This window comes from Lates calcarifer, linkage group LG6, assembly GCF_001640805.2.
Source record: "Lates calcarifer isolate ASB-BC8 linkage group LG6, TLL_Latcal_v3, whole genome shotgun sequence".
In the NCBI taxonomy this organism is placed as follows: Eukaryota; Metazoa; Chordata; class Actinopteri; family Centropomidae; genus Lates; species Lates calcarifer.
The window spans coordinates 17,987,431-18,490,340 of record NC_066838.1 but is presented as its reverse complement, the minus strand read 5'-3'; the positions used below and the strand labels follow the sequence as shown (position 1 = coordinate 18,490,340).

Sequence of the window (502,910 nt, the reverse complement as noted above, 5' to 3'; positions counted from 1 at the left end):
ATCTGCCCTGCCCTGAGGCTTTGAAGTGTTTTACAACTGATAATGAGGTAATTGTTATACAGGCTCGATGTGATTGTTTTTTTTTTTTTTTTTTTACAGTGGGGCTAAAAACAAATGGGAAGTTAAAGCTACAGCCAGTGTAGGAGAATCCACCATTTAACCCCCCCATATATTGCTATATGCTTTACTCCCTGTATCTTGTGATTGCCCCAAAGCTACATACACAGTCAAACTTTACAGTAGTTGTAAACTTGCAACAGCTCAATTATTTTCATAACAACTTCTCTCATAAGACCAGTTTTCCAAAGCTCAGTTGAGATTCTGTATTCTTGGACGCAGTTGGAGTGCAAAACGGAGAGGATGGATGTTTCGTCTGTGAAATCGAGGCCTTCACCTTCATGGTATACCACCTGAAGGCTGAGCTCGGATGATCTGAGAAAAGGTGTTTTAATGTGGAGGCAGAGCCAGAGCAAAACTACGCAGCAACAGTGAGAAGCAGTTTGAGGACACAGAGTACAGATGGAGTACATTAGTTTTTTTTTCTCTCTCTCTCTCTCTCTCTCTCTCTCTCTGTGGCTCCTTAATCCACATGGCAGTAGGCCAAGGAGGGCTGCAAGAGGCTCGACATGCCACCCAGAAGGATATACAGCATGCAGCCGTTAACAGCCAATACTCACAGGGTGGCGTTGTATGTCAACACTGCCAAGTGCCATATCTCATTCACCTCAGCTCTGATGCGTGTCTTTCCCTGTGGTGTATGCTCCCCAGAAACGGCACACACCATCATCATCTCCACTGTGGGTTCACACTACAAAACTGCCACGTTCTACAGGCGGCGTTATGAGGAAAAAGTAGACCATCCTTCAGCTGGAAGGGCCCACTTTCAAATCCACGTGTCACAGCACATATTAGAGCTGGTTGTAGTGTCCTTCAGTGAGCTATTGCATCCCTTCCAGCTCTGGTGCACTTGAAAGACAAGAAAAACAGGAAATGGGGGCTAAGAGAGAATACAGAAAAAAAAAAAAAAAAATCACATCATATTCCTCAAAACCTAAATCTGATATTTTCATATTTTCTAGTCCACAATTACGCCAGGAAACCATGCAGTTCCATCAGTCATACATACCGTCAAACTCATAGTAACCCTTGGGAGTTTCTGGAAGCCCTGGAATGAGTTGTGGATTAGGAATGCCAGCAACTGCAGGACATTAACCACTTAAAACATACGACTTGTCGTTATTACGCTCTCAGGCTCTCTCTCTCTCCCTTGGCTGACCAGTCGTACGCTGGTGCCAGCGTGGGTGCCAGCCAGAGAGATTTATTTTTTTGTGTGAAATCACTCATATATTTGCACTGAGGCAAAACCACTCGGAAGTGCCCTACAAAACATTTGCCAGCTGTGATGGAAGAAAGGCCCCAATCATTTAACCAGCAGAGTGGAAAACTTTTTTTCCCCCCTCCTTTCCCTGAGAATGCCAAATAGTCTTTGCTGATCCCAACAACCTCCTCATATAGACTTGCATTTGTGTGATTGATCTGAACCGACACACAATAGGGAACACTGCGGGCAATAAAGTAATTTTCTATATTTTCTGATATTCATAAAATACATAATTAAAGACATAAATACCACAACCAGATAGAGAGTTTGATCACTTGTGCTCCTGCAGGCAATTCAAAACAGCAAGAATATAGAGGGAGCTTGATTAGGTTTGTGTTGACTTGTCTTCATTGTTTTTTTGTATATGAATACTCTAACATTAGACTGAAGCACATTTTTCATTTTCTGAGGAAACACTTAACCTTACATAACCAAGGAAAACCCTTCTGAATATCTACTGTGTTTGAATGTGTGCTATAAACAAACAAAACTTTCATCAGGGGTCAAAACAGCAAACCACTGACTTCCCTGCTTTCCAGGCAGACCCCCTCGCCCCCACACCATTCCTGAAGATCCTGCAGGAGCTGCCTTTACTATTCTTGTCAGGGTCTCATTCAGTGCCCACCTCATTGATCCTCTCCACTGACAGCACAGTAAGCCATCTGGAACAGTGGCAGTTTCCCTTCAACCAGGGGACCCCGGGACGCAAGCGAGACGGACTCGACAGGCTGACAGGTGGGGTTTGTGCAACCCGTGTGCCTTAATGGAGAGAATAAATTGAGTGTCATTTTAGCTTAACACGGATGACCGCCTTAATGAGCTATAGATATAGTGTACAGTCACGTCTTAAACCCACATGCCGCCATCAGCTTGATGGGAGTAATTTGAAAACAGTCATCTCCACTTTTGAATTTCATCACATTTTAACTGAAGCAGACAGTAAATCAAAACTAGTGTCCTGCTGCTGCTACTGAAGTAGATAGTCAATCAGCTGGTGTGTTTCCTTACACAACACAACAATTAACATGTTTTCTCTTCACTGGCCAGTCAACACCTTAAGAACACCCATGAGCCCCTGTTGCGGCAATAGCCTGAGCCACACAGCTGGTCTTCCCGCGCTTCTCCATAAACACCTTTCAGGCATGAGCTGAGGCTCTTTCTGCCTAACACCCCCTCTGAGAAATAAAGAGCATGTGTGGAAATAATGCACAGATTATATCTGTTGTTGTATATGTCCCACTAAGGACTGTGTTTTCATATGCAGCATTGTGGGTTTTATGTGTCTGAAAACATATTTTTTATAACACTAGAGCTGGAATGATTAGTCAATTAATCAAGTAGTCGATCAACAGGAATGATCTGCAGCTATTGAGTGATAATCAAGTCATCATTTGTCAATTTTTTTCAAACAAAAATGGAAAATTCTCTCGTTTCTGCTTCTTAAATGTAAGAATTTCCTGGAATACAAGATTTTAACATGTAAACATGGGAGACTGTGGTTTTCACTATTTTTTGACATTTCATCGACTCAGCATTTAAGTGATTGAGAAATGAAATCATCTGCAGGTTAATTGATGATGAGGATAATCATTAGTTGCAGCAGAAAACAAGACAAACCTTAGAGTTAAGAAAAAGTGAAAATGTTTTCACATGAAAACATCAAATGCAAATGTTCACAAAATCCATACTGCAGCAGTCAAGTGTGCCACAACTGACATTTTGCAGATCATTCTGTGGCACACCGTTGTAGTCTGCCCACCTACTCTAGGCTGTGTAACAGTTGCTGACATGCGGGCAGCTGCCGAGGGCATACAAATGAGCCGGGTGACTGGGACCCACCGCTGTCAGAACAGCAGCAGTGTCACAGACAGATGGGAGGTATCTGATCAGTGGTCGCAGACCTTTACACATCCTCGGGGAGCTCGAGAGAACGACACCCTCCCTAATCCCCCTCTGTTTGTGTGGCGGGTGTGCTGACTTTTGGATATGTGGGAGTTCAGCCAGTACCAATGCACAGAATCACTCATTTCTATAAGACAGGAGCTTTGCATTTACACACAGTACTTCCCTTGCTTTACTAGTTTTATTTCTTTTGTTGTCCGTCAATGTGTTTGCTAAAATAATCATGTTAAGGTGTTATCCCCTTTACTGAGCAGTTAGTTTTTCCACATGTACATATGAAATGAAGTGAAGAGAGTATGCAGAGACAGTGCAGATAAGACAACGAAACAATTAAACTGTGACCCAAAAATGCAGGCTAACGTGAACAACATTAAACTGGATAAGACTGATTACTTGTCAACAAAATGTAAGAAGGAGAAAAACAAATTGTGTATAAAAGATCAGATAAATGAAACAGCACTGATGCATAAAATGAATTCATAGGGATGTTAGTGTAGAAAATTGCAGGTTGAGTGGGTGTGAGTGGCAGGATCAGTATTGCCAGTGGAGGAAAACCTTCAGTTTTCAGTTCAGTCTGAATCATGTGCATATCAAATAATTCAGAGAAGAAAAGACGCTTTCTGCACGACTGTTCATCTGTCAAAATTCTCTTAAACGGACAGCGTGTTGGGAAGTAGCTTGTCATTTGTCTGCCGTGAATTTATTTAAATACAAACTTTTCAGTCAAAGAAGAATGGACGTAAAAGGTAAAAACTTTAATTAGCAAAGGCAAGAGCATATTCATACAAGCAAATTCGCATCCGTATTATATGATTGTAAGGCATGACTATGAACTTAAACATGAAAAAAACAACGCTGAACCCATTTATCGTCACACACACTCCTCCCTCAGTAAAACTGAATTTCAATTTTCAACATAAATACCATTCCTTATCAACACTTTTCTTGAAATACAAAAATATGTCATTTAAAACTAAGTCACACTTGTATTTCCACAGCAATTTGACAGTGCTACAGTAATCTTTTTCTCGAAAGATGAGAATAAACAGACAGAGAGTTGTTACATTTTCAGAAATGAGGCCAGGTCACATTTGATTGCTTTTGCAATGAAGCAACACCGGGATAAAAACTGAATGATGATTCACATTCCTTAACTGTTTCACATTAATGAATTAGACAGGAGCTGCATGTAATGTGGCTCAAAAACTCAGCAACGTTAAATAACTGGGAAGATAAATTCCTTTCAAAGAAATGCCCAAAACAGAAATAAACCAACCTTTTCCTGGTTAGAATTATGCACATTTTGAAGGGTTCATTGTGTAAGAGGAGGACGGTTACAGTGGACTATTTTCACAAAACGTATAAGCTGCAACATAATGAAGGACGGTTTCTCCTCAAATAAAATAAAAAATAAACACTTTCAAGTTGGTTGTTTGTTTACTGTCATACAAGACTGTGGTTCATCCTGAGTTATTCACATCAAATATGATAAGTAGCACACAAGCAAATGTCAAGCAAACACAAAAAGCAAGTTTTTAGGCGCAAACTAGTGATTTGGTTTTTAAGCACTCTTCAAAACTCTTGAGTGGTTTTGTATTTAAAAAAAAATCCAAGACAAACCACAAAAGACACATATACTGTATATATATATATATATATAAATCAGTTTTCACACAAAAAAACGTACACACCAGGAAAATAGCCCTGTTATTATTTTGCAGCTCTTAACTGACCTGCTATTCACTGAAAATTAAGTATTTTTTAAGCATCTGTGCCAACATCAGATTTTGCAGTCACATCCCACAGCATTCATCCGGAGGGACAGAGGCACATTCAGAACGCTTTAACGGCCTGTGGTGTTCTACTTTTGAAGAATAGAGACCAAGACAAAGGGCTTCATCAGGATTTGTAGTCGGGAGAATAGAGGTGCGACCTCGGGCTGCTGTTTGGGTTGAACCTGGGCATCGTGCGGCTGAAGGAATTCCCTGCTGGAGAGTCTAAACCTTTAAGAGAGCAAAAGATGGAAATATGGGATTATAAAGCATCTACAGCAGAATGAAGCTCACTTTATGGAGAGAAAATATTATGCACCAAAGTGGAGCAAATAAGCTGTGGACAAATAAAAGAGTAAAAGTGAATACCACTTGGTTTAAAAGTCCCCATCGACACTGCGGCAGCTTTATTTGCGATAAATTGGAGACTTGAGGACTGATACAGCAGCTTTTGGTTTGGTTTTACACCCAAATGACCTTTAATTTATGATGGGTGAGGTAGCATTTCTGCAAAAAAATCTATTTTGACTGCCATAAAATTGTCCTGGATGCTATCACACACCTCCTCTGCTGCTGCTGTTTGCTCTTTTGTAATTAACTCTCAGTGGAGCTTTACAGCCTAGTGGCATCAAAGAGTTAGGGGTTATACAAACTTCAATTAACTCATTAAAGATCAAGTGAACTATTGAGCTCAAGTGTAAAAAAATGATTAACATTTAGTGATTTATCTTTGTAAATGTATGCTTTAGACTTTGTTTACTTAATAGCAGTGGTGCGAATGTGTCACAGTGACAGTGTCCTACCTGTAATGGGTGGTGGTGTCCTCTGGATGAAAGCAGGGTGATAAGTTTGTTCCCTTGGAGTGAGCACTGTGTGGAGGACTGCAGGGAATGAAAAAAAAAAAAAAAAATCAATTTAAAACACATCATCACACTGGAAAGCTCAGTATCAAAAAGCCTCTTGCAAGTCACCAAATACCCTCACAACTATAATTGCTTCAAGCTGTGACTGTGCCGACTGTCGGACACAAACAGATCTTGTCGAGTTATGACAGTGCTTAATTTTTGAATGAACTGGCCCAGCACTGCCTTGCAATGTTGGAGGTACGCATTTTCAAATAAACAGAAAAGAAATTACAACATTTGTTTCAGCATCCCTAATTACCCTAACAGTAAAAACCATTAGAAAATACAAATTATAATAGATGAAAGTAAAACCCTGAAAGCCATGTGCACTCCAGTTGCACAAAAGCTAAGTCCAAGTCCATTACACAAAGACTTACGAGCTGAAACTGAAAACAATTACTGTGAAGCCAAATATTCACTGGTACATAAATGTTACTCATTATCATACAAAAATAATGCAGGTTTTCAAACCCTTTCCTAGTATTGCCATTTCTGACAGAAATGAGGTGACCCACCGATGATGACGATAGCTGTACCAGCCAGCAGTGCGAACAGAGTGAAGAACATCATCTGGTAGCTGTTTATGAAGCTGTGCAGGGAGTGGTCCCCGTCCACGCTGACAACTGGAGGAGCAGCTGCTGAGACAGAGCGATGGATGAGAGAACAGACTTGTCAAAATTTCTATGAAGTGCTGAGAACGATGATGCTTGTTACAGTGGAGCTGAAATCTGACTGGAACGATGGTTATTGAAAATCTGCCTCGTCTGTGTGCTTATTTCCCAACAATGACAGAAATACAGATTAATGAACAAACCTACAAGTTTTGCTTGTTAGGTTGTAAACCTAAGCTAAACCCAGAAAAATACTGTCATTCTGAAGCTGTGACAAAACCAAAGTTCTCTTTTTTTTAATACTTTATGACTGCCTTTAGGCATGTCACTTGTTTTGACATTCAAGCTACTATTCAGTCGTGGGCAACATTTAAATATTTGATCTGTAATCATCTGTTCAAACATAAAAATCTCAGTGTAAGCTCAACAGGCTGTGACTTGTACTTCAGCAAGGCCCCGGTAACAATCATAATCATTATAACAAACCATCTAAGAAGTAATGTGGAAAAATTGTGGGTAACAAATTGTGTTTTGCTGACACTGTACAATGCAACTGCCTTATAGTAATGTTAGCTTGTCATGCAGTAAGGCAGTAGAGGCACAGCAAATTAACAGAACAATGTTAAACCTACAACATATTGTAGGATTAGGCTATGTGGGTTGCAAATTAATTACAACAAATTACACATTGTTTTGAAAAGGTGACAGCTCTACTAACTTTGCTGTGGCCTTACACATAAAATCCACTTAAAGAAAAATGATTGTGCAGCTTGAGGTATAGTGACTTGTCATTTGCAGTGGGAGGATTTCTGACCGTGCATTGCAGCATTAGGATCAGCCACGTGAATCAAAGTGACTGGGATGAGGAGACTCTGGCCGGAGGAAGTGCTGCTTATGGAAATAGAAGCAGAGACTGCTGCCTGAGGGTCCACAGCACTGATAGTGTACTTTGAAAAACTTGGAAAGCCATGATGTACTTCCTTCTCTTGGACAGCAATGTTGGGAGAAGTAGATACCACCTAAAGACACAGTAAAGTGAATGCTAATGTTTTTCTTAAAAGGAGGTTTACTTAAACAAGGTTTATACAAACTGTTAGAAATGTAACAATTACACATTTTATTAAAGCTTCTACTAGTGGTTTCACTGACCTCCATGTTGGACAGGGCAGCAGTGGGGCCATAGACTGTGAGCTCAACTGATGGATGCAGGTTAGAGAGCAGCAGCTCAGTCTGGTCAGAATAGAGGCCTGGCTCTATTGGGAGTCTGGCACTGACTTGTTCCCCAGAGAAAGCGCTGCCCTCCAGGCCTGCTTTCACCAGCAGGTTGGTCATGGACATGCTGAGCACACGGGTCCGCTGGTCAGACATTGGCTGCAAGGTCATGGAGCATGTGTAGAGGCCTGGGGCAAGAATTGAAAGAGGCAAAAAGCAATGGTTCAACATAAATAATTGATGTACACATTTGGGCCTAGAGATGACTATGGATGTCACGGTGTGTGTCATTGTAGTGTCAATGCGGTCTCAGGAAGGCACAAGATACAATATATATTCCCACTCAGCTCTAATCTCTGAATTTGTCAGGGAGGGTCATTTCACAATCACATGCTCCCATTAGGACCTCACTGTGATTCAGCTGAGTGGTTATAGCCTTGTACACACACAGTGGATGCCCTCAGAGATAAGCCAACAAACTGGGGTGCAGTCCCAAACCCCAAACACAATTAGACCAGTGCTTTCAAGCAATAGGGAGTCTCCTCAGTTCAATACATCACCCGGACACCTTTTATAGTCACTGCTAAATTCATTCCATGGGCAATGCAGGTATTGATTATGCCCTGGTAAACCGTATTTTCCTGCCCCTCGTGCAGAGTATACAGATAAACACTGTGCCTCAGTTAGGGTTTAAAAGTTACTTTATTTGGAAAACAGGATGCTTCAAGGCAGAAAATGAAAGTATGAAAAGTTAAGAGGAAAATGAGCACTCTGCACGCTGATATCTTCAACTACTAGGTTGAAGGTACAATCTGCCATCACCATGAACATGATCTCTGGTCTGAATTCAAATCAGACTTACCAATACTGGGGTCAAAGCTGATGTGTGTTTTGAAGACATCATTAGCAGGGAAGTCAACAACATCACTGGTGAAGCTGAGATGGCAGCTGACTGAGGTTTCTGGTTGCAGCTGAGGAATAGCTTCAGTCTGGGCAGAGGAACAGGTTCCTACACAGTAGAGCACACTGGCGTAAGACATACAAAACCTTTGTGCTCCATTACACACATTCAGTCATCTACAACCAAGTCTAGTTGCCTTTCAACCCTTCTTGGATGACCATCACCTGGATGACTGAGAATCTCCACAGACATTAGCCATTGAATTAAAAGTTGTATAAACAGTAATGACTGAGTTTTGAAGGCAAACGTTTGACATTTTTGGAAATATGCTTGTTTAGATAGCTGAGAAGATCACTCTTAAATATACAGCTAGAGCTAGTTGATGGGTAGCTTATCTTAGCACAAAGACTGGAAAGAGGGAACAGCTAGCCTGGCTTTGTCCTTATTTAACAAAGTCCTCTGACAACACTTCCCTCAAAAGCTCATTAATTCATACTTCACATTTCATTTGTTTGTACAAAAATCGGAGTGTAAAAAGGACAATTTGCCAGATTATGTGCCAGACTGTTTCTTGGCTCTGTGCAGGTGCCAAGAAGCCAACGGACACTCCAGGAAGTTAGAGGTCACGGCCAAGAAACAATCCTGCACATATTAACCATCCTTAAGACAGCAAAATATTGATTTTACACTTTGGTTTAGATATAATGGGTTTATTAGTGAGCTTTAGAGATGTGTTAGACTAAGCTAAGCTAACAGGCTGCTGGCTCCAGCTATATTTACCATAAAGACATGAGAAATATTAATCTTCTCATCTAAGAAAAGTGAATAAGAAAATTTCCTAAAAACCATTCCTTTAATAAATTCTTCACTGTAACAGTTCAGTACAGTACCAATGAGGTTGGTTCCTCTTTCTCTGGTAGTGAGTAGGACTATAGTCTCCTTGCCGTTCCTGACAGGAGCAGTTTGTGCCATAGCTGCCGTTCTTGTAGCTGCTTCCACTATGACCTACAGAGACATACGGAGACAGGAAACAGCCCATAAATCCCAAGAGGATTCAGGTATGTGCTTGGAATAATCACATTATAATTTACATCCACAACTAATGCTTGACATCAATCATGTCAGACTGTCAGTGAAACAAAGTAATACAACATTAATGCTACCTCTATCAATGTCTCATTTTGTTATAATGCTTGTGAGCACCCTTCTGTTTAAGATAAAGCACCCTGCACCAAATCTCATCAATTCTCACTTTGCTAATAGGAAACATTCGTAGAAAATTGCAGATTATATTCAGCTCATGAGTATGACTACAGTGACACTCCACTCCACTCCACGCACCATCATGTATGAGACGTGGTAATGTCATACACACATGCATACACATTAGGCGGAGCCAATGTTAGTGAAAGATGATGATGGATATAATATACACCTGTTGTGCTTTTCCTTGTTATGATATATTGCTGAGGGTTTGGTACAGTGTGATGCACTGGCAGAGAAGATTAAAATCCCTGGAGAATAGAGATGTCGAGTGTATAAATAAAGAAAGCAGAGAGGTGCTGCTTGCATAATTACAACACTCAGAATTTGCTTCTTGTAGCCTATTTATCACAGTCATGGCTATATATATATATATATATATATATATATATATATATATATATATATATATATATATATATATGTATATATATATATATATATATATATATATATATATATATATACACATATATATACACACACACACACACAAGTTGTCTGGGTACAACTTATGCTTTATCACAGTCTGTCAGATAGTTAGTTGACATACCTCTCTATAGGTTTTCAAAACACCAGGTATTTCATAGTACACAGTAACTGTCCCAGAGTCTCTGGCCACAGCTACACCAGTTTTAGGATCCACCTGAAGAACACCATTTGCTGAGGAGCTCCAAGTACCATGAGTACCTGTAGAGGAGGCAAGATAGCATCCAACTTTTACAAAAAGTACACTTTGCCAAACTAGAAGTGCTTGCAAAATGAAAATGAGGTACAAATATGGGCTGCTCCTCAGCCAACAGAGACACTAGAATTCAAATGGACTTGAGATAAAAAGGTATTTTATCCTTAAAGGAAATTCAATAAAAAGCAGAGCAAGAGAAGATGCTGATGTGGAAGACCACAAAAGTAGATAATATATAACTGGACTGTCATCATTAGCCTGCCAAATAGAAAGCCAGCATCATACTGAATTGTGTTTTCTCTCTCTTTCTCGCTCTCTCTGTTCAAAACAGTTACTTTGTGATTACTTGACAGATATATACAATACAGTAGATCTGCTGCTTAAATAACATGACGACCTCTTACCGTCTGGGCTGTTAAAAGGAGTAGTGAAGCAAACTACATCTCCCACCACCAGTCTCTGGGCCTCGTGTGGGTAAATAGCATGTTCAACGGGTATAGGAATGTAGTCAGCAACACCCATGTTTTCATTGTCCAACACTGCAAGAAGGGTGAGACCTACATTGACCGTCCGCACTGTCAAAGTGTGGTTACTAGGCCCAGACCCCACCTGGACCAGGTCATCTCTGCAGGACAGAACAGAGATGCAGGTTTTATGTTATTATCTTTAACTAACATAAATAACAGTAACTGATTTGTAAGTGCTACTATCAAATAGAAATTGGAATTTAAATCTGTGATAACTAATATATTCACCAATGTACGAGTTTGTTATTTTACTAATTTCTTTTAGTATTTCCCTTCCTTCTGTAAATAGAAAAGAGAGAGTAAGGAATAAATAAAATGGAACACTAAAAAAAATTAGTGTTCCAAGAAAATACATTATCTACAGTACCTTATATTTTCATACCCCTCTCCCTCCATGTTTTCTATCTCAACACTGTCAAAGGCAAAAATGCCAAAAGAAGAAAACAATACTTCACATGCTTTAGTGTTTTATTTCCTGCTGCAATAGTTCTACATCCAATTTTATTCATCTTTTGTCCCCTGAAAAAAATGTCTTGCTTTTCACCCCCATCTCCAAAGCATCCGCTCTGAACAAATGGGACCAAAGTGCTCCCACCACAGATCCAATTAAATCCCACTGGCTCCTTGGAGACTCTATAGGATCTAATCACAGGCCAGCCCTTTTAGTCCCAAGACTATCGGCCTTTTACTTCTCTGATTTTGATACTTTTCCCCTAAAATTGTCTGTCAGCACCTCGCACCTCGAGAACAAGGTAATAGAATCAATTTATTGTGCAGACAGATGAGGGAGTCCCACATCAGGAGTGCAGCAATGCTCCTCCCTGCCCAACACTCCCATTAATTTAGCTCACTCACTCAGGTGGAAATGACTCCATCTAAAATGAGAAACAGCCCAGTAAATTAATGTTGTGAACTCCACATAGAGCCTGCCACTAAACCCTGCCATGACCTCCATGAACTATTCTGGCTGTACTGTACAGATATTAATGTGCACAATCCGAACAAAGAGGAGCTGTATCATGTATCACGGCCTTGGCTGTAGAGATGCAGAGAAAATAATCTTGTTTTTCAGTGTTATAGATATATCTTGTGTGGATCAATATCATAAAAAATATACAATGTGAAAAACATGTAAATTCAAAAAATCTATATTGTGTCAAGACTCCATGTTTGCCATTTGTGTACACAGAGAAAAATGTTGGATTCCATCTGAAATTCATTTTCTGTTCAGCTGGGAGAGGGTGAGTAGTTTGTGGGTTGACATGACTTGTCTGGCAGAATGACAGTGGAAGACATTAGGTCACGCAAGGCTGAGTGAGGTTGCACGAATGGACCACTGAAAAGAGAGGCCTCGCTACTCTATATATAGCCTAGAACAGTAGCATAATAGCTTCTCAACCTTGGGGTCCTACGCAAACTGCAAAACATATCCTCCTCCTTCCTTTGCCGGTCTAGAAGTCAATATTCACACACAGAATACATGAATAAATGCATGACTTATATCAATAATAGTGACAGAAACTTGTGAAATGAGAAGTGTATTAAAAAAAAACCTATGGCTTGTGTAACTGACCTGTTTGTGGAAAATGTAAGGTGAGAGTTAGAGCTCTGTAGGGCCTCTCCAGTGCTGGCATGGAAGTGGACAGAGAAGGTGAGTACTATGCCCAGGGGGAAGGCTTTCAGGCTCTCTCTGGTTTGTGTGTAAAGCACTGGACTGGTACTGAAGCGCACGTAGGACACAGGTACCACCTGAGAAATGAAAGGAGGGACCAGTGTCGCACTCATTAACTGCAGGAACAAGGTCAGCTGCCATTTCAAAAGTCAATACTACATGTATAAAGAGTGGCCATACAACACAGTCCACTAAGAATTGGTCTATAGCAGATGTAACAACACAAAAAGCTCAAGGTTCAGTATGACAGATGAAAAATTGTTACTAGCTGTTATGCTGACAATACGTTCACAGAGCTGCTACATAAAAATCTGTGAGGACAGAATACTCTTGCTTGGGTCTAACAGATGGAAAAAAGTATTTATTTAACACCTTTTTTCCCTTTTTTTTTTTTTATAAAAGCCATGCCTGTTCTATTAAAAAATAAAAAATGCCCTAGACGTACAGTAGATGAGAATGTTCTCTATATTAAGACAAGTTGTTTGAACTAACATTCTCAGAACATCTGCCCTTTGGGAAGCAACTTCTTTTTAGCTTTGCAGTACATATTGTCATATTTTCTAATGACAAACTGCTGCATCATAATTTAGAGTCAAACCCAATGACCGGACTAAGATGGATTTCACTGTCCATCTTACAGGATACTGCTTTTAAAACAAAAAATCTCAAATGTGTTACATGCAGTGGCTCTTCAACTAACCTTCACAGCAAGGATAAGCGTTTGATTGACACCAAAGGTCTCTTGCGAGGTGATCAGCAGAGAGGAGATGCCGGTGAGAGAGCCAGAGAAGAGAAAGCCCTTATCATCCACTTGAGCGATAACAACCTGGTCGGGGCAATCCAGCATCCGATAAGAGAGTGCACCCACACCATCCCTATTAGACAAAGAACAACACAATCACATCAGGTTTCTGTAATTGATTACATGTTTCTGGCATTTTGCATTGTGCAATTAAAGTGGTTGAGGAAATCCACATATTTATCTGTGCACATGTTGTTAAGAGGCTTAAATGACTGTGCAGACACTCACCTGTTAGTTTGGAGTTTGAGGGCTGAGTTCGGAGCCATCAGTAACTCCCCAGCCTCCACTTCAGGGTTAAGCATATGCAGCTTGTCATAGACCTTGATCAAAGCGAAATGTTGAAACTCCAATTATTAGAGGGCTTTAATCACTCTTTGATGTTTCGGCACTGGTGACATGTCATAGTTTAATGCAGTTTGAAGCTAGATGCATTCAGCTCCAACTAATCTGCAGTCTTAGCACTTCACAAAGTTAACAACTGGAGATATTCCAAAGCTCAGCAACTTTAGCGCTCTGCTGCTTTAAATGCCAGCTTTCTCCATTATGAAGAAACAGCAAGGGGACATGGTCATGATAAGCAAAATAGTCCATAAAAGGGGTCTTTATAAAACATCTGCATATACAGGATTTAAAATACTGGTGCTCAGGACACACAGATGCAATGTTTACTGCAGTGCTTTTTTTCCAGGTACATCCCTGGAGAGTTGTAGCTACAGTACTGTACCTGGATCTGGATCTCATCTCTCAGCTCCTGCAGGTTCCCCACCAGCTGCCCAGCCTCAGGGCTAGTGGTTCTGAGCACCACCTTCAGCCCTGTCCGCCCTCTAGTTTTTCCAGTCACCCTCATGCCAAAGTTGTGCTCTGACTGGAGCTCCATATTAGCCTGAAGGAGACAGGCACCATTATGAGAATGGCAAAAAATAGCAGCAGCAAATCAAATAAGAAGGCAAGAGTGATGAGGAAGCAGGGACAAGGCAGAGGCTGACAGGAAAGCAGAGACAAGGCAGATGCTGGTTTTTAATCATACTGTAATCCAGGGACAGCATATCTTAAGTCAATCTGATAAAAGGATTGGAGGGACAACAGGAGCCAAAAATAGGAATGATTCAGCAGCAGAAACTGCATGTGGTATCAAATACAAAAAGCAACACCAGTGAGTGCAGGATACCTCAATGTGTCTTGACTGGACATCCAGGATGTCTCTCTTGGTGGTGGACCAGTGGAAGGTTAGCCCAGGAATAGCATTCCCAAAGGAGAAGGGTGTTTGACTATTGGTCAGACCCATCACATATACAGGCATCTAGAGAAAGAAGCGTGGTTAATCAAGGCAATCAGTATAATATCACCCACAGAGAGTAGTGCATACATTTTTTCCAGTACCACAGTGCTATTATAAATATGACCCAGTAAACTGTGGGTCATTTTTCTTCATATCATACCTGTGCTCCTGTTTTCATTCTGGTAATAGGTGCTCTGATTCGAATGGCTGTCAAAAGCACAACCTCAACTTCTACCTGATCCTAAGAAGATGAGAAAGAACGAGAGAGAATAAGCTTCCATCTGGAAAATTTAAAATGTGCCATACACTCATCCACATCACCTATATACAGTATATTTACCTGAGACACAACAACTAGCTTTCCAGTTTCGGCATCGACAGCTTGGACCAGTCCAGTCACAGTGACATTACCAATGGCAATACCCCTGACATGGCCCATGCCATTAACAGAAGCTATCACCTCATCAGAAATAGAGAAAAGGATATTGGACTGAGGCTGAGGGCCACCCTCAGATGTGATCTGTAAATGACAGAAGGAATGAAAAGGGGGAGAGAGAGAAACAGGAAAAGATTTTTAAAAAAAGAGAACCACTCTCAAATGAGAGTTTAGTCAATGCAGGGCTCGATAGTAATTTGCTGAAAGCTTTTGCTATATGCTTTGCGTATTTAACAACTCAAGATAAGGTAAATGGATACACACAAATAATGTGTAGTGCATGTGTATTGCTGGGTTTAATGTTCAGTAATTAGGATGCTTCTTGGATAGATGGCAAATGCTTTCTAATTAGAGCATGAGTTGAAGCAAATGAAAGGCAAGCTGGATGTTTAAACCCGGAGCAATTAGGCTAACGTCATCTTCCAGAAAAGTCCTGGCAGAGAGCTCTTTTGGAAGATAAACTGAGGAGCAGATGAACTCTTCTGGTAAGATGAACTGAGACCAGCTGTTTCCAGACAGAGCCCAAGCATCAATATTACACATACCTGCATCATCGCTCCAATTAAAAGGGTCATTTTCCTCGGGATGAGTTTGAATGGTGGAAATACCTAGAATTTAATTTTAAAAAGTTACAATATGTGCTACATATGCAAGAGTCAATTTGAACTTATATTATAGGAATTCACACAAAATTATACCTCAATTTGCTGAGGTGGGGATGCAATTTTTCTCCCATCTTTATCCACAACAACAGCTGACAGAGTGGTCTGACCAATTGAAACACCTTTCACCAGGAAAACAGCTGTATCATTTTCTGTGGACTCTGCTAATGGTCTGCAAAAGAGATATTCAGACACTTGAGTCTTTGCAAGTTCTAAAACCTTTAGCAATTTTATTTCTCCTTACTTACTTTAGAGAGACTATTGCAGAAGCTGCCTTGAGTTTAAGATTCATGAAATGGAAATAGCTGGCTGGGAAGGGCTTCTTGTTGTCATCCAAGACTCTGACATAAGCTCTCACAGATTTGCCAATCTCCACCTGTAATCGAGATGAATGACATCCATCATTATGGAAATAATCATTTTGGTTCACAGGCAGGGCAAACCTAATGATGCTAATTCAAGACAGGCTAGCTTTCATGAAAATTGAGAAGGAAAGTGCGAAGAGGACAACCATATTTAGTGTTTAGACGTCATTGAGGTATTTTAGGAATGTGTGGTACTGATAAAAGGGATCACTCAGTCAAGCAGTGCCTAGATCCTCCAAGATGAGGGATTATGGGGATGAAAACTGACCTTGTCAACCACTCTCACATAAACCTCCAGGATGTCAGAAACGTGTACTGTGGCTTTGGCAGGTGCTGGAAATGCCAGACAAAGATCATGAACCATCACTTTCACCACACCTGGGTGGACAGGAGAGACCTGGGCACACACAGCAAATCAAAATAATATTTTTATTAGAAAACTCTGTTCTTTGCATTAAATGAGAATGAAAAGTTTGAGCACTAGTGTAATCCATTATCCAGACAAGGAACACAATTAGAAGAGAATGTTGTTCAGTATCAGAATGGTGTATTCCCTCACAAATCACAGCCCAGATGTTCCTTCTTACCTGAGCTGTTCCTTGGGCCTCCTGGAATACCACGTCTGCTATCCCTCTAACACTGGTATTGACAAAGAAGTGTCCTGAACCCTCTCGCAGAGCCAGGTTCGCCTACAAGACAAAATACATGAATGCCTTGTTAAAGTGCTGAAAGTTATTATAAGACTAAAATAATTCCAAAATGCCAGGCCATTCAGAAAAGCTGTCCCACTTCATGGTCATGTTTTTGTGACAGCCAGCTGGCCTTGCATGTGACATCAAAGGGGACCTATGCCCATGCTCATTCTTTAAAATCCTCTTATACAGGTCACTAGCTGTTATTTAACCCCTACACCTGCTAAACACTGCCTCTATACCACAGAGCTAATCCTCTGTGGTATAGAGGCAGTGGGAGGGAGGCCCCCCTGAGCAAAGTTTCCACTTTGTCTAGTGCAATGATTATTAACATCTGAATCCATTCAGTTGTTACCAGTGTGATGAAATTAATCTCCATTGTTTGCTCTGCAGAAGGGAAAAGACTGAATAATATCATTTATGATTAAATATAATATGGAAATTATATTTTTTAGTAAAACAAGCCACAAAAAGCCAGTATGTCTGCCAGTGCTCAAAGAGATAACCCTATGTTATGCATGTGAAAGCACAACTGGTTTAATTGCTTTAATTGGTTAAATTGGTCCCTTACCCGCACATCTGGGTGGTTGTATATGGTCACTGTGTCAGGAGAAACTTTAACATCTTCAACCAACAGGAGCTCCAGAGTGGCAGAAACAGGGGTCAAGGGGTCATACTGTCCAGATGAGGAAGAGGAGTTGAAACAGGATCAGTGCCATGGTTACATATGTAAACATTATACTAACAGAAAAAAATGTATGAAGGTAATGCTCATTATAAAGGAAAAATTCTGTGTAAATGTATAGGAGAGAATGGAAAATAAGATGAAGCTGGGACAGATCAAAAGAACAGCAGAAGAAACTTAAGTATATGCACATCACATATAGTTAAGTCTAGTGGAAAGTTGAAGTTGGATTTTCATCTTGTCAAAAAAACCTGACTCAACAAAGACTTCACTGGGAGTGAAACATTCGTAGATCAAAAGATGTATGTATGTATGTCTTTTATCTTATCAAGTAATCTCATGGAGTCCAAGTTCTCTCTTGCAAGGGAGCCCTTATTGCAAAAACAACATTCATATTTTGAATAATGTTTCATTCAGCTGCTTCTGCTTTTTAAGTGGAAGTGAAAAACCTTTCAACATCCCTAAGTGGGCTGAGCATTGTCTTCACTTACTGGACTGGGAACGTTTGCTGCTGATAGATGTGAAACCTGGTAACCCAGAGCTGTCACTGTAATGGCAGCAGTGCCTGTCTGATGATGGACAAGAACTGTCTGACGTCCTGCCAAAGATGGCAAAAAAAGAAACAGAGTAATCAATAATTACACAAATACACAATATAGAAACAAACAAGCAAAAACAATAAAAATGTATTCCAGTGATAGGTGAATGGATAATTCCCCATCTGCCACTGCTGTCTGAGAATTAAAGCCTGCCAGAGCCTCTTTCTCCTGATTTTCCTCATTACTTTCCAAATGTCTAAACAAAAGAGTCAAGTTAAGCCGACAGCCCACTCTCTTAAAAACAAAACAAAATGCAGACCAAGCTAAGTGACAATGTTTTACCGTGAAGTTTCATCTGTTTGTTGCTATCCTCGAACTGCTGAAGCTCCATGGGCATAGTGGGTTCAATACTGGCCAGTGACACCTTAGTCGATTCCCACAACATGCTCAGAGAGCTGAAGTTGTCAAATTTCCTTCCTTGTTGATCAAAGGCCGCCAAGTCCAAAATGGGGTTACGATAATTTGAAACAGGTACCTAGAAAAACATATTGTTTATGTCATTAATTCATTTTGCCAACATTTTACTTCTATTGTGGAAAAACATTAATCAGTATTGTTTTAAAAAGCTACTCTTTAAAAGATATAATTTGTTAATATCTTCACTCTTGTAGAGTAGCTGTTGCTTTCTTTAAATGGCTGGTGTATCTACATCAAAAGCATTTTACAAACAAAAAAAAATTGATTTTCTTCAGGGATCTCCAGTGTTAACAGCAATGGATAAAGTCAAGTAATCAATGTCCAGCAAATACCACTATAAAAAAAAACTTAGATACACAGCTAAACACAGCCTGTTGACCCTTGTTACATCACATCACATACATACCACTTGTTTGTTCTGCTGCAACAGTGGGCAGGTCAGGTCCAGCTGTGGGCTGGTATACACTGGGAGCAAGGTGAGGCGAGACGGAGGAGCACATACAAACTTGACCACTGCTGGTTCCACAGCAGGATAAGGATTGGTCACACTGGCTTTGTTCCCCACCATCACCTCCAGCACCTGAAGAATAACATATTGACAACTCAGTGGAAACTTAAATAGCTATAGGTAGATAGTAAAGCTAGGACTTCAAGCTTGTATTTATTCTCAAGGTACATGAAAAAATTGTGAAATGTAACCATAAAATTCTTTATTTGGTGGCATGAACAGTAAATACAAACGATATGATCTAAGTAGATCCCACCTGTTCTCCCAGGGCCCTGCAGGTTGCTCTGACCCAGTGCTGGTTATAGTTGTGAGACGAGGGACTCATCAGAGTAAGGCTCACACTGGCCTCATCCTCACTGGTCAAGTTGCAGAAGAACTTTGAGGGCTCTAAAACCCAAGGCCTTGGCCCGCCCTCAAACAACATGTCTTTAGATGATCCCAGAGTCACCACGGCCACAGATACAGGGTCAATAGCCTGCCAAATAAGATTATTTTTTAGAAAATATACAAGTTCATACAGTTAAAAACAGGACATGTCAGGAATGCTTTTACAATTATCAACAGATTTGGGAGACCAAAATGTAATAACACAGAAAGTAAGTCTGCAAAATGTCATGGAGAGACATCTTGAAGGCAAAAGAGAAAGCTATTTCAATTAAAAAAATGACAGCACATATTAATTTTTATAAGTTTGGTTATTCTAGTGTTAAGATGAACTTAGCTGTGGAAATGTTAAGCTGAAACACACTGTATTACACAGCAAAGAAACAAAACTGGGTCAACTTTTAGCTGCCAGGGCACAACAAGTGAAGAACCATCACAGAAATGTCTGCAATATTTTGAAGAATATGTCTCAATCCCATGATAAAAAACACAAAGGCTAAAAAGTGGCATCAAAAAGCATGTTACTGTACTGATAACCTGAATGTAATATGCATGAGGAATGTAATATGCACAGAAAACAGCTACTGTTATCTGTGGTTCAGGAGAGACAAAATGTTTCATGATAGGACTCATCGTAATACATGTCAGTAAAAATTCAGTATTCTACCACAACAGTTGAAGTCAGTTCCAATCCTGTGCAGTACTATTGCCCAAGCATAGAAAACAAATCAGTGTAGTGAGTGTATAATGCATAATTAAAATGCACAGAGCTCAGAGGAAACCCAAGAGGAGAAAATTTTAACACTCGCTGATCATCACATTTCTGCCTTGACTGTAAGGAGAGACTGTGTGTAGAATTATGAGACTGCATGCACGGGTGAGTTTGTTTCCTTAGAAGACAAAAGATAATTGGTGCTTTGAGATGAGTTGAAAGCACAAAAGCAAATCACAACAAAGACTTCAGGTGAAGTTCTAGATTATTACACCTTGCAGCTGCCCCACAGCATTAAAATATGTATATATATATATATATATATATATATATATAATTACCCAAAGGGGAATTAGCAGTTATACATGTATTGTGGAGGCCTTAAGAAATATTTTCTTTGTACAAAAGGGGGCCAAAATGATATGCCTCAAAGTTCATTGTGAGCAAGATCCTGGAAGGACAAGACCTCATGTGCTCCTTCTACCATGTCATCACTGGCTGTATCACTGTGTGGTATGGAGGCTGCACGGCCTCCTGCCGAAAGACTCTGCAACGCATTGTGAACACAACCAGCAAAATCATTGGTGCCCCTCTGCCCTCCCTCACCGACATTCTCCACACCCGCCTCACCCGTAGAGCCATCAGCATTGCTGGTGAAACGTCCCACCCCTCACACTCTCTCTTCAGTCTCCTGCCCTCAGGGAAAGGTACCGGAGCCTCCGGGCCCGCTCCACCAGACTGCTTAACAGCTTCTTCCACCAGGCTGTCAGGTTACTGAACTCTGCCCACTACACTCCCCCTCTGCCCCCGGACTATAACACACCCATTCCACAAGGACTCTACCTCAGCTGTTTTAGACTTATTACAATCGACAATCTGTTTGCACCTTACTGCACCATTTGCACAACTGTCCGCTGATACTATAATTGCACTACTGCCTCTGCTGTATATAGGCTTGTGTGACATATTTTGTATATTCTATTATATTTTGTATATTTTATATTTTAGTTTTATACATTTTTTTTATTTTTACTTTTTATTTATTTCATTCTATTCTATATATGGTTATATACATATTTCTTATTCTATTCTTCTTTTTACCAAGAGAGAGAGAAACATCTTCTTGAATTTTTCTGTAGGTCCTGCACATAAAGAAAATTTGACAATAAAAATTCTTGAAATCGTAAAATCTTGAAACTCACTCTGAGAGGAAGATAGGCGGCAATGGTGATCTTGGCACTGAGGTGAACGTTGCCATGGGTGTAGCTGACAGTGAGCAAGGTATACCCAGGGGCCAGAGCCTTGGCTCTCACCCCACTGCAGTGGTCATGGCCTGGAGCCAGCCTCCCTGGACCAGGAGAAAGAGGGTTAGAGGAAGCCAAAGAGTAAATGCAAGAGAGAATGCATTATGACAATGTACAAATAACAGCAGAGATTTCTCTTCCCATCTTAAACCACACTGGAGAACAGAGAGGTGTTATTATTTGTCCCAGCCCACTCCTCTGATTAATAATACAAGATTTCAAAATGAAAAACTGTAAATCTTGCTAACAGAGGAACTTTCAAAGAGATAAACTTTGGTGAAGACAATCTGAAAGCTATAAATAATTAAAATGCTTTAGTGTTAGAGAGGATTGTGCCCATACTGTTTGTCAGGCACAGTCAACATGATGTTTCCCATTAAATGTATGTGGGTTGCCAACTAATACAGATAACAGTATTTATTATTTCTTTAATTCTTCCCTCTATAATGGAAAATGCAACAGAAAGTGTACAGCTTAGAAAAATGACTACTAATTTAAGTTTTTATTAGTTACCAATGCAACAACCTACAGTGAACACAAGGGGTGTCCCTACAACAAGACACACTGAACTCAACACAGCCGTACACCAGTGAGTAAACTAAACATATTCATGAAAGAAAGTGGGCTTCATAACTGACCTCCTCACATAAACCAGCATCACTCCAACATTGCAGAATAAACCACAAAATATTTTCTAAGTGACACTAAACAAAGTGATAAATGAATGAATCCTCTGAGTGAGCACCCTTTGGCTAATGCCCATCACTGAACACTATTCCACCTGGAGTCCACGACTGAAACTACCCACAATATGTGATGATAGCTGACCAGCTTCTACATACATGAAAATCGCCTTGAGAGCTTGTTGCATTACAGCCTGACCCACTCAGATCACCCGAACTCACCGTCTAACATTTGGAAGATACTGTGGGTCTCCTCCTCAACCTGCAGGTCAAAGTGGGAGCAGTCGCTCAACATAACCCGCTCTTTCTCCACCTCCTCCAGCAGGCCGAAAATCCGGAGAGGCAGATCCAGAACCAGACCCACCCTAGCCTCTACTGGGCAAGGAGCAAAGTCCATGGCCACGGGTTCGACGACATACACCTGAGGCAAAAGAAGATCAAAAGGGCATTAAAGAGTGTTTGATTGAGGGCTGGGAATGACAGTGAAATGGGGAGATTTGAGCTGTAAGACTGGAATATAGCTTTGATGTATACTTACTTTTATAGCTGCAGATTAACGTTAGATAATAAGATAATTATACATCACAATTTTATGTTTTCATGATTGATAATAATGCACTTCAGAAATAATTCATCTGTTATGTTTTCAGTTCTCTTAAATGTCATCTTTAAGTATATAAAAGGCTTACATTACATATGACAGATCACAACATTAACAAAAATTAAAGATGGAAGAAGCAGGATGAAAATTCACTTAGCTCTATCTTTGAAAAAAAAAAAAAGAAGAAAAATAATAGTTTTGGTTTCTAAGTGGATGAACATCTATTACTCTGAAATACTTTTGTATAAAACCCCATTATGCCAGACAAGTATATTTTGCGTAAAATCTAGGGGTGAATGAAGACTCACTCTGACATAATTAAGCAGTGGCTACTTTGAGAACAAAACTGATGAGGAGCACCTCTCGAGTGTCCATAGTAATCTTCCCCACCCGTGTTCTTTGGTGACAGGCACACCAGAATTTTAATGAAAATGCATGAAGTCTTAGTTTCAAATCTTAAGTACTTCTCTATACCACTAAGTACTCAGCTAAAACTCAGCTGTTCTGCTTCTTCAGAACTGTGTGGGTGTAGTTTTGATCAGATTTGATTGATAGTAGCCTGGCAACTCCACAACTGTTATTACAACCATTCAGAAATATCTCATGCCAAATGAGCAAATCTGTTTTAAGTTCAGCAGACTTGTGTATTCATGTGGGACCCTCATCACTTGTAGTGAGAAGCCAATCAGGAATATAGCTTTTCTGGGCTCTCAAAATAAACATGACAGCAGATGAATGCCTAAGCTGTAACAATATGCCTGTCACGCATATATTTGTGGCATCTTATGTTTCAGTCTAAACAACAAACTATAGTCTTTAAAGTCATGATTTTACAACTGATAAAACCAATGACAGTAAAGGATAATAACGTAACTTCCTACTAATAATATTTAACAGATGTGTTGTTTCACAATGTGACACGCTGTCTTCCATGTCAACTTACTTTCATTTGGCCGAAGTGTAGTGGGTTGCGTAGATCATGAGCATAAACTACGCTGACGCCAATGTCACTGACTGTCGTCATCACTCCTTTCACGGTCACCGTGGCGACAGCTGTATTGGAGGAAGACCAGCTAAAATTTCCGCTCCCTCCCGTCGCCTGTCACAAGCACCAGAGAACAGGCATCACCATGTGCACCAGAATCACACCTTTATTTTTTATATTACATTCATACTCAGTGGTCAAATGACAAAAACCTTAATTTAGACTTTTATGGAAAAGTATGAGTAAGAGTATTTGCTAAAACCCATATGTTTGACACTACTGCCCTATGACAGATTAAAAGCCATTCAATCATCTCATACATTCTAAAAGGAATAATTACCTTTATTGTGTACTGATAGGCTCCAACCTTGGGCTGCCATGGAAATGTGAGAATACTGGGGCTAAGAATTATAGGGTTATAGATTTCCACATCCTGTTCATTGTGGACTGGGTTGGCGAGTCCATGGACCCTTCTACTCTGAAACAGAACAGAGGCCACAGGAAATGATCAAGCTCTCGCTCTCTCTCTACTGAAGTGGAAGAAATGGGCAGAAGGTTAATGCAATAACGATGCTCCAAATGAAATACAGACTGATGGGTTAAAGTTGCAATTAAACTCACTTCATCCACAACTGCTCTCAGGGTAGCATCAATGAGCGTTAGGCCCTCTTTCAGCGCTTTGACACGATGATATGATCCATTCACAGAAGACTCCAGGAGTTCAAAGTACTCCGCAGGAAAACCAGTGTCAATGCGGATATTCTGGAGAACAAGAATAAACCATACACAGATTTTCAAACTAATCCCTTTGTATCACTATAGTTAGAAGCCTGTTTTTAAACTTTTACAGAGTATAAGATCATTTTTTTATTTGTGTCATAATTATGATTTCATACTGAAACTGGTGACAAATCATTTGTTTGAAATATTGGCAAATAAAACTCTTAGGGCAGCACAGGAAGGCTCAACGTGCACTAAATCTCTAAAGCTCTAATGACTTCCATATGCGTTTCTGGCTGTAATTTATCAAAGATGACCAGAATCTTTTTTTTTTTTTTTAAAAAAAAAGGAAAATCCTGTTCAAATTATTGGAATACAGGCCCATTGTCCAGGCAATGCCAAACACAGAGCAAATAAACTGAGCAAATGAAAAAAATATTTGTGAAAAAACTAAGCAAGAAAAACAAATTAGACAACTTATATAACTACAGCACAGCCTGTTTTCTGTTAGCCGCATTTCACTACCTACACTATGTGAAATGCTTGATTTTATCAACAGCTAGCACAACACAATGCAGGTCAAAAGGTGTGTCTAGTCACACCCTCTAGTGACAGACTGCTTTCACACAGACACACAATTAACTTTTAAAAAATGTGACTTCACTAAAGTGTACTCACGTCAGAGAGGTAAATTTTGTTGCCAGATTTATCAAATACTTCAATGAAGATATCATATTCTCTGCCTGTTTCGAGAACCCAGCTGTCTCCTGGATGAATTTTAAAACCTAAACAAATTAAAGAGAAAGGAAGTTAGCTAACTCTTGAAATACTCTAACATTATGAAATAGTCATCATGTTTTATTAAGAGCAAAGAAACAGACCTAGGTAGGCTGGTTCAACCACATACAGGGTGCTGTTGGGTAGGCGAGACACTCCTTGCATTCGAAGGCCTAAATAGATGCTACTAAGGAAAATTACATCAGGCACATTCAACAGCTCTGAACTTATTTGCTTAATAACAAATTAAAACAATTAACAAATTGACAATACTTCTCCCAGTATTTTAATCAGATTCTCTGCTCAAAAACAAAAAACAAGAGTTAGCGTAAACACCTTTGTCACTGCAGTCAATAAACACAAATTACCAGATATATATTATCAGCTGAAGATGTCATGTTTGGTCAGAAGGATACTCTTATGATCCAGCACCACGTTGATATGTCCCAGCTGAACTGCTGTAACTGTGGAGATGCTTTGATCCAGCCTGGCCACAGCAACGTCTGGCTTTCCATTAGGGCCAACCACGCTGTTCTGAAGGTGCAGCTCATACTGATCACAAGGCATAGAGAGCTCTGGACAAAGACAACACAAGCACAAATTAACTTAAGAGGTGGCATTTCTGACTATACCACACAGAGCTTTGAAACTGAAAAGGAAATGGCACAGCTGCTCTGCTCAGCTGGTCACAGCAAGTGACGTCAATGACTCAATCAACATTTCTACTTCATATTTAAGGTAGATAACTGATGCTTGCGCTGGGAGTCAGACCTGTGATCGAGCCCTGTCTTATCTTCAGGACTTTGTATCGGATGGAAGTTCCCGCCAACAAGTAGACATCATGTGCAGGGCTCAGCAGGATGTTCTCTAAAATCAGCAGCCTCACCTCCGCGGCACCCACATCCTGTGGCACAGATACCATAGTTACAAATCAACACAGTTTCAGTCTCCCGCCTTAACAAACCGCAATATACTGATTAGAGTGTTGAAAAATGAGCACAAATCAACCAACAAATTTAAACTGCATCTAGCTGTTGGTTATTTTTTGATTATTTTATATATTAATACTTAAAATAACTTTTCTTTCTTCTTATTTGACACTAGCTTGTTTGGATGAAGAATGTTTGGACCGAGATAAAAGATGCGCCTGATTAAAAGAAATGTGAGCTACCAACAAAGACAGAACAAAGACAGACAACAAAGACAGAAAGACAGAAATACAACTTAACTGTCACTACTGCTGTGTCATCACACATGAGGCAGGAAGGAGCCATTACTATTATGCAGTCTTTTGCTATTTTTAGTCAGCATCTCAGGAGATGAGCTATCACAAAAAGGGCACAACTTAACCAGAACTTATTCTGATCTTCTCCTTTTCAGAAATAGACCAGAAAGATCTTGCAATATTTAAATCTTGTGATGGTGTCAGCAGCCAAGAAATGCATGTTTTGCACCACTTCATAGCTTACCTTATACAATGACTCTTGTATTTTGGCCTTCAACTTAGCATGTCCTGTTTTCAGTCCTGACACCAAAATAATATCGCCCTGTTTCCCAACACGCTCCATTTCAGATATGTACGCAGGTGGCTTGTATGTGGACTCAGAGAATTTAAGTACCCTTGAGGAGAGAAAAGAGACAGATTGGAAATTACATTAGAAACTCAACTCATTATGGGCCCATGCATCTGACCTCAAGCATGATTAATTTTTAGAGGAAGAGGAAGTCAAATACAATCATCACACTACTTTAGCAAAACAACAGGATTTATGGTTAGGTTAGCCATATCAGTGTCGGTTAATACATTTCTTGCCGACTTTTGGTTTGCAATCAGTGTTGGAGTGAAGTATTAACACAGGGAATCTCACCGTAATGAATTGTAAGAGTCAGAGAATCCATTCACATCTACATCTTTCACTAAGGTCCAGTCAAACACTAGACCAGCAAGGGTGCTGAAGGTGTTTCCTGTGATATGAAAAAGAGTTAGTCCTGCTATTTCCTTGAACCAGAAACCTTAAATCTAAGACTAAAAATAGGTATGTGAAACATAATGAGGAAAAGAGAATATATGCATGCTTTCAACGTGTGTTATGAGGCTGGGGTCACTACTGTATGCTTTAGTGTGTAACGTATGCTGAAAACACTTCCTGAGAGCAGTTGTATTAACTAAAACAAAACCAATAGACCTTTCATTACAGGATACCGTCCTTTTGCAAGCTACTCCATCTAAGGAATCTAAAATGCACTTCTGGACCAAAGCAAACAAAAACAAAAAGCAGGCCCTAGAGCCATCATCAGAAAGAATCAGGCTGTAGCTACAGCTCATTAAACTAAGTGAGTCTGCCCTAAATGGAACCAGTCAAACAGAACAAACACAGGCACCTCACAGCCCCCCCTTGCAGCCTGAGGGGAAAGAAAATGCTGCCTAGAGCAAGCTCAGTCATTACACTGAGAAGAGCAGCAAATAAACATTACAATGTGGACTCCTTACAGTAGGAGACTGGAGTAATATTACATGTACTGATGTAAATTATTGCGATAAGCCAGTATACAACACCTTCAGAGTCCAGTGCATGGATTTTGAGTGCCAGTGGTGAATCCTCAAGATGTAGCTCTCTGGTGGTCGACACTATCTGAATCTCACTGATGATGTCGACAATGGCGTCACAGCGCAGTACCTGTCCTGTAACTGCAAATGGAAATGGGGACAAAACAAAATGTACACAATGAATACTGTACTGCACAATACTGCAGGTTCACCAAACAAAGGAAAAGCTCATAAATAAATGGCTTATTCTAAAGGAACAGTGATTAAAAAGGCAGAACAGTAATGCTTGTTGCAGCACAAAGCATAGAATTCCACCTCCTGGCTAAAGCATTTTAGTATGAGCATATGGAAATAGCTACAGAGATATAAAGCTCTAATGCTTCCTCTGTTCCTGGCAGAGTGTGCTGTTATCAATCAAGTCAAATGTTGCGGCTTTTCTGATTTGCTAAGTGGGCTGTGGGCTGGGGTGACAGATTATATCAGATTATGTTTTGGTAAACCGAAAACAGCTGGAGCAAGTTAGGCCTCATTCCAAGTCAGTGACTGTGGTCTGAATAGATACTCTGACACTGATTTTTCTTAATGTTTGTTTGTTTCATTTGAGAGAGACGTTTGAGATGTATGTGAAGAGGCCAATGTGTCTGTTTTTCCTAATTACAACTGCCAGTCATCCGTGACAGGCCAACAGTGCTACAGGAAGATGACATAGAGCAGTCAGTCGCACAACACATTTGTGCGACTGAATGATAATTGGTATGGTTCTGTCCATTAGATTTGCTTCTCTGAAGGGAATACAGCATATCTTTACACTCTGAACATATTTCTCTGTCACCTGCATTTAGAACCAAGACCATTTGAATAGTTTACAGTGTACATTTCAGTATTTCCTTTCCTTTTCCATTTCCTTTCAAGAGATTATGTTCCAGGTGATTTTGATTACATTCAGTTGGTATGACAGATGCATACGATTGTATTCATACTTCATACCCTGCATATACCTTGTTATACATATTATATATGCTTTACCTATTTCTAGCCTTTAAAACACCATAGTCATGTTCTCTTATTCTTGAGGATAGCATCCTGCCATTAATCTTTGTAAAACCAGAAAGATGAGGAATAAATAAGAATACTTTACAGGCCAGGCCTATATGATACTGCTGAGAATAATGTTTAACTCTGTAACAGATGAATAACATGAAGAGTTTATATTGTAGTTAATATTACAAAATTTGACCTTAAAACAGTTCACTGAATCCAACACGGCATAGAGAATGAGCCCCTGGAGGTAACTGCAAGATGAACACAAATTATGTAGTGTATTTTTATTGATAATGATAAAGAGTACATGCACACAGGCTGATGTGATGACCAACTTCATATACCTATCAACAGGTGCTCAGCAGCTTGAGCAAGTTCCCTTATCTAATTATATGATGTGTGTGTGTGACCCAGGGTGCTGTAAATAATTAACAAATTCACTAACCATTTCACATCATAACCTAAATAACCCAAAACCAGAAAAAAAAACTTAATTTCCAACAATAAAACAGTTTTCGGGTCAGTTAACTATCTCTCATTTTTAATGTGTTTTTAACAGTTTAAAACACTAGTCCACAATACTTCAGGTTTCATGTGCTAATCCACACACAGAGCTCTTGAATGAACTATTTGTGATTCTTCTTGATTAACATAGTTTACTGTATTTACCAACATCTTCGGCCAGAATGATGCTGGTCAGTCTAGAGGGCTGGGTGGAGAGAGCCTGGAGAACAGCTCTCCTGGAGCAGCCTTTGCCAGTCACTTCATCCACAGCCTGGATGCTCGCTACCTCTGGTCTGGTGGAAGACCTGGAAGAATAAGACCAGGAAAAAAACAGGTCATGTACACAGTGTAAGTGGAGTTGCAATAACGTTCTCCATTTGACACCATAACAGTGTAGTTTGACCAAATGTTCATCGTAAAAAGATTTTAGGTGGAACAATATTTTCATATTTGGGGTGGAGTTGCATCTTTACTGCACACTTTGAATATAAATATCAAGACAAATATACAAAATAGAAAGCAACAAATGACAAGTAACTATAACAACTGAAAAGACAGAGGCACATACAGAAAAAATTAAATAAAGCATTATGATAAATTGGTTCTTTGTGGAAAAAAGAAGCAATCTGAGTACAGCAGCAATGAGTTATTCTTCAACAATTTAACAAAGGAACCTATTTCTACTAAGAAATAAGGAATACCTGGTACACATTGCAGTACTCTCTGCTTGTGTAGAAAGTTTTTTACCATTAAAACTTACTACAAATCTAAGTATATGATGCTGAGTGTTAAAATAACTGAAAAGGTCTCTGATCTCTGAGACTAAGATTATCCAAATCACCCTAAAATGTCAAGATTTTCTCACAGGTAAAGCACAGATGAAAGGGGCTTTCTTCAATATCTTCATTGTATGATCTTCAAAATATTTCACCCTCAGGTGTAACTTAGCGGTTTTATGGCCCCAGCACATTGCCATGAACTGACTTCAGTGTACACAGTATGGTTGGAGACATGTGGCCTGACATGCCCCATGCAATATAACACTCCTTCACAAAGCATGCATCCCCTGAAGTTTTACGAAGCAGACGTTTCCTACTCACCATCTGTAGCAGCCTTCAGTAGTTTCCAATGTGAAGTTAATTCTTGTACTTCTGGCAAGTGGTAGCAATACTTTTGGAATATTTAGTTTTGAGCTACCGTTGACTTGAGTAACTGATATTAATAATGGCAAAACTAACACTAATATTCTTAACGAAATCATTTCCGCTTCATGTGACTGCGCTGATTTATTGGCAGCGAAACTAACGGTCGAATGAATGAACGCTAAGTTACTATGCTAACTAAACTTCCTCCGTCCCATTAAGTTTGCTGGTCATGCCGTAGTTTTGAAATTGTGGCTCTGGGACAGACGTCTAGGTGAGCCAACATCGCCACTCGAGCTATTTCTTAACTCAGACACGCTGTCTTCCTGCTCAGTTTCAGATTAAGTCAGTAGTTGACGGGGAGCTTCCACATGATAACAGTTACAGTGTCCTCAGTCTGGTCCTCTTTTATTCTGGTCCTTTGCTTTGTTTGTCCTTGAAGATGCTTTGAAAGACACACAGCGATAATTAGTTTTAAATCCCTGGTTCTATATTACTGTGTACAGTTAGCCACCGATAGCTTAACATAAGCATGTTTTGTACAAATACCCGCCATTAGCAATAATTAGACTTCCAGTGTGCATGCCGGGAGTGATGAAACGTCACAGAAGAGGGTGCAACGGGGAGGATGACGCTGTTTCTTAAAGGCACAGTTTGTTTTTTTCAACTGTTAAATTAAATTCTCATTTAAATAAAATTCCCTGTGGTGTGGGAGTTAGCTCTGTCGCCTCGCAACATGGAGGTTTTGGGTCTTTCTGTATGGAGTTTGCATGTTCTCCTTCCTCCCATAGTCCAGAGGTATGCAGGTTAAGTTAACTGGCGACACCAAACTGTGAATGCACATGGTTGCATGTCTCTGTTTCACTCACTGCAAGGCCAAATGGACAAAGTGAGCAGCTGTCCCAGACTTTTAAGGAGCCTAAAAACCGCAAGGCACAGTTTATTTTGTTTGTGGCAATTCAGTTACTCACATATTAGTTTTTTGTCAGTAACATCTGGAAATAACTGGAAATAATTCGATTATTTAGAGGATATGTTCACAGCTTTTCAAGACTGTCTGAAAACAAGTCAGCCGTCCACATGTAGTCACATCAGTTTATTTGTAGAGCATGCTTAAAAACAACAAAATGAAAACAAAAAAGCAAAGTGTTTTATGGTGTCTGTGACTTATCAATGTGTCTGTCTATGCATGAGTTTTATGTGTATATTTTTGGTGCACAGGTCTCTCTTGAAAACAGAATCTTGAGACTGCCTATTTAAGTAAATGATTTAAATAAATGAATCAATTAAAATGTCTTCTTGATGACAATTAAAGAGATGAGCCTTCAGATGTGTTTTAAAGATAACTATGAAGAGAGAAGATCTGTACACTGAAACATGTTTTGGTTGTTGTATTTCTCTTGGTCTTACTGATATATTCCTAAATGAATTTGTTTACATCAACACGTCAGGGTATGTACTCAACATGATGGTGGGTTGTCAAACCCAGATATCATCAGGCTAAACATGCTGTTTTCCGTGACACCATGTCAGAGAAGCATACATTCATCTCTGGTGTACATTTTAAAGCTCTAGTAGTGGTGTTGTGTTTTATATGGAACGATCTTTCTAATATTTGTATTTCTCATGTATACAGTGGTGGACAAAACACCATTATGCAATGTAATACAACACTATCACTGAGGAGAGCCTCAAAAATCACCATGAAGTTGAACCAATACTGCTCTAGCACTGTGTCAACAAAAACAGCTTTTGTTTATTCACAAAGATATGAATCATTGTAGAGCTACCTCAGTGGATTACAACAGTTTGCACAAGTAAACTGATAACTCTGTATATTCTTGTTCTAGTGGAAACCTGTGAGTGTTTGACTAATCCTTGACACTTGTAGCCAATAGATCTACCTGTCAATGGACTCAGGCCGTGTATGATAAACAAAAGCAAATATTAGCCTGCTCTGGAACTCATGAAATTTCTACTCTGTCAGGTAAGTGACTGGCTGGCCTAAGTTACTGAAGATGAAACTACAAAATTAACCTGCCTAACCAGACAAGGGAGACCATCATACATCCATAGTTAGGCTGTCTGGGTCTTCAGAATTCAGTTGAGAACATGCAATGCACAACTTTTCACCCCTAGGTGTCACTGACAGCTACCTATATATTATCCCACCCAGGCATCGATGGCAGCAATGGGTAGGGGACATGTTTATTTTATGACTGGGCACAGAAGGGAAATGTCACCAGTGCCCTTTTAAACAATGCAGTGTTTAACAAAAGAGCAGTGGTTGAAAAGATCATGGCTGAAAATGAGCAAAATGCAAACATGTTTGAAGGTGTAATGCTGAGTTAAACCAAGAGCAAGAACTCTAAGAACATCTAAAACCTAATTTCCCCTTCGTCTGTTTGCGTGTGAGATCATTATCTGGCCTTAAAAATTGGTCCTGAGATAAAACACGAATTGTGAACAGAATGTTAATTATGCATTCTGAGTTCAATTGGCTGCATTATTTCTGATCCATCCTCTCATCTGCTTTGAAGTTATTACAGCAGTGCTCCTCCTGGATTGTGCCTCTTAGTTTTCGAGACACATAGAGATGCACAGCTTGATTAGCAGATACACTGTGGTTTGGAAGTGTTTTACATAATGCTGCTATGTGCCAAAGGTGACATATTGTTTCAGTCAGGACGCATTAGCAGTAAAAGCCCATCACTGACTGGTGCTGTGTTCCAGTAGGCTGGCCTCAATAACAACCATTGCAACAGCAGTAATGCACACATGTGATATACTGCATATTCACACTACAAAAGTCTGATATAATGCAGTTTGACTTTTTTATGCATCTTGGGTTGAAATAAATTGTCATATCTTTCTTTGGTACAGTGATGACAGTTGAGAATGAAACCTGAGAAGAGAGCACCACTTTAATTTATTTTGACAAGGCCGCTCTGTGTGGGCTTCAGTCCTACATTTATTTTCATCTTTGTACCCTGTTCACGGGCAGTGCGCGTACGATTGATGTTAGGAGTGAATGATGTAATGTCTGAGAACACGGAAACAATACCTGAATGTCACACTCTGTGTCTGTAGCACTTCATGCCGAGGCTCAAGTCTAGGCAACACAAAGTGCAGTACCAGACCGCACTCATTCAAAGGGGAAAAAAGTGCTTGTAATGTAAGGTTGTTTCTGGGCCTTGGATAGAGCTTTACGTGATTTCCTCCAATCCAAATCAGGCAGTGTTGGAGCTCAGCAACCATTAACTGAGTCCAAGGAAAAAAAGGGGGGGGACATTCTCAAATGGTTGGAAATATTTTTTCTTTAAATTGTCTGACTTTGTGCTTGTGTTTTTGAGCACTTAAATGGCCATGACCTTTAAAAGTTACTGCAGTATATTTAATCAGCAATTTTTTCTTAAAGGTCGTCCTTTAAGATTCCAGTGTTGTGTATAATGGCTACCTACTTTTATGTTATGCAGAAGTGCAGCATTATATACTTATGCTTCTATATTGTATATGCATTATATATGTATGTCTGTATATGTCTATATATATATATATATATATATATATATACACACACACACACCTGAAACCATCAGAGTTTCACCTCTGCTGCTATGCGCAACAACACCACATATATTTTTCTACTTCACAAATGGCTGTGGCTGCTTTGCAATTCCACCTAGTGTCTCCTCATCTGGCATGCATCAACAGTCACATCCTTCCTTGTGTGAAGTCAGGAACTTTTCTTGGCCACTGTGCTTGGCTTGATCCAAACAAGAGGGTGCAGAGGGCCGTAGCACTTACTTAAACGCTTAGTCAGTGGCGATGTTCTCAGACTGGTAGGTCAGCTTTCACCAGAAGTGTAATAGGCTTTGGAGGGGTCACTGCTTCAAATTGTTTGGGAAGTACACAGCTTTAAGTTCCCCTAGGTGTGAGGCACAGTAAAAACTGCTGTAGGTAGATGTAATAAAAGGTGTTACTATCCAGTGAAATCAGCCCTCGCCTCAGGGTAGCTATCTTATGTGTTCCAAGAAATGTAAAAGAGGAGCAGAAAGTGGGAATACCTCAAATGATTACCATGGTACAACTCTGTGATAAGACTGCTGATGTCCACACTCTGCGATCTGGTGAACCTTATAGTTTTTATTAATTATAGTGAAAGGAAAAATGAATCTCCTTAAATATCAACTTTTCCCTTGAGAAGCAATATACCTTTTCACCTACAGATTAACTTGGTCTGCATAAAGTAAAACAGGGAGCCGTGCTCTAAGTATTAAATCCCTTTACACAATCTACTACATGCTTTAAATTCCCCTGCCATTTCCATGGCACAGGCCTTAGGTGGAGCTGAGTGGGTTTGTATTTGCAGCTGTATGCATTCATGATCATGGACAGTGAAGGTGTAATCTTGACAAAGCACTTCAGTGTACACCACATTTAATGTATATTAACTACCCCTAATTCACAACTCAACAACATTTATTTCTCATTGAAATTTACACATACAAAATTATATTAATAGTAGCATGTCCTGTTTTATTCATATCATACCATATTGAAATGTATTGAATATTTAATGCACAAGTGAATTAGAATTAAGCATTTTGATGTTTCATAGTTAAACCTAAAGCTGCTGCTTTTAACTACAGCCATTTAACTGCAGCCTGGAAAGTCTTTACAAGGCACAGGTGGGCAGGAGTCACTTTCACCACAGTATATTTGGGTCTTAATTTCCCATGGTGTAGCCCTCCCACAGAGCCATAGTGCCTTGTCTTTACTGGTTTACTTTAAAGACTTCCTCTCTTTACCTTACAAACCTGCAGCAGTGCAGTGACAGAAAACATATTTAGTATACCAGAAAAGGTCAACAACATTTAACAGTCATTAATGGCCATATATGAGGTTTGTCCCTGCTGAACACTATGTAGTATGTAGCAGATTAAAAAGAATAATCTGGCTCTTTGTATTTGTATGTGCTTGTTGCTGGGATTCTTTGCTGATGTATTACACAATGCTGTAATGGGATGATGTGTAAGAATTGATCCACATTCAAATCACTGTGAAATTACTCACAGAGTGAACAGATAACAGACTGAGGTATATACAATTTGTCAATTTAGATCACCTCAGACACCACCTCTGTGATCTAACAAAGGTTACAACAAACACTATGAGGCTGTATCCACCTGTTTAAACAAAGACAGAAGAGCAGGACAATGTATCACACAATGGATAGATAACATTAACGCCTGCTGCATTAAGAGGCCCAAGTAGACAATGATGTCACAATCGCTGGCATCAGTCATACTGAAAGCCTCAATATACTGAAGAATATTGAGGCTACGCTATCATGAAAGAACTGAGGCAAGAATGACTTCATTCTGCTCAGAGAACAAATAATAAACACAGTGTATAAAACTTAAAGCTTTAATTCAATATTCCTAGTGAGAAATAGAGAAAGTGCCCATTAGGTAGATTATTACGAGGCAGGGTCGCAGTCAGTGGGCCCGGGCAATTAGTAGTGGCATAAGTCACCATTCAAACATGCATGAATGAGAAATTACAACAGTGCGGGGTGCAATTACCTCTCCCAAATCAGCGCGTGTCAGATGACATTATCTCGCAGGCTGAGAGCCATTACTGCACCGAGGGTTTTCAAGCCCCAGAGAAGTAAGGAGAGGTCAACTACTGTGGGGGGAGCAGGTCATTTGGTCTCTGCTTGCAACATGAGGACATCTCTCTGGAGTCAGGAGGGCCTCAAATGTTCTAAACCTATAAAGGCAAGAAACATTTAGGGATTCATTTGTGTTCAACCGCAGAGTTTTATTACAGAGAATGATTTATTTTCATGTAGAGTTTGTTGAAAGTACACAATTCACAACTGAGAGCAGCAAATATAATTGTTGAAATTACACAAAGGATAAAGTACTTCTGAAGTGGTAATTGCCAGAATAGTCCAGTGTATTGCGACAGGCTGCAGGTGGCCACGGGTAATGTGCGTTATGTAATCTTTGTCATTTTTACAACATGGCTGGTGTCAGATTTTAATTCCTTTGATGGTGATCTTACTTGCATACCACTCTGAGGGTCAGCAGCTGATGGGTGTTGCTTGGTTACGTTTTAGGCTCCATAGCACGGCAGGGCTGCACAGAAGACTGACAACAGCTTCCCTTGGGATTAGCCAGCTCCATGGTCACTTAGCTCACGTGTCCAGGTTATTAATGATCATATGAATGGGTCAAATACAAGTTGAACTTGTGTTCAGTGAACTTGCGTCATACATGTGCTTCCTGTAGGGGTATAACGTCATTGAGACAAAAGAATCAATACAGTTATCGCTATGGTATACAGTTCACATTTTAGCAGATGTACACAACACTCAGAGGATAGTTGGCCTGTTAGACAGAGATAAACATTTCATTTAATCAGGACAAGAATTTAAGAGAACCTGGGGGGTCTTCACAGCGTGTGACTTATGCAGCTGTGCCTGCATTTGCTTATAACAAGCAGAGAGAGCTAATAATGCGGCCACTGACTCATCTCTGTCATTGATTAGTCAAGGGAGACCCCTGAAACAAAGTCCCCAGTGCCCCTTGTGTCTGTCTGATCAGTCTATTCATCCGCTGAGGCAGCTTTTGTCCACATTTATTCTCGCAAGCATCTCAGTGTCGATAGATAAGAAATAGAGATTTTGAATAGATAAAATTCACCATAGTCTGTTCAGAGGAGACACTTGTGCTGTACCTGTTGTGTAGTACATCAGGATTCAGTAAGTGCAACTGTAATACAATTAAACCAAACCAAAAGTCTCTGTTAACAAAGATCACAGATATCATGTGATGCCTAATGATGCTTGTATGAGCTTGGTTTATCAGTGTGGCTTGTTGGCATCTCTGGGAGTAAACAGCAAATCAGTCAATAATTTGGCTCCTAATTGGAAGCTGTGTAGCTGTAAATATACTGAGGTTAAACAGTAATAACTGTGAACAAGCAACATGTACAAATGCAAACAACAAAAAGGGGGAAATATTGTGATTTTTATGCTTTTGTAATATTCTTAAAAGACAATATGACTAGAGGTGTTATTATTTTTATGTATTCATTTATTTTGGAATGATAATATATCTTTATACTTTTACACATACTGACAACTGTGATTTTCCACTGACGTCAGTGCAGTTTAAGTCATTTCTCGTCCTTTGGATAATTATAAAGCAGAAAAAGGAACAGAAGTTATTTCGAAAGTGTTGAAAACTAATTCTATGTAAGTTTGTCCCGCCCTCCCCCACTCAAAAAAAAAAAAAAAAAAAAAAAAAAAAAAAAAGAGCCAGGGCGCTCCCAGCCTCCCAAGTCAGAGCCAGGACATAAACTTCATGCACGAGTTTTCTTCAGGAGAACACCAGCACTGAGAGATCAGAGACGCAAGGTAGGCAACATGATTTTTTTTAATGAATAAAAACTCTCGATGCCACTGCAGAATTTAATACACTAAGAATTTTGATTTCCATTCTGCGGCTCATGGGATCATAGAGACACATATTTAGATTATTCGCTCTGTGATCTGGATTATTTTAATCCTGGACATAATTTATTTGAGAGGTACATTGGATCTGGTGTTTCTTGTCGTGTCGTGACAACCTTTGGGATGAAATGAGCGCTTGATACGTAGATATATATGTTTAATATGTGTCCATACGAAACGAAAGTTTACATGTAGAAGTCGCATCTGAAAAGTCTGAGTCTTGTTCAGCACCCTGAGAAATAATTCAGTGGTTTAATCATCACAAATGATTTAATGCTGAAGTGCTCAGTTTACATGCGTGCACTTTAGTTTCAAACAGTTTTCCATAAATAAGCGAGTCTTTCCATAATTCATTGCCTGTCAATGCAATATTTAAGGATTGACGTTTCAGCCTGTTTGCTCGCGGGCTGAGGTATTAGTAGGTTCGGGAAAACAGTGCGTGCACGTGTTTATGCGCGTGTCACAGTGCGCAAAAAAAGGATAAAGGTCTGTTTTTGTTGTTGTTGTTGTTTTCCCTTTGGTTGAACTAACTGATAGCTGAAACAAACAACCCTAACAGACAATTTTTCATTCACAGTAAACAACCCTATCGAGGTTCTAAAAGGTGCAGCCAGATGAGTTCCATGTTCATTCCATCAGATTTCCTTATCACCTAGTGCCCTTTACTTTTTCTGTGTTCAGTTTTCCCTTTCACTTGCTGTGACTGTTACAGACAAACACAGAGAGTTTGGGTTTGTGGTGCTTTGGGGCTGAGTTCAACACTGTTAAAGCACCATAGCAGAAAAAGACTGCAAGATCTGGTAAAATGATTTTGTACCCGCAGCACACAAAGACATCATTGATTCTCTAAAAGGAGCTGCGCTGCACTTTGTGCTGTTCTGTGGCTTTGCCTGACTTATGAGGGAAGACAGAGCTACAGATGTTACATTTGTTTTGATGACCACTGGACTGTTTTGGTGATGTCTTGACTTTATTTTCATTACTTTTAAATAGATGCACTCCATGTGTTGTTCAGAAAATAGGCTGGAAATCGATTTCCGAATTTAAGCGCACTGTTAGGCCTTGTAACTAGAGTTATAAGTCATACCTGTAGATACTGTATGTTGTGGCAGGATCCTCATACTTCCAAGAACTCAACTGTTTCTACTGAAGAAAAGGTTATCTGAAAACAGCTGCTCCTCTTTTGGTGGGAATCTACTCCAAGGACATGGAGTTTAGAGCATTTACTGAGAGAATGTGATAACAAAGGGGGCTGTGGAAAGAGCACCACTAAAACTGGTTAGGAACATTTTGGCAGGTTTTTTGTCATGCAGAGCAATTTTGAGTTAATCTCTAATTTTGAACCAGCCTTTTTAGCATGAAATGTCACCTAAGTCTCTCGCGATTGGCACAAATGCAAGTGGTGAGGGAAAACAGGAAAAGTAAAATAGAAAACATCTGGTTTTCAATATGCTCTCTGATTTGAAGTCACATCACTTACACACAGGATCAAGCCTGTCACATTCTTTGTGCTGCCACTCTATCTCTGTCCAGTGTGACACATAAAGAAAAGCTCCAGCAGTCTCATCAGATGCATTCATATCTGTACTTAATATTATTTTACACATTATAATATGTCAGATTTATTTATGATAGTGCTTCTGTTAGTTTATACAGCATCAGTTGTATGTTATCTCTGCACAAGCACAGTTTGCTGAAACAGTTTATGCTCCACCAGCTATTGTAGGCAGATATCAACAACAGGACTCAGATGACTGTATGGTATTTACACAACATCCCCACCATATTCCAGGGAAGCAGACAATTTTACGAGAATGCACATGCTGCAGATTGATAACCAATATTAGCAGTTCTCTGCACAACACAATCGACACACTGTTTTTGTAGACAAAGTATAACATTGTCATAGAAGGGAGGGTTTGTTATTTCATCGTTGTTTTTTTCAGCAACCGACTTTTTTTTTTTTTTTTTTTTTTGGTTGGGTTATTATTGTACATATTTCCCTCAGTCAGACTTACTTTTGGCCAAATTTCCACTCTCAATCAAATATAAATCACAGCTTTCATCCTCTGTGGTGCCAGAAGAGTAGGCATGGAAAAATGTACATTTGGCAGGTGGTCAAATTTAAGCAGACAGGTTATTAAGTTAAAGCATGTGTTTTTGATAATAATTGTGAAAACAAACCAAAAATAATAAAGACGCAGATTGTTATCAAGCTGAATGCCAGACAACTTTTCTGCTGTAAATATATCATTAACCACTGTTTACTTTCACAGGCTAAAAGATACAAAAATATTTCACATGTGGAATAAAATCTAGCCTGAAGAGAAGCTTTCTCAACAACTAATAAGGAATACTTCATTTTTTTTAACCTTTTTTATGCAAAATGAACATTCAGAAGGCAATCATGTTGTTTTTATGTTGGATGATTCTGTGCATGGACATCTGTCTAAGCCAGAAAGACTGCACAGGTGTGGACTGTCCTGTTCTGCAGGACTGTATCGACACAGTTTTAGAGAAGGGTGCCTGCTGCCCCACCTGTGTGCAGAGGGGCTGCACCTGTGAGGGTTACCAGTACTACGACTGCGTCCAAGCAGGCTTCCAGAAGGGGAAAGTCCCAGAGGGGGAATCTTACTTTGTGGATTTCGGAAGTACTGAGTGCTCCTGTCCCCAGGGAGGAGGGAAGATAAGCTGCCGTTTTATTCCATGTCCTGAAATTCCCCCCAACTGCATTGAAATTTTACAACCTGCAGATGGATGCCCGCAATGTGGGCGAATTGGCTGCACCCATGGCAGCAAGAAATACGAGGCAGGACACTCCTTTCAGATTGACCAGTGCCAGGTCTGCCACTGTCCAAATGAAGGTGGAAGGTTAATGTGTTCTCCCATCCCTGGCTGTGACCTTCGTAGTGCCAATAAGCCCACGTGGGTAACAACTATTGAAAACAACAACCCTTTGAGAGACATTAGCGGCCGTCACCACAGCCAACAAACGAGCTCTGTAGAACCATTTTCCAAACTGGCAGTGGGAAACACTCTACCACTGTATAAGCAGGACCCACCTAGTTTTGGCACAGAGGATTATGACTATACGCTGGCAGAGCCAACATCCTCCACAATCCAAGATCTGGCCCAACCGCTGGAATCTACTACATTACCACCAGCTTACCCAGAGTCAAGCTCCACTTCCTTCAGCTCCCATGATGACAGGAGACATGAGCTGAGAGAAACACAAAAAAGCCCAAAACCAGCGAGAAGCGGCAGGGATGAGGTCACACATAACATTGATCCCACCACTATGGGGGCTCAGAGTGAGACATCAACGTCGCTGACAACCACAACCACACAGAGAGTTACCACAGTGAACCACAGGCCACAACAGGAAATTGGAGAAAGGACCATTAGACATAACAGAAACAGAGTGGTACAGGGCACTTTAAAAGACACAGCGTATACTGTCCATGCCAACAAAGCAGGCAGGCACGTTGGCCTTCACAAGCACACTCAAGGCAGTCGCGTGGCGAGTAATGGAGGCCCCCTTTCTGCCGGTCATAAGGAACAAGAAAGAGTCTTGGAGGAACACAGGCAGACGTTAAGTGCCACAGTCCATCTCAGTCCCACCAACAGAGCCCCAGTCAGGATGAGGGAGGATGGTGAGGAGCCTCAGAGACAGCCCCAGACACTGCACACCTATCAATCCCAGGATGTGAAGGGAGACACAGAAGGTAAGTTTGCATATTTTTTTTTTTTAGTTTTACACAAACTTGACCTTTTATGATCAGTATCCTAACTCCTCTTGTTGAAAAAAATGACTGAAAGCAGCTGAATGTAAAATAAATCTGACATATGAAATGTTTTGAATCTTTCAGCCCATACATCAAGATATGTCACAATCTGATGATTTACAGGCCAGTAATGGCAATGTTAGGCTGTTTTTTTTTTTTTCAGAAGACATCTACATTTTCTTCTCTCACATCCTGTCTTTTGAGAAGGAATTCATAATCACTCTATTCAAGCTGGCAGTGGTCCAGGAAAAACAATTGTCTGTCTGGAAAGTCTGTTTTCCCTAGATAGCATTTATCTACCTTACTCAGAGGAGAAAAGAGCTATACTTAGCGTGTATTAATTTTCATGCATTCAAGTTGAGAGAATGCTATATCTATTTCTCTAGAGGTGTGTAAATAGCAAGTAATACCAGCCATGGTGCCATATTTACATTGTTATGCTTCTAATATATCTGATCAATCCTGAGTTCTGGAGTTGTACCTCCAGCCTAAATCCTTCATGTGATTATCAGCATGCTCTCAAACAGATCAGCCCATGTCGTGGCATATAGGCCAATCTGCTGCAGGCACTGGGATAGAGAGCAGATGATGAAGCGATTACCAGGGTGTCTAAAAGATGAGTTACACTTCACAGGAAAGTATGAGAGAATACACCATGTCTTATTCCAAAATGTGAAGTCACACTCTGTAATAAATCTAGAAAATCTTGCCCCATAATCTTAATCTCACACAGTGCCATGTAACAATCCAAATTTGTGTTGCATAAACTTGAATGAATAATGTGATTTTATGCAGTCCCATAAGTGTTAATGATTAATAAACTTCCTGCCAAGGAAAACCTGATTAGGTCATAATTTCCCAGTGCTTTATAGCCCTTTGGCACAAGGAAGTCTCACTTTATTTCCTAAGATGTAAGTGAACTAAATTATGAATGAGTGAAATGTATTAGCCTTGTCATTTCATCCTCATAACCACTTCAGTGACTGAATTACTAAAGAAAGAGGTTCAGGGTTCTGAGAGCATTTCCTCATTGATGGTGTTTTGTCCGGCAAACCACAAATCTGGGGGTGTGTAGTTAACCTACTTTACAACGCAATATGTTTTGTTGAGACGTGTCAGGACTTTTCTTTCCTTTCAGCACCTGGCCTACATAGGTATGTATAACATATGCTGAATGCATATGTGAGGTGTTTCCGTGGGAGTGAACTTCAGAGATACCTGTCAAGTTAATTTACCATCATAAAGTTGGAGACTATAGGTTACAAACTAGCTGTTTGTTGCTGTTTGCCAGGACACATTTTGTTAAGGAAGACTACAGACTATTTAGGTAAAGTCTGGGCAAAACATGGATGTCTGCAAGCTAGTATAGAAACTCTTTTATTTACTCAGAAAAAAACAGACATTTGCTTTGACAGACATCCTCAAACGTTTTCCACACTGTCCATAAATGCATTAGGATGAAGCCCAGCCTTTCAGTTTTAAATTATAACTTCATGGTAGAGAGTTTGAGAAGGATGGATTTTTTTCCAGGGATAAGAAGCTTGAACTAACTGGTTTGGCAACTCAGTCTTTAGGATGGAATGACACTGTGATGGTTCATTGGTTAGGGTCATTGGGACAAAGTGAAGATCTCCAAAGCACAGACAGGAAAACCCCAGCTGATAAGGGTCTTGACTAATGCCTGTTATCAATGCTATCAGCTGAGTATGCCAAAGTTATTTGGAGAGGAACGGAGACAGCCTGAATAACAAGCACGCAACCATTTTTCACTAAGTATAAATGGGTTGCCTTTGCTGTAGAACACAGCCCAAGATAAATGTTTTTTTCTTTCAGTCAATAACTCCCTCTCATTTGCCCTCCTCTCTTTCCAACCAGACGCAGTGTGTGCTCAGAAGGGGGATGGGATTGTTTAGGCTTTCTGATGCCGGGCTATGGACCTGGCATAGGATTTCTTGGGGGTTGTACCTGTGAGCGGCATAATACCCATGTGATGAATGAAACCACTGTTGTGGCTTGATTGCCAGACGCTACTCACTGCTCCCTCATGAGCCGGTGTGATTACCCGTCTCCCATGAGGCTGCTGGTTTCCCAATCTTCCTAGTAATCACCTCATCTGAAGCACACCTCTACACAGGCTCCTCTACACAACTTCCCTTCCTACTTTACCAAAACACCAACTGTAATGTAGGACAAAAATAGAAGAATGCACAACAGGGATAAGTTGATAGAACACATGGCTGAAGCATAATTATCATCACAAACACTTGTTTTTGTCAACAGCACTGTCACAACATGCTGCATATGGTATTGAGCTTAACAGATGTATAATTTTCCTTAGGATGAAAAGGAGGGTGAATTCCAGAGCTAGGGCCATGTGAGAGTTCACTCCTACTGCACCACTACTGCGGAGATCAGTTTGAAGAACACAGCTCACTCTAGTTAATCTCGGGTGCCTTCCAGGTCACTTCCAGGAAATTTGGCATATCTCCCATCCGCAGTGCGTCCTTACTGAAAAACCGCCTGATCCGCATGTCACCCGCACTTATAAATAAAAAAACATCTGCTCCAGATGCAGGAAACCACCCATAAAAAGACACCCACAGTTTAAGTAGAGAGGAGATTGGTGATAAATTGTAACACAATAATAGATTTGCCTCTCTCACTCATCTACATTTCTGTTATTAGCATACAGAAAAAGTGCAGCTGTGTACAGATGTTTTCAGAGTTACAGTACAAGCAGTCGTTCATGTTTTCGCCTCTAAATATGAGATACAATAAACCTTTCTTGTGAAATATTTATGCTAATGATTTCAAATGCAGAAAATAGTTACTTCTAATGGGACACATGAAACTTGAAAAACCACCAATTAGGTAATATTATTCCTCAGTGTTATTTTCAGGTCCAAAATCTGGATTTAAATGGACTTCCTCTGGCAAAGCACTGAGCAAATTTCCTGTGTTCTGGTGTATGAACAAACCTTGGAATATATAAAGAGTAATAAGGCAATGGGAAACAGGTTCAAATTACAGGACTATGGAGAATAGTTGGTCAGAGGCGTGCAGTGGAATACACTTAAACCAGTTTAATATGCAAAAACAGTCTCTGATGCAGATGTGGCACAGCAGAAACTTCAACGTGAGGGCGTGCATGTTTGGGTGTGTCAAAGACATGTGCAGCATCTTTAGGAAAGGAACTCACAATAATTCAGTGCACTAATAGTGTGTGTTTCATCCAGGTTATCTAACCACAAAGAGGTGTAATTGGACTGGAGGTTACCATCAAAGACTGAGGCAAGCCCTGGAGGTTTGCATTACTTACCATAGCCCCAGTTAAGACAACAGAAAATGTGGATCACACGAATGTTGGCTTAGAATTTCAGGGAGATTAAGACAAAAGTTGCCAATAATTGAAACCTGAATTGGCCCTTCTGGAAATGAAGTCATGGTGATAGCAGGAGAGCCCTCCCTGTTATGTCACAGCCAGCTGTTCTTGGACAGTGATTATGTGTTTCAGAAGACACGATATCTCTGCAAGTACTCATGTCGAAGGTGAGAAGAACATTGTGTCACCCCATCCCGCACAAGCAAACACACACAGGCACACACTCACACACACACACACACAAATATACACAAGTGCCCACATTCTTTAAAGCTTTCAGCATCAATCATCTAATGTGTTCAACCACATGAGTTTACATGTGGGGGACCCTTGGAGTGCGCTGTTATTCACGTTGTTGGTCCTGTTCTCTCCAGCCCACCTGTATTGTAAATCACTGCCAAATCCACAAAAGAAAAGACACATGAGCCTTGATTAGTGGCAGCACGCTGCTTCATGACACCTCCAGACATGTTGAGAGTTGCCCTTTTTGGTTGTTATTCTAGCTTCATATTTTTAGAGGGTGCGATGTCACCGGTTTTGAATTTGGACAAGAGCAAAGCATCTGGAGTTAATGTTAGTCTAATGGACACATATAATGACAAGTCTGGAACAGAGAGAGGCTCCTCAGCCACCTTTCAAGTGTGTATTTTAGATCTCCACTGTGCAAGCACAATAAATCAACTTAAGTAATTATTGCACTGCTGAATGGAACAAGTTGCTATATCGGCCTAATTAGAAGTCAGAGAGAGAGAGAGACTCTGTCAGAGAGACAGGAAGAGACCTGGTTAGACTCAGATATAACCTGGGTGAAATGGTTTATCATTGTTTTCAGTTTAAATTTGTGGAAAACATAGTCTTCCTCCGAAGGCATTTCATCCACTAAATCCTTTGTAAACACAGGTATGAACCGTATGTACTTTAACTCTGTATACATCCCACATTCTGGATGGAAACATGGAGCAAATCTGTGTAATCTACATCACAAGTGAACTGATTCCACCTGGAGAAAATGAATAGGAAGCAAAAGAGTATGAGTAATTGTGCTCTCTGTCTTTTAATATACATTCACTCAAGTTCAAAGAGACTTGTGTAACCGCATGGCTGGCACAGATACTGTAGTTATGTACCAAAGAGTCATTGTGCCTTTCAAGGTTTAGATTTTCTTATTTCCAAACCTTTAAATTATGCACACTGCAGCCATCACTTGCTCTGTTCTGAGTAATTGCATTGCTCTTGGTATGTATAGGTAAGTCAAGGAGAGGTGTCTCAACAACAATAAAATGAATGTGGAAGTTAAAGTACGAGCATGACCTTGGGTGCTCTTAGACATTCTCTAATCTGAGCTTCATCTATTTTAGAATTCCAATAAGATTTCTGCTTAGTTTTTCCTCTGAATGTGACCTCTGCCCTTATTTAAGGCATACAGTGGAACAGCCCATGCTAAGAGAGACCAATTAAAGCTTTTAGAAGGTTGTCCGTATTGTTAGCGGCGTGGCTCTAGGGATGGTTGTGTCAGTTGGTCCATTGGTTGGTTTTCAGTCACTTTAGTCCAGACTGAAATGTCTAGAAAACTATGAGAAGGATTGACTTGAAATTTAGCACAGACATTCATGGTCCCTAGAGGATGAAGTCTAATGACTTTAGTGATCTCGCACCTTTCCTTCCAGTGCTACCGTGAGGTTGTCACTTGAGGAGAATATCTCCACAGCTACTGAATGGACACATCAATTTCCCCTACAGGATGAACTCTAATAACTTCCATGGTCCCATAAACTTTTTATCTAGTGCCGTCATTGGTTTAAAAGTTTAGCATGCCAAATACTTTGGTTTATGACCAAATAACCACAAAAACTAATGACATTCCCATCCTCAGTTGTAATTTGCAACGGTTTGCAAGCTAACACACAAATTGTTGATAAACAAGGTCAACATTTCCTGCTAAACATATGATAAAATTGTTGTTGTGAGCTTGTTAGCATTCTGACATTAGCATTTAGCTCAAAGCACCGCTGCTAGCATGGCTGTAGATTCTTAGTCTTGTTATCATTTATATTCTTTTCTGTCTACTTTTCTGTTTTTTCCTTCATTTTGCATCACTGCTACAGCTGGAAACACCAAATTTAAGTATTTTAACGTAATAAGTAATCATTAATCCAGTGACTGCCAGTGTCATCACTTAAATAATACATGAACAACAATTTTAACTTAACATTGTCCAGTAAATTGAAGTGGGTTAAATCTGGTTCTGATTAGACTGGTTAAGTTACACTTAAAACAGTTAACACACAGTTAACATTTCCATTGCCAAAAACAAAATTGTGTTTTTGGATCCAGATTGAAGAATATTTTGTCCTGTGTGGTGTGACTCACTGGGAAGTCATGGATGTCATGAGTTGTGTCTTTTACAGTGGTGCAGGAGCCACAAATCAAAGCTGGAATGCACTGCCCTGTTATTGAAGGAACACATATATATTTTCCACGTAAACTGCATGATGTGTTTTTGCTCTGTCTGCTCCCTGACCCAGTTCGAAATGAAGTGCTAATGTGTTACTCTTTCACTCTGCTCCAGCTCTGATTAGCCAGGATGTAACAATAATGGACAATTTTACTCTGAAGGTAATTTTATAGAGTCTTGGGTTTCATACTTTCTCCCTGCCAGTGAAAGTGAGAGCAGAGTCAAGGAGTCTGAAAAGAAAAACACAGATCGTACTTGCTATTCTCAGCATGCAGTCACCAAAACCAGCTCTAAGTCTGTTTCTATGAGATGAGCGTTCCACGAAAGATGAGATCCAGTTGCACTTAATGTATCCTTTATAATATCCTGCAACCAGATTTTACAGCATCTCAATGATGGGACTCTGTGATGATATGCGTTCACCATCCTGTTCCAGCTGAATTCACATTGTAATGGTCATTCCATGTGACTCCTCTGAAACACCGGCTGCAGTGCTGAGTGGGATAAATCTGGATTTGAGTGTTTGTGTTTCATTACAGTGTCTGTCAAGGAGCTGGTAAAGACCTGCTGTGAGACAGGAGAGAAATGGGCTTCAGCTAATGGTCACTGTAACAACATGGAGCCACCCACGAAAGATAGGCACTCCATCTGCTGGTAAGGCCATTATTAAACGCCCATTCACATCATTGGTCGTAATTCATATAATTTAATCAAGCACACTGTAAATCATCTCAGTTAGTCTCTTCAGTAGACTTAATAATAAGGTGAATTTGAAGATGTATTAGTACAGTGATGTTATCAAAAATGTGCTAAAGACATAACGACAAAAAAAGTTCATATTTTGTTATTATGAGGTCTTTTCTTGCAAGACTAATCACATTTAAGTTAAACTTTTCTTTGTAAACGCTGAATGGTCCTCAGAGATTTGACTGGTAAATGATTAACATTTCGATTTAAATTTTTCGCTCTAATTTAATTCATAGAACCTTGAAAACACTGTTCAGTCAGCTCTGTAGCAGCACTCGTGGGAAGAATAGTCAGCCCACACGTTGCTGTAGGGCCACAGCTGCAGTCCAAATACTTCTTCACTCCTCTCTAATGTATCCTCCTCTCTGCCAGGACTGCCCAACAACAGTGCTGCCTCGGTTCCCTGAGAGAAAGACGGTGCTTGGCTGGAATTAATGCAGCCAGAGCAGGAAGTATGTGTGAAGAGGATGCCAGCGATAAATGTGGGATCGATTCCTACAAGGCAAGTATCCGTGACAAGATACCACGGCAAAAGGGCAAACACAGTTCGCTGGGTTCACAGTCAAGCTTAATGGCATTGTAAATTTCAAATTTATGCCTAATACAGCCCAAATTAGCCATTGAAAACTACATTAGTCACCATAGAATTGAAAACATGTGTAGGGGGTATTAGTCTGTAGCCAGCAAGAGTCTCTCTGTAGTGTTTTAGCAACTTTATTCTAGATATCTCCTTTGAGGGTTACTGCTGCGGTGCCAATTCCCTGTTATTTAATTACCTTATTTAATTTAGACAAAATGATTTAAGCCTAATTACAACTCAAGATTCCCACAGTCCTAAAGCTTTACTAACTTCAAAGCAGACCTCAGCCATTGGAAATGTCAGATGTCAATTGTTTGGCCTCTGTGAAATTGGTGAAACACGGACTGATAATTGATGTGGTAAAACAGTAGCAGTGGCAGACAGGAGTAATTTCACCACAGTTGGTGAGAGTCAAGTCACGGTGACTGTGTAACTCTATGGTGCTCGTCCTGACTCCAAATCCACTCATTTGCCATCTGACCTGTGTGCTGAAGGATACTCACTCACCTACTCACAGGCCCCTGAGCAGCATGGGGCCACTATCGACTTTATGCTGCGGTACAGCTGTTAAATATTGGCTTTCACCACCTTTCTGTGGGACCCCTGTAGATTTAGTAACATTATGCCATCTACAACCACGCTACATCAGAGTGGCCATTACTTCAGTTTTATGTTTCGCCATGCCCCATGCACTCTAAGTGGGGATCTTGCTGAGAGCTACGGGGAAACAGAGTGAGAGGCTGTGAGCGAGGATACAGTTGCCCTATATTAAGACTATAAACTATCAAAGCTGAATTCAAAAAGATTACAAATCTACAGCCATGTCATGGTTCTCTGAGGCTGTTTAGACACAGCGATGCTTTGAGCATTCCAGCACAGACATGCTAATATGTTCACAGTGACAATGATAATGTGGATGTGTAGCAAGTAATGTTTAGCATATTCTCCATTTCAGTGTTGTGTGTTAGCATGCTAACATTTGCTAATAAGCATTAAGTAGGTAAATGAGTCATCGGATACCTAAAGTTATTATCATTCATCCTGAGGGAAACATGAATGGAACATGAATTTCATGGCAATTCATCCAGTAGTTGCTGAGATATTTGAGTCTGGATCAAAGTGAGGGACCATTTGACAGAGCAACAAAAAAACAAGTGTGTACAGTATGGATCACTGTGTCTAGTTTTTTCAGATACAGCAGCCTCTCTATAGACGTATCATGATCCATGACTGCACATGTTAAGACTGACTGTGTGGCCTGCAGGAGTGCTGTGGCTGCTGTTCACTGGGGTTGCAGTTCCGCAATGAGGGGCATCGCTGCGAAGCCCACCAGTACCTGGGCTACCACTGCAGACACATCTTTCTAAACTGCTGCAAGGGGGAGGAGGGGATGGCTGGGAATCAAGACAGCTGGCACACTGTCAGAGAGAGGCCCGCCCTCGACTCCACTTTGCCACCAAAAAAAGGTATTGTCAACAGCCATTTGCACACACAAATATACAACCTTGAATTGCATGTCTCATGCCAAGGGAGGGGATGTTGGGTGGAGGCAGGGGAGTGTAATACACACTGGTGCACTGCCAGGGAAAAAAGTACTGATTTAAACCAAAGACAATTAATTTTTTTTATAACAGCTGTTAAAAGGAAACATTGTAGTAAGATCCCTGAAAAATAGTGCACCTCGTGGGTCTTAAGAACAAAGTCTAACAGCCCAGTTCACCCCTCTACTATAACTCTAAGAAATCTAATGCCTGCCTGCAGTTGCATTCACTTCTGTTTCAGTAAACCACCTTGTTTGTTAGAAGTGCTGGTTGCTATGAGGTGAAAAACAGGGATCATGTTAAATTCCAGTTGTAGCCGTTTTGGAAGATTGGTCAGCCATGTAGTCATGGGTGATTTAGTACTTTTATGGTTACTTAGTCAAACACTTCCCTTCCCATCCCTCCCATCCCTCATAGGATTAAACATTGCTGTATATGAAACAAAAGAAATACAGCAAGACATGTTTTAGTGAGACGAATACAACGCAAAAAAGAAAGTCACCAATCATAACACTACTTCTATTGTCACTTGTATCAAAAGATCTTGTGCATCATGGCAGGCTGCATGTGTATATTTGTAAGGGCTCATCAAGGGAAGGGCATTGCAAACTTGTTTAGGATATGAAAGATGTGGTATGTGGCAGTGGTTGATGCTTTGCACTTATCTCTGTAAAAATAAACACTGTAAGAAAAACAAACAAGAAATCCTCCTTATCATTGAAGCCTTCCCTGTAATTATTATATGTAAACAGAATTTTCCTTCATGGAAACTGATAAAACTATTTAAAGCTTTTCATGCAGTTTTATTGCCTGTGAGAACATCAAGCCATTCTCTACATGTGCTGCAGTATCTGACAGCCCGTACCCTAAAGAGGCCTTCTCCATTGGCGAAGAGAGGGATGGGGAGAACGCAGTGGAGGGTCCTGTTGAGGTGGAGGACATAGATGAGTGCCTGAAATATGAGGGCAACATCTGCCACCACATATGTGTCAACACGCCTGGCTCCTTCCGGTGCGAGTGCTTCCCCGGATACATGCTCCAAGAGGATGGCGTCACTTGTGCAAAAGGTAACGCAAAGACCACCAATCTTGTTTGTTTTTTTTATTGCGCCACGCTGGCAGATATTTCAAGAGATTCCAGCAGGAAAAGTGACTCTCTGTGCCATTTGCTCTTTGAAATGTGATTTACAGTCTGCATTCCTGTCAGGAAGACCTCATTTGTCGTAATTTGTCTTCACATTCGCAGTGTATTATTTTCCTGGTCTCTTTGAGTTCCTTCCTGTCTGCAAGGCCTGATACTGCCTAATAATAGTTATTCTAATCACATACTAACATCCCTTTCCTGGATTGACAGCAATGCCCAACTAATCACATCTCTGTCATTCTTTGCACAAACTAAAAACTGAAGGTTTGCTCAGATGTACACCTCAGGTGTGTTTTCAGGTAAAGCGGTGTGACTTTTCTACAGTGTAACAGACTTAAATCAACAGTGGCTTTCACCAACACAAGCTTGTCTGAACAGGATACTAATGTCAGAGCTTCTCAGCAAATTACAGTGATGGGATGGGGCTCACTAATAAAACCAAGTGTTTGTCTGCAGGCAATGTTTTTTCCTGTCTCACCTTCACTGCTATTACAACTTTCATCTGTAGCTATGAGCCTTATATCACTGGATGAAGACACAGGAATTTCACAACATCTAAGTCTCTAACTAAGACCGCAGTAGATGGTGAGGCGGAGTTCTGAATTACACTGTAATTCATCTGCTCATGTGATGAGATTATTTGTGTTTCTGCAGAGGCGGTGGATGAGGAGAATAGACTGAAGGAGGATGGCAGAGCAGCGGTGGAGCCCACCTTGTCCCTTCCACCTCCCTCCCAGCCCACTGTCCCAGTCCACCCCTGTGAAGGTTAGAAACAGCTGCAGGGCTGACAGCTCTCTACCAGCACTTTCATCCATCCTTTACAGCTTAATCAGACAGGAGCATGCATCTAGATGTAGCTGAATATGTTTAGAGGAGAAGCCAGCACAAGCTGCCATAGATTGACATGTTATTATTTCAAACTCACCCTCTTGATGAAATGTAATTGTGCTGCAAATGTCAAACACAAGCGGTGAGGCGGTATCAAAGGTTATTTTGTTTTCAGCATCAGCCGCTCATTCTCACGAGTTTTCCATATCGTGATCTGTTCACGGTCGCATTTTGTTTCTCTTGTTTGGTTTCCATGACACCAGGGTGGAGGGCCACCACACTGTGGGCCAAAAGTAGGAAATACAATATGACCAGGTCAGGGATCAACCTGGAAAAAGGAAATGAGCAAACGGCAATACAGTAAATAGTGTTCTGTCTCCCACGCAGAAACCACAAAGTTCTCTTCTGTTTCACCCTATGTACTGTTGCGTGGAGCTGTAGCATAGTATATTGAATTTGACCTCGCTATACTGTATTTTTCTTTCTTTATTTATTTTTTTGCAGGAAACGGCCCCTGTGAACAACAGTGCACCCCGGTGGGTGGAAGGCCACAGTGCTCCTGCTACCCAGGATTCTCCCTTAGGGCTGATGGACGCTCCTGTGAAGGTTAGGGGGTAGTTATAATGCAGAAGACAGTCCTAACATTACACAAGGGTAGCATGTGAAAGTTATGTACAATGGCATGACCTGAATAGGGGCTTGCAATTTCAGCCCTCATTTCAGTATTCTTTTACCAGTCACAGAGGTTTTGTTCCAGTTGAGGAGAGTTTCTTGGCAAGACTGTCTGCCACTGATTTGTCTCTTTCTCTCATCAGTGCCTCTAGATTTGCAGAGGAGATACAGCCCTAATCCCCTTCACTCTCAGCAACACACTGTGATGCAGACCAAAAAAAAAAAAAAAAAAACCATAAATAGGGACTTCTTTTCATCTTGCTCCTAAACTGAGTTTCTACCAGAGGGATTATCCATGCATTTTCATGATATATCTCACCAACTGCATACCATATATACTCTTTATTGTCATGCCACTCAGAATGGTGGTGGTGGGATGTATGTGTTATCATGAGGCTGATCAACTACTGCTCTATGTGTCTAAGCTGTCTCACTGGGGATATATATCTTTAAGTTAAACCATAAGCACTGGTCTGTCTCCTGCCTGACAGCAGCAAACTGTGGCAGTGACACAGAGAGCAGCTCAGCGTGGTGACAAATTTCTCATTGTGTGGCTTTACACCCAATGGCCTTGCCCCTAATCTCTCTCCCCGAAGAGAGTCTGACCTGTCTCTTCAATCTGTTATACACACACCCCGGCTCAGCTGACGGTATATTTTGTACATCTCCTCGTCTGCTTTTTCTATAACCCATTCATCCAGCATCTTTTATCTATGCACTTCTCCCTATTAATTCTCCTTCCTGTCACTGACACATTTGTCTTTTCTTGTTTCAGACATAAATGAGTGTTTGTCCATGCATGCCTGCCAGTTGAATGAGCGCTGCGTGAATACTGTGGGGAGTTATGGCTGTCAGAGACTGATCACCTGTCCCCCGGGATACCAGATCAACAACGACATTTGTGAAGGTACACCACGCCTTATCAGTGTTAAGCAGCATCAAAGTATTCACTTCCAGCCACAGTGAATATGTTGTAAATACCAGCAGGAGAGCATTTGTATTACTGCATGTTCACAATGTAAGGAAAGCTCATTGTTAAAGCAAACAATCACTTTTACTACCCTTGAGAGCAAGTATTGAAAATGAGAATTTTTTTTCCATTTTTAATTTTTCACATCCAGTGATTATATAATTTCACATGTGAGCACACAGTCAAGAGGGATTAATAAGAAATATGACTCCAGAGAGCTATTATAGGTATTTGCTTGCTCTTAACTCTCAGTGTGAAGAGCTTCCTGGCTTGGTTTTGTGGGTGTTGCCCAACTTTCAGATGCAATAGTAAACCTCCCAATTCGTCTCATTATTTCCATGCACCATAAATTGTTCCCGTGCTGAGGTCTCATTCATAAAGCAGCAGCAGCAGCAGCAGCAGCAGCGGTATTCAGGAAGAGGCACCCCCACACACACACACCCCTAAAATGAGATTGCCACTGCAGATGGGGTTCTGTTAGCTCAGCCAGGGAGACTGCTAATCTGCATCTCCTTGTGAGCTTAAAGAATGTTCAATCAGGCAAAATGAGCATTTAACAAGAAAGTATGTTTAGCCTCCAAACAGCTGCCACTTCAGGCCAGTGGCATAAGTGGTAAGAGAGAAAAAAAAAGGATCTTTATGCTGTGTTACCTATTCCCTATTCATGGCTTACTAAAAGACTGTAATGAAACTCTCCTTTTGCCTTCTCTCACAAATTAAACAAAGTCACCACATGGGGAAAAAATGAATTGTTCTCCCCTGTCTAAACACAATGACTCAGGAATTCTGTGTGCAATCTTGCATCAATACTTGCTGCTGTAGAGTATGTTAGAAAACACACTCGGACCACTTCTTTGGTCATAAGTCAGTCAAACAAGAATGCATAGAAGTCATACACATACTCCTCCAACTTGCAACCTAATTTTTCCATTAATAGAAGGTCCTTAAATAACAATCCTCCCTGTACATTCAAAGTTACAGTAAAAACAACAAACAAGAATCACTGGTAGTAAATACAGCATGCAGATTTGCCAAAATATAAATAATATTAGGTGATAAAAGGGGCTCAGTTATAGCCTACAGCAGGTACGTAACTACCATATATGCAGGTGATGCAGCTGCATTGCAGCCTGCAAAGGTCTAGGGCCGACACAATTTTAATCGGTTCAATACAGTATACATGGAGTAAATACAGTTAAATGGTGAACAGAAAGTATTTATACTCTGTGAGCTAGATCAGCTGCTACATAGTGTCCCTGATGTCATTCGTACACCTAATAACAACTGTTACAATAACATAACAGTTTCACATTATGCAGGCATATAGTATATTGACTCACAAGTTTAGATAAGAATTAATGGATGATTTTATTTTTTTCAAAAATATGCAAATGTGCCTGTGCAGAATTTTGGTTTATGATACATTGTGATGGGCGGGGTCCGTTTTAATTATCCTGCATTGGGACCTGGCACTGACTTGTTAGTATAAAGTTAGTATAACTCTAACAAAAACAAAAAAAATATTACAAATTACAAAATCAATATCAATTTGCCTTTTATGATTTACTCAATCAGCAGAATCCCTGGAACACTTACATTGTAATGTATTGATTCATATTTCATTCATATGCATTTTTTTAAAGAAAAAAACTTAGGTAAAGAGTCACTGTCATAAACCTGTGAACAACGGAATAAAATCGGGGGGAAAAAACAGCCAAGGGTCCAAGGGATTAAATTCTCACATACAGTAAGTGAACTCCTTGACCTTTCTAGGTTCCTTGAGCTCATCGCCTTCACTGGGAGGTCACTGCCAATCTCTCACACATTTATCCTGCTCCTGGCTTGTCTCTCCCTCTGTCTCCTCAGCGTCAGGCTCATTGAGCTCTTGCTGACCCCACCAGGCTTGTGTCAGGAGCAAGATGCTCAATCACTATCTGCCGTTTAGAGACCTACCCTTTATCCGCAGGGCTCCCTGCCAGAACTAGTTTAGGCCTCTGTACCACAATTACAGCGCTGAGATCCTGCAAACCTGCTTGAAAACATAAGATACTCATGCATTATGCACACACACACATATGCACCACTTGTGTTCTTTAGAGACTGTGATTTCCCTGCAGCTTTGGTTCATACTATGGCAGATGTGGAAGGCTGATTGACAGGAGGTAAATCCCTTAGCAGGCAGGTGTTAGAGGACTCTGGGGTAATATACTGGAATGTTCACCCACACACACTGCAGGAGGACCACTGCATGCGCCTTGTGCTGGTTTGACTGATTAGATGTATTGATCTAGTTGAAATAATGAACTGTCATTCAGGCCATTCAGTAGTAACTACAGTGGTTAACATAGATAATATTCATAAGTTGTAAAAACATTTTTTTTTACTCTTGATTAACCTCTAGTATCTACGATAGATGAAAAGCTGAAAAAGTGAGTAGCTGTTCAATCTGCCATTTAACCACAGTGCCATCCTGTGGTGAAATGTGGCATTACATGTATGCATCCTGCAGCATGCACAGTGTAGTAGATTATTCGAACTGAAACTAATAACGTTTGATTTGTGCTTTATTTGCAGTCAGTCACTTCTTTGGTCCTCATCAGCTCATTTATTTATCTTCTACTCGCAGATATCAATGAGTGTGTGCAGGGGAGCCATAACTGCGGGCTCGGCTTTGAGTGTGTGAATACTGAGGGCTCGTTCAGGTGCAACCCCAGACCTCGCTGTCCTGCAGGCTTTAGCCAGGATGAACAGGGCAACTGTAAGGGTAAGGAAAACCACTCACTTGCTGAGATCATTATTTAATAATTAATGTCCATTATAGGAATGTTTCCCAGTTTTGGGCAAGGCACTGAGATCCTGATGTTTCCTCACTGAAACTGTGCTGATAGAGGAAATAAACTCATTGTTTGTAATATTAAAAGAATGTCAATGAGTATGTAGTGCCATCGTTTCATGGTCTGTAATTCAATTAAATTAATTTCACAACTTACTTCATCACTGTAAGGGTAGCTGTATGCAACAACTCACAACCTAGATCAACATATACACACACAGCAGATAGGAAAGAAAGACAAACACTGGTAATCACAAAACTACAAACATTCAAGGGCTATGAACTCACAGACTCAGACACACAAGTAATGAGGCTAAACAAACTCATAAAGCACAAAACAGCTGTGTTTTGCATTACAGTCAGTATTATTTTTGTTTTTAGAGATTCCCTATCTTGTTCCCAAACACAGATGAGTGAACCAGGACAAGCACGCAAAGAATAAAATTTCCCCACAGGTGAATCATAGTCTTTGTCGACGCATTGGTCGTACGCCATGCAGGTGAATCAGCAGTGCTTCAGCGACAGAGGGGTTAAATGCCACACAGACAGGAGATCAGAGAGGTTGCTGTTAGGGGCTGCAGAGGGGTGGATAAAAGCCGATCCTCTGTCCTCCTCTAGTACAAACTGATGCTGTGGAATTAGCCCCCAGGGGCAGGAACTGGGGCATGTCTAGGCAACCAACACCACTGTAAAAGGAGTGTAAAAGAAATGCTCCGAGAAATGAGAAAATGGAGAAAATGTCAGATACACACACACACACACACACACACCACACACACACACACACACACACACAACAAAGTTGTCCACGGGAATGCGACTGTGTGATGTGTGTTTGCTTTGATATGTGTGGCAAAAGAGCTGCCCTCTGGTCTCTCGTGCCCTGCCTTTGTGCCTTTGGGTCCTTGGATCCTTTTCTATCTTTCTTCACCTTTATCTCACTACCTCTCTCTCTCTGTACCAGACATTGATGAGTGTGGTGCTTTGGCCCCGCCATGTAGCCCAGGATTTAACTGCATCAACACAGCAGGATCCTACATGTGCCAGAGGAAGATAATATGCAGCCGTGGCTATCATGCCAGTCCTGATGGCTCCCGCTGTATCGGTAAGAATTTGTTATTTACTACACATAAGGAACATGTAATCAGTTTTTACATACAGACTTAAGGACATTGTCAGAAGCAGATGTGATGAAGGCAAGAGAGGTTTGAGTTTATTTTGCTCATGCTCCTAGATAAGAATAACTAATATAATACTATGTAGGAAATCAAAAAACTGAGAACTGATATCAACATTATTACATCCATTACTGATGTTATTCAAGTCTGCCAACAGAAAAATGTTGGCAGCTGAATGTTATCATCGTCGTTTTATTGATTTCTCCTTCTGTTTACCATTCATGTGTGTCTTTCAGATGTGGACGAGTGTCAGAGTGGCCTGCATCGATGTGGAGAGGGACAGCTGTGCCACAATCTGCCTGGTTCCTATCGTTGTGAATGTCGCACAGGCTATCAGTATGACTCATTCAGGAGGATGTGTGTAGGTATGTTGGCGATCACACACATCATCATCAGAAGTAAACTTGCCAAGTTTTAGAAGAAAGAAACTGGAGATTTTTATGTACTTTCTTTATCCTGCTCTTCCTTCCTCCTCTACTCATTCTGTTCTCTCCTCCCCTTCCTTTTCGCCCCTTCATCACTTTTTCACTCTTAATGTACAGCCACCCTTCCTCTTCGTCTGCCGCTCCTATTTATTATTCTGCGGTGGGAGAGCTGCTGCTGTTTCTCAGCCCTTGCTGCTGGCTCCTGCAGGAGCCACTGGGCTACCGATCACGTCTCCTGCTGCAGAGATCTCAGTCTTGCCCCTGCTGCTGCTACTGCTGCTCCCTCTGTTTGTGATTCACTGTGTTGTGACTCTCATAATAATGGACTCTGCTCAAGTGTTTAGACTATCAGCAGGCAGCTGGTCCCCTCACATCACACTCTCGTCAACGTGCACACAAACATGCGCCGGCATGCACACGTACATGTCGTGGGCAAACCTGTGCACGCTTGGCTACACATGTGCACTTGCACACATGGATGCAAACTCACAAATGCAATACACACCAACAGAGGTATAATGACACTGCTTCTTCCTCTCAGATGTGAACGAGTGTTGGCGCTACCCGAGCCGTCTGTGTGCTCAGACCTGTGAGAACACCCCAGGCTCCTACGAATGCTCATGTACCTCTGGTTTCCGCTTATCTGGCGATGGAAAGAGCTGTGAAGGTGTGTGTGTGTGTGTGTGTTTGTGTGTTAATATCTGCCTGCATGGATGTGTGCGTGTGTGCATCCATGTGAGCATGTTGATGCATGTCGTATTTTTTTGTGAATTTGCGCATGAAAATATGCCAGTGTGTGTGTGTGTTTGTTAGTGAGCCAGGCTTGTGTGTGTGTGTGTGTGTGTGTGTGTGTGTGTGTGTGAATAGTGCAAGTTCCTAGACTGAGCTGATATTAAAGCTGGCCACTGTACAGCACAGTGCTGAAGAGTGAAGGTTGTTAGAGGTATTACTGTATTATGCTGTATATCATGCCATGCCTTCAAGCGCGAACCAGTAAAAACATAATTGGCTTAATAACAACATCTTGTTTATATGTTAGGTTAAAACCATTGAAAATCCTTTGATCAAGTGAATTGTGACAGTAATGAGCTCTAACCTCTAATCTCCAGATGTGAATGAGTGTTTGGCCAGCCCTTGCAGTCAGGAGTGTGCCAACATCTATGGTTCCTACCAGTGCTACTGCAGACAGGGCTACTACCTCAGGGAGGATGGGCACACCTGTGAAGGTGCGGTACGCTCTATTACACATCACAGGCAACCATATTTATACCACGCTTATGTTTGGACAAGTTTATGAATCAGTTTCACATGATTTACTTCCTCCCTGTTGCCCCAGACATCGATGAATGTTCCCAGAGCATCGGCCACCTCTGCACCTACAAGTGTGTGAATGTGCCTGGCAGTTACCAGTGTGCTTGTCCTGAATATGGCTACACCATGTCTCCAAACGGACGCTCTTGCAGAGGTATACTCCCCCTCCTCCCCTCCTCACTGAGTTCTGCTCTGAAATAGATTTTTAAAATGGCTCTGCACCCATTTAACTCCACACAGAGTATAGTAATGGTTATGCTCAGATAAATATAATTGGTACTTTTACAGTGGCTCAGTAATTACACAGTCTATAAAACTTTATTGGCCTAAAAAATCTTGTCTCACTAATTAGAATTTTTTACTCGAGCAGCTCTGTTCCCCACAAGGACTAGATTTTGTCCTACATGTTTCAGTGACGAGCCTTTCCCGTCAAAGTTCAATCGTCCTGTGACTAACATGCGTTTCCTCCTCTCCGGGCAGTAAACCAGGCAGTAGACTCTTGTGCATTAACTGTCTTTTAGATATCGATGAGTGTGCCACAGGGGCCCATAACTGCTCCCTAGCTGAGACCTGCTATAACATCCAAGGAGGGTACCGCTGCCTTTCCCTCAACTGTCCACCGAACTACCGCAAAGTGTCTGACACGTAAGTTAAGACATCAGTTTAAAACCCACACCAGTGTTCACTGTGTTCAGTGTCTCACTGTTTTTGGAGATATCTGAATCTTAAGTGTTTCAGTTATGAGGTAGAAGCAATGTCTTCTTATTGTGTAATATCTCTGACCTTCCCTGTGTCCCTTGCAGGCGCTGTGAGCGGATCAGCTGTCCCAACTACCTGGAGTGTCAAAACTCTCCTCTGAGAATCACCTACTACTACCTCAGCTTCCAGTCCAACATCGTCATCCCCGCTCAGATCTTCCGCATCGGACCCTCCCCCGCCTACTCCGGAGACAATGTCATCGTCACCATCACGCAGGGCAATGAGGAGAGCTACTTCAGCACCAGGAAGCTGAACGCCTACACGGGCGCCGTGTACTTACAGCGGCAGGTTGAGTTTCCAAGGGATTTCCTCATCACTGTAGAGATGAAACTTTGGAGACAGGGGACGTTTACCACTTTCCAGGCCAAGATCTATGTCTTCATCACAGCCAACTCACTCTAACAGCGCAGAGCTGGATCAATGGCCATTATGGACCTTAACACAGCTCACGAGGACTTTTCATATCACTATTTAACACTATTTTTTATGTCACAAGATATACCACTGTCTGTCACAATTGGTTTGAGTAGTTAACCTTACTTTTGTCCAGCTGAAATGAATACTAAAACTTTGCTGTAAGGGTAGTGGAATGAAACTCTCTACAATGTGTCAGTTTCTGTTTTCACTGCGATTGCATGAAAACCTTGTCATTTCTTTTTTTTTTTCTGCTCTTGAACTGCAGGTAACCATGTCATTAATTTCTCTGGATGAGAAAACCCTCTCAAAACGCATTCCTTATTCTCAAAAATCTGTTGAAATTTGAATCTAAAATAATACACATGGAGATACAAAGATATTTCTGATACTAGAAGAAAGAAATTTGTTGCCATTGCATTGATTATCTTAACCAGAAAGATAAAAACACCAAACTCTAGCTTCTGTCATCTTTTTTATATATTTATCCTAGTATTCTGCTCATACTGTATCATCCTGTTATCAGATGAAGTGTAACTTGATGACTATTGTGAAAGCAAGAGAAATTGTTTCGTAAGAGTTTCCATAACAGTGCCTAAACAATGTTGTCTTTTTTTTTCTTTTACCCTGCACTGCTGTTTTTGTTTTTGTCTCTGAAGTACTTTAAAACTAATTTAATATTACTCTATATTGTGTATTTTTATATCCCTGTAATCAGACACATTATTGATGGATGTATCATATTTTTTATGCTAGATTCATAAACTGCAAAGTATTTTAGTAAAAGATATATATATATATATATATAAATGCCTCTGTGGTTTTGTGAATATTGGCTAATTGTATTTATTAAGAGGAATATTGTTTGTTGACTTCACTTGGACAAACTTGTTACGCACCAGCTCTTATACTGAACATTATTCCTCTGTGAAGTTGTTAAAGTATATAATCCAATAATCCATTCTTGTCGGGACATGTCACATAGCAAATATCCATGCCTATTTACAGTACATACCTCTTCACACCTTGCTCATGAACTCAACCTGAGCGTCATCCATCAGCATGCACCAGTTTTGAGGCATGCACATTTTATGATGGCTAATAAAAGAAATTATCATGTACTTTTTGATCTATGAAATAAAACAATTATTATGGCCTTAAATTTATCTGTAAAGTCTTGTAGACTACAGAGTTGAACAGAAGTTTGTGAAATTAAAAGAGTTACACTTCCACCTACAGGGTGAATGCAGCCCTGCACCCTAAAATTCTGGCTCTCCTCAGCGACAACAGTAGTGTCTTGTACAAGAGAACAAGGGAAAGTGCACCAAATTCTCATCAATAGCAAGGACATTTTAGGTGATTAAAGTATAAGAACTTGATATACAAATGAGTTAAGGTGATTTTTTTTAATCAGTTCTACTTTAAGCTATAAAGTGACCTGCTGCCCCTGCTCAGAGTTCAGTGAACCTCTGGACCTGCTGTAATCATCGGAAAGGGTGTGAGTGTCTCTGTGACAGCTGTATTAATGCATGTTGCACATCCAAAACAGAGATGCTCGCCAGTTTTCTGTTCTCTTAGATGAGTTATACTGTCATGGGTCATTCCAACAAAAGAGACTGATTTCTACGATTTCTGCACTAATTTTAGTCCCTCACTCTTTGCCTGGTGAAAACGATAATAGCTGGTTAGTCCCAGTACTATCAAGGAAACAATCAATACAGTTCTTGCCTGAGACATTCCTCCTGACATAACTCATAATAATAGCTATGTGTGTATGACTGACTCAAGCTTTCAAACACACCCAGAGACTGAGATGCCACTCTTGGTATGTACAATACATAACAAGCCCCGGAGCCGTGATTGATGTCTCTTTCCCCTAATTAGCTTTATCTGCTCTTCAAGATTAGGTGGTGCTGTGTTTCAGGGACAATCAATCACGTGTCCCAGACATGGGGAAGATACACACATCTATTATGGGTTTAAGGACGCTGACAGGAAGTTTTGAAATGTCCTGGACTAAGGAAGAGGGGCTGTAAAGAGAATTACAGGACTGGACAGTTATAGAAGAGACGGATATAGTGATGCAAAGTTACTGTATTTAAGATCATTAGGTCTTTTGTGTAGCCTCAGTGTTATCCAAAGTGTATTTAGAGATTTGTTTTCAAAAACATCAGTGACATCTTTTAAATCATTTTTAAAAAGCCTTGTATTAATGTCACCTGTATGTTTTGCTTTCTAAATTCTAATATTTCTGATATGTTCAATTAATTCTCTTCTTGTATCTTATTGTAATGTTGTTTTTTAATTCAGTTTTGTACTTTAAGAGGACTGTGTTTATTTAATTATAGTGCTGGATTGGTTTATCTTAATTTTTCAACTTACATCACTTTCTAAAGAACATTCATTATTGGTATTATTGTTAATGCATTAAATTCATTTATTTTTGGCTGCAGGGGATTTGAGGGACAGTCTGGGAAAATCTAAGTTAGGAAAATGAATGGGGAATGCTCTCCCTTCAGTCAGTAGTAAATGATGACATGCCCTTGAGCAAGGCACTCAATCCACATTGCTCCAGCGATGATCCTTTGTAGCTGAAAGACTACAGACTAGACTATAGTCAAGACTACAATGTATTGCTGGATTAACTTCACCCAGTGCAAATAGAAAATAACTCATGACTGTGGGTTGTTTTGACTCAGTGTTGGTGTTATTTTTAATAATACCAAAACTTTCCAAACTGTTACAATCTATTGTAGCTCTTTTTAAACTTGCATGTCATTATTTGTTACTGATTAATGAATTTATTTAAGTTCTATGCACATTATTTTGTACATCTAACAAAATGCATTTTTGATGGTTTTATCGTAAAACTTGACTTAGTCAAAACAACCTGCTGGTACGTTTTTGAATTTTGTGTAAAATGCTAACCACCAGAACACTGACCATGACCTGCAACATCACTGGTTCAAGTCCAGCTGCTCTTTTGCCTCAAGGGGCTTTACAATCTGTAAAAAAAAAAAAAAAAAAAAAAAAAAAAAAAACATCCTTTGTGCTTTATTACTCTATCCTTAGACCCTTAATTTGGATAAGGAAAACCTCCTTTGGGGGGGAGGGGGGACTTAAAGAAGAGCAACAGGGAAGGGTTTTAATCTCACTCACTGCCGTCGTGTAGGGAGGGCGGCAGAAATCTCAGGCTTACAAAACCCTAGCCCTGAGAAAATATTTTCCTTTATGGCTTGAACGCAGTTGTTCTGGATTGTATTGAATATCATTTGTATAATGATGATGATGATGATGATGATCATCCAAAATCAAATTGCTCTTAAAATGCTGCTTTTGGAGGGAAAAAGAACAACTGCGTGTGTCTAGGTGGAGGTTGGAGCAAAGGTGGGGCTTGGATGGAGTATGATGGGGGGGGGGAGCGGTGTTACAGACACACTTGTCTTTGATAGCTCAGGTGGTCATCACCCGAGGGGGAAAAGCGTTAATGGGCATTCTCAGCAGCAGACAAGCACAGGCTAGTGCTCCCTCTTCCTTCGGCTGCCATAAACAGGGGGAAGTATGCATCAATAGATTAGGCTGAAGCTAACTACCTGCAGTCAAGCCCACCTCATACAGTAGCTAACCTCCGACCTCCCACTGTTCAGTGTGATTGGCTGGGTCAGATGCTGGGTCTTGAAGGACTGTGGTGTGATTGGTCAATATGTGGAGTGATTACCTGCATCACAGGAAGTGTTATTATCATAGATTATGCTATGTGTCAACATTTCTATTATAAGCAATTATATTAACAATAGGATATGATGACTGATTACTCACAGAACACCTTAATTACATCAGGAGACAATAGAGATGCCTATGAGAGCTCAGTCTGTGAAACACTGAAGAGCTTCAACAGAGTTTCTTGGAAGGCAAAACAACCCTGCAGCAAATATGATTTCAATGGGTAGCTCACAATTATTTGGCTAAGGGATTGAACAAGAAAAGACACATGGTGAGCACAGAGAACAGATCAGTAATGTTAAACTACAGCAGGTTAAAATAAGACTAAAAGAAACTCAGGATAGAAAAGTACAGAGCGTGATATTATGTTTATCTCGATAGTGCAGATGGAAAAGGAAAAAAAAAGTGCAAAAAAGAGAGAAGAAGAGTTGAGAAACACAGAAAGAAAGACAGAGAGGAATTCGCCTGAGAGGAGAATGAAGGAAGGTATGTAAGGTTGCCTGTCACTCTGAGGCACCTGATAGCTCAACTTGGGTGTCATCTTATCACACTTGAGCAGATATTCCCATATCCCCATATTTTACCTCTGTGAATGGGCTTGGTCAAAGTGTATGCACATAAAAATCAAACCAAACCCTTAAAAAATGACATTTTACCTCCAGACTGACCTGTGAGAGGGACAGAAGGAAGAAATCTGTGTTGGAGTATGAGAATCAGCCCTCAGGGCAGATCGACAGGAAAACAAGGCTCATCCCTGCAGGAGTGGATTGACCTGAGGGGAAACTCCTCTCCTCAGCTCCCTGGAGTGGGAAGATTTACTGGAGCCTTAATCACAGGTCGACACCTTGGCAACAGGTTCTCTGGCCAATGGGAGAGGAGCCGCAGAAGATGCGCTGCAATGTTAACTGCCATTTTGACAGAATGTAATGCTAGACATCTTTGGCATGTGTGACTTTTGACACCACAAACCATGCATTATAGTTTCTGGATGTACTGTATTGACTCACTCGTAATTAGGGTTACATTTGTAGCACTGTATAGTATGAAATATGATGTTAGAGGGTCAGTTTGTCCAGATTTTTGAGACATCATTTTCTGACACTTCTGCCTCCACACCAATGATATTGCAGTGACCAGAATTAAGTTTGTGGTGCTCACATCACTGAAAATTTACATTTAAATATACATCAGCGGCAACATCCTTGTCAACAGTTACCATTGGAACAACTTTACATCTTAGAAAACTCATGAAAACTGCTGCCAGTGTGTTCTCTTATCTTATCCAGAGAAACAGATTTTAAAGTATCATTTCTTGAATGTATCTTCTCCATACAACTGAGATATTCCCCATGAAACCTGAGTACATTGCATCCACTGAGGAAGACTGTGTGATGTGGTTGAAAGCTCAGCACAATAGCTTTAAACAGGACTGTGAGTTGAGATTGGTATTTGCAATGTCAATTAATTTTCTGGCTCAACTTAATTTTTAAATGTTTCACTGCAATATCTCAGTGGCTGGGTAAATAAAACTTCAACAGAGGTTAGTGAGAAGTGTGTTTTTTTAGCCATTACAGCTCTTGGCACAACAATGTCACGTCATTTGGTCTTTAGGTTCACCGCTTATCCATAAATACTGGATGGATATTTGGTACAAACATTCATGGCGCCAAAAGAATAAATCCTAATCATTTGACAATCCCCTAACACACCATGAGCTTGACATTTTTGGTAAACACCATAAAGTTTATGCAGTGTTTGCACTCAGTCCCAACCAATATTTACCAGATTTCACTATCAGACAACATCTACTTCTACATTATAATTAAAAACCTATTTTGCTCCTTTGATTGATGATGACACTGATAATCGGGATGATGCATCAGTAGACCACTGTATATCAGTAGATCATCTGTAATCCAAATCATTTGTGTTTATCTAACCATACCACCAGCGCCTTGACTCTTAAAAAAAAAGGGCCTCCCCAATTTAAGCAATGAAATTTCACAATATTCAGCAAATGAATTTGCAAGATGCAACAGGTACTGCACTGCTTTCATGACTGTCTGCATACCAATGTGACCGCAGTCTAACTATTACTCTCTTTATCTCTGCCCCCTCCGGCACCAGGGTAGGAAACCCTGTGTTCTCTTTCCAAAAAAACCCTTCTTTAAAACTTCTGTGGGATATGTACATTTGTTTGTGTTTACCCCTACAGCAAAGTCTTTTTATGACAGGTCTTTCATTTATAGAAAGCGACAAGAATACGAATAATTCTGACAGTTTTTGACAGATTAGATATGAAACGGTGCGCCGTATCTGCTGCTGTAGTAAAGACAACATTCTCACTCAGCTCGCCACCACCTAAGCGCTGTCTGTGTTTTGTTAGAAAGATTGATGCCTTTGTGTTTATTTGGTGTAAATCTTGTTGTATGTGGCAGTGAGCAGTTTCACTCTGACTGACAGCTGCTCAATATTCGTATTCATAAACACAAGCAGCAATCAGCATAAATCATGTCATCCACTGCACTTTATACGCTTCAAGAATTTTTTTTTTAACGACAGGTTGATTTGTTGTTATTTCTGTCTAATTGTCTAACTTGTCACTGATGCACACACTTATGACTCACAAGCAACACGCCCAGATAATGGTCTTGTTGCAGTGGGAAATTTCCCAAACTCCTCACAATATCTTGCAGGTAACAAACAACTGGAAAACAACTTCACCTGACATAAAGCCATTTTTCTGGCTGACAGAAGAAAAGGGGAAAAAAAGAAGAAACCACGAAGCACCAGTGGAAATTCTCATCATGTTGAAACAGTGTCACTGCAAAGGTATGAAAGAGAATGAGTTCTGAGTCCTGTCAGATCTGTTTTCCTCTCTGACGCAGAGTGGACAGTAACATCAAATGCTGTGTGTGTGTGTGCATGCAATGGAAAATAGGTCATGGCTAATGTTTACTAAATTTAAATCCTGGTTCACCCAACACAACATTATCCTGGCTCACTCCTATAGCAGTATCTAGAAGTGCAGATAGCTTTTGTTTTATTTGGCTGGGTTTCAGATATCTGACCATGTGCACTGATAGCTCTGTCTGTGGTCTGTGAATTGGTCTGGAGACAGATGTTACTGTCCTTTTTTTGTTTTTCTTTTAAATCTATTCTAGTGTTTAAGGCACAGCAAAAATCTCAAAAATCTCATTTACTTCCATTGTATTGCAGAGGCAGCAGAAATCTCACTGACATCTCAGAGTCATATCTGCCTAGCTAGGTACAAATTTGGATAAGTGAGAAAATACATTCTCTGGCCACTTCTGGCTACTACTACCACTGAAATGCCCCTCAGACAAAAAGGGAATGTGTCACTCCGCTGCTTATTGACCTCCACTGGCTACCCATGGCCGCCCAAATCAGATTTAGTCACTATTGCCTGTCTACAGAGCAATCTTTAGGTCTGCACACATCTACTTGAACTCATTCATACAGGCTTATACTTCTTCTCGAACACTCTCTGGGTCATTGTCTGGCATTGCCATCCCATTTGTGGTTCTCTGATGGTTGAACGAGCTACCAAATGCTATCAGAGCAGAAACATCTCTCTATTTTCAAGAATCTCTTAAAGACTCATCTCCTCTGAGACCACCTCCTCTCCTAACACCTCTAACACCCTAACAGGCCTAACTGGCACTTACTGTGCACTTTCTTTGCATGATTTTGAACAGACTTAGTACTGTAAATCACTTAAACATCTGCCAAATGAGTAGTTTTAAATGTAAATGTAACTGGAAATTAAGGAAATTTATAATGTTGAGTTTTTGTGGGTGTTAATTAATCTATAGGTCAGAGGTCGTAGTTAGTGGAAGTGCTGGATTGACAGTGTTACAGATGTAAAAAGACACAAGCTTTCTCTTTTATTCAGTATAATAAACAAAAAAAGCAGTTTTCCAAATATAAAACTTGATTTAGAGCTGGGGAAAGATGGCATGATTCCACTCACCATCTGTGTTTAAAACCAATGAGTCACCGTTACTGCTCCTTCTGTTTGCGGCCCATGCTCCTATCTCGACCCCCTGCCTCACTAATGCTGAGCTTTACTGTGGGCACAGGTGTGCATTTTCTGGTCACTTTATTTGCACATAATTTCATCTACCTCAATGGTTATCACCATTTTTCCTACATTACAACTGCACATTTTTTCGGTTTATTACAGAGACTTTTTTTTTTAATGCTGACTGCTGCACTTTAACTTTTTTTTTTTTTTTTTTTTACCCTTTTTTACCCTTCTGTGCCTTTCTTGTATTATATTTTTTTTCTTCTGTGCCTTCCTTATATTGTATTTTTTATTTTTTATTTTTCTATATTATATCATTGTTTTTCTATTTTTGTCACTCTTGTTTCTTGCTGCTGTAACATGTAAATTTCCCACAAGTGGGGGGAATAAATTATATCTTATTTTAAGTACAGGATGAAAGACTGTGCATATCTTCTTCTTCTTTTTTTAATGGCAGTTGACAAACAGTTTTTAGGTGCATTAGCGCCACCTTCTGAAAGGGAGTGTAACTGTTGATATCTGAACTGCGCGACAAACCAAATGCACCCCTCCCTTCTGTGTTCCTTCAGAAGCTCCGCCCTCTAAACTCTTACGTGCATTGCCATGGAAACCGACTTAACTTGACCGAGGTGGAAAATGGCAGAATCGAGTGAGTCTACTTTTTCATAGCTGAAGCAAAACAAACGTAATATACAACGTTATCAAAAGAAACGACATGTAGCCAAAAGCAGTGTCTGCAACATAATGAAGTTGAAAGTTAGTTTTTAGATTATTTTTAACTTCAAGGTAACTTCAATGACGGAGCACCTACGTACTTGCGTTCTTGAGGTGGTGTGTTACATGAGCTGCAGTTAAGCCAACACGGAGAGCGGGCGAGTCCGTTTCTCAGAGCTAGCACAGTAGTTATAAACAGCAATACCCACAACACTCCTTCTAATCTGACCAACATTACACCAAGGACAAACAACACAAAACAATACTGTACTGCGGGCTCTGTGGAACACAGGAAACTATGTTACTCACCTGTCAAGCAGAAACAGGGCAATCTCCGTGTCTGTTTTCAGGCCTTTCAGCTCCCGAAGGAAGCATTCAGGACTATGTAGAAACACTGGATTTGTTTTCAGCACACACACAGAATGGGCAACTTGCAGACTGAGATGAGATATTCCCTGAATTTGAATAAAGGTGCATTAGATTGTAATTGCTAACAATAACTTTAAAGACTCACTTCATAACAAAGCTTAACTCAGTTTACATGAACACTGTTGTGACAGCCATGGAGGCCAGGATGACAGCTGCTGAGAGCTTGGCAGAAGAACTGCAGATGGAGAATGACGGTAAACACCATGCCCCACTTTGACATTGTTATATTTTTGTGTTGACTCTGACTTTTAAATATAAATATATTTTATGTCACTTTAGCTCAAACTACAGAACTTGCAGTCACTCAGCAGTAGCTCAGCACTCTGCAGCAAAGGTTGATGGCCAGTGAACGCCACATGGAGGAACTGGACAAACACCTGGAAGGTAAAGATTATAGGTTTATGATTTCTGTAATGAATTGTGTGTTAAGCCACATCCACAGATCTTGAGGACAATGTATTCAATGGTGTAGTGTTACAGGGAGATGTTGTCTCAGTACAACTTGCAATGACCAGTACCACAGAACAAGCTTTAGTGGTTTTCTTCTGTTTTCTTTGTCAGATATTACAACTGGCAACACAAGAGCTACATTCAAGGCTCAGTTTATGTCAGATTCACCAATTTCTGTATCATATAGTTAAATTTATGAGAAGAAAAATAACAATATAAAAGTTTGTAATCACCCTCCCACCTACCTGATTCCTGCAATCTTTCTCCTATCTTCTACTGTATTTCTGACATTTTAATAATGTCTAGACATCCAAAATAGGCAATGACACTATAGCCAGCTTAAGCAGTACCAGCTGTTAGCCAAATAGCCAATTTACCAAGCTGTCTCCAGCAGCATGCTAACCAGCTAGCCCTGGCCCATCCCATCTTGCAATACCACTTTTTGTCCCTGTAGCGTCCAATCTGCCCCCAGTCCAACAGAGGTAGCGCTGCTCAGAGGTCATATTCTAACCTCTTGTAAATCCAACAATGGCTGAAGCTCTTGGTACGTAACAGCTATTAATGCTAATGCTGGTTATGTAGTGATAGCACAAGCTTCAATACAGAACCTTTAACCAAACAAGTACATTAACATAGGTACAGTACATGTATATGTAAGGATGGATCGCAGCGGTGACTGGCCTGCACCTTCTTATTGAGAATAAGGTCAGCTTTCAAACAAAACCTTCTAACAAAGGCCCACTTTGGGTAAGGTGGACACATTACGTTATGAAAAAGAGAGGGGAAAAAAACTTCAGAAATTCCTCAGATAAAAGTGGAAGAAAATGACATCTTATGAATGTGATCATTGTTTCCTTTCCTTTGGTGTTTCACATCATAAACCCCCCGGAATGCAGCTGCATCAGCGTTTGAGCTTTGACTAAATCCATTCAGACTCTTTGTTGTGCAGTCATTCAGATCGTACAGGAGCACACGCACATACATAGACACACACACACACACACTCACACTTATACAACGCCACACCTCAGTTATCAGTCATCTACTATGGCTCTGATAACCATGATCAACACACAACGCAGAGCCGTGCAAGCTACACCTCCTTTCACTGTCAGTGTCTGTGGTGAATTTTTTCTCCCTTTCTCTTTTGCTGCTTTCTACATACCCTGTTATTTCCCACATTGCGCAGAGAAGACTATCAGTTACAATCGATCTACAGGCTATCAGATGCCCTCACGGTAAAATTTCACACCCTCGCTGGAAGATATAGCAGTGACACTGAAAAACACTGCGGGCAACATTATTCCATATTTTTTGTCTTCTGAGAGAAAAATTGAGGCCAGTACCAAGCGAGGACGCTCAAAAGAATAATTCAGCTGTGTTTATGGAAAAAGCCTGGAGTGCATTGGAGACGCGGCGTCTCCTTTGAATCTGATGAGGTGTTTAGATCAGACCTGCAGCTATGGTACAGCTAAAGAGCGCTGTTAGCCTGATCAAACAGCTGCCAATATGAAAAGGACTGCCATATCCTCTCAGCACCCGGGGCTGTGTGAAATGAATACAGCTTCTCTGGTTTCCGTCTCACAGACACCTCTTTGGGTTGGAAACATTTTTTCATAATTGCATTTAATTCTATGTTAGGTGTCCCCACAGTGCCACTATTAAGGTTAAGGCTAAGCTGGAGAAGCTTTTCAACCTTTGTCATTGGGGCTTTTGCTCATTTAGAGGTAGTATCATTGATCTGACTCTAAGAACACAAGAAAACACGAGATATTAAGTTGTATCCCTGTTATTTTCAATATTCCAATTATTCCCATGAATACAGTGTATTTTCAATTGACTATGTGTGTGATATGTAAAATACCCCTTTGATGAGGCATAATTTAGTAGCTGATGAATCAGGTGGCTTGGGAAATGGATCTTGGTTGAGAGTCTTTAATGAGAGAGGGGATTCTCAATGTAAAAACCATAGCCTTTGTTTTTTTAAGGTAGTCTTTCATTTGATTCTTTTTTCTCTGGTAAGCTTAAGAGGTGAAGGCTCATTAAAACTGCGACAGCGCCGGTAAAGTTGCGTGCCTCCTCTAACTCACTTACAGCTTTTGCAAAAGGATCTGTTGAACTGTGAATGTTTTGGTTAGGGCTGAGTTCACCAGAGAAGGGTTAATTTGTGGGCATCTTCTTGGTAGGTCAGGATTTGACACAGGGAAAACCGCCAAAGCACAGCAGCAGCAGCAGCAGGCAGACATGTTCGAAAAGTTAGTGAAAGTGTACAGACAAAACTCATGCCTCCACTTGTACGTATGCGTTCCCACACACACACAACAAGGGAGTGACAGTGCTTCTTTTGACTTTAAAATTAAAGGACAGATTCATTATAGGATTATAAAGTGGGCTCTGGAAAAAAGAATCGGCATTTTGTGAGATTAGGATCAAATCTTCATAGAGAATAACTAATGATGGGGTAATTTATGACAATAACATTACAGCAATTGCAAAGTAAATTGAAATAAAATAGTCTAAAAGCAAATGAGAACAATCAGTGCACTTTGCTCACCCTTTTATTAGCACATTTCCAGTGTTGTTATTTGCACAGTGTTAATCATTTGTATATGATACCATAAAAATATAGATTCATTTGTATGAGAGGAGTTGGAGGTATGCCATAATGGCAGTTTATGATACAGTTGTATGCATGTGGGAGCCCCCAGTAGGTGCTATTAGTGTTCTTTTTTGCACTCCAAAAACATGCTTGGTGCAAGCCAAGGCCCCAAGGGCGAGCTGAGAGTACATGTGCATTCCTTTCTGCTTGATTTAAAAGAGAAGTCTCATCTTTTTTTATGCACTTAGTTGATCAGAGATGAGCAGGAGGCATTCCTTGATCAAAATCCTGACTATAAAAAGGTAGAAGTCACATGGCCATTCTGGAAATTTACCTTTAATGCTGATTTCATACAATCTCTGCTTCTCAGGGGAAAATGTAAAAATGTGGAGAGACACAGCTCAATGTAGGAGACTAGGACATTTCTATTAGCAGCAAATGAAGCTTTGTTTTATGTCTTATGCATAACATGTTTGCAAATAGCATAACATTGTGCAGTGACACAGAAGCTCCTAGTACCAAATATACTTGTCTACCTCTGCTGCCCTCTCAGTTTCTGTGATTGAGAGGTTTTGGTGCCAGTAAGGTGCAAGTAAAACAGTCAAAGAACCACACACACAAGCAGAAACCCATGCACAAGCACAGGTGTGCACACAGAGGGCAGCTCTGAGCCAACAATTTAGTGGAAATGAAGCCCTGCACAGAGGCCAGAGTGTACAGATGCATATCAACTCAGAACCCTGAAAACACTTGATTGTACCCACATTCAAATGCTCTACAATGTAACTGACCAGACAACAGATTACTTGCATAAGCAGAAATACACAGCAACATTACTGGTTTAAACTAAAATAAGCTGCACTATTGCATTTGATAATTCATGTACTTCATGGGTAGTTTGGTCTGCCCTCAAAGTACATTATGAACGTACAGCTACATGAGAAGTTGTAGACAAAACCCGGTATTATGATGGGTCAGGATTACAAACTCCTCAGCAATCACCATACATATTACAGTGTGTAGTGTACTGCTCTTTTGTGGCTTACAAAAGAACACACAGTCTCATTGATTCAAAACACCTGAAAAAGCCATTCTAAGCCAATATCAATCAGTTGCAGAGCTATAGTGCCAGCAGTTTCAGATCTGCAGTTCTGGACCTGCAGTTCCACTCAGACTTAGCTCACCCTCAATGAGGAAAGTTTACACCTGCAGATGCAGACGTGCCAGTGTCCAGGTAAGGAGAGTAACAGCTTCTGCAGTTCTCAGACTTGTGCCACCCACTGGCACAGTGTGTTACAGCCTCAGTTTCCTTATTAAATGTGGAATGTGTGTGTGTATGTGCTCAGCCTATTACTGGAAGGAGTTCATACTGCTCTGAGCATAATGGTGTGTCTTCCGTCCTGGTTAGAGGGTTGAGTCCAAACCAGAGCCAAAATGAAACAAAACAAAATAGAAATATAGAATAGAATAGGCTTTATTGTTATTGTACAGTAGGATACAATGAAATATATACCGACTAAACTTTATATTTGATGATGAATATAGGAACTTTAAATTTGTATATTATTAAAAATACTTTTTAAAATATTTCTGTTGTTACCTGTTGCACAGGTGACCGTTTCTACAGACCTTTAACACTTGCGGTCACTGTTCACATGCCTGAACAAATTCTGGCTAATGTGTAATCTAATTCACTCTAATATCTGCTGAAGGTTAGTTTGACACAATGTTATTCCATTTTATAACAAACAATAATTTTATTTATTTATTTTACTAACATGTAAAACAGTTGTTAAATGTAAAACAGAGCTACATGAGGAAAAAGCTGTAAAACTCATTGCCTGTAGATGGTGCTAGTGTTCAATTACAACATTAGTTAAATGAATAGTTTGATATAGGCTACCTAATGGATTATCTTCAGACTTGTTCCAACAGCAGCTGATGACTCAAAATGTTTTGAAAGATGAGAAATTGCTTATAACATAACATAACATAATTTTGTTTTCTTTGAACAAAGCCAAGCTAGCTATTTCCTACTGTTTACAGTCTTTGTGCCAACCTAAGCTAAGCTAAGCTAACCGGCTATTGGCAGTAATTCTCAGCAAGAAAGTGAACAAATTTCCCAAATTGTGGAACCATTCCTTTAATGTCTTAGCATTTTAATGGGGATTCACACATTTACATCTGCAGTTCTAAATCACTGTTGATATTCCTTTCCTTTCCTTTAGGTGGCGCAGACAGACATTTGTATGACTAATCTAATGATGACCACATAGGTCCACTCAGTAAAGAATTAGCAGCCTAATTGTTGTGAATGAATGAATGGATGATAGCTTTACTGTTATTATAACGTGATGCACTGTGTGGTGTTGATAACACTTAAGTACTGTAAAAACAAACAACAAGAGTAGTTCAAATGCAACAACAATGAGATGTTGAGAGGCTTTGTGAATTTGTGAATGAGTTACAACCCATTTCTGTGAGGTGCTGTGCATCCAAAAAGAAGCATGAAAAGGAAAAAAAAAACAAAACAAAACATGGTGATGCAGCCTTATTTATTTTGGCTTGGTGCTTATCTACCTTGATGACATTTGTTTGAAGAAACACACAATTCTGGGTGGCCCCCAAAGGTTCTTGAGAATCAAAACCAGAATATACAACTGTGACTATCTACTGTATGTCAATCTCCGTCAAGCTTTGAAGTTTCAGCTCCAGAAACATTTTGTTTATGATCTTATGTCAGTCCTCGCTTTTCAAATCAAGTGACCTTGTTGTGTGTGAGGTAATAGATCTTTCACCCTGCGACAGTTTGGTCAGATATATCACCCCTGACACAGGTAGCTCTGTTTGGTCTGAATGACGTAATATCTACATATATCTCTCATCTTAGAAAGCTCAGGCCTAACCTGATGGCTGAGTTGTGATCCAGGTGCAATGACATAAAATTACGTCTGTGCATTCTCTTCCTGTTTCGTTGAAATTTAATGGCACCGCCTTTTCCCTTTTTGCACGGCAGTCTATTCAGCCAGTTTCAAGCTTCCTCTTAACATGAGTACTTTTACCTGCAGGGCTGTGTTTTCTGTGTTTTTGTTCTACTCTGCCTCATTGACTCTAATATGGGCTTCCTGAATGGGTTATCTTCAGACTTGTTCCCACAGGAGCTGATGACTCAAAATGATTTCAAAGATGCATGATGAGAATGCAGATCTTTGTGGTCTGAAACAACTGGATTTGTTGCGATTTATCCTACAGACCCTAATCAAAACTTCAAAGACAGCTGAATGTAGCAAACACAGAACACAGAGGCCCACAGAAAATGGCAGGACAGCTGCGTTTCTCTCTTCTGTACTTTGTACAGATTAAAAGCCCTGGGGTCCTGAGGCAAGTGCACTCCCCAGTCCACACCCAGACATGTTTTCTCCCTAACAGATCGGTTATGCAAACAATGCAAGCCTCTGAAAATTGCTGCAATATTAATATGCAAATCAAAATGAGAGTGACTCCAAAAACGACTTTATCAGCAAAATATGGATTGATCACACCATGTTACAGCAGACAAGATGAGACATGAACTTAGGGCTCTAAGGTTGGCAATGCTAGTTGGTCCACCACTTGGGTCCAAATATCTCAACAAAGCTAAATTTGGTAGACATTTATGGTCCCCAGAGGATAAAGTCTGATGATTTTGGTGATACCCTGACTTTTCCTGTATCTTCACTATTAGATTAACATATTTGGTTCAGAGTGAAATTTCTCGACAACTATTTGATGGATTGCCATGAAATCCATTCATCCATCCATTAGCTGTACTGCTTATCTTTTGAGGTTCGCGAGGAGGAAGCCAATCCCAGCTGATATTGGGTGGGAGGCAGGGTACACCCTGGAACAGTAGCTAGTCTATTACAGGGCCGACATATAGAGACAACCAACCATTCACTCCTACGGGTAATTTAGAGTCACCAATTAACTTAACCCTTCATATTTTCGGACTATGGGGGCAAACCATTCTATGAAATTTGGAACAGATTCATGGTGCCCATGGGATGAACTGCAATAGCCATGGTGACTCCTTAACTTTTGCTTTTGAGCCAATCACATACATTTTTTTATTTGTCCAGTACTTCGTGACCACATACCGGCTTAAAAGCCATTCCCATGAGCCTTGGCTGAACTTTGTGTTTAGGGCTAAGCAGCAAACGTTGGCATGCTAACACGTGAACAATGTAAACATTTTACTCACTACACGTTAGTATGTTAGTGCTGTCAGTGTTGCCATGTAAACATGCTGACATTAGCATTTAACCTAGAGCACTGCTGCACCTACAAGTACTCTTTGAAAGAATTAATCCGCATCATCTATCTGTGGCCAAAAGCACTGGAGGTGTGGCTTCATACCTGACATCTCCTCAGCTGGCGCAAGGCATACCTCGCAAAACTGCTTGGTTCTCACAGCCAACCAAGTATGGAATGCATACTGTCTGCTCTAAGTGGATTTCAGTGAAGGTAATAAATTTTTCTGCGGGTGAGCAATGGGCAGAGTTGTATAATGATGAAGAGTTGAGGCTTGCCTTGGAAGAAACAGTGTCACCCAAGTAATGAGCTGGCTTCAAGTGTTTGTTATTTCAAAAGACATTTTTCCTCTTCACGGTGCAATCGTCATACAGTTGTGGACTGTGCTGTGGCATGTTGCGCTCAAAAGAAAATGTGGAGAGGGATTTGTGTTTGGTGTTCCCAAAATACTGTCAGGGAAAAAAAAAAGACTCCAAAAATAGTATGACTTAATATGAAGTTGGGAACATGGTGTAATGTGAGAGATTTCCTTCAGACTCATCTCAAATGTATTAGAAAAAGTATATTTACCAATTAGGAGAAGAGGAGAAGAAGACTTGGTTTGGCACAATGGGCTTTTAAAATACTTTTGTCTGTTTGGTCTACTTTAGACTTCATCTTACTAAAACATGCCTGGTCTGTTCCTAGGATTGAATCAGATATATTTCTTGTCTCCAATCATCAACCCTTTAAAAATTATGATTTTCCACTACACAAGAACAGACAGGAATCATCACATGGAAAAGTTTTGACATGTGCTATTTAAACGCACTTGCGATCACTGCTGTTTTCACGAGCGAGAAGGGGATAAACAATGATAAATAAATAAAAGTGTTTACTGCGTTTTAATTAGCAGGTGTGAATGTAATGAACAGCTGCCAAATCCATCCATGGTGTGCAGGGGCATTTATCCTCCCCACAAAACACAGCACAAGTCAACCTACCTAAACACCTGGGGCTATTAAAAGCACACTGCTGCATTTTGGCACGTTCCTACTATATGCCTTTTGAGTGTTGCCACTTGATTAGTTGATTATAGCATGAGACACACGTTGTGACTGTTTGTATAATCCGACAAGTGTAAAACAACATGGGTTTTTTTTACCATAAGACACTCTGTTTACCTAAGCTAGAAAGTCATCAGGCAGTGTGTTGACTGTTTCCTTTGCTTTTAGCAGCAGCATGCATGTGGAGTTTTGATTTTAAATCATTGTGTTCTGGGGTGTTAATGTGGGAGGATTAACCTGCCATCACGGCATCCCATTTATTGCCGTTCTCCTACACATGAAACGAGGCTTCCATGTGCAAATACAGTTATGCAGGTTGGCACAGAACTCTGAAGGAATGTGCTGCTCTTCTTTTTTATTGAATGCATAAATTCAGGAAGTCCAAACATTGGCCGACAGTGCTCACTACCCGGGAGAATTCTCAGAGAGCATGTTACAAAATGTAAATGTCAATCCCACTCATCCATGATGCGATGATACCTCTGTCAGTGTGGCCCTCTCAGATGGAATTACTGTCATAGTTGGCAGGATGACTCTCTTCAGGTGATAAAAGAGGTGTTGATACAGAAGCATCTGGCAGGCTTCTGAGCTCCAGACAGATTCTGCTCTCACCTACACTCAACCAAATCTATCAAACCACAGACAAACATCTGTTTGGGCCCTAGATTGGCCTAGTTAGCTGATATTGACAATTTCAATTAGCTTGTTGTTTGCAGAGAACAGAATGTTGATTTTGTTGATACAACTTAGATTAATGACAAATTTATCCAGGAGAGGAGGGTTCACACAGTCATCCTCAACATCTCCTCCACAGCTCTCAAACAAGCTGGGGTTTTCCTAAATACGCTGCCCAAGGCTTGTTTTTGAAAGGTTTTGATTGATTACCAGGACTTAGGGAGGAATCTCACACAATTTAACACAAATCACGAAAGACTTGCAGGGTAAACCACAAGGATGCTCAAAGCCAGTGGCATTTAGAGTTTTACACAGTTTGAAGCAGACTGTAACAGTACAGCTGGTCTCATTCATGTTGCTGACAGATCTGGTAATTGAGATTTGACTGATGTCGATTTATAAACTTTACTGACTGTTGTGTTCTTTGTATCAAAGAAACGCTGACAACCAATTTGATTTCCATGTCAGATTAAACTTATTACACTAAACTTACATTACAACTTTCTGGTGTTTTGTATCAGTCAGGCAAGAAAATGACCATTGACACATACATACCCTTTACTGTTTCTGCTGTATGTCAGTGTTTCACCTATTCATAGTTGCATGCAAAAGTACACACACACACACTCACCCACGTACAGACACACACATATATATATATATAAGCACGCAAAGACACTTCTTCTGTCTCTCAGATGTGGCCAAAACCCCGGAGGGACCAAAGCCATTTTTCATGTAATTACAGAAAACCTGCCTGACTGGCTTTGAGGCAGCTGAAAGGAGGGACCAAGTCTTTCTTACATTATACAGTACATCTAACCAGTTACTATTAGCAAAAGGTAATTTCGCTTGCTTCACTTTCAGTCATTGGTCCAATTTTGTCAGCACATCTGAGACTTCTTCATAGGTAAATTGACTGGTTGAACAGCACTAGTGTGATGTGTGAACTGCAGACATCCTTCACTTTCTGATACTGCCCCTTTGTATAAAGCCTAATTCATCCCCTTTTTATTTGGCGTGATGTAATTTGGCTTTAACAATCCTCCAAGTGGTTTTGTCTCTCTTTACTTCACCTTGTCTGGTCCCCATCTTAATCCTGCACATGTCTTCAGTTCAAGCTTCCAGCCTCGCTGTTCAAGCATGTGTTCACAATAGTGGAATTTTTCCATTATTGAAACACACAAATATATCATCATATGACCCAACACTGACAACTACAGTCTGCTCAGAGAGGGACAGTAGTAGAAAGGAATTTCCCCCAGGACAGACTCGATGAACTGACGCTGTCTTTGGGGTGGGGTGGGGGTGGGGGTGTACAGCAAGACTGCAGCAGCAGCAATGGAAGAGGCAGCTCTGAGGTAATGTTTGTCTCTGTCTCTCTTCAAGATAAACCTGTCATTAGACCACTGACGAACTCGTCACATTCTGACTCTGTTTTCCTTTTTTATTTCTTCTTTGAGAAATGGTGCCTAACTTTACGAGATCCAGTGTTACATTCATCAGTAGCAAGAGAAGAGACCCTCATTGATTCTGGTCCCTGACTGTAGGGGGCGACTGTTACTTTGGATTCTCTCTTAGAGAACATTTGACCATTATTCTCTTGCCTGATCATCAATAATGGTCACGGCAGTTGAAAAAGACAGAGAAAAAGGAACACAGGCAACCTCTATATCTGCTACAACTTACCCAATATCAATCAGATTTTATCATGTAGCCTGGGGCCTGGGTTTCCTGCAGTAGTAAGTCTCTCTAGCCTCTCTATCTCATGTTGATGTATAAATCCATCAAGAAACACTCTTCTCTTGCCTTTCTAAATAACTGAGTCATAGCTGTTTTAGCATGTTTGTGCCCCCAGGTTGTCCGCACATTACCTTTAAGAGCAATTTAACTCCTTAGATTTATATTTTAAACTAAGACATTATTATTCTGCTGTTCATCTGTCTGAACCTCGCTGACCTTGTGGATGCTTATGATTTTACAATATGGCAGCGTACAGCCTCCCTGTATAAGCTGCAGTACAGTTGTTTGATGTGTTACTATGTCTCTCACTGTGGCCTATGAAGGCTTGCCACCTGCAGCAAGCTTCCACCTGTTATATGCCACTGCGGTGTGGACATCTCCAGCTATCATCTGTCAAGCTTCATCGTGTTAAGAGTTGTAGCTCTCTTGCCAGTTGGTTTGACATCTGCATTTGCATCAGTAATGTTTGATTTCTGTTTAAGGCAGTTACAGTCAATATTTGAATATTAACAATGAATCACATGACTATACTTGTAAGTGAAAGGGGGTCGCACGCAGCAATGAGTTTACAGAGAATTATCACCTGACTCAACTGTTCTTCTTAGTTTATCAAAGCTTTTCATTGGCTTTTCGCTCATTATTTTGTTTTTTGGCTTCAACATTAGTTGAACATTTATGAGCTAAATAAAGATATTTTGATCCTGAGTTGGTAGAAACAAAACAAAAGAGCTAAAAGAGAGTAAATATTGGACACTGTCTCCACTGTGTCTAATCAGTTATTGCAGGTTTGAGATGATTTTATTTTGATATTTTTCCTTATTCGATAATTTATGTTCAAGACAGACTTGGAACATTAGGATGGAGAGTGACAAGTAAAATATGTAAAAGAAATAAATGGGATGAATGAGGAAATAGAGTAAAATCCAGAGATAAAACCAGTCTCTCAAACTGGATTAACATACATAAATATCATATTTGAAAAACTAATAAAAGTGGATTTGTGGGTGTATCAGTTTAGCTTCAACTGCAACAACTTGCTAATTAGTTGTATAATATATAGTATTTTAAAATTTCAAAGTACTAAGGGGAAAAAAATCACTCCTATCATTTACCTTTGTGTATATTTCTTTTTTAGTCACTGACAGATGAGGAAAACTGACACAGTTTTTCTAAGAAAGCCAGTACTGGAATGCATCGTCACTCTCTCAGTCTGTTCTGTGGTTGTCCTTTCAGCAGACACCATCGGTTCAGGTACAACGAAGAACCGCTTCCACTTTGTGTGAGTTTCTGTCACAGCAGACACTGCTTTGTTCAGCCTGCTCGTCCTATCACTAGACACCCATCCTTTTGAGGAGCAGTGATTTATGATGGAAGTGATCGCTCTGGTATCTGTGCCAGCTGACAATACTCCAACTGCTTTTGTTTGTCGCCCTTCAGGAGTCGCAGGTGACATCAGATCACAGTCCGGATCATGTTTACTCTCTTCCCCTTGCGACAATTGTAGGAGATACGCCTCTGCTTTAAAGCTAGGATCCTCATAGAGTGGGTTTTCTCTGTACGTGTTCTACTAATATTACTGTCAGTGTATAGCAGGGTCATTTATTTGGCTGCAAAGGAGCAAAAAAAATCTAAAGACTTCCTGCCAGAAACCCTTTAGGGTGTTTGTCACTGTCTGGCACAGGATCAGGAGTCACTACCCATCAGGCTTTCTTTCTGGATTTAACTAGGCCAAGAGGAGACACTCGCTAATGAATGGCCAGCCAAAGAAAATGTCATTTCTATTGCCTGTTTTCACTATAGTAAAGACAACAACAGCAATATAACATTACAATAACCATAAATCAACGTACTGTAGGTATAAAGCCTCTGTAAAATCATTAAAGGGGCGAGTGAAAGTGAGATTCTCTCCCCTTCATCACTCTCTTTATCCCGTTTCCCTTTTGTCCTATTCTTTATCTCATTACCATCACTGAAGCTGAGCATCCAGCTGTGTTCTCCTGCCCTACAGACAAACCTCTGACCCTGAGCTGAACTGCAGGATCATCTACCACTGTCACAGACTCATCTAGCACTGTCACCGAATGACCTCCATGATTCTGAGGTCATCTGGTGCACATTACCTACCCGTTTCGATTCAGTTTTTCTTCTTAAAGTGGATTAAAAACTTAATAGTGATCGTGCACATGTTGCAGGGGAAAAAAGCGACGAGTGGAAAAACTGAAATATGTTTAGAGGAATGAACAGAATGACCTGAGATACCACCTGTCAGACATCTCCACAGAGGCCTCTACCTTGTTTACAGCCAACACTGGCTATTATTTACAGGGAGCCACAGACATAAAACTTCATACAAGTGGTTATTACAGTTCATGACATCAGTGTCGTGAACTGTGTACGCAATTAACCACATTCAAAGGCCTGTTTGTGACCCGTGGACACAAAGTGTAAATTGTGCAGAACACATTTGCTGCGTGTTGTTAGAGAAAGATCTTTCCCTTTCAAAGTCCTTTCTGGAATATGCGTTTCAATCCAGCAGCAGGAAATGAAATGAAGATAACATGATTGAAAAGGTCTGTGGCACTGACTTCAAAACACTTTTGTCACCAGCATTGTGGGATACATATCAAAAGAAGTACTTTCAGGTATCTCTTTACCTCTTTGGGTTGAAGGTGAGGGTGTTTCCATATCTTGGCAAAGCATGAGTGGAGAGAGGGAGAAGATTAATGATATAATAGCTCTGACCACACGGTTTAGTTATTTAAACTGGCAGCATCAGCTCAAATTGTTTCATGGCTTTCTGCAATGATACATTTAGGAGCGTGTCTGGACAGGTTACAAGATGCTAGAGGAGAGAATTCATTGCAACTCCCTCTGAACTGTTCAGCCAAGAGACAGGAGCCTGGAAGTTATGACACCATCAGTAAAGTACACACAGAATGTTTACTTCCCAGCAGCTTGTTTGTGCACCTTTCCTGTTGACAGACTAAGAAATTAAAAATTGAGACACCTTTGGCATTGACTGATTAAACGATTGCCTAATATACAGATGGAAAAAAATCACTCTGGGCTGTGTCTCCAGTTTCATTATCCTATCTGTTCTCGTTCAAAAGTCGTGTCTGGGTGAAGTGAGCGCTTGTAAGGAAGAGGTTTCGTAATCGGGAAAGGAGTGGAATGAAAGGAGTGAAGCTTCATAAATGAGACTGTGGTTTATAATAAACCGGCTGTCTTGTCAAACCAACAAGAAACAATCAAATCAATGGGGAGAAGATGCCAGCTTCTTCTTTTGTAGAAGCAAGGAAAAGTTGACAGGTTAAGAATCTGGCTGGCTGACGGTCATGACGCTGGATGAAGATCAGTGATATTTCCTAAGCGTCTGTGAGTCTTACGGGGTTGTAGTGAGTTTGGTGTTTTTGTTCAAAACATCCCGTGTCAGGACGCCCGAGACGTCGGAGGATTACTGTAAGCTTAGCTCAGGTGACGTCTTCTGTGGAGGTGAGGCAGGGGGGTGGGGGTGGGGGGGGCATGAGGGCCCTCCATTGCCCTGTTCCAAACCACTCTAAAAACAAGAAAAAGTATCATATGGGGTGTTCAGATCATTTGAAGATATAACGCTACACACCATCAAAGCCAAGCTTTTAACGTACTCACTCAAAGTTCTTATTACCCCATTTCTCAGATGCATTACTGCTCCATGATTACATATTTCAAGAGCTTTCAAAGGCAGGTTAAGTGAGCTGGTATGTTCATTCAAATCATTGTAAATGGCTCCTTCAAAATCCCCCCTCAGAGAGCTGAGGCAGCCTGTGTTCTTACCTTAATGCCCCTGACAATACCTCCTAGCTATTTGACCACTGTGTTTACCTGTAAAATCAGATAGACCATGGGAAGTCAGATAGACCCTGTGAGGGCCAAACAGTTGTGGCTCTCTCTTGCGGGGAGTGGATATTGTCGGCTATCTCTGGCTTCCATCTCAGAGTCTCAAACAGCACGCGGTTTAAGAGAGTGCATGAATGAGCTCTGAGCCCATACAGTATCTCTGGAATCACATAAAGACAACCTTGTGCTCTGCAATTTACTGTGCAGTGCTCAGGTGCTTGTGCATGTCTCAACCAGAGGAAAAACAAAAGTATGACTGACATAATCATGTGTCATAAGATTTATGGTCAAAGAGAGCGAAGGGTAGAGAAAACCTGGAGAGCCCATTTTCTCTCTCCTCCTTCTCCTTCAAATTATTGTCTTTAGCAGTGTCCACTTGTTTGAGTGAAATGTTAGAAGCTGTCGAAACGGAATAGTTCACACACAGGGAGCCTTGTGTTAATGAAGGCCCAATTTAACAACTCTTTTACTGTGAAATTATAAGTCATTTCCTTATTCACTGGTGGCATATATTCAGTTGAGAACAATAGCACAAAGAAATTGGATCACTTTGGATGATGTGATTGGGTTTGAAAATAAATCCTAAACTCTATCACCAGTCTTAACAAACTTCTGGATCATTGGGTAAATTTTAATTTCAGATATAAATCTGGTCACTGACAAGCCAATCTAATGATAAAACAGAAAGCAGGACGGGTCTTGCTTAAATATCTTTTAAAAGACTCTTTGTTGGCTTTGATGCTAATTGCTGGCTGGGGCTCACTGCTGGGCTGCCCTGATGTAACAGGTCATGAGAGCAGATAGGGAAGCTGTGGCAGACCTCCAGCAATAACACAGGGAGCGAGCCAGACTACCAACCATAAATCTGCAGCTACCACCAATTTCCAACCACCACAGGTGATGGGTGAGTGCGTGCGTTTGTGTGTGTGTGTGTGTCTCTCTGTATGTGTGTGTCTCTATGTGTGTTTATAAACAAAACTCCAAAGGGTAACGCAACCCCACTTCAGAGCAACATGGATATTACACCCCCTGAACATCTTGGCATGGGCCTGCTCTTGTTTATGGAGAAACACAGCTAAGAGTATAATTAGCATTTCAGTGATCCTGCAGGGTGTCTGACTTAGGCTGCAATATCAAAGAAGGTGGTGTTTTGTGCTTGTGACTCAATGGAGATGAAGTGACTGTGGCCTCTGTGTGGTGGTGTTTTGCACCTGACTTTAAAACACTGCAGGTGGATTATCCTGAAAAGTAGCCAAACTACACTGTCTGATTTGTTTGTTTGTTTAAAAAAAATAAGACTTGTTAAGTCATAAATAATAACATCACTGGTTCAGTGGTGTAAATATTGGTGGATTAATCCACATTAGTGAAACCTCACTGTGTAACCTTAGAGCACCGTGTTCACAGCATCCACACAAAGCCGGGACTATACCCCTGTCATTCAACTGTTAGACTACTACAAGTGATAAATAAGTGATGCATATAGAGGACTCTGAGGTGAAGGTGTTTTGTTCATGAGATAATGTGATGTGCGTCTCGCACACAAAACCCCTAGTTTAGGTTTAACCAGAGCTTTTGGAGCAGCTGTCTTTTCTTATGCGCGAGTCTTTTGTATCAATATTATGAAAGCTGAAAGCTTTTGTCAGACAGAGACAAGCCTCTATTATTATCCCCTTCACGCCCTTTTCTTTTTATTCTGGGCAGATTATCGTTGCCAATGACACATGATACGGCTAATCTACTGTAAATTAAACCTCATTCTCACATGTTTCAGCTTCTTCAATAGGTGAGTAAAAGAAAAAGGGCTTTTACAAGGAAAATACCCACATGGAAATGTTCTAAACTACAGCACAGGTGAAAACTTTACAGGCCACATTTGTCAATCCCAGGAGATTATTGGGAGCAGGTTTTCCATCAACACCTCTGGGCCCGTCTCCTGACTGCACTTCCAGGCCGATGAGAGTGGAATCTGTAACGACTGTGGGCTTTAGCGTCGTTAACATTTCACTGACACGTTGGCCGGCCTCTCTTGGAGACTGGCCCCGCATTTTCTCCGCTGCGCTGGAGTTGTTGTAGCAACTAGTGGCCCGGGAGTGAATGAAGCAGATGTGCGAGTCATCTATCACCTGACAGCTCCCACTCCCCCGACTGAGCAAGTCATCACCGTGACAGTCTGCCCGACCAGTCTCATCAATTACACTGGTACCCTACCATTAGAGTACAAACGCTTTTCTCCTCGGACACATTCAACGGCTTCCCAGTCTGCAAGATGGGCCCTCAATTAAGCCCGAATAACTTTCCCCTCTCAAAGAACAGATCTCTTTCTGTGACCGAGCACTGCACACATTGCACTTGTAGGATAAGCCCTTTGAGAGCTGATTTATCTCCACGGTGACCATATAATATTTGAGGACATTTATCTTTATTTTATGACACTTCACAAGTGCTTGATTATGATGCAAACCACAACATAGCTACTGTTAATGAAGATTTACTTTTATGTTCATGTGAAAGTAATGACTCTATCAGTTAATTCATTCTTATTTAATGAGCAATTAAGGTAATTTATGGCATAAAAGTTCAACAGCTACACTGCAATGCTCGTTTGCGAGCAGGAAAATGGCAGCAATTTCTATTATATATAATATTCAGTCCCTGTTATACACAGTAATTTTTGACTGGCCATTTTTTTAATGATAATAATTTGTTCTTTCGTCATGATCAGAGTGATGTATGAGGAAGCAATAATGGAAATCATGATTTGCTGGTGTTATTCTGTTGCTGTATTCCATCAGTAGTAGTCATGAAATGCAGTAAACACAGACGTTTGAACACAGACACATATAAACAGTTTTCTATCACTTACAATATACAACTATGGCAGTGACAGCAGGGGCCAACTTACATTATATCAGCTTTTTTTTCCCACAAGGGTTTCAAAACAGGTGTCAGGGTCAGAACTTGACATTGAATATGCAAAAGATATAAATAAGACATTCATATAAAAATAGGCTTTTACAAAATATACTCTATCAACCAATATTTACCAAAAGTGGAGAATGTGCCCATGTTTTTGATCAGTGAATGAGTCCGGTTAAGCTAAATCAGCTTGAAGTGAGCAATGCCATTTGAAGACAGTCAGTAGAGCATATACAGCCTTCTACCTCAACAAGTGAGATTCTCTAGACTAGCAGCAAACAGAGGGAAGACAAACTCATGAGAGGGTCAGAAGGTTGGTGTGAGTAGCCTACAGCAGTTTTCATCTGGAGCAACATTATTCTACAAGACAACACGTTACTCCAGGCAGATTCAAATCCAGTGTGTTAACCAAAAAGTGGTGATTGCTTTAATAAACTAGAACCTCCCAACATTTAGTTACTTTTGATCCAAAATGGACAAAATCAGTAGTTTTATAGAATAAATTAATATTAATTATTTTCATTCTCTAAATACAGTATGTTAAATATTCCAAATGGCTGTGTCATTTCATCTGTGCACAGGGAGTGAGAACTACAGCAGTGTGTTCTGCCCAGCAATCACATCCACCATAATTCATTTGCATTAGCAAAGTCCAAAGAGTCAAAATGCCAGGACACGTCCATGTAGCTTAAAGTCTTGACATCTTGCCTCTGTGAGTCACGCCGTGGTCACCCAGTCCTCTGTGCCACGGTACAGCGTTCTGTCACACTGATTCGACCCCACATCCTCAACAAACACGACAATCCAGGAAGAGGGGTGAAGAGCTCTGTGTGCAAAAGAATCATGATGCCCCATCTTCAGCTTACTGTATACACAGTACAGTAGTTCCACATTATGAAAAGACTGCAGTAACAGCCTTCTTGTTAAGTTCAACTGTTCCAGTTTGTCCATGACAACACAAAGACACACTCCCATACATCATCACACACAAACATACACATACATACACACACACACACACACACACACACACACACACACACTATCCAATAAATATTCTCACTTGCATGTGTACACCTCTGTCCTCTCACTGCAGGTGTTGCATTTAACGTAGCAGCACCACAGGAACTTGCAGTTACACTGCCAGACGCGGGAGTACTGGTGTGTGTTGTACCCCCGGCCGCAGCACATCAGGTCGCAGCCGCTGATATGCTGCATCATAGTCTTGTTGCACACCCTGCCCTGCGTCCCCAGGCTCCCCGTCACTGGGTCCGCCTCGCAGTAGTTAGGCGACTTGTCTATGTACACCAGGTCTGTATCCATGGGCTTCCGGTAAGAGTAAGGCTTCTTGATCTTGAGGAATTTAGGGCGCTTGTTGCGGCTGGCTTTCACTGGCTCCACGTGCACTGCATGGGCATACTTCTCCTTGAGAATGTAGCCGAGCTCGCGGAACTTGGGAAGTGTAGTCCAGCAGGTTTTGGTGGTGCAGGAGCCTGAGACACCATGACACTTGCATTCCAGTCGCATGTTCTTCTCCAGGATCTAGACATACAAAAACAACTTGGTAACATAGTAACAACTGGCAACTGTAAAAACACACTACAGTGATGAAAGATACTTACGCTCTCATGAATGAGGTTAATAACAGATCATTAAAACCAATTAACTTATAGTTTACTGTAATAATGATTTCACTGCTTTGTTAGTTAAAAAATATGATTATGATCAAAGTTTTAAAGTTGTTGTGGAAGTAAAAGTCATGCAACATCTACATAACCTAAAACCTGATGTATTTCAATCCACATGCACTTCAAGGCAAATGACAAATGTGCCACTTAATAACAATGTGACTGACAAATATATTACGGTTGGGGATTAAATACAGCAGCCCCACCATATAGCAGTCTGATACCATATACACAGAAGCCAAAATAATGTATCAGATTTCAGGCTCTGTGTGTGTGGTTACCACACACAACACACAAATGTCAAGAGTGGCTGTACAAGGCGCCGAGTGACTAGGATTACTGCTAAACCCCGAGCTGATGACAATGAGAAGTGCCGTTGACTCGAACTGGAATTTTCGTTAGCAACAAGGTCAATTGCAATTTCCTTTCGCTAAAAAGCTTGGTGTTTGGTATGCGATATGGTCTCTACAGCCACTGACAAGATATTTACATCCGTGTGTTCTTGGCAAGTAAACTGTAACAATAAAACCCAAATACAGACGTGAGAACAAGGACCAAAAAACAACCTTTCCCTGAGCAAACCCACTTCATAAAACCCTTGGCTTCAACTCCCTAATCCATCAGTTGTTCTGTGACCAACACTTGTGACAGCCTTTGTCCTGACGTCTTCAACCAGGGAGCTGTGAACGGGCGCTCCTGCTCAGTGTCACTGCTTTTGATTAGCATAAATAAAGGGGGGGTGGGGGGTTAAAACTATCAAAACAGAGAGTCTATTTATTGGAAGAAAGAATGGGAAAGAAGGAAAACTGCTCAAAGTTTGAATCCACAAGTATAGTCTTTTCCCTGGGAGGCAATTTAGCTGTCCAGATAAGCCAATTTGAATTCATGGTCCCTGAAACGCACGCAGAAAATGATCTTCTCAGTACAATTGTGTGTGAGGAGGCTTTTCAGCCGCTGTGTTGGACGTGTCGGTTTTGTGAATGAGGCTATTTTGGCACAGCGAGGTAGAGGGAGAGGATATGAGTTAACTTGGGCAAAGCTCTGCTTCTTTATTCTTCGCTAACTCCAACCTCACTTTGGCTGTTTGGCACAGTATTCCACTCAACCTCTAACCTCTAGACTCGCTGGAGTCTCTTTGTCACTCTGCAGTGTTCTGCAGCCATGCATGCAGAAAAGCAATCAAATGAGCAGGTGAGCACATCATGAAAATATGTTTTCCTGCTAAATTTGTCTTCTTTGCATTTTATTGTATTATCATTTTCTCTTACCCTTTGTAACTTCTTCTTAAACTCCCAGCTTTTTCTTGTCTACTGATATAAAACTGTGCATTAGAGCTGTCATGCAGGTGGAGTGCATATAACTACACTCTTCTGTACAAAAATGCATACAACTCAATGGTGATCAAACCTAGTAAGCAAACAGCAAACACCCATGAGGTACATGTACAAGCACATTGTACCTGATGTGGGTTTATGATATTAGAGAAATTGTGGGTGGGGATTGTTACAAAGGTAACTGTATACTGTCCCAATGGTGCAAAGCATGGGGGGGTGGGCTAATGCCTTTTTGTACGGTGTCAATCTGTTTTCAGAGCAGAGATCTGGGTTGTAATCAAACCCTGCCACTTAGACAGCTCTTCCCCTAAAAGCAGCCCTTTATTCTACTGCTTGTTTCATCTTGGCCCCATTGCCCAGATCCTTGGCAAGGTTCACCCACACCACAGCATGGCAGAGACTGTTAGCAGGAACTTGGACCAAGCCTTAGACCAGTTAGCCACAGGTTCACCCTCACATTTATTCTTTCATTGTATTCTCTGTGCCTTGAAAGAATATATATATATATATACATATATATAAAAGTCAATGTGCTGAATAAAAACACATAATCCTGTCGCTGGTCACTTACCTTGCGTCCCACCTCGTTATTATGAAGGTTCATGAGTGTCCTCGCATTCTGTTTGACCTCCCGAGCATCGATAAATACTTTTGAGAAGCCCAGGCCGTAGCTGATGTCTGCTGAGCAGCCTCCCCACTTCCAGCCTTGGTCTTTACTGTAGAAACCCTGCTTCTCCTTGTCGCAGCTGCAGTCACTCAGGTTACCCTGTGTGCAGGCGGCAGTGATGGCATGGGCCACCCCTGCTGCAATGATGGCGTAGGTGAACGCAGCCTCTTTGCTACCTAGGAGGGACGGCAGAAAGAAAAAGGTGATGAATAAAATGCAGCACATTTAGATTTTGTCGAATGTCATGATGCTTCATCTCCACTTTAAGGCAAATACAATAAGTACATACAAGGATTTTTAAATAGGAAAAGGAGATTAATTATTAACAAAATGTGTGCTTACATCACAGTCTTACTGACATATCGCTCAAGGGCTGCAGTGTTTTGAAACCTGACCTGGAAACTGTCCTGCCCATGAACCAAAATGGCTGCTGGCAGTATAGTCAACAAAGCAGCATGAATAAGAGGGTTGTCGGCAAGGAGGGCCTATTGATCCGCTCAGAAACTGTCACATTCTGTGCAAACTCATAAGGGACTGACATCAGAATCTTCGTCCTGCCGTTATCTCATCCACATCCAGCTAACAAATCATTTACACACACACGGAAATATCGGCAAATAACTAAAGATTAATCTGACGGGACTTGTAGACAGATCCTGAGGCAAAGCTCTCCAAGAAAAAACACTACAAAGAGAAAGTCTGGTATATTTAACTCAAAGCTATATATAATGCAAGCAAATCAATACCTCTTCTCTCTAATGCAATGTCAAAACAGCCCATAATAATTCATAAACATGACCACCAAGTAGTAGTAGTTTTACTTTTCAAATCTGTGGTTCATTATCGTGCGAACAGGAAACTGTTTGTAACAACATCTGTCATATCAATGTGTACATAAAGTCCACTTGTCTCTGTTTGTTCAAAACAAACACCATATCTTCTCTGTGCTTCCTCCTGCCACCCGGTTCACTACATAAAGCTGCCATGTTTTTGATAAACACGTTGGATATGTACCCTTACCATTGAGAAAAAAGAAAAAAAAAACTCATATTGAGGCATCAATTATGTGGACGTTTTTATAGACTTGATGGGCTCCAAGCCAAAAAAGAAGGTGTGTCTGCCCTGACTGCACCGTTGTTAATTTTTCCCCTGCAGTTCTGAGTGCATGGGTTCACCGCAAAAGATGGTATGAATTCCTCTTTACCTTGTAATGAGAGGTGGAAGATATTAAAAAGAAAGTGGACAAAAAAAATCAAGCCTATGTGAGCTGAACTGGGAGTGCCAGTTCACTGTTCTTCTGCCACGTTTGTTTCTCTTTCATCTCCAAAGTGTCATGAACCTCTCAGTATGCTGCCTCTTTTTATGGAACTCGGCTCATAGAGTTTAGCACAACTACAAAGTTCAAGTGCAAACTTAGCGGAAGCCTAAAATACTAAACGGCTCAATGCTGATGCACCTTGCATTGCTCATAAGCATCGTGTCAGCTCACTGGTCATTCCTCCCTTCGCTCCCTTTAAGAACAATTGCAGGCTGCACAGCTCCACTCAGAATGGGCATCAACAATGGGCATTCATTTGCAACCATTCGCCTTCTACGCTAATCTGATCAGTGAAACCAATCTATTTGGTATGGTTGTCCAAGCCATAGACTTAAACTCCCCTCTTGGTAACACAGGCCAAGTCGCCTGATGGGCTAAAAATACTCATTCATAAGGGGAACAGATTGTCAAACACCACTGTTTTCATTTCAACACTATGAAGAGATAATCCTGTTCTTTCCAATAGCAGCATGCAAGATGGTCTCAAACAGCTGGTCCAAGCTACTGACCATTGTGTAAAAGGGCAGATTTCAATAGCTCTGGTTGGAGCCAGAAGTAAAATAATTTATAATTCTTGCAAGGTTTGTATCAGAATTGTTTTACAAAGCCACCTCTGTGGTTAACAAACTCCCTACAATGTGGCTATAAAGCTATCATTATACTCCATTAAACCTTGTTAGATCTTCCTGGTATTGGTACCCTCATTAGTCTTTAATCCACCTTATCTGTTCATAGTAGACAACAAATGACCCACAGGACTGCAGCCATGATTTCAGCATTACATTGTTCATCCTGCCTTGGCATGAGACGTTTGTCTCAGCGGGAGAAATCATTGATTTGGACTAATTTCTTTCTCTAATTTAGTACTTTCAAGTCCCGCTTTTCCTCTTGGCTTTTCCCCCCACTGTAACTTATACCCGTGGTAAGATCTACGTCCTTACAGTGGGAGCCACAGCACCCATCACTAGACAGGATAAAGACCAGTGAAAATGTGTCTCCAGAGGCTCTGAAAAGAAAAGCTGCCAACATTCACAAGAGCTTTGTTACAGTGCTGGCTTCAGATACCTTTTATACATGCTCAGAAAGCCCTACTCAATGAGAAGTTGGGAGCAAAACTAGGCCTGATGTAAATGACACTGGTTCCTTATGGGATGCTGCCTACACTTCAGATGTAATAAAACAAAGCAGATGATCATTTGGGTGCAGAGGAGGTTTGTCTGGTGCAGATTTTGACTGCAGATCATGTACCCCAGTTATATGATTATATTTAAAGAGACATAAAAAGAATGGATGCATGTCAAGATACTGACTTCACAGACAGATGTGTTTTTTAATATTTGTTTTTAGGTAATAAGCCTATATATATATTTAAAGCGGCAATGCAGTTTGGCACAGTACTTTTGATAAGGACTATTTTCGAGGGGAATCACAAAAGACTGTGCGCATTTTACTCGCAACGCGCAAAAAAACGCGAGTTGCAAGGTGATAGACAAAAGGTGTACAGCCTGCAGCTGCGCAAAAAATAAAAGATTTCAAACTGTAAACAAACGTTAACAGACAGCAACATACCCACTTTCAACTCTTTTCCGAAGACTGTCCTCTCTCCTAGCGCAGAGCAGTTCCAGCGCCCGTTTTTGAACTGAAACTGACACTCGTTGATGCCCATTTGGGCTCCCTCTCCGATGACGATAATGGCATCGGGGCGACTCTGGCAGATAATCCGCTGTCTGGGGGCCAAACCGGGGATCTTGTTACAGATTATGCTCGCACCTAGGGCCACCACCGACGAGAAGCCACTGTGGATGGAAGATGGATAAGACTGAGAAAAAAAGAAGACCATCGACCATTTCCCCCCCCCCTCTTCTAATGTATAAACGTATTTACACTTTTTGATTTATTAACTGTAACACACATATTCAGTATTTTCATGTGGAAAGTTATTTTTGTCAGGATTATATTTTAACTACATAATGTATCCCCACAGTTATGTTTCACTTAAGCAGATGCACCATAAGGTAAATCTTGTGAGTTATAGGTAACATTAAGGTTTCCAAATACGTTTAATTATCATTCCAGTGTGAGCTTTACCAAGCATTAAAGATATAATAAAGGAAATGTCGTCAACTGATAAGCACGCAGTTGCCACGAGTCTCACTGAGATAAGTTTACGCTCTTCACTAAACGTTTTATTTGTCATTTATAAAATCAACTACCTTCTTTGGAGCAAATGTGGCATACAATCGCCGTTTTTTATTTTGTATTTTTTGAAGGACCAACAACAGATAGAGCTCTTTTGTGTTGGAGAACGACGCACAACAAACTAATAACGAGAAGTCAAGTAAACGCAACTCACCCAATTTTCAAATAAACAATTCCTAGACAAAGTAAAACTCTTAAAATCCAGCGTCGTGTTCTCCGACTCATTGCGGCCCCGCTCTCAGTTTCATGCAACGATTTGTGGAGCTGATGAGTAACTCGGTTCGCTTATTCTCCGATCGATCACAGCCCAGGTAACTCCAACGGAACTCCAAAATGACGAAAAGCATATAAAAAAAACTAGATACACCTCGAGGAATTTTTGTTTTAAAAGCTGCCGGTTAGGGTATCATCCAAACTCCCTTTACTTGGCCCCCTTCCACTGGGCCCTCTTGTCATTGCGAGGGTGTCACAGTCACAGGTAACCCGTGGGGTGAGCAAGCTGCGATTATCTCTTTCTCACAGTTCCTCTGCAGCCCGCAGGTCTTGGCTATATATCTGGCTCATCTATCTGGGGCGTGTTCACAGGAGACATGGGGCCCTGCTGAAGAATCCCGCCAGGGCTGAATCTCAACACATACACAGACACACATACACTCACTCAGATACACACTCCTCTGCTGTAAATTCACCTTGACTGATTGGGATGGGTATTTATTTGGTTATTAAGTGGGTCAGGGCTCAGTTTAGTGTTGCCATAAGCTTATAACTTACGCAGATGTTGCTGGGTTTGCTTTACTTGGATTATCAATATTTATATATATAAATTTGCCCCATAAAAGCTGCAGAAATAATATTCAACCAAGACAAGTAAGATGTACTGATTTTTCTTTATATATATATATATATATATATATATATATATATATATATATATATATATATATATGTATTAGAATGAATTATTCCTTCAAAAGCAGACTAAATAAAACCCCCACTCTCTTAGTTAGCATATGGTTAAATCACAGCAGTCTAACTTTTTTTTCTTTTAGTTTTTCCCCTTAGTTTTTAAAAAAATATCCAAAAAAGGATTCATCCACTTCTCAGTTTTATAATGCGCCAGGTGCGCGCTACCTGTAGTGCGCCTCTATAATCACCTATCTTTTAGTATGGCGTCATCTGGTGGTGTAAATAGCGCATTACAGGCGAAGTGCCAAGCAAACCACTCCCCTTTGTCCCTGTATTCTTACCGTAGCTCGTCCAAACTTGGCACTGCCGTGGCTTTAGTGTACTGCGGAGAGATTACTATTGAGGGAGTGCGAGTTTATTATTAATGTCAGTATGGATCCCGATCATCCGCATTTGATCAGTGATTGCCTCATTCATATTTTTACATTCCTAACCGAGGAAGACTTAATCACTGCCTCTAGTGTGTGTAAGGTAAGGAGTGTCCAACTTGCGGAAGTAGCCGAGAGACAGTCTTGTTATTGATGGAATAATTTACAAAAGTGTCTGACTTGTTGTGTCTGATCGCAAATATATTTTTTCAGGATTGGTATGAAGCTGCAGACAATCCTTGGTTATGGAGGTGAGCTGTCTTTTCCCAGCGTCAGTGCATGAAGTGGGCTGGATGTTGCACTTGTGAATGATAACACTTGCTGTATAATCTGGGGATGGTTCAATTCATGTCATATGTAGACGTAAGTAACAAGTCTGTGGTCCCTTCAGGAGGCTGTGTCTGCAGCGCTGGAGTTTCTGTAACCTTGCTGTTGCTGGGGAGTGAACAAGTATATCAGTCATGGAAGACATACTTCCTGCGACGTAGCCACTTAGAGGCAAAGATGAGCAAGGGGCACTCAGGAGGTTACACCTGTAAAAGTCTGAGAGGACACACAGGTATGCTGTCTTTCTCTGGTATCCCCTTTACACGATGTCAGTATGGTTGTCATTTTATTTGTTGTATCTGACCTGTGCATTATTACCCATCAGGCAGGGTGGTAGGGTTGGTGTACCTGCAGGGGAATTCAGCCCAGCGACCTGACCTCTGGAACAGCAGCGTCACCACAGTTTGCAGTGCCTCTACTGATGGTACAGTTCGAGCATGGAACATCCAAAATGTCAGTGCAATACCTTCAGCATCATTGTGCATGCTCAGAAGTCTTCTTAAAAGTATTTGTAGCAATGCAAAATGTTTTCTTGTTTGGAGGCTCAGAGATTGGTTTTCTATTTAAAATGAATTTTGTGTTTATTAATGTGTGTAGATCAAAATTAATAACTGACTCAGAAAACATGTAAAACTGAACATCAAGTGTCACATGCTGTCAGTTTCTTAGATCTCAGATGCCACAAGTGAAAGTGTTTGAATGCAGGCACACTGAATTCACACCTTTTATGCTACAGTCATGTGCTATGACAAGCCACATGTATACAGGTTTCATTCCAACTAAACACCAGTGAAACAAACTTTCTCCACTAGTTACCCCAGCTTAGTTGAAAGTTGCAGGCCACTACAATAAATGCACTTCATCAAGTTGTTTCCCTGATGTGGCAGGTTTTTCGTTTTTTCTCTCTCAGGGTGAGCTCCTGTGGTGCAGTCCTCCGCAGAGTCCTTTGACACAGATTATAAGTGATGAACAGTGTGACGTTTTGATCACCGCAGACTCCACAGGCCTCATTAAGACCTGGAAGGGCCAGACTGGCCAAGAGGTGGCCTCATTTTCAGCTGCATCTCCACACTGTACATTACTCCACTACAGTGTTAACAATGATTGGTTTCTCACTGTAAGCAACCTCAGAATTTCCTTTTTTGTTTTAAAGTAATATATATATTTTTCTTTTTTCTAAAAAAAAAAGTAACACACGCTTCTTTCTTCCAGGTTGGAACCAGTCAGGGTTCTGTGTGTACACTAGCTGACTCAGCTTTGACTAAAAAGTCCAGCATAATGGTGTGTGACACCTTTAAAGTCAACATACTCCTGGTTTCACCCGACAAGAAATGGATCACAGCTGGAACCAAGGACAATGATGATTTAAGTCCAAAGGTATTTCTTGTTTTCTTTGACAGCCTGACTTTATATTTGTTTTTCCTGCCCTGGTCTGTTCTTGTGTGTTTTCTTTTACCACGTTACCTCTGTCCAAATGACACAGTGGGAAAACAGGTGTTCATAGGTAAGAACAATGAAACTTTTAAACAGATTTTGTAGATTTCTGCTGTTTGGTTTGTTGCCAGGTGATTTACACTGAGAGTTTGACCTCTCTGTCTGAGGACGAAGATCCTCTGTGCCAGTCTCTGCCAGTTACTGGGTGCCAGGCTGCTGTCTTCATACCCACCCAGCCTGCCAGACTGGCCATCATCCACCACAAGGAGCACTCCAACAACAAAGCCCTCACTGTCTTCGATGTCAGCATTAAAAAGACTAAGTACAAGTCAGAGATCCAAGGTGAGGACAGAAATATGTGCAGAAAGACCAGTAATATGCTTTAGATCTGACTCTGAATCTCATAATAGCCATTAGAAGAATAACATTCAGTTGGTGAATCATTCTGGAAAAATCCATGTTCAACTACAGATACTGCTGAGAACAGCTGCTGGTACAGAAACCACTGAATTTGATCCATTTGTCATTGTGTATTTGCAGATTCTGGTGGCTGACTAATATGCCACAACCTCAGGAAAATTCTTAAAATAACAGCACTTATCTACAATAGAGTTTAATAAAATGAAATGTATTTTAAATATCAGTTTTAGTGTCAGTGTCAGCTCCTTAAAATTAGAGAGGCTTGTTTCTAGACTCAATATTATACATCCAAGAAGGGCTGAATTGAGGGCAGCTGGACTTGGTTGTTGATACTTGGAGACATTTCACATCTCATCCAAGAGGCGTCTTCAGTTCTGACTGACCGGTAGGGAGATATAACTTTTGTGGGGTTGTTCTAAAGGCCATTGATGTCACATAGTGACAGCAACTCTTCTTGGGTTCAACCCTTCTTTGATAACCATAACCTGGCTGACTGAGATCTTCACAGACTGCAATAGCAAACTGATTTTTCCTTAAAATGTTGTCTTTTGCTGGTATAATTTTGACTCTCTGCTCATTTTTAGTCCAGCAGGTGGAGTCCTTCCCCTTGACACTGAACACCTGGTCCTCACCCATCCTTCTAGAGGCCAAGGATAGCAACTGCTTAGTGCTGGCAGCTAACCAGGAGCTATGGGTCTACTCTCTGAAAGGAACCCTGCTTGCTAGCTTTAAAGAGCATACCATGCCTATCTCTTCTATATGTGTGGTAGGCTGTTTTCTCATTAGGATTTCAAAGAATATCCCTTTGCCTGGTGAAACTCTTTGTTTTATACAGTACAATATAATCTCTGTGTAAAAAGAGCCATGTATAAGTGTTGGAAAAAGACCAATTTATGTTTTTTTGTGCATGTCTTCACAATTACAGGATAGCTTTCGTGTGGTGACAGCATCTCAGGACCTCTCCTTACGAGTACTGACATGGAAAAATGACAGAGACAATGGGTTGACCCTAGAAAGCAGATACCACTTACTGGGGGGCTCTCACACAATGTCCAGGTACTGTACGCTGTGACATTTTAGTATTTGCATCTCATTACCAACAGCCTGAACACAGATATTTTCTCTGAATGATTTACACCACATTTATGTTCCCTTCATTTATTGATTTTGTTACTTTATTCTATGTGTCCTGTATTCTAGAGGGTTCACTCATGTTGCCTGCGACTACACCAGCATTGTGGCCTCAGTAGAGGGGAAAGATGGGAAGGACGTCTTAAAAGCTTATTGTTTCACCTCCTGAGCATCACTGCCACACAAAAAGTGCCTGCACACAGTTCACACAACTGACTGGAAGGAGGAACATTTGCTTTTATTATGAACTGTTCGCTGTGTGCTATGTTCTTTGGTAGGTCTATGTTTACAAAAAAAGAGAATGTAACATATAATACAGATAAGAAGCACTATGTTATGGGAAAGGCATTGATGCACTGTGTGATACAACATGCTTGTTAAGAAAATATTCCATGCCTGCGCCTTTGGAGCTGAGGTATGTCAGTGTTAAATGTAACCAGACTTAAGGCATAATGTATTGCAAAAAATATTCTGGTCACCTGTTCTTTGATATGTTGCCTCCACTCACTACTGAGGTAAAATAATACTTGAGGCAAGTTTGTCATGTATCAGTGGCAGTAAACTACATACCATAAATGTTTATATTTAGCCCACTTTGACAAATTAGTTTTTCCACGTTAAATCATTTTGTCACAAGGCACAAGCTTCCTTTTCTCTTCCATGCCTCCACATGGAGGTTCACGCAGGGCACCACATATACAAGACTGGGAGTACCTATGTTAAAACAAAGGGAGACGTAGACATCTCATCTGCTTCAATTGCCTTACATCTCATGTCCTCTAGGACACACCTTAGGACTGGAGTCATGGACTCGTACACTTTGCTCCCATCCTCTGAGTCATTTCCCATCTGTTGAAAGGCAAACATTATACTTAAGTTGAAACAAAAGCAGCAACGGGGAAATTAATGTAACAGTTGAAATAAAGTGCAAATAATTAGATGTATTGTTTTCCTTACCCATGTGAAAGCCTTGATAGTACGATCCAGGAATGCATTTTCAACCTCTTCTGGTATCGTCAGCATATGAGCCATACAGTCTAGTATGCATGTTAATGTTTCTTTAGGAGCCTTGGAAGAGGTGACAAGAAGAGTAAAGGGGAAAAAAGTACAGGTTCATTGTCCTTGTAATACTGCTGTTGTTTCAAATCTCAAACAACACAGAGTAAACTCTGACCTGGTCGAGCGTGTTGAGGACAGTTTGAGCATCAGTGTTGTCGGGGTTCAGGGCTTTGGCATCCTGAGTAGAGATGACTGGCTCCTTAAGCTGCTCCAACCAAGACCACATGAGCCCAGTGAGGATGAAGGGATCCCGCTCCATACAGAGCCTCTCCCACGCACCACCTTGGTTCAGCTCTGTCTGTGCACGTTCAGGCAACTTATTCAGACACTTTGCTCTGTTATAACTGCTATGTGTTGACTTTTTATGTCATTATAGTATAGTATAGAAAGTGGTATCTTTTTTAATACTAGTAACATTGCATAACATTTAAGGCATTTCTACATACATGGTCTTCATTTCTACAAATACCACTACACCATAGGTATTGTTCAGTTACCTGCCAAGCTAAGACTCCGCTCTTGTGCTCCTCTTCCCCATCAAGAAAAAGGTCCACAGCCAGGGCCTGTGCCACTAGCAACCTCCTGGCATCCAGAGACAACTCTGACTGCAGGGTGATAAAGGGCACCTCTGACTTCTCTGATTGTTCTTCCTGTTTACCATGAGATTTCATCCCATTCATTGCTAACTCCTCCCTCTTCTCTGCCTTCCATCTGGACAACATGGTACCCTTTTTGGCAGGCTCACTGTTCCCCACAGACTCACTACGTTGGATAGTTTTCCGTTTTCCTTTCTTCAACAGAATGGATCCATCTTTTTGGTTTTCTACATTCTTGAGTTGCCACAGTGAGCCTGTTGAGCTGTATGAGATGTCAGATGTGTTGCTATTCCAACCTTGACACTGGGATGCAGGGACAGTGGCCTCAGTTGGGGAAATGGACATTTCAACATTACTCTGAGACAGGGGTCCAAGGGGTCGTGTAAGGAGATTGAGCTCTGATCCCAGTCGTCTTAAGTCGGACTCACTGTAGCTCAGACTTTTGCGGTGGTAGAAGATTGGTGGCTCGTTGAAATGTCTGGGTAATGTGGGCATACCTGGTAAGCGGGGTGACTTTTCAAATAATTCAGGGCCCATTTTCTCAATGACACTGAGGGTCATCTCTATATCTTGAATATCAGGGGCCTCCAGAATGTCCTCCTCAATCACCTGTCGATTCTCTGCGATGTCCAACAGAAGTCTAGACACTAGCTGGACAATCTTTGGTAGGTACTTCAGCTCCTTCCTCTCATAGCCATGCAGTATATGTCTCTGCCGGTTCAGGTACTGGGACAGTGTGACTGGGTTGGATCGAGGCTCGGCACAGGAAAACACGCTCCTCAAAGGGGCAAGGAACTGAACAAACTGTCTGACACAACGCAGCTGACCACGGGTCTGGATGGAACCGGGGCGTTTAGCACGTACATATAAAATAGCCTGGTTAGCAGTCATCCTGGTAGCATAGGCTAAGAAACATGCTAGCAGCACACCTGGAGGGAAGAACAAAGAGAGCCCTCATTATGCAGTATGTCAGATTGTGCAGCTGAAATATCACATTGCCCTCAACAGTAATTTCATACACCATTCCCTTATAAATCTACCTGTTCTGCCGAGACCAGCGTGACAGTGAACTGCTGTCTTTCCCTCCTGCAGCGAAAAGGCCATGACCTTCACTATGTCCAGCACTGTGGTGAGATTGGCCACTCCATAATCACTCCAGCCAAAATTGTAGAAGTAAACTGACAAAGTAAGATGTTTTCAGTTACACTGGTGCACCACTACAGATGTATGAGGGTTGACTGTACAAAGCACTTACTGTTGTTTTCCATGAAGACCTCTGGGCGGTACGAGAAGCCGCTCTCAGGCTCCAGAGAGTTTCCACAGCTGGCATGTTCACCAGGTATTTGTAGGTTGATCACTGTTTTAATACCATTCCTTGACACAAACACACACACAAAGAGAAACGTACATTTCATTATTCTTTTCTCCAAATATGGCGATATGGCGTAATTAAGATCCTGTAAATTACAGTTGTGTATACCTTCTGAATTGATCAATAATGTTATATTTTTCTATTATTTCTGTCGAGGGTCTAGACATAGCAAGTAGATGATCAGTAACCCTGAAACAACAGAAAAGAATGTTATTGGGATATAGAGTGCAACTAACCTGGCTTCAGAAAAGAACATTTGACTGAGGTAGATACTTGGTTATGTTATGTTTTATTGTCTGTTGCAACTACTTAGATAGGAGAAGCATGTGTACCAGGAGGAGTAGAGGCCTTTTATAGCCTGTTGGTCATCACTCCAATAACTCGGGTTGTCATACTTGCAGGCTTGACCTCCACAGCCGATTGAACACTGCATATGTCCAGGGATGACATAACGTATAGCCTCTCCTACTATTGTGTACTTCGCCCTGGGAGCTCTGACTGTTATTGTTATTGTAGGGAGGAAAAAGACAAAAAGAAACATCTGGTATTACACAAATAGTCATTTCTAAATTTTAAGTAATATAATTGACATGTTTATTGTATTCTATTTAAATGTAAATTGAAGCTATTACATTAGTAGAGTAAACATATCAAATATAATTCAAATCCTGTGAGAAGTGTTACTCAAGAACTGTAGTGCAGCACAAAGACTCAAGTCGTCAAATGTAGGTGTTCTGTAACACCTAAATAATTAAGATCAGTGGTGAGTGCTAACTTAGAGGTGTCTAATCCTTGTCTGGCATTGTAAGTCTGTCATCAGGGCATTACAGTAAAAATAGCTAGTCTTCTGGCATGTTTGAAATGAATTTTAACAGAACATTTTGGTGAATTAACAGCCTATAAATACATGGCTGTAGCTGACCAACTAATAGACTTCTAGTCATTAACAGATGCGTTTTTCAACCTCAACCCTTAATCTCTCTTTACTAATCTTACTTACTGTATTCCATCAGAGCTCCACCTCGTGTCTTTGCATGGAGTGCCATATGTACAGTCACTCAGACTGACATCCACAGTCATAGCAGAACCTGGACACATATACATCTGCCTTGTTACACCATATCAAATCCTTTGCCATATACTTTCTGTAAACAAGTGAACATAGTACTGTATGACCAGAGTCTGGAAAATGTCTCTCATAAATAACCAGTCCTCCGCATTAGAATTTAGTTTTTAAGTTTGAAACTGACTGACCAACATGTTTTCTACATGACAATTTAGAGAGAACCACTTAGAAATACACAGCATTATTCAAGATCAACATCATAAATCATATTCAGGCAAATGAAAGCAGACATAATCCATTTTAAAGAACTGGGTATTAGCTATTCTCAACTGACAGTTCTTAGCTCTGTGCCTCATCACAATACAAAATTTACTCTTCCAATGTGCAGAATAATAAACTCTGAATCAGTCAACAAGAACAGAAATCCAACTAACCTTATCTATCAATAAATACAACAAAATAAAATCTAATTAAAAAGAAAACAGATTTACCTGTTTTAAGTGAGACGAGATGCTTGTGACCATCCATCTCAGAACACAAATGGCTCACAGTTGCCAAAATTCCTGACATCAACCTCCACGGCTCTGACGTTGTCTTTCCCTCTCTCACTCTGTGGAAAGTCAATCCTGTGGCCTCACTTGATTTGATTCGTCTCAGATTATCTCTGTGGGGCGGGGTGGGGTGACACAAGTATCCTCAGGATCCTGTGCTCACCTTGGTGGAAAGCCATCTATCTCACCAGGGTGACAGAGTGTGTAGAGAATAAATGAACCTTATGAATGTGTTGACACAATCTTGCAGATTGTGTCCTGTGTAATTACTGCCATGCACAGGTTCCTCCTTCTGGTCTGGGGGGAGTGCAGTGCTATTCCTGACTCCTGCTGGATTAGACTACTAATCTTATTACTGCACTGGTATAAAATAGAGCACTCACTCCTCAACAGAAACTCACACTATGGCCACATCACCACTGCCTTCTGCTGGACTGTAATGAGAAACAATCATCTACAATATATTATGTTTGTTAATGCACATATTGTCATCAGTCAACATCCGGCCAACTGTACGCCTGAACAGATTGTCGACTATGTATTTGACTTATTATACACGTCTATTGTTGTGAATAAGTACAAACATTTGGGATTTTTGTGATGAGAGGGTTCAGATGACTTCTGAATTCAACACACTTAAACTCTCCTTCCTTGCTGCTACAAATAGTGGGACCTTGGTGACATAGCAAGTAGATAAAATCTGATTGGCTTAGCTTGCACTTTGCTAAAGCTGGTTAGGTTTAGGAGGGGAAGGAGAGATCAGTTTATGATGTACAGCATTTGGAGAGACTTAAAAGCCAATAATCCCAAAGCTTTTTCGAACATTAAAAACAGGTACTTAAAGAGGTGTAGATATAGATCTGTTTGCTGAAAACAGTCATCATATTCTGAACTGAGGTGTGGATAGAAATATTTGGAAAGGCTATTGTTATAATGTTATAATTGTTATAATATTGAGAGGATTTTAGATTTCTGTTTGCCCCTCTCTCTTAGTGTTTGGATATATTGATTGTTCTGTAGAAACCCAGCAAATTATTCAAACACATTACATATTGTCTATCAACTAAATCTAGCTGTAAAGAGGAAATAAACCAATTATCAACATGATAAGAGTAAGAAATGGACATGGACAAAACATTCTGTCAACACAAAACTAGTAAGCTAAATACATGGCATGTAGTATATGTAGGATGAGATAAAGTCCAGGGTGAATCACAGACATGTGATTTTAAGGCATTTCCCCATCAGTCTTGCCGTGACAAATACAGCGAAGTGCAGAGAAATGAGCCAACCATCAGATGCTGGCATATGATTCTTTGTGAGAGTAAAGGGTACAATGAGTGAAACAGAAAAAGAAATGAAGTCAGCAGAAAACACATCAACATTTCATAAAATCATACAGAAATCCAACTCTAGCTCTGATGAGGTTTTGATAATGTTAAGAATTATGAATGGGAAAGATAGTTTGTCCCTGCTTTTATCCATTTTGTGTAATGTTATTTGTTGTCTAAAATGTTGAGTTTTGCACCTCTGGGCCAAAGTTGGGGAAAGATGACCTGCTGTATGCACAAAGATGGAACAAAAAAGAACGTTTTACACCAAGATAAACCAGAAACACTTTTAATGACATTTTGCAACTACATAAATATATAGTAAGATGTGATCACAGGCAGAAAAAAACTAATGACAGTATTCAAACCAAATGTGACCGCTGTTCATAGTCACAAGGGACAAGCATCTTTGCATGAAACATGTCTTGTGATCTCTTAAAACAGGCATGTGATGCTTTAATTAATCTGTAAAATGGGTACACTCTTATCTGTAAATAATAGTCATCTTTCCACATCAAGTCCATATTGATAAGGTTCATTTACCAGAGCATGCCTCAGACAGACAGCTATGAGGAAACTATCTCTGTGTCACAGGTGCAACCAGGAAGGCATGATTCCTACATGCTTTTTCTTTTGTAAAGGCAACAATTCCAGATTGTTAAATATTCAGTTACATGTCAAAGTATTGCATTCAAAATCCTATTTGAGTAAAACTAGTGAAGTTTAATCAACAAAATGAACTTAAAGTATGAAAAGTAGGACTAAAAGTTCCTCTTGCGCAGGGAAATTGCTCCTGTGACTGTTGTATTACATTACTGGAATGTGAATACATGCATTAATGCATTAATGTGCACTTTTATGCTTTAACCGGTCAAGGTGGAGCTAATTTGATCTACTTTCTATCATGTTAAGGAGTTTAATCCATAAAGATGCATCATATTTTCCACGTGTAAACATAGAGACTTATCTATTGACTATGGAGTATATTTACTATAAAAGATTAATTATTATTTTTTTCCGACAGATGGCAGCAGATATACATTTGGCGACTATTTCAAAAGAGCCGTTAACCTGTCTGTCCGTTCTATTTCTATGACAACGAAACGGTTCGGGCAGAGATTTCCGTACTCCACATAAGCAAATGAACAAAGCCTAATGGGAAATGAGTTCACTTCGTGGCGTTGGTAGGCTACTATCTTTGACTGCCCAGACTACAAGTACTACATTTCCCAACAAGCACTGCGAGTCTGTAGGCGCTGCCCCAGCTGGTTGCGTAGGCGCATCTCATTTCAGCAAACGGACTGTTCAGCTGTTTCAAACAAGCCGGTGTCCGGGGCAAGAAACTACCGGAAGAGGAGAGAATTTGCCTTCAAAAGAAAAGACACACGTTTTGACATTTTCGGAAAATATCGACGCCTTTTCACATTCTACGTAATTTCCCTTAAGATATAAATTTTTCAAATTTCAGTACCCAAATAAGACTAAATAAACCCGCTTCTACTCATGGTCCAACGCCTATTTTCGTCGTCAAATGTTTTATTTTGAAAGAAAGAACAAGACGTTGTATATCCTGTCTCTTGTCTTGGCAGTCGGTACTCCTGCTCCGGCGCTATTGCTCCGACAAGCCGGGGGAGAGGTGAAGGAAAAGCAGGATCTCAGCGATGGAGCATTAACAGGAGACAACGACGAGCTCCCCCGTCGGAGATAATTGATCTCAGTCATCTACATGACCAAAGAAACAAGACCGGCAACGAGAAACGCAAGCGTAACAATCATGCAATTTAAATACAGACGAATTTGAGCAACCGCTTCTTCTTCAAGGTTACACCGCTTGAAGACGCCCCAACATCCCCAACCTCCCTTGTCGCAGATCAGCTGGCGGTTCGTTGGTTGATCGTCGCCGGTACCGACCATGTCCGTGGAAGAGCAGGGATACCCCGACGCTATGCTGTTGCTGGAGGCCGCGCCGGAGTGGGTGCGGGCCGAGATCGAGCGTCTCTCCCGGGAGCTGAGTGAGACCACGAACGAGAAGATCCAGGCGGCGGAGTACGGGCTGGCGGTGCTGGAGGAGAAGCAGCAGCTCAAACAGCAGTACGATGACCTGGAGATGGAGTACGAGGCCGTGCGGCAGGAGCTCGACCAGCTGAAAGAGGTAGGCTGTGTATAAGAAATCACAGAATATCCACTAAGAAATTACTATAGTATTATCTAGGATTTATAGGCCCTTCGAATGAACCCTAAAAACATAAACCTCATAGTCATTTTGGGGCGTGTACACCTTTGTGACAGTAAATAATGAGTTTTCATCGACCTTGACATTTGTATGCTCCCATCACCACAATATCCTAGATAGAGACTTGGTTTGCTGTGACATTTGGAGGGCATCATCCATAAAACAGCTATCTGCCTCTCATCCTACAAGGTCAGAACTGCAAGATGAGACAGGGATGCTCCCTCTGTAGGCTGCTCCCCCACCCCACCCCATCTTTGCTCAGGGTGTCCCCCCACTGCACTGCTACCTTTATTTATTTATGCAGCTTGTATGGTTTAGTCTTCACATTCCTGTCTGACTCACAGCTGATGTTTCCACTCCTGCTGCTGTAATGTCTTAATCAGGAATAGATTGACCAACTGCACAGATATGACCATTATTACGAGCAATGACCTGCAATACTTTATTGTGCACGTTTGATATGGAACATGAAAAACGTGAATCTGAGTCACTCATTCATAGCTGTGTGTTTGCTTTTTGTTTAATTCTGTTCTTTTTCATGTGGATCTTTTAAAATGATATTTATGCATTGAGTTCACCCTTAAAAGCAACACTTTTCTAGATTTAAAGGGCATTATATATCTTGTCAGTGTGTCTTTCAGTTCAGACAGGCTCTCCTAGAGAACAAGAATTACTAGTTTAGTTTGAAAGGGGCGGGAGTACGTTTGAATTTTGAACCTTCCCGCTCAGAGGAGAGAGGGATGAACAACTTGCAGAGGAAAACAGACAAGTTACGACCCTTTGGGAATGGAAAGAATGTTGAGAGTGACGGGTCAAGCTGGGCCAGAGAGTCAGATAAAGGATGTGTCTGTTTTTCTGAACAGTGGCCGGACTTATTCCCCACTGTTCTAACACACTGTGTCCAATTTTCTTCTCTAGAGCAGCAGTTTGTCAGTGTCTTGTGATTTAGATGGAGGGTATGGTTTTGGAGTGACGTTATGCAGACACTCCTGCCAACCGTGTGCATAGTTCCCGCTTTGACACAGGCTTAGTTCATGGTTGCTCACATCCTCCTTTGAGATATGGGTTCTTCCTGTGTCCTTCCATGAGGCCAGGCAACCAATAGCTGACTTTGTGGTAAACCCCTTCTTGCCATGCCAGAAATGTGCTCATCACTCCCTTCGGGTTTTTGTGCTTTTCAGGAGAGAGAAGCATTGAGGGAGACTTCTTCCCCTCCTCTCTTTCTGTCTCTCTCTCTGTGTCTGTCTGTCTTCCAGTGGCCCTCTCTCTAGTGGTTGTTTTTGCAGAAAGGAGGAGGTCGCAGGGCTGTCTCAGCAACTCCTGCTTAGATTCCCATGCATTTCTTTGGCAAGGAGGCCTTAGCTCTGCCACAGTGGAACAACAGCAAAAAGGCTCTGAATAGAAGAAACAGACTGGAAACGGTTTAAAAGAGTAACCATGGCAGCAAACAAAAAGAAGCTGGGGCATTTTCTGAAGATTTATCATGTTGTTTCAAAATATGCTTATTTAAAAAAAGACTCTCTCATTGTGAGTCTGGTTGGTCTCTTGAATTGTGTGTGATCTTCCTCTCTGTGTCATAATGGGGCACAAACATCCATCTGTGTGGGCAATAAACTCAATTGTTTGCTCAAAGCTGTGGCAGAGGTTCTTTCTTTTGCCTTGGGCTCGGGTTATGCTGGCTGTAGATCACTGATCAGATGTTAACTTTTGAAAGATCCTTCTACCCATCCCCCTCCCCACAGCCCAGTCTCTGTATGAAGGGCAGAAGTGATGCTATCACAAGAGAAATACAAACACAGTCTTCTGACATCCTTCTCTGCTTCCTCTTTATTGTCAGCAAGAGAGCAGTCAGTAATGGGGAGCAAACACGAGATAAGCTACTGTCGCAGCAGGGGCTGAAATTAAAGCTTATCTCAGTGGTCGGTTTGGTTTCCACCTCAAAAACCCAAACTTCTAATTCAAGATATTGTGACAAGATAAATGTCATATTAATCAGCCTCAGACCCTTGCTCAGGGACTTTTCGGAGTAGGCTTGGATTAAACTGACCTGTGTGACTGCAGCTGTTGTTAAAGCACATATAAGACAGTTATTTGTTTGGTCAGGTACAACTGCCATGTTGTCTTAAGTACAGGGCTACTATTTACACTATTGGCAGCAATGTTTGGATGTCTTAGACCGACTGGAATAGAATGTCTGGGAGATTTACAGAGTAGCTCAACACAGGATCCTCTCCAGTGACCCTAAACCTCTTCTCTCCACTTATTGGCATGCACAAACACAACACAAAAGAACATAGTTCAGATTTATGTGTGTTTATAGTGATTTAAATGCTCAAATACTACTCTTTTGTGACAGAGACAGATGATCAGAAATCATCATGACCGTGGGCAAACATGCCCTTCCATCTAACCAATCCTCACCCTCTCACCTACCCTCAGAGAGGACACTATTCGCACACAAACACACCCCCACATACACGCCACTCTTGAGGCAGGAAGATGGAGGAATTCTGTGCACTGCTGTTGCTTAGTAACCTCACAGCTCTGTGCCTGAGTTGAAACAGCCGTGCTGTTTCCTCAGCAGGTGCTGCTTTCTGAGTATGCACACAGCTAGCTAGAATAGCACATATACACGTGGTAAATTGCTGTAAGTAATCATGCAGTGGTTAATGGTATTCATAGGATGTTCCCATCTGTTCTCAGTTATCATATCTGTACAGTATATCTTACAGTCTATCATTGGTCGACTCCTGCATACTCCTGCTCAGTGCATAGCCATAAAATTATTCTCCCATGCATTATTATTCTTGTATATTGACATCTGCCACTAGGGATACCACTATGAATATGTTGATTTCCCCAAAGCACAAGGTCGACTGTACGTAATAATGGTTCCAAATCACCATTTTTTTCCCAGTATACAGTGCCCTTGTCCAACAGAGAAATCCATCTGCTTGTACATTATAGTGAATATGAGTCATTTGGCCTGCTGCCCATGTTCTGCTTCCTGGAGACCTGGACTGTAACACTGCAAAGTCTTGATATATCCATTTGCCTGGTCATGCATTATGATTATTCAACTTTTCCTGGAGAAAATTTAATTTGACCCACAGTATATTTATCTTTAAGTCAACAGCTGATTTCTACACAATAAGCTGCTCGTTCTTCTAACAGTGCTCTGATAACAGCACTCTTGCTCGCCTGGCTGCTGATGAAGATATCATCGAGCTGTGTGGACTTTTACCCAGTTATCATGCAGATTGCTGAGAATAGTTCAAGTCACAAGGCAGCAGTGGCTAATGACATTACACTACACTGTGGCGGTGTAAGAGCCAGAGGTTGTGTTCCCTCAGCTGTTGTTGATATTCTTAAGTTAAGCCACTCAGATGACATCATGTGCCACACCTCCCAACGGTTAAGGCAGTTCTGAGGAACGTGCCTGATCCTACGTATAGTCTGTCCCTGCATGAAGAACTGGAGAGGTTTTGGTGCCTGTGCTGGCCTTGATGTTTAGCCCCTTGACCTCTCTTTACATCTGTGTGAATGTAGATGATAGAACACAGTCATCATATCCAAAGACAACAGACCCATAGAGTATCTCACAGTCATGTCTTTTGTTTTCTGATACCGGTCCTGTCTTTTGCAGACACTTAAACAATGGCACTCTAACAAAGGCTTAGAGCTCCTTGGGTCCTTGTTGCATTGCGACGAGTGTCAGAGACCACACTGCAGTCATTCAGTCACCCGCAGACCCCGTTCCTCCCCTACAAACTCTCCTATCAGTGTAGCGGCAGCTGTGTACCGCGTTGTGGAATTCAACCAGACAATCAGAACCCCTAAATATTGTTAAGCTCAGTAAAACCTGGGTTCTCTGTACTCGGTTCGCTGGCCCTTTGTGTGTTTGAGTCCACAGGGGTTAACAGGTCTTGGGTGTCACAGATGAAGAGAGGGTTAAATGCCAGCAGAACACAGGGTATGACAAAGGAGAGATTGAGAGAGGCGTCCCATTGTGGTTACATTTGAAAGGATTGGTCACTTTTGTCCCTTTTGAAATGGCAGATCACTAAAGGATATATCCCAATGTCCTTAAACAAAGATATCTGGTGTGACTCTAAGCCCCTTCTGTGGTGTTAAATGGGTTGGATGCTGATTGGACATCAATAGAAAGTACAAGGAGGACATAAAACCCATCTGGTAGCTTATATGAGGAGTCATAAATAAAATCTGGCTCATATTATTGGATTGCCACACTGGGCCGTGTTTCATCAACAGCTGCTCATCTCAGACTCTCATGATCTTTATTTTTTTTTTCTCTTTTCTCACTTACTTCTTGTAACTTATCACAAACTCCCAGTCATCCTTAATAGCTCATTCAAGACCCCTTGCTCAGTCATTGTCTGTGTTCAGTTATGTTTTTGCCTCCATTTGTGACCTAGCATCTACTAAACCTTTCAACATTGTTTGGGGTATTCTGATCAGCCCTTTTATCCATAATGTCTTTTGCTGGGCAACAAGACTGCAGTTAAGGGGTAATCTTTTCTAAATGGCACTAAATAAAGTCCCAAATCCCCTACCCACTGGGCCTAAGAGGATGAATCCCAGCCGCTATGCGTACGGCTTACAGAGGTCTGGGAGTCTGCCAGGCCCAGCCACACTCATCAGCCTCCATGGCCAGGGACAGGTAGGTACATTTTGGGGTAATGCTGTGGAGCGGCTGTCAGGTGCTCTTGGGAAACTGCCCTGTTATTCCTTCTCCTGGCCCAGTAGCCTATTCCAGTGGCTGCCAAACCCAGCAGTCTGTTCTGAGTGCTGTCAGGCCTGGCAGTCTCCTATATGAATCTCCGCCTCTATGCGGATGCACAAATTATTGTCAAGTCCACCCACACAATCATTTTGCAAATACATTTTCCACTGCTAAGTTTTTTTTAACTGTGCAGACAGGCTCATCTATCCAAAAGATCCACGCACAGAGACTAAAGTAGCCTTCTGTGTCACAGAAGGACAGCCATATGGTATTGCAAAGTAATGAAAGAATCATTCCGCCTAGTTTTAGGTATAATGGCCTGCTGCTAATCCGTAATGATTTTAAGAGCTTTTGTCCTTAACTCTGATAAACAAAATACCATCAGCACCCATCCACAGTTCAAGCAGAGGCCACATTTACTCTGGAGTATTAGTGGGTGGCTGTGTGAGTGTTCCAGGTCTCAGTGAGTGGATTGTTTGACCTGCTTGAAATTTTTTGGCCATCTGTTTAAAGAGTGAGGTGCTTGTGCAGTGTGTTTAAATGAAAAGAATTGTACTTTTGTTAAGTCCTGCATAGGCAGAGTTTGGTGTGGAACAATACTAAGAAACTTTATTAGTATAGCACTTTTCCTTGGTATGTGTGAATTATTGGCCATTTCCATGACTAAGATCCCTTAAAGAAAGTACACTAAGTTTATCCCCAAGCCTGACAGAGGATGTTGTTGTCTACTGATAGAAGAGCACAGCATTGTGAATGTTCTGGGGAATATTGTCAAATTTTGTTAGCATCATCAGGTCACACTGAGGGACACTACCTTCTGGCCACAGTAAATATGGATGAAGTTATTAGATAATCCAAATAACGTGGAACAGCAACAGTTATTGTGTCCTTGGTCCCCCATATTGTAAAGCCTACAGTTACAGTTAATATATATAGTTAAACTAAAACATTTTAAAATATCCTATATAATGACTTATGTCAAAGATTCACAGAAGTCAAAAGTGCATGTAGAGAAGCAGTATGGGAGCCCAGCAGGGCCATGATTCTAGCATGGTAATCCAATTACTGAAGACTAGGGCCGGATCAGGCAGTAGTGCAGGCTAAAAGCAGGGGATGAGGTCATAGTAAGGACTGTATGCCTTTGACAATACAGCATGGTTCACTCAGGCAATACAGGCCAGTCTCCAGTTTCCATTCTCCTACACTGAATAATGACTATAAACAATTATAGATCTATAAACAAAGAAGCCTGTGTGGGCCCACGTGAGTTGCCATTGTGTGTGAAAAAAATAAAACACAATGGCTACTTATCCCCACTCTACGACATGTCCAATTGTTTTGTGTAGTTTCATTGTGTCTCTTGCTTCCAATTTTTTATTTTCACCAGCTTATTAAACCTAAACCTTTATTTTTATCACTACAGATAGACTATGTTTACTATGTTTTTTATTATTTTAATTTTTTTATTAACTTGTTTATAATTATTTGTGTTTTTTTATGGCCATAGTCTGTATTGTAAAAAACATCATTAGCCAGTATGTTAGGTAAGTTTGCTCCTCAGTAACACTACCTCGCTGTTTACACTTTTTGAAACATAAGATACCATGTTACATCATGTTTGAGGTAGATACTCCCATTTGCCTGTTGAAACACATGCTCCAGTTAGCTGCAGGCCAACGAACTACTATTCAGTTTAGTTAAGATCAGGTCAACCAGTTCACTGAGGCCCCGGTGTCTTACATAAACCGATGAATCACCTGGGCATGTGGGCAGAGTTTAAGTTTGAGACTGCGTTTGTTTTGAGTCTCACTGGCATCGTTCCTTTAATACAGTCTTTAGATTAAGTCTGTGGGCTGTATCAGATTGTCCACAAAGCTTTCTTATCCTCTCTCTCACAGAATCTAAGCAATATGACTCCCCATATCAAATATGGCAAAGGCCTCTATTGCTTGTTTATGGCTTTGTGTTTTGAAATCTTGGCTGTTGGTTCACTGTAACCATAAGGGCTCCTACAGAGTTCTAGCAAACCTCTGCTCCATCAAATCTTTCTTCTTCCTTCTATTGAAATCAGCCAGAGCTCACCTCCCCCGCCCCCCCACCCCCCCATCTGCTCTGCATCCTGTTTACTTCTGAGGAGTCTGGCTTTTTTTTTTATAGCGGATGGGGAAGCATATGAAATATGACTCTGTATCAGTCCGGATGTCTTTTAGTGGATCAGAGGAAATGACCACATGAGGTTCATCAGGCAAGTCACCTCTGTCACCTCTGTTTAACAACCAACAACAAGGAGTAAGTCTCAACAATAAAGATGTTTTTTTGTGAGAGGGATATCCTTGCCTTTCCTGCTGTGTTAACATCAACACTCATTATGCTGCATTTCCTTTCACAGTGTTCTGGGCATCACCACAACAACTGGGACAGGAACTGGCATTCAGTAGCCTTGTGGAGTCACCTGGCTTTAGGCCTTTTTTGTATTTTCTGCCTCCAAAACTGTCCATCAGTAGTTTTTCTTCCCCATGTCTGTAGGTGTTCAACATATGTGCTGGATTTTACAAACATTTCATATGCATTGGAAACATTTTAAACTTGACTGTTTGAAATCAAAGGTTTTTACTCACATAGGCTAAATTGAGTTTTGCCCCTTGGGTATTTTTTAAGCACAATAAATTGAGGGGAATATCCTTAGAGAAACAAAAGAGACAGGGGTGAACTATATTGGCATATATGACAAGTAGGATAGGAATAAACTTGCTGTAGCTATAAGTTGACAGATGGTGGGTGCCCCCAACCCCACCCCTTGATATACACACACATGCACTCGGGTGCACATGTCCAAACAGTATGACTTGCTCCACCCATATCCTCCCAGAGGAGTTTTGTTGTGCAGATTCCTCTCTGTGATTTGCTCCCAGGCATCTTCTGGTTTGATGCAGTAGATGAAGAGATCAGAGATGAGATGTTCTATGTTTACACAAGTAAATTCTGGCACACCCTTCTCTGGTTCTTCTGAAATTCTGCATACTCCACTCATCTCAGTTATCTCCTGATTGGCAGAAGGGCACCTCCCATTTCACCGAAATAAATTAAACCAGAGGGCAGATTCTGCCAAGCATCTCCTCGTTTTAATAGGCCAGTTATTCAAACATTAGCAAACCCAATTTCAAAGGGTTGTCCCTTCGCCCTGGGGGTCCTTTTTAACTGCAGCACCACAGTGCAATCAGAGAGCAGCAGTATGTCTACATTCTCTCCACACCCCATACCCACACCCCGCCACCATCATCCTCCCCTCGTCCTCCTTCCCCAGGCTCCTATTGTAAATAGGCTAGTGGGCCCAGGTCTCCCTGTCGCAGGGCACCCGAGTCTCATGGAGCCCACGCTTTGAAACCCTCAGGCCTAGCAGAACAGGGGGAGAGGGAGAGGGAGGATTTGGGAATAGGAAAAGGGGTAAAAGGGAGGGGAGATAAGAAGACAAGAGTTGTATAGTCAGGCAGGGGGCTGGCTGTACAGCAATAACAACATTAGAGTTTGGGCTCAGGGAGAGCAAGGAGAGGAGGGGTTTTAATTGGATGTGTGCCAGTCTCTTAGGGGTCCTTGAGAAATGGGGATAGCAGACAGAGAAAGGGAGAGAGAGGTTTTGTGGGAGGGGCACCAGCGGGCAATGCAAGGGTTTCCTGTGGGAACCAGCATGCTCTCTTTTAAACAGGAGAAGAAAAGGGGTTCCTCTATCAGCTGGCTTAATGGGTTTAAAGTGCTGAACAAAAACAGAATAACCAGACAAACATAGCTTAATAAATATGTATCCCATGAAAGAGCAGTTGGCTGTTCTCCAGTATTTATGCAACGTTCACTTCAGGTCATTGTGTTCTAGCTTATCTTTCATCTTCTTCCATTATTTGTCCTTGAATACTCTACAAACATAGAGTTGGTAGAGAGAGATTTGGGTATTGTTGCATAGAATGAAAGATCTTACTGACAGTTGTATTCAGATACTGTTTTCTATTTAACCCTCTTTGTTTGGACACTCATATGATCTATTATGTACACACTGGCAGTGAGGCAACTTCATTCTTTACAAGCTGACATGGTCTCACATGGGAGGCTTGCCGCCCCGACCCAAGATTTAACCTCACTGGTAAAGAGAATGTACGCTCACACAATCACATACACTTTTTAATTACTGCAAATGGGTTCGGGAGGTCATTAGTCTCTGTCTGGCTGGGAGCTAGGGCAGGACCTGCCCTAGAGACCCATCTTCTGGGTTTGGGAGGGTGAATGGAGAGATAGGAGAGGGGAGTTAGGAACGGCGCACGGAAGAGATCAGGAGATGCCTTTAAAGCATCGTTAATGACTGAAGTGGTGGAAAAACTGACAGAGCAGATCAGGAGTGATGAATAGTTGTGTTCAAGTGGCAACGTATGACCTCGGGAAACCTCAGGAAGGAGGCAAATCAAGTTTGCTCAGTCCCTCCCAATTCTACCCCCTGATTGATTAGACATGTCGCAGCACTAATGGATGAGTCTGGGATGATGACGGGAAATGCATTAGGGTGTAATATACAGCATTTATCTAATAGATGGTTAGTGGTAAGGTTAAACCTTACTCCACTAACTGTGAACAAATGCACAAACAAAACAAATAAATTCAGTGTCTGCGTCACCTTCCCCCTTCTCCCTGCAAACCTGACCTTGGACTTTGGGAAAAAAATGTAATCACGTGTGTGGGTGTGGGTGAGTTTGCAGACATATGCATGTGTTTATGTGTGTGCGTGGCCCCAGCTGCGGCCCCAGCTGCTCCCCTCCTCTGTCATTTATGTCAATAACAACAAGAACAAGAGGCTGTTCAGCCATGGAAGTCATGTAAGGGTTGCACAGGGAGCAGCGTCTTTTGGGAGACAGGCTGAAACATACACTACACAGAGACTCAGTTTGATTCACTGCTCGTTTACTATGACGCAGGCTTGGCCAGATAGCAAAGAGCAAAAACAAAAATATCTTCAAAGCAACCTCAGAACTTGCATTCTCTTTGCGCAAACAAATCTCAAATTGGAGAGGGATGGGACACGGGTGCGGACAGTTGCCAGAGAAAGAAGGAGGGCAGATCAAGCTGTGCTGGGCTGAGCTCTGAAACGGCCATCTGCAGCACCCGTTTGCCCTGCCTTTACTGGCCGCCTCTCACTCTGTCACTGTAATTGGCATTGTAACCATAACGATGGCTGTTCCCCTGGGGTGCGGGCGCGTGGACCTGGGGAGATCTCATCCCAGACAGAGAGCGTCAGGCAGAAAGGGGAACCAACAGGCTGACTACAGGCAGGCGCAGATAAGGCTGACTTTGCATTGCAAATGATTGAGGTTGTGAATGCCCAGAACTGGAGCTGGTATGGAACATTGCAGTGATATGATGATAAAGAACCCAGACTCCAGCCCAGACGCCGATAATGGTGGTGCAATATTTCAGACCTATTGAATCTCTGCTGTCCCCTGAGACACTGGGTTTGTCCTTTATTCTGTAGCAGATTTAGCAGCTGAACAATACACCCAATAAACAGCCAGGGGAAAACAGATGTGATTAATTGACTGCTAAGATTAAACACTGACAACAAGAGAGGTTGTTGTTCATCCCTCGCGTTGCACAAGACAGAACAGGCAGTTTTTCATTGTGGCATGGAAGAGAGAAACAAAAACAGTAACCCAAGTCAAGACAAACCCCCTCAGGAAAAACTTAACCCCACCAAAATCTGCTTTATCTGTAAATGTTGATAGTGGAACACGGTTTGTTTTCAGGCTCTTCTTGTATTTCACTCATAAGTGGCATGAAAATGACCTTTTCTCATTACACTACCCATTCGGTATCATGTAAAAGCCACCATCATCATTATATACCATACACACAGAGGGCTAAATAAACTGTGCTCAGGTTCAGGTTCTTGAGCTCACCACCAGAGGCATAATGACTGTTTTTACCCTGTAATAACACAGGAGCCAGTTCATGAACACCCACAGTACAGAGCCTTCAGGCTGACACAGACACTGTAATGGCAGTGGGCGGCTCGGTTGTCCTCCTTTTGCAGGTGTTTTCACCTCATAAAGGCAACGTGTTTGTCAGAGCTCCTGGCCTTCGTAAGCGTGTAATGAATATAGATCAGCAGTGTGTTTGAACACAAGGTCTCATCTGACTTAACTTCACACAGAATCTTTAATGCTGACTTCAGATTAGTGGCCTGTGTGATGCTGAAATGAAATATGAAATGTAGTTTTCCCCAGCCGCATCTGATGAAAGCACCAACTAACGCTTAATCATTATAGCCTGATGTAAGCACGGAGACTTTGTGTAGAGATTTGGTATCACCGGGGTCCTGCAGCCCAATTAGACTCCTCTGATGTTTTTTATGGTTGAGGATGACTTCTTCAGTGAGGCGTGTAAAGGGCCTTGTGAGTCTGACTCGTTTATATGCAGAGACCTGTGTCTCTCTGTGTGTGTGTGTGTGTGTGTGTGTGTGCGTGTGTGTGTGTGTGTGCGTGCGAGCGTGTGTGTGCGTGCACGTACATGTATGTGCTTTAATTGCATGTGTCTACCTTCTCCCAGTGGCTCAGACCCCTCTGGCGTTCTCTCTGTCCTGCCTGCAACTCAGGAGACTCACAATCTGGCACAGCTTTGTGGTCGTTTTTAGGAGGTTCACGTCCTTCAAGTCTCATGATGAGAGAATAACTCTGAGGAAGTCTACTTGCGGCTAAATAAGTTCTTTTTAAATGAATATGTGTCTTGTAGAACTCGCATGTGGGTATGTTTCTCTAACCTTAGTTTTTTTTATATTCTCTGTGGGGTATTCCTTGCCTTTGGCGTGCAGTGCACAGCCTGTATGTGCTGAAAACATGAGTTGCATGCAGTGTTGGTAGAACCCCTACCAGGCTTTGAACACTGGCCTATTCCTCCTTTATCTCAGAGGGGAGAGCAAGCCTCGACATGGCTAGAGTGCCAGGTGCTGCGGTATGGCTGACTGCAGGGCACACCGGGAAAATTGGAAAGCAGGGTGTGTGTGTGTGTGTGTGTGTGTGTGTGTGTGTGTTGAGTCTGTGAAATTGTCCAGGCCTGTGTGTGAATTATAGCCCAACGGCTCTGTGCTATGCAGTGAATCGATGTGGCTCTGTGCCAGGCAGCAGCTAATATCTCTGCCTCCCTTGCAATTTGCAATTTCTCTCACCTTTTTTCCCCCCTGTCCTCTCCTTCTTTCTCCTTCTGTTTGGCACATACCCCCCCACCCCACCCCCTTGCATACAACAAACTGTTAAATGTGACAGTTTCTTCCACATTTTTATAATCTTGCTCATTTGTGTGCAGAAAATCCCTGCTTGAAAAGTCCAAATTTAGAGTTGCTGATGTGGTAGGAAACTGTCAGAGGAGGAAGAAGGGGACAATTCAAGCCAGTGGAGAGTTAATCATAATGTCCGCCGGATTTGTCGCAGGATAAAAGTGAATCTCCTGTCTTTTCCATTCCCACCCCCCCACTGAAGAGTGAAGCCTGAAGTAAATTATTCGCTTCTCTGTTAAACATTATAGCAAGTGTTATTGGCCTTGGCATAACTTTCACTAATCAGCAACAGCGCTTGCAGTAAATCTAGTTAACTAAAACAAGCATACACCGCCACGTGAGATGGGTAGCATTCCTCACAGAACCTGTTGATGCAGAAATAACACGGTGTGCTATTATGTCTGAAAGAAATAAATGGTTTGGTGTAGTGTGGCTTTTAAGACTAAAATACTGGGTCAGCCTGCAGTGCTAGGTCATGCATATGTGTTTCAGGATGCCACTGGTTTGCCAGATGCATTTTAACCTCATGCCCCAAGGGATCTGTCTTATAAACAGTTGATAGTGGACGGCTAAATATAGAATCAACACACACCTCAAAGCTATTTGTCTCTTCGATGTCAGTGGCTGCGCTGCTGGCCTGTGAATGGAGATGGAGAGACAGACGGGAAGAGGGAGAAAGACAGCTCGTCTCTGTTTATCATCACAAACTGTGACTCCACGTGAGCTGAGATTCACGAGGCAGGAGAAACCATTCAGTATGGGTTTTTTTTTTCTTTGTTTCTTTCTGCTCCACCTCTCTTCCTCCGCAGTCGCCTACAATGACAACGCTAACACTGACCAGCCTTCAGTGTTGGCTGAAACACTACTTTGGCATCTGAGGTCAAGCCCAGCGCTCTGACCATCTGTATGAGTAACTAAACCAATATAAATAACAGTGCCGTAACTGTTCAGTGTTCATCACAGGCTGTCTTTGTCGTAGCACAAGAATGCTGCTGAGGAAACTGAAAATCTCAGCTCAAAATCAGCCCACTCTGTATTTGGCAAGACTTGTGGACCATTCTCATATCATATCAGATTTCTGCATCTCGAGGGTGTGGCATCTGGTACTGCACAGAGGGCATGTCCTGTTGTGCACTGTCTGGCATCAGTGAGATTATCATGTCGGCATTACGTCTCAAAATCGGTGTTAGGATAAGGGAAGCCATCTCACTGTCCTTTTTTTTAACTATTCTGTCCTGTGACTTTTTTCCTATGGATATGCCAAAAAATGTTCCCACTGGATGAGACTTTTGTTGGCTCCATTTTTTGCTATTCTTACTTTCTCTTGCTCCTCACTCCCACTGTCTGCAATTGTGATTTTACTACTTTTGGCCAGTCCTTATCTACAGGTGCATTATTTCATTTTTATATATTTTCTTGAGGACGTTTATCAGCCTATAGAAAATACTATGATCAGTGGGTCACTGAGACTTACAATAAAGCAAAGTATAAGGCTAATTTCACTAACCATCTGGGTGTGATTGCAGATTTAAACAAAAAGTGCAGCTTCTTTCGATCTGGCTCAGCAACAAAGAAGTTGTCTGACTCCTCTGTCTGTCTTATCATGTTTCCCTTTCCCCCATTTCCATCTGCCTGCTCTTTTTGCAGCAAGCTTTACTTTCCCAGTAGAGCCAGGCTTTGAGACCACAGGGGGTTAAATGGAAGCTTTAACAATGAGATAATTATAGCTACAGCAGATAGATAGAAGAATCAGACCCAAATCCACAGTGTTCTAATTGGGTTTTGGACCTAAGGCATGGCTTTTCAAAAGGATTCACTTGTATTGATTGAAATACCCCTGGCCCTTTAGTCCTATGTACAGTTTGTGAGTGTGCATTGACTTGAATGTACCTATTGGTTTTGTTCTCCACTCCAGAAGGTCTGCAGTAACTGTATCTCTTGAGACAGCTCTATCCGCTCACTGTTCTCACTTTGTGCTGCACAAACAGTGTTCTCGACCAGCAGAACAGGAACTGAAGATAGAATTTTAAATTTGGGGTATTTCAGCTCCATTGGTCCTCTGAGACCAGCATTATCGATCTGTTTGTTACCTGTCAGAGACCCAGTGCTTCTCTCCCTTGTGCTCCTGACTCACTGGATAGGAACATGCGCGGGTGGATTCTGAGCTGGGGAAACCTGACCTCTGTGACCTGTATGTACCATGTAAGGTGCTGACCATTAGCAGTTAGGCTATAGCCTACAAGCCCCAGTGTTTAGCTTTTCCCTTCACAGTAGCACAAAGGTGTGATTGACCGTTGAGTTCGTGATTTGTCTCACCTTCTAATCAGTGGACTTTGCCTTTGAAAGCTGTGTCTTTGGTTAGATTAGAGGACGACGCAATGATAACACCGACCATGTTCCAACACGCTTTGAATACAAACACAGAAGCAATCTTTGTTAAATCTGAGACTTTCATTTCAAATAATTTGCTGTTGTAGCAACCTTTGTTTTGCAGAAAGCTAAAACTACAGATGGTTGATTGAGTTTAACAACCTGGGTGTAAAATAAGCTTCATTACCAGAGAAACCAGTGTTTTGACATTAAATGCAGCCATAGCAACGTGCTCCCTCCTTTGCATTCATGCACTCACGCAAGCGTCTTTATTTATACCTTTTGAAGTTTCCATGTGTTAATCATATGACTGGGAGGTCAGTTCCTCTGTTACGGTGTGAGCAATGTATGGGGAAGTAATAATTCTGACGTCTCGTCTCATTTTATCAACTCAGTCACATGATGCTTTTGATCACAGTGATTATGTACTTTGATCTCCACATGGCTGCCTAGAGAATAAAGACCAGACCAGCGGGGTGTCTAACCTCAGCCCTCAGCCCTAATGTATGCACTCATCTGGAATCAGAAATAGGTTCTGTGGAGGGATAAATATCTTAAATTATTGACTTCTCCGTATGTAGCATCATAATGTTAGTCATAGTCATCTGTGAGAAAATCTAGTCCAGACAGTGTGCTAATGACTAATGACCATGCCTTTGATTAGCTTTACAAGAGATTAATAATCCATGCTCACATGTCCTAATGTAAAAAACTGCAACATATGGCAAGCTACAGATGAATTATAAATTGGGAACGCAGCTCACTGTGAGATTATAGGCTTGGTTGCGCGTGTCCCCAATTTACCCTCCCCTAAAAGTAGCCTAAACCCATGCCTGTAGAGCTGAGATTAAAGACCTTGGGTCAGTGGGTTTTGGCAAGGGGCGTCTACTTTATGTTTGAAGGATAGGCCTCTAAGATTGGATTGATTGGAGTCCCTTCGATATCCACCACGCCAAGATTATAATGATGGGATTCCCCTGGTTTCTGATTGGGTTAATCCTGCCTCTTGTAATGACTTTCTAATCAAATACAGCCTCCTGCTGATTGATGGTGTGATTTTTGGAGGGTGGGTGGGTGGGGGTGTAGGGAGTTGGGGAAGGTATGAAGAGAGTTATCTAACTGACACTCTTATCTAGAGTTACTGGCATTAGTTGTTTATTGACAGACATTCATGTGAACAAACATTCATGTGAACCGTGGTTATAAAATGACTGAAGCACCTCTTGGTGGTTAGAGCACCATGATCACAAGCTTCTTTTTTTAAAACTTGTTTAATGATAAGTATATGTACATCTCTGTGTTGCAGAGCTTTAACCAATTATTATTTTTATTGTAGAATGTATCTACAGATTGTTCTTTAGATTAATTTTAATTATTTGTTTGGTTCATAAAATGTCAGAAAATTGTAGAAAAAGACCATATATCTTCAGATAGCTCATTTTGTCCAACCAACAGTCCAAAACCCAATGATATTCTGTTCACTGTCACATAGGCTGTAGAAAAGCAACAAATCCTCACAGTTGAGAAGCTGAAATTAGGCATTTTTGACATTTTGTCTGAGAAGTTGCACACAATTTTAATCAATCATGAAAATAGTCTGACAAATTTCACTCAATCAACTAATTCCAGCTCTATTATGTTGGCTCAGTGGGCATTTGATTTAATGCTGTCAGTATTCTGTACAAGTGAAGAAGTATTGTGACATAGTTTACATTGGCTCAGATAGGCATGTGAAGTAATGTGGTTTCTTATGTCACTGTCAGAGTTGGCAGCACCATTTCAAACTGCCATTGCTTCTAAATAAAGCACATTGTGCCTCAGTGTAAGAGTTTTACAGCTACCTCCCTGCTTCTTTCCTGGAATGTGAGAGATATATTCTACCCACCATGCACGAGACATGATGTCACGCACTTCTGTAACCCATTAAACTAGTTTTACACATATTCGTCTAAGTCCCGCAAGTAGGTCAGTGCGACTAATACAAATTTCCAGATTTTCCTTTCTCTAAAGGAATTACTGGGATTAATACCATACGCAGTCAAACAGAGAAAATCCCGCAGCAGCCAGTCACGTGCAGATGTGAGGGGGGTAGCAGGTCAGAGAGAAGAGAGAGTGCCAGCGCAGCTGCAAACAAGGTCAGATTCAGTGCCTCAGGTGATTTCAGATTACTGAGCTCGAGCTGTGAGGCGAGATGCGAATCAGAATTTCCATCGGATCACTGGTGGTTGCAGGATTGGAAATGAAATCTGTAATCAGCGGGATGATTATTTTGAGAAGGGAGAGACTAGCCTAACCTACATTCTGCTACAGTGAAGGTCTCTCTCCTTCCCTCCCTCTGTGTTTTTCTCTGCTTGTCTCTGTCTGCATTTTTTGCTCCTGCCTTGCAACCCATTAAAAAATTAAGGTCAAAATTAAGGCCGCATTAATAATAGTGACACAGTCTTTCATATTGCACAGTCAAACGACATCATTGTTCACATCCTCTCAACAGAGAATATTCAAGATTCAAGATTCCTTTATTGTCACTGCACAGAGAAATTCAGTATCAGTCAAGAAGCTCTTTTCACTCATAATGAACAACAATTAAAAATAGAAGAGTTCAAAGACAAATTTAAAATGCAAAATGTGTAAGTAAGATAGACAATTTATATTCATATACAAGTTATATACCCCTACAGAATGTAGAAGCTGCAGCCTATGTCTTCCATAACTATTTAATCTTCATAAACTTCATCCCCTTCTGTAAAAATCAAATAATATCTGATGACCTGCCTTTGCTTTGCTATGATCTCCTAAGGTATTAAGAGCATTAGAACACTGGCTTCTCTTGATCACCCAGACACTAGTCCATTTGCTCTGCTTTTCCTGTTTGGTTTTCTCATCTGTGGAGTCACTGCAGAGCACGTGCAGGGGAGGCCAACATCCTGTGGGCTAGGTAAGGACGGAGGGAGGGTGCCGGGGGGGCACATGGGGGAAGACGGGGATGATGCAGCCCAGATGGAGCCTATCTGATTATCTCTATGGGGAGATGGCTGAGTTTTAGGAGGTTTTTTGAGGCCCCAGTCCCCAGCTGAACCAGAGTAGAAGAGATCAGTGTCACTTTAAAATGGCTGACTCGCAAAGTAAACTTCTGTCCATTTCAATCCGGATATTCAGCATTTGGTTCATCCTCTGATTTACGTTACTGTGTATCTCTTAATAATGCATTACTAACAAATTCTCCTTCACTGTATCTCCAGGCCTTTGGACAAGCCTACTCCAACCACAGGAAGGTGGCAGCAGATGGGGAGAGCCGCGAGGAGTCTCTCATCCAGGAGTCGGCCTGCAAGGAGGCCTACTACGAGCAGAGGGTCCTGGAGCTGCAGACCGAGCTCCGCCAGGCGCGCAACATCCTCACCAACACCCAGTCTGAGAACGAACGCCTGAACACCATCTCCCAGGAGATGAGAGAGGTAAGAGAGCGAGGCCCAGAATCAGAGACCTATCATAGATCATTTGCTCCAAGTTGTGACAGGAGTGCTGTTTAATTTGGTCAGCTGGAAACGTATCATAGGACGCTGCACGCTACACTTATGATATTTGAAGCATCAACACAGAGAGGCTGGGAAAATGCACTTCAAAGATTATTACTGTTCAGAAGACTGTTTCATACGTCAGTACTTTGAAAAATGAACTCACTTCTGAGGTGAAACAGAGGGCTGTGTCTGCTCTGGTTTGCCTGCAGCTACAGAGAACAACGGGTGTATTTGTTGATGCTATCGTCTGTTGCTTTTTTCAGCCTGAAGCTGCAGCAAACATGACAGATATTCATTGCTGACCAGTCTCAAGCGCTGTGTATTTGAGCCCAGGAGGAAACGTTTTATTGCATTTTATTGGGTGCAAAGAATAGAGTTTAAAATGAAGAGCACCAGTCCAAAGACTGCAGTGCAAGATGGAGTTCTGCATACACCGTAATTACATTCATTCACCATTGATACTTTCAATATTGCCATCCAAACCTGTATTGTTTAGGGTGTGATTGCAGAGTCAACGGCTGGTGTGTTTTTGACGTGCTAAGACAAGACTAATCACGCTGTAATGACAGCAGAACAGAGACCAAGCTGATTAAAGCAACACCTTGCCTTCAAGCCTTATGTGATGTCCTCCACCCCAACATTGTGATCAAGGGTGGAGATAAAATCACAGACAGAAGAAAAGCATTGAGACCATGGGAATTTTGCAGCTTTGCAAAACACAACGTGAACCTACCTGCATAATTGATGGATTAATATTGTTAAATTGTGTGAACCGCTGCATGACGAAAAGTACTTAACCTGTCGCTCCAGCTGTGACACTTGTAACAAAAACTCGACCTCACGCAAGCCCTTTATCAGCCTGGTGAATTTTGTTTACTGAAACCTGTTTGAGGCACGACCAAGCCATTTCCTTAAGTCCAATGATGCCCACACCCTTTACACATTCCAGTGAACATATTCATATTCCACTCTCTTAAGCTTCCCTAGCTATCATAACACAAACCTTTATTGTCTGCGCCCCACTTTGGACAATGTCTGACCTTGCTCGGTGCCGCCGTTTACAATATACTCACAGCTAATTGACCTCATTAGAAGAGACAAGAGTGAAGTGCAGAGCGTGGGTTGTGTGTCTTTGCCAACAGGCCGCATGCATGTGATGTTGTGTGATGGAGCTGGTGATGAGGAGATTGAATTAACAGCAGCAACAGTGCAAACTGAAATCACGTTAACTGAGAGATGTACAGAGCTTTTGACACAAAGACAGGGAGAGAGGATGAAAAAAAGATGAACGCAGTCTGACAGAAGGAGGGCATAGGGAGCCTCTCACCTTTAGACAGGTGTCTTTGATGCAAAGGTTTACACTCCCTTGACAGCCAAGTAAAGGCTGGAATAAGGATGTGTGTTTGAAGTAGCATCTTGCGTGAGGAGCTTGGCTATATGAGGCCACTAATGGTAGATTTAACTTGATTTATGTGACTTTATGTGATTTGCAGCTCTAGTTATGACCATTTGTACATCACAAACATTTTAACACAACTGCTGTTACTTTTAAGATCAATGTTGATATATTCATTCCATGCATGCCTCTCCACCTAAGCACCAAGAAAAGCCAGGTACCATTTTTTTTGTTTAAATTATCAAGCGTAAGCATATGTGCTTCTGGTCCTCCAATCCTCCTCACCCTATCTGCATGATGCTCATGCCATGCAGTAGTTAAACTCCTCAGTATTACAAATCTTCCATGTTTGTGCACGGCAGATTTAGCTGAGGCCACTGTTTTGCAGGTCAAGTTGGTAATTCCAGTGTAATTGGTAGGGGGAAGAAAAGGGCCTCCCCTCCTGAGTTGAGTCTGAAGTCTTTGGCAGACGTCTGTAGGAATGACTGCTGTTTTCTGTGAGTCACTGCAGATGTCAGCAGCATTTCTTACTGAGATTAGTGAAAAAGACTTAAAATGGTCCCTGAAAACGACTTAAGTTCCAGAAAGCTCCAAATTCCACTATAATTAGGTCAGCGTCTGCTCAGCTCTGAATCTAAGTTGGTGTAAGATGGGCATTATGGAAGCCAGATGTGCCTCGCCAGACGTGTTTTTGAAACAGAACACGAGTTTCTGTGTATAAAACTTCCATGCAAGAGTCAATTTGAACATGATTACTGTCTACAAAGACATTATGCTTCCTAAATCTTCCACCTGAGGTTTTTAGAGAATGAAGAATATAGTGTTTAATGCATATCCTGGTCTGCAGCTTTGGTTTAACTGGTGTTGCACTGGTGGCCCACATAATGGCTTTTCTGCAGTTGTCATTCCCTTTATAAACACCCTGATGCAAAGCCATGGGCCCCGGCCAGCTCTAATTGGCCAAATAAAAGAGGCTGGAGTGTAAATCGCCCCATATATGGGAGATAATGACACCCTTCTAATGGTACTTCTGTGGGTGCTAGGAAGGGTGTGTGTGGCAGGCAAATGGAGGGAGCTCGGGCACTGAGGTTGGCATTGTGACCAGACTGACAGGGCTGAAAGAGGTCTTTGTCTCCTGGGTTTCAAATTAGCCCAAAAGCTCAGGCTGGAAGAAGAGGGAGGAAAAGCTGGGGGGGCACTAGGAGACGATGAGAATGAGGTGAAAGAAAGAGAAGGAGGCTTAAAATTTGTTAAGAGAGAAAAGCTTAATGAAAAAGCTTAATGAAAGTAATTCAGTGCCAATGGTGGATGGTGCTGTTTTTCTTGGATAGCATGGCCAATCATGTTGAATCAGGATGATTGAATGACTCAATTTCATCATGGAATGAAACTGACAGTTGGGCTGTAACTGTTGCCTTTTGTATTTGGGGTTTGGCCCTGCATAGTCACGAGGTTCCTTCATAAAATAAAGATGTATTTAGGGTGAGAGCCTTCATGACAGTAGTGTAGAGCTGAAAGAAGGCTTGGAAAAGTAATTTTGACGGTGCGTTGCTCACAAATCAATCAATGAAAAGCGCCGTAACTCTGCAAATCTGGAAGCTTCACTTGGTGCATAATGGCTTTTGTCTCTGCGCAGGCCAGTTTATTCACAGCCATTTAGTTACAGCATTTCAGCTGCCTACATACGCCACCATTCAAACCTCCCAGGCAGTGTCTCAAGCCAAAGACATGGATGTTAGCCCCGAGCACTGATAAAACATATTTCACTGCTATGGTGCAGTCTACAGGATTAAACCTCCGCAAAGAGCCAGTAACATTGTAAGGAGGTGCACTCTAATAGGCATGACTTCATTAAATTCAATCTCATGTCTGGAGAGGAATGTACCCACAGTGATGGCTGCCATTATCCTCACAGAATGGGGATTCCCATTGCCTGCCTCTGAGGAAATTATCAAGCAAAGCCGAAGATAAAAAAAAAAAACTGCAGGGAAATGTTATCCGTGTGTTTCAGTCTCACCATTCACACTCATAGAAAATGTGTACTTTTTACCACCTCAGCATCAGCACACGATTTCTTTCAGTACTTCCTGTTTACGTTTGAGTAATTTGGAATGCAGTGTTGACACAGTATCTGGATCACTCTGAAATAATTCACTCGCTTGGACCATTTCTCCCAGGTACATAAATTATGGTGTTGTGGTTTTTGTCAATCACCATAATGTGGAAGCCATTCAGATGTTAAACGTGATTGGGTTTCCAGCTCATTGACACAATGGCAGGCTTAATTTAAGTGCTGCCTCCAATTGGCTGGATTAAACACCTGACAGAGAGATATGGGGGGTGATTGAGGAAGGTAAAGTATCTGCATTGATGGGATATGTATTAAAAGGTCAGAAGAAGGCAAAGGTTTTAAGCTCACTGCGAGGGAGGTCATTGTTGTTATTGCAATCAGAAGAAATTAGAGTGGAAGGCAGCAGTTTGTCAGTGGTGGAACAGTAGAGCAGATGGTCCTGAGAGCAGAACCTCAGTTGTCAGGGCAGTGCTGAAGCTTTACCTTGATTATCGAAAGGTCATCTGATGTGAGGAAGCTAATGTAACAGGACTCCTAGAGGGCTCTCTGGGGTGTTGATGTCGAGTGCCTTATTATTTCTTGTGACATTAATGCCAAGACAGATCACCTCCTGCCTGTGGTAGTTGAGGGGGAAAGACAAACAGAGAAAAGGTTGAAAGGACAGACTGAAACAACAGAGGAATACAATGAGCAGAGGAAGAGAAGAGGCATGAAAAAAGATTTTCATGCTACTTCAGTTTCCATTTTTACACCAGACATTTGCTGCTGCTGTCACACATGACCCACAACCTTTTCTAAACCCTCCAGATGTGATCTGGGTTATCTGCTGAAGCGGGAGCTATTTTTAGCCCTTAACACAGAGTGAGTCTCTAAAATACATTTTAGAAGGTTTTCCATTTACTCCGGATAATGTTTGTCTTTTGGTATCAGGTTCAGACGAAGCTCTGAAAATGTGTTGTTCTTGATTTAAGCCCCTGGCTCGCAGCACCAAAGAGGTTTTCCATCCCAGATCAATAAATCCTAATAAATCAAGAACACACACACAAACAGGCCAACACATTGACTTCAACTAATGGGTTTAAACATGCTCACATGCACATTTTTCCACTTCCACCAAAGTGACCTCAAAATCACTAATTCACTGTTAAGTGCTTTCACCCTGTGGGCTTTTTAAGCTTTGTCGCACACTGGGCAAAGTACCATCAGCCAAGCAGTCACAAGGTTCCTTTCACTTTTTATTTTTTAATTGTCTCGTTGAAAAGTGTGACCTTGACTGTGTTTTCTCTCCCTAATGGAATCTGGTTAGGCGGAGTAGAATGACAGTTGCTCGCAGAAAAGAGGAGGATAAAAGCCGATCTGCTTTCACCCACTTTCTCGGCTCTGACAGCAGCAGTAGGCCCCTGAGCTTCATTATTCCTTTGCTCTGTCTAAAGCTATACTCAGGGGTGGGTGGAGGGGTTGGGGGGGGATTGGAGGTCTACTGTGTCTGTGATTCATTTCTCATCTCTCCTGAAGGTAATCCTGGGATGGGTTTGGCTTTGTAGATTTAGATTTAACATGGGATGACGTGACCTTGACATACTGTGGAGCCTACAGGACATTTTTCGTTTTTTTTTTTTTTCTCATTAGCTCACTGAAAAAGTGCTTTCCCTAGCACTACATTGCTAGAGATACAAGTAGAAGTGAACAAAACCATCCATGTTCACTTCTTTTTATCTGATAGGGAGATATGATGGAACAAAAGGTCAGTATGAAGAGGGAGATCAACTGTGACTGAGACATGGCCTCTAAAAGCCCACTGACACACTCGGAGGAGAGAGGGGAGGTGTGGGGGTTGGAATTACGAGAACAGTGGTCATGTTGGTGAAATGGCAGAATGGAGGTCAGTGGTATTAGACAGGGAAGCCGAGAAAGGGGGTAAAAAAAAAACAGTATTGAGCCGGTGTGCATTTGGTGTCATACCATCTGGGAGCCCCTCTGCACTTTGCAGGGATGCTAGTTTGGAAAAAAAAATCTAGTACATGTGCATTTTACTGAAGTGCAAAGTGAGCAGGATGGAGAGCGAAATGGAGGTCAGTGGAGTGGGAGTGTAAGGGAAAAAGACAGAAAGAGGATGAAGAAATATATATTTATATATATATCTGTGCAGATATATCAATAATACAGTCTTGTGCCATCTGGGAGTCTGGGGCAGCACTTTCTAGGAAACAAAACTGGTGGGGGGTGAGAGGCCAGTAAATATGGTTTTACAGAAATGCAAGCTGGATTCTCCAGAGTTATCGAGCAGCAGAGCCTTTAACAAAGCATTAAAGCATTCCTAATCTACACTTCTGTTAAGCCTCAAACTTTGCCACTGTGGCTTAGTAAGTGATGGAGCTATTGCCCATAAAAGTAGAGGTTATAGCGGCTCAAACATATTGAGAAATTACTCAGAGCTTTGGTCAGATTTAAACAGGCTCAGTTCCACTGTGCTGTCAAAAGCAGTTTAGTGGTGAAAAGAAAGCTTTAGGGTTGAAAGAGAGAGCTTATACAGTTGTAAGAAATGTGCTTTTGTGACATTTGTGCAGCACTATATGACCAAGAGAGACTTCATTAGCGCAGAAAGCAACTCATATGCTTTATCAGTTATATGCACATGCATGCACTAGTTCTCACTGTGCTTTTAAACATCATGCCTGTCCTGCAAGTTTATGGTATGGCAGTGCAACCTGGTGTTTTCACAGCCACCCGCTTTGCATAGAAGTGACACATTTGTCTGTACGTGTGTGGTGTGTGGGTGAGCTCGAGCAGCTGTCCAGACGTCACCTGTAGTGACAGCAGGCAGGGGGTAATCACTAACCACACACAGGCCTGTAGCCATGAAAGGCCTCTCTACGACAAGCTCTGCACTGGTGGCCCCCTCAGACTGCCTTCAAAACATCACACCCCAGTATCTAACTGGCCACACACACACACACACACACACACACACTTTATCTCGATTTATTGCAAACACTCCCAGGAGGAGCATGTGTCCAGATCTTCATTAAATGTTATTCACACTTTATAGCAGGAGCACACATGGCTGCTACAACCTCTGGTGAATTTACTCAAAGCAACTTCTGTCAGGCAGCAGGGCAGTGTAACCCCACCCCTTCCCCAAGTCTCTGAGGGGTTCAGTGTAGCAGAGGATGTGGAAGCAAGTTGAAAGGTCAAAACCCTGGTATGCATTGTAATCAGATTGGAGGAGGAAATTAATCAGTTTCAGTAATGGCCTGTATTCATTGGTTCCAAACAGCACTGACCCTCCAGCTGAGGCGCATAACCCTGACCAGGAAGAGACCTGGACAACCAGCTGGCACAGATTTATAGAGTTAAAAACAAGAGATTACTCCGCTGATGAGATTATATGTATATATGCCGTTCAATTCTCCAAAGCCGATGACTAGAGAAACTGAATCTGTTAATGTTTTGCCTGATTCCAGCTCTTTTTTTTTTTTTTTCCTTAATTCAGCTCCCTCTCAGAAGTCAGGACCACTGTATGGAGGCTTAGCAGGCAGGACTGATGTGTATTGTAAGCTCATGCATTATTTAGCAATGCAGCGACATCAGGGCTTTCGCACAGCAAACACCCACGCTCATTAGGCATGCGCAAAACCCTGATGAATATTAATGCATCTTCAAACGTCAGCTCTGCACATAGTGATTAATTATTACACAGAGCAAACGAGGAGCGTGTACTCTTCATCAGTAGGGATTTAGCAGCATAGTATTTGTCAGTGCATCTCGCTCTCAGTGAGCTAAAATAAGCAAGTAAATACCAATTACAGAGAACATAACAAAAAAACAGATTATTTTTTGTTGCACAATAGTCTCCTGAGGCACATTAGTCAGATATTTTATAGCGTGAATTATTGTTCTTTATCACTAAAGCTGTTTTACTTTGCAGTTCTGTATTCAATTATAAACAGTGTGTGATGAGGAAGTTTAACTTTAATGGGATCTGAGCACATTATAGGTAAAGGGATCAAACCACTGACCTTCCATTTATTGGAAGGCGTTTCTTACCATCTGTCACCACCAGCCTATTACCTACTCTGTTTCAATGAGTAATATTAACTGATGTGTATTCTGTCTGAAGGCAGTGCTGATATGAGAAAGTCTGCGAAGCGAAAGCCTCTCAGGATTGATTTCCTGTAGTTGCTGAAATGATCGGAGAGCAGGGATTGTGACAGCCTGAGAGGAAGGGGCCACCTGGCAAGGGATTGGAAGGCTAATTGTCCCTCTGGTATTAGGTTATCACCACCAGCTCTTCTCTGAGAGAAGACACGCATCCCACACAGCCACAAACACACACAACATGCAAATCCTAACCATACTGCAGCACAGATAACACAGACTGCCATTCTTCTTCTGCTGTCTCACACATGTAAATACTCTGCATCAGTTCAGGAGATAACAACACTAGGTGTGTGTGAGTGTGCAGATTGAAGCTTTGCGATCAAATTCACTACCTAAACCTGCATACACACACACTCACAGTTAAACACATGCACATTCTTGGTCAGTTCAGACACTGCTGAATATCTATTCCATGCTTTCCCATCTGTTTCTCACATTACACACACACACGTATGTTCGTTTATTCAGTTCAAAAAGAGTGAGAGGCTCACCCTCCTTCGGCGAGTATCCCGTTACTTCACAGCTTTTATCTAAAGACGCCCCCCCACCCCACCCACCCAAATGCCCTGCGGGACTCTTGTGTTTTGGGATGAACCGGCAAGCAGGGGACGGGAGGGCAGCGACAGACCTCGAAGACTGGTTGGAAGGGGGGTTAAACAGGGCAGTAGATCAGGTAGCGAGGACACACGTGGCTCGGTAGGTCTCATCGAATCCTTCTGGCTTTCAGTTTGTGTCTGTATCTACATGTGGGGGAAGGGCCTTACCTCCCTCACTTTTGTATAATTAATGATGCCTTTCCTGAGCAGCAAGTGAGAGCCAGCTGCACCTACAGTGCATTACAAACACTAGTGACAGGTTGCAATAACTGCTAAGGGAACATGATGTTAACATAATTGCTTTTGTGCATTACCTTTACTAGCATATTGCTTCACTGCTTCACACTGAAAATATTAGCATATATCAAGCAAAAATGGTCAAAATGACTGATTGATTTGAATCCCAACATCTGATTTCTACAATTTCCTCCCTCATTTGTGCTGATTAGTCCTTGTATCGGCCTGTACAGAGAATCAAGTGCAATCTATCTCCTCTGTAGAAAATTAGACCGTTACAGAGCTTCCCGGCCATTGAATAGCTGTCACCATGAGAGCGATAAGTAGGCTTCAGTCTCTTTGGTGCCATCAGAGCTGATGCAGACGAGCACACTTGTGGCCCACTGCCCAGAGAGACACCTGGCACCTCCTTCTCAAACACGAACAGGCTCACACACATACGCACACAGTGGGGCTTGGCCAGATGGGAGCCCTTTCTCATCTAGCAAGATTTAGAGCGCTAAAGAGCCAACATGACACAAACAGTTAGAGTAAAGCAAGAATATCCAATCAATCGCCATCTCTCCCACACTCGCTCAAACAAGATTGAAACAGTGGTCGCTGACAGCTCTTCTTCCTCCTCTCCCTCTGTCTACCTGGTTTGGCCCCTGCAGAACAGCCAGATGGTGGAGCTCCAGAGGAATCAGCTGCGGGATGACATCAAGGAGTACAAGTTCCGGGAGGCTCGCCTGCTGCAGGACTACACCGAGCTGGAGGAGGAGAACATCTCGCTGCAGAAGCAGGTCTCCATGCTCAAGCAGAGCCAGGTGAGGATAGAGCAGTACCGCAGCTCTCCACGTGCAAAGTTTGAATCATGTAAAAGGTGAGAATGGTGGAGTGGCAGTCTAAAAATGAGGAGGGATGGGTAGAAGAGTGAATGGAAAACATCCCCGTTCTTGGCTAATCATTATCATGCAGCCTCTTCAGTGAGGCTTAATTAAACTGGTAGCTTCAGGCTTCTACTCCAAGTGCTTTTTTTAAACACAAATGTACAGTATACTATCTTATAGCATCTTAGTAGCCCCACAGGCCCTCCACCTCCCTCATAACAGCTCTCAGTACGTTTCATTCTTGTACTGATTAGACTGCCAGAATGAAGCATGATTGCTTTAATATTCAGATTTAATTACGATAATAAAAACATCCTCTGATACAGCAGAGATAAGCAGCTGCTTTTGTTTTTTGTTTTTTTTGTTTTTTTTTCAGTGCCTGGAAACAGGGCTGCCGTCTGATAGTGGAAGTGTTTGACAGAATCTAGATTTTAACTCTTCACGGTACAAAATACACTTCCTGGGTTTATTCAAATGAGCTGAAAGGGGTGAAAAAAAACCCACTTTGCACATCTGCAAAAATAAAACAGATCTGTATTTCCAAGTAGGATATTTCCATTTGATGTTGGCTTTTATGCTTGAGCTGTTAATTCTCTTCATATGCGGTTTTCATTTTGGATTATGTTTTTGTCACTCATCACGAGGGACATGAAAAACCCCAAAAGCCGCTCCTTAGACAAACAATATAAAAAGGATTCCCAAATCCAATCAACTTAAAACTAATTAAAAGGGAAATTAAATGGATATTTTCTTGAGTGACATTGTCTTGAATAATGTCTTTTTTATCCAGCTGGCTTTCCATACACGAACCAGCCTAACAGCTCATTTTCAGTGGAGCTGCACCTAGTTTTATTTATCTCATTTAAGTGGTTCCTTCTCCTCCTCTTCCCAGGTGGAGTTTGAGGGTTTGAAGCATGAGATCCGTCGTCTGGAGGAGGATACTCAGTTCCTGAACAGCCAGCTGGAGGATGCCATCCGCCTGAAAGAGATTGCCGAGCGTCAGCTAGGGGAGGCCCTGGAGACCATCAAGACTGAGCGTGAGCTGAAGGCTTCCCTGAGGAAAGAGCTCTCCCACTACATGAGCATTGGAGACACTCTGTACCACAGGTGAACAGAACACAAACAAAGTACTCACCTGGCTCAGCTTCCTCTTTAACGAACACTAACAGACACACCGTTCCCTCTCTTTCCCCTCAGCCCTCTGAGCATCTCTCTGGATGGTCTGAAGTTCAGCGACGATGCCGCCACCGAACCCAACAATGACGAGGCTCTCCACGGGTACGAGAATGGCTTCACCAAACTGGTCAACGCCATCACCGACGACAACCGCGTCTCCACGCCCAAGAAGGAAGAGCTGTTCCATCCTGCTCCCAGCCTCGTGGACAACCTGCTGAGCGAACTCAACATCTCGGAGATCCAGAAGCTCAAACAGCAGCTGATGCAGGTATGTTCTTAATCACTGAAAAACTGAAAACATTGTGAATAATAGCACACTAATGTGAAATAATAAAACACAAAAAGTGTCTGAATGAGTGAGTGAGTCATTGTAGTCCTGACCCAGGCTGCTGCAGGGATCTAAATCCCCTTATAGCAAAGTTAATCCAGGGAGACTCACACAACCTCCAGGCTCGGCTGCCTGGGCCGCGAGACAATGGGTGGTGGCACCGGAGGACCTGCCATCTGCTTGCACATCACCCCATTAGGGGCCAGGGCTATGCTTGATTGGGCACCATGGTTACCAGAAAGTAAATGGGAACCTGTGGATAATGATTGTTTAGGGGACTATGGGATTAAGGATTTTTTTTCATCTCCCTTCATCAAATATAAACACGGGTGCTGGATCAACGTGTGAACTTGAAATTACCTCAGTGCTGTCCTGCTACCAGCACTACTCTGGTTCTCGACCTGATCATCATTGTGGTGGTAAAGCCGGCGGACTGTGACTAAGCCCCGTGTTTGATATGAGCCAGCGGCATGTCATGCTGCCTGCTGAAGCCTCCTGCCAAGTCATTCCACAGATTCCTGGCAGGAATCAGAGCATGGGAAACAAAAACCTTCCTTTTCTCATTCAGCCATAGACTGTTGCTCTCCTACCTTATCTCATTGTATTGATTTAGATGCACAGTGATCAATCCCAGACGTCCGCTCCTCGGATATCACCCTATTAGTCCCTGGCAATCTATTACAACCAGTATGGATTCTGCAGGAGTAGAATGGGCAAATTTAAGTTCATTCTGCATTAGGGACTCACAAATAATTCTCCTTTGTAAATATGTCAAAAGATCTTATTTACATCATCACATTTCATTGGCAAATGATATGTGATATAAAGGAATGCAGGAGTAGCTCTTGAACATGACGAAGCCATGTTAATGAAGCGTGCCATCTCTTTTTGAAATTACTCATTATCTATTCTGCACTACTAAAAAATTTATGCAGATGGGCATGGCCATGATACTTTTTTATTATTTACAGATCAGCTTTTGAAATAGCTCCGTGCTTACATCAGCACAACTGTGTGCATGTGTGTAAGACGACCCACCCAGTGTCTCTGCCAGCACTGAGCTGAACCGAGTCCAGCAAATAGTCAAGGTCATCCTGACTTTGATGCTGGGCTACTGGGCAATGAGCCTCACATACCTTGGCAGCACAAGCCTGATAGTGGAGTAGAGTTACTACATGACAGATAATCTACTGATTTAATATGATCTGTTGAGTTCAAAACAGGAATCCTTCACATCATCGAGTTACCCAAGAAAGTAAAATATGAAATTACACGTGTGCATTAACCCAAGCAGAGAGAAAGTGGGATGACTTGACATGCCGTTGCTCTGTGTGTCCTCATCTCTCCTCAGATGGAGCGTGAGAAGGTCAACCTGCTGTCCACCCTGCAGGACTCGCAGAAACAGCTAGAGCAGGCTAACGGTGCTCTGTCCGAGCATCAGGAGAAGGTCAACCGCCTCACAGAGAACCTCAATGCCATCCGCAAGCTGCAGGCCAGCAAGGAGCGCCAGTCTGCCTTGGACAACGAGAAAGAACGTGATAGCCATGAAGACGGAGACTACTATGAGGTGGACATCAACGGACCTGAGATCCTGGAGTGCAAGTACAAGGTAATTGTCTTCTGGTGGCTGAGAGTGCACAGCCCAAGATGTCAGGTTGAGTTTCAAATTGACAGGTAATCTAGAGGAAAATATCTTGGAATACATTTGGGGTTTATTTATACTCAGCAACTGTTCTTGTCTTGGCAGGTTGCTGTGTCTGAGGCAGGAGAACTGAAGGAAGAACTGAAGACTCTCAAAGCAGAATACCAGGCCTGTCAGTCACGTTACGAAGAGGAGCGCAACCGTTTGGAGAACGATGTCACGACACTGGGAGAGAAGCTGGCAACTTTGGAGAAGACAAGTCTGACAGAGAGAGAAGAGAAGGCTAAGCTAGAGAAGGAGCTGCGCAAGGTGAGATGTTGCTCTTGATACTGATGTTCTAATGGTGGATTTGGTGTTTTTGTGAACTCTGTAAGACAAAAACGTGGCTAACTGATGTATTTCTCTTTGTGTGTCCTCAGCTCAGCGACGTGGCAGGCGAGTCCCAGGGCAGCCTGAGTGTGGCTCAAGACGAGCTAGTCACCTTCAGCGAAGAACTGGCCACCCTCTACAACCACGTCTGCATGTGCAACAACGAGACACCCAACCGCGTCATGCTCGACTTCTACAAGGAGGGCAAGGGCGGTCGGAGCAGCCCAGAGGGCCGCGGCCGTCGCTCTCCCATCCTGCTCACCAAGGGCCTCTTCCCTGAGCCCGGTAAGACCGACCTGAGCGATGGAGCCCCATCGCCAGTCTCCTCCCTTCCTTCTCCTGTGTCCGACCACCGCCGCGAGCCTATGAATATCTACAACCTGGTGGCCATCATCCGGGACCAGATCAAGCACCTGCAGCTGGCCGTGGACCGCACCACCGAGCTTTCACGCCAGAGGGTGGCCTCTCTGGAGCTTGGCACTGTGGCTGACAAGGACAAAGAAGCCTGCATGGAGGAGATCCTCAAATTGAAATCCCTGCTCAGCACCAAGAGGGAACAGATTGCAACCTTGAGAACAGTCCTCAAAGCCAACAAGCAGGTCAGTTCCTCTGTTTTTGTCAAAATGTCTTTTGACTAACTTTGTATGACTACCAAACATTTGTCAGTTTCCCTTGAAAGACAGCAACAGAAGATGAAAGTGTCAGCTATTTCAGGTCTATTCAGCTGTTGCAGCAAATGCATTGCAGACAAGACACTGGTGGAGCCAGCAGTCTTATGCCAACAGCTGCCCAGAGTATCTGTGTATTTTAGAATTGAAGAACAGCCCCCCAAAGCACAAAGAACCATAACCTAGAGATAGTGTGCATGCAGTTGCTCTGGTAGCCCTTTAAAGTATGTGTGTGGTTACTCAGTGACCATTAGAACACAAACATGAAAGCCCCTCATAAACCACACACCTTTGGTTATTAAAACAGCAACTAACAGAAGCAGCTTAAAACAGGTCACATGGCTACCTTAATGACTTACATGTGACGGGGAAGAAAAAGAAAAGGTCATATGGTCCATATTAACGGAGGTAGACATGTTGGGACAGGAAATAACACCCCCGACGTCTTCCAGCTGCTCTGACCCTTTTGTTCCTCGTGTCCACCCACAGACAGCTGAAGTTGCTCTGACCAATCTGAAGAGCAAGTATGAGAACGAGAAGGCCATGGTGACAGAGACCATGATGAAGCTGAGGAATGAGCTCAAAGCGCTGAAGGAGGACGCCGCCACCTTCTCCTCTCTCAGGGCTATGTTCGCCACACGGTAAGGAACACGCCGCCACCTGCTCGATGGACATCACCAAAAGGAAAAAAAAAAAAAAAACAGTTTCACGCATTCTACCCTTTCACAGAAGAATTCCTCTGACATACCATTCATACCTCACAAAATGTTTGCCCACTCAGTATTTCTGAAAGAAAATTGCTGCATAAGCAGTCTTTGTTGTTTACCCACATGGTCTGGCATGAATCCCAAACTGTGCCAGTATGCTGTGCTATTACAGATTAGCAGCAGCAACACAGCAGACCTTCTTAAAACTACTGCACAAACACCACAGACAATATACCCAGGTAAACTAAAGACGAGATTATCATCATAATGTAATCCAGGTGTACCATGTGTTCACTTTGTCCATATTATTGTAACATCACATTTCTAAGGAGGATATTGTTTGTATTTTTAAGAATCAGGGCCAGGAGGGGATTCTAGTAGCACTGATACTGCGTATGGGGCACAGAAGGTATCTAATCTGGGTATCATTTAAATATGTCACTTAAGTAGTGTTTTTGACCAGTTACTTACTGTGTGTGTGTGTGTGTGTGTGTGTGTGTGTGTATCAGATGGACTGACACACACTTGCTAATCTTTTCTGATTCCAAAGAGAAGCCGGTCAAAGGTTCTGTGCATAATCCCACCTCATCTTGGTCTGGATTACACATTCACCCTACACACATAGTAGACTAAGTCCTCATACACAGCTTGTGGGTTTGTTTATTTGTGTATGCATGCATGAGTATTAAGAAAGGTAAGAATATCAGTGATAGTACATTTGCACAGCCACTTGTATGTAATTTTAGATGTGATTTTTAGTGATCACACGGTGGATGCACAGCTCACTTTCTGAGTTGCTTTCCCTCTGGGTATTTGGTATTTTTTTTACATGTTGACGATGCCCACTTGTCCCGTAAATATCAGCCCTGGTCCAGATGGCTGCTCTGAGATGCTGAGACAGTCTTTCCTTCTGCATTTAAGACTCCTCCGCAATCCACAGCAAAGCTCAAGCTGTGCAGAGGAGAGGAGAGGTGGAGGAGGAGGAGGAGGAGGAGGAGGGTCGGGACGGTATTATCGAATGAAGGTTACAGAGGCTGGCTGCAGGGAATGTGTGGGCAGCTCAGCAGCACCCCACCCCCACCCATCTTACCCATACAGTAATTCAATACCCATCTCTAAAGTGAAGTGTGCTTGCTGAAGTAACTCCATATACCTGCAGTGTCTAATCAATTAGTAACAGGAGGAAAACTCCTCTGTCTGCCTCTCTGTGGGGTTTTTGGTGCAGTACATAGCCAGATGGTTAGAGGCTGTAAGTGTAATGCTAAACTATTTGGACCAAAGGTAACCAGGCCTAACAGAGAACCAGATCTTGCTCCCACTAATGATTTTTTTTTTCACTCAAGGGCCCATGAGTTGTATCACTTGTCATAGTCTAGCGAAGGTGTGAGATCATATGAAGAAGCAGAGCCACTGTGAAGTGTCTGTTTCCTTAAGCCTCTCTGGGCTGGGGAGGCTTAAGATACTGACAACACATTAGAGCTCGCTGTTTACTGCCATATGTGTTTTCATCCTTGTGTGCAAAACACCTCCACTGGTGAAGATGAGGATGATGATGTTCTTGAGGCTCCGACTCCTTTAGTCTGCCACCTTTCTGGAGCCTGTGCATGATTTACATTCAGTGTGTTTATGGGATTCATGCATTGGTATGTTAATTCTGTTCTATATGGCACAGAGTTGGGTCAGGGAACTCTTTGAGAGACTTGGGGGACCAGCCTGAGAGAGGTTTCCCACACTCCCCCTCCTTCTTTGTAACACCCCCCTCCCGTCCTTCCTCATCGCCAAACACCCGGTTCTCTAGTCATCTGGAAAATAAAGAGAGGAAGGGGCCAGCCTTTCAGTTTAAAGCCCACTACAGGAGCCTAATTTGACAGTCTCCTTTTTTTGGTTCATGGTAATCACCACTCTGACAAAGTCTGTAAAGGTGGATTTCTGAGATGTGGAAAACTCTCAGATACAAATGTGTGGTCTTTGACAAAGGGGAAGAGTGGGATTGAAAGAATGTGGAGGTTTTTGTGCGAGCCTTTGTGTGATCTAATGCTGCAGCCACATAGATTAGAGTTAGTTGAGATTTTGAAAGTCTTTTTCGTTCTGTGAGAATTTCATGAGTTTGAGATGTAGCTGAGTGTTTTTCAAGTGTGTGTACGTGCTTCCCCGTGTGAGTGCCTCTCCAGCTGCAGTCTCTGGTGTTGTGTTAACAATGAGCTCCTGCCTCTAACATTCCTAAGACATGCCTCGACATGCTCTCAGCTCTTGTTCATACTGATTAACAGTCAAACCATTAGCCCGAGTCACATTTTCTCCTCGAACATACACCCTCAGTCATCCTGCTGTTCTGTTTTTAGCTGTATTTTCTCTCCATCATTGTTCCTTCCCCTCTTCCCTGCTCTCTCTGTGATATCCATCCCACCATGACCAATCAAGCTCCAGACAAGACCACAGTGGAGGAGGTTGCGTGTGTGCGTGCTGTCAAGGCAGTATTGATTATGTACCATGTCTACATGAATGTTGGAATAGCTGGGGCTTCCCAGTGCAGCCGTAAATGCCATTGGCTACAGTAAATCATCACAGCACAACAAACGATAGATAGATAAAGTGCCTGTTTGTCTAAGTGAATATGATGACTGTTCATCCTCAAAAGCAGCTAACCCCCCCCCCCCCCCCCCCCCCAGCCATTGCGCCACCACACCCCATCAGCAGGCCAAAAAAGGCTCCTATTGTATCACTTTAGTCCCAAGAATAGACTTCTCTGTTTTTTTCCCGGGAAATATGCATGCCCTCTCACCCCCACCATGCAACAGCGGCTGAACCGTCTGAAGGCGCACCCCCCACCCACCCATCTCATACTGGGTTTAATGAAGCAGCACTGATCCCTATTGTCTGGGTGTGTGGCCCACTGGGAATCAAACTGCATACACAAGAGGGGAGGGTATGGTTTATGTTTGTGTGGTGGTCTGGCGAGGCCAGAGTTCACATGGTACGCAACCACGTGCAGCACCACACACAACAAAAACATCTGCGGTTACTGGGCATTTTGATCCCAGGTTCTGCCGTCAAGACTTATTTATTTTTATTAAAACAAGAACTTAATTTAAAGATGGGTTTAGACAAGTCAAGTTTCTCCTACTGCAGTTTGCCTCGTTTGAGGAATTTTCCAAAAATAAGAGTCCCTATGTTGAAAAAAGGGCACCATGAAGTAACACTGTGATATACTGTGGAAACTATTCAAAACAAGTTTATTTTCTTTGGAAACAAAACAAAAAAATCTCATCTTGCTGGAAGATATTTTTGTCTGTATTGAGAAAATATGATTTAATGACACAACAGTTGTTATACTGCAATAGTCCAAGCAGTCATTAACCAAAGGTCAAACAATAATAAATCTCACATGCTCCCTGGGAAAATGACAGTTACAGCATGGAACATAATAGATGAACTACATGACATTAGTAAGAGTTCTGCATTCTTGTGTTTTTTTCAGCAGCTATGAGTTTGCAGGTTGGGGCGATCCCAAATAAAGTAAATACCTTAATACCGGATAGATAAAAGGGAGCCAGGTGAGGCTACCTACCAGTTAAATTAGGCCTGAACGGTTTTGGTGCTGCACAGTTGGAGGATAAGGTGATTCTCACTAACATAACCAACCCCTCCCTTCGCAGAGGTGTGTCATTCATTACTGAAGAATGTCACTCATATTGCCCCGTCAGCAACACAGATAGGTAGGGATGAGCGAGCGAGGAGGAGAGGGAAAGTGACTGACGCAGGCAGACAGACGCAGACGGGCAGCAAGGAAGAGACGGAGGAGAAAAAGCTTGGGAGGCAAGATAAGAGCCAGGAGAGAGGATGTGATTGAAAGAGAGAAGAATGAGAGAGCAAGCTAATGAAAAGGAGAAAAGGAAGAGTTGGTGAAAGAGTGTGAAAATGGAAGGCGAGCATGACAGCAGATGGAACCTGGAGATATGATCCCCCCCCCCCACCTCAAAATCCCATTTGGTGACCCAGTTTTATACCTGTCCAGTCTGAGACGCTCACGCACACACATACACACATACAAGAGTAGAGGGAGGCAGGTGATAATGCCGCAGTGCAGCACCCAGTAATATGGGGCTGTAGGTAGACAGATTTCATTTTGAGTGCTATTTCACACATATTCGGGAAGTGGTACAGTCTCACTCCAGCTGGAAAAGTGAAGTTCAGGTGTGACCTGCCTCAGCTCTGAGCAGGGAAACACATTCCTCCCTTCCCCATAGTCATTTCCCCCCCCCCCTTCTGACTCCCCTCCTCAGTCTGTCCCACAGGTGACGCAGAAAGGATCTTCTCAGTGACCCATAGGTTAATGCTTTCATCCTGTGTGTATGTGATCTATTCTTAACTTCCACTGCTCATACACTCCTCATATAATTCAGAGAAGCTGTAAGCTATCAGATGAGAGTACGTTGAGATGTCTTAGTTGGTCATAAAATGCCAGTCATACACTGCAGGAGTGTCTGTATAAACCCCCAAAACCATGGATTTGCATATCATTTTTGAAAATATATTTTAAAAATGTAAAGGTCCAAAGTGGATATGGTGTTGAAGTTTGTTTTGAAATGTGGCATTTATGATATTTGAAAGAGGGAAGAGAAGTCTACTATGTTGCAATGCTCAGATAATCCCAAGTAATTTCAGCTGTGGACAGTTTATTGTCATGTGTTGCAAAATATCTTCTCAAATGACTGAAAATGAGCTGAGAGCATTTTAGTTTGTGAGGTTTGGTGCAGTGCCCTGACATGGCTGATGAAATCTTCATAATGCAGGAGCTCTGCTTTCTTATCACATCTTGTGCATGCAGCTCAACAGCTCTACCTGGTGGTGCCAAAAACACTGTGCAAACAGGGGAAAGGTCATAATGAAAGTGTTGTACACTTGTTTTAGGCTTCATGAGTGTTGGTGTCAGTATCTCAGATATACAGCTCAGGTGTGTGTGTGATGGTTGTAGTTTTACAATTGTTTAAGTTTAATTTCATATTTTAAAAAACAAACCTATTATTTTCTCCATTTAGTCAAACACTATTTGGTGTTATTGGAAGTGTCAGTGCCCCCTGGTGGTATGATGCTGGAAATTATTGATGGTGTAAAAACATCTTGGTGATATTCTTCAGTTTAAAGTGCACAAATACACACCTGACTCTATAGCTTTCTCTCTGTGTGTCTTGCAGTTGTGACGAGTATGTGACCCAGCTGGATGAGATGCAGAGGCAGCTCGCCGCAGCCGAGGACGAGAAGAAGACCCTCAACTCGCTGCTGCGCATGGCCATCCAGCAGAAGCTGGCCCTGACGCAGCGCCTGGAGGACCTGGAGTTTGACCACGAGCAGACCCGCCGGGGAGGCAACACCGGGCGGGCTAAGACCCGCAGCAAGGCTGCTGCCGGCACCGCCAACAACCCCCACGTAAGTCAGAGTCTCACCTGCTCTGGCTCTGGCCGACCAGAGCACAACAATGCCGTGCCCAACGGCATTCTGGGAGGCCCCGTGGTCTTTTGCAGCGAGAAGTACAAGATCTACTGTGACTGAAGTGGCGGCTGACAAGTCCGCAAGGGACTGCTGTGTACAGAGGGGAGGGGGGGGCCTACGGGCCAAAACCCTCCCTGCCTTAGTGTTAAAGAGCCCCACTCGCTCGCTTAGCTCCCTGGCCAGCCTGCGCTCCTCTAGGGACTGCTGTGTGACTAACTGGCTGCTCGTGTGTGCTAGTGTAAACGCTTAGGGGAATGCAGATGTATGTACAGTGTGCACTAGACGTCTGGACTGTAGTAGACATATATGGCATGTGGATTATAAGGCCCCGGTTATATTGGGGGGTTTTGTGGATATTATGGAGTGTCTATTCTTTCCGCTGTCATGGTGCCGTACGTATGATGTAAAAGGTGGCAGCTTCTGTGCTTGTTTGTTCTGGCCCCCTGAGTGTATTGCCTGGTAACAGTAACACATTGTGGGGGTGGGGACTTGTAAAGAGGATGTCAATCTGATGCTCTTGTAACTAAATATGACATCCTCTGCTCTTCAGCTCGTCTGTTGGCATTGGTGCTCCTTTGAATAAATAGCCCCCTTCTCTCCTCCTGCCTCTCCGTCCTGGTCCCCCCAGGACTGACCTGTGTCCAGTAGCCCACTGTCTAATCAGGTCACTCTTAAATGTTTACAAGAAGATAAAGGAACTAAAATATGCAATCTCCCTCTGCTTTCATGCTAGGGGAGCACAGTATGATTCTACACAGAAATTCAAAAACTCACAAGTGGGTTTCATGGTGGAATTGCTTGGGCAGAAAAGGAGCACCTGTGACCACAGGTGTTTATTTCAGGATCATTTTAAAGCTGTGATGCTAGCACACCAATACAATAGGGTCAATAGAATCGCATGGCTTTGCAGCTAAAAACGCTTATGAGCTTTTTTAACTGTTTTTCTGTTTGTCAGGTGTGTGGTACAAGACAAGTTCATGTACTACAGGGCTCTACATTGTGAAAAAAGAGGAGTTATTTGGTGTCTGGTGAGATACAGGAGGGCTATCTATTCCATGTGACCCATTATGTTGCGATGGATTCTTTCAGAGCCATATTTCAAGAGAGAAAGAAAGTTTGACAAATCGATCTCCACACCCAAATTAAGTGCACTTCAGCATAGGTGCCTCAGGTTCCTGCTTCTATTAAAATGGATATAATGATTACTGTGAACAGAGATACAATATAGTTTTGATCAAAGATGATTTTTTAAAAATGGAGAAAATCCTAGAAGAGCACAAATCAAAAAGGCACCCACATCTGGATAATAAATCTGCAAACGAAAACCAACCGACCACTCGGCAAAAAGTGCCTGTCGACCCAAACACTTGATATATTTATCTGTTGATGTAAAGCCCTGTCCTTGTGTCTCATCTTGAGCTAACGCTGTTCTTTTCCCTCTCTCTCTCTCCCCCCATCCTCTGTTTCCCTTCTTCCAATTTTGGGAGCTCACTCAGAGGTCTCTGATCATTTCTCTGTGGTTATGTGGCTGAAAAACCCTTTTTCCTCATGTCTCTAATCTTGTGTCTTGTTGCTTGGTCGCCACGTGACGACCTTCTCTCTTGTAGATTGTCAGCAGCTTGCTCCCCCAGCATCACCACTCACCCTTTAACTAGAATGAGGAAAATGTGGGGAAAAATTGCCCTCTGAATATTTTTGTCAGGTAACGTCCTCACGTATGTTGTGCTCCCAATTTTTATCTTTTTTTTTTTGCCTGTGTGTATATCAGTGTATGAAGTGAAGGGCTCTCATGTGTGCATTATGTTTTTTAACCTTTGCAAATGGAGGGTCGCTCATTTTTTTTCTTTGTTGTTTGGTGTGTGAGGACAAAGCAACGTACTATTTTAGTATCCACAATAGCTTTAACCCCCTCGCAAGCTAGCATTACGCAAATAGAAAAAATATAAGTGGGGCTTGTTTAATAAATCCATGTACTGCTTGTGGATCATAGACACATTAGCTTTATGATGCTAAAAGCAGGGTTGATGTGAGGAAATCCTGCAAGATTTATCAAATTAAGACTTTTCTACCACTACTAAGCTATATATTGTACTCTATATTCTTAATATGATCATGTTCAGGTTATATAATCTTGCAGGATCGTATTACAGTATTCCTTCCTCTCAAATACGAAGAGAGGAGTTCATTTATTCCTCCGAAAATGGAACAGCATCAGCAGTCAACCCTGCTTGAGTGTGCATCCATAAGCCACAGCACACAGCATGGAGACGAGGCTATCGTACACGTTAGGGAAAAAAAACCTCCTCGGAGGCCAATCACTCTTCCATTTTAGATTCACGTAACTTACAAGTGCGATATATTCAGTTTCTATCAGTTTGCGCTGACGGAGGAAAGGTTTTTTGGGGAGTAGAGTAGCAGGGAGAACTACTCGTGTTGTAAAACCAGCTCCTGAGGGAGGAGATAAGAAAAGCTAGACATGCTGGTGAAGAAAGCCAGATGTCTGGCTGAGAGCTGACTCTTGATACTTTGGAGAAATGAGTCCAGGGGTTTTCCTGAAGGAGAAACTCCTGGTAATTTTTGGAGGTATATAAAAAACAGACTAGTTGCTCAATCAACCAGAGGACATTGATTCAAATTAGTTGAGCCCCTAACCCGTCCCCTTGTATAGGCTCACTGAGCGGTAGATAGACCCCAGGATGTGATTGTAATTTCTTAGATAGATGAATTCCCCCTTCTCTCCATCTAGTTTGAAATCAATGTCTGGCATATCTGGTGTCGTAACAGCATGCCACCTAAAAATAAAAAATAAAAAAAAGGCTCCTCCTACCTCTGCTTGCAGGCTCCTCCCACTTCACCTTTAAGTTTTACTACACATGATGCATCTAGTTTCTGGTTTTCTTGTAAAGCCTGCATGTCAAAAACCATAATCCATTTTTTCATTAACTTGCATGGCATATGAGAAAGACCCATCTCCTTTGAAACCTGGGTGGTGGGATGTGGCTTCAACTCTGTCCCATGAATGAAAGGTCGTGGTACTTGTGAGTCATTGGCTTCCTAACTTGCACCCGCAGGATAACTTGGTGGTGAATGTGCTTTCACATCAGCTGCCTCAGAAAACACACCGGCGACGCTAATATGACAGAGAAGCTCCTGACATGACATCAGCTGCATTCGTGGGGGGCTTCCTAACATCGGCTTCTGTTGCTTTGACTAACTCCAGCCGCCGTCTACTTTTGTCTGTGTGGACTCGTGCTGCTGACCATGTTAACAATCTCGCTCTAAATCGACCAATAATGCTAATGCTGATCATTTGTTTGTGTCTCCATTTTTGCAGTAAATTACAGTAGCTCTGCGCCGATGACGAAGTACCGACACAAGGTCCATTCTCACAGCTGATTGAGTTCGCCGAAAAGAGTTAGCACTGTAGGCTATTTGGACTTGGAAGACCAAAAAAAAAAAAAAAAATAGCCACAACAAAACATAAGAGAAAATGCTAAATGAAAACAGATTTTTTTAAAAGTCACATCAACTGTCCTTCCTTTTCCTTTTTGAACACACATATTACACTTGGTCTCATATTTTTGCGTGCTGCTGCTGGAAGCCAATTTCTCACAAGTTCACTGATCTGATCGACCAGAGTTTGTGATTGGCTAATCTAACCCTCCAATGAGAAGCCAGGGGACATGGGCTTGTTTCTCAATGCTATGTTACTTTTATTTTTTTTGTTGTTTTAGTTTGTTTTCTTAATCTGTGCACTTTCATTATATAGGATTATAACAGACTATTATTAACCTATAGGAAAGCATGGTAGTACTATGGTTTGTGAGTTATTCAGTATAGGTTATGAGACTATAGGATTATACGTCCTCCTGAATCATGTGATTTTTAAGAGGCTATTTACTCCAGTAAGGGCTTCACAAACCACAGACCTACTATTATGACTTATTCCTCAAGATTTTATCCATCAAATAATCATTCTTAAATTGTTTTGTTACATCATATGTTATGCTGTTGGTTTTCTTTTATGTTTGTTCTATTGCCATGTTCTATACAAAAAAAATCCAGGGTGATCAAATTCTGGGGTTTGTTCATGTATTTATTATTCCTAGGAATAGTTCAAACTAACACAATGAAACTTGACGACGCCCTGACTCAAATAGGTAAGTTGTGTTTTGGGAAAAATTTGAGTGACAAGATGATGCTTTTCCTAGCTTCTTACCGAGGGTGTTCCACTGAAACGGGATCACTGACTTTCAGAATTCTCTGCAAGTGCAACGATTAAATTCCAAATTGGAATTGTTTCATTCTCTCTTCGTTTTTATCGTGCCAAATCTTGGTACACCGTTTAGGTTTGAAAAGAATCAAGACTCGGGAAGAAGACAAACCGTCAGCTGAGAAAGATGTAATTCGGGGCCATTGGCTCTCCTGTTGTGAGCGCCGGGGTTTTGTGTTTTTTTTTTTTTTTGGTTTGTTTAGTTCTTCGTTTCTGACCAGTAGTGCCTTTCATTGTTTCAAGGGAGAATCTTAGACTAGTGTTTTACGTTCTCGTTTTTTTTTAAATAGGTGAGGACTTTGGGTTCAAAATGACTGTGAGCAGCAATAAGTGCAAAGGGAATTTCCACCCCTTTCTGCATGAGTGAGGTGATAGTTTTAAAAATTAGCTCAATAAAACTGAAATTGTATTGAATTCTGCAGGTCAGTGATCCACTCAATAAATTCAGGGGTATTAAGAAAAGGTTGTTTTTTTATCAAACTTTGGGAACCAAAAGAAATCCCTTTGGCCTCCTGTTATTGAACAAAATGCTCCATGCATCTGTAATGTGTTGGGGTAGATCGGTGTACTATTGGAAACATCTACGTATCTCTAGCTTTGTTTGGTGAAGGTAATGTGATATCAATAGTATTGTTGAAAAAAAATGTGCAGAGAGCGCATTTTATCTTTCTTTTTGTCCAATTTGAGTTTTGTTTGGTTTTTTTTATTCTTTTTTTTTATATCATCTTTGAGCATTATGTTTTCAGTAAACAGAAAACAAATTAAGCATCAACAAGCTTGAATAGTGCCATCATAGCCAATGCTTGTTTGTTGAGGCGTTAAAGTTACCAATACGGACAAGAAGCTAAAAAAAAGTGCAATTCAGATACAGTTTTACATTTTGAAAAAAAGAAAAAGTTTTCTGTTTGCTGGAAGCGATAGCATTGTGATAATGAAATTAGCTGTGCAAACTTTATATTGTCATATTGTGTTTCAGTATTGATCCATAATGAGAGTTTGATATCTTTATATGAAATAATGACTTCACCTGTATGTTGGTATTTATTTGAATTGTCATGCAGTACTGTATTCTTATCAATAATGTGCATTATGATTAGTGGCATATTGATTACAGCTAAATGTCATATGCATGTTTCTCAGTCATGGGACCTTTACACAGAATTGAAAACAAACATGTAAACTTTTGTCAGGGTGTTAAAAAAAAAACTGAGAAAAAAAAAAGAAAAGACATGAGTTAAGTCTGATGTATTACTGCTGAACTAATCCTATGAAAGTGTTTCGTTTGTTTTCCAGTAGAGAGGTGGTATGTCTGTGTAAAGGTAGTCATACTGGCTAAAATCAATAAATGTGACTTAAGTTCCAAGGCGTTTCAGTGTCGTTATTTATAGCCTCAGCAGCAGGACACGAAGGGTTAACCTGGGGAAGTGTATGGTCTGCAGCCCCGGTGTCTCCTCAGAGTGATCCCAGCTGGAAGCCAGGGGCAGGGGAACTTCCCAGCTGTCTGAGCAGCTCCAGGACATGATCACATTTCACACAATGCACAAAAACACACTTCCACCGACCCCCCCTTCTCCTCCTCCCCCCTCTCCAACCCTCCTTTCTCTCCCTCCTGTCTTTTCTCTGCTGTCTCGCTTAAACCTCACTCCTCCCTCTCCTCTCTTCTCCTCTCCCCTCCTCGGCCTTCCTCCATTTTCCCATTTCTTTTCCTTTCCTCCCCTCTCCCCCTGCCTTCTGGAGATATATACACCCACGCAACTGAGAGCCAATTTTCTGCTGACCTTTGGTACACCCAGTACTTCCTGTCCAGGCTCTGGAGGCCCAGCGGCTCTGCCCAATTAATGCTGCAGTGATTTTCTTTGTAGTTATTTAAAAATGCTTGGGAAGTCCTGTCAGGCTGTTTAAAAAACAACCGATAGTTTAATCGATATTAAGAATACTTTTTGCTCACAGCCCAAAAGTGACTAATGATACATGATATTAAATAAATCATATAGAAAAGTGCTCTAAATTTGTCTATTACTCTAAATGAACATAGCAATGTGAAGCAACTTTTTCTGTCTGATGCACCCCTATCAGATGAAATCCAGTACTGCTTTATCAACACCTTCTGTCATGACTTCTATGTGTTCTATTAAACTGATGTTAAACTAGATATTATAGAGTGGCAGAAGCTGAATGTTTCAACCCCCTTATGTGTTAATTTTTGCAGTCTATTTTGAATTCTCTTCGTACTTGCGAACTGGTTTTCACGCACTCTCAGTCGCAGCATGTGATGTCAAGCTGTTACAACTGGTTGGAGGTGTCTTCTGTGCAGTCTTGTCATTGTAGCCAGTACTTAATTGATTATTGTGACAAATAATATACAAGACATCAGCCTCGCACTAATCTTTTTTGTGTGGTTATTGTTCAAATACCCCCCTGGCAAATGCAGAAGTACCCCCCTGGTGTGACTGTACTCCTGGTTGGGAATCACTGATTTAAATGTAACTTATAAACAATAACAAAAATGAGCATATTCACTAAAAACATTGACATCACATGAATGGGCCCTAATGGACAATCACTGTCCAGTTCAGATAGGATCTACAATGTGCCAAACATCTTTCATTTCTGAGAAAGATTTATCAGAGATTCCCTGACCCTGAGAGATGTGGGTCTAAGCAAACGTGGAATATCATATTGATTGAGCTCTAACAGTAAAATGATATAAGTTTAGACCTTTCTAAAAGTAGTTCAACAAAAATGATCTTAAAGGGTTTTTCCAGCAATTTTGAATTTCATGAAGTTTTCATAAAGTTTAGGGGACTTAAAGGAGAAATAAGAAAAAGTGAGGCGACAGAGGCCAAGATATCAGGAATTTTAGTTCCTTGTGTGAGCTATCCTACTCTTCCCATAATGCAGCTCAGTAGGGTCATAACGTAAGTGTTATTTTTCAAAGTTTGGAAAGCCACAGCACACAGATTGAGTCGTGCTCCTCGTTATGAATAAACTGAACTTCGTGTGTAAAATTGGTTGACTGCCCCTTTAAGTGACTGCACAATTACTGGTTTTACATTATTCCCACAAATGTTCACAAAACAGCATTTCAGTTACAGTAATGGGAAAACTTAATACGCCTGAAGTCAATTACATTTATGGTCAAGTCACCCACACTGTGCTTTAGTGCTGTAAAACCAGTTGCGATCGTTTAGCGTATGCCCCACTGATTGAATTTGAACGTCAAGCGTATTAATGAAAGCCAGAGTGAAGAGGTCAATTCACTGACAACAGATGACATCACCGTAGCAACAGAGGAGCCTTTGTTGGTGCCAGTCTACGCTCATATCCTCCCCACCCATGACTCGACTGGCAGGGGAAATATGGGTCAGTGGGATTCATTCCATGGCATCGGTCCGGCTCTATTAATATGCAGGTGCTGTGATTATGCTCTGGATGGAGGGAGGTTCATACAGCAGCAGCTGTTTCATATCTCAGCTTGTGCACTGTAAAAATTCACCACTTGGGGTCCTCATACTACAGTTGTTGACATCTCCAAGAACAGCTTGACTACACGAAAGCTACTTTAAGGTCTAGCTCTGTCCTTAAAAGAAAGACAGGATGTGTGTTTGGACCTAACAAAGAGTCTTCTTTATGTGCATCAGCCGGCGCTGTCATGTGATAAGTCCATGTGGAGCCCGAAGGAGCCATGATCAGCTGGTCTAGAACGAGCAGCACCAATCAGACACGTCTCACATGGATTTGCTTCAAACACACGTCAGATAAACACGTTTCTTTACAGCTCTACTGGAGCAGAAATAATACCGCTGAGGATGTTTAACAAATTTATGGCCTGTGGAGTGTGAGCTCAGTCTCATGATGCATTAAAACATTCCTTAGTCCTGACACTGGACGTGGGGCGTGAGCGTCCTCCCTACTGTGACTCATGGATCTGTCGGCGTTATCAACGTAGAATCTCAAAATGGCAGGTTACCACAGCAACATCTGTCAAACAACAGATGAAGTGTTGATTCAATCAGTATGAGGCTTTAATTTGCACCTGGAAAAGAGTGAACAAATGAAACCTGGCAGCCCTGCCTAAAGTGTGATTAGTCATATGATTGGGGCATTTACACGGTGATGGTTTCAGATGAGTGCAAAAAGCTCTTGGTAGCTCATCTCACACTTATCTGTGTCGACATTCACACCTATCCCGCGGCACATCTGCCACTCAGTCTTCTCTCTCTGTTAGTCCTAATTGTCTTTTTTCATACAGCTCCCTCTGTCTCTCACCTTTCCCCCTCTTCCTTTAACTCCCTTCCCCTCGCTCTTCCTCCTTCCTCCCTCTTCTCCTGTGAATGCTGTTGTTTCTCTCTGCTCTGTGCCTTTTGAGTGGAGGAGCCCCAGGGAAGCGAAGGGAGAGGATGTATCCCAGGGGGCTGTTTGGTGTTCTGCTTTCTGTGGACCAGCAGGCCCCGGACGGGCATGACAGGCAGCTCCATGCACTCGGAGGCACTAACAGGGGCCCCTGGTCTATTTAAAACACGAGTTCAGTCATCCACAAAACACTTTGGCCTTTCAGACTCTGCACTGACATATTCAGAATTATTCTCTAAAGCAAAGAGGAAAACGGTTCAAGTAAAAAGGGAGGCTGTGTTTTCTTTTCTTGTATTTGCTTGAGTCTGCAAAATGGAAGTCATGTTTTGCAAATTAAGTGATTAGAGTGCAGTCAGAGAGCTAGTATAAAGGAGCTCATATATACTGTATATATACGGCTTATTAGAGAGGAGTATGGGTCAGCGTAGTGGCCTTCTGCCTGGCGAGCAGCCAGACAGGGAGGCATTATCATTAGACACCCTGCTGTTGCCTGTGTTGATCTGAGGCAGATGAAAAGCGTGTAGCAACAGCAGCTGCCACAAAAGGGGGTTAATGACACTTAGCTGAGTCGACACGGGTTTCAAAAGGATGGAGGGGCCGAACACATAGACAGACACAGAAAGGGGTGAGGAGGGTTAGCGACCACACAGCCGCGCTCCTGAAGATTGGTTTAGGAAAGTCACATCACTGAGGAAAAACATGATTAACATAATCGATGGTGGAAGTACTCAGACACTTTACTTAAGTAAAAGTATAAACATAACAAAATGAAAATACTGCGAAACAAGTAAAGTTCAAGTCCAGAAAGATTATTAGCAAAATGTATTTAAAGTCCCTGAACTAAAATTACTCATTCTGTGGAAAAATTGAAGCTGTGGTGGATCAGTACATAAGTAGCATTTTACTGTCAAAGCTGGTTGAATTAAAGTTACTTCTGCTTTATATACAGTGAGCTAGTTTATTGCAGTGATTCCCAGATTAAGGGTCCGGCCCTCAGAAGGGCCACAAGATAAATCTGAGGGGTCGTAATATGATTAATGGGTGGAAATACCTCAATAATGCTTCATGAATTTATGTTCATTTTTGGACTTTTCCATAATCTTTGCTTGTTTAATCATTTTTTTTCTCTCTCTGGGCCTCAAATTGTTATTTAAATGAAACCATCTGAGAAATTCAGAGGGGAAATCACCTCCTGGCGGAAATGCAATCATCTCATAAACACATTTTGTAGTGGGTCACAAGCCAAAAAGGTTGAGAACTGCTGGCTTAATCTGTAATAATACACTGTACTTTTATAAAGTGTATCACATATTCTTTTAATGTAGAATGTCAATATGAAAAGTAACTACTAACTGTATCTGTCAAATAAAAAAATGTAGTTATATATGCAACATCTACCTCTGAAATATGTTGAAGTAGAAGTAAAAAGCAGCATAGGAAAAAAGAGCCTTTGTGTACTTAAGTACAGTAGTTGAGTTAATGTACTTAGTTACATTCCACCACCAGAAGGTTGTAATACCACACAGCTGACCTTTGCAAGCAAGTAAAGTCCAAACTTTGAACTTTGGATGAACATACACAAGCAACAGAGATTACATTTTACAACTACAACGACTGTTATATCCAACATTTCTTTTCTCCTACTGTCAGTTCCTTATTAGTCTCTACTGTGATTCACAGAGGCAGCTGACAGCATCCATTCAGCTGGCTTGAAACTCAAGATAATCAATTAAAAGATCAGGAGAAAAGCCTGCGCAGTGACATGGAAATGCATTGCCAGTTAGTATTTGTGTTCCAGGCTCTTTTTCCACACTAATAGGCAGCTGTGGAGTTTTCAAAGCAGAGCCATCTCTTGAAATAGGCCTCATCCTTTTCATGACTTCACGTGACAACCCATGTCGTGCATGCCTCCATGCCAGTGGGCATATCATGGCTGAGGATGTAATATTAAAGATGCAAAACTACACTTTGAGTAGAGGCGGGATGAAACAGAGTGAGCTATTCAGGCTAAAGTCGAGTGGTGAGTTAAAGGATGAAATTAACTTGTTTTTTTTTTTTTTTTTTACAGTTTTTCTCTGATGCTAATCTTTGACTGTAGCATTCACGCTCAATGAATGAGCATGTCGAGCTCGCGCGCGGCGCACAGGCGGGAACGCGCATTTTCTTTTTCTTTTTTTTTTTCTTTTTTTCCAGCGGCACTCACTCACACATACACACACTCACACATACACACACACAGAGGACAGAGTTCTGTTTTTGGAGAGGGAGGAGAAAGGACTACACGGAGGGCTACACTGCTCTTATTCTGCAGGAAAATGAGCCGGGTGAAATCTCTCGCGTCCGTTAGGAAACCATGAAGTGTCCTTAGTGTGTGTGCGTGTGTTTGTTTGTTTTTTATTATCGGCTAACAGGAAAGGGGGGGCTGTGAAGTAGAGGCGCTCCTCCGAGTGTAGTCCTCCACCGTACGCAGGGAGCCACGCTGTTGTTGCCAGTTTCTCCGAGGAAAAGGACGGGTTCAGCCGAGAAAGACCGGAGAAGAAGAAGTTTGTGCAAGATGCAGGGGGTTTCAGCTACTGGTAAGTGACTCGCCCTGATAACTAAAAGGCGGTTCTCCCTCTCCCTCTCTCTCTCTCTCTCTCTCTCTTTAAAAAAAACTCTGCGGTTTTCTTAAGTTGTTTCCAAATGGCCACGGTTTGTATTGCGCACAGGATTTGAATTCCAAAATGCTTTTGCCAGCTGTCAACGGGGGCAGCTGCAGGCCCGCATCAACTCCGAAACAACGTAAAGAGTTGTTTTTTGCTCGTCAGTGCCGCTTCACAAACACTCTGAGAGGAGCGTTAATGCTCTGTTGGGAAGCTTCAGCTGACACGGCAAGAATAGGAGCAAAGCCGTGCCAAACCCCGAGAAAAAGGGAGCTCTGACCTCACTATTGCCCCAGTCTGAGGCAGCCCCCCCCCAAACACACACATACGCACACACAATATTTGTATATGATTGCATATAAAGAAGTAACCACAATGAGGATGTTAATTCAGATAATAATCATTAGACGAGGAGCCATCCATCCTCCTCCCCACTGTAGTGTGTGTATGTGTGAATGTGTGTGGCCAAAGCAGCTACAGTGTCCCAGTGTGGAATTTGAGTGGACCAGAGAGTGTGTGTGATGCAGGACTCATGAGATTACGGATCGTATTGAAAGTAAATGCCAGTCAGTCTGGGAGGGTGGTAGGAGGACTTCTTTTTGGGATTTGAGGTGAAGTGTGTGTGTGTGTGTGTCATCATTTCCTCTTTGCACTGCATACAGAGATATTTTTGATCATGAGATGCGTTTCCACCACAAAAACAAAAGATGGGTACTTTTTTTCTCTCTTCTTTCTCTCTATTCATTATTCGCCGTGTCCAGGTCATTGTTCGTGTGTCATGTGGTTGTGTCTTGCATGGTGCTGAGATGACAGATCTGGGTCGTTTGGCTTAATATTCCTATCAGCTAACCATGGCAAGTTACTGTGAGAATCAAACTCCATAGAAAATTTGGCTAAATTCTCAAGATCTTTCACAGAGGCCATGGAATAAAGTGCTAGCATGCAGACAAAGAAGGGGGGAGGAGGGTATAACAGAGAGAGAGAGACAGTGAGAGAGAGTGATAGAGATGAAGTGCTGATGGGACGATATCAGGCTGCAGCAGAGGTGAGCTATGCAGAGAGAAAAAGAGCGTGTTTGTTGTGAGACTCAGGGGAGGAATCGATCTGCCGTCCTCCTGGCTGACTCTCTTTTTCCGGCAGTCCAGCAGTGTATCGTTTCTCTCCCACACACACACACATTTGTTCCCAAGGTCTTGCTCACTCTCTGTCTCTCTCTTTCTCTATCTCCCGCTCCTTTTTTTGCAGTTCCCTCTTTCTCTCCCACACTGTCCCAGATCAATCTCTGCCCCCTCATCTCTCTGCCTGCCTTAGACCCCCTTCCCCAACACACACACACACACACAGCACTAGTGCTCCCTGCAACCGCCGTCAGATGAAATATATCTTCTTTTTTTTTCCTGAAGCTCACTCAACTCTATTCCTTCCACATGGGAATCCAACCAGCCCGTGCACTCTCTAATGCTTATTTTTATGTTTACGATGGGAGGGTCAAAAGGGTTGTAGGCTGCTCGCATCAAATCATCGGAGAATCTATTAAAACAAACCACATCACAAATAAACTGTGGTGGGATAGATAGTATGCCTCTCAGTTTAAATTCCACCTCAGTCCTCAGACTTGTTTCCAGCTCCATAAACTCTTCTGACAGACTTCACTCTCAGTCCTCTCAGTCCTCTTCACGCTCTGTATACGCTCTCACTCAAATGTGGGTGAATGTGTCTCCTCCGCAGATGTAGGGCAACGGTGGTCCACGTTTGGCTGCGACACTCTCCAGCGTTGGATGTCCCAGCCTGGCTGTTTAGGTTATTTATTATTAACAAAAGCTATTGGGCCTGTCTGTGTTTAACCAAGCCAATGTAAACATCTCCCCCCTCATGTTAGATAAACATAGAGGGGAGTTAGGGAGGAGGATAGTGAGAATATTATCTGCCCGGTTCCCCTTGTTCCCACTTTTTTGAGTTCAGATACCCCTGCTGTGTCTCTCACTTTCAAAGACTTGGTTATCTTGGCTGTAAGTTAAAACAAGATTGGTCCATTAGTGAGTTTACTTGTTAAGTCATGTGGGCAGAGGTACCAAAATGGCCTATGTATCAGATATCCCATAATACTGTGGTAGCAGTAGAGAGTCATAGTAGGTGATTAGCAGTGTGTTTGTGAAGTTTCGTCTCAGTTATGCAGTTGGTACAATGTCTGGAGAAAGTTGTATCCACTAGGCAGAAGTTTTGATTGAAATAGTTTTTATCCTCAAATGCTAGTGGGTTACTTTTGCTCTGCTTGCCATACTTTCTCTTCAGCTGTTTTGGGTTGTATATAGCCTACTGCTTATTATCATAAGGGCTCAGTAATTCAGCAAAGGGGCTGCGCCTCACCTCAAAACTTTTAGAACTATTTGTTAGCCAACAACAGCTAGAAACATCAACTGTGCACATCACCCTGAAATCTCATTGTCACCAGGTTTGGTACTATCACACCATTGATTGCATATAAAAATCCCTATAATATATAGGTAGAGTCCAGGACAGAGTTCAAAATTTAAACCTATGCTCAGTCACCTTATCTTGTCGTGGTTAGGATTAAGTGAAGGCTTAGAGGTTAGTTAGTACAGAAATGCGTGGTATGAAAGACACATGAAAAGCAAAAAATGCATTGTGATAACACATGAAATGACTTAAGGAAAGTGGTGTGTGCTTCATACATCATTTGCTGATAGGTTGCCCTGAGCACCCTGATTGGTCAAATTTTGTAATGCTGAATCTGTTTTTAAATGACCTCAAACTTATTTTTTGCATTTCTGTCCTGCAGTTTTATTGGCCAATACATACACTGATATTAATATGTTAGCAATTAGCTAATGTCTGATAATATCAGCTCCACCGATGTATCAGTCGGACTCAACACTTTCACTGAAAGATCAGTATTACTACTTGGGATAATGCCAGTTGGCTACTATCACTCAGCATAGTATTAGCACTGAAGCTAACAATCTCCTTTTGTACAAATGGATGATTTTGGTGTTGACCTTCTCAAAGTGACCGGCAGAGCAGTCGTCCAACAAGTCGGTTTATTCCTGTAAGCTGCAATCTCTGAACATCCCCTACATTTCTCTACTCCTCCATGTCTCTGTCTCACTCTGTTTATCTGTTGGTGTGAGACAGCATGACTCAGTTTTCAGGGCCATTCAGAAGCTTCAGGCTCTTTTCTGGCCTGCCAGAGTGTCACATTGATTTTCCTAATGGTGGTCATGTGTGAATCCTGCTGTTGAGAAGACTTCAGCTGAGACAACGTTGCAGTTTTTGTGTGTGTGTGTGTAAAAGGGGCCTCTGATGTGATTGACCCCTTTCCTGAGAGGCCATTTTTAGAAAGTGTTTTCTTTTCTGCACTGCATGCTGGGGTCCCATCTTTAGGTCTTTACCTGAGCTTCCTAATGGACTGTAAATTTCTGTTATTGACTGTGTCAAGTTGTTACAGTTAATGTGTTAAATGACCTCACGTCTACCTTTGCACCAGATAAGTCAGTAGTTTATGATGTCTGCTAGTTTAATGTTAGGCTGCAAGCACACATAAGACACATTTACAGTAGGGTGATGGCTTTGCACAAGAATTGGAAAGCATTAAAACGTAACTGGGTGGGATTAGAAACTGGTTTGTTTTGATGTTTTCCCTACTTCTTATAGCCAGAGTGAAAACGTTGCGGTTTATATATCGACACTCCTGTTTAACAGGTTCTTGAGTCATTTGCAGGCACGCTCCTTTGAAAGGTGTGTTTTTGAATCGTGCTGTGTTTGAGGTGTAGTTACATCGATATGCAATTACGGAGCAATGTTTATTGCCTACAAGTTATAGTAATTGATAAAGGATATTGTTACAACTTTGCACCACACCTAACTGTTCTCTTTCGGTGGAAGCTGACATAAGACAGTGGTTCCCAACCGTTTTGACTTGTGACGCCTAAATATGAAGTAATATCTTTGTGTGACGTCTGATCATAAGTCAAGTGTGGACAACAGTTATGAGAAGTTTTTTTTTCTTCCCTGATTGTTTCATTTGGGGAATTTATGAGCTTGAAGCAGTGGAAGCGAATTTGAAAAGTCAAAAAAGATTGAGATTAAAATATTTGATTTTGTTATCTTTTTAATCATCTTATGCCTCCTTAAATTTATTTTGGGACCCCTTGAAGGGTTTCCACAACCTAATTGAGAACTTTAATAAGAAAATGTGACCTTTGTTTTCCCTCCAGTTCCCTAAAATCCAAATCATTGATTGATAGTCATGATCATAGTTTCTACCCATCTATTTTCATCAGCATATAATATCATAGTTTACCGAAGAATAACTGTATTACAATCATAGCCATAGTTGAACAGCCCTGTAATATTAGTGTTTGAATCCCTGTGATGCAACAGACAAATTGGTGGTCTACATCGCCTGACTCATCTTTCAACAGAAATCTGCCTTGGCGCCTGTGACAAAACACTCAAGATTTTAGAGCTGAGCTGAAGTATGCAGTATGGCAGTTGTATCAGATTGTATTAAAATGAGTATTAATCAAATACAAATAACCTCCCAGCCACATCAAAGGATCTCACTGACGCTTGAGTGCTTGGAGAGTTTTAACAGATTAGTAAGACTGAGCTGGAGTGTGACAACGAGGATAGCAGTGGAGTCAAATGCTGTTTGGTATTAGGATGTTTCTGTTCAGAGCAGCACTCCTTCCTGCACAATATGTTTATACTGGAGGTCTCTTGGCTTATAGTAGGGTCTGGCTGACACACACACACACACTTGCACATACACACACAGAAGGCGGAAGTGACCTAGATTTCCTAAATGGTACCAACTGTTGAGGCCTTCTAGAAATGGACAGAATTACTGTGTCACCCAATAAAGGACAGACATGTCAAATATCGAGCATTACCCCTGAGACTAAATTAATCTCATCCCGGTCGTCTAGATAGATCAAGTTGTATGTAAGCCAGATGCTAGGCTGTACCACTTTTAAGCTTCTGTGAGTGGGAGTGCTCATTGAGGATCATTGACTGACTCTCTGTGGGCTGACTAAAAATGGGGAAAAAAAATAATCTGAAATCAGCACTGAGATCTGATAAACAGAACAGAGACAGGGCCCAGTTCAGTAGCCCCTCACGCCTTTAAAAGTCTTTGTTTGTGTCTCAGTCACAGGACGAGAAGGTCAATTTCTCCACAGGCCTCTGTGTCTGTCTGTGTATCTGTGTCTCTTCTCCAGTCTGCTGTCTGTCTGGATTGGACCTACCCTGATGAGGGGGATTTTCCTGGGAAAGTCATATGGAAAGAAAAAAACAGAGCCTTAATAGTAAAAGCATGTTCCATTCTATTTCTCTCCCTTTGTGTGTGTGTGTGTGTGTGTGTGTGTATGCATTTTATGAGTTGAGCTCCTTTCTAACACACTGAAGGCATTGTGTTTTTCCTCTCTGATCATCAGAAGAGCAGGCTCTCTAGAAGCAGGGGCTTCCTGTACACACTGGGGTGAGGCAGGGGGATCTGGAGAGAAGGGAGATAGGGAGGAAGAAGAGGAGGAGGAGGAGCAGGGGGAGAAAGAGGGAGATGGAGCCAGGTGGAGGTCATCTCTAGGTTAGCTGGTGAGCACCAGCATTCTGGTTCACAGCTTTAATGGCAACACAGAAATCCTGAATGTGAAGTTTGACTCTTAAAAAGAATCCAACTGATGCTAGGTAAGAAGAAACTGAAGAGTGAGATTACTTAGAGACAGTGTCATCAAGTTTGACTGTAAAATGTCCTGCTCAATACTTACTGTATTTAGGTCACAATTCTTCAAAGGAGCTATATGTAAGTTTTTGCTATCGCAACAAAAGCTGGCATTAGCGTCAACAGCTGTTCAGAAGAAACCAGTCAAGAAGAAATGTTGCGAGTTCAGCTTCAAACTTCATTCCTTCACTTGCCAAGAGCTGTCTCCAGAAGTGGAAAGCAGCACCAACTTTAACTCTTGTGCTGCATCTGTTTCTTTCATTTCTTTTCTTCTACTGAAGTTAGCATGCTAACCAGCTAGCCCCCGGCCCAGCTAGTCTGTCCCATCACTTTCCTATCAGGAGTCTCTGTAGCGTCCTGTCTGCCCTGATGAAGAATCGCTGCTCAGAGGGCGTATTATAACCTCTTGTATTATAAACGCAGTGATGGCTGAGGCTCTTGGCAAAGATCATCCCCACCAACCGCTCCCGACAAGAAACCACGTTCAACGGCAGAAAAAAATGTATGAATAGCCCCTTTAATTGAACCAATTAACAAGTGTCTGTGTATAAAAAGCCTGATGTGACTTATTCCTCTGTGTCATAGAATTCAATTGTTGTCCAAAGGCTATTAAAAACATCAATGAGCCACGCAATTGTACCAGATGACATCTTCCTTTATTACGATAAACATGGGCACTGTAGTCTGTTGTGAGCCAGTTCTACAGAAACTGTCCTGCTGCTGTAAATACTATCTTGTTCAACAGAACTATTCATGAAAATTAATTCCCCCCAAAATACATTTTCTCTTGTTCAAATCTACAGTGTGCAGCTCAAAGTATATATTCGTGACCTATTTTTAAAGATTTACATCTTCAGTGGGATCAAGTTGGCTGAGGCTGAGTTCCACAAATGGGCTGGGAAAGTTAGAAAATACTGAGAGATGGAGTAAAGCACTGTTGATTTCAGTTTACTCATGTAATTTGTCGACAATATCACCAGCCTTAACCTTTAAGGGATCCTCATCAAGTTTGTTTATGTTATGCAATTGTCAATATGCTGATTATTATTTGATTTTTCAGAATTGTCAAATATTGGCATAAAGCTCATAAGATTTATTATTTTTTAATGTTCCAGGCAGAAATTGGTCCCCATAGATTTCTCTGCGGTATAAAAATCTTTCAACCTTTGTCAAGGTTACATTATTTTATGTGGGATTCTGTTATGAGCAGGAATTGTTCTGCAGAAACTCTCTATGGCTGTGCTTTCAAGGACGCTTGTTGGAGATTTGAGAGTAAGTTTCACAGAAGTACAGCATTAAAAAGCCAATTGATAGCTAAACATGGACATTGTTAGAAGGACAGTGTGGGTTTTTCTTGCTTTACATGGATGCTGGTTTTAAAGCATTCCCTGCTTGCAACCGCATTTCCACATGCTGATGTAACTCTGACAATGAAATGATGATCGATTACTCATCTCCGATTTCTGGAAGCTGATTTTCATTATACCACTGTTAGATGAAACCATTGGCTGCCTGGAAGGTAGGAAATCAATCTAAAATCTGATATCATATGCTTTAGAGAATGATCAACTGTATATGCTGATTTACAAAATCTTGAGTGCTCCTCAAGGCCTTTATGTCCTTGATCTTACAGCTAAGTTTAGCGCCCCCCTAACATCCCCCCTCTCCTAATCACCACACACACTCCACCGTTTGCATTCTCTCACCTGATATAGCCATAAACCATGTTGTAAATGTCTTCCTAGTCTGGCTGATTGCAGCCAACAAAGGCAGCCTGTGCTGAATTCTCCTTGCTCTCTCCCCTGGGTTCCCTCCCACCCTCCGCCCTCTTCTGCTCTGCCCTTCTGTTGTCATTAACCATTGTCTCTCTGCCTTTCCTCTTCCTTCCTTTTAAGCCTGTATATTATTGTTAAGGAATAAATCAGGCAGAACACTAGATTTTGCTACTAAAATCCAGCACTTGTATGACCTTGTACCACACAGCCTCAGGGCCTGACAGTCAGCAGGAAACTCTAAACTTTTCCTTGCTTTATTCGCTTCCCCACTGCCAGTCTTAGCCTGACACAGATTAGCTCCTTTTTAAATGGCACGACTGTTTGAACAGGGCTCTTATTTAGTGCACTATGAGGCCTTGCCAGATAGTGAAAGTTGTATTGTTTGCAGCCTCTCTGTTTTGCATGCATGCATTTTATGGTCACCATTCAACAGTCCCAACTGCTATTAGTGTGTCTTGGTATTACTACTATAATTTGCTGTTTTGATGAGAAAAGATGCTGCTGTCAGTGGAAAATCTTTGTGGTATGATTTATTACAACTGCAGATTTATCTTCCCTTACTAGAATAGCGTGCTTTGAGAATCACCCTCTTACTCTAGATCTCTTCCCTTATTACTGTCATTCATAAAATGCTGACTCAGTATCATGAAATCAAGCAGGAAAAACAGCTTTTACAAGCCTGTCAGTGAACCACTTTCTTCTATTTATTCAAATATGGTTTATAGCCCACCAGTTCTCCAAAGAACCTCTCTTGCGCTGCTCTGCTGAGTGTACAGCAGTCATTATACCACTAGATGGCACTGTTCTGTTATTCCTGTAAAGTTCTTCATCTCACCCAGCAGCTGAAAAAAAGAGACAGGAAACTATGACTCTCTCTTTAATGTTTGTTTTAACAAATAATCACTGAGGATTTCTAACAGTATTAGTATAGTTTCAATCTGAGAGTCAGGACTTCCTTAAGGGGTTGTGATATGATGACAAGAGAGAGGAGCAGAAAAATGTGCCACAAAGTTATGTTTATTTCTCAGACTTTGTTGTATTTTTTTCTGTTTTTCTTGTGAGTTACTTGATGACTTAACTTCTTCAGACCTGTAAAAATGGAGAAAGTCAGAAAAGCTCTTTGGTTGAAGTGATCAAAAATTGGTGGTGATACAGTATGTAACCAGTGGTGAGACGCCATCAGTAGACTCAGCCTTATTTTAAGGGTTGGGTCGGTTCTTCTTTCACATCCATATTCTTAAAGGTAGAGTAATGCGTTTGTGAAGTTGTGTGGGCTCAGGCCATCATTACGGCTCCCTGTGTGTAGTCTTGCCGGCTCTCTCTCATAGATCCGTGGCTCAGCAGCCGAGCTGCTCTCATTCTGGGTGACACCGAGGTGTTTCACACTGAAGGTCACCTTGGCAACAGCAGGCTAACTTTCCACTTTTTTTTCCCCCTGTTACAGTCTGCACTACCCACCAGCCATTTATCATACTATACTCCTCTGACTCTGTAATGACTTTGTGAAACTAGATAACACCGTTTTATGGGAGAGAGATCTGGACTTTGACTTATCACTTAAACGGCTGCAGTTTGCAATGACTTGCATTTTCGACAGTAGTTTAGAATCCCTTTCCTCCTCACATTAAGATGCGTCACCTAGATCCGCCCTTTGTTTTAAGTTATCACCCAGAGATCTGAACCTGTGAGCTCCTATGGCTGCTGGACTGCCCGCCCTCTCCCAGCGTACTTTGCACCAGTTACAGCTCTCATCACATGACATTCGTAACACCCTGAGCCTAATGAGGAGATGAGAGCTACATCCACACAGATGGATCCCTTTCCTGTGGCCCGTTGTGGATTATCTTCCTCAAACAATTATTTCAGGCTTTCAGCATTTTTTTTTTTTTTTTTTTCATTTTAGCGTTGAGGTCCTAATTCACTAACAAGCCCTTCATTAGATTTACATCGATCCTAGAGGTCAAAATGTAATAAAACAACAAACTGCCTCAGGCTGCTTGGCATCTGTATTTTAGTCCGTGTGTATGTGTGTGTGTGTGTGTCTTTGTGAATGTGTGTGCATGCATGTGTGTCAGCTGATTCCCCAAGAAGCTCACTCCCTGTCTGCTGCTCTATGTGCCTGAAGCTAAATTGTTGTAATTAATGTTCTTTCAAAAACATTCTCGAAATATGAAGTATGTTTACTGTAGGTTGTTAAACTTCCATTTATCATTGTGCTACTCTTCAGAGCTGAATGATGACTCTCATTAAGCTAGGACATACACACACATGTACTATGGCATGACTCTGCTGCTGCGACTCCTTGCATTCAGTAAGTGATAAACAAAAACAAAATAGCTAGATGCGAGTCATCCTCCTCTTCTAATCTATTTGACAGCTTGGAGACTGTGCCAGCAATACACTTATAGGTAAAGCACTCATACACCCACAATAAGATTCAACCCTATTACAGTAAGTAGCTTGTGGGCTTGCTTCTCTAAATGACACTCGGTGTAGGGTTGCATCATTGTTGTATCTTATTCAGTGGAAGAAATATGTCTGGAGTGCTTTCAGTGAGCTGGGTGAGGTATGAATGTAGTGACTCATTCACAAGTGGAAGCTTTGGATGTTTTGCATTCTGCTTTTGCTCTCACTGTCCTTACAGATATTTGTCTCTAAATCACATGCATGTCACAGCAGCTGTCCCTTGTAGGTGACTACATTATAAAAGTTGGTGATAATATCCTTGGAGTTTTTTATGAAATCAACTTCTTATGGCACTTGAACCATACAAATATCACTATCGAACAGATTCTGTAGGTTTCCTTCCAGAGGAAGCTGTGTCCCAATAAACACATGGAGAGTTTAATGGTGTTGGTTCAGTGAAGCGTTGATCATTTTTCACACTGCTCTTTTGGGTGTACTTCACTTGCCATTGAGTGATCAATCATGTCAAAATCACTGCTGGTGACAAATGCCCTCCTGTGTATTCCGTTGCTAGAGATATTCCCATCTGACACACACACACACACACCCAGACCTTCGTCATCCATCACCCGCTACCCCCTACACACCTTTTGCTCTTAAACATGATGCAACACATGAAATCTGAGCTTGTAATTTTGGTCACGGGTTTTATGTTTCTGTGCAGATGGAGTTGTTTGGTGGGGTCTCTGTGCTTGTTTTAATTGTGTTGATACTGAGCGGGGTGGAGCTAGCTGCCCTGCATTATCCCCTTCACTCTGTTTCTTTGACCCCACATACCTCATGTTGTCATTTCATTCCGTGCCAACTTTTTTCCTCATTTGAACTATTTATTTTTACTCTCTGTTTCTCTCTTTCTGTCTCTGCTGCACAGTAATCTCTACTGAGCCGTGCGTAATCATAGGCCATCTGGGCGCTGTAGGGAGAGATGATGAGCCTGCAGCTCATCAGATGACCAAATGCACCGGGGGTGGACACACGCTCACGTGCACCCGCTCACACACACAGTATATGAGTGCAGTCACACCTTTAATAGTTACAAACCATCACGGGGATGTTCACTTTCATCACACCTTTCAAGACCATACTCAAGGACATAACACCACATATAAACAAAGCGCTGCAGTGTAGCACAGTGGAAATAAACAGCATAGCATCTGAAAATGAATCACACCTCTTTCAACACCAAATAATGATGCTCCACAAGCAGAATGTCGCACTTTAAAGCTGGTCAAGCACAGAGTGCTGCAGGAAAGAAAAAAATGGGTCTCTAAAACCAACAAAACAAAATGTATTGAAGTGTTTATTTATTTAAGGGTTTATTTTTATGCATTGTCCACTAGTCTTTGCTTTACACAGACTACAATAATCTGACCTCCAGACAGTGATCCAATTCAAATAAGGAGTCCACTGTATTTATTGTCTGCTCTATCTAATATTGCTTTACTGTCTGCTGTGTCCTCTCTGAGGGGCTGCACAAGAACTGATGGAGATCATTACTGAAATGCTGACTCCTGGTTAACTGTAAAAACCTGCCCCTGTGGTCTAATAGATGCAGCCTTGTGAAAAACAGATCATACAATAAAGATGTTTGAGACCAGTGTAATCATATTATAATTATTCCCGAGTTATGTTTTGAACTGGGGCACATCAGCAAAGGCACTTCCTCTGAGTCTGTAATGAATGAAACCACAGAAATTTGAACCCATATCCCACAGCAGCAGCACCTACAGTATGAAAGCTGTTTTGATAGATAGATAGATAGATAGATAGATAGATAGATAGATTTAAGTCTTGACTCTTACTTGATTATATAAATTTTTTGCTGTTATTTTGAAGCAACATAGTATCTCATTTTCTTCTCCCCATCTGTTTCTGCTTAGCACCCACTGTCTCCTCCTTGCCCCAGGGCCAGGCACCCACAGACAGCATGGAACTAGTGTAGACATACAATTTCCAGACCTCACCACCACCAGTCAGCACTGCTCTAACAGAGTCGAACAGCAGGTCTAGCGCATTGTTTTTCTGTCAGGTTTGAGATACTGGGATTATACTCGGCACCAGCCTCTTTGTAATTCAGATAAGACCTCTGTACTCCAGCAGATAGGTTTAAATATTAATAATGAATTAAAAGAGTCTCCTCTGGGTGAAATATTAATGAATTCTCCTTTAAAGAGGAGCTTTGAGTCTTAAGAGAGGCAAGATGGCAGTGTGCTTCTGTGCTTGTTAAAGTAATTTAAAACATCTCTTTGATTTTTAGCTGCTGAATGTTTGAGGAGTTAAGATAAAGGTTGACTGTCGGAGGGCCAATATTTGAGCTGGCAGATATCTTGGAATGACCATAAATGATTTTAGTCAAGGAAGGAAGAGGATGAGGATGAATTGTGCGACACATAAGATCACCTGTCTTCATTCATAAATACAATCAAACCTAATTTCCTTCTGAAAGCTCTAATTGATCTCTATATTGAATCTCTGCAAGTGCACTTCCCCTCCAAGAAAGCTGATCCTTGGGCTTAGTGAGTCAACATGAATGTGTGTCAGTAACAGTGGAAGATTCCAGCTGCGTTAACTTTGTCCTTCCCCGACCTCTGTCCTCTGTTGAGGTTTGTGTAGATGTTGTGTCTTGCTGGCTCTCCAGGACCTTCAGAGACGTGTGAACATTAAAGCTGTTCATTTTCCCAGCTTAAGCTTGTGTGTATGTGGCTTGGGAATGTGTGTGTGTGTGTAGATTTATTCATAGGCATGTGTGCCTGTGTTGTCTTTCTGTGTGAGGGCTTTTTGGAAAAATCCTGGAGTCGGGTCAACATGCTGTGGAATGTGAATTGTCTCCATGACAACAGCCCAGTGTCCTCCTTCCGGCTTTCATCCGCGGGGTGCATGCCGAGGCAGCCAAACCGAGTGTGCCATGGCATCAGCCCCACTGATTGATCTGAGCTATTTAAAAAATAGTTATTCATCTATGCAGATTTCTGTACTGAGTCCCCTCTGACTCTAACTGGGCTAAGTCCTCAGTGTGCCTGTAGTAGGCCAAGAAGAGAAGGAAAATGTGCAGATCAAATCCAGTCCTTTGAAAGCCGGTTGACAGAAGTTTGGCAGGCGTTCCAACAGTGCTGATGTGGTGTTTTTTGCATATTGTCGACAGCATTGGTGTGCATGTCTCTGTATTTGTTGCAGTAAAGGGGTCTTGGTGGGAGACTGTGGCAATTTCTGGAGAGCATAATCCATAGACAGAAGGTCACATGTAGACACAAGGTTTGTTGACTACCCCTCATTGGCTGACCTTAATTTCTGAACTAAATAGGGAAAGAAACACATCTTTCTTCAGGTTAAAATGAGGCAATGGCTGTCTTTAATTCTGATATTAAACAGGGAAAAGCTGCACATCCTTTTTTAATTTAAAAACCGGCGATGAGTGGTATTTTCCATCCCTCTGAGTAACACAGGGATAGAAGGGAGCGCATGTGGTTGGTGAACCCACTGACCAGATGTGTGGCAGATGCCCTCCTTGGGTCACTAGAGCAGAGAAGATTTAGACTAGCACTAGACATTAATATTCCAGCACGTTTGTGTGCGACAGACAAATACGTTCCTTCTTTGTCGTCAGATGGAAAGAGATCATTGTTGTAATTAGTGAGTGAGTGGTAAAGGGTGACAGAAGGGCAGAAGAACTGTGCCAGCTCTGTTCATTTCCTCTGTCCTCTATTCTCCAGCTCTGTCTCTCTGTGAGGTTATTCCAGGCTATAACATGGAAATCAAAGTCTTCCAGTTGCTCCTTTTAAAGCCAGATTCTACTTTGAGTGGTGATCTCTGTTGCACATAAACTAGAAAGACTTAACAAGATGGCGAGAGGTTCAACATTCCTCCGTAACCCACAGCTCACATTCCTCTCTTTGGTGTAAAGAGGGGGCACAAGCACCATGCCTCATTAGATAACCCACAAAGGCGAGGCTCTATTCTTATTTGAAATGGGTTTTTCCCCGTATTTGAATCGCCCCTCAGGGCGTCTGCAGCAGCACCGATTCTCTATCTTGTCTTTTCCCTCATGTGAGAATATTTCACCTCGGCAGGTCGGCTGGGCTGAGCAGCCAGCTTTATTGCTGTGGAGAGCAGCACCTGTTCCCCCCGTTCAGCATGATGCATAATTCACTGCGTTGAGAATTTCAATCAGTTCGGCGAGAGATGGCCTTACAATGAGCTGCTAGAGGTGAGGGTTGGGGTGGGGGGTTTACACAGGAGGATGTAGTTATTGTCACTGTTTCAACAGGAGGACAAGAGGATCAATCAGGGCCCATCTTAACCCACTCTCAGCCACTTTCAACTCAGCTCCAATTTTAAAGCTCCTGTGCTTCCTGAATCTAAATCGAACACAGCCACCCATCCCCCTTCTTTACATTCTCCCTCTCTTCCGCTCCTCACACCCAGCTTTAAAGCCCTGTTATCGTTTTGGAACCGGGGATATTCCATCAGCGTTTCCATGGTTATTGGTGGCATTCGTCTGTGGGTTCAGAGCCGGTGTCGGGCTAACGTCACCCCTTCTTTCAGGCCGATGTCACCCCAACTATTGAGTGGGGGGGGGGGGGGGGCGCAGAGAGATATGGGTGGTGGGGTGGTGGTGGTGGTGGTTGTAATTATATGTGCATATGAAGAGGGTTGGAGCAGCTTGGGCGCGTCACCCCGGCAGCTTTTGTGATCCCCCCTCCATGTCTGTGGGGGGAAGTTGCACAGAGACACGGATGTACTCCCTAGAGACCTGTGGTAAAGTGGCTCCCTAAGGGATACAGCAACATTTATTATTTACACATCAAAAACACAAATTGTTTTTTGGAAAGAGCTAGTGCTGAAATGATCAGTCTGTTGTCACAAAAATAACTCACCAACAATTTTGATGTTCAATTCAGGGAAGAACTGTTGAAACCAATAGTTGATTAGTAGATTGGTCGATAGACATGAACAATAATCAACAAGAATTTTAATTTCAAAGTGATTGATTGAGCTTTTTATGAAGCATCATGTTCTTAAAACTGAGTATTTACTGTATTTAACATCTTTGTAAATTAAATTTGTTTGGATTTTTTTGGCTTATTGTCAGGACAAAACCAACAATTTGAAATAAATCGTGATCATTTTTCACTATTTTCTGACATTTTATAGACTAAATGATTAATTGATAAAGAGAATAATTAGTTGTAGGCTTAGAAAGGGCACTCCACCTATGTAGCGCACTATGTTTCCAATGAATACCGGAAAGATTCCTCCAAAATCTTCCCAGCTCACTCATATACTCACTCACACACACACACACACACACTCACACTCACACTCACTCACTCACTCACTCACTCATGCAACAACTGCGCAGGCACACCCACTGATACAAACACACACACTTCCCCCATCTTTCATTCAGCCACTTCTTTTCCTCTCTCCCTCCTCCACTCATCTCTCTCTCTCACTTAACTCTCCCCCTCCCTCTCCATCTACCCCTCTTTTTTTTTTTGCCCTCCCTCCCCTCCCTCCTCCTGCCGCCAGCCCGGGCCGTCATTAGTTTCCATGGTGACAGTTGGGAGGCATTATTGCCGGCTGAGAACTGCTCCTGGGTTCCTTTCAGAGCGGCGGCGGCGGAGGTATTGTTTAGTCCGCTGCTCTGAATGGTGTGGGGATCAGGACAGGGAGAGCACAGAGCAGGAGGAGCACACTTTTTTTTTTTTTTTTAGGGCAGGGACAGTGTAGAGGGTGAAGGGGAGGAGGGAGAGGTGGAGGAGGAGGAGGAGGAGGGGAGGAAAGACGAGGAGGAGAGAGAGAGAGAGAGAGACAGAGAGAGAGAGAGGCAGCGTGGTGGTTCAGAGAGAGTCGATGAGGGAACAGGAGTAGTAGCAGCAGTAGCAGACTCATGCCGTCTCCCAGTGAGCACTAATAAAACCTCCGGGCTCCTCAGGCAACCTCCTCGTGGCTCGGTGCTGGACTAGATCGGACTCTGCTTCCTCTTTTTTGTTTGTTTATGTTTGTGTCACACAGCAGGAGATGAAAGGATCTACAGAGATTTCAGACAGAGAGTGAAAACAGAGAAAACATCGAAGGCAGATGGCAAACTGAGTTTAGCTGGTGAGTTACTAATGGCGTTTCATCGTCTCTCTGTAGTAGGTTAATATGTTATATTTATGTATGAATGAACATATTCACACTGGAGCTTTGCCTAGAGATGCATTCTGTTTTTGGATTATATGTATTTCAGAGTGTGCAAAGCAGGTGCTGCTGCTTTACAAAATATTACCCTCCAAACCAAACCTCAGTCTGGGTTATGTTTGGGTGTGTGGGCTTGCATCTGGCTGCTGAATGTGGGCTAATTCTCACTGCCCTCTGAAATATACATGCCATGTCTGCATGTTTTATTGAGAATGTACATTGGGGGCAATTTTCCGCTGCCTTGATTCCTGGATTCCCTGCAGTGTTTTTTTTTTATTATTTTTTTTGTCAGGGGAAGATTTCTGAGTGGGACAGCATACGATGTGTTCTGGTTCTAGTTTGTTTGGTTTTCTCTTTCATCTATACCACAGTGTGTAATTAGGAGTGAGAGCTGAGCCCCTCTGGCTCCTTGAACAAGTGATGTGTGGTGAGTAATGTAGTGAGCAGCGAACAGTGCCAATGTTTTTTCGGTTCATTGCCCTTGTGATGTCTTTCCGATAAAGCAGCACTCAGACTGTTTTTACTCCGACAATCTTACAACTTCCAGTTGATACATGCTTTCTGAAGCTGCTGCCGAGGTTCTATCGAATAGAAGTGACACAGCGATGACCACTATCAACAGCAGTGATGTCATTACATGGCAGTGTGACAGTGATTTAAAGCTTATTTAAAGCAGAACTGATTGCACAGCCAGCACTTGTGTATTTTGTCAGTTATTCATCATTGGTATGTTTAGTGTTTGTGTTCAGTCTTTTAGGGTTTTTTGGCACACTATAATTTAGCTGACTAGGGAGTTGTCTTAAGGAGCGGGGAGTCTGAGTGTTTCCATGACGACCAGCAGCAGCTGTGCGAGCCGAGCTGAGGCTGAGTGTGTGGCAGACACTGTGGCATTGCCTAGAGACTGGGAGACTCGGTCTAATCAATGACCTTTTGACCCAGATCAATGGGGCAGTGCTGAGCCAAGCAGCTACAGGGTCTGGCTGACATATATACCGTGGTACAGCGCCAGTGTTGTACAGCTGTACAGCTGCTTACATTTCCTGGATCATCGTGGGCTTCGCCGGCATCAGAGCGGTCTGATCCTCTTAGACTGGCGTAGTATTTGTGTAGAAGCAGGCTTCTCGTATATCAATGTAATCATGTCCATTAGATGGATTTATTTTAAATGTAATTAAAGTATGACCTCTGAATATCCAAGTCTGTGTTGGTGCTGGATTTCCTAATCTTGCTGTCCTTGAAGTGGGGTTCTTTTACATGTACAGTGCAAAGGATGGACAAAATTACAGAAACATTACATGAAGAAAGGACTTTGAAAGAACAAACCACAGTGTAGCGGAAAAAAAGCTGCACAGCAAATGGAAGGGAACACTTGTTAACAGTATGTATTAGCTTTAACATACAATCATTAGTATTTATTTTTCAAAACACACCCAAATCGTCATCACCTGAATTATTGATGTTTTGCTAAGTGCGAAGATCTTTAATTTTCTAAAGGAGAACAGTTGTGAAACCTTCACAAAGTGAAAAATGAACAGAACCAGCACCTCTGCGACACAGTCTCAACAAAAACAGTTCGTCATTAGCTGTCAGTCAAGCTATGAACCCAACAAGCTGGTATTTATGGTGAGGCAGCCATGTAGAAACCGCTTGTACTCAAGGCCAACACACAAAGAGTCACACAGTAACCTCATGTGAAAGGCAAAATCCTAGAACCCCTGGGCAGTGGAAAAAAGTTGTGAGTCATGTTTCACCCTTTTTTCCTACGTCTGGACAGGTTTACTTTTAGAGAGAGCCAAAGGAAAGGATGTCTTTAGCCCACAGTGTCCACAACTATTTAATGCAGGGGTGGGTCTGTTATGTGAGGGCAGCCGTGCTATGGGAGCCATTAGTTTTGATGATTAGATCTGTATTTCTGCATCTTTAAACTTCCTCAAAAACTTGAGTCTTTTCTTTGTCTTTGTTCACCTCAGGCAGATATATAAACTCATCAAAGCCATGCTTGTGGTTTTCTCTTCATTACTTGGTTGAATCAAGAGGAAGGAAATGCTCCATATTGGTCAGAGATGCTGGAGAACTTGTGGTGATACTGACCAAGCCACAAACAAACAGAAAATTCAGACACACACTCGCACACATGCAGATACCACGTTTAACAGTCATCCTGATTAGTGTACTCCATCACCCTGGTAATTATACCCACAACTTCCTCTTAGCCCAGGGCACCTGGGGTCTTCCTCCACTTGGAGCTGGTGCTGGCATTTCCTGTGGTGTTGGCATGATAATTATAGGAATCAGCAAACACAAAGAAATGTCAAGTGATCAGACGATAACAGGAAGTGACAGAGCATTATTTTGCAGCTACCTAAATAGAGCGCACTTCCCGTCTGATATTACACTCTCAGCTTGAACTTTCACTTTACAGTCTTCAGGTCGGACAGTAAGAAGATACTGGTGTTTTGTTTTCTAATATCACATGTGTGTCCTTGCGTGCATATGCCTTGTGTGCGTGTGTCCTTTTACTTCTGCATTTGGTCTGGGCAGTCAGTCGGAAAGTGTTAGGAGCTCTCTTGTCTCCACTGAAGCATGTGTGTTGTCTTTGTATGAGACTTTGGCATCAGACAGGAGGAGAGATAGAAAAATTACACGCAAATACACACTCACAAACAACACGCCACTCCTGCCAAACTCAATCAGAGTAACAGCTAAGATCTTTTAATCTGACCACAGTCAGGGGGGAGAGTCCATTTGCATCTGATTGTTGTCTCCCATTTTAAAAAACCACTGCTCACTTCAAAAGCTTACAAGGTTTCAGTGTTAATACCCGAAACTGTCTTTGTAGTTGTGTCCCACTGCTTTGGAGAGGATGAGGGATGGCTTCAAGTGGCCGGTAACAAGATATTTAATGAATTTCTGCTGCTGGGCATAGTGTGAGTGCATGTAGAGTGCTTGTTTGTCTGCATTTGTGAATATGAGCCACCGTTTAGTTTTTTAAAATATACTCTCCTTCGGGGATGTTTGACTGGAAAGTCCTTTCCTGCCATGTTCGCATCGGGGGGGGGCGGGCTTTAATGTCTCCTCGTAAAGTGGAAAGTCAGTACCTGTGCACACATGGAGCTGCTTGCAGTAGCTGGGGAGCTACCATAAATGGTAAATTTCAGGACAGTAAGCTGTTTCTAGTGATCTCCCAGGTCTGTAGTTCACAAAGCCTGACTGATGTTTCTCGGCAGCAAAAGTGTGGGGATGGGAAAGAAAAGAAGAATATGTTGTTGAAGTATTTCTTCTTGCTCCCTAGACATCACAAGGTATAAAATATTGTACCACACCACCCTAGGGATGTACAGAAACAGCTCGTGCCCAGGGCTGTTTCTATACATCCCTCATGGATCCCTGACTTTGACCAGTAGACAACATGTAGCAGCAATAACAGCAGTCCTCTAATTGGGTGCTCTTTGATCAATCCTCGCTTGGCCCTTCAGACCCCCCATCAGAGGCAAGCTGTTGCAGGTAACACAGGTGACAGATGACAGCTGCCTGCTGCAGGACACTGTGTTCTCTGCAGCTTGTTGTATAGAAATTCAGCAAGGGCTGTTATGTAGCCCATGGTAATGTGGAAGACAATATAACAGCCAGTTATTAACAAAGCAGATATTAGATTGTGTCATTGATCAGAATACTTTGTATTTCATAACAAATGTGTGTTTAAAGTTTGAGTTCTTTGGCTTTTATTTTGACATTTAACAGGAAAGTTATGTCAAAATAAAAGGACCACAGTCATAGGCTTTTGCTTGTTTACTTTTCTATTAAGTCCTTGTTTTACTGTTACTGATAAGTCAATTGATGGATTTGTCTATAGCAAAGTATTTGATAATAGATTCATTGTTTAAGTCACTTTTTGAGCTAGATGCCCAACATTCCTTCGTTCCAGCTTCTCACATTGTAGGATTTACTGCTTTTCTTTGTCATGTGTGGTATTGAAAGTATATTTGGGGGTTTTGTGTTGTTCAGGCAATATTTGAAATTAATCTTTAATTGTAGTCCCACTTAAATCCCCTCTTCAACACACATAAAGGCAACAAAAAGGATCTTTGTTGTCTTTTGTGCTCATCACTTACATACCCCTAAGTACATAATGGATTGTCATGATTGCAGATTTTATTCCCAAAGGAAAAAATCAGTTAGCTGTAAACTGATGTAAGCTAAGAGGGTCAGCTGGATTATAGCACAATCATGATAAACTGTTTGATTTAATCTCTTTAGCACAGATACTGAAGCTCTATTTGCTTTCAGCAGTGGGTCAGCATCTCTGTTTCAGGTTCAGACAGAGAGACCAGCTTCTAATAATTGATTAAGTGTATAAAAAGCCAACCCTGTCAGTCCTATTGTCTCCTGTGTGGGTACACTAACATGTCTGTGAGCACTGCAGTGTGGTGCTGTAAGGGGGAAATACTGGAGCCATTAGAGAGGAAACAGGAGCCTTTATTAGTCTGTCTAGTGTACACCTGGCTTCTATAACAGGCCTCTCCTTGTACAGTGATTTGTGTGTGTGTGAGTGTGCGTTCATGGTTCTTGGTATGTCTTGGCCTCGTTCTCTCGTGTCTTAGCTAATTTTGCCCTCCACAAACCTCAGCTTGAAAAGGTTTCGGTGATTTAGGTTTCCATTCAAGACTCCTCCTGCAGAAAATGTTCATTTAAGCTTCTCCGTCGTTGGCATTTAAAAGTATTCTCAGTTTACAAAGCTGAGTGACTCATCCAAGAAATTGCAGCCCAGTGAACTATAGTGTCAAACACTTTTGTTCATAAGTTTAGACAGACTGACAGGAGCTGCTTGCCTCAGATGCTCCTTGCTGGAGAGACCCCATTGCTGACGCTGCCATTCAGGAGCCAAGTGACATTTTGAAAATGATTCTGACGTCAAAGAAGACGTGTCGGTGTTGAGTGCACACTGACCTTTTTGTCTCCGTGTGTATGTTGGTAAGAGTCCAGTGTGGAGAGGAGCAGTGACAGAGGAGGAGACTGTGCATTACCCCCTGCTCGTCACCCTCAACCCTTCTATTTCATCAGCCCAGCCCTTTACATCCACACGCACCCCCTCTGGATTAGACCGACCAGACTGGACTGAGCTGGACTGGAACGGGCAACACATTGACCTGTACTGGGCTGGGCTGTTCCGCTCTGGGACTCTTTGACTGTCAGCAGCCTCATTGACACTCCCCTCCACATGCTGACATCCATCCTGCCTGGAACAGATGCAGGGTGGTGTGGTGGGCACCCTTCCATCTCACCTAGTACTACTGCACAGCTCATAGAGAACAGAGGCCGAATCCTGCTGGGACAAAAGTTTGGATAAAGTTTGTAGTGGGAAGTTGCGGAAGGAAGTGGTGCTGGAATAGTCGTGAAAAAAATGAATCAGTTTTCTGGTGAAGTGATCTCCAGAAAATATATAGAAATTACATACTTCTCTCTCTTGCTGGTTTTCTAAAATGTGTTACTTCCTCATTTTCAAACAGCAAAATAATATCATCAGAAGGATCAGAGAGATATTTACAAGTACATGTCCACATAATACCCCTTCCTCTGAGTGAATGTGTGTACCAGCACAGAAAGTTAACTGTCAACAGCTTTGACCGTCAATAAAGCTTTTGTCATTTATCAAGTAAAAATGCTGTTTTTCTAATTTTGTAACATTGCAAATATATTTTGAATTCAGTACCTACAGTTTATGGGCTGCTGGTTTATTGGTCTGACCAATTTTTGACTTTATTTAGATTAGGGCTGCAACTAACCATTATTTGAATTATTAATTAATCTGACATTTAAGTATCAAATCAGCACATTTGAGAAGCAGAAACCGGGAAATGAGTGTTGTATTTGCTTAAAATGACTAAAACAATTATTTCATTATCAACTAATTGTTGTGGCTCTAATTGAAATGGAACGGTGAATTGTTAAAACAAAACAATTTTCCATAGATTATTCAGTAATTGAAAGAATAATTAGTTGTAGCCCTAGACACATGTGCCCACAGAAAATATACACATTTCTACTGAGAACCTCTCCTCCTTCTAATTAATAAGCACCTCTATTCCAGGAAACATGTCCATATGTACAGTGGAAAAGCTGAATGCAGTGAACATGTTCTGCACACCACTTTCTCCCGTTGTTCTGCCGGGGGAGACTGGCTTTTCCAGAGGTGTAATTCTGTGGCTGTGAGAGGTGTGTTTTGGTTGCCTGTGAAATGTTCTCTCAGTGTGGGTTGCGTTTTTATTTAGGAAAGGGAATGATCTGGTCGGCTGTGTTTTTGGTAGCTGCTGAATGTTTTTCTGCGGTCGCGGTGGAACACTTTGCAGCACGCTGTTAAACGATAGCAGATCACAGTGTAATGGTAACAACGTTGACATGAGTTAAGTGTCAAAGTAATTTAATGGTCTGTGCTGCAAATGGGTTTCTATAAAGTTAAAGAGACCAGGCTTGGCGACAGAGCAATGCATATACACATGCATTAGAGTGCATGTATGCATGTGGGGGTGGTGTGTATTTGACATCCATTAATGTCGAAGTCATCAATCAGTCAGCAATTAATCAATCATGCAGTCAACCATATGACTAGTTTTTAACTGGTCTTATCCACCACAATGATTGGTTAATCCCTTCCATCAATATATGGTAAAATAATCAATACATTCACACTTCAGAGACCCTCCATCAGCACAAAGAGTGATCAAGCCTGGATCCAGAAGATTAAACTACATAATCCTCATGGCAAGATGGCTTTCTTAGAACAGGGAATGATTGAAATTTGTTTTGAAAATGCTATTTCGGGCTATGGGTGCTGGTGACTCACGAAGCAGACCTGTGTTTGTTGAGACCTCCCCCACCCCCTGTGGGAATGGAAAGAGCTGGAGTATTTTTTTCCAGCACCAGCAGTTAGAAATTCCCTTTGCTACCGAAGGTGTGTTAGTGTTTAGCAAAATGGGCCGAGAGGACAAGATGAGCTCCTGCTCTGCTTCGCTCCAGATTGTTGTGCAAAACTGCCATTTGGGGGTTACACAGTGAAAGCGGCCATTGAGAGCAGCTACAGTAGGCTTCAGTAGTTTCTGGGACAGTCAGGCAGTCATCTCCACAGGCAGGTTTGTAAACCCCCTTGTTCTCCTGTGAGTGTGCTGCCCTAATTGCCAATCTGCGGCTGCTTCCTTTACAGTAATGCTCTGGGCTACTGTACTTCGCTGCATCCAGACAAACAGAGGCTCACTTCTCTGCTCTATGCCTCATAAAAGTCCTGTTATTGCTGTTGCAGTAGTGTGGGGGAGGGTGTGAATTGGAGAGGCCAGAGTGGCAGTGGGCACTTGCTAGTGTGCAGCAAGTCACATGTTTGATGATAAATATGAAATTTTAATCACTCCCTGTCCTCACATCATTGTTCTACTTACTGTAAACTCTGAGTGCTCTCTCATGACTTATACTGTATCTGTGCGTTTGGCAGCCAAAGTGTATTGGCCTTGAGTCATGCTGTAGGAAAAAGGTCAGTGGTTGTGTCATCCCTCACCCACAGCTTTTCTTCTGTCCAGCCAGCAAGGACACAGCAGTATCTGGGGAATAAGGACTGCTGCGTGTCTTGCACATGTCTACATGCACATTCATGCTTGTGTTGTTTAGGTATTAAATTTACTGTCTATGACTGGGCACTGGGTGTAGACAGAAGAGAGTAGAGGACAATGGCCTGGGTGCTTTCTGATTTATTCATTTGACATTTATAAGTCGACTTTTGTCTGAGCTGTGTGCCTGCTGAAAGAAAAGCAGTTCTTTATGGTTCATCATGACCTACCTACTATATTAGCAATATAGATCAGCAGCATTGTTGCCATGGCAATAGCCTCTTCTTTGGTTTCTCAGGGAACACTGGAGGAGAATTCTTCCTAGAGAAACTAGATTTATTTGGGGCTCCACAAGGACGATGCCACTCTGATATTAACTTGTCAGTCTTTGTATGTTAAGCTTTCTGCACTTGTTTGATTACTGTATGTCTGCAGAAAATTGTTAACACAGCTTATCACTTGTCTTACCTCTCTCACTCATTTGCATCCTCTATTAGTTTTGTGCTTCCGCAAGAGTAGGCTGTGACTTTCTTCAGCACTTTCCAGCCATCTGCTGCCTCCTCATCCTCTTGTCTTATCACCCCGCCCTCCCTCCCAAAATCGCATGGTCCTAATCTGTGGGAGCTGGTGAAATCCTCCCACTTAGTGTGGGACACATGTCAATGTGCCTGCTGTGCTCACTGGCCTGATTTGGGGGGTAGAGGACAGGCCTAACAAGATACCACCCCCCTCCTCCCGGCCCTAGGGAAGCCATGATGCCAGTGAAACTTGAGGCGCCGCTAATGCTTAAACAACACAACACATATTTTCCACAGAGCTGTAATAATGGAGAGACTGACAAAGAGAATGTGACTGGTTATGATAATACAGCATGCAGAGAAATAGATGAATATAGATTTGTAATCTGGGGCCAGATGCTACTGTACGTGATTGCATAGCTGTTGATCCCTCTGTGTTTGTGATTGCATGCGTATGTGTGTGCATCATTGCATCTGTGTGTGTGTGTGTTAATAAACCCCGTGGTGAACTGGGAGTCACAGCCTCGTTACTCTATGGGAGGGAAATCTGCTGATTGACAGAGATTTAGGATCTGTTCTACTGTTGATCCTGGAGCAGCTGTTGTAGCTGTACTGACACCGATATTTCCTATAGTTCCTTTCTCAGTATGTGTATGTATGTGAGGCAGGAGTGTTGCTCTGCCCATTCTCTTATTTAGTATATAGTAGAGCTAGAGATTAATCAATTAGTCAATCAACAGAAAATAAACGGGCAACTATTTTAACTTTTACTCCCTGCAAGCTGGATAGGTGGTTGTTAAAATTCTTGTGGATTTGTCCTTCGTTGAGCTTGGCTTCTGCATTCAGCCTAAATTCTTGTCGGTTATGATCAGTTTTTCTGGTGGTGATTGGTTTTTCATGGTGAAAAATATCAAAGCCTCCACAGAGGCTTTTCAGACCATCCCTACAGCACTGTCTGTTTCACTTCTCTCCAACTGAATGCTTTGTATGCTCCATACAGTCATAGTTTTTTTTGCCAAAATATGGCTACAGTAAATACACAACTTCTACCTCCTTATGCCAACTCTGTCAGCTTTCATTCACTGGCAGTTTGCACATGTAAGTGCTTTAGTCTGACACCTCAAAGTACTTCAAAAATATGTATTCAAGTCTTTGTGTTACTCTGTGGATTTCTTTGTGTCTCTGGCTTTTAACTGGGTGATCACTGAAAAGCAGATCAAGGTCAGAGCAGTCACTGCTGTCTCCAGCAGCACAGGGGCGGTGGAGACGGGTTGAGGCGAGAGGGTAGGAGGAGACAATATTTATTGGAGATGTGGAGTGGTATATGACATGGTACTAAAACTAATAGTGACAGTCGACCTCTCTTTCATTTCCACTATTTTTATCTTTTTTTAATCTCTCTTGGCTGTTGTTCTATTTTTGCTTTCTCTATTTCTCGTTACCCTGTTTTGCTCAGTTTTCTTTACCTTGTAGAAAACAAGCATTGAGGCATGCCCAATGTGTGTGTGTGTGTGTCTGTGAGAGTTTAGAAGTTAAGTGGCTCCATGGCTATTACAAATATTGAGAGCCATTAGATGAGAGACTGCTCCTCTTTGACTCAGTCCTTTAGGGTAACAGACTGGAAAAACCAGATCAATATGGTTGTGGGCAGAGGACACAGGCAGAACAAGAGGAGCAGAGTAGGTCTAATGCAGACAGAGAAACTGGGAAATTTGATGGTGATATGGGAATAATGAGGTGCCACACTCCAGAAAAATTGTCATTGGGATTCAGCTGTGTCTTGGTGGGGAGTTTTTATTTGGGGGGGTTGAAGAGATGGGAGGAGGGTTGTCAGTTCAGCCTCACCAGGGGTTGGTTTGCAGGGAGGAGACCTGATTGACTGGCTGCCTGACTGGGGAGACTCTGCTGAATCTGAGTGATCTGTTTCCCAGACAGCACCAGGGCAAGAGGACTGTACTCAAGGGATGATGAGTAATAAAATGACTCTGAGGGGGTCGCCTCAGGGCTGACGGTGACTGACAGCCAGCTAGGTTTGTGCAATTTGTGTGTGTGTATGTGTGTGTGTGTGTGTGTGTGTGTGTGTGTGTGTACGTGTATGTGTGTTTTTAGTTTGTGTGTCTCTTGTGGGTGTTTGAGAAAAAGGAGAGAGAAAAGAGAGAAAGAGAGGAGTTTGTTCCAAAATTAGATATTCATCCATTTTTAAACAAATAACAGCTGCTGTCTCAAATTACCTCCTGCTATGAATGTTAATGAAATTTTGATGCAAAATTTGGATTAGCACTCAAGGCTGTTTGGTGATGAAATAGATTATCTTTTATGATAATTTATTTTTCCGGCAAGGCAAGGTAATGGAAAAAAACCACAGACACAGGTGTGAGAGGTCATCAGGTAAAGAACAGGAGCTAAAAGCGTCTTCACTTGATCGGGATCTTATTCTAGGTACAGTTAGAAAACCACCACCTGATCATCAGTGAGCAGGTTAGAATATACAGGGGGAGCCAAAGCATGGAGTCTAAAAGGAGAATTTTGAAGTTGATTCCTTATTACTTTAAATTTAAATCAAAATGTTTCCAGTTTTAGGTAGTTTTATATAGACAAAGTTCTTGCATCAGATTAACGATTTGAGAAGTTTTTTTTTTTTTCTTTTTTGTTAAATGAAAAAAAGAGTCTACAGCCATGCCAGCAGCGCTGTACTTAGGCACAACTGCTAATGTCAGTATGCTAACATGCTCACAGAGACCGTGCTAATATGCTGATGTGTCTATGTAATGTTAGTTTAGCATGTTAGCATGCAAACATTATCTAACTCGCACTAAACTAAAAGTCAATCCAATAGTTGTTGAGACATTTCACTCAAAACCGCAAAGGTTGACCTCAGGATGGCACTAGAGCAAAAGCCAGTGATCACCAAAATCATTAGGACTCATCATCTAGCAACCATGAATGATTGCACAAATTGTTTGCCAACACACCCAGTCTGACCAAAGTGACTAACATAGCCTCTCTTACAGTCACACTGCCAGCATGGCTAAAAAAACAGGGTTGTTAAAACAACATGTTTATGTTTCTCAAAATAAGGTGTGGTACCAAAGCTCAGGTGTGGTATCAACAAAGTTGAAATTATACTCTATTACAACTCAAGCCTCATGATGTGACTGATAAGCTAAATGTATAAATGTATAAAAATGTATAAAAAAATGTATAAACAGAACAGAAAACTGTCTGAAGACTGTTTTAAGGGGTTTACATTATAAATGACATCACATCTAAACTGGGCTCAGAGAGAGGCTCTAAGGGTTAGGGTTAGTTGAAAGCACTCAAACACAGGCTCAATGCTGTCGGTGACATAACGGAGACATTCCCCAGGTTTTTCTCTTGTGACAGCATCAGTGTCACTGGAGGTTTGGCAGGGCCATGTGCTTTCCATTCAGACAGAAGGAGAGAGTATCTTTACATTTCCAATCTGTCTCTGTCACATACCTGAAGGTATCTGAATATTTCTGAGACTTAGGTACACAGAAAACCCTTCACTATGTTCAGAAATACATTGTAATGCAGTCTTTCAGGTTACAAGCCAAAATATTCACAGTGCTTTCTGGGTGTTCTGTTCACTTTCGAAGAGCGTGTTACATCACAGTCATGAATGAACAGGTAAGATGACAGGTTATTTGTGACTCGGTTTGCCTAAATAAAGGGATTTATAATGACTAATAGTGACTGAAATTGTTTCTGCAGTGAAATGTTGTCATAGCAACAGAGTTGATAAAGGGTGCGGTGCTGATAATGTCCTCAGACATCTAATTCCTGTCTAATTGTCCTATTAATCCGTCCCTCAATAACTGACTCAGTAACTGGAACTGAGCAAGGGAAATTAATGAGCTCAGATCAGTATTCTCCTGTGTGTTTTTTTTTTACATACACCCTCTTAAACTGACACAATTACAATATTAATCTCGTCTCTTGGATCCCTCTGTTTCCAAATCAATTAGGTAGTTTCAAACATTGTTTTTGTTATTGTCAGTTTTGGGAGAGTGACAGCGTCTGCTGAGCTGTGCGATATGAGCAAAGTGTGTGCTGTGAGCCTGCTGTAAGAGTGTGCTGGGATGGTTTCGCCTCCTCAGTGACACACAGTCACGTCACTCTGGCCCCCGGGAGGAGGTCCTTGGATCAGGTTTTGTCGGTGAATAGACAGGTGCAGCTCCTCGAACACACCTGGGGAAAGGATAGGTGAATGTGTGTGTACAGGACTGAGCTTTGAAGGACTTTGTAGAGTGTGTGCGTGTGCATGTGCGTGTGTGTGTGTGTGGGTGTTTGCACACGCGCACTTTGGCAAACTGGGAGGGCAGGATTAGTTCTGATATTGACCAGGTTGTGTGAGAGATTTTTCCTCGTACTTGTCCTTTGGACTTTGGATATGTGAAACTGAACAGTTGGAGGTAAGGTAATGTTCGCTAACTGGCTCTCTTCTCAGAATATACTCTGACTAATTCTCTCTTTTTTCCTATTCTGAATTAATGTAAGCTTCAGTAATAGTGACAGCCTGAGATCACTGTGATACGATATAATAAGTTGTTTACTTGTTCATGTGTTTACTGTGTATTCCTTGGGCGCTGGTGAAGGAGGATGCATTGTGTCATTTTTTTTCTTTGTGTGTGTGTGAGATTTTAATTAAGAAAAACTGTGAATGTCAGCTCCTCTCTCTCTCTGCTGTGTCATTAAGTTCCTGTTTGGTGTTTGGCATTTTTGATACGGGGGGCCAGGTTTTGCTCTCAGGTAACCATGGCTACGCTGCCTTTCCCTAGGCACGAGCCCCTATGTGCTCGTCTTCCACTGCTGTTTGTTTTTCCCAGGAACGACCCCAGCCAGTCTTGGGTCAAAGAGTTCTTCACGAGAGGCAGTCGTTTGGCTAAAGGACCCACTTGTTCACTCGATCATAGGTCAAGGTTTTCCTCTGACTCAACCCTACGAGTCATGTCTGATTTAGAGACGGTATTAACGGAAACCACGGCTAGAGGTTCACAATATTTCTGTTGCTAGGGACCAAATTCAAGGATAGTCAGAATGAATAGAAAACCTACCCTGCTGTAGGATTTGTGATCCTCTGAGGAGAAAACACAAATCCACATTTTTTTCATCTCTGTATTCTTTAAGAGTTGAGAGCGATGTTTGCAAAGCCTCATCTTTTCCTCCTGCCTGCTCTTATTCCGTTGTGGTGCAGAGATGGTGGGAAAGCCTGCAGTGTGCTGCACAGGGCAGACAGCATAACAGGACTCATTACAGACTGAATTCTCCCTCTTCCACTGCCTGGAGCACAGCTCAAAAACACTAAATTAGATGTGCCAGGGCTCCTGTGGGGGGTCGGCGCAATTTTGCGCTGTAATCCAGTTGAGAAAGAGTTGGGCCGACTTGATCGAGTCCGTGAGCCTCAAGGAACAGAGATGTGTGGCTGGAGTTTACATAGTTATTATCATAATCTACTGAGGGACATCACTCTGTGGTAATGGGCAGACACATCAGATAACTACAGCACCAAAAACACAGAAAGTGGTTTCTAGAGCACATACAGTACACACAAATGCACACACACACACAAAGTATTGTGATTGTTCCAAATGTCAAATTCCTTTCCTCTTGACTGAAATGCAAAAATCATGTATCCACAAAATGACTGTAAGCTGCCATAGCAACATTTACATTATAACTTCTAGCCTGCATTTTGTCTCTCGGTCTGGATTTACACCGGGGCTTATTATTTTCTGTTTTGTTTTTTAATCTTGGGATTTATCATTGTTTACTTTGAACATCAAAAAATGATTGACAACCAGCCTAGTTCTTGTTTCATGACATACTTTATAGTACATAAATGAATTTCAGTTCAATTTCAATTGTTTCTGTTTTCGCACCACTATTTTTAACACTTCATGTAACAGTAATATCTTCTCAGCTATGTTTGTCACAACAGGACGTAGGACAGCAACTTGTGCGTGCATGGCAACATAACACTGTGGTGAAATTCAGCACAAAAGATGGGTCTGGTGATAGTCTGTGTTTTTCTTATCGTACAATCCTCAGCGAAAAATCCTCAGCTGAAAATAGTCCCCAAGAAATGTTTTAATCCAGTTAGTTGTCCATATTTGTAATCTGTTCTTTTAAGATTTACATCTTGAGTAGGAACAAATAAGCTAAACGGACACAGTCAGAATCAGAGCACTTAATTCTCCATCACAAGGCAATGGAAACATGTCATGCTCATGTACATTTTTACATTATTAAGCTACTTTCTCTCTAACACACACACACACACACACACACACACAAACAACCTATTTACAGACAGTATCCAGAGAAGATTAGATGTGGTCGGTCAGAAACGGGCCTATCAGGGAGCGTGAGAGGAACCAATATGCAGCCTCTGCAGCTCTCTGCCTGCTGCCTCAGGCCTGGTGTCAGGATCGATGCTGCAGAGGTTCTCCTCTCCTCTCCAGTCCCCCCTGCTCTCTGTCCGAGGGCAACGTCCCGAGCTCAAGGTCATTCACCTACAGTGCTATCGCTGTGCACCACTGCATCGCTGTCACAGGATTACACCGGGTCGTGCATTGTTTGCGTTTAGATGAATCTCATTATATCGATCAATACCTGATATTGTCTTTCTTCTTGTTTGTTCTCTGCAGACCTCCCTGCCTCCTCTCTGCAGTACCAGTGTGGATCAGTGGACTATGTGTGTTCTCCACGGCTGGTAAAGAAAGGTCCAACCCCCAGACCATGTCACGAGAGGCCTGCTATCAAACCCCGGCCTCAGCCCTCCACCTCACCCAGGCCGCCAACCGCACAGAAACCTCAAGGTAAAAACACTGCGACGCAGCGTGGCCCCTTCAAGGCCAGGTTTGACATTGGTGCTGTCATTATAATTGAAAGGTGCGGCAAGATCAGACCCCTGCTACTGAGCTGCCATTTATTCTGCTCTGACAAACGCTCCTCTATAACATGGTACGTGTCAACTGTCTGGCCTCACTCTGTCACTCTCACAGCTCAGTAGGTCACCTCCGAAAGAGCTGCTGGAGTAAACCAGGGCAGTAGCTCCCAAGTGTTTGTATTTGGGCACCATTTGAAGAATGCTTACTATAATAAACATGAGTTTAGGGAATTACCAAGAAACATACTAGGACATTACACCATAGACTTGGCTCCGATACTGAAGACACTCATAGCTGTTCACAGCAAGCCTCCAGAAAAGCCTCAATGCACTTTGGTAAAGACTGTGAAGATGTTCCCTCACTTTGTGTTTTGATTGTGATTGTAGAGATCGATGTCTGACATGCTGGTCCAAAACCACGAAGGCCGTAACTAGGGCTGCAACTAAGGATTATTTTCAGAATTGATTTATCTGCTGATTATTTTCTCGATTATTGTTTTGTCCATAAAATATCCATGAAAATTCCCCAGAGCCCAGTGTGACGTATTCACATTCCTAGTTTTGTTTGACCGACAGTCCAAAACCCCAAAATGTATTTACAATGATGTAAAACAGAGAAAAGAAGCAAATCCTCAAAAGCTGTGGCATTTATTCTTGGAATCTAACTGCAAAAATCAACCAGCTATCCTAACGATCCTATTCTCAGCTGTAGCCTCAACACATGATTCACATCATTTTCATTCTCATCAAACCGGTCAGTGACCTTCTCATGCTCTGTGTGGAAGTAACTGCATTTATTTCGTTTCTCAGTGTTTTTCCTTCCATTTGTCCTGCATCCAGAGAATTCCTGGCCAGTGTTCTTACAATTTCTCCTGCTCTCTCAGGATGATTTAGCAGTGGAATAAAAGTGCTTCAGAAAAAAAGAAGCAAATCAAAATGAACTACCAGTAATATTTATAGGGTTTAATAATGAAAATAAAAGTAGGTCATTGTGTCATAGTAAGTGGGAAATACCATTGTCGAGTAATTGTAATTTGCTTACAGACAAAGGAACTAATTTTATCATGTCTTTTTCCACTGGACAGATGGAACTACCTTATTTTTAAGCACAGTTATAACACTGGCAGTGCATTTTATTACAGTATTACAGTATTTCCCACCTAACAGGATGAACTTCCTCTCTAAACAGTTTTTATTCCACTCGCAGCTTATCCAGAGAGAGCAGCTCTCAGAACACTGACAGGGAAGTAATAACATGAGAGCAGGAAATTTTGAGGGGTAGGAACTAAAATTGGACCGAGGTTGGACCCAAGTTCCCTCTGGTCAAAACGCAGGTTGCTGGAAAAAGCTCTGTGGCCAGAAAATGTTGAAGTGTGTAAGTGCACAATTATATGATAAAGGTATGTTATCACAGCACAATACTTTCACTTTACACACTCCTGCTTTCATTTCTCATAATGCTACAACAGTAGATAAGTTAAAAAAATATTCTGTCATTGATTTAGGCTAAAATGAAAAAAGAGGTGGTTATACGTACTTAGATATGTTTATCTTTTCATATAATTGTTGAAGAAATACTTTTAAATTACTTTGTTGCAGTTGTAGCAATTCAAAGACATCATTATAGTCTATGGTAATTTGAGATAGCAGTTTTGTATTTTGTGTACTCTTTTGAGTGTACTCACAGGTAAAAAGTCTTAATTATTAACCAAGAATTAATTAATACAGTGGTATTCTGTATTTCCCTATTTGTAGTCACCCTAAATTTAGAAACTAAGTAAACAACCCTGTCTTTTCCACCTGGTTTATCACTACATTGTTATAAAGGGTTTGCATGTCTGTTCAACCTCTTTATCTGACAGTGGCACACACAGACATAGAGGAAGTGCTCAAATTAACAAGTGTAACATATCACATTTCCTGGTTTCAGACATTAAGGTTTCCACAAATGCAAATACAGTACACAGACAGTAAAATTGGCTATAGTGCGCAGGCATGCGTGAGTGCAGTGTGCATTTTAAAAACCAGCTCTGTCATTTCTGTGTCTGTGCTTTCTTATAATCTAACTGGAACTGTGGTGGCTTTACGCACAGATCTCAGCATCCTGTTCTGAAATAAGGAAGTTGGCAGAAAGCTGACGCTCAGAGTTGGCTTCGCTCTGCACCGCTACTATATGTCTCTTTCTTGGACTGTTTTTCTTTTCTATTTGGATTTTTGTGTTAAGGATTTACGAGGGAACAAGCAGGCTTAACGCTGGACCCAGCCATGGAGGTTTTCTCGCTTGGATTTATACGTGTTACCTGACTTTTTTTGTAAATGTCTGCAGCCTCATGCGTCTCTCTTGCTCTGCTCTTCTTGCCTTGTATGGATCTCTGCATCTGTAGTGCCCCCTAAACCTGCGCACCTGCTCGCCCTTGGGCAAGACAAGAAACCTAAGAGGATCCCCCCGGCGCCCTGCAGGCCTTTGCCGGCACCCCCTCCTCCACCTAAACCAAAGCCCAATCTACCCCCCCCTGGCCCGGGTGCACAGCCGCAGAGAGAGGCCCAGAAGGTTGGGCTGCTCATCGAGAGGTTTGAGAATTCGAGGTAAGGCAACCTTGGGAGGAAATTTCATCAGAAATCTTGCCTGACTAGATTGTCAGATACATCATTTGCTCTGTAATGGTTTGCGTGTGTGTGGATGGATTAAGAGAAGTTTCATTAAGTTAACTTGTACCTGTTCCTCATGTGGACTGGTTGAATTTTGTTTCATAAGATAAGACCCTAAGAAAACCTTGATCTTATCTCCTCATTATTTTGGCTACTTTACATTGTATTGAATCATTTTGCTATGATTGATACCACACATTTTTTCCTTAAAGCAGGTGTGACTGTCTTTTATTTTCCCAGGGTACCCATCCTGGGGGTGCTCCCACGGTCCCAGCTACACCTGTGTCTGAGAATGGACACTGCGTCTGACATCAACTCCTCCTGCGGCCAGGACACCACAGCGAAGGTCGCAGGAGACCCCTCCTCCTCGGACAAACTTGCACTCAGCGCCTCTGAACGGACTGACGAGGCGTCCGCCGAACTCTCCTGCCTGGCCTCCATGCGCATCGACGGCTCGGACGACGCCGTGCTGGATGACTGTGCGGAGGACGACATTGCGCGGCACGCCATTGGTTGCCTTGACGACGTGGAGAGGGAGGAGGGCTCCTCCCACGAGCTCCTGGACAATCCAGACTCCTCGGAGCAGAACGGGAAGATTCCCAACCGGGACAGTGGCATCGACAGCCCGTCGTGCGCCGCAGAAGGGGAGGTGTTCCCCAACGAGGACGCCATTGATGAGGAGGATCATTACGACAGCATCACCGAAACTGAGAGTGTGTCCTGCTGCGTTACCCTGGGCAACAAGCGAGACTCAACACAGGATGAGGACAGTGACTTGGATGAGGGGAGCAGTGGGGAGATACACTCTCTGACAGACACACAGACTGGGTATCTGACAGATACAACCTCAGAGGCACATAAAGTGAGTACCTCGCATGCTTAAGCCTCATCAAGTCATAACCATAACCACCTGAGCAACCATAATTTAAAGTCTGAATGAATCCCCCTTACCTCCAAGGTGGTCATTACTGTCTCCTAGTTCCCTCTATGCTCCCACTTTCACTTTTTAATTTATATTTCATGTTGCGTAATAATTTTCAGGAATTTTTTTATAGCAGCTGCAGGTTTTAAAAGCATCATCTCAGACAGTCAGACTGCCTTTCATGTAGTGGAAAAAGTAGTTTTTATCCATTATTATCTCAGCCCGGGTGAGCAGTTTCAAAGAATACTTCTGCATGAAACATTAGACACTGCTACAGCCTTCAGTTTGCCGGTCACAAGTGACTGACTTGTATCTAAAAGCAGCTCTGCCGTTACATAAAAGGATGAATACCTGCCCAAAAGCTGTAACAGGAGCTGTGTGATGGCTGTTAGATGAAAGCGTCCAGAGACACACATCTCCCCACAGCTGATCTTAAGTTTCAGTTTTCTCTTGTCCTTCAGTTTGACTATTGATTGTAAACAACACTGATACCTCAAACGGTGCACATACTCTTCCTGGTGGTGGCCTATATACAGTATGCCATCAGTGCTTCCTTTATTTGAGAGTTGCAGTTTCATACCAAGGAAAAGGAGCTTCTGGAGGTGATGACAGAAAGATGAAGCAGTGTCAGATGAGAAGAGACAAACAGAAAATGTTAGACAGCATAAACTCAGGGCAGAGTTTTAGAATTGCTGGCGTGGTTGTTGGCAGATATTACTTTCTCTCAGTCTGTTTGAATGCTGGACAACACACCCCAAAATCACATGAATGTCACATGAATACACAAAACACGTGGCCTCTGCTGACTGCCCACACCCACAGTCTTTTGGGGAAAGGTATCTCTGCTCTCCAGTGCTTCCTGATCCCAGCCCTGATGCGCAGAGGAAGGGCGTGTTGTTATGTATGCGCCTGTGCTCGCTAGTCTCTCTGTGTATGCAGTTGCATGAACGTCTCTGACACAGCCGACATATTGATGGCTATATAATGTCAACCTTGTCACAGAGGATGTGGGTTGTCAGTAATGTGCGTTGCAAGAGGATAAGAGACTGAAAGAAAAAAAAAAAACTTCTGCTGACTTTTTGTACCATCCACTTTGCAAACAATGAAATTTTTGAGTTTCACTTTTGTTAGCACTGTATTAGCTGGTGATATTAGATTTTCAGTACTACAGTCTGTGGTGAAAATTTCACCCTGCCATCTCAGCTGTGTGTCCAAGAATGCAAGTGTGAGTGTGTGTGTTGTCTGTGGGAGCCAGCTGTTGTGAAACCCACATTGTTGCAATAGGCTCAGTGTTTCTTGACCCTGATGTGTTTGTGTGTGTTCTGTGTCACTGAGATGAACTTTATCAGCAACTTCATTCTTGTTTAATCATACAGTTTTCTTGCTATCTCAGCTTCAACAAGTCATAATGAAAGAAACAGTGACAGCTCTTCAGTTTCACCATAGGTTACCACTGCTGAACTAAACCACTGACTAAAATAGAGCTTTGTGAACATCAGTTGACAGTAATTGGCTGCGGATGTAGCCTACTGTTGCCTCAGTCATAAGCATTAAAGAATAAGTCTGCTGATGTTTTCGATCTTTCTTCATAGTCAACGAGTCCCATGAAAAAACGACCAAAAAATCTTTTATTTCCTTGTGCTTCAGTTGATCCTCCTAACAACTAAAGCCTGATACAGTTTGGTTCTCTGTACCACAGAGCTCCACTGTCATCCAAAAACCATCGTCAGTGAGCCACACCATTGGACTGAATGACGTGTTCCTTCATTAATATGAACATGGGCACTGTATTTTAAGTTCATCCCACACACATCGTCCTCCTGAGGGAACTCACTAAAACAGCTGAAATTCCACAATAAATGTACTTTTTTCTAACCCCTGTTTAACTAAAGTTTCCTGTTTTATTTAGCCTTTTTAAAAAAGCGAAACTATATAATTGTGAGTCTTTTTTTTAAGATTTACATCTTTAGTGGGACCCACAGGAGCCACAAACAGGCTTGGGAGGTTGCAAAGTACTGAGAAATAGTCTGACACATTGTTGGTTTTGGTCTCTCATGGAAATTGTTGACTGAACAAAAATATATAATACTTAGTCTTGTTTGGTTGATAAATAATGGGCATTTTAATGGAACACTTTTGTTCCTTTTTCAGTGTTACATAGAAAACTGCCCTTTACTAGCATGAGAAAAGTTTCAATAAGTGAACTCATGATTTCTTCATTATGCATCTTCCAGTCATTGTGAATGACCATAGAGGGTTACGCTCAATTTATTTATCCCACTTAAACGTCTATTAACTGTACAGAAAACGATGATTGAGAAATTAAAATGAATGTAGAGCTGAAATGATTAGTCGATTAGGTGATTGACAAGAAAAGAATCTGCATCTGTTTTGAACCATTTTCTAGGCAGAACTGGTAAAAAAAGTGCAACTCATTCTCAGATTGATGTGAGGTTTTGCTGCTTCTCTTTGTCACAGATCATTTGAAACTGAATATTTTTATTGCAGCTCTGTATAAATCAGTGAAGGAATGAATTAGATTCTATTATATTTTCCAGTGATCCATTTAAAGTGAACCGCAGTTCATCAATTTGAAGGCACAGTGTGACTTCCATTGTATCCAAGCACTGAGCAAATTATGAAACGTGTCGTAGCATTCAACTGATACAAAGTGATGCTATACTCTGTTGAACATACAAGCAATATTGCTAGAAATGGATTAGGGAACTTAGGAAGAGGAGAGTTTTGCAGTGTGCTGTATGTTTTAGTCGACTGTAGTGAGTACTGTGTTGATGCAGAGCTTGTTTAAAATTACATGACTATGGACTGTGCTTCAAGTTTTAAACCTAATATACTGTCTAATATACCGCCTTGAACACTGGATTGTGAAAACTTGTCTCACACTGAAGAACTGGAAGGGTTCCTTAGTAATATGTTGGAGTGTGTGTGTGTGTGTGTGTGTGTGTGTGTGTGTGTGTGTGTGTGTTCAAATGCTTATCCTCTCTTTGTTTTCACGTCTCAGACATTAATCTCTGTGTTTGCCTGTTTCCCTCAGTGCTCAGAGTCTCAGAAGCTCCTGAACATCGCCAAAGAGCTTCTCCACACTGAAGAGGCTTATGTCAAAAGACTCAACCTCCTCGACCAGGTAGGGCTTTGCCTCCATGTGCATCTCCTCCTTCTCCGTTGGCGGCTTTGTGAGTTTGTGACTGTGTGTTTTGGATGCCTCTGGTCCAAATTTCAATCTCCTAAGTGAGCCAGTGGTCTTAGTGATTGAGATCAGGGCTGAACTGGATTAAAAACTTGCACTGTGATCCAGCGGACAACAACCCTTCCTCTGTTGACTGGATTACTCAGAGCAGTGGAAGCACAATCTGTGGTGTGGTTTTATATTTATAGATGTGCAGCACCTGAGCATTTGCATTGATTGTGTGTGTATTTAAAGAGGCACACACTTGTATTGGTGTGAGCGTGCTGGCCTCACAGTGCTCTGCAACTATTTGTGTTTAAATCCAGTGGATTAAAGATGTGTGTTTCCTGACTCGTAGCTGGGTTTTAATTAGAAAGCTTGCCGGGCATAATGATGCTGCCCAGCTTTAGCCATGTAGAGAAGATTGGCTTGTTTAACACTTAAAATATCCAAATATTATTGAAAATCTGCACCATGCTTTCAAAATAATGCCATTAACAATATATAAACATCATAGTAAAATTAAATCCTTTGTTGGAAATCTATGAGCTTAATGAGGCTATTTGATTAAACTTTTTTATATTAATGCCTACAGACAAAAGAATATAAGATCTAATTGTGGTGATGACTATTCAAGTTTATTCAGAGTTGAGGTGTTTGGAGCAGATTAGCACAGAGCTGAACTTCTCTCAAGGCTCTTATTTACAAGATTAGTTTCTCAATTAATCAGTTTGTCACTTAGTCTAGAATATTTCAGGAAGTAGTCAATAATGGCCGTTATAACTTCCCATAGTGAAGAACCCAAAGAAATTGAGCATGTGAATTTCTTTGGGTTCTGGACCCGAAAAAGAATGGTCTAGATTAGATCTATATTCTCACAATTAAGAAGCTTGAAATAGTGAATTTTTATAATTCTTGAATTTAATTTCTCCTGATTCACTAATCAATTAATCAGTTAATTAATCAACAGTTTTAGCTCTAAATGCAATCAAGTGCAAGATTATTTTTTTATTTCCCAGATGCCATCTTCTGTAAAACTCCCGGCATCACGCTGAACGCTGTAGTCACCATCTCCTTCACTATCACAAGTCATGACTTCCTTCTATACACCACTCTACAGTGCTGCTTGGTTTAACCATCTCTCATTTTTGTAAATGGGTTATAGTATTTTGTCTCAGCCTCAGTTATATTTGTGTTCACTCGTGTTTGTGTGATGAGACTTTGCTCCTGGTGGTTGAGTCTTCTTCCTCTTTGTTCGGCTCATGTGGTGGAGGAGATGCGCAGCTGCCCTATTGCTGAACAGCTATGGTTTATTTGCTACTAAGGGCAGACAAACCTTCACGGTTAACTTCCTGTTTTTGACACACCACTTTCACACGACAATGGTTTCCATGGAAGCAATAGTGCCCATCCGCTTGTTGTGACGGGGAGGGAAGCGTAAGGTGATGGAAGTGGTGGGTGATGATATTCTGACTCTTAGTCCCTGGTGTGGGTCAAATTCCACAAACACAGGACCCTATATTTATTATAATGCACAGTGCAGTATCTTTCATCAGACTTTGCCTTTGTCTGTTAAACACAAACATCTTACGAGATCCACAACTCCATTTTCTGTTAAAAATGTGTAGTCTCCAAGCTCAAACTGAGTCACTGTGGCGTCATCAGGGTTATTTTCTCAGACATCCCAAAGCCACAGAGCTGTTTACCATGACTCCAGCTGTTCACCAACCATGACTAATATGCTGTTTTTGACATGTAAAACCAGTGGAGTGCAGATTGGAGCAATTTATCGAGCAAAAAATAGAAATAAAAAAGACAATCATTTGCTGGTTCCAGATTCTTAAATGTGACAGTTGGCTGCTGTTCTGTGTTTTATATCAATCCAAGCTGAAAAGATTTGGGTTTCCAACTGTTGGTCAGACAAACCAAGCTGTTGGAAGACATCACCTTTGGCTCTGAATAATTGTGAGGCATTTTATAAACTTAAAACCAAACTGAAAAAATAAGTGGCAGTGAAAATAATCGTTATTATCAGTGGTTTGCATTACAGTCCAAACTAAATTCAAAGTAATGCACTGTCCAGTTTATATTTTATAATCTAGTTTATAAGAGTCCCAGAATAACACAAGAGCTGTAAGGTTTTAGTTGACTCATATCTTGCTGCGGGTCACACTTAAGAAGCCAAAGCTGAGGCAAATGAATGTTTCTGTGGATAAACAACAACATGGAAATGTCTCTGTCTATGTTTACATGCCTGCTTGGTGAATAGGAGCCAGATTCAGGGTGTTTGGAAATAGTTGCACTAGCTTTTATAAACAAATTTGTTGGGCTTTTTTCCTCTGCAGGTATTTTGCACTAAGCTCACAGAGGCTGGAATCCCTCAGGACGTCATTACAGGGATCTTCTCCAACATCTCCTCTATCTACTGCTTCCATGACAAGTTCCTGCTCCCCGAGCTCAAGACTCGCATTACCGGAGAATGGTGAGGAATGAGCACTCTTCGATTTAACGTCTTCCCCGAGGCATCAGTGTGACGTTACTCTGGAGATGGTCAGTTAGGCCATTAGGTGTTGGCTGAAACTCTCAGACTGCTGGGTGGTAGCGGAGGAGATGTTATTATCAGGTTTTCAGTGCTGTCAGGTTGCTTGGTTGTGTGTCTTTGTGTGTGTCACAGTTTCAGATTGAGGGAATTTTCTGTCTTCTTTTTCCCGGTAAGCAGGAAATTTACCTCCGGTGTGTGTGTTACTGTGCCAGCGTCAGCCACCTTTGGTAGATAATGACTCCTCTTGAGGGTTGCGTTTAGGGAAATCACCTGTCACATTATTTCCTAGAACTCATTAAAATTTTTTGGCTCAGATAGAAAAACTGTTCCACACAAACCTAGAGATATCAGAAAAGTGCACCTAGGGAAGAAAGTTCATAAGAGGGATTCATTTGTGAAATCCCCCAATGATGTTCCTGAGATTAGTCTCATCTTTTATGAACCTGCATTTGTTTCTTACTTCTGAGAAATAACACGAATGCTTTGTTGTCTTATATCCATAATAATATAAAGTTTGTTGGGTTTAAAATGTAAATTAGTGTTTGTGAAAAGTCATGTAATTGAATCAGCTGAAGGAAACCTTTAATCACCAGCCTCAGTAGGAAACTGTAAGATCTAATCTCCCAGCAGGCTTTGGGGATTTTCCTCCAAAGCTTCAGACTCATGGTATTTGCATCTGTTAAGCTGCCTCTGTTTTTACAGTAACTTAATTAGATATCAAGACAGACTTGTCACTGAAAATAATTGAAATATTAAGAATGCTATTGCTTTGTCTCGTGAGACAAAATAAAAACAGTGACAAGGTCGTTGATGTGTGTGTTTGTGTTTGCTGTAGGGACTCCAACCCTCGTATCGGAGACATCCTCCAGAAACTGGCTCCATTCATGAAGATGTACGGAGAATATGTGAAGAACTTTGACCGAGCCATGGACCTGGTCAACACCTGGACGCAGCGGTCCTCACAGTTCAAGAGTGTCGTCCAGAATATACAGGTAAGCACGTGTAGAGTTCTCCAAGGAAGTTATGTTTTCAGTTCCGTTTCAGAAATGACTGTACAGAGTTTACAAACAAGCATTTTTGACATTTTTTGCATTTTCTCATGCTCAGCTGCGTGCGCTGGGGAAAAAAAACCTGATCACATGTATCCAGTTTAAACATTTTTCCCCCCATAAAACGACTGTGTTTTTGTGATTAATCAGTACAAGTCTTTGTTTTTGTGTGTGAAACAACAGAAACAGGATGTGTGTGGAAACCTGACGTTGCAACACCACATGCTGGAGCCGGTCCAGAGGATTCCTCGCTACGAGCTGTTGCTCAAAGACTACCTGAAGAAGCTGCCTGATGACGCTCTCGACCGAAAAGACGCAGAGAGTGAGACACTTATTAACACTTGTTTTTACTGAAACACACGTGCACACACACACACACACACACACACACACACACACACACACAAGCTCTGCTCTGGCTTGACTGATCAAATACAGATTTCAGAGAAATCTACCTTCACCTGTAACTGCACATATATCACTGGTGTATCACTGGTGTGTGTCTGTCAGAAACAATTAGGGGTGTAAGAACGCAGTCGGTCCATGGTTCAGCGCACTGCTCAATGCTGAGTACATGGTTTGATGCTCTCAATATTTTTAAGTTTGACTTAAAACAAACTCTTTTTCAAACATTTTTTAGTCTTTAAAACAGTAGTTTTCTAGCAGTGCCCTCATAAGATAAAGAGCAAATATATGAATTTGGTTGGACTAAATATCTATCGCTCATGTAAGTGCTGCCATTCAGCTAAAAGCTGTACAATAATTGGATGTGGCATGAATACAAAAAGGTCAATGGAAGGACCTGAACGAAGGCGAACCGGTGCAGATCCACATTCCAGAAAGCAGCGATGAAGCAAAGACACGTCCACTTAAGTTGATAATGCTCAAATGAACATTTGCATTATGTGATTCCATGACTGTACAACGGCAGGAGGAGAGGGAGTAGAAGGTGGAGGGTCTGGAGCTTTGAAATCAGTCTGTCTGAGTTGTCGTGCATAGAGATGGGATCTGTTCTCACAGCAAACTGTGACTGTTGCAAAAGTTCACAGCATCATATGTGAACACAGCTTGTTTTACAACACCAACCCTCTAACTCCTTGCCACTCCACTTTTACTTTGCACAGCTCAAACCTTGTTTCAGGAGCCGGTTGAGCTTTACCTCCATGATACTGTGATATCATCACGTTTTTGTGTAGTACAACATTATATCATTACACTCCTAAAAACTGACTGCTTTAAGTTCTTAATTCTTTAAAGGGATTGTTTGCCAGAATATTTAAAAAGTGCCATTTGTGGAGTCGGAGCTGGGTGGAGGCAAAGAGTTGTGTGAAGGCTTAACAATACAGTATGTAACAACATGGTGTGTTGGTGAGGGTCAGCATAGTCTTGGCTCTTCCATCACAGATGAGAAGGGCCCACAGAACTCAGCTTAACTGAGCTTTCAATTCCAGGAAGATCCATGTATATTTTATATTACTGTTTATTTATACTATGTATGTGTATTGTTGGAAAAAATCACCATTATTAACACATACAATAAGAATCTATGAGATTATGTGCACAGCTCAAATAAATAAATAAAATTAGGAATCCCTCTGCCTCCTTACTGTATCCTAGCCTCAGCATTGCCTTCATTAGGATAACTGGATAATTAAATCTCTCATGGAGATGAATGTAGGACATTCAGCAGCTGCAGTGCCTCTTGTTACACAGTTGTTAGTATGACGCCTGTGACATGAGTACATTTCACCCTGATGCTTCAAATAGGTCTTAGCGCTGTGTGTGTAGTTTCGTCTCCTGCCTGGTACACATTACACACTTCACAAATCTCTATGCTCACAAATTAAATTTTACACAATCTAATGTCCTCCCATATCCCTGTGTCCATTTACCTGAGCTCTCTGTGTTGTTTGGAGTCCAGAGTAAGAGAGAGTGGGTTTTCTCATCCACTCCAGTTGAACGGCAGTTTATCACAGCTGCTTTGGCCTCATTTTCCCCGGCTGTGTGTCTCTTCTATTTATGTAGGCCATGATTAAGATGGCTGATTCAGGTGCTCTCTGCTGGCTTAAAGCCAGCCTAATGCACACAGTGCATCTAATGTCAAGAGTGCACATGTTAAGTGTTTGATCTTGTTAAACATGTGCAACATAATTAGCGTGACAAGCAGACAATTATTTTCCAGCAAGCAACAAACATACATGTGTGTTTGTGTGGGTATAAGAGAGTGAGAGATTCATTTGTAATAGTCTATAGTTTCTGAGATTCTGATAATGTGATTACATAAATGTGATCTTATCTTTACTAATTCTGTATTACAGAGGCACTGGAGCTAATCTCTACTGCAGCTAACCACTCCAATGCAGCAATCAGGAAAATGGTAAGACTTTGCTCAACACTTAACTTGTTCTGTTTTTTCCTTTTGTTGTCGTTCCTGTCTAAACTCTTTTTCACTGTCTCATTGAGCTTTATAAAAACCAGCCATGTTGTTACCCAATCAAAGAGTTGCTGATGCTGTACTGTCAGTCAGCAACATTGCAAGTGTTTGTCTGAGGGAGTGAACATGTTGAATTAGTTCAGACAGGAAGTTGCTGTTTCCTGCCTTGAGTTGCACAGCTTGCGGAAGCCTGACTGACTTTCTTCAACACTTATCCTCCTCATCTCTTTCCTCTGTCTGGCCATGACATTATTTCACACATCCTTTAAACAACTTAAGCAGACAAATGGGTTTATGAATCAATAAAGAAATATAACACCTGCTTTTTGCTTTACTGGAAAACCCATGAATGAATCAGAGCCGTAGCTGATGACAAAATAACTCCCTCTGGTGGCGTTTGGGTTATAGCTCCATCTGTCTTCTCACTCTCTAGTGTCTTCTTGTCTTTTTTTTGCTTTTGCTTTCCTCATCATCTTGTTGCCTGATGTTTTCAGGAGAAGATGAACAAGCTGCTGGAGGTTTATGAGCGGCTTGGGGGAGAAGAGGACATAGTTAACCCAGCCAATGAGCTCATCAAAGAAGGACATATCAAGAAGATGTCAGCCAAAAACGGAACAGCACAAGACCGATACCTCTACCTGGTGAGAGGACTGCAGTGTATAATTAGAGAAATATCAGAGGATGTATGTATTTTTACCACCTTATTATCTGCGCTGTTCATCATCTGCAGTATTTCTGTCTCTGATCTAGTTCAACAATATGGTGCTATACTGTGTGCCTAAACTCAGACTGATGGGACAGAAGTTCAGCGTCAGAGAGAGGATTGACATCGCTGGCATGGAGGTGCAGTCCTGCTCCTCATCCTGTTTGATGTACCTTTTTTTAATTTTTATCCTGCTCGGCTGAAAATCTAATATCCTGTGTTTCTTGACTTCAGGTGCAGGAGAATGTGAAGCAGAACCTTCCTCACTCGTTTGCCATCATCGGCAAGCAGCGTTCACTGGAGCTGCAAGCCAGGTAAAGACATCTGAACTGAGATTTGAAAACGTGCTCTTACTGTTTAAATGTAGGAAATTCCTGTGGAAATTGTCATATATGATCTTTAAACAGACGATTTCATATCAAAACACAATTTAAATGACAATATTTTTCACTTTTTCAGTTTTATCTCATGTCACATTTTCTTTCATAAGTTGACTTTTATTTCATAATGTCAGTTCTCATGACATGTTGTCACCAGTCATCAAACCCTGACCTTTTAGCCAGTCATGTGGTTCCTAGCTGCCGCCTAGTAGGCTCACCAAATGTAAGCCAGCTCCTGCTGGTTAGAGAAACTGAGACACATTCAGTAAATAAAAAAACACAGCAGAATTTCTTATTTCTTATTTCTGAATTAACTGACTACATTGCTGCTGCCATTAATCCTGTCTCTTAACTTGGATGCTGATTAATAAACTGAGCTCACAAACCAGATTAGCTAGTTAACTGACTTGCTGGTAGACAACATGCAGATAACTGAGCAACTGCTACTGCATTTAGCCAATTACTTCCTGTTAGCTGTTGCTAACTACTCACCTTTACATAGCTGCGCCTGCTACCTACCTTGCCAACTGGTGAACCAACCTGCTGCAGGTTATGATTATTTATTTCATGATGTGTGACTTTTTTGATACCTAATACTTTATTGCTTCACACATGCCAGTTCCAATGTAAAATAATCTCATGATCTTTCATTTGCTCTACAGGACAGCTGAGGAGAAGGAAGATTGGATTCAGGCAAGGATCACACACATGCTCGCATACATATAGTACACCCACACACAGTCTGTCTCTCATGCACACAAACAGCATTGGGCCTATGCCTTTGGTAGTTCTGCTTTATTAGAGAATGGAATTAGCAGATTTCCTCCCCACACCCATTCAGTGTGTTTGGGAATTACATTCTGTAATAAAGCCCGTCATTATTGCTCATTTAGCCCATTACAGCAGAGTAAAGCTGATTAAAACATTTTTGCAAGCTGGGTGGGTGTATTGTAGAGGGGGCTAGGGAGCTTTTCTGTGTGTTTTGAGTGTGTATCTGAGCATCAAAAAGGGGCTGAAATGAATACAAGAAACTTTCAGAAAAGCTGATAGACAGTGGAATGTAAACTGAATTTTTTGAGATTTTTTAAAAGAGAAGAAAAGATTTTTAACCACTACTAGTCAGGCAGGTCTCTGGACTTTGACACTTCCGTTGGGGTTGTAGCAGCATGACCATCATGCTTTGGGAGCTGTGATGTCATTGCTGTTGTCATTTGTTTGGTGCATGTTCAGGCCAGACGGCACGCCACAGACGCCTGTTTTGTTTCCCATTCAGGCAGGGAAAGGAGAGGCGACTCTCCTTCTCCTTTTATCTTTTCTTTTTCATTTGAGTCACTTTAATCCTTCTAAGCTGAGAAACAGATTCTGTAGGACATGTAACATAAGATCAGACGCTTTTACATCATGCTGTAATCCTGCAATTTAGCATGTTTACTGTGTTTAGTCATGTGACAAACACAGAAAAAATGAATGCATTCAAATGCAGATGTGTCAGATCAATAATCGCCGCTTCTCTTTGTCTTCCCCCCTCTCTCTCTCTCTCTCCTCTGTGACCTCACCCTTTCCTTCCTCCTTTCTGCACTAAATCTCTTATGACTGTTAGGTGATCCGGGCCACCATCGAAAGGCACAAACAAAACAGCGAAACATTCAACAAAGCTTTTAACAGCTCCTTCTCTCGAGAGGATGACCATCTCCCTGACTCACCGGTCAGTCACCCACTCCTTCAACCAATCAGTTCATTGATCAGTCAATCAGTGGGTCATCCTATGTAATGAATCATGGGAGGCTAGTGGTAACACCAAACAAGTTCGTCATAGTCTGGTCTTTGTCCGCTCGAACAACTCTCCATCTATGGATGTAGCAGTATCATACACACAAAGCAGACACATAAAGAAGCTCTTTCTTTCCATCCTGACAGTCATACACGTAGCGTCTGCGAGTCTCCTCTCCCAGAACTCTCTCATGACCTAATAGGGAAAGCCCAAGTCAAAGTGTATACAAAACTCTTATGGATCTGCTTTGACCCACTTTGGGCTGGCTGGAGCTGGACCCCGGCCAAACATAACTTGACATGAGCCAGAGGATGGGATTCAGCAGGTCCAGACTGACACCTAGTGGTAGAGATGTCTGACTGCAGGAGGAGGCGATTGCTATTGCTCGACATGACAGTATCAAGTAAATGTAATTTATGTTGGTTCTGCTCCTCAGGGTCCCTGGTGCAACACGTCCATGGACTCAGATAGTGAAAAACTGCATGAAAGGGTAAGATGCTGTTATACTGTTACACAGAGATACACCATGTAAACACAATACACTCTGAAATAACAAACTTCCTAAAGCTAGATTTTAACCCTATAAGTGTTACCTCAAGGCCACCTCAGTTTACAGTGGGCTTTTATTGTGAACATAGTATTACTAATTAAACTAATTAAATTACCACAAAGTGTCAAATGTTGAGCCTAAAGTCCTCAGGCCCTCTGAGTTTCTGGGGCCCAGTTGTTTGCTAGCAATCTAGTTTTGCCTTTAAGGCTCATTACTGTATGGTTTATTTAACGAAGGGAAAAACTGTGAATTTATTATTTTATTTTAAAGTGTTATGTAATTGGATAATTAGACTTATTTAGAGGGACTCTGGTGCATAATCAGCAGCTCATTTGCATTATTTCTTCATTTTCTGCTTAATGTTTGATAGCGAAAAGATTTCTGAGCTGACCTCATTGCCAGAAGACTGTGTTTAATGTTAATTTACAGGGTTAGTGTCACAGGGGAAAAAACAGCTTTTGGGTTCATATAAGGCTAGAGCTACTCCAAAAAGAGGACAGAGGCATCACTGCAGTTTCAAAACTATGCACAGGTTATGAATACCAGGTGAGCCGACTGATGCTGATACACCTTTCTCATAGGAGGTATGTTGGCTTGTCATAGCAAATGAAGCACAGTTGTAATTGGTAATATTAAAAACAACTGTGTTCAGTTTAGCTGAGCTAGTTCCAGGGTTCTGGTATTGTTTATGCTCACTCACAGTCACAGCTTCCTGTGACACTTAATGGAACTGAGCCACCGTTAATTACATTTGTTTCACCTGTGCTTCTCCCACTACAACGCCTCAAAATGGCTGCTGTGAGGAAGGTCCTGCTCAGTTGTATCAGTTTGACTGATGACGTTAGAGGCTCACGCTGCCTGTAAGACAGAGTGTCTTAGATGGGTCTCATTAGCAGATGTGAAGCTTTTTTGCACCTGAAAAAGCTAACAAGAGGGTGAAGGAGATGTCAGTCAGGTTCAGTGTGTAGGCACCCACACAGTCCTGAGAAGTGGCCTCATCAGGCTAATTAAGTGAAAACACCTGTGTGTGTGTGTGTGTGTGTGTGTGTGTGTGTGTGTGTGTGTGTGTGTGTGTGTGTGTGTGAGAGAGAGAGAGAGAGAGAGAGAGAGAGAGAGAAACACGGGTGTTCAGGTGATTTAATGTAAAACAGACTGAAACTGCAACTCCTTTTTTTAACTAACTCTACTCTTAACAAAATAAAGAGACATAAAATCTGGGTTTAAAGATACTGTGATTACTGAAGATACTAAAGATTAAAAACAGTGAGATGTTGGTATGTTTGGTTCTTCTGCTCCGGTTATGCTAAGGTACACTGATCTCAGACTGGATGATTGTGATGATGATGATAATACTGGGTAGACAGTGGCAGTGGATCCATCTGCCTCTCTTATCTACCAGCCCACTGCAAAAAGACAGCTAGCTCTCATATTATCTGTATTTTAGGAGATGAATTTCATTCCTCGTCCTACACAGTATCTAGAACAACAATCTGACAGCCTGCACTGCTGCGGACACCTCCATCTCATCTCCATTTTAGTTGTCTTTAAGAGAAGGATAGTGTGTCTGTGTGGGTGTCTGTCTGCCTGTGTGTCTTTTGTTAATAGAAGGGAGAAATGGAAGATAGGCAGCCTGGTAAACAAAGGATGAAGCGAGACGAGCCGCCAGACATTCCTTTTGGTTCAGGCTGATGACCTTGACGCATGACTCCTGTGTTGTTGTTTTTTTTCCAGAAGAGTTCCAAGAAAAAGGAGAAAGAGAAGCAAACTTGTAAAGGCTGTAGCGAGAGCTTCAATTTCACCAAGCGCAAACATCACTGCAAGGCCTGTGGAGCGGTGAGCACAGATGGCACAGGGGAAATATGGGCATTGATTGGTGGGACGTAGAATCAAAGGGGATGAAGACAGAAGTCAGAACACAAATGGAAAAATTTTCTTTCAGACAATTAACTGTTAACAAGTGAGCGGCTTCTCAACGCTGTCTCTCTTTCTCTCCCCCGTCCTTCTGCAGGCCATCTGCGCAAAGTGTTCAAAGACTTTGGACAACAAAACGAGCAAAGTGTGCCCAGAGTGTTTCGACGCCAGCCTCAGCCTGGAGAACTTCGGTGTCAGTGAGCAGAAAAGGAAAGCTGCGCCTGAGGTGAGACACACACTTGGAGACAAACAATAACCAGAGCACACACACACACGTAGACTGAACAGTGTGTGCAAAATAGTTTATTTTTCTTCCTCGATTCGTGCCAGTCCAATGGCACATCTCTCTGTGTGTACCAGTGCTCAATGTCAACCAGGGTTCAGCAGCCAGACTGCACTGATGGCAACGAAAAGGAGGCACAGTAGAGTTACTTACTAAGCTCAGCACACTGTCTCTGCTGAATACTAAAGTCACTGTGTGGTCTGAAACCATTGTACACACACAGATTGTACACGTACAGTATATTTATATGTGTGAATATACACACAGTCACACTGAAAGATCAACTAATCCCTCTTTGATGACTAACGTGATAATGAGATCTCAGCTTAAGGAGGACCAGTCGTCTCCGCTGACTCCACAGTCTGGCTGCTTCAGGTGTCTGCGCTGCTGTCTGGGATTCTGTGGATGAATGTACACTCTACTTTGCTTACACACTGAAAAGCTGACAGGAGGATACTGTTTATATGTAATGCTGAAATTGCCTTACAGATCAGATCTGGGTTCACTCAGTTCAAGTGTCTCAATGACAGGATCTCCAAGGAGAGGAAAAATCTCATACGCAATGACATTAGTCACCACATGGGGGAGCTGTAGGCCGCACAAGGGTTAGACAAGAGGGCAGCAGGAGCTTGAACACCTGTCCATGTACAAATCTCACTGTGTCCTACATTGTTGTTATGTAATGTTGAACAGCAGAAGATCTGCGCCGTTGTTTGCTCATCAAATTTAAATCTCCAAGATGTGATACAGATGGATTTAACTTAAAAACGAATTTGAATCAATAATGATAATATATGATATATGATAATTCTGATAATGCACATCATGAGAAAATCTACATTAAATTGTTTTCCATCAGTTATGCAATCCATAAATCAGTGATCATTGGTCTGTCAAGAAGTCTTACAGTGAAGAGCTGTGTTTTTCAGTTATCTCAGTTGCACTTGTGTATTTTGAAATATAATAATGTATACCTCTGTATTATTGTATCTTCACAGAGACAGACATCTCTAACAGGGGAGAACTGTTTACTGTGTGGCCACCTCCAAGTGCAAGAGAAAGGGAAGAGTTGGGCCAAGATGTGGGTGGCTGTGACCAAGACTGAGCCACTGGTGCTGTACTTGCAGAGCAATGGACAGGTAAAACACACACACACACACACACACACACACACACACATACACATGGTCTTGTCTCCATGACTTCAGTGGACATTATATAAACTTAGATTAATTTCTCTCTACATTTTGGTGACTTGCTTTTTGTCCCCATAAGGAAGGCAAGTCCCCATAATGTGACTATGTGAACAGGTTTAGGTCCCCACAACATGAGTAATACCTAGACCACACACACACACACACACACACACACACACACACACACACACACACACACTGGAGGTAGGTGTGTGTTCATGTGTGTCTGGCTGTTAATTACAATATATATGACCTTTTCATTAGTTTTAGAGATTATATATTTTAAGTGCTCACATGCTCCACCCTTTATCATATAGGCCATATTACATGTGATCATTTGTTACGTCAAGCATTGTTTAAATAAAGCACAATACATTTTCACCCACATGGCCACATAACCCATGTACCTGAATCATCTCTTGTTTATCTGCTGATCCTCTGCTGCACCTGTCTATGCATCCTGTGAGCTTCCTCCTTGTGGAGCAGGACATCTGTACAGTTTAGCACCTGGGCACATCACTGAGTGTGTGTAAGTCAGATCTATCCAATCCTGCCTGTGCCAGGTTGTCTGTGCACTGTCTGTGCTCTGTAGATTTGGGCCAGGAGGATTTGGTTGCCCCGTATCTGACCCCAGGTATAGCCGCTGCTGGTGACGTTGCTCCTCAGCACGACTGGGTTTTAGTTTGCACTGACCAAAGGAGGCAGCTCTTTGGATTTACTGTAAGTCCTTGAAATGTTGGGCCTGTATGTGGCAATAAACCTCCTCAGAACATCCCGAGTAGATGCAATGAGCAGTTTACACGATTGCCTAAAAAACTAAATAAATAAATAAAAAATCCCAAAGCAATCATCTTTGAAAGCTTTCCACGAGAGACTGTCATTCATTTAAGAGTGGGTGGCACAGAAGGAATGTCAGCCCGTTAAAACCTGCCCGGGTTTCATTTCCAAGACTAATATCCCAATCCCACTGCAGAAAGCTGCCATTCCAAAGATTAGGATTAATGAGAGTTGGATGAGCATTTCCTGATTATACAGAAAGAAAGAGGGGGAAGGGATAGAGGAGGACATCGTTTATTATACATGCCTGGTGGAATATTCTCCTGCTACTGAAGAGTCAAGCTGTCACTTGCTGCATTTACAATATATTTACTCTCTCCTCAAAAGAATGCTTATTCAAGAGAAACATAATTATAAATACTACTTGATTACCTCTGATTGACTTGTCTGATATTTTTTTAATCCTTTTTTTTTTTTTTTTTGTAGGACTCCAAGGGGGCACGGGTGGTGCCTCTTCCTGGTTTCGAAGTGAGCGTGATGCAGCCATCAGCCGCAGAGAAGTCAGAAGTCAAGCACGCACTCCGGCTCAGTAACACCCAGCAAACTTTGCTCCTAAGTGCCCAAGACGCAGAGCTTCAGGCCAAGTGGGCGGACGTTCTCTCCAAAGCTTCCCGCGGAGAGACGCCCACAGACGCATCGACGAGCATGACTGAAAACAGGAAAAGCCAATAGTGGCCATGTTGGAGCCAAAGGACTCGCGCCCCCTCTTCTCCCTCCCTCCTCCCTCCCTCTCCTGTGTATAGAGCACACATTACTTGAATTCACTTAACCTTGGCACTTTTTTTTTTTTTTTTTTTTTTTTCTTTTGAAAGGACCACTCAATCCTTCCTATGCCACTTCAGTCTTATCTTCATGGCTACTTCTTCCCCTCTTTCCATCTCTCTGTCTCCCTTGAATAAAAACTCGCAAAAAGAAGAAGGACTATGCTATCATGCCACCAAACGCCACTGTATGTATGTGTGGTTAGGATATTTTATTTCTCTCAGTGTTTTCAACAGTTCAGAGAGGATTGCTGAAGAACTCATGTTTTATTTGTAATATAGTTGAATAAGGTTTCTGTAAGTTTTTTTTTTTAAAGATGAAGTTCCTTGTACATGCGACCGTGTTGTGAAGCATTAACTCTTATGTCTGTCTTTCCATTCGTACGAATGTGTGTGTATGTATGTGTGTGTGTGTATATGTGTGTGTTTGAAGGTGAGCCCACTCCCATGTTTATTAAGTATTGAATGTTAGTGTAAGTAACCTGCGCCACCTCTCTGTTCTCTTCACTCATGTTTGGGGACAGTGGCAGTTCAGTGGGTATTGTACAGTATGTATACTATAGTGAGATGTAAGGAAACAAAGGAAAAAAAGACATTTTAACTTAAAAAAAAGAGAACACAGAGATGTGTACACTTGTGGCTGGCCACCTGATGCTCCCACTGTCAGCTCCCATCTTACAGACTCTCTCCTCATACTCCTCTCTCCTGTAGCGGTAATAACTCTCTCCCATTATCGTCTTTGGACACTGAGACCTCTAATCTGAGTCTGATCCACCACATTTCCACTCTCTCATTATTGTGACTCGTCCAGATGAGAGCACACAGCCAGAATGGGATCACATGGCCTCAATCCTGACCCAGTGCTGCAGGTTCAGAAATAAATAAATAAATCCTGTGTAGTTCTCTCTCTCTCTCAGCATAGCAACCGTTTGTCCGCTTCTCTTCCCTTTGGTGATGTGATGGAAACCAAGTACTGTACTGTAAAACTGTTTATTCTGCCTTGCCCCCCAGTACCCTGCTCCTATCAGCACCAGCCTTTAAGCAAAAGTAGCAACAAAAAAAAGAAAATCTCATCATTGGATCTCTTTGTGCATGTAAACTCACTCATATTTATGTACCGTGCTTTGAAATCTTGCCCCACCCCGCCCCTCCCCCTCTTTTTATGCTCCAGAATTCATTCTTTGTCGTACTGTAAGTGAGCAGAGTCAGCATTGTGTTTTTAAACATGGATTGTGCACAGTGGAAAAGCAGTCAAGCATATCATCAATAAAAACAGATGTTGTGGTGCACTCAGTACCACATTGTCCGAGCAGATATGTTTCTTTGTCTTGTCCTTAGTGAAACACACACAGACTATAGACGTTGCACTTTCACTAAGAGTACAAGATCAATCCACACACTCCGCTCAGAGACATAAACTGATGTTCACTCACTACAGCCACTGATCTTGTATTGATGTCACACACCAAACAGCATATGAAGTGATGCCAGCAGATATTTGATTTAGTACGCTGCTGGGATGTAAGAGGATTAAGTCTACTGTATGTGTGCAAACACATTTCCGTGTGCATGTTACATGTCATCTAAGGTTACTATACTGTAGCTTTTGTCCCATTCCTTCTATTTCTTGTTCACTTTTAGTTTTCCTGTCTGTTTGGATTGTTCATAATGACTAAAAAGAGCTTTCGGATTAATTTGGTACTATTAGTAGTGTTGGTAGAAATTTTACTTGAATGTCTCCATCCACTTTGGACTGTAAAACCAGGAGGTAAAAGTAAAAAAACAAGAAGACTGAGAGTTGCTGCTATCGTGGCTCTGTGGGGGCTGCACTTCAACACAGTAACAGTAGTGCTTGGAGAGAAACACATAATAACATGCTGATTCATTTAGCAATTTAGCACCCAGCTTTAGCTGTTTTGATTGAGTCAAATTATTTTGGCATCAGCATGTACAATAATCTGTTTTACTATTTGTTTCGTGCGATTAGACGAGGTCATGCCAACACTAAGATCAATTTTCTCTTACAAGCACTGACCACAGTTATGAATGAGCGAGTGACCACAATTCACCACTGATAGCCCAAAATGTTAACAGTCTGCAGCCACATCAGGGGCTCTGTGAGGCTGGTACAGTAGTGCTTTGAGCCAGATGCTAATATGCTAACAATGAGAATGTTAACATGCTTATGTTTAGCAGGTTTGATGTTTACCATGTTTACTGTTTAAGTGTATGTTCAACCATGCTAATATTAGTTAATCAGCACAACACACAAAACTACAACTGATGTGAACATCATTGGTTTTGCAGGTATTTGGTCGTAAACCACTGGACAAGTTTGAATTTTGATCTGGCACTTAATGAAATGTTAAAAGTCATTCTGGGGGAAATGTAAATATGTGTACCAAATTTTAGTTATAACAGCAAATGTGAGCCTTGTGGTAGCACTGCAGGAAAAATCATTAGGATTAATCCACTGGGGCACATAATATTTTAAGATAAAATTTCAAGGTTTTCCACCTTCTTGTTTGCTTTTTTAAGCTCGGTTCTTCAGTGCTATGATTCAGTTGCTTTGGCTGTGTGCATCTTTTAGTTTTTCATATCAGTGTGTGTTTTTGTGAGTGTTTTGAAATGGATACAAACTGCTGAACAAGATAGATCTGTTGCAACTGTGGGAACAAAGGCTCTTATCGACATATGAAGTCAAGTACACAGTGCCTTTTTCAAAGCACGTTGCCTGCTGTGTGCAGCAGTATAGCCAGCTGTCACCATGAGAACAGCACTGAAACTCTGTGTACTGTGGCGACAAGCTTCTTGACATGGAAAGCAATATGATAATATCTTTACTGCTGCTACAATCTGATTCAGAAGTCAGAAGATAATGAGTCCAGAGACTATATTTCTGTGCATTGCAGTGATCATTTTCAGAGTACGATGTGTGCTGTTAAAGCAATATGTGCAAGACAGTGCGATAAGCTTCAAGTACAGGTTTTGGTTTTGATTTATGCTCGTGATCTATCTGTGTGTTAGCATTTACAGTGTGGCATGCTACTTTTCCTCTGTCGTGGTTAGATACCTTGCACTTCTCACATGTACAACTTACAGTTCATTTATTTAAGTAGGCGTTAAAAGGCAGAACAAAATCAAAACAGATATAGATAAAACTTTACAGAAAGGGTTGGGTGCTTAAACTATATGGCTGATTTCAACACTAAGTTATGTATGTTTATATAAAAGAAGGCGTGAGATGGGTGTAGGAAAGCTGTTGCAGATGCTTTAGGTCCATTTTTCTACATCTTGATTTAATTCAGTTTCATCCTCCCTAACTCTGTTTTGTCTCAACTTTGCAGCTCTTCTGGGCATAAACATATTGATGTGCATTTCGGAGAAAAAAAAAAGAGGAGAGAACAGCTATTGATAGGTGGTATGAACCATAACTTCTTTATTTAGCAAGTCAACACTGAGTGTCAAAATGATGAATTGGAAGGCTTGTGTCTCTGTGGAGCTGAGAGCTTGGGTGGGGCCTCAGAGCTGTGGTGCAGAGATAGAGAGCAAACTGCTGACTGTCTCCTTCTGTCATAGTTTTACATGCTGTACATCTAGAACAGAGTGGAGCAGGGTGGGCACAGTGTCTACTGCAGGACAGAGACCATGCTGAGATAAGCTATCATCATCTCTCCAGAGAGAAACTCAAGGCTCTGTGTTGTTGTTTTGACTTTTTTTTTTCTTTTTTCCTTCTGTGAAAATGTATCTGAGCAACTCTTTTCTCAGCTGTAGAATCGGGGGTTTAGTTGTACCAACACAAGTCTGTGGCAGGAAGTTTTGTATTGTCCTAATTATTTGTGAGAGGGTGTGTCCCCTTTGTGGTAATGCAGCTGTAGAAATACACCTCTCTGTCTTGCTTTTGAATTCTTAATGTGTGTTAGTCTGTAACAGCTGACTCTACCAAGGTTGCAGGGGAATTGTAACATGTCAAACTGACCTCCATCTGAGCCCCAGAGGCTTCTCTTAATGGCTCTATTCATCAAGGATACAGACCTCTTTGAATGAGCCCAAAAGGCAATCTTGGTTGGACCAAGCCATTATTGTTGCCAGATATGTAATAGAGAACAGTTGTAAGTGAAGGCAAAGCCAAGCAGAAAATTTCAAATGAAGATGTTTGTTCAGGGTTTTGGGTTGTGGCCACAATTCTGTGCTGCTTGTTCTTCATCCACTACAGTGGAGGAGAGTGGTTTAATGGGAAAGCTGTATACGCCACTGGAGCGTAAGCCTCTTACCAGCTTTTTGTGTGTGTTTGTGCATGTATGTGTGTGTGTCCTCTACATCTGTGTGGCCCAGAAACATTTGCATTTTGCATTCCCCAAACCTCTGAATACACAGACCTGCTGACCTACCTATTTGGGAAAACTGGAAAGAACAAATTACCACCTGCCTCACTCATACAGTGCTGCCAATTTCTCTTCTCTTCTCCTTTCTTCTCTTCTCTTCCTCTCTTTTCCTCTCTTTTTAGCCACACTGGATAGCTGTGAGCCCAACAATTTCCATAACCACTGATGGACTGACATAATTGGTACAGACATTTTTGGTCTCTAGAGGATGATTCCTAATGACTTTGGTGTAACCCTGACTTTGGACTATTTTTAGTTCCAACAGCAGGTCCAAGTACTTTGCCTAACACTTCAAAACACCTCCAAAACTATGACTGAATTCCCATTAATTCATATCTACTGTGAGATTAATGCTTTGCTAATGTTAGCATTCATCTCAAATCCTCCTACACAAATTATTGAGCATCGGAGTTAAATCTTGTCCTTGGATATTGTTTCACATAATAATACTACTAATACCAATAATGATGAATAGTGAATAGTAGCATTTTCAACCACTTTGTTTTAACTGCTTCCACACCATAGACATATCCAATCCTTTGAGAGGTGACATGAGAAGACTTTGTATCACTTCAAAGGGTCACAGTTGAAAAAGGTTAAGAACAAATGACTAAGGATATTTGTGGCTGAGAACTTTTAAACAAAATACTGACATATAATCATCTGATATGGCAAACTTGTTAGCAAACTGTTGCATATTTACTCATCTGGCAATAAGTGGGTAATATTATCGTTCTTTTGGAGTCCTATTTCTGGCCTCATGTCACATGCAAGTCCAATATTTAAGACTGATAAAAACTGAGACAAGTCTGTCTGACAAGCTGAATCTGAGATGTCCTAAAACAGACACTTTCAGGACAGAAGATACATTTGATTGATGTTGCTGATTTTTTGTTTGGGTTCATTTTAAACTTGGTTAAAAACATGACATACTGAATGATCACGGGTCATACATGCAGTATAGTGGGATGTGTTACTTCATGCTGCCCTTAGCTCTCATATCTGCAGCAACACCCACACACACAAGCACAGATGCTTGGCTGCATTCTGTAGTGAAGCAAGTACACAGTTCTCCATTCCTGTAAAGGAAGTGGTTGCAACTGTTTCCTGCCATTTTCATGTTTTGTGCTCTATACACGTGATAAGGGTTTGTTCCCTCCAGTTTCATTACCTGTGTCTGTGTTTTTGATGTCTTTGTGACAGGAAACCGTGTTCCTCTACCACTGCATGTTTTCTCGCAACTCACAAGATGATTTTCTGGACATTCAATCCCAGACACAGTTAGAGTAGAATTTCATAACGCTTCACAATTTGGCCTCCTCGCTGAAACAAAAATCAATCACGCGCGCTGGGGAAATGCCCTAAATTTAATCACAGAATCTGAAGGCACATGATGGAGATTTACTTGATGATGATGCTGATGAATTTCGTTGATAGTAACAATACATCACCGGAGACAACATCTTTCACACCTTTGTCTCATTCACAGTCTGAGTGGAGGTGGAAATGAGAAGTAATCTCATCCAGATCCACGGCCACTGGAGAGGGTTGGTCGTCCTGTCTTTATATGTTAATTCAAAATCATTAAGCTGCATTTGATGATGATGATTTGAGGTCCATTTAAATGAACAAGCAGAATGGCCTCTGAAGAACTGTATTATCAATGGTTCCATTAGCTTTAGCACCCATGGCTTTGCCTCACCCTTGAATCCTCCTGCTTACACCTTCCTGCAAGACAAAACAGCCCTATTTCATGGAACGATAGAGTATTTCTCCATTCATTCCTGAGTAAACCTAATATTAATGTATTTCCTTGAGCTGCACACCTGTTCTATTCTGACAAATGTGCAAACGTGTGTGAACTCACTTGCACTCACACTAAATTAAGTTGTACTGCAGCCTAAATTAACACATCTAATGAAGAAAACACCATCCATAAGTGAGCACTGTCTAGTCTGGGCCATTGAACAAATTATGCTATAAAACACTAGACCTGAATATTTTATTATAGAGAAACATCTCATCAACTCATATGGAACATTGTGAAATGACATGACAGCATTTAAATCTCACTGAAACAAACAAAGGAGTCATTTAGGGTAACAGCAATCATTTCAGAATGAGTCATTTGGCAATAGAGTATTAATTAAAAGTCTAGTGAGAAGCAGCTAATCAAAATAACACAGTGTATGTACACAAACATAACCTAGAAATGCAATGTTAGTCTAAGATACACAAAATGTTTATTATGGAAGTGCATCCAGGCAATACTTAAGCAATTACTCAGCCTGGAGAGGACACTCAGTATGAAGAGGTTTTAGCAAAAGCTCTATTGGACTCAGAAAATGTCCAAGGTTCGGTTTAGAAATGTACATGGACATTGTGTGCAGTAATAAAAGGTTTGCTGAGGCCATACTTCAAATGTCCTCAAGAATAAAGTGCAGCACTTACTTTTTGTCTGGTGAAAGGAAAACGATGAACGTATGTTGAAAAAGACTCAAGATAAGACCTGGATGAACTTTGTTGTGGAGCCACCAGACCATGGCAGCCCTGATGTGAAAATCTGATTTATTTTTTTCTCTGTTGTCAAACCCAGTGCCTCATCTGTTCTCTCCCTCTGAGCAGTGACTTTTTTTCTTTTTTCTTTTTTTAAAAAAAAAACTTTACAAAAGTTTGCCAGAAATTAACAACTCAGCACAGTGCAGCTTACTCAACCTTGCAAATCTTCTCCTAGTTTTCAAACCTTTGCCAAGCTATACTTTTCTTTCACTCCTGTTTGCTTTCAGTACCCACCCCACCACCACCACCACCACAAAACTCTCTCATCTTTTATTTGTTGTCCTCAGCCTCTTTGGGTCACCCTGCTGCAAGCTTTCTGTCAATGCCACAGTGGGAATTGTCCCTGACTGCACTAGTTGTATTAACACTGCTTGGCACACATGGATGTACAAGCACTTAAACTACCTGCGGGGGAAATTGTGGCACAATTAAAGTGATGCAATTCCCTTGCTATGTTTCGTGCTTTCCTTCACTTTCTCCCTCTTTGCTCACATCTTTTTTCTTCTTCCCTCACTCCTCTTCCTCTCTTGTGACAGGGGTGGTGAGAGGATATGGCCCTCAGGGTGGAGCGCTACAGCATGACATATTTAGCTGGAAGTATTGCAACAATGTGATATAAGAGCTGACTGGTCAGTCTTACTCTTTCCTCTCTATGAAGGGTGTCAAAAGAGAATTGCCCCTCAGTGGTCAATTATGTAAAAAAAAAAAAAATACTTACTGTATTTGCATTTTTATTCATGCTGGCAGTGTGGCTTTAGGGATGGATGTGTCGGTTGGTTGGTCCACCACCTTGGTCCAGACTAAAATATCACAACAGCAACTGGATGGAAGGCCATAAATTTTGATGTTCATGATTTCCAGATGATGAATCTTAATAACTTTGGTGATCCCCTGACTTTTTTCTGCCCAATCATGAGGTTGACATTTGTGATTTTGAGTGAAACTATATGATGGATTGCCATGAAATTTGGTACAAACATTCATGCCTCTCTCAAGATTAAGTGTAATTACTTTGATGTTGTTTGGATTTCTTAACATAGCGCCCTCATCAGGTCAAGATTTGTCCAATACTGCTTTATGACCAAATATCTGCAAAGACATTCATTAGTCTCATATGTACTTTGTTTTGCACTAATTAGCAGTTATGATAAAATGTTGAACATGAACAGTACCACTTAAGTATTGCCTGACAAGTTTGTTAAAGGTGGCTGCACACTTTGTCATGTTTCCTTTGTGTGTCAGTACCAAAAGCCAGTTCACTTTAAGCATTGTGGTTTAATTTCACAGTCAGTGCTAACTTAGTGTCTGAAATCTATTTCTTGTTGTCCCTCTTATATTTAAAGGTACTTAATGTATATTTTGCTGTCACTACATAGCCAATCTTAGCATTAACAGCTTTTCACTTACCAAGAGCTTCAGCTGTTGTAAGAACATGCCCTCTGGTCAGCGCTACGTCTTCATCCTCTCATATTAGACTGACGGCATATTGAATACTACAGTGACTCTATCAAAGAGTAGTATTATGAGACAGGACCAGCTGGAGCTAGCTAGGTTAGCATGCAATTCTAAGTAGTAGAAGTGATAGAAAAAGAAGCAAAACATGAGTTAACACTGGTGTTGTTCTCCACCATTGGAGACAACTGTTGGCAAATAAAGGAATGAAGTTTGATGCTGAATTTGCAACGTTTTTTTTTTCTAGATTGGTAAGTAAACAGCTGTTAATGCTGTTAATGCTAAGTACCAATAACAAAAACGTACATACTGCACCTTTAATGCTTTGAGTATTAATCAGTTGTGTGGTGAAAATCAACCACTTGATGGATAGGAAGTACTGCACCGTAAGCGCATAGATTTTAAAGTAAAGTAATCAACCATAGTGACCAAAATCCCTGAAGCATAACAGACTAATTTCTTCCTCCCAGCACTGCCACTCTAACACTGTCCCTCATCCTCTGTGGTGTCTGAGAAAAGCGATGCATAAGTAACCCATGCCTTGCAAGCTGTGCACGTCTAGTCTGAGGTAGCACTGTGGCAAAGAAATGCTTGATCAACTCAATTTCCTCCTAAGGTCTCATTCTTCTTACCTGCCACCCATTTCCTATCTCCTCTCCCTACTATTTTTCGCTCTCTCTCTCTCTCTCCCTCTCTCTCTCTCCCTTTCTCAGCAAGTATATGGAGGTGTAGATTTATGAAGCACTCCGGTTGCTGGTGGCCACAATCCAGCCTGAGAAAGTCATTTGTTCAGTGATTACAGACACAGGAGACAGAGAGAGAAGTGTTAATGATGCTATGGACAGATCGCCAGTGTGTCAGTGAAAGAGAGAGAGAGAGGAGGAGACAATGTAGATGCCATTGTGGATGTTTGACAATGCATCTCAACCACCACGCATCTCTGAGCAGTACAGAGACACAGTTCATTAATGACATCAACGTTAAACGGTTTCTTGGAAGCACTCTATTTTTAAAAACCTCAAGTTTCAGTGGTTTAAAATAAAGTTTGTTGTGCAGGTTAATGGCCCACAGTGGGTTTTGCATTTCAAATCTCTCGACAAAGCTTTCCATCCTCAATGTAGAAACCTGCTAGTGCTGGGTGGTCAAATTGTGCACATTAACATCTCACTGGATGTTTGTTTCATCACTAACCAAGGACACTTTCAAAGAAGGCATGTTCAGTCTCCTCCATCCAGACCTCTAGCCATATGTGGCCTGGTTTGAGCAGCGCTGTTGATAGGTTCGTTGGCAGGGTGAGGTTGGTGCCCCTCCTGCTCTCCTTAATTACCTGTGAGATGGAGTGGTCCCCCCCCTTCGTGTATAGCCACTGTGTCACACTGTGTCAGGGGCAGAGCGGACATGCAGAGCTGACCAGTCTCACCTTCCTCACCTTTCTCCGTCTCTCTTGTCAGAGAAGATTAATAATAAAATAGTAGCAGCCGGGGAGCGTTTTCCTTTTGGTCTAGTGAAACTTTCGTTGTGCATTTCTGTTTTTTGGCCTCTTACTGTTTGTTTTTTCAAGTTCCTGTGTTTCACTTTTCAATTTTATTGAAATATTCTTGATGCATTATTTTGGGTATGATGCCACATAGTAAGCAAAACATTCAATAACAGCTTGAATCCCTTTTAATTCAGTAAGGGAGGCAGTATTGACTGTCCCTAGCTTCATTAGCAAGCCTCCTGGATGTCTATTGGATTGCACAAAGTACAGAACACACAGGCCTGGGCAGAGAATAAAGTGGAAGGCACTGAGAGTCCAAACTGTACCTGCTGAGACTATGCCAGAGCACATTAACTGTTGCTGTAGCAACCGTCTCCAAATCAGAAGAAAACTCGAACACTTAAAGCAGACTAATTTCTCAAAATGTCCTCTTCCACCGAGTCCCTTTTTCTGTCTTCTTCTTCCTTGTCGTCTACCTCTGAAGGTAATGTAAAATATTCTTGAACTCTGAATTCACAGAAGAGTCACAGCTGCGGACACTCAGGACTCAGCACGCACGTTCAGAGATTTGGCTTCCATTCTCCAGTCTATCTTTCAATGTATTACTCATAAGGACAAATTTATAAATATGTGTAACACTGGGAGCTGAACTCAAGCCAAACTCTTGCAGAGTTACATTGTAAATTTAGAGACTTTAGGAGACTTGGTTCATGCCTACAGACTGATGAAAAGTTAAATGGAAAATATTTAGCATTAATTAAGGACAACACATACTTCCTCTTCCTAGCTTGTTAAGTCTTCTCACTATAAGGGTATCCTGAAGAGCTGTGTTAGTCCAAAACACGAAAGGCACAATAAACAGTCTATTTTAAGACACTTATGAGCCTAACTCTTGAGCATTTACATAGTTCCTTAAGTCTTTTAATTAGCTATGCTAATGTATTCATGAATGATGAGGCAAACTGCTGTCTGAACAGAGGCTCCCAGTGTGTTTGAGGTGGTGTGTGGGGTTTTGTGCAGGTGAACAGGGCTGCGCCTGTGGAGACACTTATCACCCACAGCAGAAACAGTCTCATGCATGCCCAGAATTCTCAATGACATGCAGTTTCTACAAGAGAAAAGTGCTGTTTTTGGAGGTGAATGCAACATAAAAACAGGAACCTCTGTGGAGTTTATTTGTGACGTGTTGTTTGGTTTTATGATGTACGGTATACTTGCCAACCTTAAAACATTTTCACTATGTTAAAGTGGAGAAATGCATCAGGAAACATCCACGGTGAAACCACAATTATAGCTTGTTCTTTATGCTGTGTTGATGTCTGAATTCCATTTCATTAGAAATGTCAGTAAAACAGTGCACTAAATGATTCACGTCATCCATTTGCATATTGACCACAAGCCTAACCAAACTGTGACACAGCAAGACACAGACAGGGAAGTGAGGAAAAACAGACTTTTTGTGCAGTCACTTGTGAGTGAGTGCAGTTACTTACAGAGAAACAGGAGTTTTGATATTATTCTCCCAAAAGCACAATGAATTTCACTGAAATGTGTTGCATGACGCACAAACAGCAGTGACCAAGCTAAGCTGAAACATCACCATCTCTTCTTTTCTTTAATTTTCTCACCCTTCCCTTTTTCCTCTTACACTGCCTCCCTTCTCTATTTAACATTAACTTGCTAACATTATCTTGATGAGCAATGTAAACTCTTCAGTGACATTTTTTATATGTTGTATGATATGTTGTAGAGGCCACCAAAAAGCCAGTCTGGGGGTGTAATCAGGCAACAATGTTCTCTTTGCAATCTCTAAATCACTTTTAGACTCTAAACCTGATTTGTGTGTGCAGACATTAACTGTGTGTGCATGTCAGGATTGCAAGGTGAATGGCCTCATATTTCTTAAAGTTAAGATTCACTTATTATGTATGTTTTGTATATTTTCAGCCCCAGTCTGAAGCGCCACATCCTCATAGGCTCAGACAGAGCAGGAGCAGTTTATAGCTGCTGTACACTTATCGTGTGCACTGTCCTGCCCACAAAGCGCAGCTCTGATATCCAACTTGACCTGACCTGGCGTGTAATCCACAAAGTCATTTTTGCTTTGGTCAACAAGATCTCGACCGATCACATCATCTCTCCTCCTCGTCCTCTCTCTCTATCTCTCGAGCGCTCATCCGATTGCGCGACGGTAGGCACCGGCGCGCCGTCCGACCCGGGCATTAGAGTAAAGTGAACGTTGCCGCGAGGAGGCATTGGCAGGGAGGGAGGACTCTGTGGATGACAGGCTGCGAGAGAGAGAGAGAGAAAGAGAGAGAGAGAGAGAGAGGGGGCGAGTACACAATCGCGCTGAGAAGCTCAAGCTCCAACTCCGGCTAGACGGAACCCCGACTTGTTTACCTTGTACCGGGCGCAGAGGAGCACCGGTGGGGAGGCACAACCCAAAAGAGTCGCGGGAGGGGGGCGTCTATCTGTCTGTCTGTGTGTCTTCCTGCCAGTCTGTCTATCTGTCACCACCATGTCAGCGGCAACAGCTTCAATAGCAGACGTATCCAGGACTGATATCACAAACAAAAATGACGGCCGTGACCGGAATAACTCAGGTAAGACTGATGAAATAACAAACCAAACGGTGTCTAATTTATTCCGGAGTCGAGCGTGTAGGCTCTATGTGGGACGGAGATTTGTTTTTTGTACTTTGCATTTATTCCAGTTCTATTGTTAACACAACTATACAGAGGCCTGTATTTGATTGTTTTACACAAACAGAGTGAGAAGGCATTTACAAGTTGTGCACAATTTTTTCAAACACTGCCTTCTGAAAAAAAAAAAAGATCATTTCAACATTTATTAATGTGTGTGTGTGTGTGTGTGCACTTATTTCCTGGTTTCCTCTTGTGCAATATCCCTTCAGGGACTTTAAGTATTTGCTGTGTGTAGCGGTTTCCTAATTATTGCTCCAGGATAAATAGCCAAGGTGATGTATTTTATTGATCTCTCTGTGTGTGACCGTCTTCTGAGGGGGAAAAATTAATAAAGGGAATTCATTAAAGATCAAATACATTTTACATACATAACCATGAGCGTGTACGTGTTGGATTAGTGTCTGATTATTCAGTGGACATCATCCACACCTTTCTTCCAGAACTCAGCGCTTAATTCAAAAAGAGAAAGAGAGAAAAGCAAAGAGGAAATGCGAAAAGGGAGGCAACGTCTGTGGTGGCTTTAACACCAGAAACTCCTCGAGCCGATGCACAGCTGGGCGTCTCACGCGCACGCCCAGGCAGCCACACACACGCATTAACACACACACACACGCACACACACACAGGTTACATAAAAGTGATGCTCTCTGCTTAACGGCAATGAAGTGTGTCCTTGTGTTACATAAACTTGAATATGGTGAGCTAATGCTAATGGCCTTCAGGGGAGTATTTATCCCAGTTGAGTCTGGCCCAGTGTCATGGTAAATTCTTTCTTTCTTTCTTTCTTTCTTTCTTTCTTTCTTTCTTTCAGTGACGCCAGGAACTTTAGGTGTGATTTGGTGCACCTTGTGTTGATGCAACTCCACCACATGTTACTTGTTTCTCCTCCTCACATTCTTGGATGTTTTCCTTCCCATTTAACAGTGACTAAGAGGAACATTGCAGAATCTCTCCTCTCTCTCTGCCATATTGTTTTTTAGTGAAAACCAGAAGCAGGTTTCCCTGAGCAAACAAAACCAAAACAAACAAAACACGTTATCCTTCCCACTTCTGTTGGAAATCACCGGATTGATGTCATTGTGTTTATTTGCATTCCAGCAGCTTGTTGTCATGACCGAGTGATAGCCTTCTTGTGTTGTGGATTCATCGTGCCAGACTGCTCAGACCTTCCCCTCCTGTAATATGCAGAGCGCTAGGCTGTGCTGTATGATAACCGGTGGTTAAGCATGGCTCCAGATGGCCCCTGTGTTTCCACCAGCCTCGCAGGCCTTTTGTTTAATGATTTATCACATTTCCTGCTTCGATACCGTTAGAATTCGATGCAGCACAGGACCAGGGTGTTACAGGGAGTTGGAAGGGAGGGGAGCAGTGTTTTGTCACGCTGTGTTGTGGAGCCCTACAGGGGTTCAGCGCTGATAGCTGTGGAATGACTGTCCCATTCCACTCTGAATCTCATCTGCAGCCCTCCATTCTCTGCTGCTCATACTGTTCACCTTGGCTTGTTGTTGTGCTACTTTTGAATTCTGAGTTGTCTGATTATCTCTGTGAATACAAATTTATTTTGAAGACGCATGAATTATACATGTACTCAAACTTGGGGTGAACTTTTTGGTGATTAATGCACATCAAACATCTGCAACATAATTCAGTCACAACCACGGTTTTCTCTGATTCATCATCGGCTGACTCTCTTACTTTTAGGTCAGTTCCAGGCTCAGTGCACGCCCATACCGCTGCCTGCCCTGGGCACCCAGAAGATCATCCAGGGTAACGGCACCAATGTGGGCACAGTTATTTCCCTGCAGTGCCCAGCCAAACACAAACTGGTAGGGAGGGATCTGACGTGTGTCATGGATGCCAACAGCACCCACTGGGAGGGGGAGACCTATTGTAAACGTAAGTAGGAACAGAGAACAGAAAGTGAGGCCTTGAAATGACACAGCAATGTTATTATAGAAAGAATCTCCCACTCGTAGCCAGGTGCATGTCCTCTCATGAATGCGAGTGTGTGTGTGCAGATAAATTGTTCCAAATGCTTTTACTGGGAGAACTGCAGTGGCTGCAAAACTTCCCCTGAACTGCCTGTCTGCTCATTATTCTGAAGAGATAGAATATATATTTAAATTATGTGATAGGCATTGTGGCTGTGGGCAACGCTACACAAAGACTCTTAAGGTAGTATTTGGATTGCAATAATTAATACTCTAAATTATGTTAGGACACATTTGAGAGAAAATAATCTGTTGCTTGGGGATGAGGCTGGTTTAAAGAGAGTATTAATGCTAATGCAGGTAGAGAGGTATAATTTCCAGCAGGTGCACTGTCAGTCATTATTTTGATGAACCAGAGGAAAAAGTGAGAGGATCTTAATTATATTTCAGAGTCAGTCGTCATGGGAGAGAAGAAGCTGTCTGATGCGAAACTGAAAGAAATTAAAAGTGGAATTTATGTTGTGTTGTCCTTTCCATGATGAGCTGGCAAGTGCAGTTTGTTGCAAAATGACTTATCTCTGCCAGTCTTTTTTGGTAACACAATAATGAAAGACTTCTGATATATCTAAGAACTCTAAGTGGCAGACCTTATCTTTAAACCCCAGGCAAAATGAGAAGTGTTTTTTTGGTGGTATTCACGTTTTTGATATAAACTGATTTTGCAGCATGATGATTGGAGTTGTCTAATGTGTTGTGTGCATGACATGGAAATAAAGACGATGAATCAGTCAACAGTCCTTCTCTCTCTCACCCCAGCTATGGCTTCCTTTGACGACTACGGTTTCCGTGTAGCCGTGTTGGCATCCATCGTGAGCTCGGCCATCATCTGCTTCATGTCCGTGGCCTTCCTCACCTGCTGTTTGCTCGACTGCATCAAAGAGGACAAGAGGAAAAAACAGGAGAAGTGAGTGAGAAGCAAACAAGGGTGGAAGAAGTCCTCAGATCGTTTACTTAAAAGTACCAGTACCACAATGTAAAAGTACTCAATTACAAGTAAAGGTCCTTCGTTTAAAATCCTGCTTAATAAAAGTACAGATATAAAATGTACTTGAAATATACAAGTACACTGATATATGTTACATTTCATTGTTAGACTGTTAATACTGATGCATCATGCATGAGTACCAGTTGAGGTTTAGGTGGAGCTAGGTTTAACTACTAAAATTAGGTAATGTAGATCAGTGGTTCACAACCTGAGGGTCAGACCCTCTCCAAAAGGTCACAAGATAAATTTGAGGGGTCGTGAGATTAATAAGAGGGCAAGAAAGAAGAAAAAACAAAGTTCTTCTATGTACGTTTCTTTAATCTTTTCTTCATTGTGAGATATTGAATAATCACATCCCATTAGACAAGTATTTACTTTATATGTAAGGAGGAAGTGTTTCTTTGTCTCACAGACATCTGAAACACCACAAGGTGCGTCAAGTAAGCACTTCTGCAAACAGTCTCATGCCAAAATAACTGGAAACCACCACAATACAAATAATGTATTGTATTTTACAAGCTTATAATGTTTTTTTATGTAAAGTATCTTAAAATTCTATTTAGTACAATATGTGAGTAAATGTACAGAGTTACTTTCCATCATTACAAGCAAATGATGGAGAAAAGCAGAGTGTCAGTTTCATGTGAGGCGTTTACAAACTGAAACACTGATATTAAGCTTGTTGTTTGTTTGTTTTTTACAGTGAGTCAGATGTGTGGCAGTGGGAGGAGCAGGCCCAACATCAGGAGGACAACAGGTCTCGCTACAGCCATAAAGGCAGGAACAACAACAACAACACCCAGGAGAAGCTGCACTCTTTGTGGGACACCCACAACCCCGCCATGTGTGACAACATGCGAGGCTGCAGGTGAGACACGGGCTGACTTTATCTTAAATGCCGAAATGGAGGAAAATCAAAAATGTCTCTGAAGAAATGCAGCAGCGTTAAAGAGACGTCCTCCCGTCTTCTCCTCCACAGGTGTAATCAGGAGTATGCCTACGGTCCCGTCCTAACATACGGCCGCACTCCTCCACTCGCTGCTCTGCCCGGGCGAGACTATGACCAGCCTCTCCTACCACAAAACCCAGAGTCTGCGCAGATCCCCGGCCCACCTCAGTACCCCGGACCTCCTCTGTCCTCTGGTCAAACTACGAGCCCTGGTGTGGTCCAGATCTCAGCAGTGGGCTCCGGTTTGGTGTGGCAGTACGGAAGGCCGCAGCAGAGCGGTTTGCCAGGGGCCAGCCCGTCAATCACGGGCGAGCCCAACACGAGGAATATAAACCCTGCCAAAGAATTTAACATAAGGATTATATCAGTGTGAGGACATGTTGAAAACCATCAGTCAAGAACATGATTAGTGACCAAATATGTACAACAGTGTCAGCTTTATCAATGAGGACTACAGGAAGTAATAACTGAACATTCCTGCTCTTGCTGAAATTGTTATGTCTGCAGTTCAGCACAGTATGAAGGCTCCAGAGGCATACTGATCTGATCAGACAGATTTATGTGCCTTTTGTAAACTGTAATGGCACACTGCCCTCTGTCTGCAAAGGGGAGCCATTGCACTTCCAGGACACCAGCCTTTGTTGGATGACACTCCCTTGTAATTAGAAGGTCAAGGGATTTTCTTGACCTCAGTTGAGCTCAAATTAAATCGTTGTGATGGGGGTCAAGTTTAACGATTGAGGTGTTTATGGGTACGTAGTTCAGACAACGCACTGTGAGGGCAGCTGGGGATGTTCTCTGAGAAACTCTTTGTCAGGGCAGGAAAAGTCCACTTTGCTTGGGGGGTGGGGTGCGGGGGGCAGCTGGACAGCACTGGACTGGTGTGTGTATGTAAATATATATTGTAAATATATATTTTTAAGGAATGTGAATCAATTAAAGACTTTTACTTACGGTGAGTGAGACTGTATTGCAATGGAAAGAAGGCAGCTGTGTACATTTTCCTCTGAGGGATGAATGCAACTTTACAAGTCATGAGGCAGCACAGTGATTTTGACTGTTCAGTGTAATAATGTAGCTTCCACACAGGAGAAATGGTGAGTGTATTATGGAAGATAAAGGCAGCATATTGTTGTTGTTGTTATAATTATAATTATAATAATTATTATTATTGTTGTTATTATTATTATTATTATTACTCGGAAAAAGGCAACGGAATAAAGTGTTAAATGACACCTCTCTGGTTCAGTGTTTGCAACAGAAGGCTTATCTGCTTGCTGCTGCTGTTCTTGATAATCTGCCCATCAGCTCAGTCCACCGTCACCCTCCGCGGGCTGATAATCATCATGTGGCCCTAAGGTGGGTCATGTGGCACCGGGGCGGTGAAGGGCGGAGGCGCAGCGGTCGAGCGTGCTGATGTAACGGGGGCAGCAGGGACAGTCACGCCGCGGAGGACAGGAAGTTTTCCACCGAGGGGAGGCTGTCGGTCGGTCGGTCGGTCGGTCGGTCGTTGTTAAACGAGTCCCACACACGCCGCTTTGTTTGTCAGTATGACAGGTTTGTGAAGCGAGGGTAAGATGTTTTTGTGTTGTCGCGGATCAGGCCCGGTAAAAACCTGCGCGCTGACTCTTAGGAGGTACACAGGCTTGCTGATCACCCACAGTGCTACTGCTGTGTGTGTGTGTGTGTGTGTGTGTGTGGTGGGTGGGTGCGGGTGCGACACTTGTTGCATAAAATTCACAGTTTTTAAGTTTGTTGCTATAGCAATGTTTTAAATACATTAATTTCAGTTTCATGTGAAGAATTATCTGCGCGCTGCTGAACACCAACCAAAATCATTCAGTCATTTCTCGAAATAGACTGAATTTCCTGTCCAAATATTCAGCCTTTAAATAAAACAGGAGCACTTTGATCGACAGGTCTATTCACATGCTGTCGTTTAATACCTTATGGGCTGCCATTTTCGTCCGGGCCCTCCAGCCCTTTATTAAAGATATGCATGATTAAGCTCCTTCCTCTGTCAGTCACTTTCAAATCTTGCTGAGTTTAGTCTTAGAATATATTTTTTCATAAAGAACCTGCATAAATCTGACATTGGGGTGAGGTTGTTTTATTTAATTTTGCTGAAACTACACATTACATCATCTGATTACAGCAAGATTTCACTGTTTGATGATATTGCTGGTTGTGTTGTGTGAGGAAGAACCAAACAAGCACACTGGAAACACCGGATTAGTCACCAGTTTGCTGCATCTCTAAAGGCTGTTGCTGATCAGCTGCAAACACAACATCTTCCTGTGTAATGTGGCACAAGAAATGTTTCACAAATGAACTGAAAGACACATAGATTTTTATTTCTGTACATCACCTTTTTGTCATAATGCCCTGCTACCCACTCTGCTCAGGGAGCTCGCTGTTCTCTTACCTCGGGATCTAGCTTTAAAGCACTGAAATGAGTTGAGAGGGATGTCAGTGAGTTGGCAGGAAAATGTGGGATTTGGTATTGCTGATAGGCGCTATAATGAAATCAGGGGCTGTATCTTTTTGAGCAAAATACAGCCTCAAAACAGTTAACAAAGAGAACACAAGCTCCACCAAACTGGTCTCTCAGGCTTTTTATAGTCACCTCCACATGTTATTTATGCACACCATAACTCAGCAGACATGTTGCTCATACATTTTAATGACCTGGTTTTAATATTAGCATTAAGCTATTCAAATAAAGTGTTGGCCCAATGGACAATTTTGCAGCAAGTGTATTCACCTTTCTAAATGTGAGATTAAACCTCTTAGTCATTTATTTTCAGAGCAGGGCTGATGCCAAGACCAGCTTACTAAGAAACTACTTAACTCAGACGAGACATAAAATCTGCAGACCTCTGATTAGAGCTACGTAGCGTGCTCTAGGTGCTCACAGGGTCATAACCTGCTCCTGACATTTCACAGGGTCTGACTCTCTCTAATGGTGTGATTTCTATTGACCAGACATTGATGGCTACCATGAGCAGCTCCAGAGGGATGCCCAGTTCCTGTGCTCAGATCAGCGGATGGACACTGAACTCGTCGACAGACTTGTACTGCAGCTGAACAGGATCCACCCCCAGATACTCACTGACAAGGAAGCCCACAGGGTCACTACTAGAACTAGTCCTCATGTTCTTATACTTGAATCTGCTAATTCTTTATCAGAGCAGAAACATGTTGCACAGACATGTGCTGTGATTCAATTCAGCATCTGTCTCTATGCAGTTCAGGAACCTGAGCAAACCCACCACGGTGCGGTTGGCTGAGCTGCTGAGCCACCTGCACGGGATGGGGGAGGAGGCGTGTCATGAATTCTACAGAGGGCTGCACATCCATGCTGAGGACGTCTACTCCAGCCTGCCAACCAGAGTCACACAAAGAGGTAAAACACCCAGCAGGCATTTTAGTGGTGGAAGATTGCCAAGTATAACTGCAGTCAGGAGACTGCTCTCTGCTGATGATTTGGTTCTGCACATTTGAATGTATCTTTGACATGTACTGTAGTGCAGAAATACTCTGCAGTAGTTTGGTTTGGAGAAGTGCACAGCAGAGTAAGAGCAGGTTTCATATATGATGACAAAAAGTATCTCCTGGTAAATAAAACCGTTGTTCAGACACATCATCTTGTGGATTTCTGAACTGTTCATCATTTTTTAAAGTTCCTGTGCATAATGTTATTTAAGTGATGACACACGGCATTATCAGGTGATTTTAACCAGAAAACTCCTCTCTGCTAACACTAGTTGTGTTGTCTTTATTAGTTCGTCTATCCATATGTGCACCCCCAAAGCATTCTGTCATGTTTTTAAAGTTATGTTATCCAATTTGTTTTACATGAGACAGCAACTTCCCCCATGTCCTATAATAGTGCTGCTCCTGCTGTGTAATTGCCCTGTAGGTTATGTAGGTTTATCCTATAAGATACAGGGAGGCCACTGGGCTGCCTGGACTGCAGTTCAGTTAGTGGATCCAGCGTTATTTAAAGTGTGGTGTTTACACATTAACCCATTTCACTTTCTCTTCCAGAGATGACAGAACCAAAATTGACAGACAATGTGGGAGTCCACCCAGAGCGATTTGTACTTAATGACAGAGGTAAATCTAATCAACATCTTTGTGCTGATCAAAGTAGAGCAACACAAGTTGACTCTGCTTTTCCATTTATATTTTTAAGTTAAAGTAGATGTAGGTATTTGCTATTTGAGTGTTGGTGTAACATAAAGAACATACAAATCATAATACAACTGATGATCTGTTTTCCATTTTATTTTGGAACCATATGAACAAATATATTCAAACTGAAACTCTTAGATGATAGTCAGCTTTAGCTTTTTTCATGTTTATGCTGTCATCATGTAGAGCTACAGCTGCAAGCAGGATTTAATATTCCCCCTCTCTGGTATACCAAAAACCAACTTTGTTAATCCAAGAAGCCATAAAATTCACATTAATTTTTTCTCAGTGCACATTATTGTTTTTATATAGACCTGACTGATCTATATTTGATTTGTTTCCATGACAACAAAGCTCATAAATACATTACTTTTAACATCTGTCTCAATGTCCCTGCCCAAAACTGCATTAAAATGTGATTATAATATAACTTTCAAATGAGATGAAGATAAAAAATGGTCATTGTGGAGGTTTGTGTTTGTATTCACTGGCAGAACCTTTAATAATGACATGTGTAGTATATACATTTTCTGTTAAAATTGGGAAAGTAACTCATAACAGACAACAAGCCCATTTGCAGATGTTGCCTTTGGTGACCAAATCTTTCATTTTCAAAAGGTAATATAAGTATAGTCAAACCAGGTCAAACTTTATTTAAAGTACATTATCACACAAGGGTGTCTCACAACACTTTACAAAGAATTATGTGAAAACAATAGCAGAAATAACAAACAATACAGCTGATAGTGTATATATACAGTCAAACAGAATTGGCATTGTATACTAGTGTGAACTGAAACTTGTGGCTGGATGGAAAGTAGGAAGTCATTGTCAAAGCAAATGTTATTCCTTGGAAAATTGTAGACAGTAGTGCAACCTAACTAATAATTTCTTGTTAATGGGCCAAAACAAGCCTTTAATTTATCTTTTGACTGCACTTGTAGATGTTTAATTTGGCTGCATGACTGCTAGGGTGTGTTTTTTTAAAGTGGTGGTCTTACAGTTTGTGTGAATGTGCATCAGGGTACCTCAGTACCCCCTCTCTGATCCTCAGATAAGCCCCTTAAGCCCAACTAAGCTTTGTTCTTCAGCAAACGCGGTTGTCTGCTGAACCTTTTAACCCCTAGCATCAGAATGTGGGCCCCTCTGCTCTGCACCAGCTCCACCATTCATCATCCCATTACATTCAGGGCTCTGGCTTTGTGGGTCAGTTAAGCTCACGTGTAAACCACCCCCCTGTCCAAAACAGCTTCCTCTGCCCTGCATTCCTTTGAACAGTCAGGAGCACATCCACTGGGTCAAAGGTATGTCAACGGGGAAATGGGTCATCAGTGATGTAGTGAGACTGACTGAGAAGTGATGGCTTGTTTAGTCTGTGAACAACAGGACGACTGTGTTTTCACAGAGCAGCTTGACTTTTGACCAGTGTACATTTCAATTTGGGTTTGTCTAGAAAGACACCAACATAGTATTCACATTTAGTGTGCCCACCTGCTGATCCAGTATATATGTGTGTATAAGATTTATTTATCTATTTATCACTGATGAAAGCCTTATCTTTTCTCTTTCCTTTGGCAGGACCAATGTTCTTCCTGAGCTGTTTCAGTTTTGTAGTTGCCATTGCAATGCTCTACTATTACGGAGGTGAGTCATACAGAATGATGGTTAGACTCATTTGTCCTTGGGCATTTTAAATTACTTTTGAATCTCAAGAATTATCAGTGTACAACAGCATGTAAAGCCCCTTGTTCTCTCCACAGACGGTGAGACACTGAGATGTACTCGTCCGTTTCTTCACTGCTCTGCAGCAAGACTGAGTAGAGGCGCTAAAGATGCTTTAATAACCTACACTGAGGTTGGAAAGTAGTAAAAATGAATGAGGCTGTTAAGGTGCTCTGAATGCTTAAGAACTGGCTCTGTGATAAGAACAAACCTTGAAATTCAACACATTGCTGTGCCAAACTCATATAATACAGTTGCTATGTTTTTTTTAATGAAATTGAACATATTTAAAAACTAATTTAAGGTAACAAATACTAACTGACATGTTTTTTAATCAATGAGAAGCTGAAATTGACATGACTCATTTTGTCACTAAAAAAGCGTAATGTTCTGCCATAGCACTTGTAAATATGAGTCTTGTCTGGATGTACTGTGCATACAGAGCTAATAATTCCAGTCACATTTCTGCTAAAGTGAAGCATAATATTAACTGACTCAGGCCGATTAAACCTCTGCTGTCAATTATGTGACGTCACCAAAGTTTACATACCAATAAGAACAATAAAGGGTAACACTGTCCTGTCTGAACAGGTAGAAAAAAAACAACAGCAGGATGAGGGAGATGTCAATCAAGTGCAGTTTGTGCACACCCGCACTATTCTGAGAAGAGGTCTGATTAGGCATGTTGGTGTGCAGGGGCTTTATCAAAGAAACTTGAATTCAATAGTACTGTGTATATAAAAAAAAACATATATATACTCCACTACAGTTTCAAAAACGCACAACAGATCCTCTCACCAGCTCACCCACTTTCAGTGCCTTCTAATACTGTGACAAAGACAATAACATTCAGCTTTTGCTCAAATAAAGCGCAAAACATTTTTGACATCACCTGGAGTTGCATCTTATTTTTAATCTGGTATGACAAAGAACTGACAAAGATATTCATAGACCTATGCACATAATTTATTAGCTTCAAATATACTGTATGGTATTGTATTTAAAAAATTCAGTTATGAACTGTTTAGTTAGCAACTAGACTAAGTTGTTTGCTTGTACTGTCAACATGAAATGGAAATAATGATAAAACATTTATCTCCGTGATTGAACTGCATCAGTAAATTCACTAGAGGGCGCTGCTTCCTCATTCAGTGCACCAAAGTGAGGCACAGGGATGATGGAAAATGTAATAACAATGACAATCGGGAGCAACAGACGGCCCTCATTAATTAATAATGGCTATCTAATTGATTGAATGAATAAAGTCACTTTAATTAAATGCTACATTAAATGCTGCTTACTTGACTGCTCAAAAAGACTTGTGTGCAGGGTGGATGCATTTCATACTCACTTGTAGCCCTTTGAAAGCTTATAACAATGAATCAGTAGGAACATGGCCACATCTAATAAGGTGGTATATAAAGTGCAGCTCTGGAGGAAGGCTCAGGTGTCTGATCTCGGGAGATCTGCAGCACCGAGCAACACTTTCCCATCTCTGTCTCCTCTGCAAAGAGAGAGCAACAGATGAGAGAGGGGAGCCGGGGAGGGAGAGAGAGAGAGAGAGAGAGAGAGAGAGAGAGAGAGAGAGAGAGAGAGAGAGAGAGAGAGAGAGAGAGGAGGGATGGGGAGGTGCTAGAGGGGGTTGGAAGTGTCACCAGGGTGATTGTTCAGTTCGAATACTGGCATCCACATTCCCACGAGAGAGTTAGAGCTATTAATAGTGTTGCTTCACAAGACCTAAAACTCCTCGTCGACAATCAGCATCCTCAGATGTTCCCCCTCTCCCTCACCCCACCCCCCCACAGAGCCACTTTGCTAAACTCCAGGACTGGGATGGAGCCAGAAGCATAGGAGCCAAAGATATACATTATGTATATATATCAGTCTACAGATCTGCCCTGAGTGGTGCTGTGTGTGTGTGTGTCATCAATCCGGCTCTCGGCTCGTCTGGCTGTTTCCACGGTTACCAGTGATAGTTGTGGAGGAGGAAAAGGATAAGATTGTGACGTTGGTCCGTCATCTGAAAGGTGCTCTGTCACAATCACGTTGGAGAAATTATAGTTACGAACATGAATATTCTTCAGGTATTTAGCAGATAATTATGTGAAACAGACTGCTCTCATATTCTTGTGTTAAGCCACTGAAGTGTGTAAAATGAGCATTTGCTCAGGCTCTAATTGGGGTTTCGGTGACATAGCTGAAACACAGTCTAATTAAGGCTTCCATTTTAACAAGCAGTTCTGTGCCCTGTTGACTCTGACTCACCAGCTGCTGTTCGTCCGTAGAACCACAGACGTGCTGCCGCTTTGCTCATAGCACATGGGAGTCATGGCACAACCAAACATTGTTATAATTGAATGTTAGGCCTTGACGCCTGTGGTTGAAAGGCAGATGTGTCGATAAGGTTAAAGCTTGTGGAGGTGGGTCAGAGTTTTGAGTCAGACAAGGCACACCCAGCTCTGTATACATGTGCTCAGCAGGGCCATCAAAGCTCCCAGTTCGAGTTGTCTGGAAAAGCAACCATGACATCTTGTCCGAACATCATCGGTGCAATTAAAAATTGAAGCCTGTTCAGCTGTCAGCATTTGTGTGTGTGTGCATGTGACTGTGGTTGTGCATTTGTGTCTGGCCGGTGCCTTGGGTCACTCTCGGGCAGAGAAGGAGACAGACAGTGTGAGGTCACATGTGCCTGACTGCTGTTGTCTCCACTTTCCTGTTTGCCTAACTAGGAACAAATGTTGTGTTGTTTACACACCAGACTCCCTTTGTCAATTTGGCTGTTTCTCTCTTGTTCGCTGTTTTCTCTTCTGTGCCTGCAGCAGTGTAGGACAATGATTTTCTGGCGAAAGTAAAGCAGTTGGATTTTGTTGTTGACTTGTTTTCCGGTGGAAATTTCTCTTTGAGCCTGGAGAGGTCAGTGTGTTTGTAGGTCAGGTAGAGGGATTGTGAAGGTCAGGACCAAAAACATGCTGACAACATGGATGTCTATAGAAACAAATTGTGCAGTAAGGCAGGAGAGATAGTACTTGTTTGAATAGAGAGAGGGGAGCGGAGAAAGGGAATCCATGTGACCAGCAAAAACAGAGAGAATACCTGTGTGTGTTCTTGGTCAGTCGCTGCGGTTCGGCCGATGGACTCCAAAAGCCGTGATGAAGATGTTGACGACCACAATGATAAAAACCAGGCCCGTGGCTAAGTTTTCCATAGCGTTCAGCCTCTGGTGCTTCTGCTCATCATTCAGGTTCCATCGAACTATGGACAAAGTCAGGAAACCAAACTTAAACAACACGCAAACACACACTCAATGAATGTCAAATAAAACATCAGCAATCTACTTTATTCTGGGACTCAAGCCAACTTATTATGTCACACAGATTTACCGTCAACCATAAATCCATATATACTGAATTCTGGAATTAGAGAGTTTGCATCATAGTCAGGAATGATCCCACAATAGTGCAGGGTATCAAATATTTCATTTTGACAAGGGCATATGAGGATAAAGGAGTGATATGGTTGAGTTGAGTGGGACAAAAAACTTAATTTTATGTAAGTGAAACAAAACTGTTAGGGTACCACTTTCTCACAAGGTACTCTTTATAAAGAGTTTATAAGCTGTAAGTAATGTCTATGATTAATCATTTCTAAATACTTTATAGGTCAGTTAAAGTCCATTAATAAAAGCAACTTTGTGTTGCCAGGTTGTGGAATATCCTCTTTCAGCCCCATTCAATGGATTGTTTGACTATTCACCTGTAGGATACTGGCTGCAAGACATCTGGACCAAATCAATTTATAAACAGTTTATTAACATTTATAACTCAAGACTAAACTAAAACTGTTTATTAGTGATTAATTAACATTATAGGTGACTGACATTTGCTGATGGCTTATTATAAACTGACCCATTACCATTAGCCACTACCCTTTATTAATGTATTACTAACATTTACATTTATCCTTTGTACATGACTTACTAACATTTATAACAGCAGACTTGATTGATTGATTGAAATTTAAGTACTTTCAAATCTGGCAATCCAAACATTGTCGTTATCAATGGCTTTATTACTCATTAGTAAACAATTTATTTACTATTAACACAGTCATCAATTACAGCTTATAAAGGCTTTATAAATGTTCAAGTGTCTAATTGGAAAGTGGTACTGTATATTTTTATTCAAGTGCAAACTGTTGTTTTTTTGTTTTTTGTTATTCTTTTGTTTATTTTTTGATACAATCTGTGTTGAATAGAATTTCATTTCTAAAACGATGGATTCAATAATGATACAAGCAAAGACAACAAGTATCTGATTCAAAGCATGCAGACAAAACAATACAGGGAAGAGAGAAACTGATCAAGGGAAGCTTGTATTTCCTGTATGACACTGCTTCATTTCATCTGTGCTTTTTTTTTTTAACACCAACTCATCCATGATGTGATAATTGATTGTTATGTACCAATCAAAGTTGTTGTCTTTCATCATCACAGGGACTGGCCCATGAATAATGTTAAAATGAAGGTGTGATTGGGGAACTGTGTGTGTGTGTGTGTGTGTGCAGGGGGGGAATATACAGAAGCTGTGATTCACAGGCACATGTTGTGCGTACGTGCTTGTATGTGTGTGTTTGTGGGAGCTTACCAAAGGTTAAACGGTGGAGGGACCCTGTGTGCGTGTGTGTGCGCCTGATCTGCGTGGGGCGGGGAGGGGTTGGGGGTGAGAGGGGGGTGGTATGTAGGCCACTCTCATCACGCACCACTGGTTCCATTAGACAGTGCTGAATCCAGGGGAGAAGGAGGGGTAGAGTGACGACGGGGGGGGGGGGGGGGGGGGCAGGGCAGTCAAAGAAAATGAAGGAAGAGGAATGAAAAGAGCAATGAGAATGAGACGTTTCATATTCTGGTGGAGACAAGGGAGGGAGTTGTTGGGGAAGGACAGTGGAGTCAGAGGATTTGGTGGATTGGTGTCAAAGGGGGCAGACGTTCATGAATGTGTGATGCTTCTCACATGCTGACCACCCTTGTTTCTGACACGTGATTCTTTAAAATGCATAGCAAGTCTTGTCTAATAATTAATCATGATTGATTATAATCATTATCATCAATAACGGCTAAAAAATTAATATCTCTATTGTAGACTTATATAGAAAGAGAGATGAAAATACCCCAATGTCCTAAAATATCTGATTCATAATTGATTATTTTTGTATTATTACTGACAGAGGAATGAGAGTATGAGTACACGCAGGGTGGTTATATTTCAGGTATGACGAGGATAGTGACAAACATTCCTTTATTTACTCCTCCTGCTGGAGCTGAGATGAGTCAGTGTGACCTGGCTAAAGTTCACTGACCTGCTGTTCAGTCCTGCAGTTTAGCAGTGCACTGGTACATCTCATCCTCCCATCCTAATTTACCTGTTTTTTCTAAGCCTCAGTTGTGGCTATTAAACACAGACTTCCTGTATGTCTGAATATCTGGCACATTTTATTATCCTTTTGGCCATTTCTGTTCACTCCAAGACACGCACGGTGACATGTATTGACACATTTACGCATGTACACAACAGAGAAGGAGAGAGAAAAGCAACAACAAACAACCTTGCTCCCTTCCCTTCCACAAGTGCTGACAGCAGCACTAAAACCAAGTGAACTCTGACCTGGTGTCAGGCCTGGTTGCCATGGTTACAGCTAGAGCCCAGCTGGTAATGGGGTTGTTTGTCAGGAGTCAGTGGACTTGACATTGGTGAGGGGTGGGAGGGTCAGCACAAGGCAAAAAGGTGGCATATGGTAGGCTTCAACCTTGGGGGGGCTTCAATCACCCCGAAGGCCAAGTGAAGGTTGAGAGGTGTGACGCTTGCCAGACAACAAAAGGACACCTCCAGGTATAACAAAAGGGCTCACGCTTTGTTTAATTTCTCACCTATGAAGATAAGGAGGACCCCGACTGTGACCTGCAGACAGAGGGAGATGCTGATGAGGGTGATGATGGGGGTGTAAAAGGAAAAGTTCGGCCCCTGCTCCAGGACGGCCTTTAGCTGGGAGGCATTGGCCATCAGGAGAGCCACATCCAGCATGCTCTCAGCTGCGCTCTTCTTATTGGCATAGTGGTTCATGTTCAGTGGGGCTGGGCCGCCGGGCCAAGCATCTGGATGGGAGGCCTGGGAAGAAAGAATAGGAAAGTAATTGGCACAGAGATAATGTTTATGGCTTTGAGAAAATGCCTGGAAGAAGAACACCCAGGAATAAACAGAGGAGCATGCTGCGCGTTGAGCTTTGCTCTCCCAATTGAGCAACAAGGCAGCATGTTGATGAGACTAACAGTAATTTTTCGCTTCCTGTTCATTGATGGTGAGGATCTGGTTATCGTTCTGACCCAATTACCACAACAAGCAGCCATTACAAGACGACTGACCTTTGAAAACAGAGCCATTAGTACAGCAACGAGCTACTGACACACTGGTAACAGACCCATTAAAAGGTGGAGAACATGAACGAATCAGCGTGTGCAGTGTTTGAGGTTTCCCACTCATTACAGGTTCAAATTCTTATATTCAGCCTTCACTTTCTCTTGTTCTTTGCTACTGTGAAATCACAGTGAGCTCTGGGCATATTATACCACATGTGCTGCTGCAAGCTGCATCCCCCCGCCCCCCACCATTCTACTATCTGTTGACTTTTCAGATCGATGTCTGACTGTCTGTCCCATGTTTGTAAACACACTGGTGAGTGACACTATGAGCCTTCAGTCATATTCTGCTCATAGCCCTTTCTCTTGAAACAGGGATACAGACTTATCTAAATAACTGCACTGAGTAAAAGTTACCTCATTAATCTTGATTTCTGTGACAGCCTCTTTATTGGAGTACCATCATTTCACTTATATATCCACCAGCTATTATTATTCATCATATTAAATACATAAGAGGGGCTTAGAAAAGAGGAGAATAATTAAGCTGTAGCCCTTTTATGAGTGTTCCACAGGTGATAATTAAATCATTTAGGTATGGGTGATGGTTACATACCAAAAGATTAGCAAGGTTTTGTGTGTGTTTGTGCGTGTGTCCGTCCCAGTGGACTCTGTACCATAAAGAGAAAAACATGTTACAGGCCGGCAAGTGCTGTCTGTGAAATAATCAGTAGTGTGAGCTTGCAGTCTTTTTCCTCAGCAGTTAAAGCCCTCCCCTTTTTCTCACAACACCACCCCTGCAGCTGCTGAAAGCATAGTTTGTCAGAGATTAACCAAACCACAGAGCTGGTACGAACTGTCTTCCCTCTGCTCCAGGGACAGAGACAAAAAGAGAGAAAAGAGGAGCTGCACCCTCTAATTTGCTACAGGGTTGGATACAGCTGAATTACAATGTCTTTAGGAGATTCACAACAATCAGCTGGCATGGTTAAGCTGATGTATGAGGGGGAAGTACAAACTGTACCATAGGTGTGGTTGTGGGGGTTGAAGAAGAGCCTGTACTCCGGTTACAGTAATTATTTTGATGAGTTTTTTTTTTCACTAGTGTGATAACTCCTGGACAAACCATGTTTAATTCTCTTAATAAGCCATTGCTTTTTAGGACATGGATTACATGTGTCACCGGCCAAGTTCTTCATCTGGCAGTGTACCTATCAATTTAGATTTTATAATTTGGCACAGCTTCATGTGAGTGCTGCAGAGCAAAGACATCCCGACAACATCCAGCAAACCTTCAGAAAATGTCTCTTGTGGGCTTCCTCCAAATCCTTTTCACTCAGAGCCGTAATGCCCAGTGGTACGACTTATATTAAAACAGCTCTTCAAAATATGTTTCCCCACATTCCATGGGAAAAGCAGTGCAGTGTGGTGTAGTGCCCTTGTGACTGTGATTTGTGCCAAACGCCACAAATGGAATGGCACACTGTCATGACGTGTCAGGGTCAACCATTCTGCTCTCAAACACTAACACAGGCTTTTTTTCAAAGACAGCTCTTTATCCCCAAGTCAACAGACCACGGTGAGATAATGGTTGTTGTGAGATCACAGGTTGGAAACGTGCAGTCAGTATGTCTAGAAACACACAACAGATGAATTTTCTCCAAAATTCACCAGCAAACATAATGAACTTTTTCACGTATATACGACTGCGTACACACCATAGGCCAAGATATAGAGGTCACCAACTCAGTCAGCTAAAGCTTTTTGTCAGGATTAATCCTGCTGTCTACTCATATCATATGGCTGAGAACATAGGACAACAACTAATCATGGCGGAGGAGACATGTAGAACAGAAAGGTACCAAATATAGGCCATGGTATGTCACACTGTACTGTCACGCCGGGGTAATCTACATGTGCAAAAACCCAAATTACAGGATGTGTCTGATGCAGGCTTTCATTAAAGTAATGCCTCCAATTGAAAAACACGGAAGAGAACCCACATTTGCATATTTGCACTGACTTTGTTTTCCTCATTTGAAAAACAGAGCACCTGTCAGTCACCCAGCCACATTACAGATTCAGTGTTGTTTTGAGCAATCTAAAACAAAAGGTTCTTATTAAGCCAATCGTCCTGGGTTTCGATGTTTATTTTTCTGATGAATTATTTACAATGAATTCTTTGTCTGAAATAGACTCAGGGGGAGACACAGAGGGGAGAGAAAGGGAGGAGGAGGGGAGAGAGTGAGAGATAGAAAAGTTGTTTGAATCTGTTTTAACTCAGTTATGCGTCACAGATATATTCACATAATAATATTTCACATATCCTGCTTTCTGCAGAATCACATCAGATGTCACTGATATTACAGTATGTGGGTAAGAGAAAGTGACGCAAGGGAAATCAGATAGTCAAATTATTAATTTATAGGGAATCTCTTATACTGATTCATGTTGACCAGAGTGCTGTATTTACAAAATAAGATGCATTAAAATAATTTCAACAAATTGTTGAATGAATAATTTAACTAGATAATAAATATTGACACATAATATTCTCCTATTTAAAACCCATCTTTGGACACTATATTTTTAATTGATTAAATAAAACACAAAGACAAATAAAATATGGACAATCATACTCACAATAACTTTTATGTAGACTGAGTGATGAAATGGATCCTCTAAATGGCATTTAAAAAGTAAATTGAAGAGAAAATCTCAAGTTAACCGCTCCCCTGTCTGTAGCACAACAAATGGAAAATGCACAATCACTTTCAGATTTTACCTGGATTGTGGAAGGGAGAGGAGCAACTGGGCTGAACAACGAAGAGGCCTGAAGGTAAAATACAGAGAGATTGGGCTTAAACAGGTCAGAGATTTAAACTGGTGCCAATTCAGGCAGCGCTTCAAAAACAAATAAAAGACTTGCTTTTTTACATCCAAAGCCACCCACTAAGCTTTCACTCATGAGTGAATAAAAATCCTGCACCATCATAAATAGCTACCATTATCATTGCATAATCAAAGACCAACTCAAGTTCTGGCTGACGTCCAAGTAAAAGAAATGAACTCATTCAACCTGCACATTAGTCCTAACCTTTTCCCCTTTTCCCACATCGTCACACTACCTGATTACAGCTAAGCTAAATACCTGCATGTCAAGTTACTGAGAGAGTATGTCATGACTGTTGCTTTGTACCGCTAAGCTCTGTATCTGACATGTCGAAAGCTCTTTGCAGCAACAATGCAAGACACCACTTAAGACATGGTGAGACTCTGCATTTATTATTTAGCTAATTGAACTCGCTGCTGTTCAGCAACATGATGGAAAAGCAAATGAACTCGCATCTGTAACTGCATGGGTGTGTGTTTCCCTTCTGTTTTTTTCTTTCATACACATCAGCACTTCCTTGCTTTCCATCCATCATGCCCTATCAGCAGCCTCCCTCTCTCACTCACCTCAAACTCTGGCGCTCTTCCAGATCAGGATCGACCCAACTGTAAATCTAATTTCCATGATTCTCTGTAGGGCCTTTAGTTTTACAGCCTTACACAGTGCAAAGCAAACATGGCTGCCTCGGATCATACTCTATCCTGTTATGGCACCCGGAAAAAGAAGTGTGCAGTGCAAAAGCTACTGATACCAAAAAAAAAAAAAAAAAAAACAGACAAAAGGACAAGTGCAAGTATGTGCTAGTGCTGTACTGAAATCGGACACACAATCTGATTGGTCTTAGATTTCAGTCTAACACAGACACAGATATTAAAAGCCTGTGGAAAGTCTGCATATAAGATCTTCAGCCCACCAAACAACCATGGATTGATTCCATTCTTATTGACTCGCGCTGGTGGGAGACACATTGTAAATGGGACCAATTGCTCATTTTATCGAGCGTAAGGGTATTACATTCTGCATCTGCTGGCTGAGCTCTGACAGTCACAAGGAAGTATCTCTGGCTGCCAGGGTCTCTCTCTCTTCCTCCTCCCCTCTTCCGCAAACACACACACATACACACACACACACACACACACACACACACACACATTTATCTGAAATTAAATGGCGCTATTAAGACAGCGACTATAGAGATGACACAGTGAAGTTCATTTCCTTGCTCTGTAAAACCAGATGCAGCTTGAACTATACAGTATATTACAATTACTTGTCAAATGGCAACTTCAATCACCACATAAAACATAATAAACACTCCTTGTCCTGCAACAATCTAGTCGTGGCATGCGGTAGGGTGACATTATGTAAAACTGTGTGTGTGTGTATGTGTGTGTGTGTGTGTGTGTGTGTGTGTGTGTGTGTGTGCGCGATATGGAGTTTGGCCTAGTCATTGCAGACCTTTTGGTGCTGTCCTTAACAGTGCACTCACAAAAATAAAGGTGCTAACTAGAACCAAAAATGGTTCTACAAAGTAATGCCATAAAAGAACCATTTTTAGTTCCACAAAGAACTTTTTAGCTAGTGGTTCTTTAAAGAACTATCTCTGCAAACAGTTCTTCAAAGAACCTCCAGAGGTGCCTCACTGGACCACATTTGTTCTCTCTGTTGTGACTTTTTTGATTGAGCCATCTTAACACTATCCACATGTTATCTTTCTCCTCTGTTTGTAGTTGACAAAGCAATGCATAGGGTCTAACGCTATCTGTGTGTGTGTGTGTGTGTGTGTGTGTGTGTGTGTTTGTGTGTGCATTTTGGCCAGTGAAGTGGAAACAAAGGAGGGCATTCATTATTTATAAGGTCACTCAGGTGCCAACAATGCTTCATTCCTCAACTGAACCAGTCTGTCATTTGACCCAGCATGCCTGCAACGGACATGAAGATCTCTGTTTAAATGTTTTGCATTTATTTACTTGTTTCTGTGTGGATATGCAATTTATTGCGGTTTATATATGTCCCCCCCCCCACACTTCATACAGATACTTTAATACCATCACCTTAAGATTGATGTTATTTTTATTCAATTTGTGTTGCATTTTAGGCAATATAAATCAAGTTTATTGTTATAATATCATAATTAGCCAACTTGTTTGGTACTTGTTGGATTTCTCTATATCCCTACTGGGTTATTTATTAAATGCATTTTCCACTCCATTCAGTTGTTTGCAAGAAAGCAAGAATGAGAAACTCTTGAGAAATATTGCACCCAGGCTATGCTCCTAATGTGTTTTTTCATGTCTTGAAGTTTTGAGTTGTGCAACCCACAACTTATCATTCCATATTCTTCTTCAAACACTGATCTCGCATGCATCCCACAATGCAGTATTTACCTGTTTTCCAGATTTAAAAAAAAGAAAAAGAAACGGCCTCAAATATCTTACCTCAGTCCCACTTCTCCTGTTGCTGCTGCTGCTTGTGCTCATCATTTTTCTATGCGTATGCTACTGCACCTCACCTGCAGGAAGCAGCTCTGAGAAACTGAGCTGTAAAGTGAATCCTGTTGTAGGGGAAGAGAAGACGGGACCTGAGGAAATATAGCCTGCTGACCATAATACCAGATGCACTTGCAGTTATGTGCCACAGCAACTGTGATACTAATATTATTATTTAGAAACAAAACCTTGATCATATGGCTGTTAATCTCTGAGTGAGAGACATGTGGATGAATGAGTGCAAAGGGCGTGATAGAAAAAAATTACAGATGATTTGTCATGTATTATTGCGTTAACTCTTGACACTGTTTGTTGGTTTTTTCATGTGAAATGTGTGTCACTCTTGCTGTTGAGCAGTACAGCAGTAGGCTATGAGTAGGCTCTCTGTTGTGATTGGACGATTCCTCCAGTCGTTACCAGGGGCGTGGAACCAAGCGAGCTGAATGGGAAACACATTTGTGTGCCTCCTCACCGGTGTATTAAGCCTAAATGGGGGGGAAGAGAGAGACGACGATAAGCGAAAACAGTCGTACACGTAAATTAATTTCCGAGGGGACGACAGGTAAAGTAACCCCCCCCCGTGTCTTAAAGCCGATTGCTCTTCAACTACACGCTCCGCATTGAGCAGCAGCAGCCACGAAGAAGAAACAGCGGAGAGACTCGGCAGCGTTTAGCTCCAGTATCTGCAGCCGAAGAAGAGAGGGATGCGAGGACTTGGAAGGAGATAAATAAAACGTATTCGTCTTTTTTTGTTTCTTTTTCTCGTCAGTATGGGATTTGGGTTCAGTTAGCAAACGGCGAGTTTACCGAATTTGTTTGCGGTCGTTGGTGGTGAGCTCTCGTCCGTGAAAATGGGGATAATATGCAGATAGGGCGTTTTTAAAGTCCACCTTTTGTCGTGGACGGTCGGCTAACGTTAGCGGGGTTCGCCGAACAGTGGACCTGGCAGGTTTGCGTGTATCGCTAGCGTGAGTTTAGCCGAGGTCGTGTGGTCGGTTATCTTCGCTTTTCTGAAGTAGGTAAGTCCCATTCATGTTAAATGTAACTGTTACGCGATTGTTTGGAGGCTAATTAATATTGTCTGGGTGCGGGGGTTAATTTTACTCTAGTAAACGTTAGTTGCGAAATGTCAAACTTAACGTTAACTTGTGTCGTCAGAGCCAGCTTGCTAATTTTTCTTTTTGCTAGTTTTTCTTTCACCTGAACAACGATATTTTCTGCCAAGAATGTTTTTTTAAAACTCGTGTGCTTGCCTTTTCATACACCTGCTTTTTTATTGACACCATGTAACTTAAACCTTACATAGCTTCTATAACCTCAGCATTGTCTTGCAGACCGGTTTTATTTCACTTATTGGCAACATTTCTTCTTGCAGCTCTTCTTGTCGGATGAAATCTTGTCTATGCCATCCATCCCAGTGTTGTTAGGGGCCTCTGCTGGCAAACTGCGTCACCGAGTGGGCGCTGCAGGTATCCATCTCTAAAATCTGCATGTTAGGAAGTCTAGCCATGGCACGGATGACCTGGAAACCAAAGTGAGTGAACTTTTCAAGTCACCATGGAGCCGGAGGCTAATTCAAACTCCGAGGCCCACCAAGAACTAAAATATACATCTGTACCCAGCTCTCAGTGTGAACTGGCCATGGGTGATGGGAATATCAACCTTGTGGATCCAGTAGTGAGAGGAGGGAGTGACCCCAGTGCATACCCCTCATCGAGCTATCAAAGGAGTGTGCATCAGAGATTCATCAGGAGGAGTCTGTGGTTTTCGGACACAGACGAGCAGGCCTTTGAAGCACCTGAATGTGATAACAGGAGCAAGATCCTAAACATAAACCTGCGAACAATAGTGGACAGGACTCGGGGGACTAGTTGTGGGATACAAGAGGGTTCCAGCACTGAAAGCCAAGGTGGGCACAAAGACAGCGCAACAGAGAGCGCCAGTGCTGATGAGGAGAAAGAAAAAGGTGGGGATGCATTAAATGTTACGTGCAGTGATGGTGCTAAAACTGCCATCAAGGCAGCCAGCGAGGAGAATGAGGAGGAGGCAGAGATGAAAGCAGTCTCCACATCTCCGGGAGGAAGGTTCCTCAAGTTTGACATTGAGCTGGGGAGAGGGTCCTTCAAGACAGTGTACAAGGGCCTGGATACTGAGACCTGGGTGGAGGTTGCCTGGTGTGAGCTGCAGGTAAAGTACTAAAGCTGTCCATCTTGTACACATTCTGTCTCTCTGTGATACCCAAGCAAAGTGCCTGTTTAAGAGCAGACAAAGCATATTCAACAGTCACATTTTAATGACAGTGAAGATTTGTTTGAGGCATTTGTTAAAATATTTTAAGTAACTAATCTTCACATTTTTGTTCTTTACAAAAAATACAAATAAGTTGTTTTCTCAGTCAATCAGTGATATAAAATTAGTGAAGGAATGCCTTACTCTCACTGGAAGCCCTCCCTCTGCACTCCCCTCTGTGTGGGTGAAGGTTCACACATCATGATAGCATAATGGTGATGTCTTCAGGGAGCTGTCAGTCAGCCAGAGTCTCATGAGGGAGTCCGCTAAGTTGCAAATGGGCTACCACTAAATTTTAAATGGTTTACACAGGAGAAGTGATTGACAAGCAATAGCTGCTGATGTGGAGACGCGTACCACCGCTGAAGTATAGCGATCAGCAGTTTTTTAAAAATGCACGAGGAGAGTCTATCTTGTCTTGCATTACACAGACACAAGAAAATCACCAGCTTAGACTGTGCAAAGGTATTAACTAATTATTTCCGTCCTTTGGAGACTGCAGCAGGGATTATCTCTCTCTCCCTCTCCCTCTCCCTCTCCCTCTCCGTCTCTCTCCCAGGAGGCTTAAGGGGGACTACAGTAAGCATGACTGGCCCCCCTCAAAGAAAGAAAAACCTGTACTGTGATTTGTTATTCTTTCACCACTGAGATTAAAATAGTTAAGGATTCATTTTAAATTCATCCGTTCTTCATTTTTGCTGTAGTCATTTGCCCAGCTGATAATGTAATGACACTGAGCACAGTTATTGGAGCGGACAGTGCAAAGGGGATGCTTGTGTGCGCTCTGTCCCAGCAGTGTGTCTGCATGTTATGAGCTGTGCTACTCCCTGCCTCCCTCCCTCTGTGCAACAGGAGGTAGGCAGACAGGAAGCAGCTGAAGTGCGTTGTAGCCTGCTGGGAAGCGTGTGGCGGTCCTGTGGCCTCAGTGAATTCTTTGCCTAGGATCCTGAAAACACGCTGCGTCAGTAACCTGAGAGAGGAAAGAATGCAGACAGCTTGATGCATTGAAAAGAGCTAAACCTGTTTTGTATGACTGTAGCATCACAAGGCAGTGACGCATCTCCTCACTAAAGAGGACTGCAAAGATAACATGCCGTTGGTTAGGAATGAATGAAGATACAGTAGCGCTCGAGACCACACGGTGATTTCATTTGGATCATGATGATGTCATGCAGAGTGATAGTAACAATGAGCATTCCCACATCTCTCTCTACTTGACAGCGCTGAGCTGCGATTGGACTCAGCACATGATAGGATGTGGAACAGGAAACAATTTACAGTGTTTTATTCTTCCCTAGTGACACACATTAAAACTCCCTCTAGTGGACAATCAATAATAGATGTTAATCACAATACAAATGGTCCTTTCCCACAGTAATGCTCTCATCTAGTCACTCTTTCATGTACAGTTTTGTAGCTTTGAGTGAATAGTTTTCCATAAAAACTGCTGAATAAACAAAATACCATGCTGACCTGATTAGTTTGTTTCATCAGATTGCTTTTTGGTTCAGCAGCTTACTGAGCAGATCAGAACCATTGATTGAGACCTTTGAATCAATAAGTTGGAGCCTTCTTAAATTTACCAGAACTGTTTGTGTTCTCATGCTGATTAAACCTGCCTCTATTAGATTAAATTATTTAAGACACTTTATGACAATGGTCATTAGGGTTGTTCTGAGTTAGGTCATACGAATGAGGTTTGTTCAAAACATAATGTGAAATAGTTGTTTTAGTTTTATTTTAACAATCAATTAATCTGTTGGTTTTTTTCTTGAATTATTGTTTTGTCTGTAAAATGTCTTTTTAATAGGGGAAAAATTCCCATTCCAATTTCCCAGCATCTAAGGTGATCTCTATAGATCAGAGCTGCAGTGAGTTATCATCTGTTGTTTGGACAATACAAGGCATATGATGACTTCACTCTGGCAAATATCCACATTTGAGATGCTGAAACTAGGGAATTTTGGTGTTTTTGGAAAAAAAAAATTGAATTTGATTGATTGAATGATTTGAATTGACAGGAGATTAATGGGCAACAGCTAATTAATCACGTGATCATTTCCGGTTTAGTCACTAAATACTTCTGTGCATATTTTATTCTGCTCAGTATCATTAATAGTCAAGTGGTTTAGTTACTTCGTTGTGTGATGGGGTAAACTGAAGACACAGTAAATCTGAGACTGAGACTCTATTGTAGTCCAGTGAATGACATGTTTTTATTGACTTTCTTTAAGGGAGAATCAGAGTTTGTTTGAGCCAAGAATCCACCCAGCCCACAATCATACCAGATCTTCTCACTCCTCCACAGCATAGTGTAAGTGCAGGTATCAACTAGTCTTAAGTTTGGAGTCAAAATAGTAGAGATTTTATGCCAGAGTTATGTGTGTTTACGCTTCACTGTTGCATGTAGGTGATGCCAGCTTTGTGTTTATCAGTGAATTGTGGTAGAAAACAGGGCAAGACAGATGAGCTTTTTGTGTTAGGTGGAGCAAAAGAGATATGACTGTGATTTTCCACTGTTTTCCCTTCTTCCAGTGGTCACATGGCTTTCTTGCCTAGAAGTTTTAATCTGCTCCTGTGTTTATTCTTCCTTTTCCCCCCACCCTCTCTGTGTCACCCTCCTGGCCCTTTCCTCCCATGCCCATCTCCCCCACATTTCTGTTTCTGTGCCAGGCTGCTGGCATAACACAGATGGCCCTGGCTCAGGCAAGGATGTTAATCTGAGAGAAAGATGCCTGTTGTGAATTTTTCATTGTCGAGGAGAAACACTTCTTGTGCCTCTGTTTGCCTTGTCTCATTCTATCATTGCTCACTGGAATTTATTTTTTAAACTTTGGAAACTTCTTGTTTCTGCCAATTGGGCTATGTGTATAGATTTTTGTCTCTGTGTTGAATGCTCTTTGCACACTTTCAGATACAGAGTTTACTTCTGATTTTGTGCAGACTTCTCTGTGGTATTTGGCAGCCAGCCGGTTGATCTGTAGATTGAATCTGGTTCTCGGCTTGTGAAAGCAGAGCTGGCAGTGATACCATGGCACCAAGATGAAGCTGCCTGTTTTTGGGTGTTTGCTGGGAGATCTGGGCTTTCTTGATCTCAACAACCCTAACGAATGACACCATGAGTCACTAGGTTATTAGCCTGGTTCCAAACACTGGATTTCCCTGTAGTGGTAGATTAGATTGAGCCATGTGATAGAGTGGTAATTTTCTTTTGAGCAAAGCTTATGGTTGTCTCTTTAGATTAACATGTATAGGGCCACCAACAACCACCTCTCCTTGACTGCTCACATGGAAAAAGGAAAACAGTTGGAGAAGCCCAAGTGGGTCATTGGTTACAGCCCATTTGGCTTTAGGAGGCCCAGGGAAGCAAGGGAAGCCAGACCCAGTGGCTGTAGCAAACAGTGTTTTATCAGTGGGCCCCATCTTCAGGCATGCCTGAAGTCACTCAGTCAACCAAAGACCCTGAGGGATGAGGGACAAGCCTGTTAGAGCTACAGCTGTGTGGTCTGTGGAATAGCTCTAACAGTCTTGTTGGTAAGAGGCTTATTAAGGAACTCTAGGTCTAATGCATAGGAGACAGTCAGTGACCAGAAATTTTACACACTTTTTTTAAAAACACATTTTTAAACACTTTGCAAGATTTCCATAGAAGCATGTATATCATTAGATTGCACAGTTGTGCCTAATTTAAAGTGACCAGGAAGTGTATATTGGAAACATGCAGGCACACACACCACTTGTAGCTGAAGTGGTTTGAGAATTACAGTGTTGTCAAGTGGGGAAAAGCTCTCCCCCTCATTTACTACAGTTGAAGAGCCTACAAGCAAGGTTTCGCTTATTATGGCAGAAGTATGATAGTGTTTATAAGACAATTTCAAGTATTCAGAATGCTTGTATAAAAATGTTTGGCAGAAAGATCTTAAATATACAGAGGAGGACTAAGAAAGGCTCAGGATGCTTGTCAGATGTGTTGTTTTGCCACAGTTTGTGGTACTGAGAAGCAAATTCCAGTTCTGTATTTCAGTCAGTTTTGGTGAGGATCTGTGTCTGGCTACTGTTCCTCTTCCCCAGTGCATTTTTGATTGTGCTTGGCATGTGTTTTCTCATCAAGAGTTTTCTCCTTGTTACGGTATATGATAATAAGACTGACAGTTATTTTCCTGATTAATCGTTTGGCCTATAAATGTCAGAAAATAGTTTTTGAAAATTACCATAGAATTTTTCCAGTCCCTGTTGTTAAATAATTGCTAGTTAATTTTCAGTCAAACAACAAATTAACTAGTCGTTGCAGCTCTATATTACAGTGTTTGCCACTAATGCCACAGCAGATTCAGGGGTGGCTATCTGGCCTCTTGTATCACTGTGTACTGCTTTGTTTGGAGTCAATCAGTCAGTCAATCAGTACAACTTTATTAATCCACAAGGGCAGTTTGATTTTGCACATGAGTAAATGGAACACAAATGCACACAATTACTAGTACAAAGGGGCTCATAATAATAATAATAATAATAATAACAATAATAATAATAATAATAGTGTCATAATAAATATAAAAAAATATAAATACTGAAATAGTCCACATGACAGATTAAATATTACAAGCTCCAGATAGTGCAGAGAATTGTCCTATAAATAAATATAAATATAAATATGACCAGGGATGGTCAGACTTTATCAAAGCTGCCACACAGCTAACAGTTTAAGTGGTCAATGTGAAATTATGCCTGCTGTGCCTGACTGATAACTATAGTATTTCTTTCAGTCATACCAGTAGTTAGTGAGGAGTCAGCAGAGACACACCTCTAGTAGACCTACACTGCAGTCTGACCTTGAACTGATGAAGATTTAGTTAAATGGCCTTTGACCTCCCTCATCCTTCCCCCAATGTTAGGAAGTATCACAACAGCTCATTAGCACTAGTAATCCCTTTTGGAATTTAAAGAGGTTATTTAGTGTGAAAGAATCTGGAGCACTTCTGTATCCAGTTAAGGCCTCCTGCTTAGGCTCTGTAGTATGAAGACAGTGGTTACTTTTAAGACACCCTGTAGTTCACCTCTGCATCACTAAGCTATTTATGTAATAATGAGTGAAAAACAAATGGCTACAGTGAAGGCACTTGGTCTTAGGTCACTGTAATGGTAGCTAGTATTAACATTTATTTTGAGAGCTGAATTTTCTATTTAGATTTAATAATACGTATGTGTGGCTGCCATATATGTTTATTTTGTGTGCCATACATCCGGTTTAGGGATTTTCATTGTGTATCTGTGCTTGTAGGGTTTTTCCCTGGGTTATATATAATGAAGCAATAGTGGCACCAAAGATGTGACCTAATGAAATCTACACTTGAAAATGAGAAATACTGAGCAGCCCTCCAATAAATCCTTACTCTGTGAAACTCATTGTATTCAGCTGCGTCAAACAGTTGCTGATTCAAACTTGTGGTTATTTTAGAAGCTGTTATTAGTCGTGGTGTTGCGCTGAGTTGACTTGCACTAAAAGGTCTTAATGTTATGGGGTTCTCCACAGAGAAGAATGACGGAGAAAGAGTAATTGTCCTGTTACTCTAGCTGTTTTGTGCATACAGGCTTGTGATACAGTGTACAGTAAAAGGTGATATACTTGAACATGAAATACCACCATTTGCCTCAGAAGCTAGTATTGCCCCCCTTTAGCAGAAGTAACTTCTTGATGGTGTTATAATTGTCCACCAGCCTCTGACATTAGCTTGCTGAAAGTTTTTACCACTGTTCCATGCAAAATTCCTTCAGTTGCATGATATTTGAGGGTTTTTCTTGCATGTACTGCCCATTTTAAATCCCCCCGCAACATTTCAATGGCATTCAAACCTAAGCTTTGACAAAGCCATTCCATAACTCTCCATTCCTTGGTGGATTTCCTATTGTGTTTAGGCTGATTATCCAGTTTAAGGTCCACTTCCGGTTCAACTTTCTGACAGATGGCCTCACAGTATCTTCAAGCACTCTTTGATATGATGCAGAATTCATAGCTGAATCAGTGACTGTAGGCTGCCCAGTCTCTGAGGCAGTGAAGCAATCCCAAACCATAACATTTTCACCACCATGATTCACAGTTGGTATGACGTTCTTCTAAAAAGCTGTCTTTGGTCTGTGCCAAACATGTCTGCTGTTACTGTGGCCAAACAACCTTATCTTTGATTCATCCATCCAGAGCTTATATGTCAATTGGCAAACTGTAGCCTCACTCTAATGTTCTTTTTGGGCAGCAAAGACTGTTTTTCCTGGCACACCTCCCACACAGGTCAAATTTGTACAAACTCTTTCTGATTGTAACCACATGCACTTTGACACCAACAGTTGCAAGAGTTACCTGCAGATCCCGTGATGAAATATTGGCGTTTTTGGAGACTTCTTTTTGCATCAGATGGTTTGCACTTGGGCTGAATTTGCTGGGGAGGCCAGCTCTGGATAAATTGGCAGTCATTTGAAATACCACTTGTTGATGATTTTCCTTATAATGGAATAATTTGGAGGTCTTTTTAAATCCCTTGCCAGGCTCATAGGCATCCACTACCTTTTTTGTGAAAGCCACAGAAATCTCTTTAGATGTTGGCATGATGATGCCATACAATTCAATAGCAGAGACAACAGGTTTGATCTACACTCCCTAAGGAGTTTCTAATCATTGGCACCTAATCTGGAACACTTTATACAAATGGATGGATGCATGGATTTGAAGGTGTGATTTAATAAAGGGGTGTGCTATTTTTTTCAATGTGAGTGACCTGTTTTTTTTTTTTTTTTAATTTTGATTACAAAATGACTGCAAAATGTAAAATTTTTACCTTTATTAATAGCCCTTATTTCAAAGAGGATTAAATGTTTGCTTATTCAAATATGTTGAAAAAGTCAACAATTGCCATGTGGTGTACTTATTTTTTCTCATTGCTGTATATGACAGATGGCTTCTGTTGATGTTATCTTCCTCTGTCTGTTTCCAAACATGTCGCAATTTAACAGGGAACCAGTTTGTCTGTAACACCAGTACTCTGACTCGCCCCTCTGTCATTGATTCCTTCCTCCTGCAAAAGTTGTCCTCCCACTTGGGCTTCCGTGGAACCTGACAAATGTATGACATCTTGTTAGTAATGTGAATTATGATTTTAATGGCCACCAGTGTTTAGCTCACATATCCTGCTCCATATTTTTACCTACCACAACCCTGAAGTGGCATTTGCAGTTACAGTTGGCAGTGATGCATTGAGCACGGCATTCTTGAAATTGGTTTTATTATTGATGACCTGGACAGGTTTTGATAAAGGTGCTGCGGAAATTAAGAAACAGGGCTGCTTTTAAATTGTCCATGCAGGAAATAGCCTGTGTGGTGTTTAGTCTGGGTCAGAGTATTATGCTAAGTCAAGGCTATCTCTCTGGCTCTGTGCCCCCGCACTGCAGCGGCTCATAGAATGGTCAGGGGGGGTGGGGGGGGTAGTTGGCCATGCTGCCCAGTTCAGCTCAGGACATCTTTACCCACCACGCCACTCTTCTCTGCCTCGTCTCAGCTCCATCATCACTGATCTGGGAAAAGGGACACATGCGAAACTGCTCACCTTCCTCACTCTCACTCCCTGGCTTGTACCAGTCCATGCTGGCTTCATTAGGCTTTAGTCATTTACATGGGCATGGAGCACATTTGTGAATGTTTGCCTCAAGTTTAGAACAGGTGGGTGAAATTACTGCCCTGGGTATCATAGCACCACAGCTATTTGTAGCTGGTATGGTTTTTACAATGTGTCTGAGTATCTGTGTGTTACCATTAAGCATGGATGTTTGGTGTCTGTGCAGGAGTGTGTGTGTGTGTTGGAGATGTCACCACCAGCTGTTGTGCCTCAGGTTCTGCTGGACACACTGGTTAGTGCTGCTTCTTGTTGACAGTGAAGCCTGGTTGATTACAAATGAAAAAGCCAAGAACATGACCTAGTCTGCTCTTCTCTTCCACTGACTGTGGACTTTCACAATTAAGGATAAATATTGTTGATTAATATTCATTACCAATATTGATAGTAGACAAGCTAAGACTGCAGTTTTTGAAGTCTTAATAGCACTGAATTCAGTTAGTTAAAACATTCAAAAAAGTTTAAATTTAATTCACAAAGGTCTTAAATATTTTCTCTCCAGTGCATTTCTCACATTAACTTACTGTCATATGACCAAGAAAAGTTGCAAATCTTAAAAATCTAGTAATTTAGTTGCTAAAAGCAGCAAATGATTGACATTTTTGCTTAAAAAACAAACAATTAAAAATTAGTAAAAATTAGTTGCAGATTTTGTTTCACTGGATGGGTCGGTTAATTAATTGTGGCAACTCTCTAACAGTGCCCAAACTAATTTTTAATTGGGTTATCCATCCATCATTTCTGCTGCTTATTCAGGTCCTGGTCAAATTAATTTGATTAATTATCTCATTAGGAATTATAGTTGGGTTCTATTCTGCTGGCATGCAGGAAGAAATGTGATATGATAAAATAATAATTGGCCATATTATCTGCAGTACACAAATTTTTTTATTCTGCCTTCTTAAGTATATTATAGTATTATTTGAGTTAATTCAGAAGCATATATTAGTATATATAGAAAATTAGTTCTGTAATTCAGAAATTTTATTTTCTGTTACAGTCAGCTTTACTAATGAAGGTCAAACGTAAACATCTCCGCAAATATTTTTGTTATAGTTCCTCACAAATTTGAGGGAACTTTGTTAAGAGTCTATCTTTGTAATGTGCATATTTAAGAAAAATAATCATATTGCCAGAGATTTACAGATAACTTATCTAATTCTTAAAGTTCAAATCACTGATATCAGCCTTGACCTCAAAAAATCCATCAGTCAGGTGCTTAACAAAGATGTGACCAGTCAGAGGTTGTCATGGCCATTGCATAAGCAGCATTAGGCTGTGTGTTTAATCAGCAATTTTTGTTTCTTTGTGTCTGAGTCAAAGAAGTGTTTGTTTGTCAGCCTACGCATTTAGCCTGTGACAGGAAAGAGGTTTATAGGAGGTTTGTATGCCATAATCCACATTGGCTAACTACCCTGTCACAATCAGCCAAACACATGCAACAAACTATTTCACTATGGGCCACTTACAGTTCACTTCATCAGTCATAACTGCCATAAGTGCAGCAGTGGACATAAAGCATTGTTTTTGACCTGTTGATCTCCCTGTTAAGTCAGGGTGTTGGGGGTGTGGTGGTGTTTGTCATGCATCTCCTCCTCATAGCTTCTCTATATCTCTTCCCCTTCTTTTTTTCTTTGCTCACGCCCTACACACCCAGGCAGCAGAGTAGTCATTTAGTCAGAGACTGATTTTTAACAACGTTATTTCCTTACTATCACAATATCTCAGTGGCTTGTCATCTTGCTCCTGTCTTTTAGGCTCTTTCTTGACAAGGCTGGGTGATACATGGCATATTTTTGCTCTCCTCTCTTCAGCTTTTCCTTGTTTAAAATATTATACCGTGCCACCATGAGTGCCAGTGTGTCAGTTAACACTCTCTGGATGTATGGTGGCCACATGGCAGGGTAACACTGAAACAGAGATAATAGAGTGACCAGTACAGCTGCTGGACCAAAATCCCCTGCAGTCAAGACTGATGGGACACAATTCAGCTGCGGGCAGTCTGCTGGCTCATGGCTTGCCCTGCACCAGCTTTTGTTACAGCAACAGAAGCACTGCAACAGTGATCTGTTATAAAGGATGGGTGCAGAGGGTGGCAGGGTGGCCAAGGAAATTAGCATACCTTCTTCAATCTGACAACCAGGGCTCATGTCTCATATTTCCAAACATCCTCATTGTTGAAACGTCTACATAAGCTGTGACTAAGACACAGCTCTAGGAGGTGGTGTTCTGTAGCACTCTGGCCTCCGTTAAAGGTCCTGCATGGATCAATATAGCATCATTATTATTATCATCGTGACTGAACCTAAGCCTTCATTGCAGCGTTAAAAAGCTGCACTGAAGACCAGTTGCACTGTGGTTTCTGTATGTCTGTGTGTGTTAGAGAGATAAATCTGTACAGGTTAAACTTTTGTGTATGATTATTATTTAAACAGTCCAGTTTTATTTTTACGTATTATTTTTAAGTACATCTTGAGGTGAAATATTTTCCTTCCTTTATCACCTTAGCAAAATGTTGTGACACATATTGAGTATGCTGGGTTTAGCTCTCGAGGTTTTATAGTAGAAGTTGTTGACAAGTCATTTGAAAATAAATCCCAGTCACACTATTGTTACTAACTCCAAATGTCGCTAATCTGCTCCTTGTTAGTGAAGGATCAGGATGAGGCCAATTTAATGAGGGAAAGAGGAAATTGTAATTAGAAACACGGAACACCAACCCTAACATAGTGTGTAATTTAGCTGCCATAATTAGGACTAATGCTGAAACCTGTTACTCTGCTAACATATTTGGTCCCTTGGCTATGGACTTCGCCAGTTCACTGATCTTAGAGATCTGAATATTAGGTAAAAACTTCCACCTTCTTCTTAGCTTTACCATTAAAATGGGCTATGAAACGTTACAGCACCCAGTTACATGTGACAGAATCAACCTTATTTGCTGGGGAGTGAGTACCTTACAACCCCTTATGAAGGCCTGTTAATACAGTGCAATCTGTTCATTAGTCTCAATTGATTTAGTTTTTGTCTTTTCCTTATTTTATACTATCATGAGTGATATATCAACTCAGATTTAAAAAATTATTTTTCAGTCATTTTGCTGCTGTATACCACTAACCTTTTATGATAATAAACTAATATAATATAAAGTAGTTATTGTCTGTTTACGTGCTTTAAGCCATACAGATCTGTCCATACCTTTCCAGGCTAAAGGCTTATATAAGATTATTTACAAACTTAATTTGGGGAATGTACATTCAGGTATGAGAAGTGAAGAATCCATCTTGATAAGTGTCATGACTCAGCTTTTTTGCATTTCTAAATCAATTTGTGGGTGATATTGTGTGTGGAAATTATGTTTATGATGACAGATGGGAGATAGTGTTAATAATACACAACCTATTCAGCTTCAGAATTAGTGTTTATAAAGTTTTATCTTCTTGAGAACACCATCAGCATCTGTGTGTGTGTGTGTGTGTGTGTGTGTGTGTGTGTGTGTATATATGTATATGTGTGTACCGGTGAGTCTGCCACCCTGTTTGGGATATGTCTCTTAGATCGATGCTCTAGAGACGTGGCCTGCCTCAACACTCTGCTACCTCCCTGCTGGGAACAGTCTGATTCTATTAGTAGATAATCAGTTTTAGACACTCACCCGGCTGTAGCCCCCTCAATCCCTGTGGTGCTTCACAACAATTTTTATATCAAACAAAAAGTACAATTACTGCAGGAAAAATTGGTTGCATCATTCTGTTGTTGGCGAAACAATGTTTTGATTCACCTGTCTACACACAACTGTGTCTGCACTGTGTGGATACACTGCTGGTGAGCTTAACAAGTTGTTTTTCTGTTTTTTATGCTTCTGTTCATGGCAGTAAGTCCAATTTAATGGTAAATCCTTTAACATGCTTGCTGAGCTCTCTACTGTTAGCTTAGTATTTGTGTGTGTTGGATACCAGAATCTTCCAGAACTAATTTCACATGAAGAATGCTCAGTGTTTGACAGATTAGTTTTGCATTACATGTGTTTTCTCCACTCTGCATGGGTTGGATAGGCTAATAATCGAGCTTGATTAGCGACATGTAAGAAGGGCCACATCACACTCTCCAGTAATTAAAGCTGCTTGTGTGTCATAGATTGAACAATGGCATGGCAGTTTTTTTATCCAGTACAGTCCAGTGTTACATGTAAAGTAAAAATCTGTGGTTTATCAAGTGTTCAGATAAATTTGGGTATTTCAAAGTAGACTTAGGGAGGACTTAGACTCCTACTGATTAACAAAATATCCACTTTGCTGGGACATGAAGGCACCTGGAGTGATACCATCATCCAGCGCATACCGTACATTCTGTCACATAGGTTTCCTTGTTCAGACTCAAAACTAAGGCAGCCTTTGTGCCATGCTCTACCTATAGAGTTACATTATACATTGCTAATTCTATAGTTGCCAGGGGAACAGCAAGTGGTTGTTTTAATATAAAACCAGCTTTGTTGTATCTACTCTTAGACCTTCGGGGCACTTTCTTCTTAAAAACGACATGTGACATTAGGAAAAGAACTTGTTTTCAACACATAGCTTTGCAATTACATGGTATATTAGCCAGCAAAGTTACCAGGACTAATATTTTAATCTATTACCTGGTCCCTTCAAGAGGCCCATTGTTTTGGTACCTCATCCTGATATGTCTGCGCTGCTGTATGAGCTACCGGAGCTGTGGAACTAATAGAGTTCAGCACACAGATGTAGTGGGTGGCAGCAGAGTGGAGCCCAGCTTTATAGATTGCTTCCTGCTAATGTCACAATCTATTTTTCTGTCCCTGCTACCCAGTATGGCTTTTTGTGTGTGTGTGTTTAACCTCGCCTGGGCGGCTCCACACTCTGCTGTAGCCAGCTGAGCCTTTTCTTTGAGCAAGTGTACAGCACTGGCTTGATAAGATTCTGAAAAGAGACATGCACATAAACACTAGATGGTCTTTTTGTAGCACCGTTCAGATTTCAAATATAATGTGGTAATGAGTCACACTTGTTAAGAGCTTGCATCCCTCAAAATAACTATGAAGCAGTTTGCGAATCACACATACTGATGCGTCTGTGATATGCCTTGTTTGGTGTGTGTGCATGTATACATGTCTTGGGAATTACATTCTTCCAGTGTCTCTGTGCACATATATCTGTCTGTGTATCTCACCCTGCTGTGCACAACACCTCTGAGCCTACATGTGGCTTCTGAATTATGCAGAAGCCCCAGCGTCTGCTGAGAGGGAAAACAGAAGTGGGAGAGCAAATGGAGGTGTGTGTTTGAGACTTGGGGATCACTCTGGTGCTGGTGGGGGTGTGGGGGTTATTGAGGAAAAGCAGCAGGATTTCCTCAAAGATGAGAGTAGATATGATGGGAGGAGGAGGAGGGAACAAGAAAGAAAAAGGAATAATGTGGAGATGAGAGTATTGCCTAAAGGCAAGAAAGCTGCATTGCTCAAGGGTTAAAATTAGCTTTTAGCTGTCTGCCTCATTCCTCACTGTCTCTTATTTTAGACCTGCGTTTCAGGTAGACTTCAGTCCATGTGTTGCTTCTGTGCAGCCAAGAGCACTTGGGGATAACCTAGCCCGGCTTGGGCGGCCCCAGCCCCAGCCTTCCATTGCTCAGCTTGCCTCAGTAAAAAGGGTTCTCTGCAGAACTGAATTATTCATGGTACTTCAGAAGAGTGTGGTGAAAATCCCCACCCCCCACACACTTGCACACAAAACCTGATATGCCACATTCACACACATACACACACACACACACACACACACACACCATGTCTTATCATCTTGTCGCCCCACTCCTCAACACATTGCATCACAGCACATCTTGCTTCATTGATAATTTTTATTTTATTCAAGCTGATTTTTGTATTAGTTCTGCTATTTCTTCTCACAGGGAGTTCACTGTGGTTGAATAATTAAATAGATTAGATCTTGCTAGGTTGTGTTTGTTGCATTCCACCGTCAGTGTAGTCCATGCTCAGTGCTGAGTGTATGCGTGTGTTTGTTACGTAAGTCCTTGCTGTGGTGGTTTTAAACAGGGGAATTGCAGTAAAGAAAAGCCTTGGCGCTACGTAAAGCAGGGTGTTCTCAGTGCAGGGTCAGCCTTACAGAGAACAGAGAGAGAAAGGAGGGATTGAGAGGGAGCCGGTTACCAAAGATGTGTTTCTAGGTGCGTGGGATGTTTCGTGATGGAGAAGGGAGTGGTTGGTGTTGGGGGTGCAGAGAGGGAGATGGATTGCAGATATGGGGGGAGGGGGGAAAGGAGAAGAAGGTAGTGGATGAGAGTGTGAGCAAGCAAGTGAAGGAGATGGCGAAAGATTGAAGAGATGAATGACACATAACCTTTCGCCGCAGTGTTTTGTGGGTGTGACCATGTTAACGTGTGGGTTCATCCTCCCCCTCGAGTCATTGTAGCTGTGGTTTGTCACGCTTCTGTCTCTTTACACAGCCTCCATGTTTCTGGATGAATTAAAATGAACAAGTGAGAGGTCACATGTGACTTGTTTTACACCTTAAATACAGACCTAAAACATCATGCACATGCAAGATGTTTAAGCTGAGTCTTGTTACTGCCCAAGACGGCCTCTGATCTGGATTGTTCACACACATACACATGGTGACTCTCATCCTCTTTGATATACATATGGTCCAATTAGAGGTGTATTTATGGCTCAAACACTGACACTAACTTCCCCCTCACTCACTGTCTTTCCCACTTACTGAAACACACTGAATGCATGAATTTAAAATGTGCAGGGAAGTGCCTCCAAGGCGATGGCCTCTTCCATCTGGTAGTTCTCATGAAGCAAATATATTATAAGCATCTACGGTTAGAGTGTGATATTTATTATTTCTTTCTGCTGCATCTGTCCTCTTTCCTCTAGGATCGGAAGCTGTCAAAAGTGGAGCGTCAGCGCTTTAAGGAAGAAGCAGAGATGTTGAAGGGTCTTCAACATCCCAACATTGTCCGTTTCTATGACTTCTGGGAGTCACCCCTTAAAGGGAAGAAGTGCATTGTTCTGGTAACAGAGCTTATGACGTCAGGGACGCTAAAAACGTGAGTACTTGATGAAGGCAAATAATGTACAGATGTACAGTTTTACCAAAAATGTATTTTGTAACTCATATTATTGTAAATGATGTTTTCTTCTCCTTTCTGCAGCTATCTAAAGCGTTTCAAGGTAATGAAGCCCAAGGTGCTGAGGAGCTGGTGCAGACAGATCCTGAAAGGCCTCCACTTTCTCCACACCAGGACCCCACCCATCATCCATAGGGACCTCAAATGTGATAACATCTTTATTACTGGACCTACTGGGTCAGTCAAGATAGGGGATTTAGGACTGGCAACACTCAAGGCAGCTTCGTTTGCTAAAAGCGTCATAGGTAGGAGACTTTAAAATGTATCAATGCATATATATATGGTTTTTACAGTAAAAGAGTAAATGACACATCCATTGGGCATTCTCTCTCTTCAGGCACCCCTGAGTTCATGGCTCCAGAGATGTATGAGGAGCACTATGATGAAGCTGTGGATGTCTATGCCTTTGGCATGTGTATGCTAGAGATGGCCACCTCCGAATACCCCTACTCTGAGTGTCAGAATGCTGCTCAGATTTATCGCAAAGTCACGAGTGTGAGTCCACATACTGTACAATTTTCCAGATTGTTTCAGAAATTAGATATTTAGGGTAAATATTCAACAGAAAATTTCACATATACCTTAAGTTAAGTGGCTGAAAACGATAACAGATGAAGATAAGCAAACTATAACAAACGTATGATAATCAGTACAAAAAAAGCCAATACATTTTTAAATAATTTGAATAAAGTATTGCAAGTATTCACATATCAATAGCAAAATGTGCTCCTAAATCTTGAAGCAGTTCAGTGTAACTAATTGATTTAGATTCTGAAGTTGTGCTGCTGTCTTCCAAAAGAGAACCTGCTTGTAGTATGCATTTTGTGATATATCAGGGTCATGCTTCATGAACCTGTAAAATGGAGCTTAGAAAGGTCAGGGATGTTTTTATTTGCTTCACCACATAGAAAGTCCAGGGAGTTTTTAATTGAAGGAATGCAGCTTTTTTAAAGCACAAGATCTGCTCCGTGTTTTCAGCTATACGGATCCTCAGCCTTGAATTTCTTGGGTGAGGGATCTAATGAGCCATATGGAGTCACAGAGGGAGTCCAGATCTCCTTTGTTTTTTTAGATAAAGCTTAAAGGCTGTATTCCATTCCATTTCTTTGAGTGTGCCTCTGCTAGCGAAGCATACTGCAAACTGTTTTTAGATTAGGGGCTGTCTAAAGTCATGATAGACTTCCTGATTTGATGAAGAGTATTGATTTTCCACTCTTGAGACTTGGCAGGGTTGGAATCTGAGAGATGACTCTTTCACCTGCTGTTAAAGAAGCAAAGGTCTCTAAGCCCATATTAATGGTTGGGAGGCATCAGTGCAGTTGTCTCTAGATACTCTTCTCTGCATTGTTACCGTATGCATATCAGAATGCCCTGCAGGGACCACTGCAGGATATTAATAGGAGATTGATCAAAGAGAAACCATGATAGCTTTACAGTATTCCCTGAGTACATACAGCATGCAGCTGCTTAATTGGTAAAAATGTTAATCTGGAGAATGCATATACATTATCTCTTAGATGCAGAAAGTATCTGTTTAAAGAATTAACAGTCTTAGAAGTTATGTCAACACCACAATCACCACACATAATCAGAATCAGAATCCTTTATTAGGACAATTTTATTTTATTAGGACAAGATGTGCCTGTGTACCCTGTCCACACATATGCTCAGGATCTTCTGAACAGTCAAAATACCATAGGAATTTAGACCAGCTGCATTCTAATTGCAGTTTACAAACAAAGCATCATCAGGAACCAGAGCAGACTCAAGACAGCTGCTTCTTACAAATGGAAGAACAGGAAATGGATGCTCTAACGTGCAGAAATCAGCGTACACACCTACCAAGGAAGTCACCAAGGTTGTGTATGAGAATTGAGATGGAGGTTGTACATAAAGCTATAATTTGATGATATGTTGAGCTCTCGGATGAAGAGGAGTTGGATATGCTGCAGGAGTAGTTAGAGAGATTTCTATGGGTGCTTTTTGTGGTTTTCGGACTGCATTGCAACTGACCTGAATTTAAGATGACCACAGCTGCCATGCTCTGTCAAGGTCAACAAGCCCACAGGGTGCAAGTGTGTGATACTTGAAAGATAATATTTGGGGTGGGGTAGCACAAAAACATCCCTGTACACTCTTTCCGTTGTTTTTTCCTTTGTCATTATTTTTCACCAAGACAGTATCCTTTCATGGCATGTCCTCAGAGTTTTGTTTATATTTCCTTTTCCTCAGGGAGTGAAGCCAGCCAGCTACAACAAGGTTATGGATCCTGAAATCAAGGAGATTATTGGGGAGTGTATCTGCCAAAAGAAAGAGGAGCGGTGAGTGAATGTCCCTGTCACTGAGCAGTGTCCAGCCAACATTGCCCACAAGGTGCCCTCTCATCTTTCATGCCTTGTCTCACCTCCCCTGCTTCATTGCTGTGGCGCTGACAGTTGGGCTCTCAGCAGCACTGCAGTCTCTCTCCATATCTGCAGGGTATCTTTCAGTTCAGTTACATAATGAGTGTTTGTGTACAGAGGGGGAAATAACCCATGATTGGCTTCCAGTTGTTTTTTTAATTGAAGCATGATTGGGTTCTATGAGTGACTGTGCCCTGGCAGCACAGGTAATCCATGCCCATGTATGTATAGTTACTCTGTTAGAGTAGGCCAAGATGTACTAACACACCAGAATTCTTTTACCACATCTTACTATTTTGATGCTAAGGCTAGCAGCAAACCCTCAACATTACAGATGAGTGGCAGCCGTGTGAGTAATGCCAGAATCTGAGCTTCACTGTTCCTTCTCCTAGGTACACCATAAAGGACTTGTTGAACCATGCATTCTTTGCTGAGGACACAGGTGTGAGGGTAGAGCTGGCTGAGGAAGATGATGGGAAAAAGGCCTCAATAGCCCTCAAACTGTGGGTGGAGGACCATAAGAAGTTAAAAGGGAAGTACAAAGAGAGTGGAGCCATCGAGTTCACGTTTGACTTGGAAAAGGAGGTCCCTGAGGTTGTGGCACAAGAAATGGTGAGTGAATAATTACCCATTCATGTACAACTGCAAGTCCTGTGACTTGTCTTATTTATTTCTTTTATTTTGCATTGCGCTGTTCACCCAAAAAATATTTTACTGTAATCTAGACATTGTTGAACCTTTTCAAAATCCTTTGCATACATTCCATTTTAACAGTAAGTTAATTTTAACCTAATGCCAGTTAATGCAGTTTGGTATTCTTTGCATGTCTTGGTGGCTTGGTGTGCTCTAGTTGCTGGCAATGCTCGTATCTCATCATCTGGGAATGCAGTCAAATGCAGATTGCTGGTGATAACTTTGCTATTCCAGGAATACAGTGACTGTGTTTTTACTCTTTTCTTTTTGTTTACATGGTTTTCTCCAGTGTAGATCATGAGATAAGGTACTCACAGGCCCAACACTAAAAGTACTGGCTTCTCAGAAATAAACAAAACTTTCTCTGTGTGGTAGACATGATGATACTGACCTCAAGCCTTCATATCATTCATCTAACGTTCTGCAACGTCATGAAAAATTCCTGAACGCCGTTATGGGATTATTGTCATTGTTAGGCTCTGTTCTTCAACAGCCTGAAACAGGCTTGGAGGAAATAAATTAACTGGTACATATTATCATGAATTTTGGACGGATCACACCTTCAGGGAGACGTGCAGAATAATACAGAGACAATAATGATCAGGTTTTTCCTCGTGGTGGAATTATTCACAATGGCCCCAAACAGGGCAGAGGAGCATCAAAGTATCAGGGATCCAATCAAAGTAATATAACCTGCTTTCCTGGCTTCCTCCTTTTTCTTCTCTCATTTAAACTAGTTTCTTCCTTTTTGTTCTTGCTCTCCCCTGCCCTCACATCTTGTCCCCTCTTTCTTGACTGTTCTTTTTCCCTCAATTTGTCTCTGCTGTGTTGGCCTTATCCAGACTGTGAAACGGGCAAAGAAAATGAAGGCTTCTCTGTAACAATTGCCTTGGGGTTGAGGGCAGGCATGTGGACCAACAGCACAATGAGATTTTATGGGCAACATGCTCCAATGTCATGTCACTCCTCATCCACTCTGATGAGTCATTCTCCATACACGCAACCTGGAAGATGTAATTTTTCTCCAGTGATAAACACGGATCTCCTTTTTCTGCTTGTTCATTCTTGCTTTTATGCTAATTATGCCTAATTCAATGTGTTTTATACATTGTGTCTGCATCTTTGTTGCTTGCAGATGTAACAGTCCAGACATTTCTGTTGTGAACAATGAACCAACTGCTGACAAAGGGAATAGTTCCCCACTGCTCTGATCCCCTTAAAATAGAATTTCTATTCCTTCCTTTTCTTGCTCTTTCTCTCTCCCTCACACACTCCCTTTTTTAATGCTCCCTCTCTTCTCTCACATGCTCAATGCTAAAAATATCCTGGAAGTCATGCTCTTCCCTCTTTTTTTGTCAGGTGGAGTCTGGCTTCTTCCACGAGAGCGATGCTAAGACTGTGGGAAAGTCGATCAGGGACCGTGTGGCACTGATCAAGTGGAGAAGAGAGAGAACAGTGTCTGCGGCAGTTGCAGTGGATCAGGGTGAAGGAGGACACAGGGTCCAGATGACACCATCTCAGGGCGTCTCTGCTGGGACTGCCCATGTAGGACAACCCCCTTTGCTGGAACCAGAAGAGCCAGAGGCAGACCAGCACAACAGGCTGCGTAACCTACCAGCCAGTGCCACCTCAGTGACGTGTAAGAGATTCTGTTCTCCACCACTCAAAAATGCACATGCTTAATCTTTGACTTTTTTATGAGTGCATGATTTGTGTGTCTCTGCAGCAGACAGCACACTTGACAGTGGAATGGGCTCCACTGTGTACTCAGACTCCCACAGCAGCCAGCAGAGTGTCCTCTACCAGTCCCTGCTGGAGCCTATTACTATGGCAACGCAGCAGGTATGTATCAGGAACATACACACCCAGTTGGGCCGCGTATATTCAGATTTATTAAAATACACACACTTTTGAAAGCAGACACTAGATACTGAATGCAGGTGCTGCATCCACACACAAAAAGAATGTTCACCTGCAGAGTCAACATGAATGCATATTTTTGGACACGTGTCAGTCATGCACATTACACACAAGCATTTCTCATATCTTCATTTGTCATTGCAAGCAACTTTGTTCATCCTAATCTCATCATATTCCTCTTTTTGTGGTTATGATCTGTTCATTTTCAGTAACATATATTTTGCTTTTGGGTTGCTCTTCAATCAGTGCCAGAGCAGTAGCCCTTACCTGACAGATCGACCTCACTCCTGTGAGAAGGGAGAAATATGGGGGGCAACGCTGAGCCCAGAGCTCAGGACTCGATTGGGAGCTGCAGCCAGGAGAGGAAGTGCCCCTGTTATTGACACTCAGAGGGCAAACAACATTGCTCGACTCAATGCCATCACTCAAACTCGGAGATCAATTAGTCCTACCCACACTGTACAAGAAAACCAGTCTGGACTCAGCCCCCCCGAGCTTCATTTAGAGGCTGAGGATGGTTTCCCCTCCCAGAATGTTCTGCCAGTGCTGCAGATCTCCCCTGTCTCGTCACCCTCTGAGTGCCGCCGCCTTAGTGACACCAGCATCAGACCGCAATCAGAGCCCAGTGAGAACTTAACAGTGCCTGTGCAAAGGGGACGCAGACACTCTGACCTTAGTAGTCTTCTGAGTTTAACTGCTCATCATAACCACCATCTTGCAATGCATAAAACCCACATGTGCCAGGCCTGCCTCTCTTTGCTTCTTTTGAGGTCACAAGATGGGAGCCACCGCCATCCTCCTTTTGTCATGCCAACACACCACTGTCCATGTGACTTTAGACACCACCCGTCCTGTGGTGGAACAACGACCAACCCTGTTTATGCTCGGCCGAGAGGTTTCAGTGATTGTTCTGATTTCACACTGCTGCAGAAGTCCCTGTTCAATATAATCAGCCGCAAGCCCCCCTCTTGTCACAACACACCCACCCAAGCCTCACTGCTGCATCCCTCAGCTGCCAACAGGCCTGCATGCAGTGATGGAGACGGCAGCCCAAAGAGTCATCTTATGAGCAGCAGTTCAGTTGGGGACCAAGAACCACTCAAGGACAGCGAGGATAGATTCTGTGGCGAAGAGCAGCACGTTACCGGGGCTGTGGGAGTGGTAGGTTACAGTAGCAGACAAGTCGCTTTAGTTTCCCACATGGGGCCAACACCTGCTTAACTGATTTCTCCAGGCTGTAGGAGGCACAACATTATTCTGCATGGAGCTGGTCTGATCTCCTGTCTACTGTCTGAGTCTTGCTGCCTGCATAGGCTTCCAGGGCTGACCATCTTCTTAGAAATCATAAGCTTGCTTATGCCAGAGGACAATGGCACAATCTCTAACAGGCCACATTTCCCTGCTGATTAACCCTAACCAATCCCTTCTAGAACTGACCTAGATAATAATATTTTTCCTTTCTGCTTTACTGGCCCAGTCCTACAGCTTTCTTTCTCCTTAGCTTGCCTTGGATAGATGGTCTCTGATTGAAGAAGGGGCAGCTGTCTGATCTCCCTCCTCATGGTCTCCTGCTATTTTTCCCCTGTGTCCTTATTTTAGCTCGCACCTGTCACCGCCTGCTCATTGTTGAAACAGATGTTTCATTAACTTATTTTTATCCCTCATCCTCTCATTATTCTTGCATCTGGTATGATTTAATGTAATTGGCACAATTATGAGCTTTTGTGGGATTTTATCCAAGGCCAGTAAAATTCACTCCCAAGAGGGTCTAACTGGAATTTCTCTCCTTTGTTTCCTCAGACCAGTTCTGCAGGTCACCAGAATCAAGCATCTGTCCAGGGCCTGCCTTCTTCCAGCACAGCAGTGCATACACCACTGCAGTACCATCAGCCTGGACACAGCTACCCTGCTGCTCCATATGCTGGTCAGCCCAGTGCTGCAACACCAGCTCCAGCTAGTCTCTGTTTAGTCAACATCCAGCACGCAGGCAGCGCTGCCAGCTATGCACCTCCAAGTGTGCAGCAGAGCCAAGCTGCAGCAAATATTTCTGCATCGGCTGTACCTCAGCATATTGCACAGAGCCACCAAGCACCAGGCCATCAACAGCAGCAGGCGACAGCAGCGAGCTCTTTAACTTTCCCCTTGCAAGTCCAACAGACGTGTCAGAATTGTGTGGCTCCAGCTCAGCAACAGGCTCAGTCTGCATCAGGATATCCTACTCCAGTTCAGCATCAGACTACAGCTGCCACTCTGCCAGCACAAAGCTACCCTCTTTCATCTGTAGCCCCAGCTATGGCAGCCACAGGCCAGTGTCATCCTGCACAAGCTCCCAGCGCACTGCAGCAGGTTCAAGCCGCAGTCAAACTGCCAAGTCAGCAGCCTGGTCAGAGCTCCTCCACACCAGCACTTTACAGCCAGCAGATACCCATTCAGCAAGAGCACCAACAGCTGTTACCGCAAAATACTCAATCCAGTATACAACAGACACAAACTGCTGGGCAGGCTTATATTCCACCTCAGCTTCAGCATAACCAAGATACTGTGCATCCCATACACCAACAAATGGCACAACAGCCTATCCACCAATCTCAAAGTGGTCAGCAACAATTGCACACCCCTGCTCTACAGCAGCACAGTCAGAAAGCCATGCAAACAGCAGTTCCACGGCAGAGCCAGGATATATCCCAGTCTACAGTCCAACAGGTCCAGACCCCAGCCTCTCATCCTCATCCCACAGCAACCCCAGCTGTTCAGGTTGCAGCCACACAACAGAGTTACCCTGCTGCAGGTCTACCTGATGCTGCTGCTCAGAGCTATGCACATTCTGCCCTCAGTGCGCTGCAGCAACAGACCGCTCCAGCTCAGAGCCAGTACCAACCTGCACAGTCTGCCGCTGCTCCACAGACCTATGGAGGAGCTACCCAGATAGTGACTCCTCAGAGCCTACCAGCCTCTTCCCAGCATGGCCAGGCTGCACATATTGCCCAACAGGTGAGTGTTGATGCAGTATATTATAGCTAGGTGGCATACATACTGCCCCAGTTTTGAATTTTATGTTTGTTTTCCCTCCTCTGACCTCGCCCTGTTTTCATTTTTCATCAGTTTCAACCCTATCTTTGCATCGCTGCTTTCCTGAACCAGGTAGAATGTCTTTGTCTCAACACACTTTGTCACTGTGGGACTCACTGTGGGAGGGAACAGAAAAAAAATCACTTAAACAAGTTAATGTTGTTATTTGTGGCTGTTAGTAGTTTTGGTCCCACTCATATAATGGTTCTGGTTTTGATTTGGTGCAGCTGAATTGGAAGCAGCTGTGATGGTGGACAGTAGGTGAATGAAAAAATGAACAGCCCAATAAACAGGAGTTTCCTCGGACAACAGCCAACAGAGAGATAATGGAAACAGTAATGAAAGCAGTAACAGTGGTTTTTAGCTGCTGCATCCGCCAGCCCTCCCAAGTTTACTCTGCCTGTTTTGTGGTAGTACTCCAGTAGATTCTGGCTGATTCCAGGCTTAGAAACAGGATGGAAAATGTGAGCTATTCTGATCTGGGTCAATAGCAGGAAATGAAGATTTCCAAACTTAGAGATGAAATTGGAATCCCTGCCATCATTGAACTTCCTCCCTCTTTTTCTCCTCTTTCTTCTCGTTCTTTTGTAGAATATTCCTGCCGGTCAGAACATTTCACAGCATGGACAAGATGTACAGGCCCATGGGCTTAATCTTAGCCAGTCCACTTCCAGTATGCTTGCACAGGCACTTCCTCCTCAGCAGTCAATGGCTCAGGCTACTGTCCATCATCAACTCCAACCTCTGCAGATATCAACCTCCCTACCACCAACACACCCATCCCAGGTATTGCTGGTTTGTTCTCGCTGCTTTCACAAGTATCTTACCTGGATATTACCCATTCTTAGTTATTGTGTGCCTCAGCAGTTTTTTCTAGTTTGGATTATATTTAGAGACCAGTAATAATATTAATTTGCTGCATCATCCTCCTACGTTTGTTCTCTAGATTATTTGATTTTCCTCTGCTTCTTCCTTTTTTTCTTTTCCCTTCAGTTTCCTTCACAGTATCCCACAGTCCAGGTGATGACAGCTGTGACTGACTGTGAATCCTCCTATTCTCATTCCTGCACTGCTCCTCACCCTTCAACCTCCTCTTCTCTTAATCACATCTTCCTCTCTCCTGGACAGACTCTCCCTGTAACCCCCTCTGTCTCTCCCCTCTCTCCTCTGAACATTGAAAGCACATTAGTTTCACCCATCCCAGTGTCCCTCATGCCTTCCCCCTCACCCGTGCTGGGTAAGGTGGTACCCACATCCCCACAACACCAGCCCACCACCGCTCTGCAGCAGACTGTTAGATGTGAAGCTTCTCATTCACAACCTGCATTTATATCAGCACTAACCACCCATCCCATACACACTCACATTTCCCCATCTCAAAACACACACCCTCCCACAAATGGCAGCACTCAGCCTCTGATACAGGTAATTATCATGGCTGCAGTGGAGTGCAGATGTTTACCAAGAAGGTGTGAACTGGAATTTGGGCATTTGTGTATGTTAAGGGTGGTTTGCTTAAGTGAACCTTTGATTGTGATAATCTCTGTCAGGTTGTATTTACATCTTTGCTTGTATTGCTAAAAAGCTTTGTGCTTTTAGTCACTGTGTTGTTGTTCTGTGGCTTAATCATAATGAGTGTTTATAAATTAAAATTGTATCAATCAAATGAAATTTGACATGACATGCATGACACTTTGTATCTTTGCAGATACATGTTTCCACGCATACTGTACTTCATAGATGAAAATTCTGTAGAATATTTTGGAAGATTTTTTTTAACTTAAGAAACAGCATGTCAGCCAAATAAATGTTTCAATATCTCAAGATGTCTCTAAAGGATTCAGTATCTTCCAAGATAATTATATAACATAACAATACTAATGTGGTATCTTTGCCTTTTACAGCAGGTTCCCCCGCAGGCCCAGGTCAGTCATCCTGATCTTGTTCCCTCTGCTCAGCCAGTGCAGCCTGCACTCTTCTCCCCACCTGTGCAGAATGGGGCTGACCCAGGCGCAGCCGTTGCTGCTGCCCAGCTGGACAACAGCAATTCATGCCAGCTGGCCCTGCAGGCCCAGGTCCAGAGTCAGGTCCAGAGCCAAATTCCTGTGCTGCAACCCTCTGACTCTCAGAGAGCATCATCTGGGTCTGCCAGTTCTAGTATGACTCAGCAAAAACATCCCAGTACAGCCGAGACCAACACAGAGGTATGGACACATCACTCACTTCTGCACAACTTATTTTTTCCTCTGCCCACATTGCTTTGAAGATACCAGTGCACTCACAGATAGTGTCACTGTACTTTGTCTTAAGTCACCATCAAGCATGATCTAAAATGAAGTATCTGATACATGTTACTCTCTTTTATTATCTTTTATTCATTCCCTCTGGTTGTTTGTCTCTAGGATCAAGCTGCAGAGAAACACACTGCAGGACAGAGCTATGACAGGTACTATCCTTTTTTCCCTCCACAATCTTTGCAGGTGACAAGTCGGTGATTGTACTTCTAATAAATGCACACTGGGTCAGAGTATAATCTCAGGTGTTGTCAAATGGGCATTAATTCCTAGAGGAACATTCTGCACATAAACTGTGACATGAATGTTGACAGAATGCAGAGGTCTTTAACAGTTTTTGGATGTCTCTTACTTCAGACTTAAAAATTTGGAAGCTCTGTTGTTTTAAAATGCCACTGCGACAGAAATGTTGAAAGGATGCTGAGCAGAACCTGCGCTCATTAGCCACAATGTTTTTGTTTTGGTTTAAACTTCAAGAGGCACAGACATCTTTAGAAAACACTGAGGGCGTTCCACAAAACATTGCAAATGATGGAACAACTTATGACTAGCCAGCTCTTCCTACTAAACTAAAAAAGAGTGCTGTTTGTCATAGCAATGATTTTGTAATGTGGACCTAATGAGTAGTCTGTTAGGTTCTCTCTGTCCTCTTTGGCAGTGTCAACCAAAGGACACCATGCAAAGTAGACATAAACATGTTTGTAAAACCAGAGAAGACTCAGATGATATCTGTTGATCTTTCATATCATTGCGACAAGTAGTAGCTAACACTCCTTTTAATTTCAGAAAGTCAGTTCCTTCATAATGGATAGCAGATAACTTATCCCCCACAAATCTATATCCCCTTTAAGCTCATGTGGAGTTTAGCGTCACCCTTGGCTGATGTATCAGACTTTTGCCAAATCCTACAGGCATTCCAGAGCAGTGATAAACTTCACAAAACCTTTTCTTTAAGCTACATATCAATGAGAGGAGGTAAAGACTATTAGCCTCTTTTCATTACCAGTGCAAGGTCTTTGTCTGCTGTACCCAGAGGACTGATTGATTTCACTCAGATAATTTGTTTTATTTATCACACACCCTTATTTACTATCTCTTTCTCTGTCAGTCCACCACCTTATGCATAATGAATAGACTATATATGCGTATTCGTTACTTGTTAGTTTCTGATGGGTACTGAGCACAACTGCAGATATGTTTTTAATCTTGAAAACCACAATAGCTGTGTGTTTGGTATCCAGGCATTTATTAATAAAACAGCTTGCTGTACTTGCCTTTTCTTCCCAAAACCAGTGTCAACTCTGATGCCACGTCAGGGAAGGAGATGAGTGATGGTTATGAGGGGACACATGGAGGTAAAGGTGAAGCGAAGGTCCGCAAACACCACCGCAGGTCCACACGCACTCGCTCTCGTCAAGAGAAGATTAGCAGACCAAAGCTCAGCATGCTCAATGTGAGTAGATAAAATATATTCCAACAAGGAACACATTTCTTTAAGCCCATGGTCAAAAATAATCTAACAATTTATTTATTGGATCGGCTTCCATTGCAGGTGTGTAACACTGGGGATAAGATGGTAGAGTGTCAGCTGGAAACTCATAACCATAAGATGGTGACATTCAAGTTTGACCTGGATGGAGATGCACCAGAGGAGATTGCTACATACATGGTAAATAGGAGACAAAATTGCTGTCAGTTCAGGAAGTACAAAGGTTTTTTAGTCGGTTCAAAGGTTTTTGTAGTGTACTGTGAGCTGTGCATTGCCTGAGATGCTTTCTTGTGGTTAAGAACTCTGAAACTCCCTGTGTTGCTGTTCTCAGCTGCAATGCAGCAAAAAATCTTTCTGTCTCTTTCTCTCTCCTCCAACCCCAACCAATTCACATTGGGCTCATATTTATAGATAGATAGATGAATATTTCATGGCATAGCTGCTACACCAACTTATCTTGTATAAAACAGTTGGTCCATGGCAAATACCTGCTTGTGAAGCTTAGTAAAGCTATAAGTTTAATTATGATGTTAAATGCTTTGGTATATAAATACTTAATAAAATAAACAAATGATGTAAATATACTTATCATATTTTCTTTAAGTGAATAGAGAAAACATTTGTTTTATCTTGGTAGTAAACTACATGAATTTCAGTCATTTTGTTTTGTTTACTTTTTAGTCTCCTAAACATGCATCTGTTGTTCCGGGCACAGCCATGACCACAGTTTTATTTTAAGCATCACTTGTAAAGATAAAACCTTTGAAAGCTATGTTGTCTTTTTCTGCATCCTTTCTTTCAGGTGGAGAATGATTTCATTCTACCCCTGGAAAAAGAGGTCTTTATTGAACAGCTGAAGGACATTGTGGACAAAGCTGAGGACATGCTGAGTGAGGACACGGAGGGTGAGAGGAACTCTGACCAGGGAGGCAGTCCCAAACAGAGTGAAGGAGCTGACACACTGGGAACAGAGGTGAGAAACGAACTGCTGAGAGTTAATAGTTGTGATAGCACAATCTGTCTACGAGTGCCTCTGCCTTTGGATAGATCATCCTGACAGCACTCTCAAGATGACTTTGCATGCAACGCTGCCAACAAGAGATGCCAAAAATACCATTCTTGCTGATGTGACATTTCGATCTAAGTGAATTTATTTCTGAAGTTCAGCTCTTTTGCTGGTTGGGGGAAACCCTTCAGATGTCTATTAAATTGATGCACATGCATCAGCTCTCTAGTAATCCTTCTTTTTCTTTTGGAATTGAAGGCTTCAGCACCCAGCACCCCACAGCTGGTGTACCAACAAAATGGTAAGGGTCTTATATATTCACTCAAATAAAATTCACCCACTCTTTTCAGTTTTAAACTCAGCTACTTCTCTGTATATTAAAATTCTTAACAGGCCTGTTATGGTGTGGCACTGAAATGAGAATGAGAATTTGCTTTTAAAATGGTCAGTCAGTACCTTTCCCTCTTCTACTGAATTAAATTTATAAAAGATGTGGATTTATGTTTTTTTTTTTTCCTCTCTGTCCTTGACAGTCCTCCACACTGGCAAGCGCTGGTTTATCATCTGCCCTGTAGTTGAGACGCCCATGCTAGACAAAGAGAAGACTACATCTCACACCTCTACAGCCCAGGGTATGCTATATATATGTGTATATGAGGGTTTGCTTTTTCTGCCTGGAGTATGTTTCCTATAGAATAAACTGAATTGTTTGTGTCTTAATCGCTGCTGTTAATACTGAAGACGCTGCGCATGCATTAGATTGTGCGTCTGTGTGGTTCATCCGTTGGGGTCAGTTATATAAGAGTGCTTCTAAAGTGGTTCTAGGCAGAAATGAAGGGCAGGATTTATACTCTAGCTGACAGAGCCGGATGGGGGAAGACAAGCAGTGATGTAACACTCTGGCACACACAGGACCCAGACCTCCTTCTTCATGGCCTTGGCTATTTAACTCCCAATCTGTTTTCCCCCTAATTAACTCTGATCTTTTTCTCCAGAATCTGAAAAGTCTGTTTCATCGTCAGTCAGGCCCAACAACAACGCAGCTGCAGTGACTACCCCAGTCGCATCTTTATCTTCCCAAAGCCAGTCCTCCTCCTCCTCTCTGCCCTCTGCTGCTCAGGCCTCAGTGCAACCTCCAGACCAAAACACTGGCAAAGCCCGGGTTCAGCAGACTCAGCCCTGTGTAACTAAACATGCCCTTGCTGCTGCTGCTGGTGTCAGCCATAAAAACTCCCTTCCTGTGGAAGAACCTTGCATCTCTGCTGTCTCTATGGTGACGGACATGCCATGCTGTGCTATTGTGCCACCTGTCTCTCTGGATGTGAATGCCCTTGATAAAGGAGCAGCTGGAAGTTTGGCCTCGTCTCAAACTAATCAGCCCAATGAGAAGGCCAGTCCCACTGGAGAGTTACCCCCTCAGCTGGCCTCCCATCAGTCTGTGGTCCTGCAGCAACCATATGCCACGCCCATGCAGCCTGGGACAGTGACCTCCCAGCCCCAGAGTCCAGCACATCAGCCCTCCCAGACCTCCCAGAACTCGCAGTCGTCAGGTCACCAGCAGCCAGCGAGTGGGGGGCCAGGAGAGTCAGACGGCGAGGGACCACGCAGGGTGGAGTTTGTTGACCGCACCATAAAGACTTTGGATGAGAAACTGAGGAACCTGTTGTACCAGGAGCATGCTCCCTCCCAGCCCTCCAGCACGGCATCTGATCCCCAGGCCTCCAGCACAGAGGGAGTCAGCTCTCCTCCAGTCTCAGACAGCCAGAGCACTGAAGGAGCCCTTAAAAAGAAGAAGGGGGACCCACTGGTAAAATATAGCGTCTGTGTGTGTGTGTGAGACAGAGAGAGAGAGAAGCTAAGTTAATGGAAGTATCATTGAATCGTTATTCTGCACTGTGCTATTGATTTAACTATTGGCTGTAAAAAGTAAGACTAATACTGTGTTTAGAAAGGAGGGAGGCTAACAAAGTTACTACTGTCAGCACGTCATTGCAATAATTCATCATGATCTCTTCATCTGGCTGCAGCATTTTGAATCAGGGTCTGACTCATTCAGACAAAACTGAGGTCAGGAGCGGATAATAGCCAGCCTTACCACACTGATCTAGTGCATCTAACTATTTGCCACTATTCAAATGATTGCAACCTCCCACACACACACTCTTCTCTCTTTCTCTCACAGCCTCAGATTCCTGAGCGCACAGATAGTGTGGGTGCACTAAGTGACTCTGCAGTGGCAGGTAGGTAACATCATTTATGTAATGTCCACATCACATTATTACCCTATGAGAGTTTTAAAAATTGTTTGTGTTGAAAGAAATTGTCCTTCCTGGTTCTTTAGCCACTAACAGGGTTTTGAAAGGAAGAGATGCGACTGTCAGCTCCAGTTCATACAGCTCCAAAAGCCGTTTTCAAGTAAGAACCCACTTTCCACTTTTTTGCTCTTAATGAACAAATCTGCTCAATGAAAATGTCCTTTGACAAAATGAAATTATTTTATAGGTCTGGACTTATGCCAGTGTGTCCTGTGTCCTGTTTGTTTCTGGAGCAGTGCATGAGTTGATGATGTTTATGGAATCTGATTTTGTTATGAACATGAGCTTCTCTTCCTTCCAGATCATCCCTACTCCACCAGATGTCATTTGTCGTTTAGAGAAAAGCAAGACGAGCTGCAGCACCGGCAGTTCTGCAGCACCCTCTAGTGGTTCTGGAGGGTCTCACAGCCTCACCCAGGCCCCAGGCAGGAAAGAAAAGGGCGGTGAGGCTGCGGGCAAGTCATCTGCTACAGCTGCAGTTGATGATGAGAAAGCAGGAACATCCAAAACCCACAGCAGTAACCGCTACTCTGCCCCTCCAAACTTATACCAGGCCACCTCCACTTCTAGTCCCGACATCACCCCGCGCCATATCCCCAGAGCTCAGACCATTGACACTCCGACCCATCACCACTACCACCACTCCTCTCACCTCTACTCTGACTCAGCAGATGAGGACAGCAGCAGCATAGCTCTCCCTCCGGCCCACCCAGCTCCTCCAGCTCATGCCCTGTCTGAACACAGTGGAAGCGACCTCATGAAGAGGGCAGTGGCCTTCCTGCGGCGCTCTGGTCGGAGCAAAAGTGAGCAGAGCTCCGATTCACCGTGCCGACAGCCCGTGGCAATGAACGGTCACGCGCCCTCGCCTTCTGCAGGGCACGCCCACTCATCCTACATCAGCAGTGACAATGACTCTGAGTTTGAGGATGCAGATATGAGGAAGGAGCTGCAAAAACTGAGAGAAAAGTAAAGTAACTTGCACTCATGCACTCACCCACAGCTGCAGTGTTTTCATGAATCATTTTTTACCTTTGAACCTAAATCTATTTATGTCAGTATATAATACTTGGATTTTTACAAAAGAGAAGATGTGATTTTTCATATTTTCTCAACACAGAGGGCTCACTTTTCAGTTGTTATGGTCCGACTGCTCTAATTGCAAAACAGTTACCAGAGCCACAGCTGCAGCCAAGCATTTAGTTTAGCACAAACAAAGTAGTGATGAACACAACTTAAACTGAAATCTAGGAATTTACAGTCTTATCACAAACCCAAATGTTACAGCTGTATCCTCAGTTCTCTAGTAGCAAATGTGCAGGTATGTCCCTCAATTTACATTTAAATTCATACAACTGACAATAGATATGTGGTAGAAAAATAAAATGATCCCAGTGATTACACATCTAACCATGTTTTATGGTCGTGACTAGACACCTTGGTTAAATGAGGCATATCATTTCCCAGTATTAGTTATTATTAATAGAAATCACAACACAAAGTTATTGGAAAAAATGTGCTTTGTAATATTATTTAACAACCATGCTTTGGTGAGATAGCTCACAAATACTCACAAATAATTTAAAGCTGTAGTCATAACATGAACTTTCAAACATTTATTTTGCACAAACGTCAGAACACAAATCTATGTTGTACATTTTAGTAAACAGTTTGTAATGTCTTGTCCCTATTGCATGAAATAACTGAGTGAAGGCTTCCAGACTGAGCCAAGGCTGCCAGAAGCAGAGTTTTTCTGTGCTAGTAGCAGAGAAATCCAAAAGTAATGATTTATAGTGATTATCAACAAGTTGACAGGCCATACTTAAATTATGGCATTCTTTTTAGCAACAGTAAAGGAGTGTTACTCATTGCTTTAACTGCTACTATTGGCTTCAAATAATATTAGTGTGATCTTGATAACATTTAAACTAAAAATGCACAAATAACTGATTTTGGTCAGTTGTCACTTGGTAGTACACCATGTGACGTGGGTATTGAGAGATTACAATAAAATGCCTGTGCACTGGCACACTCAGTATTTTCAGTGATATTAATGACCATGAAGATGCTCACAAACTAATAAGATGCTACTAAGCTGAGGCTTGTCTTGTGGGGCAGGGAGAGGTATTTAAATGAATCAGTAATCTGACATGTATCAGGAGAGAATGTCTCTTGACGCACGTATCATGACTGTAAGCCATAATGACAGAGGCTTTAGTGGATTATGCAGTTACTCAGGGAAGCTTTAGAGAAAAAAAGACCATGAAATTGAAAAGGAGTCTGTCAGTGGCCTTTCGGAAATATTTTAAGCTAATGTCTGTCTGTTCCCTCCCTATACCTTCTCACTAGACACATGAAGGAGATCTCTGAGCTGCAGGCGTTCCAGAGGAGTGAGATTGAGCATCTGTACAAGGAGCTGGGCAAAACTCTGCCCCCCAATGTCGGCCTACTTCACGCTGCACCTCCAAGCGGCCGCAGGCGCAGGGCCAGCAAACACAAGCTGAAGGCTGGAAAACTGCTCAATCCGATGGTGCAGCAGCTCAAAAACAATCTTAACACCACCCCTGAGAGGAAAGGTGTGTGTGTGTGTGTGTGTGTGTGTGTGTGTGTGTGTGTGTGTGTGTGTGTGTGTGTGTGTGTGTGTGTGTGTGCGCGCGCGTGCGGGTTGGGATGGGATGGTGGAGTAACTAGTTTAAATGATGATTTCTGTATATGGGAGAGCACTTTCAGTCTAAAGCACACATTTTGTCAAAGTGGAAAACACAGGGATGGTGTCAGCTTCTGAAAACCGTAGGAGTGTGTGATTCACAGTGATTCACTCTGACTCACATTTTTTTCCTTTTTTTCTTTTTTATGTACCAAGGTGAGAGTGCTGCAAGTTCATCTGGCTCCCCAGCTAAAAGTTCAGTTCTGTCAGATGGCTCTGCCCACTCCAGCGGCAGCTCCAGCTCCAGCAATCAGCCCAACGCCGGCCCAGAGCAGGTCCACACTCAGCAACCCTGTTCCCTGAAGGGCTCTTTCTCCTCAGACAACATCTACGCTGGGCTACACGGTGATGGAATGGCCACGCATGCAGGCCCTGGCCAAGGTACGCATTATAGGCTCATGTGCATGCAGGTGTGTGTGGATGGGACATGATATCTACTAAACCGCCATTATGGTTAAGGTAACCACTTAAAATCGTTAATGTTGTCCATACTGTCCATGGATAACATTGTGCAAATAGAAGGATGAAAAGAGTTTCAACCTTGAAGGATTACAGACACAAGCAGGACCATTTCATTTTAACTGAACTGTAAACTTAAACTGCATGTAGGACCACTTAAACACTACATACAGTATAGTCAATATGTGTATTTTTTTCTGGTATACGTACCATCTGTGACACAAGTAATACAGATGCACCGATGTGGAATTTTGAGCCGATAACGATAACCGATAATTGTCGTTGGCACTGGTGGTTGGCAGTATGTCCAAGAATTAAACTGTGTAGCACTGTGAGAAATAAAACAGACAAAGAAAACAAGCTAATATTCAGTTCATGCCGAGAACTGGACGTAAAAATTACACATGCACAGGTGCTAAAAATGAAACCTAAAATAAAGGAAAATGTGGAACATGATCCACTGTGAATTTATTATAATACACAGTAGAGAGAAATAATGATTTAATAATCAATATTTTTCAGTAGCCATCATAAAACCAAGCTGCATATCTGTCTACTGCATGTTAAACAATTTCACAAAAGTAGAGACAGCTAAATAAGGCTAAAAGGTTGTTGAGTGTAACTCTTGGCAAGTGTAAATCGAAGTCACAACAGTTCACACCTGCTGACAAGTGACAGATAATAAGACAAGGCTCTTACTTTAGTTTGCTAACAATATTTTTGAAGTTAGCAATGAGAAGGAAAAGAGTTTTTAGTGACCTCAGTATACCTGCTTGTAAAATATTATTGTATCTCTTAACTTCTTCCCCAAAGCACAGAGTTTGTGCTTGGAGCTGCCATGTTTTTTAATTTACTCAGTTCCTAACAAGCTAGTTGAGACTATCAGAATGACTATGACTATCTTAAATTTGTTTGTCAGATCTATGCCTCAGTCAAATTCATAGTTGTGCAACCAACCCCAGTTTTTGGTGTAACTGAGCAGTTTCTTGCTTTATTTCCTGTCTGATTTTGCTCATGTTCATTCATTTTGATGTGCTGCTTAATTTCACCCCTTTTCAGTGGAATTTATTGCTACATTTTAATGTAGCAATAAATTCCACATCTTATGTTCTAGTATATTTTCTGGTTTTATGCTCTAAGCACTTCTTGTGCCAAGTGTTGCAAATTCCTCCCAGCTATAAACACTGTGAATACTTTTATTTGAACCCAACAAATAAACTGTAAATAAGTAAATAGAAGAACAAACAACTAATAAATCCTAAGAACACAACCATAATAGCCTTACCTGATGCTTTTTGGATTTTGTCCCCAGCTCCTCAAAAATAGCTCTCCATTATCAGTTGTAATTATTGGCTGAAATTCCATCATCAGACAGACGATAATTAAGTTTCCCATTAATCACCAGTTATCACCATTAATGTAGTGGGATCCTACATATCGTGCACACCTTCTTAGTATCCTTTGCTCTTGCTTTTGATGGTGGGGGTTTCTCATCCCAGTCTCTGTGCACTTTTACAAAGTGTCTCTCTTGTTTCTTCTCTTCTTCCCTCTTATATTCATTTTTACAGGCTGGACGGTTTACCACCAAACGTCAGAGAGAGTCACCTATAAATCTAGTAGCAAACCACGCACTAGATTCCTCAGTGGACCTGTGTCTCTGTCCATCTGTTTGTATTTGTTCTTTTCTATTTCCCCTCACTCATTTCCATCTTCTCTTTATTTAACCTACTTCTGTCCTCTATCAACCAAGTTTTTTTTATTTATTTGAATATAATATAGTGGATCCTCTATCTCACTCTCCTCACAGGCCTCCTCACCTGACATACATCACCTATTTTTTTTACTCCCACCACTTGTCCTTACCCTCAACAACCTCCAAGCTTGTGTTCTGTATGATATATTTTTTTGTTGTTGTTCTGACAGCCAGAGGATATTCATCACATGCACACCTGACTTTGGTATGCTAAACTAATATTTACAAAGTCAGTTGAATCTGTTGAACATGGGCACACTACACCAGAATAAGAGGCTTGTGCAGCCAGAAAATGTTTCCTTTCCTTCAAGCAATCTGTGAAACAGGTCATATTTCTATGAGGCTTCTGTATCAGCTTATAACTTGATACTCCTCGTAAACACTGTTACTGTTTGTGGACACTTAAAGTTAGAAAATAGTACTGCTTCTGGCTTGTTTGTCATTTCCTAAAAAAGAGCTCAGCTAGTATGCCTTTCATTATTAAAATCTATGCCCTCTCAGCAAATTTAGCTCTGTATCAGCCTTTATTAAAAAAAAACAGGGACTGCTTGATTTTAAATAGCTGTTTTGCATTTACTAAACATCATCCAGTAGTCTAGTATCTTCACTGGAATCCTGATGAGAGAGGAGTAACTGTTTCTGAGGCTCATGCCTTTTCCCAAATACCCTAATTTTATTAATACTTAAGACTTTCAATTTGACAGGGTTTGGGAAATGAAAGGATCCTATCAGTGTGATAAATTAATTAATCCCACTCTTCTGATATAATTTACCCGCAGACAGTTGTCGCTGTAATGAGAATTTGATTACAGCCTCTGTATAGATTTTTCTGACGCTGGTGCCTCCAGTGCAGTGATGGTATTATGAAAGGCACTATGGTACACAGTAATGTAAGACTGCTATGTGTCAGCAGTCTGATTTGCTTTTTTTTTGGTTTTTTGTTATGTTGAAATAAGACACTGCATCTAAGTAAAGCAGTGGCTTCCTAAATTGACTGTATTGTCCATGGGTTCAGAGTAATTCCTGTGCCTCTTAATGTAAAGTGCAACTCCAGGAGTGTTCCCACCCACTGGCCTGTGGTGCTGGATAGTCTCTTATATAGTCAGAAACAAAAATGTGATTTGTCAAATATTTGTACTCATACAGTGTAAATATGGCCTTGTGTAATCATTTAGCTGTGGCCATTTTACCAACATGCTTATATTGTGAAGGGAGTGTTATTTGTTCATGGAGATTTCAGTATTGGCCTAACCCTACCTCCAGGTACTAATTATGGTCTCTGTTGGCCAGAGAGAAGAAGTAGAGCAAAAAAAAGAGCATCTGTCCTATAAATTCAACATAAGTCTGGCCACCATTCAGTGTCAGTGCAAGAAGATTGAAAAGGAAACATTTCCAGGGTGTGCATGCCTCTTGTTTATTTGTATGTGTGACCTGTAGCACTAAAAATAACAATAACTGTAGGTACACTGTTTTTCCTCTGGCAATTATCCACAATTCACAGAACCACAGTTACATTCATAACCATTCATTTGTGGGTACAGTGCCCCCCTCCCCTCTCATACAAATGCTTTGTGCAGTGCTTTTGGCTTTTAAAAAACAGACCCCACAAACACTGGGGCTTGTGAATGGCTAGTCCTCTCCAAACATGGGCCTTAGGTCAGATCTGAAACAAGACAGTGTGCCTGTTTGTACAAATGTGCGTGTATGTGTGTTAGAGAGAATGCTACAGCCTTTATTCCCTATTTATTTGTTGTGTGTTTCCATCCACTGTTAATTTTGATAACATTTCCCAAGTCAAGGGACTTTGCCCAAGTCAGCAATCCTGTGTATACTAACACAGAGAAACACCCAGCTTCCCACAAGCCCTTCCCTGATAGGCAGGGCCTTTTGCTGTGCTAGAGGAGAGCGCTCTCTGTCCCTCATGTTTGGACGGAGAAGACGTGCATGGTGCAGGCGCCAGGCAGGGCACTGATGGAGACTTGCTCCGCCATATGAAGGGCTGTATCATCAATATTACTACTATTTATTTTTTACTCTCCCTCCACCTCTTCTGAGTTATCTGCATGTTTCTGACAAGTGCTGACTCTGATGAGTTCCAACTAGTATCTGTGTGCTCGTTTCAGTTTTAAGTTTTATTTATTTTGGTTTCACATTTTGTTTCACAGGCAATCTCACATCGACAAAGGGATCTCTTTTTAATCCAGGCTGCAGTCTTCCTTTCTTAGAAAACACTACTATCCTGCCATGATTTCTCCCTACCAACTAATGGACCAATACTTCATTCTAAATCCAATAAATCAAAATTATCCCACATTTCTTTGTAAAGGTAATGATGATGGTAGTGATCGTACTTAGGTGTGTAGGTTTATTTACAAGGCAGTTTAAGATCAGGTGGCATCCATCCCAACAAGGTCACAAGAAATGCAGGAACTGATTAGTATGCCCATCACAAACGAAGACTAGGTGTGCTCTCTTTCTTAAGCTTGTCAGGTACACTTTATCATAGTCAACTTTTCAACTGACTGCCCACTTTAGAGAGAACATTTAGGCTCTTTGTTCCAGTCTTCCTCACTGATTTTTAAACCCCTTGTCCTCCTTTCCTCTTTCTCTTTCCCCAATTGTTTTGATAGCTGAATGTGCTTTTGAAGCAGCTTGTCCACATACGTGTGGTGTGCAGTGTGTTCTGGCCTAACTGTTTCTGTCTTGTGCTGTTTTACCTTTTTATAGGGTCCACTCTGAAACGACTATGTCTAGGCAAAGAGCGCAGTAGTAGTAACTATCTCATTTACTTTCTTACTCTCTGTCTTTCTTACTCTGTCCTCCTTATTTTTAGTCTTCCTTATGTTTGTATGTGCACTTTTATTTTCTCTTTGTGGTTTTGGCACTTTGAAAATGTGGCAGTTGTCGTTGAAAATGTGCGTACACTTCGGATTGTTGCGTTCATTTACATTTGTTGTTGTTTTGCATGGCCGTGTGCCTACACGTCTTGATTGCTGAATATTGTCATCGCTTGCATATCAAACATTTCATTTGTCTTAAATTACTCATTGAAGTCATGTATGTTGCAATCCTTTGGCTGCTATGTTGGCGAAATATGTGTCACAGTTGTAGCTGTATACACATTTTCTCTGGCCTCAACAAAACTATTAGGACTATTCTAAAAATATTAAATGTAGGCTTTTGTGTAGGTGATATTATAGGTTCATTGTAACAAGTGCCATACAGCAGCCAATTGATTTGACAGTCAGTTTCTTTATAACTGGGCAGATTTTTAAGACCTTTATGTCTTTTCAGGGTCTTCCCTCAACACCACCACAGCACAGACAGCTGCCAGTCAGACACAACCGACACTCACCACGGCCACACCCTTGCCATCACCTCAGCCAATCACGCGGCTCGCTCAGGTCCAGACCAACAACAGCAACAACAAGAGGGGCACATTCACCGACGATCTTCACAAGCTGGTCGACGACTGGACGAAGGAGACTGTGGCCGCAGCCAGTCAGCCGCGACCCTCCTTGAACCAGATCAAAGAGCAGAGACGCCAGCAGGACCTGGAATACAGAGCGCCACCCATGGGAGCAGCTACGCATGAGGTATTTGAAGCGGACATGAGCGCTCAGTGATGGATGGGTTACGATCACCGGACTTTGATCTGTTACATTTGATGTAAATACAAGGCGTTCTATGCGCTATTTTGTAACAGCTCCCTTCTGTTCCAGATGAAATGCCATATTGGTCCCAGCAAGTTCCAGCTGCCTCTTTCCTGCCCCCTGACTGCTGCTTTAGGCCCTGGTGTGCCCACAAACCTAGCTCCCAACTCTTCTGCAATGCTCCCTCCAGGGTACCTTCTGCCAGCAGGCACCTATAGCGGGATGGTTCCCGGTCCTCTTTACCCCCAGCAGTGGCCCGGCTTGCCTAGCCCTGTAGGGTCCATGGGTCCCGTAGGCCTGCTCGGTGCTGCAAGAATGATGCCCTACGCCACGATGGCAAGCCCTGGGATCCAAGCCTACCCTGCTCTGGTCATGCACAACCCCGAGAACGGCCCCTGTCCAAAAACCACAAGGACTACCTAATCTGCTAACTAGAATCTGTCAGTGTGTACGGGCAGGATAGTCCAACTCCACTCTGTTCTGGTTCACCAGAGCCACAACTGTACATTATCTGATATTGTAAATAACTTGAGAGTGTTGATATTCTTTATACAACACATATATCTGTAGTAAATTGTGTGTGTGTATGTGTGTGTTTGAGCGCGCGCGTTTGTATGTGTGTATACTATACAGTACGTGTTAAGTAAGTATGTCTGAATACCTAATGCTTTTTGGCTTTGGTCTTGACTAAACTCAGCCATAGGAGACATTTTGTCTGCGGTCATGAAAACATATTTCACTGTATTTGTTATTATTGCAGTTTTCACATTGATTTTTGCCTTTCTCGGTGTTACGTACACTTTAAACACTACATTGGACTCCAAATACCAGTGGTTTGAGAAACAGCAACAGGACAGTATTTATGATGAAAATATTCGAAGGAATGTAGTGCCTTGAACATTGATTTATAATTTTCTTTTCCTCTGTGAAACAAAGCATGTCTGCATCCAAGTTATTTTAAGTTAACAGTAGCTTGAGTGCAGTCTTGTTTTTTTTTTTTTTTTTTTTTTAAATGCATTACAGACACTTTTGTTTTTTGGTTTACATATGAATGCCCTTGTAGTACTGCACTATTAACACAGTATATGCTCTTATTAATAATAAAATCATGTTTTAACCCTTGTTTACTTTCCACCCCTGTGACAGATGGAATGCCATAGTGGTGCGACGAACCGTTGCCTTGCAGAAACAAATGGTTAATATATGACTGATGAAAGGAGAAAAAAAATGTTACTACGCCAGCAGCCAAAATCCACTCTTTCAGGTCGAATGGTTCAGTTGGACACAGCACAAGAGTCAGCAGTGTTGTAGCCTTGTGCTTGGAGGAAAGGCAGTGTCCAGAGCCATATATACTGTACATAGTTCTTTTTACAGTATACGCCTCTGGTAGTGTTCTGATCAGAATGTAGCAGTAAATATGCGACGGCTTGAGGCTTAAAAGTGCAATTTAACCCCTCCACAAAGCTTTGATCGTGGCCTTGCCACAAGCCTTATCTCTAATGTGTGCAACAGGAGGAAGCTGAAAAGTTGAACAAAGTTACAAATCACCAAGCAACAAATAGAAATTACCAGGCAAATGTATAAATCTTACAAATCACCCAGCAAACTCTGAATTCACTACTGCTAACTGTTCTTTCAACTTGGCTGTCCTATTACTCAGCATACACTGTATGTAAAATGTTCTTCATTTGATGCTTGATTTTTCTTTTTTTTTTGATGCTGCTATAGTCTGAGGTGATTCCACTGTACAGTTAAAATATTCTCTTCACGCAAGATGGTACTTGTATGAATAAAAGACTTCTCAAATTAAATCAACAAATGAGACGCTCACAAAGCAGTGTTATTGCCTTGTTGAAATTTTGATGGTGTATTGATTTCCCATGTTGCTTTTGATGACAGCCTTTTATTTTATTTTTTGTCCTGTCAGTAATATATTGCAAATTTCAAATGATACTTGATGTGGGAGATTTGCACAACAAGATAGTCTCCCTTAATTCAAACCTATGTTAAAGCGTTTCCTACACTGTATATAGTGGGTTTCACCGCCTGTACTTTTTTATCACTTGACAAGCATGGCCAACTTTTCATGTTCCACAAAGCAAAGATAAACAATACAGCTACTACGGTTAGAAATTTCACATCTCTACAACACATTTGAAAGGTTTCAGCACCCCAATCCTTCCAAGCTGTGAATTGTACAGTTTTTCTTGTAGTTTATATTTGTACATTTTGTTTGTTTGACTGGGGGTGGTGGCGGCGGCAGCGGCGGCGGTGGTGTTGGAGGGGTTGCTTTGATGTATATTATTCCATCAATTCGGTTTGAATTGGACTTTTATAGGATATTATGCAGAGTCTTCTGCTTTGGTGAAATACTTCCAGTAGTAAGAGATTTCTGTTCTCTGTCACTTGTATCTGGTATGTTTTTTTTTTTTTGTTCCACCTCCCTCACTGCTAACTCATCATGAGCAGAGGAGGGAGTAACTATTGTTGCCATGTTCATTTTGGGTGCAGTGATGAAACTGAGAGCTGAGATGCACAGAGGAGAAATGGCCTCGACACTTCCTCCTCTGCTCATCTCACTTCTCTCTGGACAGCATTGCCCCCTGGTGAATGTGCTCTGATTGTCAAAGGCTTGTATTTAAACTGTGTGGGATTGCTTTTGCCTGCTGTATGTCCCACTGCATTACCCCACCCTACCCTGCTGCACTCTAATCACAGACTGTATGTTGAGAGAGAAATAAATATTATTTTGTGCTTGATGCTGTGTGTTATTGTTTTTATTTCCATTTGAATTTATTGGGGCCATTTTACAGCTCAAGTACATTTCTGAATAAGCGGATAAACCAGAAGATAAATTTAATTGAGACTGGTTATATTTCTCCATAAATAGAGGATGTGGATTTTGTTCATAGACTTGAGAATGAATCATACTGCCCGACATCTTTTAAACAAAGCCACAGATTCGCGACATTCAACACAAAATAACATTTGGGAAAACATTGGTCGAGTATAAATGAAAAATAAATAATTCAGTAGGCGATACGAACGTAATGTTATTCATATTATTATGAAATCTTGGTTAAATGTGCACACGGGCTCTGTTTTTAACACCAGAAAGCCGAGAAATAGATCCTGCTTTGTGTGGCGAATGTGTCAACGCGCGTCCGCGGCGTAACGTTACAGCAATGGTTGCCCCTTTTGTTCAACCGAGTTTCTGAATAATTCCCAACACAATGAAATGATCGGGATGTTATATTGTTTCATAAAATCATTTCACTGTACCTGCGCTTCTTGTGATCTCGCCTGGGATTATCTAATGAATTAAAAATCGATCTGCTACCCTTCCGATCTGGTGGTGTGAGGTTTCCGAAGCACGCAGTCTTGAGGAACGTGGAGTAGTAAGTGTTTATAACGTTAGTCCAGATCTGTAGCGTTAAAACGGTTGAAGGCTCGCATTGTGGCAGATTTGGTCACACTTTGACTATTGTATCCTCACCCTGTATGTAATTTTACGGGTTTAATTTAAGTAGAAACACAAAACACTATGAAGTAAAGCCTTAATACAAAGAATAAGCCTGGCTATTTTCCTCGTAGCGCACATATCAGAGCCGTTTCACCACAGATGAGGGGAACAAATAGGTTGATCGACCTTAGATTATTTGATTAAGTCATGAACCTGGTCATGTTTTCTGTAGTAGTTTGGTAACGGCAAGAAATCATGCGTTATACTGTCATTTTGTTGCTCAGTGTCTGGGATTCACAGGGTGAGGTCATTGTGGAGGGAAACACTGTAGAGGGCTGAGTGGTCGTCTAAGTTACAGGCAGGCTACAGTGTATGTAACTTCAAACACTTTTTTGTCCATTAGTTGTTTTTAATTGTGCTAAAATGCGCTGTAAGGTTAAAGTAATGCCTCTCTTTGTGTAGCTAACGTCTGCTCTGTGAATACAGCTTCAGTTTAGCACGCGAATTAAACCAACTAGTTAACGTTACCGAGCTGAATGAAACACTCAGCGTCGATAAAGATGAAAAATTCACGGACGTTTCCAAAAGCTAGTTTGTAACGTTGGTTTGTGGGTCTTGGCTGTATTCTTTGTAGCTGTACTGTTTTGGAGAGTGAATTGGTGTTGTTGTTTTCTAGCTGCTGTTAGCTTGCTGGCTAACAGCGCCAGGCTGCAATGTTTCATTGTTTGAGGAAGCAGCAGCAAAAATGCTATGGCTAACGTTAGCTGGACTAGAATGCATTAAGTCCTTCGGTAAGCTTCGAGGTTTTCAAGCTGATTTTCACCTGTGCGCCTGGTTGTTTTTCTAACCCACGAGGCTGTAAACAAGTTTGAATTAACTGACAATCAGACTTAACTGTTGTGCCGTTTGTTTCACCGACCCGGACATAACTGCAGTTAGCAAGGACCAGCAGAAGCAAAAATATTGACCTAAATTGCACCTGTTATTTCAGTTACAGAACATAACAATATGTTTGCTACTGAGAGTTGGGGGTCATGGTCACGTGACTGCACCATAACAGGTGCACAATGTGCAGGCACGACTTGTCTAGACTGGTGTCTCTAACAGCTACAGCCCAGTGACAGTGGCTATTATCTAACCAATGAATCAGAATGAAGTCTCTGGAATTAATCCCCCCATGGTTCTCCTTTGTGTTACCCTGTTTCAGATGTAATCTTGAACAGCATCTGTCCCAGCAGTGGCTGTTGGCACAATGGGGCTGGACTTTGACGTGAAGACGTTCTGTCACAATCTGCGGGCCACCAAGCCCCCTTACGAGTGCCCAGTGGAGACTTGCCGCAAGGTTTACAAGAGCTACAGTGGCATCGAGTATCATCTTTACCACTATGACCATGACAACCCAACTCCTGCACAGACTGTACCCCAGAAGAAGAGGAAGGGACGCCCTCCTCGTGCGTCACTGGCAGGGTCGGGAGATACGGATGATGGTGGTGGCAACGGAGGCGGAGGACCGGGGCACGGGGGGAACACCCCTGGCAGCCCCAACAGGTCAGAGCGCTCTCACTCCCCAGGCAGAGAGACGATGACCTATGCCCAGGCGCAGCGCATGGTGGAACTGGAGATTCAGGGACGCATTCACCGCATTAGCATCTTTGAGAACATTGATGTGGTGTCTGAGGAAGACAGCGATGCAGAGGATGCGCCACCATCTGGTACTGGAGGCAGCGGTGGAGGCGTGTGCAATGGCAGCGACGGTGGACCCGGGGGCAACGAGGTAGGAGGGAGTGGCAAGGACCGGCCAGATATCCCTTCTTCTAATGGGGGCAAAGCCACCCCAAAGTCTGGGAAGCATAAGAGTAAAGAAAAGAAGAAGGACGGCTCATCTCATCATCACAGCGCTCAGTCTGGGCCTGCTGTCAAGCTTCCCGAGGCGGTTTTCAGAGAGCTGGACCAAGAGAGACCTGATGCCCCTCCTCGGCCGTCATCTTACTACAGGTCTGCATTGAGAATTATAATCTGGTTCATTAATAATTACATAGCAGGTGTAATAATTAGAGCTAGAATTATCATTAAGTACATGGCTTGTATTTTAAAGACAATGATCATTTGTAATAGGGTGTATGTACAGAAGAGGCATCTTATTTTGTACAGAACAGTAATTTGTAAATATTTAAAGCACATAGTTACACAGTCACCACTTTGTTTGCAGTTGTGGAGTTCATTGTCATGCACATACCAGAAAATTAATTCTGGCATTATTCTGTCATTATTTCCTCTTTCTATAGAAAGGTGAAGCGGATGCTAATTCTACACTCCCAATTAATTACATGCTTTCTCCCCCATGTACTATATGTAATAATACACGTTTTCTCTTCTCTCTGGTGCTCAGGTACATTGATAAGTCTGTGGAGGAGCTGGATGAGGAGGTGGAGTATGACATCGATGAGGAGGACTACATCTGGCTCGACATCATGAACGACAAGCGGCGGCGTGACGGCGTGACACCCATCCCACAGGAGGTCTTTGAGTACCTTATGGACCGCTTAGAGAAGGAGTCCTACTTTGAGAGCCACAACAAGGTAGTTGAGCTTGCACACTGAGGGGAGGATGATACATTAACGCTGAAACATATATAGAAACTGATCTCTCCTCATGCTCTCCTCGCAGGCGGACCCCAGCACCCTAATTGATGAAGATGCTGTCTGCTGCATCTGTAACGATGGAGAGTGTCAGAACAGCAATGTGATCCTGTTCTGCGACATGTGTAACCTGGCAGTGCACCAGGAGTGCTACGGCGTGCCCTACATCCCGGAGGGCCAGTGGCTGTGTCGCCGCTGCCTGCAGTCTCCGAGTCGAGCTGTGGACTGTGCGCTCTGTCCCAACAAGGGAGGAGCTTTCAAACAGACAGACGATGCACGCTGGGCTCACGTAGTGTGTGCCCTCTGGATCCCAGAGGTGAATCCATACACCACTACATCCATGCTTGATTGGAATTACATAATCATGCAGATATTGATGTGCTCTGCGTTGTGTGTTCATCTGTGCTGCACATAGATTTCAGTATTAGTCTCCATTTCCTCAGAATCACAGGTTATTCAGTGTAAGTGGTTTGATAAATAGCACTATATGCATAAATGGAAGTAAAAATAAAATGATGGCCAGTTTAATATCACCTGTTCTTGTACAGTTTAGCAGTGTTCAGTCAGTCTGTAATCTCGTTACTACCTAACTCTTTTAGTAGAGTGTGGCAATAAAGTGGATTTTGCTGCTTTCCCTCAGGTCTGCTTTGCCAACACAGTCTTTCTGGAGCCGATTGATAGTATTGAGCACATCCCTCCTGCACGCTGGAAACTCACCTGCTACATCTGCAAGCAGCGAGGCTCAGGCGCCTGCATCCAGTGTCACAAAGCCAACTGTTACACAGCCTTCCACGTCACCTGCGCCCAGCAGGCGGGCCTCTACATGAAAATGGAGCCCGTCAGAGAGACTGGAGCCAATGGCACCTCTTTCAGTGTCCGCAAGACAGCTTACTGCTGACATTCACACGCCGCCGGGATCTGCGCGACCTTTGGGGGGAGTTGGCGGGGCCAGCATGGGTTCATCTCACAGCGAGGGGGAGCTCGAGGAGGACGACGAGCCCAGCATCGGCCATGATGACGACTCCAAGGGCTGGAGCTCTGAGCGGGCCAAGAGGGCAAAGGCGAAATCCAGGCTGAAGATGAAGAGAGCGAGGAAGATCTTAGCAGAGAGGAGAGCTGCTGCGCCAGTGGTTTCTGTGCCCTGTATACCTCCCCACAGGTAGGCATACTTACTGGATGTTGCACCTGTACTGTATGTGCTTCACAGCTCCAAGAAGCACATATACTTTTTATACAAACGCTATCTCCAGAGGTGTTGCTCTGTTAATCACCCTTGCCTCCTGCAACAGGAGAGACTTTTCATTTATGACGTGGAAGTAGTGTAGAGTTAAATTAGTGTTTGTTTTTCTCCAGGCTCAGCAAAATCACCAGTAATTTGACGGTACCCAGGAAGAGCCAGTTCATGCAGCGACTTCACAGCTACTGGACCCTGAAGAGGCAAAGTCGCAATGGTGTGCCTCTGCTGCGCCGGCTCCAAACCCACCTGCAGTCACAACGACACATTGACCCGCTCCCACCACAACCTTCATCGCAGCTTCCTTCAGTAAGTGATTTTAGTGTATATTATTAGAATTCTATACTTTCTATACTTGGTTGTACTAACATTATTTGTGGGTTTGTGCTTGTTGGTGTTGCAGAGGGACAGCGAGGAGAAACAGACGGCTTTAAAGGAGCAGCTGAAGGCATGGCAGAGACTGAGACATGACCTGGAGAGAGCCAGGCTGCTGGTGGAGCTCATCCGCAAGAGGGAAAAACTCAAGAGGGAGACGGTGAGACGCAAATAAGCTCTATTTCTGTCTCTTACCAAAACTTTTATACAAGCAGTAACACACAGTGTTATTCCCAGTCAGCTGTCTTTCACAAACCTAAAATACATTTTAGCTACTTCAGTAACATAATGTTCTATTTTTCAGCCTCTTTGCAGTTTTCATTTATTTTAACTTTTCTCAGAGATTAAGAATTTATTTGTTGTGGTCAGGTCTGGGGGGCATGGGAGGGTTAGGTGCAGGGAAGCTTGGACACAGCCAACATTTAAGAGTCGGATGCAAAAACAGCAGGGCATTCAGTTCAGTTCAATTCAGTCGAGAGAGACCCCACAATTCCCACAATGAGCAAGCACTTGGCAACAGTTGAGAGGAAAAAATCCCTTTTAACAGGAGGAAATCTCTGACAGAACTGGGCTCAGGGTAGGCGGCCATCTGCCTCAACCTGTTGGGTTGAAAGGAGAGAAAAGAGAAAGGGGGGAGAGAGAATAGAGGGAGACTAGTAACAGCTGTATACACTGTTTTATTTAAGCTCTGTTAGCCTGGTTGTTATGATGATAATATTCATGAGCTAATTTTTCCAGTCTACATTAGTGCACATTCATCACACACTCTGCAGTCATTCCACTATTGCTTTTCTTGACGACGAGCAGCCTAGCACTGTCACATGAGGTTGTGGGCACAGGCATGAATTTGGTGTACACGCATAAACACAGTTATTACTGCACAGACTACACAACCCTGTGCTTTTTAAAATGTTTTCATTCAGTCAGCCGGTGTGTATTGTTAAAAAAAAAAAGTTTCCATGTTCAGATTAAAGTGCAGCAGATGGCGCTGGAGATGCAGCTCACTCCTTTCCTGGTGCTGTTGAGGAGCACATTGGAACAGTTACAGGAAAGAGACACTAACAACTTTTTCACTGAGCCTGTACCGCTAGCAGAGGTAAATGCACAAAGTCTCACACACACACACACATGCACACACGCATTAGAAGTTTGCATAATTACTTGAGGTTTGTGTCTGCTTTGCATAGTAACATGATTTCTGATATCTGATAACATGGGTGTCTTTATGTTTGTCTTCAAGTTATTGTATGTGTATGTATTTATTTTAAATAAATACATATTTATTTATGTATTTATTCATGATAGTTTATTGATACAATTCAATATTTATTTGTGTAATATATGTACTCACTTTATTAGGCACACCTATACAATCTAATGCAATCTAGTGCAACATTTCTGCCACATGTTCTACCTTTACAAAGCTCGCAATGGCCAGTTTTTGTTAAAACTTTCTGAGAGGTTATCTGATACTACTATCAGCTGCAGAACTTCAGTTCCTTCTCTCTGATCTCTACTTGCTACTATCCAGGTACCAGACTACCTGGACCATATTGACACTCCAATGGACTTCCAGACTATGTGGAACCTGCTCGAGTCCCATCGCTACCTCACTTTTGAGGCCTTTGAGGCAGACTTTGGCCTCATTGTCAACAACTGCCTCAAGTACAATGCCAAGGACACGGTCTTCTATCGTGCTGCGCTGCGGCTTAGAGAGATGGGCGGGGCCGTCATAAGAACGGCTCGGCGCCAAGCCGAACGGATCGGCTTCGACTACGAGACTGGCATGCACCTCCACCGAGAGCCAAGTCCAGACAGTCAGCGCGAAATAGAGAGAGACAGAGAGAGGGAGCGGGAGCGAGACAGGGACAGAGAAAGAGACCGGCCATTGTCTTCTAATGAAGATGGTAAGTGATCGTTTACTTTGGTTTTTGGCAGTCAGAGCAGTTTTTTTGTTGTTGTTCTTGAACAACAAATTAAAAAAATAGGTGAGAGGCAAAATATTTCATCTTTGGCAAAAAGAGCCTGCAGGTCGTCCAACCACATTTGGTGGCTAATTAATACCTTACATTTGGAGAAGATACAATATGTTCTGAAATGACAGACTCTCACATTTGGCAGGCTAGAAGCCAGGAGAAAATTTACACTTGTGTCTCATTTCATTGTATTGTACAAATGGGGAATACTGGAGGGAATTAGGGTGGGAGAGAAATGGGAGAAGGGTAGGAGGGGGAGTGTCTGGATGGCACAAAGGGATAGAAGGCTCAGTATGACACACATGGGGATATATGAGTATTTAACTTTCTAGGTTCTTTGATAACTTTCTTTGGTTTGTTTTTTTGTTTATTGAATGTCAGTCACAGTTGCCTTGTCACATTAAGCACCAAAACAGTATTAGTATGTGTGGAGTAAGATGTGGAATAAGAATATTTTGTTCTGTGGCACAGTAAAGCCTCCTGACCAGTAGATGGCGCATGTCATTCATGCAGTTCAATAGCTAAAATCTTCATCACATATAATCCTTGCTTGGAAAAACAGTTTTTTGTCTTCTTCTCCTTATTTCTTTGGTTTTAAACCAAGCTGTATCCATGTTTGTTACTAGATTAACCCTTAAGGCGCTGCAGTTATATTAAGAAAATATTCAGTTTTGATATCAAGAATTTAATAGGCTGTAGCTCGGAAGTGGCGTCTTTCAAACTCGATTTCCCTGTACACTTTGTATAGACACATGCCCTGAAATGGTGTTAGGATTGAAGCAGCACATGTCCGCATTCTAGTGGTGGAAAGTGGTAACAAGATTTGGCACTCTATCTGGAGCTATGGTCTGTTTCTTTCAGTTTCGTTGCTTGTCACAATTTTGTGACTTTGGCACTTAAAGCGTTAAGTGACTTACTGGTGACTTGTTCATTTCCAACCAGCCTCAGGTCTAGTTTAGTGACTCTTGCAGATGTGCTGAGTTTGGTACAACAATTTAGTATTAACATAATGTTGTCATCTCCCTGTTAGTGCAGAAATCCCACCAAACATGTCCGTAGTGATATTTTACTTTCTTACTTCCTCTTGTCTAATGGCTGTTTCCCTCTGTTACCTCTTTCAGACCTGCTCCTGCCAGAGAACAGGCGACGGTTACCGCTGGAAGAGCAGCTGCATTATCTGCAGGTGCGTCTTGATGAGGTCAGCTCGGGGAAGCACAGCATCGGCCAGTCTCGTAGAGCCAAAGCTCTGAGGAAAGAGATCAGTGTTATCAAGAGGAAGCTGGCACACCAGCGGGAGGGAGGCTCTGGCATGGGTGGCAGGGAGTCCGTGGGAGGAGGAGACCGGGGTTCCTCTCTCCCCCATCACCCATCCTCCTCAGGACACCATGACGAGGGGGGAGAAAGCAGCAGCCAGGAGATAGGTGGAAAAGGTGTGTCTGTGAACTTAAAGCTGTAAAAGGAAAGCAACATAACAAATACCTGCCTGTATTTCTAACTTCTGAACCTCTCTCCTCTCCAAGATCTGAGTGTTTCCTCGTCTGCCCTCGCTCCAGAGGTGGGCCGTCGGACATCTGTCCTCTTCTCCAAGAAGAACCAAAAAATGACTGGACCCCCCAAAAGGCCAGGACGCCCTCCCAAGAACCGGGATGCTGCCTACGGTGGGGCAGGGGTGAGCCAAAGCCCTATTGGTCCCCCACAGCTACCCCTGTTGTCACCAGCCAGGCAGAGGAAGAGGCCCCGCAGCCCCCGCAGCAGCTCCAGCTCTGACAGCGACAGCGACAATGACGACCTGCTGCCAGGTACCAGTAGAAGACACATGAACAATAAACTTGTCATTTTCACTTTTTGAATCACAGACTCACCTCTCCCTCTCTCTGTCTCTTTTCTTCAGGTTTGCCAAGTAATGGCTTTGATGGAGGAAACCAGCCAGTAACAGAGAGCTTCCGTGTTTACAGAAATGAACCTCGTCTCCCTCGTTCCAGCTCAGATTCTGAGTCCACAACCAGCAGCAGCAGCAGTGCAGCTTCTGACAGGACCAGGTGATTAATTCACAAACTGTATAATCATAAGCTTGGCAAAAAACAGCTGCTCTAATCCTCAGTTTTTCTATCACTATTGAATCAAGTGAATACATGTAGAGTAAAAGGGATCATTAGCAGTCACAAACCCACCAAGACCAACCATTTCTGCAGCTCTCTTTTACCTTTTTTTTTTTTTTTAGCTCATTGCCTTTCAACACAAATGTACTAATATGGTTTGGTCCCACTCTTCTCATCAGCCTTGTTTCCAGTCACCACAGGCAACTGTTTTAAGAAAACAACCACAGATAAACCTACTGTGCATCAGATAGACAAAGTACATGATTAGCAGTAAGACATCTTAGTCATACCAACTTTATAAGGCAATATTATGCAAGAGCAGTGTCTCTTTAAGCTTTTTTATGAGTTCTTCTGCATTTGGTATTTTGCCAAATACACATATTTATTTTTATTTCCTGGAGTCAAAGCAAATACTTTGAGGTTGCTAGGCAGCCTGCAGAGATGCCAGGAAGTCACCACTCCTAGCTGCTGGTCAACTACAACACTTTCCACCTCCTTGTGAAACCTTAACTTGTCTGTTTTTTTTTAAACATTTAGTTTATGTAGGGATTATAGAACCAAGATACAGTGTGTTCATCACTGAGCTTTTGAGGTGCTTGTAGGCATTTCTATAAACATTTGAGTGGGACAAGTTAGCTGTTTCCACTGTGGAATGACTGCATCATGCTATGGAACTATCTCAAGCTAAGATGGTTCCATGCTTGATGAAGAGATTGGATCCTCTCATCTAATTCTCAGCAAGAGAGAACATTTCCAAGTAGTCACCTCGAGTTTATGCATATGTTTTATGCAGCATTTTATTTTAAGTAGCACTCAACAGATACAAAACCACAAGAAAATAAGATCAGCAACTTCTCGTTAACGTTCGCACTTTGTTTATCAATCAAGTGTGGTTAGCGGTATTTTATGGTATAAATAGTTGGCTTGTCAAACTATAAATACTTGTAAAGAAGCTATATGCATCTTAATAGTCCTGTCTCTCTTGTCTCTCAGCACGACCCCGTCTAAACAGGGCCGAGGAAAGGCATCGTTCTCTCGCTCGGCCTTCCAGGAAGACAGCAGCGAGGAAACGTCAGGCACCGAAAATGATTCCTACTCGGTTGGAGGATCACGGGGTGTATCACACTGTAAGTGCATTTTCACAAGCTCAAACCCACATACACGCACACCCATGTGTCAGTGCATACACAATTAGTTTCTGTTTTATGTGGATGAGAGTGTCTTAATGTGGTTAGTAATTCAGTACAGGAAAGCTTCTGTACCTTTGAGTCTATAATGAAACTAATGAATATGACTGCTCTAATTTGTTATTTGAGCTGATGCGATTCAACTCATAATCTTAAATACCAGTGGAAAGATTACTAATAACTGGTTAGGACCATATTTCTGCAAAGTAGCACATTGCAAAGATCGTATAAGAGGCAGTTGTAGCAGACAACTACTTATTTTCTTGTCTGTGCTTAATGTTGAAATATTAAGCTCAGTGGCCTGATCTTTCGTAATCTGTCCAGTTGTGCCATTATGGAAACAGTTTGCCTCTACGCTCTTTTTTTATACATTAAAAGGGCTGTATCCTGTATTATGATTGTATACATAACTGTTGATTAGGGTTGAGAGGTAGAGGTTGCGTAATGGTGACTGTTGTCCTGTTTCTGTGATTCAGTGGTGCGTGGCCGGGCCAGGTCAGGATGCTGGATGACCTCTGATGACTACTCCTCTCTGGAAGCTCTGGACCTGGTGTGGGCCAAGTGCAGAGGCTATCCTTCATATCCTGCTCTGGTGAGAGAAAGTAAACAAGTAGACAACACAAACCGCAAACTGTGGACCAAAGACCGGTGAACTGTCCAGTAAATCTTTAGCACGTCACACAGGTTAATGACCATATTTCAAACTCAGCCCTTGCCACCATTTGCCTGCAGATAATTGACCCGAAGATGCCCAGGGAGGGGGTCTTCCACCGGGGTGTCCCAATCCCAGTCCCACCTTTGGATGTGCTGAAACTTGGGGAGCAAATGACCCAGGAAGCCAGGGAACACCTCTTCCTGGTTCTCTTCTTTGACAACAAGAGAACCTGGTCAGTGCTCTGGGTCCTCTTGACTCATCTTTGTGTATTCACTTACTTAATTGTCACTAATCATTGTTATTATTTTGTCTCTTCTTTCTTTGTTCTCACTGATTCTGTCTTTTTTCCCCAAGTGATGATGACATGTACAATAAAACACCAACAAAATAGGCCTCTGATGTTAGTGGATGTGTGCACGCAAGTACCTCTGTGGTAGTACTTCAAAGGAAACTGCACAGCCTGTACTGAAATGCAAGACAGCACAACATTTAGCAGAAATAGAGCAAACGTGGTTTTTGAGAATAGAAGAGGAGGGAAAGAACGCATCATCTTTTAGGTCATCGAGTGCCGCACATTTACTTATGCTAAAGGTTCAAAGATGGAAAACAAATCTGAGAAACTTGATGACAACAGTCATCGTCACTCTTAACCCTTTAGAGGGACTCAGAGTCTTACCCTCTGAAGTGGCTAAACAGGAACTAATTTGTCTTCCGCATGAAATGACTTGTCTGGATTTACTGACTTAGATGTGTTTTACGTGATACTTTGTGTGCATTTATTTCTCATTTTGATGCATGTTTTACTATAAAAATGCACTGTACCTTTGATGAGAAACAAAATAAATTAACACTTGACATATGTATTTGTGTGCGTGCAGGCAGTGGCTGCCTCGCTCTAAGCTGGTTCCGCTCGGAGTGGACCAGGAGCTGGACAAGGAGAAGATGCTGGAGGGCAGGAAATCCAACATCCGCAAGTCGGTTCAGGTGGCCTACCACCGCGCCATGCAACACCGCAGCAAGGTGCAGGGAGACCCCAGCAGCGAAACCAGCGACAGCGACTGAACACACATACAAACCTTACGTGTTGGTCCTTGCAGGTGTTGTGGAGTATAACGTTTCTCTATAGAGAGCCCAGCCCTACATCATCACAGAACACAAAAAATAGTGCCAGTAGCACCAAGTGGAGGGAAAAAAAAAGACATCCACTACATTAGCCCCAAGACATGCACACTCATGCTACACTAAGCCGTATTTAATCTGACATGTAAAATATTGTATTTAAGAGAATTGAAAAAAAAAAAGGTATTGATGATGATTGAAAAATATGCTATGTTCAGAATCATGAATCAGAATATTCCTTATACGTGGTTGATACATATGTTTAATAACAAATGAGATGATGGTTTACAGACTCAAAAAATGAACTTAGTATTACACTATGACGCACACGTGACTCTGCCTCTCCCTGTCATTCTTACACGGGTCATTCACGTGTAATTTTACAAGTGTGAACAGGGACATGCATGCAGTGTACAGTAAATGCACACACTGTGGTTATGGCTGCGAACTCCATCGCTCTAGCACATCACCAAACTCTTCAGACAAAAACAAAACAAAAAAAACAACAGGCCTGGTGCTAGTGTCATTTGTCAGTGGAGCACAAAGAGAGACTGTTGCAGCCTGAACTGTGGGCAAACCAACGTTAATGTTATTTATTCTGCTTACTCCTCTTTTACAAGGTCCACAAGCTCGTTTCATCACGGACTACTTCTAATCACTCCGGCCGCTCGAGACGTCATCGTGTGGCTCTTCTTGTCTGTCACTCTGTGTTCATCATGTCTCCCGTTTTTACAGTTTTGTTAACGTACAGCGTCTGTGTCAGAACAGGCCGCTGGTCACTGAATAATGAGGACTGAGAATGAAACACATGATCGCCTCACTGTCTGTCTTTAGTCTCAGGCTGATGGCTTTAGAACTTTTATATATACAGATTCCATAAAGATAGAAGTTTAATAAAAAGAATTGAGTTTTTTAAAACCTGCGAGTTGTGTGTTCAGCAGAAAAATGACCCACCCACTGATTCTTTTCTGAGGAAATACTGACTCATAAGTGTTTCTGGGAGCTTATTCTACTGTATGATGGTTATGTACATAGAGTTGCAGCAAACACCAGTTCAGGTGCCAGATTTGTTGTTGATTAACATGACTTGACAGGTTTAGGTTTCTCTAGAAGGATTGTCTAGATTGCAACAAATACTTGCCCTCAAATTAACTTTTATCTTTTAGAAAAGTATAGTACCTTGCTCAGGCTATAGTGTGTACATACAGTGTCTATAAGGTAGTTAAATCACAACAAATGGGACTTATGGTCTGTTCTGATGTCTACCTTGCTGAAAACACTCTTGTTTTTGGTACAGCTGGTGGTGTGGTACAGCTCATGTAGAGTTAGTCATAAGTCCCTCACACTGGTTCTACAGGTTTCTTGCCCCTTGCATTTTTTTATGGTATAGAAAGTCAGAGTCACTGTACACCAGTTCTGTTTGTCAGACAACCTTTGTATGCCTGCCAGATTTTTTTGCAGCAATGCCAGGTAAACATGCATCAACTAACATTTAACACCCATTTAAGCTACATTTCCCATAAGATGACTCACTGTTTACATTATCAGTTTCTATATGAGCTCATTTAGCTGTGATGACAAATATCTCTTAAACAGAGTGAATTTCCTCTCCCCCAAACCAATTTTTTTATCAATCTTTCCACACATGATAAAGATCCTGAACCCCACTGGAACACCCACTCAACACGACATCTATGCCTACAGATTTGTCACCAAGATGAGTGAAGACGCCTCATTTCCTCCACTGAGCCACTCTCAGAACGTGAGTGGAAACAGCCGATAAGCATCAGTCAGTGGTTTTGACAGTATATGCAGCTAACACAGCTAAGGAGGTGACCTTATGGTGTTGTGGAGACCTTTTTTTTTTTTTCTACCAGAGCCAGGTTTTAGTTTTCCGTTCTAGATGTTAACTATCACATCTGATGTACCCAGTCTCTGCATACTCGTGATATTGCACATAATGCATAGGCTATCAGTGTTAGTTTAAGTTTTTATTTTACTGAATGAAATAACTCACAAACCAGAATAATTTTGGTACTGCACTGATGTCTTTATGTATCTTTTTGTATTTTTTACATGTAAAACTAAAAAGGGATTTCCTCACACTATGATCTGCACACTCTATTTAATTAGATTCACTTTTCAGGTCATTAACTCAAGCTCAAGCTAAAACCATTTACTCATAAACCCTCCTCAGGCAAACACAATGAAATAACATTTATATGTATTACTGCATTGCCATTCTTGATTACCTTTTCGATCAAGAGTGTCTGTGCCAAATACTCTGGCAGTTCACCCCTGTAGTTGCTGAAATTCTTAACCATGGACCAAAGTGGTGGACTGGCTGGCCAACATTCTTAGAGCCATGCATGGCTAAGAAGGAGGTTCCTCAGATATGTGGTGGAGAATAAGCTGGACCAACTGTCAACAGACCAGTATGCTTCACGGTTTCATCAGAATCTCCCTCCTGCTGACTTCAGTCTCCCATGTGCCTGCTGACAAACTATGGCTGAGATGTCATGTGGAATTTTCTTTAGAGGGATTCTTCTTTGCCACTTTCCCATAAAACTGCAATTGGTGAAGCACAGTCTTTTCAGTCTGAAGTTGGGTCTTCCAGACACTCTTAGCAGTGTATTTTTTCTACAATCAGTTGAACTCCCTTGACTTCACACAGGTGACTGATCTCCATTTAATTAATCATGCTTCCTTTCATGTGTCCTTTTTCAGGAAAGGAATTAATTTGCAAAACAGGGGAAAAGAGTTAAAAAGTCTGACGTAGTCTGCAGGAAATCTGTGACTTGGCAGAAGATTTGCTTTCCAGAGAGACAATGGGCATAGTGTAAAGCCATGGCTACACACAAATGGCTTAAAAACCACAATGTTAATGCCCTGACAATAAATTAGTTGTAAATGAGAAAAAGGATGTTTACTCTTGACCCCCATGTAACCTGACAGAGCTCGAGCAGTTTTGCAAAGAGGAATGAGGAAAAAGTGCAGCAACAGAGACTCGAGGCCATCACTGCTGCCACAGGGTGAGATGGGGTAAATAATTATGCAAGCATGTATTTTGCATTAGGTCAAGTAAGATTTTCTTATGAATGACTTTGACATTTAAGGGGTCTTTCTTGCTGTGTCAAGAAAGGCACATGAAACCTACTATAAAACATGACACCTTCCAAATGCACTGTGCATTTGATTATTCAAATGCACAGTGCATTTGGAAGAAGAAAAAAAAATTGCAGCTGCAGGGGGGGAATTGTAGGTCAAGGTGGGGGTTAGGATGAGGTTATAGTAAAGGTTAGGGTTATGGTAAGTTTACAGGAAATTAATGTGTGGTACAGACAGTTGTGGGTGAGGAGATGTCCTCCTACAAAGACAAGGAAAAAAAACATATTTACCGGTATATACCCACTAGGACTACACGTCCCTCTGGGATATTGTTTTCTCCCACAATGGGCGTCAACACAAAAGTGGCTTCAGGAAGGTACACACAGGACTTTGATTCACAGTTGTCTGTCCTGTCCTCTCTCCTGCTGCTGCTGCTGCTGCTCTGAGACTTCAGAGGAGAGGCGGAGCTGAGGTGACTATTCATGATTATTCAAGCACGGAGAGAAAAAAAAAATAACATACGCCCTCACGTTTTAGTCATTTGGCACGTCCTCGGAACCTCGTAAAAACAACCAGGCGACCCACGGGGCAGCTGATAACCGCACAGACAGCTCTCATGCGGAGCGACTGATCGCTTCCTCAGGGTGTGTGTGTGTGTGTGTGTGTGTGCATGTGCGCTCCAACGCCGGGGTGTTGTGGCAGAGCACACGGGGACAAATGAGAAGAAGCTCGGCGTTAAAGTTTACGCCTTCCACAGCAGCTGCACGGACAAGCGGGAAAAGGACTGACGCGAGGACGCAACATCATAGCTTTTAAACATACGAGCATTTTACAGTATCGTTATAGATGTTTAAAATGGATCTTGGCACCGTTCTGGCATTTGTTTCCCTCGTGGTGTTTCCACCGCTGCTGGAATGTACCACAACATGTCAGGTGAGTTTGGACTTTAGGCTATCCAATGGTTTAATAAGGGATGGAATCACTCTAATCTTAAATTTAAATTAGATTACATTAATGACATCCAAAACTCTAACTGCACGGAAGCAGCATTTTGCTTCTTCTTCTCTTATATGTAGTAATAAATGCACGTTGGGTAAATGGATAAACATGCTGCTTCGTGAGTGTTTAACATTTCATTCATTTCAACTTATTTCACCCTTGTCTTGACAGCAGGTGGGAAATCAAAATGGCAAGTTGTGTTTAAGTTTTCTCATTACTTTGAAATATCATTTCAGTGTGGAAGCCACATGTGTCAGTTGTACTAATGCTCCTCTGTGTGTACAGACTATTTTGAGGGACAATGCCCTGTGAAAGTGACCTCAGTCCAGGACCATAGCGGGAAGTGCTCTGAACAGGTCACTGTCCGTGTGTGGATGAAGGCTGATGGTAAAGAGTCAAACCAAAGTCTGTTTTGTTATCTCGTGCACAGACGATCCTCCTCTGTGTATTTCATGATTCACTGTTTGATTTAAATGCTGAGAAGTGTGTCACTCTCATTTGTTCCAGACTTATGTAACGGCCCGAAGATTGAAATTCTCGCAGAAAATAACAGGACAATCATGCCTAGCATGAGGAGAAAGAGAGACAAAGTAAAGGTTGGACTTGTTCTCTTTGTATCTGCCCCCCAAAACTCTGTCCATATAAACTAAATGCATGATGTTAACTGGGTGGAACACAGTGGTATCATTTCTCTTTCACTGTTCTCTCTTGCTTAGTATAACAGTAACCCGGGTGAAAAAATCAAGTGTAAAAGAGGTGTTGCACAGCAGTTGTCACACAGCAACACCAGTTTTCCCTTGGTAAGATTAGTTTTCCTGTTCTAACAACATAACATACTGAAGATGGTTTTATGAAAACAATGATATGATTCTTATCTCTCAACAGTGGGAACTTAAAGATGATTGCATCTATGCGAAAGTCGGAAGTATTGTTTCTGTGAAGTACAGCACAACATCAACAAACTGCACAGTCAATTACACAGTGGAAGGTAAGGTACTCTGGATTTCTCATTTGCTTTTTTCCATACATTCTCCCTTAGTCTGTCTTCATTGAGCAGCCTGTATTGTGTTTGTCTCAGATGGGTGACAAATGTCAAAGGAAAAAACAACATAAAATGTCTTAGGAAGGTGTGTGGCCACCAGAGCTGCTTCAGTGCTCTTTGAACACTATAGTATCAATACACTACAAGTATCTGAACTCTACTGGAGGATAAACGCAATTGGTGGTGGTGGAATTTCTGTCTCTGATGTCCACTGAAAATCTGCTTAGAGATCACACAATAACTCCAGTAACTCCAGAGCTTCAGAGAGATTCATCATGTTTTTACCATTTCTTCAGTATCAAAGTAAATCATTGACAGTTGTCTTTACATCCATGGGTTCACTGTACACAGGAAGTGCTAATAGCTAATTAAGCATCTTTTTAATGGTGCCAAATTGATAAAATGTAAACAAATATAGGCTTTAAAAAAGTTGTAGCCAACAGTTAGCTCTTGGTTCCAAAACCTAGAGCATGAATTTTCCCCCAAATAAAAGGAAGAAAATGACATAGGAATAATAGAAGGAGTTACAGAATCCATTTCTAGAAACAGCACTAAGGCTCAAAATGTCCATCTTGCCTGATTTTCACATTCCTGACATCTGCATTTATGTTTCTCAACTCACTTATCCAGGTTTTCCTTCCATTCAAACATCTGTTTGATTTGAACCTGTTCTTTTTTTTTTTCCTGTGTGTGATTTAGATCCCATACCAGAGTTTGACCTGTCTGTGAATTCGTCATCTAAATCCATCAATGTAACTGTGCGGGGGGAATATAAAGTGTATACCAGATGGTGTTATCAGAAACATGGAGGCTGCATGTCTCCTTCCCCTCAAATCCCTGTAAGTAGCAGTCGCACATTTTATCTGCATGTTCTCACTTTTGTTTGTACACAACAGAGAACGTTTGCGAGATATGTTTGTATGTTCCTTTCAGATTGATCCATCTCAGTCTCCATCAGCTTCTCTTAACATCCCTCACCTGCTGCCCTGTGTGTGTGTACAGGTACTTTGAGCTCCTTATGATTTCTTTCTGATGCAGGAAACAGTATTATTTTGTTGAATCAGTCTGTGTTCATTCCTGCACATGTCTTGTCTGCATTGACAGGTATATTACACCTATACAGATGCCCGGCGACATATTAAATGTCCCTTTGAAAAGGAAAGGCTCATGGGTGAGTGTTAATGTGTGATTCATGTCAGAGTCAGACTGAAAACAAACACACCTTAAAGGGACATCTCATTTTAAAGGGAATTTCTGACATTTTACTATTATTGTGTAATTGACAACTGAGATGTGTTATGATTCAGATATACAAAACAGGGGTGTTCCCCTCAATCTGTTGGGTGATGTGATGTGATGAGTCTTTTCATATGACCAGAAAACAAAAGCCCTCTACAGACAGGTGACAAGTTAAACAAAGAAAACACCCCATGGTGCTGGGGCACCACCAGCCACCAGAACAGCTTCAGTGCAGCTTGGCATTGATTCTACATGTCTCAGGAGAGATTGTTCCAAAAGATATTCCCTCATTTGATACTCACCTCCACAAACCTAAAGTCCCAGCCTTTTTAGCAAGAGTGTTCCACATTCAAGGCAAGACAGGAAACACAGGAAATGAGCAGAAGTAGCTTTTCTCACAGTGAACTAAGCCTTGAATTACAAGCATTTTGTGACCTATTTACAGTAGCTGTTCCTCCAGCTTTAGAGGGAAAACAAGTGCAAAAAAAAATCTTTTTTTCTAATGTCACACAGCTACAGTGTTAGTCACATGGCTTACTGTTCATCAGTACAGTAAACTACAACACAAATTATAGACTCTTTCAAAATACCCAAGGGCGAGAATGCAGCCAAGCAAAGCCATTACATGAGATACAACTGGGATTGGTTAAAAAAGAAGTGAGTAAAGACTCACTCCTGTTGTGTGACATTTTGTTTGGCGCACAAATGTTTCAGTCAGACCACACCATTGTGTTCTGAGAAAATTATTTTAAAATCACTCCTTATTCCTGCAAAAGGTTGTTTCACCCACCTACCCCGGTGATGCAGAGAGTTTTGGTTTTAACATGAGCTGAGGTTTAGAGATGTAGTACAAGTGAGGGGAACTTTGTGGTGCATATGCAGTTGAAAAATGACATTTGAAAAACCTCAGTGGTAACTTGTCTTTGCAGAAGCAAAGTCCTGCTTTGCAGATATTCTGTGGACCACATTGTGTATTGTTTTCCCTGGAACTGTTTCCCTTTCCTGTCACAGGGACTGCTACCAAAGAAACAGGACATTGTTTCTGGGAAGACAAGCTGATATTGAGGTTTGGTCACTGCACCCTGCTGACAGCAGCAATCAGAGGCTTTATGTTGTCAGGTTTTCCCTCTATCTGTCTGTCCATCCATCCCATTCTCACAAGCACAGTAGCTCAGGAATGCATTGAGGGGAATTTTTCAAATTTGGCACAAGTATTTGCTTGGACTGAACTGATTACAATTTGGTGGTTAAAGGTCAAAGGTCAAGGTCACTGTGATCTCATAGAGCTCATAGGCTAATTTATGATAACATTTCACTTAAATGTCTAATAGATATGTGGCATAGATGTCTAGATGATGAAGTAATGACATTTTTCATCCAGAAGGTCAAAGGTCGTCATAATGTTCAACACTATAATTCAGGAATAGAAGGGAGACTGACCATATTTCCTTCAGCTTGACTGGATGCCAGAGGCATACAACCACAAGGCTGTTGTTCTCGTTCAAATGTGACTTTGTAACACTTTAAGCAGCACTTATGTAAAGGAATAGTTCAATATGTTAGAGTTAGATGAGTAGTTCAATACCACTCCCACATCTGTCCAGTAAGTGTAAGGCTATAGACAGTAGCCAGTTAGCTTAGTTTAGCATCATTCTTACACTTTTTGGTTTTTATACATAGTTCAGTGTTACTTAGTGAGCTTTAGAGATGGATTTTTAAGACATAGCCAGGCTAACACTCTCCAATCTTTATGCCATGCCAAGCTAACGGTCATCTGGCTGCAGCTTCTTACTAATGGGCAGATACGTATGGGAGCAGCATCAATCTTCATATCTAATTCTCAGCTATAAAGTAAAGCGAATTTCCCAGATTGTCAAACTGGATCTTTAATTCCATTCACCTTAAAACCAAAACTATTTGCATGATTTGACACCAAAAAGGGTTGAGAAAAGGGTTTTTATATATATATATATATATATATATATATATATATATATATATACACGTAGGTTGATGGAACCAACTCCGTAAAATCCTATGTTTATATAATTTAATGTATCAATTTATTACTGTTTCTGCTGTCGTTTAGTATACTATCATTTATGTTAGGCAAATTAAAATCTAGTGGGTTTATCCACAACTGTATCCCTGAATAGTCAGGCATGTTGTCATCATAGTGCTGTAAACATTTGCATCCAAACTGCTTCCACAGATGTCAGAGATGCTTTGAGCACCTACAAAGTCACACCGTTTGTGTCGAATTTGTCATGGAGGTCAGTGTGTCCGGCCAGCGACCTGAAGATCTCTGCCTCCCTCTGCTGGAAGCAACATGAACACCTCTGCACACCTGTGCTGAACTCCACACTGGAAGAGGAGGAGGATGGAGCAGACTTGGTAAGTTGGGCAGGATTGTTGGTACTGGTGATAGATTCCCAATGAAAATGAATAAAGCTTTTAATAAACAGCCATTGTGTCTTCCCTGACAGATATATAACACATCTATGGTGGACAGACACCCTCAGATGTGTGTGCAGGTGAGAATCAGCTAGATATTTTTGCACTGAAATGTGTCAAGCTGCTTACCTTTTAGTTGCAGATTCACTTATTTGTCTTTCATTTTTTCAGTTTTCTCTACAAGGCAGACATAATATCTCCTGCCCCTTCCAAGCTGGTGAGTCAAACAGGGGTTTTGCTTATAGCTGTGATAAAATGTATCGGTCTGTTTCTCTCTCTTGACTCCCTATCTCCTTGACCTTTTACAGATATGTCTTCATTGGAGGTGAATGTTGGACCAGGCAAGCAGAGTGTGCTTGTGTATCTCACCTCTTCTGTTCCGGCAATGTACTCAGCTCAACTTTGTGTCCTTAATGAGACAGGATGTTCACCCATAGGACAGGTCCACACACTAAGAATGGTAAGCATACATATGTGTTTGTGGGAGAGCAAGAACTAATTAGAGAGGGGAAAAAATAAAATGTAATGTTAATGTGAGTGAATGCATGACTGTATATGTTTTACAGGAGGGGAAAGCTGGTGAGATAAGTGTAAATGTGCCTCCTCATTTTCTTCCTGAGAAGCCTTGTGTGCAGGTAAAGTACATACTGCAACTTTGTGCAAGACTGAGAAAGGTGTTTCTGGACATGGTTTGTTACTTTTCCTCTCTTCTCACTCTTTCAATCTGTTTTTCTGCAGGTGTGGCAGTCAGATCCTGCTCTTCATGGAAGAAGAATTCTGTGCACTGACTGTAAGTGTGCTCAGGATACATACAAACAAACGCGAGCCCAGATACTCTAACACGCACACGTCTGTGTAGCACTTCACACATCAGTGCATGCATTCACTCACAACTCCTACAAAGTCAACAGACTGACTGCCTTTTCTGTTTTTCCACAGACACGCACAACCGCTGTGGCATATATGCAACGGCAGCTTTTATACTTGTGGTTATTATCGTGTCACTGGGAACTTTCATCCACCGTCTCACTAAAAGCGGAGCTGCAGGTTAGTTCAGGTGTCTCATTAAACACAAGGTCAAGGCTGTGGTTTGTTTCATTTGAACAGTCACTGTTTGTGTCTTTGAGTGTTTGCATGTCTCCATCTTCAGATTTGAAATAATTAACTCTTGTACTGCCTCAGTTGATTTGTTAGACTGGTGTTAGCCTGAGGAATTTAAATTCAGCAAGCAAATTGTCAAATTATTTTTCTATCCTCGTTCTTTTCCCGTATCTCCAGGCTGGTTGTGTATCCAGAGGCCGGTGTTGCTGGTGTGCTCAACAGAGCAATCAGCCCACGTCTCCGCTGTGTGTGCATTAGCCTCAATTCTGCAGGGGGAGCTAAGTGCCACGGTGCACATGGCTCTCTGGGCCCAGAGCTCACAAAAGCAGACTGAGGCCGGGGCCAGTGTGGCAGATCTGGGTCCACTTCCCTGGCTGTACGGGCAGTGGGAAACTGTGAGTAAGGCACAAGGGAAAGTACTAATTGTTTGGAGTCCTGAAGCCAAGATGGCATATGAGAAATGGAAGGAGAAGAGGGAAAACATGGAGAAGAACGAGGGAAAGAAGGAAGATGGCGGCAGAGCAGGTGTGAGACATGAGAAAATAAGCGTTGATGTGGAAGAAGATTATAAACTAAATGGAAGAATACTGGGAAAATGCAAAAAAGAGAAGGCTGCAGGAAGAAAAGAACATGTTAAATTGTGTGGTGATAAAGACTGGTACCCCCAGGAAGAACCCTCCTCAGTGATAACACCAGTGTTTTCGGCAGCTCTGGCCTGCCTTACAGGGGAAGCTGCAGCAGTGCAAAGGTCAAGGAGTTGCCATTGTCTATTTTCAAGGACTTGGCCACAGCAGGGACATCCCGAAAGACCTCAGAGGTGTCCCTCGGTACTGCTTACCGCAGGACTTCAGGGGTTTAATACAGGAGCTGGGAGGGATGAAAAGAAGGACAAAGACTGGTAAATGTAGGTGGCACTGCTGGCCCAGGATCCTGTCCAAAGTGCAGTCGGTATGGCTGGCACGACAGCTAGCCTGCAGACTGCAAACACAGCTGCCTCAGACTCAAGGAAAGAAAATGCAAGGGCCGAGGGTCACGTCATCGCAGAAAATCATATCAGACAGGACACAGAGCAGGCTGCCACCAGCTGCCAAAGCAGCAAGGCCAGAAACTGTACAAGCGCAAGAGCCTCTGAACGGGTCACCATGGAGAGCAGAGAGACTTTAAGCTCAAGTTTCAGGTTACAGGGGCAGACTTTTGTTCAGCTGGAAACATGATATGTACATGAGACACTGGGAGCTGGTGTGTCATTGGGAGCTACTTTGAACCCATCACTCAGTAACAACTATTCATTACTTGACAACAACACACCAAAAAATTCCTCCACTTGTTTTGCATATTAAGAGGTAAATACTCAGTCCTGTCTCCCGCATTTGGCCTCTGACAGAGGCTCTTTCATGTCACCTTCGTGACTGAAGCCATAACGAACACCTGTCGTTATCTCTGTAAATATGCTAACCACTATGAAAATCTGGTTGCAAATTACACCCCGCTTTCTTCATGAGTGCATTTAATGTTTGGAAGTGTCTGTGACAGTGGCAGGTGACAAAGTGCGTGACTGCTGTTTACAGAGACTTGCTAATTTGCATAGGCTTCTCTAAACAGAGAAGTTGACCCAAAGCTATCAGCAGGATTTCCAGTGTTAGAAAGCAACAGATGAAAAGTAGAAGGGTGATATATAAGTCATGTGCTCAAGCTTTTTGCATTTTTACTTTCAACCGTTACAAGTCTACTACTGTTGCCTTTAGCGGGCTTTATAGGAGACTGTGTTTGTCTTTATAGGAGACTGTTTGCAGTCTGCTATTAAAATATAAAATACTACCTCCTTTTGTCAAGAACAAAATATAAATCAGTGTTTTTTTCCCCTTGGGCATACTGCAACTCTTCATTCGGTAATTATTATTGAATATTACTGAGCAATATCTCTTACCTGGAAGACTTTGATGTGTGCCAGAGGAAAAGGGGAAAGCCAGTATTATTCAAATATCATTAACGGCAAATGTGCCCCACCGCAGAGGTTACCTCAAAATCTCAGAGCATTAGAGCAAGAAAACTGTGACTGGGGGTACTTTCCCAGATCTTACTTTATTGCAGGAATTCAATTAAGGTCAACTGTGAACTTTATGCAAAGCAACTTTAAACGGCAGGCGCAGATCTTGTCAGGATCTACACACAAATTTGACTGAAGTAATATTTGTTCAGTGTCACTGAACCCTCTCCAGATTTTTTTTTTTTCTGCTTCAGTGAACAATCTTGAGATATTAGCCTAACACTGCTGGCATTAAAATTTTTGTATGCCAAATAATAAAAAACATGCTTTTGATTTAATGAAAAAAAGATCCATGTGTAATTACTGATTTATTTTTTCAGCATTCAGAATCTCTTTTCTGAGCATTGTTTGTTTTTCTTCAAGCCTGTTCCTTCAAATGAGTTACAGCGAAAGCCCACAACTTTGACAAGACTCCAGCGCTCTGTAGCTGAAAGAAAGACCTGCTTGACAGGATTCATCAGGAAGTAAATGATCATTTAAAGTAAATTAAACACTGGGGACGACTCATTTCTCCCAAAATGTGACATTCAGCGGGTCAAGGCTAGTTTCATTTCAGAAGAACTTCTTGGGGGGTAGATTAATACAAGAATACTGTCATAAAATAGAAGAAAAAAGATTTTATGCAGCTAATACAGTCAATTGAGGTTTAAGTGTATCTGAAAATTGAAACTAGGTCAGTTTAGTCACATGTGAATAGTCTCATACTATAAAATAAAGAGCTGAGCCATAGAATTGAAGGTTCCTTATGCACATGCTTGCCAAATAAATTTAAGAACCACCATGAATTTGTTTTGTTCTGATAATAAAAGACCACAGTTAACACAGGTGTTCCTGATAAGCATGAATACAAACTCTAATCTACAACAGTAGATTTAATTGACCTGGGAAAGAAGTTAATGATTAAACTTATACACTTCGACTGAGGGTATTCAAACAACAGCCGCTATATGTGTAACAAGTGGATGCAAAGAGTTAATGGGACAACCCTGTACCTAAACGGGCACAGGTTCAATTGTCTGCAACAGCTAATATAATGTAGAGTGACAGCCATGTGAGCAACCTAATGAACACATTCCCTCTTATCAGGTTACTACTGTGAGAGTTTCAGCTGAATGTGTTAAACAAACAAAAAAACAACAATGCCCCTAAAATAAGTCGACGCATTAATTTGACCGTGGATTGACATGAGGCCCCGCCCTTATCAGTGTTACCATCATTTTCTGTGAGATTACCCAAAAAATATTTGATCTTATCAGTGAGCAGCAGTTTGCTTTTTTCTTGTCTTACAACAGTCTGCGTACTTAACTTGTTTAATGTCACAAATGGAAACATATTTTTTCAATGATCCGAATTCCACTGAATCATTCACCATCCAAGCAGAAACTTGTTGTGCGTGTGACAACGTTCTCCCATCTCACCTGAACAGGTAGCAACCGCGACACGCCCAGCTGTCAATCATTGGCGAGGACGCGTAGCTCAAAATCCCAAGAGCGTCGACAACAACAGTCGGTGAGTGTGGGTCAAGCCACGGTCACGAGTTTTCTCGAAGGAAGTAGCGCTGTCATGCTGCGCTGCTGTTTGGATTCAAGGGTTACGGCGTTCAGTTTTTGCGTTTCGGATGAGGGGAGTTTAGCCGCGGGACAAAAGACGTGCGCCGGAGAGAAACCTGCGTCAGGCGCACAGCCGCTCTCCAAGACATGGCTCCCGCGCTAATTCGGGGGCCACATGTTTTCTCCCTGTTTCTTCTGCGCTTCTGGCTGTTTGTGTCGGCACGAGCGTTGGACATGAGCGACCAAGACGCACCTGAACTCACCTGTGGCGAGGTAATAATCATTATAACACTCAGGTTTCTTAAGGATGAATAGCCCCTAAAGGAACTAAGCTGTAAAAAAGTGATCTCTACTTTTACGGGTGTAATATCTCATGACATGTACCCTTTAATGTAGCCAAATAAGAATTTGTAGGTTGTTTTTAATTTAGTTGATGTACTTTTTATAATAAAATAATAATTATTATTATAATATAATCTTTGGGTTAAATGTGTCACCACCTTTTTAATTATTATTTATAGTTGTCTGTGAAAAATCTAGCCAGTTCCTAAATGAAAAATGTACTGTTCATGCTTCAGGTTTGGGCATAGATTAGGCCAACACAGGGAGAGGAGGAGATCAGAGTTTAATGCACATTACTTATTTACTATTGTGGCCTGGCATGACACTTTACTCCCCTGCTCCATTTCCAAGGAATGCTGTTTCACATTCACAGACAGTCTGCTGTCAGTTAATAAGTTGCATTAAGCAAAAACTGTTTCATAGAGGTGTTGAATTGTGTTATTTTAACTGTAGTGTTTTCCCTCACTGGGTGTATAGTCCCTCCATGTGTACGAGCTGAAGCTGATACACAAAATACACTAATGTCTGATTTTTGAATATTAACTCTTACCCTGCAAAATGAGCACTTTTAATAACAGGACTTTGAGATGTAATATAACTACTTTTACTTCTGAGTAAGATCTCAATACCTTCCTCACCACTGTTGACATCTGTGGTATTCAAGAGGCGTGTTTTCTGATGGGTGAGTGTACTTGTTAGGTATGCCTGCTTCTCATCGCTATCTTTTCCTTCTGTAGGGTTTAACTGATTGCAACATGAGTTCAGGTAACAGCACAATCACCATCTCATATCATGGTAATGATAACCTCACAGTAGAATAAGCCAGCCATCTGTCTAAAGCAGAAACACTTTTCTTTCCATAGACTTTCCATTCTCTGCTGCGCTGCCTGATCCTAATGATGCAGTGGATGTTACGCATATGCAGCTTAAGGTGATGCTGTGCTGTTCCGCCACAAAAGACTGTGAGCCTTGCCTGCAAATCATCATCACAGTCCGAGGTAGCTTTGTCATAAATCTTATGTCTTTGATATTGTCAGCCAAGGTAACGCACCTTGAATTTTTCCTACCATCATTTTTCCTAAATATATCACGCGTTTTAGTCATTACAATCAATGTTTTTGTTGGTGCTGCTGTTACTGTGAATCATTTCTTGAGTAGCCATTTCCTGCATTCTTGTTGTTTGGCTAATCAACTAGTTTTCTGCTGTCATCTTGAAACATTATATTCTCTGCTGTGGCATGTACTGACTGTGACTGCATTACAGAAGTGGACGAGACAGAGGAGGTTTCTGAGGGCAGTGGAGAGGCGGACGGAAGTGGTCAGACTGTGTTCGTTGAACAAAGTGGTATGAGACCATAAGCTCAATCCAAAACTACACACAAAGTCACAGTCTTTCTCATTTTTCATATATTTAAAAAAATCATTTTAATTACACAGTCCACTCATCTTGTTGCTCTCTGTGTTACAGCTTTGGTCAAAGTGGGTCTTAGCTTCCCAGGCTCCACTGAAATTTGGAGGACTCTCCAGTTTAAACTAAACCATTCCGGTTTATTCCAAGCTTCTCAACAGCCCACATATAAGGTAGTTAATATCGGGCTGGTGTGACGGACATACCTCCTGTAGTTGTTTATTAGTCTCCAGTTGTGGAAATAAGCAAATATGTTATATGCATCATGTCAACAAGAGGAGATGATGAAGTCCAAAGACAATCAACAGAAACACACAGATGGCACAGAAGCCTCGCTGGATCTTCATGAGTGAGCCGAGAGCCCAGAGCCAGAGGACATCATTGAGGTGTTAGACGATCTGCGAGGTAAGTGAAATGTATTAATAGGCGCAGCCACTAGTCAGTCTCTTAGATTATGGTTGGATAAGGCAGACGTTATTCTGACAACAAATAATACATGTAAGCATTGAATTAGGCTTCTACAGTAAGTTCTCAGCAGTGGTGGAAGACGTATTCACTTCACAGAAATCTATAAATACTCCATTACAACTAAAAGTCCTGAATGAAAAATCCAACTTCCATAAAAGTATTAGCAGCAAAAAGTATTCAAGCAAAAGTACTGGTTTGGTTACTGTTGTAGCTGCTGGAGGTGGAGCAATTGTGTACAGTGTTGTATACAGGGTCACCAGATAAATGTGAAGGGTCATGAAATGATTTATTAGACAGGAAAGAAGAAAAAACTAAGTTCTGATTCACAAATCTGTTTTCAGCTGTTGTATTTTTTCTCTAATATTTGATCTTTGGTGATTTATTGGAGGTTTATTGAAATTAAGGCATGTGTGAAGTTTGGAGAGAAACATCACTATTTGGTGAAGCTTTTGACAAATGAAATGTAACCATCGGACTAAATGGCTCAGGCTGATAAGACGCCTGCTTCATAATTCAGAGGTTGCAGGTTTGATTCTCACTAGGCTCAATGAATTTTGAAGTCCAGCATCAATGGCAAACACTCCAAGGCTCAAAGAAACAGCTGATAACCATCAGAGTAAATAACTCTGGTTGATAAGATGCCTGTTTGTGGTTCAGAGATTGTAGGTTTGATTCTTGCTAAGCCCAGTGAATTTGAAGTCCAACACCAAATGTAAACACTCACAGGCTTGAGGAAATAGCTGCGAACAATCTAACTAGACAGCTAAGGCCAATAAAACACTTGCTTCATAGGTCAGAGGTTGCAGATGACATGGGTTTCATTCCCAGAAAGGCTCTCCACTGTGGTTATAGTTAATACTGTAATTATTACCTATATTAATTAGTAACTTTTTTACTTAATTCACTGTTCTTATTTCTTGCTGATAACCACCTGACATGTTTCACCACAAGCCTTCAGTCTTCACAGAGGTGTTGCTGAGGCTTCCTCTCAGCCTTTTAATGTGGACATGGTTGTCCTACGTGTTACCCCATAAATCAGCTGACAGGAAGCTTTTGCAACATTTCTGATGAAGACTGTAGGCTTGTACATATATATAGGTGAAGCCCTCATGCTCCAAACCCATCAATCTCTCATACTCTCTTCTGGCTTGTGCCTCTTATTTGCATCCATAACTGTAAACACAGAAACAATCAGTTGAATTAAGAAGCTTTGGAGTGGGACAGTATTTTAGATGTATATTTTTAAATGGCCGTATTAGTACTTTTAGTGCACTGAATACTTCCTCCACCACTGCTGAGAAATTACTGTTTAAGCCTAATGCAATGCATGTACATTTATTTTATTTATTGTCAGGTTTATTGTCAGGTCTTCTGGTTTATCCAACTATAATCCAACAAATTGACTAATGGATAGACTTACTAATACAGTTCATTTATCTTATCAATTATGTAACATCTAAGTGATGTCCTTTGGTTCTGGATTCACAGTTGACTCATGGAGATCCAGAAAGGCCTCTGCACCATCTGCTGTCTTTGTGGATTGTCTCTGGACTTCATCCTCTCCTCTCTTAGGTGCTGTGCATCCAACATAACTGAGGTTAACTGCTGGGGCCAAGTCTGCAGACGCAGTGTTGTTTAAAGCTGTGTTGCAGCCTAAAGACAAACCATGATTAAACGCTTAAGTAGCAGTAAGGTTGTGTTGCCAAGGCTGTGGAAGCCATTTGTATGGCATTTTTCAGCCATTTCCTTGCATTTTTCTCCTCATTAACAACACAATCTGGTACTCGCTAAAAGCTTCTCATTATTTCTCGGTTTGAACAATTTGAGCAATCATAAACAACGTAAACCACATGTATTTTGAGAGGCTGTTTGCCATGTGGAGAATCGCTTTCTGCACAACGGCATCTCTTCTCCCTCTTGAGTTTCTGTTAGACTAGATGCCTCATGGCACGTTCTTGCCTTTCAGAGGTTGTAATCAGATAGCAGTTGGGAGTAACTCTATTTCCTTAAATTTGCAGCAATTAATTCAAGGATTGCTTTTACTACTGATTGTTAATTCTTTGGGATTCAGCAAGCACTTCATTGTGACAGTCCTTATGCCAAGGTGTGATACTGCAGCATGCAGCTTTTTTCTCTCTCCCAGGGAATATTTACATTTCCTGAGCAGGTGTTTCACAGTTTGTTGCATGTTGCCAATTCACCCCATCTTCATGTTTGCCCATCTTTGCCAAGTCCCATGCCAGCCCACAGTGCCCCAGTCTCAGCCTAGTCATAACTAGTTTACCTAATGAATTGCTCAAAGACAAGTTTCCAAAACATATTTGTCTTTTACCATGTTCATCATTACTGAGTTTAAGTTGACAAATGTACATGTTTCCATCAAATGCAGCTGCTGCTGACAGAGAAAGTGATGTTTGGCAGTCCTGTTGTGGTCCAGGCAGATTCAAAGGCAGCACACATTGTCAAAAATATCACAATCCCATCTTTAGAAGAAGGTGAGGTTAAGTGCTGCAGTATAAGCAAAATTACACTGAAAGAGTGGCTGCAGAGAAATGTCACTGAATATCTACTCCTCCCTTTCTTTCAGTTTGCTCCATGAACCAAGAGAAATGTGTAATGGAGTGTGATGGTAAGAGACACTGTTAAGATCCTTTGTTTTCACATGTATTATAGTGACATGTTAGAGAACAGTTTGGTGTTCTCTGCTTCCACCCACCGTTTATCTAGTATAACATGTATTGTCTACACACGGATGAGTGTGTGCAAGGCAGTGCCAACAAAAACAATTGTGCGTGCTTGTAGAGTGACACTTGTACAGCTCAATTATGTGATGACTGATGTGTCCCCGTCTCAGCTCCCAGACTCAGAGCTCAGACTGATTACAAGAGAAACGTGGTCCTGCTCCAACTGGAAAACACCAGCTGCTCAACAGATGCCAGACAAGAAGATCTCATGATTTTTAATGAAATGTCTGGAGAGATGCTTGCATGGGTCAGTGCTAAATTATCCAGACGATGTATTCATATCAGTCTGATCAATATTGATAGAGTCTGTTATACATCCTTGTAACCTTTCTTAACCTTTGCAGCCCCAAAACAAGACTGAAATGGTCATCTCGTCAAACTTTGTTGCACCGTGCCTGTGCTTCCAGGTAGATGACATGTTAATTGTAATAGACAATAAATAACAGCTATGGACAGTTTTTGAAAATAATAAAACGAATAAAAACTCGTTGTTCCAGGTGTGGTGGAAGGGAAAGGAATTTCGCAGAGAATTCTGCCCTTTCAAAAACAAACAAGGTAAAGGGAGTTCACATCAGACCAAAATAAATTTGCATGGTAAATGATTTTAGAGAAAAACAACATAGCAGTGTTTTTTCTTTTTTTCCCAGATGCACTAGAAAGAATGCAGCACAATGTGTCCTTGTCCTTGACAAAGTTTCAGATGAGGGAGGGTGGCACAGGGCTGAGCTGGAATGTGAGTGCCCCCTGCAGACTGGAGGCAGAGGTGTGGCTCTGCAAGAAAGATCTAGCAGGGGGACAGTGTGAAGAGGTGACAGGCTCCAGACAGAGTCTGCTCAACCATGTACGCACAGGCTGGATTTCAACACACAAAGGACACTGGGTAAAAACGTCATGATAAACTTAGGATGTGCAGGGTACTCTCTTTTCCTGAGATGAGCCTCTTCGCCAGCACCTCCTCTCAGGTTATATGCACCTGTTTTCTGTGCATCAAGAAACATCCAGGGTTGTTGTCAGGATTTTAGAAACACTGTTTCAAAGCCTTCTCAACACTGCCAGGGATTAAATTCTGGGTAAAATGCTGAAGCCATTATTTTATTTGTTTGGCCTTAGGTGGTCAAACTCCCTCAGGTTTGCAAAATTCCCAATTTCAACAACAACAAAATTCAGCTGAAATTATCACATAATATCAATTTTAATGTGTACTCAGCATGATTAATGATGAATCTTCTCTTTCCTCTCCGTCATTTCTTATGTATTCATTTAATTCTTCATTCACTTTTCAGAAAACAGGAGAGTTCAATGTGTCATTGCATCCTCTGCTTTGTGTTCAGGTGATACTTGTCTTATATTAAAAATGTAGTTGTAAATATTTTTCATCACTGCTTCCTACAGTACATACTGTACTAACATTAACTCCTTTACTCATTCTTAGATAAAGATACATGGGATGGAGTCATATTTAGAGCCCCACTGTCCATTTACAAGTAAGACTATTAATTATTGTCCAGATCTAGATTAAGTGAGTTTAATGTTTAACTCTTGCCAACCAAATCAAGCTACATTTTTTTCATTCTTATGTGGCAAATAAGTAATTAAAAATCGATGCATTGTGCCATATACTTGTCAATGTTTAAAACTCTATCCTTGAAATGTCTTTAACATGCTTTATAAAGACTCTTGTGCTTCATAATCTATTTATTTTTCCAGCATCTCGATGGAGGTGGAGCCTGCCACTCCTCATTGGATTACTGCTCATGTGTTTGACCATACTAGGAGCCTATTTTATACAAGGGGTCCTGAAAGGTCAGTTATCTCTTTGGAGTCCATTAAATATTAATAGCGTCTTAGCAAAAGACCTCAATGTGTGCTCTGTTTTCCTTTTAGGCTACGTGTGGAGATGGCTAAAAGAAGATGATGTTAAAGGTATGTGCAAGCCTGACATCCACACATCACATTTCAGACTGGGCAACCACTATTTTCTATATCACCTTTTTATTGTTTATATTTAGTCTTTTGAATTTCAATCATACATTTGTAGAGATGTATGACTGTTAATGTTCTTGTGTGTTAAAGTATCACTTGTGTGAAATACTGTTTCTGCCTACTACTGCCACTGTTAGCTGCGATTGTGGCTCATTCTTCTCCACAATTATAAAAAACAACTTCCCTTATCCTATCTCATATTTTGAATATTCTTAAAAGAACAGTAAATTAAAAAATAAAAAAAACACGCAAATTGTTGCTTTTACACTCAGGTTTTTGGGAGGATTAAACAAAGAAAATATAACATGTTCATTATTCATTTAAATTTTTTATAAAGGTTTTAATCTTCCTCTATTCCAGGTGCAGTGGGTGGTGGTCATGTGGTGCTGCTGTACCCACCAGGCAAGGACCAGGCTTTGCCAGGACTGATGTGTCACCTGGGCTCGTCCCTCCAGGCCCTGGGCTTCAGTGTGTCCCTGGACCTGTGGAGCCAGGCTGAGCTCAGTGTACTGGGCCCCGTGCCGTGGCTCCACTCAAGACTGGACCGGCTGAAAAGGCAAGGGGGCAAAGTGGTTCTAGTCCTAACCCAGGCCACTTGGATAAGGGCTGAAGAATGGGGAGCTCGGAGCTGGGAGAAAAACACTCCCAGGGAGAGGAACAGAGACATGGAGGAAGAGGAGGCAGGAAGAAGCTACCCTGCTTCTTCTCCCTGTGTAGATGTTTTTAGTGCTTCATTGAGCTGCATTCTAGCAGACTATTTACAGGGCCGCGCTGGTGAGCGGTTCATGCTGGTACAGTTTGAATCACTCCCACCTGAGCCTCCAGGTGGTTTTCGGCCACTGCCAGAACTTTTCCGTGGCCTTCATGTCTACAGCCTTCCATCCCAGAGCCTGGGTTTCCTGACTGAGCTGGCTGGGGCTCGGCAAATGGCCACTGCGTCAGCCAGACGGAAGAGGGCGGGGGGGCTCAGGGTGGCATCCCGAGTTCTGGCGAGAGGACTGTCAGGGTTCACAGCAGGGACGACTGTATTTCGCCTCGCAGGGGTGTCCCAGAGTTGTGTTGGGGCAGGAGTAGAAGACTCTGGGGAAACGGTGCCCTTGCAGCCGTGTCTTATTACGCCTCCCTCCAGCCCTGACACAAACCCCAAGGTCAATGAAATGGAATGGGTCTGACAGCAGGAGAAGATGACTTGAAAGAAGAAGTGATACCCCAGGAAACACTCAAAAATATAAATCATAAAAATCAGTTTTTGCATTTGCCGGGCTAAACATCAGGGGTCTAGTAGCTGTCATAAAAGGGAGCAAAGTGTTTCATCTGTTTTTGAGCAGAAACAGTAGCTTGTTTTACAAAGAAAAGGTGGGTTGGGCTTCAGAAAAATGAAAGTGCACAACATTAAAACCTCACACTACTTCAAAAACTAAATTCGAGGAAGGAGATTTTCAAAAACAGCATGGCTTAGATGGCTAGCAAACTTACACTACAATGAAAAGAGAGAATCTCATTGAAACAAATTATCCATTGTGTTGGCCCTGACTCCACAGCTGTTTGTCAGTCTTGAGCCAGTGTGTGTGTTTACTTACTTGTATTCTGCATGCCCATGTGTTGAATATAAAAGCACTGAGAGATATGAAGAATTTTAAAAACAAAAATAAGCTATTTTCTCTCTCTATGTTTATACACAAGTATATTAATTTGCTTTGTCCAGGCGGAGTGAGTCTGTTTTATAATTTATTTTGTCCTTACTGTTTAAAGTTGGATTGAATAAAGAATGTGTCTTGGATCTTGGTATGCTCTTCTGACTACAAAACGTGTCAGTTTTTACTCAGCGCAAACATATGATGGCATTGAATTTGTGTTTCCGTGGTAACATTTACATTTTTTAACATGCAGAGAAATGTTTCAAATAAAATTATCTGTAAAATCCACATACTTTGCAGCAGCAGTAGGTAAAAAAACAAAATAATTAAATTACAGCAAAGATGAATGAGTTGCTGAGGGAGCATTCTTATGAGGGAACCCGTGCTGCAGCCTGCTTTGGGGGTTTTCAGCTTGTCCTCGTTTTGCCAAATTATCTCAGTGACTTACACTTACTGTGTTGGTGAACCGCTTAATAGCGACATCTGCTGGAAATTTAAAAAAAATAATTGCAGGCAACCTGGATAAAGAGTGGAGAGGGACTGAACTAGGTTCATTCATTCTGACATGTGGACACCAAATGAGTAATGAATGGTCGTGTTTACATAACCAGCTAATAATAAAGTGCTAACTGAATGAAAGAGAAGTGTATATATTCCAATTAACTTGAATATAACCAAAATAATATGACTATGCAGAATTTACAAAAATCATTTTAGCAAGGAAGTATAAGTGAAAAACGTGTGAAAGTTTTGTTAAAGTTATTTAGGAAATGTAAGTGCTGGTGAAAGTGGAAGTGCTTGTGTACTTGTACGCCTCTGTATTGTTTGACCCATCACTAATCCAGACCTAATATCTTGCACTCCCCGTGGATGTATTGTAAGCGCAATCAGAGGTGGTTGCTAGGGGGAACAGAATCATCTGACCAACTGGCGTTTTTTTCCTGCCGTTGTTGGCTTGCGTGCGTTGTCATTGGTCATGATTTTCTGGGAGGAGCGCAGAGAGGCGGAGAAACGAAATCGGGAAACAGGCTAAATCCAACGTTTGAAGCGTTGGCTCGGTTTGTCAGTATTGTGAGAAAACCTTAATTACCGAAGAAGCCTGGATGCTAAAACAAGCTTTGAAGCTGCTTTTTTTTATCGAACACGAGTGAGACTGGACGCTGAACACACCTACGGCGGGAAGGTAAGGCTAAGAAACGAACTAGCTAGCGGCTAGCGTTGGCGGCGAACTTTAGCATTAGCCTTCTCTTTTTCTTTTGGCCTTATTTCCACTTTCAGTCGTTTTTATCGCGTGGGTAAGAGTGTGTTTGTGTTTCCGTGACTGAGGCGTCCTTGTCGCGGTAGGCAGCACCAAGCAAGAAAAGCGGAAGTGCATTAAGTAGGTAGTGTACTAAATATAGGGCTACCTGTAGGGGGAACACAGGTAGTGACTGTGGATCAAGTCGGGGGAATGAGGCAGGTGCACACCTCATTCCATGCTGGCGTGCAGGGACAAGGGGTAGGCCTCAGCGTGTTGTCTTTTATGTTGTTAAAGTTGAATGAGAGTTTGATAATAATAGTTTTTTACAGTGTCAGACCTGTTTCCCCTGCGGGCTGGAAAGTGATCGGTCGTCGCTAGCAAAATAAATAGATCGACGTCCCAAGTATTTTAAGTTTAGTTTTAATATTTTATTATTGTGTATTTTAATGTTTGATTAATAAGTGTTTTAGATGTGTAATATTTGTTTGCTTGCAGAGCAACTGCAGTCCATTAGCTATTCTTGTCGTGGATTTTTTTTGTTTGGTCAGTGGTATTTTTATGTCTAGTCCGCCCTGGCCGCCAAGTCGGTAACTGGCAAAAAGAAATGGGAAATGGCCTTGGGGCGGACTAGTTTTCTTTATTTTATTTTTGTTTGTTTGTTTTATTTCATAGTCATCTGTTGCTTCCTCCGTTTTTATTCACCTCACCCAGTAAACCCCAACTAAGATGCGGTGGGGGGAAATGAATTGTATCATGAACGGTTGTTATAAATTGCATTACTCCTTATCCTTTGGCTTTTGTTCCTTTTACTATTACCTTGTGACGGGTGTAACACTGTTGTGGACCCCCAACGTGGACAGGTGAAAACCCGAGGAGCTCTTGATAGTCTGTTTAAATCCCTATTGTAATTGTTTACAGTCACTTTGTAATTTTGTGTTCCATCCTGGTCATTTTAACTCAGTTTATAGCAGTCTAGCATGTCGTTGTCATCGTTTTGTGTCTATTTACGGTAATTTCATGTTATATCGCGTCTGTACCTGGCTGCTTTACACCTGGATGTCAATGTCAGCCATGACAAATTTGCTGTCACGGCCATGCCCTTTGAAAACCCAACTTTTAATCACAAAGGCGTTAACAGTATACTGACTGAGTTTGAAGTCAATATCATTAAATCACTAGGAGGAGTTCAGTGTCCCATGTTATATATGTGGTCTGAATTTTGTCCACCTACGACAAACTGGGGGGGGGCACTTTTGGGTGTTTACAGGAGGCGCTATAGAGCCATTTTGCACCGCACATGCACGACACCCCTTAAATACATACATCTTCACCAGATCTGATGCATGTGCAAAGTTTTGTGAGTTTTTGAGCAATTGTAGGCCCTCAAAGAGGCGATTCATTTTGGATGATGATAATAATAAGAATCAGTGCAATTCCAATAGGGCCTTCACACTCTTTCGTGCTCGAGCCCTAAAAAGAAAAGTGATGTAATGGTAAAAGTAATCTAATATAAAAGGTAACAGTAAAAGTAAGCTGTAATATAAAAGCAATGCAGAAGTAGTAGTAATCCAAAATAGAAGGAAAAATGTCACATCATAAAAATGTTACAGTATTGCATGTGGTCAAAAATGTCATAATCTAGTAATGTATAAAAATGTAAAAAATGCCAAACTACAGTTAGGCATAAAAATGTTTTGTTAAATGTTCTGGTTCAGCGGCAATGTTAAATATTTCTTTAACATTTATGGTTAAACTGTTGATGAGGAATAGGTAGTAGTGTATTGATCATTTTCCTTTGTATGTTTCTCTTTGATTTCCTCCAGGTGTCACCACTTCATCCACGACATCATCCACAATTGCTGAGATGCCGTCCATGATCGCAGAGACATGGTCCATGATTGGAAAAACATTGACGATGATGAAGGAGACATTGTCCATGATTAAAGATATTGTCCACGATCAGAGACGTTATTCCTGATCACAGAGAGTCTTCATACAACAAAGAAGTTCTTTGAGACCTGGACAGAGGCCTCCAGGTAATTCACAAACAACTTTACTTAAACAGTCCAACACAGAGCACTGTGTAATTGTTTATGTTTAGTATTCAGTTTAGTTGTTCATAAGTGTGTTAATTTTAACTGTTGGTCAGAGGGTGATTTTAATAATATCTTTACAGTGTGTAACAACCAGTTCTATACTTATTTATTTAAATTCTTTCACATAAGCTGCTGTTAAGACCTTATTTATTAAAGGAAAACAACGCAAAACAAAGACATTATGAAATGTGTTAATAAATATTCTGTATGTGATCATCTGTGGTGGAAGAAATACTCAGACCTTTTACTGAAGAATATTAAACAACACAAGCTGCATTCAAAATTTTACTGAACTGTTAATGTTTATTATTGTTGTGCAGTTAACAGTAACATACATGATTGCCTCAGTGATTAGTTGATAGGGACAAAATCAGTAATCATTTTACTTTTTCACAAATGTGGAGGTGATGACAGTCAACTGTTCATTTTTTGAAACAGCCCTCTAATGTTTGGAAAATATTCTGGTTCAGCTGTAATGTTGAATATTTATCTGTATTTTCATGGTTAAACTGTTGATGAGGAATAGGTAGTAGTGTATTGATCATTTTCCTTTGTATGTTTCTCTTTGATTTCCTCCAGGCGTCACCACTTTGTCCACAACATCGTCCACGATCGCAGAGACTTCGTCCATGATCGGAGAGACATTGTTGAGGATGAGGGAGACATCGTCCATGATCAGAGACATTGTCCATGATCGCAGAGACCTTGTCAAAGATGAGAGAGACGTTGTCCGTGATCAGAGACATTGTCCCATGCTTCGTAGAGACCTTGCGATAGAATCGGCGGAGACGGGGGTCACCGATTTGACGGCATTGCCCGCGATCATGGAGACATTGTCGATGATCACAGAGGCACCGTCTATGATCTCAGAGACATCGTCCACAATCACAAAAACATTGTCCATGATCACAGAGACTTTGTCCATAATCTCAGAGACATTGTCCGCGATCACAGAGACGTAGTCCATGATCACAGAGAGCCTTCGTACAATGAAGAAGTTCTTTGAGACCAGGACAGAGGCCTCCAGGTAATTCACAAACAGCTTTACATCAAGTGTCCAAGACAGGGCATTGACATTAAAGTGTTTCTGTTCAGTATTCAGTATATCAGAAAAATGTAATGATAGAAGTAATCTGCAGTATAAAAATTATGTAAAAGTAATCTATTAACAGAAGTAATGTAAAAGCATTTAGCAATATCAGAAGGAAAAAGCAATAGACAATCTGATACTAGATGTAGTTTGCAACAGTATAAGTAATTTGTATTTAGAAGTGATATGTAATGAGAAAAGTAGTATGAAATGGTGACAGTAATCTAATATTAGAAAAAATGTTCAAATGATCAAAAAGGTTTTGTTAGATGTTCTGATTCAGCTGTAATGTTGAATATTTATGTGTTTTGTGGTTAAACTGTTGATGAGGAATAGGTAGTAGTGTATTGATCATTTTCCTTTGTATGTTTCTCTTTGATTTCCTCCAGGCATCACCACTTTGTCCACAACATCGTCCACGATCGCAGAGACTTCGTCCATGATCGGAGAGACATTGTTGAGGATGAGGGAGACATCGTCCATGATCAGAGACATTGTCCATGATCGCAGAGACCTTGTCAAAGATGAGAGAGACGTTGTCCGTGATCAGAGACATTGTCCCATGCTTCGTAGAGACCTTGCGATAGAATCGGCGGAGACGGGGGTCACCGATTTGACGGCATTGCCCGCGATCATGGAGACATTGTTGATGATCACAGAGGCACCGTCTATGATCTCAGAGACATCGTCCACAATCACAAAAACATTGTCCATGATCACAGAGACTTTGTCCATAATCTCAGAGACATTGTCCGCGATCACAGAGACGTAGTCCATGATCACAGAGAGTCTTCGTACAATGAAGAAGTTCTTTGAGACCAGGACAGAGGCCTCCAGGTAATTCACAAACAGCTTTACATCAAGTGTCCAAGACAGGGCATTGACATTAAAGTGTTTCTGTTCAGTATTCAGTATATCAGAAAAATGTAATGATAGAAGTAATCTGCAGTATAAAAATTATGTAAAAGTAATCTGTATTAACAGAAGTAATGTAAAAGCATTTAGCAATATCAGAAGGAAAAAGCAATAGACAATCTGATACTAGATGTAGTTTGCAACAGTATAAGTAATTTGTATTTAGAAGTGATATGTAATGAGAAAAGTAGTATGAAATGGTGAAAGTAATCTAATATTAGAAAAAATGTTCAAATGATCAAAAAGGTTTTGTTAGATGTTCTGATTCAGCTGTAATGTTGAATATTTATGTGTTTTGTGGTTAAACTGTTGATGAGGAATAGGTAGTAGTGTATTGCTAATTTTCCTTGTATGTTTCTCTCTGATTTCCTCCAGGCGTCACCACTTTGTCCACAACATTGTCCACGATCGCAGAGACTTCGTCCATGATCGGAGAGACATTGTTGAGGATGAGGGAGACATCGTCCACGATCAGAGACATTGTCCATGATTGCAGAGACCTTGTCAAAGATGAGAGAGACGTTGTCCGTGATCAGAGACATTGTCCCATGCTTCGTAGAGACCTTGCGATAGAATCGGCGGAGACGGGGGTCACCGATTTGACGGCACTGCCCGCGATCATGGAGACATTGTTGATGATTACAGAGGCACCGTCTATGATCTCAGAGACATCGTCCACAATCACAAAGTCATTGTCCATGATCACAGAGACTTTGTCCATAATCTCAGAGACATTGTCCGCGATCGCAGAGAGTCTTTGTACACTGAAGAAGTTCTTTCAGACCAGGACTGAGGCCTCCAGGTAATTCACAAACAGCTTTACATCAACTGTCCAAGACAGATCATTGACATTAAATTGTTTCTGTTGAGCTTTCAGTATATCAGAAAAGTGTAATGATAGAAGTAATCTGCAATATAAAAATAATGTATAAGTAATACATATTAAATAGAAGAAATGTAAAAGTAATGAGCAATATCAGAAGTAAGATGTAATAGTCAATGTAATCTATTACTAGATATAGTTTGTAAGGCATAAAAATGTCAAAAAAGGTCAAAGCATAGTATAGACAATAGTATGTCATTAAAATACAATAGTATGTCGTTAAACATATAATTAAAAAAGGCCATGATATGTTTCTTACTATACTAAAATGTCATGGCATAGTAAGGCATGTAAAGCCATCAAACGTTCTGGTTCAGCTGTAATGTTGAATATTGATCTGTGTTTTTATGGTTAAACTGTTGATAAGGAATAGGTAGTAGTGTATTGATCATTTTCCCTTGTATATTTCTCTTTGATTTCCTCCAGGTGACACCACTTTGTCCGCAACATCGTCCACGATCGCAGAGACTTCGTCCATGATCGGAGAGACATTGTTGAGGATGAGGGAGACATCGTCCACGATCAGAGACATTGTCCATGATTGCAGAGACCTTGTCAAAGATGAGAGAGACGTTGTCCGTGATCAGAGACATTGTCCCATGCTTCGTAGAGACCTTGCGATAGAATCGGCGGAGACGGGGGTCACCGATTTGACGGCACTGCCCGCGATCATGGAGACATTGTCGATGATCACAGAGGCACCGTCTATGATCTCAGAGACATCGTCCACGATCACTAAGTCATTGTCCATGATCGCAGAGACTTTGTCCATAATCTCAGAGACATTGTCCGCGATCACAGAGTCTTTGTACCAGGACTGAGGCCTCCAGGTAATTCACAAACAGCTTTACATCAACTGTCCAATATGTTCAATATTCAGTATATCAGAAAAGTGTATAATATAAATAATAAAAATAATCTGCAATATAAAAATAATATATAAGTAATCTGTATTAATAAAAAAGTAAAAGTAATTTGCATTATAAGAAGTAAAGTAAGTAAGGCATAAACATGTTTTGTTAAATGTTGTGGTTCAGCCGTAATATTGAATATTGTTTTCATGGTTAAACTGTGGATGAGGAATAGGTAGTAGTGTACTGATCATTTTGCTTTGTATGTTTGTCTTTAATTCCCTCCAGGTGTCACTACTTCGTCAACATCATCGTTTAAGATCGCAGAGACGTTGTCCACGATTGCAGAGACATTGTCCACGATCGCAGAAACATTGTCCATGATTTCATAAACAAGGTGATTCACAGCTTTACATCAACTGTCAAACACAGAGCACTGACATTGTTTATGTTCAGTATTCAATATATCAGAAATGTGTAATAATAGAAGTAATCTACCATATAAAAATAATGTATAGGCGATCTGTACTAATAGAAGTAATGTAGAAGTAATTAGCATTATCAGAAGTAAAATCTAATAGTCAAAATACTCTTGTTAATAGATGTAATTTGCAACAGTGAAAGTTATTATGTAAATTTAGAGGTAGTAAGTAATTTGAGAAGTAATATGTAATGGGGAAAGTAATCTGATATTAGAGGTAACAGTAAACGTAATCTGTAATATAAATGCAATGCAGAGGTAATAGTAATCCAAAATAACGCATCAAAAATGTCATAGGATAGTAAAGTATCAGAAACCATTAAAAAATGTATGGATCAAAAACCACCAAAAAAGTCATAGTATAATAAGGGGTCAAAAACCATCAAAAAATGTCACAGTATAAGATAAGATAATCCTTTATTAGTCCCACAACAGGGACATTTACATATAATAAGGGGTCAAAAACCACCAAAAAAAGTCATAGTATAGTAAGGGGTCAAAAACCACCAAAAAAAAGTCATAGTATAGTAAGGGATTAAAAATGGCCAAAAAAGTCATAGTATAGTAAGGCATGAAAAATGGTCAAAAAAGTCATAGTATAGTAAGGGGTCAAAAACCTCCAAACAAAAGTCATAGTATAGTAAGGGGTCAAAAATGCGTCAAAACAAAAAGTCATAGTATAGTAAGGGGTCAAAAATGGTCCACCAAAAAAAGTCATAGTATAATAAGGCATGAAAAATGGTCAAAAAATGGTCAAAAACCACCAAAAAAAGTCATAGTATAGTAAGGCATGAAAAATAGGTCAAAAAATGGTCAAAAACCACCAAAAAAAGTCATAGTATAGTAAGGCATGAAAAATAGTCAAAAAATGGTCAAAAACCACCAAAAAAAGTCATAGTATAGTAAGGCATGAAAAATGGTCAAAAAATGGTCAAAAACCACCAGAAAAAGTCATAGTATAGTAAGGCATGAAAAATGGTCAAAAAAGTCATAAAATAGTAAGGGGTCAAAAACCACCAGAAAAAGTCATAGTATAGTAAGGCATGAAAAATGGTCATAAAATGGTCAAAAACCACCAAAAAAAAGTCATAGTATAGTAAGGGGTCAAAAACCATGAAAAAAAGTTATAGTATAGTAAGGCATGAAAAATGGTCAAAAAAAGTCATAGTATAGTAAGGGGTCAAAAACCACCAAAAAAAAGTCATAGTATAGTAAGGGGTCAAAAACCATGAAAAAAAGTTATAGTATAGTAAGGCATGAAAAATGGTCAAAAAAAGTCATAGTATAGTAAGGGGTCAAAAACCACCAAAAAAAAGTCATAGTATAGTAAGGGGTCAAAAACCATGAAAAAAAGTTATAGTATAGTAAGGCATGAAAAATGGTCAAAAAATGGTCAAAAACCACCAAAAAAGTCATAGTATAGTAAGGCATGAAAAATGGTCAAAAAATGTAATAGAAATGCATAATATAAGTTTTGAGTTGAGTTTCTGTATTTTTGAATTAATATCACAAAGTGACTGTAATGCAGAAATGCCAAATATTTTTTTCTTGCAGGTTACAATTAAAATGTATATTTGAGGCAAAAAAGTCTAATGTCTCGCTAAAAATATTTACTTTTATGCAATATTAAACAGACCAGCAAAATATTCAGTGTTCAGAGGTATTTATTTGAGTAAGATAACCCTCCATCAGTCCAACAACAAAAAAAGGGTACAAGAGAAGATATAACCATATACAGTAAGAACAGTATAAACAGGAATATGTAGACAGTAATAGATTGGATTTGAGTACTGATATCTCACTGGCAAAATACCAAAATGAAAATCTAACCTAACCCATAAAAACTGTGGAAAACAAAGGTAAGATAGCTACTTTAAGAGAGTTTCTTTGTCTTAAGCCGCATGTCATAATATAGTAAAAACTGTCATAGTATAGTAATATCAAAAAATGTCAGAGAATAGTATGTCATTAAAATATTTAGATTTACTGATCAGTGTCTGTGATTAATGCGTGTTCTTGTTTCTGCAGGAGGACGACGACAGCAGCTGAAAACCTGAGGTGGATGAAAGAAAACAAAAGTGTTACGAAGCTGTTAATTAGATAAAAGACCTCCACCATCTAACCGTTGTAAACAGTAGGGACAGGCGGATTATCGGCGCAGATATTCGGCATTTTTACACATATCAGCATAGGCCTTTTTTTTTTTAATCTAACGCCCAATAAGCGATCAATTTAAAACTGGGTTATTTTGGCTCTGATGCAGCTGCGCCTCACTGTCTGCAGTCACTACTGTCTCCAGCATTGTCCCACCCACAGCACCGGTAACAGCAATCAACAGTGAAAGCTGTGCATGCACAGTGCACACACACGGCAGAGAGGAGAAAAAGTTTTGCCAGGTGGAGAAGCTCCGAGCTAAGAGATGCTGCTGACCCTGGGAATTCCCTGCACTTTTTGTTAGAATTTTAAAACAAAGACATCTATTGTCTAAGATAAAGAAAAAACAAAACCACATATTTAACATGTTGCAAATCTGAAAAGCTATTTAATAAATAAATAATGTTTAAAGGCATTTAAATGAAGTTAAGTGTTGGTGTTTGTATTATTCAAGACTATTCCTGTTCAAGTGAAAACAGTTTTTCTCTACTGCAAGAACATTCAACCGCTTGTCATACAACCATTTTATTAATAATTGTGCCACAAGCAGTTAAATGTGCTCATAACTACATTAACCCTAACCATGTCTAACAAGTGTTTCCTTGTGGTCAAATGTCTGGAATAAAATCAGTAAAGGCTTCTTTTGAGTTGCATTTCTGTATTTTGGAACTGAAACAAATACTTCTATTGCATTTTAGTGAAAGAAAAATGTAATGATTCCTATGTTTTAAAATTATAATAATCTTCTATGGTTTTATAGTTCACTTTTAAAAGGTTTTACACTCATTGGTCAGATATTTTTAAGGGTTTTATATTATTTTAAGGATATTTAAAGGCTTTATACTTGTTTTTAGTATTTAGTTTAGACTTTTTTTTAAGGTTCTACTTTTATTTTTTACAGGTTTCATGCTTAATTCATAAACCTATTCTTAAAGCTTGGATATTTAAAGGCTTAAATATATCAAACTTTTTAAAAAATGTTTTATCCTTATTTATCAGCCCTATTCCTCTAAGGTTTGAAATTTATTTTTAAATGATTTTATACTTACTGCTTAGACATTTTTTGAAGGCTGTATACTTAATATTTAAAGGTTTTCAATGTATTAAACATTTTATACTTATTTTTTTAAAACCTATTTAGCAAAAAGGGTTTCTATTCTAAACCAAGATTTCATATTTTCTGTTATATATATATATTATATAGTTTTTTTTTTGCAGCTACATTGTTGAAAAATACTAATTTAAACTGATAAGTTACAGCAGCTTTAATTTGTTGCTATTTGTTCCAGACAAGTGTCAAACTGCAGCTGAGATAATGACAGAGTCAGACTGACCTTCTGGAAATGTCCACGTCTGTCTCTTCTCTCTGTGATTTAATGGTTGAAGTTTGAATTCTGTGGAGAAAAACATAACAAACATTAATATGAAGATGTGACTTTTAACATATCTACAAATCTACAAAGTAACCAGTGTGTGGACTAACTGACTAACCAGAACTAGTCCAAGAGGTTAAATTTGCTTTATACAAAAAGACAGAAGCTGCTGCTCTGATTGGAGAACTGAGAGTGAGTGAGAGAGCAAAGAAGAGAGGCAGAGTGAAGGGGAAGGAAAAAGACAGAATTGGAGAGAAAAAATAAAGCGGGGTACACACCATAAGATAATCAGGCCAATTACTGGCCCAAATCCCCCCTCCCAATCAAAGTAAGCAAAGGCCCAATTATTGGTTGGTTCTAAAGATGAACTTGTAAGATTTTCTTGTGGTGTGAGGTGTGTTAAGAGTGACTTTACCCTCCCTGATCTGCTCTGAGGACGATCTGAGCCTGTAAATATTAAATATGTTCAATATTTGTGAAGGGAATAGAACATAGCTAATCAGGAGGCAAAGCTGACTGAAGACAGAAGCACAACAAACAAAAGACACTGTTGTCCGCCATGTCTGTTTAGTCTAAAGTTGTGAGATTTGAAGTTCTCAGAGTCCAAACTCTGGTTGTTGGGGGTGAATCTGTTTGCGTGTGTGGTGTGGTTGTGTTGGTCATCATTTGTCGTCATGTGTGCTGTCTCTCAGATTTTCTACATCGGGTAAAATTTTAACAGTGTTTTGATGTGCGACAGAGAGAGAGTGGGAGACAGATTGAGAAGCTGAAGCAGAACATTTTCCAGACGTTAAAGGAGTGTCTCAGAAAATGGGCTGTTTACTGTCACATATGATGAGAAAAAGCATCACATCTTTAGCAATCAATAAACAATAAATTAACTGAAAGGATTATCTTAAAGTTCTATATTATTTGTTTGTCAACTAATCATTGGGGGGATCTTGTATATTACTGTGAATCACATAATAAAAACTTTCACTGAAATACATTTTTGAAAGCAGGGTTTTCACTTGTGGTAGTTTTAAATATACTTCAGTCCAAAGGCAGAAAATTAACTGACAACTATTTTGTTTTTTTAGTTTTTTTTTTTTATTATAACTGATACTATTTTCTGAAGATATATAGATACGATTAATCAGTCATTATTATATTCAATACTAAACTCATTAAATACCAAGGATTTAAACAATGACACTGTCACTAACATTAATAATTTAGCTCATCAACACTGTGTGGGTAAATCTTTAGGACACATACCTGTTTGGTTGATAAGGTGAGAGCTGGTGTTTCTGTCCAGGTTGCAGCAGCTGAGCGAGTAAACCTGGAAAACACAAGTACAACACTTGAAAAACAGTGTAAAACTGTTGAAAAACAAATAACCTCATGAACAAACTTGTCACATGTTCCCTGAATTCTTAACTTGTAATATGAGATGTAAGGACACATATAATATGTGATCATTTTTCAGATTACAGACAACATGTAGGTCACATGTCTGAAAATGAGCTGTTATTCACTGTTAATGATGTTCTGCCTGGAACACTGAGGCTGTATATGTATGAATGGAATGCTGTTATGTTCAGTATGAACTTCAGGTTAACAGTATTTCAGCCTCAGTGGAAACTGAACCTGGATGAAATATAGGCATTCTATAAAGTGGTACGCATTCATATTTCTCATCATGAATACTGCATATTTTAGCATGTAGTCTACAATTACAACAGCCTGTCGCATTATATTGTCTTTCGGGACAATAACGCCCCCCAACTCCATTTAAATGATTATTCAAATCGATAATATGCAACACTAATGATGCTAAATTCTGCCACTTGACTGTGAGAAAAAAATTACAAATCAAAACAACTGAAACTGGAAATGGAAAATGTGGAGAGACTGACGGTCTTTAGACTACCCCATACTACGGAGTAAGCCCCTCTCAGTCGTTGTGCCAATATCGATTGGTTGTTCCACCTGTGGGGTGGTACTTAGGTAGAATAAAAGTACCCCTGAAGTTACCCTGATAAGCCAGAAACCTCGCTTCGTACTACAGGCCTGTAGCTGACCATAAGTAGTAGTAAAAAAAACACCAGCTAGAGACGCAAAATGGTGTAATACCACCACAACACAGAATAATCATATCGACATAATAATCTGCCAAAAACTGGCTTGAAATGACCAAGATGGAGCTCAAAATTACAATAAAGCAGTGAAATGTCTGCAGACCTGTAAATACAGACTGACTACTACAGTTACGACTAGGGCTGCACGATATTAGGAAAACATGCGATATCACTGTTGTGAATATTGCGATAACGACGTGACTTGCAATAAACTGACAAATACTTCAGTATACAGCGTTAATGCCTTTCTACTTTGAATTGAACTGAACAGCTTTACTGACTGAAATGAATGAATGAAATGCATTACAGGGGATGTCTTTTAAGTTCAAGTTCAAGCTCACTGGCCGCACCATTGTATCCACTGGCCTGGGAACATTACTTTTAATTTTGCAAATAACAGTAAATGATTTACACTCTTAATGAAAAAAATGGTTCTTTTGCTGCTCTCTGCCTCTTCATACACAACTTGTGTGAGGCACTGTTCTCATGGAGGTGGAGAATCCCAACAATAAACAAATGCTTATGAGAATAATTATTATGCATTTTCTTTTTTCCTACCATTGTCAGCAGACAGTAAGTTTAGCCAGCCCAGCATTGTCATTATGCTACCATAGCTACAATACTGATCTCCTGACTGATGTGCACATCAGAAAAGATAAGATACCATTCCTTCACTGTGTGAGCATTTTGTTGTGACACCTCGCTAGCACAACAACACATTAGCCGGCATATGCCGGCTTTTGGCCGGTATCATGCCTTGCTGACCGGCTGGTGAAAAAATCACTGGCCAAAATGTCCGGTGGAAAATCTGCCAAATTAATAATCCGATGTGTGACGCATAAAATATGTTGACAACTGAAATGATAACTTATTTTGGACTTACTTTGATTCGGACAAGTGCACCGTTTGTTTTCGTTGCAGCAGTTATTGACGGTGTCCGGATTCACTGTTGATCAATACTGCACTGATTTCAAAGACGTTTGTCCCTATCAGTTATTTACACCCAAAAACATTAACCAAGTTCAAAAATAATGATTTTTACTCATAATATATCATGCAAAAATTTGGCAGACATCCATGTGAGAGTTCAGTCGTGCTAACTATTTTAAATAAGTTATATCTGTTAGATTATAACGTTGGTGCTTTATTGCTGTAAAAATGTAGACTGCTGTATGGCTGTTTAACACATATGTCTGGTAGTTGTAGTCAAACGCTATCTGCTACCTAACTTTCGATGCGCGTCTACCTCAGTTTATAGCCTCTACACAGGAGGCGGGACGTATGGGGCAGAACGGCTCCATCTGATTGGCCAAACATATTGCCATGTAGAGCGTGAACGCAGAGCACATGGGAATTTACAATTTAAATCGCAGTTCAAGCAGATAACTTTTCGATATATCGCACAGCCCTAGTTACCACCCTCCATAACTCATGTCAGGGACGCTTTAGTCACAGAAACACAGACACACATTAACCCACGTAAATAAAAATGACGCCAAAAAGGAACATGCACCAAATGCATCATTAAAAAATAAGGCTAATGCTAACGCTAGACTCTAATGCTAATGCTCGCCACTAATGCTAATTGTAGCACCAGGTGACCACAGATGGCTACAAACCGGTGACAATGACATGACAAAACACCATAAACGGAGTTAAACGCTAGCCGCTAACTGTTTGCCTTACCTTCGCGCCGCAGGTGTGTTTAGCGTCCATTTTGACTCGTGTACGACAAAAAGCAGCTCCGGAGTTTGTTTTAGCATCCAGACCTATGCGGCAAAGACATATCCTCACAGTACTGACAAACCGAGGCAACGTTTCAAACTTGGTTTAAGTCTTTTCCCACTGTGAATCATGTGCTCGATCCGTACCCGGAAGCACGATCCGTTCTGCACGTGCGCCAAAATCAGCGCATGCGTAGAACTGAAATTGTTTTACCACACTGCCCGATCTCTTCCACGCATGTGCAGGCTTATGATTTAAATCGCTACATAATACCCTACATTTAAACAACAATAAAGCACAAACGTTATGATCTAGTGTAATTTATTTAAAGTAGTCAGCATGACTGAACTCTTTAAAAGACGTCTGTTTAGATATATCAGAGTCGTGGTAAATGTTAATATGAGAGTCGAGCATGCTCTAATAATAAATCCATGGAGTCATGGAGCCAATTTAATTGACCACTCTGCGAATGAAACAGCGGAAGTAAAACCAAACTTTCGCTTAACATATGTTTAGATGTTAAAAGGGATAACATTTTTGCATCAGGGTGATGGTTTGGGGTGTAAATAATTGCTAGAGACAAGGGACAAGTCGGTGCAGTATTGATCAAGAACGGTGTGCTCGGACACCGCGAACAGCTGATGCAATGTAAACAAACGATGCATACCTCCACATCAAAGTATATCTACTAAAGTAGTTGGTTTAGTCACTGAGAGGCTCAGGGTGTTATTATAATTATCTGACGACATTACGAATGGGATTCATACAGAGGCACAACTTTTTTTAATTAATCATAAACAGCTTTTCATCTCAACCAGACTCCATTGACAAAAACAGTAATTTAACTAATGAGAACACACTAACGCCGCTCCCTCGATCTGTTAATTTGTTATGTAAATGATCTGAATACTTCTTCCACCACTGAAAGTCACACAATAACACTGACAAACTAACAGATAGGTGCAGTGGTATACCAACAACTCCTGTGTTCTACCTTGTAAAATTACTGTTTTTGTCAATGGAGTCTGGTAGCGATTGCCGGTCACACTTGATCAATAATGCACCGACTTCAAAGACAGATTCTGGATTGCGTTCTCTGGCTCTTATAATGATGGAATATGGTGTAATGTTTGTCAACAAAGGTGTATGTCTAAACACTGTGTTGGTGTATGATTATGTTACGGATTGCAACAGCTAGCTATGGTTAGCTCATTTAGTGAAACTGGTAATGCTGTCCTGTTTTTTTTTTTTTTTTTTGCTATTGGCACAGGTATAGCAACACACATATTTAGAGATATAATGGGTCTAAAGTCTTTACAGAAGCGACATACACATGTACTTATATGCAAGACGGATCTCAGTGTGTTTTGTTCATGTGTGATACTGGGCAGCAGGAATAAGCTGTGTTTCCGCCTACGTAGTTCTGCGCATGTGCAGAACGGATCATGCATTTGGGTATGATCGGTCACTGACACCGTTGATAACATCTTTCCTCTTACAGAAATGTTTGATGCCTTTGCAAGATTCTTAAGGCTGTATTTCCCTTAATAATACCAGCGATATAGTACGGTGTTAATTTTGACAAGAATTTTAAACACATGGTTTCCGCGCAAAACTGTACAAATACATGGCTGATAAATGATTCAAACCGGGAAATGGGCCCGACGAAATCTCTAACGATAGATTCGTTGCAATGTCCAGTTTGTCAGCTCTCCCTTATCACCACCACAGCCAATACATCATTCAGTATCTGATAAAAATGGGACATTATCAGACAAACAGAATAAAACAATATTCCTTATCGTTAAATCAAAAGTTAAAATACCCAGACTTAATCATCACCTGCCACCCTATTAACCACACCTAGAGAGTTATAAACACCCATCCCCTTTGACCTGCAAACCCCCAAGAGAGGACCAGCAGAGGACCACTTTGAGTAAAACAATGGATTTTCAAACCTTATGTTAAGTAACATTATAGCAGTTATTTTGTTATCTTTTAATTGTTGCACATTTTGCCTGGTTTTTAAATGTTTGTTTCTGTTATATTACATTAGATTCAGTCTTTTTAGCCACTGGTTTTTTAGGTGGACTCAGCTGTCAGAAGTAGGTAGTGGTCCTGAGCATAGAGGGCAACATGAGATTTATTTGCTCTAATCAGTGCACTAGGCATATAATTGATGATTATAAGATATTAGGCCTAACTAGAAAAACTCTCAGTCCTCCACCAAGGGGGCAGTTCATGGAGGAGTGGTGGTTAAAATCTGTAATTCAGGGAATATAATTGAAGAATTAGGAATAAATGAATAAACTTTAACCTGTTTTGAGGCTCCTGTTCTTCTGCTTCAGCTTCCACAGCAGCACTGGTTGAAGCCTGGAAAAATTCACAATAAATTTACTGGATAACTGATCACAGAGAGAGAGAGAGAGAGAGAGAGAGAGAGAGAGAGAGAGAGAGAGAGAATCAAATGTCAATGAAAATCAATATGTAGCGGCCAGAAAAATAAATAAATAAATAAAGGCATGCTGAAATACAGTTCAGTGACAAATGCTGACATTAGTCAACATAAACGGTGTACATTTGAACATATTTTGGCACAAATGGAACCCCATTTTGTAAAATGTTTTAATTTAATTTAGTTTTTATGTGTTTTTTAATGCTGTGTGCTAGGTTTTTATCTTGCTTTTTCTAAATTGTTAGTGTGTTTTTTCTATAATGATGTGTTTTTTTTATGTTGTATTTTCTATTGTTGTTAATGTGTGTTGTACAGTCAGGCAAGAGCTGCGGCACTGTTTGTTATTTAAATGGCTTGTTAGACATAAAGCTCCTGTATTCACTGACATCAGTCAGCCTGGGTAAAGTGTGTTGCTGACTGATTGGTTGACGAGTTAAATCCCAGCTGCTTTGGGCGGTGCCATATTCAGTGTGTGGCAGCTGCATGGAAAACAGAGAACCAACTGGAAGCTGTTCATTCATTCATTCATCCCTGCACTACATGAGCCTGTGGGACTACACCGCCAGGGTTAGCTAGCTAGTCATTCAGCAGGCTGAACATTGCTTTGAACATTTGCCAGCTAAAATGGCACACTTGAAGCTTTAAAACCGGCTGTCCAAAATATGAAACTTCTGCTTTATTGTATGAACCAGCAGGGAATCGGACAATCATCAGTGGTGCAGCGGACGAGGTTTTGCAATAAGGTAAGAACAGAACAACAGTTCGGTTAGCTAATGTTAGAGTAAGGGTTACTAAGCAGATATTTAACGTTAAATACTCATTAATACGTCCATTAATACGTCCATGATTAGATATCCTAGGAGGGCACTGCCGCTGAGTTCAACAGACTTTATTATTATAATCTGCTTGTCTGTGATGATACAACGTTAGCTTAGACTAGTAGCTAACTATCGACCTTAGCCGGCTGCTAGTTGGCTAATTTAGTGTGGTGCTGATGCTGAGCTAGCTAAGCTAACGTTGCTAACTAGAGCATCCCAACCTAAAGGCTGAACTGCGTGTTATAAAGCTTTACTGACGGACTGAATGAATGTAACAACATCTGGAGAGACGCCACTGAGCCACATGAGGATCGTCTTTAGTTAAGTACAGTGTGCTCAGTGTAAATATCACCCAAATTATGAACATGACATGACTTATGAAAATACTAAACATGCCATTGATGTTACAGGAGGTAGAAAAAAATAACAGGACCATAATTCTGACAGTCTAAACAAAAACTGGGCATTATAAGCTTAAAAAATACATTATTGCACAGTATTGGGTTGTATTATATTATATTGTACAGATGTTCTTGTTGTTTTGTCCACCTCTATAAGAAGCATCCAGGTGATGCATGTTATGTGTCTAAAGAAACACAAAATAGGTAAAACAGTGGGTAAATCCCCTTGTTTAGCATTCATAAGCTGTAAATAAATATTGAATAAATGGTTAATAATACACAGTTGTAATCATATATAAAATGTCCTTAAATCTGCTTACAACTAAATTATAGTGTGTTGTAAATAATTTACTAAACGTTTATATAATTCTTGTAAATGCTCGATATGGGGACTTAAGTAATGTCTTCCTATTTTCTAAAAGCATAGGTGTGTTTGATGATACTCGCTGTGGTAACCGAAAAGTATTTAATATATAACTGTATTCATTTGACATACCTACTGGTTGTATGTGTGTGTGTTACCTCTGAAGGATCATGTGGTGGGCCAGGCCGTTCCTGCCTGCTCTGGTGCTTCTCTCAGAGCTCTCTGTGGTGAGAGTCCAGACGGCACCATGCCAGACCTGCCGGAAACTCACTGAAAGTTTCATTAAGGTATCACAGTTAATATAGTGAACCATCAATTAATCCATGTCTTTCTGAGCCAGCTTCTTCTTTTTTGGTGTTTGGAGTCCTGAAATTTTCTTTTTTTAGGGCTTGGAAAGAACAGCTAACAAGAATTTTGGGGGTGGTAACACTGCCTGGGAAGAAGAGAAGCTGGCTAAGTATGCACGCAGGTAAGAGTGAGTTTTCAGTGGCGTTACACCTATACTTAATTTATTCTTGAAAATAAGGATTTACTAATTTATTAAAAGGGATTGTGCAACCAGTCAGTGCCTGGTATCATACATGCCAAAAAAAAAAAAAGAAAACGGATCATGCAAATTGTCTTAGAAAATGTATTCATATTGTTACATAACCAAATCCAACCGTAATCTTTCTTGAATTTTTATCACTGGAACCATTTGGAGAATGTGATTCAGTTTCAGAAGTCCTTTGTCTTCCCTGCACAAATGTATACTATTTTATAATGTGTGAATTATTACATAAGACAGTCTATTTTAAATGTAGCCCTTTCTGGCCCAGAGCAAGGCTACACAATTTTTTTGTGGGTGGGTGGAGGGTTGTACAGCATCTGTTCTCTTATTCATCTACTGCATTATATCTCTTAATTGTTTCCTTCTTGTTTTAGTGAGACTCGGCTCCTAGAGATAGTAGAAGCTGCTTGTGAGAAAACAGACTTTGAATGTAACCGGCTGCTGGAGCAGATAGAAGACCAAGTGGAGACATGGTGGTTCCACAGGTAAATGTGGTGCATGAGCATAACCTGATAATCAGACTGAATTGCCATGTCGTTTTACTTCTTTCATTCAGCTTGACACTGTTCATCTTGGCTGATTTCTTCAGTAACAAGTGATGTCTTTTCTGCTCAGGTCACTTTCTGTCAACACAGAAGCTGTCATAGCGGTTACAAGGAGAAGTTAATGTTTTTAAGGACAATTAAAGATATTGTTTAAGATTTGTTATTTTTGTAAGTGGACTCCCAACAAGTCTTTCTCTGCAGCTGGTAGAAACAGTTGTCAGTGGGCACATAACCTATGTAAGTTAATGAATAAACTGGGGCTATGACTCAGAGGTCTGGAACCAGGCTAGTGTGTGTATCATGTAGGAGAGAAATAATCTTAACTTTGGATAGGATGTAATAAAATATGATTTAATCCCACATTAGATTTTTTATAGTGAGACAGTGTGGCACCATCTGTGTGTGTAATTATGTTTTGTTAAGATGTATTACCATGACCCTAGTTTAACTCCATGAGGTGTGTGTCCTCTAGGCAGCAAGAGGCACCAGACCTGTTTGAGTGGCTATGCATAGAGGAGCTGAGACTCTGCTGTCCACCTGGACACTTTGGACCTGACTGCAAAGGTATGGAAAACATAAAGCATTAAACACAACATATATATATATATCAGTATAGAAAATCTTACCATGCCAGATCTAATTTATCCATTGTTGTCTCTTGTGATTAATGATTTAGATTTTAATCAAGATCTAAAAATAAAAAGAGTACCTCTAATAGCATGTTCATCCAATACAGAGTGTCCCTTGGGCCCTGGTGGTGTGTGTGGAGGTCTGGGACGCTGTGAAGGGGAGGGGACTCGTCTGGGGGATGGAGAGTGTGTCTGTGATCCGGGATACTCGGGCCATCTGTGCCAGAGCTGTGCTGATGGCTACTACAGAGAGAAAAGCTCCAATGACAGCACAGGCGCCTGTGCAGGTTCTTCAGATTCAGACAACTGCTTTAACCATCCACATGTATTAAATCCTATTTGAGGTCATCTAAAATTGACATTCTCACTGTGTCTCTTTTGTAGCTTGCTACCACTCATGTAAGAAATGCTCAGGGCCGCAGGACTACAAATGCCTTGACTGCAAACCTGGCTGGATCCTTCATGACAACAAGTGCGTGGGTGAGTGTGGCTTTAGAGGTCATGTGGAAACATTTCATTGACACTTTGCCAGGTTGTTGGATGTTATGTGTTGTCTGACTGCCCTTGTGTGTCTCTTAGACATCGATGAGTGTGGCACAGAGCTGGCTCGTTGTCCTTCTAACACATACTGTCACAACACAGATGGATCATATGAATGCAGAGGTAGGCACTCTTGTGTAGCTGCTGTTTAACTTTCTACTTTCAGCATTGCAGATTTTTTTAGGTGTGATAACAGGCAGGTTGTCATGATGAAAAAGTTATTGTGGCTCATTTCAAAAATATGAATGCTATCTAAATTGTTGGTTTGGTGTAGGGTTGCAAATTAACAGTTATTTTCACTATCAATTAATCTGCCAATTATTTTCTCAATTAATTATTTTGTCCAGAAAATAGTGGAAAATAAATGCCTGTTACAATTCAAAATTACTGGTTTTATTTGAACTGTCTAAAACGGAAAGACAGTTTTCTGTCATAAGTATATGACAAATACAGGAAGCAAATCTTCACATATCAGGCATATGACCAGTGAATCAATACTCAAAATTGTTGTCAATTTATTTTCTCTTTACTAGTCGTTAAAATTGAAGTGGAGTGGTTAGTGAAAACCACACGTTTCACTGTATGAGAAATACTTGCAGCTGTCAATATGTCACTTAATGCCCAGCTCAGTTTGTAATATTGTGATTTTGCTGTTTCCAGGCTGTGACCAGGCATGTGTGGGATGCATGGGGAGTGGTCCTGCCCGCTGTAAGAAATGTTCACGTGGCTACAGATTGAAAGGAGCCAAGTGTCTTGGTAAGCACACACCATTTACATCCTAAATGTACTTATGAGTTATGTCTCTACATTCCCCTGATGTCCTTAAACAGTTTTTCTTTGCTTCCTCTCACAGATATAGATGAATGTAGTGAACGTGCAATAGCATGCCCAGGACTCAATGAGGCCTGTATCAACGAGGAGGGCTCTTTCCACTGTGACTGTGCTGATGGATTCATCAGGAGAGACAGCATTTGTGTTGAGAATAAGCCTCCTGGTAAGTAGTCATAACAGTAAATATGCAAAAAACATAGGCTGCTGACAGCTTCTCAGATCTATTGGCTAAGTCTCACTTCCTGTACCTCCTCAGCTGGCCCAGAGAAGGGACTGTTTGATGACATGACAGATGATGAGGTCCTTGTGCTGCAGCAGATGTTCTTTGGCGTTGTAATCTGTGCCCTGGCAACGCTCGCGGCTAAGGGTGACATGGTTTTCACAGCCATTTTCATTGGAGGTGTGGCTGCTATGGCTGGATACTGGTTGACTGAAAAGGGAGACTACATGCTGGATGGATTCCTGAAGGGACGCTAGACTGTCTGTGGCCACGATTCAATAAAAGGACCTTGGACTACCAGCCAGTGAAAGTGAATAAGACTCAACTGGGACAGGAAACTATCCCTACAATGCTAGCCTTTCAGGGATTTATTTTGGTCTGGGGAGTTACTTGAAAGGGCTTGGGTTCATTTATGTTTATGAATGGGATAATGCAGGACAAAGTGAGAACTTAAAGGCTATGGAGCCATAAATCTTGAAGAGGGAATAACAAGGCTACACTGCACTGATATAAAGGAACTCAATCCCCTACCTCAACTTTGTTGGGAAGAAGGGTGACATAGAGACCACTACTGATTGTTAAAATCTATTATGCATTTGGATGTTTCATCTGGCCTCAATGTTGCTCAAGAAATGATGTCGTTTTCTTCCACACAATCAAAACCTCCAGTCATCACGTCTATCGTTTTTCACCGTCATTGCTGTGAAGCAGAGCTTTTCCCATAGTTTGAATGGTAGGTTGGTTTGTTGACTGTGCCAGGTTACTGCAACACTGCACACAGCTTTTTTGCTATGGGGTAAGATGAGGAAATTCTAAGAATTTCCCAAATCAGCCCAAACAGAAAGCTCATTGAAACTCTGGGATATTTCCATAATGAACCACTGGTTATTTATGTTCACAGAATGACTTTTTATCTCCTAATTTCCTGAATGATTCTTTTTAGTAATACTGCATGATAATAGAAATTGGAATGAAAGATAATACACCATATCTGTTAATTTGTCTTACTTTGGCATGGAAGACTGACTTTTAACAGCTGCCAGATCACCAACATTACTGCTATTGACCACTTTAAAGGAATGTGCTTAGGTAAATACCAGCTCCGATCTTGATGGTGCAAGCCATTTTCTGTTGCCTTTAATTTATTTTGAAAGCAATATTTATTGGAAAGATGTTTATCATATTCTGCTCTTGACATTTCCTCTGTGTATTTTTGTGTGCATTTTCAATGCAGTTTTTAAAAATCTGTTAAATTGTAATTCTAGCAGGTATAGTAGCATCATGTTAGAAAGCCATTGAAGCATCACTTCTTATCCGTCCATCTAATTTAGCTTTGGTTTTCCTAGTGTGGAAAGTTGTCCACAGGGTCATTGTTCATTATAGATGTTTGCTTTACAATAAAACTCTGTCACTATCTATGTTTTTTTATTTGAATTTTTAATTTCAATTTGTGAAGTTTCCTCCGGTCTTTACATAAACAGAATGAGGGGAAAACATCCTAGCTTGTGGAATATTATTTTCTACAATTGTATGTTGAATCAGAAATTAAAGGAGATGAAATGGCCATCAAAGCTTGTTTATAGGTCTTGGGGAGTGCTACTGCATGTATGTGAAAAAAGTTGCACACAGTTGTTTGTCGCCTGAAGAGAGCTGCGTGAAATCTGATTTTTAAAATTTTTAAATTTCATTTGGGTCAGGAAACTACAGATGTGAAAAAGAAAACCATCTGGGGGTATGAAGGAGTTAGAAGGAAGTAAGCTTACTGGACCTTTGTGGCCTGCTCCTCATCCCTTAGCTGCTACTTATATACCACACCTATATCTTCAGCAGAACTGTTGTCGGTCAGGTGGCATTGCGTGTAATGTAGGAAGAAGGTTTAAAGATGATAAAAAAGATGATATTGTTAAGTCTGACAGTATTACAGAAATGTAATGCTAAATTTGTGGCGTACTCTTTTAAATCTTGGATTTACTGTACGGTAATATAACCTCTATGAAGTAAGATTGGGAATACATTGGCATTCTTAGATCGTATAACAAAATCCTAGAAATATCCCTCTTAAGCTCCTTCAATGGCTATCACAGCACTAATCACATGTACTATATATGCTGTTTCTCATCTTCATCTGACACTCATGCATGTCTAAGTGCTACAGCGAGGCCTGAGTGTGAAAATTTGATTCTGGATGTTGAGGTTCAACCTATTTCAGCGTTCCACTCCAGTTAATGGGGTTGAGGTGCAGCAGCTCTCTCTCCTTCAGGACCTCCTGGGAGCGTGTTAGTGCTCTGTCCCTCCAGCTCTGCTCCATTAGCTGCACGCATAACACATACACACACACACACACATCAGAGACAAGAGAAAAACCTCAAACACTCCCCATGTATATTGTTGTAACCTGAGAGCAGCCAGCATGTTGAAGCATTCTCAGGACACTATTGTAAGCGGTATAAACACAAAAGCATTAGCGGTAGATATATAATGTATGTGTGGGACGGTACCCTTTTGTTCTCATCTCTGTACGCCGTCATTGCTTTGCTGTGCTGGATCCTTTGTTCTCTTTCACTGGACAGGGCGAGGCGGTCCACTTCTCGTATGTTCTCAGCTTCCTTCACTTTACTGGCCAGCTGTAGCTTCAGTGCTACACATTTCTCCTCCATCTGCCTCTTTAACTGCTCTCGCAGCTCCTTCCTACAGGAAAAACAAAGACTTTTCTTTGTCACCAGTACTTCAGGAGGTTTATATGCTGCATGTAATGTGATTCAGGAGAGATTTAGAGGATAAAAAGACTCATAAATACAGTATTTGAAAGTGGAAGTGAAGGTGTTCATACTTTTTACCTGTATTCTTCTCTTTCACTGCTGCTTCCATAAAAGGGTTTTCGCCACACTTGATGATACCTGACATATCAAACTACAAGTCAGTGACTTTGAACTCAGCCCTCCAAAGCAAAGATGGAATAACCACTAGTGATTTTCTGAGATTTTTTTAGTAAGTGAGACTGTCAAATACTCCTACTTGTAATGCTCTCTTCTCTGCATTATCAGTGTCCTCTGGTGGTTGTGGTGGTGAACAGCTGGCGTCTCCAGACTGACGGTGCGTTTATGGACCAGAGGTGGATGTAAAGGGTTCAGTCTTGGAATACTCTAGGAAGCAGATTTATTAAAGTTTTTTTTTTTTTTGTTTTACTTCAAAGCAAACATCTCCCCACGAGACAGGAGTACAATTGCACAATGGATGGAGTGTCAGTGAATCTAGGCGCACCTGAGTGCTTGTCCTCAGCCGGGCAGAGTCTGAGATGATGGGAAGCATCATGGGAGTGACCACCAGGCAGCGCCTCTGCCGGACAGGAGGTGTGTCATGAGGAATACACACTGGTGTGGAAGGTACAGAGATGACTGCTATGGTAATGAAGAATTGAAATAAATCAAATAGAATCACAGCACATTAACATGCTTACTACAAAAATTATAATAGACAACAAATGGAAAAAGAAAGATGTTTTCTTACGTAGTCTCATCTTGTAGTTCAAGCTGTTTCTTCTGTTTGGTCACCAGAGAAGTTCAGTCCATACGCAGAATTAAACTTTCCAAATTGTCAAATCTTGCACAATTAAATTTTCTTCTTAAGGCTGCAATTATATTAGCATTAATCATAACACAACTACAAATTTAAATACAGCAAATTACCGCACTGGTACTAGTTAGAGATTAAACCGTGACATGCCAGTGCATTCACTGAGTGTTTTGCGGTGGCAACAGTTGCCTTGGGAATCAGGTTGCTACCCCCCCCCCCCCCCCCCCCCACCAAAAGAAAGCTGCAGCGTGGAGTGTAAGGCCATGCATCAGCACACACAACAAGAAAGATTATTAACCTGTGACAATGGACTAACCAGAGACAGTCAGGAGACATCTCTGGATCTCATCTATGTGTAAAGGGATGGCACAAGAAATAAGCCACTCATGAAACATTTTAACTTTTAAACCACTTAAAACATTTTATTACATAGTGAGTAAAATTTTTTTTAAAGAAAGGCTAACATTGATATCTCTAGAATATCACAGCATAATTGTAAGACAATTCAGTTTTAGCAGTGCTAGTTTATCATACATGCTTATATACAAATCTACATAACTGCAGTGTTTATGTGATATAACTGACTTTCTTGAATGTGTCACAACAAAACCTCCTTGGCAGTTCCTCGTACTTTGCCTTTCAGATTCCAAGTGTTTCATGGTTCTGCCACAGCCAGGCGTGGTATTTGTTTAACATGTGATCTGCAGGTGTCACCTTTGACATAAAAATACCAAGAAAACAGCAGCGTTGCCATTAATTAACATTAATGTGAGTTACTGCAAGTATAATAGCTGGGATTACACTCACCTGTCTCCACTCCTCCACACAGAAGATCCTATAGGAGTCATTGCCATACTTCCCAATACCATGCAGCTCAATAGGGTAACGCCACTGTTTATTTAGATATTCATCTGCACAGAAGAGAAGGGACTGTGAGATTTTACTGGCCACCAATATTGCTTCATGTTTTCTTACTGAAACCATACAAATCAGTTGTTACGACATACTAACACTGAAATACTACATTACAGCGTGCATGTAAACAAAAGTGAATACTGAAAGCAACATAAGCAAGCATATTCACCTGAGAAGCGGATGAGTGTTTTGGCTCTGAGCTCATAGAGGCCAAGAGGCTTCATAAGTTCAGACATGGGCTTCCAGTCGGCCTTCCGGGTCACCTCTGCAGACGGGTAACGCTCAAAGAACTGCCACAGTACTGGAATGGCCATCTTGCCTAGAGTGTTGGAGAAAAAAAAAAGAAAAAGAGTGAAATGTACTGGTTGACACAACGTCCAGTGTGTTACAATGCAATGAGCGTATGTTGGATCTTACCACTGGTCTTGTTCAGAAAAACTGTGGCAACCAGGAGCTTCCAGGGGTCGTGGAAAAGGGTTTCCTGTACGAGGTTGAATGGAGAACGAGGGGGCGTCCACTTCTTGAAGGCCTTCCTCCTAGGAGGGCTAAGTCCTGAGTATGGACAGTGTGCATCTCTCAGTTTAATAAACAATTATACAATACAAATATACACAAACTCTCTCTTTGCTTCTCGTATCAAATGAATCATTCAAATGTTACCATCTTTGAAAGTTTTCCCACTGAAATAAGGACTTGTTTTCCGTTTGTCTTCCAAGCTCTTGGACTCTAAGGGGACAGGAAACATCAGCAGTGGTAAATACATGTAAAATCCTGGTTCCTTACAGAATCGAAAAGTAAAAAAGAAGCCAGTAATCTCAAATCTATATCATATATTTCTGTCCAACAGCTTACAGAAAAGGCCCCATTCTTTTTCAAATCCAACTAGTGGACACCGTTGGATATATTAGAATGAGGTGGTTTAAACCTGATCCTGCCTCATACAAATTATGGATTAAAAAACTATGGGAACCCTGTGAGATGGAGTAAATCACATATTATGTACTAAGGCTCCAGAAGGAGTCCTGTACTGGTCCTGTGAATTCCATACTCCCTTAAACTACTCACATGTCATAAATTCTGCAATAATTGCTGGAAAATGTGACAGCTGCTGGAAACTGGATAAAGGAAGACCGACATGTTAAAATGTGAAACTGTACTGACTGCACTGCACTGTATAAGATGCTGAAATCAAAATAAAAGTTTAAAAAAAGAGTAGATCCAGGGAAAGCTCAGTTGAGCTCCTGCTTTTACAAGCTGTCAGACAGTGTAGATTAATACTTACTATTCTGGGAATCTCTCACTGGTGTGCAGCTTCTGCCAGCGATGTCAGGTAACAACACCTCCTCTTCCACATCCCGACGACTGTCAGCACCAGTCTCTGTCTCAGGATTAGGCCTGTTGTCGCCTTTGCTGTGAATCTGTATCTCCTCTCCGCCTTGCTCATCCTCACCCTCATTCTCACTCTCAGTGGCAGTCTCAACATTCACAGTCGGGACAGAAGGCTGCGAGCCTGCCTGCTCTTCCTCGTGAACACAGGAAGTGTTTTTTTGTGTGCTAGATGGAGCTAGTCGGAGTAGTTTCTCTCTCAGCCCGACTCTATGGGGGCTCTTCTGCAGTTTGACATCATCCACTGCTGCTGAAGGCTTGTCAGTTTTGTCTCTACACACCTCTAACACATGTGTGGCCTCCTCTAGTGAAATTTCACTATCAATATGGTTAGTATCATCTATACTCTTTACAGTTTCTTCTTTAGTACTACTGCAGGAGGAAGAGGCTCTTTTAGATTTATTTGGAGGCGGATCCAGAATTTCTGTTGCATCTTGTGTGGTCTTCTGCTGTCCAGCATCTGCATGTTTTTTCTTTGTTCTCCTCTGTTTAATTTGGGAGGGGAGTATTTGTGAAGAGGTAATGACATCATCCCTGGATGTGGTGAAATCAAAGAGGTTTATGTCTAAGCTCCCTTCTTCATTCTTTAGAAGGAAAGCGTGCAGGGATGCCCTGGACCGGAACTTCTGCCCTTTGGGACTTAAACAACAGAAAGACTCAATCAGACATTGATCTCACTGCATCTGCAATGCACATACATACATAATGTGAAAAGATTTTAGATACTCTTTGTATCCATCATGCAGTACAGAGCCCTGATATCAACATCATGGATTCAGTCTGGGATTACAGAGACAGAAGACACTAAGACACTGCCAAGTACATAGAAAAACAGTGCACAAGTAGCAGAACTGCTGTGGATTTAAAGTTAAAGGGTGGTTACACCAAATGATGGTTTGATTCAGTTTTTTCCAGTACGTTTACATACAGAAAGGATTCCAAGAAAACAGAGTTACCTTGTGATGTAGACGTCAAGTTTGCCCGCTGTCTTGCCTGCTTTCCTCTGCCTCACCTCCCTGATCCAGCCAGGGGGCATTGCGGAAGTCTGGCACGAATCACCCCGGTCCTTACAACTTTGGTTATTTATGTCTCCCATGGCGTCCAGCGGGACGTCACAGCTGGTGGGGTGCATTTTGAGAGGTGTGCTGTCGTTTCTGAACCCGGCTGAGAATCCGGCGGTGGATTCTGACGGGGTGGTTTCAGATTACCTAGAATACCCGACAAAAACATAAACAAGAACTCTCTCCATTGTTCAGCATCACATAAAGTAAGCAAGTATCACCGCATAACGTATCACAGATGTTAGATGTGGACATGATAAGCAGCAAAGCGCTTAGATGTCAATAATAACAGACTGATAAATAGGTGCGCATGACATACATGAATCCTGCTCTGCCCCGAACCTCTTCCTTTCTTACAGACGTGTAGGACAAATGTGGAGATGAGTAAACTTCGTCTTCCCGGTTATTTTCTGATGTCAACATCGAAGTGTAAATGTACTCTTGGCGAACGCACTGCAGCTTGCTCTGCACACAGGAAATAAAGCGCAGATACGAGCGGCGTTGCCAGATTGGTTGATTTTTCCGCCAAATTGGGCTAATTTGTTAATTGGGCGGGTTGTTATAACCTAGCTTCCCCTTTTTGTAGCATTAGGGCGGTTTTCACCCACGTAAAGTTAGACTACAGTCCACAGGGTTTTTTTTTTTTTAACTGTAAGGGATACGCATAGGGAGATACTTGAAACAAAGATAGCGTGAGATGAAAGGGACAGGGCATTTTGTTTCAAAAGAGTAATGTCACAACTTAGTCTAATCTGAACACACACTTATATTTTGACTTAGTATTTTGATTAAAATTTCTGTAGATACAGTCTCACCGATGTCCATCTCACATAATCGTCCATAAACCCGCTTAGAAATCACACTCACACACTCATAACTGTAGAACATGCCTGAGAATCATCAAGTTTTTCAGTTTTCTCGGTGTTAAAATAACATAGTAATAGCTGTCTTACAATCAATAATATATAGCAAACATTAACTGTTATTAGAGAATTCGGCGAACTTCATTTTCTAAAATGTTAACAAATATAGGCTGGGTGGGTTATAGTCTCTGAGTGAGCTACGTCTTGTCAGTCAAATCTGGCAACACTGGATCCGAGTCTGCGCAGTGCGAACGAGTCATGAAAACAGTGCTTAGTATGAAAAACCGACCGATCGAGCAACAACAACCTGTTGATAAAAAACATCATTGGGTTTTTTTTGTTAAAAGGTGGAAATGAGAGCCGTTTTAGCGTGGAAAGAAACCATTCGTGAACAATGGTAAGAGTCTAGATATTTATGTTTATACTGTCCACCTCGGCCCGGTGCTGGGGATGTAACGCTAGGTGGTTAGCAACGGCGGTTGCTATGTAAACTACGGTTAGCCAGCTAGCTAGCAAGCATTAGCCATACAGCAATTTGATAATCGTTGACAAATGACGGCGATGTTGGAGGTGGTTTGTATTTCTTGTATGTAAGCTTCCATGCAAAATGCCTCTCTTGTCAACAGTGTAGAACGTCAGCTTTCTTTTTAAACACGATATAACGTTAGGTCGGAGCTACTGTTAAGCTAGCTAGCTCTCGTTGACAGGTCTTTATAGAGGCTGCACATCATTGCTTGATATGAGTAACTTAGGTTATGTTTTATATGTATCTCCGTCAACCTAAGATAACGTATTTTAAAACGAACAGTCACAACTTAATTTTCCTTATCGAGTAATTCTGTTCTTTTACAATTTTTTCGCTATACTACTGGTCAAGCTCAAGCTCATTTTCATGTGTCATTAATCTGTCAATTACTTATTCAGTTATTCTACAGTTGTTTTCAGGAGTTAAACATAGGGATGGAAATATTGAGCTTTGCGGCTGTGTGGCAGCCAGCAGCACTGAAAACATGACACAGAATAAGAATAGATTCCACTAAATATCAGCTAATTCTGGTTGCACTTGTCCTGCAATCAGTGAAAAAAATGAACTGTAAAGATGTTGGCCTCTACATCAGGACAATGATCTAAAGCAGTTTGCAGAATCCACCATGAACTTTATCAAGAAACAAAGCTGAGTCTGTGGGCAGATCTTGTTGATCAACTAATCAGTTGACTGGAAAAGCATTTCAGCACTAATCCATTATTGTCTTTTGCAGTGTTTATGACCTCGCCTTCAAGCCAGATGGCACCCAACTCATCATTGCTGCTGGACTTCGTGTCCTGGTAAGGCTTTCCTGTTTTCTTTGGCCAATACAGGCACATATCTAAAGAATACATGCATTATTATTACACTTCATTTATTGTATTTTGTTTATTCTTATTTTTGCAGGTTTATGATGCAGCAGATGGAGCTATTATCCAGCCTTTAAAAGGACACAAAGACATAGTGTACTGTGTGGCCTATGCCAAAGATGGTACCCAACCTGCTTTCCACTCATACACATCTAAACTCATACACAACATTTTCCTTCATTAGTCATCATTGTTATCTTACTAACTGCATTCTTCTGCAGGTAAAAGGTTTGCATCTGGGTCAGCAGACAAAAGCATCATCATCTGGACATCTAAACTGGAGGGTATTTTGAAATATACGTGAGTGTCACTTTTGCTCATCAGGTTAGTATTAATGCATCCTCTGTAGTGTGTACTCCATCAACACTCTTTGTATTTTGAATGTCTTTATCTTTAGTCACAATGACTCCATCCAGTGTGTTGCCTACAACCCTGTCACTCACCAACTTGCTTCCTGCTCTTCTGGTGACTTTGGTGAGTGCATCACAACTGTAATTCTATTATGTATTTTAAAGTCTTGTGCGTAATATACTATAAAACTACTCTGATTTTTAAGAGCGAGAGAAAGCCCACATGTAACGATGATCATCTGAGCACTTTTTACATTTTTAGGTCTATGGTCACCGGAGCAAAAATCTGTGAACAAACATAAAGTGAGCAGCAAAATAACATGTTGTGGGTAAGTATCTTTAGCTGTAACTATCTGCGACAGTGGTACACTTTCATGTGACACATTTATATTGAAGGGTTTCATTTGATTGCAGGTGGACAAATGATGGCCAATACCTTGCCCTCGGCATGATGAATGGAGTAGTGAGCATACGGAACAAGAACGGAGAGGAGAAGGTTAAGATAGAGCGTCCTGGCGGCTCCTCCTCCCCTATCTGGTCCATAGCCTGGAACCCTTCTAAGTTAGTAGAAAAATAGACTGATATCTCATCTGAACAATTCATTAAATCTAATCCCTCACACTGCCGTATAACCTTCTGCACCTTCCATTCATGTTGCCAAGTTTTTAAGTAATGATGTGCTAATGAGAGTATGTCACATTTTGAGTGAATAGCTTGTGTAGGGCCAGCAGGTGGCAGTGGTCAGCCATGGACTGGTGGGACAGGCTCTTTGAGGAAGAGTCTTGTGATGATGTGGAGAAGATGTCTCTCCTCGATGCCCTCTACAGCCAAAGCCAGGATCTAAGCTATAGCCTCTTCAACGAACTACTGAACAGGTTATTTAAGAGGAAAGGGAGAGGAAGATGAAAAATTACAAGAGCAAGGGGTAAAGATGGCAGTGATGAGACACAATGAAAAGATGCACCAGATATATTATTATTGTGTCGCAGCAGGAAATATAATTGGTCATCCAAGGGAGGTCAGATCATGAGGTCAGCCAGGGAACAGTGTCTCTTGAACTGATAAGGGTTCAGTGTCTTGCTTATCGAGGCTTCAACAGGGTGAATTCTTCTCAGCACCAGGGCTTGGATGGATAGGCACATCAGCTTACTGTATGTAACAATAATAGAGGTAACTACAATACTATGTCCTGGCATGCAAGTAGATCTGCTAAGGATAAAGACAGTAAGGCTTTCCATTGCTGTCCATTGTTAGATAGAGGAAAGGGCTTTACCATATGTCTCCTAGTTGAAGTTGCTGCTCTTATTAACACTGTCATCATTACCTGAACAACCCCCCACTGGATTATGTTGACAAGGAGTATTTACGCCTAAAATAATTTTGTTGTGCTTTCACAGGGATGAGCACAATGACATTCTGGCTGTGGCAGACTGGGGTCAGAAGCTCTCCTTCTATCAGCTCAGTGGAAAGCAGGTGAATATCACAAGCCTGTGTAATAAAAATCCTGAGTCCACATGCCTGTGTACAGATAGCATGGCAGCTTGGCAAGCTCATTAGTGCAAGATATTCTAATACAACAAATGTTTCTCTTCTGTCACTTCAGACTCTGTAAGGTGGGGATTTAGATGACTCAAGGTCTCATTACCTTACATTGAGAATACGAAAAGACTACTAGAATTTTGTAATACTATCAGTCCACTGTATGTGCTATCACTTGCTTGCAGTAAGAGACAAGAATACTAGAGTCTGTCTGTCCAAAATACATGGTATTGGAAGCACTTTACTAAGTTTAAGACCTGTGTTTCCTGTTGTAATCAGACTGTTAAGGTCTATTGAAACCATAGCAGTACATTGGAAATGATCCTGCTATGCTTTAATGGTCCCCTCACTGTCCCCCCTTCCTCCTAAATTCCCTGTGGGCAGTATCGTAATTATAGACAAATATGCGCTGTTCATTACTCTGCCATTATGCCTTAGGCTCATATATTGTCATCGGCCTATTTATCTCTTTAAGTGAACATTTTGTTTTGATTACAACTCCAGGAATTGTTCGCAATGAAAGAAAATAACTACGGATTGTCAGGCAACTTTTTTCCATAGTGAGGAGAAACAGATGCACAGAGTTGGGGAATTGATATGTTGTTGTGCAAATGCACTTTGAACATTAATACAATAGAGGCTATTTAAACCAGTGAAGGACTTTCTTTTTTGTCTATCTTTTCATCAAACACTCAAAGGAATGGTTGAATGTACTGTGGACTTTGATGTGTGTCGGCCCAGACAGTGGGAAGTTTTGGCCCAGGCCCCTGTGCAATAAATATGGGGAATACTTGCTTTATTCTCGGTTTAATGTCCGCTTCTCTCTTTGTCTCCCTCAGATTGGAAAAGACAGGACTCTCACCTATGACCCATGTTGCGTCAGCTACTTCTCTAAGGGCGAGTATATAGTCATGGGTGGCTCTGATAAACAGGCCTCCCTCTACACTAAGGACGGTGTGCGGCTAGGAGCCATTGGAGAGCAGAATGCCTGGGTGTGGACGTGCCGGGTTAAGCCTGACTCCAACTTTGTGGTGGGTCTACAGCTTGTGAAGCCATATGTCAAGACAAGTTATCCAACCTTTAAAAAAATAGTGTGTGTCAGGGTGAGAGGAGAGGTAAGAGAATGTCATGCAAAACAATGATAAAGCTCAGACCTGACATTCAGAGTGCCATTCTGCATTTGATACATTTTCCTGATCTGATAACACAGCCCCTCTTTGGCTACACAGATACACAAGTCATTTTATTTTACAGTAACACCTTTACAGCTTTTCCTTTCACTATATTTAACTGAAAGTGATGAGGCATACAAGAGAGAATTGGTTGCTGGCAGAGTCTCTCAGTTAGACTCTGTAGATGCTTTAACAACAGGAACATTTTCCCACTCTCACAGTCTTTTCTTAGAGGTGTTAATAGGATGTACTGCTACATTGTTATCTCTTACCTAGGTGTTGGGCTGTCAGGATGGGACCATCGCCTGCTACCAACTTATCTTCAGTACAGTTCACGGCCTCTACAAGGATCGCTATGCTTACAGAGACAGCATGACTGATGTCATTGTCCAGCACCTCATCACTGAGCAAAAAGGTATACTTTTGTGTGCGTGACATGAAATTGAGTGTATGATAGAGGACCAATTTACATGTCACTCCAAATAATAGGTCATATGTCTCTTGAAGCATCACAGTTGGCAATGTAACCAAGATTACAGAGGGAATAAATATTTTGACTTTAACAGGAATTTATTATAATTCTCTTGTTGCCATACCAACAGCCATCCAATTGGGAGAACTATCAGGATTGTTTGTAGAGAGAATTTTGATAGCAGTCATTCAACAGCATGTATTGACTAAACCTTAACCTTCCTCGCCCCTCCCTTACATGCCCACTTTCTCTTTCATTTCCTTCTTTCCTCCAGTGAGGATCAAGTGCCGTGAGCTGGTGAAGAAGATCGCCATATACAGAAACCGTCTTGCCATCCAGCTGCCTGAGAAAATTCTCATCTATGAGCTCTATTCAGACGACTCCTCAGACATGCACTACCGCATCAAGGAGAAAATTTGCAGGAAGTTTGAATGCAACTTGCTAGTAGTCTGCTCCCAGCATATCATCCTGTGCCAGGTTAGATAGAGATAAGAGTTCCATGGCCATAACAACAAAGCACCCAAAACATTCATTTAAACGCACTGGCTTGTCTTGCTTGCTGCTACCAGCGCCTGTTTTCTTTTTGTGTCCTTCCTGACATAATGAGACAAACACTTTTCCTTCAGTTGTGCTTGTCAGGCCGAACTGTGACCTCTTGTTCTTTCTAAATCGCACTAATGCACAGTTGACAGATTGCGCAAGTGGCTGTAGAGACATTTGAGCGCTATTAACATAATGGAAGCAGAATGAATCAGCGTTCAGCCATTCACTACCAGCTCAAACAGCCCAGAGAAAAATGACAATATCATGAAATCGCTGGTTTCCCAGATGTTTCTGCCTAGTTTGCAAGAGGCTCCAGCTGTGCATGTGCTCCACAGGCTCTGTCTCTCTTCCCTTCTGAACCCTCTTCAAGCTGGATAAAGTGAGACAGTTGAATGAAAGGGAAGGACCACCGTCTGTTGAGCCAGTGGGTGTCTCTTGGGGTTCCTCTCTGCTTCTTGTCTCTATGTGTTTGACAGACGCTGGTAGGGAGGAGGAGCAGCCATAACACAGAGGTTATTTCCTTTTAAATCTGCCTGTGTGTGACAGAGGTGCTTCAGATCTCTCTCAAACAGGCACGATCGTGTTTCATGGCTCAGACAGCTTTTAGACCCTATAAATGGGCTGTGCTCGTATGGGCTGTGTCTGTCTGTGTCAAATCAAATCATTGTTTATCTTTGAAGCATTGCTTTCTGGCATTGAACCACACTTTGAAGTGTTTAACGTAACAATGTGTTAAGATTTGTTAGACGTTTACAACTGTTTTAAATAATGTAATGGGTGAGATTAACAGACTGTGAAATGATGAAAACAGAATAGTTTGGTCAGCATTTCATGTTTTATATGTAACTGTGGCCATTCTGCTCTGGTGCAGGAGAAGAGGCTCCAGTGCCTGTCCTTCACCAGCATAAGGGAAAAAGAATGGGTGATGGAATCCCTAATTCGCTACATCAAAGTGATTGGTGGTCCGCCAGGCAGAGAGGGCCTACTAGTAGGCTTAAAGAATGGAGCTGTGAGTATTTCAAGAAAATGCATTCCTACATTAAGTAATCTCAGAAATGGATTTCATGCTGATAAGCCCGTGGTCGAGGAATTTGAACATGCCAGAAACGGCTTTCCTCTTGAAGAAAAAGAGATGTATTTGTATGGGGATGGGCCTGCAAGTCATAAGTCATTCCTTGTGGTGTTTACATTTATTATAACTGGATTTAACTAGCGTTAGTTCCAATGTTTTTGACTTATTTTGTTCTTTTGTGATGTAGATCCTGAAGATCTTTGTTGACAACCCATTTCCCATCACACTGCTGAAGCTGTCGACGTCAGTGCGCTGCCTGGATATGAGTGCCTCCCGCAATAAACTGGCTGTGGTGGATGAGCACAACACTCTCCTGGTCTATGACATCAACAGCAAGGAACTGCTTTTTCAGGTCAGTTGGCAGTGGAGTGAGCAAAGTGTATGGCTGAGGAACCTAATTTGGTAGATTTTAAAATACAGTTGCACAAAATAGAATTATGTATGTATGAATGATTATTTGCCTTACGCACAGGCACATATTGTACTTCTGCCTGGTCTATCTTCCACAGTCACCTCTAGGCCATTTCCCCTACTAACCTCGTTTATCCACCTCCTCTCTTTTGCTTTTCCCCGTAGGAACCTAATGCTAACAGTGTGGCCTGGAACACCCAGTGTGAGGACATGCTGTGCTTCTCTGGCAACGGGTACCTTAACATTAAGGCTAGCAACTTCCCTGTACACCAGCAGAAGATGCAAGGCTTTATGGTCGGCTACAATGGCTCTAAGATCTTCTGCCTCCACGTCTATTCCATGTCAGCTGTGGAGGTGCCTCAGGTGTGTAGTGTGTCGAGAGTCTGTCCTAATCTGAAGGCAGTGACAGCGTTCCATGTGGCTACAATGTGGACATGAGGGCACATCATTGCCAGAGGACAGTTTATCTTAAATGTCACTGTATTTGTTTGTACTACAAAAACAAGGATTACATTTGTGGGTTGCTTTTCTATCAGTTAATGTAATGAAGGTGTTATTTTGTCTGTGGTCTTCTTCCTACTTATTAATTCATTTGCTACTGTTTTCGCATTTTTTAAGTTTGTGATTTTGATGGTGATATTGTTGCTCTGTCTAGTCAGCACCCATGTACCAGTACCTGGAGAGGAAGATGTTTAAGGAGGCCTACCAGATTGCCTGTCTGGGTGTGACAGACAGTGACTGGAGGGATTTAGCCACAGAAGCCCTGGAGGGACTTGACTTTGATACTGCCAAGAAGGTGAGTCAGATGCACACAAATTGTTCTGATCAAGACCTATTTATTTTTACTACTATTATTCTTAGGCTTTTTGTCATCTACAAAGACTCACCACCAATTTATAGTATTGACATTACACAGGCAGCTATATATAAACACAGGCAATGTTCATCTCTGAGGCAGGATTTTTAAGAAGCTGGTACTACTAAAGAAAAAACAAAACCTGCCCTCTAAACTATTTCTTTTCTTTTCCAATTTTCAGGCTTTTATTAGGATCAGAGACCTGCGTTACCTGGAGCTCATCAACAGCATTGAAGTAATACTCTTCCAAAACGGAAAGAAATCCTTAAATACCGTGTATTGCCAAGCTCACATTTTCTGTTTGTTGATTTCTGTTCTAGCTAGAGCTGACATCATCAAAGTTAGACAAAGCTAAGGGGAGACAAGGCCAATTACAGTTATTATTGTCATCATACATTTAATTTAATTGCTAGGCTTTTCTCTGGGCTCTACTTCAAAACCTTAAACAAGGGAGGAACTTGTATCCTTACTGGCCCTCTTGGGTCCGGTCACACACACATGTGCAAGCAAACATTTACACACAGTTAAGCACAGGCACGTTCCTTGACAGTATTGCATGCAGAGCTGAGGACAGTCTTTTTGAACTTGGCTAGTGCAAGGAGAACATTTCTGCTGTGTTCCCTTTTGAAAATGATGACATACATCTTTGAAAATGCGCTTTCTTCTAGTGACATGAAAGAAATGTTCATTGCTGGCTATAAAAAACATTATTTGTTCTCAAATTTTATTATGACTGATGGTATAGGAATTTAGTGAAGGTCGGTCAGTGAGACTGACTGCATCCAGCAAGCCAATAGTTTTTAGTGCCTTCTGTGCTGTTTGACTCACTGTGTGTGTGAGCACACATGAATAACTTTTGTGTGTGTGTGTGTATATACATGCATGTGAGTGTTTATCTTTGCATCTATGCCAGTGTTTGTGTTGACTGATTTGCAGGAGAGGAAAAAGCGGGGTGAGAACGACAATGAGCTGTTCCTGGCAGACGTCTATGCCTACCAGGGGAAATTCCACGAGGCAGCCAAGCTCTACAAACGTACTGGCCACGAATCGAGAGCCCTTAGCATGTACACTGACCTGCGTATGTTCGAGTATGCCAAGGTGATTAAATCATCGATTGACAACAATGCACATACACACGTACAGCATACCTTTGTATCAATACGGACAGAAAGACTTGGAAAGCAATGCATGTTTTAGGGGTGTAGAACATATGTTTTTCTTCATCATGTGCAGTTATGCCAAGTTGGGGCCCTGCGCTGTGTTCAAATGTCCCCCCTTTACCGTCTGTCTTTCTTCTCCTCATATATCACTAGAATCTCCACATATATCATCTGATCAGTACACACACACACCGTGCTCTTACACACATATCCCTGTCCCTGTACAACACAAAGCCAACTTACACACTGAGTTACATTTGGAAATGGAACACAAATGGAAAGAAATAAGGCGAGCCTCTGCTCTTACATGAGCACTTTGATGAGGAGGTCAGTTGGAGTTGAGACAAATTCATGCTTTATTATGTTTACATGTGGGGGGACACTTTGATCATCAGCATTACCATTACTTTGCTTGCGCAGATGACACAGCCCACGACTCGTTCATGTATATTTGTGTGTGCTTATGCATCAGATTGTATATGTATTTGATGTGGCTGCTGTATATTTATGTGGCTGTGTGGCCATCTGGTCCCACAGGCTGTTTGTTTTAGATAGGATGGACACCGGAGGGAAAGGTCTTCGAACTGCCTGCTTTGTTGGTTGACTCTCTTCCTCCTGTCACGGCCTTAACCCACATAATTTTGTGTGTCTGAGCTGGACCTCTTTTGCTCTGCATTCAGATTACTATTAGGATTGTAATTGTGATATTAACTGTGTTGCATATATTTCTCTTTTGTCCTCAGTCTTAATGAGGATTTCTCGGTTCTCAGTTGGAGTGTTCGTAATTGATAACTGTGTCTTTTTCATTTGCAGGAGTTTGTTGGAGCAACAGACCCTAAGAGCTCTCGGATTCTTATGACCAAGCAGGCAGACTGGGCTAAGAGCAGCAAGGAGCCGCGGGCAGCAGCAGAGATGTACCTGTCAGCAGGAGAACATCTCAAAGCCATAGACATTATAGGCGAGCACGGCTGGGCCAGACATGTAGGTGTCAGTCACTGTACAAAAAACTTTAGATCGGTCTTCTGCCCTGAGATACAGTATTATTTCTGTTCAACCTTTTCTTAACCGAGAAAAGGTTAGATTTCTGTGGTCCATTTTGCACAAATTTATAAATGTCATCCAAACTACTTCTTATAGTTCACAACTGAACAGAAGACAGTAATATATGTTAATAACTTTGAAAGGTATTTTAAATTGAAATCTACCAAAGTAGGTTCCTCAGCCATACACTTTACTCACTCCACTGCCAGCTGACCTGAAAAAGCAGTTCCTTGCTGCTGATGTCATAGACCAGGAGAGTGTGTCATCCACCACAGCCAGTTTATTGCGGGAGACACTCGTGTCCAGGCAGCGCACCGATGTTGATAACTTCAGCAGTGTGATGAGAAATAGGTTATCAAACAAAGATCTTCAGGATCTAGATCACAAAAACATTTAACAGCAAAACAAAGTCAGAACAGAGCATCTGCACTAATGTAAATTAAATCCAGTTATAATAAATATAGATACTGTAACAAGGTTAGAGATGTTCACAGACTCAGGCTATTATGTCTCCATTTTACTCAGTGGTGAAATTCTATCCTTTGTTTTTCTAGGTTTGACACATGTACGATCACATAGATTACTCTGAGATTGGTGAAATGACAGGGGCAAAATACAACTGAGTGCCAGAATAAAAATGATTAAATGATGATAAAAACTGATTCAAGGTTGAATCTGTTACAGATCTACACCTTAGCTAACTGAGGCATTAAGCTGCTTCAAACATTGCATACACCTGCTTTGACATGTGGAAGTTTAAGTTGCATTCTGTGTTGCATACATAGTAGCACAAGGTGGCAATAGTAAATATCCATGCGTCTCTCACACTGAGAATCTGCATTAAAATGGGTACTTGACATGCTAATAGAAAGCTGTGACAGCTAAGAAAGCACATAGGGAACTGTTACCTTTCCAATAGTCTTCACTCACAAATGCATAATGTATATGTGGAGTGTGTGAAAACCAGGGAAATTGATAAGCTGGTGGTCATATTAGAACTCCCCACTGACTCCATCTGACCCACTGTCTGCTTGCTGTGAGCGCCCTGTGGTGCTGCCAGTGGGTCAGCACAACAAACATTGCAGCTGAACACAGTCAGGACTTTAACCATCAGATTCAGTTAGTGACCCTGACTGGTTCACATTCTTTTTGGGGTCATGATCACAGTTTGATACAGCAGACCACCATTTTAGGGCTTATCTGCACGCGTCCTGTCTGTGTGTGCGTGCTCATTCCTCTCTTCTCTCATCCAGGCTTATCGACATTGCTCGTAAGTTGGACAAGGCTGAACGCGAGCCGCTGGCAAAATGTGCGCTCCACTTCAAGAGGCTGAAGCACCACGGCTATGCCTCAGAGACTTATTCCAAGATGGGAGACTTGCAGGCTCTGGTGCAGCTGCATGTGGAAACCCGGCACTGGGAAGAGGTCTGACACACTTATGCACATGGACGGCACACCTGCTCAGCTCATCATGACTTATATATAGGGTGTCCTGAGACAATCACATAAATATAATGTGAACCACATAGGGCTGTGCTAAAAAAAAACTGCTGTGGTATTCAAAACTCATATCATAAACCACAAAATAAGCCATTTTATGTTCATGGCTCGTTTAAGTTTTGCAGGGGTCTCCAGAAAAGTATACTGTATTTGTTAAAGTAACCACAGCTGAATGCAAACAATAAGACAATACATCTGCCTAATTTTCTATCCACTGACAAACTGAAACCATGCACACACTCCAGAGCTAATCATCCAGCTTTGGATTTCTCTGAATCCAAGCCCACATGATGATTAGAGAGTGAGAAGCACAAAACACTCTACTGCAGTGAAAGAGTATCAGCTTAAAGCTCTGTTCTGCTTCCACTCAAATTCCTCCATCAGGGCAGATCATGCTGCTCAGACACGAAGAAAATATTGCATTTCTTTAATCCTTCTACGTCTTTAATCGAGTTAAAGGCGTTACTGAGATGCACATTGACGATTTGCATGCTGAAACAGAGGATCCAAAAACAGAACATCAAATCATGATCACATAGTGCTGCCGTAGTATCTGAGGAAGTCTTCCTGGAAATTTATTTGATCCTCAGAGACAAAAAAGAAAGAACAGAGGGAGCGAAGGAGGCAGAGGTTGAGAGAACTGTTAGGGTTTATGTGCTTAACTGGAGGAGGTGGACACCAAGACGAGACAGAGCGCAGACTGAGTTACAGCAATGGGACCATATGGATGCTATTCACGGCACCCACTCTTCTCTAAAACAAAGTATTTCTTTAAATGACTTTGGGCTCAAAGGCCTGGGACACACACACACTCTTCCTCTCTTTTACAGTATAGTATGCCTTGGTGTGTGTTTCTTGGCTCAGGTTTAGCCACAGGACATTTAGATTAATCAGTCACTATGACAGGAAAATATGTGTCCACAGGGCACTACAACAGATCTTAATGCACTGTCATTCAAACGGCATAAAACCTGCGGTTGTACTTCTAATTGAGTGTGAAATCAACTTAGCTCATACGCTTTTCTTTGTTCTCAGCTAATTAATAATGCTGTACCTTGTTTTGACTGGAGGTGATGTGTGTTTTTCTGAATAATGTGTGGTAACTTGGTCGTCCGTAATCGACTGCAGCTCAGCCAAAATTACCCATGGCAGTCTGGCGCTGTTCTATATATATGACAATGTGTGAAATTCACATCTCAAGTGGTCACGTATACTGTATTACAGCTAATGTCTGTGCTTTGCTACTACGTGCCCATTTCTCAGGCCTTCTCACTGGTGGAGAAACACCCCCAGTTCAAAAATGACGTCTTTGTGCCTTATGCCCAGTGGCTGGCTGAGAACGATCGCTTCGAAGAGGCACAGAAAGGTGAGTTTGCATCACAGACAGCACTGCCCCTTCACATTAAAGCTGACAGTATGCTTGTGCAAGAAGTGCTTATTGGACAGTCAAATATCTTCAGAAACACCTTCCCCCGACACCTCTCTGATGTTGGATGGGCAGGGGGGCTGTGTCCACTAATTTCTGTAACTTTCTGGAATCAATAATCTGACATTCACACTCACTTCACGCTGTGATTGGCTAGTTGTGCATAGGTGACAAAGTAAGACAGGCATAAAACTTCTCTCTCTCGCTGTCTGCTTTTCTTCCTTAACACAGCTATTTTTGTCACTTTTAAACAACCAAGTGTAAAACTATGAATGTCTTTCAGACAAACCGTTTAAAATATGTGCCACTATCCCCATATTGAAACAATATCATGTCTCCTCTCTCTTTATGAAAGCCAGCTTTTTGCTCCACCTTCTAGTGTGGCTGTCCGGGTCAACTCGAAAACACTTTTGATTTGCGAAGTGGTCAGACAACATGTCATTCAAACAGCCCATAGTCAGCCTATATAGGATGCGCCAGTGTATACATTCATATTCTTCTTTAAAATATATGTTTCTAGGACTCTTTCAGCCATATCCAATGTTTACATATGGAAGTGATAAAGCCTGGCCTGGACGCAGACATTTTTCACTACTTCCTTAAGATTCTCTGTATCCACTGTAAAACATGATCCTCTTTGCTGGAGCAGAGCAGAACAGAGCTGGGCTGCCTGTTAACTGAATAACATGCATGCATGTCTCTAATCACCAGTACTACAAGCGGCTCTGATGATGATTACCAACTGTAACCGTAGTTATAATCAGCTCATAGATTTATAATTATGATCTCAGCAGGCATATTTCCTTTTCTACATAATCTCTCTCTGCCTGTCTCGACATAGAATACATGACTGAACAGGCCTGATTGTATTGGAGCTTGCTTATGGTCATGCATTTTGCTGATTGTGTGTATTTTAGTCAGACGGTGATGTAGACTTGTGTTGCTCGTGATTGCAATTGAGTCTAAGATTCTGGCCTGTCCACCGCACTGGTACTTTTCAATGATGGATTTAGAAATGGCTTAGACTGGACTAAATTGGTTGGGTACATATTGTGGGGGGATTCAAATGAAGCTCACTTGTTTTCTGGACCTCCAAGCATCCAGTAAGACTTTCTAATGGATCTTTATCATTTTAATAATCACCTAAAAGCTCATTTTTCACACTGCCCATATTTTGAATGTATGTTTGAATGTATCTTTTATTAGTTACCATACTTCTCAGTTTCATTCATTCAAATTCTTGTAAAACTGGATCACGCTTTAGTATTCTAATTGATTGATAAAGGTCACGCACCTCTGTAAATGAAAAACAGACAGTGAGCCTCAGAAAATTCAATCAACATCATGCTATAAACTTGATCGACCAGATTACTGTTACATACACAAAGCAAACATGTTGGTTGCTGAGGCAACAGTTGTCCTAAGGATGACCTTGCTATGTGTATTTACCTATATAACCCATGGCAAGTCCTATTTACTTTGACCAGAAATTGTTTAGTACTGGTGCTCTACACATTTTTCAGTTTGAGCACTAGGGGAGAGGGTTGTGTGTGCGTGTATTCCTTTCTAAAATTAACCAACAGCAGCTGAATGTGGTTTTTATCCAGTTAGGTAGGCTGATAAATATTTGCCACTAATGCGCCCTGACCCCCTATGTGGTTGTAAGGGCAGGGTCATTTGTGGGGTCGACTCCCTAAAGCTGTTTCTAATTACCCTCTGATAGGAACATGAAGAATAGCACTCATGTTTATTAAGGCTTTAAAGTCAAGCTGCTTTGGTGTTTGATATTCAGGAGCAGCCTCCCTGTTTGGACAAGACTTATGTTAGTTATTACATGTGAAAAATTAGGAAAACTTTGTCTACAAATTGGTGAAGCACCACTACTGAATAACCAAAACAAAGAGCACTTCTTTCTCTAACTGAAACTTAATTTAAAGAAAGGAAAAAAGCTTTCATTATACTTTCCTCGTGTTTGATTGTGAAATGATTTCTGGAAGAACTGTGTAAAAACACTTCCATGATAACTTGTCACCAAAGATGTCACACAAAAATAAATAAATAAAACAAGGTGTCTTGGATTGCAGCTTTAAATCCAGCATTGCTTCAAGACTAGACTAGTTTTTTGAGGCCAAATAATAACAATCCATTCATCAACACTTTGGTTCTTTCACTCTAGCATTTCACAAGGCAGGGCGACAGAACGAAGCTGTGAAAGTCCTGGAGCAACTTACCCACAATGCTGTGGTGGAGAACAGGTTCAACGATGCAGGGTACTATTACTGGATGCTGTCTATGCAGTGTCTAGACATCGCTAGAGGTGAGAGGTATCTTCAATGCACTGATACACCATCTGCAACACAACTATGCACAGTTAGTTTTTACCATAAAGCTTGGTGCATGTATTGTTCCCTACTAATGCTGTTGGTATTTCTTTTTTTATTTGAATCAGAAAGTGAAGAACAGAGGGATGAAATGCTGAAAAAGTTTGAGCGTTTTCAGCATCTTGCTGAGCTGTACCATGTCTATCGCTCCATTCAGCGTTACACGGTGAGAACACGATACTTTGTCAACCTTAATCTCACATAGCCAGACCAGAACAAAACTGGGAGGAAGCTTTGAAATCACAAGGCAGCTATTTGATTGGCTGTCAGATTGAAAACTGCTTACCCCTGGAAATAGTACCTACTATGTAGTCAGATTTCTGTTTGGGTACAAACACATTCATGTTTCCAATATAGGGTTGTTGTTTTTTTTTTCACTCGAAGTATACTGACAGCCCACTGTGTTTCTGCCCTCTTTCTAATCAACTTTTGTACTCAAATTTCTCCAGACCACTGTGAGTTTGACAAGAGGGAGGCCTGGCTCTGCAAGATTATGTCAATCCCAAAAAAAAAAGAGAGACTCAGGGTAAAGGAAAAATTTAGATATGCACCGAGGATGTTAAAAAGTAAAGAAAAGAGAGCATTGAGTGTTAAGTTCAGCCAGAGAGCACTGAAAGGGGATTTAATCAACTTGAATTACTCAGGAGCCGCTATTATTAGACTTCTTTTGCAAATGCTCCACGTAAATGTTGAGTGACAGGAAATTTCAGATGGACGTAATACACCTAAATGCTAGCAGTGACAGATATGCCCTTTATGCCACTGTCAAAATGTTTGCTTCCTGAAACCTCCCTGACCCCTGTCACCATAGTAACCAGATGCTTGATTGATCACAATGACTATACCTCATCAGTGGTCTTCTTCAGGCCCCCAGCCCTAACCTACTTACAAACAAGCAATCCCTGGTTATGAGCACTATATGGGTGACCTGGCGTATGTCAGTGTCCTCAGTTTGTTGTTACAGCTTTCTGCTCGGCTGCGGTCACACCCCTGCAATACAGAGGCTTCGTTGTGATCTAGACCAGAGCAGGAAACCTCTATATCTCACTTTAACTCTCCCGGGCAGGCACAATAGATTTGAACTATCAACTTTTGGGATAAAGTGCTGTTAGTGATTGCTTTAGTAAATTCCTCTTCCCCTCCCAGGGCACTGTGAGGTGCGATGAGGCATTGCAAAGGGTTAGGCTGCTTTTAGACCAGGTTAAAAGATTAAAAACTTAATAAGGAGAGAAGGAGAGATGGAGCTTTTAAAAATGTAAAACCTACAAAGTTTTATCAGAGATTTCTCTCATTTTATAATCCCTTCATCCTCCGTCTCTCATTTCTGTTTTCATCCTCAGGATGAGCCCTTCAGCTCCCACATGCCAGAGACGCTCTTCAACATCTGCAGGTTCCTCCTGAACAATCTCACCAAGGACATACCACCAGGCATTTCAAAAGTGTATCCTTCCATTTGAGAAAGTCATTGATTGTGTAAGATACCAGGCAAATATTTTTAGAATAAAGGACTGTAGGGCCCTTCCTCTCTGGAAAACTCTGAAGAGCAGACATGGCAATCTCAAATTAAGACTGGCAGAGGCATAGATGATAAAGTGGTGGAACAGAGATAGAAGTATAGAGAAAACGGAAGAGTTGGCGCCACTGTGGAAACCATGCTGCTGCTGAGAGAAAGAAAAGGGGTGATCATGGGTAGGAGGAGACGATGCCAGCAAGAGGCACATTCTCCATTATCCAAACAAATGCTCTGATTACTGAACTCATATCTATACATACATAAACACACTAAACAATATGCTTTAATTTGAAAAAATACACACAAAGCCACCCTCAGCCACACAGACAAATCCATGTAGTCTCACACAGTGGTATGAGGAAGGAAAGCCCAGCCTTTGAGGAGGAAATCGGGCTGAGCAGCTGGGATCATCTGTGGCCAAACTGAAAAACTTTGAACTTAGATTTATAGACTTAGCTGGGCTGCATTGGGCTTGGTTTGAACAATTAAACACAATGTCACAAAAAAAGCTGCACTGAACAATAGGAGGACATGCATTTATCAACAGCCCCAGCCGTGGAACAGAACTGGGTGTGTGGGAGGAGCTGGAGAGTATCTGAGTGGAGAGGAAAGGAGAGGAGTGGTGTTAAGTTTTAGGTGATGGAGGAGTGCCAGCGTAGAGCTGTTGCAGCTGCAACTCATTGACCTGTCATAGCCACTCTCAGAGCTGCTCTCCTAACAATCTGTCTCCATATGAATACAAATAAGTAACAATTTCCTCAACTGGAAACACGAAAACAGACACGCATGCCTGTGTAAGCACACACACATGCCCACAAAATTCTAAACCGAGGTATTACTTTGATGGCATTCAGCCAGTGTTGCTGGCTTAGCATGGCTCTACTCATTAAGAGAAAAGAAGGAATATACCATCATACCTATTTATACACTTTCCACATAAAAAATAACTTCTTATTAATGAGATATCTAAAAATCAATATCCCTGTGCCAACTGTTCCTCTTACATGAATTTTCCTTGACCTGATTATTAGTAACACCTTGTATGCGTTGGCCAAGCAGAGTCAAAAACTGGGTGCATATAAGCTTGCCAGGTATTCTTACGAGAAGCTCCAGGAGCTGCACATTCCCTCTCGCTTCCAGGAGTCCATAGAGCTGGGGAGCCTCACCATTCGCTCCAAACCTTTCCACGACAGCGAGGTGTGTTAAAGAGTTGGATGCTCATGTCACTGGTAGAGCTGCTACACAGCCCCTGCATTCTTATATGGGTTAAACTTGTGTGTGTTTACTGCAGGATCTGATTGAGGGCATGATGTGCTACCGTTGCTCCACCAACAACCCCCTGTTGAATAACCGCGGGGGTGTGTGCATCAACTGCAGGCAGCCTTTCATCTACTCAGCTTCATCATATGGTCAGTGACACACAACCATAGTATGTGTAGTATTTGAGAGGACTCCGTTTGTGTTTCTAATGTATTTCTTTGTGCACAGAGGTGCTGCCCCTGGTGCAGTTCTACCTGGAGGAGGGCATCAGTGATGAGGAGGCTGTGTCCCTTATTGACCTGGAAGTTCCTCACATGGATGAGAGGGAAGCACGCTGGCAGGATATGGACAATGGTGGTATCCTTTGAACTGCACATTAACACACGTGCAAAGTAACAGATGATTCGCATGCCTTGTATGAAATATTAACTCCTCACTCTGCTGGTCCTGAGAGTCTGTATGCCTGCCCTAACACACTGCACTTCTCTTCAAAAATGAAGCATGTGACTCCCCTCCGCCTTGTGACAGTTCCAAGAAGCTGTTTAGTCTTGCGTTGGCCTCGATTCTGTGCTGGTGGGTAAGCTGTCAGAGCTAAGTCATCTTAGCTCTCGAGCTAATAGGGTTAGCGAGGCTCTCCTGTCTCATCTTAATGACACTAACCCTCCAAGAGCCGTAGCCACAGCCCTAGTGCAGGGATTAACCTGCATTAGCCGGCAGACACTCAAGGGCACTGAGGTCTGCTCTGTTCTCCCAGAGCCATGTCGTGACTGACAGGCACGACTGATTGGCATTTTGAACACTCAACTCTTAGAATAGTCTCTGAGGAATAATTTTGTAAGGGTTTTTCCTCTTTTCTTGAAAATATATAATTGCAGAAAACATGCATAACAAATAAAAAATATGATGTTGAAATCTGTGAAATGCATGCACTGCTTGGGCTGTTTGTTCTTAATTAACACCAATCAGAGCTGCAGGCTTTGAGGATGGATGATGGTTTGGATGATGCAGAGGAAGATCCATTTACAGCCAAAATGAGCTTTGAGGTAAGAAAGGACAGAACAGATGTGCTGATTAATATTCCACCAACTGGGCGAACCAGCTAGAGAAGGTGAAAGGACGGGGTCTGTAATAGAACCGTGCATGTGTGTCCAAACAGCAGGGGGGCTCGAACTTTGTCCCCGTCAAGGTGAGTCGCTCGGTGCTGCGCTCCATGAGCAGGCGGGACGTCCTGATCAAACGCTGGCCCAGGCCGCTTAAATGGGAATACTTCCGCTCCCTGCTGCCTGATGTGAGCATCACCATGTGCCCCACCTGCTTCAAGGTACAGTCTTCATTCTTTCACTCTCTTTCACCAGCAGTATTTCGTTCTTTTTTGGGGGGTGTGCTATAATGCCTTTGTCTTTCTGTTTCCTTGTAGATGTTTCATAGTGAGGATTATGAGCTCCTGGTGCTTCAGCACAGCTGCTGTCCTTACTGTCGCAGACCCATCGACGAACCAAACTGACCTAGCAGCTATTTTAAACATTTGAATTATTGTAATCTTTTTTGTCCTTCAGATTTTTATCCTGTACTTGATTTTCTGACATTCCATCATTATTCTTGTGCTCTGTAATACAGTGATCACTGTAAAATACATAGATATTTGTTTATCATTAACTTGACATGAATGTATTATGTGCTGTTCCCTCGAGCTCCCCATCAAGAGAAGCCGACGGCTGGTTGACTGAAGTAATACCTGTAGTGTTTGGTCATTATAGAGTGTAAGAAAAGTGCACCATCAGCCAATCAACCCGATTGGATTATTAGGATCAGATTACTGAGAACATCATCACTTTAAAGGGAACATGGGTGTACAGTGTAAAAAAATATTGCCATGAAAACAAATTTATTTAAAAAAGGAAAACACACTATTTTGACTTAACAGAATACACCAATTTGTTATGTAGAGGATGTTATTATTCACAAAGGCCAGATACATCTGCCAACAAGTGCATTCCACTGGCCTGTATACTGAAGCCGTATGTTTTATAACAGCATCAGATATGTCATCTGTTTAGTTATAAGAATGTATTTTTATATTGTTATGAGAGAAAACAAGTCTTTTCAATAAACTTTTTTTGGGCATTTTTTTTTATTCCAGCGGGTTTTATTAATAATATTTCTAAGACCACTTGAGTTTTTACTCTTTTTAGATTGAACTTTAGGATTTATGTCTGAAATAGAGAGTCGGAGTGAGAGTGCATGCTACGAGCAGTACGCCCCACTGATTCTGATTACACTTAAGGCAATGAGTTGAGCTCTGCGTTATGCAGTGGTTAGGGATTAGTCTTTCATGGATGCAAATAAGTTTGGATTGCTTAAGAAACTTCATTTGTAGTTTGTCCACTGTGAATGGTTTCAATCACAGATAGGCTGGTTTCCCCTTTGCCATCCTCCTACTCTCTCGTCTCATTCTGATGATACATTGATGCACATGACAGTAATGATGGGGTTTGGATAGTCCATGGCTGTAACCTCTCACCTTGAAAATGCTTAGCATACCGCATAGCTATTTTTGGAGTTTTCTCTTGTAATGCTTTGCGTGTATGCATGTGTGAAAGTGGGAGAGAGGCAGTCTGAGATTGAGTGTCTTAATTCCATCTCTGCTAACACTTGTGCTCCGTGTGCATCCCTAATCCGGCCGGCCTGTTAAAAGGTGCCGCACGTCCTCGGGGGTCTGCAGAGCACAACTCACTTCCACAAGATCCATCCCTCCATCTGTTCCGTCCTGTCTCCCCCATTTGCACTTCAGCTGCACCACAAGTCTCCCTCACAGCATTTTATCGTAGAGAAGAGGCACAGACTGTTTCAGCCAGTGTCTCAGAGGAAGAAAAATCGTCACCAGCAACAACAGCAGCAGCAGCAGCAGCAGCAGCCATGAATGGCACAGAAGGACCCAACTTTTACGTCCCCATGTCTAACAAGACTGGGTTGGTTCGCAGCCCATTCGAATACCCTCAGTACTACCTAGCTGAGCCCTGGAAGTACTCTCTTGTGGCCGCGTACATGCTGTTCCTTATCATCACTGCCTTCCCCATCAACTTCCTCACCCTCTACGTCACCATCAAACACAAAAAGCTGAGGACTCCTCTGAACTACGTACTGCTCAACCTGGCGGTGGCCGACCTCTTCATGGTGGTTGGGGGCTTCACAGTTACTCTCTACACAGCCCTGCACGGATATTTCATCTTAGGGGTCACCGGCTGCAACATTGAAGGATTCTTCGCCACCTTAGGAGGTAAGAGAGAGGACATGTGAAATGGGGCATAAATTCACCTGTTACATATTTTCATTCTGCCATTGAATGTGAATTTTATCTTTTGTCTATTCTCTTTCATACCTGAAATTTTGTGTGTGAGAATTCTTAAAATCTAAAGAAAGTTAAAGTGTAATATCAGGGTAAAAATGCATGTTTTTCAATTAAATGTCAGCCTTCTTTTTTCTGTGTCTCAGGGGAGATTGCTCTCTGGTCTCTGGTGGTTTTGGCTATTGAGCGCTACATTGTGGTCTGCAAGCCAATGACTAACTTCCGCTTTGGGGAAAAACATGCCATCGCTGGCCTGGCATTCACATGGATCATGGCCCTGACCTGTGCTGCACCTCCTCTGTTTGGATGGTCCCGGTACCGTATGTTTTAGTGTCTAGACTGTGCTTACCAGGCTTTCAAACCATACAAATATTGAACTTATTTACACATTGAAGCACCTTAGAGATTATTTTTATTTACTTGCAGCAGTTCGTGGTATGTGGTAGCAAATATTGTGTGTGATAGTGTTGATGGGAATTCTTAGATTATGATTATGTGTGTGGATGCAGGTACATCCCAGAGGGAATGCAGTGTTCCTGTGGGATTGACTACTACACTCCCAAGCCTGAGATCAACAACACCTCATTTGTCATCTACATGTTTGTCCTCCATTTCTGTATCCCCCTCTTCATCATCTTCTTCTGCTACAGTCGCTTACTCTGCACTGTGCGAGCGGTAAGAACACCACTGTCAGATGTAATATTAATAATAAGGATGCAATACCTCCTTTATCCCTGTAGAGAATTTCTGTCCTTTTTTCCCCTTTTCTTTTTACCTTTTTCCCCTCCACAGGGAGGTTAGAACATCACAGAACTGAGTCTCTGGAGATGTGAGGGATTTAATGGCTCAAGGACACTTCAGGAGGGCAGATTGTTGCCAACATGGCAGCTTATACCCAGGTCCTCAAGCTGAAGGGCAGTCTGCCTGCTCACTATGTCATCCTGATGCCCTCATTAATAATAGAATTACAACATTGATAATGTAGTAGCGGTTATAAATAGTTAAAAAAACAATGCTGACATTCTTTTGATAAAGCGCAGGCCTTTCTGTTTTTAAAGGCTCCATCTGTAATTTTTTGATCCATAAAATAAAGATCTATTTGCATACATGTATATCTACTGTCCTTTGATTAAAAGACCTGTCAGTTTGGTAGTCTAATTCTGTGATAAGTTTATCTTTTGTTGACATTTGCTTCACTGATCAGTCATTTCTTAAGTTAATAAGCTATGTATGTGTGTACTCAGGCCGCAGCCCAGCAGCAGGAGTCTGAAACCACCCAGAGAGCAGAGAAAGAAGTGACACGTATGGTCATCGTCATGGTGATCTCCTTCCTGGTGTGCTGGGTGCCCTATGCCAGCGTGGCTTGGTACATCTTTGCCAATCAGGGAACTGAGTTTGGACCGGTATTCATGACGGCTCCGGCCTTCTTCGCCAAGAGTGCTGCTCTGTACAACCCAGTCATCTACATCCTGCTAAACAAACAGGTATGTCTGACAAATATCTATCTAAATACAACTCCTGTGTTCAACATGCTAAAATTATAGTTTTTTCTCAATGGAGTCTGGTAGTGACATACAGTGATATTTCTGGTTAAACATAAAGGATCTTACGCTTTAATAAAAAGGTTTGTTTCTGTAGGAATCCTATCCATAATGTTGTCAGACACTTCTAACAATATGAGCCTGTCACTGGCAAAACAATCACTTTAGTGGACGCACTTTGACAGGGATGAGTGCATCGTTTGTTTATGCTGCAGCAGCTGTTTGAGGTGGAGATTCCAAATTATTTTTGTCTCTAGCAATCATTTACACCCAAAAACACGTTCAGGTTCAGTTTAAAAATACTGGAATCATCCTTTCAGTTGTCTTGAAAACATATTAACACACAATATACTATTTACACTGAACATTTTTATGTAATTAGTACTTATACTTTTGATATTTTAAGTATATTTTGCTGATATTTCTGCACTCCTACTTCAGAGGGATTTTGAACACAGGACTTTTACTTGTAATGGAATATTTTAACATTAATGTATTGGTATTTGTAAAAGGTAAAGGATCTGAATACTTCTTTCTCCCTTCAGTTCAGAAACTGCATGATCACCACGGTGTGTTGTGGAAAGAACCCATTTGGAGACGATGAGGCTGCTGCCGCCGCCGTCTCCAAAACCCAGACCTCATCCGTCTCTTCCAGCCAGGTGGCCCCCGCTTGACCTGCCATCACCCCCACCCCCAGCCCCGGCTCCTCCTCTTCCACTTCCCATCTGTCCCTGCTCACCTAGGGACCCTCCACCGCCAAGCAGCACTATGTTCTATCGGCCAATCCTCTTGACATATCTCTCCATGTGTCTTCACTGCAGTGGCACCTTTGGTGGGACTGACATACTCAAGAGCCAGCATGTGTTATTCTCAATCCATTTAATCATGGAAAGTGTTCAGCTGGCTTCACAGAGTTTAACCCAGCATCAAGGGGGTGTTGTTTGTGTGATGATCCAACTGAACACATTCCAAGCTTCCCCCCCGAAAAAAACACAAATGGTGAAAATCTAATACAACAGACCACACTACATGATTTCATCCACATCAATTCTTGTTCAAGTAACTGTTTCAGCTCTATATCCCCCCCAAAAATGCGCTTTACAATCCATTTTCTGAATACTTAGTTAAAATTAGTCATGAATTTGTTTAGTTATCTCATGAGTTTTTAAGGCATCAGACAGGACCGTCTTCTTGTCGCTCCTCTTTGGAGCTTTGCAGAGGTGGTTCGTTTTCTCCTGGCATTGACTGAAAAGTGAGTGTAAACAGATGGACCTGAAAAGAGCCTCTGCAGGGAGAAGGCACCTCCTGCAAGAGACTGGCTGTGCATGTGTGTGTGTGGTGGACGTTTATGTGTTTGAACTGAATGGATGTCAGAATGTCAGTGTGCGTATTAGGGAGATACCGGGATATTGTTTTTGTTCAGTGTATAAAGGCTAGGATCTCGTGGAAGTTGTTCTGTGTCCTGCAATAAAAACAAAGCTAAATGTCTCTGTGTTTTTTCCCTCACTCTCTTTATCATGAGACCATTTACAAGGCTTCCTGAGACGTTCCAGATGCTCATTTGTGGGCCTTTGGGTGGCAGGCCAAATCTTAATGGCTTTCAAATGTTAAAAATTCACTTTGCTATAATGCATTTAGGAATGAAACACTGAGATTCGGTACAATAAATGTTGTCATCGTTAGACACTTTAAAATCCTAAATACTGTAATTTATTTCACAAACTCTGACAAGTCATTTGGCATCACAAATACAGTCTCTCCTCAGATTATATTGAGCTCACTTTTTTTTTCCATAAATGTAATTTTCCCTCTTTTTAAATTGGTCAGAATCCAACATGATATTCATTCTTTTACAAGCACACTGATCAACACTTCTATACTGATGCAGCTCTTCCCAGTGAACTACATTAACATTTGATTTCATTCAGTCATTTATATTTCTTCTCTTTTTCACTCCTCCTCAACCCATCATCAACCCGCAAAGCACATTGGGACATCTAGTTCAGAGCACCGATGGGAGCCAGTCGCCCATCTTCACCAATCACACCTGAGAACGTTGCAGGCTTTAGGAGATGGGAGGAGTTTTATCGCGATCCTTCCTACTCATCCTGATGAACAGGCCACTTGAAAGCATTATAACACATCTATAAATATTGCTATGGACATTATAATACAGTACAGTGCATCATTGGCTCGTTCCCTTACAGAAAAGGGTTCAGTGCGTTAAGATTGCCACTGGGGGCTTACTGTAGCTCCCAGCAGCTGTAAAGACATCCAGAGAAAAAAAAGCCTCATCTCCAAGCTCCTACACATTCCCTCTAAAGCATAGCTGAGCCAGACTGGAATTCTGTCCATGTCATGGGGAAAGATTTGGAAAAATTGCTCAGCGTTCCCAGATGAGAAGAGGAACACCTTGCAAATGTATAATGCTTGACAGGCAGGTTTATGTCCTTTCGCTCTGCCACTTTTCACGCTTGTTAAGAGTCTGTGGGAATAATAATGACACTTATGAAGGCTAACTCCGCAGTGGCCGGCATTTCCCAAATCACTGCATGAGTGGGAGGAAGGCTGCTGTCAGCAGGAGAAAGAGATGGTCGAGTAGAAGAGACGGGCAGGTTTCAGGCTTCGCTGCAGCACTCGTAGATGTTGTCCTCCACGAGGGCAATGACCTGCTCAAACTTGTGGTGCAGCTGAGTGCGCCGTGCAGTGGGGTTAGACTCCAGAGCATTCACCACCTGACCGGGGAGGGGGTAGGGGTGGGGCAGAAAAGAAGAAGAAGGAGGAAGAAAAAAAAACAAAAACACAACAAAGATGACTTTCAGTGGCTGTCGAGCATTCATGCATCCATCTATCAGCCACCTGCCTGGACATAGAAAGTCGAACGAGGGAGACAGGGAGAGCAGCGGAGGAACAAGTGAAGTGCTTCAGCCTCTTCTCCTGCCTTCACGCATGCCTCCACACCACAAAAGCCTCTGCTCTTCACATATTTACAAAACCCACATCTGCTCTGTTTTTCATTGCCCAATAGTTGTCACCGTGTCAGTGGGATTTATGGGCTCTTAGCGGCAGTGTGCTACCAGGCAGAGCGAACTGAGCTGGGGCGAGAGAATAGGCAATCAGGGGCCATTCACAGAGCTCTGTGAATCAGAGTCTAAGCCCCTGGCCCACGTCAGTACAGTAGCATGACAGAGGAAAGCAGCTAAACTGTATTATCATGAGGGTGCTCCATTAAGGCACAGTCACCACTGACTAAGCCTCTCCAGAGAATAGTCACAGCAGTGAAGGAAACGTGGGGGAGGACAGCAGGGGCTTGAAGGGGGCTAGTCCAAAACAGAATGGGAGATATGAAGCAGCAACTTAGCACTGTCATTAAGCAGATAGGGGTGGTGGATAAAAAGGAGGTAAACAGCATGTTGTTTGCTTAAAGTGAAAGGTGGGCTGGAGAGGAGGATTGGACACACAGAGAAGAGAAGAGGCTGCCGCTTGGAAGATAGTCCACATCTTATTGTTTTTCTTCTTTAACGAAAGGAGGTAGCTAATTAGAGCAGATATTCTAAGGCTATCTGGCCAGACGGTTGAGTGACAAGTTGAAAGGCTGTTTACTGTCTGATAGATCTCTCAACATGCACATGATCTTCCACAGTGATACGTCACGCTCTGATACCCATCTGTGAAACTTGATACAGCAAGAAAGAGGTTGACTGAGGTGTTGTGGCTGCAGCAAAAGGCCAGTTTAAACACGAGCAACATATCTAATCTGAATCTGAGATCAGAGAGACAGAGAAATAACGCAAGAATCTTTTCTCTTACCTGGTTTCTGTATCTTTTGGCATATTTGTAGATTTCTGTCAAGGCCAGGTTGGTGTTGAATTCGTTTCTGTATTTCTACAAGGGCCGAGAACAAAGTGTCACATTAGATTAAATTCCAAAATAAAGGCTGCATGTAATTGCAGGCCAGATGATGAACGTGCAGGCAAGTTCTGAACACTCTACTCACCCGTGACTCCTCAGCCAGGTGAGCATTCATCTCCTGCTCACTGAGTGGTGCCATTTCCTGTATCTGTTGGTAGTAGCACTGCACTCTCTTCTTATACTCAGGGATCTCCTTGGCATACAACAGCTTGTTGGTAGGGGAGTCCTGAAAAAAAAAAAAAACAAACACCACACACACATTTCAGTCAGGACACCCATATTCAAGTTTTAACTAATATTGGTTTGGCATGGTGTGGCTCTGCTCATGTGATTCTCTGGAACAAATCTGAGCAAGCTTGATACAGACTGTCCCTGAGCTCACAAACCCCTTTGGCAGAGCCTGAGATACAAACATGCAGACATCAAAAGAAACATTTAAAATTCACAAACAACCAAATGCTAATACAGTAGGAGGCTGGACTTAAATTTCCTGAAGCATTCAGCAGGATAGCAGCCAGGATGAGGTCTCTGTGTTGTCACACACAGACTTAATGTTTACATGGATCCAACCTTTCGTGACAGATGTTTGGAGAATGTATGGAAAATTTGACAACAAAACTACTACAGGGCCACGAGACTGACCAAAGCCCCATACATGACACAACTTCATCTTTTAGAGTTAATTAGTAATTTACCACTGGACCTCAGTCTTAGATAAAAAGGTCTGTACCATTGCCTGACCATTGCCTATTTTGTCAAATAATGTGCTTTTATTTCCCTACATTTACCTGAAGGCTGCAGTGCTTACTTTGCAGATGAACATTTTACTTAAAAACATATGATGACCCTGTAAAATATGGATTGTTATCATATTACAGGTAACAAGTAGTAGTAAGAGTGACTAACAATTACCCATTCACACACTCATTCATACAGAGCTTCTCCATCTCTCTCTCTCTCACTCACTCACACACACACACACCAGGGGTAATTTGGGGTTCAGTATCTCTACCAAGGATGCTGTGACATGCAGACTGGAGGAGCCTCCAACCTTTTGATTAGTGGACGACCTGCTCTACCTGCTGAGCCACAGCCGCCCCATTACACTATTATTATTGCATGAGACTAAACTAAGCTTCACCTTGACCAGATAAAACATTAAAATGCAAGTTCTATGTTAATGCATCAGTAATATTATTCCATTATCCATGATAGATACAATATACAGTTATGTAACACTATCCAACAAGTATCTTTACTTCTGATACTTAAGGTACATCTAGTGGATAATACTTTTTAAAATCTTGTATGCTTGTAACAATAATTACAAACTGGAATTGCTATGCTTTTCTAAAGTAAGCAATATTTCTTCCACCGCTGGTGCTAATGTCCTAACAAGGAGCTGTTCAGTTACACTGGATGTTATTTGTTGATGACCCTATCTAAACCAGCCTAAAATGAGACAATGGAGGGAGGGAACAGTTTCCTTTCCACACAACAGGAGGCTCAAAAAGCCAGAGCTGGAGCAGGAACATTCCAGTCTAAACAACTACTCCTTCATACCTCTGCCACTCTCTCCAGAGTCACTTCAGGCTCTCGCACTGCAGCTTATTCATGCAGGAAGAAAAGTAGCGGGGCTAAGAGGTTGTGGGCATATTCGGGTTTAAGTGGTGACTACTGTTGTGAGCGAGTGTGTGTAGGTTTGCTGTGCGAGACAGAAACGGACAGAGAGAAAGTAGGACAGGGAAAAAGAGGGGGTAAAAGTGACGGGCAGCCTCAGCTTTCAGCATCAGTGAATGTGCTTACAGCGCACCTTAATATTTCTGTGTGTCATGAGTTATTTGTGTCACCTAATGTGTGTTTGTTTGTGTGCGAGCATGTTTGGGTGTGTTAAAAGGTGCTGGGGGAGTGAGAGACTGCGGCCACAGTCGCTCCTTCTGATAGGGAACCCTCTCTCTTCCTGTCCACAAGGTCACTTCCTGCTGCTCGCCCATCTGCCTGGTAACCCCCCTGCGACCCCGTGGCCCTCCACGTCTGCATCTCGCCAGATAAGAGGGTTTCCGTGGAAACGGCGAGGCGCTGCTTAGTTCCCTACCCCTCTCTCTCACCCCTGCTGTGCTCCTGCTAATCCAGACCCCGTACCCTTCACTGCCCTGTCCCGAGGCCATCACGCACACTCATACGCATGCACAAACAAGCTGCTGTAAACACTAGAGGAAAATGCAGAAGTGTGTCATGTCTCCTTGACCTAGAGGAGAAAACGTGGCCATAGCCTTGAACCCAGTGGCTCTGCAGGACTGTACTTACACAGCCAGATGCGACATGCTAATGAGGAGGCTGCCAACATGCTCTGCGCAAAAATATCTCATGGCTGTTGGTTTTTATGTCTGTGTATCCATAGGTTTGTCTCTGCCTGCATGCACACGTGGATATTGCTGCTGTGAGCGCACTGGCTTTGGCACTGAAGTGAAGTATATAAATCAGACTGTTTCTCAGTGAAAGAGGAGCATTATTTGATGAGTCCTCGTCTTCCTCCAGGGAGGAAGCCAGTCAGAGAGAGACAGGAAGCAGAGCGTGCTCAGGGTCATGGTGTCTGAGGGATGAGACGGATTTGTGAGCAGTGAGGACATTGACATGCAAGCACGCACACGCACACACACACACTCACACTCACACACACACACACAAACACACACATGCACGCGCTCACAAAAAGAGATCCCTGGTGCTCATGACCTTGGATCAGCCGACTGGGCTGAAATAACATGAGCAGAGGTAGATGGAGCTGACAGTCTGAAGGCTTTGGGATGAGGGTTCGCAGGGGGACTCAGGAGGTATGTTTGTGTGTGTGTGTGTGTGCGCATTAGATAGACAGAGAGGCAGAAAGACAGACAGATGGATGGGCACAGATATATGATCCTTATTTAATCACATATTTAATCAGTAATGAGGTAAATATGATAGATGGTTACAGTGTGATAGATTAAAAGTCCCGAAGTGCCCCCCCCACCCCGAGGGAGCGAGGGAGACAGATGGATAGTTCGATACTATGGATGAATAAACGTTCATAAATCCAAGAAGATGCTCCTTAGAACTCCAGAATTTGTCTGACAATCTTCACGTTTTTAAGCTCTTTTCAGTATCAAAGTAATTCAGTGACTCAGTTGTCATTACGTAAATGGCTACATTGCAAACAGGAACTGCTAGTAGCTAATTCGACATATTTCTAATGGTGCCAGTGTGCCAAAATGTGAAGAAATACCGGTTAAAAAAAAAGACTCAAGTTGTAGCTCACAACTGAATAACTGACTCCACGGTAACATTATACTTCCTGATTACTCCAAAAGCCCCTAAATTATGGGAAGACAAAGAATTGCAAATTCCTCAATTTTTTTCTTGAAGGGGGGTCCACAATGACAGGCTTTGAAAACCCCTGAAATACATAGATAGATTCTCAGACTCACCTTGCCTAGCTGTAGGTCAGAAATCGAGCAGGCATCTATAAAAGCCTGGGCGATGACAGACAGGCAGGCGTCCATGTGATCCGTCTTATCGATGTCAAACACAAACTGAGGATTCTTCAGGATGTTCACCCAGAAACGCAGAGGTAAACTGCACAGAGAGGGGACGATAAGCTCTTAAGGCCTTGCACTTGCACAGCGAGGTGACCAAAGGGGACTTTAATCACAGAGTTAAGTTGTCTACCTGTTGGTTTTCCAGATGTGCAGGGTGTCTGGGTCTGTGATGCCCCGTTTGTCAGCCTGCTCTTCCAGGAAGTCGAAGAAATATTTGACTGCCAGAGGGGGGCGGTCCGGAGGGATGCTAAGGATGGCCTGAAAGAGGTCATCCAAGAACTTCTGAAGAGTTCCCTGTGGAGGAAAAGAAAGAGAAAAAGGCAGCTCACACACAGAGAAATGGTTTCATGGGATAGTGGAATTTCTAGACGGCTCCTGAGGCTAATATGGGCCATAAAAACATGAAACAGAAAGATGACACAGTTATTTAGCTGTAACTGAAGTCTGTCTGTGGTGCTGACGACATAAGCAGGCTCTTGTTCCTGGTTACCTTGGTGGACAGCAGGCGTGTCAGGTAGATTTCAGGCAGGACTTTCTTGCGGTGGCTCTGTCTGTGCGACCTCTTGGTCTCCATTAGCTCATCGTGAGGTAGGACCTGGTACACAACCGAGGCCAAAGGTCAACACACTGCAAACAGGTTGAAGCAATAACACCCTCCACCTCTGCCAAATGAATGCTCTACTGTTTCTGCTGTCTGAGGGGAATTTTCTGTTTCATGCATCAGACACATGATCCAGAAACCACATCAGGGTATTTTGAAGCACTGAATAATATACAGAATTGAGGAAGTGTTGAGAGTTGGGAAATGTTCAAGATTTTTTATTTTTTGGCTGTGTAAAGGATCATGTTTCTGACTTGCTCATACAGGTCTAAATAGGGGTAGGGAAAAGAAAAGGCAGTCAAAATTCTACCTACTTGTGTAAAGGACTACAGAACTGTCAAACTAACTATTCACCCGGCAAATTGTGTTCCAAGGAACTCATTATTCTAAAGTCAAAGGGCCCATATCTTGGCTGACGTTTATAAAAGAGCTTAAGCGGCATTAGCGCTGTCATGTCCTCTCAGCAGCTTTCCTTTTCACCTCCATTCACCCCCATTCTCTCTGTCGTCAGACCTGTTCTGGGGCTGACTAACTCACTAGCACTGGTGCATACAGGAAAAGCTCTGGTAATAAACTCAGAGACCACTTAAGGAAACATTCTGTTCACCTATCAGAAGATACTCACCAAATGTACATACTTCTCTGTATCCAGATCTTTGACTGAGGAGAGAGACAAAAAAAGAAACGTAGAGCATGAAACAATGTGCAATCAGCAAGTTGGAGACCTGAGAGAATGAGAGGAGACAGGAGGAGGGAGCGCAGGAGTGTGACAGATAGAAGGGAGAAAAAAAAACACAAGCGGGGAGATTGACAGGAGAGCAAGGGAGATAGAGTACATGCTAGAGGAGAAAGTGATTAAGGTGGACTGTGGGCCGGTAGGGGAGGGGAGCTGTCTGAGAGAATGAAAGAGAAAGATTACGAGTGAAAGGAGAGAGAAAAGAGAGAGATTAGGGGAGACAGACACACAGAGTCTGTGATTGGTTCTGGAGCCGGTGTAATGAGATGGTAATGCTCGGCCAACGCTGGGAAAGAGAATTAAACCTTGCTGGTTTATATATAGGTCTCAACACAAACACACTCATACACATGCATGAGCAGATATGAGGATGCATGTAGACGTATGTCCAAACATGAGCGCAAATGCAGACACAAACACAAACAAATACAGTAAATGATTGTACGCACCAGCAAAAACAAAGACAGGCATTCGTGCAAATACACACACACACAAAAAATGGTGAGTGTGCTCTCATTACAGGCTGCTCTGCCAGAGATGCTCCTGCCCAGCGGGCCTCGGTCCAGACCCTCAACACTGATCACAGGCAGGCAGGACAGTGTTTTATATTAGCCAGGGAGCACTACAGGCTCATAACACCCCCTTGACGCTTTGAAGCCAGAGCCAGGTTTGGTCCACATAAGCCTATTTTTGGCCCAGTTTGAATGAGAGGAGAGGCTTTGATGGACAGAGCCTGTGCAGAACTGAGCTCTGGTCTGGTACTGATTATGTAAGGTAGACCCTAGACAGCAAACGGACAAGCCCATTAAAGGCTGTATGTAAACTCATCTGTCAACAGGCAGAACAGTCATTATATTCTGGCTCGAGGCTGGACAATGGGCCAACTTGTGTCGCATTTTTTTCCCACAAGCTGACATTTGCTAATGGAATACATCTATAACACAGAAAAAGAGCTCTGAATGAGGCAGCAGCATAACTCCTATGTGAAGCAGCAGAGTATGTGTTGTGATTTATTATGTGCGAGTGTGTTTAGATGGCCGCGGTGTCTTTTGGGGACGGGAGGGTGTGCGGTTTCATGCGTGTTTACATGAGCCGATCGTGTTCTTGTGATCAACTAAGCATGTGCTGTTTCCTGTGATCGAGTGGGTGTGTGTATTTATCCAAGTGTGGCTGAGTGCGGGTGACAAAGCGACAGGGAGTGGGTGTGTTTGAAGGTGACGTACCTCTCCCCAGGGTGTTCTCTTTCTTGTCTTTCATGCTCATGGCCAGTGATGCCCCCTCTGGGATCTGTGAAGGGAGAGAAGAAGAAGAAGAAAGAGGAAGGGAGGAGGGAAGAGAGGAAAGACGAGAGAGGACAGAGGGCACGGGGTCAGGGGTGAGTTGGGGTGCACTAGAGCAGCATCATTAAGCATGCCCTCCAGGGGAGGGTGGGGGTGTGTGTGTGTGGTGTTGAGAGGTGCATATGTTTGTATGTATGCATGTGTATTGCCTTGCGTGCATAGAGTGGAGGCAAGTCTGCGGGAGCCTGGCTGGGCTCATTAAAGTCAACTCGTGGTGAAATGGATTGAACAGCCTTGCCAGTGAACCCAGACTGTTAGTACATGCTGCAGCTCGCTGCTTTCACAGCTCTGTCCCCATGGCTCAGCAAAAACTAAACAGAGCACTTAACAAGTACAGGTAACAGGTCAAAGGTCGAGGGGCACTGAGTGTCTGTTTACTCATGCACCGATGAATGTGGACATAAGCAAACACACGTGCACACAAAGACATTATTAATGGGATACCAGTGCATGACATTTTACCTGCTCTGGGTTTATTTACTCTATATTTTCTTTATAAGTTGAATATTCTAGATTTAAATACACAGGAAAAAGGAAATTATGTAATTTTTAACTTTTTTTTAAACCAGCTAATTTAACGGTTTTGTGAAAAAAAGGTAAGTGAACATAATATTACATACATATGCATATACAGTACTGTGCAAGCGTTTTAGGCACTTGGAGGCCCAAGATTAATTCTGCAGCATGACAACAATCCCCAAACAAACAGCTCAGTCATAAAGAGCTACCTTCAGAGACAAGAAGAACATGGAGTCCTGCAACAGATGGTCTGACTCCCACAGAATCCTAATCTCAACATCATTTAGTCAGTGTGGGATCAGAGACAGAAGAAACTGAGACAGCCTAAATCCAGAACTGTGGCAAGTTCTCCAAGATGCTTAAAACAACCTACCACACACAATAATGATTTGTATGAAGTTAACTGATAAGAACTATTCATTACATTATTTTTGAAAATATCATCTCAATACTTTTGATGCCTTAAAATTTTGGTAATAATATATATTTATTACCTGTTTTATACTGTATATATACAATATACAGTACTAAATGTCTAAATTCAGAATCCTCGTGATGAACAGTTTGAATGCAGCAGCTCTGCTACAGCTTTACTGCTGTAAATTATCTGTGCAATGCAATCATAAAGAGAAACATGGTGCAGCAGTAAACAGCGACACAAACAGAAGCACCAACAACTAACTGTGTAGCAACAGAGACTGTGCCCCCACCCATGGACAGCCAGTGACACCATTTACAGGGAGTTCTCACCTTCAGCACCCCTGCTGTTGCTGTTGCAATATCAGGGATATAGAGATACACCCACCACAGCGGTCTCACACAAACACACACACCTATACACACCTGGTAATGGAAGACTGTGTTCAGCTTCTTTCGGCCATCCTCCATCAACGAGGAGTTGTCCAGGTCTTGCAGAAGTTTACTGTTGCTACCAGAGTCAAACCACTCTGGAGGAAAGAAAAGGTGGGAGAGAGGAGACGGGAGGAAGGTGATATTAGACAATTTCATCCTAAATTTGGAAAAGAATATATGTGAGACAGAGGGCAGCCGTGCACTAACTCTCCGTGTCACGACCTGTGGAAATATTCTCGGGCCATTAATCAAATCAGCTCTGCAGGCTCCACAGCTTTTGAAAGCAATAACTCTTTGTGATTATGACTGTACACTCTCCTCGATGCATTCTGTCATTTATTATATTGCAGCCTCAGGTTAGTTGAGCTTCATGAGAGGAATTGACCTTTTGCAAAGGAGATTACTATATCTCGGAGGGCTGGGGAGGGGAGAGGATGAAAATAATCAGAGAAAATGTGCTCTTACCCAGGTCTACATCCTCTGCTCGGGGCCACTGGGAGAATGGCAGGTTTTTATAAAAGGCCTCTATGATTTTTTCCTTCACCTGGCAGATTGTGTCTGTATTCATGACCCTGACAGACAGTGAGTCCATGCCACAGCCCTGGAAGGACACGTTGATGTTCTGTGAAAGCAAACACAGAGCAATGCAGAGTTTTGAATTTCAGTGTGACTTAGAGTTTCTAGCAGTCGACTTAATTGAACGTGTACGTTTGACATTGACATCTGCTGAGCAAAACTGAGGATGTGAAAGATGAACTAAGTGCATGTGAGGTATCAGACCTGTGGCTTGGCCTCAATATTCTCGCGGAGCAGCCACTCCTCATTGAGGGTGTAGCGGGCCTTCCCTGTGATGGCGTCTATAGATCCCTTGTTGATCTGTTGCTTGATTGCACACAGCAGCAGGAAGAAAGGCTCACCCACTGTTTCCTGAGGAATGTGAGCGGTGGAGTCAAAAATCGGAGCTGTGGAAATTCTTTTTATTCAGATCTCTCTCATTACTTTGCCAAACCTCCCTCTTTTCCACCCTCACCTTGAGGTAGCTGTACATGCAGATGGACATCCAGTTGGTCAGCATTTTCTCCACAACAGACTCAGTGCGGCGCAGCATCAGTTTGGGGTTCTTCGAAGCCGAGGCGTCAATCAGGTCCACCAGCAGATCTTTCATTATGCTGGTGTAGTACTCCAGTTTACCATGGAGGGCGATGGTGAGCAGAGACGCCAGGCTGCATCTGAGGGATGAGAAAACAGATTAACAGAGGAGACAAATGAGCAAAAACATACTTCTGCAAACATGCCCTGTCAGTGTGTGGTCAGTGGAGAAAAAAATAACTACATTATAGAAACAACAACAACATGGCTCACTCCTCCACACAGCACCTGTGACTGCAGAGCCAAATAAAGCCCTGATCTAATGCAGGGAGTGTCTGGGTGACTAAGTCCAGAGGTGCAGGGGATTTCCCTAACAAAGCCCCTTTAATCCAGGAGAAAGAGGCTACATCAGTCAGTAAGTGCTGACGCTGAGCTGGCACAGGGATGTGGTTTTGCCTCTGGAATTTCTCTGATTCTCCACAATGACTGGCTACTTTTAGGACCCTAAGACCAGGGCAGCTGCAGTGAGAGATGACCAAGTATATATGAAGATGGTGTTACTGATGCTGTTGTGCTGTATACAGCAGATATGGACACAACCTGACAGCGAAGTAAATAATTTCTTGTGATAATCACTGGATAAATAGAGACACCTATATAATAATATACTGTATAATATTATTAATTCCATGCAACACAGTAGCTTTACAATAAATGAATTCTCCTTGCTTTTTCTTGACACTATTTGGGTTCTTTAATGGATGAGGCTGTAGCATTGGCCACCTGATGAATGTAAGCCCAGTCTCTCTGGGTTCCTCGGTATAAGCAACACCTTTCACATCATATGTAATCAGTTGATCCACTGTCAATATAAAAATATTAATTAAAGCTGCTTTAAAAACATCTCACAGTATAATGCAATCCAATGCAATGATACCATCACTAACATCACACTCAAAAATGACATCTGTCTCTCAATTATATTTGTAAAATATTAGTGTATTAGTTGAAGCTATTACCTGTCCCGAACAGCAAAGTCCTTCTGCTGCTCCAAGGCGTGGACAAACGTGATCAGGAAGTGCTTGTTATTAAGAAGAGTGGAGAACAGGGTGATGCCCTCCTCGATGTTAGGCCTCAGTTGTGTTGGTGGCCTGATGACAGAAATGGGGGGGAAAATAGTTATTTCTCTGCGTGATTTCATCTAAACTACATTACACACCTGCTGCGCCCTCCCTAATCTATTTCACCACCTCCAGTCCTGAGTGACCCATCTACTGAACACTTCATCTTTCTATCACAGCTCTTCCTTCGGCTTCTTTGGGCACATTGCTCTCTGGTTTTCTCTACAGTATCTGTACCTCATGCTCCAGTCCCTGACTGTGTGTGATTGTCTCTAAATGTGCCGAGTCGACTTAATGAGTATGGCCTATCTATGGGTGCAACTAAGCAGCAGTGTGATGAAGTCTTCCCTCTGGACTGCAGCCATATGGTGTGGTTTGCAGCCTGACAGAAGGAGAACAGGGGTGTCCATTAAGATAAATGCCCGCCTGTGAGATTTATTTGCTGTGACCTGGAAAACACTTCCTGGAAAGACGATGTGGATCCAAGGCACTTCATCACCGGTAGACAGGCTCCCCCGGCTGCCGACCCAAAACTAGCTCTGCAATCGTTACTTTCTCTCTTTTCCAATGAGCACATGCACACGCACAAGTGCAAGTGCTTTCACTTTCAGCGCGCATTCGCACAGAGGTGTGTGAAAGTGCACGCTCCCTCTCCCACTCCCTCTCTTTATAACTCTCACTCCCGTCTGCCCCTCCATTACACACACGCACACACAACAACTAGAGATGGATTTCAATGAAAAGCACACTGTTTGGTTGTCCAAGAGCCAGTGGGAAGTGTGTCAACAACCCACCATCAACTTCGTGGGCAGCGTGTTGTTTGACGAGCTGAAAATATTTTGTGTCTCACTCACTAGAAACCGCTGAATGACATGCATTAGTATTCACATACAGTATGCACACACAAAAGCATGAAAGTGCACAGAAACGCGTACAGTATACTGACATGCTCCACTCATTATAACAAGCACACAAAGGCAAAAATGCACTATATGCCTTTCCTTACTCCTCATCAACAACAAGCCCACTGTGAAGCCTTAATAAGCTTCAGTGTGACCCAGTTGAGAAGCAAGAGAGTGAAAAAAAAAGGACCCAAATCAAGAACGTGCAACTTAGCCTAAGAACCTACTGGCTTAACCCCTCACCTGCCAGTCCTGCAGCAGCGGGTGGGTCTCTGGCAGCGCTCGGGGGCCCAGAGCATCATTCTCGTAGACGGGCTGGACCAGACTCTTCTCATAATCTGAGCACATCTAAAAACACACATAAACAACACGCAGAAAACTGTGATACAAAGTCAGCTCTTGTTAAAAACATAGGAAGATAGACAGACAGGGAAAACAAAAAAGAGCTGGCCTTGAGACTTTGGCGGTAAAATTGCAGGCTGGAACCAAAAGGGCAGAATTTTCTTGAAGAGGCCTTGAATAGGCCCTGACTGGCCATGAAAAGGAAACATGACACTGTGACATAAAACGTCATGAGCCTTAATGGCTTTAGAGACAAAGTGACCCAGAGCCAAAAGGCAGCCTTTCAGCTCAGTCTGTCAGTGTAGGACAGCTACATTTGGCTTGTATTTGAACTGTGCCTAAGTCTGTGTCTAACAGTGCTTTGTGTGTGTGTGTCTGTGTGTGTAATCTAAGAGAACCAGAAGCTCTCGTGGAAAAACATGAACATGAAGGGTGTCTTGCTGTCTTTGCGGAAAACCGTGGAGAGACGATACCGAAGCAGCAACACTTGAATTTATGTTTCCCTGTATGGAGCTTTTCAACACTCTCCCCCACTCACTTCCTTCACAACCCAAAAAACAGTGTTCCAGCGTCCACTGCAACAAACTGGCGAGGCTACCATTGCGCAAGAGTGTGCACACTTGCAAAACCTTGTGGGCGTGTGAGCCGAGTGAAGAGTGTGTTTTGAGAAATCAAGGGGAAAGTTTCCTTGTCCCAGTGCCTGCCATTGTTCTGTCTCCTTGAAAGCCCATGCCTGTGGTTGGAAGACAAAGCCTGCTGAGTTGTGTCTGTCTGTACCGATGGAAAAATACCCACCCGCAGATAGACCCACAGTTAGACCCACAGTCTACCTTCAGGGTGGATCGCACATCAGAAAAATGCTTACCTATAGAGAGCACATTAACTCTCCAGCAGGGAGCCAAACTGAAATACACTTCGGTAGACAGCTACTGTATGTTTAAAAGTTCCAAGGTGAAGTTTTATCCTGTATATTACAAGCGGTGGGAAATGTGAAATGAGACATGTAGGGAGAAGAATTAAGACCCCATTGAGAAAAATGGTATTGTCAGTCTGCCAGTCGAAATCAGATAGCGGATGAAAAATAGGTTTTTCTCACCTTGGGGAAGAACGTGCGTGTGACAAACTGTTTGTACTCCAAAAAGGGGATGCCCTGGCTGCGATTCAACTCCTTGGTAAGGTCTGTCATGTCCGTCTGCAGCTCTGCAAAGCCTGAAAGGACGGGAAAAAACAGACCAGAAAGACCCGATAGTTCAGAAATCCTGGGACTGTTTTTAAACCACAGTTGTTTATTGTATCTGGCTCCTCAAGCTTCATTTGTTGCTAAGCAAAATGAGTCAGAAATCTGTTCACAAGCTAATGCAATAACCATCGAATTCTCCCAGGGTTGCCGTGGGATCTGAAATAATCTGGCTGATTTCAGCGGAAGATATTTCAGATGAGACATAGAATTGTAACATTTAATTTCCTAAACCTGGTGTCATGTTCTTGCTCATTACTAAATATACCAAACACTAATCCCCTGATCTTTTTCCTTTCTCACTATCTTTCTCTCTCCCTCTCTTTGCCAGATTGTGCAGCTCAGCACGGCATACAGGCAAATATTTACCAAATGACAATCAGAGCGGCCAAATCCAGTCTGAGGCCCTCATCCAAAACATGTGTGCAGGCCGAGGTTTACATGCAGAAGCAATATCAGTATGTCCAGACACTGACATTAATCTGCATGCTAATATTCTAGCCACTTTGTTGGGTTGCATGTTCTAGGAGGATAATGTTCTCCCTCTAATGAGACGCTGGAGATCCCTTTATGGAAAAGTGCTTCCTGTTGCAGGATGAGAGACGTATTTAGGTTACAATGCCAGCTTCTTCAGACTGTGTTTGTGTAGAAAGAAGGGAATACTAGACCTGAGGGATTTAAACATATTTCATTACTCCTCCAGGTTATTTATCCTCCTGCTCACTGAAGTGTCCTCTAAACCACCAGTCAGTTCACACCGTCAACTCCTGATTAGACGCAGCAGGCCTGAATACCAAAACCTCCCCTCTGCCTCACTTTTCAGACAAATACCAAAAACCCTCCCGTCCCTGTAACCTGGAATATGTCAATTTCCCATCGTTTTCCACTCCCATTCCTTCTGCTTTTATCGCAGCTTTCCTCTCAGCAGAGCCATCCCTCGCTTTGTGCACACTCACCCTGAACTCGGCCGCAAATCTATCCTCGTCCTCTGACTGAATAACCTCTCCTCTGCTCTTCTCTCCCTCCCACGCCTCTGCTTCTCCTCGGACTCGCGGCCCTGACTCCCGCTCCTATCGCTTCCTCCCTCCATTTCTCTTTTCTCTATCCGTCCCCCTCATCTCTACGCCATAAATCTGGGCGCTCGGACGCGCTGTGGCCTTCGCACGGCTTTACTCTAATGCCCTAGAAACACACACACGCACGCACATGCACAGACAGACACAGAGAACTAAACACGCTGGCCCTTGTTCCTATAGGGCAGACACAGCAGAGGCGATGTGGCCACTGAGTGTGTCTGCGTGTGACTGATCATTTGTCAGACTGTGTTTTATGAGTCATGCTTACAAGGCACAAATCTGTCAACTGTCGTATCTACCTCCCACTTCAGACCAGAACAAAATCTCAAACACACACTCATTTTGCACACACACGCGCACACTGACATGCACAAACACAAATGTATGCGTTAATATTTCTGTCTTCTCGTCGCCAAAACTTCCATCTGTGGTTTGAGCCAATGTGATAGCGAGCTCGCACAAGAGTAGAGGACGTGTGCGCGTGCCCGTGCATGTGTAAACACACCTTTTCGGATCTCCTCTCTGATCTGGGACTCCATCTCCTCCATTTGGAGTAGAGTTTTCTGCCAGTAGCGTTCCGCCCTCCGACTCTTTGTGCAGTACACTACGAGAGCTGAGGGAAACAAAGCCTGTTATCACACACTGATAGCTTCCAATAAATCAGGACATAATTATGAAATCGGAAATGAGTCCAAAAGATTTTGAGTTCATGAAATTATGTGCAGAAATGTTTGTTTAAAAACTTTTTTGTGCCTGTGAAAAACCTGTGCAGGAGTGTTTCTGACTGTGAGAACATGCAAATGAACATCTTCTCAGAAACTCAAGTTTGTGAATGTGTAAATAAAATGTCTGCAAAAAATTATTTCAACCGTGAGGTTACACCCCAAGCCTGTGTAGAAAAAAAAAAGGGGGGAGGGGGGGGTACTCTGTGAATATCTGAGAACAGATTCAAGGCTAGGAAATGTGAAAATGTGTGTGAAAATCCACACTAGCACCAATTTTCACCCATACACCTGCCCTGCACACACACTCACACTAAGATTACAAAGTACAGTACACACACACAGACACACACACACACACACACACACACACACACACACACACACACACAAGCACACAGACAGAGTAGACAGCGAGGGGAACAGTGAGGTCTTTGTACACTGGGTACTGTAGAGGGATGAAGCAAATGCAGGAAACTATGACGCCCGAATTCCTTTTATCTGTTCCACATCTGGGGCATCCATTGCTACAGCAGGCACACATCCATCATCTGCTGGTGAGCGTGTGTACACAACCTACCCACAGTGCACAGCAGCAGCAGCACGCAGCACACCACAATGGATACCACGATGGCCAGCTCGCTCCCACCAAGCTGCACTTTGGCGATGGTGTGACGGAAGTTCCCCACTTGAACCTGGAAAGACAGAAAAACAGAACTGAAATAAGATCTTCAAAAACTTCCTTTCTTCTTTTATTGCTTTTTTCTACAGTTAACATTTACATGCTAAAACATATCTCTTGGTATCATATTTGTTCTTTTATACATTTTTATCATCTATTTGTTTTTCTTTTATTGCAGTAGTAGTTTATTTGTGCCCCCCCCCCACATTGTCTTATAAGACCCCAAATATACCAGTTGCAATGGTGACAGTTGTCATAAAAACCAACGCGACTTCTTACAAAAAACAACATATTGTTGACAAAAAACTTTACCACAACTTCTTAAAACACAACTGAGGTCTTTATGATTGTTCAGCCTAAATAATTAATCAAAGATTAGGACACTGTGATAGATGTATAACTCTTGAACCATCGTGAAACACATCCAAATCACAAAACATCCTCTTAAACCCACTCTGTCTATAGCTAATAGTAGTGTATCTGGTCATACTGTAACGGTGCCCATTATAATCTTTGACTCTACACCATTGTTGTTTTGTATATCTAGACTATCTATACACAAGATTTAATCTCACTAGTCCAGAGCACCCATGCAAAAGATCCCAAATATAAGATCTATGTAGGTGGTCCGCTGTTCAGACATCAGACGTAAGCTAAGCTGTGCAGGGATGTGAGAATGAGAGTGAGGTGATGTTTGTTAATATCCAAGGGGCAGTACTTAGGATAAGCTGGAGGCAAGCAAATGACTCATATTAGTAGTAAGGAGAATTACAGTAATCCAAGTGAGAGGAAATAAGGGCACAGACTTCTTTCTCATGGTCTGTAGTTGTCAAAGATTATGTAATTTTAGCTGCTGTCCTCAGCTAAAGGTCTTTTTCCTTAGAAAGTCTAAATCATATTATTGTACACTATATATACTTAATGTGTGTACATTGTATGTTTCTTATGATCTAGCCAATAAAGCAAATTAGATTTAATGAGAGAGAAAAACATTATGACAGAGAGGCAAAAAGAGCAGTAATGAGGAAACAGTAGGCACATGAAGGATTTTCTTTCTAATGTGGTGTAAAAATACATGCAAGTCTAACATGTTTGGAATGGGAACACAAGAAACTGCACACATGCACACAACATTTTTTTTCATGGACACAGGTGCAGATGCACAGAAAAAAAAAAAAATCACACACTGTAGATTTTGAAAAATGGTCTCTCGCTGCAACGAACTGGAGGAGTCACCCAGTTCAGAGTAACCCAGATGTGACAAGAAAAGGACTTTCACTTCTGCCTTCTGATTAGTCAGCAGGGTCCTCTGTGGTCCCTCCTCACATCCTTCCCTCTTCTTCCCCAATCCGAACATACTTCATAAAAAGAACTTCAGATAAAAAGCATCCAATCCTCAGACCAAATCCCTCTTACACTGGTCTTACTCTGAGGGGGGAAACTGGCTCACTGGGCTCTTTCTCCCTCTTTCTCTTTCTGGTCCAGGCATTTATTTACCCAGACTGCAGAGAGAAGGCCTTCTTCCAGAGACTGCAATAGCCAGGCCTGGTGTAATGGAGGGGAAAATGCCATTGTTCCATGTTCCTGTTTCGCTCTGGATACAAAAACACTGCTTCCCCACATCCACTTCTGCAGCTCAGCTACACTTCAGAGCCAAGCACAACACAGGCATGTAAAAATAGATCTGCCACCGAAAGTAAGTGAAGAAACGCAAATGGCCATAAGCTATGCAACAGCCCAACATGTATGCATTTACTCAAATGTGCCGACACAAAGGGAAATACACATGAGCTGTTTATTTATGCCCCTGTCAAATGTGCACACAAATCACCCTCAACTGCTCACGTGCAGGCCCACCCATTTGTGTTATTATGACATCCCATTTGACCCTTGCCCTGCCTTTATGTCTTTGCTAATTGCTGGTGTTTATTCTCAGACATCCTGAGAGAGAGAGAGAGAGAGAGACAGGGGTGAGCGGGTACTCGAGTGAGCCACAGGTACACAAGGGGAGGGAGTGAGAGACTGAGAGGGAGGGAGGGAGGGGGAGAAATAAAGAGCTTTCCTTCTATTTCTGTGTCAAAGTGGGGAAACGGTTCTTACAGTACAACTCAACTGACAGACAGAAAGGGAGACTAACATATGTTTCTGAGCTATTTCAGCAAACCACTCACAGCCTGTCTCATATTTAAATATAGATGAACGCTTTTCCCCCTTGATAAAACCCTATCAAAACACACCACATTGGACAACAACAGATGGGAAACGTGGGTAGAGGAGAAAGAGTGTCTAGTTTTATCAGGACTCTACAGGGCTCGACCATGTCTTGATTAAGACCTGCTTTATTGTTACAGAGAGAACTTGGAGACAAAATAAAAACACAAGTGAGGAGTGAGATCACCACTGACTCAGAGGACCTGGGTCTCGGTGTGAACAGATAGAGTCTGCAGATAGGTAATGGTGTTGCTGGTGATAGATGGACTGATAGGAAGGATTAAAGAGATAAAGGATAAGTGGTAAATATTTCACTGTGGCATTGAGGCACAGAGTGACGGCTCACCTCCCCCACTGACTGCTGATTCATGGTGGCATGCTCAGAGACTAGAAACCATTCATAATGCATAGAGAGAGATTTGCTAAAAATCACTGACTGTGCATGGATCTGTGCAGATCTAATCTATTTCAATAAACATCACAGATGGTCTGGATTCTTAGTAAATGTTTGGCTTGAGTTCTGTGTGACAGATGGGATGATATCCTTAAACTATCGGGGTCTATCCTACAATATTTTCAACATGAGGTTGGAAGTGTCTTTGTGGTTTTACATGCTTGCAGACTTACAGTGACAGGTAGCTCCCTCTCGCTGGAGCTCAGCAATCCGTTGATAGTGCAGTGAAACAGCTGGTCGTTGTGGAAGCTGATGTTACAGGGATAGGAGCCAATCATCACCGAGTATTCCTCCGGCACCAGTTCCAGATCGCTCGGCCCTTTCTGCGCCAGGAAGCAAACAAAAACAGCCGTCAGCCGGTCAGTGGTAAGAGACCAGAGGGGCCTGCTTTGAACAGGCACAGATAACATTCACACAGAACACAGCGGCTTTAAGCCACGCACACTGTTCACACAGACACATTCTATTACACACATACTCATATATAAACCGAGCCTGTCGCGCAGCTGTGACACAGAGGAAGCCAGGAGAAGACTCATCCACTTTGGGCTAGAGTTCAGCTTAAAGCAGCAAACATTCCCGCTGGCTCTCTCACATGGCCAGGGAAGTTTCTACAAACAAACTTGCTGACAGTCATCCCTGCCGCTGCCCAAAATAACATTCTCAGGGCCTTTACAGGAGCCTGTTGGAATAAGCTGCGCTGGCCTCTTTTTATCAGTCCAGCTCTGTCCTGTGTCAATCCGAGCTCTGCTTCTCGGTGCTAAGAGCTGGTTCAATTAAAGTCTTTAGTAACTTACTGAGGCCCCACTCAGCCTGTTAAAATGGAGGCAGCTGCTGTGTATGATGTGACAGTGATGTCATCAGGGTTATCAAAGCTTGGGCTCGGACACTAAAAACTTCAGCTAGAAAACTTGCATGACAAATTGGGGGCATGGAGTTTGAAAGTAACAGGAAGGGTTGAATGAAAATGAATGAGTTTTTGGAGCTTGACTCATTACAGGTCCAAAAATGTATTGAAAGTGCAACACTAAATTGCTGGAATACCCCTTTAACGTTAATATCATCGAGTCTCTTAAGATTTTTACCCAGCAAGTCCCCATATTTAATTTACAGTTACAGAAATTAAGGCTATAACACTTTATAGCATGTTGACCACATATTTATCTCAAAGGACAGACATATTATTCTTGGAAAAGTTGTTTTGGTTTGTAACAACTCAGGTTTTATTTTTATAGTTTTTAGTCAGCTGTATAAACAATGTACTCCCTGAAGTGAATGCTTATGTCTGGAAACACTGTAACATCACTACAAGGCAAGAAACATGAGCAGACAGATGATCATCCAGGATGTTAACAAGGCAGATTTTAGTTTTAGCCAGATTTTGTAAAGCCTTGTACTTGGATGAGCCTGTAAACTCTGACAGATGTTTAAAACAGACAACTATCACTATTCCCCTTTGTTTTCTCTTCTGAATAATTTTGGCTAACCTGGGGTTTTGTCTACATCCTGTCGGATCATCCGGCTGCTTGTGTTTCTCTTTACTTGTCTTGTTTTTAACCGTGTCACAGCATTCCCAGATCTACTCAATTAACTTGGTATGCATAATGTTATTTTAACCAGTAGGAATGATGCCCAAAACTATGAAAGTAAGACCCAATTTGTATGAAATTTCCTTTTAATATAAGAGTGACAAATGAGGGACTGTTTGCGTGTGTGCTATGTGTGTGTGTGTGTGTGTTTATCCCCATGAGCTTCCTTGCTTTGATTACACCCTTAGGGCCCTGTCCTGTCCCTGCTGCAGGATGCCACCCCCTGGGTCTCTGTCAACAAATGCTTCCTAACATAGACAAAACACAAGCACACATGCATGCACATATGTAACACACACAAACAACTCAAATTATCATACCAAATGTGTTTTAACATATTGTAAAATACACTAATATAATAATATACTAACCCCGTGTGCAACACAGAATTTTCACACTTAAACTTGTCGGACCAAAACAATGAAATCTAAAGGCCAAAACAGGATGAAAGCAAACAAAACCCACCCACATTCCAGCTCAGGTCCTTAATATAGGCTCTGGCTCACTAACAAGCTCCCTATTAAACAAACACGCTCTCTTCCAGCCTCTCCCCACCTCCCTTCAGGTCCACCGTAAGTGGAATCCACCTTCCTAAAAAAAAAAAAAAAAAAAAACAGGAAACCACAGACGAGTTGCCCATGAAGACAGGCTGAGGCAGCGATTCCTGTAGGGGCCTCATCCTGACACACACAAACACATAAAGAGGAAGCTGCATTATGTTCAAACTTCCCATCCTGTCTGTGCTGTTAGCATGTACATATTATACGGTGGCACAGCTGGTGGCCCTTTAGGGTGATGAATCCATGCAGACAGGTGCTTAGATCAGCCAGAACATGGGAACATGGGACCTCACAGGGAGCTGCCATCGTGCCCTTCCCCCTCACTGCCCAGACCCCCAACAGAAATCAACACCTTTGATGTGTTTTATGTCCCTCTGGTTTATGTGAATATGAATAAAGAAACGTTCAGCCCTGTCTGCTGCTCACAGTGGGGGCAGTTGGCTTACAGCAATGCTGACTTTGGAGCCAAGGAACATGGAAAACCCATCACTTGTTCTGTGCAGAATTTGCAATACAGCCAGTGTTTCCTGATGACAGTATCATTAAATTCTGACCAAATAACCACAAAGAAAAGAAAATCCCATCATCCTCTACTTTGTGTTGAGTGCCAATTACAAATGCTAATGTTAGCGTGGTAACATGCAAAGCTAAACTGGTGAACCTTGTAAACATATATGTAAACATTTTACTTAGGTTACCTGAATAGTCTCTATGATTCTATGGAATTTGACAGGCAGATTAAATTATTGATTTATATATGATACCACCTGAGCATGACTGATTCAACACATTTGTATTGAAACTGATCAAAATGACGTGTAAAATGCAATGAATATAATCAATACCAATCCAATAGGTAGTGGACAGCGCTGACTTGAAAACATAAATTCTCTAATAGAAGGAAAACGAATATTTGTTTGACTTGAACCAACATATCAGTGAAGCACTAATCTGAACTTCCCGTCTCAGCAGTGTCACTCACGTTGATGATGAGTGTCAGCGGCTCTCCGGGGTGGTGTTTAATCAGCTTCTCCTTATTGGCGGTGAAGAACTGAGGGTCCTCCACGTACTCCAACAGGAATTGACCTTTGTGAGTCTCCTCCTCCTCTTCCTCTGGCTCGTCGTAGTCAGAGGAGAAGGGGCTGTCTCCGATGTAGAGGACTCCGTTCAGGAAGAACTGAACCGAGGTCTGCTGGGACTGGGTGGACTCCGGGGACAGGCAGGTGATCATGGAGGAGGAGAACACTGTGCAGGGCTGAAGAGGGAGAGAACAAGGCAGCTTATACTTTTTTCATTTGCCTTTCAGATGGTTAATGACATGTTGCAACATAATTCATTCTCTTAGAAGAAAAGTTTGAAATTTTTGGAAATATGTTTTTTTGCTCTCTTGCCAAGAGTTAGATGGGAGGACTGACAGCCATCTCATATCTGTTAATTAAATGAAGCTTAGCATAAAGAGTGGAAGCAGGGGGAAACAGCTAGCCTGTTTGTGTCCAAGGATGACAAAACCTGCCTATAAAGCTAGAAACCTCTAAAACTCACTAATTAACATGTATAGCTTGTTTGTTAAGTCTCTAAAAAAATGACAAGTTATGGTTTTATTGGGGTTAGTTACTGTGAGCAGTGACCTTTTGACACAAAACTGATAAACAGTTTTCCCCAAAATGATGGACTATTCCTTTGAGGTTTTTAGGCAGCTAGAGACGTTGAAAACATGCTTTATTTTATTTATCTTAATTTTGAATTCCCTCATGTTTGCTTATACGGCAGAAAGATTTTTATTGAGTAAAAAGGGCAACAATTCATCTGTTTACTCACCGTTTCTCCAATTCCCAGCACCTGCATGGTGACACTCTGCACCAGATCAAAACCCTGGCCCGTCACTGTGATGGTCCTGCCACCACTGTGACACATACATAGATAAAAATACAAACACAAACAAACAAACACACACACACACAAACAGAAAGTCACATCTTGGCCATAATAATAAATGATTCAAATGCATACTGGTATAATAATACTTTTGGACAGTGCAGAAAAATAATAGAGAAACACGGGCCCATATAATAATGCAATGCATTTCGACAGCGGTGATAATCTGCACATGTCATCAAAGACACACTGCCTCTCTGTCACACACATGCTGTGCTATTTAGAAAACAATAGGGAGAAGATACTGCACATCAGGACAACATTAGAGTAATGACTTATGTCAGTGAATCTGGGTGGGGAACCACTGTATCAACGAGCTTGAAATGTTTAAGACATTTTGGCTTTAATGCTTGTGGTATGTGTGTATGTGTATGTGTATGTGTGTGTGTGTGTGTGTATGTGTGTGTGTGTGTGTGTGTGTGTGTGTGTGTGTGTGTGTGTCGCAGTCTACCTACCTTAGGTAGCTCTTTTTGGGATGGATGAAGCTGATGATGGGGTTCTTCTCGTAAGTGTATGTGGTACTGAGCTCTGCACTCTGACAGGGAAGGTTTTCAAACTCCACGCACACTGTCACAGACTCAGTGTTTACCTGCAAGGCTGGAGGCATGGTGCACTCAATGGTTTCATCTGTTTTCCTAAAAAATAAATAAATAAACACTTTAAAAATTTTTTTTAAAGGAGGAGACAAACACTGTGACCGTACATCTTGTGTGATATTTCTGCTTAAAAGTTTATGTTTGTTGCAGCTTGGTGGGGTTTCATACAAATACTAGTTTGGAGTACACTTCACTATAGACACTTCACTTAACACTTGGACCGGAGCTGGACAAATATGAGGATTTGGGTTAACTAAGGCAAGATAAGATTGAAAGAGTTTATTTAATATTAAGTCTCAAATTTTTACCTGATAAGAAACGCAGCTTAAATGTCTAATTATTAGCCCTACACATTTACAGCACTTGCTGTCAGCTATGTAAGAAACACTATTAACACAATGAAAACTTTTTAAATAGTGTATAATCTGATGACTGGCACAAAGACAGAGACACAAAGACTTGCCGCTTAAGATGTACATGACAGACAGAGACTAAAATTGGACGTCTCGCCTAAAAGATATAAAAGTCTTGCTACAAGGATTAAAAATAAATAAATCATACTCACTCTGTGATGGTGCATTTCTCCGTGTTGTTGACCTTGACTCTGACCTCAGAACCAATGTCCAGGTGTTCCCCCATGATGGTCACCCTGGTTCCTCCAGCACGAGAGCCCTTCCTCGGCTCCATGGACAGCAGCTTTGGGACCTGAATACAGAGGCGAGATGCAGCACATGAGTAACAAGACATCACGTTTATCGCTAGATATCTGACAGCTTCTGTCACTGGGAGAGACAGGCTTACTCAGACTGTGTTATGTGCTCTATGATGCTTTTCTTGACACCAAATAAAATCTTTCCTTTCCTTTGAGGTTCAGATATCTCGTCTTTACAGATTGGCTGAGACAGCTGCTGACTATAACAGTAAATTAGTGAAGAAAACTGTGAAGACAGCCCACGCTGCAGTATGTTAAAAGTGCTGCTGAAGCCAACAGGCCTTTAGGCCCAAGCTTGGAGGACAGCTATACTGCATTCAAGCAGCAATAATGTTCATGCATACACATGAAAAACCGCATGCACACACAGACATATATGCACATGCACATGCATATATGCAAACACACATACAGTACACACACACACACGCACAAAGGCTCCTCAGGCAAAGATGGATTGCCCTGTCCAGCTCTGCAGCTACCCGCATCAGCATTCCCGCTCTAACGTTCTATCCCCGCCATGAACCTCGCCTCAAGGGAAACCTCTTATCCACACTGACAGGATTCACTTCCTCAACGTGCACGGATGGAGGAGACCTATTATGTGTTTGTGTGTCAGAGTGGGTGTAAGGAGGCAGATGTTTCCGTCTAAAGTTTGAGGAAGGAGATGCAGTAGAGGCGCATATCCTGTCTCTGAATCTGTTTTCCCTTTCTCCCACATCTTCCCCTTAAAACCCATCAGTAAGAAACCTCTCTCACACTGAGCATTTCAAGAGCTGAATGAGGATAAGGAAGCCCAAGGGGAGTTCCCACAACATTATGGTTTGTTGCTCTGGATTTTCTTCATCCTCATGCATCGAGAGGGGCTTCAAGATCTGGGTGATTTCTTTGTGGGATGACTCATGGGCAGAGCTGCTGTAAGAAGCCGCTCAAATGATAGACTTTTCCAGTGCTGAATTATGAAAAACTCTGTCTATAAACAAAAAGAAACAAAGCGCTTACATGGGTATTTCCACTGGCTGAATATTCTTAATCCAATGGGAGACTGCGTGGGTCGAGGTCAATTAACACAATGCTGGATCGCTCTCCTCGATCCAGTGATGGATTCAGAGCAAGGGGATGTTCCAACAATCGCCATATTTGTTTTTGCTGGCAGCGAGTGCAGGATGACAATGGTGCTTAGTTGCAGCTCGGGTGAACGTTTGAAGATTCCCACACACTTGCATTCCTCTGAATCATAAAACGCATCTGTTAACACTCAACTGACACTCTTGGGGAGGCTTTCCCAGTGGGGGGAACAAGGAACAAGAGAGAGCGTAGAAGAAGAAGAATGCGGAGGGAGAGACGAGCAACGGGAGGGTCGATGTCTGGAGAACACTCACCAAGTATGAGAAGCTCTCCTTTGACGTGCCCATCCCGCTCTGGTCCACATTCACTTGGACAATATCGGTCCTGTCATACTCGGACCTCCCAGTGACACACACCAGCCTGGGGAATTAAAAAAAGACTGTGACCTCCATGTTTGGCTGTCAAAACACCATAATCAAAGATCAATTAATAATTAAAAAAATAATAAAAACACAATGACAGTGAATAAAAGCACTAAATTGCTGCTTAATTTTAATTTAATAAACTACTTTCAAGAAAGAGTTGCTCAACTCTAATTGCAAGTGAAAGGAACCAATATGAAGATGAAGAAAGAGATCCTGATCTGCTAAACAACGACACATAATTAAACTTGGAGAATGGTGGTTATGAACCAATTCATCAAACCATATTGCATTTACATATGGAATCCAATAAAGCCTTGAGATATCAGATATTAGGAGATGTAAAGTTCAAAGCTCCTCAGACCAGATGTGTCTAACCACAGAGGAGATTAAGGGACTGCTGAGGCTTGTTCTCTTGCCTCCTGGCTGTGATTAAGCCCTGTGTCATCAGTGCATGCTCTACAGGGACGTCTCATATTAATGACACGGTGGTGTACCAAGGCACAGGGATCTACTGTTCTGGGGCCTCACTGGGATAAATGTACTGCAGGGGGGGGGACACACAACCTTTATCACCTCACACGATCCCCCTTCCAGCTCGACACCCTGTTGGTTTATTTAGTCAGGTGCCTGGTGCTACAGTGGTTATAAATTCTCAGTGAGTGATTGGATGATTGACAGAGGAATTGTGTGGAATTTACATAAGCGGAGGAGCCGTGTTTTATGTAGGAGGACCTGGCAGGACATATGGCGAGATGAGGCTGGGCTGGACAGATTTTTGGGCTTGGCTGGGGTCAGGCTGTGACGAGGGAGAAAGCTCTTAAATGTCAGACCTTACATAGACCAACATGTTATTCTGCTCTCAGCGAACCGAAAAGTCCGAAACACTGCAGAATCTAATGAGCCCAATTAAATCACAGATTTTCTTTGTAAGCCTGAATAGCTGTTAAAAATATTCTAAAATAACCTGCTGTACCAGCCATCTGTTGATAGTGGGGTCTAGATTCCAGCTCATTAATTACTCGAGCATCAGGTAAAGAGTGTCGTTACACTCAAATTACACTCCTGTCAGTTGTGTGTCAGGGGGGCAGGTGTGCACCTGTTTGACAAAAATGCATCATTTCAAATGCTCCGGATTTAGAGAAAAAAAAAAAAAAAAAAAGGCCAAATAAAATGAAACATGACCATTCACAGATTCAAGCCTGAGGGAAATAAAAGAAATTAGAGCCTGAGTCAGCCCAAACCTTTAGGCTTGCTTCAGAGAATCAAACACTTAAAATCAAAACAATACATCACATTGTATGATATCTATTGAACTGTAATGTTGAGGATTATTCTGTGGGAAAAAGGCAAACATAGAACCAATATTTCTTGAGGAGCACGGACAAAGGCTTATCAGCAGATAAAAGCTATGGTGGAGGCTTCAGCATTTAAACAGTGCACACAAACTTTGTGTATCAGGGTTTCTACAGTCTTCATCAAATTAAATAAGACCTTTTTACCACAAAGAATACAGTTTATCTCTCAATCAAACCAACCAAAGTATGAAAGTGTGATGGAAAACCACTGGGGACAATGTGGCCTATAATTATATATTATTATATCACATTCTTCAGTACTCCCCAGCAATATGTACCAACTATTCTGAATAAAATATTCAAACAAGGTAACCTGACCTGTACCTATGCATAGGTGGCAAAAAATTAATCATTTAAAAACGATCAATTCATTTGAGTTTTTGCTAAAATTACACAATAAAAGTAGTGACAGTGGTTGCCACAGGTCTGATGATGCAGACTGACAGTAAAAAAAAAAGGAAAAGGACTGGACACACAATCCACTGTCACAAGAATCCCACTTTTAGCTTAAAGGTGTGTGATGTCTCCTGACAACCTGCACCCAACTACAAGAAACACAAAAAGAGAGAATTGTAAAAGAAATCGAATACATGTTAATCCCTTCTAAGGCCCTTTTTTTAAAGAAACTGGATTCAGTGTTGTTTAACAGTCTTCAAGGCATGCATGCCCTGATGTGTGGCTGCGTGTGTGTGAGCTGAGTGTGATGTTGATGCAGTGCGATCCCAGTCAAAGGACAGGCAGGCTCCCAGTAGGAACAGACAGAGCCTGGACTAACCCTTGCTCCACATTCCAGCACAGCCCCACTGTAGAGATATTATGGGTTTCAGAGGGCGATATTTTGGCTAGTGCTGAGATGTCTGTGATCATTTCCCCCCCGGGCGGATGATGAGGCTCATCTACAATCAAGTCTGTGTGTTGTCGTGGATGCGAGTGTTGTCTGGGCTCTGCTAAATGGACAGGGCGAAGGCCACTCAAGGTTTGTATTAAAATGATAGAGGGGGAAGCACAGAGGATCTGAGCCAAATGTCCAGAGAAGTACTCCAGTAAATGAGGTGTGCCTGGACTGACTGTGCCATTAATTAAAATGTTGACACCCAGTGAGTGGAGCACCGTCTCTCTAGTGCTGCACATTTTCCTTTTGGCACGCAGATGTGAACTTTCACCTCACAGCACACGAACAGACACCTGTCTCAACAGCCCTGGTAAATGAGGTCACATGGGCCAGTGTGTGTGTGTGTGTGTGTGTGTGTGTGTGCTGGTGTGAGTCTGTGCGTGTCTGGCGTTTCTGCAACAGCCAGTTTGAATTTAGATCTCCTGACTGAGGATATTTTTGTGAAACAGGGTTATTTCATCTAGTCCTCTTGTCTTCCAGTGACTTTAGGGATGTGATATAAATAGGTTTAGGTTTTGTTCTCTGAACTAAGTTTAAACTAAACTAAGATTAAATTTTCAGCTTAACTGTAAAAGATTTAAGTTAATGGAATGTGATAGAATCAAATCTAATCAAATCAATCAAGGTGGTCCCCACAAGGAGAGAAGCAGAAAGGTAGGAATGTGTGTGTGTGTGTGTGTGTTTGTGCATGTGTGTGTCTGCAAGTCAAATGTGCTGATGCTGTCAGATGCACTGACGTGTTATGATTTGTCAGTGCCACTTCCAGCAATGAGGATACGCTTCGCTGTCATAACAACTGGCCTCGGGAGCCAATGAGGAATGACGACACGAGATGAGATCACCCCCGGAGTGAAACGTGATTCGCTGTTTTCGACATGTGTGTTTTTTGGTGGGGAACGTGTCAGGCGGCAGGAGTGACAGGTAAGACCCACAGGTCACCCTCGAACTGGTCTTAATACAATGATTGGCTTCAGTGGAGCAAGACCAGATAAACAGTTCCATTCAAGGGAACATTACAGATACTGAATGGAAGTTTGGATGTAATTGTAGAGTTACTGACTTCCACCGAGCTCTGTTATGCCGGTGTCGAAACCGGGTCCTGCTGTCTCCATGGTGATAGTGTGATGGTCCCTGAGCTAGGGAGGGATGGCAATAGAGTCATTTAAAATGAGAAGCGTGCTGCATAATAATATTTGTGAAAATTAGCCTCATGAATACATGAAAACTAAACCATGCAGAGATGACTCCATTTTCAAGACTGGTGGACATGTAAGAGGTGGATTCCACTAATGATCTATGATGGTGATTTGTGAGAGGAAGTATAGTTATTTATATAGAAGGTGGCTTATCTGGTGGTTTCTTTAAATAAAAGGCAATGCCAATTACAAACTGAAAAATATCATTGGCTCACAAGAAATGCTCTTAATGGCTTATTTTACTGAGGGTAAAGTTTGCTATTCCATTAGTTTGACGTTTTATTTATCAATTTACCCGATTTTCGGAAGCTCCCTGTGGAGCCACAAACAACTTTTTTTTTTGTATAGCAAATGCAGGAATACTTCCACAGACTGTCCTTTAAATACACTGTAACACTTGAATTACAGGTATTTAAATTTTGTCTGTAGCTCTCAAACTTTTTTTAAACCCACAACTTTTCTCATACTTTTCCCAGTCGGTAAGTCATTCCAGTGTGGGTCACCTAACTCCCACTATCCATTAAATATAATAAGTCACACAGCTCTCACTGTGCTGTCTGATGTGAGTTGTAGTTTCACTGGCTCATGTCTGGTTTCACACTGTGTTCATGACTGAGATGCACTGTACATGTCAGGATTTCTTTAAGGTTTATTAACTGCGACAAATCTTTCACTCACTTGCTCCAATAGTCTCAATCACCGCCTGCTGTCCACCTGAATGCTTACCTGCTTGAAAGCATGTCTGGTTACCATGACAACGGGTCATTGTTAGCTATCATCTCACCAGTCTTGGCTGCAGCACGACTGCATATTATAACAGGGTTTTAAATATAAATGATATTGATGTACAGGACAAGCTCTTTTTTCCTACATCTTGTCATTTTGACAATGTAGATAATGTAATATGTAATTAAATACCTATGGGGTAATGAGGAGAAGAGGTGCCCGCACTCTGCTACGCTTCGGCAAACACTTCGAGACCAGCTGACATAAATCTGTGAATCATAATCCAGCCATATGTTGTAATACTTACTCAACAGAGACAGTGTAGAGCTCAGGCAGGAGAACACATGGCACATCGCCAATAGAGACCTTCACTGCTCCAGCCCTCCGGCCCAGGTTCCTGCCCTCTATTGTCAGCAGGGTGCCTCCTTCCACTGGACCCCTCAGGGGGAAGATCTGACAAAGACACAGTGAGGTAATGAGCGGGGAGAGAGAAAAGCCTGTGAAAACCCTGTAATGTGCACAGTAAATTAGAGCTCAAAAGTAGATTACCTCACTAAAAACATCCCACTAATGACGGGCGATAATGAACATGACAGAGAATTAAGAGAAAGGAGATGCTGTCTGTGATGCTGACATGGAGTGTGGCGCATGGAGAGATAAGGACAAGTGGCCCGTGTAAGTGTTCTTCTGCTGAAGACTGAGAATCTAATTGAATAGACACGCGGTTTAGGTATATACACACACACAAAGCAGACTCTTAACTGTGCCAGTCTGAGACTCTTCAGCCTCTAATCCTCTACAGCACATGCAAATAAAGAGCAGCCTAAGAGCCCCCTTCACATCCCACAAGAGACAGACAGAGTGAGAGAGTGAGGGCTGGAGAGGCGAGGTGGAGAGCGCAGCAGAAAGGTGGATGAGTGGGGAGGCAATTTAGGGAACTGAGTGTTGAGAGGGGAGTGAATGCTGATGGTGGTGGTGGTGAGAGAGCAAGGCCTCAGCAGGGGAATTAATGCACAGTGCTATTCCCTTTCATCTGTTTTCCTGTGTCTGCTCTGTCAAATTCCTTAGTCCCATTTCTGTTGTTAAGAGGCATACTCTCACGCACCATTTCAGTCCTCGCCTTTGGTCTCTTAACTTTCCATTCAGAAGCCGCAGAGAGAGAGAGGAGAGGAGCGTCACCTCCCCAATCACCACGGAAACACAGCCTTAGAGATAGCATCTCCAACTCCCAGACAGAAGCAATCTACCATCATCTTGCCACTGTAGCATAGCTAGCCCAGCAAGCGGGCAGGCTCAGGCTTTTCTGAATGACCTCCCTGGCTGAGCCGAGGTCACTGTGACCCCTCAGTGTTATTAGCCTGGCTCCGGCTCCATCGGAAACCGGGCTCAGGAATGAAAACAGCACTTCTGTTTCGTCTAGGTGAGAGGACAAGGATTGGGCTCCGCATCCAGATAATTTGAAGCCAGTAAGAGTGACAGCGCAGATAAATAAACCATATATTTCCCAGCTAAAAGGGGAGGTTGTTAAGTAAAGAAAGGATGTATTACTTTTAATATCGCGTGAAAACAAACTGTCGGAGACCAACCCATTGCTTACAATATTTCTGTGAGATCTACACCACAGGAAATGATGTAAATGTAAATGTTTTGGTGGTTATGTTAGGCTTTTGGATATTAAGTGTGACCACCCTGAGCCTACTTACACCACATATATATGCGTACTTCCTTAAAAACACATGTCCACATTCTTTCATACACATGTGCTGCACAAACACCACATAAATGCTTGTGTGAGCACGCACACACATGCAGCACCCAACCCTCTCCACAGAGCTCAGCAGTAAGCAGAATAATTTATTATCACTATGCGTCCATATAGCACCTAGTGTGTCTCCGTGGTGCCATTGAGCATTGACATCAACATCAGCTGGCATGCTGTTCATTTACACCTCTTACAAGTCTGCGTGTCTTGATTTATAGCACAAACTCTGCCAGGCCTGCAGGGAGATCACAGAGTGTGAATGTGTCTCGGCAAAAAAAACTCCAATGTTGGAGCTATTAAATGCATTTGAGGACTACATTTTTTGCATTCAAATCAAAAATACTCTGATATGTAACCAGCACCAGATAAACTAGCAAACAGATAAAATCCATATGTTTTTTTTTCTTTTGTTCAGAATAGATTGCTTTGAGGTCTGAGCTTTCATCTTCCTCTCCTCACTCCAGTTCCCCTACATCACGCTAATCAAGGAGGACGTGAGGACAAAAACAGGAAAAAGCCTCTCACTATACTGTACTTCTCCACCCTTTCTCTGTCCAACTAGCTCTCCATCCCCTCTCCCAAACTATTTATGTCTCACCCAGATCCTTCTGTTCTCTTTTTTCTTTTCATGTCATGGATAAACTACGCCTGGCAGTTCCTGTTTTGGACGCTAAAGTACCTCTAATCAATGTTTTTTTAAACACTGGACCAGCCCACACATAACATGAGTATAAAGGGGCCTGCAGAGATAATAAATGTCTCTATTGTCTTACGTCAATGAATCGAATAGAAAGCATTTTTCACAATTAGGTGCTACGTGGCAAAGTTTAGGGAATAATGAAACCCTCCTCCATGTTATTGATATTTTGGTGCTAGCACCTTGTGATAGAGACTGCATGTGACAAAGCAGAGCAAGAAAAGCATGTTTCATTAGCTAAGCTGTACACACAGTCACCAGTACTATATAACAAAGAGCTGCTGCGGTGTGTGTGTGTGTGAATGTTTAGGGAGAGCGGATCTTTTCCTTCTTAAGCCGGACTGCTCGGGCTCTAACCCCTGTGGATTCTCTGGGAAAACATGGCTGCCAAGGCATTGCATCACACACCCCACAGAACCACAGCCCTAGTATCCTTTCTGCAACTCATTCTCCTGAGAGAACCGGTGGGAGTGTGTTGGAGAAGGAGAGAGGGAGAGAGAGAGAGCTGCAACAATAGTCTACCCACGCATACGGCATCTCAGCCCAGCAAACTTCAGTCACGTAAGAAGTCCAAATAAGTTAGACTCTCACAGAGCATCCTGTTAGTCACAGTATGCTGACAGCTACAAAGAACGAAGGATAATCGTGAATGCTTCAATATGGCCTATTTGTGTGACAGATTGCGGGCCTGTGTGCGTGTGTGTGTGTGTGTTTGCTTTGTTCTATTTGGCTTATTCTCTTGGGCTGACCAGGTTTTATCTACAGGAAGTTGAGGCCGACTGGGTCTCTCGTGAGCCATGCTTCCCATGACCGCCTAACTCTGGCTCCGCCGGTATAAAGTTTTGGTAACGGCAGAAAAACGCTCGGAGGACGGCTCTAAACTCGCTCCCATTACATCTGGACAAACAGATGAATATGATTATGCAAATGAGCTCCATAAACAGTTTAAAGAAAGTCCCTGCCGGTAATCGTGATGACCACTCTGATGTGACCGCAGTTAGATCCTGTGTAGGATAAACACTCCTTAATTCCTTTCACCAGCATGGTTTTGCTCTTATTGTGGTCACTCATCTAAAATCCCTCATGGTTCTTATTTGCTGTCTTTTAGTTTCTGTGGTTTTCTACACAAAGAGCCCTTCACATATAGCTTTCATACCCCAGTCCATACAGTTTACACACATACTGTAGTTACACAGGGCAGAAGGTGTTTCCCATGCTGTCCTGAGTGATTGCAGATCAACTCAGCTGTGTCCCTGGGGGCCTGCGGCTAACTGAGTGTTAGTGTTATTGTTGAGTGAACTGCTTTAATGAGACTCTATTCAAACATTCCCTCAGCAGCTGACACTGGACAGACAGGGCATGGGGGCACTACACCATGTGAGAGACCCCATGATTCACCATTTTATGGCTTGAAAATAGAGGCTGGAGGCTACAGAGGAGGAGGATGGCTGTAGGAGGATGAATGTAAACATTTGCAGTATGCAACCACACGTTTAACCTGTGGTCTTACCTTGTGGATCTCAGGAGCTGGACACTGAGCCCTGATTGGCTGGCAGTCGTCCCGCGGCTTACAGCTGTTTTCACACCAGCCGCAAAGGTGGCCCTGATCCTCCCGGCCCCAGCACTGGGAACAATCTGAACTACCCACTCCACAGTTGTACACCTCCACTAGAGGGAGATGTGAGGTAAGGGAGGGAGAGGGGGAGAGAGAGAGAGAGAGGGAGAGGCAATTATTGTTGTAATGCAGTGTTACTGAACTGTGTTTGCCTTGTCTGGTTAACTTAAGAAGCTGTAGACTCCTAAGAGTATTTTATACCTTATATGAACCATATGTGCTGCATTCTCTAAATAAACAGCATAAGAATTTGCAAGATGATATATTCATGGCTATAAAAATAAACCAGGAAAAAAGACAGCCAGTGGAAAGGGGGGGTGGAACAAAGCCAGCGAGAAACAGATGATTATGTTCATGTTCCAATGTGCCTCCCAGTGAGAAGTCCCATTTGTATCACTGCATGTACATCTGTGCATTCATTTGTGTGCATAATACAGTGTCTATGTCCCTGCATGTGTGTGTGTGTGATAAGGGTGTGTTGTTTTGAAAATTTGATGACTGCGCATGTTACGGAGCGACCGTCGTGTCCGTGAACAGCACAGAGTGTCTGGCAGCGGCCCAGGGCTGTTGTTCACATGGTAGACACATGGACCATGAACAGCACATCTGGGACTGGGATAGGCAAAAGGACTGGCTTGTAGCTGTGCTGTGGACAACGTGCCAAGTGCAACAACATGCACGCCACTTTTCATCATCTCACTGTTGTCATGGAGCTCAAACTGTATTTGCAACAATACACAGGGACATAGCTTGTAAGAGGCATCAATAACACCTTAAATTGCAGCTCCCTATGTTCTATAATCATTATGTGCAATTATAGACAGTAGCTGAATATGATATTATGGCAAATTACTAGTTGTTGGCAAATTATGTGTTGTAATACACAAACTACTATTATTGCAAGTGAAAGGACATCTAACACTGTTTGCTCCTGTAAGCGATTCTTTATTTTTCTCTGGGTTTAATCAAATCCACCAAGCTCATCAGAAAAACATCCGTGCACAGGTGACATGCATTCTGAGAGTGCCGGTGGCAGCCATGTCAGATTTTGCCTTGTTTTTGCGTCTGTCTAATTACACTGCAAATACAAGAGAGCCGAGCAAACAGCTGAAGCGTAGCAGATTGGCAATTGTATTTTTCATCTGTTTTCTTTTATACGTCTACCATAACCACGGGTGTAATGTCTTACCTTTCATGGGCTGAGGGCTGTCGACAAAAATATCCTCCCTGCGCCCACTAAAGAATCCTCTCCTCCTCAGGTTCAGGTGGTAAACTTGACTCCACTGATTAGTGGACAGCTACATGGACAGAGAGGTAGGTGGCACAAGTAAAACAGGTTATACTCGGCATCTCCTCGGTGTGAATGTGTGTGCATTGCCTTCACATACTGCCTTTAGATAATAATGGGTTATCATTAAGCTTATAAACAAGGGTTTAAAATAACTGGGATAAAAGCAACTTACAAACAGGGCTTAAACCGGAAAATAATGAACACACACTGAACCAGTAAGTGCACAGTAGAGTTAGAAATGAGTTAGAAATGAAGTGATCTTTGTTCAGACTTGGCAAATTGACTCACCAGTTATTTCTGGTAGGTCATTGTCTATACTTACTGTCACTCCACTGCACTTGACAGTCGAGCTGTTCAGCCATATTGCCTCATATCGCTGCTCTGTCCCAAAGTCACACTCCAGCTCTTCCCCCTGTCAGGCAAAGCACTTATTTTAAACAATATGCAGTATTTCAATAACAAGCAAGCAAACTGTGATATTATGCTGCTCTCAGAATGATATAATCGCTGCTTTAGTGCTCAAAATGAGAGAATTGGAGACAGCTCCGACAAAGAAATGCTCTTTCAAACATGTCTGGTAACAATTGACAACTCTGAAAAAGTACCAGGAAACTGAAATAACCCACAATAATTGTCCCTGCCAGGAAAAGATGCAATCCATTCAGAATTCATATTCATAAACATCTGGGCTCCCACACCTCGGCAAGTCATCTGGGAGCCAGAGTAATGAATATGAATTCATTCTTCATAAAATGAGTGCTAACTGAGAAAAGATATGTGAAGTTAAAGACCATAAAGAAGCTAAGATAGGTTAGAGCAGTAAAGGATAAGTACTTAAAGTGGGGGAAATCACTTGTCTGTCAATCCAGCCAGCTTAAATTGGTCTACTTTGATCGCCCAGTCCAGGACTTTGCTATTTCTCTGTGCTTTCTGACACCAGAGAACCTTGATTTTTCTTGCATCTGGCAGGTTCTTTTTCCCAGAAAAACCCCAACATACTGCACTTTGAAATCTCTGTTCTTACGTTCAGTCTGGGAACTAAAAGACACCACAAGACAAACTTGCAAGTATCTGCGTTTTGCAAAATATTTTCATAAGACTGTTTATCACAGTTAAGTCTAAATAATTTATTTTAAGTTCGTCCTTGAGTGAGAGTGTGGGAACCGAAGCAAAATCCACCACAAATTCCACAAGGGTCTGAGTGATGGCAACATTTTTTTTCCAAGTGAAAAGATGACTGACATCACATTCCCTGCTCTGTTGACTTACCAACAAGATGGAGACATTATTCAAACATCAGTTTGTATAAACTTTCATTATCAAGAGTAGTATGAATGGCCAATCACAACCATGCTGTGTGTCACATTCAGTATGTGTGTATGTGTGAGTTTATATGTGACTCAGTGTCTGTCACCATAGCAACACACCAGGATAGGGCTTGAAAGGCCAGCCAGGGTTAGGAATGTGTGACTGACCACACCTGGCAACTAGTCAGCTCTGGAATTTTTAGAGGATCCCAGTCACGTCCTTATCAGGGATGCAGGATCAGCGTCTGACTTGCTCGGTGTGGATTAAGGATGAGAATGGGGCTGATCTGGAAGGACTAGCTGAATTTAAAATTGAACAAAGCTCCTGTCGTGTGCTGCCTCAGACCGACTGCACATTGTACGTTGTGCTGACAAAGACACAACTCAGCTGGTTGCAGTTAGATACCAGAGCCATGGTGGGACCTGACAGCTGAGCAGTGAGCAACATAAGCATAAAGATACTCGCTCATTCTTCATTTTCATTTCCGTCTCTCAACATGGAGATCGCCCAAACTCAAGTTTTGCTCATTCACTGACCCAAATCACAGCACACAAATATCCATCTGTGTTTAACTCAGCTTGAAGCAAACACACCATATGTTTCGGTTTTATTCCAATCATTTTCACAACATGCGTGTTGGACAAAGTCCAACTCCAGCTTCATGGCTGGAGGTTGTCTGCCATACCTCCTGGATGTTGCTCAGGGATAGGGTGAAGTCCTGGGCCATTTCTGATGGCGATGGAGGAACTTCTGAGGCGACCAGGCTGGGACAGGAAGCAGCATTCTGTGGTGAGGTGAGAGGGTTTCGGGTGGGGGTGGGGGCAGGAAGTGACATACAGGAGTTAAAGAAAACAATGGCTCCTCTGCACACATCCGTAACCCAAAATACCTGTCCTGTTTATCTGGAGGAGGAGGAAATGAGAGGGTGAAGTCTCGCTCTGAGGGAAACAACAATAGCTTCAAATAAAAAGACGATGAAGGATTAGAAAAACAGACCCACCGGACACTGTGATGGGCTCAGCAGAATGGGGGAAAAAAAAAAAAAACAAAACTCTCTCTTCTCTTCATGACCTACATTACAGAGACCTAATGGAGTTTTTTCATGATTAAAAAGAACCTAAATTTTAAATAACTAAAAGTGACTTAAAAAGAACAAGCCTCTTGTGCTTTAATATGTTTGTTTTTCTCTATCTTGGGATCTGAAACGGCACGCCTAAGATTTATTACATTTGCTTAAAGAAACACAGTCATGTCTTTATTAGTTCAGTTGTTGAACACAAAATGCTTTTTTCCCTTTTTAGGGGGTCTTGTGATATAAGGCTGAGCAGTAAACGCTTATGGCAATAAAACACTTAAACAGCAGAACAAGGCCACTTGACCAGCAGCTGACCAAAGGGTTGTGAGTCACCATCATCTCCCCTCTAACCGGGACCAGTAATGTGACTGGACATAGGCAGATCTGTACCCTGAGGGGGGCCAAAGTCTGCCGAGAGGACAGGACCCTGGTGGCCAGTAAAACTCCACAGGGAAGAGGAATAACACAATGGCTGACATAGTCTTGATGTTGTCAGGAACACACACAATGGTCTGTGGTATCTGGGGAGGTTTAATTGGTTTCAATGAGGCTCCACTAGTTTTAGATGAATTTCTCAGTTTCACAGCCTTTTCATTCACTCGTGCCAAGCCTTTTACACTATTTGGTTTGTTTGTTTTTCAGAGCACTTTACACCCTCATGGGACAATTTTTTTTACAATGCCAAACATACCTACACAATCCATTTGTACAGTTACCTACTTAGAATGAGGTGATATATATGTATACATGAAGCCATAGCTGAGAATGTAGGTGTAGATTTATCTCTTTGCTGGCAACAAGCAGTCTTGACGTTTAGTAATAATTCCACTGCAATAATAGGGGCACAGTGACTCTACTCTCCCACATAGTGGGATATCAAACTAAACTGCCAAACAGAGGAACTTTGGAGGAGGTCAGAGGAACTTTAAAATGGTACATTACCCTGTTATGAGTCTGTAAAACCAGAACCTCCTGAGATTTTATAGCTGGTTTCAACATTTCTACATACTGTAGTTGAGACACTTGTAACCTGAATTACCACACAACTGTTCTTGCCTAACCTGTCTGGACTCAGATCATTACAGCATACTTGGAAATGTTCGACAGCAGAGTCTGGATTATGCCCGAGGCTGTGAGCAGAGGGATCTTAATATTATGAGACCCTCCAGGCGTGCGTTTGGTTGATGGATTAGAAAAAAGGGAGAATTACTCACCTCCAGCAGGTTGGGCTTTGACTCATCTTTACTGGAGACACAAAGGTGGTTCTCTTGGTCCCAGTAACACTTCCACCTTGTGCTCAGGCAGCTCACACATCTGACAAAGATGGACACACACACAAATACATGGAGAGAGTTGAGAAATAAGGATTAAATATTGCAAAATCTGGCATTTTTCCTCCCCTGTATCTCCCTCTGATCTGTTCTCATGCAGTAAACATGTTTTTTTTTCATAAGTTGAGTATGTGGCTGTCACTGATTCATTTGGAGTGTATCACAAACTGAGAGGCTGAACTGATTACAGGCATCAAAGTTGAGCTTTAATAAAAGGAAGTAATGATTAGTCACAGTAGCAGACACATTCATTCCACAGTTACAACATAGTCACAGCCAGGAGGTCAAACAGGGCCAAATCTGCCGAGATGAAACAAAGCACTTCTCTATAAACACTCAGACGGGTAAATTATGTTGCGTGTGTGTGTGTGTGTGTGTGTGTGTGTGTGTGCGACGTCTCCTGCGTTTCTATCTTTGTGGGATCCATTTAGAGTTCAACGCTGCCTGAAGTGATGACATTTTGGCAAGTAGGTCTCAGCAGCAGCTTGAAGACATGCCCACGCAAACAGGTTAAAGACACACCCCCTCTAGAAAGTGTTGGGTTGGAGTGACTTGTGGCAAGTCTAAAAGTCGAGGATGTGTGTGTTTGTGAAATGAAGGCTCTCTTCTCAAGTTCAAAGGGATGCTTGATGGTTAGGACCCAGTTTAAGACCAAAACCAACAATGAATTGGTCCCACTAACAAGTACTGTCTGTGTACTCAAAGCCTAGCATATTTCAACTATGCTGTAGAGCTCTTGTTGTCCAAGAATATTAAACACATCACAGAGCTACACTAGTGCACTGGGTGACATGTTTCTTCATTATAATGAGCGGGGCCACTATGGTTTACTTTGAGTCGATCCGACACTCACCATTGTGCTTCCTAAAATACTTGCTAGTGCACCAGTTCTGCAGGTGAAAATAGTCTCTGACAAACACAGTGTTTGTTCCTGTTAACCTGTAACATTTGCTAAAAATATTACTTAAAAATAAACTAAATTACTTAGTTTTCTTTTTTTAAATTAAGCTATATGTTTGTAACCAGCTTGTGAAGATTTATATCTTAAGTATGAACAAATGGACGTGGCTGTGAAAACCAAGTGGCAAAATATTGAGAAATGGACTGACACATTGTTACTTAAATAGCATAAATGATAAAGACCAAACTTACAGGTAGAAAGGCAGACAGGCAGGCAGGCAGATGACACAAAACAGATAGCAAAGGACTGGTAGCATGCAAGTTAGGGAAAGCAGGAACAGGTGTGTAGGTAGGTGGGGGAGGTTCCACTGATTGGGAATGGGAAACAGGTGAGCAGGTGGATCTGGGAACAGGAAAAAAGTCCGAGGACATCTGGTGGGTGGGTGGAGTGTGACAAGAGACAGAAGCAGAATGGCCAACAGATACAGGGCTGAGACAGGAATTATGACTTGAGATTTATAACTCATTCTTCTTCTTATATATTGTACACAATTTGCCATATCCAGTGACACACACCTTCACTCTGTTCAGTACACTCAGAGGTTTTGTTGCCACAACCTTACTTGGTCTGGTATGACCAGTTAGCAAACTTTATATCCCTGTAGCTGATATCACTAAATAACTTTGCTCACTCAGTGTTTAAGGTAATTAGCCAGACAGATTGTTTTGTTTGTTTTAGTTTTGTTTCCTGGGCTTTTGTGATGTGTAGTTGAGATGATAAAGGACAGTGTTTGGGGATATGGATTTTATTTGTCTTTACTGTGGATGCAGTACAAACGTAAGAGTGTGTCTTCCAGATAAACTACCTAAAGTAGAGCACCTCCACTGTACAGGGTGTATGTGTACGAGTGGAGTGTGTGTCACTGTACCGCCTCCGGCAAGAGACAGATGTCCCACACTACAAGTGATAGCGCCTCCAGTGATAGCAACACTCTGAGGGGGTCTTTAGATTGGGGGGAGTGAAGTGGGTGTAAAAGGATGCAGAAATGTATTTGAAATGTGTGTGTGTGTGTGTGTGTGTGTGTGTGTGTGTGTGATTGTGTGTATGTGTGCTCTGATTAAAAGCAGACGGCCCCCTTAAGGCTCTTATCAGCTGCAGCCTTTCTGTTTTCCCTGACTCCCTTTCTGTCCTACTAAAGCACCTATAAACCACCACCCATGCATGTTCACACACACACACACACACACACACACACACACATCCTTGTACACCTATCTTTGTGGGAACCCATCAATGACATAATGCACTCCCTAGCCCCTTCTCCTGTGTTAACCATTACAACTGGATTCCTCCCCCTCACCTAAAACAAACCAAACAGCCATTTAAACTTGTGGGATTCAGCATTTTACTCTCCACAATACTGTCTGACCCCACAAGTATAGTGGGCTCCCATTTTTCAGACCTCAAGAATATAATAAAACAATCCCACAGACACACACACACACACACACACACACACACACACACACACACACACACACACACACACATTATTTGCACACTCTCTCTGCTTGACCTAACACTGACAGTAAATACTCTATGACACTGCTCACCTCAAGTCATAATGACCACACACACACACACACACACACACTAAATACACAGTCAGGCTTGCACTCTCAGGGCCTCTCAGTGGACACAGCGGTTAAACACACATTCTCAATCACGTCTCTGTCAAAGAGAAATATGTCCAGAAGAAAAGACCAGTTTCAGTGGGAGTGATAGAGAAGGACTGAATGAGTGGAGCAAGCGGACACAGACAGACGAGGAAAGAGGAAAAAAAAAAGAGAAAGACACAGGGAGAGACATAAAGGCAAATAAAACACAGAAAGAGTGCGTGTTTGAGAGAGCGAGAGTGTGGTTGAGAGACATAAAAAGACTGAGAGAAACTGAGTGAGAGGGCAGGTTTAGGTGGTTTTGTCCTACTGGGCTGTTTGGTGAGACTGGAATGCTATCGTCTGGTTGTCATTAACACTTTGCCTAGTGACCACTTTGAAGGGGTCACGGGAGCACTGTCTAAACACACTCACACACACAAACACAGTCACACGGATTATTTGGAAAAACACACAAACTGATCCAGCACACGAACATCACATCCTGAATAAAGACCTCTTAGAGCTGAAACTTCCTCTACACTGATAAGGTAAATTTCCACCGAAAATAACTGTGAATTTTTGCCACATTTACCTTGATAATGATAATGTAGCAACAATTTTCTTTTTACAAAATCCATGGATATTTCTTGTGTTATGTCAGCTTGTTTTTAATATGTTTGTCCTTATCTATTACAGTAGGACTAGTTATAGGGTTACTCCAGTGATGTAGCATCGCACTACTCAGACTTAGTAGAGACACACTTTAAAAAAATATTGGTCTAAACTGAAGTGGCAGAAATTGTGATAGTCTGACTTTTACTCTAAAAATGTTTAATTCTACATTTCCCATAATGCAACTTCAACCATTAGACACTACCTGACTGATCATGCTCACATCTTTCAAACTTTTAAGTGTGTAACACATGCTCTTTGTTAAAAAAAAAAAAATGCATCAAGCTAAATTCAGACAATTTTAAAATTGCAACATGACTAAATCTAAAGATGAATATTGTCAATAATTCATTCAATTTGGCAGAGCTGAAGTGATTCATTGATTAACTAATTAACTGACTGAAATTAATCAGCTATTAACTATTTTGTCAATTTCTAATTAATTTCTAACCGTCACTTTTCGAGCAAAGATTTCCAAACATTCCCAAGTTCACACCTCACACTAGTGATAATTTGCTGCTTTGCTTTGTCTTGTGTGATAGTAAATTGGGTTTTGGACTGTTGGTCGGATAAAACAAGCAGTGGGAAGGTATAACCTAGACAATTAATTGAGTATTCAAGAAAATATTAGCCAGCTTAATCAATAATTGCAGCTCTAAAATCTGGTTTATTGTCGAGCCCTTCGGCAGCATCCAGTCATGCTGCTGGCTTCGTCTCAGCTTGTTGTGTGTGCTGTAATCAGCTGAACATATCCTCCACTGACATCTGTAGAAAATTTGTTTTTGCTCAAGTAATGAAATTGCACACTCGCATGCTTAAATAGCTTGAGATGGCAGATTATTGCCATTAATGTCTAATAACACTCATCCATGCAGATGAAAAAATTTGACCAGTTTTAAAGATTTCAGCTTTAGTGATGGCTTTTTTTTCTATGAAGCAGAAAACAAAGAGACTCCACTATCTAGTTTCATTGAGGAGATGTGACTCATAAGACCCTCTTTAGGGATTATTAAAAAAAACAGCTTGAAGTGATTAAAATCAGATAGAGTATAGCAGCTCCGCAGTTTGCAGCCCATTTCTCATCCTGTGAGAATGGCACTTTGCTCATTATCACCTTCAACAAACCACCATCTAATTTCACACTCCTGGACCTCACCGAGCACCGAGGCCACGTTGCACATATTGGGTGCAGCCTTGCACACATGTACCTGCAACTGCTGCGTTCACACCTCCAGACCGCTTTCAAAAAGTGAACAAAAGGGACACACCCAAATGGTTTCAATCTTAAGGAGTCAGTCAAACACACACACACACACACACACACACACACACACACTGATGCCCTTCTAAGCCTAAGATCTGCCCATCAGATAAAGTGGATCCTATGACATGGTCCAACATGCAGGAGGAAGCCAGCTGGTTTGCCTCCAGTTATGAGAAAACCCTCTTTGTGACCAGGCCATACAAGTCGCAGTCCTTCACAAAAACAAACATCAACATGACCAGGCAGACACACACATCCAATTTCCTTTGGCTTAACGTTTACAGCATATTAATTCCACATTTGATCCTGCACTGAGAAACCCAGAGCAAGCCAAACACACAATAAGCCCTCTGAGAGGACGTGTTTGCAATATTTACCAACTGAGGCCTAAATAGGAAGCAGAGGAAAAAACATGAGAGGAAGACTTTAGGGACAAAGAGGAAAGGCCTTTGAGACCAACAGAGTGGAGGAGCTTTGCAGTCTTTCACCTTCCAGCTATGTGCGCACATCTACAATACCACAGGGACATCAGCTGACATTTGGCAGTTATTTGAGTGATACAATAGCTTGGCAGAGCCATATGTTTACAGACAGCTATAATTGGAGTTTATTGGTATTCAGGTCTCATTAAGGAAGGACATCACATAGCCAGTGAATGAAGGTCTGAGCACTGGTGGAAGAAGTCCTCAGATCCAGTATAGTACTCAAATAAAAATACTAATACCACCATGTAAAAATACTCATTTACAAATAGTACAAGTCTGCAGAAATCCTGCAGAAAAATGGTCCCTGGGACTGACATATTACTGGATATAATTATAATTATCAGATTGTTTATACACCGCATCACTGTGTGAGTGGCATTTTACTGTTGGTCTGGTCAAGATGGAGCGAGTTTTAACTACTTTGTATACAATTCAATGGCTTAATCCAGTGGGTCCCAACCTAGGGGTCAGCCCCCTCCAAAGGGTCACAAGATAAATCTGAGGGGTCATGAGATGATTAATGCAGTACCTACTACACACATTTGAATTCCTGTTTTTGCACTTTTTCAGATCAAATCCATGTGTTTTTGTGAATATAGTAGAGTTTTACCTCTTTGTGGCCTCAAACTGTTTTTTAATATAAACCATGTGAGACGTTTAGAGGGGAAATGTCTCTTTGGTGCTAACAAGTCATAGTGATCTGAAACTTGACAAGGGGCCCCGGCTAGACACTGCTTTTTGTTAGGGGTCTCAAACGAAAAAAGGTTGAGAACAACTGGTTTTTAAAAGCTTATCTTAAAAAAAAAAAAAATGTATATGAATTTTTGTGAAATCATAATCTGTAAAATAACTAGTAGTTATTTCTAGCAGATAGCTGTAATGGGAGTAAAAAGAAGAGAGTGTAGTGCAATATCAAATGGAGAGAAATTGATATGTTAAGTAGGATAAAATGAAAACACTCAAGTAAAGTACCTCAAAATTACACTTAAATAAAGTACTTGAGTAAATGTACTTAGTTATTTTCATCCACTAAGTGAATGAATTTGGAGGTAAGGCATCGCTGTAAGTTGGCCAAGCTTCACAAAACTCTGAATAAATCAAAAATTTGAGATAAACAGTTGCGACAATAGATGTGTGACTCACGATGTCTTGGGGTGTATTGCTCCCGTCCTCTCGCAGTCGTAGATTATGAAGCTCCCAGATACCACAGATGTGCCATTCACTTTTATCGCCACAGAAACAGTCAGATGATCTGGAGAAACAAAGGCATGTGAACAAAGCTCCATGTGTCAAACATTCGAGATGGTATCACTGTCATAACACAAGCTAGACGGTGAGACATCCTCAAGCTGGACAAATAGGAAAGGGGAAATTACATTTGCTGTAAAGCAGCTCGACATGCTGTAAATGATAAAGTGAGTCACATACTGTAACTGTACTTGTACTTGTGTGGAAAAATATAGCTGGCGGCATTGGTATGGAGCCAAATGCAGGCCTGTTTGCAGTCTCACCTGTGCCAGGGGGGATTGGTTGGTAGTTTTCTCGAGGGAGCAGGGGACAGGTCTGGATCTGAGCGGGACCGTAGTCCAGGTGCACCGTGACAGCTGTAGAAACACCCGGCCCATATTCACACTCCACCCGGGAGCCGACCAGATCAGGAACGCTGCCGTTTATCAGGATGCCGACATCCTACGACAGGAACAGATATAGGAGCATAAATATAATAACGGGCTGATCCTGATCTTGACTGAAATTAATTACAAATTCTGTTCCACATGCCCACACACAAATTCAAATCCAGTATATGTACAGTTAGTCTTTGGTAGAGGGCAAAATGGCACTGGCATTACTTCAAGCTCGTTCAGGAGTTCAGGCAGAGAAACAGAAAAACTAATGTGCAATGAAGAAACAGATGGCACGGTGCTACATTCACATCTAATTCTGGCTATGTGATGAAGTATGACAGACGTATAATGAGAAACATAGCACCTCACTGACATGACTGGATTTCAGCTGAATGATTTCAATGTGGGAAAAAAAATAGGAGGGGGAGGAAGAGAGATAAAGCAAGGAGATATGTTCTGTGGCTCAGCAGATACGAGCTGAAGTGGCTGGTAACATGTGCTAACAAGTCTCAAAAATCTGCTCCATTGTTAAGCGGAACTGATCATTTCCCAGCTAAGGCCCTGACTTCCTGCCTGCTGCTTCCTGTTTAGGGGAGACAACCTTGAGCCGAGCTTCCTGTGACTCTAAAGGATGCCTGTGGATCAGGGGCAGCTGGTGGATCTATTACAGAGCTGCCGACCTGACCTACATAACAAGCAAATATCCACAATTAACGAACCAATTAATGACCTGTCGTCTCTCAGCCTCGTCTAATCATGAGCTGTAATTAAAGGTCAAATATATTCCAAGTGTCAGAATTCAGTGAGCTAATTATCATATTGTTTTTATGCTTCTGTTACATGAGAGACTGACTGGAAAAAATGATTGAAAACAACAGTTTACATGTCATAGCTGAAGTATAATGCAGGTGCTCTTTTTGCCAGAATATATAGTCCTGTCTGGTTCCATTAAAATCAAACTGATGGTGTTATGTAGCACTCAATATTTTACTCTGCTTCTCTGATCCATAACCTAAAAGGATATAGGATAAGTGTTTAAAATGACAGATTGTGACAGGAGCTGTTCATCACCGCTCTTCGTCTGAAAACTCTTTCAACTTGGGCAAATAACTCCCACTTTTCATTTGCACTACAGGGAGTCATGTTAACATGACTGTAATCATGTAGCTCATGTCCTTGATAATATTAATTGTTTTGTTCCTAATTTGAGAATCTCTGCAATATGCCATAAGTTAATACTGTAATAATACTGAAAGCAACAGTATGATGTAAGCAGGAAATGATAATCAACATGCACTAATAGACTGCAGTCAGACTTTTGGCTTTGACTGCAAATTGCTTTAAAAAATGGCAGAGCAAAATGTTTCCATTCTTTTCTTCTTTTTCAGAGACTCTCTTGGAGCTGTCTCACCACTGTCAAGAATCTAGCTAAAGAAAACTGAAGTTTTCCCTTTTATAGTTTGCATCAAAAGCCAATAATTTGTGTCTCAAACACAAATACTGTAGGTGGCAGTCTAACAGAAATAGCCTGCTAATACATATTTTTTTCCTTAGGCAAAAACATTATTATTAGAAGCTATGGAGCAACATTGGCATTCATTTAGAGTCTGTTTTTAGCTACCTGATGAATGTAAGTCCAATATTCACTTTGTTTTTGGTCTCCACAAACTCCTGAGGGAAATATGTGGCTCTCTAGCTGAATACCAAATACTCCATTGTGTTCACTGCTGTGTCTGTGTGCCCTTTGGTGACAGCTTGGCTTTGGTGGTTTCTATCTATCTATCTATCTATCTATCTATCTATCTATCTATCTATCTATCTATCTATCTATCTATCTATCTATCTATCTAGCACATACTGTACAAGGTTGGGGCAGTGGGAGCACAGCTGCAGGAGCAAACAGTGTTGGCATGACTTTATCAGCAGGGTAATAATAATACTGTGTATAATTATAGTGAGAGGTGTCAGGTTATACAGGTGGTCATGAGACATGAGACATCCTATTTCATCAGCTCAAAATAAACTGCCCTCACTGACCATAACAACAGTCATGTGTATTTGACTCATGAAAAGGGGCGTGATGGAAACAATAACATGAGGTCAGCTGATGATACCTTGATGTCTGCAGAGATGCTGATCTCTGGGGGTGTCAGGGTCATGGATGGACACTGCTGGGGGCCTTCGCCCATGCTGATCCAGGAGCGTGCCAACAGCCCCTGAGCGCACTCCTTCTGGATGGTACATCTGGACAGAAAGTAACAGAATAAAAGTCAAATCGGGGGATATCATATTTATCAGATCATATCTATGATATTTCAGTTTCTGCACCATATATGTCATGGTAGATTTATGCTGAAAAAGTCAAGAAACCAGCATCCAGAAGTTAATAACTATCAACACATTTTCTTGTTAGTCTGCACAAAAAACTTGGCTGCAGCTGAGAAGTTGGCCTAACTTTCTAGGGGTTAGATTTTCCATCAGCACGTCTGTGCCATATCAAGATATGATCATCTCCTATATAGTAATTGCTTGTCAAAGCTAGAGCTGGTGATCGAGACGCAATCAGCCTCTGGACTGCCACACTGGTGTGTGAACGCAGGTCAACATTTTAACCACTGTGAGGAGAGCACGAACTTCTGTGTTTTCATTTCATTTCAAGACTTGACGAATTCTCACCGTTGGGTTTTATGGTCTGCTTCCCACAGATTTATGAGGTGCTGTGGTCTCCTAATGTCACATTCAGACCTCGGCTGTCAGTTTGTCTGGCTCAACACAAGAGACTACTTGACTCCAGGTCACACACATTGCTATGGCAACCCATCCTGCAGGCACTAAGATCAGGGGCCAGTTGCTGATAGTTGAATGAAAATAAATAAATAAAAAAAAACCTACTCACTTTTTATCTGTGTGGACCAGTGGTGCATCCATGAATGTGTGTTTGTGTGTGTGGATAGCATAGAGCATAATACAGTATGTGTGTGTCTGTGTGCATGTGTGTGCCTCTTTGTTAGTATAATGAATGTGTAGGACAGAAGGATTGTAAGAGGGCATTCAACAAGCAAGGTGGCCTCACACTCTGACTTCTGCTTCACTAATGAACTTCACCGGCTGTTGGCACAGAGTTCAGTTCATCTGCAGTGCAGACTGGAAGGACAAAGTGACCTCAGAGTAAGGAGAGACCAAAGAGGCCCCATTTAGCAACATCCGAACACACCACATAATGAATTTGGCACATCCCACTTCCCTCTCACACGTTCACAGTTGTTTTAAAATATAGTGTGTGTCTGTGAACCCCGCAAGTGCGAGTGTTTGTGTCCAGGGAAAGTGAATGTCCAGATTCTCAGTCCAATTGGCACTGAGGGACTGAGGGGGGCCATGAGGTCAGCTGCTGAACTAAAAATAGAACTGAGCGGCTCTGCAAGCCGCACAAAAATCCCCTCGAAACAAACAAACTCATAAACTCTGAACAGATTCTCAGCAAACTCAGCGGTTTTACTACAGTAGATTTACAGATAAACAGTCTAATCAGCAGAAATTGTACTACTTGTTTAGCTATTGATTTAATTTTGATTTTGAAAGCAGTTCTTTGAGTGTAGCTGGGAACTGCTTGAAACTGCTGACAACATTATACATGAGTTTCTGTACCAATACTAATCCTTTCTATGAAACTGCACAACTTGTCAGTCGGTTTGCCCAACACTTTGGTCTAGACTGAAATGTCTCAACAACTTTTGAATGAATTGGCACAAAAGTAAAAGTTTGCACAGAGATTCATGGTCCCCAGAGAACGAACCCTAATCACTTTGGTGATCTCCTGACCTTTCATCCAATGCCATCATCAGGTAAAAAAAAAGTGCTATAGACCTAAACTTGTTTTGTTTATTCATATCATGACATTGTCATATCACAACAATCAGGCCTAAATAGACACATACTGTATATCAAACCAAAGACTATGTAAACCGACCTAAGAACTGAAAGTTAGCATTCAACGCTAACATTCAACGCTAACTTTCACTACTTACACATTTTGGTGCCTGCTCAGAAGTACTAATGTTCAATACACCAGCCCTGTCTTTGAGACTGTAAGTACAAACATTTGTGATGTGTACATGTGTTTTGAGATATATACATTTTATTTCGAGATCATGGAGTAAAACACAACTTGGGTTCCAATGGGTTAAAAGTGCCTTCCTTGTTTTCTGTGTAGGAGAATATATTTAGATTATCCAGTAAACTCTAGATTTTATCTTTAAGTACTGAATACCTCATAAATGCCACTTGGTATAAACTGAAGCAGGCATTCAGGAAACTTCATCTTACCATTGCAAAAAGAAAAAGACATGCAGTCTCAGATGAACATCAACAAACAGCATGTGAGTTATAACAACTGGCCAGCAAATGCACTAAGTCACTCATATAATGATATTTCTTCCTTTCTCTGTTTTTTTTCTTCTTAAAATGCATTCATGACTTGTCGGCTAACTCAAACAACAATTTGATCAAGCGCAGCAGTGAGGAATAATGAATTCAAAACACTTTTCTTTTTTCACAGCAGACACACACCATAGACACAAAGATACTCCTCACCTGCCTCACAGCAGCACGCTGACTTTAAAAGCTCTTCAAACAGCTCCTTAAAGTAAACAGAGTCAATATATGCAGCTAAAATATGACCCGAGAAAACTCATCACCTCCTAAGTGTCTGTACGTCAGATAAGGTGGGAAGCCAGTGAGACTGTTAAACAGCAGGAGAACATATGAGCTTGAAACCACACACAAACACACACAAACACACACACACACACACACACACACACACACACACACACACACACACAGAGACACAGATACACAGAAAGTCACTGTGAGACAAGCACATGCAGATAGGCATGATAATCTGTGAATAGCAAAGACTGCACATGACGCGTAATTTGATTCAAATAAAGATATTAAAGTACTTTCTTGTGACATGTGGCAGATTAAGCCAGCTCCAGCAGGAAAAGAGTGATCAAGGACTAAGCTTTATCTCTGGCAGAGGAACTAGCTCTCCCTTTTTTCAGACAACAACGCAGATTCCAACAAGCGAACAGACATGTTTTCATGCTCACTCTACATGCAGACGTGCTGAGAGACGTCAGAGCCATGCATAAAATCAAACAGGCACCCACAGAGACAGTAGTGGCTTTACAGATTGTAGATCGTTTTCTAGTGGTCCTTTTTTTCTCCTCCTTTTCTGAGTGACTGTAGTTGTATCAGACAGTGAGGTGATGGAGGAGACCATCCACCCCCACACATCAACCTCCTGATCCCCCAGGCTCTGAGGCCACAGCGCGGGCCCAACGGCCGGCATGACTGGCCAAACAGTGCATCAAACACACAAATACACACACACGCACATGACATCAGCTCCCTGGCCTCCGAGAGCCAGACAGCCACACACACTCATGCTGACACTTACACACAGGCTTACACACTTTGACATTTCCTTGTCAAAAGAACCAGTGTGCACTCTCCCTCCCACCACCATCATCACAATCAACGCTCCTTTGTAGAGGGATAGAGAGGAGGACAAGGGCACTGGGGGGAAGAGGAGACAAGGACTAGGGAGACAGAGAGGGAGGTTGAGAGAGGGATAACTAAATTCACAAAGCTACTGGAAAATACGAGGGCAAGACAGGAAAAAAAAAGAGGAAGCCAAAGACAGAGAGAGAATCACGAGGGTAAAAAAAAATGCAGTGAAGCGAGAAAGGGACTGGGATAAAGAGACGACAGATAGATAAATAAGGAGAAGAGACAGGGAGATGACAGCGAGACAGTCTGACCACACATATACACACACACACACATACACACAAACACACAACTCTCATCAGTTCCACTCTTCCAGCTCTGAATGGCCCCTGGCCATGCCAGAGCCTCCAGAGCTGCAGCACAACTCATCACAAAATTCACTATCTCATCTGATCTGCTTTAATCACCAAGCAACCGACCAACTCTCACACACAAACACACACACATACACACACCAACACAGAGACAAACAACACACAAACAAACACAGCTCGACACCACACATATTCTCCCTGAAAGCCAGTGAGCGCAGAGCCAGAGAGCCGGTTCTGACAGAGCCACATTAATCACAGTGTGCTCTCGCTCGCTCACAGTAACACTTCAGCCAAGTCACTCCTCGCTGGGGCGCTCCCAGCCTGTCGCTCCCTCCCTAAACTACCAAAGAACCAGGGGACCGCTCCAAACAATGATGTTACTCCCCCAGTCTGAGGCCTAATGAAAAGCAAATCAATTCTGCTCGATCCAACAACAGCCTTCCAACCCCAAAACACACTCTGTTACTGCCAAGACTCATTCAGCCGGGCGACATTTTGAAATTGAGAATGAGGATGATGAAAACCAGCAAACGAGCCTCAGTGGCTTCATTGATTCAGATGTTAAAAGTATCAAAAAGACAAGCTCAAAGCTTTTTCACTACGGCATCAATCTGATCCTTTATTGCTTCAAAACGAGCAACAACTTAAGTCAATCAGTCATATAAACAGCTCCAGCTGGAATCACTGTTTAAATGAGGACAATAAAGACAGTAGACATGTTGACATTTTCTCAGCATATTGCGTCAAAAAGCATGTGGCATGTCCGTGACACCAAAACATATGATAGTTTGATTGAATTATGTTTTCTCTGGCAGCAGAAGAGAGGCCGGGGAGGGACGGAGAAAAAGTCTGAGGACAGTTAACTGGATAGATAGAGAGAGTGGGAAACAAAAACTGTGTGTGTGCATGTGTGTGTGCGTTTGTGTTGTTTTGTTTTTTACCTGTTCTCCAGAGTACACCAGCCACAGTGGGCGTCGCCTGCTCCCAAACAGTCACTGCAGCTCTTCCACTGGTCACATTCAGCCACTCTCACCCTCAGCATCTGTGTGCAACACAGCACAAAGATAAAACACACACACATGCAGTCAATTTAAAACACTTAAGAAGGTATATCAGATGAAGCCAACAGAGTTTCAACAGTATTAGACCATAAGCACAGAACTAGCGCTGAAACAAACGACAGAACATCAGTCAAGAATTTTTACAATCAATTTATCGTTTAAGTCGTTTATCAAACACAGTTGTTAAACATTCCCTGGCTCCAGCTTCTCAAATGTGTTGTGACTGACTGCGTTAGTCTCTTTTATGTCATTGTAAATTTAATATTCTGGGGTTTTGGACGGTTGGTAAGATAAAACAAGCAATTTAAATTTGTCATCTTGAGCTCTGGCAAAACATGACAGGCATTTACAGCCTTTTCTGACATTTTATTGACCAAACGATCAATCAGCGACCAACGATTAATCCCTCTCAGTTATAATACGTAAGGGTTCAGTCCTGATTGATTTGGTGACACACTTGGCTGCTGATAGTATCTGCAAGCACAGTTTAATGACTACATGTCCCAAAATTCTGGAGGCAGCAAACACTTCTTGAAGCAGATATTTTGTCTGAAATATAACAGAAAGGAGACTAGTGTATCTGTTTACAGTGCAGCCAAACTGACATTGTAGTTGTTGGTGTGCAGTTTGAGCTGACAGAGAAATATATCATATAGAAAGGTATCATAGAATTTAAATACATTTAAAGGTAATTACTGATAAAGGTCAACCATGAATAGAATAAAAAATGAGTTTTGAAGAAAGTGTTACTAATAACAGTATATGTTGCATTCCCACTCCAGCATGCTATAGATCATCATGTTTGCCATGTCAGTGTCTGAAAAGAGCTTCGTCTTATCAGTGTGCATATGAAACCATCAGTTTCTGGCTTCTGAGGCAGGAAGCACAGTGATTTGATCTCACCACAGTCAACCTAACAATCAGGTGCATTTGCAGTGCACAACAGGACTGCTGGAGGTGCAGCCACATCCTGTCATAAGTGCGACTTGTTATGAAACATACTGGTTTGGAAATTCAGCACTGAAACCCATTGAAATCCATTGAGAGTCTATCTACGTAGCTTTCTTTGCCACATATATAGATTCACTAGATGCGAAATGAGGTCTGATTGTGACTGTTACAATCCTGCTTCATGCTGACATCAATAAATCAGTGACAGAGGTGGAGAGAATCAACAAACATCTTGAGACCAGAGCCTCGCCTTGAGCCACATTCTTACATGGTGCGAGGTCATGAGATAAAGGAAGTTCCTGTCGTTGGGGTCAAAGGTCATGATGTGGTGGACTGCTTCACTGGCTGGCAGCTTCAGCTTCCACTGATTGCCCAAGGTCATGTTCGGCAGGAGGGTCAGCTGTGAGAAAAAAAGAACACACAGGTTGGACGGCAGCATTTGGAACAGATGCAGAATAAATATGTTCACAAGGTTAATTCAACAAGGAAAAGTCAACTCAACTCATACAGAGGAATGTCTCAGATATTAAGAATTGCTCAATATAACCACAGTTGCTTTCTGTTCATCTCGCTGCTCAGGTATCATGCTCAGCAACACCTCAGAAGAAGCAGGCTTCCTAATCCACTTCCTGCATCAGTATTTGGCAGGTGTTTCACGCCAGTGGCTTTCACAACTTTGAGGCTACTGCTACCAACAATGAGCGCTGATTTGTTTTAGCAACATAACATACTGTTTTATATGGAAGCCTGATGGAGCTACATAAGACAGCACCAAAAGCTCTCATGAAATTAATGTCTAAAAAATAGAATCCAGATTTAATAAAGTGTATTTACCTTTTATTTCAAAGTATTTGTTACATGCTCAACCTCCTCAAATATATTTCATGAGGTCCTTTGTTCAAGTGGTGTGCCTAATCTTGTCCCCCCCCTCGAAGCAGTGATTTATCTACACTCTGGCCTTCCTACAACTCAAGATAATAAAACGGGTGACATGTTCTCACGTATGCACAAACATACAGGCGCACACACAGAGCCGCGTAGAAAAACAAACTGTGCCGAGTGAGACTTCCTGTCACGCAGTCAGTGAAAGCTCTTATTTCTGCGATTTGTCGGGTCTCCCTTCAAATGGAGACATCCTGCCATCCTGAGGAACTGGCAGACTGACCGGCATCTGGAGACAAGCACAGGCTCTGTCGCTTCTCCATCCGCTGAACACACAAACACGCTTGTCACGAGAACAGTCACACACACACAAGTGCGTACACACACACAAAAACACACAAGACAAAACCATCACCACCCACTGAGACGTGCTGGTTACTGTTAAACCAGAGCAGACAGAAGCTTAGTAAACCATTGGCTTGTGATGAGAGGCATTATCTCGGCCTCCAAATATCACTGTCGTTTTTGTAACACCACCCACCTATACACAAACACACACACACACAAACATACACTCTTCTGCCTTAGAGATAGTAAGCAGCTGTGCTATGTCTTCACCCCACACCCCAGCGACTACAAACACACCAGCAGAGTGACACAGTGAGGAGTGAGTAAACAGCAGCCCACACACCTGGACAGGGAGCAGAACAGGAGCAGAAAGGAGGGGGAGGAAGAGGAGGAAGAAGAGGAGTGGTGAGGAGAGCAGTGGCATAGTGAGCCACCAGGTCAACCAACCAAACACCTGCTGTACTGGCAGGTCGCTCTGACTCTATTCTCTGTCTATCTGCCTGCAGATGAAAGACCCTATTCAACCAAGGAGTGCTCAGCTGTTGTGTGTGTGTGTATGTGTGTGGTTGTGTACCTGGTTGTAAAGCAGAGAGAATAAAGACAGATGGAGGTGGGGCAGAAGAGAAAGAGAACAAGAGAGAGAAATAGATAAAGTCTGTTTGTTTGCAAAAATGAATCAAAGGGCCTTTTATATTTGAAGCCGAGTAAAAGACAGGGGACAATGAGGCGATGAACTGAGGGGTGGAGGGGGAGGACTGGCTGAGGGAGGAAAATTGGACGAGAGTTAGCAAGATAAAGGCGGGCGCTGCGAGAGGCAGAAAATGGAAGTCAGCTGTAATGGGGAGGGAGAGACTTCATTAAAAAATGCATGTAATTACAAATTACTTCACTGAGGGCTCTCTCAAAGACAGTAAAAGAGGCCTAACTTAATCTCAACCACTGTTCCCCTGTGTTTAGTCTGAGCCAAACTCACAGTCAGAATCACATTACACACACTAACAGCACCATTAACCTCTGTAACAGCTCTATCCTCAGGGCACACACACACACACACACAGAGGCACACACACACACATGCACTGACGCTGCCACACACACAGATACATACACAAAGAAAGACACATAAACCTAAAAAGCATATAGCATGTTGTTGCCCAAGGTCACAGAAATACTACTGTACTGTATAACAAGGCTGACACACATGCTGAAAGAACACACATGTAGCCCATAATCACAGGGTATGCATTCATCTGAGTAAACACATGAAGTCACTAAACCACTTGCGCTGGTCAAAGTCAAACACCTAAAAACACAGTCAAACCTGCAATCAAGCAAACAGACATACACAAACACGCTCATGCACACAGTTGCTTACACCATGCCCGACCAGTGTTGTGCATCCGGTATAAACCATCCAAAAACCAATTACAGCGCGCTCAGCTGGGGCTGATGCAGTACCTTCATCTGGGGAAGAAAACAAGGAGCTCTTGTAGCGGGGGCCCGAGACAAAACACCCCCCTGTAGGAGAATGGGTTTTAATGTTGTAAAAAGGTACCAGGCTAATGCAAAACAACAGGGTCAGAAAGCTTTCAGAGTCAGTTTATGTTGTTTCCGCAGCTAGCTGAGAAGAAGCTTGTGGCGCTTGCAGGCAGGCAGGGCAGGCCGCTGCTTAGCAAGCCCAGTCAGGGGTGACTAGGAATGTGGCTGAGACAGAATTAAGGAATGCTGTTAATGAGACAGGAAAGGTTTTCACGAGCCGGACCCACTGCAGATGTTCGAAAGCTGGGGTCGCAGACCAACGCAGGGAAAACCGACTGAGTCATACGTCGTCAACCTGATCTTGTGAGAACAGCTTTCTGGTGATCTCTCAAACAGTACCCAAAGTCTGAGGAACATTAGAGCACATGATTACGGACTGCTGAATGGACCTGGATGGGTCATGGATGAATGGAGCGAAGGTTTGGGGGTGGGGGGGTTGACAGTGCTGAGAAACTAACAGATGAAAGCGGACATTCCTGCTTGTTCTGCCGGGGCTCTGAGTGTTTCATCACACACCTATGTTTGCTTTATTGAGAGTCAGCAGCCACATCAGAGCAATGCTACGTAACTGTTACTGTTATAGTTTTTCCAAGCTGGAGGGCTCGCTCACATTAAAAATATTAACTCCATCATGTGCTGCAACTGCGTTATGACCTGAGGTTAGTTTAGGAAAGTTTCACTCTTTGTTCTGTTACTGCATAAGTACTGATAGCATGTGTGTGTGTGTGTGTGTTCCCTCTTATGTGTCTCACCTTACGAAGTCGTCCATTACTGGTTCCCAGAAAAACCACAGTGTGGTTGTGTACATTGTCTACAGAGACTGAACTAAGGCCTGGGTATTCAATCAGAGGAATGGCCCTCAGGGACCTCCGTAGGGCCAGAGGGTGCTGCAGGTGGGCCGCACCACAGTCCAGCTGCTCGGACTGCAACTATAACAAAATGAGAGAGGCAGAGAGAGAGAGGGAGAGATCAGTTCTCATCAGCTTTCATATAGAGACATGCCATAAAGATTAGAAAACGGGCAAGAACAAAGCACAAAAAGAGTGCTGTGTGATGAAAGTGAAGTGGAAAACAAGAACTGATAGTAGCTATCACAACGGTGCTGCTCATTCTTCTAAATCACTTTTTAGACATCTCAGTGAATACTTGAAAAGGGCTTACAAGGGTCTTCAACACTCATAAGACTCTGCTTTTGTCAAATCCTCAGCAGGCAATGATAAAACATTAGTGCCACGCTTGGATGAGCATGAGGATCTATTGGGAATTCTCTGAATATTTTAGAGCATGCAGAGGCAAAAAAAAAAGAAAAAAAAGAATTAAGTGCAGTGGATATTTGTAGAGTCGTTTCCCACGGGCCCTTCTGCTCGCGGCCTTGTCTCTCTTATCATAAATTGTGTCTGGCTTTCCCTCACTGCTGGCCTTCAAACTGTTGACTACAAAAAAGATCACATTTCAGCGGTCATGGCACAAAAAAAAAAATGCTAAACTAAAGAAAGACTAACTTTATTCTGTGAGGGGGTAAGTAGGTTGTGTTACAAGCAAGAGAGGAAAAAAATCCACTCTAAACCACTTTGAACTGAGTAGTTGTCTATCTCAGAAAGGCCTGTGGGCCAATTGAGATAGTATTCAGAAAACTGGTCATGGGGGGAGTGGCCCCGGGGCCACAGCCAACAACACAGTGCCAGGGAGGAGGGCAACTTTCTGACCTGACAGCACAATGGTCACGGGACAGTCGCCTTTGACATCAGCTCTGTCAGTCAAAACCGCCACAATGAGAAGCTGGAATTTCACTGCATTCCTATGAAACTGTGCAAAGCTCTCTCTGCTTTTATTATCAGACACCATCCATGTAGAGGGAAAACAGAGAGGGCAAATATAGTACAAATAGCAGTATATGTTAGTATGGTAAATATAGTGTATATAGTTCCTTAAGGGCAAATATTTTTTTTGTATGTGACTGGAAAGCACACATTAAAAACTCAAGATAATATCTGACCATGTGTTTATGACAAAGCTGCTATTTATTCATCAACATTGTGCTAAATTTGTGGCTGAGTTCAAGTTAGCAGCAGACTCTCAATAAAGTGTCTGAGGTTAAACCGAAAACCATTGTAAACTTTTGACCCACTTCTCCCCTCATATTTGATAAGACACAACGCTGCTGGATGTGAGAGGAGTCTCACCCTTTCCCATAACCCCTCGGCGTGGCTCTTGTGGAGCATCTTTGCCAACTATCATGACCCCTTCTCGTGACATGGGAGATCCTCTGTTCAAGTCATGAGCCTCAGGGCTAAAGGGGATAACTTGCTTGCAAGCATAAACGGAAAACTGTTAGATGGATACAGCGAATTGTGACTGAGGTTTTCTTATTTCATGCAGCCTGAGCAACTGTAGAGGGCTGTAGCTTTCATTAATCTGACTCAGGAGCTGTATATTTGCCAAATATGATTAGAAATAGAAGGACTGTGACTCTGGGTTGCAATAGTAGAGGCCATGGAAAGGTGTTAAACACAACCTCCAGTTTTTTAATCTCTTTTAATCTTTGTTTAATAGGGATGTAGCTACTTTTAATCCAATATTGATTAAAAAATAAGGCATAGATAAGAAATCAAAACATAAATGAAATAATAAAGAACTACATTTTTTTTTACACAGTAGTTGAAAATATGTTGATGGGGTTCATAATGTGTCTATTGTTACCTTATTGTGACTGTTAGTCTGCTCCATAAAGATACTGACTCTTGTTTGAACTTCAGTCAAGTAGAACTATCTCAATTAAAAAGTTTCCTCCCACCTCAGTCTGTTAAACTGGACCTATAGACTAATTCCACTTGGTACCATGAAAATAAAGTAGACTAAAATAAACTAACTTAATGTTTAATATCGTTACGTTGACTAATAAACGAGATCTGTGTCCCTTACCACCAGGTTTCCCTTCAGGATACACGCCGCCCCGGAGCCCTGGATAACGCTGTCCAGCACTTGAACGTCGCTGCTGGGGGAGTTGGAGCAGTTCCAGCGGCCCTGTCGGATCTCCTCCTCGATGTCTCCGAACTTGAAAGCGCACAGAGCAGACTTTCTATCCGTCGGCTTCTCCTTGGAAAACACTCCGAACAGGTAAGGCTCCGTGGCGCCCTGCCCTTCGTCCGTGTGGATCTCCGCCGGGTACACGGATAGAAGCCGGTTGTAAATGTTCCCGTTAAATCCGCACTGTAGGGGCATCTGGATGTAGGATTCGGTGAGCTTCTTGCTCTCCGACCCGGAGGATTTTCGGGGGTTCTCGGTATCCAGACATATCCTGGCGAGGATGCTGTTGGGCTGGCTCTCCTTGTGGCCCGTTTTCGCGTCATTATTAAAGGCGATGTAGGAGTAAGACTTCTGGATGAAAGCGTGCACGAAGTTCAGCTTGTTTTTGGTTTTAACCTCTTGTTTGATCTTAAATACATTATCCTCCGAGGGGTTAATGTCATAGGTGAAAAGGTGCGATAAATCCTTGATGTTCAAGGAGCGGATGGCGATCTCCGGGGTGTTCTCGAAGCGCAGGTCCTCCTTGCTGTGATTCTTGGGGAAAAACTGGGTACCAGCCCCTGTGTACGTGGCCCCGACGAGCAGCCGGGTGTTTCCCCCGTGGCTCTTGAGGATGAGCCCAACGGTGGATGCGTTCGGGTGATTGGCAGCGATGTTGAGCATGCTGGGGAAAACAGTCTTCTCGCCCTGGGGTGGGAACTCCACCGCTATCTCCGAAATATTCTCCATTTTTCTGAGTTCACAGAAGCCCTGGTAAACGGATCCGCACACCACCACGACCCCTTGCTCTCGGTCCAGCTTAAGGAGCTTGTTGTAGTTGTCAGTGAGGGATTTAGGATGCTCGCACGGAGCCTGGGGCAGCTGTGGCGCATGGCACAACAGGTTGTCTTCCACCGGCCCGGTCCTCTTCTCCACCTCGAGGATCAAGGTGCCGTTCAGCTGGTAGACGGTGTTGACGGTGGCCAGGTAGACCTTTCTGGACACCGGGTCCACCACGAAGTTATTGGTCTGATTTGGAGACGCGAACGCCTGTTGGATGTGTAGCGCGCTGGCACTCCGGCGCGTCTCCAAAGTCAAGACGCCGAGGAGCAGAACAGCTATCTCTATCGAAGGAGGCATTTTTCCTTCTGACCGGCTTCCTCGTGTTCTGTGCCGTGGGGTGCATTGAGTAAAGACAAAATTGTGTGTTTGTTCCTACTGCGACAATCCGAGAGGAAAGGCTGTTTCCTGCTCAACGCCTAAACCCAGAATGACGCGATAAGCGAGTCGTGCTTCCTTTTTCAGGCTGCCTCCTCTGACTATCCCTCTCTGCCCACTGTGCAGCTCAGCAGCCTCTCTCCCGAGGCACACTGAGCCACAATGCCTCGTTGAGATTTTTATGATCTCTAAACAATAGACCACTAGAAACAAACAGTTTAAGTTGATTTTGCTCATGCGCAATTCCTGGACATTGTCACACCCGCACAAAGGTGAAACCAAACTTGTTATAAGTCGCGTTTTACTCAGGGTTATCCAATAACTGATTCATAAATAAAGCACTGACACTTAAATAGAATTTGGACTTTTCTGGGAACAGGGGCGCCAGCTCATTGAGGTGTGGCACTGCCTCCCTGCGATGCCATCTCCCATCAAAGCGATGTCAGGTCACTCAGCTGTGATCGATTATTGTACAATTATTAGATGTAGCTCATTAAATTTTTAGACGTAACTTGTCCTGAATGTCATTTTTCATTTTGCCCATCTGCATTTGAAATGTGTTCTTATCCATCTACAACATGAAACATTATCCAGGTCTAATATTGCCTTAATTTTAAACGTTAACTTATTCAAGCTACAACATGAACTCATGGTGCCATATGAAGTTGTAATGACCCTCCACTTTTCCTTTCAAGATGGTCCACTTGATGAATCTCCGCCCCTGCGTGGTTCCGCTCATCTCGGGGTTAATGACGGGTCATCGTCCCACCTCCTGTGCACCCCAGTCCCTCGGCTCGCAGATTAGTTCTGCAGATCCAGAGGGTTCCGTTTTTGGGCACATACGGCACGGTGAGGACCGTGAAAGTGCTACCAGATGGGCACATCAGCACACCTTTCCGGTTTTTGACATTCACATCTATCCACCATAGCTTTCTTGCGCGCTTTACCTCATAAATATTCAAGCAGAACACATGCGCCCCCACTCAAAAATGCACGAATGTGTGTGTGTGTGTGTGTGTGTGTTTTTTTTTTTTTTTTTTTTTTTGTCTCTGGATGGAGTCTGCATATGTTCACATCTCTGAATAGAAATGAATGATCCCTAGCAGAGAAACGACCACGAATGTGTCAGACACTGCATAAATCAGTTCGCAGGCGAGCCCGAGAAGTGTTATCTCTGAATACATGCAATAATTAAAGTTGATGCTAAATCGTGCGCAATCGCTCGTGCCTATTTACTGTGGACTCCTCTGGGGACAAACTCACTCTCCTCTCGCGGCTCCCCCCACCGTCACCAGCAGCAGCTTTCAGTAGGGCAGATAAGTGCGCCCCGTGTTTACCTTGGCGCACAGCCATGCGCATCAAATCTGGCAGAGTAGAAAAGGAGGAAAGCGCGCTGATAAAGTGCAACATAATGACCCCCCAGCTGCACACCACAATGACTGAACCACCCATCAGTCTCAACAGGGTGCGCGTGCGTGTGAGGGAGCGCGAGCCTCGGCGGGCAGCGAGGGAGGCGTGCGCGAGGTCCTGCAGGGATAAGGCTTGGCGTGGGTCAGAGCTGTCAGCATCAGATATCACCGGCGAGGTGTGACTGAGTGCTGCGGTTTGGTGCTGCTCAATCAAACACGACGTGCAACGGAATTAAGCTGTGTGTGAGAGAATGTGTGAGGGAGAGGGAGAGAGAAAATGGTTGAACAAAGTGGGATAAAAGTCGTCTCTCCTGTGTTTATAATGAAAATATTGTCCCTGGTGGCCCACTCTGGCTTTTTGCAGTAGAGGCTGCGGTTAAAGGGGCCTTCCACCCAACCTGTTTCCTTCCTGATAAGGAATGACACCTCCATGTGTACAGACCCCCACCTCCCTCATTACAGACCATTCACATAAACCACACACAACCTTCCTCAGGCATCGGAAAAACGTCAAGGGCATACAAGGCAAAAGATCTCCATCTAGTGGTCCCATGACGAAACTGCAAGAGGCGATTTTCTTAAAAGGTCTTGAACCACACACAAACAAAGACAGAGATTAATTAAAACAACTTTTAAGAAGTAGCAGTTGCACATGAGTTAGTCAGGAATGCACTTTATTTATTCCACACTTAGAAAAGGACGTCAGAAGGCACTAGAGTGGTTTAGCACACAACCCTATATCAGAGGAGATACTGCAAGGTCAAGCTAAGGACAAAAGTCAGCTCAGTCTCAACTCGTCTGCTGCACCCACGATGGCAAAATTGAAACAGATCAATAACAATCTACTTCCTGACATTTTTAATTGCATGTTGGACACGAGAGGAATCAAGTTCATCAATGTAAATTCCCCTCTGTGGGTTTTTATCTTTAGACAAGGCTGACAGAGATCCTGACCTGAGTCAACTCTTCTTATCCCACTGAGGACGCATGTCTTAAGAGTGACAACCTTTGAAGTCTCTATCAAAGGTTCCTCAATCCTCAGCCTGACCCATATGTTATCTAGCAGTGTGCTAAAGTGCAGCTGTACAGTTCAAAATGATCTCGCTATCTGTTAGGAAAATCAGCTTCTCAGCAATGAAGCGAAGGGTGGACTATTTAACGTGCTAGGTCATCTTGTCCTGTCCTTGACTAGATGAGAAAGAGGGAGAGTGTAAGAAAGACTGATCGCTGAGCCAAGGAATTGTACTTGAGGAAGCAAGGTGCAAAAAACACACAATCAAGGATCTGGAGTCAAGCTCTTGTTCAGATTATGGATTCTCTAATAGATTTTCTCTCAAAAAAGATACATCCTCGGCATCCAGGCGAGACATTCATGACCAATCTGAATAGAAGCTAAACCTGCATAGAAACCTCCTGTTTCTGTTCTCTCAGGTTGGACCCTTTGGGTGCGCAGGCATCCCTGGGTTAACAAAGGTTTGGCACTGGGTGATTACACCATAACATAGTGTATGTGTAGAAAAAAAAAGGACAGCCACAGAGATAATGTGCAGGGAGCGTGTCTGATGAATAGTAGTACATTGTCACATACAGGCAGTGTGCATTTGACTGGCGTGGCAGTGGAGACGACTTGCACTGTAGATATGAAGCAGCAGCATTCCTGTTCCAACTGAGACGGAGCTGGAAAAGCACCAGTGGTCTGTCTTTCCTAACCTTATCACATCAAATATGGCGGCGGGGGTGGAGGCAATTATCCTGGCAAATTGATTTTACTTGGACAACAGCGTTTTTTCAGTGCTTTTAAAAGCAAAACTGTTTCCTTTGTAATTTGTCTTAATGAAAACATGCAGCATTGTGTACACGTTGCAAATATGGCAGATGCTTGACAATAACCAGATGTTCTCTGTGTTCATGTGCTGTCTCTGTGGTAAGCAGCTTTTTCCTATAAAGCTGGCCCATTTTTTCTTTATGTTTCATTAATAATCTCCCCTATTTAACACAGTTTTTCCTGTTTTTACTCATAAAAGGAAATAAGTAAAAGCATGTAATCTTTGCTATTAGAAATGGTAAGGAAGCACAAAAAGTCTCTAGTCATCATGACGCTCAAAGGTCATGGTCAGTCCTTCAAAATGTCCTGTCTGAACAAACGTTATCACAGCAAGAAAGGAGCAACTCCCAGGAGGGTTTTCATCCATGGTTCAAATCTACCAGTCACAGCTAGGTAAGAGTTCTCTTCCTAAAGGCAGTCAACCACATTATCACATTTGCATGTCTCTACAATTGAACTGGGCTTTTGGGGCGAATCGCTGGCCCAGTTTCCTGACTAAACTCCCCCTTCATGTAGAGTGAGAGGAGCGTAATGCTACATGGTACTGAATAAAATAACATTGAAAATAAAAATAATATTATTAGAAATAATAACATTATAATTGATTAAATTCTAAAGATAAAAACAGTACAATGCTGCAGTCTGTGAGGGAAAACAACATGACAGTTCATTTCAAAATGTAAACGGTCTCATCCTTCCTATATGAAAATCATGAGTGTTCAACTGTACTCTGTTTCTTCCACTTTATCTTGATTCCAGGGCATGTCTGAAAGTGCTCAGCCGAATTTTCAGTGCCCGGCCACACAGCCGTCCTAACGGCAGTCACGTTCTTCTCTCGTTCAAACATCCTGCATGACTGTGGCTACAGTTACATCACCTGGCGTCACCAAAGCAAACGTGCGATGGCTTCGGTCTGGTCATCCTGGCGGCTGCAGAGCTCGGTGCGTGTACCCCGAGAGAGCGTCCCAGTTTCTCCACAAGAAGGCCAACAGGAGGATGAGGAGGAGGGTGGAGAGGGAGCGCGAAGCGCGTCTTCATCAGGGGGACCACACAGTTGGCCACAGTTGAGACAAAGACCAGAAGGACAGCCATAAGGGCCAGCAGCACATTGATAAGTTTTCCCAGGAGGGTCCTGGCTGTGGCATTTTCCAGCCCCTCCAACTGCACGACCTGCTGTTGCTGCTGCTGGAGCTCCATCTTAGAGATCCTGGTCTGACAGGCCTCCAACGCCTCCTACAGAGGACATGCAGAGGAAGAAAAGTCAGTCAAGTCACATTCTACACACATACAAACATCTACAACAACTAAACTCGCAAAATAATGCACATACATGAAATTACAAACACCTCTGAGTATAATGTAGTCCAGTTCAACGCCACTGCAAATTACAGCCTCATTAATGAAGTTAAATTAACACCTCTCTGACACTGCCAGTTAAGCATTATCGTGTTTATAAAGGTGGACTTTATGGCTGAGCTGTTGTATTGGACTGAATTAGATTTTACAAGTGTACCTAATAAAGTGGCCAATGAGAGTTCAGTATATCTCAAAGCTCTCTACCACCCCCTGCTGTCAGGGAAAGGAAATGCAGCAAGGGGCAACTTGAGCTGTAAATACACCTCCTACAGGTATACACATAGAAAAACACACAAAGTGAAGCCCTCATAGACAACAGGAAAGGACGGGAGTAATATGAGTCATTGAGAAGGATATGCTTATGTTTTGAACAAACAGACATGCAGATGGACAGACTGCATTCTCTGTCTCATCTTCCTGTTTAAAGTGTCAACATGAACAATGAGATAATGCCTTTAACTGTTGGAAGGTGTGTGACCACCTCAAAGGTTCAGTTTTACTTAAGACAGACTCCATGACATCTAGTCTGGCAGTAAGCTAGAGAGGCTGAGCTCTCTTCCTTAATGTGGAACTCCAAAACACCAAATGTTCGATAAATAAATAAAAGAAATACTGTGAATAATAAGACCGTTTACTGAAAACTTAAACCAGCAATTTGTGATATAATCGAAATGATTAAAACTCTGTACATCATTGTGAAGTGTCATTTTGTCACTCTTGTTATCACAGTAACTCAATGTCACCTTGGTTTTGTTGTTTCTCTTGCTAACAAGAGCTAAATGGCTAAATCCAGTAGCAGTTGCTGAGCATGCTGAGAGGGTGGGGCTTCATGTGACTGGCTAACGGTCTAGGAATCAGGGATTAGCAAAAGCAACACACATAATTGTGAAAAATACCAGTAACATAGACTTGAAAAATAAAAGAATAAAACTGCTACATAAAGACTGAAATTGAGATAAAACACTGATATGAGTTAATAAAATATTGATTTATTTATCTTTTATTATCTTGTATTGTTAATGAAATATATGTCACAAGTGCATGTCTGAGTGAATGCTAAATTTCAGTTAGTGTATTACTACTGCACCTTGGTGTTTATTCATCAGGTACTTCATGACTTCAACATGACTCAACTGGTCAAAAGTGAGACGACCAGAACCAGAACTGTCTTATCATCCCTACAACATATTGCCATTCTTGCGTCCTTTTATGACACATCCAATTTTAGGTACAAAAGGAGAATGTTAAAATGTAATTCTGACAGAGCTGATTTTTGTCACTGCTAATTTATTTCAGACATTTGGATGGTGTGCTTGTGGACGTTAGCCTCACGGACAAACCTGGATGTCTCTGGCTCTCTCATAAGACTGGTAGGCGATCTTCTCCTCCATACTGGCCAGCTCCTGTTTAAGGTTCAGGATCTCATTCTGGTGAAGCTCTGTCAGGTCGTTCAGCTGCTCCTCCAGACGTTCACACCTGAACACACACACACAAAGATGCAGAAAACAAACCACACACACACGTGATAGTCAGTGGCATAATTAGCTTAGACAAAGAAACACATGCAGGAATTAGCAGAAACAGACCTTGAAGGCATCTGACTACATGGCACCTGACTGGACTGATGACTTGCCCTGACAAGATTAGGACATGCTTACTCATCTGCTGATCCAACTGGCCAATCAGAGATGGTCAGATCTATGAGACTGGCCAATGGGAGGTGCCCAGCAGGAGGAGATGGATCTATACTGCTGTTTATTTTGGCAGGTGCATACAATTGGATGGACAACATAGGACGAGAATAGACAGGACACAGCTCCTGTGCATGTTTGCCTGAATATGTGGATACATTTCCTTTTAAACAGAGCCATACACATATTCTTAAAAAGATACAGATATACTTGTACACTTATGAAGGTAGGTTATAAAACCAATATACAGAATATCATGTGGGGTGGCAGGATGTGCTTCTTTGTTTTCTCATTTCATATCTTATATAAATCAAACACTTCAGTTTGATCACAATTAACAATTTGAAGGAATTATACTGAGCTCTGAGTCATTAACTAATAATTATCATTACTGACATTCTACTGACAGTCGAAACAACAAATGTATGACTTAAAAACTCAGCAGGTTCAATAGACTGCTAATTATTTTCAGTGGAGCTTAATATACTGATTATAAACTTGATTAATCGATTATTTGTATGGCCTGGAAAAAGCCAGAATATATGGAAAAGGTGATGCTTTCAAAACCCAACTGATAAATTGTTTCACTTCTAAATCAATCAACAAGGTAAACAATCATTACTGGCAACCCCAGCTGAGACAGTGACATTTTAGAAAATTCTTGTTTATGCTAAAATAGATTCAGTCCCTGAGGAGCTTTTTAGCAACATATTTGGTTTATGAATGACTATTCCCTGTGGGCAGGCTGAAAAGAGCTCCACTATGGTTGCTATTATTTTGGGCCTAGAGGACAAACACAGACCTCTGTGGACCCAGATGGACATTTTAGGGAGAAAAATGCTCTTTTACAATTTTCCCCCACTTTATCATTGTTCCGCTTCTTTGCTGCAACTCTTAATCTTTGCGCCCTCTCGTCTGAACATTTTGGAGGAATGCGAACATGTTATTTTTAAGGCCAACTGCCCACAGAAGCTTCACACATACGTCTCACTCTATATGCACAGCTGAGGTGAGGGCTGAAATAACACTGAAGATCTTTAGGACATTTGTTAACTGTGCAGGTGTGTCTGTCCCTTTTGTGGAGCTCCCAGTTTAAATGGAAACCTAAATTCTCTGATATGCAGTGTAGAGTGCAGTAGCATTTTAATACCCAGTTCAGATAAATGCTAAGGCAGCTTGCAGGGCAGCAGAGTTAACCATTGTAACAGTCCTGTTTATGAAGGATTCACAGAAAACAATGAGACTGCCACTTAAAATCTGAATAATGAATGTGACAGTGGCAGATAGGCTTCGAGACCAAGTATAGAAGCAGCACCTTTATGTGAGCTGGACATGTTTATGTAGATGAGGTCCAGGCCAAGGTTGTTTTTACCCACTTTGAGCCAGCTTTGATAAAAGAGCTGTCTCCAGCACTGCCTGTGATGATACACCAGATAGCACAGCGATATGAATGATCAGTATGTGTTCAGTATCTTTCTAAATATAGCAATTCTTCCTGATGACACACTGTTCGACATTTAGGGGAATTTCATGTGTTAATGGGAAATGCTTCAGGAATGTATGAAACACACAGTCTCACATGTTCTCTTTTCTCTCTGTACCTGAAGCGTTCCTCCTGTAGTGCTTGCATAACAACTGTGTAGTCTCTCTGATAGTGGCTCTTCAAGCCATCAAGGCTCTCCTCTAGCCTTGCCTGGCCCTCCCTCAGCTCCTGCACCTCCTGCAGCAGCATGTCCAGGCTGGAGCTCTGGCTCCTCTCCAGTGTGTTGCCCTTGGAACTTGGGGGGCCTCCAGGGGCCCCGGTGGTGCTGTTGGCCCCCGCCGACCCAGACGTAGCGCTTGAGCAGTCATCCTCGCTGCCATACTTAGGACTGGACTGGAGGTGATGCCCCGTGCTGCCCAGCGAACGTCCACCAGCCCCCTGTCACAGCTTCTTCCATTGAGGGGTCATCCAGAGAGTCTTTGAGTGAGGGGATGTTGTCAGCGCTGCCGAATTTGTGGCGAATTAGCGAGGCGATCTCTCGAGGTTTGGAGACGACGGCCCCCGCAGCAGAGTGGGTGGCCTGGAGAGAAGCTAGACAGACCTCCCTTGACGCTGTCCACCACACCTTCACTGAAGCCTGTGACTTTGGCTCCGACATCCTTCAGGCCCTGCTGCATGTCCCGCAGAACATCCTTGGGCTGGCGTGGGATACCATTATGCTCCACTTCTCGCAGCTTCCGGTGGTAGTGCTCCAGTTTCCTCTGCAGCTGCTGGATGGTCTGCGCCGACTTCTGATTCTTTTTCTCAAAAACCTGACAGCCACATAACAAGTTCTCATTAATACACATGACACAACAATAATCCAGGTTACTTCCATATATTTAGGAAGCTCCCACCCTATCTCTAGGGACAAACAAAACAGAACAGGTTTAACGTTAATGCGTTAATTGTCATATTAGCCTACTGATCTGTTAAAAATATGAGGCAGTTGGTGACCCAGACAATGTAGATTTCATTAGTTAAAAAGAGCACAATGACTCTTCACTTTACCTGTTTGATGCGTGTGCTTTGCTGTTTGTCAGCATTGTTGGCCAGTTTGAGGTACTCAGCAACGTTGTCATCCCTGGCTGTCTGCTCAATCTTAATCTGCTCTGTGAGCTTGAGGATTTTCTGCTGCAGTTGGGCGATCGCCTGTTTGGTACGCTGAGGATCTGGGGTGCCATCCTCACCCCCCGGGTAGGAACCGTCTGCGCCACAAGACACTGCCAGGGGCGTTTGGCCAAGCCCACTAACCTCCAGCCGGTCGATCTGAAGACAAGAGGGAGGTCGGGTTAGGTGATGGGTCAGAGGATGGAATGAGGAATTAAAGAGGAAAATAGAAAGGGGAGGGGAGACAAGGACGAAAAAGTGTGAGTTTCATAAGGTTTATTAGTCATTTTGCTGACACACTGAAAACACAGGTTTCTGCATTTCTGCAGCCAGTCAACTGGAAATTGAGGCAGTCGAAAAGGAGGAAGATGCAAGATGTTATTTTTTTCCCTTTAGGGTTTTACAAAGAAAAGAAAGTGGAATGAAAAAATATCTCTTAAGTTTCAACTTAGTTCAGTACCTCCAGGTGTGAATCCAGAGCTGCCCACAAGTCTCTTTTTCTTTGGTGAAACAGGCAAGAATGCAATAAAAAGACTATCAACCACATATATATTTAATTTAGTCCAAGGTGAGACAACATAAGACAAGACTAACTGGATATTATATTTTTGTTTACAACAGCTCCACAGATTAAGTATATTTGTCTGTGTCGCTTTTTCAGCTGCTGACCTGATTTTGTCAATAGGCCACAAAGCATTTGCAGAAAAATCAAGACACCATCTAAATGGAGTTTTTCCTGTATTTTCCAAAAACCAGATAAAGTCAACTTGAGTTGATGATGAACCTAGCACCTTCAGTCACAGGCAGACGGTGTGATTCATTTCCTCTAACACCTCGGGAGGGGAAGCACACAGAGCACTGTGATATTGCCGGAGCTAATCGTGCTTCAAGGGGGGATTGTGATCAAAATATTCTTCTCATCACTGAGCCTTCAACACAAAATAAGCAGCTGAACCTGAAAGCGCACCACGGGGGGCTCTGAAGCCGAGCCAAAACACCGAAAAGCGGAGGAAGAAGGGGAGACTTGGAGCAGAGGCGCACCGGTGACAGTTATTCTCCTTGGCATGCACCACTCACACATCACTATGCTTGTAAATAAGCTTGCCCTTATTACCACACGCAGAAAAGGTAAAAACATAAAGCACCGGAGGCTCACCTGTGCGAACACCGGCATGACTAATTGATGACAAACATCACAGTCAACTATAGAAACCACAACGCATCCGGGAGAAAGCCAAAACTCTGGATTAATGTTTCCTACCGCCGTCAAGTGGTTTAAAGTAGAGAAACTAACCCAAACTAGCATTATTTGAGAGGTCAACCTCTATCACAGAAGCGACCACATCATTCGCAAAAAGCGGCGCTTACCTTTCCATTAGTCAAACGGAGAAACTGCTCCCAGTGCATTTTTTCCAAAGCGAAGTCGAGCTGTGTATTTTCATCTGTCCTCACACTTTTCTTTAGAGTCGAACAGCTAAATCCAAGCCTGTCAAATCCCTCCCCGCGCCGGTTCCTTAAAAGTTTCGCCGGACACTCCTGCTGCTCCAACCCGCCGGGCTTGTTATGAAAGTTGAAGCGCACCTGAAACTCAGTCAACTGGGCAGCGAGGAGAGCTCCGCCCCCCCCCCCGTCCCATCCCAGCTGAGGGATGACATCATCCCCTGAGCTGCACGGCAGGCAGCCGCCAATCATCCTCACAGAGAGCAAAAATAGATCCTCAGTCAGGGACTTTTTCACTTCACCGTATGAGGTTCACTGTGAATCAAGAACATTCTCAGACAAATATATGAACGCAACTGCAACACTTGACAAAAGACATTACTCGGCTACAACTGCTATGGCTATAACTACAAAGTCAGAATCAACTTTATTGGCCAAGTGTATTGACAAATAAATGTACTTAAATAGAAATCTGAGGTATTTGTACTTTACTAAAGTATTTCATGCTGCTTTATACTTCTGCTCCACTACAACACACAGGGAAATGTACTTCTTATCCTTCTACACTCACTGACAATTGACAGCCATTTTTTCCTTATAGCTGTCGTTTTTTCCTAAATATGTGATCAATTTATAATTAATATCTACTAGTAAATAAAATAGTTCTGATCAACAGTAAAATGAAACCTACTCAATCCCGCTCTCTCTTTCTGTTTTTTTTTTTTACCAGCCAATTATTACACTAATATATAATTTTATGTCAATCACGAGGGCCATTTTTCTGGATAAGTACTTTCACTCTATGCAATCTATGTACATTGGTAGGTACATTTCACTGATAATAGATGTCTACTTTTACTTTAATGAAAAGATGCAGGACTTACATTTAATGGAATATTTTTATATTAAAGTATTGTAATATGAACAGATTTCCAAGATGATACAGATACAGACATACAAATAAAGATATAAATCTATTAAAGTAAAATTAAACATACAGCTAAGGAATGATGGAACAGGCAGTGCCACTAGGGGAATACTCCTCAGGAAAACCATTACTATTTGTTTTCATCTATTGTGCATCACCTAATAGCAAACAAATGAATTAACTTCAGAAGAATGACCACCAACCCACACTCCTGAACAAAAACAAATACCCAGAACATCTGCTCTCAGGAACTCAGACAACAAAGGTGAGAAAATTTCTTGGCTAATTTACAATATAATGTGTTAAGCAATGACAGGCCTGGATAATGGATTAATGGATAATAATATTTGCCATCAGACAGTTAATGTGTTGAGTGAAATCCTATAATCGAGTTGACTGGGGGGCAGACTGGGCGTTTGGGCTGCAATGTGAGAGTCCCAGTACCAGTCTCTCTGTCTGTGTCTGTGCCAGCCAATAGAAAGGAGCACTGGAGGGCAAGAAAAACCAGTCAGACGTCTCTTCACCACATACACACTCTCTTAGCCAAGGGCACATTCCTCTGAATGTCGGGGAACATTACACATTTGGCAATTTGTTTCAACTTTTTGTGTTTTTGTTTAAAATCAGCAATTTTGCATTGTGTTGGTTACTGTACAGCAGCATTAAATAGAGAAGCCACATCCGAGAGTCAATTTACCTAATAAATGTTGTATACAGTAAGTCTAACCATTATTAAATCCTCTTGACGGGCAGCCAAGGCGATCAAATGAATCACAGAGCCAGAATAGCCTGCCTGGCTGGCACGGGAAAGAACTAAGAGGTGACGATTCAGAGCAGCACGTGGTCTGATCTCAGCTATAAACAAAACAGTATTAATAGCTTTATGAGGGCAAGCATGAATGAAGTGCCTGTTTTGTTCATACGAGAACTCCATGGGGTAATTGAGAAGATGTCCCAGTTCACCCTTTTCTCTCAGATGACTCAATTATTGGAATAATCAAACATATGCCCTCTGACTGAAGATATAGATAAGGAGGGCAAAGGACGAGACAGCTGAACCCTTTGAACTGGAGTACCCTGCAATGCAGAGCAGATAGAGGTTTTAGAAACAGTGATAAGAAGGCCCAATGACTTGTACAAAGTGGCACCAATTTAACACCCATTCATTTATCAAAAATTCACTGTCAGCACAGTTCTTCAGTTACGCAAGCAACAGAGCCACAAACAGCTGGACAGTCAGGTGGTTTTCCGAGAGTGCACCCTCTTTTACAGCTCAACAGACAGTTCACATTCTGTCTATGATTGGTCACTGCACAGTTATGATCTCATTTTTATACAGGCTAAGGATACCGTTATGTCACCATACATAGCAAGGAAATGCTTCATTCCCATCCCTGTTCAAGTTAGCAAACAAACTGTCTGTACGATCAGTGTCATCCCCAAATGTTCGACTTTTTCTGAGACTAATCATGCATGTAATTAAAGATGGTGAGCTGAAGGATTAGGCTAATTTCCCAGGGTTAACAGAGGCAAACATGTTGATGTACTGAGCCACTGAAGCAAGACGTGACAGGCACTGCATCACTGGAGCCTTAGCCTAATGAGGGAAGCTGTGCGTGTGTGTCTTTGTAATTGGGGGAGGGGGCTGTCTGATTCCACCCTGATTAGACTTTATCAGTAAGACAGAAAGACAAAGGGTCTGCCTGGACCAATCCCCTGCTCCTTGCATGTGCGCACACACACACACATACACTCTCGTGTGTTTCCCCACTCCACCCATGCCCCAAACTAGGACTACCTGCTGGTGGGCCTGGTTGTGCAACAGCCTCTGATCCATGTAAAGCTGGTTAGAGCCATGAAAGGGCAACCCCTGACTTACCTTGGATCCACCAGAAGTCTGGGAAAAGCCCAGCCAAACCTAAACACGCAGACCTGTGGCTATACGTCGAACACAAACAAGCATTTAGAAAGCATTACCAGGCTAATGTTGTTAGATATGCATCACACATAATTAGATATACCCAACAAGAACATCTTGTTCTGCCACATCTCAATCTCTCTCAGCCACACGGGACACACATACGCCCCAAATTCTTGTCTGTTCGATGTAGGTCACAGAGCAGAAAATGGACTGATGCTGTCACAAGATCCTTCCTATTTTTTGGGGGAGAAATCTCTCAGTTCTCTTTTTCTGACCCCATAACTCCAGACATGCCATCTCCCGCTTTCCCTCTCCTCTAAATCCTGTTTAATGTGTTTGTTGTTTTGTCAGATGGCTCAGGTGTGTTTCGGCTCAGCTAATGTCAAGATGTTCTGATGGAGAAACAGTGGAAACAGACACAGTGTTAAGCTTCTTGTCACACGACACGGGCAAGTGGAATTTGAACCCCGTTTCCTTCCCTTACTGCTGCTTATTGTTTAAAGATGTATGAATTTTTACACCAAATGTTTAAGAGTGAAACAAAATCACCATAATGTTTGCTGTGTTTTAGACTTATAGATTATATAATGGTCTTAAAACAGTATTTAGCATAAACACTGGCAAACATAAACCACAGCATAGAGCTATGCTGTGATTGTTTTGGATATAAACATTTTGGTCTGAAAGCACGTTATCTTAACCTCTTTCTATTTTCTTTCACACACACAAAAAAAAACAGTTAAGCTCTATGTGGTCAAGGTTAAGCTTTTGCTAAATGCATGTGCGAGTGCAATAGGAACAGTACCTTGATGGTTGTTAAACCTCGCATTCCTGCTGAGTGGCTGTGAGCTTCCTGTGATGTCAACTTGTGCCTCTTGTTAAGCAGCGGTTTAACGTGCCAAGATGCAAGAATGACACCATGAGGACACTGTAACTTCAGGTTTCTTTCTGCGAAATCTGCTCTGCTCTACACCTCTCCTATTACAGTGTTCTCTGAAGTATGGAAAAAGTTTTAAGCGGTTGCCGGCTAGCTTATCTGCAGAGTCCAATATCCATGGGGGACAGCACCTTGGATCCAAGGAGGACATAAGATACAGGGTTTTCAGGTTTACACCTGGATTTGTAATTACTTTAATTAATTAAATACTTTCTGCAATCTACTTGTAAACAGTCATCTCACATTTTACAGCCTTCCTCTCTCCATTTATACCACTCGTATCTGTGTGACTTCATCACTCACCCTGCATAAAGGCCAATCATCTGTGGCAGACTGAACTTCACACTCCTGATTAGTTGGTCTGATCTTTAACCCTGCAGGCTGGGGATCAGAAAAGTGAACACAGTCGTCATAGCAACAACATGACAGTGCTGAGTGATCCCAGTGTTTTTATTTAACAGATTAAAAAAAAAAAAAAAAAAGATCAGTTTGTGCACAGCGGTGTGTGGTGGAGTATGCACGGTGGAAGTCCATGAAGTATGTAGCTGCAATAATTATTTATTCATTTGCTGTTCATTACTGTACATGGCCCCAAATCTACAGCATTTTCTGCTACACCTTCTCATACCTTCATGGTTTAAGTTCCCTCCAGGTCATGCTATATAGAGGCAGTGCTGAAACTGACAGAAAAGAGATGTCTTTAATGGAAATCTGCATCTTGTTTCCTTCAAGGGGATCCAGTGTAGGAACAATGAACCCCATTCACCAGATATGGAAAATTACATAACTCCATGTGATGCTGGACAAGGAGCAGTTTACTCAACACATGCACTCAGGAATCAACACACAACGCAAAGTTCTAATAAATATGCACAACAGATAGGCGCACACACATACACACACAGAGCTAATGCTCGCCAGTGAACTTCCTAAAGAATTCAGAGGGTGTGAGAAAAGCCCTTCGTGTTCACATCCAAAAGAAAGAAACACACGTCATCAGCTGACAGTGCAGGTCTGTGGAGACAGGGAGAGAGAAAGAGGGAGAAAAACACAGGCTTGTATTGGGCTCCCCTAACACAACAAAGACTTTAAATCCCTATGATTTCGAGACAAAATCCTTTTCACACCAAGAGATTGGTCACCTGCCAAATTCTGTGGCCTCGAAGTTTCAGAAATGTCTTATGGTTTCAACACAGTATCGTATTTAGTTACAAAACACAGGGCAGCCATTTTAACAGGTGAGCAGCCATATACACACTATATCAGTGTAAAAACACGTACTAGATTCATGATGTAGACTTGGATCACTGAGTAAGTGAATAAAATGAGTCAAAACATGAAAACATAAATGATGGAGATGATGACAACACACACATACACTATAAACAGGTGGAGACTCACTGTAGTTGGAGAAGGAAGTGGAGAGGTGTCAGCAGTTATGAGGTTAAGGATGACCTCCATGGCAGGATAGCGCATGTGCACGACTTGGACTTGATTTCTGTTTGGTTTGTCTATCTGTTTGTGCGTCCCTTGGGAAACAACCACAACTGGGGAAGAGGGGAAGAGCGTGGTCCTGGGAGCTCATCACTCAGGACACTTCTCCCAAACAAAGTCCACTTGACTTAAAGTCCATTGGACAAAGGCTCCACTTGGCAACTCTTAGAGGAGTTACTGTTGGCTTGATTGAATATCCAGAATCCATAGAGTGCTCAGTCCCTCCAGCAGTGAACCATGACTATTGATAGCAGCAGAGTCTACAGAGTGTTGTGCTGCTGGTTCACAGAGCAGCCGGTCGTCAAAGCCCATGACTACGCTTCAGTGCAAACACAAGCTCTGCAGTACACAGCAGCCGGCAGAGAGCCTATGGAAAACACATACATACGCTTCGACAAGCACGACTCCCACAGACGGCGTATGTTAGTGGGAGAACAAGGACTCCTCTAGAGCAAAGGGTCCGTCTGATGCAGGTTTAGGGCAACAGAGCCGAGGTGGTTAATCGGATGAAGACTCGCAGGATTGGATGGAGGCAGGGTTAAAAGAAGGAAGAGTTTACTGTGAAGTTAAGTGTTCAAAGAGTCCATCGGGCATAAAATCCTCAGAGGGAGAAAAGAGAGGCAGAGACCCAGAGGACGGATGTGAGGGGAGCGAGGGAGCGGGCAGGAAAAAAAAGAGCCCACCAGGAGCTGTCACTGAGAGGGAGACAGAACGAGAGAGGGAGCAAAGGAGAGAGGGGTTGTGAGAAAGCTTCGTGAAGGGAGGGAGGAGGGGGGGCAGCTTTTCTTCTGTTGGAGTTTCTAGGCCAGCTCAGCTCCAAAACAGCAGCTAGCTCAGGCAGAAAGAAAAGGGAGAAAAATCTTCTACTCCCTCCTTTCAATTATCACACAGTTTGATTGTCGCAGCCAATCAGTTTGCTGAGTGATCATGTTGTAATGAAGCACCTTCTGCTGCCTGTGTGCGCTAACAAACAGGACTGGACCAAGTGTTTCTGCTGACCAGTAACACACTCTGAACTGACTGAACTGTGCTTGAAGTGTGATGTTTTTCACAGAGGTTGTATAACATGAAACATACACAGGTGCAAAGCAGTGAACACCTTTAAGGTTTAAGGTGGAGGAAAAACATACACAGACTTACACAGATTACATGGTCATATGATGATTACAAAGCTGCTATTCAAAACTACGAATATGTTTGCACACATGACTATGGCCTATACCTGCGTCACTGCATTACTTATCCACTGACTGAAGAAGTGCTTCAGCATGGGTTCAGTAATATTGTTTTGCAATTTCACAGCAACAGCATGGTAATCACTTTTACTAGAGAGCTAAATTACTCTTACAGGGAACAGTTAGTAAATTCAACTATCCATTTAAACTACTATCCAGTAGATATTTTCATTTTGACTTGAGGTCACTATTAAAATTAAGTGTTAAGCTTAATCTTGATGTTGGTCAACTTCACTGCATTTAAACACATGCAAATTCATATTCAAATGCTCCCACAAACACCACTTTATGAGCTTTGGTGCATTGTTCTGCACTACAAAATCTTGCTGTTTTTGAGCTATCGTGTCCAAAAGTGTACAAACCAATTAAGGAGAAAAAGCAAAGCAGGGAGCGTAGAGGGTAAGGCCGAACAAGGGCTACTAAAGACTTCTGTGCAGAGGCCGGCAGGAGAGAGGGGGAGAGGAGAACATGAATACAGGCTTTAATGAGAGTGCGGGAGGAGTTAGGGGACCGGGAGAGAGGGCAGGATTTAGGGAGAAAAAAGCCTGCTTATATAAGCTCAAACCCAACTTGCTCAGATGAAAGTGCAAATGTGTGACGTGTAGGTTTCACCCCACGTATTGAATAAAAGTTGACACATGGCAGCATTAGTGGTTTAAAGTCTGAGATCAGTCCCAAACATCGCAAAGGAAATCCAGTTATTCCAAAGCTACTGTATATTCTCTTTATATCCCTTCACTAGCAACCATCTCCTCTCACACATTTACAGAACTTTTTTTTTTTTAATAAGTTCATTTAACACACACATATACACACATCATCACTAGGCTAGTGATTTACTAAATTGGGTTTCACTATTAAAACCTAAGTAAATGTTTTAGTCAGTAAAGACCTGAATGAGCTGTAACTTGCTGCAAAGCTCTGTAAAGCTGAGTGGAGCTGCAGGTTATCTGGATAACTCTCTGTAGGTGCATCACTACAAGCGACCCTTTTCATATTGCCACGCTGTCATCTGATCCATTGTTAGTCTAAAAGTATTTATTTTAGCTGCTTTAAGAACAGCTGGTATAAACAGTTCTTGGACTCTAGGAAGTGGGACCAAGTAAACAGAAACAAAATTTGAAGTCATTATAAGGTCTTTTTACAGATGACTTAACTGACATTCATTAGTCAGTTAGGGGGAATCCAACACTGGGCCTTTTGACTAACAGGTTCCTCTCAGACATGAATGCATTGCATACATTCTTAGCAATGCTCTCAGTGTCATTCCAGCCTAGGGTCAGAGTCTCCTGTGGAGGCTACACAGCCCCCAGTAGCTCAAGGCAGTCCAGGAATACTCAGGCTTTCAGGGTGACTCAGGACATCTTTACACACTCTCTAGTAACGTGTCTTAATAACATACCACAAATAGCAGAGTGGCTCCGCAATGACAAATTCACAGAGCCCCCCCCTCTGTGAATATACTCATGTCCTGACAAGTGACTGATGCCTGAAAAGAAATAGAAAATTGAGATGTTTGCCTCAAGGGTGGTTTTACCTTATTAGTGCCACATTAGCTGGTCAAAATTAGAGGATAGAAAGAACAGCTGTGGCTTGCCATAGGTGTTTTTTTTTACATGGGCAGAAAAATGAATAAGTGTTAGCTACATGTTAATTAAGATGGTAACAGAAGTCTTAGAGGGATGATTTATCTTTGCAATGTGTTCCAGAGTTGAAAAAACAAACCACTAGGCATAATGGTACACTAACTAAATAAAATGGAATAAATTGGAATTAAATGTTTAATTCTAATACAATATCTCAGACACAGTAATTAATAACATATCTTTCTACTGACAGCTCAAATTCTCCATATCATTCATTAGATAGAGATTAGAGAAGTTTTCTTCATCTATTCTCCAATTAACAATAGAGTTAAATCTAAAAAAATGTGGGATCTGACTTGTGTCCGACTCTTGTGACACTTGTGAATGAGAACTGCACTGTTAATCCCTATTATACACAGTGTATCAATCTTTATGTGCAAGTGTGTAAGAATTTCATGTAGTATGTGTGCCAACGAGTAAAAGTGTGGCGTCTCATTTAACGGGTTTGACACAGATGTGCTTTGCAGACAAAACAATGACCCAGTTTGACGAATATATCACATTAGACTATCTCTTTCTCTCTCAAAGTCTTAACACATGCATTTTATGCATTTGTTCAGGGGACATGACCTGCTGAACTGGTGATGCATCTGGCCAACCCAGAGCATGCATGCTTATCTAGTTAGATGACACACCCGGCAGTAGGAGTTTAGGCTGATACAGTATGACGTGATATATAGTTTAGGAACTCCCAGGGCAATAAATGGGAACACAGAATGAATGTGTGTGTATATATGTGTGTATATATATATATATATATCTGTAATGTTTTACTTTGAACATTGTGGAATAAAACACATTAAACGCAAACATTTTCTTAAACAAAAGGTAGTAAAAAACAACTCATAAATCAAGTATTTTGAAGACAGGCACTGGCACTGTTTGGCACTTGGTTAAGGTGCTGTATGAACCATTGGTAATTTATTGCTAACTGCACCACTGTAATGCTTTATTTTTTTTGTTGCTATCAGCTATCAAAATGTACCATCTTGCTTGTTTTTCAATGACACAGCAGCACCAGGATTAGCTCAATCATGGTAAACTATAACTCTTTTGAAGCTATCACTGTTGCCCTTTTGTTTCAAACTACTGATGTGAAAGTGGTCAAAAATCAGATGTTTCACAGAGAACAACAGCTACTGAAGATTTCTCTGGTCTTACAACAGAGATACTGTACATTTTGAATAGACAATGCTCTGGCCGATGAGCTCACACATGTAGGCATTGAGAACAACTTGTGAGGAGATGTTTCCTAAGCCAGCGGACGGAGGCAACAACATTCACATAACACATAAATACTCATTGTCACTCAGAGGACGGAGCCTGGTGCTGAACTGTGGCCAGGCGGGTGCCACACAGCCAAAAAGTTCTGGAAGAATCCAGAAGAGAAAGAGAAGAGACTGGCTCTGATGTAACTGGACTGGGGTTGGAGAAAGGACGAATTAAGCAGGCATGATAAACAAAGAGAGAGTGGATATAGAGAGTAAAACATAAAAGTTGAATTGAGCAATTACTGTTGGGACAAAATTATGTTATAACACCCTGAAATTATACATCCATGTATTGTTTCACTGTGCCAACACAACAGCTCCCTCCGTGTGATCGTAAATTGTGATGGGTTATGGTGTGGCATGGTTTGGGAGTGTGAGAGGTTACGTAAAGGCAGAAGAGCAGGAGCTTTGTCTGCACGGACTGAGGGTAATTCAACCCTGAGAGAAGAGACAACCATGACTCCGGGCTCAGATTTTTTTAAACAATACTTTCCCCATCAAATGAAGTCCACAGTCCAACCCTGGCTGTACAGCCCTTCCTACTCTAAACTTCAGTGTTATCAATGGACCCATGAGCAGTTACATAAACCACTGGGCTCTTTATACACAGGGGCCATTATGACTGGCGAGGTGAGAGTGCATGAACAACAAACAAGTGATAATAACAAACAACACAAACAATTAAGTGTTTTCAGTCTCATCCCTTGTCTGCAAACAGTGATTAGCATCGCGTATACGTAAGTATGCTCATGCCATTAATACCACTTTTTAAAACTTATGTTTTTGTTTCTGTTTTTGGTGCTCAGGGCATTGAAAAATTACATTTTTGTTAAAACTACTCTCTACTAAAGATCAATAGTAACTACAGGTCAGTGTTCTTAGAAATTCAGCACGTGCACACTATGAGGTTTGTGTAATGTTAGAACCTTTGACAGTGAATGTAGTGCATCTGTTCGGGGTATCGCCTGTGCATGTTCAAAGCGTGGGGAAAAGATATTGGAAAAATACGTTTACATAACATGCCAATTTACCTTCAGTAGAACCATACTGATAAATCGGCCAGCTCTTTACACATGCTGATATCAGCTTATTGCAGATATATCCTTATCAGCATTCAAGTCAGCCAATAAGTAACAAGAAACTTTAGAATAGAAAAGATAAGATGGAGGTAATTTAGGTCATTTAGTACACATCATGGTGATAAATCTTTAAATTAAGAAAAAATTAAAATTAAAATTTTGTGTGTTGATAGGTGCATATTAAGAAATGGATGTCATCTGATATACATCATTACCTACTGACTGTATCAATCAATATTAAAAACCCAATACTGCTCTGATTATAACCTCCACCATTGTGCTCTGTTAACATTAAATGTACAGATGAATGTGCAGGTGATAGTGTGATATGTGGAAAAGACAGTGTGGGTATATCACATCAGACACACACAACTGTGTATGCACAGTGAAGTGGTGTGTGTGTATATGAGGGGAGATGGAGTGGGTACATGGGGAGACACAGTGTTTATCCAATGGTGGTGGTTGGAATTTGTTGGAGCTTTTTCTGTTTACACTCAGGCCATTCTGGTTATGCAACATGGAAACAGAAAGGGCACTAGCCCAAAATGCAGAGTTGGTCTAGCCGGTTGGATGCTATACAATACCCAGAGTACCATGGGGTAGTATGTGGGTGCAAACATACTGCCAGCCTATTCATAAGCAGGAAGATGAAGAATCTAGAACAAAGAGTCCCAGCTTGTAGACCCTGAAAGATTATTCGATCTGGCACCTTCTCAGTTTTCTTGTTCTCTCCACCCAAACCCCATACCACACATTGTGGCCCCATGTTGACCTCACTATCCACTTTGAAAAAGACTTGTTGGACAGTTTGGGGTCTGAGTGCTGTTTGGGAAGTTTTAGTAAGACTCCACTGTGTGAATTAGGCCGCTAGGAAGCAACAGATTTCATAACAGGAGGAAGACAGATAATGAGAAATGGCATTTGGTTGATAGGATGTTCTCATCAGCACTGGAGAGTTATTATCTAATGAAAATCTTAGGGGGCATTCTCACTTTGCTCAGTCACAATTATCTAACAAAACAATAGTGGCTGTCTTATGAACTGAGGCTAACATCCAAATGTTCATAATCATAATCATACTGAAATTTCCATTTGATTTTGAAGAAGTAACTCAGGAAATACACAGGGTAATTTTTGGGTTAGCCTGGGAAAATTATGCTTTTTCACAGCAGGCACTTGCCTTGACTTGCCACAGTGAGAAAAGCACAAATCTAATTAATAACATTAATAATGGCTAGTTCCATTTATGTGTCATTGTAGCCATATCTATGAGCCAGCATGCATAATAACGTGGCTGTAGAACTTACACATGAAACTATATTGGCACACTTGTGCTTTTTCTACCATCAGGAATCATAGTTCCTGCTGTGAAAAGGGTCTGTGACCCCAGTCATGATCAGTGCTGGCACCTGGTAGACCTTGAAAGTTGAGTCTGTTCCCCAATCTGCTCCACATCTGGTGCATCATATCATCCTACATACTGAACACAGATGGTGATATACAGATCATCTTTCAACAATATTTAACTATAACAGACATGCCTGTATGAAGCTTGGTGAATTTCTGTTACAGGGATTAACACAGGAAAACTGGAGACAATGTAGCACAACCATCTACAGTCAACCAGAACATGGCAACCAACTACAGTCTCATCCCACCAGGGGGAGCTAGCCCACAAACTATGCTACATGGTGGTTGTTATCTGCTGTATGCTGCTGTACTCTGTTAGTGGTCTGTCTTTACCTGCAACCATTTCCTGACAGGCTTCCTTTCAATAACCCCTTGTTTTTTCACTGCATTCTTTCATTATCACTTCCCATACTCACAGACATGCAGCCTTTTACGTAACATAATTCAAACCTGATGGGGCAGTCACATCAAGGCATACAGGTGCCTTGTGGGCTGATACTGTGAACAGGCAAGAAGGGAGGAGCTGTCAAGGAACTGAACAGCAGAAATTGCCAGAAAGAGGGAGGCAAATTGTGAAGCCCTTGTGGTTGTATGATATGTCGAGACAGGAAATCATGAAAAAAGAGACAAGGAGTCATACTAATGACAGATCATGAAATATGTGTGTCCATGTCTGCATGCCTAAAATGCTGATTTCAGATGCTGTGTCATTGCAGATGGAACATTTTCAATTAAGAGTATTATTTGCCTGAACGAAAACAAACATATAACTGACAATATTTCGGTGGCCTATAGCTGATTTTCTTGTGGGAAAGTGAGTCTTTCAGATGGGATGCAAATGCAAAAACTGACAGATTCCTAGGATTCCTACTGGCTGACATGAGAATGAGAGGAACGGTTCTGGTTATTAGCGGACAAAAAATGTGATGATATTTCCCTAGAGGAGGTGATCAGATTTGAACTGTATGTGCATGTGTGCTCTAAGTGGGTCAGTGGAGCAGAGCTGAGCTTAGCAATCTATAGCCTCATCCATAATTCATCAAGAGTCACACAAATGATATAGACTGAGCAGGGAGTGGCAGGGATGCTGTCTGCCTCTGCTCTCCCTCCCTCAGAATGAGCAATTTCCCTTTGAAAACAATCTACCGGTCACTCTGAGAGAAAAACCAAACACATGACTTTATCAGGAAGGTATATGGCAGTATATAACACAAGTCAGGGAAGTAATTTCCCAGAGATAATACTGGTAGTTGCCTCGGTCAAAGCAAGCGCTGTAGACCCTAGACTTAGTCTAGCCGGAGGAGAGTTACTGAGGAACAGACATGTCGGTCAAGGGTGACCAGAACATCCTCAGTGACTGACTGACCAAATATGTGGCAATCCTGCAACGGCTGAGAAAACAGCATAGATACACGTGCGTGCCCATACGAATGTCCTTTCTCTCACACACACACATACACATCAACCCAAAGAGGAAGGACCAGCTGCAGGCCAAAAATAAATACACAAAGAATGACCCATAGTGACTCACTGCTGACATGTACACATAAATGCACATGACCTCATGCACAGACAACAAACTTCAAAATTTTCATTCAGACTACAAAGGGCCCCAATTAAGTATCAGATTAGCCAGTTAAAATTGCTAATTGAGTATCTATTATCCTGGATTTCCTGGAAAAATTAATCAGCTGGTATTGTTATTTGATAAAATTGACTGAATTAATGTCATTCATCTATAGAGAGGAAAAGATGTGGAAAATCTGATTCGCACAAGGGTAGAATATCAGTCTAAATGAAAGAACCCTGTGACTTTTTCTTTGCTAAAGATGTATTAATACATTTAAATGTCCTCGAAAAGTGAACCGGCACTGGTACAGACATCTGTCTATTAATAGCAGCAGAGAAACAGGCAGAGAGCTGCAGCAGCAGACTCCTTCCTCATTCAAACCCAGATTAGAAACCTAGGAGGGAAGAATGGCTTCAACCTCAGAGCTTGATCTTCCTCTTTCGTTCCCCATGACTTCATCCAGCCTGCTCATCATCCCACCCCTCACACACACAGACACACACCTACATTTATCTGCCAAACATTCCTCATTCCCCATCTCTCTTTTGAGCCATTCTCTTAGTCCATCCTTTCACACCATCATATCCGCCCTGATGGTTTCACACACAAAAAATTGCTTGTTATCCGTCAACTGTGAAGCTGTAGTGTGTGTTAGCGTGTGTGGAGCAGCCAAACGTGTTCCCAGTGTTGTGAATGCTAATAGCAGCCAGCACCGGATAAGGGCGTTGGCCTATATGTATAATGACATGAATATTCAACAGCCCAATTAAACAGGCTGGGGCTACGCTTCAAAGGGAACACAAGCAGTGGGGTGGAGAGCTCAAGCACACACAAAGACACACATGAACATGCACACCCACACACAAAAGATGAGCATCTGATTCAAGGCTACTCTCCTGATTTTACATGGCACAACAACACATTTTAAGTGCACCAATTTACTTTATTGTGTTCTCTCCCTTTCAAGTGGAAGACATTTTTTGTTTACTGTCACACACAAACTTTTCTTTATTGACACCCCCACACAATTCACAACTCTGTACGTCATTCAGAGGGCTCAATTTAAATATGCGTCAGAACAGGAACAGGAAACAGCAGTGTCTCTTCAGCACTGAGACCTAAGTGATAGGGTGCTGTTGCAACATGTCTTTTCTGTAGCTCTGGCATTTAAAATACTTGATGAAAGAGAAAGCTTAATTATGAGGTTTAGAATAAACAGTATTTAACACAAACTCTGTGTATTAGGTAATTGGAGAAGGAGTCTAATTTTAGAAGACACTTTTTTCCGCACTGTAAGAGGTTTTTTATCCACCAGGCAGGATCATGAGGTGGCTCTGAGATCAGACGGTGAACCTCTGTGCATTCAGCTGGGTAAAGGCTCTCTTTGAACATCACCCTGTTACCATGGAGATGGGCAACCAACTCCACTGTCTGAGCACTGGACACAGATGAGAGGGAGAGGGATGAAGGGAGAGTGAGAGCTTAAGAAAAACAGCCTCTAAGACCTGAAGTAAGACAAACACTAAGAAGGTAAAGAGACGCAGAGATGGAAAGAGAGAAGGAAGAAACATTGCTGACAGACCAGCAGATTCAGATGCTTGTTGCTGTTTGTTTGCAGATCCTGAACAAAGCTGCATAAGCTCTCTAACAAATGTACAAAAGTATAAACCCAAATATATAGAGAGGTGACAAACTGAAAGTAGAAACTCAATAAATGAGTGTAGAACAAATGCAAATGCTTTGTATGGAATGTGAGAGCCACTGAATAGTTTGTCAATCTGTTGCTATGGTCTTCACTAGTGCTGAAAAAATTTGCCAAAAATGACGTTCAATTTTTCCTTCTCAAAAAAACAAAACAATAAAAAAAAAAAAGAAAAAAAGTTTGAACCATTCAAATATCAATTTTTGCATCAGTATAATTATGTCAACATAAACATATCTTTTAAAGATCTACATGGCAACAAATTAAACAAACAAATGTAATTAGGTTACAGTATATAAAACGGATATTCAAGGCTCCGGGCGAGTGCACCGATGATAAACATGGAACACAAGGTTCCATAATTCTGTCGTCTATCGACCAAAGTCCAATGTATTTACAAATGTTTTTTTTTTTTAGATTGAGTGTGATTAGAATGCGAATCACTCTCTCTGTAATGGAGTTGGGTCGTGAACTCTTCCATCATCACCACACGGCTGTTGTTGAATTATTTACTCGTATCAGCTCGTATGGTGTGCCTACAGTAGATCACACTATGAGACATGTCCACTGCTGATCAATTGAGCTTTGGTGACTAAAGACAGTCTGTGTCAAAATTCAGACACAAATTCTCACAATATGACTGTTGTTACAACCCATGTGACGTGACACAGAATTCAGTGGCCAGCCATGACACTGTGAGCTCCATTTTTGAATTAAGTGTTAAGTGTCGACATTAAAACACCAAATGAGGGGATATCTTTCCTAAGAATGGCGTTTGATCCTTCCAGTAGACTTTAACACTGTAATACTAACAAACACGTAAAGTACACACTCACAACCCATTGGTAGCAAGTAATGTAAGCAAGAAGAGAGCATAGACCAGGGCAGGATAAAGACCCAGAACAGGAGATCCATTGTGTTTAATTCACAGTCGATACCAGTGTTTGCTCTGCTGATCAATGACTGTCTCCCTGCCACACATAAACCCACACATGTATACCTACACTATAGAATACAAATCAACTTCTATACAAACATACCACCTCTGGTTTAATGCACTTATTGTCTGTGGGTGAAAAGTAGGCAAAGCAATATTTACACTTGTCATAAAAAAGAGGAATGAAACAAAGGACTATTTTGTTTGTCTAAGATGAGGGATAGAGGATGAGTGAGAAAAGACAGGAAGGGGAAATGACTTAAGGGTAGATAAGAAGGCAAGGACAAGAGTGGGGGTAAGATTACAGAGCAGAGAAGGGAGATTATCACATTTGGGAGGAACAGTTTTTTGGCCCTTCTCTTAAAGTCAGTACAAACCACAAGCCACAGATCTGCCCAACCCATTAGCGGCTTTACACTACCTCCTCATCTGACTGTAACACTGTAATAAGGTCTCACAGTTAATGTCAACAACTGTGAACCACAGAGAGTCATGATACTGCACTGACAGAACATACACTGTGCCTGAAAAACAATTTACAACAGGTTGGTGGTAGGCAAACACAGCACTGGGATGACATCACCTCCAGTGTGGACTAAGAGCACATGCTTCATCATCCCCATGGCTGCCTCTCTCTCTCCCTGCTAAAAGTCAATCGAAACTCAGTTGTTTGATTATGCACGGGTTTGACTGCGTGCCTCTCTAACTGTGTTTACTCTGACTAGAGGGCAATCTGCTGTGGCAGTGGTTTGATAAGACCTGATTGTGGTCATACGCATCTGCAGCCCTTGCTGCATATATGTGAATGTGACCTAGCAATAACCCATGTTTGTCTTTTGCAGCTTTTCAAATAAGTCAGCGTCACTAAAATAGTTCCAGGACGAGCCGTGGTGTCCTGCTGGAAAGGGCACAAATGCTTTCATCAACACACAGCCAGTAGCCTGGGGAGGTGAGAGACGATGAGAGCGCAGTGATGAGGATGTTAAACTAGCAGGGACGGAACAAGCCTCAGGGGACCAGGTGATGTTCATCGCCTCCCACTGACACGTCTCCTTACTGCTCTCTTACAGGACAACACAGGATAAGACCCAATCCTTCATATGTGAAATGCAGAGATTAATTTTGAGTCTTCATTGCTTTGCTTGTTGTTTGTTTGTCATTTGGTACAAATCCTGTATGGTCAGAATCTGAAAATAAATAACCAATTCTCTGACTGTACTCAAATTTTGTCAGTCAAACTGGGTTTGGCTATTCAATGCGAAGAGTCAGAAAAGAATCAGAAAATCAACTGGCATGAGTTACAGTGATGATTTAGATGTTTTCACTCAATCATCACATTTACACACAGTCACACAAAGTAAAAGTTTGCGTGTTGGTTGTAGCTCAGTTATGATATCCTACCGCACTGTGGAGTGTCTCTCCCGCCAGGCTGCTGACAGTGCCGTCAGTCAGACACCAGAGCTGAGAGACACTGGACAGCAATAGACAGGACAGAAACGAGTCACATTGTCCTGTCTATTGCTGTCCAGTGTCACCCTGCCCTTTGTTTCCATCACTGTCTCTACTTGACAATTAGGTTTGTGGTTTGGTCATTTACAGCCTGCCACACTGTTGGTCCTGCATTGTTCTGTGTGCTATGAGGCAGCTACAAATGTAATGAATCAACTGACATTTTGTGAGTCGATTTAAGGTCTTGACAGATGCATCGACTCCTCAACTTTAAGCGAGCACTCTTTACTTTTTCCTCAGATAATTCATGAATTCCAAAAGTATGGAAACTATAAGAGAGAGCTGATTAATTTATTAGATGAACAATTAAAAAGATTTTGCAACAATATTGATAATCTATTAACTGTTGAAGTCCATTTTTGAACAAAATTGGGAAAACTATTTGTTTTCAGTTTCTCAAATGTGAATGTTTACTGCTTTTCTTATATATCTATATATCTTATTTATCTTAGTCTGCTATAATAGCAAATTGAATATCTTTGGGTGTCAAACTCTTGGTTGAACAAAACAATCAATTTGAAGATGTCACTTCTAGCTCTGGGATCTTGTGACTGACATTTTTTCACTACTTTCTTACATTTAATTGGCCAAACAGTTAATCAGTTAATTGAGAATATAATTGGTAGCTTCATTGATAATAAAACTTATTGTTAGGTGCAGCCCTAGAACAGCCCTGTATTAAGTTTTTTTTTTTTAAATTAAGGCTATTAAGGCTTTTCTTTTTTGAGAGAGAGCAGTACAACTAAGCAATAACATTTATCTCTTCTCTCTCCCAAAAATAACATTTTACAGTATGCCATTATGGATATGTTATTTGATTTTTCTAAAATGTACCCAGAATTACAGTCATTTAGTCCACATCTATCATTTTATGCCTTCAATCTGAAGGACAACACAAACATAATTGAGTTAACTCTGCAGATTAATTAAATGTAATTTGTTTATTCTTGTTTTTCTTAATAACATTATCTCATATGATGTTGTTCTAATTAATAAATCTAAACAGTTATTAATGTTGGCATATTAGGACTCCTCATCCTCTGAGGACTAGCCTGATTCTCAGTACAAGATCAATACATATTGTATGTATTTGATTTAACCCAGATACATTAGAGAAGTCACACAGTAAACTTAACACAAGCCCCTCAAGATACAAATCCCCACACACTGTGTGTAATTCAGTATTTTTGCAGACTTTTTGTCCTTCTTTCTTTTCTTTTTATGCCTGTCACAGTCATATATGTAACATATAATACAGATGATTTTAAAAAGTTAGAATTATATGAAGTGCTGACACACTGATAAGGAAAACTTCATGTTAAAATGTGAAACATGTTAAATCTGTTTAAACTATCCAGCCATTTATCATCAGACCACATTCCTGGGAGTATATTCAGTTTTAGTCTGCACACAGCTGCAAGATTCCAGCTCAGCTGGATACTGCTGCTCTGAATTGTTTAAATTTGTGGCATCTCTAAGATGGAAAACAAAGTATGATGACAGACAATAGAAGACAAAGGATGGGCAGAAAGACAGGTGGGCATGTGGAGATGTGGCCTGAGGGAAAGAGACAGGGTCATCTACCCAACCCCCCTCCTTTCCAATATTTTCCAGCATCCCACTATTGAAGGGGACAAGGTTAGTGAACATTTGCAGACAGGCCCTGAAGGAGGTCATGTTCTCCAAAGACAAACACAGTCTTTCTCACACACAAAAATCCTAGGGTGTGAGAGGGCTAGCCTCCAGGCTTGGCTTCTGTTTCATCTCAACTCTGTAGCTCATATCCCACTAGAACCTACTCTGTTCTCCCCCATCTCCTGTCCTAAACAAGTCTTCCATCCTAACACTAAACATTTTGCGCCTTCCAGCCCTTTTTACTACTATTCTATCCATCCCTCTGTGAAGAAGAAAAAAAGGACCAGACTAAATCAGACTCCATCAGTCTGAGTTCAGGCCTTCTGGTCTGAAAGTGAGACTGCCTCTGTCTGCGTCTGTGCACATACATGTTGATGCTTCCAGGCACATGCACATGTACCAGCACCATTACACAGAGCTAAAGATGAATAGAGAGGGTATAGTCAGTCAATCAATTAACCAGCAGCTAATTGTAATTAATCCCACAGGCTGAGCACCAGCTGTAGAACAGACCTAATGCTGAGTTTTCACACACCCCCTCTACTCTCTTAAACACAACTACCACCCGGGGATAGATATACTGAACTCATGGACAGCTGTAGAACACAATAAAGTAGCCTGTTGTTGCAAATGAGTCATAAATGCTCCCAAATCAGCAATAATCAAACATAATGTTTACTAATAACTACATCTCTTAGTTACAGCTCCGACCTTATAGGCTGCCACTCTGCTGCAGCATGAGTTACTGTTTAACAAGAGTTGAGATAAAGTGCAGAGATGGACCACTTAGTTACTGTATGGATCAATCTACCTAAGAGTTAATGGAAAATCATAAGCACTGTTGACATGCAAGAAGTTTACAAACAATGCTTTCTCCCCAGTTGTCAAGTGGCTGATATGTACACCGTTTCTGCACAACAGAGTCAGTTTGTACCATTTCATGTCTGTCCCTCAACAAGAGGAGAACTCTAAGCTCTGATTAAGCAGCCATTAAACACAAACTTTTGGCATAATTACCAAATAGCTGGAAGACAGAGAAAGAAAGAGAGGTGGAAAATGATATGCAAAAGCATCACATGAGCATAAAAAAGGATAATAATAGACTTTGCCAGCGGCAAAAATTTAAGTCAAGTGTGTCTTTAGTCATGAAGGGAGCGGCAGCATGGAGATGGGAAAACAAAGACACGGTTTTAAAGAAAAACAAGCGTGTGTGTGCTTCAGGCTTACCTTGGAGTACTGTCTACGAAGACTGAAGCGCTGCACCATCCTGACTGACTGACTGACTGACTGACGGACCCGCAGCTGGACCCCCCTGTTCTACTCCTCTCCACTCATATCCCTCCAAAGTACACACCGCTCACATAGTACAAACTTACACACACACATACTGAAGGCACACACGCTACCCTCCTCTCCAAACATCCATGTGCACACACATTTCAAGTCCACACTGCTTTCGTCTACTATACAAACACAAATGAGGAGAGAGAAAGAGGGAGAGAGAGGGGGGAAAAAAAGGGAGGGAGAGCAAGCACAGATAAAGACAGCTCAGCTGTGTTGCCCTCTACTCATATTCACAGTGATCCCCTGAGCTCTGTCGCTTTCTCTCACAGACACAGTCATTCACATAAGACGCTCACATCTACATGGCTTACAGTGCACAAATGATTTCCAGTACACACACACACACACACACGTCTAGCTAAAAATTTGGTTTTACATTCACACAGACACACACCCCTCCACATCCTCTTCTGAACACAACACTGATAACACATTCACACACAGCTCAGTGCTCAGCTCTCACTCATCTAGGACGAGGCAAGGTTGCCTCCTGCTTCCTGTCAGTGAGCTGAAGGGTGGGGTGAGGAGGAGGTAGTAGTGGTAGAGGAGGAGGAAGGGGAGATGGGAGAGGAGGAGGGACCAGCTGACTGTCTATACTAACTCTCTCCAGGGACAGAGGGAGGGGGGAAGGAAGGGAGAGAGAGAGAAAGAGGAAGAAAAGACAAGGGAGGTGCAGGAAAGAAAGAAAGAAAGAAAGAAAGGAAAGGGAAGGAGAGGAAAAAAGAAAGAAAGACTGTGGGTGAGGATGAAATGACAGAAGAATTGATCATAACATTCATCACTCCTGCCACACACACTATACAACCCTCGACCTACACGAACAGCAGGATGTCACACACCTCCAAGGTCGACCATACTGTTACTATGGCAACCCAAGCAGGGCGTAGTTCTAGGCAGCAAGTTTTGGCGTAACCAGGGCGACTGCTTGGATGACCTGCTGTGTCGCTGTGCAGAGACAGGGCTGTGATGTTAGCTACAGATGAGTGAGACAGGTTATCATCTCTGCCAAGGGCAAGCAAGAGACCACAGAGAGGCTGATGGTCATCTATCACAGCAGCAGGACTAATGGAGCACAGATGTCTGGCTCTCGTCCCTGCTTTGTCATCCCAGGTGAAGTCATTTACACAGGACTGAAGGATGCTTGGTTTTACAGATGAAGGAATGGGGAAATGACCATATTAAATTTAGCCCCCAGATTAAAGCTGTCAGCCAAAGTGGATATCAACGCTCACTGGTCTAGACTTACTGCCCACTGCTGGATTGATAGCCAGCCATCTCTCCATCTGTGACTCACTGATACAGAGTCCATGGCTTGGCTTATTTCATTTACCCAAGGACCGGGTTTGTCTGCCACAAACATGAGCTCATAATGCAAACACAACCTCCACATGAACCAAGCCCAGTGCCGCTTACAGTAGGTTAGTTTATCTGACAGTGACCTCTGGTGGTAAACAGATCAAACTGTAGTCTGGAATCACCTATAGCAAGGTGGTTAAAAATGAGGACTTGAAGTTAAGTTAAAAGATTAGATTGTAAATGGCTCTTTCAATAGACTATGTAAGTAATATATAAATAGATGACTATCTAAGTAGAACACAATTAAGGATTCTGAAAGCACAATGGTGTATACTGCTGCATTTACTGTTCTAATTTACTTTTAAAGGAGAGCTTCACAAGTTTTCAAATCTGTCAGGTGCCCATATGTACACTGAAAACGTTGTTCATTCTGCCCATTAAAAGATGCCTTCCTTTAGCATTTCCAAAGGAAGTTATACTGCACAAAACCCACGCTTATCTGAAATTATTATAGCTATTATGGCTTCAGCAGTCTGAGTTAGACAAAGAGCGTACATATTTTCCAAAGGTACTGAATAACTTTTACAAGAAAATTCCTTTTGTTAACCTGGACGGTGTCTCTGCACTGAGCTGCAATGGAAGGATGGTAACGCAAAGGGAGAATTAGGCACTAAAAAGACTGAAACTGGACTGAAAGAATTTTGTCCCCAATCACTTGCAGTGGAAGCATGTTCTGGGATCTCTTAATGACCAGTAACAGAGGAAATGATCACACCTGAGCAAAACCTCAGCTTGGACTGATGCCGTTTTGGCCATAAAAATCACATTTTAGCTCCTGATCAACAGTCAGCACTGGGTACAATCAGACAGAGCTAATGACAGACAGCAGTGAAGGCCCGCTCCCTGTGCTCACAGCTGAAACAGCAGGGAATGTTACATCAGCAGCAAGATGAACCTCAGCTTTTGATTGACAGCTCACTGACAAACAAGGACTCACACCAATAAAAGGGGAAAGGAACCACATCGATCAGCCCGTGTAGTGATAATATGATTCACGGCTGCTGTCACTTACCCTGTCCGTCTCCTCTGTGGACTGGTACCCTGATGACAGCACCACATCACCGCCGGTGTATCCAGGGGCGGGGCTGCTGGGTGTGGTGTCGGTAGTGGAAGAGGAGCGGGGGCGGCTTGCGTGCTGCTGCGGATCTGTGGTGTTGCGACGGCGTGGGGCCTGGGGGCTGCCTCTCAGGAGAGGGTCGCGGTCTCCGCTCCCTGATCCCGACCCGGACCCCTTGCTGCGCCGGCTCTGCAGGCTGGTCCCACGCCTCATCATGCCCGCAGCCGCTGAGCCCTGGCCAACTGCAGAAGGAACCACAGGAGCAGAGAGGCGGTCAGAGTCAGGACACCAGGACCCCGAGGTGTCCTCGGGGGCAGAGAGGGAGGTGCCACCTGCTGACACCACAGAGGAAGATGAGGAGGAAGACGAGGATGTGATGGTGGAGCGGGAGAGGGAGAGGCGTTTACGCTGCTGCTGGAACAGCTGTTTCAGTCCCTGGCCAAAAACCCCCATGCTCTCCCTGGCGTTCTGGCTCATCTTACTGAGAGAGGGGTGCTCTGACTGGGATGAGGCCCTCTTCAACCCTGGGCTTTGTGACCCCCACGCCTCTCTTCTAGCTCCAGGACCTGAACTGGGACCCACCCCCTCTGTCCCCCTTTGACTGTCCCCCTGCTGCATGTGGCCCTGCTGACCTCTCATGAATAGCAGGGAGGAATTGTCCTATTAAACAGCGTGCTAATACTTCCCTCTCTCTCTGTCGGACATGTAGAGGGTCACAACAGGACGACTGTCAGGGAGAGAAGGCTAGAATACAGTAGAGCACAGTAGAGGACAGTGGAAGTGGTGATGGGGCTGTCTGATGGAGGGTTGGATCGACTCAGTGGCGGTCAGGGGGGATGAATCCAAAGAGGGAGCATGCATCTTTGATTCAGGAACAAGTAGCCATGCTGGTCTAGTGCAGAGAGAGAGGAGATGGATTATGAGAGGCTGGAATGTTGCCTAGATCCAGTGATATGCAATCACCAATTTTCACTTCAACTCGTGACCATTTGTATCTTTGCAATTCCATGCAAATGGCAGAAAGTGTGAATGCACAGTAATCAGACTGGAGTTTTACAGGCTGTAGGATGGATGGCATTGATCTGTAGTGAAGTGCCAATATAAATTAGTAACTTAGATGATCACAGACAGGCTGCCTCCTTGACAGCTGTGCCAGTTCCCTGAATCATTCAACATTCAAACAGGCCAATGTTTCAGGAGCAAATATAAGTAACAAAGGAAAATAAGTGTGATCCAGGTTAGCTGGCATGATGCTAAGTATTAAAATGACACATAAATGAATTCAAAAGTAAGCAGGTACATGCAGGGTAAGAAAATAAACTACAGCCTGGAGGGGGGATGCAGTCAGAAAGGCACAAGAAGCTGAGGAAAAGGATACAGAGAAGAGGAGTGAGAGAAGGAAAGAGATAATGACTCACATTAGAGGAAGAAAAACCCACCTACCATCAGCCCAACTGTCAGTCTAGTGTGACTCACGCTTGTGTATTACCTGAGAGGAATAGATGAGGGAGACCAAAGAAAAAAAAGAAAAAACATTTTAGAGTTTTTCACTCTGATTGCAATCAATAATCATTTTCTCTGTGAGTAATGAACATGCTGGGAATATTGAACAGAACCTGATACTGTGTCACACAACTTTGTGTTTTTCTGTGTGTGTTCCTTAAGGAGCTCATTTAGTATCCCCAAAAGCATCCTGTCCTTATCCCTTATCCTTTGGCAGTATCAAGAGAAGAGGGTTTCCGCGCTAGAAACAACACACAGTGCAGTGTCACAAACACAGATCACAGTGCATGATTGCCTCCTGCAGCCTCACAAACTGCCTGACTGAATCTAAGTCAGTGACAAGACCAGCAGAGCAGACACCTGATAAAATACAAGCCATCTTTCTCCAGAAGGAACCTCACTGGTGGAAAAGCGATCACCTCAGAGACAAGCCCGCAGACAGGCAGCCAGGCAGGCAGTCAGTCTGAGCCTCCCTGCAGCATCAATAGCTGCTCCCATTGAGGGCAGCAAAACAAGCCAGGCAGGAACATTCAGAGCCTGGGGAGGGATGGTTACATATTCAAAATATATTCCTTCAGCTGCACTGTCAGGTTACGAAGAATAACACAAAGTTGGGCGGACAGGATGCACTCACATGCACACACTTCTCACAAGTGCAAGAGTATAATCTATGCAAATGAGGTTGCAACAGGCTTGATACACATTGCTACGAATACAATCAGCTGTACAGTTTTGCACCAGGTCCAGAGACAGAGGAATGAGAGAATGAGCATGAAGATACTCGCAGGCAGGATATCACTTTTCACAACAGCCACAGATAAGGCGCATTCATGCATACAAACACTTTCACACAGTGGCTTTTACTTTCTACACATGCCAATCTTGAGTCTGATCTTGTCTAATCTTTTCTTTTCAATAAGCAGATTCAGGTCAGTAGAAACTAATGTGCTTAATTCAGAGGCTGTGTGTTAATATGGTGGTGCCAATCAGTTAAATTTGACTGTTGCTTGGGGGGAGGGGGAGCAGGTGTTCAACAGGTTCACTTTAGTCACCTGCTAGCTGGCTCTGCCTCTAGCGGCTGAGATATTGTGCCGTCAACCGTTAGGCAGTGTCTGTCATACTAATAATAACACAGCTTCAACTTGCTGTTTTTACTGATTACAGCCAGGCAATAATTCCATTTATTTTAATTAATTTTCAGTGGAATTACAAAACACCATGATGAAAAAATGCTATTAAATCATTATAATGTACAGTACTGCTCCCCAAGACTCAACTACATATTAGTGTTACTGTAACTCTAACCCTTTGAGCTAGTTAAACTGACCTAACCTTTACTGCAGGTGTGATCACTTGATCATTATTGGATCCAAAATAGTCAAATGGCACACACAGTTGTGACAATCAAATAGGGATAATGTTTAAAATACTATGTAATAGTATCACAGTTCTGTGTTCCTGTATTGGAATATATGATTGTGGACATGTGTATTACAGTTTCAGTCTCAGTTTCAGAATCGTTACACCCCTATTCTGGATATATTTTCTAGTATGTTCTATATGACCAGGCTCTTCAGCTGAACAGTTCCTCATACAAGGTGAACAGTTATTCATACACATGTAACATAATCAAGTATACATGCACACCTGATAATGCAAGCAAGCATCCGCACACTGAAACACTAAGTGGCATTTTCTGGCAGTCACAGTGAAGTGTGATTGATTATGACAGTGCACTGTGCTGTTGTTTTGGTGAGTGGTGGTGGGGGTAAACCTAAGTTAATCCTGTCCTGGAGCTAAAGTTGAACCTGAAGCCGTGTCCCGACCCCGGTGTGTCCATCCCTCCCTCTGCGTCTGTAAATCCCCTCCTTCATCCCCGGGCTGATCCCGATGCTGGATTGGATGTTTTCTTGATTGCCTGAGGTTTTATATTCAAACTAAATCCTCTTTCAGGAGCCTTTAGAGGACAAAGCTTTATTGTCAGACTTGGTGTGGATGCTTGTGTATGTGTTGAGAGCTCCCGCATCTTTGTTCAATTTAAGCAAGGCTTGATGGTCCACCTTGATGAGGTGATGACACAGAGGAACAAACACCAGATGGGTCGTTGAGTGGCGACTGTCCTGTTCTGACCCAAAACTACTTCATATCACTTTATACTACTGTGACAGTGTACCAACATACTACAGCAAAAGACTGCACATCTAAGAAGGTGCAATCTCGTATTCTTCTAAAGCTTAATCAGGATTTTGCTATATTTCTAAAAATCTAACTACTGATCTAACTAATTCCATTTTGAAAAATAATGTGACAGAGCAAGAACTCTCAAGTTAACTATGTTTTTAACTCACTAATGAAATGTTTAACAGTGAAAGATTTAATCAAAATTGAACAAAAACACGATACTTTGGCAAACCTCTTAGGAAAAATCTCTCTTCACTTGCTCCTCACATCAACCTCAGAAACCATGCCAGTGACTGGATGTATTTTGGTGTTTTTAAATCCCTGTCTACCACAGGAACAGATGTGTAACAGGCAGTGATTATCAGTGATTACAAGGTGTCAGCGACAGCCGGGCTCAGCAGCCTCTGTGAGTCAGCATGTTTCTCAGAAATGTCACAACACAATGTCAAAGGTGAATGCCAAGTGACCACATGGACAATGGCCTCTCTGGAACCGTGTCACCCTCGCTTGTGCCCTCGTATAAATACAAACATACACACACACACTCAAACACACAAACACCTTGTCCCCAACTCTGTAGCTCATTCCATTCAGTTGAGCTGCCAGTCGTCCAGTCCTGCTGTCATTGTCTTTGGCCAGCTAAGCTAGATAGACGGTGAAAGCTCAGCAGAGCTCTGGCACTGGCAGGCTTGGGGAAAAAAACAACTCACACATTCACAATTTGTCATTTTGCAGACAGAGACAAGTATGTGTGAAATAACATGACAGATCCAAGATTCAGCTTAATAAAACAAAGGGGTGTTGTGATAAATACTAAACAACAATGACCTTGCTTCTCCTGAATTCTTTGTTTCATATAAACAAGCTCCATCAATTGCTGGTGTTTAACAATAAACTACAGTATCACAGCTCTTAAATGTTCACTGGATATTAAACAGCTGCAGCTTCATTCAGGCAGAAAGGTTATATTGATGAAGATGTGGCACATTAAGTGTTCTAAAATCACATCCATTATCATTATTGAACAAGGGAGACTATCAAATGTAATTATTTAATAGGAGATTAAGTCCCCGCGTTATAACTGTGAAGGTGACAGCTCAAATAGCAAAGCAATAAAGCATACAATTTAACATAATGTGAGATAAATTATGTATCACCACTGCACAAAGTATTATAGTCTTTGCATGCAAATAGTACTTAAGTGAATAGGATATGCACAGCATATGCACAGTAACGTGACCACTGTTTCTTCTTGATTGCTCTATTTAATTCAACTCCTGACTTTTTAAAAAAAAAGTTGCAAACAGACCATGACCAAACACAAGTGAGAGTCAATCTGGCCCATGCTCTTTGACACTGAAGCAGCCATGTTGTTCAATGCTAAACATACAGTCAGTTAATTCAAAATATGGCCATAGCTTAAACAAGCCCATGCAGTGTTTCCAGAAGGGTCTGAGAGCTGGCGTGGAATAGACCGCTCTTTGTTCCCTCTGAGCCACACACAGGCCCATCGCTGCTCTTTGTGCTGCGCCTCTTTCACTGACAGACACACATCAATAAGAGGGGAATTAGGCCAGAGAGTTCTGGCAGCGACGTTTGTGTGTGACCGAATGCACAAATGTGTGTGTGTTTGTGTGTTTGTGTGTGTGTGTGTGTGTGTGTGCATGTTTGTATTAGAGAGAGAGAAGGAAAGAGAAAGAGAGAGATAGCAGGAATTATATTGTGCAGAAATGTGCATATGTGCACATACAGTACATATGTGTGAGTGTGTTTGTGTGTGTTGTCTTTGACCAATGGAAAAATGGACCATATCTCATTCAGCAGCTGCATAATGACAGCATAGGCAGGAAACAGGAACAATCGTTATTGTATTTATGTGTGTGTGCGCGCGCGTGCGTGCGTCTGTGTGTGTGGGGTCAGGGAGGCAGAGAATAGCACAGTTGTATCAGTCGTGACAGTGCAGGAGATGACTTCAGCTTACTGCACAAAGTGTGATAAGAGACACCACTCTTTGTATCAGACAGGGATAGTGAATAAGTGAGAGGAGGGTTACACAGAAGGTTACAGAAAAGAGTGAAAAGAAGCCAGACTGGATCAAAGACTTCCAACGGTCCAAGACGTGTTTTGCCTGGCCGCGTCAGGTTCAGCCCGGGTGCTCAGCAGAGATTTTGTCTGAATGAGAAGGTGAACAGCAGGTAGTTCCCTGACAGAGGCAGGCACAACGTCCTATTGTGCAAGATGAAACCCAGAGGGAGGCCCTGCTGCCAAAGTTGCGCTCAGCTTTCCAGGAACAGGACAAACCAGAAGACAAACAATCATTTACTCAAATACATAGACGTTAAGAAAATAGGAGCATATGTGTTTGCTTAGTGACACAAGAGTTGTTTGCCATAATTAAAGAAAGAAAGATGTTGTTTATTTATAAAGGTGCCAAAAAAACTATTACTGGTGACTGGTTCACACCTTATATCAGCAGTGAACTGACCTGTCTACCCTCTTTCCTGACCATTTTCAATCTTCAGTGTATGACTACTGAGGTAAAACCTTCAAGTATGGATGTGGAAGTCTCTCTTACCTACTATTTCTGGCTCTATTTTATCTCTTAGGCAACAAGAGACCATCTGTAACTACTTCCCTCGTTGCCTCCCCCCACTCATATTGCTGTGAAAAACAATAAAAATGTTGATCACAAAAAACGAAGAATAAAAATATGCATATGCCCTCATATACTCAAGACACACACGCACACAAAGGGAACAGCAGGTGGTATATTGGGTGTGAAGCAAGTCTGAGTCACCTAAAACAACCTAACAGAGTCTGTGAAGTGGGAAGCTGCAAAAAGACTTATAGGGTTGTACACGGCTGTAAATATCACATGTATCACCAAATATGGGGTTGGGCAATGATGAGAAACCTAACTGAAGATGGGCTGTGAGTGACGAAACATTACGCTGAACGCTGTCTGTGCCTTTACTGTGGGAACCTTGTTTGAGGTACACCTCTGCATCTGTGCTCAACACCACAGCAAGTGTCCTAATTAATAATTCACCTTGTGCATGGAACTGACACTGGTCCATGTTGATTGCAACTACAACAACACTCAGTTCAGACCTAATATGTCAGACCTTATGGAGAGTATATTGTGGATCTGATTCTCTTGCTGTTTACAAGTAAGAAAAATGTTCTTATAAGGGGCTTTCCAGGACAAGAGGAGAAATTAGGAAGAATATGTAATACATCGCAAGCCTTACAAAGTGGCCTTCACTTACTAACCTGATAGGTGTTTAACAGTGGCCAGGCCAGCATAGCTCATATTCCACTTGCTCTGGCAGAGCATCATCAACTGTCAACATGCTGGAAACCACCTACACACCAGCTGAAATCTCATACCAGAGATTGTGTTAAAGGCACATGGCCATAAGGAATGGGAAAGGGGGAATGCGTGTCAGGGTCATCATACACTTTGTGCGCCTGAGGAGGAGAACCTGCCAGGTTATCAGGCCATAGGGCATCTGGCTCTTTGTGGTGCCAGCAGGTGAGAACAACTTTACGCAGTAAGATATAAATCATCCACAATCGTCGCCTATTTAAATAACTCTTCAGTCAGATCTCTGAGATCAGGTAACCAGACACCTCTCTAGCTCACTAGAGGGGTTAGTGGGGCTCAGCACATCCAAGCTCTGGTCTTGAAGCTCTTACTATGAGCATGATACTGGGCTCAGCACGTAGGCTATGGGTCACCACAGCCAAGTCTACAGTCTGGGAGAAGATTTAAGTTGAAAGATAATATTAATCCTCCTGACCTCCAAACCTCAATATCCACTCCTCTACAGTCCACAATCTAAAGAAAAGAAGATATAAACAAACTGAAAGGAAAGCAGAAGGCACTGACTATGAGCCCGATATGGATTATGATGAGTGAAACCCAACCAGTCCACTATGATACAAGCTAGTGACAGACTGACTGATAAGTTCACAAAAGAGTTTCTAGAGGATAGGTTCACAGTTTTTTCTCCCTACACTAAAACTGATTTTGCTTGCTGTAAGCTAGCCATCCAAAGAGATGGGGGACAGAGTCTACAATCCTGGGTCTGAGTTGACACATGAAGTGGATATTTTCTGAAGTTACTTTATTTTTTGTATATAATTCCCTTTTTAGGCCTTTTCAGACAGTTAAGACTCTGGTTAATTTAAAGGGGTGTGTGTCTGAATGGGGTTTTGCTGCTAAACAGGAAAACACTGCCCAAGGAAACACACTAAGGAAATCACTTCAGAGGATACTGACATGATTTGGCCAACTTTGACTGCTGGAAACTAATATGAGCTTCAAATAAAGTTAAGAATATGTTTATTCATAGACATGGTCTGTGGATATTGTCTCCATCACTTGGATGCACATTGGAAGCGCATTAGGAAGGGATCTCTTAATGGCCAGTTTAAAAAGGAGTTTTATTACAGCCAATGAAATATGTTTCTGTATTCGTATGAACACCCGACTACTGTCATAAAACAAACTTGAAAAATTATGAATTTATCTTTAAATGCTTCAACATGGACCCCATCCATGTTTTAAGGTGCAAACTCGTGACGCAGTGTGATCCTTGCCTCTTTTTCTGCCTCTGCCTCCAAACCGGAAGGGATCAGAGGGAAGCAGGCAGCTCGTTGCCACTAGAAACCACAGCATTTATAAAGGAATTTCACCTTCACTCTGTAAAGTGTGGGAGTCAGTCCTACTGGAGAGAAGAAACCCAGTCTGACCACAGCTAAAGGATAAATAGCAAGGATGGCACAGAAAAACTTTTTACTTGTACTTCAGTTTTGATGAATGTCTGACTGCAGCAGTGATAAAGGATGATCAGTCAGTTAGTAGAATTTAAACTAAGCTGCACAAAGACACCTCTGCAAACAAAGCCCTGCTGGAAGAGGAAGAAGGTGAGAGAGTGAGTGAGACAGAAAGGGCAAAAGAGAGAAAGGAAAAACTGTGTTTCCTCTCCGTGATACAACACTTCCTTTTTAGCCCTGACTGGACCTTTGGTTGAGAGAACAGAGCCAAATCACTGTCTGAGAGATGCTGAGATTGTTTTGACTCAACCGAGATGAAAAAAACTGATTATCTGAATCCTTTTGAATCCCTTGCTGAACATTTTCAACTTCACAAAACCAACATTAGATGATGGGGCATCTATTGTTGGTATGCAGTAAAATTGATTTTGACCTATAAACATTACTTAAGTATCAAGATTCTTCATTAAAGAATAAACACACATTTTTTAGTGTTTCAACAAACCTCACAATAAGAATGGATATAATTTCTGATTAATGACCATCTAAGAAATGTAATAGATTTCAGAGATTTGAGAAAGTGCTAAGTTATCAAGTTTTTCACCAACCAGCAAAGAGCTACAGTGAGATGGTCTGTCCAGGTTCCCTCACCAACCAGGAGTTACTCATACAGCAACAGAGACATGATCCCTCACTGCCTTCCCACTCGCAAACACTGCCAATTATGTTTGTTGGAATGCACAACAAAGCTGGGGGTGCTACTGCCAAGAAACAAACCCAGGCAACCCAGGGTATGTTGCACCCACAGTGCAATGTACCCTCTGCAGCAGAGAGGAGCAACCAAGCATCTAGCACTAAACACTGGACAGATGTCTGGTACATTCTGGAGACGGCACAGTCTGTCACAGGACTAACTTGTTCACAGTCACAGTCAAACCTATGGGCAATTTAGAGACCAATTTATGAGGAAATCAGAGCAGCCAGAGGAAGTGGAACTTATTTAAACAAAGATTTTAGCATCATAAACACTTTTGGTTATGTAGGAAGTGCATGCTGATCATAAAAACAAATGATATACATATATATGTGTGTGTGTGTGTGTGTGTGTGTGTGCATATGTATGTATTGCTGGCATGCAGCACAACAATTCATGCTTGACAATTAGTTATTTCACTTGATGTCTTCCTTTTCCTTCAAACATCTGAAGTCTTTACAAGTCTCTACCATCATATGTAACTTTACCTAGAATCCACTTCATGTCTTCATCTTTCTAATCCAGTGTCTGCAGCTTTCTTGTGAGAAATGCAGACTTCCTGTACACACAGCCACTTAATCAGTGCCTGTGACAGCCAGGCGAGCACAGAGCGAGCTGTGTTAATCTTATGATCTGATCTAGGATAAGCACATCTTCGCCACATCTGATGCTCAAGTGTTACATTAAGCTGAGCACAAATGAAAGCACAAACTACTGAGCATCATGCAGGCAAACACACATACGTACACACACACACACAAACACATTACACTCATACAAAGACTCTCAATCCTTAGCACAGCTCCCAACAGGGTAGGCACAACGTGAGTGCAGCGGGAACAGGAGGAGGAGGAAGAGGAGTAGGAGGTGGAGGAGGAGGAGGAGGAGGGCAGCGTCATCGTGGTGGTCTGACCATCAGAGTGAGACATGAATGGCTGCGTTAGCAGTGCCCTGGAGGGGCAGCCAAGCTCTCAGCCACTTAGCAGAGTATGCTGGACAGATAGTAGGGTATATCATGCCATACCGGACCCTTCCAACGCTCTACATGTGTGTCTACTGTACATGCAGTGTGGTGTCAAAACCACCAGGTTATAAAAAATGATCACAGATGAGATATGGAGGCAGTTATCAGAATGGATGAATAGAGTAAGAGGATGAGAAACAAACCTTCAGTCCATAATCATGATGCTTGAGCAGCTTTTCCTTCATTGCAGGGGAGATGACAACCTGCTACATCAGGTCCACAGGTCTTCAACAAAGAAGAGAAAAAGTGAGATGGAAACTGTAATCCTCTAAATGCTTCCTTGGCACACTGTACTCTCTGCGTCTCCCTGCCTGCTGTATGCCTGTGTGTGTGTGTGTGTGTGTGTGTGAGAGAGAGAGAGAGAGAGAGAGAGAGACTGTGTATGTCTCTGTCTGTCTCCCAGAAACTGATAATAATAGGTTGCAAGAAAAAAAAGAAATGCTCCTCTGTGAAGAATACCAGGCATCAATTGTAATGAGGCTGCAGACTGCCATCCTTTCCAGGCCATGAAATGTCTTTGGCCCATAAGACTGCATTAGCCAGTTGAGACTAAAATAAACTCTGTTGAGAGTTTATTAAAACCCGTGTGGGTTGCAAGAGACCGGCTAATATCATAAGCCATGGAGATCCATCAACATGACAGTATCTTAGTGATTAAAAATAATATTTCATGAATTAACTGGAAACAAGCCTATACACATAACTTTTTTTCTGCTTCAGAGTAAATAGCAAAGTCAGAAAACTGGAGGATAACGTCAGAGCAAATGATCTATTTACTTGTTTTTACTGTGTATTTCTTACCATAACTTGACAGATAAAGAAACACATCTGTTGAACAATACTCTACGTCATTTTATTCATTTCAGCACACAGCCGGCATATAAATGCTGTGACACCACAGGAGATGAAATATAGCGACTGTTACGAAAGATAAGTCAAAAATTTCCCTGTTGAGTAATACATACCGTACTTCACGCTGTATAGAAATTAAGTGATGACAGACGAGCCGCGTTGCATGCTGTGAAATTACCCGAAGCAGTAGATTAAAAAAAAAAAAAAAGCTTCCAAAGCCGTTTAAATGTTCGTTAAACGCCAGTGAGTGTTGTTCCCAGTGAGTAGCAGCAGCAGTGTGCGTTAACGGACTCTCAGGTTGACAGTCCCGTTAGTGTATCACTGTACTGTGCTGCTAATACGATGAAATATCTACATCAACACTCTTACAGCTTTTCCTTGCGGCAAACAAACGCGCCGCACATCACACACGCGCGTAAACGGACGGTAAAACAACACAAAAAACTACACCAGAAACATAATTCACACTTACTCGGGGTGATAGCAAACTGTTGAGGCTGACACAGACGTTCAGCGAGCGGCACCCTACAAGCCCGAGTACCGTACGCCCCACCGCCCGCTCTCCCTCCCCGTTATGACGTCATGACGTAACCTAGCGGGAAGTCAGCCAAAGATTGTTCTGTGGTGAGATGCATCACTCACTTGTTTAAAAATTGATCTCTTCATCTCTAGCAGAGGCCTTAAAAAGTCATTTCAGTAAATACATACTCAAGCACACGTGTGTTTTAGTTTACCCAGTAAGCCAAATTAAAATCTGAACATAATTCAAAATCATCTCTTAAAGTAAATGCTATGATAAACAATTAGGATGACATTAAAGTTCACCGATTTTGAACCCAGACCTTTAATTGATGTTTCCAATTAGAACTGAAACAATTAGCTGATTAATCAATTAATTGATTAAAATAAAAATACTTAGATAATGAATGATTTGTGCAAGTTATTCATTAAGCAAAATCACAGCTTCTCAACTGTGGGCATTTGCTGCATTTTTGTGTTATGTGAAATTAAATGTAAAAACTTTGGGGTAATTTTTTTTAGTGAGAGAGAGAGAGAGGAGAGAGAGAGAGAGAGAGAGAGAGAGAGACTCTTCTGACTTGAGAAAAATGGCCAAAAATATCGATGTAAGGTGTGAATTTATGGAACAGTTGCAGTGAGGAGCTGAAAACTTACAAAAAAGCAACAATGCAGTTAGCACTGAAGGTATGATCACTAGTATTTTGGCAGTAATGTGACATGGACATGTGGACATTTTCTGTATATGCAGTGACTGTTTAATGCCTTGGAGATTTTGTATTGAAAGAGAGACAGGCACACTTCTGCTCTGTTTAGCTTTTCTGGTCTCCTTCTGAAATGTTCATATTCTCTTGCTATCTATTCTTGGTTTGTTGGGATAAAAAGAGAGGACCCCATAAGTTGCCTTCCTCTTACATTTTATTGACTTTACTTCTCTTGGCTAACACTGCACAGAAAAATACAAGAGCCACCACTCTCTACAACTATAGTTTTTGTTCATCTCTGCAGAGAACCAACAGAAAACAAAACAGATGATTACATAACTAAGCCTTCTGCTGTCTACCCAGTGGGGAAATAGTAACACAAAATTATTTGTTAATATGTCCATTGGTTTATCTCACACCAAAACAAAAGATCCAGTCATATTCTTTTTCTAATTTTCATCTGAGAGACTTTTTATAGTTTTAACCTGTAGTTACCAAAGCCTATTATGTAACTTAACTAATTACTCTGTATTTGTAAAGTATATTGGCTGGTTAGATATGAGTATTGCCCTTGTAAATAGTAGCAGTAACAAAACCTAAATAATTTAAAAAAAAAAACAGTTGTTAAAAGACAAACAGGCCTCTGAGCAAACAGTTATTGGTTCAACAGTGTAGATGGGGAGAATTTAATAAACGAGAAACACACTTCCTTCAAGCAGCAATCCATACTGAAGTGCCCTCAAGCAAGTCTCTTGTTCACCCATAACTTCTGCAGTGATGGTCCTCAGCTGTCAACACAAAGTGTGATGTGGGGTATGAGAGAAGTGTGTTCAGTTGACTTTCACAGAGGGATATACCTGCAGGACAGTCGACTGAAAAGGACTGGTGAAGCTGAAAGAGAGAGAGATACTGTAAGACACAGCACAAAGGGTGTTCACCTCGACTATTATCTGTCAAAGACCTCTCTGATGTTCTCACTTCTCTTCCTCAGTACTTTTCATACAGCAGTCAGTTAGGGGTCTTTACTCATGTCCACACCAACTATATGCAAAAAACTGACAAATTAAATATCATCATGTCTTGTTGCAGAGCACCAGTTCCACATCTCTAACTTCAGTCTGTCTGTTCTCTCGTCCGCTCAGACGACAGCATGACATGCCGGCAGAAGCATTTCATTTCTGGATAATAAGTGTAAGGTCTCATTCTCATAGCCTCAGTAGCTATGGCAACATAAAATGTTATCTCCAGTGTCAGTGCTGAAAATCTTTCTTTTTCATGCATGCCTTTGAGGTTTCAGGCGTTAAAGGACTTCATGTTTAGTAAGGTGAAACCCGTACACACAGTGCCTGCATTTCAGTCAAGGATTAAGTATTTCTTAAGTCTCAACGGGCTGTGGCAACATTGCAGCAGGCTGATATACAGTATGTCAGCAGCATAAAGGGCATCAAGGACAACTTGTGTTTTATGAGGTGAGGAGCATTAATTAGCACCCTGTCAAATTGTGGCTTGTACTGATCCAGGTGTATCATCTAAAGATATATTCTGTCTGCACGTCATCATGTTTGATGTCTAATTTTTATGCTTAGAGTTATTCAAGAATGCCTGCCCTTTTGCCTCATAATCATCTCATGATCAATTTTACACACACACACACACACATATATATATATATAGTCCACAAAGCTGCAGGTAGTATAAGTGTATATGCATGCATGATTCGCTTGTCTGAATGAATATAATCCAACAGTTCCTTTGTGTAGTTAGAGAAATTACAATGCTAATTTCTGAGGGAATACATCTGTTATTTGCATGCAATGCTGTATGATGGCATTTGTAGCTGTATTTGTGCTATAATCTCTCTCCACTAGATGGTAACATCGACTCAGACACTGCCTGTGAAGGCAGCGATGTGTTTTTACAGAGGTCTGTGTCAGAACATATTGTGTGTAGCCTGTCCCCCTGTTGTTCAGTTCAATGTAAACGCCTGTGCTTTTGTCTTTTATGAAAACCACTCTCTGCTTGAACTGTATTGTCTGGACATGTGAGGGGCTGTAGGTGAAGATATGACCTGTCTGTCCAGTTTGTAAATTAAGCTGAACCGGAGAGTCACTGGGCTCCTGGTGGGATTTAGAAGTGGCAGATGGGGACTAAGAGGAGAAGATGTGGGTCTGAGGAGGGAGAATACTGTCTGTAATATGTGAGTGTGCGCGAATGACTCTTTCCTCAATTCACTGTCTTTTCTCTTTGGGTGTTTTACATTCCTGTGTGAAAATAATTTAGTTTTCTGTGCTGAGGTTGTGTGTCCATGTAAATGGTAGACACTGATTTCTTGATTTATAATGATGACCTATCTTTATAAATCAAATCTTTAGTTTAATTATATTTTTTTTGTAATATTGCTGTAATAATCCAAATTTTCACACACTGTTCTGCACTTCCTTTTAATTCACATCACAGTACCATAAGTTCACATGATTTTTTTCTCTTGCACCTGATCCTTGATGAATATTACAGGAACCCTGCAGAGTTACACATCTCTATATGGGAAAAATATATTAAAGAAATATAATTATACTCCAATCTTTAGTCTAGGTGAAGATATTTCACTGCTTTATGTTTCAGTACCACTGAGCACCTTCCACTTCAGATTAGACTGTGTTGCAGGCTGTAATTCATTCATCTTAAAATCCCACTCACTCATGCCTCTCTTCCTCTGAAGGATCTATTGGATTCTTCAGCAGGTTATTTTAGAAGATGTACAGTACAGTTCAGCTGCAGAGAAAGGGGCATTTTTGAAAGGTAAATCTGATCACATTTTTGTTTTTCTTTGACATACCTAAACAACTACTAGATGGATTGCCATTACATTTGATACAGAAATCCATAGTCCCTGGAGGATTAATTAAAATAACCTTAATCTATCATCTAGCGCCATCATCAGGTCAAACTTTCATTTGTAATTTTGGTTTGTGACAAATGTAAAGATATTCCAATCAGCCTCTGTTGTGCTTGCTCTGTATTTTATTTATACTTCAATTATGTTTTTTTAATCTATCAGAATACCTAATAAGAAACTTGAAAAACATACAACAAACACTTCAGACATATTTACAGTTCTTACCGCCTGCACACTTTCCTCCTAGAACGTCCTTCAAGTGCTGCCTTGACCCTATCTGCTGTTTTTCTGCTTGTTGCCCCCACCCACCTGAGAGAGTCTTCACGCACGGTAAATAAAAATACTTCTAATTAGGCAGCCCAAGATTGTAACTGACCTGCAAATTATTATTTCCATGCTGTAAATTGCTTTAATTTCTAAATTAAAATGTTCAATCATAATGATTAAGGACTGAAATTAGACCTCTGAAGAAGTATGAATCACCAGAGGAGCTGTGGGTGAAGATGAAATGAGTCTACGCTCATGTGAAAGTTCAGTGGTGACACAGGTATAGCACGATTTATGTGCCACACTGCTATAAGAGCTCTTAATGAATGTGTCAGAGTTGCTCACACAACAGGAAGTGCAGTGCTAAGCAGCAGAGCCCGTTCACATGAAAAACATCCTGTAGAACAGAGAAAATAGCCAGTTTCTCTCTCACAACATTGCTCTTAAAGAGTAAGCTGTCAACAAGTGTCATAGATGGGTGTAATGTCCTGTTTATCACATGACCTGATCAGACCTGTGATCCCATTAGCCAAAGGATTCAAACAAAGCTCACACATGGTCAAAGTAAAATAGAAGCACGCTTAAATATAACATACACTACACACGCAAAGACACACAAACCACAGGCAGACTGTTTTTTCCTCTCCCACAGGAGAGCAGAGGATAATGGGAAAGATTAGTGTGAGCGGCTGATGCCCGGCGACCCTTTTTCTGAGAGCACGGCAGACGAGGATGCTGGCTCTCAGTGGCCCTCGCCAATTAGAGCATCCACTCTAGCAGGCGGGGCCTAATGAAGGGTCCGGAGCATGGGAGTCGAGGCAGGCAGGCGGAGATCGATCCCCAGCCTGGTGAGGGCACAGCTGGGGGGCCAGCAAGGGAAAGCCTGGGGACTGAGGGACTGCATCTTCCTCTTCTATCATACACGGGTCACACTCGGGGACATATGGCTCCATCTTTGTGTTGGTCCGTGTTTGACCTCAGAACATCATTATACTCACTCCTTTTCACAATTTATAAAATGTTCTCCCTCTTGATTTCCAAAACGTCTGTTGCTGATGTGCGTCAATAGTGCAAAGCAGAGGCGGATTCTGGTGTGTGTCTTGTTATAAATCCCTCATGCCTCCAGCATTGTTATGTTAAACTAAGCTTTGGGGAAAATGAGAATTTCAAGCCAATTTTTTTTTTTTTTTAGAATAATCCTGCCGGAGCTGTAATTGTTCATCCACAGTGGGAGTTTGTACAACTTCTGTTTTCAGTGTTAAATTTAATGAGCTCCATTCTATGAATGACAGGTTGTCCATAAGCCTTAGAGTCAGGTTTAAGCATATACACTGTAGGTATATCAGAGATATACTAACTGGAGGGCGACTTAAGGAATAAAGCTGGTGTTATTTTATCTTTATATCAGCCTGATTAGCAGCGTGACACTAAGGATGGCAAAGGCTATATCGTGGATATTACTGGATAGACTGCTGTGGACTTTGGATGTGGTGCAGGCAGTCATGTACCCCAGAGGATGTAACCTACTGATTTTGGTGATCCCCTGACTTTTCTTCTAGTGCCACCGTGAGGATGACAGTTTTGAGTGAAATGTTTCTTTCCTACTTGGTGATAAATTAAATTTTCATCTAGCACCTATTACTACCTTCAGAATTTGTCCAGTACTTTGGTTTATGATGAAATACCTGCAAAACTAATGAGGTTCCCGTCAGCCTCAGCTGTAGCTGTTAGCATGATAGCAACCTGTATATAAAAATACACACAGACATTATATACTGTCTATGGTAAAGCCTCACAGAGCTGATAGCATGGCTGTAGTCTTGTTTTTAACAACTCCTCTGAAGAGATCATAACATGTTTTGTCTGTGTGGCCACATTGCTTATGGCCGCATGCCATGCCAGTGTCATCCAGACACATTAAAGAGCTACACTGTTGCTATGGGTGTCATATTCCTTCATTAAAATGAACAACGCCATTTTGGATTAACGCTGCAACTACATTTTCAGTCTAATAAAAGTAGGTGTACAGTGGCCATGTTCATAGTGATGAAAAATATGTCAACCAAATGCAAAAGTATGGCCTTTTTTTATGTGTTTAACAGTCTTAGATATCAATGAAGCTCTAAAAGAACCGTTTGTAGGACAGCTTGCTTTGTTTTTTGTTGTTTTAATGGGATTTGTTGACAAAAAGTTAAAATAACCAGTATCATCCTCTAAATGACGTGTTTGTAAGCACCTGGGAACTATGACAGGACATTTAAAAACAAAACAATTTCAGAGCAGTTTTCACTTTTTGTAAAAAAAAAACAAAAAAAAAAACACAAGCTCACTCTATATTCTGAGCATGCCCACTACCGATCAGTCTTTGATAAGGTCAGGACACCTCTGCCTCCCCCTCAGTGTTTCTGCATGTCCATAGTGATCAGCATGCTAATAGGACTAATTGCCATTTCTAGTTTTAGATTAGCATTCAGAGGGGAAATGTTAGCCAGCAGGGCTGACAGCCGTTATGGCTACCTCTAACATCAGAGAAGACGTTCCAAATATTTCTGATTCCTACAATCAAGTCTACAGCGTAAGCTACAGCTGTCCCTAATGGCCACTGCCAGACCCATTTCACCAGCTATTTAATGCTGTGGGTAAATTATTGCCAAAATTACCTCCAGAAACACCTGTCACTGTGGCAATTATGGGACTATTCAGACTGAGTTTCAATCACTTTTTAACAGCTACTTGTTTTGCCAGGGCCACCATGGGCCCAGGACCTTGAACCCTGTTTAAAAGTGCTCTATTTCTTCGATTTCTGAATTGAAATATTGTTCAGTTAGTACCAGCATCATGGCATTTTTATTACTCATGCTAGCGACCCTGTGGGCAGCATAGTCTGTCTCTCTGTTGTTGGTCAGTTTGTGGCTCACTACTTTGGTCCAGACTGAAATATGTCAACAGTTAATGGATGGAAATTTTGTACTGATATTCATGCTCCCTAGAGGATGAAACCTGCTACGTAAACGTAACATTGTATAGGTCTCCCTTGTGCTGCCAAAACAGCTCTGACCTTGAATCCTTAGGATCCTAGTGGGTTGTGCAGTGCGCACTCAATGGATCTAGCTTGTTCCGATGCATCCCACAGATGCTTGATCAGACTTGGGATCTGAGGAGTTTGGCAGCCAGGACTTGGGCTCTTTGTCGTGTTCCTCAAACCATTTCTGAGCAGTTTTTAAGCAGTGTGGCGGGGCGCATTGTCCTGCTTTAGGAGGGCACTGCTGTCAGGGGGTGCTGTTGTCATCCCTTCTTATTAGCCTGCAATCACAAGGAACCAGCATGATTCAGTATCTGCACCTCTGTATGTGTAGCTGTGCAATACAGACAGTAAATGGCTGGTCTTTCGTAAACTCTCCTGTGTGCTCAAGTCACTCTCTGTACATAACCATCTTTATGTATTATGTCTGCACTGGTGGAAATATCTGCCTGTGTTTTAGTATTCAAGTATTTAACACAGCACTTTTTACTGATGCCAACTTATATAAAAAATAATTCTCTACAGATTCTTCTAGAGACTGAGGCATCACAAGCTTTTCTAGGTGATCAACTTCAATTTGAGGCACTAAATAAAGGGTAGATGTAGCATCGTTGGTAGTCATGAGATAGAAGAGAAGAGGCTGGTGAGATTTTGAGAAATACTGTGAGGATGAGGCCTAATTGCTTTTCTTTGAACCTGATTTACAGCCGTGGGCTCTTATAGGTGTCCTCATTATCAAGGAATAGCGGTGGGCTGTGACACAAATACTTCACAATTTAGTGTGAGTCATGGTATCAGTTATATCATATTTCAAGTTAGACGAGAGGGATTTCCATTAATAAGTGCCCTGTAGCCCCTGAAGAATAAACAATAAAGAATATTAAACCAAAACAATAAATTAACCAAGGTCACTTTTAATGTGGGCTGATATATGAATGTGAGAGCTACTGTAAAAGAAGCAACTTTTTTTTCCTCTGCATTTTGTTCTCTTATGCTTTTCTTATGACAAAAACATGTTGTTAATGTTGTTAGCATCACATAGCTACTGGCTAACTGGTTTTAATTGGCTTTTAACCCCTAAGTGCAAAGCAAATACAAGAATTGCTGGTGTTTGTTACAATGAGCAGTGACGTGTCTTATTGATCTGAGATAATGTAATGAGAAACACTGTGGAAGAACAGATCCATATGGCATCGGACCAATATAACGAACTTGTGTGTCGATGCAAATGGATGACTCAAAGAAGTGTCAAATCCTAATTGTTGCCAAGCTGCGGTCACTGCATTGGATTAAGTGCCAAATTTTGCTTGTATGGATTATTTAATCAATGGAAAAAACTGAAGAAATGTGCTGGGAAAAAAAATCAACAGACTGGATAAATATCAAGACAAGGATTATTCCACTAAGAAAGTCTGAGTGATAGTTTATAGACAAAAGGAGAAAATGTGAGATTTAACTTCTGGTTTTAATGAAAGGATGAGGGTTGGGAGCAGCAGCTGAAGCTGGAACCTCACCTGATGGTTCTAATCTGACACATGCAAACACAAGGACATTGTGAGCTTCTCATTACCAGACATCAAACTACAGATCAGACTGGCATTATACACTAAACTGTATTTGGGGGAACAGTTACTTAACATGTGAGTGTAATCTGAAAGCCTACTTCAAGGATGAAGTTGTTAAACAGTTATTCCTAGGCCCTCCTGTATGCCTGTTAGAATAACCTGATTTTATTTAATGCATGATGTGAAGCAGAGAAGAAATAGAGTAAAGAGCTAACCACGCTGAAGTCCTTGTAGTAGCATTACAAGCCTGTTTCAACCGTAAAGTTTCTTTTTTAGCCACGATAACATTTCTTTGTCAGTAACAAATGTAATTATCTAAACTGCAGCAAAAAGCAAGTAAGCTTATTTCCCAAATTGCCAAAGTGTTCCTTTAAAAAAAGATAAGCTTCTCAGAAAAATGAGTCACCCCGAAGTAATCTTCTTTTACATCTTAAAGTTTTCAACTTAGTTTTTTCTTTATTCTTCTGTTTCCAGAAGTGGACAGTATCAATGACTAACATTAAGCTAGCGTGAGCTTGTTTGTAATTTAGCTGATTTAAATGATCCACTAATACGACTGCAAATGTATCAAAGACTGAAAAATGAGCAGGAAGGAGGATAATACCTCCTCTGCATCCAGTTTTTGGTGATTGCCCAGGCGACAGGCCGACTTACCTAATGCGCTTCAGCCTGTGTCAGTGACACACTGAGATTTCCCACTCTCTTTATGTTGTGCTAATAGGACATGCCACTTTGAGTTTCAGCCACATTCTGTCTTATTAAAGTTCTCGGTTGAAGTCTTGCAAGTCCTTTTAGGACGTAATGGTGAGAGCAATTAAAAGATGGAAGAGAGGGTTTCTCTGAGGACATCCCAACAGTGTCTTACCACCTTTATTCTAACATTCACCACAACTATCACTACTACTTCTTAAAGTATTACTGCTATACAATTACTTAAATCTGAGTGTGTGAACAATACAAAGCAAATGTGTCTCAAATATGGTATTATGAAATGTAAAATTTACTTCACACTAATATGCTAGATTAGATTGTCTCTATATGTTCACTCCTTGTTTCAGCAGAGGCTTCTTCACAGTAGGTGGATATCTTCTCTGAGAATCTCATGTGTTCAGATTTATTCAAAGCCAGAACTCAGGGTGATAGTAGAGCTCACTGGCTTTGTCTTTACATGCAGCTCTTAATCAGTTCAGAGACTACAAAACTGAGCATTTCTTGCATGCACACACAAACACACAAAGAGGCACACCATGGTAAATACATGTATATGTGTCTGTTCAAATGATTTATTAACACACGTGACAGCTCTGACCTTCCCAGTGACAGCAGCCAAGCAACTCCTCAATTTCAGGCCTTTATTACTAGGTCAGTTAAAGGGAAAGAGAGTAGGCGGCTTCAGCAGTTGTGTGCTTTGTATGTTGCAGTGTGTGTGTTTAATGACATGCAGGTGTATAGCACCTCTCCTCATAGCCTTCCTAGTTTTAGTATCCCTGAAGGCAAATTTAACAAAGTTATATCATTTCTGTGACATCTAGCTAGTCAAGAGAAGTTATCTCTGGGCCCTTTTCACATAAAGCAGGTATAAACCATACTCTTAATATTATCCCCCATTGAACAAGCAGTTGGAGACAGTGGTGAGGAAAAACTCCCTTTTAACAGGAAGAAACCTCCAGCAGAACCAGGCTCAGGGTAGGCAGCAATTTAACCTCAATCGAACAGTAATAACACTAGTAATCATGTTAAGAATACTTAAACAAATAATAGTAACTGCAGCTGAGGGATCCAGACTACAGCTCCAAAGGCAGAAATACCTGCAACAGGAGGAGAGTTAGTAAATGCATTAATAGGATATGAATGCGTTTAGAGACCACAGTGGCAGTCCTGGCAAATCTGCCTGGTGCAGGTGGTTATCAGTTCCCGCTTGTCATCCCAGGATTCACATAAAAGAGGAGAGATTTGCATCAAGACAGTCAGGTGCTACCTCTAACAGCTGTAGAGCAATGCATTTACCCAAACTAAATTCAAGCTCATGCTTTCACAAGACTGAAAAGGCAGAACTAGACTCAAAGTTAACAATGTTAATGTACCTTGTAAGACGACTGCAAGAGCAGAGGAACATCAACCTGCATCCATCCATCACCACAGTGCACAGTTGGCACTCTGCTATAGTGCCGCACCTCTTGTCCTCTCTTGGCTTGGCTCCATCTTTGAAGGGTGGATGGATGGATGAAATACTTAGTAAGTAAATAACAAATTCAGTATTTACTGATCTCATCTTATTTGCAAATCAGTCGTTAGATCAGTGGATTAAAGCGCAGCACTGAGATGTTCCTTTGACACAAAATTGTGATAACATATTTTGGAGGTAGTTGCAGTACAGTTTAAGTAGTTCAGGTAATTGGAGTCAGTAAATTGGAATCTCTCTCTTTCTCTCTCCCCTGTCTCACACACACGCACAAATGTTGTGCAAGGTAATGAGCAATCTTGTTATCATTTGCCTGTTCTATTCATTTATTCATGAATTGGCTCCTTAAGGGGCACAGAGATGAACCCTCTAATACAGAAAACCCTTCGGAGACCGATGGATGAACAGAGGGACAGGGGGAGATGTGGAGGACAGACAGCAGGTAATATCACAGAGGGCCATTTCTGGTTATATAAGTCCCAGCAAGCGGGGAAGTGTTACATGAAAAGAAGAGGCGGGATGGAAAGCGCACAGAGGAGTTTAAAGTGATGGGTTTATTATTAAATGTGAAGTACACAGTTTGGGAGGCGTCATGTTGGAGCGAGATATTATTCACGGGAGTTACTTCTGAATGATGTCACAGCAGACAGATGTGTGCATCTGGAGAGGAGAGCGCTGCCGTTTGTAACCAGCTAACAGGACTTAATTTCTTTGTAAAAGTTCAGTTTTTGGAGCTAGTGTTCCTCTTAAACTAGTCACATATTAAAGAACTTCTTTGCACATTCTTGCTTGTTACTGGCACATTTTCTTACATTTGTCTGTACATGTTGTGGCTGTATGTATTTTAATATGAGCACATTGCAAATAAAAAGCCCTTGTCTTGAAATCTGTGCATGTATGTTCAGGTTCCAAATAACAACATCACAGAGGACAAACAGTATGCTTGCCTAACAAAGCAGCAAATGAATATGGATAAACATAAAATAAAGTTAAAGAGGGCAGCATAGAAGTAGAAAAAAGGAAAGAAAAGCGGTGACACAGAAGGATACAGGCGGAAGAGAGGCAGGGATTGTTTGTGTGGAGGAAAAAGAAGGTGTGACTCCCCTCTCACTCTGTTGATTACAGATGGAGAGGACTCTGTGGAGTTCTGCTGCAAGTTCCCGCTGCCTCAGTGTTGAGTGTGCCTAATGCTCTCTCCTCTCCATTACAGCCCACAGCACTGCAGCAGTCACACACACACACACACACACACACACACACAGATACAAGTACAGAGAGAGAGAGAGAGAACAACAACCCCTTGCTATCTTTGTCTTTTAATTCTCTCCTGCAGATGTCATAGTGTTGCCTCCAAACAATACTAGATCCTGCTTGGCCTTTTTCTTTCCCTCTGTAGTTAATGTAAAGTGATATGTGGGTGGCAATTGCTGTCAGAAAACCCTGTTAATTATTAGTTACATATAAACCTACCTTACACAAATGTGAGGACAGTGAAGACCCTTAATTATTGCTCATCTATTTGATAGGGGAACCTTCTTCAAACACAGTAGCAGATGCTGAGCTCAGGATCACTGAACGCCTCTATGTCGCTTGCAGATGTTACTCATAATCACTAATTTATGGGTGATAAATGCTGCATGAATGCGTGTGTGTCTGCCTGTCAATGTTACATTTCTGCTTCAAACACAACATGTTCCTATAGCTTGTATAAGAGCAAAGAACAGAAAGTTAATTAAGGGCAGATTTCCCTCTACAGCGACGACTGCATACTGGAGCAGCAATACACACACTCAGATGTGCACAAATGCCCAAATCATTGATATACATCATTATCATATCATTAAATTTGATTCCCTGGTTGGGCAACTCATAATCATAAACACATCAATACAATCCCTGATTAAACATTAAAACCTTCCAGAGAAGGAAAAAAATATTCTCCAATTAATATTAATTCATAGCGCATGAAACATGAACTTCAAAAACCTACAGGACTGTGGATTCAAATACAGGATAAGACGTGTGCTTTGCATCAGCACTTTCAAATATCTATTAAGGGAATCTATCTCAGATATTTCAGGGAGGCACACAATCAAGATCTCTTTTATTCTCCCAGCGTCTGTCATGACAAGCATCTAGAGCCGTATCTGTGCTGAGGCCAGCTGTACACATGCACATATGCTCATATAAAATCACTCTGTTACATCTGCACCTGCTGTGAGATCTGTGAACAGACCTGCCTGTGTGTGTTTGATCAAAGTCCGACTCGAATGTCCCTGATACCCTTCCCTGCAGCCACAAAAGGCACCAGTTTTTCAAGTAGGTCAGATATTATTTTTACATTCATTTGGACAAAACTGGAGGAAATTTTAGGTGACACACAAATGGATGATAACTTAAAGCAGCTATAATATTTTAAGTATAATGTGAAAAGTATAATGTGAGAGCAGTTGCCAGTGACAAACTCACAGTGGATTATCGCCCTAACTTACATTTTCTCTGCTCTATGGAGCATTACACCATCTTTAAAGCACAATCTTTTGGTTTTCCAGGCCCAAGAATTTACCATTTTGGTTCACTCTCACTGCCCTCATAATGTCCTTTCCAGATGAGCTTAGTGACTAGCTGGTGAACACCATGCAGCATTTATAAGGAAGAGAGCCAGGTCTTTCTCTCAGGACTTGATGGAGACCAGAAAATGGAGATAAATGATAGTGAATATTGGATTTATATCATCAAATGGACCGATAAATTATTTTAAATGAATTATATAGTGTAAGACAATGGCATATAAAGGAATCTTACAAACCACACATCTTTAGAAGGATAAAACAGAAACGGTCTGTAGCAATAGTTTTCAAAGTTGGCATTGTTCCTATTTTGGATGTGTTGGGGGTGTTGATCGTGTACGTACTGTACTTTTGGTGGCTGAGGGTGTCTTTAGAGAACCCATTTGGGGCTGGTGACTCATTCTGACTGTCAGCATCACTGTTTCTCAGCTCCATCAGTGTGGCAGCAGGCCGGCATTTGGTTGGCAGGGCGGCAGGACAGTGACGGGGTGTCTGACAGGGAGCAGAGACAGGAAGGGGCTTGAGACTGGTCACACAAAAGCATGATATCTGGACCTTTCCTCTATGTTAGTCCAGTAAACAAAAGAGGATACTACGTGGATCATATGTCAGGGGCATGACAGGGTAAGATAGTGATGTTACAACATACCTTTTCTTAAATGGTCATGTAATTAAGTCTGACTAAAATGACTAAAAACTAGTCAAATAAAAAGTACAATAGGTTCAATCTCTGTTTTATTGATTTCACCATTTTACTCATTCACTGAAGCCAATTACAGTGGAGCAAACCTAAGTACATTTTTTTGAAAACTATCATCTCAACTCAGCACTCCAATGGCTCTTAACAAAAGTCCATCAAAGTTTTGACAGCAAACCGAGAATCAATCTCACCAGGCGTGTGTGGAGTGTGGCCTTGGTGAAAGGCTGGAAGTCTTCTTTGAGCACTGGACCTCATCACAAAGCTATTATCTCTGAACGCCAAGTTACATAAGCTGCAGAGAATCAACCATCCTGCCCTGTGTGTGTCTGTAACAGTTGAAGGCCTTACTCACCTTAATACATCAAACTGATAGATACCTACGTTTTGGAAGCATCAGGAAAAACGATGAAGGAAGGAAAACATGGCAGGAATACTGAAGAAGGTCGTTTTGACAGAATCAGGATTTATTTTTACCGTGACATTTGAACTTTTTTTCCACGTGGGAATAACTGCATCTCACACAGACAGGGGAATAGGTCAGCTGTAAGTAAACAAGACGTGTTATTTAGAATCTGCATTGTGGAAAAAAACGAAAAGAAAATTGTATCTCACTCATAGCATCAATCTCCGGAAACAGTATGTGTGTGTGGCAGGGCTGTGGAAAAGTGTGTGTGTTGCTGCAGTAGTAAACAGTACATACACACAATCTGGACAATAAGGAAGCCACTTACACCACAATCACCATGCCATTATGTTTTCTTAAGTGGCCTTTTTTTGTTTGTTTGTTTGTTTTTTACTGAAATCAACTTACTTTCTGTGCAGCTCAATGGTGTTTCAGGCACAACAATAGGCCTGAGTAAAAGTGATTTTGTGATTCAGTTGACTCACAAGTGATGAGATCCCATCTGTCCCACCTTTGTCAGTCTCCCCCCTCTTAACATCTAGTCTCTTACGACAACATACCAGTCTCATTCAACCATACAAAGACTCAGAATTAATCAGTCTTTATTATGAGCAGCCATCGTCAGATAACATTGTTTTAGACAAGTGCTATGTACACTCCTGAATCTGAATTGATGATTGATTTTACTATTGTTCAGTTTGGTTAAAATTCTAAGAGCAGGAAGCAGCATGCAGCTCATTCTTAAAGGATAAGGACGGCCATTCAAGACCAAAAACCAACAATAAATTGATCCCACCAAGAGTGGCTTGTGTGGCCAAACCCTGGTAGCTTATTCCCCTGTGCCATTTACTTCCATTGATATAAATCCAATAGTTGCTGATACATTTCACTCAAAAACACAATGTCAACCTCCATGTAGTGCCAGAGGAAAGGCAGGATATCAGCAGAATCATTAGGATTCATCAACTGTGAATATCTGTACCAAATCCTAACTATATCCAACTATGTGTCCTCCACACTTACATCTTTACACCAACCAATGGGCTTAGGACTTACAAACTGGGTAGGGAAGATGGAAGGTAGTGAAATGCACTGCTGTTTGTAGATCGTAAGAAAATATAGAATAATACCAGCTGTATTCTCTGACACTGTAAAACAGAGAGCACAGAGCGGACAGTCAATTACATGAGTCAAATAATGTCCATCGTCACAAGTCCATTATGTTATTCCATTTGTCTAATATCAGGTTTCAAGAAAAATGTGACTAATGACTAATGAGAGTAAATACACTTTTCAGTAAATACATTTTTTTCCTCCATCATGACTCCCTACGAGGCTGCTCAGCAGGAAAACATCTTTTCATTTAAAACATAATGCTTCACTAAGAAGAGAGTGGCTTGAGTTAAAACAGTGTGGTACCTCTGATTAATGCTTGCCCATCCTGTATCTGACTTTGAGGACTGTGCAAGTCTGTCAGCATCCTACTGAGCTGTGACAAGAGTTCAATCTTCACAAAACATCAGTGTCTGCCCCTTAGATCAACTCTTTGCAGTCTGACCTTTACAACCTCTCCAAAACATTTCAGAGAGACAGTGTATCTTCATCCACGCCTGCGGACAATTAGGTTGGCAGAACAGACGACCCTGCCAATGCTGCTCTTTACTGTAAACAACGGCTGTGCTGTCATCCCATGAGACTATGGACTTGTCTGATGTCGGAGTGATACAATATGGTCCAGATTCAGATGGAATGACAATAGCTGCGGGAAATGGCAGCGAGCCTCAACTGAGCACAACCTCATTAGCAAAGATGAAGCTGGAGAACAATAGCTGTGACCTCATGGGTTGTGCTTTCACTTGACCCTAACATAATAAAAACAACGTTATTACTACTGATTCAGGTGCATCTGTCTTGGTAGTGACAGCAAATGAAGCACAGTATTGTTTCCCGGCTGCAGCCTCAACACAACTGACAGAGGAGACAGGACTTTCCCTTCTGCTGTCTCCTGGGAATAGGTCAATAGGGAGAATCACCACCTGCTGCGACAGTCCTATATCTAAGAGGGGTTCCTCTGTGATTCGAATGACTACCCAGGTGGCCTTTCCAAGCATGACACACCCTGAACAAGACAGCAAGATAATGCAAATTCTCCTCTATATATGTCTTTATATATTCTAAAAAAGTAAGTCTTAAAGTGAGGTAAAATTTCATAAGATAAGATAAGATAATCCTTTATTAGTCCCACAATGGGGAAATTTACAATGATATGATGATATCATATATGAGACAGAGTGAGAGTTATATTCTAGTTGTGGGAAAGTTCATTTTCGCCATTTGGATTGGTCTCACATGGGTGCCTTTTCATGGCAGACCCAGGGGTCTGAGTCCTTGATTGTTTCTGTCATTCTTCAGCTCACCCGGCCTGAGCCATCTTTGACATGCATGACGTAAACTGGGGATACATCTTTCACCTATTCCTGTAGAAGGTGGAAAAGGTTGTTGCTGATCTGACGTCAGATCTGACCTCAGATTGTGTTGCTCATCAAGCCGGTCAATCGTGCTGCATGTCCCATTGATCAAGGTGGAAGACATAAATAGCTGCTCGCAATCTGCTCTCCAAAGACACAATCAAGCTGCCCTTAGAATGTCTCCCTATAGCCCACCCTCTGATTGAGAGCTCAAAAAAGCCATAAAAACAGCTGAAGGTGTGCAAGTGTGTATGTGTTTGTTTGCTTCTTAGAAAGCTTGGAGAGCAGAGCGAGGGTGGGGAGGGAAGGATGAGCAAAAAAAAAAAAAAAAAAGATCAACTTTCTACTGAAATAAACTTCTTGCTGAATACCTGCTGTGATATAAACACAATCACTTTTAACGTGTTTATATCACAGCTAAGAAAAGAAGAGAGCAGAAAAGAGACAAAAAGAGAACAACGTCAGACCAACCATGTAGAAGAGGTTTGTTTGCTTCTCAAAACCTGTGCTTGCTTGTTTTGAACCTCTCCCTGCTTGCAGGCCAAAAAACCTGGGCTTTGTCTTCTGTGCCAAGTCCAACTGAAGCCTCAAGTCAGCTGATACAAGTTAAGTCTTGTCAAAGCAAGTCTTGAGGCAAGTCACAAGGTGTGTGGCTGACCACCTTAAAGTCTACAACTCTGCTGTTTGCTTTGTTCATTTTTAGCACTGCAAAAGGGCTGTTTATTTGTGTGGTTTTACAGCATTTATTTTCCAACCCCTTCACTCAGAAACATCAACTTTACTCGTCACTCAAGAGAAGCAGCCTTAATGTTATTTCACCCAGTAATGAAGCTGTCTATTTTTTATTTACAGAGTAATATTGCTGAAATTGCATGATGTCTGTACTTAGTTTGTCATGTGGCAGGCAGTTTTGTTGGTATTTGCAGTTAGAACTTGTATTTACTTGTATTTTTTATTTTTTTTTACAACATCAAGAAGTGTTTGGTGTAATTCTCTCGTCCCTGGCCCCCTGCAAACCCTGTCAATAAGCTCCAGCATGCCCAAAACTGTGCTGCAATGACTTTTTCCACATCTCTACACACCAATATATCACACTTTTTGAATTTGAATTCACTTTCTCTCTCAACCTCAAATAAATAAGTCCTCTCCTTTGCGGGCCTTAATTCTCCCTTTAAAAAGCCCTGAGGTGAAAAACATAAACACTGCATACATAAGTGCCCCTGGCCCAGTACTGGGAATAGTGAATGTCACAGTTGCATGGTTTGAGGTAATGGAGACCTCCAGATTCCATCTTTACTCTTTGCCAATAATTTAGTTGTGTCAGCTTAATCAAACAATGAACTCAAGGCTCTCTAGTGTACTCTGGAAAGTGTGAAGATGTTGGGATGAGAGTTAGCATCTCCAAATCTCAGGCTAAGGTACACTGTCCAAAAACTGTGGATTGACTGAGACAAGTTGAGGCAGAAGATTGACAGGTGGATTGGTGTGTAGTTAGCAGTAATGTGGAAACTGTACTTGCCACTGTTTACCACTAACAATTGATTTTAGAAGTTAAAAACATTTTGTGTTCCTACCAAATTGATGGTAGTAGTAGTAGTCACTACAACAATAGTGGGAGTAGTAGTACAGTAGTTGCCATAATAGTAGAACAACTTCAAAAGTTGTGAATTTAGTGATTTTTTTTTTTTTGAAGTTGCAGTGAATTAGATTTTTACATCCAGATAGATTTTGTTTTGCTTCCATTTTACTGGCCCATTTCACCTCAACATCCAGCCCATTTCACCAAAACGCAGAAAACGCACTCAAAGAGGGTAATGAGATTCTAACAGCTGTGGTTCCCTGACAGTTATACTTTCTTACATTTCTCCAGACAGAAATATTTAAAGGGCCCATTGTGTTTCTGATGAGCCATTCCTGGAAACGTAGTTGAAGAATTTTTCTCAGAGCGTGTGCAATAAATATGACATAACTGCTCCAACCTGTGCAGTGGAAAGTGGCGATGAGGAGGGTAACAGCATTTGCACGTTGTGACATTTATATTTGGTGATAAATATACTTTTAATATACTTTGGAGCTGCCTACTATTTCCCCCAATTAGATTAACTAAGCTGAAGGATGTTCAGGGTGCGATACTGGAGAAGGACTGGGTGTGTGTGTGTGTGTGTGTGTGTGTGTGTGTGTGTGTGTGTGTGTGTGTGTGATTCCCCCCTGGTTGCCTACGCAAGATGGATTGTTTGCATGTGACTGCTAAATGCCTTGCAGCTACAGCTCACTACACTTCATGGTGATGGTGATACACTGGTAGCACAGAGCTATCCTATTACATCCTCACACATTCCCACACAGTCACTGAGGACCACAAAAGGCTGAGAATACTATTGAGGGATTTTAACTCAAGCACCAGATCTCTCTGAGATGCATGTACAATATTAGTAGTATAGTTCTGAAGCTTTGGCACTGTATGAAAACTTTAAATGTGGCTGAAGGCATAAAAGCCTGGACAAACAAACTACTGTCAAAATGTGGATGAGCATGGATGAGACTCTAAGATCTATAATAAGTGTATCACCTCCAAAGTCAGAGCACTATGGCAATATTTCTCTGCTTTTTTATCTATCAAATAAAATAGGTAGACGAGACAATTCGTAGACTCTTAGCATGTCTGTCTACATTGGTTTTTAACATGTGAAAACTGATTTGTTTGTCCTCTAAGGGGCAGCAGAAACAAGCAACATAGCACCAAGACAAATGGCTATAACTTGAATGACAGCAGTTGCTTGTTAATACCTCCAGCGAAGACAAGCATTCATTTGGAGTCCTTGCCTGATGAATACAAGTCCAGTATTTACTTTACTTTCAGCTCTGTCTTGGTTGGGAAATTTGTGGCTCTTTAGCTGCTTTTAAGAAAGCTGCTACTTGTTCACTAGCTAGTTACATGTTGTGAGAGTGAACTAGAAAAGTAAGGTCAGAAAACCAAAACAACACATACAAGTAGTCATGATACACTGAATAGAATACAGATTACACAGTATAATAATATTATATGCTGCTGAAAGACTATTACTATTACTTTGTTCTTGAGTAATAGTCAAACCAAATATTACCATTGTTTTCTCTGAACAACTTCTCCACTCCCTGCACTTAAAGCCCTCATCTCAACAAGCAATTTTATCTGCTATTGAGTCCTACACACATACTTTCTTTAAAAAAAAAAAAAGAAGTAAAAGTCTGTGCACAGTTATAAAATTTTTGCACACAGATTGACTGGTTTCAACAATTTCTAAGAAGAAATTGTGACTACCTCAGAGCAAGACAGATGCAGCCGATTGCTGTTCTGCTATCAAGAAAATTGACACTTGATTCTCAAATATTCTTTAAACAAGCTGATTTATATTGGTAACCAGTTGATAGCCTGGTTTCACTGCCCATATCTATGATTACCAGCCACGACAGAGGGTCTGGTATCGTTTTCACCCTGTGAGTGTGTGTATCATTGTGCCAGAATGGGATACTGGTGTCACCTACAAAAGCAGAAACTACCACAGTAGTACTTTAGCAGGTGGTAATATGTGTGTAGGCAGATGTTATCACTGCAGTAGTATCAAACCATGCAAGATACAGTCATGCAACTTTACAAGATCAAAATGAAGGCTGATTTCAAATGGGTGTGGTCTGACCACGAGTACTGAGTAGTTATGTAATGATGCAGTCATGACTACTGGGTACGGGTGTTGCAGCTGGAGTGATCCCATCAAACAGTCTGTTTTTTTTATCAATTCAAATAGTGACTCTGATGAACGATTAAGTGAAATGAAATGATAATACATTCTAATGATCAGACTGACAGGTTGAAATGTTTTTCTTTTTAAACGAACTGCTGTTTTTTTCATCTGTTTTAAGAAAATTGGGGTTTTAGGACTCAATTACAGGCTAAATGGTTTGATAAGATGGGAGTTTTTTTGTGCAGTGCTCTGATTAGGGACTCTTTATGGAACTTTTTTCCTATGAAATATTTTCCCTTTCATCACTCCTGAAGAATGAAATATTTAAAAC

At 41.9% G+C, this 502,910-nt stretch overlaps 21 protein-coding genes and 3 long non-coding RNA genes across 35 annotated transcripts; 15 read left to right on the top strand and 9 right to left on the bottom strand.

The window, feature by feature from the left end:
- Nucleotides 1–4,017: 4,017 nt before the first annotated feature.
- On the bottom strand, nucleotides 4,018–31,269 carry nup210 (nucleoporin 210). Of its 2 annotated transcripts, none has more exons than XM_018701102.2 (40): nucleotides 30,636–31,269; nucleotides 29,701–29,840; nucleotides 28,000–28,131; nucleotides 27,311–27,407; nucleotides 26,912–27,062; nucleotides 26,214–26,346; nucleotides 25,859–26,017; nucleotides 25,547–25,615; nucleotides 25,344–25,450; nucleotides 24,567–24,707; nucleotides 24,286–24,423; nucleotides 23,904–24,059; nucleotides 22,582–22,780; nucleotides 21,575–21,720; nucleotides 19,533–19,751; nucleotides 19,175–19,348; nucleotides 18,634–18,826; nucleotides 18,244–18,350; nucleotides 17,639–17,743; nucleotides 16,963–17,064; nucleotides 16,644–16,772; nucleotides 16,259–16,386; nucleotides 16,047–16,182; nucleotides 15,894–15,956; nucleotides 15,253–15,432; nucleotides 15,073–15,153; nucleotides 14,802–14,933; nucleotides 14,358–14,516; nucleotides 13,862–13,953; nucleotides 13,532–13,706; nucleotides 12,733–12,908; nucleotides 11,037–11,257; nucleotides 10,501–10,637; nucleotides 9,575–9,689; nucleotides 8,646–8,792; nucleotides 7,721–7,971; nucleotides 7,386–7,590; nucleotides 6,476–6,598; nucleotides 5,859–5,936; nucleotides 4,018–5,286 (listed from the first exon to the last, which is right to left on the bottom strand). In XM_018701102.2, exons 1-40 carry the CDS (start codon nucleotides 30,794–30,796, stop codon nucleotides 5,183–5,185), a joined length of 5,661 nt encoding a protein of 1,886 aa, XP_018556618.1. In that variant the 5' UTR covers nucleotides 30,797–31,269; the 3' UTR covers nucleotides 4,018–5,182. The 2 variants fall into 2 exon arrangements, with proteins under 2 accessions (XP_018556618.1, XP_018556619.1); XM_018701103.2 differs by having other exon boundaries at nucleotides 6,476–6,595; nucleotides 30,636–31,268.
- Nucleotides 31,270–38,009: 6,740 nt separating this feature from the next.
- On the top strand, nucleotides 38,010–62,604 carry LOC108900199 (fibulin-2). The gene is made up of 17 exons (XM_018701120.2): nucleotides 38,010–38,106; nucleotides 40,479–41,927; nucleotides 48,364–48,478; nucleotides 48,944–49,073; nucleotides 50,416–50,617; nucleotides 51,541–51,759; nucleotides 52,490–52,600; nucleotides 53,168–53,269; nucleotides 54,111–54,242; nucleotides 56,932–57,069; nucleotides 58,103–58,243; nucleotides 58,553–58,681; nucleotides 59,283–59,408; nucleotides 59,851–59,967; nucleotides 60,078–60,206; nucleotides 60,574–60,697; nucleotides 60,856–62,604. Exons 2-17 carry the CDS (start codon nucleotides 40,589–40,591, stop codon nucleotides 61,211–61,213), a joined length of 3,612 nt encoding a protein of 1,203 aa, XP_018556636.1. The 5' UTR covers nucleotides 38,010–38,106; nucleotides 40,479–40,588; the 3' UTR covers nucleotides 61,214–62,604.
- Nucleotides 62,605–69,423: 6,819 nt separating this feature from the next.
- On the top strand, nucleotides 69,424–70,518 carry LOC108900161 (uncharacterized). Its single transcript, XR_001963672.2, has 3 exons — nucleotides 69,424–69,645; nucleotides 70,271–70,333; nucleotides 70,419–70,518. It is a non-coding gene; the product is annotated as an uncharacterized LOC108900161 (long non-coding RNA).
- A 17,057-nt stretch (nucleotides 70,519–87,575) lies between these two features.
- Nucleotides 87,576–95,503, bottom strand: LOC108900193 (protein Wnt-7a). Its single transcript, XM_018701112.1, has 4 exons — nucleotides 95,095–95,503; nucleotides 94,311–94,537; nucleotides 91,328–91,599; nucleotides 87,576–89,276 (listed from the first exon to the last, which is right to left on the bottom strand). The coding sequence occupies exons 1-4, from the start codon at nucleotides 95,163–95,165 to the stop codon at nucleotides 88,794–88,796; spliced, it is 1,053 nt and encodes a 350-aa protein (XP_018556628.1). The 5' UTR covers nucleotides 95,166–95,503; the 3' UTR covers nucleotides 87,576–88,793.
- Nucleotides 95,504–96,179: 676 nt separating this feature from the next.
- fbxw12 (F-box and WD repeat domain containing 12) lies at nucleotides 96,180–100,175 on the top strand. The gene is given in 11 exon segments (XM_018701111.2): nucleotides 96,180–96,377; nucleotides 96,488–96,525; nucleotides 96,666–96,708; nucleotides 96,710–96,833; nucleotides 96,927–97,054; nucleotides 97,512–97,718; nucleotides 97,814–97,978; nucleotides 98,167–98,377; nucleotides 99,040–99,221; nucleotides 99,381–99,511; nucleotides 99,656–100,175. Coding segments are annotated over 11 exon segments (1,428 nt in total). The 5' UTR covers nucleotides 96,180–96,278; the 3' UTR covers nucleotides 99,756–100,175.
- A 120-nt stretch (nucleotides 100,176–100,295) lies between these two features.
- ptpdc1b (protein tyrosine phosphatase domain containing 1b) lies at nucleotides 100,296–103,659 on the bottom strand. Its single transcript, XM_018701110.2, has 9 exons — nucleotides 103,614–103,659; nucleotides 102,946–103,111; nucleotides 102,722–102,802; nucleotides 102,497–102,615; nucleotides 102,282–102,419; nucleotides 101,143–102,170; nucleotides 100,761–100,943; nucleotides 100,544–100,654; nucleotides 100,296–100,435 (listed from the first exon to the last, which is right to left on the bottom strand). The coding sequence occupies exons 1-9, from the start codon at nucleotides 103,657–103,659 to the stop codon at nucleotides 100,301–100,303; spliced, it is 2,007 nt and encodes a 668-aa protein (XP_018556626.1). The 3' UTR covers nucleotides 100,296–100,300.
- Nucleotides 103,660–107,138: 3,479 nt separating this feature from the next.
- LOC108900177 (protein bicaudal D homolog 2) lies at nucleotides 107,139–151,075 on the top strand. Of its 5 annotated transcripts, XM_018701084.2 has the most exons (12): nucleotides 107,139–107,713; nucleotides 125,454–125,666; nucleotides 134,844–134,996; nucleotides 135,952–136,166; nucleotides 136,257–136,503; nucleotides 137,915–138,172; nucleotides 138,311–138,514; nucleotides 138,625–139,173; nucleotides 139,732–139,883; nucleotides 145,145–145,376; nucleotides 147,047–147,141; nucleotides 148,774–151,075. In XM_018701084.2, the coding sequence occupies exons 1-11, from the start codon at nucleotides 107,474–107,476 to the stop codon at nucleotides 147,092–147,094; spliced, it is 2,511 nt and encodes an 836-aa protein (XP_018556600.1). In that variant the 5' UTR covers nucleotides 107,139–107,473; the 3' UTR covers nucleotides 147,095–147,141; nucleotides 148,774–151,075. The 5 variants fall into 5 exon arrangements, 4 of the variants coding, with proteins under 4 accessions (XP_018556600.1, XP_018556599.1, XP_018556598.1 ...); XR_007813428.1 differs by having other exon boundaries at nucleotides 145,145–147,141; XM_018701083.2 differs by having other exon boundaries at nucleotides 147,047–151,075.
- Nucleotides 151,076–156,279: 5,204 nt separating this feature from the next.
- On the top strand, nucleotides 156,280–210,381 carry fgd (faciogenital dysplasia). 2 transcript variants are annotated; one of them, XM_018701101.2, is made up of 19 exons: nucleotides 156,280–156,641; nucleotides 187,653–187,823; nucleotides 190,279–190,480; nucleotides 190,784–191,405; nucleotides 194,521–194,610; nucleotides 196,998–197,134; nucleotides 198,030–198,186; nucleotides 198,427–198,565; nucleotides 200,562–200,620; nucleotides 201,172–201,318; nucleotides 201,428–201,520; nucleotides 201,615–201,694; nucleotides 202,423–202,453; nucleotides 203,361–203,465; nucleotides 203,968–204,021; nucleotides 205,816–205,914; nucleotides 206,090–206,218; nucleotides 207,274–207,414; nucleotides 208,735–210,381. In XM_018701101.2, exons 1-19 carry the CDS (start codon nucleotides 156,620–156,622, stop codon nucleotides 208,978–208,980), a joined length of 2,724 nt encoding a protein of 907 aa, XP_018556617.1. In that variant the 5' UTR covers nucleotides 156,280–156,619; the 3' UTR covers nucleotides 208,981–210,381. The 2 variants fall into 2 exon arrangements, with proteins under 2 accessions (XP_018556617.1, XP_018556616.1); XM_018701100.2 differs by having other exon boundaries at nucleotides 156,281–156,641; nucleotides 205,813–205,914.
- Nucleotides 210,382–220,961: 10,580 nt separating this feature from the next.
- On the top strand, nucleotides 220,962–226,810 carry LOC108900196 (sushi domain-containing protein 3). Its single transcript, XM_018701116.2, has 5 exons — nucleotides 220,962–221,548; nucleotides 223,352–223,546; nucleotides 224,398–224,545; nucleotides 225,330–225,494; nucleotides 225,606–226,810. Exons 1-5 carry the CDS (start codon nucleotides 221,464–221,466, stop codon nucleotides 225,946–225,948), a joined length of 936 nt encoding a protein of 311 aa, XP_018556632.1. The 5' UTR covers nucleotides 220,962–221,463; the 3' UTR covers nucleotides 225,949–226,810.
- Nucleotides 226,811–226,949: 139 nt separating this feature from the next.
- Nucleotides 226,950–232,385, top strand: LOC108900197 (caspase recruitment domain-containing protein 19). 2 transcript variants are annotated; one of them, XM_018701117.2, is made up of 6 exons: nucleotides 226,950–227,132; nucleotides 228,561–228,706; nucleotides 228,825–228,981; nucleotides 229,626–229,694; nucleotides 231,351–231,416; nucleotides 231,533–232,385. In XM_018701117.2, exons 1-6 carry the CDS (start codon nucleotides 227,126–227,128, stop codon nucleotides 231,637–231,639), a joined length of 552 nt encoding a protein of 183 aa, XP_018556633.1. In that variant the 5' UTR covers nucleotides 226,950–227,125; the 3' UTR covers nucleotides 231,640–232,385. The 2 variants fall into 2 exon arrangements, with proteins under 2 accessions (XP_018556633.1, XP_018556634.1); XM_018701118.2 differs by having other exon boundaries at nucleotides 226,950–227,147.
- Nucleotides 232,386–232,523: 138 nt separating this feature from the next.
- LOC108900198 (ninjurin-1) lies at nucleotides 232,524–237,650 on the bottom strand. Its single transcript, XM_018701119.2, has 3 exons — nucleotides 237,418–237,650; nucleotides 234,588–234,746; nucleotides 232,524–232,998 (listed from the first exon to the last, which is right to left on the bottom strand). The coding sequence occupies exons 1-2, from the start codon at nucleotides 237,608–237,610 to the stop codon at nucleotides 234,604–234,606; spliced, it is 336 nt and encodes a 111-aa protein (XP_018556635.1). The 5' UTR covers nucleotides 237,611–237,650; the 3' UTR covers nucleotides 232,524–232,998; nucleotides 234,588–234,603.
- A 6,036-nt stretch (nucleotides 237,651–243,686) lies between these two features.
- LOC108900169 (serine/threonine-protein kinase WNK2) lies at nucleotides 243,687–286,915 on the top strand. 4 transcript variants are annotated; one of them, XM_018701065.2, is made up of 31 exons: nucleotides 243,687–244,304; nucleotides 244,661–245,472; nucleotides 260,146–260,318; nucleotides 260,424–260,644; nucleotides 260,737–260,894; nucleotides 262,632–262,720; nucleotides 263,194–263,413; nucleotides 264,854–265,133; nucleotides 265,221–265,336; nucleotides 265,661–266,575; nucleotides 267,215–268,405; nucleotides 268,517–268,555; nucleotides 269,075–269,269; nucleotides 269,477–269,908; nucleotides 270,388–270,687; nucleotides 270,886–270,929; nucleotides 272,071–272,230; nucleotides 272,330–272,446; nucleotides 273,069–273,239; nucleotides 273,531–273,573; nucleotides 273,806–273,904; nucleotides 274,268–275,079; nucleotides 275,455–275,512; nucleotides 275,614–275,687; nucleotides 275,889–276,553; nucleotides 277,934–278,160; nucleotides 278,448–278,672; nucleotides 280,319–280,417; nucleotides 283,231–283,275; nucleotides 283,798–284,099; nucleotides 284,226–286,915. In XM_018701065.2, the coding sequence occupies exons 2-31, from the start codon at nucleotides 244,843–244,845 to the stop codon at nucleotides 284,577–284,579; spliced, it is 8,454 nt and encodes a 2,817-aa protein (XP_018556581.1). In that variant the 5' UTR covers nucleotides 243,687–244,304; nucleotides 244,661–244,842; the 3' UTR covers nucleotides 284,580–286,915. The 4 variants fall into 4 exon arrangements, with proteins under 4 accessions (XP_018556581.1, XP_018556584.1, XP_018556582.1 ...); XM_018701068.2 differs by lacking the exon at nucleotides 265,661–266,575; XM_018701066.2 differs by lacking the exon at nucleotides 268,517–268,555.
- Nucleotides 286,916–287,296: 381 nt separating this feature from the next.
- brpf1 (bromodomain and PHD finger containing, 1) lies at nucleotides 287,297–299,821 on the top strand. The gene is given in 17 exon segments (XM_018701064.2): nucleotides 287,297–287,554; nucleotides 288,827–289,614; nucleotides 290,009–290,198; nucleotides 290,287–290,574; nucleotides 290,899–291,153; nucleotides 291,155–291,417; nucleotides 291,612–291,801; nucleotides 291,896–292,027; nucleotides 292,835–292,963; nucleotides 293,399–293,774; nucleotides 294,965–295,273; nucleotides 295,364–295,642; nucleotides 295,735–295,882; nucleotides 296,936–297,069; nucleotides 297,606–297,721; nucleotides 297,862–298,016; nucleotides 298,663–299,821. Coding segments are annotated over 16 exon segments (3,891 nt in total). The 5' UTR covers nucleotides 287,297–287,554; nucleotides 288,827–288,871; the 3' UTR covers nucleotides 298,847–299,821.
- A 2,540-nt stretch (nucleotides 299,822–302,361) lies between these two features.
- LOC108900202 (uncharacterized) lies at nucleotides 302,362–312,148 on the top strand. The gene is given in 18 exon segments (XM_018701128.2): nucleotides 302,362–302,944; nucleotides 303,182–303,200; nucleotides 303,296–303,397; nucleotides 303,518–303,606; nucleotides 303,727–303,810; nucleotides 303,896–303,998; nucleotides 304,752–304,891; nucleotides 304,986–305,054; nucleotides 305,157–305,223; nucleotides 307,504–307,685; nucleotides 307,778–307,825; nucleotides 307,917–307,962; nucleotides 308,054–308,205; nucleotides 308,312–308,380; nucleotides 308,484–308,535; nucleotides 308,685–308,792; nucleotides 309,024–309,565; nucleotides 309,567–312,148. Coding segments are annotated over 18 exon segments (2,403 nt in total). The 5' UTR covers nucleotides 302,362–302,857; the 3' UTR covers nucleotides 310,011–312,148.
- Nucleotides 312,149–312,243: 95 nt separating this feature from the next.
- Nucleotides 312,244–321,168, top strand: wu:fl23c11 (uncharacterized). Of its 2 annotated transcripts, none has more exons than XM_018701134.2 (16): nucleotides 312,244–312,716; nucleotides 313,523–313,550; nucleotides 313,649–313,783; nucleotides 314,050–314,130; nucleotides 314,254–314,366; nucleotides 317,051–317,156; nucleotides 317,249–317,290; nucleotides 317,516–317,652; nucleotides 317,750–317,812; nucleotides 317,903–317,960; nucleotides 318,053–318,246; nucleotides 318,689–318,736; nucleotides 318,838–318,889; nucleotides 319,113–319,208; nucleotides 319,290–319,328; nucleotides 319,749–321,168. In XM_018701134.2, exons 1-16 carry the CDS (start codon nucleotides 312,591–312,593, stop codon nucleotides 320,558–320,560), a joined length of 2,130 nt encoding a protein of 709 aa, XP_018556650.1. In that variant the 5' UTR covers nucleotides 312,244–312,590; the 3' UTR covers nucleotides 320,561–321,168. The 2 variants fall into 2 exon arrangements, with proteins under 2 accessions (XP_018556650.1, XP_018556649.1); XM_018701133.2 differs by having other exon boundaries at nucleotides 318,053–318,285.
- Nucleotides 321,169–324,050: 2,882 nt separating this feature from the next.
- Nucleotides 324,051–328,131, top strand: LOC127142611 (uncharacterized). The gene is made up of 4 exons (XR_007813513.1): nucleotides 324,051–324,301; nucleotides 324,941–325,388; nucleotides 325,841–326,288; nucleotides 327,676–328,131. It is a non-coding gene; the product is annotated as an uncharacterized LOC127142611 (long non-coding RNA).
- A 2,096-nt stretch (nucleotides 328,132–330,227) lies between these two features.
- Nucleotides 330,228–338,231, bottom strand: LOC108898085 (uncharacterized). The gene is made up of 4 exons (XR_001963394.2): nucleotides 335,915–338,231; nucleotides 333,366–333,429; nucleotides 332,070–332,129; nucleotides 330,228–330,634 (listed from the first exon to the last, which is right to left on the bottom strand). It is a non-coding gene; the product is annotated as an uncharacterized LOC108898085 (long non-coding RNA).
- A 692-nt stretch (nucleotides 338,232–338,923) lies between these two features.
- Nucleotides 338,924–344,724, top strand: LOC108898096 (protein disulfide isomerase Creld1). The gene is made up of 12 exons (XM_018697963.2): nucleotides 338,924–338,975; nucleotides 339,101–339,151; nucleotides 340,158–340,278; nucleotides 340,378–340,460; nucleotides 340,916–341,026; nucleotides 341,559–341,650; nucleotides 341,823–342,002; nucleotides 342,100–342,195; nucleotides 342,295–342,378; nucleotides 342,916–343,011; nucleotides 343,109–343,249; nucleotides 343,343–344,724. Exons 3-12 carry the CDS (start codon nucleotides 340,162–340,164, stop codon nucleotides 343,561–343,563), a joined length of 1,221 nt encoding a protein of 406 aa, XP_018553479.1. The 5' UTR covers nucleotides 338,924–338,975; nucleotides 339,101–339,151; nucleotides 340,158–340,161; the 3' UTR covers nucleotides 343,564–344,724.
- Nucleotides 344,725–344,847: 123 nt separating this feature from the next.
- Nucleotides 344,848–347,029, bottom strand: LOC108898098 (uncharacterized). Its single transcript, XM_018697964.2, has 6 exons — nucleotides 346,814–347,029; nucleotides 346,568–346,704; nucleotides 346,322–346,449; nucleotides 346,144–346,203; nucleotides 345,805–345,994; nucleotides 344,848–345,617 (listed from the first exon to the last, which is right to left on the bottom strand). Exons 1-6 carry the CDS (start codon nucleotides 346,821–346,823, stop codon nucleotides 345,507–345,509), a joined length of 636 nt encoding a protein of 211 aa, XP_018553480.1. The 5' UTR covers nucleotides 346,824–347,029; the 3' UTR covers nucleotides 344,848–345,506.
- A 244-nt stretch (nucleotides 347,030–347,273) lies between these two features.
- Nucleotides 347,274–350,743, bottom strand: mbd4 (methyl-CpG binding domain protein 4). Its single transcript, XM_018697965.2, has 8 exons — nucleotides 350,561–350,743; nucleotides 350,137–350,388; nucleotides 349,077–349,819; nucleotides 348,455–348,520; nucleotides 348,212–348,346; nucleotides 347,964–348,113; nucleotides 347,687–347,790; nucleotides 347,274–347,593 (listed from the first exon to the last, which is right to left on the bottom strand). The coding sequence occupies exons 2-8, from the start codon at nucleotides 350,310–350,312 to the stop codon at nucleotides 347,519–347,521; spliced, it is 1,449 nt and encodes a 482-aa protein (XP_018553481.1). The 5' UTR covers nucleotides 350,313–350,388; nucleotides 350,561–350,743; the 3' UTR covers nucleotides 347,274–347,518.
- Nucleotides 350,744–351,330: 587 nt separating this feature from the next.
- Nucleotides 351,331–371,322, top strand: ift122 (intraflagellar transport 122 homolog (Chlamydomonas)). The gene is made up of 30 exons (XM_018697948.2): nucleotides 351,331–351,501; nucleotides 352,364–352,430; nucleotides 352,537–352,621; nucleotides 352,721–352,799; nucleotides 352,897–352,973; nucleotides 353,112–353,178; nucleotides 353,264–353,410; nucleotides 354,247–354,322; nucleotides 355,228–355,419; nucleotides 355,837–355,975; nucleotides 356,307–356,509; nucleotides 357,447–357,584; nucleotides 357,835–357,999; nucleotides 358,224–358,421; nucleotides 358,714–358,854; nucleotides 359,096–359,149; nucleotides 359,851–360,012; nucleotides 360,888–361,059; nucleotides 361,598–361,601; nucleotides 362,369–362,540; nucleotides 363,879–363,981; nucleotides 366,218–366,358; nucleotides 366,491–366,588; nucleotides 367,763–367,863; nucleotides 368,967–369,132; nucleotides 369,227–369,344; nucleotides 369,424–369,552; nucleotides 370,162–370,238; nucleotides 370,352–370,516; nucleotides 370,613–371,322. The coding sequence occupies exons 1-30, from the start codon at nucleotides 351,458–351,460 to the stop codon at nucleotides 370,697–370,699; spliced, it is 3,567 nt and encodes a 1,188-aa protein (XP_018553464.1). The 5' UTR covers nucleotides 351,331–351,457; the 3' UTR covers nucleotides 370,700–371,322.
- A 142-nt stretch (nucleotides 371,323–371,464) lies between these two features.
- LOC108898086 (rhodopsin) lies at nucleotides 371,465–376,166 on the top strand. Its single transcript, XM_018697945.2, has 5 exons — nucleotides 371,465–372,472; nucleotides 372,688–372,856; nucleotides 373,051–373,216; nucleotides 373,786–374,025; nucleotides 374,628–376,166. Exons 1-5 carry the CDS (start codon nucleotides 372,112–372,114, stop codon nucleotides 374,754–374,756), a joined length of 1,065 nt encoding a protein of 354 aa, XP_018553461.1. The 5' UTR covers nucleotides 371,465–372,111; the 3' UTR covers nucleotides 374,757–376,166.
- On the bottom strand, nucleotides 375,770–437,237 carry plxnd1 (plexin D1). Its single transcript, XM_051071306.1, is given in 36 exon segments — nucleotides 375,770–376,817; nucleotides 377,893–377,967; nucleotides 378,080–378,220; nucleotides 381,459–381,606; nucleotides 381,700–381,863; nucleotides 382,060–382,164; nucleotides 382,796–382,830; nucleotides 384,130–384,193; nucleotides 385,609–385,712; nucleotides 386,083–386,239; nucleotides 386,398–386,544; nucleotides 386,648–386,846; nucleotides 387,726–387,857; nucleotides 388,953–389,077; nucleotides 390,168–390,280; nucleotides 391,890–391,997; nucleotides 392,687–392,801; nucleotides 395,627–395,776; nucleotides 398,585–398,857; nucleotides 399,421–399,505; nucleotides 399,993–400,172; nucleotides 400,699–400,838; nucleotides 402,228–402,333; nucleotides 406,815–406,960; nucleotides 410,477–410,634; nucleotides 411,771–411,879; nucleotides 412,195–412,284; nucleotides 413,866–413,964; nucleotides 415,470–415,569; nucleotides 421,710–421,818; nucleotides 422,078–422,255; nucleotides 424,306–424,435; nucleotides 429,021–429,121; nucleotides 430,360–430,491; nucleotides 433,613–433,789; nucleotides 435,783–437,237. Coding segments are annotated over 36 exon segments (5,736 nt in total). The 5' UTR covers nucleotides 437,007–437,237; the 3' UTR covers nucleotides 375,770–376,700.
- A 1,913-nt stretch (nucleotides 437,238–439,150) lies between these two features.
- tmcc1a (transmembrane and coiled-coil domain family 1a) lies at nucleotides 439,151–482,107 on the bottom strand. The gene is given in 11 exon segments (XM_018697949.2): nucleotides 439,151–441,343; nucleotides 441,345–441,551; nucleotides 443,015–443,150; nucleotides 444,967–445,284; nucleotides 445,286–445,434; nucleotides 445,436–445,660; nucleotides 445,899–446,156; nucleotides 470,424–471,360; nucleotides 471,912–471,957; nucleotides 480,856–480,937; nucleotides 481,678–482,107. Coding segments are annotated over 8 exon segments (2,085 nt in total). The 5' UTR covers nucleotides 471,108–471,360; nucleotides 471,912–471,957; nucleotides 480,856–480,937; nucleotides 481,678–482,107; the 3' UTR covers nucleotides 439,151–441,235.
- Nucleotides 482,108–502,910: the final 20,803 nt, after the last annotated feature.

Bases quoted from the DNA above. Each gene is read 5' to 3' on its own strand.
- nup210 (XM_018701102.2), bottom strand. From the start codon at position 30,796: ATGATTTCGTTAAGAATATTAGTGTTAGTTTTGCCATTATTAATATCA. The intron at 24,424-24,566 runs GTGAGTTTAATT...GTTCTGTTTCAG, and splicing joins TGAGAGCAGTTGTGGATGAA to AGTAGAAGGGTCCATGGACT. The intron at 17,065-17,638 runs GTAAGGGACCAA...TTTGTCTTGTAG, and splicing joins ACAACCACCCAGATGTGCGG to GCGAACCTGGCTCTGCGAGA.
- LOC108900193 (XM_018701112.1), bottom strand. From the start codon at position 95,165: ATGAGTCGGAGAACACGACGCTGGATTTTAAGAGTTTTACTTTGTCTA. The intron at 91,600-94,310 runs GTATGTTGCTGT...CGTCCCTCCTAG, and splicing joins CGGAAAAGAGTTGAAAGTGG to GTAGCAAAGAGGCTGCGTTC. The intron at 89,277-91,327 runs GTAAGTGACCAG...TTGTATGTCTAG, and splicing joins ATAACGAGGTGGGACGCAAG to ATCCTGGAGAAGAACATGCG.
- LOC108900199 (XM_018701120.2), top strand. From the start codon at position 40,589: ATGAACATTCAGAAGGCAATCATGTTGTTTTTATGTTGGATGATTCTG. The intron at 53,270-54,110 runs GTTAGGGGGTAG...TTCTTGTTTCAG, and splicing joins TGATGGACGCTCCTGTGAAG to ACATAAATGAGTGTTTGTCC. The intron at 54,243-56,931 runs GTACACCACGCC...TTCTACTCGCAG, and splicing joins CAACAACGACATTTGTGAAG to ATATCAATGAGTGTGTGCAG.
- LOC108900177 (XM_018701082.2), top strand. From the start codon at position 107,474: ATGTCCGTGGAAGAGCAGGGATACCCCGACGCTATGCTGTTGCTGGAG. The intron at 134,997-135,951 runs GTGAGGATAGAG...TCCTCTTCCCAG, and splicing joins CCATGCTCAAGCAGAGCCAG to GTGGAGTTTGAGGGTTTGAA. The intron at 139,884-145,144 runs GTAAGGAACACG...TGTGTCTTGCAG, and splicing joins AGGGCTATGTTCGCCACACG to TTGTGACGAGTATGTGACCC.
- LOC108900169 (XM_018701065.2), top strand. From the start codon at position 244,843: ATGGAGCCGGAGGCTAATTCAAACTCCGAGGCCCACCAAGAACTAAAA. The intron at 266,576-267,214 runs GTAGGTTACAGT...TTGTTTCCTCAG, and splicing joins TTACCGGGGCTGTGGGAGTG to ACCAGTTCTGCAGGTCACCA. The intron at 275,688-275,888 runs GTAAGAACCCAC...TCTTCCTTCCAG, and splicing joins GCTCCAAAAGCCGTTTTCAA to ATCATCCCTACTCCACCAGA.
- LOC108898086 (XM_018697945.2), top strand. From the start codon at position 372,112: ATGAATGGCACAGAAGGACCCAACTTTTACGTCCCCATGTCTAACAAG. The intron at 372,473-372,687 runs GTAAGAGAGAGG...TCTGTGTCTCAG, and splicing joins ATTCTTCGCCACCTTAGGAG to GGGAGATTGCTCTCTGGTCT. The intron at 372,857-373,050 runs GTACCGTATGTT...GTGTGGATGCAG, and splicing joins CCTCTGTTTGGATGGTCCCG to GTACATCCCAGAGGGAATGC.
- fgd (XM_018701100.2), top strand. From the start codon at position 156,620: ATGCAGGGGGTTTCAGCTACTG. The intron at 194,611-196,997 runs GTAGGGCTTTGC...TTTCCTCTGCAG, and splicing joins GACTCAACCTCCTCGACCAG to GTATTTTGCACTAAGCTCAC. The intron at 202,454-203,360 runs GCAAGGATCACA...TATGACTGTTAG, and splicing joins AGAAGGAAGATTGGATTCAG to GTGATCCGGGCCACCATCGA.
- LOC108898098 (XM_018697964.2), bottom strand. The intron at 346,204-346,321 runs GTAGGAGTATTT...TTGATATGTCAG, and splicing joins CAGAGAAGAGAGCATTACAA to GTATCATCAAGTGTGGCGAA. The intron at 345,995-346,143 runs GTAAAAAGTATG...TTTTTCCTGTAG, and splicing joins AGTGAAAGAGAAGAATACAG to GAAGGAGCTGCGAGAGCAGT.
- wu:fl23c11 (XM_018701133.2), top strand. From the start codon at position 312,591: ATGGCTCCCGCGCTAATTCGGGGGCCACATGTTTTCTCCCTGTTTCTT. The intron at 312,717-313,522 runs GTAATAATCATT...TTCCTTCTGTAG, and splicing joins CTGAACTCACCTGTGGCGAG to GGTTTAACTGATTGCAACAT. The intron at 317,653-317,749 runs GTCAGTGCTAAA...TAACCTTTGCAG, and splicing joins CTGGAGAGATGCTTGCATGG to CCCCAAAACAAGACTGAAAT.
- LOC108900197 (XM_018701117.2), top strand. The intron at 229,695-231,350 runs GTAAATCTAATC...TTCCTTTGGCAG, and splicing joins ATTTGTACTTAATGACAGAG to GACCAATGTTCTTCCTGAGC. The intron at 231,417-231,532 runs GTGAGTCATACA...TTCTCTCCACAG, and splicing joins AATGCTCTACTATTACGGAG to ACGGTGAGACACTGAGATGT.
- LOC108900196 (XM_018701116.2), top strand. From the start codon at position 221,464: ATGTCAGCGGCAACAGCTTCAATAGCAGACGTATCCAGGACTGATATC. The intron at 223,547-224,397 runs GTAAGTAGGAAC...CTCTCACCCCAG, and splicing joins GGGGGAGACCTATTGTAAAC to CTATGGCTTCCTTTGACGAC. The intron at 224,546-225,329 runs GTGAGTGAGAAG...TGTTTTTTACAG, and splicing joins AAGAGGAAAAAACAGGAGAA to TGAGTCAGATGTGTGGCAGT.
- ptpdc1b (XM_018701110.2), bottom strand. From the start codon at position 103,659: ATGGCACTCCATGCAAAGACACGAGGTGGAGCTCTGATGGAATACA. The intron at 100,944-101,142 runs GTAACTGAACAA...GAACGTGCACAG, and splicing joins GCGGAGTCTTAGCTTGGCAG to ACAGAGCTGAACCAAGGTGG. The intron at 100,436-100,543 runs GTAAGGAAAACA...GCCTTTCAACAG, and splicing joins CTATCAAGGCTTTCACATGG to ATGGGAAATGACTCAGAGGA.
- LOC108898096 (XM_018697963.2), top strand. From the start codon at position 340,162: ATGTGGTGGGCCAGGCCGTTCCTGCCTGCTCTGGTGCTTCTCTCAGAG. The intron at 340,279-340,377 runs GTATCACAGTTA...TTCTTTTTTTAG, and splicing joins TCACTGAAAGTTTCATTAAG to GGCTTGGAAAGAACAGCTAA. The intron at 342,196-342,294 runs GTGAGTGTGGCT...TGTGTCTCTTAG, and splicing joins TCATGACAACAAGTGCGTGG to ACATCGATGAGTGTGGCACA.
- LOC108900198 (XM_018701119.2), bottom strand. From the start codon at position 237,610: ATGAACCACTATGCCAATAAGAAGAGCGCAGCTGAGAGCATGCTGGAT. The intron at 234,747-237,417 runs GTGAGAAATTAA...CTTTGTCCATAG, and splicing joins GGTCCTCCTTATCTTCATAG to TTCGATGGAACCTGAATGAT.
- ift122 (XM_018697948.2), top strand. From the start codon at position 351,458: ATGAGAGCCGTTTTAGCGTGGAAAGAAACCATTCGTGAACAATG. The intron at 359,150-359,850 runs GTAATACTCTTC...ACTGATTTGCAG, and splicing joins AGCTCATCAACAGCATTGAA to GAGAGGAAAAAGCGGGGTGA. The intron at 362,541-363,878 runs GTCTGACACACT...CCCATTTCTCAG, and splicing joins AAACCCGGCACTGGGAAGAG to GCCTTCTCACTGGTGGAGAA.
- mbd4 (XM_018697965.2), bottom strand. From the start codon at position 350,312: ATGCACCCCACCAGCTGTGACGTCCCGCTGGACGCCATGGGAGACATA. The intron at 348,521-349,076 runs GTAAGTATTAAT...CTGTCCCCTTAG, and splicing joins AGTGAGAGATTCCCAGAATA to AGTCCAAGAGCTTGGAAGAC. The intron at 347,791-347,963 runs GTGAATATGCTT...TCTTCTGTGCAG, and splicing joins AACACTCATCCGCTTCTCAG to ATGAATATCTAAATAAACAG.